Consider the following 544203-nt stretch of genomic DNA (forward strand, 5'->3'; position numbering starts at 1 on the left):
GGGGATTTTCATTTTGTACTAGTGACATGAGATCATTCATGTGCCATGCCGTTTTAACAATTCAGCATTGTAAAATCAGAAATCTTTCCTCAAATCCACTGTAGAATGTAAAGTGTTCATTTTCTTCCTATTACATGAAGTGAAGGAAACAGTCGTTCTGAAATGCAGGCAGTATCAAGGTAAATGTGGTGGCCATTTGCTCAGTGAAAAATACATGGATTCTTTTTTTCTTCCAGAAGAGAGACAATATTTGATTTTAATTACTGGTACAGCGTTGGAGATGTTGGTTCCAGGTCAAGGAAGCCAAGTAGCTAAAATGAAATATGCTGAAGCGTCACAGGTCAAAGAGAAGTAAACACACATAAAAATGGGAATGGAAATACAATAAATGACCACACATAACCTATCCTACTCACTCATTGCAGAACTGACGTTGCTTCTCTCATAAACCTCAAAGCCTGCTTTCAGGTTTCATCAAATATCTAGGGCTCCAATATCCCAGGAATGGTTTCCTCAGGCAGGCCATAGATTGCAAACCATCCCAGCCTCAAGGGGAGAAACGAGAAGGGCGTGGCTGCTAGCCAAAAGGAAGCCCCGGACCACTGTGTGCCGTTATCTTTCATGGTCCTTGGGTTTAAGTTTGCACCTGGCTGCCCAGGACCTGCTGAGAGATGAATGGGTAAGCTCACATTTGGAAATCACAGGGGAAGATGTCACGAGTCTCTCTAAAGGGAGGCTACAGAATGTTAATAGGTGGGAGAGGCCCCTTAAAAGAGCTTTTACAGCATCCCTGAGACTTGCTGCCCTTGTAGAGTAACACCCTGGCATCTGCTTAACGTACACTTAAGTCTTTACAAGCTCAGGCTCCTAATCACAATTAACAGCATCCTTCCACTTCTCCTAAAAGCCTGACATTTGGTACCTCAGTCCTCCTTCCTTCTCATTGTCCTCCCCTGTGGCTTCCTTCCTCATGGGTCCCCTGATGCTAGTATCCCCACAGCCTGACTCACCTCACTCCCATGCCCTCTCAGAAGCCAGCTCGCCCATTGACGGGGCAGCAGCTGGATCTGCCATGGCCACTAGGAACTCAGAGACCCAAGGGGAGTGAACTCCACTTTATAAACCTATAACCTCGGCCCAGAAATATTTCCAAGCCCCAAAGGGCTAATTTGCCCCACTTCCCACCTCCACAATCAGTAGACTTTCAGCTCTTTTTAGTATTAGGAAAAGAACCAAAATAGTCTCCAAAAGCTGACACCTCCCGGTGGAAGCCTTGGCACAGATGCTCACAAAACAACTCGTAGCCTCACCAAGAGCTCTGTGCCTTGGTGCCTGCCACGCACCAAGCTCTGTGGTGAGCTTTTAATACATATTGACTGATATAAACCTCACAGCAACATTATGGGTCAAATGAACTGTTCTAATGCATGCCCATTTTAAAGATGAGGAAATAGAGGATGAGAGAGGTTGAGAACTTGCACAAACAGCACGGCCAGAAAGTGGCAGAGCTTGGATTCCAAGCAGGATGGTCGGTCTCTGGAACCTGGCTGCCAAAGCCAAGACAGGGTCAAAGGATGGTGAGATAAGAGAACAAAGCCTTCAGATTTCTGGTTTATATTCAGTCATTATTTCTTTTTAAGAAAAGCTCCAATTCCTATTTTAATCATTTATTTAAATGACTAAGCATGTATTAAGCACTTAGGGTTTGGGACTTAAAGGCTTCACAAAACTAATCAAACATTTATAAGTAAGTATGCTGTATTCAGCCAGGCGCAGTGGCTCACGCCTGTAATCCCAGCACTTTGGGAGGCCGAGGCGGGCGGATCACGAGGTCAGGAGATCGAGACCATCCTGGCTAACACGGTGAAACCCCATCTCTACTAAAAATACAAAAAAAAATTAGCCGGGCGTGGTGGTGGGCGCCTGTAGTCCCAGCTACTTGGGAGGCTGAGGCAGGAGAATGGCGTGAACCCGGGAGGCAGAGCTTGCAGTGAGCTGAGATCGTGCCACTGCCCTCCAGCCTGGGTGACAGAGCAAGGCTCTGTCTCAAAATAAATAAATAAATAAATAAATAAAGTAAATATACTATATTCTAGGACCATAAATGAGACGTTGGATTCAGAAAGGTGCTATCTGTGAACCTGTGGAAACTTCCCACTTCTTAAGAACAGACAATTACTAATTGCACCACAAGGATCCCTGCCACCATCCCTCACTCTTGAGTGTGTAATACACTTGCTTGTTGAGGTGACCACCAGGGCCTAATCACCATTCTTAAAGCAATGTAATTAGTCATGAGTAATGAGGGTCTAAGTTGGAGTGTTGCCTAGTTAGAAAGAATGTTTTTGAAAAAAATTACAAAAGAACAGATTGCATAACTGGATATTAGGGATAAAGGAGACAATCCAATTTCAAGTCCACAAATATTGGCTGGGTGCAGGGGCTCACGCCTGCAATCCCAACACTTTGGGAAGCCAAGATGTGGGATTGCTTGAGCCCAGGACTTAGAGACCAGCCTGGGCAACATATGAGACCCCATCTCTACAGAAAGTTTGGAAAAAAAAAAATTAGCCGAGTGTGGTGGGTTTGTTCTGTAGTCCCAGGCGCTCAGGAAGCTGAGGTGGTAAGATCTCTTGAGCCCAGAAGTTCGAGGCTGCAGTGAGCCATGATTGTGCCACTGCACTCTGGCCTTGGCAACAGAGTGAGACCTTGTCTCAAAAAACAAGACAAAACAAACAAACAAACAAAAAACACAAATATTTATTGAGCATTTTCTTCATGTAATGACTTGTACAAAGATCATCTAGAGATGTCCCTGACCTCAAGGTACTTACATAACATAAGAATGTAGAGAGCAGGGAGATAAGACAAGCAAACAAATAATACTGCAAATTAGATTAATCATGTTGTGACAGTTGCACAGGGGAACACTAGGAGGGAGGGTCTCATACAGTTTGGGGCTAACGAATGATATTTTAGGAACCTTTATGGGCATGGAAGGGATGATGGGTATGCGAACCTCTCACTGCCCTCCCCTTGGCCTAGACTGAAGTTGGAAGTTCAAGTCCACACCCACCATCGCTGGAGGCTGGTGGAACGATGCTGGTGGGTCACCCCTCGGCCGGAGTTCTCTGCTGTTCCTGGCTCCATCCAACCACTTCTATCTGGGAGCTCTGGAGTCACAAGCAAAGGGCACGGATTGCTACTGGAGGTGTTCAGGTCCTTACAGAAACCCAGGGAAACTCAGCCTCTTGTTAGAGAAGCCAGCATCCCCAGGAATGTGAGATGAAGAGGGGTGCTGTGCATGACATCCATGGGAATGAAACAGAACACTAATCTAGAAGCAAGAGCAAGTAGGAGTTAGAAAACATCAGTTCCTAAATGACTAACCCACTTCCTACGCAGATTGCATAGTGAAAAGACTGCTGCGTTAGTAGGAGGTTTAAGAGATTAGGCATACCCAGCCAGGCGGGGTGGCTCACACCTGTAATCCCAGTACTTTGGGAGGCCGAGGTGGGCAGATCACAAGGTCAGGAGTTCGAGACCAGCCTGGCCAACATGGTGAAACCCTGTCTCTACTGAAAATACAAAAATTAGCCAGGCATGGTGGTGGACACCTGTAATCCTAGCTACTTGAGAGGCTGAGGCAGGAGAATTGCTTGAACCTGGGAGACGGAGGTTGCAGTGAGCTGAGATCGCGCCATTGCACTCCAGCCTGGGCAACAAGAGCAAAACTACATCTCAAAAAAAAAAGAGAGAGAGAGACAGAGATTAGGCATACCCATTGTGTTTCTGGCTGATGCTCTCATACGAGTTCTGTTCTAACACATTCACTGAAGTTTCCATGTTGCATTCAGACAGATGACATTCATCTCCTGCAACAGTCAAGAGAATGTCCAAATTCTTCATTTTATTTGATTATGATTTTTTTAAAGAGACCATTGCCAGGGGCTTTGGAATCTTCTTAATGTACAAAGGTAACAGCAAATACAGGAATTGATGGTCTCTATGTCTCACCATTCATTTATAATTTTCTTCCTGGAAAAAAAAAAAGCTTCCAGGAATTAGTGTCTAGTGTATGATAATTATGTGCCTGTTTTGTATAAGGTGGAATCTGCAGGTAACATCTTTTCTGTTATGATGAATACCACTTAAATGGCTTGAGGTGGTCAATTAATGAACAATGCAATTTTTGTGTATCAATTTTCCAAATTATGATACGTTATAATATCATCAACTTGGAATTCTCATGTAAGAGTCAGTAATATATGTTTGGGTCCACAGTTCCTCAGAGTGCACATGAAAATATTATTAAACCTGAGTTATTGAGCTTACGGGCTACATTTTCATCTAAATTAATACAATTCAGCCCGAAGGCAAAAGAATGTATTAAACCAGAGCTCCTAGGAGAAATGGCTAATTCCAGGACTGGAGCAAGAAACTACAGCATGAGCCTGCAACAACCTGTTTTGCCAAAAAGTAAGGAAAGTAAGGATATGATCAAAAGGACATACGATCCTGTATAAAGGGGCTCCTACCTGGCCAAATCGGGGACACTTTGAGCATCAAAATATAACAAAAATAATGCATCCTGGCCAGGCGTGGTGGCTGATGCCTGTAATCCCAGCACTTTGGGAGGCCGAGGCGGGTGGATCACCTGAGGTCAGGAGTTTGAGACCAATCTGGCCAACATGGCGAAACCCCATCTCTACTAAAAATACAAAAATTAGCTGGGCGTGGTGACGAGTGCCTGTAGTCCCAGCTACTCGGGAGGCTGAGGCAGGAAAATCGCTGGAACCTGCGGGGCAGAGGCTGCAGTCAGCAGAGATTGTGCCACTGCACTCCAGCCTGGGCGACGGCAAGACTCCATCTTAAAAAAAAAAAAAAAAATGCATCCTATCCTGGCATCCATTGAATCAAATAAGAATGGGAAAGTCCATACTGATTTAAAAATAAATGGGAGAAAAAAAAGAACATGCTTTCTCATAGTAAAATGCAAACTAATAAATGTAGAAAAAACAGAAGTAGAAAATCACTCTTTTATAACCATCCTGGTAATAATTGATTCAAGTAGGAATTATCAATGGCTGTGAAAAGTAGAGTAAGTGTGTGACAAACAATAGGATATTTCTATATTCTCAAAGTATTTCCCGACAGATTGCTTATAAATTACAAAGGAGAAAATAATGATTTCTAGGGAAGAAACCTGACAAGATGTCACCCTAATCAACAGATCAAAGTTGACAGGACAGACTGACATGACTACCGTGCCTTCAGATGTGATATGATGGGAAGAGCACAATGTCACTCATACAGTGTTTTGTCCAAAATGCATAACCTGAATGAGATCATGAGGAAACATCAGAAAAAAACAAACTGAGGCCTTAGCAACCCCTCCAGTCATGTTGTTCTATGGGTCTACAATATTTCTTTTGACGATGGTAACAGCACCACCTCAGGATTTCCTACTGGTATGACCGTGCTGTAATCCCAGCACTTTGGGAGGCTGAGGTGGGTGGATTACCTGAGGTCAGGAGTTCAAGACCAGCCTGGCCAACATGGTGAAACCCCGTCTCTACTAAAAATACAAAAATTAGCCAGGCATGGTGGTACACACCTGTAATCCCAGCTACTTGGGAGGCTGAGGCAGGAGAATCGCTTGAACCTGGGAGGCGGAGATTGCAGTGAGCTGAGATCATGCCACTGCCCTCCAGCCTGGGCAACAGAGTGAGATTCCGTCTCAAAAAAACAAAACAAAACAAACAAACAAACAAAAAAAACTGACGGACAGTGAAGGGCAGCTAGCAAATAACTGGCCTACAATTTTTTTAAAGTGATAACATGAAGAATAAAAAAGCTGACAAACTGTTCCAGATTAAAGGTAAGTAAAAAATCATTATCACTAAAGGCAATTTGAGCTTTCGATTTGGCTCAGGATTGTGGGGAAAGGAGGTGGGGTGGGGAAAAGAGGTGGAGGACATGAGTTGCCACAAAATTATTGAAACAATTGGTGAGATCTAAACACAGACTCCAGTAGATAATTACATTGTATGAATGTTAAATTTCCTGGATCCCATATTTGTACTGTGGCTATATAACAGACCCTCCTTGTTCTTAGGAGTATACTCTGGAGCATTTATAAAGGGACATGATATCTGCAACTATCTCTCAAATGGTTCAGAAAAAGCGAATGTGGCAAAATGTTAACAATTGGTCAATCTGGGCAAAATGCATACTAATGTTCTTTGTACTATTTTGGCAATTCTTCCAAACATTTGAAATTATTAAATGATCCCTTAGCACCCCCTCCAGTCATGTTGTTCTATGCGTCTACAATATTTCTTTTGATGATGGTAACAGCACCACCTCAGGATTTCTTACTGGTATGACCACTGCCTTACAGATTTTACACTACAATATCTCATGGCATTTTCACCACAATGCAGTGAGGCAATTACTATTGTCCCAATTGTACTGATGAGAAAAATGGAGGCTTGGAAAGGCCAAATAATAATATGTAAATTCGATGGCTGCTCAGTCAATGTTCACCCCCATCCTTAATCTCCATGAGAGAAATATACTTCCCCTATTCCATATTTGTTGGGTGAGGGCCAGGGGACTAAATGTGGGGAAGGAATGTTAGTGGACCAGGCATGAGAAGTTTGAAATGTGATTGTCTTTTTGGTTGTGCTTACCCCTTGATTCTTCTGCCATGGTTAAGAGAAAAACATGTCGTGTGGAGCAGGCCTGAACCTAGCAACAGCTTAAAGCCAGGCCAGCTGAGCCCAGCCTGGATCAACCAACACAAGCCAACCCATGAATGCATGTTATTAGCTGCTACTGAGTTTGGGGGTCATTTGTTATATAACTTTACAGTGGCAGGCCGGGCGCAGTGGCCCATGCCTGTAATCCCAGCACTTTGGGAGGCCGAGGTGGGTGGATCACCTGAGGTCAGGAGATCGATACCAGCCTGGTCAAACATGATGAAACCCCGTCTCTACTAAAAAGGCAAAAAATTAGCTGGGCGTGGTGGCAGGTGCCTGTAATCACAGCTACTTGGGAGGCTGAGGCAGGAGAATCGCTTGAACCCAGGAGGTGGAGGTTACAGTGAGCCAAGATTGCACCATTGCACTCCAGCCTAGGCAATAAGAGCAAAACTCCATCTCAAACAAAAAAACAAAACAAAACAAAACAAAAACTTTACAGTGGCAATAGACAACTGATACAACTAACATGTTTGAAATCACAAAGATAGCAAGAATTGGAGCCAGTCAGAAGCAGTGGCTCACACCTGTAATCACAGCACTTTGGGAAGCCAAGGCAGGAGCATCACTTGCACCCAGGAGTTCAAGACCAGCCTGGGCAACATAGCAAGACCCCATCTCTACAAATAAAAAATAAAAAATTAGCCAGGTGTGATGGCACACACTTGTAATACCAGCTACTCAGGAGGTTTAGGTGGGAGGAGCACTTGAACTCAGAAGGTCGAGGCTGCAGGGAGCTGTGATCACGCCACTGCACTCCAGCCTGGGCGACAGAGCAAGACCTTGTCTCAAAAAAAAAAAAAAAATTGGAGCCAGGAAGCCATGTTGTCGTGGTGCCTTATGCCACTCCTCTATTAAAGAGCACTTCCAAATATGTATAGCCTTCTTATTCACAATGATGACTGGTGACCCTGTAAACGCCTAACATACCTCCTGAATCATAGAATAAAAGCAATTATAGCATCAAATACAAATCTGTCTTATTTTATTTTACAGTAAGTTGATAATCATGGCATATTTAATTAACTTTTCTGTTTACCATCCTGGTCATATGGTACTACTATTTTTCAACTTTAATAATTATCAAAATATTCAATATGCATGGATTTTAAGTGGCATGGAGTGGAGGTATTGCTTGAATAATAACCAGTCTCTAATGTCAGATGAAAAAATCAATTCTGTAAAAATTGGGATGAATTTCCTAGCAAGGGTTTTTACTCCTCTGTGTCCTAAGACAGAAGAGAATGAATTCTGCTGCATATTTTGAGTCTCTGGTTTTAGTCTTCCACAGAACCCAAGATGGAAAAATACACCTGTTCTCAAATCTTACATCCAAAGCAAATTTTCCAATTTAAATCTAAAGGTAAGTTTGTTTGTTCATTTTTCCAAATGACTAAAGATATTGTTATGTTTTTGCTAACATATTGAAACATTTTTTCTTATACTAACAAATGAATTATATTCAGCCAAGGAGTCTTTTTTAAAGTAACATTTAGCTGAAGAGCAAATCCCATAATAAAAATGCATCTAGGCGGCCGGGTGCGGTGGCTCACACCTATAATCCCAGCACTTTGGGAGACTGAGGCAGGTGGATCACCTGAGGTCAGGAGTTCAAGACCAGCCTGGCCAACATGATGAAACCCCATCTCGACTAAAAATACAAAAAATTAGCCGGGCGTGGTAGCGAGCACCTGTAATCCCAGCTACTTGGGAGACTGAGGCAGGAGAATCACTTGAACCCAGGAGGCAGAGGTTGCAGTGAGCCAAGATCACGCCACTGCACTCCAGCCTGGGCAACAAGAGTGAAACTCCGTCTCAAAAAAAAAAAAAAAAAAATACATCTAAGCATCTAGAATTGTAGCACAACGGTTACGACTTGGCTTGTAACTATTAATTCCATTATGCAACAGTTCCTGGATCATTAATAGGTCTACTTTGAGCAAATTTCTGGTAAAAAAAAAAATGGCCCCTGTTAATTCTTTTGTGACAGCGCCCTCAACTTTCATTCAAGTCAGATGCAGACAGCAAAAAAGAAGAAGATGTTAAAAAGTGAAATATTATAAAGTTAATGCTCAGTCAACAATATGCTGTTGCATGTATGCCTGGTGTGGGAAATTTTATACTATGAGAACTTGGTTTTTTGACTCCTTTAAAAATCTCCTATAAATACACATAAAAGTGAACTCCCTAAAACATACCCTTATTTTCTAAAGCCTGAGTTTTTCTCCCCCTCCCGTACAAGCAAGGCAGATTATTTGCAGAAACTGACATTAAAAATAGCTCTGGTGATATTGTCTACAAAGCAGAAGATTCTCTTTTTGTTTCATACTCCCATTAACGAGACAAGGCAAAAAGTGTGTGAATTGAAGAGTGAGAAAACAAACACTCTAAAAGAATAGAATGCAAAACTCCCCCACTGGCTCATGAAGATGTCAATAAAGCAGACATTTGAGCTAATTTCATAATAATGAAGCTTTGGTAACAGTGATTAAACAAATGTAATTCATTTTCAGGGGATAGATGGCATAGTCTCCTCTTACGCTCTCAAGAAGAATAGATGTTCTTCTGCCATCTTCACTGGATAAAAGGGACCCCTCAAAAGCCTGAAACAAAGCAGTGAATCAGGAGCTGGGAATTTCCAAAGAGGAAAGATGTCCCATTGCTTCTCATTCTTAATTTGTCTTTGCAGCGTATGCAAGAAGCTATTCTTAGATAAGAAAAAAAAAAAAGAATAATGGCAGCAATTTTGACTTCATGACAAGGGTCTGGTCCCTTCAAATGGCCTCCAGTTTTTTCTAGTATGACACAGGTCATTTATATTTTTATAAGAAGAGAAGTCAGCACTTGATTTTACAACTATTGAAGTGGAATAATAGTTAGCAAATGTTGAAACTTTAAATGAGACGTAAACCATATCAGAAGTGGCGAGGCAGCAAATGTGCGTCTGTGGCCTGCCTCATGAAGCAAGAAGAGGGTCTCATTAAAAATTCGGAAAACACATAAATTATCCCACAAGGGTGTAAAACGTATAAGAAAAAATTCATCAACAAACCGGGGGAACTAATGTTATGCAGATTAATTTCAAAGTCCTTCAACATCAAAGAGGTCATAAAAACGTGTTTAAGAGGTAGAATCCATTATGCCATCTGGAATTCAGATTTCCGGTTGCAAACCAATTGGTATCATGAATTAATCTTCTCGGTAGAAGTAATCTGGTATGGTCAATAAATCACAAAATATGAGACAGTCGTTACATATGTAATATAGATAACAGACCCCCATCCATAATGTTCTGTTATGGTAAACCTAAGTTATCTGAAAAGGAATATATATGAAATATAAATTTGTAGACATTTTATCACTGCAATAAACAATGCATATTGCATTTGTTAAATACTATTGATATGTGTAGGTTAAGCCTATATTCTTAACATTTTTAAGGTTCTTTCCCCTTTTTGAATTGGGATTGAAGAGTGGTGAGACACTGCACTTCACTTGTTTGAAGAGCCAAGATGGCCTTATCCACACGTCTAAGAACAGGTGTTCTTTTCTGAGCGCTTACTCTATGCCAGGCAGTAGGCTTAGATGGCAGACTCAGGATTTGAACTGAGCAGTCTTACTCCATAGCTTATTCACTTAACTAGAATGATTTGATGCTTCCCAAACACACATCTAGAAAGTGTGATTTCAGAACTTTTCTCCCCCAAACCCCCTAAAACTCATCGGCTCTAGCTGGCAGTGACTGTGAAGTCTTATCCTTATCTGTGCCCTAAGAGACCTCTAGATGCCTGGGGTAAGAAAGGAAGCACAATGTTGGAGGATGGCTGTGCTGCCCCTCCCCTCTTCCCTCCTCATGGTTCTAGGGTGGGCACTGTGTCTGGAACTCCAGAGAGCAACCATTGCCACGCTCCCAGTGAGATTCAAACCGACTTCTTCTCATCTGGGCCAACTGAAGAGGGGACCTCATCCCCTTCCACATTTCCTGGCCAGCAAGGATAGAGGCATGTATTTCCAGAAGGGGCAGGATCTTCCAGTGACCCTCGCTGGGGGGTTCATCCAGCCATAGAGAGCCGGCACAACTTGTCTTTCCTGCCCTCACTTTCCCAAAGCAGCAATCTCCTCATGACTTCACTCAAGTGGCATTATCTTCTTTCTGAAAGAAATTTGGACATAAAGAAATAAAGCACCTCTCTGAGTTATTGAAGCTGGTTTGCCAACCTTGTTTATGCCACTGGTTATTTAGTGGCCAGGTTGAATATCACCCATACTCAAAGTTCAAGAGGATGGTTTCAAAAACTAGCTGACATAAACAGATGGGAAACTGAGCGTTAGATTGAAGTGGCTACATTGCTCTACACAGTGCTAAAAGAGCTTCCATGTTACTGCTTTGCAGAAGGCATCTTCATATCAAATACCAATTTATTCTCTTTAACCAGAGTAGGTGGCAGCCTAAGTGATTATTACTAATGCCTGAAGTTCCTTAACTGGAAAATGTCTTTCATCCATCAATTAGAGAAAGGTTTGAAAGGCAATTCCCCTCAGTCAGTGCTACTACCTTGATTTAGCTCTACACTAAGAATAAATTATTAGTAACTCATCATATACTACTGAGAAAGAAGGGGAGAGGAAAGAGAAATACAGTGCCTGCAGTGGGGAAAGAGAATACTCTATAGACAACTAATTTCTTGAGTAATTTCTTAAAATTACTCTATTATTGCTTTTGGGTTTTTTTGTTTTTTTGTTGTTGTTTTTTGTTTTTGTTTTTGTTTTTTGTTTATTTGAGCAGTCTTGCTCTGTCACCCAGACTGGAGTGCACTGGCGCAATCTCGGCTCACTGCAACCTCCACCTCCTGGGTTCAAGTGATTCTCCTGCCTCAGCCTCCTGAGTAGCTGGGATTACAGGTGTGCACCACCATACCCAGCTAAGTTTTGTCTTTTTAGTGGAGACAGGGTTTTACCATGTTGGTCAGGCTGGTCTTGAACTCCTGACCTCAAGTGATCTGCCCGCCTTTGGCCTCCCAAAGTGCTGGAATTACAGGCGTGAGCCACCGCACCCAGCCAAAATTACTTTATTATTGAATATAAGCTCAATAAACATTTTCTAAGTAAATTAAAACTGAATGGAAAATTGAAGATGGGGAGAGGAGAAGGGAAAATGGAAACTAACTCTGTTTACTTCTTGATTTTACAAAAGGCAGCTAAATGGTACTTTGACAACAAACTACGAATAGAAGGAAACTTTCTCAACCTGATAAAGACTATCTGTGAAAATCCCACAGCTAGCATCACATTTAATGGAAAAAAAAACTGAAAACTTTCCCTCTAAGACTAGAAATGAGACAAAGATCTTTGCTCTCACCGTTTCTATTCAACATTGTACTGGAGGTTCTAGCCAGAGCATCTAGGCAAGAAAAAGAAACAAAAGGCATCCAGATTGGAAAGCAAGAAGTAAAATGCTCTCTATTTGCAGAGGACATGATCTTATATATAGAAAATTTTAAAAGATCCTCTACAAAACTATTAGAACTAATAAGTTTAGCAATGTCTCAGGATACAAGATCAATATACAAAAATCAATTGTATTTTTATACAATAGCAAGGAATAATCCAAAAATAAATCAAGAAGACTATGTACAACAGCATAAAAAAAAAAAATACTCAAGAAGACATTCAACAAAAGAAGTGCAAAACTTAACCATACATCTAAATAATGAAAAAATATTCTATGTTCATAGATCAAAACTTTTCAGTTAAGATGACAGTACTCCCCAAATTGATCCACAGATTCAATGCAATTCCTGTCAAAATCCCAGCTGGATCTTTTGCAGAAATTGACAAAATAACCCTAAAATTCACATGGAAATGCAAGAGACCCAGAATAGCTAAACAATGATGAAAAAGAAAAACAAAGTTGGAGGACATACACTTCCTAATTTGAAAGCTTACAACAGAGCTACAGTAATAAAGACATTGTTGTACTGGGATAAGGATAGGCATATGGATCGATAGAATAGAACTGAACCAGAAATAAATCATTACATTTATGGTCAGTTTATTTTTGACCAAGATTAGAAGAGATAATTCAATATGGAAAGAATAGTCTATCCAACAGTTGCCTCTGGGACAACTGAATACTCACATGCGAGAAAGTGAAGTTGAATCCCTGTCTCACACCACACACACTAATTAATTAAAAATAAATCAGAACTAAATGTGAAAGCTGAAGCTCTAAAACTTCCAAAGGAAGCACAGAAATACATCTTTGTGACCTTGGATTAGGCAATGACTTCTTAGATACAAACCAAAAGCTCAAGCAATAAAAGATAAAATGGATAAATTGGACTACATCAAAATTTTAAACTTTTGTGACACTATCAAGAAAGTGAAAAGACAATGGACAGAATGGGAGAAAATATTTTCAAACCATATATTTGACAAGGAATTTCTATCCAGAATATATAAATAATTCTTAGAAACTGACAATAAAAAGACAAATAAAACAATTTAAATGGGCAAAGGATTTAAACAAATATTTCTTCCCCAAAAAATATACAAATGGCCAACAAACACATGAAGGGATTCTTAAAGTCATTAGTTATAAGAGAAATGCAAATCAAAACCACAATGAGATACCACTTCACATCCTGTAAGATGACTAGTATTAAAAAGACAATAACTAGGCCAGGCACGGTGGCTCACACATGTAATCCCAGCACTTTGGGAGGCCGAGGTGGATGGATCACTTGAGGTCAGGAGTTCAAGACCAGCCTGGCCAACAGGGTGAAACCCAGTCTCTACTAAAAATACAAAAATTAGCCAGGCATGGTGGCACATGCCTGTAATCCCAGCTACTGGGGAGGCTGAGGCAAGAGAATTGCTTGAACCCAAGAGGTGGAGGTTGCAGTGAGCCAAGATCATGCCATTGCACTCCAACCTGGGTAAAGAAGTGAGACTCTGTTAAAAAAAAAAAAAAAAAAAAAAAAAAAAAAGACAATAACTAGTGTTTGTGAATATATCGAAAAATTGGAACCCTCATTATTTGCTGCTGAACATGTAAAATGGTGCAGCTGTTTTGGAAAATAGTTTGGCAATCCCTAAAATTGCTAAACACAGAGTTACCATATGACTTAGCAATTCCATTCCTAGGAATCCAAAGGAACTGAAAACACGTTCACACAAAAACTTGCACACAAATGTTAACAGCAGGATTATTCATAATAACCCCCAAAAGTGGAAAAAACCTAAATGCTTATCTGCTGATGAATAGATTAAAAATGTGAGGGTTTTTTTTATATAGAGTATTATTTGGCAATAAAAAAAGAATGAAGTAGTGATACATGCTACAATATAAGTGAACCTTGAAAAACATTTTGCTAACTGAAACAAGCCTGTTACAAATGATCACAAATTATATGATTCCATTTATGTGAATCAACACATAGACAGAAAGTAGATAAGGGCTTGCCTGGGGCTGAGGGAGGGAGGAAGGAATGAACATGGGGAATCACTGTTAATACATAGGGGGTTTCTCTTCAGAAATGTTGATGTGATGAAATGTTCTAAAATTAGGTTATAGTAATGACCACATGGCTGGGAATACGATGAAACATGATACATTATAAATGGATGGGTTTTATGGTATATAAAATATATCTCAATGGATCTTTTTTTTGAAAACATACTTTAGCATAGGCTCTATTAGGAAAAAGAAATCCACCTGTCATACAACTTGATTTTCAATTTTTTTTCTGAGATAGGATCTGGTTCTGTCACCCCTGCTGGAGTACAGTGGTGCAATCTCAGCTCACTGCAGCCTCCACCTCCTGGGCTCAGGTGATCCTCCCACCTCAGCCTCCTGAATAGCTGAGTCTACAGGTGTGCATCACCACATCCATCTAATTTTTGTATTTTTTGTAGAGATGGGGTTTCACCATGTTGCTCAGGCTGGTCTCGAACTCCTGAGCTGAAGTGATCCACCCCTCTCAGCCTTCCAAAATGCTGGAATTACAGGTGTGAGTCACTGCACCTGGCCTTGGATTTTCAAATTTTGATTAAGTTATTGTGGTAGCCAATGTGAGTTGGCTACCCAACAACCATTCTCCTCTTGTCTCTGCAAGCCAAATCCCAATTTTGTCCAGGTAAGAGGCAACAGTGTGCCTCTCCCAAGTGCTGAGTATTGATTACCTTAACTCCAAACCCATCACGATATCCTCATCTACCTTTGACAGTGATTCATTCAGGAGTGGCAGGTGTTCCAGTCCTGGCCATTGACACAAAAGAGAAGTCTTCTGCTAAAACTCTTAGCAGGATAAAAAGTCCTAGATAAAAAAGGAAGATCCCAGGCCAGATGTGGTGGTGCGTACCTGTAACCCTAGTACTTTGGGAGGCTGAGGAGGGAGGACTGCTTGAGGCTAGGAGTTTGAGGCTACAGTGAGTTCTGATCACACCAGTGCATTCCAGGCTGGATAACAGAGACAGAAGAAAGAAAGAAAAGAAAGAGAGGAAGGAAGGAAGGAAGGAAGGAAGGAGGGAAGGAAGGAAGGGAGGGAGGGAGGGAGAGAGGGAAAGAAAGAAGGAAGGAAGGAAGGAAGGAAGGAAGGAAGGAGGGAAGGAGGGAGGGAAAGAAAGAAAGAAGGAAGGAAGGAAGGAAGGCAGGCAGGCAAGCTAGCTCTCTCTATTCCCTGATTTTAGACTTCATTTTGGGGGAAGTAATGCTTGGGGGTACATGAGTCATGTGATAATCTTGAGGACAGGGAAGCTGCCTCGAGCTGCATCCCTGAAACCACCTGTTACCAAACCTCTTAGAAAACAAGATTTTTAAATAAACCTCACTGTTTAAGCCACATTCTGTCAAAGAGGCTGTTTACTGCAGCTGAAAGCCTGCTCATTAATATATTTTCTCTTAAATGGGCTTATTTGTGAATACTCACAAAATTACATGCTCAGTCCTATATCAAGATTTGTCTTTAGAAGATAAAATTGATCTAGACTTTTTCAGAAGACAGACCTAGCACTGAGTCACTTAAAGGTGCAAGAAGAAAGCACTGTGCTCAGTAGGAGAAAGAGGAGAAACAGCCTTCTATATGTAAAGTGGACCAGAGATTGATCAGCCTTTGTTAGGAAGGCTGATGGGGATCCCCTGTCTAGGAGGCAGGACAAACCTTTGACGGGGCCTGCACTACAGAGTTTGAAATCCTATGTTGTTTTTCTTTTCTTTTTCTTTTTTTTTTTTTTTTTGAAACAGAGTCTCCCTCTGTCACCCAGGCAGGAGTGCAGTGGCATGATCTTGGCTCATGACAACCTCTGCCTCCCAAGTTCAAGTGATTCTCCTGCCTCAGTTTCCCAGGTAGCTGGGCCTACAAGCGTGCACCACCACACCCGGCTAATTTTTAATTTTTAATGGAGACAGGGTTTCACCATGTCGGTCAGGCTGGTCTCGAACTCCTGACCTCAAGTGATCTGCCCATCTCGGCCTCCCAAAGTGCTAGGATTACAGGTGTGAGTCACCACGACCGGCCTTGTCTAATTCTTCACGAACAATATCCTGGCATCCACCGTTTAAGAGAATTTGGTACGTTATTTGCAAAGTGAATAAGAAAGAAATCATACTAGAAAAGCAAACATAGTAATTCTGAAAGAAAACTACCATTTTACTTCTTTAAATTGTTTATCTTAATAGTTCAAGAAATGTGTGAAAATACCTACAATTGTTAATGCTATAATGAAACTTCTTTATAAACCTGTAGGTGTCAGATTTACACTTGTCTCGTAATTGTTATGTAATTCTTTACAAATATAATTGTTTTAAGTGCCAAGATTTGACCTAAATAAATGCAAAATTTTGATATGGAATAATAAGGCAACTTCAACTTGTTTTTAGTGATAGAATTAATGCCACAGAGGAAGGTTTAACTGTTGCTGTTGTTGTTATTTTATGTTCAAATTTTATAAAGACAGTCGGGCAGTCCACTTCCAGAATAACAATGTGAACATCATGAATGCACTCACCAGTGCAACCATCAAAATGCATGAAAATTATTTTTTATAAAACAGGCTAGAACAGTCGCGGTGGCTCACGCCTATAATCCCAGCACTTTGGGAGGCCGAGGCGGGTGGATCACGAGGTCAGGAGATCGAGACCATGCTGGCTAACAGGGTGAAACCCTGTCTCTACCTAAAATACAAAAATTAGCTGGGTGTGGTTGTGCACGCCTGTGGTCCCAGCTACTCGGGAGGCTGAGGCAGGAGAATCACTTGAACCCAGGAGGCGGAGGTTGCAGATCGTACCACTGCACTCTAGCCTGGCAACAAAGCGAGACTCCGTCTCAAAAAAAATTAATAATAATAAAACAGGCTGGGCATGGTGGCTCATGTCTGTAATACCAGCACTCTGGGAGGCCAAGCCAGGAGTATCACTTGGGGTCAGGAGTTTGTGACCAGCCTGGGCAACATAACAAGAACCCAACTCTACAAAAAAACAAAAACAAAAAGGCAGGTGCGGTGGCATATGTCTGTAGTCCCAGCTGAAGTGGGAGGATCACTTGAGCCCAGGAGTTTGAGGCTGAGCTGCCATGAGCCATGATTATGCCACTGCACTCCAGCCTGGGCAATAGAGTGAGACTCTATTTCTTTCTTTCTTTTTTTTTTTTTTTTTGAGACAGAGTCTCGCTTTGTTGCCCAGGCTGGAGTGCAGTGGTGCGATCTCAGCTCACTACAACCTCGGCCTCCTGGGTTCAAGCAATTCTCCTGCCTCAGCCTCCTGAGTATCTGGGATTATAGGTGTGCACCACCACACCCAGCTAATTTTTGTATTTTTAGTAGAGACAGGGTTTCGCCATGTTGGCCAGGTTGGTCTTGAACTCCTGACCTCAGGTGATCCTCCTGCCTCGGCCTCCCGAAGTGCGGGGATTACAGGCCTGAGCCACCACGCCTGGCCTGCCAGACCCTATTTCTAAAGAAATTTGTCTTATATAAAACAAAACTAAAACCCAGTCATTTAAAGTCTTAGGAAATTGTCCAAAGGAAATGAAGAACCAAGTATTCAATGTCCTAAATCTGGGTAAGAACAGCAAGAATCAGTGGCACTGAAGTCACTCTCCACTCCCTCTGTCCTGCTCAGCATGATGGAAGCTGTATTCCAGGTGGGTGTGGCCAAGAAGATGGGGCTCACTCCCAGCTCTCAATCAGTTGCTACAACGTCTCGCTGGGAGGCTTAAGCCAACAGCATTTCTCATTCTGCCTCCAGGTCTTGTTACAGAGCCTGAATTCCAAGCATGGCTGAGAGTTCCTGAGCTCCTTTTCTCCACCAGGCCACACTTCATAGGCAGGGCAGAGGCTCTACCTTAATTGCAGCAGGCTGAGAACATAAGAGTCCCACTCTCCTTCACCCCAATTTGCTCATGGGTCAGAGGTCCACACCAAAAAGGCAAACTAAGAAGACCAGAGGCTCACACCCCCAACCAGGCCCAGCAGCCCATCCCTAAAGCAGAGGGTCACTCAGAAGCACACCATTGCCCCTGCCGTCAGCTCTGGAGTCATTGTTCAGAGATTTTGCCAAAGAGGAGAGACAGGCTATAAAACAGAGCTCTGAAGCTTTCCCCAAATAGACTGACTTTTTAAAAACTAGCCGGTGGGGAAGTTGAAGCCTAAGGATACTCTCAAAAACAACGGAGGTCTTGGTGGTAAGCAATTAAGAGGAGGCTGGTAGCTTCATGAGAAAGAAAAGCTACACCAGAACCAGCTAGTTTCCCAGAGAAAATCTGGAAAAGAGACAGTTAATAACAGCACTCCTGGGGGAAGAACAAACTCCAAAGACTGGCCTCAAAAACCATCCCTGAAAAGAGATCCACATTTAATTGGATCCAACTGTGGAGCAATTTATGCCCCAAAGCATTGTGAAAACAGAGAGCAATCAGCCAGCTATTAGTGGAATCTAACAAATGGATGTGATACCAACAGAGAAGACAACTGAGAAATCGGGAGAAATAACAGTCAAAGAGATCCCTGATAAAACTACTGTCCAGCCCAGGATGACTACATATATGACCAAGGCTCTGCTCTCTGCCATCAAAAACTTCTCACTGCAGAGAAAGTAGACTTTACTAAAAAAGGTTCAGCCAAGACATTAAACAAATAAACAAGCAAACAGCAACTATAAGCCTTGAAGTTGGAAGAAGTCAATATCCAGAATTGCTACAAGACATTGTAAGATACAATGAATTTCTCTGAGTTTCTCTTCAAAAATTTAGCTTGCTAACTTTCTTGTCTTTTGTTCTCAAACTCAACTTTCCTGTTCCTCCTTGCCCCTAGTTACTGTAAACAGCCTACCCACTGCCCATCAGCTCTAATCAATAACTCACACCCGTTTCCTTCGTTACCTGTACCCCTTATTCCCCCAAAACTGCACATCTCACACACTCCACCTCTGTACCTCACATCCCCCTCCCATTCTATAATTAGAAAAATATGTACCAGTAGCCAATCGGGTCAGTTCAGATTGTGTGGTCCGACCCCAGCCCATGGGGGAGGGACACAGAAGTAGGGATTGCGTTAAGGATATAAAAACCCCCCAGTCTCCTTTGCTCCCTGTGCTCTTATGATCTTGAGTGACACAAGTGGCACCCTTCTGCAGAAGCATATTGCCTTGCTGAGAGAATTAAACTTTTGCCTGAGTATCGGTTTTACTTCACAGCACCAAGCATTTATTCCTGCAGCATTTTATATCCAACATTAACTAAAAATTTCTAGTTTTCCAAAAGAAATTATGCTATATGTGAAGAAACAGGAAAGTGGGACCCATACACAGGTGGAAAGGGCAGGCAACAGAAACTGCCTATCAAAAGATTAGATGTCACACATAACAGACAAAGACCTCAAAACTGTCATTACAAATATGCTCAAAGAGCAAAAGGAAGGCCAGGCACGGTGGCTCACACCTGTAATCCCAGCACTTTGGGAGGCCAAGGTGGGTGGGTCCTGAGGTCAGGAGATGGAGATCATCCTGGCTAACATGGTGAAACCCCGTCTCTACTAAAAACACGGAAAATTAGCTGGGCGTGGTGGCAGACACCTGTAGTCCCAGCTACTCGGGAGGCTGAGGCAGGAGAATGGCATGAATCTGGGAGGCGGAGCTTGCAGTGAGCCAAGATCACGCCACTGCACTCCAGCCTGGGCGACAGAGCGAGACTCCATCTCAAAACAAACAAACAAACAAATTATATCTACAGTTATATATATAATTGTATTGTTGGGCCTATAACATATAGAAATATAATATATTTAACAATAACAACACAAAGGATGTAGGTGGAAGTAAAGATAGATTGGTGTAAAGAAATGACAGTATCTTGAACCCACAGAAACAAATGAAAAGAACCAGAACTGGTAAATAAGAAGGTAAATATAACAAACTTTATAAATATATGCTTGTTCTTTCTTCTCTCAGTTTCTTTGAAAGACTAATAATTATATAAAGTAACAATTGTAGCACTGTATTGTTGGGTTTTTATATCGAGTTGTTGGATATTGTTATATATAACAATAATGACCCCAAAACAAGGAAGAGGTAATAGAGCTATATAAGCTCTATAGGAGTATCATTTTTTTTTTTGAGATGGAATCTGGCTCTATTGCCCAGGCTGGAGAGAAGTGGCATGATCCCGGCTTGCTGCGAACTTCACCTCCCAGGTTCAAGCAATTCTCCTGCCTCAGCCTCCCAAGTAACTGGGATTACAGTGCACACCACTGCGCCCAGCTAATTTTTGTATTTTTTGTAGAGATAGGGTTTCACCAAGTTGGCCAGGTTGGTCTCAAACATCTGACCTCAGGTGATCCGCCCACCTTGGCCTCCCTAAGTGCTGAGATTACAGGCGTGATTCACAGCGCTTGGCTAGGAGTAATATTTTTATATGTAACTGGAATTAAGTTAGCATAAATCTGAAGTTGAGTCTGATAAGATATATATGGTAATGTCTAAAGAAACCAATTTAAAAACTCAAAAAATAGTGAAAAAGTTATTAAAGGAATTAAAATATACACTTAATGCAAAAAGAAAAAAAAAGACACTTGTCCACCTTCGCTAATACCAGTAGACACTGGACAACCCAGACACTAAAAAATTGAATAGGAATTAATGAGAAGATGCTTCTGCAAATTTTGGTCCAAGATCTCAATAAACTCAAGGGTATTTTTTACATTACTAAGGAAAGTACACTTTTTTAAGGGTTTACCCTTAGGAAGAGAACCTACTGCTTATGCACTTCTTTCTTATCCCCAAGCAGATAATATAATTATGTAAATTTCTTACAATGACACCATTGACTGATGAGCAATGGAAGGAGAATTCTTGAATAAAAGTAAATAAAAATTTGAGATGGTATGGAGTCTATGGGAGCTCATTCACACAGGATTCAGAACTTCTCCCTCTTGGTTCACGTTGCATGTCTGGAAACAAGCTGCCCTTTTCAGGGAAGAGAAATTAACTCCATACACTTTTGATCAGTTCAAAGGCAGATTGGGCCGGGCGCAGTGGCTCACGCCTGTAATCCCAACACTTTGGGAGGCTGAGGTGGGTGGAACACCTGAGGTCGGGAGTTCAAGACCAGCCTGATCAACATGGAGAAACCCTGTCTCTACTAAAAATACAAAATTAGCTGGGTGTGGTGGTGCTTGCCTGTAGTCCCAGCTACTTGGGAGGCTGAGGCAGGAGAATCACTTGAACCCAGGAGGCTGAGGTTGCAGTGAGCCAAGACTGTGCCTAGCCGAGATTGCACCATTGCACTCAGGCCTAGGCAACAAGAGCGAAACACCATCTCAAAAAAAAAAAAAAAAAAAGAAAAAAAAAGGCAGATTGTGCCCTGAAACTCTTATTGTTTTAGAGAAAAGGAGGCAAGAGATTCCCTTTTAGAATGTTGAATGGCCTTGATGGGCACCCTAACCTCAGCAGAGCTTTGACAGTTGGATGGAAATTACCACATTTCTTCCAGATTAGACACAACCAAAATCCCTTCTCAGAGTCATTGGTAAGGAATTTGCTTAATAACTGAACCTGTGGTCTCTGGGCTGCCTGCCAACGGCAGGACAAAATAAAGACAAGGATGCAGACACAGGCAGGCATAAGAGAAGATACTGTGTCCCTGACTTTATTGTTCTGCCTTTTTTTTCTTCATCTCTTCCTATTCTCCTTTCTTGTCTATTTATAGCAAACAAAATTATCCCTTAAATCTGAGTGCAACACACATGAATGCATGGCTTAAGCAGATATTATGCAAATGATTATAGAATAATAAAATCAGATGTCCAAAGCAAAGTATTTCCATTACCATCAACCCATGGCAAGGTTCCCTATTCTATTCTTAAGCAGCTTCAAATCTACTTGTGATCTTTTATCACAATTTCATTTTCATAACAACTTTCCTAGTTTATAGAATGTTTACCATCTATATGTTTCCTATACAGAAGAAAACAAAGTCTCCCACTGTATCTATTTCTATAGCAAGATTTTGTAGGAAATGTTGCCTATCAAGGAATATCCTTTCAATTTTCACCCACATGGAAAATCAAACTGCTCTTCAGACCTACTAAAACTCGCTTTACAATTTCCAGTCTATTTCAAGCTTCATTTGAAAAAGTGACTTTTTTTAGAGACCAGAAAAAACCTAATTCTGCTTTTCTTTTTCTTCTTTTTTTTGGGGGGAGGGTACAGAGTCTCACTCTGTTGCCCCAGCTGGAGTGCAATGGCCCAATCTAAGCTCACTGCAGCCTCTGCCTCCCAGGTTCAAGAGATTCTCCTGCCTCAACCACCCAAATAGCTGGGACTACAGGGACGCACCGCCATGCCTGGCTAATTTTTGTATTTTTAGTAGAGACGGGGTTTCACCATGTGGGTCAGGCTGGTCTTGAGCTCCTGACCTCAGGTGATCCACCTGCCTCAGTCTCTTAAAGTGCTGGGATTACAGGTGTGAGCCTCTGCACCCAGCCAAAACCAAAGAAAACCTGACTCTGATTTTCTAATAAAAGTACCATGAATAATAAAATCTGGGCATATTCAGGAAGCATTTGAAAGTTTTGACTGGAGAAACTATTGATCAATCTTCACATATCTTCACATTACCACTCAATTGTCTCTAGTTCTCTAGTTTCATCAGTTTTTTTTATTTCCACTGAAATTCCCACTGTTTCTTATTTTTCTGTGGAAGATTAAATCTACAAATGGAGATAAACATTGTTATTTATCTAGTTGGTGCTTATTGTACTTTCTGTATCTGGGGAACCATGTATCTCACCAATTCTAGTAAATTCTCCAATTGTCATTTATTTCTTTATATGTTTCATATATTTCCTTCTCTCCATTCACTCCTTCAGGAAATATGTGAAACCGACTCAGTTTATCCACCATATCTCTTTTTGTTTTGCTGTGCATAAAAACACAATTCTTTATTTGAGTGAGTATATTTACTAAACTATTTTAACATAGTTCATGAATTAACATAGTTTAGAAATGATCGATTGCAAATTAAGGACCTTGCTGACCATACTTACTTCTTATGCTTTATCATTTCCTAATTTTTAAGTAAACTTTACTGTGCTACAATGTACACAACAAAATTCACAAATTTTAAGAGGAAGTGGATAAATTCCGTCAAATATCCATGTAACCAATGCCCCATTTAAAACATAGAATATCTCCTTAGATAGTTTCCTGTGCACATTTTCAGTCAATCAACACCCCACCACCACACCCTAGTCAACCCCGATCTGATTTCTAAGAACTTCATCCTATAAACAGAAACATACAGGCTTTCCTCTTTCGCCTCCAGTTTCTCTTACTCACGATAACGTGGGGGAACATTCATCCACGTTGTTGCACGAGTCAGTAGTTTGTTCCTTTTTATGGCCATAAATTGGTATTCCATTGTATGAATACACCACAATTTGTTTATCCACATGCATTCTACGTATTATTCCATACATATAAGCAATCTAAATTGTTACATTATAAAATTGCATATGTTCAATATAAGATGATATACAAAAAACCTTGGTAGCTTCTAAGTGGCTTCTCTTGCTCAAGTCTTCAATACATCCTTACTGCCAAGATCAACCTTCCCTTCACCTGAAAATCTTCTATTACGTTTTGCTCTCATCCCCTGCAGGAAGCAATCCCTCTTGCTTCCCAGTTTTTACTTCACACGATACACCACTTTCTATTTTGTGTTATGGTTACTTATATACATATCTAATATCAACTGCTAGACGCTAAGCTGCTTGAAGTCAGGATCCAAGTGAATTTTAGCTTTGCTGATCCACAGCACTTAGCAAACGGCTGGCTTGTGGGAAGGGCTCAATGCACGGCAGCTGAGTACGTAAAAAACAGGTGAATTCCCGTATTCCAAAGTAGCTTCAGTGGCTCCCTGCTTTGTAGTTTGTCATGCAAACTCTTCCACGAGGAGCTCCAACCTAGTTTTCCAACTGCAGTCTCGTGATTTTTCCTACGTAACACTTCTCCTTCAGTTAAATTCTTCTTTGCTAACTTCCATCCTTTTATCTGTTATATTATTCCAGTCTGGTAGAAAACACACACGCACACGCGCACACACCCCTATCTTTATTTTCCCCAACTCCTGAACGAGAGTTACAGTTTCAAGATTTCTTTTACCAGGGCTCCCCACCGCCGCCCCCACCACCATCCGCCACCTTGGTCAGCAGGGACCATAAAATAAGCAGTTGCAGATCGTGCCCAGTAGGGGGAGGAGTGCCCATAAGTCTTCCACTAAATCCGAGGCCTTTCTGAAGCCCAGGAGATTTTAAAGAAGCCACGTGTTTACGAAAACGTCTTCTAGGTTAAAGAAATAAACAAGAGTTCAGCTAACTCCTTCCTCTGATTACAAACTGAGTAATCTCTGCTCACCAAAGCACGGTAATTTAAGCCCAAATAACAAAGACAAAACCATATGACCATTTTTAATCTCTAAGGACCTCACTCTATTTGCATCCTCATTTTTTTTTAATCCATAAAAATCTATTCACAGATTGAATGTTAAATCTGTGTTGTTGAATCAGGAACTAGTAATGGAAAGCTGGACGTCTTGCCCTCCAGATGCAGAGATTAGTTCAAAAGAAAAACATCTGTACTGCCTACTTCTCTTCCATCTCCACCCACTTCTCAGCACCATTTAGGTTTTAAAAATGTTTTGTAATGGTCTACCAAATGGCAATCATTTTTTATGTACTAAGTTTAAGATACCATGGGATTTGATTTGACTCAATGTTAATCATTGAGTCATGCTGATCACAAACCAAAAGTGAACAGTCATCATGAAACAAACTGTGTCACACCACAGGGAACAAAATGGTAGCCCCGCCCGTTCTCACACAGGGGCAGATAGATTTCACAGAGAATTAGTAAAGCTCAGGGCTTCGTAAGCTTAAAAATTAATGACGCTGGAAGAGATCATTCAATTTCATAAATGAGAAAACTAAAATCTTGAGAGATCAAAGTGGCTTTCTCAAGAGACCACAGCCAGTTAGTGATGAAGCAGAGACTAGAGTCCAGTGTTTGGATCTGTTACGTCTTGGATGATCTTCATCTACAAACACTATTCATTGCACTTCCTTGGCAGTGTCAGCAAGAGATGATATCTTAAAAGGATCGTTTTTGTGCCCAGTTCCTTTAGAGATGTACTAAGAAGGCAATGCAAACACCAGGTCAACTTGAAGAAAGCCTCTCTAAGCAGCCATCCAGACTTGAAGCTTCGTACAGCCGCCACATTGACACCTTTTAAACAAGTCCTTGTAAGAAGAATCTTCAAGGAAGAAAGCAAAATCCATCCACGGTGAATATTGCATGTGTTAGCACACATCCTATACATCTCTCCCGCAATTATTTATTGGGTGGAGTATGCAACAAGAGTGTGTTATTATATTAGTCAGTTACTTGTCCCTTGAATCTAAAGATAACACCTACAGCTCCCATTGCATTAGAGATAGGACGGAAATGCTAAAAGCCGTGTTAGAATGACAGTGCTTAATAACAATGACACTTGAGGTTTGTAACGCTTTTCATGGTAGATCTCAAAGCACTTGGCAAGTGGTCATGACATTTCGACACAGTATTATTCTGAAGAAGCATCACTGTGATTTCCTTTTGATAAGTCAGAGAAAGAAAGATAATTCCCTGTTAAAATCTATCTAGCGACTGGGATTTTTAGCCCTAACATTTTTATTTTTAATTATGCTTAATTTTGTACATTAGCTAAAAACTTGTTGGGAATACATTTAATTCTAATTAAATAAATAAAGTGATCCGACTTAGGATCTAAACTCAAAAGTCCTGTGCTCATTCCGAGGCAGCAGTAACTTTTCTGGCTTCCTGACATAAAATTCATACAAACAACCCTCGTAGAACATCATCTGATATTCCAGGAGTGGAATGTGTGAGGCAACCTAACAGGGAATAGAGCAACTTCAAAAGAAAAAATACAGAAGCTAAGATTCTCTTCCCGGAACTATCACTATTAAAAATTAATCCAGGAATTCAGGTTTGGGATGAGGTAGGAGGATGGGTGGGAGGGAATTAGAGAGGAAGGAGAAGCAGACAAAGACTCTTTAAATATTTATGATTCTTATTTGAAATCAGAGAAAGATTCCCTACTTGCAAGACTTGAAGTGTCATTATAATTAAGTACTTCAGATATTTTATATTATATTTGATGGGTTTTGACTTCAAAGGAACTTAGGGGCAAAGTCTCAGCCAACACAGAGCATTCACTGCAGCACCCCCGAAGCAGTCAAAGTCATCACAGAGGCTTCAGCCTAGCCTGTCTCAAAAAAGCACGATATCCTAGGAATGCAACAATTTCTCAACTCCAAAGTGGTCAATGAGATGTAAGTGGAACTTGTTGGATAGGGCCTCTGGAAAAGTTCCTAAAAGAGGGCTGACTCAGCTATGAGGTGAGCTCTTTTATGGTTCCACCCACGTCTTCTTCTTCCTGCCTGAAATGTGGACATGATGGCTGGCGTTCCAGCAGCCATTTTGTATCTTGAGATAGACCTTGAGAAAAAAAGCCACACTCTGAGGGGGGTAGAAGAAAGACAAAAAGAACCTACACACCTGATGACCAAGTTGATGTCATGCCCACCCAGAATTGCCTAATTTGGGATTTCTTTTACCTAATAGGAGGTCTCTTACTTGAGTTTTTCATTATTTATTCACTGATACAGCCAACTCAATAGGTTTTAGGACTCTACTTTCTCTAAAACTGTCTTTGATTCTTGAGCAAGCATAGTCAGTACTGTTTTCCTTGACTTTCTAAGACAGGTTCACCAAGTCCTGCACGTTATGTAACTCTGGAAGACCCTTCTTATATCGTGGGCCATGAGACACTCTCACTTAGAAGACAGTGTGAATAGGGTCCTCCGGATCCTCTGGTCCCAGCTCACCCACTTTCACAGAATTTCTGCTTACCTTCAACCTTCTTGGAGTTACATCCTCAGGGATACAAGTAAAAATGTTATTTTAGATTCAAATATTGGTTAAACAATCTTTAATACAATCTATGGTATTACAATTTTATTAAGGGCTAATTTAAACTAGATTTCTCAAACTTCCAACCCATGGATCACTTTGGCAGATAAATGAATGTCATGAACCATCTGTAATGCTTCTTTCCACAGCACAAAAAAAAAGAAGGGAAGAAAGAAAGAAGCTATAAAGAAAAGAAGGGAAAAGTTACCACAAAAGAATAGAATAGAATAGAATATGTGCTATTGATCATAAAACAAGAATTAATATAGGAAAATTATTTCTCATTGAAATAAAAGAATAACATTGGTAATAATGATAAACAACATTTTTAACATTGGTAATGATACATAACATTTGTTGTGACACAGATTTCTCTAGGCGGTCATTGTTCCAAGTCCTTTTTTCAAGTCCTCTACATGTAGTAACTCAGTAGTGGTCTGTGGCCTGTTACGAACCAGGCTGCACAGCAGGAGGTGAGCAGTGGTGAGTGAGCATTACTGCCTGAGCTCTGCCTCCTGTCAGATCAGCGGTGGCATTAGATTCTCATAGGAGCATGAACCCTATTGTGAACTGTGCAAGTAAGGAAGCTAGGTTGTGTGCTCCTTATGAGAATCTAATGCCTGACGATCTAAGGTGAAACAGTTTCATCCCAAAAACCATCTCCCCCACCCCACCTGGCACCTCGGAAAAATTATCTTCCACGAAACTGGTCCCTGGTGCCCAAAAGGTTGGGGACCACTGTATTAACTCATTCAATCCTCATAACAAGCCTCTGAAGTAGGTTGTTGTTATTATTATTATGCTTATTGGACAGATGAAGAAACAGAGGTACAGAAAGCTTAAGTGACTTGCCAAAGTCTCACGTTGGTTAGCAGTGGAATCAGGATGTAAATTCAGGTCTATCTGACCCCCTCCTCACCCCCAAACATATACCATTAACTACCACACCATACTGCCCCAATAGTTCATAACAAGCAGCATCATACTATAAACACTATGATTAGAAGATCTAGACTACAGACTCCAGAAGGGAAGGACGATTTGTATTTTGTTCACTGCTCTACGCTGAGTGCCTAAAACACTATTTGGCATGTAATAGGCACTCAAGTAATTATTCAATGAATGAAGAAACGAATGAGTGAATGGATATAGAAAACTTTACGGTACTCCCAGGCACAAGGGATCTATGTTGTAAGAATTGTTTTTGGGGTTGCAATGAGCAGCAGACCATCCAAGGAGAAATACATTCATAATAAAGCTTTGTAGGATGTGCGATCTTCAGATACTAACATCATTAACATTCAACCATCTGCCAGAAATCATTATGATACCTTCCAACAAAGGCTTATAAAGTGTTTTCATTCGCACTATCTCATTTAATCCTCATAACCACCCTATGAGGATTTATTTTCACTTTGCTATTGAGAAAACAGTCTTTAGCGACTGCCAGAATCCAGGCTTACATCCTCTCACCCACTCCCGCACTGTGGGTGTTCACACTAGAGTGTCTTGCCAGTCATGGGGTTAGATGCCCCTGACCACTCACACTTCACTGCCCCATCCCCTTCATGGCCGTGGGCCTGCATTCACAGCTATCCCTGGCCTACAACCCAACTTCTGATCTTGGTATTCCAGGTATCTACTGTGGAGTGCAAACTTAACAGCTTAAACAACAACTTGTTGTTATTATCTCCCATGGTTCTGGAGGTTGGCTGGGCTCAGCTAAGTGGTTCTTGCACAAAGCCTCCCATGTGGTTGCAGCCTGATATCAGGTCAGCTAAGACTGAAGTCATCTGAAGGCTCAACTGAGCTGGATGTCCTATAAGGCCCATTCACATGGCCTGCAGGCTCATGAAGGGCTGTTAACCTACGTGAGCCTCTCCCTGTGGCTTAAGCTTCTCACACAGGGTGGTTCACTCCAGTGGAACATCCCAGGAGCGGATGTTTCAAAGTTCAGGAAGCAGAAGCTGCCAGGCCAGTGAAGGCGTGGCTCAGAACTGTTACAATGATATTTCCACTGCATCCTATTTATCAAAGCAACCATTGGCCCACCCAGATTCCAGGGTGTGGAGAAATAAATTCCCCCTCCTGATGGGTGAGTGGGAAGGTCATCTTCCTGAAAAGGATGTGGGATGGGAGATGTTGTTGCAGCCATCTTTGGAAAATATGACCTGCCACACTCAGCTTCGTAATTAAACTGCAACTTATAAGCTACCCGGTTGCGGATAAATTTCCATTTCCACACTGTTATTCTGTGTTTAATTGGGCACAGAACAATGTTCAGTTTATGTTTTTAACTGTTGGCATGGTTACATTTGGGGCCCGAACTGTTATTAACTCATATCCTTTAATACCTTCCAAGGCTATTCTAATTCAAACAGGTATTTTAGCTCATTGATAAGAGAGTTCATGGGGTCCAGGGCATGGGTGAAGCTGCCACTGTTTTATTTACATTCGCGACAGTTACTTGTACTTCCAGCCAGTTCCAGCCTCTCAAAGAGGACCAGGCAAAAATATAAAAACAGATCAGTTCAAATTCATCACGATAATGAAAACATTTTTTTAAGTCCACAGCTACCTCTCTTTAGCACTCACGTGCCAATCATGTTAGACTTCTCACCCTAGCCTTATTCTCTTTTCTGTTTTTGTTTTGTTTTGTTTTGTTTTGTTTTGTTTTGTTTTGTTTTGTTTGAGACAGAGTCTCGCTCTGTCACCAGGCTGGAGTGCAATGGTGTGAGCTCGGCTCACTGCAATCTCTGCCTCCAGCGTTCAAGCAATTCTCCCGCCTCAGGCTCCCGAGTAGCTGGGGCTACAGGCATGCGCCACCATGCCCAGCTAATTTTTGTATTTTTAGTAGAGACAGGGTTTCACGTTGGCCAGGATGGTCTCAATCTCTTGACCTTGTGATCTGCCCACTTCAGTCTCCCAAAGTGCTGGGATTACAGGCGTGAGCCACCACACCAACCTATTCAGTTTTCTTGATGTCCACATCCTCCCATCCTAACTGGATTTCACTCCCACATCCTCTTCCATTGAAATATTACTTATTTCATGGCAAACTCAAATTCCTCTGGATCGCCTTTCCTAATGAATGTCCCTGCTAAATGAGTGTGACTTCACTCTTCTTTGAGCCCCTGTAACTCTTGCCTGCCGCCTGTCCCAAATTTCACCTTTTCTACTTGGAGTCACAGTCCTATTTGGGCTTATCTCTCTTACTTCCCTCCCTGTGCCTTCGCATCCACTGCCTGCATAACTCAGCCCAACACCTCCACACAACGAGTGTTCCATGAATACGCATGAAAGTGGATTGAACCTCCAGGAATACCATTCTCATCCTACTGTCATTTCCTCTGATAGCCTGGGCTGATAAAGATCTCACTCACCCTCAGGGAACTGTCTTCATTCACATTCATCCACTCCTTAACTCAACCAAAATGTACTGGATAAAGTCTGAGTGTTAAGCCAAAAGAATGTTTGAACATAACTCAATTCAAGTTAAATGATCTCACTTCTACCAGCAAAATAATCTTATCAAAGGAAATAGGCATCACATGTCACATGTTTCCTCCAATTCTGGCTCCTTAAAGACCAAAAGAGATGTTCCCTGGAGGTGGGCCCATGGCTGTCCACAAAGACCAGAATGTAGCTTCTGCAGGAGGAGCCAGGCTTTCCCATCTTCTCCCCAGCATGTTTTCAGCAGCCAGACCTTGGGCTCTCTTTTAAATGCTGCTTCTTTTGCTCCCATTCACAAATGTGGGGACTTTTCTTGCTGACCCTTCCTGATTCTGCTTTTGTAACTGTAATAGGTTCATTGCCTGATGTGCAGGGTAAATCAATACGCCGAGACACTGGGCTACAGCAGAGAAAGAGGTTTAATCGTAGGGCTGCCAAAGGAGGAGATGGGAAGAGACCTCAAATCTGTCTCCCCCAAGCAGTTTGGGGCTAGGATTTCTAAGGGTTTTGGAGTGGGCTGAAGTGTGAGGATCATTAATTGGTTCAAGAGTTGCGGGGGTGAAGTCATGGGACCGAGAGTGGAGAAACTATTCTCATGCTGATTCCATTCCTTTGTGGGGGTCCTCAAACTGGGTGATGTAAGTTGTTTTTGCCAGAATTCAGGATATGGAAAACATCTTAGGCAATTCTTAAACAAACGCCTTATGAGTCTAACATCAGAAATCCTATCTAGAAGAACAGCAGGGATGCAGGTGATCAGTATCTAGCGCTACATGGCTCAGTGACAAGGAAGTGGGCCACAGTGCGGCCTGACTAATGCTTAATTACAACCCTATTTCTGTCCAGAATTCTTGCTAAGCCTATGAGGACAGTTTCGATTTTGCTCTGTCCACACTAGGCTGGGCAACTCCCCCATGCTCCTCATGGGGCTCCTAACCCATTCCACCCTCTGGGTTGGTCTTTTCCACCAGTAGAAAGGACCCCAAGAGGAGTTCCAGTCCCTTCATGGACTTGTCAGTGAGGGTTCTCCAGAAAAACAGAACCAATAGGACAAGAATAGACAAATAAGAGGGGATTGACTGCGGGAATTGGCTCGCATAATTATGGAGGTCTAGAAGTCCCACAGCCTGCCATCCTCAAGCTGGAGAACCAGGAGAGCCAGGGGTGGGATTCAGGGTGAGTCTGAAGGCCTGAAAACCAGGAATCCAAAGTCTGAAAACCAGAGAAGATGGAGGTGCCAGCTCCAGAAGGACAGAAAATACAAAAAAGTAGATTAATTATCCTGTCTGTGACATTTTGTTCCTTCAGGGCCCTCAGCAGATTGAATAATGCCATCTGCATTGGTGAGGATGATCTGCCTTACTCTGTTGACTGATTCGAATGCTGATCTCTTCCAGAAACACCTCAGGGACACACCCATATTCTTTTTTTTTTTTTTTTTTTTTTTTGAGATGGAGTCTTGCTCTGTCCCTTAGGCTGGAGTGCAGTGGCGCCATCTCGGCTCACTACAAGCTCTGCCTCCCAGGTTCATGCCATTCTCCTGCCTCAGCCTCCCAAGTAGCTGGGACTACAGGCGCCCAACACCATGCCCGGCTAATTTTTTGTATCTTTAGTAGAGACGGGGTTTCACCATGTTAGCCAGGATGGTCTCGATCTCCTGACCTCATGATCCGCCCGCCTCGGCCTCCCAAAGTGCTGGGATTACAGGTGTGAGCCACCGCGCCAGGCTGACACACCCATATTCTATCAGTTTTGTGGGTATCCCTTTACCTGGCCAAGCTGACACATAAAATTTTCCATCACAATGGAAGATGAGCAGAAATGTCCCATGCAAGGTGGGACTAGTATTTAAATGTATAAAGCCCAGTTATTTAGAAGCTTTGTGCCTCCATTTCCTCAAGTGCAAATGGGGATAATAATGGCCCCTCTTCCATGGGTCCTTGAGAGCACCCCCCGAAATAATTCACTAACGCATCACAACTGTGCCTGATGCACAGAACACAGACCATAAATGCTATGCCTTCCTGTTGCTAAAAGTATTATTGTCGGCTGGGCATGGTGGCTCACGCCTGTAATCCCAACACTTTGGGAAGCCAAGGTGGGTGGATCACTTGAGGTCAGGAGTTTGAGACCAGCCTGGCCAACATGGGGAAACCCCGTCTCTACTAAAAATACAGAAATTAACCAGGCATGGAGGCGGGCACCTATAATTCCAGCTACTCGGGAGGCTGAGGCAAAAGAATCACTTGAACCTGGGAGGCGGAGGTTGCAGTGAGCCGAGATCATGCCATTGCACTCCAGCCTGGGCGACAAGAGTGAAACTCCATCACAAAAATAAATAAATAAATAAATAATAACAGTATTGTTGTCTTGGGTCATGTTTCTCAAAGGCAGACTCTGAGACAAGGAAAGGTGTGATTTTAGGCAAAGTCCCAGGAGGGGCAGCTTCACCCTAATCCCACAGGGTATCTCAGGAGTGTGGGGCTACCTGGAGGAAAGAATCCCTTAGTACTCCCTGCTCTTCATTGACAGACAAATAAGTTCCCAGAGTCCAAGGGCAGTCCTCCACGAAGAGTGGCAGGTGTTGGGGGGGAACCTGGGAGGATCTGGGGAGCCCTGTGGTGTGCATCACAGTTGTTACCTGCTAAACCTGTCTGAGGATTTCATTCTCTGACTGGCATTTTCACTCTATGGTCTCCATTCTCTGTTCTGCATCCTAGCCCCTTATACCATCTACAGCCTGTTCATCCACTCAGCAATTATTTATTGAGTCCAACTATATGTCCAGCACCATGCTAGGACCTGGGAATATATCCCTGAACAAAAGGCAAAAATGCATATGCCCTCATGGAAATATTCAGTGGTGGCAAATTTCACCAGTTTCTAAAGGAGATCTGGCTTTTAGAAATAGCCAAAAGTCAGAGAAGATGCAATTAATTCCATAATAGCAATTTTCACCCAAAGTAAGTTGCAATTATGAATTGATAAGACTGATTTTCTCCTAGACCTATTAAAGGAGAAAATTATTGCCTATTTTTCCCAGGCAATAATTTTCAGAAGACTTCTTAAAAATTACACATTTTTTCATTACATGGGTAAATAATCACACTACCAAAACCTGCAAAATGGAAGAAAGTAAATTAATTACCTATAATTCTACTGGCTTTCCAAAGCTACTGTTAGCCTTTGGGGGTATCTTCGTCCCGTCTAATCTTTGTGTCTACTTTATATTTTTTTCTAAATTAGAAAGCATTTATGTATACTCATGTATTTCTTTCCAACTTCATGTTTTATCTTAGTCCCACAGTTTTTGCAAAGAATATTCTAATGACCATAGAATATGACATTCTTTACTCATTCTCTATTATTAGCCCTTTGGTTTGTTGGCAACCTTTTCACTATTAATTGTTGAATTGACTAATTCAGAAAACAATTCCAAAAGGGGAGTTTCAATTATGTATGAGGCAGTGAAACCATAATTGGAATGAGTACACTGACTCCCAGGAACCCTTTTGAAGGATGACTCTGATCTGGATATAGCAGGTTTTATCAGATTGATTCCAAAACACCAATAGTCTGCAGTTTCGTGTTTTCCATGTTTGAGGAGTTCTTTCTAAGCTTACCAGGCGGGCTCTAAAAGAAGGATTCCTGGAATTTGATTTTTATCTCCACCCGAGAGCATCATCGAAGCAATCTCCTAAATCTCCCCTAGAGCATTCCACAGCAACCCTTGGAGGCAAAGGACATAAGGGAGGTGGGAGAGGCGAGTGGTGTCTTGTGATTTGCCAATGTCATTCCTGCCATGGCTTCAGCTGACCCCTGAAGGGCCCTTGAGGCACTTTTCCCGGAAGGCCCCCCAGGTCTAGTTGTCACTGGTTTTTTGGAAGGCTCTCCAAGGCCTCCGACATCTGTTAGACATGACCCAAGACAAAGACAGCTGGGAAAACCCACAAGGAAGGAAATCCCACTGTGAAAGGAGCTGCCTCCGAGTTCCTTTGAAAGCCATAGTTAACTATTGTTCCATCACAAAAACTCAAGTTGAAAGCTGCTGCTGATTCCGGGGTCGGTCGCTTAGCCCGTGGCAGAGTTAGCAGGAGGGAAGGGACACAGAAGTGCCTGTGTCCCCAGAATGGCTGCCAGTGGCTGACGGAGCAGCTGAGGCGCTGCTGCCAAGAGCCAGGGCTCCCTCCAGAGAGGGCCTGGTCCTAGGAGACCACGCGACAGGCACAGACAATGGGCCATTAGCTGTCTGTGGCTTCTCTCTGCCTGGTGTTGGCATTTACTGCACGTCCCACACTCATGGGTCTGAAACTCCCTGGAAACTGTAGTAAATTGTAGTGAAAACTTTCCAACAGCCACCTGCACACACTCCCAGACTGGATGAATAAGCAGAGAGTCTGACTTCTTTATCTTCCCTCTTGTAAGGCCTAGAAAAAGAGGAACACATTTTAAAAGTCTGTGAACTGTTCAAAATTGAGCACACGCTTTCTAGCTGGACACCTTATCATTTTCTTTGTCAGATATTTGACATCAACATGCAGAGCAGTTTGGATGAAGAGAGCAAGCATTTGGTGGAGAGAAATGGGTATCACAGGTATGTTAGAAGAGAAAAAGAATCTCCAAGCTGCCGTCTACAGCTTTCCCTGAGCAGTTTCTGCAACACATCAAAAACCTTCACATGACAAGAGGAATGGTCCCTGGAGTGGGCCGCCAGGACAGAGGGTCACGCCTGCATGTTGGCATCAAGGATGGTCCAGTTAGCACTCGCAGGATTAAAACTGGGAATGACCTCTCGCTTGGTGGCTTCAGCCTAATGTTTTGTGTTTTCACTCTGGGTTGACGGAGAGGGTGATTCCTTAAAAAGCACCCCCTAAAAAGAGACAAGGGAAATAATGTTAAAACAAACACTAACACACAAAGCTTTTCTATACCACCATGGGTAGAATTCTGAGACTAACATATCTTAACACCTCCTTTAAGGAAATTGGCTAAAGAAACCCTCAAAGGACCTTGTGATAAGAGAGTCTAATCTGTAAGCTGAAGACCACCCTATGGGGAAGGAGGCACACTAAAGCTGGCTTCCTTGTGGCCACAGCAATGGGCTGGTGTGTGCTGTGAAGGGTTTGGGTCAGAGCTGGGCATTCAGAATATAGCAAACTGCAAAACCACAATGACATTTAGCATGGAAGAGTCTCAGAAGGTGCCTTGACATGCAGCTGATATCTAGAAATCACGGTCTGGTGAAATCACAGCAAATGGCTCCTGCTCCAGAGCCTCCTAAGTGCTCTTCTTTCCTCCCACCACAACCCTCCCAGCACTCGAAGCCAAGATGGGCAGCTTCAGGGGCCAACCTGGCACCAGCCCGCCTGTGGGAGCACCAGACAGTTCACAGAGACTGCCACACCTGAGCCCTGTCCCTGTGCATATCCCCATCCAGGGAGGGCCCAGACAACAGTGGAGGTTGGGACGTGCCCAGTGCCTGTGGTTGCCAGGGCAGTGTTCTGCCAAGGCATCCTCAAGAGGTCACTTGTGGGAAATGCAGCCCCAACAGTTTACCATGCGGCCATTATTATATATCAAGATGGAGCCAAGACCCCAAGGTCCTTCAAATCCATTAAGAATCCTGGGTGCAGTGGCTCACACCTGTAATCCTAACACTTTGGGAGCTCAATGTGGGTGGATCACTTGAGGCCAGGAGTTCAAGACCAGACTGGCCAACGTGGCAAAACCCTGTCTCTACTAAAAATACAAAAAAACCTAGCTGGACGTGGTGGTGCGCAGCTGTAGTCCCAGCTCCTTGGGAGGCTGAGGCAGGGGGATTGCTTGAACCCGGAAGTGGAGGTTGCAATGAGCTAAGATTGCACCACTAAACTCTAGCCTGGACAAAAGAGTGAGACTCCTTCTCAAAAAAAAAAAAAAAAATCCATCGAGAACTGGATCTTCCAATGAGGGGCTTGTTGGAAAATTTCCCCTCCTGTATTAGGCTGTTTTCAACAGGCATTAAGTCTCAACCGTGTTGGTGTTCTTTGACCAAAGAAGGTATGGAAGAAATAATGCTCATACAGAAGTGCCAAGCTCAGTGTTACATGTTTTATGCTCTATCTTGGAAGTGAAAATTTTTCCCATGTCTGCAACAAGATTACCAAGTGACAGTGACCAGTAACAGCTAAATAGGCCTCTATCACAATTTGTTAATTGTAGTTTTTTTTTCCTGAAAGTTCTGCATTTCTACCATATTTCTTCTTTTGACAATAATCAGACATATTGTCATATTGCCACCAAAAGTATTTACTTCAGATAGGAAATACTCAGACTATATCTTCAATGAGAGAACTGTGAAGAAGGTGAAACCATGCCCCGGTACACTGAGACACGAAGCTTCCTCTCTGTCCTGAGAAACATTACCTATATGCTTTTTTATTTTTATTTTTTAGAGATGTGGTCTTGCTCTGTTGCCTAGGCCAGAGTGTGCAGTGGTGTGATGACCATAGCTCATGTAACCTACAACTCCTGACCTTAAGGGGCTTCCCAAGTAGCTAGGACTACAGGCATGCACCACCACACCCAGTTATTATTATTATTATTATTATTATTAAAGAGATGGGTTCTCATTATGTTGCCTAGGCTTGTCTTGAACTCCTGACCTCGTCATCCCATCTCAGCCTCCCAAAGCACTGGGATTGCAGGTGTGAGCCACCATGCACATCCTTTATTACTTTTGACAAAGACCTGAATTCAAATCAGATTATTACTCTTTAATATGCCAACATCTGTTATATCATTAAATTATAGTGTTCTGGGTATAATCATTACCTACAGATCTCTGGGGGGAAAAAGGCTGTCAGTTCACCAAAGTCCATTAGAGTCTCTAAATGAAATAGATGTAAGCTGGCCCTAGACCAGTCACAGACACAAGGCAAAACAACACTGAGCAGAAACTCTTTCCTTGCTCTGAAACTAGCATGCTGTGAAATAGAACAGGTTTCTATTATCTCACAAGGGTATAGCTTAGTGCAGGTTCAATTTACCTAATTTAAGTGTCCCATTATGATTGTTGCAATACAACTAGTTTCTTCATTTCTATCTTCATGTATTACGATTCCAGAGAGAGTGACCTTTAACATAGGAGTGAATGGCCCCGTCCATCTGTTCATCTTTTAGTAACATGAAAGATCTTAAGATATTTGTCAGCTCCAAGGCAGACTTGGAATTGCCTATCAGAATCATCCTGAGTTTGGCTGAGATGGCCAGGCCTTTATACTCTCAAATCAATCTGTATATGGGTACCCCAGGAGTGGGCATGACCTTGGGCAGAATGAGGTCATTCCTGAGGAGGGTGACAGCTGAAGGTTATAGTGCTCCTGGCAGCTGCAGCAACAAATCTTTCATGAAGGGAGGCTTGGGGATGGTGCAACACAGAGTCCACCACAAATATACAGTCCTGTGAAGAGATAAGCACAAGTGCAGACGACGTTATAATACATTGTGATGGGAGCAGGGTAGAGTTAAATACAGGACTCTATCCGCACATCTACGAAACTTATTGTACACAATTTAAGGGATGAGGGGAGCTTCAGGAGAAAGTCTCCTGTAACTCGGTTGTGAAGGGCATGGGGGCTACAGAGGAAAACACATGCATAAAGGGCCAGAGTGTAAATAGTTTGGTGTGATGGAAAGCGTTGGGGGCCGGGCCCAGTGGCTCATGCCTGTAATCCCAGCACTTTGGGAGGCCAAGGCAAGCGGATCACCTGATGTCAGCAGTTCGAGCCCAGCCTGGCCAACCTGGTGAAACCCCATGTCCACTAAAAAATACAAAAATTGGCTGAGCACGGTGGCTCACACCTGTAATCCCAGCACTTTGGGAGGCCGAGGTGGGTGATCACCTGAGGTCAGGAGTTCAAGACCAGTCTGGCCAACATAGTGAAATCCTGTCTCTGCTAAAAATAAAAAAATTAGCCAGGTGTTGTGGCAGGCGTCTGTATTCCCAGCTACTCAGGAGGCTGAGGCAGGAGAATCGCTTGAACTCGGGAGGGAGAGGTTGCAGTGAGCCAAGACTGCACCATTGCACTGCAGCCTGGGCGACAAGAGCAAGACTCCATCTCAAAAAAAAAAAAAATTAACTGGGCTTGGTGGCATGCTCCTGTAATCCCAGCTACTTGGGAGACTGAGGCAGGAGAATCACTCGAACCCAGGAGGTGGAGGTTTCAGTGAGCTGAGATTGCACCACTGCACTCCAGCCTGGGTGATGGAGTGAGATTCCATTTCCAAAAAAAAGGAAAATGTGGACCTGATGTTGTCGGCTACATTGAAGATCAAGACTATCAGTAAGGAGTTACTGAGGGACTCTAATCGGGATAAAAAAAAAAGCACCTAGGAAAGATCACAATCATAGGAGCATGGTGAAGAAATTGGAGGGCTAACTCGAAGGGAAGAGTAACACTTTTGAGTGTTGTAGTAACTCAGGTGAAAGTGACGGTAATATGTGGGGATGGAAAGATTTAAACAGATCAAATAAATATATTCAAGTGGTAAAATCAAGAGAATTACATGATGGACTGGATGTAGGAGGTATAGCTGAGGGAGGGGGTGGGATGGTGGCCAGAAGTCTGGGTGGATGACCATGGCATTCATTGAAATGGAGGTTTTGGGGGGAAAGGAGTGGGGAAGGATGACAAAAAAAAATTCAGTTTTGGATACATTGATTCGAGTTTTGTTTCAGTTGTCCACTAAGCAGCTACCATGTGTGTCTGAAGGTCAGGAGTGATTCCTGCCTTAAAGATGCAGGCCGAGGGTCACTAGCATCTATATGGAAAAAGAAATCCTAGGCATGGATGGAATCTCCTACAAATTTCTTTTAACAGTGAGAAGAGATGGTGTCTAGAATTACTAGAACTACAAGAAGCACTGCGATGTAAGGAATGGTTGTAGGGAGAGGAGACAAACATCTCTGAAGACTAGGGAATGTTAGGAAGAAAACCAAGGTTTAGCGTCACAAGCCAAGAGAAAGGAGGTTGGTAAACCATACTGAAGTTTGTGGGGGCTCCACAAATCTTTCCGGTTTCCCTAATTGCACTCTGATCTGATTATGAGATAAATACAGGAGTAGGCCATTGGAGAACTGGCCACCCCTTCATTACTGATGAAATTGATCACGAAGACTATGGTGGAGGTATGCGGCAGTAACGAACTCTCCAGTTGTGAAACCTGGACTCCTTCCTTGCTGAGGCACAGGTAGTGCTGGAACCCTGCAAGGCCTCCTCACTGGGGGGCCTGGAGGAAGAGAAGGGCAGAATGCCAGCTCCCCACAGCAGCTGCTCCCAAGAGGAAAAGAGGGAGAGGCAAGACTGTACCTGCCCAGTTCCTCCTCCCAAAGCCACCAATCGGGTAATTCAACCCACATGGAAGAAGAGACACTGGGATTAGAGAACAAGCGTCTCTCTCACCTCTCCCATCCACACAAGAAAATCAAGGACTGGAGAGTGTCTGTTAGTTGATGCTGCTGGTAGTAAACTCCCTGGAGTGGTAGTGGGAGAAGCCAGACTGCAGCAGGCTAGAGAGAGAATGGGAGGCGAGGCATAGAGACAACCAGGCCATAGAGCGCTCACAAGAAATGCTGTTATGACAACTACTCCAAGGGGTTAGAGCTACCGTCTGCAAAGTTTAATTTCATTTCATTAGCATATGTTAGGGTAATCCAGGCTTGAGGAGCTGAAATAAGGTACTGATTAACTTCCTAGGGAAAGACACATGAAATAAAGCCATGAAAATGTGTTTTGTGGGACCTGGGGCCAGTAGACTAACAAGGAAACGACCCGGGGTCAGTTCACAGAATGTTGGAGGAGAGTTGAGAGACAGCAGTGGGGCCTAAGCATGTGAGTTTCTACTCAAGATGATTCATTGCATCACACTCAAAAAAAATGGAGAAGGAGGCCGGGCATGGTGGCTCACTCCTATAATTCCGGCACTTTAGGAGGCCGAAGTGGGTGGATCACCTGAGATTGGGAGTTCGAGACCAGCCTGACTAACATGGAGAATCCCCATCTCTCCTGAAAATACAAAATTAGCTGGGCATGGTGGTGCATGCCTGTAATCCCAGCTACTCGGGAGGCTGAGGCAGGAGAATCGCTTGAACCCGGGAGGCAGAGGTTGTGGTGAGCCGAGATCGTGCCATTGCACTCCAGCCTGGGCAACAGAGTGAAACTCCATCTCAAAAAAAAAAAAGAGACAAGGAGGACACTGAGCCTTTAGAAAGAATTTAAACCAAACAAACAAACAAGCAAACCAAACCCCCCACTAAATTAAAGAAAGACCATGTGCTAATCAAAACACTGTGCTGACAAACAGACCCCCAAATTTCAGTGGCTTAACAAAAGTAAAAGTCTATTTTACTCATGTCATGTCTATTGCAGGATGGGTAGCTGTGTTCCATCTTGCAGCTCCAAGCTAGTTCATCTGGGCTTCAAGGCTGATGTGGATGGGGAAGGAGAATAGAGGCTCACACATGGGTGTACATATCACAAGGAACAGAATATAGTCACATGGCCCCACCTGACTGCAAGGAAATATGGGAATTGTAGTCTGTGGGCCTTTGAAGAGGAGAAAAATGGGCACTGGTGAGCACCAGCAGAACCCATCACTGTAGGCATTAAAGAGGTTTAGAGCCATGGGAACCACACGATGTGGCTGTGCATCCCTGCAAGCCACATTCCTTGAAACCATGTAAATCACTAGGTAAGTAAATCACCTTACTGACATAGAAGCTGCATTTCATGTAAGTAAGGCGATTCCTCACTGACCTTGAAGAAGTTTTTTTCTTTTTATTTTTTCTTTTTTTTTTTTAATTTTTTTATTTTTTTTTTGAGACGGAGTCTCACTCTTGTCGCCCAGGCTGGAGCGCAGTGGTGCTATCTCAGCTCACGGCAAACTCTGCCTCCCAGGTTCAAGCAATTCTCCTGCCTCATCCTCCCAATTAGCTGGGATTTCAGGTGCCCGCTACCATGCCTGGCTAATTTTTGTATTTTTAGTAGAGACAGGGTTTCACCATGTTGGCCAGGCTGGCCTCAAACTCCTGACCTCAGGTGATCCGCCCGCCTCGACCTCCCAAAGTGCTGGGATTACAGGTGTGAGCCACTGCGCCCGACAAAGAAGTTTTTTACGATAGGCACAAATGTTTAAAGAGATAAATACTACTGAAATGGGGATTACGATCCACTGCAGAAAATCATTAACATAGTCCCTAGCACATAGGGCTCAATGAGTATCTGTTGATCAATTGAGCTGATGCCTGATAAATCTTGACCTTTCACAGACAGACAGAAAACAACAGATGCAACTACAGCAGAAGGCTTTTTCCCTCCAAAGGCTGTAATGCTCCGGTTTTGCTCTCTGGGTCAGGTTTTCCCCCATCCTATATTTTTGGCTGCTGGTTCGGAGGCAATCACCAGAGACAAAGAAAAGAGATGCTTAGACAAGCGGACTGGTTCAGCTGGATGAAGCGCAACCGCTACAAAGTCTTGGTTTGGTAGATTTGACTTTGCTCTTTCCTTTCTCTTCGGAGGGGAACGTTAGGAAAGGCCTGTGGCTTGCAGAGATGCACTCCCCACTGGTGTGGTTCCCATGGCTCTAAACTCCTGTGCCTGCTCATGTGGGAAACCTATTTAAGACATTCTGTTGCATAATTGGAGGAAAATAATTGGAGGAAAAGTGTAAGCCATCTTGAGGGAAGCAATCACTCGACTAACATTCCTACTTAAAAATAAATGAGAAAAACCAGATTTTGCAATTTCAACAGACTTTTATTGAACATTTACTAACTCTGCAAAGTATTATGCCAGATACAGTAAAGGGCATAAAAAATAAATGGGCTAGACCCAGTTCTCAAATAGCTAGTGGGAAAGTCGGTCACTTAAAAATCTGATTAGATTATAACGGAAAGTGATTCTGAATAGAGTAATGAGAAAACTTGCATGGAGTTGGGGAGGGAGGGGTGCTCATCTCAGACCATCAAGAACAAAGGCCCCATGGTGGGCACAGCATTGGTGGAAGACTGTGGGACTGGGGTGCTCCTTGGCTGTCCCCACAGGCCCTATATATGTAAGTGGATGAGGTCCCCACCTGCCTGGGTCAGGGCATTCAAGGGATGTTTCTGCCCAGATCCTACACCAGGTGTGACTCAAATCCTTACAACTGTAGGGTCCCTGGGGACAACCTCAGCCATTCTGCTTGAAGCAGGCTTCAAATAAAGGTCCTCAAGAGATTCTGAGGTACAGGGCATTAGCCAGGAGGATCTTTCATGCCCACACTGAGGAGTATGAAGATCATTTTATTTTATTTTATTTTATTTTATTTTATTTATTTTTTGAGATGGAGTGTTGCTCTGTTGCCCAGGTTGGGCATGATCTTGGCTCACTGCAACCTCCGCCTCCTGGGTTCAAGTGATTCTCCTGCTTCAGCCTCCCAAGTAGCTGGGATTACAGGCACCTGCCACCATGCCCGGCTAATTTTTGTATTCTTAGTAGAGATGGGTTTCACCATGTTTGTCAGGCTGGTTTTGAACTCCTGACCTCAAGTGATCCTCCCATCTCAGCCTCCCAAAGTGCTGGGATTACAGGCGTGAGCCATCACGCCTAGCCATGATCATTTTAAAGGGCAAGAAATGAATCAAAGGTTTTTGAGAAGAGTGGCACAATCCAACCTGTCCTTTGGGAAGTTCCTTGGGCTTGAGGTCAAAGGAGGGATGGTTAGGGTGCACCTGCAGCATGGGGAAGGCCCAGAGGAACAGCCCTTCCCTGAGAGACAGATACCCTCTATCCCACCTCCATGAGAGATTCTCCCCAGATTTCCCTAGTCTCAGGCACCTGTGGAGACAAATGACGTCACATGGTCATGAATATCACCTTTCACTGGCCGGTTAACTCACTGCAACCATGCAGCATTCCAAATTCTTTTAAACCGGTGCTCTGCCCAAAATACTATTTGCACATGTTGTCTAATTGAAATCTCAGAATAACTGTATGAGGTAGGAAATGCTGTTATCCTCATTTCTCAGATGAGGAAGCTGAGGGGAAAGTTCTTGTATTTACACAGATACAGTAGCTAAGTTGGAATTTGAATCTGATTGAGATTCCAGAGCCATACTCTTAGTTACTATGCTGCACAGCCTGTAAAGATTTTGATAAACATGGAAAGCCCTGGATGCTTGAAAGACAAGGTAAGCCCATGGCATAAAGAAAGATCAGGATAGGAACTGTGCTGCAATCTGTCTTTCCCTTCACAATTTAGTCCACTTGGTGTGTCTGTCTATCCATCTGTCTGTATATCATCTAACCACCAACCCATACATCCACCCATCCATCCATCCCTCCATCCAAACATCCATCCATCCATCCATCCATCCATCCATCCATCCATCTCAACCTTCAGAAAAGAACTCAAGGCAAAAAGATAAACAGAGAAGTAAAAGCCTTAAAAATAGTGATAAAAGAATAAAAGGCACATAACAAAGGGAAATAGATTATTGTAAAACTGATGCAAAAAAGCACATACTTAATTCTGAGCACCTTGACTTCCAAGGTATAAAAAGAAATATGGTGAATTACATAGTTTGCATTCGCTCATAAAAGCATGGCCATCTGTCAGGAGAGACAAACTTTTCTACTACCAAAGCTTAAAACAGCTAACACATGGGTCTTTATTTAATAAAGGAAAATTAAATAACATGAGGCCAGCATCCTCAAATGCAGATGAGTCCCAATAAAGGCAGAGCACCTAACGTTAAATCTTCATTATTTCTGTAGGACTGAAGAGTAGTATAATCTGGACATGCTCTGTCTAGGGGAGTTTCTAGAGTCCCAGATTGAGGAGGCCCAGCAATGTGTGACTTTTGCTTCCCTGTGGTTCAATAGTCTCACCTTCACCTTACCATTGACTTCTCCTTCATTCTGCCTATCTCAGGAAAGAGAACCATCAGGGGGTGCCAATTAGATTATGTCAGAGACAGTAGAAGAGACAGAAATGCAAGACAACCAGGGGCCCAAGAAGATATTACCAACGTGGGGACTGGAATGGAGGGAAGTGAATGAGTGAAAGAACATGGCTTTAGAATGGTATCAAATGCCAGTCCTACCACCAGGGAAAAATCACGACATATTTCAAGCAATAGACACTAGTTCCTTGCCTTGATTCTCCAAGGTTGTGAAGAACTAGGAAGAGCTGAGCAGAGAAGAGTCATGCTAAAGGACACAGCTGGAGCTTCCCTCTGCAGGTGGGAGGTAGTTTCCTGAGTTTCTTCTCAGAAAAGAGTCTTTGTACTTAAGAGCAGGATGGAAGAGAGATGGAGTAATATCTCCCACACAGAAAGATGCAACTGCTGGCTATTGTGTGAAGGATATTGTAACATGAGAGAGGTCACGTGTTCACAGCCAAAGAGAAGTGTTATCCAGATGCATTTCACCTGCCAACAGTGAGCAGATGTTAGAGTCTTTTCCTGAACCCTGAAAGTTGACTTGATCCCCTCTTTTTGGGGACTCCTTTTTGTGAGAAGTTGCAGGTTTCCAGCTATCATCCCTGTTTTACCTCTTCTTATTCCTGGGTTTGAGAACTGGTATTCCAGCCATTGGATGACAATGTGGATGCCTGTTTTCTCCTTCTGTGGGGAGAGTCAATTGCTGGCATTCACTTCTTATGGCATCTCCACCAGTCATTCTTTCTTTGCATTGCTACCATCATTGGCCTACACAGGCCTTTACAACTAGACTAGTGCTCCACAGCCTTGCTCATGTCATGGCACACAAAGGAAATGACATGATTTATTCAGCCCACTGGGCTTATCCAGGCTGGAGGCAAATGGCTGTGGCCACTCCATACCTCCCGACCCCTGCCCCAGGCTGCACTGGTAGGTACAAGGATCCAATTAAGTTGACCTGCTTGCAGTCCAACTAGGCACACCAGTTGGAAGCTCTGATCTGGAACACAGAAATAGCTGCTTCATTTTTTTCCCCGTCATCGGTCTCTTGCTTCAATCCACATTGCGCACATTGGCCAGGCTAGTTTTCCCCAATTCAGCATTTTCATTATGTTGTTTTACTGCTCACCTCACAAGCAGTGGCTCCCCACCACCTATTGGAGTTTTAAAGTTACTGACCTGGCAGTCAAGACCTCCCCCAGTGTTGCCCCTATTTGTCTTTCCCAGGATTGTCAGGTTCAGACCTGAACTCGCTGCCTTCTCCACATGTGCGCTTCTGCATTTAGCATGGTGCTCTACTGTCAGGCCTATTCTCCATTCTTGCCTACAATACTTCCAGATTGAGATCATTCCATGTCTCCTCTTTGATGCTGTCCAATAACTCAGCTTCTAAGGGTTTTTGTTTTAACCTCTTTTCCAACCTTGTAGGCCACTATTCTCCAAGTCCCTTCCAGTCTCTCAACATTCAGTGAAAAGCCAGGCTTAAATAGTCCAATAAATTCAGGAAATGCTGCAGCATATATTCCCTTCTTGAGGATGCAAAACGCATATCTGCTTAAAAGGAATTTATTTCATTCATTTTAGCCCTGAGTTGTTCAAACTTATTTCAGCACAGAACTTTAGAACAATAACAGTTATTAACTTCCCGTGGAATTGGTCCTATAAAGCAGACTTTGGAAACACACAGTTGGAACCTTGCAGGTGATATCCAGATAGGCTCTAGTCTCAAATTTAGTTAGCTCTTTCAAATCTCCAGGTAGTAAAAGCTAATTAAATCCGATCATGGAACTAGACAATCCGACCTTCCTATAAATAGTCTCTTTTCCCGCCACATTCAGTACTGAAAGAGAAAAGGGACAATGGTGGTACCCCTCACCCTGCATGACCTTACTGTCAACTCTGTGTTTGGAACCCTGGCAGAAGTTTGCTGGGATGAATTTGAGTAGCCAATTCAAGTAATAATAATAGCAAGATAATATTCATCAATATCATGCACTAGAAAGTGCAGCACGTTGTAAATCCTTAGTTTACATGAGTTTTTTCAGTCCCCACAACAGCACTGTCAGGTAACCACTATTTTTTATCTCCATGTTACAGATAAGGAAACTGAGGCACAGAGGGATGAAGTAACTTTCCCAAGGATGCATATCTAGAGAGTAGCAGAGCCAGCATTCAGACACTCAATCACCAGAGTCTTGCTCAGAACCACAATGTTATGTTACCTCTTCAAGAAAACCAAAGTCCTTTGCCATAGGTTGTTTGTTTGTCTGTTTTTGAGACAGAGTCTCACTCTGTCACCCAGGCTGGAGTACAGTGGCATGATCTTGGCTCATTCCAGCCTCAACCTCCCAGGCTCATGAAATCCACCCACCTCAACCTCCTGAGTTGCTAGGACTATAGAAGCACACCACTACACCTGGCTAATTCTTTTTGGTTTTGTAGAGATGGGATCTTGCTGTGTTGCCCAGGCTGGTCTCAAACTCCTGGGCTCAATGGATGCTCTGACTTTGGCCTCCCAAAGTGCTGGGATTGCAGGCATGAGCCACCATACCTGGCCCAAAGGCATATATTTGAAGGGTGTGTAAGGTAAAATGACACAGCGATAGATTGATCTAATGCATTTTTTTTTTCTAATTTTGAGACAGCATCTCGCTCTGTTGTCCAGGCTGGAATGGAGTGGCATGATCTTGGCTCACTGCAACCTCCACCCCCGGGTTCAAGTGATTCTCCTGCCTCAGCCTTCCAGGACTACAGGCGTGCGTCACGATGCCCGGCTAATTTTTGTATTTTCAGTAGAGACGAGGTTTCACCATGTTGTCCAGGCTGGTCTTGAACTCCTGACCTCAGGTAATCTGCCCACCTCGGTTTCCCAAAGTGCTGGGATTATAGGCATGAGCCACCGCGTCCAGCCTAATGTATTCTTTATGAAACTCTGCCTAAATGTTTACTGATATCTATGCTCAGAAGTCCACGTTCTCTATTCCACACAGATAGCTTATCTCCAAGTTTATTTAAAAGATCACATTGTACTTATTCTTTGTACTGTGAGTCTTGGTCTTTGGCCAAAAGCAATACAATTCTGACCTAGGAGTTCTTCATTCATCACCCCAGTGCAAGAAGGGTTTCCCCCTCTCTGAGTTTTTTTGACATTTATTGTGTCTTCTACTCATTTGAATGTATATTCTGTTTTGTAATCATAATTGTCTCGCCAAGTGACTGGGTCTTATCTTTCCAACTATGTCTTGTCACTTATAGCTCCGTGCACAGTGTCATGCTCAGAGAGGTGTTGAGTGTCTGTTGACTGATTTATTACCCCCAAATGCTGGAGCCATTTCATGATTGCACTGGGTGTCCTCCTTTAACCCACTGTATCTGCTCTCTGCCTTCCTCCACCTCGCTGTGTCCTCAGGAGGATGACCGCTGTGGACCCATTCACAGGCTCCCTTCCTCTCTGACTCCCGGTGGTGCCACTAGTGGGAGACGCCAGCAGAAGAAGTGACAGTGGGAGGAGAGAGAGGTCAGTATTCATTCCCCTGGTTTCCTCTCTTGCAAGCTCTGTGTTGTCAGGACAAAACCACTGCATCAAGAGACATCCCTAGCTGCTTATTAGCCTCACAGTCCACAATCTCCAGGAACGCCCATGCTTCCTCAGGTTTTGTTACAATCCTCTCCTGCCATTCTGCAACTTCTTCGGCACCGGGCTGAAGAGTGAATGTTAACTGCCAGCTGCACAGCCTGCATAAGACTGCAGAGCTCAGTGGATACAACTGGCACATATCTCTCCTTTAGGAAAGCACGTAAAAGATCCTTTCACCCTTTCTGGCTGTTGGAAGGATAGCACCCTACATTGCAGCTGAACAAGGACAGCATCTACCAAGGGAGATTTTTCAGCTGACCCCGTGAGGCCTGGCAGTTGAGGATGGAGAGGCTTATGGTTGTTTGGCTGTTGGTGTATTATTTTGGCTACTGGGAGGAATCCCGTGTGAGAGCCTGTACTACTGTGGCAGTCTGTTTCTGGCCAGTTTGACCTTTTTATCATGTATTTTTGGGCCTGAGAATGTTCTGAGATTCCCTGACATTCTACTGCTTTATTTTCAATTAGCCAGAGCTGTAATCTATCAATCTGGACCTTTATAGATATACGTTTATACAGTTTTTGTGAAATATAATTTATATGCCGTATAATTCACTCATTTAAAGTGTACAGTTCACATTTTGGAATATTCACAGGGTTGTGCAGCTGTCACCACAATCTATTCCTTTTTTGAGATAGAGTCTTGTTCTGCTGCCCAGGCTGGAATGCAGTGGCATGATCTCGGCTCACTGCAAACTCTGCCTCCCAGGTTCAAGCGATTCTCCTGCCTCAGCCTCCCAAGTAGCTGGAATTACAGGTGCCCGCCACCATGCCTGGCTAATTTTTGTATTTTTAGTAGAGACGGAGTTTCACCATGTTGGCCAGGCTGGTTTCAAACTCCTGACCTCAAGTGATCCACCTTCCTTGGCCTCCCAAAGTGCTGGGATTACAGGCGTGAGCCACCACAATCTAATCTTACAACGTTTTTATTTCCCATAAAAGAAGCTCTGATTTAGTGTCACTCTCCTTTCCTCCCTTTGCCAGCTTCTGGCAACCACCAATCTACTTTCTACCTCTATGGATTTCCTTATTTTAGATACTTCATATAAACAAAATCATACATGATGTGACCTTTTGTATCTGGCTTCTTTCACTTAGCACAATGTCTTCATGGTTCATTCATGTTGTAGATGTATCAATTCTTTATCCTTTTTATGATTGAATAACATTCCATTATATGAATATACAAAATTTTCTTTATACAATCATCAGCAGAATGACATTTGAGTTATTTCCATTTTTTTGGCTATTATGAATAATGCTACCAAGAACATTTGTGGCTGGACACAGTGGCTCACACCTATAATCCCAGCACTTTGGGGGCTCGAGGTGGGCGGATTTCTTTGAACCCAGCAGTTTGAGACCAGCCTACGTAACGTAGTGAAACTCCATCTCCACAAAAAAAAAAAAAAGTATACAAAAAATTAGCTGTGTGTGGTGGTGCGTGCCTGTAGTCCCAACTACTCAGGAGAGGTGGGAGGAGAAATTGAGCCCAGGAGTTCAAGGCTGCCGTGAGCCATGATTGTGCCACTTCACTCCAGCCTGGGTGACAGAGTGAGATCCCACCTCAAAAAAACAAAAACAAAAAAAAAACAAAGAACATTTGTGTACAAAGGTTTTTGTATGGACATATGTATGTTTTCATTTCTCTTGAATAAATACCTATGAGTGGATAAGCTAGGTCATATGCTAACTCTATGTTTAACTTTTGGAGAACTTCCAAACTGTTTTCTAAAGTGGCTGTACTGTTTTACATTCCTGCCAGTAATGAATGAGGGTTTCAGGCTCTCTACAGCCTTGTCACTTGCTGTTGGTTGTCTTTATTTTAGCCATTCCAGTGGGGGTGAAGTGGTATCTCATGCTGGCTTGGTTTGCATTGCCCAGGTGGCTAGTAATGCCGAGTATCCTTTCATGTACTTATTGGCCATTTATACACAAGCTTTATGTCTACATTTCCCTATTCAAGACTTTAGGAGCCTGACGGATTTCAGAATTCTGACCCTTTCGGAAGTTCATAGACACTCTTCAATATATCTGCTGCAAAAATACTATGATTCAACCTAAATGGGATAAAGTGTATATGACCTCAGGTGATACTGTCAGTTTTTGACACCGAAAGTGTTACAAAAAAATGTTGGTTTTGAGAACTTTTGGATTTTAGGAATATAAGGAAGGGACTGAGCACCTGTACATGCTCCTGGGTTCCAGTTAAGACTGTGCTATGGGCAGCCATCCAGATGTGCCACTGCTGCCCCTCCACGAGCCCCATAAGCATGGCTTTCTCTAGCGTGACCCCTCAGGGACCCTCCCCAGGGTCCAGCAGGGAGCAGAGTACAAGGACAGGGGCCTAGGCACCTTTCTTCCCTGATCTGACTTTGCATGGTGCCTCACTCAAGACCTGAGTGGCATTCTTAGCTTAGCCCCACAGTTGCCTCAGGCTAGCTGAGGTCACCTTGCTTGTCCAGAGATAGAAGTGCAGCTAGTGGTGTTTTTGGGAGAGGGAGAGAGTGGGGGTGCAGGGAGGGTTGTGATGCATAGAGTGGGGGCAGGTATTAATCCCTGCAATTACTCCTAGATATGCCCATTGCACTTTAAAGAATCTTTAATTGTATTTATAGAAACACAGAAAAGTGAAGAATTCAAGTGATGCTGAAATTTGGCAAATCAACAGTGTGCAAGGCAATCAGGGCTAGGAGCAGGGCTATTCAAACGGTTGGTCATGGTCACACTCATTGCCCCTTTTAAGTTGCTCTTGATCCATGACTCCCCCTTCCCGGCTTGCCCTCAGCTGGCCCATGGGCTATCCTTGAGAAGCAAAGGTAATGGCTCACTAGCTGTCTCCACCCTGCCAACTGTGAGCTACATGAACTCTGTCCCAGGATGTGAGGAGGAGTTCTCTGCCCTCTCCCCAACTCTGCTCTGAAGCCACAGCCATTTGTTCAGTAAGAGTCTGTGGCCTGGAACCATTCCCCGGAACTGATCTCCTTTCCAGTGAGGTGCTTATAGCTATAGAACCCCCAGATGATCTCAGAAAAAAGGAGGTGATTAGAAGGAGGTAAGCAAAGGGGATGGGTACTGATATAGTTTGGCTGTGTCCCCACCCAGATCTCATCTTGAATTGCAGTTCCCATAATTCCTACCTCTGATGGGAGGAAACTAGTGGGAGGTAATTGAATCAAGGGGGTGGTTTCCCCCATGCTATTCTCTTGATAGTAAGTTCTCATGAGATCTGATGATTTTATAAGGTGCTTCCCCCTTCTCTTGGCTCTCATTCTTCTCTCTCCTACTGCCTTGTGAAGAAGGACATGTTTGCTTCCCCTTCTGCCATGATTGTAAGTTTCCTGAGGCCTCCCCAGCCCTGTGGAACTTTGAGTCAATTAAACCTCTTTCCTTTATAAATTACCCAGTCTAAGATATTTCTTCATAGCAGTGTGAGACTGGACTAATACCCAGGTTAGAACAAGGGCAGTGCCCTGTCTCCCTGCTCCCCATGCCCATTCCCGCCAACCCCACACTTCCCCTGCTGCCCAGTTGCTCCACTCCTTTCAGTGTTGAGTTCAGTCTTGAGGTGCTTTCTTACCTGTTGATGAAGGGAGGCAGGGATGGAGGAGGAGGCAGATGAGAGTTATGTGATATAACTAATGACTGCAAGTGTGATTTTCTTTGGGGACTTGGCTTTCCTGAAGGTAGGGGCCAGACAGGCAAGATTCACTTCTCTAGTTCCAGTTCACTTGCCCAGGATCACATAGCTAGTTGGTGTCAGAGCTGGGACTGAAAACCGCTTCTTCTTGGGGCTTCTTTTCCCTCCATGACAATATCTACCCTTGTGTCTCTAGAAGAAGGCATTTAACTGCACTGGTTTTGAAAACAAATCCAATCCACTCACTGGGTTTCTTTGTTGCTTTTTGCAGCCATGATTTTGCCCTGAGGCCAGAGTATAAATAAACAGAAAGCAAAAATAGGCTGGAGAGGAGGTGCTTTCTAGGAAGTGATTTTTGAGCTGTGCCTGCATTCTCTTCTCTTGGTCCCTGAGACCTGGCAGGGTGGTGGCAGGAGGAGGGAGGTCCGTGGACAGGTCCCCTCAGCTTGTGAGGGAAGAAGTCCTCTGGGGTGTGGTTGCAGACCCAGTTGGGTTGGCTGCGGGGTGATCAGCAATGATGGGGCCAATTCCCACTGCCTTGGTGTTACCTCCGCAGGGGGTATCCCTGCTCTCCCAGCCCTGGGCAGGGGTCCCATCACTTGGTGTGGTGGTTCTTGAGCATCTTACCGAGACTTCTCCCCTGGGAGATGACAGTAGCTGGTTTCTAGAGAAGGCCCCATCGCCATCTTTTACAAAACTTTTTACAAACTTCTGCTTTATCCCCAAACATTCTAATGAGTCCACATAATCTACTTTGAACCTAAAATCACTTAGAATCTTTCCATACAACAACGTACATCTGCAACCACATTCTTTTGAAAAGGCAGAGTCCTTACAGAGCACTTGCTGAGATTCCTGTACCTCACCAACCAGATCCACTGTTCATCCCCCACACCCAAACTCCCCAAGCTACAGTGGCATCCCCTATATTCTCCAAATAGCAGCAACACACGCTCCTGCTCAGGGCCTTTGCATTTGCTGTTTCACCTCCCTTAAGTCCTCTTCCCCTAGATGTACACTTTTTTTTTTTTTTGAGACAGAGTCTTGCTCTGTTGCCCAGGCTGGACTACAGTGGCATGATCTCGGCCCACTGCAACCTCCACTTCCCAGGTTTAAGCAATTCTCCTGCCTCAGCCTCCCAAGTAGCTGGGATTACAAACACGTCCCACCGCACCCGGCTAATTTTTGTATTTTTAGTAGAGATGGAGTTTCACCATGTTAGCCAGGCTGGTCTCGGACTCCTGACCTCTGGTGATCCACCTGCCTCGGCCTCCCAAAGTGCTGGGATTACAGGCATGAGCCACCATGCTTGGCACAGATGTACACCCTCATTGTCTTATCTCTTTCCGATCTTTGCTCAAATGTTGCATCAAATGTTGCACTGCTTCGTCGCTCAGACTTCACCCCTTTTCCTGTCTTATTCTTCTCCATTGCACTGTCATTTGGCCACGATGCATTTTACTTATTTGCTTATTGTCTGTCATACCCATCCCACCCTATGACAAAGTAAGTTCTACGAGGGCAAGAATGTTGGCTGGTTTTGTTCACTAGTGCTTAAAAGAGCATCTTCCATATAGTAGGGACTCAGAACATGTTTACAGCATGAATAAATCAAGGCTTCTAGAACAGTCTAAAACTGGACATAGAGTCTTTAGATGGTTTCCTGTATGCAATGGGAGCCCTTCAGTAAGTAATCAGTGAACCTCAAATATAAAAACCCTCATTACTGTTGCAAATGCACTAGGGAAGACCTTGCTCAGGTTCTACACTAGACAGAAGCAGTAAGACCAGCTCTAGGCACAAGCAAAGTCAGTGCTTTTTTTTTTTTTGAGATGGGGTCTCACTCTGTCACCCTAGCTGAAGTGCAATGGTTCAATCAGAGCTCACTGCAGCCTTGAACTCCTGGCCTCAAGCTATCCTCTTGCCCTCTCAAAGTGTTGAGATTATAGGCATGAGCCACTGTGCCCCACCAGTACTTTTTTTATCGGTGCCTTCCATCACTCTTTTCTTTCTTTTATCCCTCATTACTTTGGACCAATTCTCGGCTAATCTACTAATCTTCTCTATGAGGTATTAAGTGATAAAGGCTTAAGGTGTTAGCATTCCCAGGAGTATTTATCCTTTAAAGAGAAATCTGGAAGACCAAAAGTTGGCCAGGATCAGAATGAATGAATCTCACCAGGTAGAATTTCAGATTCTGCAGATTTCAGGCTAGAGGCTCAATTTGGAATTCTTTGAATTACTGGCCAAGAACAGCAAGTCAGCTGTTTTTAAGCAACATGCCTGGAAAATGGGTCAATTGGAAGCCAAGGCAGTAAATACAGATATTGTCACTTCTCCTATACATCTCTCATTTATATACTAGTAATAATAAAACCTTCCTCGCAACTTCCAAATTTCAGCTCACTTCAAAGCCAAATCTACCTTTATCTTTTTTTCCCCTGAATTGCTGGGTTTTCCTGCTACCAGATCAAGATCTTCATCAATTCCAACCCAACATCTTCGGAAGCAAAAGCATGTGTACACACACACACACGCACATACACGTGTGCACACACACACACCTCAAATGCTCCCAAATTCCATCCCCTGGTTCTTTCCTAGGCACATTCCTCCTAATTCCCTCTTCTACCTCTCACCCTGTCCTCTGCTTGATTTGTATATTCAGAGCTATTCCAATGAGTGGAAAAACCACTGGTGGGAAGAGCCCAAAAGACTCTTTACCAATCCACCCTGATGACCAGCTGACAATTCTCGAGGCCCCATGCCTGTGAATAGGGCTTCAGAGGTTCACCAGAGGCGATGAAATTTGAGCTGAATTTTGAAGGTTGTGCAGGATCAACAGCAGCTGTCACGAAACCCTGTTTAGATCCCCCCTCCACATGCTCAGATAGCAGAAGGGAAAAACCTGTATGCAGCCTCTTTCTCTTACTGCAATCTGCGTGAGCCTGCAAGCAAGTCCCACACTCAGACACAAATCTTCTATATGGTGTTCTTGGAACTGACTCTCCCAGAGACAGAATTGGTCAGTATCTGAGTCCCAACCCTAGAGAGCTCATTTTGCCCAAATCCACACCATTCCCCAGACATGGCGATTCCCAACACCCTTAGCCATCATTACCACTCAGCCACATTCCCTTTCAGGCCAACTCCCATCCCCAGAACTTGCCTCCACCCAAGAATTCTCCAACACGAGTCAGGCTTTTCCAGTTGTCACTTCCCAGGCACCACCACTAAGGTATTGCCAATCTTTCTGTGGCTGCATTTCATCCAGTCTGTCCCTCTCTCCTAAGCAGTTTTGACTTTTTCAAATTCTCGACCTTTCTCCACCATTTTGGCAGCAGAGAGGAGCTCTGTATTCACTATCCACACGGTAGGGTTATAATGGGATGGATGCAAAGAGAAAAAAATAAGTTGGCACTTGGTTTCTGAATTTTAAGAGACACTTTGGAATCCATGGTAGAAGGAATAATTGGGGGGAAAACATTGTTGAATATTAGGAGCTGAGTTTCCACTGGAACACAAACTTTATGTCAAAAAAACCAACAGATTTGGAAGAAAGCATGACAAAACTGGAGTGAGATTTTCTTTCTGGAGATGACATAAATATTCTTCAATATGGGGGAAAGGAGATGGATAGTGTCAAACCCTGATGAGCCTCTGAGAAAAGAGCTTGTACCCAGATAGGCTTGTGGGATTGGAGAGCAGAGATCTTAGTCTAGTTTTCTTTCTTTCTTTTTTTCCTTTTTGAGACGGAGTCTCGCTCTGTTGCCCAGGCTGGAGAGCAGTGGCGAGATCTTGGCTCACTGCAAGCTCCGCCTCCCAGGTTCATGCCATTCTCCTGCCTCAGCCTCCCGAGCAGCTGGGACTACCGACGCCCACCACCAGGCCCGGCTAATTTTTTGTATTTTTTAGTAGAGACGAGGTTTCACCGTGTTAGCCAGGAAGGTCTCAATCTCCTGACCTCGTGATCCGCCCGCCTCCGCCTTCCAAAGTGCTGGGACTGCAGGCGTCCGCCACCACGCCCGCCCAATTTTTTTTTTTTTTTTTTTTGAGACGGAGTCTTGCTCTGTCTCCAGGCTGGAGTGCAGTGGTGCGATCTAGGCTCACTGCAACCTCCGCCTCCCGAGTTCAAGCGATTCTCCTGCCTCAGCCTCCCAAGTAGCTGGGATTACAGGCACGTGCCACTACACCCAGCTAATTTTTGTATTTTTAGTAGAGACACCATGTTGGCCGGGAGGTCTCCATCTCCTGACCTCGTGATCTGCCCGCCTTGGCCTCCCAAAGTGCTGGGATTACAGGCGTGAGCCACCACGCCCGGCCCTAGTCTTGTTTTCTGAGACTGGCTGGGAAGGGAACCTTGCTGGTGGTTGTGGGGAGGTCTGAGCACTCCAGTGAGCAGCTGATTATTTCCCTGGGTGGCTGGGAATAGCTCAGGAGTGGCACTGACTGCCAGCTGACCTCTGGAGTTGCCATGGTTGGGAGAGAAGTAACAGCAGAAGGCAAGGCCTGAGCAATTCCTGCAATCCAGGCAGGATGCCAGGGTGGAGGGACACAGCTATACACCCATGCCAGCATAAATCCATGACGATCAAGGACCAGGTACCTCTCTGTTGCCACCTGGAGCAAAAGCCTTGAGAGCTTGGCTACAATCTTGGGGAGAAGATAGGGGGAGGGAAGAACATCTAATTGACAAAGAAAACCCCAAGAGATTGAGTTTTCCCTAAACTAAAACTAAGCTTTCTGCCATAGGGCCAGTGGGAGCTGGAGACTCAAATTAACTGAGGGGAAAAAATCAAAGGAATGTTGTCAGCACATGTGAGCTGATGGCCTGTGAATTTTGGACCTACTGCATTATTTTTTGGGATACACTGCCCATGCAATTCTTCAGTAACTTTTAAAATAAACTTTTATTTTAGGATAGATTGACATTTACAGAAAATTTGTGAAGACAGTACAGAGTTCTCATATACCCCACACCAAGTTTCTTTTATTATTAGCATCTTTTACTCATATGGTACATTTCTCATAATTAAAGAAGCAATGTTGGTTTATCACTATTGATTAAAGTCCATATGTTTTTCAGATTTTCTTAGTTTTTACCTAATGTTCTTTTGTGGTTCCAGGATCCCATCAAGAACACTATATTCCATTTAGTCATCCTGTCTCCTCAGGCTCCTCTTGGCTGTGACAATTATACAGACTTTCCTTCTTTTGGATGACCTGGGCAGTTTGGGGGAGTACTGGCCTGGTTTGTTTCTAGAATGTCCCTCAGCTGGGATTCATCTACTGTTGTTCACATGATTGGATCGGAGTTATGGGTTTTCGAGAGGAAGACCACAAAGGTAAAATGCTGGTCTCATCACATCATATCAAGGGTACATAGTATCAACACACCTTCTTGCTTCTGCTGTTCACCTTGATCACCTGGCTGAGGTAGTATTTGTCACATTTCTCCACTGTAAACTTACTCTTTTGCCCCTCCTTTCCATTTTGTATTCTTTGGAAGGAAGTTACTATGTGCAGGCCACGGTTTAGGAGAGGGCTCCTCCATTTCATGGAGGGCACAGTATCCACATAAATTATTTAGAATTGTTCCCAATGTATTTACTTAATCCCATTGATTTACTTAATTTTAAAAATACTATATTATATATTACTTAATCCCACTTATTTGCTTAATCATTTATTTTCATCACTATGGACTCATGGATAATTTATTTTATACTTTTGGTTATAATCACATTCTGCTTTATTTTCTTGCTCAAATCGTTTCAGCTTTGGCCACTGGGAGCGCTTTCAATTAGCTCCTGTGTCCCTTTGAGGTACCCCCACCATTGCTGATGTCAATTAAAAAAATTTTTTTTTCATGGGGGGAGCAAATTACCTACCTTTTGGCACAAGGTGCTCCAGGCACACCTTGAATATTTCCCGTCCCAGTCCTAGAATCAGTCATTTCCTCAAGGAGCTCTGGCTCCTTTTATTGGAGAATGGTACTAGAAGCAAGATCAGAGCGCTAGGTGTATTCGTTGCTACAGAGTGTTGTGTCTAGGCCCACTCAGCTGACAAAGCAAAGAGATACAAGTATGTGTACGACCCTTTATCTACAAATCTCTGTACAGACCCATTATATACATTATGAATATATAATATAGATGTAGACCCCAAACATGAGTCCATAACGATGTCTCCAACTCTAACCCTGTACCACAAGGATCACTCTAGCCTCTTCCTGGCTGTAACCTCCACTCCAGCAGTGAAGATTTGATGGCCACCATCCACCATTTACATTTGTCTATTTCCAGTATACTCGTGTGGTGGTTTCATCACCCAGTTGTTTTTCATCTCTCTTGCTTCTGCCTGTTTCCCCCGGCACTGGATCCTTTCACTCTCCTCGTAGCCGGGGCATAGGCGTTTTGAACTAGAATATTCGTCCAGCGCTGGTTTGACACGGATCTTCCGCAAAGGAACATTTCTTTTGGCCTCCCCAGACCCCGTCATCTTCCCCATTCATTCTGGCGGAGTAAGGACTGAGAAACCGTGAACCCGAGGTTCAGCAGCCGAAAGTCCCCTGGGAGATGGGGATACACCGAGAGGAATCCCATTTTACAGGAGAGCTTTGTACCCTTAGGAGTACCGTGGCCTCCGGGACTGGAGCAGATAACCTGTTTTCGGGCCCTCTATGTTCACTCAACAACTATTAAGAAGCCCCCTCCCCGAGCCAGGGCCAGCGCTGAGCCCACTAGGGAGGCACCCGCCCCGGCCCGCGTCACCCCGCCTTGCGGGCTAGACGACGAAACGCCTCGGCGCTCAGGGGACCGCGCACCGGTGCAGGAGCCAGCGCCCCGGTTGGGGGCGCAATGCCGGGCCTGGGAAGGTCCGCCCCGGCTGGTCAGAGCTTTCCTGCGCCTTCCAAGGCTTGGAGCTGCCCCGGGGAAGCAGACCGAACCAAACCGAACGTTCCTGCAGCCTCCCCGCCAGCCCTGCGGGAGCCCATCCGCCCAACGCGGCCCCGCCCCTCCCCCAGGCTCCGCCCACCGCCGAGCCCAGGCTCGGCCCTTGACGAAGTTCGCCGGAAATTACCGAAGCCCCTCTTTTTTTTCCTTCCTCTCCGTTCCCTGTTCTCCCTTTTCCTTTCACCCGGGTTCCCTCGGCCGTGATTTCCCCCTCCCCCCTCCTTCCTTCCCCATTGAAATCAAGATGGAGGCTCGCGGCAGCCGCCGGCGCCCGTGATCCCGGAGGTCTCGCCGGCCACGGGCCCCCGCCCTCGCGACTGCGCGTCCGGGAGGCGCGTGCTGCTGCCCGCGCTCCGGCCGGCGCCCGGGAGGCCGTGGCTCCGCGCCTCCGCCCCTCGGCCAGCTCGCGGCTACCGGGCGGAGTCCTCGTCTATGTGGGCGCGCTCCTTGGGCCGAGCCGCCGCCGCCGCCCCCCGCCGCCCCGGGGCTCTGCGTCCGCGCGCCGGGCGCGGGCAGCTGGGTGCTCGGCGCCGCCAGGCCCGGCGCGGAGCGGGCGGCACGCGGCGCTAGGGGCGCGGGGCCCGAGGCGGGCGCGGCCGCGGGCGCCGCCGCAGCCATGAGCGGCAGCAGCGGCGGAGCCGCCGCCCCCGCCGCGTCCTCCGGCCCCGCCGCGGCGGCCAGCGCGGCTGGCTCGGGCTGCGGGGGCGGTGCCGGCGAGGGGGCAGAGGAGGCGGCCAAGGACCTGGCCGACATCGCGGCCTTCTTCCGATCCGGTGAGTGCAACTGCGGCCGGCCCGCCCAGCGGCGCTGCCCCAAGCGCTCGGCCGACCCGCCGCGGAGCTGCCGAGCTCCGGCCACCGCGCGCTGGTGCCCGCCCGTCCGTCCGTCGGGGCCCGCAGGCTCTCGCCTGGGACCACTGCTTCCATGCGCCGGGGCTGCCCGCCCCACATCCGCGTGTCCCGCTGCCCGCGCAGCCGGGCGCGCGGCAGCTTGGCCCGAATGCCACCACCTCGCCCTCCCTGCGCCCGCCCCTCGTTTTAGGGCAGAATCCCCCGGTCTGCCGCTCCCGGCAGCCGCGGCTTCGCGGGTTGGGGCGCCGGCTCTTTGTCTCTTTCGCTGGAGGACCGAGGAGGCGGCGGCGGAGATGGCGTGGGCGGAGGCTCTTACCCCGGAGGCCGAGCGGACTGAGCCGGGGCCGGTCCGGGACGGGAAATTGGTCTTTGATCTGTGCCTGTCTCTGGCTGATTTGTACCTGGACCCTCCTCGACCCCATTAGCAGCCGGGTTTCTTTGCTTGGCCCTCTAGCCTGTCATCTCCCCGGCCTTGGTCTACACTTCTGTGAAACGGGGCAGTCACGGCACTCACTGCCCAGGGAGTGGGGACGGTGGCCGAGCTGAAGCTCGGAGGACCGGGAGGCGCGGTGAGCCATTGTCTCCGGGGACGACCCGGGAGGGTCAGCTGGGAACGTGGCCCCGGGGGGGCGGCGCGGGGCTGGGGCTCGCGGGGCACTGTGTGGGTGGCGTGGAGGTGGAGGCGGTGCCAGGTGGCCCCGAGTCCACCCCGGCGCAGAGGGGGTGGCCGCGGGAGAGGCGCGGGTGGCGACCGGTCCGCGGGAGGGGCACCGGGTTTGCTGCGCAGGGGGCGTGACAGGGCGTCCCCGGTACCCCAGCGGCGGCGCCTCCTCCCGCTCCGGCCCAGATCCCGCGCGAGCCGGGCCCGCGTCCCCGCGTCCCGCGTCCCCGCGCCCAGTCCGGTCTGCTCGCGCGTCGGCTGAGCAGCAGCAGGAGGAGGAGGAGGCGGCGGCGGCGGCGGCGGCCTCGGGGCCGGCACCCAGAGCGCAGTCCTTAGCGGGCCGGGCACGGGGCAGGGAGGATGCAGACTCCGGGTTGGAGAGCGGAGGAGGGCGGGCCAGGTCCGGGCCTGGAGAGGCGGGCGGGGGTGCTGGTGGCGGCCTCGGGGAGGACGGCCGGGCTGGGGACACCGACAGGCCGGGGGAGCGGCCCTGCGCTGGGGGACGCGCGGGAGGTCGGCGGTTCACGCTTTTCCGTGGCCTCTTTGAAAATCACCTCCCCAGATTCGGTGAGATCAGTTCCCCAATCCGGGTCACGAGGAGCAATTGCAGCGGGAGGGCGATGGTGAGAGGCAGAAGTTAGCAGTGCTGGTAGATACCTGGTTTAGTACTGTCTTCTCTTGGTTGTCTTGATCTTTGCTAGGCGGGGTTATTTTTGATTCATTTTAGCAGATTGGTTGTGGCTGGGAGTGACACAGCCGACTGTCCAGTGTTAGCTTGGGGTTAATCTACTCCCCAGTGCTCACTCTCCTTGAGAAGTGCCTGCAGAAAGCAAAGGTTTAGGAAAACATGAGCTCCTTCTAAAGAAAGCTACCCCCCCCCACCTTTTTTTTTTTGGTGCGACTGGCCAGATAGAGCAGCCCCGTCTTACCTCTTAATAGCAGAACTGGGACGTATTCCCTTCATGCCCTGAAGCTAAGTCTAGCTTTCTCTCTACCTACCTGTCACAGAATAATAGATTCTGTGCAGAATTCAGCTCCTCTCTGTTAGAAAGGCTCTTCTGCGTTGGAGATGGATTTTTTGGTGTTTGTGAGACCAGGCTTTTTTACATCTCTATTATGCATAGTACAAAAATCACTTCTGCTGCTGCTAAGAGCCCTCCCTAAAAGACACCGAAGATTTGCTGCCTGTTGGCGTGGCTCTCTCCAGGAGTTGTCGTCTGCTCTTGGCTTTGCTTAGGCCTGTGCTGCCCCCGCCGCCAGGGCTCCTGTTCATGTTCCGTTTGGGTCAGAACCAGGTAATGTCTCACTGGCTTGTTCCTTTCTTCTGCCCTCCAAAATGACAAACTTAACTTTTTAGTTGTTTCACTTAGAATCAGGAGCCAGGGCAGAACTTAAGTAGGTATCAGATGCAGCATCCCATTCCAGCGATAGCCTGGAACGTCTTTTTAAAAGTGAAATCTCCTTTGGGCAGCTCTGAGTCCCTGACCTAGATCTTGGCTCTAGCATCTAGGCCAACGATGTCTAGCAGGGGGCAGAGAGGGGTCATTCTGTTGGATGGGTGGGTGTGGGGGTGGGGTTTGAACAGTCAGGGCTGACCGGGCAAGGAAGCTGAGGAGAATGGAGCAGTCAAATCCATCAGAAATCTGGCTTTCTTTTCTAAGACTCAGAAACATGGGAAAATAGGTTCTCATTGACTGGGGAGGACAGATCATGGTGTGTTTTTGAGCCTGGTACTAAAAGTGCCAACCTGACTTAGACAAAGGCTTTCCATTGCTTGCCTTTCCTTTCTCAGCCCTGAAACTCTGTTTGCATGGCTGCCTGATTTTCTTTCTTTTTTTTAAATTCGTTCTTGTTGCCCGCATTCGGCTTTGTCTTTGTAGCCACAGATTGAAAACTAATACCAGTGGTTGGATGAAAGAAAGAGAAGACTTTAATAGAACTTTTAAACAATTAAGGGAAGTTCAGAAATAGAGTGAACAGTCCTGTGATTTCTCCATTACTGGAAGTGCTCACATAAAGGTGCTGTCACCTGGCAGGGTTTGGAGTTGGGCTCAGGGGACAGGACTGCTGCCCTGGAGAGGGGTCCGGGAGATGACCTTGGGGCTGTTCCCCTTTCCCTGTGGACTCTGGCTTTCTCTGAGTCCTCAGTGCCTAATCATTGTTCTCCGCTTTTCTTTGGGTAGTTCAGGGCTCCAGAGCCCTGGTGCCCTTCTCCTCTGCTGAGCGTCCACCCAGGGTTCACCTCACCCAAGGTCTCATTTCCTTTGCTGTCATTCCGTTCTCTGCTCAGGACCTTGGCACTCCCTGTTCATTTTGATGATCATTTTGATCACCTATTTATAGACCTGGCATGAAGCAGGCAGGCCAATTAGTGTTCAAGTGGATTGAGTTGTAATAATGTGAGTCAAGTCCTGGTGCTTGTGTGTTAAAGAGCAGTAAGAGATTTTCTGCAGGTGTTAGTGAATTTCAAACTTCACTTTTCTCCTTTGCACAGAGCTCAGCACAGTAAAACCAATTTCAATGCAAGAGCAAAAAGAAAAAAAAAGACACCACAAAAATGAGCTAGCCTTGTTTTAATTTTATTTTACAGATGAGGAATCAGCCTTAGGGAGGTTTCATGACTTGCCCCCCAGAGTGGAACTTGGGTAGAGTTAGAGTCAGGGCCCTGGTCCCTGGTGCTCTTTCCTGGTCGCTTCTCATAGCCAGGACGTTGCTTACATTAGTTCTCAACCCCACTGGGACCAATCATTTTTATTGCCAATCTATTTTGGGGCTCTGTTCTCGTGGCAATAAATCATTCTTTCAGAGCTCCCTATTTAACCTTGTGAGAGCGTGTGTGTGTGGTGGAGGTGCTTACATAAATGCAGTATTTTTAACCTGCCTGGCACGCTTTAGGTTGGCGTTAAATGAATATCTGGAGAATAAAGGTTTGTAGTTATTCTGAAGCATCACGTCCTGTCGTGCTTGGTTTCTTTCATTATTAAATCTTACTCGACTCCTCCTGCAGCCCCTGTCTTTCCAGGGAACAGGTGAAGAAAATCAAGTCTATTAGGGAGAAGCACACATACTTTTATATATTTTGATATGACGGTTTCCTTGTGGAGTATTGAGAGAAGCTTTTCTTCATATTTATACCTTGAATGCCACTTAGGTAGTTGGCCTGGGGCGGGCTGTGCTACTTCTGTTGGTATTGAGAAGCCTGGCAGCTTTGGTCCTTGTGAGCACCAATAATGATTGTATTACAAAGTGGGTCCTTGTTACCCTCAATATTTCAAAAATAGAAACTGAAGGAAATGTAATTTGATAGTGAATGTTGGTTTCTCCTTTTTAGGTGGCACAGTCAGTTTTAGAGGAAAGCAAGGAGATTTCTAAAATTCCTGTAAGTGACTTTCGAGGAATCAAAGAAGTGCAGTAAAGTCATCACTGAAAGAAGCTTTTCATTGAGACCTTGTAAACCGACATATTGATGTGGGATATTGTATTTTTTCCCTTTGCAATTTAACTATTTAAGATTCAAATGAAAATTTAAAGAAGCCATTTCCACCATTTAAATGATTAACCAGATTTAAATGAAGCCGGTGGTGGTGTTCAAAATGAAGCATGTGGTTTACATATGTTTCCTAAATGTACCCTAAAAATATGTAATTTCAGTGGCCTTTTTTGACCTTTTAAATGTTACGATAAAGTTGAGATTTGTTCTGAACTGCAGGTGAAAGATGTGTTTGAAGCTGTCATAATCTAAGTCAGCTGTATTCAATATTTACTTTGTTTATTTACTTGACTATCGAGAAAATAAAATTTTATCTCATAACCTTGGCAGAATTCCAGAGAAAAGTCTAATTCTTAATCAATAGCCACACTTTACTGCCTAGTAAACTCACTGATATTGATAGGGATGAGCTGTGTTTTACTACAAAAAGCAGTGATAACACCCTGCCCCCATTCCTCCTCAATTCTATAATGAATTGGCTTTTATTTCCTTAAGTGCATTGTCTTGACAAAATTTTAACAGCGCCACTGGCAGGAAATAGTAGCGACTCCCTGGACAGTGAAGACTTGGATTTGCGGGAGAATCCCAGTGTATTCTGGTGGAAAGTGCGTGCTCTGACCTCATCCTCCCATTTCTTCCAAGTACTCAGCTGCGTAGACTTGGCCAAACTGACAAGGGTGATGGTGTGGTTGGCCTGGTGGATGGAGATGCTGTCTTTTGAATCTTCTCAGCCTCATTTTAATTAATGGGCTGCAGGGACCAGGCTGGGTCCCCAGCTGGAGCAAGGGGTAAGCGGGTTCGATGTGCATCCACAGGGTTCTCTTCGTCCTATTCCAGTTCTGCTGACGCGCTGTTCAGTGGGCCACTGGGAGAGGGAATGAACAGGGAGACTTCCCAGTGACCCTTGCACTTGGGAATTCTGGCTGCTGTTACTCAGCGGGAGCTGTTCTGGGAATTCCTATTGCTGTGCCTCTGAACTGAGGGGAAGGGAGCATAGAGGAGTGGTCAGAGGCTTGCGGGGCCCTGCATGTGCTGCTGGCTTCCTGCTGGACCCCTGGTCTCCTCCCCCTGTGCCCGCAGAACAGGACTTCGCTCTCACTGCCAAGGTGCCCAGCTCCCTGCTAGTTCGTAAATCTCAAAGAGAGATACCTGGCTAGATTGTCCAGTGAGGACTCCCAGCTTTTTGATGTTACTGAGCCTTCTGTGCAGACAGTCTTGCTTTTGGGGAATCTTGCTCTCATGTTTAATGGTTAACAAGTGCATAAACACTCATTTTCGCTTCTCATTCACTCATGGAAACACTTAATTTGCTTACTGAATAGTTGTGTTGTTACCTTAATTTCCTCTTTTCTGTCCCCTCTCCACATAAGGAAGCCCCTTGAAACCCAAATTACTAATCACCTGCCCCCCGGGAAAGGTTGTATGTGGGGAAAGAGAGAGCAAACCAGAGTGAGGCTACGAGCGGGGGGCAGAGGGCATTGACCTCTGAGATTTCTCCCTGTGCCATTTGATGGCAGAGGGGCTGTGGAAATGTAAAACCTCGTTTTGGTGATGAACATACTTGAGTTTTAGATTACTGGCTCTTTTCATTAGCCACATGTCTACTCTTGTCTGATGGGGGAGGATTGTAGAGTAGTCTAGAGCTGGTGTTTTGGAGGCATCTTCCTATTTGGGCTTTGTCATCAATGAGTGCATTTTAGCAGTTACACTGACAGAGAAAGCTTTCATGAAAACTTACTCAACACAAAGACTGGATTCTAGGTCTAGGGTACTTTGACTTTGTGGTGTCCACGTGAGTTGATCAGGCTTGTTTTCTCACAGTCTGTAGCCCTGCTATGGACAGGGATGAATTGCAGGAGGTTTTTCTTGGGGAGGGATTTCAGTGAGTGGCAGCAGATTTGTCCTGGCCGCTCTGTGGACCCCTTTCCTGAAAGGAGGGGGAGCTGGTGCTGCTCCATTACTGGCTTACTGCAGGGAAGGCCAAGGGGCCCCTTGCTGTCTGTCTGTTGTTGTTAGCATTGAAACTGTGTAGGTGTGAATAGATCACAAACTATAGTACAGCCATTCCATTAATGTTGAGTGAGAGAAGACAGTCTCAAAATGCTGCATGCTGTATGAGTTCCTTTATATGACACTGGCAAAAAGACAGAACCGTAGTGACAGAAAACAGATGGGCATTGATTGCCAGGAGTTAGGGGGTGGGGGAGTATGGCTACAAGGGGGCAGGAGGCAGGTGAAGGATGGGGAACTGATTTGTATTCTGGTTGTGGCAGTTACATGTGTTAAAATTCACAGACCTTTACACACATGCACACAACACACACACACCGTTTAACTGTATATGTTATTTTAAAATGTGACATTAAAAAAAGGCCAATAATAAACTGGGAGAAAAACTATTACAAATCAAAGGATTATATATATGTAATTAGTAAAGGGCTCCCTCAAATCAATTAAGACAAGACATATCTAGAAAGAAAATAGGCAAACAATTAAAAGAAGTATGAATGGCCAAAAAATACATATTCAGCCTCACTCATAATCGAGGAAATGCAGATAGAACCAATGATACCAACAAAAGCCAAAGCTCATATAAGTAATTATTCTCTAAGTAAACTTGAACAAAATTGAGTTAATTTGGAAAGATTTTATATCGATTTGAAAGATAGTAATACTTGTGTTCATACTTTGCTATGTAGGACCTAGCTTCTTATAATTGCCCGGGGGTGATCTAGGGTAATGGTAAAGATAGATAGGGGGAAATAAAGATTCTTTCCTGGGATTCTGTAATACGTGTTAATTTGGAAATCCATCTGGTGTATAAGTCAAATCTGACTTACAATAATCTTTAGCTATAGACAGTTACCATTTTTGCTGCTTCAAAATTTCCCACTCCCATGATTTGTGCTGCTGTCCAGATCGAAGATGACAAGTGGCCCATGCAGGATGATCTTCAGCGCCTCACAGTTCCTGGTGCGAAAGAAGAAGTTTAGTTTCATCTGGAGGGCTTCGTTCCTACATGAGTAACTATAGGAGGTCATTTGCCCTCTGTTCTTAGGCATTCTTGTATATAATTGACAGCTACCTATTTCACGGTATTGACAATTAATAAATGGATTTATGAAGTGTTAGCCCCACCTACTTTTAAGACTCATAACCATAAAACTATGCATGAACTTGAGAAAAACACAGTTCAAATTTACACGTATAATCCTAAAATATTTTTAAATGGGGTTTGTTGGTGCCTGTTTTTTCATTGTGTGTGTGTGTGTGTTTGTGTGTGTGTGTGTGTGTGTGTATGTATGTATGTAGGTATATCTCTTGGAAAGTCATAAAATACCCCTCTTTGGATTTCTGTGGAATAGGTGGTTTCAGTGCAAGAATGAATGAATATATCGGAGACTAATACTTGAAATCTATTTTCAAAGAACTCGTGTTTCCTAGTATATATGAAGTGACATGTATAAATGACATGAATGCTTTCAGGCAAAATGTTTAGATTGTGATTTGAAAATGATGTGCATATGAGAAGTCGTTAAGATGTTGGCCAAAACAGTGTGTGTATAAATTGATCTCCATTGTTTATTCATTTTGCTTTGCTTCCTCTTGCATTGACCCATCCACTTTTTCAAGTTCACAATGATTCTTTTTTGCTGCTGCCATTGAAGGATGCCACTGATACCTGTGAGAGGGCACTCTTTGGCATTTGCATTCTGAAAGTTTTGCATTTTCTTATTTGTGTTTACTTTTTAAGTTCATCCTTGTTCTGCATGACAGATATGCCAGGGCCTGCAGGAATAGCATTAAAATTCTGTTGTTTTTTAGATAACTTTATTAGTTTAAGTTTTAAATGATAAGGACCGAGAGCTACAATTCCTCTGTTTTTTATTCTGAAGCTGAACCACACAAATATTGAAAAACAATGCTTTGACTGGAGTGTTATATATATTTCCACCTAACTAGCTTCACACAATAAAATCTCTAAAGTTTAAATTGCCCAATATTTTGACATCTAAATAACTGGAATAAATCCCTCATTAGTCTAATAGTAAACAAATAGATTTCTCATTTGTAGGTGGCTTTTTAAAAAATTTAAGTTCATGATTATGAGAAATTCTTCCCAGCGTTCACTGCCCTTTTCAGTACCAGAGTGATGAAAGCTGGCATGCAAGGGAACATTACTAGCTCGAAAAGCAAAACAAAACAAAACAAACCCAGATCGCATGGGGGCAGGATGTATTTCAGTTTTTTTGTTTGTTTGTTTGTTTGTTTGTTTTGAGATGGAGTCTCGCTCTGTCACCCAGGCTGGAGTGCAATGGCGCAATCTTGGCTCACTGCAACCTCTGCCTCCCGGGTTCAAGCAGTTCTCTGCCTTAGCCTCCCAAGTAGCTGGGATTACAGGCGCCCGCCACCATGCCCAGCTAATTTTTTTGTATTTCTAGTAGAGACGGGGTTTCACCATCTTGGCCAGGCTGGTCTTGAACTCCTGACCTCGTGATCCACCCATCTTGGGCTCCCAAAGTGCTGGGATTACAGGCGTGAGCCACTGCGTCCGTATTTCACGCTTTTTAAGAGTCACTTCACCTCCATCTAAATTTTGTTGCACTTACCCTAATATGTCTTGGGTCCAGGAGCCTGGAGAACGGGTGCTAATTTGATGGTTTCAGGCTGTACCTTTTACTCACGTGCCAATTCAGATCAGTGCATCCTGATGGGTTGCCCATAGGAGAGCAGCTCTTCATGGCAGGGGCTTCACTGTAGAGTCATTTAGTGCCAGAATGTTGTTAGTAGGTAAATTTTGTTAGTTGGTTGGTATACATATTACTTTTCCAATATTTAATTGCAGAATTTGCAGGATTCATTGTTAGGCCTTTCTCTCATACCTCATGGGTATTGTTTATTAGGGCCAGCCTCAACTCTGCTGGAGTCTGAATTCTCATAAGGTTCAGCCTGTTTGTAAGACGGAAGCTGTCCACTGAACCAAAGAGCTGGAAGCCTTCGAAAGGCATGCAAGATTGAGGTGGAATCACACAGATTTTCGGTGATAACCTGCAGAGTGGACGATGGAGGCTTTGGAAAGTAGGATGGCAGCCTTGCAACAGCCTGCCCCTGGCCATGCTTGCCACACCCTTGCTATCCTCTAAATCTTTAACAGCAGCTGCCAGGGAGCAGCAAGAGAGGCCAGGACCCCTGTCACGTGGGATGAGATAGCACCTTTGGAATTGTGCTCCATAGGAAAGTAGAATAAGCACATCTGCAAAGTAGTAACCTGCTTGCAATGTCATAGGATGAGATTTAAGATACTGTGTTTATTTCTTTTTCTCCCAAAGCTGTAAGTCCCATCCTGTTCTCTAAGAAAACCTGGTAAAATCTTCCTCTTCACTGTTATCTCTGTATTGCCACCACTGGTTTTACCATCCAAGGGCCTGTACTTTGCCAGGCACTGTGCAGAGTGTTTTATATACTTTTCCTTGGATAGAAGCAGCTCCCCCTCCTTCAGCAGGTGGATGCCATTCCTGGGTTGTGGATGAGGATGTCTGCTTCTGGTAGGGCAAGCGACCTGCTTGCCCCATTTGACTCTGTTTGTGAGGGCCTGAATTGGAATTTAAGCCCAGGGCTGGCAGATTACAAAGCCCCCTCCATGCCCCTTCCCTCTCATGGAAGGAGAGAGTAGGCATGACCCCTCCTCTATACAGCATCCCACAGCCTCCTGGATTTTCATTTTAAAATCCTGAGAATTGAATTTGTGTATACTCGTGTGTTAAGGATCAAAGCTATAATTTACAAGTCTCACACCAAATAAAACTTGAGTGAAAGATTCCAGGCTATAGCAAGTATTTTTCTCATGTTGGTTTGGGCCCTGTAATTTAGTTTCTGTGCCTTTCCTCTTCTCACCTAATTAATACTGATGTTACCTTTTACGTAAATAACCCTAGCAGTCCCAGCTTTCCGGTGGAGGCATGTTGGCTCTGTTGAGTTTTACAGGCTCCCCCGGCTCACAGTCTGGGGAGAAATCCTGATTGAAATCTTGGCCCTCTGTTTTCTTGGCTGTCTGGACTTGGACTCAAGTGTTGGATAGGAAATCTCTGGCTGTTAATGTGGGGGTTGGGAGTACGGGAAGGGCGGGGAGAGGCTGGCCAGGGAGGGAGGTTTCCCAGCCCTTGCTGTGTGTGACACATTAGAACACTACCAGGGCTTCCTTTCTAACTTAGGAAAGGAACGGGGCCGGGGAGTGAGAGGGGCAGGAGGGCACCACGGAGCTGCCTTTTTGGGGTTGGTTTTATAAAATGGTTGTGGTCACTCCTGGTTTTGCTATATATAGCTGTTTCGTTGTAGCCACTCATTTTTTTGCTGTTTTTCATCAAAATGTGCACGTAGATGATATTTAGTTGGGGGAAGCAGGGTCATTTCCTTCCCACTGTCTCAGGCACGTGTCCTAGGCTGTTCTGTGTGTGGGTTGCGTTCTCATCAGCCATACCTCATGTGGTCCCCTCACAGTCAATGGCATGATTTTATGGGATGCTTGCTCAGGTTTATGCCCACATAAAACTTCTGAGCTGTTGTTTTCGAGCATCATTTCCACACTGGGAATATGCTCTGTTTTTCTGTGTGACTCCACGTTTACTTTGGAGTTTTAATATTTCAGTCAGGATGATTGAAATGCTGGTCTCTTGAAGGCAGACACTGTATAATCAGAAGGTAGATTGTGCTCTAAACATTTACCAGTCACTTCCTCCTAGTTTGCCCTAGGAGTTTCTAAAACTTTCAAGCTTTTACATTTTTATGTAATTCTTTCCGTTTGAAGATTTCTAGGATTAAAAGGATTGGCCTTTAAGACCCTGGGTTGCTTTTGACCTGCTATTGTAGTATATCTTTTATTTTAAACTAATAAAGGTGATACAAAGCTCAGGTCCGAATTAACTTAGTTGAATTGTGATTTTGCTGTGTAGTTTTTGGTCATTTAGTTGGTCCATGTATTAATTGTGGATTACATCTAAAGTTATTTCGGGGTGGGGGTAAACTTACTTTGAGAAGGCAGAACTCATCATGCTCAAAGAAGCAAGAACAGCTTCAGATCCCCAGTTGTAAGTATTTCACCACTTCTGCTTTGTCTTCCTCTGCTTCTCTTTCTGGATATAGCTAATTTACATGTTATCTTGTTTCTGAACCATTTGAGAGTAGGTTACAAATATGATGATGTCCCTTACCTCTAAATGGTTCAGTGCATATTTTCTAAGAGTGAGGACATGCTCTTACATAGTGATCATAATCAGGAAATTAGTTTTGATATGATATCATGATCTAAATCACTAACTTTAACACCTTTTTACCAATTGTCTCAGGATTGTCCTTTTTGGCAGTTAAAAAAATTATGGTCCAGGATCTCACTCAGGACCATGTTACATTTAGTTTGTCGTATCTCTTCAGTTTCCTTGAATTTGGAACATCTCCTCAGCCTGTCTCCCTTGTTACCCTGATAGTTTTGACGATTACATGGTGGTTATTTTAAAGACTACCTCCCAGTTTGGGTTGCCTGATTCTCATGACTAAATTCAGGCTGTGCATTTTTGGCAGAAGGGCTGCATCCTTTTTGGAGCATCGTGTCTGGGAACATGTGATATCCACTGTCCCACTGTGGTGATGAGCACTTTGATCACTTGGTTCAGGTGATGACTTGCAGGTCTCTCCACCCTATTTGTCCCTTTGTCATTAGTTAGCATTTTGTGGGGAGATAATTTGAGGCTGTTCCTCTCCCTTCTTTCATTTGCTAGTTGTAGCATCCATTGATGATCTTCACCTGAATCAGTTATTAATATGATGGTTGCGAAATGTTGATTTTTTTTCTAACTTTGTAATTCCTTTTGTATTTAGTTGACTTTGTACTATAAGGAAGAGCTTTCCTTATCTTCCACTTATTTATTTATATAAGTATGGCCTCAGAAATTCCTGTTTTATGCAATGAGCTATGATCTTTTGCTGTCACTTAGTTTGATGCTGTAATTATCTAAGATTTGGCTAGTGGGAGCCCCTTCATCCTGGCTCTTTTATCTTTTGTGACCTGTCTCCATCATTTTTTTGGAGCACTTTCTTACTTTCTGGCACAATAAACTGTTCCAGGTGCACCTTGTGCTTTCCTTGCCCCAGGGCTGGGATCAGCCATTTCTCCAAGGAGCCCTTGGAGAAATGGTTCATTTTAGTAGTGAATGGTATTTAGAAACACGATCTAGGCACTAAGCGTGCTCATTGCTACAGAGTTGTCCTTGCTTTTAGGGCCTCTCAGTAGACAGAGCTAAGAAGTGTATGCGTGTATGTGTGTGTATGTATGCATACACATAGACATTAATTACACATATGCAAACGTGATTGAGATCTCTTTCTGCACCTCTTGGTGATAAAAACCATATGTTTAGACTCAGTGTGTCCAATTCCAATACAGTACCACAGGGTGCATTTTAGTCTTTCCTCTTCCGTATTTGTAATTCCCTTCTCTGACAGTGAAAAACCTGGCTCCTTTTATCCTCCGTATCTTTACTTATTCACTCAATCCTAGAATATGCAGAAAGTAATTTGAGAATGCTAACCCACACCACGGTGATAAATGAACCTCCACCCCCAAGTTTAAACTGTTCAAATCAGCAGTTAGTGGTCAGCTTCTGTTCAGCTCAGTGCCTTGTCAGTTAGTCATCCAAACAAAACAGATGAAGTAATGCTCTGCAGTTCCCCAGGGGCATGTTTAAGAAAAGAGCTGCCAGACTCCATCAACAGCTTACTTTCTGGTGATGTCGGAGCACAAAATTGAAAAATCAGGAGTCGCCAGAGAAGAAAGGGAGATTAATTTCATACAGTTTATAAAAAGGACACCTGTTGTGGGAAAAACAGTTTGTCATCTTCATCTCAATGTACAAATTGCCAAAGAGAAGAAATAAAAAGGAAAGTGTTGAGCCAGTGAGAATGGGTGTGTAGAGGAGGATGGGTCGAGCGGACCTTTCTCAGGGATCCAGTACATTCTACAAGGAGGAGAAGAAGCTGAGTTCATGTGTTGGAGTAAGCTGTGAGTCATGACTTGAAAGACTGTTGCTTACTGCCCTTCATTGACTAAATATTTCTTCCCAGAAACCACCTGCAGTAAATTCAAAGCAGCTATGTTTCTGCCTCAGTGCGGGATTTCTGGGAACTGAGTTTATGTGCAGTCAGTCCCAGAAATCATGGAACGGTGGGTGAGATCTTAGGATTTCATTTGCTGTTCTGTATTTTTCTTTTCTCTCTCTCTTTCTCTCTCTCTCCCCCTCCCCGCCTCCCTCCCTGTGTCTCCCTCTCTCTCCCTGTCTCCCTCTCTCTCCCTGTCTCCCTCTCTCTCCCTGTCTCCCTCTCTCTCCCTGTCTCCCTCTCTCTCCCTGTCTCCCTCTCTCTCCCTGTCTCCCTCTCTCTCCCTGTCTCTCTCTCTCTCCCTGTCTCTCTCTCTCTCTCCCTGTCTCTCTCTTTCTCTCTTTCTTTCGAGACAGGGTCTTGTTCTTGCCCAGGCTGGAGTGCAGTAGTATGATCTCGGCTCACTGCAGCCTCCATCTTCTGGGCTCAAGTGATCCTGCCTCAGTCTCCTAAGTAGCTGAGACTTTGAGCATGTGCCACGACACCCAGCTAATTTTTGTATCTTTTTTTGTAGAGATGGGGTTTCGCCATGTTGCCCAGGCTGGTCTTGAACTCCTGGGCTCAAGCGATCCACCTGCCTCAGTCTCCCAAAGGCTTGAGATTATACACAGGAGCCACTGCACCCAGCCTGTTCTGTGTTTTTCTACATTAAATGATGACACGGATATTACGTCGCTGACTTGGGGAGACAGTCTCAGTTTCATATATTATGTTCTGTACTGCCCATAAACATCCTCATGCTTGTTAGATTGTGTTCTGGAAAATTTGGCCTCTGTATTTCTAGCAACCCTTTCTATGATGACACATTTTAGCAAGAAAAAAAATCATAATTTGCTTATTAATATTTTAATGGAGAAGGGCTTTTGATATTAGAAAACTGGGAATAGGCCGGGCGCTGTGGCTCACACCTGTAATCCCAGCACTTTAGGAGCCCGAAGCATGCGGATCACGAGGTCAAGAGATCGAGACCATCCTGGCCAACGTGGTGAAACCCTGTCTCTACTAAAAATATGAAAATTAGCTGAGCGTGGTGGTGCACGCCTGTAGTCCCAGCTACTGGAGAGGCTGAGGCAGAAGAAGCGCTTGAACCCGGGAGGCAGAGGGTGCAGTGAACTGAGATCACGCCACTGCACTACAGCCTGGCGGCAGAGTGAGACTCCGCCTCAAAAAAAAAAAAAATCTGGGAGTAAAAAGTCATGACTAGGGGTAGTGAGAATGACTGCTAATAGGTCAAACATTCTGAGGAAAGTTTTTGAGCTAATGGAGATGTTTTGGAATTAGATAGTGATGAGGCTGGAAACGGTGATTTCTGCCTGTAATCCCAGCATTTTGGGAGGCCAAGGTGGGAGAATCTCTTGAGCCCAGCAGTTTGAGACCAGCCTGGGCAACATAGTGAGATTCAGTATCTACCAAAAATTTAAAATTCGCTGGGCTTGGTGGCGTGCACCTGTAGTCCCAGCTGTTCAAGAGGCTGAGGTGGGAGGATTGCTTGAGCCTAGGAGTTTGAGGCTGTAGTGAGCCATGATTGTGCTACTGCACTCTAGCCTGGGCAACAGAGCGATGACACGCTGTCTCTTAAATAAATAAATAAAAATAAAGAACAAAAAGTCATGGCTAAATGTGTGATACATTTCAGATTTTGAAATAGCTTCAGTTATTGAGTGTTTACTATGTATAAGCCACTTAATTTTCCTACCCCTTACAAAGTAGGCAGTGATAACATTATACCTGAGGAAATGGAACTCAGAGAGGTTTTTTAACTTGCCCCAGCTCAGGTGGCTATAGGGACAAGGTTACCACGCGCACAGTGGGTTCTGCCGGGGGTGGAATCCGCCTGTGCTGGTGTCTCCTACTCTGACGTGCGTCTCTTATGGAGGAATTTGACTCAGTTTTTTCTACTCCCACTCCCCCTCTCCCTTTTTTTGGTGTTAGAAAAAGTGAAATCACCTCTATTTGAAGGAGGGGATTGTGGATAAGATTTGACCAGGTTTCAGTTGTGATTTGATGGCATATTTGGAAATTTTGTGGAAAAACCTGGGTTAACTTTTCAGGAAATCGCAGTCAAAAAAAAAAAAAAAGAGAGAGAGACTTTGCTTCCCTGTAGATTGTTTCAGTCCTGGTGGTGTCTTTTGAGATAGTGAAGAGCATAGCTGAAAAAGTGGAAACTGATGATGCTTTAGCTTTTATTGTTTTTTAAACATTCTGGGAAAGTTGAAGGGAGAGGCAACTTTCTGCTATGCTTCTCCTGAAAGTGATATTAACATTAAAAATCGGTGTCATTGTTTTTCTGCTAGTGTGAGCTTTATATTTTTTTTCTTTTTTTTTTTTTGAGATGGAGTCTTGCTCTGTTGCCAGGCTGGAGTGCAGTGGCACGACCTCGGCTCACTGCAACCTCCATCTCCTGAGCGATACTCCTGCCTCAGCCTCCCGAATAGCTGGGATTACAGGCATGCGCCACCACACCCAGCTCATTTATTTTTGCATTTTTAGTAGAGACAGGGTTTTACCATGTTTGCCAGGATGGTCTCCATCTCTTGACTTCCTGATCTGCCCGCCTCGGCCTCCCAAAGTGCTGGGATTACAGGCGTGAGCCACCGCGTCCGGCCGAGCTTTATATTCTTGAATATTGGAGTCACCTCTGCTCACCAGCATATAGACCGAGACATAGAGTATGTTGTTAGACTCTAAAACAGAAACGGCATTAATTTGCATAAAATCGCATATGCTCTGTTGCAATAATTTTCATTGTGCCTGTTTTAGAATTGAGTTGACACTTCATACAGAGTATTCCAACTCAATTAAAAAAGAGACATCGCAGAAGAATTTGTGTGGCTTTGAAATTTATTTTGGGCACAGTCCCTGAAAGAAATGAGCCTCTAAGGACTTTTGTTCTTTGTGGTGTTTTGAAACCTTCTCGCCAGTTATATACATTAAGAACACGTAGAGCAGGTTGGGGTTGGTCTGCTGGGTAGAATGCCTGCAAAGGGACCAGAGGTCTGTCAGAACAAGAGTCTCTTAGTGCAGTGCCTCCCGCCGGGGGGTGACCTTTTCATGATGTTTGGACTGTCATCTTTGTTTCCCAGTTTCAAATGCCTAGCTCAGAATTATTTAGTGCTTGAAGTGGTTTTCATCTTCAAAGGACGTTATGGACATTATTTAATATACATGACACTGTGTAATGAATGAGCTGTTTATCCCTTGAGTAACGTCAACATGCCAGGTGCCATACAGCTGGAGAAGACAAAAATAATACTCTGTCCAGTGGGAGCTGATAGTCTAAAGAGGCAAGATGATTAGGCAGATTCTCTCTTTTGGCCTCTTTTAAAAATGTGCTGGGGAATAATGTAGAAATTAAAATTATAAAAGATGATCAACTAGCTCAAGTCTACCTAATTGAAATTGCCCTCAAGGTGGAAATGAAATTTGAGATGCTCTTAAAAAGACATCATGTGTTAGCTCCCATTTATCACACATTTACTGGTACACGCCTATTTTACTTGTGTTACAGGTGAGGAATTTGGTGAAGACCAGTGCAGAATTATTCTCAGATCTCCTTCCCGACTCGTCCCTTTCTCCCACTGAAGCTCCTCTTTTTGTTTGCATGGTCTAGGATGGCACTTTGTAACCAAGGCCACATGTGATGCCCAAACATACATTTATTATTTTTTTTGAGATGGAGTCTTGCTCTGTCGCCCAGGCTGGAGTGCAGCGGTGTGATTTTGACTCACTCTATCTTCTGCCTCCTGGGTTCAAGCGATTCTCCTGCCTTAGTCTCCTTGTAACTGGGATTACAGGCATGCGCCACCACACCCGGCTAATTTTTGTATTTTTGTAGAGATGGGGTTTCACCATGTTGGCCAGGCTGGTCTTGAACTCCTGACCTCCAGTGATACACCTTGGCCTCCCAAAGTGCTGGGATTACAGGTGTGAGCTACCATGCCTGGCTCAAACACACATTTCTTAGTTGCAGATCAGTCTGTCCTTTGTAGCTGGGCAGACCTCCTGGGAAACTTGGACTTCTTGCCCCTGTTGGCCTGTGTGTCTTGTGCTCTTGTACCTGTACCTCTTTGTGTTTGCTGTTCCCTCTTCTTCCTGGTTTCCCTTCCTAACTCAGCTCAAACATCCTTTCCTTTGGAAAACTGCACTTGACCATCCTGTCCCAGCCTCTTGAGGCCCATTGGTGTTGGCATGACACTTTGTGAGAACTGGATTCTGGACTGGTTCCTTTGGGTTATAATTGTTCCTTCACTCGTGAGTTTGAGTTGCTGGGACCTCTGACCCCAGCGCCGGCCCAGAGCAGTCCCCAGGTAGAAGTGCAGTAGATGGTTGTTGTGATTTATGCCTGTGGTTCCTTAACTCAGATTTTAGCATAATTACCTGGAAAGTTTTCTTTAAAAATACAGAATCCCTAGAGATTCTGATTTAGTGGTTCTAGATTAGGCCCCTAGAAATGTATTTTGAAAAAACTCTACTTGTAGTTTGTTTTGAGACAGCGTCTCACCCTGTCACCCAGGCTAGAGTTCAGTGGTGTGATTATGGCTTACTGCAGCCTTCACCTTGTGGGCTCAGGCGATCCACCCACCTTAGCCTCCTGAGTAGCTGGGATTGCAGGTGCATACCACTATGCCTGGCTAGTTTTTTGTAGAAATGGGGTCTTGCCATGGAGGCCAGGCAGGTCTCAACCTCCTGGACTCCAGCCATCTGCCTGTCTTGGCCTCCTGAAGTGCTGGGATTCCAGGTGTGAACCGCCATGCCTGGTCTCTACTGGGAATTTAGACGCACAGCTAGGGTTAGGAACCACCGAGTTATGCCAAGGCACAGTATTAGTTGTGGGTTATGGAATCACGGCCAATTTGGAGTAAGGTGTAAGTGCAGTTTGCAGAATCATTCCATTCACATATCTGGAGAGAGTGGAGAAAATGAATGCAGTCCCTTTATGATGAGGATGTGCTCCATGAAGGAGAAGATCCTGGCTCGTGGAGGAGCTTCCTGCTCTGTGAACATACTGAAGGCACAATTGGCCCTTCAAACTCTCATTTGAAGTCACTGTGTTGCCATAGAGATATTGTGTAGTGTTGAAGGAGATTAGAGAAATCATGTCGTAAATTATCAGAACAGATGGCTTGTAATTTAACACTCTTCTAGCCCATATTCTTTGTACTGACCTTGAGAACATTGAAGGTATCAGTTTTTACTTTGTTCTTTTACCTATAAAAATGGCAGAGTTCATATTGAGTGAGATCTAAAATGGGTATTAGATATGCCACATACACAGTGTGGTATGTGAAAGCATTTTAGGAGTGGCTTCCTTAACTTTGCTTGTATATTTTCCCCTCAGTTCCCTGGATATATAGAATAATGAGCCTGTCTTCCTTATTATTTTGATAGCACTGGTCAGGGATCATTTTTATATCCTGGCTTGATGATAATCGTATTCCTTTGCAAGTGCAGTTCTGTTTGCAAGTATTATATGATCATGTAGATTCAGGCAGCATAATCACTTCCAAGGTGTTTTTATATGTCATCAACCACATAAAGGGTATTTTCTTTTTTTTTCTTCTCTTTTGAGACAGTGTCTCTCTCTCTTGCCCAGGCTGGCATGCAGTGGCACGATCTTGGCTCACTGCAGCCTCCACCTCCCAGGTTCAAGTGATTCTCCTGCCTCAGCCTCCTGAGTAGCTGGGAGTACAGGTGTGTACCACCATGCCTGGCTAATTTTTATTTTTTGTTTGTTTGTTTTTTTGTTTTTTAAATTTTACTTTAAGTTCTGGGATACATGTGCAGAACGTGCAGGTTTGTTACATAGGTATACACATGCCGTGGTGGTTTGTTACACCTATCAACTCATCGTCTAGGTTTTAAGCCCTGCATGCATTAGGTATTAGTCCTTATGCCCTCCCTCCCTTTGCCCCCCATCCCTGGACAGGCCCTGGTCCGGTGTGTGATGTTCCCCTCCCTGTGCCCATATCTTCTCATTGTTCAACTCTTACTTATAAGTGAGAACATGTGGTGTTTGGTTTTCTGTTCCTGTGTTAGTTTGCCAAGAATGATGGCTTCCCACTTCATCCATGTCCCTGAAAAGGAAATGAACTCATTCTTTTTTATGGCTGCATAGTATTCTATGGTGTAAATTTTGTATTTTTAGTAGAGACGGGGTTTCACCATGTTGGCCAGGCTGGTCTCGAACCACCTGCCTCAGCTTCTTAAAGTGCTGGGATTATAGGTGTGAGCCACCAGGCCTGGCCAACTAAAGGGTATTTTCTAAAAGGAGACTTCTTTGAAATTTTTTCTGTCTCTCTATTCTAGCCTGGGTCTGATGTGTAAGTCTTAAAAGATTGTATCCTTCATTAAGGACAACTATTGCCTCTTGCAGGGAGCTGCATCCTGATTGGGATTCTGGCACATTCACACATGCACATTGTTGTAGATGACCAGAGTAGATATGTACCTAAAACATTTCAAATTAACAAAATCATAATCCTGTGAGTGTAATTTAAAAATCTAATAAAGCTTACCTTATTTTTAAAGTACTTGTAGTTAGACATATATTAACACAACTATTTCATATGGTTTTATTCTCACATGCTTGAAGTATTCAGGAATCTTAAATAGGCTCTTCATACATTTTCATGAGCCTCATTTCTTATGTGTCATACAGTAGGAAATTAAGTAAGTTTTCCGATCTCCAGATAATTCCTGAGTTGCTCTTGTGTGAATGTGTGTTTTAACTGAATCCAGACATTCATAGTAGTGAGCACTTTCTTTGACTCCTTTTTTACTAGCCTACACTGCTTATACTAATGGGGGTTTCTGATGCCACTCAGCAGTGGGACAGAGAGGTCAGTTGTGAGCCTGACCCTGTTGGATATAGCAATTTTTACCTCAGGATGACACATTCACGTGACTTAAATTCTTTGACACTTCTGTGTCAATGCTAGAAAATTTTTTATAAAAGTGCTAGGTAATTATATCAGAAAGCATCTGAAAAACAGTCTTATCAGAAGGGCTTAGAGCCATTACAGGAGTGAGGGAAATAGTGTGGAAATAAGCTATAATTTCCTTGATGAGCATGTCATACTACAAGACAAGGTTGGCTCAACCTCCTGGTAACTGTCCTGCCCCAGAATGGGCTAGCTCCAGCTTAAATAAATTGGAATCAGATTACCTGGGTATTGAATTGCATGGCTTCAGGAGAGGGTGTTTGGTTCTGTAAAGCCACATGTCATGGTAGTGAGGTGAGACTGATGGTAGTATTTGTTCAAGAATCCGATTTTCATTGAGGGCACAAAGGCTCTGTTGTGCCACGCTCAGGATCTTGTTTTCCTGAGATTGCTTCAGGCAGATTTAAACAATGGCCTCTCAACGTACTGGATTTAAAGAGTAAGTAGTTCTCCATGATCTTATTTCTCATTAGTAGGGAAATGTAAACTTTTACCTTTGGTCAAAATTTTGCTCCTGTCACCTGACCCCCTGATGTCATTATGATTGTCTTTTCCTTGCAGTATTGCCTTGTCAGTTACTCTTGCCAGAGGGATTTCATCATTGGAGTATCTGCATGTCTAAGTCCAATTCAGCTCTTTACATATAGGCCCCATGCCCTAAGTGTTGCTGTCATTTTGCCTGTTTAGTTACTTTACAAACACTAATGGCACGTAAGGCTCCTGGGAACCCTGGGTCTGGAACAGGCACAGGCCACAGAACAGATGGCCCTTGCCAGGTGGTCCTTGGGTGCACAGTGGCTGTGGAGCTGCTGTCTCTCAACAAAGGAAGGAAGGGCACTCTCAGGGAAATCAAATGGATCAAAGCCGTCCCCTTACCCGTGTTGCCCCTTTAAGCCTTCCCAGTAGCTCTACTTTTATTTTTATTTTATTTCAACTTTTATTTTAGATACAGGGGATATACGAGCAGATTTGTTATGTGAGAATATTGCTTGATGCTAAGGTTTGGAATATGGATCCCGTCACCCAGGTAGTGAGCATAGTACCTGATGCGTAGTTTTTAAACCGACACCCTCACCCTCTGGTAGTCCACAGTGTCTAGTGTTCCTGTATTTACGTCCATGCATCCTTAATGTTAGCTCCCACTTATAAGCGAGAACATGCAGTATTTGGTTTTCTGTTCCTGTGTTAATTAAGATTATGGCCTCCAGTTCCATCCGTGTTCCTGCAAAAGACATGATTTCATTCTTTTTTAATCAATGCGTAGTATTCCATGGTGTATATGTACCACCTTTTCTTTATCCAGTCTACCATTGGCGGGCACGTGGGTTGACTTCATGTCTTTGCTGTTGTGAATAGTGCAGCTGTATTTTTATTTTATTCTTCCTGTTGACCCTCTGTCTGTCTTTCTGAGGCTCTGTGTCTCTGTGGACCCTTCAAAGGGACTTTCCTTTGTTTAGGAGAGTGACTCATCCTGAGGTCATTCTCAACCTTTCCTTGGGAAGGGATGTAGCCCTTCGCAGACAGAGCTGCATTTGCCCAGAAGTAAGCATTTTCACAAAGGCCCCTGGATCCCAGGTGCCCTCCTGCACAGTGAACTCTACCGGTGGTGTCATTCTTAGCCTTGTGGGTCTGGGTTTCCCAGCCTCCAGAGGTAGGAACGCCAACCATCCTGGGATGGTAGGTGGCCGCTAGGCCCAGATGGACTGCATCCAGACCTGCTGAGTGAATGAATGCCTTTCTTCTGTAAATGGACTCCTTATCATTCTGTTTTAGCTCCTCTTTTTCTCATTTCTTCCTTTCTCCTGCATTTCTCTTGTTTCTCATTCTTCTTTGACCACTTAAGAGTGACGGTGTCACTCATGGCCATTGCCCATTGCTAAACTGTGCTGGAGGCAGTTAGAGATGAGTCTGATTTGTGGGGCAGGAATTTAGGGGGATGCTCCCGGTGGAGAGTCTGTTGGATTCTGCATTAGCACCTCACTACAGACTTCACCTGGGGGTAAGCCGTGCCTGGGGGGCACCCCCTTCTTTTCTGCCCCAAGGCCCTGGGTCTGAGCCTGTCTTCTTCTGCATGTCCCCTTCCTGTCTCTCAGTCGTCCCGTCACTTAGTGGGGTCTCTTGACACTTAATTCTCTTACTGCTTGATCCCAATCCCCTTTAAGCACAGTTTTGTCTGATTTAAAATTTGCATTTTATGGTGATCTTAATAGATTTGGCTTAGCAAATAAGTGTGATGCTTCTTAATTTCGGGGTAATTTAATCCCTTTTTCTAAATTGTGGTATATTATTCCTTAAAAATTGTTTTGGCTCAGTTGCCCTGGTGTCATGTGATTTCTTCTTGACGTTTTCTTTTCCGAGCTGCAGTTCATGTTGAGGTTAACTCCTACTCATCCCTCTGCCCCGAGTGCTCAGCACATAGTCAGTGCTTAGTAAGTGTTCACCAAAAGCAAGAACAAGCGCTTGCTGCATCCCCAAGTCCAGTGGCCAGTTTCCCTGTCTCAGGAGGCTGGTGGGACGTGGTAACTATTGAGCCAGCAAAACTGGGCCAGAGGCTGGGCCATTTTATGGTGTAATGTCCTCTCCAGTAGAAATTCATGAGAGGGGAAAAAGGAGAAAGGGAGACGGTAGATTCTTACGGATGAGGTGTGCGTGTCTGTGGAATATGGGCATAGGCAGCAGTGGAGAAGGGAGGTCTCAGCAAAAGCAGCTACCCCTGTTTGTTGGGCTGTGTTCACTTGGCAAGTTGCTGTGGATCTAACTGCTGTTCACTGTTAATAATTAGTCCTCAAGCGCCCATTCTTGGGCTTATGTCTTCTGCACAATTCCTCAGTCTCTAGATTGACCAGGCTCCCCGTGGACCCTAATTAATATTTTCTGACCGATCACTGGGTTTGATCAGTCAATGGAGGGTGAAGAAGCATCCATTATCAGGTTTCCTTTGAGATTTAAGATCTAGTTGCCTCTGGTGTTTCTATTATGTGTTAATGAGTTGATTTCTGTTTCCTAATGATTAGGCTGTGGAACAGTAACTCTGGGGGGAAGATGGCATTGGTAAGATTTGCTAAGTTCTTGGGTATATTTTTACAGGAGTATGTTCCATGAGCCCGTTAAGAATGTTCCAGGTCTTGCCCTGTCTCCCCATTTCCATACTTCACTTCCATTTTTAGGACTTCTCCCCAGCGTCAAAACTTTATTTACACGAACCTGAAAGCAGGCTGCAGGGCTGTTTGAAATCACACACGTCAATATGAGGCCAACCCAGTTTTTCATAAATAGGTCAGATTGTTTCTATAAAGCAGGATTCCAAAAACAGTCTTGTTAAAGAAAAAGTATTTTAAGAAAAGATACCCATTGTTTAAATCTTAACCCTATTGCCTAGGGCTTGGGATAATACTAGTACTAGAAAATGCTGATTTCTGGGGCCTGCCTTGGAAGAACTGAGACTTGCCCCAGACATCATGAAGAGAAAGCTTGCAGGCCACATGTACTAAGATCCGGGGATAGGTGTGAGTCAGAGGCTGGGCAAGGGCCTCTAAGGAGCTCTTGGTGCCCTTGAAGAGGAGCATGGTTCTGGGTGGATGCACCATGAAGGGCTGTTACTGGCAGCATTCACTAGTCCCCCTGACCCACCACCAGTGGAACAAGTACCCTTGCTTTACCTAAATACTGAACATTCATTTCTTACTTAGTAGAGATTGACTTAAATCTCTTTTTTTTAAATTGTGCTTTTTAATCTATATATCAGAATCATCTGATAATTGTGTGATACTGAGGAGGTATTTAAGCCATAGCAAATCAGGAAGGGAAGAAGCTAAGATGGGGTTTACAAGATAGTTCTTCACATGTGTCTGAAATTAGTACTCTTAAGAATGTTACTAATTTCTGGCAGGATCCCTGGAAAAGTTTCTAGAACAATTGGAAGAGAAGCCAGAATAGCTGTGAAAAATGGCGGTGTTCACAGGTGTAAATACTCACAGCCTCACACTCAAGTGTGTCATCCTGAAATCAGTGAAATGCTCTCACTGATTTCATGGACCTTATCATCCGTGAGAACTGGATATGCCACGTGTTTAATTCATGACTGAGTTTTATGTGCTGTTCACACAGCCTAATGCAAGACATTCACTTGAAGAAGTTTACCCTGAAATCCCCCAAATAGGGAGGTCCCACGTAGGTGAACTAAATAGGCTCTCTACAAGTACATTACTCATATTTTTAAAATAGGAGATTCCCAAGTGGATCTGGCTATTGGCCAACAGAATGAGACTTACACAGCCTGATATAAATCGGTTCATTTCTCCTTGTACTGTAGTTGATTTTCAGGAGGATTGATGTGCAATTTATTGTTTGTCTGCAGCAGAATGACTTGTATGGCTCTGGGTGCTGTTTTCTAGTGCTGTGTTTGTGGTGCATGTCTTCTTCCTGTTTCTTCTGATTCTGAGTTCCGCCCTTTTTAGCTAGCATTCAGTTGGTCTGGCTTTATTTGACTTCTTTGACTTGGTGAGTGCCATGGTTTGTGAGTTATACTATCATTTGTGGTTTAAACATTTCAGTTTTTGTTACTATATGTCCATCTATGTGGCCATCTTCTCATTTTAATTACCAATACATGTTTCAGCTTGCTTTTTGGAAAAAGTGTTGAGATGCAAATGTGTCTTTGGAAGTGTCACTGAGAAACCCAAGGTCTATCTGGCATTCCGCTCCTGGCGGCAGACCGTAGTCTTTGTCCACGGGTTGGGAAGAGAGCTGTGAAACAGGGAGGCCTTGCCGACTGTCCTACCTGCAATCTGGACTTTGCACATGGAGCCTCTACTTAGGGGATTAGTTTTTTGACTACTGCTGTTTGATTTTTGCTTTTTAATTGGGTTATTTGAGGTGAATGCATGGTTTAGGTTTCTCGTTCTTTGTGTTGGACAGAATTAAAGGGAAATTTGAGACATCCTGGTCTACTTATGTTCAACTCCGTTATATTCTTTTTTAATGGGCAATAAAACTGCCTTTTTTTTTTTTTTTTACTTTTCTCTTTTTTAGATGGAAGGTTCCCCATTTTTATTTTTACATCACGTTCTTCCTCATACAGTTTTCTTCAACAGTACCAAGAGTCGTATTTTTAAGAAAGTGTCTCTAAATTTTCTTTGCTTTTGTAGGACTATGTCATTTCTGATGATCATTAATTGGTATGCCTAACTCTCCCCTTTGACCCAGGTATTACTAATATTGACTGAAAGATGGAAAATTTCAAAGATGGAAAATTTGGATTACTGCTGTGTCTTTACCATTGAGTCCCAGGAAATAACTTGCCCAGTTTCATAAATTCTTAGACGTTGGTTTCTCTTGTGATTGTCAAGTCTTTGGTGTTCTTTACTTTATTCACCTGGACCACTTGAGTTGTTATTCATCGAACACACACGTGTGTGTGACATGAAGTATAACTTGTTCACCCTTACTTTGTGCAGTGGTGGTAATAAAATTGTTTTAAACCTCTTAATTATGGTTTTTCATGTTGGATTCACTGTGAGTTCTTAAAAAAAAGGATCACCCACTGATGGATTCAAATCTACCTTTGGAAAATTAAAGTGATAAGCACTTAATGGCATTTTGGGATTAGCTTGAGAATATCTGTAAGTTGATTGTACTTGAAACATGCAGTTGTGTTGTGACCATCTGTAGAGTGATGTGGTAATTAGGCAAAGCATTTTAGAAAGGCTTTATTACTAAAAACAAGTGGTAGCTAGTTTTCATAGGCAAAGGAGACAGTCTTTTAGAAAAGTGGTGTTCCAGGTGATTTAATGGAAAGCCAATGAAATTGGGGAGAGGGAGAGGGAGAGGGAAAAGGTGAAAGAAGTTCTGAAGTCAGGCTGCTTGGCAGGCACCGAGGGAATTGACTGATGGAGCTCATCTGTAATCCTGGGATGCGTTTTCTGTGTTTTATCCAAACCAGCGATTTTTGTTATAACATGTTTGGAAAGCCTTTTTTTCTTTTTTGGTAAGTTTCCTACTAGACATATAAAAAAGACTTATAAAGTTCTTTGTGAGAGCTTTATAATATAGATAATATCTAGCTTTTTTCTTTCGTAATTAAAAAATTCAATGGAGAGATTATAGTAGTTTGTATATACTGTAGTTAGAAAGGTTTGGTTTTGTTTAAAATTGTTGTACATTTGCTTTTGGTAATCTTTAGTTGCTTGAACCCTCCACCCTTCAGTTTAACTTTTATTTAAAACAATCTTTGATTCTTATTCATGCATTGAACATTGGCTGAGAACCTGCTATGTGCTAAACAGTCACTAAAAGTGAAGCTTCTCTCTCTTTTTTTTTTTTTTTTTTGGAGAAGTCTTGCTTTGTCGCCTAGCCTGGAGTGCAGTGGTGCAATCTTGGCTCACTGCAACGTCCACCTCCTGGGTTCAGGTGATTCTCCTGCCTCAGCCTCCCGAGTAGCTGGGATTACAGGCGTGCTCCACCATGCCTGGCTAATTTTTGTACTTTAGTCGAGACGGGGTTTCACCATGTTGGCCAGCGTGGTCTGGAACTCCTGACTTCAGTGATCCTCTCGCCTTCGCTTCCCAAAGTGCTGGGATTACAGGAGTGAACCTCTGTGCCTGGCTCGAGATGTAATATATTCTCTTGAAAGATAATATTACATCTAGGGAACTATCTTTATCACTTTATTTAACTATTTACATTGAAAATACTAGAATAAAATATAAGTACATATTTGTTTTTAACTTAATATACAATTTCAGTGTTAGATGAAATGAAGATGGAATATTAACAATGTATAAGTAATGAAAAATTACTGAAACTTGACTCTGTTTTAGCATTCCAAATCTTAAATTATATTCCTTGCCCTAAAATAAAATATCATGAAGATATTTTGGGTGAACAGTTGGAAATTGTTACAATTCTAGAGTATTAAAGATACCAAGAACATTCAGAGGATCCAGCCGAACCTGACTTGCCCAAGAAAATAAGTAAATCATTTAGTTTGTCACTTCAGTTTGCATGACCACAAAGAACTGTACACGCAATGAGTTATTACATTGTTATAGAAGAAACAAAATATTTTATAATAGTTTGCCAAAAATATCATGCCATTATGAGAAAAACCTGTTGACTAAGTCGGCCTTTGGTCACAGTAAATAATCACTGCTTTTGACCAAAACTGCAGGAATGTAAATCTACGTTTTTCAGTGTTTGAAAGACTTTAAAATTGCACCATATAAGGTAATGCTGGCTAACTAAACTTTATAACATTTGAATGTAGACCATAAGCTGATGAGCCGGAGGTCAAAATTAGATAGCTGTAAATTATTTGGGCTAATGAAGGATAAAGGTAGAGTTTAGCCAAACACTGTTCTTATGTAGTCTTATCACCGGTGGAGGTACAGATGGATATCACCCACAGAGGTGTGGGTAGGTTGCTTCAGAATTAATTTTTTAAGAAACTGTTAAGTAATAGAGTATCTGAAACTGGACTGTGTTTAAGGACTACTTAGTTGCTGTTGCTGGGTATTATTCAGTCTTAAGCTTCTTCCTGGTTATAAAATTAAAAAGCAAGAAAGAGACGGCAGGAAGGAGCGGGGTGGGGGGATGGTCGGTGGTTAGTAGATATGTGGACCTAGAGTAGCCTTTTCAGCCAGTTTGGGTTGTGAAATACTGCTGAGTGCTTATGTGGCCAAGTTCTGTAGTTATAGAAGATTATGTATACACACTCTTTTCCATTTTGCAAAAGTGAGCAAAGATATCCTTGTATGCAAGGTGTCATAATCCCATTCCTCTTATGTTTTGAAAAGAATTACATACACCTGCAGATAAGTTGAGTAGTGCATTGAGCATCTGAATACCCTTCCCTTCAATTCACTGTTAACTTTTTGCCAATCTGTTCTCTCTCTTTCTATCTTTTATATTCATTAGGACACTAATAAGCACTGCAGCATTACTAAGCTGTGAGTTACTTTTGCTTGAAGTCAGTGTCAGTTAGGTTTTAGAAAGATTGTGCATATTTTTGTTTTAATTTGTCTTGAGGGCAGATTTTGGGCTTAAAAATACCTCTGTAACTGAATAGCCAAGCAGTACTTGCCCCTGAGAAGCAGGAAGTGCAGCAGATTTAGTAGAAATGCTTGAACAAATCTAGCGTCTTGGTTGAAATTGACTAAAGTTCCAAAATAACTAAACAGTGTCACAGAGAGTAGTGACAGGCAGACTCATCTCAGAAGCAGTGGCTCCTGTCTTCTGAGTGACAGTCACTTTCAAGTGGCAGTCAGAGTGTTGACCAGGCACACAGAATAAAGCCCCTTCTGTTGAAGAACTGGCTTAATGGAGTGGGACAGGTTAACAACAGTTGATTAAACCAAAACACAACTCTAACCAGGCAGAAACACATTTGGTCACAATAACAGGGGGGATGATATCAAACCGGAGTGTTGTGGCTATGCAGTGAAGTGCGGAATTAGAGGTGGAGCCTTCGTGGCATCACTGAGGTGGAAGGCTTTTTCAAGACCATTGGATTCAGTTAAACAAATGAGTTGTAGAATGGGGATAAGCTGAGGGATAAGTAATCCCATCCTTTACGGAACATATTTTTTGGAGGTGGAACTGGATACAGCAAATTACAGCATACAGAATAACATAGGTGCTATCTTGAGGCAGGTGTCATATCCTTGAGCCTGCTGAGGGATCAGAGTGGACTCTGGAAGAGCTGGCCTTTGAGTGGGGCTGTGAAAGATCAGCGGTGGAGCGAATAGTCACTCAAGCCTGCAACTTAGGGTATAGGGAGGAATGGGGTGGCCCACCCACCAGCCCCTCTGATGGCTTCTAAACATTTGCAAGCAGCAAAATCTTTTCCAAAAATGCTTGTTTCAGGGGAAGTTGATCACTAGGCATGGGTAATATGAGAAATGTGACGGTTGGGGTGGTCAGACCTCTTCCTCTAGGAGGTCCAGGAGTATAAGTTACTGAACAGCCATCTCAGATGCTCACATTGTATGTTCCTTTTTTTTTTTTTTTTTTTTTTTTTGGCGGGAGGGAGGATTTATTTTTTTGAGACAGAAACACAGGCTGGAGTGCAGTGGCGAGATCTAGGCTAATTACAACCTTCACCTCCCAGGTTCAAGCAATTCTCCTGCCTCAGCCTCCCGAGTAGCTGGGACTGCAGGCATGCACCACCATGTCCGGCTAAGTTTTTCTATTTTCAGTAGAGACGGGCTTTCACCATGTTGGTCAGGCTCGTCTCCAACTCCTGACCTCAGGTGATCCGCCCGCCTCAGCTTCCCAAAGTGCTGGGATTACAGGTGTGAGTCACCGCGCCTGGCCTGGTAATGTTCTTAAGTGTTCTGTGAGCCGCTAATAAAAATCACCTTGTCTTCATTTACAGAAGCAATAAGCCCACTGTTTTTTGTTTTGTTTTTTGTTTTTCCTAGGAGGCTACAGGCAATCAGGAATAATTAGATAAGGATTGGGGGCACCGTTCATTTCAGTAAGAGCAGAATCGAAGAGCTCTACGCTTAGGACAGATTAAGAGACTGACTTCACCCACTTAGGCTGATAATGTAATTTTGGTTTTCTATGTTTGCTTATTGCTAATTAAAAGCAGTAACAGTGATAGAAGAGCACAGAGGTTTGCTTTGTTTTCCACATGTAAATTAGAAGCGTCTGTCTCTGTGACTGTTACTCTCCTGTAGTAGTTTGTATAAATGTAGAGCCACATGCTGTCTGTATGTCTTGGCTGTTCTCTTGAAATACCCAGTAGTGCTGCCCAAATGGCCAGCAGTGAGCACCAGCGGCTGCAAGTCCATTTATGCAAGGCTGTTGTAGGAAAGTAAGACAGAGAAATATGTCTGCTGACATGTGAGGTCACTAAAGTATAGATTCTTTGTGTACTGTTTAGAGAGATCCACTTGATAGAGCTGCTGATTTATGGAGAAATGAGCGCTAGTTGCCTTCCACCCGTGTGGCTGTAACCTTCTGTTGCTGTGGTTGTTAACAGTCCCCATGTTGAGCAGGAGCATGCAGAGTTTGCCCTACGCTTTCAGAGCCTCACTTAGTTAAGGCACTTTTGGTTGCTGGAGCAAAAAAGGAAATTTATTTTCAGAATAAAGAATCCTCTGAGCTAACCCGAGGGAAGGTGGTATAACCCCACCTCACCCCAAGAGGAACTGCTGCGAGTGGGAACAGGCAAGCCCCAGCAAAGCTGCTCCAAGTTTGTTTCTGTTTCCTGTTTCTCCCTAGGGGTCGGCTTTATGCCCGCCTGCCTCTCTATCTACCCAGTCAACTTCCTCTCACCTTCCTAGTTCAAGACAGGATTGATGAGCAACCCTGAAAAGTTTCACATTTCTGATGGTCACGTGATGGGTCAGGCCATCTGGTCAGCAGTCGTCAGGGTCGTATACAACACACACAAGGCTGCGGGCCTGAACCCTTGCCCCAAGAAGATTCTGCCACAGAGTTTATGGCCCCAGTTAAGAAGATGTTCTTTGATCACTTTTTGTGACATTCCCTCCATAGGTAGAGGTCAGATCGCCAAATAAATAATAGTATCTAGAGTCAGGGATTTTAGTCTACAGTCGAGACCTATGAATTTTGGTAGGAAATAAATGAATTATATCTTTATTTTCGTGGATCTCAATAAAATTCAGTATTTCTTTCAATTGTGAATGTAGTTCTAGCAGTATCTGTGACTTTTCACCTGTGGATACTGCAGATATTTTTAATCGACATTAATTATTACAGATCTCTCAAAATGTTGTTCATGCTCATCACTTCAAAACTGTAGAAGTTACTAGAATGACTGCTATTTTCATTTAATGTGTGGTAAAGATGCACATATTACTTTAAAATCTTTTGATGATCATTACTATTTTTTTTAGATATAATTGGTTTTCTGGTTAAGTTTCTCTATGCACTTAAAAACAGTGTTCTGAGAAGAGCTTCATAAGTTTCACCAGATTGCCACTAGTTAGAAATATACTACTCCCCCAAAATTGCTGGTTGGAATTGAGATTACAGTTTTCTCTTTATGGCTGTCAGGATTTAAATTTTTCTTTTTTTCTTAAAGTTTTGGGATACATGTGCAGAATGTGCAGGTTTGTTACATAGCACATATACATGTGCAGGATTCAAATGCTTTCTAAAAGGCGTTTTCTAATTCCTTTCCAGTTTTTTCCACTCCTTACTTAGAACTTCTTTGTCCCTTTCAACAATTCCTACTTCCTTTAATGTTTTAATATCTAGTAATAGATTCCATTTTTTGTTTGCTTTTTGCTGCGTAAATTATACATTCTTTGGAGCTAAAGATTCTAGATTATTATAGTATTGAAAGTTAGAGATATGTCTAGATACAAAACTAGATCTGGGAACATAACCCCAGATGGGGAAGCACCATATATTTTGCAAGCTTGTGTTTCTCAATGTTAGAAATGATGAGACTCAGAATAAAGCTTACTTATATCTACCTGGGCATTTTAAATAAAACTAGTTTTATTTAAAACTAGTCACATTGAAAATTACACAAATATTTGGGAAACTCCCCTGTACAATAATGTAGCCTATTTCTAACATAGAATACTATACATGCATTTAGTGAGAGCTCCGCAAAATCTGTGCGAGTCATGAAAATAGACGGGATACCTAGACTGCTAATGTCCTGGGTTGGGGAGATACACCTTATGAAAGAAAAGTTCACAAAGTGTCATGTTACAGTAAAAGTATTTCCTTTGCATCAATACTGATTTGTGAAGAATATCTGAAGGTTAATGCATTTGAGAATACCAAATATCAACCATAATTCTTATTTAAAAATACATTGTATGCTAATTCCTTAGAAAAGCCAGGCAGGGTGGCATATGTCTGTAATTCCAGCACTTTGGGAAGCTGAGGTGGGACGATCACTTGAGTCGAGGAGGAGTTCAAGGCCAGCCTGGGCAACAAAGTGAGACCCACCCTGTCTCTGTTAAAAACAAATTCAGTTCATTCTTTCTTTAAAGACAGAGTCAGGCTGGGCTTGGTGGCTCACACCTGTAATCCCAGCACTTTGGGAAGCTGAGGCGGGCGGATCACGAGGTCAGGAGATCGAGATCATCCTGGCTAACACGGTGAAACCCCGTCTCTACTAAAAATAAAAAAATTAGCCGGACATGGTGGCGGGCGCCTGTAGTCCCAGCTACTCAGGAGGCCGAGGCAGGAGAATGGCGTGAACCCGGGAGGCGGAGCTTACAGTGAGCCGAGATCGCGCCACCGCACCCCAGCCTGGGTGACACAGCGAGACTCTGTCTCAAAAAAAAAACAACAGAGTCTTGCTCTGTTGCCTAGGCTGGAGGCACAGTCACTGCTCACTGCAGCCTCGATTTTCTGGGCTCAGGCAGTCCTCCTACCTCAGCCTCCCGAGTACCTGGGATTGCAGCCGTGTGCCACCACACCTGACTAATTTTTGTATTTTTTTGTAGCGGTGGAGTTTCACCAACCAAGTTGCCTTGGCCGGTCTTGAACTCCTACCCACTTGGCCTCCCAAAGTGCTGGGATTAGAGGCGGGAGCCACCATGCCCAGCCTCAGTTCATTCTTTTAAAGATGATTTTAAAATTTAGAAACATGAACTTTTCAAAAGTAACATTTTTTGCTTACTGTTAAGTAAATGGAAAGAGCCAAAACATTTAATTTTTCTTAAGTCACAGGCACTTGAAAATCTGGTTTTAACTTTTCTTTATGGCCATTAAATATTTTATGCACATATTACAGGGTTGATAATATTATAATAGATTCATTTTAGAAATGAAACACTTGACCATTACATTTAGTTTTTATAAGAATATTCTTAGGTAAGCACAAACAACCTGTTTTCAAACACTGTGTGTCCAGCTTTACATACTGTAATTGGGTTCCATGGACTCTGCCCTGAGGTTTGAGCGCCCAGGGCACTCATGGGTTGACAGTGGTGAGCATACAGTTATGCCCCAGGAGGGCAGGTGATTTATTCTGGAATTCACTTGAGTGTTGAAAACAGATTATTATTTATGTTATATACGTGAGAAAACTCTTACAAGCCACCACTTTTAAGTTTTGCTTTTAGTGGCTTATATTTCACAAGTTTAAAGGGCACTTTTAAATTTTTTTTGGTAATCACCGGGATATGAGCAGATGTTATGAAAATCTTCTTATGGGGATTTTCAAACATAGAGGTCTTTTTAGTGACATGCACTTCTGGCACTTGTGTGAATTTCATGATAATTCTTGGTATCTGACTGCTCTGAAACGCACCATCCTAGGTTTGTACCATCCTTGCTGGAGCTCCTGTTCTGGAACCTGGGTGTCTTCAAGGATAGCCCAGGATTCTTGTACTTTTAAGCCTGCTACCTGTGGTTTATGATCAGATAGGAAATTTAAGAACAACAACAACAAAAAAAGCTAACAGGGTAGAGAGAGAATATTGCCGGGCTGACTGGCTTCCATCCCTCGCTGGGTCCCAGAGCCCAGGACCCCTTGGAGAGGAAGAACCACTCCTCCTGTCTCCTGCCCAGAGGTCTCCCACTTCTCATCAGTCCCTGGGCTTGGGTGCCTAGGAGTTTCCCTTCTGCCTGTCTTGAGGGCTGAGTATATGGACTGCAGGAAGGAGGGGCTGCTTTGCATCTTCATGCTAATGCAAGACTTTCTCTGGAATTTTCACAGGCCCATTATTAAACAGAAAAGCAAAATCGGTCCTCACCATACCGTGGCTTGGCTCTGTTTCTAATGCACTGCAAGTATTTTATCAACATTGTCTACTTTTTTGTTTTACTTGATTATTTTATATTTATTCACCATTTAATTTAATATTACAGATACTGTTTGTCATGTGTTTGGCTTTTGTGTTTGCTTTTAACAAATACTCTTGTATTCATGGTTTTCCTTGTTTGTGGAGTAATTCATTTTGCCACTTCTTTTAACCATTCTTCCCTAAAAATAGTCTGCTAGGGCAGAGATTCCATTCGGCCTTTATTACTTTGGATTTGCCAAACAAGCAGCAGAAACAGAGTTGTACGTGTGGTCCTACACCACAAGGATTTTTAAGAGAGGTCATTTGTAGGTGATGGTTGTTGACACAGGAATGCTGTCAATTAAAAAAGGGGAGAAAATGAATAATATTCAAATTTACTGGCATAGAGATGTTTGCACAGATTCCATGTGAGAGACGTAGGCTGTTAATCTTGTGTTCTGGCCGCATGTTAGGAACCCTCTTATGGTGTGGATAAAAAGCCTTGTGCCTGCCTGGTATTAGAAAGGTGACAGGTGTTGCTGTCAAATATTGATGCTTTGATATCTTCACATTTCTTGATAAGCTGACCGCGTAATTGTCTAAACAGAGATGGTGTTGAGAGTGAAAGAGGGTGTTACCAATAATTATTCTAGAACAGTAGGGGTAAACTGAGACTGTGTCTGTCAAGCTAGGATGTGTGATGACTCGACCTACTGACTGACCATAGTTTCATAATTCAGTATGTAGAGGGTGAGAGTCATGTGAAGATATTTATGACTCCCACTGGTCATTTTTTGTGGCTCACCCCTAACTTGGATAAAATGATGTTTGACTCAGTCCAGGATACATAAAGGCATGGACAGTTGGCCAAGGAGAGTGGTCACAGGGGTGCTGCTGAGTCAGCACCTCCTGTCAGTGGTGGTCTGTTTGAAAACAGACCTACAGCACATTTGAAGAAGCCTCCTCCCCATAGCCTGGAGTGGCTGAATCGCTCATTTTGTGTGTGAGCTAAGTGTGACTTGAGCCATGAATCAGGATTTGTCAGCCCCCAGGACCTGGCTTGCGTCCTACCCTTCTTTACCAAGAGCTCAGAAGGGGGTCTTTGTACTCCCCCCACCCCCGCAGAAGCCGGGACTGGAGGGTGGTGAGAAAGCCTTTGTCACCGCCTTCCCATTTGGAGTGAGGGAAGAGTTTTGGTCATAGTCCCCTGCTGCTCCCGGCCAGCACGTCGGTGTCCCGTCCTGCCACCCACCCCGCTTTGGCCCCACCCCCCACCTTTGTGGGTCTGGTGTCTCAGAATGGAGAGAGAAATCCTGTTTAGCAGTTAGGTACCCTGTGACTTCTTTACCATGTGCTAGACTCAAACATACGGTGAAGTTAGAGGAATTGTTTTGTATTTGTTCTTAATTACTCTGTAATACTACATTACAATTTTAAAACCATTTTAAAATAAAAATGTATTCTTTTCACTTGTTCTGCCCTCAGAATTCTTCAGTAATATAAATATTTAAATAAATCAACAAAGCTTTTTTTTTTTTTTCTTAAAATCTGGATTTTTTTTAGGGTCTCACTCTGTTGCCCAATTTGGAGCAGTGGCACAATCACGGCTCACTGCAGCCTTGAGCTCCGCTGAAGTGATCCTCCTGCCTCAGCCAGGCATGCATCACGAAGCCCAGCTCAGTTTTTGATTTTTTTTTTTTCTTTTGGTAGCAGTGCAGTTTCACTGTTTTGCCCAGGCTGATCTCGAACTCCTGGGCTCAAGCCATCCTCCCAGCGTGCTGGAATTATAGGCATGAGCCACCACACCCAGCCTCAATCTGGAATTTTACACATATTTTAAGTTCATTTGATTTTTGAACATGTATTGGCTAAATTAATGATTAACTGTCTGGGCATGGTGGCTCAGGTGTGTAATCCCGGCACTCTGGGAGGCTGAGGTGGGTGGATCACCTGAGGTTGGGAGTTTGAGACCAGCCTGGCCAACATGACCAGTAGAAACCTCGTCTCTACTAAAAAAATACAAAATCATTAGCTGGGCGTGGTGGCACGCGCCTATAATCCCAGCCACTCGGGAGGCTGAGGCTGGAGAATCGCTTGAACCCAGGAGGCGGAGGTTGCAGTGAGCTGAGATCGCACCACTGCACTCCAGCTTGGGTGACAGAGCAGGACTCCTGCTCAAAAAAAAAAAAAAAAAAAAAAAAAAAAGATTAACTGTAATATAGATGTGGTAAAGCCTATGCGTTATATTCCCTAGTTTTCTGGCACAACCTCTTAAAGTTACCTGGATCAAAAGCTGGTTACATGCTGATATTTTCAGTCTGTGGCCTGAATTTCCAAACCGATCATTAGATGTTGCCTGGAGCTTCCTATTCTCATTGGATTAAAAAAGATTATTTTGAAGGTAATGGGACAAAAGAAGATAACTGACTTTACAACTTTTTATAAAACTATGCTGAGACTTAGTATTGTTTGAAATGAAAGCTGTTAGTATTCTTAAATAAATAAGGATTGTTTGCCTTCTAAAGAATATAACCTAAATTGTTCCTTTGTAAGAATCACATTTTTAACTTAAATAAAAAAGGCAGACCATGTTGTTAGAAGTGTCTGATCTTTGCATATGAAAATATAGGCCAGACACAATGGCTCATGCCTGTCATCCCAGCAAGTTGAGAGGCCGAGGTGGGAAGATCGCTTGAGGCCAGGAATTTGAGACTAGTCTGGGCAACATAGCAAGATCCTATCTCTACAAAAAAATAAAAAGCTGGGTGTGGTGGCACGCAGTTGCAGTCCTAGCTACTCAGGAGGCTGAGGCAGGAGGATCTCTTGAGCCCAGGAGTTTGAAGCTGCAATGAGCTCTGATTTCATCACTGTACTTCAGCCTGGGTGACAGAGTGAGTGGTCCCATGTCCCCCCAGTGCCCCCACAAAAAAAAAAAAGAAATATAGGTAGGTAGGCAGTTTTAATTTTCTTTTGAAATTTATGATTTGAGTTGGCTTATTTTCTGTATATACTAAAATATTTAATTTTGTCTAGGGAAATCCTTCAGAAAAAAGTTAAGGTATAAAGAACATGCAAGAAAATTGTGTTCATAAACATTCACATTTAGAATTTTCCTTGTTTCCATTATATGGATTATAAAAAAATAACAATGGAATACTACAATGTATTTTTTTTTGTTTCATTCTTCTATTAGCTGTATTTCTTAGGCTCTTACCTTTTTGTAGGACATACAGCTAACACTGCAGACTTAAAAAAAAAAGACATCTTATTTAAGGGATATAGAATTTCTACAAATACCGTATTATTCTTGGATGCCTTAAAGTGTATTAGAGAACCATGAAAAGGAAATGTCCTTTCAGATACTGGCCTGCTTGAAATTTTGTTAGTACTTCTCTGAAGTTTTTGGTGTTTGTTGAAACTAAAATTGTTGTGGGCTGCTTCACCCGAGCCCAGACAAATCTGTAGAACTAGTTATCTGTCACCGTCATCTGTTGTTTCCTGCCTGGGGGGTCCCTGGCACTGTCTGTTAGAACTTCACAGCCATTCTGTGGCCTGCCCAATCTCAGAATCTGTGATGGCCTTTGTGCCAGATTGCAGATGGTCGTGGGCAGGCCTGTGAGTGGATGTGGAGCGTTTCTGGGGGGCGTAGTCTGTGAGATGGCACGTGGGACCACTCACACAGGACCTGTGTCTACGGTTGCCCCCAGGCAGCTGCACTGCAGAAATCCTTTGAGGGCCATTTCAGTGTCCTGAAAACGCTGGCTGCCCCCTGCTTGACTTAGAGACCAATGTCAGGGGTCTGTAAAGGTGGATTAGAGGATTGAGGCCAAGTTCAGAGTCTTGAATGGATGGCAGGAGAAAGAAGAGAAAGTCTGAAGACCACATGGTGGCCACGCCCCTCCCGGCCTGGGCTCTTTTGCATCCCCACTTGCCCTCACTATTCCTTTTCTGGTAGTTTCTACACTCCGGGCTGATGTGGGTCTGAAATTCTAGGTCTGACCTCATAGAACTCTCCAGAATATTCAGTCCTCTGTTTTTAATCTCCTTCTCCCCATCCCCATCCTCCCTGACTTGTATTTAAGAAATTAATATTTTGAATATGAACACCACTTCCCACATATCATTGAATTTCATGTTATTACTTTTGGTTCTTCCTGTTCAAATCTTTGAAGGGCATTTTTTTTTTTTCTTTTCATCCAACACAGTAATGACGTCTCTGAGCTGTGTGGCCTGAAGATTTGATAAACGAGACTTCTCTGTGTTATTCCTCAGGAGCAGGCTCCTCTGGGAAGTGGGAAGGACCCCGGCTCTGCTGTGAGGCTCAGGGAGAGAGAGTGCACGTCCTCCTATTTGGTAGAACCGCCTATTACTCCTTGTTGGTTCCCTCTTAGCTGAGAAAGCATCTTGGTTCCCTGGATCTTAATGTTAGTCTTTGGCTCACTCTTTAGAGATGCTTCTACCTTGGGACAAATTTATATCTGATAGAAATTGTTGTCAGAGTGTAGGTGGAATAGCAAAGTTTTAGAAATGATTGCCTTATCAAATACAATGCAAGTTTCTTCTTGTCCATAGACATAGCTAAAAATCTTGTGGTAATACATACATGATTCAATGACAGTATCAATTCTATGCCTTAATTTTGTTGATAATTAAAGTGTTAAAAATTAGTGAGAAATTTACATGTAGGAGCTTGGTCTGTAAGAAAATGCCATTAATTATTACACTTGCTGTACTTTTTCTCTGATTAAATCTCATGATTTGCTTTTCTTTCTAAGACATTATCTGTTGGAACATTCACTAGCCTTTAAGAATTCCCTTAATTTCTCCTGACAGGTGAAGTGCTCCCTAGGTATGAATTTGGAGTTCTGATGATTTTTAAAAATCCTTCCCTGATTTTCCAGAGATTTCCTAAGGAAAATTGGACCAAATACAGTGGAGACCCCCCCCCCTCCACTTTGCCGTGCACTTTGTTCTAGAGCAAGGGTGGCAGCTACAGGCATTTGCGTGCCCCTGCCTGCAGGCCTGGCTGTAGCGCATCATCCTTTGTGCTCCCTTTCCTCTGAGCTGGGCCAGGGCCCCATCCTTTTCCGCAGGCCTCTGGGCAGCACCAGGTAGACAACAGTGCATCTCTAGGATGGGGCCAGCTGCTCCATGAGCTGGGGAGGTGGGGTCTTCGTTAGGGTTCAGAAGGATGCCTGTTCCTTCTGGCCTCCTGGGGCTAACTCCTTATCACAGCTAGGTTTGTTCCCGGTGGCCTGGACTTTTACAGAAGCTACAACCTTAGTGAGGCTTTCCCTTGCTCCCCTCCGTTGAAAGTCTCTGAACTGCAGTTCTGTGGGACGTATGTTGTGCCCTTGGGAGTCATTTTTTTGTGACTTCTCTCCATCAGCAAGATTGTGATGTAAGCAGGGGCTTTTCTCTCCCCTTCCTTTAATAGTAAGTATGCAGTAAACATATGTATGTTTACATAATGAAAAAATATGTCCTTGGAGACTTGTTGCTTTAAAAGATGCTTAAAAGGGATCAGTTTGTTAAAGTACTCTTTCAGAATAATTATTGCATCCCCTAAAAATGTAAACAAATAAAGTATTACTTTCTTTGACTAAAATTGAAAACAATAAACTCCTCCCTTCCCCCCCAAGAAAAGCCCTAAAGAAACTCTGAGTAATTAAAAAGAGAAAAAAACAGAAAAGAATTTAACATTGCTATTTAACCATCAGAGTCTCATTTTTTTCCCCCTCCATAATGGGTTTGGTTTCAGACTTGGATCAAAAACTGGAACAAAACTTTCTGTGCTGTTTCTGCCCCTCCCGTTTGCTGAGGAGGGAAGGCATGCGGCCGCAGTTACAGCATGCTGGCTGCTCCTCACTGCCCATTTGGGATATCTAGAGGTTGTTTGTTGGTGTTCTGGGATCCTGAGGGACACTGCCAACTGTTAACCTTTGGCAGATAGTGACTGTTTTACTTCGATTTTATTTTCGTGGTAACCGTTTTTTAAAAAAGATTAATAAATTACCCAAGAGGACATGGCAGAAGGTAAGGATGTGTCCCAGACTTTAAAAAATACAGTTCTTATTTTGGCTCTCTGATGTGTGGCTCGAGGGTTTCTCTAGGAGGACTGTTGATGGACCTTGACCTCAGAGCTCCTAGGCCAGATGAGCAGCCATGACAGAGAATGTTGTGTGTTTGGATGGTTGGGTGCCATGTCTGTTAAAAATCCAACCGGCTAGTAACGAAACGCCTTGCAGAAATCATCCTGTGGGGATTTAGAAATGTTTTTTTAAAAGAGATTTGCTCCTCAGCTTAGCAACAGCAGTTCTGTTTTGAGAGCCGAAGGGAGCACTGTGCGCTGTTTGTGTATCCGCTCAGCAAAATCACAGTGGGAAGCTGCTGCAGTGATGTGTCCCAAGGCTGCAAGGCCACCTTGTCCCATGGCCTCTGTACAGCCATGGGATCACAGCTTCCCTTCTGCAACGTGCCCTGCACTCTACTAAAGGCACTTGGCAATGTTATTGAGACTTTGAACATATGTTTTTAGAAAATAATACTGAGCAAACTATAAAGCTTCAGTGGACTGGAAAAGTGTTTGCATTTTCTTTATATTAGCCTCTAGTGTAATTCAGGACTTCATTGCTATGGACGAGTCTAATTTCCCTTGCTAATTGTTTATGTTTTCATATGAACACCACATATTCTTAGAGGAAAGAGCGCATCTCAGCATCTTTTAAATGCTCCTGATACAAAGTCTTAATGTAAAACACTTGTTCTAGTATGTTTCTTTCCAGTACATAGCCTATGTAGTTAGTTCTTGGTGTTTCAGAAAAAAAATGAAGTTAGGTTAGTGGGTGTGAGCGTGGACGCCTCTTGGGTCCAGTGCGGTTGCGGGGTTGGTGCCCTACAGCCACTGCTGTGCTTCCCTCCTGGCGTCTGTACTCTAATCTAATGCACGAGGGCAGTCCTACTGCTCATTAATCACGTTTAGTGTTCTCACTCCTAACCCAAAATCGGGCTCCTCCTTGGAGCAGCATACTTGGTGCCAGGCTTGGGTGGACGTCACCAATACCTCCTTATTCGGGTCCATCTCAGTCGTCCATGACTCATGGACAGTTTTAGGATTTCCCTAAAACTTATGTGGACTGCCACATCTCAAAGGCATTTTAGTTATTTTCAGTGATTTTCAATCCTGAACATCTGGGCCTTTCCACTTCCCCCATAAAATTCGCCCCCCTTCCCCGCCCCCCACCACCATTCTCTCTCTCCTTTCCTTCTTGTTTCTTCTAAAGGCTAATAGTGGGTGTTCTCACCCTTGAAACCAGAACAGTGAAAGTTCTGGAGGATTACAGAAGCACTTGGTCCTATTTTCTTTCACCCAAATTGAATCCTGAAAACTCCTGATGCAGACTGAATGGTGAATACTTAAAAACATGAATAGCACAGTTCTTCCTGGGCCTAACTGGGGTGGGCACCCTTTGCATAGCTGTGATGAAAAACGTGCCCAGCATAGTTGTTAAACATGGCAGCCACAGCACGTCTGCTGGCTCTGAGCAGGCTCCCAGGCCCAGACTGGCCACACACGCACTGGAGCTGGCTGGATCCCTTGCCACCTGCCCCTGCCTGCACTTAGGCAGAGATGGCTCCTGGCTGAAGAGCAGGGAGAAACTGGGGCAGCTCTTCTCAGGCCAAATGCCTAGGAAAGGGTGGGGAGGGGCTGAAGGATGAGTGAAAATGATTGGGAGAAGACAGAGGGAAAAAAGGCTAAGTTGCTAGGAACGTGGTGGGTGAGTGACATTCAGACTTGGCTTGCCCCTCTTACAGACGGGTTGATTTCTCTCATTTGTAAAGTGAAATGGACAAATGTGAGTCCTTGGTGACTCACTGGAGCTTCTCAGATCTTACCCAGGGATAGTCTAGTTATGGGTGGTGGACATGGGGTGGGGTGAGGAGTGTGGAGTTTTTCATCTTCCAATTGGAGAAGACTGTTTTGCAATTTTGAGTACCTCCGCCAGTGAAGAACTGTGCAAAAGGCCGATTCCTAGTTGTGCCCTAGTAAATGTTTTCAGAATATTTTCCTAGGCAGCTGGGGACCAGAGTGTTTTGAATAGCTTGTTAAACAGACTTTTAAGAGGTACACCCAATTAGCACTACTGAGTAGTATTTAGATGTTGACTAGATTCATGGGACTATGCTGGAAAATAAATTGTAAACTCAAGTGTGACATTTTAAACCAGCTTTTGGTCCTTAAAACCACTTTGCCTGAGCTGGAGACAGCCAGTTTCTCCCTTGTTTTTCTAGCCTGATCACCAGGCTTTTGAGCTCTAGGCTGGCCTTCCCAACTCTCAAACATATTCCTTTTATAGAAATAAAAGTACCTGGCCTCTATGATGCATAACTGTGAGTCATCCAGTGGATATTAAAGAACTCCAAAAACATGCTTCAAGATAGTTTTTCCACTTTGTTCCAGAGCACGGTCTAAATTTGGACTCATTGGAAATGGAAGTGAAAGGCCCCGATGGAACCTTTCTGGTTGCTGCCTTCTTTGAGTTGCTGTGGTGGGTGGGCAGGGACAGACAGCCTTACCTGCACAGAGGCATGGGGTTTCTTGCATTCATTTCTGAATGAGTCGGCCTGTCGTTTGCACATTAGTGACCAATTTCCTTCTTTCTTTTTTTTTTGAGGTGTAGTCTCACTGTGTTGCCCAGGCTGGAGTGCAGTGGTGCAGTCTTGGCTCACTGCAGCCTCTGCCCCCCTGGTTCAAGCGATTCTCTTGCCTCAGCCTCCTAAGTAGTTGGGATTATAGGTGCATGCCACCACACCTGGCTGATTTTTGTATTTTTAGTAGAGATGAGGTTTCACCATGTTGGCCAGGCTGGTCTCGTACTCCTGACTTAAGGTGATCCACCTGTCTCGGCCTCCCAAAATGCTGGGATAAAAGGCATGAGCCACCACGCCTGGCTAGTGATCAATTTCTAATGATTGAGACTCTTGGGCACAATGCCACATGATTTTGTCATGCTAGTGTGAACCAATATCCTGTTCCCATGGTGGATAACGTTATATTAATGTTTAGTAATATTTGTGCAAATTAGATAGGGCGTGAGGGCTTGGTAATACCAAGATATGTAAATGTGGAGAAGTCGTGTGATGAAGAAGTTACTTGTCCAAGGCAGCCTAAAGCGATGAACCAGAACCTGATGCTAGTATTTTAGGGAATGTCGGTTCTGGTCTCTCTTACGTGTCTAATTATAGTGTCAACTGCAAAAAGTTGATAAGTACTAAAATGTATTATACTTTTTCCCCACTCCACTGTTTCAAAATGTAGTATATAGCATTAACAAGGACTACAGATCTAATGCCCAGCCAACAGTTAATGGGAGATAAGGATTTTTACGGAAAAGCAGAAGTTGCTAGATGGTTTTTGTTGTTTTGTTTTGTGTTTTTGATGGCTGGGACTCTTAAGGTACAGAGAGAATTGCCAGTCTTTCTGTATTACCGAGAAATTGTAAACATCTGTGTTGTGGGCTTTATTTTTATTCCCTGCAGTCCTTAACATGACATCTCCCCCATAATTGACTCTCAGTCAGTACCTTTGACTCTGTTTTTGAAAACCATTGTACCGAGGAGTGGGTCTAACAGCCACAGGCCATCCTATTTAATCTAAGTAAGTTCTATTTCTTCTGTTTGTAGATTTTTGAACTCAAGAGCAAAAGCGAATATTTCTAACAAGATTTGACATGTGCATTTTTAAGTAGATGCCACATAAAAGTCCAATTAAGTAAAAGGTGATATGAATGTTTATTTTATGTGAAGTACTTTTAAGTGATTATTGTTATTTAGGTGTTGCGTTCTGTGGAGTTTCCTCATTATTAAAGTAATGTATTTGTTTACAAAACAATGACAAAATGAGACTTATGGGAGGGGAGGAAGGAATTATTAACATAATAGGAGAAAGGGCTTTCTTATGGGGATAAATGTGTTTTGTCACTGAAGTTTTTATTTGTTCTGTCACCGAGCCAATCTTTATTGCGTGAGAAGCAGACCCTGCTGTATTAAATGTGCTGATGGGAAACCCGGATGTCTTTGCTTTTCTCCTTGCCAGCCGAGGAGTTAGACTAGAACACCTTCAAGATGAGCTGTAACTTTTGAATAGTGAACACAGATTTTATAATATCTGCTGGTGTTTTATTTGTCACATCTGCCAGTTTACCTAAAATTAAAATTTTGAAAACCATTTTTTGTGGAAAGGACAAATCATGTACTTGTTGGAGTTCTGGGCTGAATATTTTGTGATGTGGTTTTCAAGTGATCTTAGAATAATTATGATGCCAGCTAACTGTCCTTGAGTGCCAATGCTGCCATGTATTGTTCTCATTGCCTGTATTATTTAATAAGTGTAATATTTTCTCCATTTTACAGATGAGGAAACTGAGGTACAGAGAGATTGGTTAAGTAGCCCAAAGTACAGAGTTAGTTAAGGGATGGGGTGGTTTGAACCTAGTTCTTGGCCCATTCTCTTAACCACTTCGCTATAACTGTTGTTAACTAAATCATATAGTAGACATGAGTATAATTTAACACAATTTGTCTTTTATATGACTGATGAAATTAGCCCCGTGGGTTTATTTTCAATGCCTTATACATACTAAAGTTATGCAAAGTGTTTCTATTTTTGAATGATTTTTCTTTCCTTATTTTCATTGTTTTCCCCTGCACTGTTGCTGATAACCTTACAAATAAAGATTGTAAAAGACCAGGAGAAAGATAAGCATGCCAATCATAAGTTTTGGTTCTGTACAGTTTTCCTCTTTGACCCATTGATGCTTTTCAGCTTTCCCACTATAATTCTTCATTAATTTCCAGGTTTGTCCCGCGCATTGAATTCCATGGTTTTTAGTGTAGTTTCTTGCCTTTTAGCCTGGGAACTTTTGGGTGGGGAGAATATGGTGATGTAGTTCAAGTCGAAATACTAGCATATGAATACTTTCAGAAGCCCATACACTTGTGTGCACATTAACTATGTTTTTAGCAGTTGAGCTTTGGTTCATTGTAGTGAAAATGTTTTTCCATGAGTAATTCTTAAATGTTGGTCTTGAGTTTTTACCACAGATGTTACAGGTTTGGCCATGGCTCTCTCTTGAAAAACTCATACAAATTGCCAGTTTGGTATAAGCGTTAAGGAATCACATTGCTTTTTAATTGTATTTATTTCTATTTTTAATATTTGAGCTTTAAAATATTGTAGTAGTATTGTAAAAATGTATCTATATGTTATCCTACACTAAGCCTAAGCTTTAATGAGGATATTGGTACCTGACTGTCCTGTACTTGGAGCATCTGTCCACTTTTGAATACATGTAACACTTTGATGCTCCTGTCCCCATGGTTTGATGAAGTACTTAATACCTTGAATGCTATATTTATTATCAAATTTTGAATGAAATCACTAGCCTAAATACAAGTGAGATGTTTTTGAAATTTTCATCACCTTTGAAACACCTAGTATTTCTGTAGAATTGGATTGAGGAGGGCGGAAAGAAGGGTTAATCCCCCCAAATACAAATAACAGCAGTTCCTTTTTATCATAAAGTAAATGTGTGGCCTGGGAGAATGTGTTGGATAATTCTCATCTTAGGTTGTACATATATGACCAAGGCACTGGATAAATTCACACGTGAGTGTCGTTTATTTTCATGCACTTAGAAACGTATTTAGTACTGTTTCTGCCAGTCTAAGCCTTAAAAAGGTCTGTAGCTCATTTGGGATTGCTGAGAGCTGAGGAGCTGCTGTTCTGAATGTCTTCGTTTTAACTTTTTTTTTTTTTTCAAGATGGGGTGAGGTCTTGCTGTGTTGCCCAGGCTGGAGTGCAGTGGCCTGATCGTAACTTACTGCAGCCTTTGCATCCTGGGCTCAACCTGTCTCAGCCTCCCCAGGAGCTGGAACTATAGGCGCATCCCACCATGCCCAGCTAATTTTTTATTTTTTGTAGAGATGGGGTCTTGCTGTGTTGTCCAGGCAGGTCTCAAACTCCTGGGCTCAAGCACTCCTCCCACCTGGCCTTCCCAAAGTGCTGGGATTACAGGTGTGAGCTACCATGCCCGGCATATCTTCAGATCATTCATATCTGGCACAGACAGTTGACCTTTTTTTAGTCAACAGAGCTGGTTTGCACAGGAGATTGTAAGTGGGTCTATAGAGATGGAAAGTTACAGGTTCCATCTAGTAGAGGCTACTAGTTTTTGAATAGAGGGAGAGAAATCTATTCCAAAGGAATTGCTTCCTCAATCCCCACTGGCCACTGCTTGTGCGGTGCCAGGCAAGAGGGTGGACTACAGGGGCAGGCAGTCCAGCTAGCGGCACAGCCATTCAGTGAGTCAGGAGTCTTTGTGCAAGGAAGGCTGAGGTGATGACAGAGCTAACAGCAAACTCAGACAATCTGAAAAAGAAAAGAAAAAATCCAGAAAAATCAACCACATATGCAGATACTGAAAACTATTTTTGGTGAACCCCTTTGTGCATAAGAGATCATTTACAAAATATGTGTGTGCGAGATAAGTCTATTCCTGTAAAGAAATCTGAGTCAGTCTGAGGAGAGTGCAGAAATCTGAGTCAGTCTGAGGAGAGTGCATTTGGTGCCGTGGAAGCGTCATGCTTGTGGCCGTTCCTGCCCTGTTTAAATGATTCAGGCTCATGAAATGTCTGTATAAAGAATGCTTTAAGTTGTCTTCTCCGACTGCCCCTTATTCACTTAAAGACAGACTCATATGACTGGGGCAGTGACTTGTAGAGCTTCTGGTCCTTTGCAAATACCATGCTGTCCTGTCTTAAAAGAGCTGACTAAATTAAAAAAAAATCCACCTCAAAAAGAAGTGAATGGCTGTTATGATCACCTCAGAAGTATCTCAGGACAAATATACACACACACCCCTTCATCTGACACCTGTGGCTTTTAAAAAGAAAGCCAGATAACGGATAGCCATTTAATCAGTTTGTATCCACACAAGCACTTCTCCGATTTCCCTCATGCATTAGGTAATGACACTCTCCCCTGAGATTGATATGTATATTATAATTAATAACTAGCGCAGCGTGTTCTCCAAAGGGGCAGCTGCAGGAGGAATACCACAGCCTCTGCTGTGACCCGCAGACCTCAGTGGGAGGGACATGGGACATGGTGGCTCGCACTGTGTTGACCAGCAGCCCCTGTTCATTGCATGGCTGGGTCTGGTTCCTACCTAGTGGGTCAAGGCTGATATATTAAAGTTCTGATGTTTTGTCTCAAAAAGACCAATATGACCTAGTTGGAGTACGTATATATAAATGTGTATGTGTATGTAGCATTCTATATTCACAAGCCTTTAAGTGATTTTTCTAGGAATTAATAAGAAGTAAAGGCCAGGCACAGTGGCTGCACTTGTAATCCTAGTGCTTTGGGAGGCTGAGGCAGGAGGATTGCTTGGGGTCAGGAGTTTAAGACCAGCCTGGGTAGCATAGCTAGACTCTATCGCTACAAAAAAATGAAAATATTTAGCTGGCCGTGGTGGCACATGCCTTTAGTCCCAGTTACGTCACTCCATACACTCCAGCCTGGGTGACAGAGTAAGACCCTGTTTCTTTAAAAAAAAAAAAAAAAAAAAGTGGTAGTAGTAGTACATCTTCTATTCCTGTTTTTAGAATGGGCACAGCAAACTGTCCACTTATTTTCATCATTAACATATGGAATGTAATTTATGATATTTTCTTAGAGAAGATTAAAATCATAGGTAAAGTGAATAGGGAAGTTAATTCTGATACTGAAGTTGACAGTAATCAGAACTTAGAGAAGTAAGCCACAGCCAGTCAGGAAAATCGCAGACTGGAAAAGATAATTATTAGTAAAGACTTCTTGTGGTTCTTAATAAATTGTCTTCCTGAACCTAGTGGCTCTGCTCCTTCACCATAAAACTCTGATTTTGTTGATTAACCTTTTTGTATTCAATAACAACTCTAAATGGCTCATTTATTGTTTAATGTTTTCTATTTTTCTTTTTTATACCAGACAAATTAGGAGATGTTGGCATATCAAAGATGTGAAGAAAAATAAAAGGAATTCAGAAAGAATCATGTATCTAATATCCAGGAGATAATGTAGTTGCATTGATTGTGTTGTAAAGAAGAATATATCTAGCATTAGTAATGGCAATGGCAATAATGATGACAATAATACAGATTGCATTGAGCCATATATACATTATCTCATTCCAGTATAAAAGAAGTGCCCCCAGCAACTTCTTGGACGCCAAGGAGGTTTCCAAATTATTTATTTTACAAACTCTTACTTTATTCCCTTTTTTTTCCTTCTTCTTTTTTTTTTTCCCCCAAGAACAGAGTCTTGCTCTGTCGCCCAGGGTGGGATGCAGAGGTGTAATCTTGGCCCACTGCAACTTCTACCTCCTGGGCTTAAGTGATCCTCCCACCTCAGCCTCCTGAGTAGCTGGGACTACAGGTGTATGTCCACCTGTAGTGGATGCACGCCCAGGTAATTCTTTAAATTTTTTGTAGAGACAAGGTCTCACTATATTGCCCAGGTTGGTCTCGAGTCCCTGGGCTCAAGTGATCCTCCCGCTTCGGCCTCTCACCATATTTTTAAGAATGAGAGGGAATGCTATTAATAATATCAGTATTCTGGGATAACAGGTGCCTATAAGGCAGTTGATAAAAAGAATATAATGGGACCCTACTTACTCCCTAAACAAATGTCTTTGAACATTTACAGGTCAAGAATACAAGAGAGGAAGGTCTGCTTAATAAGTGGAGTACATTAACTCACTGACTTACTCTGGGTTGCTATTGTATTAAAATTCTGTATAGACATTACGTAGCCTCAGAGTTGAATTTGGACTGCCCTTAAAATAAAAAATTCTTAAATCTTTAGTGTGGTGTCTGTTAATTTTTATGATGATTTACAAGTTGGAAATGATTACTTTGCAAGTCATAGTTTACTTTGAAGTTAATAAGAGTGATTACAGTAAAGGAAAAATGCCATATATGGCATTGTTCTTAACAGCTTATGAAATTTGGAAAACGATATTTTAGAAAGCTTTCTCTTGTTGGCTGGAATGAAGTGGAGACCCTGCTGGGAAGAAACTCAGATATGTTGATAATTACTGTAATTATGAGAGTTCAGATTTGGAAGATTGTCTGAAAATCTGTGTTGCCATGCAGTTTCTGGTAGTAACAGTTTTGAATTAATATTTATTGTGTGATGCAGTTATTAAAATATGTGTAGTAGAGTAATACTGAAGCAATATATCGTGACACAAAAGGATATTCACTATAAATAAGTAAATCAGGCAATTAAAAAGCAGTATTATTATTTGTATTCATTTTTTGTTTTAGGAAAAACGTACCTGTGGGCACACATATACAGATAAAATACTGCAAGGATATTTTACTAAATTTAAATGCTTATTTGAGGATTAGTGGAATTTAATTTTATCTCCTTGTAACTAATAAATTGACCATATTTTCTGTTTAGTTTTACTTTAAAAATATGAAAACATAAACATTAACCTGTTTCCTTTTATTGAAGTGCTGGTGTGTATTCTAAAGCTGGCTAGTTTTTTATGTTCAAAATAGTGTTTTCAAGTAATGGAATCATTCCGTCATCTCATTCTTAGGGTCAAAAACAAGGGGTAAGTCACTATATATCCTCTAGAAAATGTTTTGTAACCAGTTAGGCAGCCATGTGGTTGGCAAATGTTCAAACAGTTCATGTCCATTTTTGTTTTTTAGGTCTCTGCAAAGTCAGCTGTCAGAGAGTATCTCATTGAACACTTCCTTTGATTATTTCCAGATACATTTATGTGACTAATTTACGCGAAACTGGAGAATAAGACCTCACATACATTCTTATAGCCTCCAAAAATATTACACATGATGGCAATGATGATGAGGATGCTGACCTTACTGTAGATAACAGTGACCGTTTACTGTGTGTTCGTGTGCCTGGTACAGACTCTGCCCTGAAGTCCTTACCTGCTCCTTTCACTAGACTCAGTAGTCTGTCTTATCTTCCCGGTAGTTTTTCAGTATTCTCAGCAAGGAAGCTCATCCCATCAGCAGTTGTCGTGGCCTGTCCAAACCCTCCATGCAGTGAGTCTTCTTCAGGTTCGGGGACATAGACATAGCTTCTGTCCACTCAAATGTTGAATATCCCTGCATTGTCAAATTGTACCCATTACTCGGTACCTGTCTACCTATAGAAGTTCCTTTAAAAAAAGAGCTGTCTTTTTACTACTTCCTGGCATGTAGTTTTATACATTGATCGGATTCATATTATTTTGTCTTACAACTTGATGTCTAAATATGTAAGCAGGTGGGAGTAGATTGTTTTCTTTTGTATTTCTGCTCTCTTTTTCTCTGTAAAGTTTTTAAATGGAAATAAAGTACATAAGGCTCGTATTATGTGATCTCTTGTTGGCAGTATAAAAGGTTTTATAATAATTGTTTTCTTTCTTTATTGTTATACAGGTGCTCCATTAGGTGAAGAGGTGGAGAAGGGTGAAGGATTTGAGGACTTGATTTGTTTTTAAGTTAAATGTTAGGTTGCTGGATATCTCTAGATATCTAGCTAGTAACTTAGCTTTTGAAATTCAGTGAAATCCATGTTTCAAGGGTGGGATGTTATTCCAGGAATTCTGCTGAAATAAACAGTATACAGAGGCATATCTCTGAATATTTAGTCATTGCCAGTGGCAAAGTTGGTAATGCTGCTTTGTGGTATGTTTAATAGAGGAATAGTGTATAGCCTTTGTAGATAATGATTTAAGTCTGTATTTATTTTTACAGAAAGGTAACCACATACACACATATATGCATACGTCTTTTAATTTTGAAACAATTTCAGACTTAAAAATGGTTACAAAAATTACACAAAGATTTCTATATACCTTTTACCCAGATATCTTACATGTTAATATTTTGCCGTTTGTTATACCACTTATACCCTTCTTTCTGTATTTGCACATGTATCACCTAGATAAACTTTTTTTTTCTGAAACATTTATAATTAAGGCAGACATAATACTTCTTTTACCTTTAAATATTTCAGTGTATTTTTTTTTTTAAACCAAGGACATTCTCTTCTGGAAGTAAAATGATGAAAATTGGGAATACCACATTCATTCAATGCTGTTATCTAATTTACAGACTTTATTCAGATCTTGCCAGGTGCCCATTAATGTTCTCTATTTCGTGCAGTATCCATTCCAGGAGCACACGTTGCATTTAATTGCAGCCCTCTTTAGTCTTTTTTAGTCTGGAAGAGCTATTCAGTCTGTCAATCAGGACCTTCACAGTTTTGAAGAATACAATCTAGTTAATTCTAGCAAGTTTGCTGAACGACCCTTGATTTGGATTTGTGTGGTATTTCCTTGTGATGTGGGTGGGAATACTACTGAAGGGTGGTATTGTGCTCTCTGTGCATTTTGTCAGGCAAGGTGTTGATATGCCTGTCCTATGGGTGATGACATAAACTTTGGTCACATAGTTAAGATGGTGTCCGCCAACTCCATTGTCAAATTGATAACTTTTTTCTTTGTAATGAAGTGTCTTGAGATTCTCTGTGAAAGTATGTAAATATCTTATTCCTCATCACACTTTTACCCATTAATTTTGTACTCATTCATGATTTTTGCCTGAACCAGTTGCTAGTGTGGTGTTCGTCAAATGGTAATTTTTAAATTCTTCCGCTTATTCCACTTTTGTAGTTTAAGTCCTACTGTAAGGAAGAGCTTTCCCTTCTCATTGACTTAATTGTTCAGAACAGGCTCATGGGTCCTTATTTGATTCTGCTGATTGTGATCTGTTATTATCATGATTGACTGGATTGCTCCGATTGTTCCAGGCTGGCCAGCGGGGACAGTTCAGGCTGTGCCTGGTCCTGTCTTTTTCCAAGCCCTTGCTTATTTTTTTTGTCTGTTCTCTTTCAGTGTGGGGGTGGGGAGAGGCGCAGTTGTGGATTGTTTTACTAGATTTTATCCAGCTTTTTCTCCATATCTGTATTTGTATAAATTTTAAAAACTGAGCATTATTTAAATGTTTATGATGGTTGCCTTTGGGTTGTGGGATTACTGGTTATTCTAATTTGTTTTTCTGGAAAAAAATCAGCCATCTAGCACATGTATTATTTATATCAAGGAAGAAAGGCTTTTTAAAAACATTGCAAAGATTTGTTGTGAGGCTAGGCATGGTGGCTCATGTCTGTAATTCCAGAACTTTGGGAGGCTGAGACGGGGTGGATCACCTGAGATCAGGAGTGTGAGACCGGCCTGGCCAACATGGTGAAAACCCCCTCTCTACTAAAAATACAAAAATTAGCTGGGCGTGGTGGCGTGCTCCTGTAATCCCAGCTACTCGGGAGGCTGAGGCAGGAGAATCGCTTGAATCCAGGAGGTGGAGATTGCAGTGAGCTGAGATCACACCACTGCACTCCAGCCTGGGCAACAGAGCCAGACTCCGTCTCAAAAAAAAAAAAAAAAAAAGGATTTGCTGTGAGTGGTGGAAATCACGTACCTCTAAGACTGACTGAGACTATCTTGTGTTTTGCACCTGTCATTTGAGAGCATTCATGTTTTCCAGCACACATCATATGTGAAATGGAGCACTGTCACTAAATACTGATCCCATGACTTGAAATCATTATTCTACCTTCAGAAGCTGGGAAGTCATTACATTATAACCTGTGCTCTCCCCGTTTCTTAAGACAGATGAGGCACCTGGTGCCTGCGAAGTTAGGTTACTTGCCCAAAGTCACAGAGTTAATTGAGCAGATAGATGTTCTGGCTCTGAGTCCAGTGTTCTTAGAAAATTCTTAATAATGTTTTGTTTGTTAACTGCCTTCTAATGACCAGATACTGAATGAAGTTTTAAAGATCCTTTAGCTTAAATTTGCATATGCCATTCGATGAGTCATGTTCCAAAATTTTATATCCGAAAATTATCAAAGGCCATTTGGCCATGCTGGATGATTAACAACTTCAGGTGAGTCTAAATTGATTTCTTGGTAGACCATAGCTGTGGAGTGCTGTGATTACTGCCTGGTGTTCAATGCGTAATTACACTGTTATTCTATACTTGTAAAAAACATCGTTGGATTGGAAGAATGGAGGCCTGATAAATTTGTGCTGTTTAAACTTGTGAACTTTCTCTGGAATCAAGACATGCCTGCCAGAAGAAAAAAATCTACTTGGGCACGACTAAGTGCTATCTGTAGATTGCCAAGGAAGCTTTCCCCGCCCCTGTGACTTGCTGTGAGTCCCCTGGGCTGTCCTCCCCTCTGAGCACCAGATACTGATTTGTTGTGCCTGCTGTGGTGGTAATTACATAAAGTGTGTATCGAGGTGCTTCCTGTCTGTCTTATCCCCAGCTCCGTCCTCAGCCCCAGTCGCAGAGCCTTTCTCACAGCAGGAGTGCAGGAAAAATGAGAATGCTCTTTACCCTGTCCAGGCTATCTTGTGGAGATGGGTCTTCTCTTGATCTGTATCCCTCTCTTTTCTTGTCTTCTTCTTATTTTTAAATACTCTGATTTTTAAAGCAGTCATATCATTAGTCAGGGCTTTTGGTTGCAAGCAGTCAGAACTGTCTCTAGCCAATTATAAGCATCTCATATGGCAACAGTAGTAGTTATTTGCCAAGAACTATGAAGGGTCTGAGCTTCTTTACTCTATTTGCAAGCTAGGTTAACCTGCCTTAGTTTGCTAGCAAAAGACATGAGACTCCTGGGTCAGACAGAGGACTTTATTATTCACAGTGGTAACAGTAGTCATGATATCAGCATTTGTTTTTTGCACCAGTTCTTCAAGCCCTGATTCTCACAGAGCGACTTGCAGAAGGCCAGTTGTGCACACACAGTGGGTTGCATTGCAGGAAAGGAACCCTGAATATAAGGTACCCGAATCTCTTATACTGGACTGCAAGCATGCCTGCTTTTTGTTCTTAAGGGAGATGCTGTCTCTGTCTTCCAAGTCTGTAAGCATACCTGCCCTTTGCTCTGGAGGAAGACACTATTCTCTAAGTCTATTCACTATAAAAATATCCTTGTAATGATAGTCCAGAACAAAGATAGTCATTGCCTCTGCTTAAATCATGTACAGAATTGCAAGAGACCCACGGAGAATTATCTACCAACAATATGCATCATAGAAATTTAGAAAACAGAAGAAAAGTCACTACAGTCCTACCACTCTTACTGTTAAGGTTTTTGAAATATATAGAGTTTTAGCCATAAATATAAATGATTTCATATAGCATGTATTTTATAAAAATTGGTTTATACTGTACATTCTATCTTGTGATGTGATGTTTTTCACCTGCCACTGTATCATGCCCATTTCCCTCTCTCTGCTGTCTGTATTCTTCTTGATGTGGTGAAGCATCTTTGCCCAATCTTCTGTTCCCTTGTGCCCTGCTCTCTGCCTAACATTTAATTGTACTAAGTATACAATCAGAGTTTTAGAGGTTGAAGAGCAGAGATTTCAGATCATCTGGTCCAACCTTTTCATTTAACATGTGTGTTAACTTTCTCATTTAACATAATTACATTTCACTGAGACCTTCTGGAACCAACAAGAAAACCTTAATATGGAACTGCAATGATGGGAATTTGGGGCATTGAAAGAAGTTGGGTTGGCAACATTGCTTGGGTGATTTCCTTGCTAACATTGTACTGTAAGGTGTGAGGGCCTTTGCATTAGACTCTGACTGGGCTCTGTAAACCTGAGCCTCATTCTTAGAACCTCTTGAGCCCCTTGATGTTGCCCAGTCAAGTCCATAGTGACTGTAGGGGCTGAACTTCAAGGGCCACTTTTGCTTATAGCCATCACCTGAGAGCACCTCCAGAATCAAAATGGCCTTGGGAAGTACTTGCCCCAGAGAGAGTTTTAAAAATTATTCTGTCAATCTGACTCAATTCCTTGTAGATAGTTCATTTCCAGGCATGTATTTTCTTGGAGTTTGTTAAAAACAATGGAAAAATCTTATCTTAAAAGTACCTCTTGGGCCGGGTGCGGTGGCTCACGTCTATAATCCCAGCACTTTGGAAGGCTGAGGTGGGCAAATCACCTGAGGTCAGGAGTGTAAGACCAGTCTGACCAACGTGGTGAAACCCTGTCTCTACAAAAATACAAAAATTAACCAGGCATGATGGCAGGTGCCTGTAATCCCAGCTACTTGGGAGGCTGAGATGGGAGAATTGTTTGAACCTGCTGCATTCCAGCCTGGGCAACAGAGTGGGACTCAAAAAAAAAAAAAAAAAAAAAAAACCTCCCTAAAAATGCAACTCAAAGTGTTAAGTATTCATATTTCTAGATTCCATTAAAGGCAGTTGTGAGGTATTTATATTAATGGAATTTGCCTTGCTTAAAAAAATTCAGGACCATGAGGTTTTGGATTATTAATGCAGAACTGCTAAATAATTTTTTGAATGGTAGCTTTCTTTCAAAAGCCACAAAGCTGTGTTATCTTGCTTTCAAGAAAATATTCTTTGTTGAATGACTTAAGCTTATTAGTTCTTGGAAAATTTTAAGGATGTGCTGCCTTCAAACAGTAAAACAAGTTCCAGCTTTTTGTACTAAGAAGAAACTGTTGTCACTAAGGATCAGCTCTGCTCCTGGTATCAGTGGGCTTATGGAGAGGATGGCAGAGAAGCTTCTTGGGCCTGTGGCATTCTGCATCCTAATGACCATCTCCTTTTTCTGTTCCCTGCCCCTCTCCTCTTTCTTTCCCCCTCCCCTTTTATCCTAAAGTAGGGGATTTATAGGATGATGGCATTTACTACCAAAGCTTTGCTGGCCTTGAAGCAAGCCTAATTTCCAGGTGGCATCTTGAGATTTGTCTTGTCCTGGGTCTGACCATTGCCAGACCATGGTTTCTTCAGTTGGAAGTAAGGCTGTACCTATTCCAAGACAGGGAGTTGGGGAGGAGAGGTCAGGGCCAGGTCTGTTAGAATGAGCCGAGACAGACTTAAAAGAGAGAACATAGACAGCATTCTCTATGTGGAGTGTTCAAGGCCAACGGTTATGATTAGGAGGCCTGGCTGAAGTAGCGTCAGCTGGTTTTCTAGTGACTATACTAGGGTTGTGAGATCTTAGTGTCCTGGCAACTAGACAGTGGTTCATACTTGGGCTTCTGCCCTGCAAGAGAGTGAGAGAACCAGCCAGGACAGCAGTGTCCTCTGGGTGCCAGGCATTATGTACTAGGGGCTTGGCTTACTGTGCCATTCAGCCAGGTGGCCGTGCCCTGCCCCTCCCCTCCCTGCCATCCATTATATGCCTCCATCCTTCTCAGGGCCCTTCCCTTCCCCGTGAATCCCCAGCCTGAGGTCGTGCTTAAGTGCCACCTGCTCAAGAGAGAAGGCTTCCTGCCCGCGCCCATGATGTAAGTCCCCCCAGATGCTTTCCACCATCCTGTCCTTTGTCTGTAATTGCGCTTGTCGCTTGAACAGAATCCTAATTGTGCTGATTACATGTTTAATTTTGGTCTCCCCTGTAAGACAGGCATGCTTTTTGGAGGCAGGGACTGAATGTCATTCACATCTGTGCTCCTAGGGTCTAATACATGATGGTGCATTGTAAGTATTCAGTATATAACTTGTTGAATAAATGGATCGGGTTTAGCATTTTCCCCCATTGGACCTGGATTGACCTGGAAATTGGTGGACTGAACCTGCAAGTAGAGATTAAAGGACCTAACAACTGTAGAGTGGCTGGTGAAGGTAGATATAAGTGCAGTAAGGGAGGGAGTCATTGATGTTGTTTTGGTTCGTAGTGCAGAATAAAGCTACTTATGGAAATATACGACTCCTACTCTTAGTTTCTGCTTTGATGTGGTTACTGCTGTTGTTTAGCGTAAGCATATAAACAAATCACTGGCTTAGTGGGTTAATTTTTCTTCTCTTTTGTTAAACAGCTGAGTTTTTGCTGTTTTCAAAGTTAGCCAAAAATTCCATTTTCATGTTTAAATGATTTAGAAAAATCATTTTTCTTTAAAAAATAACAGTACATAAAAAGAAAACATTCTCGGCTGGGCGCGGTGGCTCACGCCTGTAACCCAGCACTTTGGGAGGCTGAGACAGGCAGTTCACCTGAGGTCAGGAGTTTGAGACCAGCCTGACCAACATGGAGAAACTCCGTCTCTACTAAAAACACAAAAATTTTAGCCGGGCGTTGTGCCACGTTCCTGTAATCCCAGCTACTCGGGAGGCTGAGGCAGGAGAATCGCTTGAACCCGGGAGGCAGAGGTTGCAGTGAGCCGAGATCGTGTCATTGCACTCCAGCCTGGGCAACAAGAGCGAAACTCCATCTCAAAAAATAAAAAATAAATAAAAAATAAAACGTTCTCATCTATTTTTTAGAGTAATTTAAGAAGATTCTGCTTCTTGTTTTACCTTATATATAAAGTACGACATGAGTTAAAATCACACCTTGGTTATAGCAGCTTTTTAAAAAAAATTAAAACACACTTTTAAGTAGGAATTCCAACACTAGTTAATTACAGATAAATACATAGCATTTTTAGTGAAATGCTTTGCTAAGGTCATATCCTGTGGTTTTAAGAGCATTTGGCAGCATCGATTGTTAACTTTGAGGATTACGTGTAGTTATTCTGATAACAGAAACTTTCCTGGTGGGTAGGAGGCAAGCTGTGTTCTAAGATGATCCTGTATCTGGATCAAAGGAGAGATTGTAAAAATTACTTCACTTAGTCAGATTTACTTGGAAATATTAATGAATTTGTTCTGCTCATTTGTTAACTCTGAATAAATTGTTCATCTTTTTAAAACTAAGTTGTCTGTGAGTCACAGGCCTACATTTATATAAAAGCAAAAATACAGAAATGATTAAAAATCTGGGCCCCAAGAAATAGGTGGACCTGAATGGCAGTCATGTTTACTTGGCTTTGACAGTTTCAAGAAAAAAGTTGAAAATTGCGTGTTCTCACTCATAGGTGGGAATTGAACAATGAGAACACATGGACACAGAAAGGGGAACATCACACACCGGGGCCTGTTGTGGGGTGGGGGGAGGGGGGAGGGATAGCATTAGGAGATATACCTAATGTAAATGACGAATTAATGGGCGCAGCACACCAACATGGCACATGTATACATATGTAACAAACCTGCACGTTGTGCACATGTACCCTAAAACTTAAGGTATAATTTAAAAAAAAAAAAGAAAAAAGGTGAAAAGTTCTGTTATGAACTTGTGAAAACAGCATATAGCATATAGATAACCCAGCATTGCTAGGCAGTTCTAAGGACCCGTACCAGGCTTGTCCAACCCATGGACCAACACAAATTCATAAACTTTCTTAAAACATTTTGAATATTTTTGTGATTTTTTTTTTTTTTTTTTTTTTTTTTTTTTTTTTTTGCTCATCAGCTATCGTTAGTATTGGTGTATTTTATGTGTGGCCCAAGACAATTCCTCTTCTTCCAGTGTGGCCCCAGGGAAGCCAAAAGATTGGACACTCCTGACCTACTATGAGCAAGTTGAAGTGATTTTGAATACTGTAGCTCATGTTGTGATTACCAGTATCTCCATTTGATATGCTTTGACTGTGTCCAAACCCAAATCTCATCTTTAATTGTAGCTCTCATAATTCCCACATGTTGTGAGAGGGACTTGGTGGAAGATAATTGAATCTTCAGGGTGGTTTACCCCATACTGTTCTCGTGGTTGTGAATAAGTGTCATGAGATCTGATGATTTTATAAGGAGTTTCCCCTTTTGCTTGGCTCTCATTATCTCGTCTGCCGCCAAGACGTCTGTGACTGACCCTTTCCTGTACTCTGTACAATGGGGCCTCACTCTTCCGGCAGTGAGACATGCCTTTCACCTTCTGCCATAACTGTGAGGCCTCTCCAGCTACGTGGAGCTGTGAGTCCATTAAACCTCTTTTTCTTTATAAATTACCCAGTCTCGTGTATGTCTTTATCAGCCATGTGAAAAGGCCTAATACACCATTCTGGTCATTTATAATTTTTATTTATGCTTTTATTTATAATTTTTAAGATCCACTCAGTCAACCTACAGTCATGAGAAATGATAAGCTATTATCGTTTGAGCCATGATAAGTTTTGTGGTGGTTCGTTTTGTAGTAATTAGATACCTGATACCTCAGGTTATAGTCGTAACTTTTTAAAAAATGGAGTAAACAAGTTTGATTATTCTGTTTGTGTATATTGGGCACTGAATAGTTATTTCCCAAACTGTAATCTGTTCTTAAAAAATAATGGCTTACTGCATTAAGGATTTTTCCAAAGAATGTCCTATAATAGGCAATTTGAAGAGAGAGATTCCAGAAGGCGTTGAGTCCTGGCAGTGTTCCTGTGGAATAAGTCTGCAGCATCCCAAGGTGATTGCTTTTTGGTATCTTAAAAGTAAAACAGCTTCATTCCTTGTGTCCAGAAACATTTCCCCGCAAGGACTACAAAAGCCTTACAAAACATCATCATCATTCTCACAGTATTTTTAGAATCAAGTAGGAAGGTAATTTTCTTTTTTTACAGACCATGTTTCCTGGTCAGATATTTCTGGTTTTGTACTTAATAATGAAATAAGCATATTAAGACAGAGATCTTATGTTCACCTGTGAGTTTTATGGAAATGACCTTTTTATATTGTTAGAATAAAAAGTAACAAATTCTAAGAAACAGTCTTTTAAAAAATGTATGTAGTAATTGTCCGGTGTGGCGTTCAGTGCCCTCAAGCATGGGAATGGAGCCCTTGACGGGCATCTGTGACTGACCCTTTCCTGTACTCTGTACAAGGGGGCCTCGCTCCCCTGGCAGTCACCTGCCCCTTGCTAGGTGCTGAAGCTGTACAAAGCCTAGTCCTTTTCTCAGCAGACCAGGGAAAGGGGTGGGGGTGGGCTGATGGCTTATTAGAGAAACACAGCAGGAATAGCGTGTAAAATTGAAGAAGGAAAGTGAGCCCTTGTTAATTGTGCACTCAAACCTGGTAGCTTTTTCCTTTTTTTCTCTTATCGTTACGTTGCACCTCAGAAGATGCCTGGTACTTTTAAGTAAAGCAACAAATGTAGGAAGAATTGAACTGCTCTTTTCAGGATCCTGATGGATGTCTCAAATGTTTCTAGACCTTGATAAAAGTACTTGAGCCTGTCAATAGCCTAGACGTTTTAAAAGCTGCTTATGCTTTTTATTTCTTGGGAAATGCTTGTTTTGAGTTGTGTGTCTTGTTTTAAGCCAAACAAGTGTCATCTGTGGTTGTGCTGCTAGTACATTTCTGCTTGACCTCACAATAAAATACTGATTTTGAAAGCACCAGCCTGTCTTTTTACCGCAGAGGTAATTTGAGAGAGGAGTGGAGGGTGCCCGGGGAAGGAGTTCTGCACTGCCAGCCTCATGGATGCCAGAGAGAAAGGGGAGTTCTTTTCCTTGGTCGATGGTCACAGAGGAGGAAGAGTGTGAACTTACTCCTTTTTTGTTCTGCAGGTTGTCTTGGTCTGTCTTTATGATCGTGGGCAGCTTAGGGACAAGCAAGGTCCTGGCACCCATGGTTGAGTGAGTGGACCACATACTAACATTGTATGGTCAGTGTTGGTCTCTAGGTCTTACGGGAATGTGTACTTAAGTATGGTGGAACAATAGCTAATTAAGTAGAGATTTCAAGAAACAAAGGATTTGAGGAAGATATTGCCCAAAATAAGACTATTGTATATTATCCTATGAAGTCCTGAACCCTGTCTCTCATTAAAATGCTATTCAGATTTTGGGGAACAGACATGAAGTAAAAGATACAGTGTAACATGGAGAGTTAACCTAAGGATATAGGAGCTTAGAGCAGTGACCCTGACCTGGGCAAGTGCCTTCCCCTCTTTGACTCTGTTTCCTCACTGTAAAATGCAGATAACAGTAGTACTCATTCACTGGGCTGTTCGGATGATTCAGTGATTTAATATTTGTAAAGAGCCTAGAACAGGGCCTGCCACCATGTATACACTTTAGTAATAATATTAGTCAGGGGTGTTTCTAGCCGTGTAGAAGTCTGGGATGCGTGGTGTCACCCCTTCTTCAGGGTTCCTCTTCCAAGCTCTTTTTCCTGCTCTCTGTTTCCACCGTGGCTGCAGTAGAGACAGAGGCCAACATTTGTGGTGCAAAGGGAAGTGCCCACGGATTCAGGAGGGCACAGGATTTTATTGTCTTAAATCATTAACTATTGCCCGAAAAATCCACAGAACATCGTTGTGTAACTGCAGCTGCAGGAAGTGTCTGCTTTCTGGCCTCAGCGCCAGGGAGGTGGAGTTACTTAGCACATCCACCGCATGCTTCCTGGGCTGTTTCTTTTGTGGATTGCAAATTCTTTGGAAAATAGAACATGTGATCTAGAGAAAAGAAGAAAATAAGAACAAAGGATAAAATAATTGTCCCCGTAATGTAGCAGCTAACAGTTTCATTCAGAAGTACCTGAAACAGTGAACAGTAGTTCCTCAGCATTTGAAGTAATGTTACAAGTCAATACACTGTTCATTACGTTAGATTCAAAATGAAGGTCTATCTTGTATCTGAAGTTCCTTGGCCAGGGAGAGGATAAAAACCCCTGGAAAAAATAGGAATTATGCAGCTGTAGTTACAATTAAATTTAATTCATGAAAACTACATATCATACTTCATAATAACATTAATTTTTATTATCTGGCTACTGTGTTATTAACACAAAATATAAGAATTATTAGTGTTTCAGAAGATGCCAGTTGGTTTCTTACTAATGAAAACATTATACGCATACAAATACTTTTATACAAATGTTTTTCAATTTATTTATTTATTTAGAGACAGAGTCTCATGCTGTCACCCGGGCTGGAGTGCAGTGGCACGCTCTCTGCTCACTACAACTTCTGCCTCCTATGTTTAAGCGATTCTCGTGCCTCAGCCTCCCGAATAGCTGGAATTACAGGCCCGTGCCACCACACCCGGCTAATTTTTGTATTTTAGTAGAGAAGGGGTTTCACCATGTTGGCCAGGCTGGTCTCAAACTTCTGACCTCTCAGGTGATCTGCCTGCCTCAGTCTCCTAAAGCGTTGGGATTACAGGTATGAGCCACTGTGCCCGGCCAAATATTTTTCATTTTAAAATGTACTTTTTATTTATTTTTATTTTTGAGATGGTTTCTCACTCTGTCACCCAGACTGGAGTGCAGTGGCGCAATCTCAGCTCACTGCAACCTCTTCCTCCCGGCACAAGTGATCCTTCCACCTCAGCCTCCTGTGTATCTGGGACCATGGCATCGCACCACCATACATGGCTAATTTTTTGTATTTGTGGTAGAGATGGGTCTCACTGTGTTGCCCTGGCTGGTCTTGAACTACTGGTCTCAAGCAGTCCACTTGCCTAGGCCTCCCAAAATGTTGGGATTATAGGCATGAGCCACTGCACCTGGTCTAAAATGTACTTTTTTAGAAAAAGAAACGTCTTTTTAAAAAACTAAGCATACTGCTTAATTCCTCTAGATTCTTGCTCTTGTCTTGAGGACTTTGCATCCTCTGAACTCAACTTGTGGTCAGATTCTCCGGATGTTTCTTATCCTCGAAAGTTTAACTCAACCTCTTTCTCCCAGTAAGCCTCTGAGGTCCCAGCAGCCTCTTTCTCAGGTCCCGCTGCCCTTCTGTTCTGGCATGTGCCTAACCTGACAGTTGCTGCCTTGCTCCTGAAATTTGTCATTCCATTTCGATGGTGCCTGTGTGTTACCTGTGTATGACTGAAGTACATATTCGTTATCTGCGTGAGACAGTACAGATTGGTGTATAGTATTTTACAGCCACTTCATTATATGCTATTTCCGTGTACTGGCAAAAAAGAGAATAAAACTTCCTAGGATATAAGTACCTACTGCTGTTTTGGTGCATGTCCAGTTAGGCTTTTCTCTTTTTATTTGTTTGTGTACCTGTAACTCCATATAAGCATATATAATCATGTTACATATGTTTAAAAGGCGTCATTTTGCAATGCAGTTTTATCACTAGTTTTTTCTCTGTCAAGGGATGTATAAAAATGGATCACAAATCTAAATTTAAAACTATAAAACTTAGGAGAGAATCTTTGTGATCTTGGATTAAACAAAGATTTGTTAGATAAGATACAGAAAGTATGAACAACATAAGAAAAAAGTCTATAGTTTAAACTTTTTTATATTCAGTTTTGCTTTTCAAAATATACCTTTAAGGAAATGGTCTGGGTAAGGTGGCTCACACCTGTAATCCCAGCACTTTGAGAGGCTGAGGTGGGAGGTTGGCTTGAGGCTAGGAGTTCAGGACCAGCCTGGGCAACATAGCAAGATGGTCTCTACACACACACACACACACACACACACACAGCCAGGTAGCATAGCAAGACTGTCTCTCACACACACACACACACACACACACACACACACACACACACACAGAGCCAGGTAGCATAGCAAGACTGTCTACACACACACACACACACACACACACACACACACACACACACGCAGCCAGGTAGCATAGCAAGACTGTCTCTCTACACACACACACACACACACACACACACACAGCCAGGTAGCATAGCAAGACTGTCTCTCTACACACACACACACACACACACACACACACACACGGAGCCAGGTGTGGTGGCATGCACCTGTAGTCCTAGCTGCTTGGTAGGCTCAAGTGGGAGGATTGCTTCAGCCCAGCAGTTCAAGGTTACAGTGAGCTGTGATCGTGCCACTGTACTCAACTCCACCCTGGGCAATAGAGCAAGACCTTGTCTCAGAGAGAGAGAGAGAGAGAGTGAAAATACAAGCCACAGACCAAGACAAAATATTTGTAAATCATATATCCAATAAAGGATTTTTAATCCAGAATATATGCAGAACTTTTATAACACAATAAAAAGAACAAAACCAAATTAAAAATTGAGCACAAGATTTAAATAGACACTCAACAAAGAAGGGCAAATAAACACATCAGAAGATGTTCAATATCATTAGTCACTAGGAAAATACAAATTTAAATCACAATGAAATACCACTACTCACTTAGAACAGCTATAATAAAAAAGATTGACATTGCCAAGTGTTGATGAGGGTGTGGAGAAACCAAAACCCTCATAAATTGGGAATATAAGGTTGTACAGTCAGTTTGGAAAACAGTTTGCAGTTTCTTAAAAGTTTAAACATAGGCTTATCATTTGAACCAGCAGTTTCACTCCTGTGTATCTCCTTCTAAATAAATGAAAACATGTCTGCACAAAGACTTTTCTACGAATGTACAGCCGTATTACTCATAATAGCCAAAAATGAAATGATCTAAATGTCCACCAACTGGAATGGATAAACAGGATGTGGTATATCATCATCATATCCAGACGGTTAAATACTCCTCAGCAATAAGGAACAAATTTCTGACACATGCCACAACCTGAGTGAACCTCACTGACTGCATGCTAAGTGAAAGAAGCCAGACACAAAATACGACATATTGCATGATGCCATTTCTATGAAATTTCCAGAAAAAGCCAAATTAGGCAAAAAAGCATTTCAGTGGTTGCCTTGGGGTATGGGCCGGTGAGAGGATTGACTGCAAAGAGTCACAAGGAAACATTTCAGAGCGAAGAAAGTGTTAAACCAAACTAAAGCCTGAAGATGTCTCTGTGCTTTGAGTCCTTATGTAAGCAACTGTAATCTAACTTAGTATGTAAACTAACAGAAAGTCTAACTGAAGAGTATACTTTTGTAACAAATAGCTGACTCTCAGCCAATCACAGCAGCTGGGCTTCAGTTAGTCACAAGTGGACAGTTCATCAGACCTTGTTCAAATAAGGCAAAGGCTGAGCTTTAACCAGTTGAGCTGTTTCTGTACCTCACTTCTATTTTCTGTTCATAAGTGTTACCTACCTGAAGTGGAACTCTGAACCCTCTGCTGGTTCTAAGGGTTGCCTCATTTTCGAATCATCCTATTCTCAGTTAAACTCTGTTATAAAGTTTGTTTGTAAAACTGGATTGTGATGTTGTAAAACTGGATTGTGATGCTGGTTGTGCAATTATAAATTTATTACAGTCCGTGTAAAATGGGTGAATATTTTTAAAATAGTGCACCAGAATTTATTCGACAGGTCGCAGTTTGCCATTTTCTGTTTCATCTAGTCCTAAGAGGTAGATTACATTCCTGTTTTCCAGAAGAGGAAACTGAGGGCTAGTGCCGATAACTTACAGGTCTCAGAGCCAGTAGGTCCCATTCTCATGTTATGACCATAGAGCCCTATCTGCTAAAATGAGTAAATTTTATGGTATGTAAATTATACCTTAAAATACCTCATGACGTTGTAAAGACCATATTGTGAACATCCTTTATGTCAGGAACTATATTTGCCATCATTTCTTAAAATTCATATTGGAACGTTTTAGACATACATAGAAGTAGAAAGAATGGGTGATGCCACCCGTGAGCTCTTCGGAAGTCACCATCTGTGGCCTGTCACGTGTCATGTCTCTACTCCCTCAATTACTTTGAGGCAAGTCCCAGTTACTAATATATTCTTTCTCCTGTAAATAGTTTAGTGTAATGTCATTATTTTTAAAATGATTGCTTACTCTTCCATGCTTGTATCGTACTGGGTTAAACCAGTGGTTGATAGTGGGTCACTTGAGTTGACTCTTCTGTATGGCCTTGGGGGTGCTGCCACAGACACCCTGTTAGCTGGATCTCTCGAGCAGCGGTTGTTAGTTGAGCTCCGTGGTCTAGAGGAACTCTGTGTTGTTTGAGGTTGTGCAGCACACTTTTTTTCTTTCATTAAATGCTTTAAAATGTACTCTAAGAAAGAAAAAACATTCAACAAAATTGACAGTATTGGCCCTCAAGGCAGTATTTTTAAATTGTCAGGAGATTTTTTATCAGACTCAGATCTTCTGGTGAGAGGAATTTAGGAGGGCTTCTGCACAGAGGGACAGAGGCAGTGGCAGAGCATTGCAGCCCCCCAGAATGGGGTCCCCAGGGTGTTGGCTGCTCCCCCTCTCCCTGTGTGCTGAGCTCCCTGTGTGCGGGCCTAGCATCCAGCTTGCAGCGTGGACCAAGTGGGGTCCTGGTGCCGTGGGAGCCCTGATTGCTGGAGGAGCCCAGCTGGGGCCACAACTAGGGCAGCGAGTGCAGGGTATGGCGCCCCAGGTGGGGTCAGGGGGAGTCAGATGGAGGAGCGGTCGGCCCCTTTGGTTGAGTTTTGAAGGAATACAAGTAGATGGTAGATGAACGGGGAAGTTCTGTGTAGAAGGTTGGAAGTGTGAAATGGCATGAAATTAAACCACTGGTTACTTTTGAGGACAGCTTCCTTGTTGACAGATGTAGAAACAGAGTCTAGGGAAGCTTTGGCTTGTCTGAGGCCACCAAGGTAATTGTCCAGCGACCCCAGCCAAGAGTAGGGGTGTCCAGCTTTCCCCAGGCTCCGCACCCTCTGCTGTGATCCCCATGGGGACCTATTTGCAGCCAGCCATTTTGTGGCCTGCGTTTAGCTTCTTGCTGTCCAGGTGCCCTTTAACTTATGGGAGCATCTGTCAGAGCCCATTTAGAGGTCTCTCTTTTCCAGATCTGTGGAGCAGTTGAGAGGAGGTTATTTTGCAGCATTTGTTTCTTCTAAATCTCCTTTCAAACCACTTTTGAAAGTGTTTTTTTGTTGTTGTTGTTGTTGTCGTGGTTTTATGATTGTTTTGGGGAAAAACCATGAAAGAAAAAGGAAATAAATTTTTATTTCAACATGAATCATAGATATCACCCTTATTTTTCCATCAGTTATTGTAGCGGTATGTTTTTAAAGTGCAGCTTACTCTATTCAGCCTTATTGTCCAGTAGTTCTACGTACAGTTAAAATTAAAATTTGAATTCAGCAGAAATGAAGTGGATGTCAGAGGATGACACATATTCAAAAAGTCCATCCGTCCTTATCTTGTCCTACCCTCCACTCCCTTCCTCCTTTCACCCTTCTCCTCTCTGTCCTCTTTCTCCCTTCCCTTCTTTCCATCTTCCCCACTCCTGCCCTTGTAAGTTTGCCATGAGCCCCTAGATAACTTAGGTCTATTTCCTTGACATTTTTGGAAATTGCTGAGGTTTACTGGAGACCACTTGAAGCCGTGCCAACTGCAAATAATAATCATAATAAAAGTCACATTATTTTTAGACCTTTTGACTTTACCTTCTTCTGACTTTCCAATTAGAACAGTAAGTTATAGTTAGATCAACGATTCATATATTTAACAACTGCCAAAATCATTTCCTCAAAAAGAGGAGAATCAGAGAGTTGGGTTTCTAGTATCTCAGAAAGAATCATCATCTCAAAGATTTGATGTAAAAAGCTTAGCTGTTAACATATAATAATTTGGGCTGGCAAAATGCCTAATATGAATGAGTAATTTAGACCTGTTTATAAGCAAACCTGGCATAAAGCTCATATTTTTAAATGGCTTGCTAACTTTAAATGGACTGACATAAGCAGTCATTACTATAAATTTGCCCCTGCTGTGAATTAACCTATAATAAAACATACAATAATTTAAAATATGAAACAATAAAATATTTTGCCATGTGTGCTTGAAGGTATATATTAAAACAAGAATCTACCAGTTGAAGTGTATATATAGAGCTTTCCTGAGCACACTCAGTTGTTTTTTTTTTTTTTTTTTGTAAATTTAAGATCTGTTCTTTAGAAATTAATAAGAACAGTCTTTTTGTCACATATGTTTTCTCTTGGCTAGATCTGCATACAGAGAGCAACAGTTTGTTCTTAAGAAACAGAATGTGGCAATCTTTTTAGTATTCTGATCAAATAGTACTATGAAGAGAAAATTATCAATGAAATAAAAAGTATAAAGAGAAATATAGTAGATTAAAGTAAATTAGTGGGGACAGATGCCATGGCTCACATCTGTAATCCCATCAACTTTGAGAGGCCAAAGTAGAAGGATCACTTGAGCCCTGGAGTTCAAGACCAGCCTAGGCAACACAGTGGTGAGACCCCATCTCTCCAAAAAAAAAAACCAAAAAAACAAAAACAAACAAACAAAAAAACCAGGCATGGTGGCATGCACCTGTGGTCCCAGCTACTTGGGAGGCTGAGGTTGGAGGATCACTTGAGCTTGGGAGTTTGAGGCTACAGTTAACTATGATCCTGTCACTGCACTGCAGCCTGGGCGACAGAGTGAGACATTGTCTTAAAAAGAAAAAAAAAGGCAAATTAATGGTTTAATGGTTAAAATGTGTTATTTATAGTTTGTAGAGTACTCAGGAAGGATAGAATTATAAACAGGTGGCATGGACAGCTTCCATCCCTATAAGGACCAACAGGCGGGTTTCTGAGGACCAGAAAAATTTCCAGCTCGCCCAAGTATGTTGATTTGGTGCCTGGGCTGGTGGCTCCCTCTGATGTCACACCCCAGTGCAGCTCCCCAGGGCTCCTCTGGAACCTTCGGGGAACTCCAGCCAACTTCTGTGAACCTTGTTTCCACCCCAACTCTCCCTCCAGACTCACATACCTGCTCAAACGTGCAGATGCTGCTTTCATTGAACCTCAGATGTCTCAGGCATGTAGGGTGTTTTAAATTTCAGACACCTAAAATAAAGTGTCTGAAGTTTAAATGTTAACCTGTGCCAGTAAAAATAGCAGAAGTGCCTGAGGAAGGCCTGTGGTGGGTGGGTAAGAATTGTTGGCATTATTGAAGAAAAAGGAAAGAGCTATGTCCCCCCAATCCCCAAAATGGAGAACAAAGCAAATTACCCTATCCTGACCAGTGTACATCAGGTCTACTGATTGATTATAGCCAGGAAGTTAGGGTTTGGCACTTTATTGCTTAATTTTTTAATTTACACATTGAATTTGCTTTGCATCAACTTTTGAGAAAGTGGTTCTCATGACTTATATTTGTATAGTACTCATACTTGTTCATTTATTTTCTAGCAATCAGGAGACCAAATAGGGTAGCCTGTACTTTCTTCATGTTTGCCTGATGAAAACACTGTACGGTTAGTTAAGACTCATGGCCGGATCTGATTTGTAATTTCTTGTTTCTGACCAAGAAGAGTTCAGTTGCTGTTGAACAACACGGACAAAGTACACTAGGGGAATTCAGAGCAGGTGTGAGGTTCTTCCTGCTCCTAGAGGTTTGTGTGCTCTTTACAAACAACCTTGCAAACACTGAGGTTGGGAGGGAAACAAGTCTGCTTTGCACTTAGAGCGCAGAAGGATTTCTTTGGTTGGAATGAAGGAGAAGGAAAGTACAATTTTTTTCCTGCTTCTCCTCCCTCCTCTTTTCTTTTCACTCTTCTTCCCCTCTTCTCTCTCAAAAGTTATTTCTAAATTATCAGGTTAATATATGTAAACTAATATTGGTATATATAAATGACACTATACTATATTAATACATAAATATATAAAATTATTTATAATATATGCACTATATATATATATTAACTTGATAATTAACTCTAGCTGCTAGCAGAGGCGAGCAGGCTACTTTCACATGCCTGACTCACCAGTTAGATACTAAGCTGATGCACAAGTTAGCTGTGCTTGTTTCTAACCCATTTATGCCAAGGACACCTTTACTATCAACATGTAATTTAATTAAATATTTTCTGAGTATTTTCAGATATGAGTGGGAAAAGTATTTCTATAAAGGCTAAATTGATTTGGGATGACTTGTTAAAGATGGTATGTTTAAAATAAGCTGTCACATTAAGCACAGGAGAGAACTGTAAAGTCAGGGAAAATTTTGTAAACATCTATGAGCATTCTGACCTTAGTTTCTTTCAGAGTGTGTCTGTATTCTAACTCCAGTTTAATAAGGATGAATGCCAGAATTGGAGTATTAGGGTTTATTCAAGTAAGACAATGAAGAGCTTCTGTCCAGGGATTCATCCTTCATTCACAAAAAGACCATGGTACTGGCCCAGGGCAGGAGACTGACAGTGAGGGACGGGGCTGTTCAAGTGGCACTCAGCAATGTGCCTGTATTGAGCGGGAGGATGAAAGAAAACCATATTTAATGTGTGCTTTCTAATGACTCTCTGCTTTAACTGACTTAGTTAAAAATTATCTTACCTGACTACAAGTGATCCCCTTGAGAAAGAGAGCTTCATGCAGTCAGGCAAGCCGCAGTCAGGGCTGTCACTGCTTGAGTTTACTGTCATGTGCTCCTGCTGGAAATCAATCAGATTCCTTATTCTTTAAATTACACACAGGTGGAAACCTAGAGAAGGGCTGGGTTGACTGGCCATCTTGAAGGCTGAAATTGGTGGCATCAGTTGCTCTCTGCTACCCTGACAGATCCATAAGCCGTGGTGTTCATGGTTAGAGACAGAGCCCTTCAGGCCCCAAGGAAGGGTATGCCATGGGTCACCTAGGGAGGGCTGCTGGAGAATTCCTCTCTTCACAGGCAGAGAACCGAGGCTGTTTGTCCAAGACTCACAGATGTTTGACCACACACTGAAAAACTCAGACTCCAGTATTGAGAACTCAGTAGGTGTTTCCTTACCACCTGTTTTCTGAAAGGATGCAGGGTCATCTCAGTTTGGAAATACAGGTTAGTCTGACAAACACACAGTTTTTTGCAAAGGTTAGGGGAAAAAAATCTGTTATTTAAAATCTACCGGATGTTATTAGCATCTACCGTAGCTCACCACAAAGTTTGAAAGAACATAGCAGAATGGGTGCAGACCTATTATGATACAAATCAGAAATCAATTTCATTGTTACTTCAGTTTACCTAATTATTTTTTAATGGATGAATGAAACCGAGTGTTATATTTCACTTTGATGATACAGGACCTCATTGATTTGTCTGTGACATCAGTCAGTGTACGTGTGTAGACAAGTGTGTGTTCTATTTATTTCTGACAAAGGTGAAATAAACACCTTAGGTAATGAAACATCCTACCTTAAGTCATTTGAACTCATTGATTTCAAATCAGTAGTTATGATGTTATTTTTTCCTTTTACAGTTTAAAAAAATTGTGTTGAATGAAGTGCCTTTAAAAACTTGACTTGGAGGAAGAAAGTAAAATGATGAGAAATTTATTTTGTATGAAAAGTAAATCTTTTCTGTATTTGGTGTTTACCATGTGTAATTTAAAAAGGAGGCTAGACTGTCTAGTTCAATAATAAGAATGGAGAAATGAATTTAGACCAAAAAAAGCAGCCTAGATTTCCTCTACTTCTGTACTGATAAAGATGATTTGGAGCTTATCTTCTTCACAACTGTTTTAGGTGAAAGAAAAAGAAAACCATAACAAACCTAACTAAAAGCATGCATCGTTTTTTATATGATGCTAATTAAGAGATGGTTGAATTGTGGCAGTTGCTTCTACTACATTTCTTTCACAAACGTTCTTTTGTAGTGACTTTGTTATTCGTGTCTGCCAATGCACACTGTTAGTGTTTATTGGTGTATAATGACAAACCTTGATTGTGATCTGGAAACCTATCACAGTTTTATTATGATTTTACATCTTATTAGTGAATATGCTAGTGATAAAAACTTGATTTTTTTCCTTCAGCTTTCTTTATTCAGACCAACCTTCTTTTATATATGGCCTTGAGAACTTCTGCAAACTTTGGTTTTTCATCCATAAAATGGCTTTAGACTAAATGATTCCTTAAGTTTCTTTAGTTCCAAGATTTGATGATTCCACAAAGTTTGAGATCTTTTAGCGCCAAGATCTAATGATTCCACGAAATGTGAGATCTTTTAGCTCCAAGATCCAGTGATTCCATGAAGTGTGAGATCTTGCTTGTATGTACAAATCTATTTGCAATTTCTCCAATGGCGTGGGTTAAGTTCTACTACTCCAAAGTGCCTAAAAATCGAGAAACCATAAAACTAGTTTTTGTTCTTCTAAATAGACAACTGAATTTTGACAATAGAAGCTAGTTTTGAGAGTCGGTGACTTATTTATGTTGATTTGGTTATTTTAAAAATTTTCTTTAGCGATTAAGAACTCGTGTTCTGGAATCAAATTTGAATTCCATCCCCTCCACTTAATCAAGCCGTTTGATCTTAGCCATGCTGCTTGCCTTCTCTGTGCGTTAGTTTCCTTGTCTGTAAATTAGAGGTAATCATGGTATCTACTTCTTAGCGTTCTTGTGAGGATTCAGTGAGATAATCCATGCAAAGCTTGGCTCACAGCAAGAGCTTAACAAGGGTTGACTCCTCAGATTGTGATGGGGACTCATCCTTTTCATGATAGTAGCAAGCCTGCACAGACGTCTTTCCTTCCATAAGTTCAAGAGTTCTTTGAGTCTGCCCATAGCACTAGCTTTTTGATCTGGAAATGCTGCAGATTCTGTTTTCTCTTAGGTAGTTTATGAATGGGTTTGGCTGTATTAGAGTTGAATTTGTCTCAGAGCCAGCCATAGAATTCACACTTGTCCAACAATTGTTGTTAGTTTTGCCTGCCCATTTATGTATACACCTATTTGAAAAAAGATGTGGTGTTTCAAACAACAAGGTGGTTTTTCTCTTCTTGTTTGTATTTGCTTCACCTTCTTGGATTGTTGGAGTTGGTGTTGCATGTCCAATCATTCCAAAAGAGCTGAATGGTCATTGAGTTGATTGTGTCTTAGAAATAACTTGTGGTCTGTTCTCATAATACTGACATCAAGGTGTCGTATTTCAGTGCATACCATAAACATCTGTACAGTGGATTGGAGTCCTACCTCTTGGTTTTTAAAGACTCTGTGTATCGTATTATTGCCAATGTCATTCCATTTGGCATGTGCCAGGATGGTAGCAGTATTATAAAAGCATGTTTATAGTTTAACATGATTCAGTGATTCCAGGGAAACTGCCTCCAAGGGTCCTGAACCTGGTCAGTACAGTTGTTTTTACTGTTTTCCATGACTGGCCTATTTGCCTTGGTGCATCAAATCCTTGTAATAGCTTCATATGGTAGATAGCCAGACCAAGGTCTCATCGTTAGGAAGGGGAGCTGACATTGGAATCTAGCAGCCTGGCCAGAGCCAGGCTCTTAACTGCTATGCCACCTCTTAGAAATCTCCTACAGGGCAAGGAGGCGTGCTGGGAACAGCCCAGCTTAAGACGGCAGGGCCAAGTGGTCTGGTATGTGAGCAGAGGCCCAGATCATGCATTCCTCCTCCAGCACGATGCCCCATGCGTCACCGAGTTCTCTGATCACCGGTCTTTTACATACTTCATTCCTCCCATTGTTTACTAAAGGATGTTTGTTACTAAGCATACCTGGAGCCAGGAATGAACAAAACAACAGAACCTACAGTGTCCTGAGAGCCACTGTACAGAATGTGGTCATTATACGCAGGCCATTCAGGTTGACTCTCTGAGGTGTCCTAACTCTGTCCTGTTAAACCATTACCAGGAGAGTTCACAGAAAGGAAATGCTATCCCTACACCTGCAGCTTCTTTCTGGGCCCCTTTCTTGCCCTCAGTCCTGGCACTAGTCCCCAGGAGAGTGAGAGTTGTTGCATTGAAATGACCATAAAGCTTTTCTTCTCCCTCGTGCTGTCCCCCACGAACCCAGGTATGAAGTATACAGAAGGTGGGGAATTAGGATTCTGGGGCTTTCCCATGCCAGCCACGACAGCTGCAGCCTGCTCAGTCACAGGCACACTCAGTTATTAAAATTAGATTTCTGATTTATAGGAAGATTGTCTTGATCAATGATGACAAGGGCATACCTGACTAAATTAATGAGAAAATGGCTAGGGTAAGTCCTGGGCAGCTATGTGAATGTGAGTATCATTCTAGAAGTGTGTGTGGCACTTGCTGCAGCCCTGTGTGGCTGTCCTGGCACTTTGTTCCCGGTGTCAGGGCCTCTGGTGTGTGATTGTCGCAGCACGTGTGGGGCAGTGTGTGTGGGCATTCCCAGCCTGACACATGGCTTGCATAAAGATTGCATAAGGTTATAGGAAAGTGTCTCTGTCTTTTACACCGTATTGCCAGTACTAATCAGTCCAAAGTTTGAGAAAATAGTAAAAGAATAACATACATGGTTGAAATCAAGCATTTAAAAACATTCAGTAACTTTTTGAAAGAAGACTCTGCTTTTCTGATTAAATAAATAAAAGTCTTATTAATGATTTTTAGTATAACTATAGTTCATGTGTGTGTTGGGGGGAGAGTCTCGTTTACCTTCCCAAAACAGGTTGGATTTTAAAATGCAACTTTTGCAAAGTAAGTAAGTTTCAGCACAAGGGCATGTTTTCATCTCTGCACTTTGTCATCTGTGTCAGTAAGCAGTTAAGTGGCACAGACCTGCCTGGACCCCCTTTGGCAGGTTGTTAGGATGAATTAGTGAAGTCGTCGGTTTAAAGAGCTTAGGGTGGTGCCTGGACAGAGTGAGTGTCTAATGATTGCTAAAGTAATTTTCTTAGTTTTACTATGGAATCATAATAACCCACATAGAAGACTGATATTAAGAGCACAGAAGAAATAGTCCCAATGTTTATGTCATTTAATTTGAAAAATTTCTTAACTTTTCCAACAATTAGCATCTAAGGACCTGAGCTGAGTCTCTAAGAGTCAACTCTGCTGTGAAATTGATGTTGAAATACAAACAAAACAAAAAAACCTCAAAACCCAACAACATAATAAGAGTAGTTTGTAACTGAAAAGAAAGTCTCAGGCAAGTCTTAAGGAGCAGGTGGGCCCTGGGCGAGGCTGCGCAGTGGGGCTGGAGCAGGGGCCCCTCCCCACAGAGCTGTGGCTTCTGTGGTTCCTGTGCACCTCACAAGAAGCCCAGTGGGGCAGGTGAGGGTCGCACAGCCTGTGCAGCCAGGGCTATACCCGGCTGCTGTGGGGGTTCCGCGGCCACTGCCCTCCTGCATTAGATGGGGCACCAATTCCTGGTTGAAACATGGCAGATGACAATTTCCAAAGGCTGTGAACTTTCCAATAGCAGTAAACTCCTCTGAAGAGGACTGGGATGTGGAAGTGGGATCCCTGTGCCGCTGGCAGTGCCGGCAGCAACCCTTCTCCGGCTCTTACTGAGCTAGGGAAGCTGTTGCTCTGCGCCTTCTTGTTTAGTTTACAAGATTTAGGACAAGTGCCTCGGTTTCTGATGCTGTCAGAGACTTGGTCAAGGTGAAATCTGGTAGCTCAGTTTATAGAACTATGACAAGGCTAGTGTGGTGGTGTGACATTGGTGAATGTTTGTGAGATGGAAAAGTACTACTAGACTTTAGCAGAGCCAGTGGCATAAGAAACTTAAGTTTAAGGCCAAGTGCTTTGTGTGTGTATGTGAAGTGGAGAGGGAGGAGGATGATTTGCTTTCTTTTTCTATAATTTTTTTTTTTTGTTTACTCTGCAAAAGCCTGACCAGATCATTGTTTTCCTTACCCCCCGCCCACAGTGGAGTAGGAGAACTCCATTTAGATCCTTGCCCTGTACTTCTGCCTCTGCAAACCTTGCTTTCCTTGTTGAAAATACTCAGAGAGTCTTTGTGTCCTATTTCAGTGCTGAAAAAAGATCTGCTGCTTTCTAAAGTGTGCCTGTCTTACCAACCCGTGTGGGAATGCTGCCCGCGTGTTTGGATGGCTCTATCAAAGCCTTAGGCTGTTTCTGGCCGGAGTCATAGGGGACCCTTCAGGTTTGTGGATTCCCAGTTTTAGTACAGTGTCTTTACCACCAATCCCGTATTAATAGGACAGTACTGCGGGTGGCAACCTGGGCCGGGTCTTCTGCTGTGATGAGGAATCACCTGCATTAGTGTCACCTGGAATACCTGTGAAAACGCAGAATCCTCAGCACCAGCTGAGGCATCAGAATCTTTGGGATAGGGTTCAGGGTTCACTTTTACTCCAGGATCTTTACCTGAGGACTAACATTAAAGAACCATTTCTGGAGGAGGTAAAATAGATCAGTATTTTTCAAGCAGCATGTGGCGTCCAGCAGTTTTTTTTTTTTAAACTAAAAGATGCCCTAAAATAGTACAGAAATATCAGAGTTCATTGCACATATCAAGAGTGATTTTGTGAGTCTCTAAAGTCAGTATATATAACACAAGTGTTCATGTACAGGCATTTTTTTTTTTTTTTGCACTTTGTTCTATTGTACAGATACTGCGGGGTTTTTTTTTCTTCTTCCTCTTCTTCTTCTTTTTTTTTTTTTTTAAAAACAAATTGAAGGTTTCTGGCAACCCTGTGTTGAGTAAGTGTATCCATGACATTTTTCCAACAGCATGTCCTTGCTTTGTATCTCTGTATCAAATTTTGGTAATTCTCACAGTATTTCAAACATTTTCATTGTTACATGTTATGGTGATCTCTGGTCAGTGATCTTTGATGTTTTTAGCGTAATTGTTTTGCAGCAGTATGGACCACACCTGTATATGGTGGCAAACTTAATCAGTAAGTGTGTGTGTTCTGACTGCTCCATTGACCAGCTGTTACCCCGCCTCTCTCCCTCTCCTCAGGCCTCCTATTTTTGAGACACAACGATATTGAAATTAGGCCAGTTAATAAATCCAACTATGGCCTCTAAGTGTTCAAGTGAAAGTAACGTTTGCACATCTCTCATGTTAAATCAAAAGCTAGAAATGATTAAACCTAGTGAAGAAGGCATGTTGAAAGCTGAGACAGGCCAAAAGCTAGGCCTCTTGTGCCAAACAGCCAAGTTGTGAATGTGAAGGAAATTAAAAGTGCTACTCCAGTGAACACACAAATGATAAGAAATCAAAACAGCCTATTGCTGACATGCAGAAAGTTTTAGTGGTCTGGATAGAAGATCTAGCCAGCCACAGCATTCCCTTTAGACAAAGCCTAATCCAGAACAAGGCCTCAGCAAATTCTGATAGAGGTGAGGAAGCTGCAGAAGAAAAGTTGGAAGCTAGCAGAGGTTAAATCCTGAGATTGAAGGAAGGAAGCCATCTCCATAACAAAAGTGCAGGATGAAGCAGCAACTGCTGATGTGGAAGCTGCAGCAAGTTCTCCAGAAGACCTTCCTAAGATCAGATTTTCAGTGTAGGCAAAACAGCCTTCTATTGGAAGAAGATGCCATCTAGGACTTTCACAGCTAGAGAGGAGAAATCAACATCTGGTTTTAAAACTTCAGAGGACAGGCGACTTTCTTGTTGGGGGCTAATGCAGCTGGGGACTTTGTTGAAGCCAATGCTCATTGACCATTCTGAAATTGCTAGATACCTTAAGAATTATGCTGAATCTACTCTGCCTATGTTCTGTACATGGAACAACAAAGCCTGGATGATAGCCCATCTGTTGACAGCATGGTTTACTGTTTTAAGCCCTCTCTTGAGACCTATTGCTCAGGAAAAAAGATTTTTTTTTCCCAAAATACTGATGCTCATTGACAATACACCTAGTCACCCAAGAGCTCTTGTGTAGATGTATAAGAAGATTAATGTTGGTTTCATGCCGGCTAACACAACATCCGTACTGCAGCCCATGGATCAAAAACTAATTTTGACTTCCAAGTCTTATCATTTACAAAATACATTTTGTAAGGCTGTAGCTGCCATAGATAGTGATTCCTCTGGTAGATCTGGACACAGTACACTGGAAACCTTCTGGAAAGGTCACCATTCTAGATGTCATGAGGAACATTTGTGATTCATGGGAGGAGGTCAAAATAGCATAAACAGGAGTTCTGAAGAAGGTGATTCCAGTCTCGTGGATGACTTCGAAGGGTTCAGCACTTCAGTGGAAGAAGTAACTACAAATATGGTGGAAACGGCAAGAGAACTAGAGCTACAAGTGGAGCCTGAAGATGGGACTGAATTACTGCAGTCTCGTGATTAAACTCCTCAGGGATGAAGCGTTGCTTCTCATGAATGAGCAAAGAAAGTGGTTTTTTGAGATGGAATCTACACTTGGTGAAGATGCTGTGAACTTGGTTGAAGTGACAACAAAGGATTTCCAATGTGCCACAAACTTAGTTGATAAAGCAGCAGCAGGGGTTGAGAAGCTTGACTCTAATTTCGAAAGAAGTTCTGCTGTGGATAAAATGCTGTCAAACAGCATCACATGCTACAGAGAAGTTTTTCATCACAGGAAGAGTCGATAGATGCAGCTGCATCACTGTCTTATTTTAAGAAATTGCCGCAGCCACCCCAGCCTTCAAGCAGCCACCACCCTGAGCAGTCAGCAGCCATCCACATCGCGGCAAGACCCTCCACCAGCAAAAAGATTACGACTCTCTGAAGGCTCAGATGATGTTAGCACTTTTTCTTTTCTTTTTTTTTTTTTTAGCAATAAAGTATTTTTAAATTAAGGTGTGTTCATTTTTAAAGACAAATACTACCACACATTTAATAAACTACAGTATAGGATAAATGTACCATGTAACGTATAGTGTAAACATAATTTTTATATGCACTAGGAAACCAAGAAAGTTGTGTGACTCGCTTTATTGCAGTTGTCTGGAACCAAACCCACAAGCATATTGAGTTGTATTGTAAAAGGTATTTCTTAATGTGGGTTAAGGTCACAAAAGTTTGAAACCCAGTAGGTTAGATGATGTCTTAGTTCCCTTTCATCGCAACCTCATTTTGTATTGTTTTGAATCCTTAGCTCAGACCCCCAGCCAGTAAATCATCTGCTCTGAGACAAACACTAAGAATAAAAGAAGCTGGGAAGCTTTTAACCTGACCTAAGCATTGTCTTGGAAACAGTAAAATGCAGCCCCTTCCAGACCTCTTTTCTCAGTATCTTTGGGGCGGGGCTTTGGAACCTGCATTTTGAGTAACTGTTCCACAGGATTCTGATGCAGGTGTTTATGGGACCACCTTTTAAGAAATACATGTGAAGTTTTAAACCTTGTAACAATTCTCTGAGGGGCACCTCCTCTCCCTCCCACTTTTCCCTGTTTCCAGGTAAGAATCCTGAAGCCCCAGTTGATCAGACTTGGTGACTTCTAACATCGCAGAGATGTTAAGGCGCGGGCTTGGTAGGGCAGCACGAGGCTGCCGTTCCTCTTGCCCTTCCTACTTGGAGAGAATCAGATGGCGTGCAGTGTGGACATGTAAGTTCCTGATTGAGGGCGTCTCCCGGATCAAAAATAAATAGGATTGTTGAAAATGATAGTGTTGGAATCCTGGGCATGAAGCCTTTTGTCTCTGGGATAGCCTTTGAGACCTCCTCCTTCCATGAGTGCAGCTGACACAGAGGCAGGTAAGAGGACAGGTAGCCGTGTCTGCTGCTTATGAGTTGTCCCAGCTCTGCCCCAGCTTTGGAATCTTGGGCAGTGGCAGAGAGTTATGTGACAGCGTCTATCCCTGAGAGTTCTTCCAGATTTTAAATTCTATGATTCTATCTTTTGGAAAAATAGTATTTCCTGTTTCTTACCTTGACAGAGATACTGAATGGGTCGACAAAAATGTATGCACGTCTTTTGAGTTCCCCCAGAAAAACGATGTAAACAGAATCATTCGTTGGCACCCTGCAGTTCAGTTCAGATTTTGTGTGGGACACAGCAGATCTCAGCGTGCACTTTGAGAGCTCCTCCAGGAGCAGGCTCTCCTTCCCCATAGGAGGCTGGTGTAAGTTGCATCACAGCCATGTCCTCTGTGTCCTATTCACCAAGGCAAGCATTGGGAACAGGGCGGTGGAGCAACTAGCCTAGGTGACCCTGCTTGGCTTCAAGTTAATCTTATTACGTAAAGAAACAGAGAAGGATTTACTTTCAAAACCCCTTCTGATGGTGTGTAGGTGGGAAGCCACATCCAGTGAGATTTGCGAGAACAAGAGGAAATGGCCAAGTTTCCGGGAAGCAGGGCTGCGGTGTGCAGCTGTGCATTCTGTGGCCCTAAACAGGCACTTTGTTTTTCATTTGAAGGTCATCATCTCCCTTTGGCACATGTGCTTCCTCTCTTTGTAAATGTGTAATATTTTAGGCTCAAATTCCTATCGAATTTTAGTCTTAATCTAAGTCGGATTATAGAGGTACATATTGTCTTACTGTTACATTTTACTGATATTCAGTGTTTGATATCCCCAAAGTCTTGACTTGGATTCACAAGTGATTACATTTGTTATGCTTGTCTTGATATCCAGGAAGTACATAGTTAGAGACAGAACCCACATTTGGCCTGAAAATAGTATTAATAAAAGTAAATGTTTTTCAAGCAGAGATTGCAGCCATAGTTTTTGATATATGCTACCAAATCATGTTTTATTTTGAGAATTTTATGTTTAATTTTATTTAATGTTACAGTGTTTATCCATTTTTCATTTCTTGATTCTTTTAATGGAAGAACACATTATTATTATATTATTATTATTTTGTTTGTTTTCAGAAAGTATGTGAAGCGAGGACCCTACCTCATCTGCAGGTTAATCTTATACATACTGTTTAAGTAGAAATTCCTGCATTTGTCTTTTAAAAATAATTTTTAATAATTTTAATTAAATTCTAAAATAGTTTACAATATAAGTTATAAGCTGTTTTCAAATTTAGGTTACTCTTGGAGTAAGGAAGAACTCTTAGCTGAGAAGATGTAGTTAAGTCTGAGGTTCTCGGTGAGCACAGAATTAAGTGAAGAAAGAATATACTAAAAGATTCACTGAAGGTGACATAGTCTGTAATATTAGCACCATCTTAGACACTTACTTTGTATATATTTTAAAGCATGGAGACTAGCTTGGGAAGGCTGGATGGTTGTTTGCTTTCATGAATGAGTTACGAGGGATAGTCCTAAGTTGCTTGCAGGCATCCAAAACAAATGTTAGTAAATAAAGCTTTACAGAAGAGGCAAAGTGGAAGGACTCAGTGGCTAAAATATAGTTCAGTTGCCAGAAATGATTGTCGTTAGTTGTTTTTGGAGGACTTAACCCTAATGGATCTAGGCATGGAAGTTGAATTATAGACATGAGAGAATAACGAAGAACTGAGAAACAGGACATACCACCAATTTTTAAATGAAAGGGCAAAAAGTAGGATACCAGAATGCATAGGTTAAGATATGTGACATTATGTTAAATACGCAATAGGTGTTTTTAGTATCACATGTAAAAATTAAAGGCTGTTTGGTCTTTGAATACTTCACCTCCCTGAGCCTTCGTTCCTTGTTCCTGAGAATGAAAGGGGTCGCACTACCTCATGTCTGATGTAGAACTCCTGAGCAGTTTCTGTTATTTTGGGAAGCCTGATGGAGATGGTGTGCTCCTTGTGACAGGACCCTACAGCCCTAGAGCATAGCCTTCCCTCAAGTTTATCTGAATCGTAGAGAATCAGTGTAGAGTTATTGGCTGTAACACGCTGATCAGAAACATTAATTGTCTGTTTTATGGATTGGGGTGAGGTGAGAGGTGCAGACAGGAGGGAGGAGATTTGGTATACTTCTGAGAAAAAAAGTAAAAAGCAGGTGGAGTTAAATCTGTGGAACCCGAAAATAATCTAGGTGCTTATGTTATTTTTGCCTAACAAATTACCACAAACATAGCAGCTTGAAACACTCATTTCTTACTCCACCGTTTCTGTAGGTCAGGTGTCTGGGTAGTTGGATTCTCTGTTCAGGGTCTCACAAGGCCATTGGGACTGCATTTCCATCTGAAGCTTGGGGTCCTGTTCAGGTCCATTCAGGGTGTTGGCAGAATCCACTTCACTGTGGTTGTAGGACTGAGGTCCCAGGGTTCTTGCTGGCTGTTGGCAGGGGTCACTCTTTCCTGGAGGCCACTCTCAGGTCCTTGCCACACGGCCTGCTGCACCCTATGGCAGTTTGCTCTTCTGAGGCCAGAAGGTCATCTCTCTGACACTGCACCTGCTTTTAAAGGCTTCCCTTGATGAGTCAGGCCCACCAGGGAAGTCTCCCTTTTGATGAACACAGAGTCAGCTCATTAGTAACCTAATCACAGGCATGCTATCCCATCATATTCACTGCTCCCACCCCCCCCCCCACCTCCAAGCCCAAAAGGATGATACAAGGGGCATAACAACGGGGGTGGGCAGATGTCCTAGGGCTATCTAAGAATTCTGCCTGCCACTGTGTTAGATACTTGCAGGTTGAACTAATGAATGAAAGCAAGGGAGGAAGGAAAGAAAGGGAAATAAATTAAAAGTCAGCTTTGAGTTCCGCCGTGGCAGGGCTGATGCTTCCTGCTCCTTTCCTTCCTGCTTCCTGTGCATTTGACTGAGTGAGGGTGGGAGGTTGGAGGGACCATAAGTGACTTCAGGGAGGCACCTGGTTAATGCCGGAGCTCACACAGGAGAGGCAAGGAGGTGGGCTGAGCATACACAGTGCAGATGAGATGGGCTCCTCCTGATGGGTGGGTCTTCATGGGACCAGCATGGAAGATTCCAGTCCTCCCACTTAGGTTATTTGATGATGATGATGATGTTGATGTTCCCAACTGCCTGTCTGATTGGTGTCACCAGGTTAGAAGGAGGGAACTTCAAGTCCTTTTTTCTGTAGAACCCCACAGCCTTGCAAGCCCTGCTAGCGCAGCTGTGTTTTTAGAAGACCTTGTGGAGGTTGAAAACCAGGGTGTTGCCAGTTTCATGCAGCTTTCTGGTTGTGAACAAGACTTACCCTGAGAGTGGAGTGGAGCGTGGACGACAAACAGAATAATTTTACTTACGGAGCCTCAAGTTTTAGTAAACCAGGAATCTGAACATTCTTTTTGAAACTAAGGGTAGCTAGATAGAAGGGTTTTTATAAAAGTAGTTTTCTTTTGCACAATATTGTTTTATTCCAAATTATGCATTTATAAGAGGCTGTAAGACATGGAATTTCTAATAATCACAACGTTATAGTTTAACATTGTCCCTGAAGCTTGGTGAAGCATTACGTCTTCACTTATGTGACTAACCTGTTTAGTCAATTGCCTTGCTAACCCAGCACCCTGAAAGGCTCCACCCTGAAGTGGAGGTGCTGGGTAGAGTGTTTCCATATCTTCCCAGGGTTCGGAGACGTGGAGGGCACAAGTGGCCGATGGCCGGGAAGTCAGAAGAAGGGGAGGAAAGTGGTTTCTGCAGCTCTCCTCCTCCCTGGTTTCTGCAGCTCTCCTCCCTGGCTTTTGCATTGCCCTGTGCTTAAAGTAGGAGTCCAGGAGGGAGGAACACAATCTGAAGACAAGCGTCCTCCAAACAGGGAAAAACATCATAGGAAAGCTTTTCATAAACTCACAACTGCTGGGACATGGAGAGTTGAGGCACATGAGACAGCTTTGGGGAAAACATGCGGAAATAGGAAACGCTGTGTTATCTTAACAACTCAGTTTGTCAGCCAGGTTTGTCTTGTTCCGCACCCGCAGTCCTTGAGGTATTTCAAGCATTTGGTCATTCTACCCTTGATGGCCTTCAGGAAGTGCACAGATGCCAGCCGTTGTATCACAAATGCTAAGGGACCTCACTCCAAGGCCACCACTTGGAAGGTTAAAATGAGGATATTTTCTATCAGTCATAGCAGGAAGAGAAAGTGGAAAAACTCGACGTTTGTGATAAAGGACAGGGACCTCCTTTTGTGCGTGGGAAATTGAATCCTTGGGTAGCTTGTTGGTTACAGTGTAACTCTAGACTTCTGATGGACCACCTCATTTGTGGTTGTCATACTGACGATCAGTTTTACTAAGTGGCATACTCCAGTTTTTTATTTAATGCAGTCTGCTGGGGAGTACTTTCTTAGTTATCTATTGTGTTCTCAGAACTTTGTTCCTCTAAGATTTGTAGGACATGGCAAATAAAAGATACCACCCTTTGAGGAATTTGGTTAGGAAGGAAGACGTGAGTTTAGGAGACACATGTAGAGCCCCAGAGTGTTTTTCACTAAGTACAAGTAGGCAGATTATGTTGTATTAGATATGATGCAATTGCATCGGGAGGGTTTAAGTAATCTGATACGGACTCTTAACTCTTAGGTTGTTTACTAATTTAGATATAAAATTTAGGGAAACAACTTTAGCATTGTTCTTTAGTCTCAATGGAAAGGTTATGGTATAAGAATGTTAGCTTTTCAGTGTAATGAAAAAGTCTCTTATGAGTAAAATTAGAATCTAGTTTTGCTAATATCATACTTGTTGTATATTTGATATTCACAGTGAGGACAGCTCATCATTAATGCTTAGCCAAGTATTCCATTAATAGATGCCTATGAGCATTTGTATCTGAGCTTTTGGGGGGATTCAGAGGGAGGGTGTGGGGGCCTGTGTGGAGAGGAGGCCAGGGAGCTGGGCCTGTTCAGGGTTTCTCATGTCCGATTTCCTAGTAGAGGAAACTGTACCTCCATCTCCAATAAAGGAAAAAAGAAAAACAGGTTTGTTTTTATTACTGCCTGGTTAGGCTTGGGGGAAATGATATTTGTGTATTTTAATGCAGTGTTCCACACCTGGAGCTCCAATTCTGATGTGTTTTATGGGGCACAGAATGGACAGAAATCAATTCCTGGTACCTGTGACAAAGAAAAAACCATCCAGAATTGGAGACTGTTCCCTGCCGGGGGAACAGCCGCAAACATGTGAGCCTGTGGTTGACAAAAGTACGTCATGCATTTCAGAGTGCGTATTAGGAATCAGAGGACAAATGGCTTGAGAATGTCACACAGAAAGTGCATAGCATAACTGCAGCAGCACATGACTGAATTTCCTGGGCGCAAAAGCTGTTGAGGACTGAAAGTCACTCAGTAGCCCATCTCGTGTTTTGGATGCAATTCTTTGAACTTTTAGAGTAGCAGATTCCATCAGGGAGGCCACATGTGGATTTAAGCAGATAATTTGTATAGGCACAAATCATATCATTTTGACTAAGTTTTTTGGAATGAAATTGATATCTGCTTTATCACCACTTGTACTTATTGGACTATTTTGGCTTTTTAGAACCTTACTTGTTAGAAAAAAAGGCTTTCTGTTATTAAGGTTGTTTGAATAGGCTGAAGCAGGAGAATCGCTTGAACCCGAGAGGCGGAGGTTGCAGTGAGCCGAGATCATGCCACTGCACTCCAGCCTGGGTGACAGAGTGAGACTCCATCTCAAAAAAAAAGAAAAGAAAAAAGAATATACCAAATTATAATTCATAGAGTCAAGCCATCCTGATCTCAGGCTGTGATAAACAAAATTAGGCAGAGAATTTTAGGTATGTGTTCATAAAATGAAAGAGACTAAAATTTAGGAGTATTTATTGAAGCTCAGACTATCCTGCTTATCTCAAACATCCCTCATAGTATTTACATTTGTAATATTGATTATGATATATATAGATTTATTTAAAATTAAAAATAGGTTTAAGATACAACTAAAACACACCAGGGTATGTCTGATCTAGAACAGGAGTTGTCTGTTCATACCCTGATCTAGAACAGGGTATGTCTGATCTAGAACAGGCTATTAACTTTCTGTAAATAGCCGGATAAATACTTTAGTCTCTATCTCAGCTACTGAGCTCTGCAGTTGTAGTGGGATGGTGGCCACCTAGTAGCATGGACACAGTACACATAAGATGGCATGGCTGCCTTCCAGTGAAACTTCATTTACAAATGCTGACAGAGGAGAGTTGGCCTGCAGGCCCTCCTTTGCCACCTGCAGTACTGTTGTAAGGCCTGGAGGAGAGGGGATCTTTTTTCTGTACTACTAGTCAGTGAAACTGTTAAACATGAGCAGTCTCTAGAATCTGTCCTAGGAGTTTAATTTAGAGTTGGTGTTATGTAATTTGACCATTTGGAATAGCCCAGGTAATAATGCCTTTTTTGATAGGTTTCCCTGTACCATTAGGAAGACAACGTTCAAGGCTGGGTCCAGGTGGTTCTTCTCTTTGGTGATAGCAGTGTTGACTCTGTTGGACCAAGCTCCCCTATTTATGATACATTGTGTAACGCTCATTGTAGTGTCCTGAAGTGTGATTAACACATGCTGAAAACACGAAAATAGCGCTTTAACTCACAAAGAAGAAATGAAAGGAAATATCATTTATAAATACTTATTTAAATGTAGGAATGCTTAGGTATGACTGCTAAAACAGTGGTACCGAAATGCAGGTCTGCTATGAGAATGTCATCTCTAAACCACTCAACAGCTGCCTTCTTTGAGTCAGTCTTGCTGTGAAAAAAGAAAGAGGTGCAAACTCCTTCTCTAAGCACCAGGAGATCCTAATGAAGGACTTGTGACCAGTCTGCAGATCACACTTTGAACTCCAGAAGTTGTAACGTTTGCCAGCGCTTGCACGTAGAATCCCCCTGCACGGGAGGTCCTTAGAGGGGTCCTATTGGCAACTCATATATTATGAGCCACTTTGCCACTGGTGACATGATTTTCTGAAGAGGTGGACAGTTTTTGGTACACTTCCAAACTGAAGTAGAGATTTCCTCCACTTATGTGATAGTTCCTCTCCTGAAAAATATTGTGTATAAAACCTGTGCCCAAAAATGGGTGAAATGGAGTTGGGTCTATGCTCAGGATTTTTACTTACTGGAGAATGTCTGGAAATTGGAAAGTCAGGCAAGATGTTTGTGTGTGTGTGTGTGTGTGTGTGTGTGTGTGTGTTGGGTGATGAGGGGAGGCTGTCACACACAATGTCTGTCCCCCATCATTGTGACAACTGCAGATACCCCCACAGATTTCCAAATATAAAATGAAACAAAGGAGCATGCAGGTGAGGATCTGGGGAGAGTGGTTACATGTGGGGATCATACTTTCCTGTGCTCTCATAGTGCAGAGGAACCGCAGAGGGATGATAAAAGCAGCTGAACTCTCTCCTGTGCTTCCTCAGAATTTCTGACTTGTTTTCCATGAATGTCTTCTCATATACATATATATTCATTTCTTCCTTTTTGCCCCCCTCCCCTAATACGGCCCCATTTTATTTGGTCATTTCTCCTTTGTATCATTCTCTAGGGTAAATTTTCTCATCTTGCTGTTTCAAGATATTGGTGAGTCTTAATCGTTTTGTAAGGTGTGTTGAAAATAATTTATACCAATTGTAATTAAAGCACTGGAAATGTGTAGTGTACTGTTTCTAATATCACTTACTTGCTTATTGATTGTTTTTTGAGCTGGAAAGTGATGGAGTTATGGCCCCTGCACATCTTACTTCTGCGAATGGGGCTACTGTTAGTACCTTTCACATAGGGGTGTTGGAGGATTAAATTTGCAAGTTAGTGCCTGCTGATTACTTGCCAATGCCTAGTTCTTGTGTTTAGTTCTTTAAATGGTAGACATTACAAAGACAGGAAAAAGAATTCTTGTCTTTGTTTGCTCTTTTAACAATCCAAAGGTTTAGGAATTTACTTTGCTCTAACAACCCTCTCGATCCTCTTGTGACCCCGTTATACTCAGTGTTGCTGAAAAAGTCCATTTTAAAATAATGGCACCTACCACATCCATTTTTCCGTCTTTAGGCCAGACCCTCTGATGGTTGGTGGATTTTAGTATTAAAGCTTGTGTTGAAAGTGGAGGGGGTGTTACTACTGTTGTGTCTGAAACAAGAGTTAAGGTTATATTTTATGAAGCAGTTTTGGCTTTTTCAACAGATGTTGGCCACTCACTTTTATGGATTTCACATTGAGTAGTAATGAGTCATAATCACTACTTAATTTTCCCAAACCAGAGGGAATATACATTTTATTATTGGACCCTCCAGGCTGTCAATGAAGAGAGAAAACCTTTCTTTGGAATCAAGTTGAAAACCTGTTGTTAACACCTCTCTCTGGGCCTTCTTTGCTCTCCTTAGCACGTTCATTGCTAGGGGCTGCCACTTCCATCTTCTCTGCCTTGGAAGCATAGAGTCGTTTCTCAGCCTCATTCTCACCTTTATGAGTTCATTTAATAATGTGATTAGAACATATAAAGTATGCAAGAATAAAATGTGTCATGATGACCTTAAAACTTTTATTATTCAAAGTTATAGAAAGTTACGTATTTTATTGTAGACTCATAATAGGTGAACCTTTCTGATCTTGGGGATTTCTTGTATTTCCTTGGAGAGTCTTACATAGGCATAAGCCAGTGACTGATTTTTTTTTTTTTTTTGATTGTTTTCTCATACTATCATAGGCCATTTGAGGGGAATAAAACAAATACTCGTTGGGAATCTATATGTAGAAGATCATTCAGGCAAAGATTCTGGTCTTAAAGGTGTTAAAGTCTACTGGAGAACATAAGGACTTAATTATAACAGCAGCCACAGCCTCCACCAGCCCCTGTGATAAAAGCATACTATGTTATCTCACTTAATCTTTATGACAGCCCATGGAGGGTAGGTCTCATTATCTTCATTTTTAATGCTGGAGACTGAAGATGAGAGACCTGTGGTTGCCTAAGGTCATATAGCTGGTAGGGGCAGAGTTTGTGTTTTTGCCACTGTTCTTGATAGCATATTTCTGCCATATGGGGGCTTCTCCCGGTTCCGTGAGTGAGGCATGCCCTCCTGCCATAGCCTCCGTTCCTTCTGCCTTCAATGAATACACCTTCCATACCACTCCCCCCAACCCCTCCCATTAAATTCTAATCATCATTTAAGTTTCATCTTTGGTGGTCTTAGGTGTCACTGTTGCAGACAGGCATTTTTCTGGCCCCTGCACCAGCTTACAGCACCCCCACTCCTTGACCTCTATAACGCTCAGCTTTATACTTGGTTACGTTTATGGTGTTTGTTGCTCTGTTTGTCTGGTGTCCTGGACTCTAAGCTCCGCAAGGGCAGGAATTGTCTGGCATCATTGCTGCACATGACACCTGGTGGATGTACATATTTATTAAATGAATAAATGAATGGATGTTCATACTTTTGTCCACCATGTTTTATGCTAAATACACACAGAGTAGATAATGAGAGAGGCTCTAATAGCGAGGTGTGTATCCTTTGAGCTATGGATGACAAACTTAAAAAATTGCCCATTAAGTTAGAAAAGAATTGAGTATATCTTTTTAATATATGTGTTTACTTAATGTACACGCATATTGTAAAAATACATGATATTGGCATTTTAAAAAGGATGAAAATATTTAAAACAAGGAGTTTCTAATATGTTTTTCTGTATGTTAGAGGACCAGCTGGTATCCAGGACCCACTAAACTTGGAGCTGGGGGTGCCAGGGCAGGCCCTGTGGGAATACATGTAACTAAACAAGCTCCATGGCCACAGTGGAACCAGACTGCAGTTGATCAAAGCATGGTTGAGGGTGGGAAGTGCTGGGCTCATGCGAGGGTGTGTGAGTGATTGTGCATCAACATGAAGGATCACTGGGGGAGTGGTGGGGTGTAAGGTTCATTGGAAGTCTGGGACTCAGCTATGATTGAGGTCAGATACCTAGTTCAGGGGATAAGACCATATCATCTTGAAATGATGGGCTGCTGAAGGGTCTTAAAGAATCATGGGTACAGTGGCTCACGGTTTTAATCCCAGCACTTCGGGAAGCCAAGGCAAGTGGATCACTTGAGCCCAGGAGTTCGAGACCAGCCTAGGCAACATGGCGAGACCTCGTCTCTTAAAAAAAAAAAAAAAAAAAAAAAATTAGCCCGGTGTGGTGGTGTGTGTCTGTAGTCCCAGCTACTTGGGAGGCTGAAGTGGGAGGACTGCTTGAGCCTGGGAGGCAGAGGTTGCAGTGAGCTAATATGGCACCACTGCATTCCAGCCTGGGTGACAGAATGAGACTCTCTGTCAAAAGAAAAAAAAAGGAATCATGTAACTGTCCTCCCTTCTCCTTTAGTAAATATTTTTCCTTCCTTTCTTCCTTCTCTTATTATTATCTTATTAATACATACCAAAACATGTATCTCTTATTATTTCACAGTGGCACACTGAATCTAAAGTGATCCTCCTGCCTCAGCCTCCTACAGGCATGGGATTCCGGGCATGCACCACCACGCCTGGCTAATTAAAAATATTTTTTTGTAGATATGAGATCTCCCTATGTTGCCCAGGCTATTTTTTGTTTTGTTTTGGTTTTGTGTTTTTTGTTTGTGTGTTTTGTTTTTTGTTTGTTTTGAGTCTCACTTTGTCACCCAGATTAGAGTGGAGTAGCACAATTAGAGCTCACTGCAGACTTGAAATCCTGGGTTCAAGTGATTCTTTCACCTCAGCCTCCTGAGTAGCTGGGATTGCAGGTGCATACCACCACAACCAGCTAATTAAAATTTTTGTATGTGTGTGTGGAGACAGGGTGTCACTGTTTCCCAGGCTAGTCTCAAACTCCTGGCCTCAAGTGATCCTCTCACTCAGGCCTCCCAAGGTGCTGAGATAGGCATGAGCCACCATGTCTGGCCTTGGTTAAGCTTTTTTATCCTATACCAGAGACGTCTAAAATATTTACTTCTTGTCATTATTATTGCCAATGAGGTTCCTGTACAAAGACGATGTTGACTACTTTAGGCCCATAGGGAGATAGTGGTAGTTTCAGAGGTAGAATGAATGGCAGAGGATAAAAAAGTACAGTTCAGTGGTGATAGTTGGACAAGCTGGGCAGTGGATAGGGGTGCCGGGCAGTAGAGACCTTAGAAGCTTGTGGCAAGACCAGTGAGTTGAGGAAATGCTCCTGCTTTTGCTAATCTGTGGGTGGGGTGGTAGCTGCCCTGGCATTTTTAACATTCCCTGTTGTTGAGAGATGGGCTAATAATGCTAGTCAGAAGTCTGATGTTTGCCGGAGGTAGCCCCGTGAGCAGGTTTTGCAATCTCAGTAGATACCTGTGTGAGGGAAGGTTTACACCACAATTGAGTTGGGGGAAATGTTCTGTGATCTGTACTTACAGAAGCAATATTAAAAAATTCATATTTGGTGTAGTAAAGGAATAAAATAGTGAAAATTGTTTCTGTTCCTACATATACAAGTAAAGGGAAGCCTTGTAATGCTTTAATGATTGCGGATTGTGATGCAAAATGTATTAGCCTATTTCACAGAAGCAAATATGTCAATTAATTAAGAGAAATGCCTAAATTGCCACGTCAGATCATTTCACAGAGGTGTGGAACATTTAAAAAGTACTTTATTTGCAAAAAGTTCTGAAATGACTTATTTTAAAATTTTCATCTAATCTACAAAACTAGATTATTTTCAAGGAATGTCTTTAGTCCGGAATGTTAAGAAAAAATTGTTTTAAGTTAAAATGTATTATTTTTTCTTTTAAAATGTTATTTTATTTAAAAAGTATATAACAGGTGTTCTACTTTGCCCTAAATTATAGTCCAGTAATTTGGAAATTTTGATCTAAATATTAACAGAAGCTTTAAGAACATTTGTTCTCTTTGAGGAAACCCTGACTTAGGGAATTAAGAGAAAAAATGCCATCTGTAGAAAACAAACCAAAGTAAAAACTTGTTACCCTACCCATCCTGGCATAACTTACTCAAAATATAAGGGAAACCTAGGAAGTGTATTTTGCTATTTATGAAATATTTCTTTTCAGATTTTTTTAATACTTCAGAAGTATATTCTAAGCATTATAATAGTCAACTTCATTAATACAAACTAATGTAAATTCCAGAAATAAAGTTAATGAGATCCAAACAAAAATTTAGGCTCTGGGTTGAGTACAGTAAATAGCATGAAGTCAGAAGACCTGGGTTTGATGATTGCTTCCTGGCTGTATTTTCTCTAGTAAGTCTTCTAGTTTCATGTTTGACACTGGAGTCTCTGGTTTCTAAAGTGTAGACAATAAATATGTCTGTCATACAGGATGGGTTTAGGCATGAAGTGAGTTAATAAGGCTTGGGAAAATAGTTTGAAAACTGCAAAGGTCTATATAAAATGTTTGTTGTTACAGTTACAACTACTAGCTTTTAATGGTAGAATTTTGGTTGTTCTGCTAGGTCTGCGGTGGTTGAATTGGACACAGAATGGAACTACGCTAGACAGATGAGATCTAGGGTGCCCTTACACCCATTCGAATCCACAAGCATGCATTTGGGAAACAGTTCATGGGAAAGTTGTCACAAGTTTATGGATAGGGGATATAGGCTTTTTGTGGTTTCACTGATAAAACTGTACATTTTAATTTTTAATTAAAAAAAATTTTTTTTATTAGAGTTGGGGTCTCACTGTGTTGACCAGGCTGGTCTCGAACTCCTGGCCTCAAGCAATCTCCTTCCATTTTGGCCTCCCAAAGTGCCTGGATTACAGGTGTGAGCCACCATGCCCCAGCCCTATAAAACTGTACATTTTCGATGATACATAAAACTTATAATTGTAGATTCAAGCAACTCACATAGTTGGTTAAATAGATCACCTACTTAACAAATAATTTGTGGTAGAAACCAAGCTTGTGTTACTGCACTGTTGATTTCTCAGAGTGAAAGTCCAAACGACCTGGAATTGTGGTTTGGCCTGTGAGGATGCAGTAAAATAAAGCCTCCCCACCCCACCCCCAGAACATCAGAGGTCCCCAGAAAGGAAAAATATGATTAACGGTATTTTCTTCAAATGTGTTAAAAATTTTAGTGTTTTCATTTTTTCTATACAGTGATAAAAACATTTTATGAAAAAATTGTCCTGATTATTAAATCTTAAATGTTCCTTTTTCAGGGCTTAGTCTTACAGTAAACTACTTGCCATACTGAAGGTAATGAATACTTAAATAACTATCTTTCTTCTCAGTACACCAAACGTAACTCTTGGGTTCAGAAATGATTTACTTAGGATATATGCACTTATTTTTCTAGAGGAGTACTTCACCAAGGTATTAAACATTGTTACCATTTTAGTTACTATTGTATATACCAAAACTTTGTGTGGTTTTAGGAGAGAAGAAGTAATCATACCTTATCTACCCAAAATGGTTTCTCCCTCATTCAATATATATGTTTTAAATAACCAATTACTCTTTTGTGTGGAATGTCTTAGTATAATAACATTTCCAAATAACCTGTTTTGTGTAGCAGCTTTATTGAAGTATAATTCATATAGCATACAATTTCCCCATTTAAGATATACAGTTCTGTGGCTTTTAGTATATTCACCTACAGAGTTGTGCAGCCATCATCGCCAGAAAGAAACCCCACAGCCCTTACCCTTCACCCCTCCAGCCTCCCCATTCCTTCCAGTCCCAAGCAACTACCAGGTGACTTTCTGTCTCAGTGGCTTTGCCTATGAAACAACCTGTTTTTATAACCTGAGAGAGGTATCCACAGGGAAGCTTCTCAGCCTCTCCTGTTACACTCTGTGATAACCTGGTGCACCTTTGTAAGCCGCTGAGAGAGGAATGGGACCTGCCTGCTTGTCAGCATTAGAGAGTTATTCTCCCCTTTAAAGGAAGCAGGAGTTATTTTGCTTTGGTAGTACAGGTTGAGTATCACTTATCCAAAATGCTTGGGACCAGAGGGGTTGTGAATTTCCGGTTTTTCTTTTAGATTTTCTTTCAGATTTTGAAATATGTGCAAATACTCCCTGTTGAGTATCCCAGATCTGAACATCAGAAATCTGAAATGCTTCAGTGAATATTTTCTCTTAAGTGTCCTGTCGGCACTCAAAATATTTCAGACTTTGGAGCATTTTAGATTTTGGACTTTTGGATTTGGGACATTCAACATGTAACTTGGTGTTAATGCGATTGTCAGTACAGTGATGAAGAAATACAGGGGACAGTGATATTGTGGGGCTGTTGTGAGTGTCGTGTGATGGGGCCCGTAAGAAATGGCTTGCATGTTGCCTTGAACACCAGAGAATCCGGATTCGTGAAGGCAGGATGACTTGGCATGTGTGTCTGCTTGCTTTGGTGGCACGCTGGAGATGTTTGGGCACATGTGTCGTGCGCACACCTGCTGCGGACAGCAGTTGTTGGGTGGAAATCAACAGTTGTAGCCTTGACACAGATGGAAGTGAATGTGAATACAATTGAATATGAGGCATAAAACCCTCTACATTGATCAGCATGGTGTTTAAAATGCCTTAACGCCCAGGCTCAGCCACTTTCTCTACCTCTAAGTAGATCTTTTGATTGATAGATTCTTAGTTCGCCAATAATATTGATCAGGCTTTGATAGCTAGGTTTTGAAAAGAGAAACGGTTACCAGCTGAGCCCAAAACTGCTTGCTTGGTTTTAATTTGGAGGTTGCTACTATTTGAGGTAGAATTCATGACTCATCAAATTTTCTTCTTTCCTCTAACATTTAGCATTATTACTCTTTGTTGGACAAATTTACCTTAAGAATGTTATTCTGAGCAGCTTGTAGTCACTGCCCATATCCTGCCTGTTATCCACCAGAACATGTAGGAATTTTCCTTTTTACTTTTTGTGAATTTAAGTGATTATAATATTTAGATGAAGTTAGAGATAGTGAACTTTATACATGAGAAAGTAAAGTTTATGTCAGTTCTCTCGAAACAGTGTACGTGTAGTTGATTTTAGTAGGAATAAAAGTTAGAAAAATGCACAGAGATTTTGTTCTTGGAGGGATAGGGTCCTGGAGGTGAACTGACTACTGCATGCTGGGAGGGACTTCCTGCAGCTAAGTGAAGAGAAGCATTCCATTGTTTTCTTTGATGCTGATTTGAATGTGGTCATTAATTTGCTCATTATTTTAAAACATTTATACTGTCAGTGCTAGGGTTTTTTCCCTCCTGCATGGTATGGTGTTAAGTAAACTCGAAGCCAAGTATCTGCTGTCCCATCTTTGTGCCAGAGCATTCGCAGCCTCCAGGGCTCCACCAGCCCATGTGGGCCCTCCTGGGTCCCTGTGGGCCCCGTGCACCACCTGTCATGGATTCCTGCCGCTGGTGCATGGGACACCCGAGGAGATAAGGGGTATGAATCTTTCTTCTTTATGTTCCATGCACATTTAATAGCAGACGATATTAAAGAGAATTCAGTGTTAATGTAACTTTTCATATTTCATCTTTTTTTCTTTAAATAATTCATAAAGTGCTACTTTAAGTTAAAATCTTACAATGTAGGATCCTATTGGATGGTTCTTTTTAAAGAGAAAAGTTTGGAAAGGCCCTGGTGGGGGGTGCAACTAAAATGTTTTCCACTTGGTCTTAAAGAGTGTTGTGCAGAGCTAAGATGAACCTGATTTACATCCCACATCTTTGCCACCTGGCTGGCTGCCTTGTTAACTGTGCAGGTTAATTAATCCTTGCAAATCTCCATTTTCTCATGGAAAATAAGTATAAAAACAGGTACTTCGTAGGATTAAGGGAGATGCCAGCTTGTATCACTGCAGTGAATGGTGACGCCGATGAGGCTTGTGCTGTTGGACTTATTTTTCCATACACGATGGTAAGAGGTGACGTATAACCTAAGATTGTTGGCTCTAGGCTTGAGATGTGCCCAGGGTGTTTTTTATATGTAGTCAACAGAGTTCAGAATATTGAAAAATTCAAATATTAAAATACCAGGAATAATTTCAGAATATATAAGTGGTATTCTGACCTGTTATGCTAAAATACTTCTTTTTGATAGGAAGTCTAAAAATTATTTCTATCCTAGTTAGCAGTAAGGACTCAACCTCCCCTCCCCCCCATTCTTAGTTCTTATGTAAGCGTTCTTGAAAATGTAGTTATTCTTCCTTCTATACTTAGTTGAAATGTATAGAATAAGAATTAAATGCAGTGAATCAAATCTGCAGTGCCAGCTTTCTTGTTTCCTTGGTGTCTCTACTAACAGAAATACGCAAGCACAGCAACATGGGAGAAATAGCGTTCATCTCCCCACCCTCACAAACCCCTAGAGGTGTCGTGCACGTAATGACTTGTATTCACTGGGCACTCCACTGGGTACTGATTCCCTGTTTGATCCTCGCTGACCTCATCAGATGCTGCTGCCCCACTTTACAGGTAGGGATTCTGAGGCATGGAGTGTTAACAGCCTGCCCAAGGTCACCTAGTTGCAGAACTGAATTCTGATCAGCTTGAGCCAACTCTAAAAACCCACATTCTTTCCACTATTGTCTGCGTTCTCGTTGCATGGAGGGATAATATAGGAACATGAATGACTATGAGATTTAGAACAGAGGCGCAAAATTCACTTCAGCAATGAAGAATGGGTAGGGAACTGTGTAGGATCTGAAAGGAGAACATTTGTTTTTGATCACTAGGAAAGGCTTCATGAAGTTTGAGATGCCTTTAACGAAGGATGCTTTTCACGGGAGGGAACTGCCATGGGAGGAGGAGGAGTATTTTCTTGATTTAAAAGTATTCGTATATAATTTAGAAGTTGTTTCAGGGTACCCTGGTTTTCTCATGTAGATCATCCCCCAGGTTTCCCTGTCTCTTCAGCGGTTCTTTCCTAAATTAGCTTTTGCCTGACTTTCCTTCCTTTGCAACCTCAGTTTCTGATTTTATGTCTAGTCTGTGACTAATAAGTTTTCAAATAGTAATAAAAAGAGTTAAAGGGACTCATACAGGTTTGTGGAATGAGGCTTGAGAAACTAAGTGAAGCCTGAAGTTTATTTCCTTTTATGAACACAGTGTGCTTACATTGGTTTATTTTAACATAAACTATTTCTAAAAATGGAGTCAGTTATTATCTACTAAATGCAATTTGGTAGGGAGATTTCTTTCAAATCATGAGCTTCTCAGTGGGGATAAAGGAAGAAAAGGGGGTTCTCAGTGGTGAAAAGATTGGGAAGGACCAATATTCTTATGTCTGTGAAAATCACTGTAAAATTTGAGCTAAGCTGTTACCCTGAAGCTGTTTTCCCGTTCTTTTACATCACAGCAGATTTTCATTCTTCTCCTCTTTCCCTTGTGGTGAACAGTTGCATTTAAGCATTATCAGCATTAAAAACATATTTGGGATGAAATCTAAGCCAAGCATCTGTTAACCAGTCAGCCACTTTCCAAAACCCTTTCAGCTGCAGGGAGTGGGTATGATTCCATGGGGTGTGAGTCTGACATCAGAAGACTTGCTGCCTTCTCCAGAGAGATGGCATCCTTTTGTAGATTTTCAGACAAGACGGACTACTTACATTTCACTGAAGGTGAAAAGTTCTAAACAAGACCTCAATTGTCAATATTACATTTTGCAAATCTACTAATTGGTTTATATTTGAAAGGATATGAAATTTGGGTGTTCCCCCCCACCCCTTTTTTAACTATTGAGATGGTATTCATTAAAACTGTTGGCAAAACCTGTTTTGGAATTAATATGGTAAAAGATTGAAGTTTTACATTATTTTCTTTTGAATCGTGAAATAAGTTTTTAAGAGAAGTTCTTGGGTCCCTAGAATGAGTCATTAAAATACTGGTGAGGTTTTTTAGGGAAATAGCATTGTATGTCAATACGTTGAAAGAAACAAAAATGCTACTTTGATTCTCTTTTTTATTTATCAGTGTTAGAATTAAGGCTTTTAAAATCCTACTGACTTTGTTTTTGGTGAAGACTTGCTAAAACAATTTGAGTTTTCTTCAAAGAAGGATGTTTTCCAAATACCTTTTTTCCCATATGAACTACAAGTATAGACATTTTGGGGGGCCTTCCTCATATATATTCAAATTTATAGTTATTGTGTTCTATGAGTATCATGAATCTGCCTGATGATTTCATAATAGGAAATTGAATGACACTGATTTGGGGAAATGAGGTAGAAATTATGGGTTAGGCAGAAGCTTCTGTAATCTGTTAGTAATTGTTTGGTAAGATCATACAATTTGTACATAGTAAAGCAAGCTAGTGAATTAAGCTTTTCGTTATCAGATGCTATGGGAGTGGTCTGAGAAGGGAGTAATAGAGTAAGCTGTTGGTTTCTGCTTAAGACTAAAACATGTGCTTTAAAAATGTTCTTAAAACCCTTTATTTAATTGAAACTTGATTCCTACTATAGGCTAAATTTTATATTGTTGTGGATATAGAGGCATTGTCAGCTCTAAAACTCTGATTTTAGGATGCTTCATATTTTATATTATTTAAAATAGCACAATTTTCAAGAAGGCAAAACAGTAGCAATTCAAACATGGATTTGTTCACTTTGGGTTCTTGTTTCTTCTGTCTTCCCCCAGACACTCTATAATTGGATTTGCTTCTAGGTTTACATGTTAGGATATACCAGTTAGATTAGCAGTACAGCCTGTCGGTGCCAAAGATGTGGGACAAATTATATTCCATTGCAAGCTTAGAACATTTTTTTTTGTAGCAGTTCAATACACTTGAGTGCTATGATTTTTGAAGTTAAAAGTAAATTGTATTATTCCAACGACACTGTAAATATTAATTACACTGATCATAGTCACTAATGGTGTTTGCCATGTGCCGGGCACTGGTCAAAACTCTTGCCTGTATCAACTCTCATCCTTACTACAGTGCTAGTAGATGTGCATATTATTTTACAGATGTGGAGACAGAGATATGGAAAAGTTAAATAACTTATCCAAGGCCACATACCTGCCAAGTGGCAGAGACAGGCCTGGAATCCAAGCAGGGAGGCCTTGCTTCTGTGCTCTTAGCCTCTGGACTACTGCAGTCTACTTCATGTTTTCCGTTGACTAACAGAAAGCTCTTTTCTCCATTTCTTTACTGTGGCCTCAGATATGAATGTATGTATTATATGTATATAATAAAGACATGCTAAATCATCTTAACCTACAAATCTGAGTGCAGAATAAAGATCATTTCTGTGAAACACAAAAGATACCAATCTTATACAAATCAGGGCTCTTGTCAATTCTTATGATTAAAATATTATTAAAATTGATAGACTTTTTTCTTTGGGGATCCTCACAAGAAGAAAATAGTGTTGCCTACCAGGCATAAAGGAGTTCTGGTTTTGTATCCATACTGGTTCACAAATGACTATCAGGAGGAAAAGATGGTAACATGCTCCCCACTGCCCCCTTTTGAGACAAGGTCTCACTGTGTCACCCAGGCTGGAGTACGGTGGCAGGATCATGGGTCATCGTAGCCTCCGCCTGCTGTGCTCAAGCAGTCCTCCCACCTCAGCCTCCCGAGTAGCTGGGACTGCAGGCGTGCCACCATGCCTGCCTAATCTTTTAAAACATTTTTTTTACAGAGATGAGGTCTCACTGTGTTGTTCAGGCTATTCGGGCTTTTTGATCTATTATTTGATTGCTCCAAGTCAGCCAGCCCTTATATTCCCACTCTACTCTGCATTGTTGGAGGATAAACCAGAAATGGGAAACACAGGCCCTGCCTTCTCTAAATCCCTCTCTACTCCGGAAGGTAAATTGCAGGTGAGCTTTGGGATACCTTGCTCGGGCAGAGGGAACAGACACATGCAGTGGTTGGCGGCCCAGCCAGGGGGTCTCTTCTCTCACAGCCACATCTGCAAAGACAGCAGGGCTTGGTTGGAGACTTTATCAGGCCCCTCAGTGTGAAGAGCTCAGGAGGAGCTCAGTCTTGTGTTGAAGCCAGTGAAGAATTCCGGGCACTCCCATTACTGCTATGGCTCTTTCCTGCTGCTTCTGTGTCCCCTCTCCGGCTCCTGGGATTTTGGGTGTGTCCATGTCCTGGTCCCTGCCTCTGCTGTTACTCCCCCCTCCCTCTCCATTCGTGTGTACCCTGCCTTTTCTCTCAATGTTTTGCTCGCAACTTAGACATGAAATGTTTTTTTTTTTTAAGTTAGATTTAAATTTGATTAAAGATTATATTCCTTAATGCAAGTAAAATTCCACCCCTCCTCCCAATTCAGTTGTTTCTAGCTTAGAGTCCTTGGCTGATCTTTATGTCTATGGTACTTAAATTAAGTTTCCATGTATCTGTTATAATGGTAACTTTTATTATGAGAGTCTCTTCAAATAATTAGAAAATGATTTTTGGAAAGGTGTATGTCAAATAGAGGTCATAATGACAAAACATAATATCTTATAATGAATGTAATATTCTGGACTAAAAAAAAATTATTCCATAGGAGGGTATAAGCCAAACTAGTTTTTCCCCAGCATTTGTTTTCCTCATACATTTATAAGGAAAACATATGGGATAGAAATAATTAGGTGCATTAAAAGACCATATTGACTTTCTGTGTTAGCATTTTTTCTTTAATTGTGTACATTTTTCATGAGTTTTTGTCTAGTATGATCCATTTTTGGTATAGGCATGCCAATAGCCTAGAGCTTTTAATTCATCAAAGAGAGGGTATTTCTAGAAAAATAGCAAAGGCCTCATAGGAGCCTACCACTTGCTGTTCAGCAAACTAGCTAGTACAATAACAGCGCCATATGCAGGGCCATGCCTGGCAGAAGGGCTCCTCTTAGGGAGGAGTGACTCAGGTCCTGCAGCCAGGACCTGCTTGGCTGTGCAGCTCAGCCGCTGCTGACCAAGGGGAGGCAATTTAGCATTTTACACTTCGGGTGCGTTGCTTAAAATAAGGAAAGTAAAACATCATGGAACGTTTTGAGGTCTTTGGGTAGCACACTTTAACATAGGGATTGATCTTTTAGGTTCATGAAGGTAGATCTTAATAACTTAAAATTATAATCTGTTTTTCACAAAGATATTTACAATGTTGTATTATATTTTGCATTTGAAGTTGCCAGTTTCGGGAATGCACTTTGAAGTTGTAATTTCCTGTTTAATTTATGATATTTAATATAGAAATGCATAGGATTTCTGAATGATGGTTTGGCATTGTCTGCTGTAAATGGGGCAAATATCATGGAAGAGGCTATCTTTGAAGCTATAGAGAATGTAGAAATCAGATGCTTTCTTTTGAGACTATTAAAGATACTGGGTTTTCATAGTAGTATGTAGAATACTTAAAAGCACCTTATGGCCAGTTTTTCCAAATTGGTTATTTACATTCTAGAATATGATTTTTCTGTAGAATTGTTATCTGTATGGCTGGGCTCTCAGGCCAGCCCTAGAAATTGTCTTGTCCTATAATGTTGCTGAACTGCAGTACTAAGAATGTCAGAGAAAATAAGCATTAATCATTAAAATAAATTTGAAATTCTGCTGAGCTTATGGGACCATGTTTGACTCCTCACCGTAGCCCACAGCGGCAAGAAGCAGCACCTGGGAACTCCACGTTCCACTCCTTGCCGTCAGCCTGGATTGCAGCGGGTCCTTGGTGTATTCAGGTGGCATCTGTGAGGATTGGGTCAGGCTCATACAGGGAGGCTGCAGTTGCTGGAGCAGGGAGCACAGGGTAAATGAGGTTTGGGGTCTGTGAGAGGCATAGGCAGAGGGGGTGGGCTGCAAGGGCAGCTAGGGGAGGTATAGCCCCAGGAAAAGAGAGTCTGAGACAGGCCCAGGGGGATGCAGCTCCGAGTTAAGTACTTGAACATCGGGAGCTATGCATCCCACAGTTCTCTACAGCAAACAGTAAAATATTACTGACAGACTTGGGAAAAGCCAGCGAGTCTTTTGAGTCAATGAAAAGATAGCATTTGCTGTGATCAGCTTCTCTAATATTGTTCCTCTGTAAGGGTTTCACTGTTCTCAACTTTGAACATCCACTCGCCGTTCTGTGGTATATCCATTTGTCCCTAGTATTTAAATTAGGTTATTGTAAAAGCTCCTTTGCACCTGTTGAAAATGCTGGCACAGTTTCTCCATTAGTAAACCCTAGAAATCTGAGCTCTCTTTCACTGAAGTTTCTTATTTCAACTGGAACATTCTTCTTGAATGTGTGTGATAGGATCAGTGTACGGTTTTCAAATGGTTCAGTCTTTCTGCAACCACAAAGTTTCTTATTCAGGGGAGTGCTTGCAGTTCTCTTCATTCCCCTCCTCCACTTGTAGATGAAGAAAAGAAAGGCTTATATTATTTTTGAGGCAGCTGCTAACAAAAAACTTGGTTTCTTGAGAGCTGTGCTTGTCATTGCTTAAAGATAGTGTATGTCAGACCAAGCTGGTGACAGTTCTGCGCTACTGAATTGGAGATGCCTCGGCGTGGAGAGTCTTGTCTGCAGATCAGTGGCCTTTGCAATAGACACACTCTTCTTGACCGTTTTTGCACCGAGTGGACTGATTGTAAGGCTGTCTCCACCTGTGCACACAGAGGTCCCTGAGAAGAACACGGGGCAAATGAAGGGCAGGCGTAGATATTCTGGCCCGTGCCACAGATCCAGAATAGCTGGTGACCCTGGTGTGCTGCCACCATTTCCGGCCAGGAATTTGGCCTTCCTAAAGCACAGTTTGCCAGGTGATGTCCGTTCCAGGTAAATGACACAGGCAATGGAATTAGAAGCCTATTAGGGTGTTGAATATTTTTGATGTCTATTCCATTTAGGACAAGATTGAAGCCTCCTAGGTTAGAGTGTACATTCAACATTGCTTATTATTCTGGGAGTAACTCCCGGTTAACGATATAAGGGGAAAAACACTCATTATCCATTCCCTTGATTTACTTAAATCCCTGATAAATTTTACTTCCCCTCTCACCTTAAACCATTTCTTCTATCTGATAAACAGCTACAGTTTCGTTGTATCCTTTGAAACAATTTAAATCAGAAGGTGAAAGTTCAAAATAATGCCTTTTAAAGATAGAAAATAAAACATAATTATAAGATCAACAGTATTAAATTTCTGCTACTTCATTTTTCTTAAATTTAAAACTTGATTTACTAGCTGTTAAACTAGGGGGAACTCTGGGGTTTAACATCATTGAGGGCTGGGAGGTACATGTGTTTGTGGAACTTCGTTAATATTTTAAAATACCAAGTCCATGAATAAAGTCACATAACCTCTTTACTGGAACTTGGAAAGCGCAGCCAGGAATAGGCTTCACTTTCCCTGTCTGTCTCTGCTCTTGGTCGCTTCTCAGGCAGACCCTGTGGCTGTCACTTCTCTTTTGGATATTGGAACAGTCAGTGCTGTAGGCATTAAGAGCCCAAGCCAGTCTCAACCGGAATGTCACTCTTTCACCCACTGGAAGCCCTCTTCTTCCCAGCTGAGGCCTGCCCCCTTTCTGTGGGCCAGCCTCAGGGAAGGGGCTGTATTTCTTCTGTTTCCCTCTCCAGTCACCCCTCGCCTCCTGTTCCCTGTGGCTTCTCCATCTGGGGGCTAGGGACAAGGAAGAAGGAAAAGGGTAACACTCTTTTGACTCAGCCATTCCCTGCCATTCTGTTGTGCTCTGCTTCTGTCTCTGCACCTGTCTCTCGGATTCTTCGGAGACACCCCCCACACCACCTCCTGGAATGTTCCTTGGCATGGTGGTGCCCACTCCTGGCCACCTTCACAACTCCCCTTCAGAGTGCACCCTGGAGGTGCTCCCCTCTCCACCCTGCTCACTGAGTCCCTTTGCCTTGCAGGCAGTCCTCCTGGCCTCGCTCCTTGGTGTTTCTCTGTCCACACCAGCAATGTGTGTCCTCCCAAACTACAGGTAGCAGGCCACCGCTGTCTGTCCACCCCCCACCTCCCCCTTCCCCACAGCTCAGCCCGCTGAGCAAGGGCTGGCACCTGCATTGTGCAGGCCTGGTGGCCCCTCAGTGAGCCTCGTGTGCTTTCTTCACGTTGGTGTTAGCCTGTGTGGTCCCTTCCCTCTGCTGCCCTCGGCTGGAGCCTGGGCCAAGTCAAGACATGGAAATGTCCTGTCACTGTCACAACTGGGTATTGGATGCTGTAATCCATTGTTGTGATGTGTGGATGTAAACTTCAGAATTAGGGGAAGATTAGCCTGAACTATGAAACATGTTAATATGCATTTCAGTTATTTCCAAATGTAGAAATATACTTTTAAATGAGGGTTTCAGCTTTAAATGAAGTCTTACTAATTCGTATATCCTATTATGGTAAGATATAAAAGTCTTTTAAGGAATATGTTCTTTTAGATTAACTCAAGACTTGAAGTGATGTTGAAGAAACTCTTGATCATTTGAACCCTGTTTGGGAAACTTTACTGAATTTTATGGTAGATTCCTTGTAGGACACATACATATTTGATTGGTATATGTCATATAAGATTTTGCATTATATTGCACTTAAAATAGGTGTTAATTTTGTTTTAGGATGTTATAGTCTGTGCTAAGAAGAGCATGCTATTTTGACAATAAAGTTGATAAGTTGGAATACATGGGCTTAGATATATAAATTAAATATAGAGAGGGAAGCAGAAGAAATATAGACCACTAGGCAGGGCACGGTGGCTCACAGCTGTAATCCCAGCACTTTGAGAGGCCGAGACAGGCAGATCACGAGGTCAGGAGTTCAAGACCAGCCTGGCCAATATGGTGAAACCCCATCTCTACTAAACATACAAAAATTAGCTGGGCACAGTGGCTTGTGCCTGTAGTCCCAGCTACTTGGGAGGCTGAGGCAGAAGAATGGCTTGAACCTGGGAGGTGGAGGTTGCAGTGAGCCGAGATTGCGCCACTGCACTCCACCCTGGGCAACAGAGCGAGACTCCGTCTCAAAAAAAAAAAAAAAAGAAAATATAGACCACTGCCCCTTCTTTGCAGCTGGGGTTATTAGCTTATGACTGTGGGATGTTTCAATGGGTCTTGTACCTCATGGTATATTAGGAAATCATAGAGTTAGAACTTGGTAATGCACCAAGTTAAAATAATCAAAATTAGATTTTGAAGGAATCATTCTTTAATGTTATTACCTTCCCACTTAAAAAATTACAAATGGAATGTCAAACCTTAGGCATTAGGTAACTGAAATCTTATAGCATACCCTTCTGTTCAGACACTTGCTCTTGCGAAGTGTGTTGAATGCATTTTAGTAACATCCACTGCCAATTTAAAGTGACATTGAGTAGATTAGGAAAGTAAAATAAAGTGATTTGATCCATTCGTTACTTGAATGGTTAATTTTATGTTGACTGTGTGGATTAAATACACCCGGGGCCCCAGGCAGTGTCCCTGCACCTGCTGCCGTAGGTGAGGGGGACAAGGCCTGCCTGGAACAGAAGGCAGCTCAGGGCCTGGGAGTCAGTTTCCTGAGGGGAGCCCCTTGCAAGCGCCGTCCACACAGGGCCCCCAAGTGCTGCCCACCTATCTTGTTCATCCTCCCTCGCTGTCAGGAACTGCTACCCTGGGCTGTGCTTTGGAACAGGTCATCAGAGCTGACATTGGTGGACACTGTTGGTGTGTGCTACAGTGGTGCTCAGTGCTTTACAGACTTCTCCTGTAATCCTCAGAGCAAGCCCACCAATAAGAAATTCTGATCCCCATATTATGGGCAATGGCTCCAAAGCTCTAAGGAGTGTATTAACTTGGACGTGGTACTTCTGGGGTTTGATTCCAAGCCTGGCTGACTTCCTGACGGTGGTGATCTCTCTCACCAGACTGAGAGCCCTCAAAAAAGATTTGCTGAGCTTCTGTCCAGGTGAGGTGCTATGCTCAACACAGGGGTCCAGGTGAGCTAGATGTACATAGTTCCTGCCTGAGGTGCCCATAGGCTGAGAATAGACGGGCAGTCTTGGCAGTGCTAACCTTGGCTGGAGGCAGACTGACTTGTCGGTTTTTCAGAGGTAGATGCATGGCTTCTCCTATGAAGGAAAACAGTGGAAATGTACAAGAGAAATAGAAATGGAGTCTTGTTGGTAAAACAGATTTGGAAAGGTTGAAAATGATTTCTGATTTAGTTGATTTCTGAGTTCCAGAGCCATCCTGAAATTCTGTGGTGCGGGAGATTGTTGGTAGGAAGCTGATGAGAGCCCGCCCATGGTTAGGCTTGCCCATTTGTTACTACCCATCACTCCAGGCAAATGCCAGTTTACAGAGTGAGTGGAGTGGGGGAGGGAGGGAGGCACCATCATTACTTCAGCTTGAAAGATAGCTGAACTTTCTGGACTTTCGAGGGGGGAATTGCCAATGGAGAATGGGTTCATGTGGTTCAGGCTTCATTTGTTCCTTTATGTGAGTTTAATTTGCATGTGTTGAGGTTAAGCAGCTGGTCCGACCCCTTGGCATAAACACCTTGTTGGATGGTGAGATGGAGAGCAGCTATAAAGGGCAGGCATGTTTACTTGCAGGACACATTTTGTGAGCAGGTTTCTTGGTGATAACGTCATTCTGAGCTGATGCCTGCCTTGCTGGTTTAATAGAATTATGTAAAAATGAGCAGAACAGCATTCTGGACCCAGTGACAGCCCTGCATGAGGATTGGTTTAAAAACCTGCATCCTCAAGCTGCCTGACACCCAGAGCAGCTTCATTTGATGGTGGGAGAGAACATGGAGACAAAGTATAAATCACCCACCCTCAGAATGGAAAGCTGTGATCTGGAATGAGAATGCATGTTCTGCTGATTTTCATACCAAGTTCATAAAAAGACCAATTTTCCCCCTTTCCACTTTAGCAATTATCCTGTTAAACAGTGTGCTCGAAAAGGCACAGGGAAATGACAAATAAGAATTTGTTAGAGAAGTCCAGGCTGCTTGATTGTCTCATCTTTTGGAGCATGTTTTATTTTTGACACAAAGGAGAAATAAGGGCAATTTACACCGACAGAAACTGCAGCCCTCTGTAGCGCAGCCCTGTGAGGTGCTTTAGCCAGTGAGCAGTTGCTCCTCCCACAGTTCATCTTTGCACAAAGGAGATGATGTAATCCCTTTAGCTGCCGGCCACGTGGCCAGCATGCCGTCACTGTCTTGACGATACCTCTGAGCCACCTCTGCGCTGCCAGCAGTTTATCGGCTCAGAGCGACTGTGCGTTTGTAATTAAATTGCGTTTTCCTTGCATGCCTGCTCCCCCTGGCCAGGGCTGTCCCTCACCTGGGTAGGCCTGTTAATGAGGGTAGTGTGTGGCTGGCTTTACAGCTGAACTGCAGTGGGAGCTTTTATGCAGAAAAATGACCAGAGTAGCCTCTTGTACAGCGCTATGGAGCCTCTCCGTATGCCCACAAATTAGCACTAGGGGAGGAGATGCTCTGTTGCCATTAGTAACCGCTTGCCTATTTATTAGGGGAGTAAAAAGCTCAAAGCTTGGGCTTTTCCCTCCCTTGCCCTGCTTTCCCATGAGTTCTGAGAGCACCCGAGCCTGTACACTCGAGAGGGATGGAGAGGCTGTACTGTGTTCAGCTGTGTGTACATAGAAGCACATCCTTTTCAAGGAAAACTGAATCCTCCTATGGTGCTGTTTTTTGGTTGTGCCTTTCTCCGTGGTCACCATTGCATCCTGTTTGATTGAGGGCAGTTTGATTTAATAGCTGCCATGAATTGTGCCCAGATTTGCTCAGGTGAATTAAACACTTTACACGCATTTTCTCACTGAATTCTCCAGCAGCCTTTTGAAATACATGGCTTAACAGAGGAGGAAGCTGCGGCCAGGAGAGGTGAAATGATTTGCTCAGGCCCTTCCATGTCAGAAAAGGGAACACACAGAAGACAGAGGAGGGGGCGAGGGGAACCCTTTGAATTTGATCCCCATTATTTTTTTCTTTAAAGAAAACATGAGATTTGGGGTAGGGGGTGTGAGCCCTCAGCCACTGAGGCTTGATGAGGCCAGGACAGCTTTCTGCTCTTGGTCCTGGCTTTCTTGGGGTTGGTATTATGGTGATCAGGTGCTACTACATGTCAGATACAAGAAGTTACAAGGTTTCCTTGATTTCATAGTTGATGATTTTAAAAGTGAAACTGTCTTGATTGTATTAGTAGAACCTCTTAGGAACACAATGGAATGGCCCAGGCTTCTGGCCCTATGCCTCTAGGGACTCTCAGTTAAACTGTGTCCCTACTGATTTTGATCAGCACTCACGGGCAGCACGTAACCTGACAGAGCCTAACTCCTGTATAATTAAAAATCATGGCACCCAAATCCGAGATTCTTAAACTACCATGGTCTTTGGAGAATTTGGAGATGGAGTGAACTGGAGATGGCAAGGAACACTTGTTGGTGCTGCCGTCTTGGCGCTGGGCCTGTGCATCTGTTCCTCCCTCTCCACAGCCACCTGCAGCCTTGGGGCACCAGAGGCTGGGCAGCCTCTTTGAAAAGGCCCCTCTTTCTCCCTCTGGACAGCATAGGCTCCTCACTGACTGGGTGCAGGGGGAGAAGAGGTGGGGCGTCTTTTCGTTTATTGAGCCTTCACCCTTGCTCACCTCGAAGCTACCCTGGGAGGTGGGAACAATTGGGGCCTTGAATTCACCTGCAGAGGGAAGGTGTGAGGATGGGGGTGGCCTAAGTAACAGATGAAGCAGGTGTCAACAGAAGCCATGGGATCAGGAACAGATTATTTGAGAAAGACTGCATCTGTTTTCTCTCTACAACCTGAGAGGAGGCTGAGGTAGAGGTGACTGGATGTGACTACATTTGACCAACTTTTGAAATGACAGCAGAGCCTTACCAGATGGTTTTGAAAGAGGCAACTTAAAAAAAAAAAAAAAAGCCCTTCCCAAGCTGTGGTACCTCCTTAACCAGATGCTGTAAAATATGACATTGAAACAATCAGTTTGGCTTTGTTTATACTTGTTTACAGAAGGAAAAGGTTACTTTCTTACTGTAAACTCACTCCTGGCAATTTTGTGCCTTGTTCAAGATTTTGTCTCATTAAAAATTAAGCATCTTTTATGTAAGACTCTTTGCAGAGACTTCAGTATGTCAAGGCCTTTGCTTTACGTGCCATGTCTGTTGATAGATCCAGTTGCTTTTCCTTCCTGATAATTCTACATCGATTCCTTGCTCACTCTCTATCCAGCTGTGGCCTCACCGAGCACCTGGCCACCATACTAGACTTCCTGCCTGCAGGCTTGCCACCTTCTTGGTGATTTTCAGGGTAGCTGCTCAACCACGTTTACTGTTAGGTGCCCACTGAGAGGCAGCCCTTGTAACTGGCCTGCCACAGGATGTCAGAGTGGCAGGAATGCCCCAGCAGGTTGAACTCACATTCTACAACAGGTCTTACCTGGATCCCCGAGGGACTTCATCTGTGTCCTTTTTAAATGGTACCTGTGCTTTCTGTTGCTGCTTCTCATAAAAAGAACAAAAGATTGCAGGAGAGCCCAGGAAACAATTAAAACCATCCCTGAGACATCTCCTTTCAAACTGACCTTTCTAGATCCGAATTACTCCCTTTAAATGGGGTTACTTGTATATAAACCAGGAATACAGATTTTTATTTTTAAACCAGAGGGCATCATCCCTCTGAGGCAGCCTGGCCCCGAGCCTTCTGCAGCTCACTCCAGGAGAGAGGGACGAGGTTGTGCAGCCTTCCTGCCTCCCTAGGTGCCATTCATTGAGGGAGAGGTTGAGGGGAGTGGAAGCAGGCAAACCATGGGGGAGCTGACCCCAGGGCACACCCAGCAAGACTGGCTTGTATACTTGGGGCTCCTGGACTGCAGTACCGCCATGCACACTGCTATCATTTCGCCTCACTGGGGCAGCCTGGCCCCAAAATTACAATTAGCCATTCATTTAACCAGGGAAATACCTTCTGTGTCAGCACAGTTTTTAGCCACTGATGCAAGTGACTCTGATCATATCACTGTTACTCCAGCAGTAGTCAAGACAAACTCTGCTCAAGAAAAGGAAATGCTGATTTCAAAGAGGACAGGAGTGCTGCACTTGCCACATGCACCACGGTCTTCTGGGTATGGGAAGAAAATAGAAAAATCTTTTAAGAAATACTTATTTATGGCTTATTTTTAAATGCCTATTTAGGGGTATGTGTCACTGCATACATACTTTACTAGTACAGAATAGTACGTGTGTAATTTAGGATTGAAGGTATGTAGTGAAATTCTTTAGTGATAGGATTTTATTTATGTATTTATTTTTGAGACATCTCTCGCCCTGTCACCCAGGTTGGAGTGCAGTGGCATGATCTTGGTGCGCTGCACCCTCTGCCTCCTGGGCTCAAGTGATCCTCCTGCCTCAGCCTGAGTAGCTGGGACCACAGGTCCCGGCTGATTTCTTTTTTTTTGTGGAGACAGGGTTTCGCCATGCTGCCCAGGCTGGTCTTGAACTCCTGAGCTCAGGTGATCTGCCCGCCTTGGCCTCTCAGAGTGCTGGGATTGATTACGGGCATGAACTCCCGCACCTGGCCAGTGCTGGGATTCTTGATCAAAAGTGTTTGAAGACTATGCCCTTAAAGCGGCAATTCTCAAAGTGTGGTCCCAGGGACCCCTTGGGTTCCCTAAGACCTTTGTAGGGAATCTCTGAGTTAAAACTATTTTCACAACAGGGAAATAAAGTCTTAGCTATTTCTCACTCTCATTCTCTCCAAAGTGTATGCTGAAGTCTTCCAGAGGCTACCTGACATGTGACATCACAACAGATTAAAGACAGAAACATAAGTGAGAGTTAAGATGAGTTCTCTTAAACCACACATTAAAGGAAGTCTCAAAAGTGTGAAACAGCGCTGGCCTTCTTTCTGATTTTTTTTTTTGGAAAAAGTATTTTATGTTAATATGTAATGAATTTATTATTTTGAAGATATTATTTCAAAAATTCTCTCAGATTTAATTTCTAATATGGTAAATACCCATATATCTGAGATATCTAGATATTAGGTGGACAGAATAGTAAAGTAAGTAATAAATAGAACCCACGTAATGCAGAAGCTCCTTGGAGTCCTCAATAGTTCTCCCCCCCTCCCCCCGCCTGAGACGGAGTCTTGCTTTGTCACCCAGGCTGGAGTGCGATGGCATGATATCGGCTCACTGCAGCCTCCGCCTCCCAGGTTCAAGCAATTCCCCTGCCTCAACCTCCCAAGTAGCTGGGATTACAGGCGCCCGGCTAATTTTTGTATTTTTAGTAGAGACGGGGTTTCACCATGTTGGCCAGGTTGGTCTCAAACTCCAGGATCCTCAGTAGTTTTTAAGAGGTATAAAGGAGTCTTGGGCTTCAAACCCTCAGAAACTGCTTGCTGCATGGAGGACCATGATCGCCTTGTCTGGTTAGTGCATTCCAGCAATGTGCCATGTGAGGCGCCTGGAAAGGAAGGATACAGGAAGTGGGGAGCCCTGTGGATGGCCAGGCCATCTTTCTACCGTTGGTCTTGGCTCTGTTCTCCCGCGAGAAAGGCAGGAAGGTTTTTGGTCTCCACCCTCCTCCTCCTGTTTCTTCTCCAACCACACCAGTAGCATAAGTGGGTTATTGTATATGAAATAGGCTTTGGTGGGCTCCTCTCGGACCCTCATAGCAACCTGTAGCATTATTTCTACGGGAAAATATATTTTTTAAATTGAGAAACAGCAGTCTTCTTAACAAAGTTTTGGAACCCAGACCACTTGGAGGTTGGAGACTGAGTTTATGGGCAGGTCTCCCCAGCAGTTCCTTTTTGGCACTTACTTGTAGGGAATCTTAAATGGGAGGAACTATTAGAGGAATTCAGTTGAGACATAAATAGAAAGGGAAACAATGGGGTATCCTGTTCTTTTAGTCTCACACTTTTAAAGCAAAATATGAAAATCTAGTTTATTGTTTTATTGGTTCAGAGAGTTTAGAATCCAAAATTGATTTCAGATTAATCTCTTGTCCACTAATATGCCTGTTTCTGTATTCTTCAACTCATTTGGTAAAAGGTAGCAGCAAATGGTTGCATCCTTAAATACATAGACTGGTCTGACGGACAATACAAGCTTTAAAGAGGATGTGGAATACAACCCTTTGGGAAAACAGTTTGATATTAATTCATAAACTTGGGAAAGTGCGTAAACGGTAAGCCAGCCATTTAACCCTGACATATCTCTAGGCGTAGAGATCCACTGGCCTTGGGTTCTCGGGTAGTGGATGGGGCTGTTCATGGCAGCATTATTTGTAATAGCAAAAATGAGAGACAAAACAAATGTTCACTTACAAGATTGCCAAAATAAGTTCAAGTTGTAGTCATCAAATGGAACACTATGCAACAGTGAAATTGTATTAAATAAAACTCAGCACGCACATCAATGTAGATGAGTCATGCAAACTGGAGGCAAGTCACGGGAGAACGCAAGTACAGTTCCAGCGTCCCTCCTCTGAAATGCTGGGCACCAGAAGTGTTTTGGATTTCAGATATTTTTGGATTTTGGAATATTTGCATATACAAAATGAGACATCTCGAGGATGAGACTCAAGACCAAACACAGAATTCATTTGTGTTTTGTATATACCTTATACACATAACCTGAAGGTAATTTTATACAATATTTTAAATAATTTTGTACATAAAGTTTTGATGTGCTTTGATTGAGACCTGTCACATTAGGTCAGGTGTGGAATTTTCCACTTGTGGTAGAGTCATGTTGGTGTTCAAAGACTTTAGGAATTTGGAGCATTTCTGATTTTCTGATTAGAGGTGTTCAGCCTGTAGCATGATTGCATTTATATAAAGCTCAAAAATAAGCAACACAGCAATATATTGTATACTAATAGGTTAGGTTTGTAAATGGCAAAACTGTAAAGAAAAATAAGGACTGAATGACATACTAGTCTGTTCTTTTGTTGCTATAAAGAAATATTGGAGACTGTGTAATTTATAAGGAAAAGAGGTTTATTTTGGCTCATTGTTCTGCAGGCTGTGTAGGAAGCACTGTGCCAGGATCTGCTTTTGGTGAGGGCCTCAGGAAGCTTCCACTTGTGGCTGAAGGTGAAGGGGGAACTAGTGTCTCACATGGTGAAAGAGAAGAGAGAGAAGTGGGAGGTGCTACTCTCTTTGAAACAACCAGGTTTCACATGAACCAAGTGAGAACTCACAAAGACAGCACCAAGACATTCATGAGGGATCCACCCCCATGACTCAAACACCTCCCACCACGCCCCACCTCCAGCATGGGAGGTCACATTTCAACACGAGATTTGGAGGGAACAAAACATCCAAACTATATCAAATGGTTATGCAGAAAGTCCGCATAGTGGTTACGTCTAGAGCCAGGGAGGTGTGTGCAATCAGGGAGGGGCATGGGGAAGGCTTCTAGGGGAGTGTCAGTGTTCTGGTTCTTAAACCGGATAGTGGTTTCAAACATATGTAATAAATATACACACCTTCTTACAGGTCACATCAATTCTCTTCCAAGTCTGGGGACTATTTTGCTGAGACTTTCATTTTAGTAGCTGAAAGAATTAGAAGGATTGATTAAAAAGCCTTTTTGTTTTACCATAAAGTGAGTAATTGAATATTTAAAACCACCAGGCCCCTTAGAAGTTATTTACTATAATGGCAACTGCCCGTCCTCCTCCTGTTTGGAGGTTTTGAAGGTGTTACAGTGTTTTGGTCGCAGAGTTGACTGATGATATCGTACTGTGAGCTTTCACAAAACCATCTGGCCTGGCTTTTGCAAGAATAAAGAAGGAAAACTTAGTGTGGCTTTTCATTACTTTAAACAAATGAGTTCAGCCTTTAGCATAGTGGGCCAAGGGTGTGGCACCAAGGGCAGTGTGTGTACAAAGGCTGGCATCTTTGTCTGTGTGTCCAGTCACTGTTCCCTGTGGTGTTTGCCTCTGTGCCAAAGTAGAGTGGGAAGATCCTGTTTATTTTTGATTATCTGTTAAAATGAGAGATGTTTGCCTATTGAAAAGGGAGCCCAAAGGTGGAAGCCGAAGATGGGAGGAGAATGAGGTCTGTCTGTGCCTCTGGCGACCTCCTGCTGTCCAGTCGCGGCTTTCCGCCCTCTTGCCCTCTGGACACCAGACAGGCTCCTGCAGGCACCTCCACCAGATCCAGGGGCCACTAGCAAGGGTGAGGCCGCAGCTGCAAAGCGTTGTGATAGCATTCACTCTCACCTGTCCCACCTCCATCCTTTAAGGGAGACACGGAATTCTTAGCACAAGTAACAAGATGCAGAAAGATAGACAGGTTAATCGAAGCTTTTGTTGTCACCATTTGGGAGAGAGGTAGTTAGTAGTCTCTTCCAGGAAAAAAAAAAAATTTTGCTCACGTGGTTTTTTTGGCTCATGTGTTTCCATTTCTGGTTGTATTCTGGCTGGCCCTTTTCACAGCCAGGAGCAAGGCTGAGCAGGACCCTGAGAGTGCTCAGGTGCTTGTGGGGTGGGGAAGGGGGACAGACGGGGCGTGGGAAAGATCTTCCCGAGTGGCTTGACTTTCCCATTGCCTTATAGTTCCTTAAATTATTTATAGTCCACCTGGGAGAAGTTATGGAGAAATTATTTATAGTCAGGTTAATTTACTATGATTGTGTGGATTTTTAAAAATATGTCTATTTGTTAGTGGCTTTTTAACAATAATTACATGTCTCAGTCTGTTCTTTTAGTTTTAAGTAAAGATGTCTGTCTTAACAGAATACAATAATTTTAGGTAAATGGGCAAAAATTCCCAAAATTCAGTTATTTAAAGCACTTACCAAACTTGTACAGCTAAGTTTCAGATATTAATACTTTAATACTGTTACAACTGCTACTGTTAGCATTTGTTAGTGAGTTCTGTGAGCTGTGATTCTCAGGCTGTCCATTTCACAGACGAGGAAGCGAAGCTTTGGAGAGACTAGGTAACTGCCCACAGTCACCCCCCCTGGGAGGTGGCAAGCCCAGGCTCCTAACTAGACACCTAAGTAACTGTTGACACAAAATTTCGTTTTGAGTTGTGGCACCATTGTGGTTTGCAGCCGATGTACTTAACACTTGTAATGCTAGTGAAGTGCAGCTTTGCCTGTCCCCACAGCGAGCGTGCTCCTGAATCCTCTCCACACCTCATCCCCATGTGTGTAGCTCCCTTTTAAGGTGGCTGCTTGTAACCCTGTGTCATTTCCTCTGCTGGATCCCAGCTCCTGGGGCAGCAGGCACCCTGAGGTCTCCCTGCAGGGTACTGGAATGATGCTGTAGGTGCAGAGAGTTGGCCGGTGAGGGAGTGCCACACACCTTATTTAAATGTCCTTACTGCACTGCCGTTTTTATTACTATACTAAGTTTAATTTGGAAAACGATGTTCCCTGTGCTTTTTAGTAGATAAGATACTGAGATGTCCTGTCAGGAGTGTAGCAATTAGGAGACTGGAAAAAGGAAAACAGATTCCCCAGCCTACAAGACGTTCAGCTTTGCAGAGTCTTTTAGGATCTTACCCCACTCAGATTGGGCACTGCAGGGCAGGTGTCTAAAGATATGAAACTGCGGAAGAGCTTCGTCTGCCTCTCACCTTCTACCTCCCCAGTATTTATTGAGGGCCGCCCAGTAGCAAGCAGGAGGAGGCCCTGTGGCCCCAGTACCAGCCCAGTTGCCTCTAGCCATCCCAGCCTCCTGCTCCACAGCAGTGGCCCAGGGGGATAATGAGTGAGATGGTCACACAGTTGGAGCTGCTTCTGTGGGAACTTTTTGTGATCACTGGATTAGCTGTGCCGTGTCATTTCAAGACAGTGGAAGCAGATGAGGGCTGCAGTCCTGCTGGGTGGTGGGCTGCAGGGCACTGATGCGCAGTCCTCTGAGCCTGTGCTGCCTTCGAGTTCCTAAGTACCAACCTCCCCTGAGGTAATCCAAGGGAGGAGACGCCACCAGGCCACAAGTGAGCTGGTCGTTTCCTCAAGCTCACTTGCGTCTCCAAGCAGTGATTTCCTTCTGAGGCTTCCCTCTGCCGGGTCCTGGAGGGTCCTCACGCCTCCAGCGGTCACTTTCGGTTTTAGTGTGTGTGTTTGCATCGTTCTGTTGATCAGTGAATGTGTTTGAATATGTATACAGATGCCAAGAGAGAGGTGAGTCCATCACAGCAAATCTGTTTCTGTGTCAAAATTTGTTTTCCCATCAGTATATTTAAATTATTTGGCTTAATAAACACATTTTTAACCAGAATGAAAAAAAACCAAAAACCCACCACTCACCTTTTGTCTGTATGCAGAAGGTAATTTGAGGGGAAAGGGGTAGGAGGAGAAGAATTGAAATGAATTTCTCTTTTCTCTTTGTTTTCTGCGTTAGCAGATGCATTACTTTTCTCAACCCTCTTTGTAATTTCTTAAATTTCTCATTAGCAATTCAGTAGGAGGGTAAATAATAGGGGCCTATCTACCAGAATTCTTTTTCTGCTTGAGAAAAGAGGGTGTAGGGCAGGACAGCAGCACCTGAGTCAATATGAGCAAAAGCCAGTGGTTGCCAGCATCAGTATAATCCTGAGACAGTTGGACAGGTATGGCCTCTGGGTTAACATACTTGTTGAGCAGTCAAATCTTTTTACAACAAATAGAAGGATCTGGAAGAAAACTTCCAAATTAACTGTAGATTGCATGCTGAATTCAGCCTAAAAACAAGTTACAAAGTGCCAGGTTTTTTGTTTTTTTTTTGAGTTGTCATAATAGTAACAGGATTGCTCTTACGGGGGTTCTTAGACTGCTACAAGGCTGTCTGGCCTCTGCAGGTCAATAAACATCTAAAGAGCAGGACTTGGCTGGCCTCTGATCGGATGAATCCTCAGAGCATCAGATGTATTGCAAATTACATTCAGAGAAGAAGGAACAAAGCTGTCAAAGCAAAGTAGATTAACTGAAGTAACTTAGGCAAGGCAGTTTATATGTGAGCTATAATATGGGTTTCTAATATTAGAACATCACAGTATTAATCTTTGAACATGTTACTTACGTTATTATTCACTAATGGGCTTTGTGTTTCTAATCTCCACAGCAAGCGTTTCCAACCCTTTCAGAATGGTCTGGAACACCTTTTTTATGTTAAGGACTTATTTTTAGTGTCAGCGATAGATACAGCATTTCAATGAAAAGTAACACTTTTAAATGGATTTGTCTAATTAATAATAACAGTATCTATATCTCTTTACACATAACAGTGTGTTTTGGAAGACATATTTGTCAGCTCTTACTGTTTACACAGTTAAGGCTACGGTTAGTGTAATGTGTGTTTTATTTTGTTTTAGAGTATAAGCTTCTTAAAATCAGGAACATGCCATTTAGGGGAAAAATCTCTGGGGTTTAAGAGAGTACCATGCATAAATATGTATTTTATGAATGCCAAGCGATTAAACACAATTCTAAGCTTTATCAAGGGACTGACTGGCAGAAAGTTTTGCCAAATTCTTTGATGTTATTAAAGATTTATTTTTGTACTGAGTTTCATGTTAGAATCAAATCCATGCTTACTGAAGTGGAAATAACTTTTCAAACCTTCAGTTAAAAATTCTGATGTTTGTTTGTGGCATTTACTTTATATTCTATATTAATAGGAGTAAATGAATTAATGGGATTTTTGCAGTGGGCATGGACCTAAAGTATCTTAACGTTGTGGAGTACATTAGGGAAACTTTGGTATTTTAAATGTGTAATTTAGTAACTCTGAATACTGTATTTTAAATTCAACATAATTACAGGTCACTCAGATTAATTGATAGCTTGTTCAGACACTCAGCTTTGGTGTATGTTTTCCCCAGGGCTGGAAAATGAATCAACACAGAATACTGGAGTAGAGGGGATTGGTAGGCATTTGTTGGTGAGCAAGGCCCCTGGATGAGGATTGCGGCTTCAGTGACTAGTACCTGCACCTACCCCCTCCTTAAACCCTTTTTTGTTTATCTGTGGAGGAAACATTCATTCAGAATCAGAACCTTTGAGTTTTAGGGCCGGCAGGAGGTAAGGCTGGGGTAGAGGCTACTCATGTGGAGATAAGCTAGAATAAGCCAAATTTTAAACCCAAATCGTGGTTCAGTGCTGGGAATTCAGTTCCTTTTTCTTCTGGAAATGTATAGACTGTCTGGAACGCTTTGGCTTGGCCTACCTGTTGTATAGTGTTTGTTGTGTACCCTTCGTACTCACAGTGAGTCCCAGGCAGGATTTCGTGGGTAAAGTAGTACAGATGTTCTGAGGAGTTACAGTTTGTGCTGGGAGGCCTCACAGAGGCTTAACTTGTGTTCAGTTAATGTGGCAGCAAATGGAGTCACGTGAGCCCTCAGTAGGCTGCCTCCAGCCAGCCTTATGAGGCTGAGGGACCTGAGACAGCAGTGTGGGCTAACATTCAGAAGAACAAAGGCGGATGCTCAGCTTTGAGGTGTGTAGAGTTGACTTGGCTTGCTGCTTCCATCATGCTTGGTCTGTTTACAAAATCTCATAATGAAAACATTTCAGTGTCACGTTAAATTCTTGGGGGAAAAGCCCACTGACTGCAGAGAAGCAGAGCTGTGAGGCTCTGTGTTTCCTGCTTAGACACCACTTCCCTGAAGGCTTGCGTTTCCTTTGGTTGTGGAGGTGCTGGAACGACAAGCCTCCCAGTTCACTTCTTCCAAAGCAGAGTCTCCTCTTTCCATCAGAGAAGATTGGTTTGTTTCTTTGGTTTGGGCAGATAACTTCTAAATTACGTTGTAAAAACTTAAGGTAAAAACCCTTTTCTCCTTTAAAATATAGATTGATTATATGTAAATGTGATTTTATGTACTAATCAGTCACCAAATATACTAGACAGAGAATGAATGGAGTCACTTTAGCTTTTCAAAGGAGTTTTTATAGCCAGTTGCATGCGTTGGAGCTGTCGCTATTGCTCTGTGCCTAGATGGATACTCTGCCCAGAACTGCGAATTGTAGAGTACCACGTGTTTGCTATCTTGAGGTTTAACTAGCTGGGTGTTAAGTTCATGCTCTGCGCCATGGCAGTCTGCTCAGTGAGACTGCCATGCAGTGGGACTCAGCATAGCCCCTTTCCTTTAGGAGCCCAGCTGCTAATAGGAACACCGAGAAGTCTTTTGATATTTCCCCTGCAGTGCGATAAGGATTTGGGGTGTTGTGGGAGTGCATCTTGGCGGTGTCTAGTTGAGCAGTGGGGACTCCAGACTGGGGGCAGGTGAAGAAGAGGTGTGTGTTGGGGGCGGGGAGGGGAAGGCATGTGTATGGAGGTACAGTGGTGAGGGGGAGGTGTGGCTTCCCTGCAGGTAATTGCAGTTCCTGGAGTGAGCCTGGGGAGATGGTAATGATGAACCAATGAGGTTGTGGAGGCAGCATACATCAGATCATGAGGGACTGTAGTTGCGGGCACCAAGAAACCATTGAAGAATTTTAGGGGAGTAAAATGATGAGATATTTGTTTGAGAAACATGCTAGGGAGAGTGGCAGAATGCATTCGAGGGAATTAAGAACATCTATTAGGAGATCGCTGGAATAGCACATGAGGGCAATGCTGGCAGAGACAGGGGTGCTTCATGGGACTGTGGAGTCCCTACAACTCCTTGTTTCATGGAGGTAGGGGATGGGAGAGAGGATGGAGGGCAGGGAGAAGCCTGGTTCCTGGTTTGGCCACGAGGTCGATGGTTTATGAGGCAGGTACTGTTCTGGGACCTACACTGTGGGGAGCAGGTTTGTGGGCATGAGCATGAGGCAGGGTTGGATGTTCAGGGGGGCATGGCTATCCTATAGGCATGTGGGTGCCTCTTCTTCATGGCACTTCTTTGTTCCAGTGATGGACAGTTTCCTACCTATCAGTCAAAACCCACTATAATAGCCCACCCCACCCCTGCTTTCTTCTCTTCCATGAATGTTTTGTGTTTTTGTTTGTCTACATCTATTGATGCTGCTTGCTCTGGCTGGAGTGCTCTCTGTTTTCCAGTGTGCCCGGTTTTGGACTACTTCTTCCACACTTCGCACAGATCTTTTATTTGATAGGACATCTTCTCCTATTCTCATCGCTCTGGCCCTGATTTTTCCATACCAAATATCTGTACCACAGAACTGACAACTCATATGTGTTGCTTTCTTTCCCAAACAGGCTAAGGTCAACAAAGGCTCTAGATTACACTTTGTATATGAGCACCCCCAACTCCATGCAGAGCTAGTCCATGTGCACTGAGAGAGGTTTTCAGATAATTAGTTTATATCACTTCTCTGTGGTTGAGAGCCCCTCTGGCCCCAGTTCCTTATGTAGTAATCAAAAAGACAATAGAGGAAAAGGAGTAGAATTATAGCTTTATTTTCTGAAGCCTTTTACAGAATATGATTTTCTTTTGCATTAAAACACATGGGATAATTGAGTTTTTTCTTTTTCTTTGTCTGAAGAAGAGTAAGAGTGTTAAAATTCGTGAGCAGATTGATACAATGATTGAATAGGGTTTCTTTTAGCACTCAACCTTCTTGATCTGATGTGTATCAAACCACTTGATATGATGATCAAATTGTAGTAGTTTTGTCCCTCTGGTTCATTTGATACACACTAAATTTCTAAATGACTTTCCTGAGACACTCCGGTAAAGCAAGTCTTTGGGGCAGGACAGCATCACAGAACCCTATATGTGCATGTATGTGTGTGTGTATGGGTAAGGGGATGTATATATGTAGATAAGGGTGGGGTAACTCCAGTTCCAGAATACAGCCTCAGAGGCATCCCTGACAGGCTTTACAGGGACATGCACAGACAGGTAGACGAATGTGTTCTTTATTCTGGCATTAGGCAAACAGGATCAGTTTTCTCTGTGCATAGCTCTGTGCTTGTCCCTGGGGATCCAAACATGAACGGCACACCTGGGCACATGGTTTCTTTTTTGACTTATGAGACTGTAAGAAATAGAGTCCCTTTATAATACTACTACTTCTTGACTATCAAAATATTCCCTTCCATTGGTCTGTGATGCTTTTAAATTAACTTCCATTGCACAATTAATACATAATTAAAACATCAAACCTTAAGAGTTCTACAGATTGCTTCATTTACATTAAAAATATATATATTTGTTTAAACTTTTTTTTGTTGTGGTCTTTTTGATTATTTTGGTTTTCTTTTGTATTTTATATTAAAAAATAGAACTATTTTAAGTTGAAATTTCTTTAACTCCCTTGAATTAATAAAAAATAAACTACTTTCTTTCTTTGAGGTATGCTGTTATAGGCTGTTGCTTCTAAAATTATGTGAAGGGGTAAATTAGCCAGTCCAACAGTTATAACCATAAAGGTTATAGGTAAAAATTGTAATGCTGTATTATGAAACCCGTCCATATTCTTGTGTGGTCTTGTCTGTGAACATGTCCATAAGTCTTAATTCATTTTATATGCATTTTATAAGTGTGGATTTTGATATATTTATGTTAAAAAAATAATATAAGCATTGTATTATGTTTTGATTTTTTTTTTTTACATATTAGAAAAAGTGAGGGTTATAACCTTGTGTCTTCCCCCCACCCTTTAACATGTTCATTAGGGGATCTAGGCTTGTTAAAATGCCTCCTTCCTATGCATCACTTCTAGATGCGTGCACAGCTAAAACCCTTGATAGCACAAACATCGGGCAGCCACGTGCGGCCGCTCCCTGTGCTGAGAGTATAATCCTGCGGGCTCCGCAGAGAAGTGGCCGGCCCGGAGAGGGTGACGTCACCTCCCTCTGCGCGTGCGCTTGCGGAGCGAGGGCGGTGCCTGCCAAACTGATGCAGATTTATCACTCTTCTCTTTGTGTGCAGGCGTGCGCGCGCGAAGTTTCCCCCAAAGTAACTAATGAGTAAAATTCGGTAATTACCACTAAGACCCAGTACTTATAGGAAGCTCCAGTTTACTATTTAACCTTCTTTTTCTGGTTGTTTAAAAATACTGGCTGATTTATTAACATTTTTGTTACTGCTGCAACCTGTGTTTTGTTAAGTATGTAGGATTCTTTTTTTTTTTTTTTTCCCAATCTCTTCCCGCAGATTATTTTCCCATTTAGTAAACACTAACTCGGAATAGCTGACAGGCAAATGAAACCCCTGAGAATGGGTGAGGAGCACAGCTTGTCTTGTGGGCTTGGCTGCTTTTAAAGGAGGAGACGCAGCCAGTTTAGAATCGCATCAGTTCATTTTGTTCAACAGCTCAAATGGTCAAGGAATAACTGTGTTTCTTCTAACAGTTTTTACTGGAAAACTCATTTGACTAGTTTAATTTGAAGATTAGGTAAAATTTCAGATTACTAGTATCTGCCAGTGTCCTGGGAGAAATACAGGATTAAAAAAATAATAAAACCTATGTTTTACTTAAAAAATTTTAAAATTTGATTCATTTGATTCATCTTTCTGCCAGTTATGTAAAAATACCATTTTTAACATAATATGCTATATAAAAGCTTTTGCTCATTGTGAAAATATTTCTAGGGTGCTTTTTATTATAAATAAATCGGAGAGGGGCTTGTTGTTCCTGGACTATTTGTTATTGTTGTCTTAAATTTAATGCCACAGAAGTGACCAAGTGAGCGAGCATTCTGGTCATCAGTGACTAGCTTAGAAAGGTATTTGTCTCAGTGCAGCATCTCTTTGCAGGGTTTCAGGATGACAGATGAGTAATTGATTTGGTCAGTGGGGTATTAGATAGTTGAAGTTCCAGACTGTTGATTCAGTGGAAAGATATTTCACTGTTGAATGATAACTTGCAGAATATTCCTTGTTAGGGCAGAGAGATTAATTTTCCATCTTATGAATATAAATCATACTATGATTGAAGGCTAAACTACCTAACATTTCACAAAACAAAAATAGAAAGTACTAAGGAATTTTGGGGTTCTTGGGTAGGGGTTCAGGGTCAAGATGCTGTGGAAATATATTTATTTGTTGGTTGAGTTCATTGATTGATTGATTCATTCATTCATCCATCCATCTTTCTTTTCCTTTTCTTTTTTTTTGGAGACAGAGTCTCGCTCTGCCGTCCAGGTAAGCAGTGGCATGATCTCGGCTCACTGCACCCTTCGCCTCCTGGGTCCAAGTGATTCTTCTTTCTCAGCCTCCCGAGTAGCTGGGACTACAGGTGTGCACCACTGCTCCTGGCTAATATTTTTTCGTATTTTAGTAGAGATGGGGTTTCACCATTCTGCCCAGGCTGGCCTCAAACTCCTGAGTTCAGGCAATCTGCCTGCCTCGGCCTCCCCCTTCATCCATCTTTCTACCCAGCCAACCCACATCTGATGAATGCCCTTTGCCTGGCCCTATCTTAGGTATCTAGGATACAGCAGGGAGCAAAACAGACATGTCCTCTGGCAAATTGGCTGATCTAGAGAAAAAGAGGCAACTATTCATTTGATGAACAGTATAATGTTTATTATTAAGGAATAGAAGTGATTTGGGGGTGCAGATTTAACATTTATGCTCACACTGACATGCTGTCGAACCAAACAGTAATTTAAAAGGTGGTAACAGAATTAATTTTGGCAAGTAGTATGCTGAAACTTGTAGTTATTTTAAAATGAGTATGTTAAAATCTCTAAACATTCCAATTTGTTTTAGGGAAAGGCAGTTTTTTGTGTGTTGGCTTGAAACCAGAAAGAAAATCATCAAGCACCACCTATATATATTTATATTTAGTTAACAACTATAAAATCTGATTTTTTAACCTAAGCCTGTTTTCCTCAGTAGCATTCAACAAATATTAGTGTAAACATTCTGAACATAGTCATTGTAGACTTGGTTCAGAAGCATATTTGTTGCCTGCCTTTAAGGACTCCCCTGGGAAACATCTTCTGCACCTAGAGATAAGCCTCGACTGACTCCATTCTTGCTGTTTCACTGTTTCCTGAAGCTAGCTTTTCATTAGAGTCCATAATGGTTGCTGTATTTCAGATAGTAGCAAAATATGCCTCAAACTGTGACGGAATCCAGTCTGTCTTTTCTGCGCAGTTAATATGGGCTCTATATAACTTAAAAATTATATAATTCAAAAAGTGGGTACAACTAAATGTCCCCCAATTTGGGCCATTTACCCTCTGGTTATCTCCTCTCAAGTTGCTCTTCTTTGTCTAGGCTTTCTGTTAATCCTAATTTTACCAAATTTCTCTTTGTGGCACCCCCTTCCACCTATTTAAGTAGCATTGACAAACCCCCCTGGTGGCACTGAGAAGTAGAAATGTTGCTGACGCCTGGTCTTTGGTACAAAGATAAGGTCTGGGATCCTATCAGGGCCTCTGTGCGGTGGTATTTGCTGTTCCTGAACCTCTCTGTGATGGTGAGAAGTATGTGCTTCCAGGGGGCGGCCACCGAGGGCAGCCTGTATTTGCTGCTGTTCAGTAAGTTTGAGAACCACAGTTAGATCCTTTAATGCATGAATGAAGAAAGTATTAGGAGTTGAGTCTTATCTGCTGTGTAATCTAGAATCTGTGGAATAGCAGAGAAGCCACTTATTTTTAATTTTTTAGAACGTTTTTATAGTTCCACACTGTTTTCCTAAATAGCTCTTCAGGGCATGGAACACAGCCTGCCTTTTTGATCTGAGGAACTTTCATGGTTGGGTTCTTCCTGCTTTTTATTGAAAGTTACATATGATATATTTAATCTGGTTTTAGTATTTATACATGCTTCCTGAGTTCTTTGCTTATTGGTTTTTTTTTTAAATGGAAATGAGATCTAAAATAATACCTAAGTGACCAGTCACCACAATAATGACAAACTCAAGTTTCTTTGTGTGGTTAGTTTTATATTTTTGCCCTTTTTATATTTTCTGTTTTTGAAGTATTAATTGATGGTTTAAATAAAAGTAACTCTTTTTCAGTGACAATCTACAAAAATATAGTTAAACTGGTTAGAATTTATATTCTGGTCTATGCGTGGGCATGTACCTACATCGCAATAAAAGTGAAGCACCTTTTCACATAAGTTTCTCATTAATTCATGTACTTTTCTTCCTCTAGAAAGACTGAGTCTTCCTTAATTTGGGGGGAAACTGAGGGACCAATAGGTTAACATAACTACAGCTCTGAGAAATGAAAGGTCACATGAGAGGGAGTCCATGACTCATAGTGGGACATAGGAAATTGAGACATTTATTGAGTTCTGTTTTCTGCACCCTACTTTCAAATCAATATGCTATTCCTCCTGTGAGATGGCCTGGAATATGACAGCCCTCACTTCCATCTTCCACTCCATTGTGGGTATCAGTAAATAGGTGTGATTCAGAAAGTTAGCAGTAATTGTCAAAAATGCTTTGGAATGATGACTCAGGTCACACAGCTCTCTATTGGGATATCAGCATTGGGATCAGGACATTCTTCTTGGTGATGGCTGTGTGACTCACAAGTGGGGCTCTGTCTCTCTAGTGTCGGAGCCAGGGCTGCAGTTGGTGGTGACATTTCTCTGTCTGAGGGCTTTGCTGTGTCCTGGCCATGACGTGTGGGTGTGGACGTGGGAATGGTAGGAAGCATGCGTTTTCTCATCTGAGCAACAGAAGGGGGAATCCTCCCTTCAAACAGATAGGGATCTACAGCTGTCGCTTACTCCTTCCTAGTATTTGTCTATCATGTGATCTGTCCCCTCCTCATTTGCCTGGGTCCCATAGCACTTCGTGCTGCCTATGAACATTTCATAATCTGCCTTGTTTTATAGGTGTTTGTCAGCTTGTCTCTTTGAGGGTCGCTGGGGAGCCTTAGTCCTCTTTGCCTTGCAGTTGCCCCAGTGCCATCTGTGTCCACGGCAGCCACGGCAGATGAAGTCAGTCTTTGTAGACACATTCAGTGAGTTACGGTGACTGGCAGTGAATTGCTGACTAGATTGCATCCATTCAAGAGTTTTGAAGGAACCTGAGGATGAAATTGCAGAACTCTTGGCTCAGATGTTTTGCCTTTTATAAATAGCCACTGTTTTCAAAGCTTGGTGGGTTGCCAGCACAAAGCATGGTGCATTGGAAAGGAAAATGGCCTGGTGCTGTGGAGGCCCCAGCTCGGTCAAATCTACCCATAACTGGCTGAATAGTTCCACGCAGCCTTCCTAGGACCTCATGGTCCTCAGCCGGATGTGTTTGCTGTGAAGTCTGTGGTAATTGTCAGTGTCATAGTTAAATCTCATTAAACTGGGTTCATTATACACGTGGACGTATTCTATGGACAGGAGCGATTTACATTAAGAAATCAGATCACACCGCTGATTTATTCATTCTTTGTTTCTATGAATGATAATGTTGTAGAGACTGAATTCTGCTATATTCCTCCCGAAGATGTTGATTTTGTTGCTGCTTGTTTGCCTGCTTTAGCAGGCATGTAATTTGGCCTGACCCACACTACACATTCTCTGTGTTTGCAGTGGGCAGCAACTCAAATTTTGATGTAGATCTTTAATCCTTAGCAGGGCTGCTTGGAATTCACCTGGTTTTTGTTTTGAAAGCTCCACATTGCTTAGATGGGGCCCTGCCCTCAGGCTAACAGCCCTAATGATGGGTTGTGTACCCAGGGTCATTTCCTTTTCCAGGTGTCTCTCCCAGCTTTTGTCATTCTCTAGTGCCTGGAGAGAGTCGTTTTTTATAAATGTTCCCTGTAGCAGGGCTTGCCCGGGAGTTGCTGCTCAGGACACCAAAAGTGAAATGTTCACTCCTTGACTTCAGTACTTTCCTTGCCTTCTAATTCCAAGTCTACATCTTGCTGTGGTTGTATTACCATGCTAGCATTTGCGATGCTTTTCTTGTACTATTTTGGCAAAAACAAACACAAATGGGGGTGGGGAAGTGGTGTTTTGTTTTTTCCTAGAGATTGTTCTGCTAACAGTGTTAGTTACTAGTTTTGGTAGGCATCCCTGAACCTAGATGACCTCTGTTAGAGATCGCCGAGAGAAATATCCAGTTATTATGATGAGTATGGACATTTTGGACCCCAAATTCCCACGTAGGCATTCACCCTGGTGAGCTGGGCTAGATATTTTTGGGCTGCAAGAATTCCTTTTGCTTAGATGGATTTTGGCCTAAATTGCCTATTGCATGCTCCTTTTCTACAATATTCCCACTGGGCCTTCTAAGATATTGGGAGCAGGGGCAGAGTTGGTTTTTAGTGAGAAGAGGGACCTTGGCCACCTCTGAAGCTGGAGTGGCACTGGGCCGTATGACCACATTAGCCATTGACATTCCTCCAGGGGGCATGACCCAGAAAGCCTGGAAGGAGAAAGCCAGGCCCCAGCTATTTATAATCCCCTCTCTCCGCCTTGCCACTGTGTATTTTTAACCAGACCCTGAAGTCTGATGGAATGAGGCATTGAGCTCCCCCTAGAGGTTTTAGGATGTCACAAGCAGCAATTTTTATAAAGCAGTGTTGCTGTTTTCTTTGTACCAGCAAAGATTTATGTACATTAATCTACATAAAAATTAAGATTTGGTAAATAATCTGGACTGATTTCATATCCTGTCTCCTTTTGGGACCAAGTTGTTATTGCTAGAAATGACTCAGAGCGAGCCTTTTGGGGACATGAGCCTCTGGGTCTGTGTGCAAATCATTAAACATTAAAATAGAAGACAGTTTTGTGATCACAGACATGGAATTTAAATGTTGTGCTATGATCATGTTTCTTAAGTTGATTTAATGGATGTGGATAAAGCTGCTGTGTTGGCATTGGATAGAATGGTTAAGGAATTAACTGTCACTCTGGCAACCCAGTAATTTTATTTTCTCCTTCTGTATTTCAGGGTTTCGAAAAAACGATGAAATGAAAGCTATGGATGTTTTACCAATTTTGAAGGAAAAAGTTGCATACCTTTCAGGTAAAGTTTAACTTTCAACTCTGCTCTATCCAACTGCTCTGACACAATTTCAGAGTCTGACGTAATAAATGAACTCACCTGCCACAACATATAAAAACATTGGCATTTCTATGAATTTTGAATGGCTTTATTCTTGTAGCACTGTTTCTGAGAAATTAGTGCCCAAAGCATTTTCTTCCAGTTAGGAGGCACATGATAAGTTAGTTAGTGTTGGTGATGAAAATACATTTGTTTCTGCCATTCAACAAAAATTCAGCTGTTCTGCCCCAATCAGTTAAGTAAAAAAACTGATTTTAAAAATCCGATCATTTCAACAAAGATGGTGGGAATGTGATGGTATGTAGATGGGTCCTGAATTTCTCACTTTTGTTTCTCGTACTCTGTACCTGCCTCTGTTGCCTTGTCTTTTGGGAGGCAAGGATGCCTGCTTCTCCTTGAGATCTGCTCCTTTGTGGCTCTCTGGTCATGGAGTAACTAGGACCCATGTCATGGACGATGAAGCCCTGGTGATTTTACCAGCTGAGTCTGTTTCCCTGTAGACCCAGTCTTTGAGGCCCTGGCCCGCCCGCAGACAGACTCTGGGCCAGTCCCTTGGGCTTGGGGGCACCTAACTGCCCTCTCTTCTGCACATAGTCAGCGTTAGGCCGTTTTGGACTGTCTTCTTGGGGCCTCCCTCCCACATAAACAGAACAGCCCTTGGGTATTATACCTTTTGGACCCCAGTTCACTTGTTACCAAACAAAGATTTGCAAGATTTTTCTGCTCTATCAGGAAGTACATCTGTAGATTGTCGTCACATGCTTTTAGATGAATTTCCCTTGAGAATTTTTATCTTTCTTAAATAGGCATTCTGTGCTGATCTGTGTATCCTCTTGAACACATATCATTTTTAATATATAACACTGCTAGCTGCTTTTATAAGTTTTTCTGTCCTTTGGACATGTGATACTGCTATATATTTAAGATGCAGCTTCCTATGGTGTTTTTGCTAATCTTGTTTTGCTTCATGTTCAGTAATATTTCTTGGCCCCTGTTAATATGGTTTGATTTTGTGGGAGTAAATCTAATTCATTATGTATTTGGAAGGTTCACAGAAGAGTGTAAGGAGTTCATGAAAAGAAGGTGCTTTAAATTGTTGGAAATACATGGTGAAAAACAAATACTGGCTTACAATACACTGAGTTTTAAAAGTAGCATTTATTTGCTCTTCTCTAATCATTTACTGACAAACTGCATTGTAAGGACTCATGCCAGCTTTGCGAACCCCTGATTTTGTAGTTTACAAACAGAGTAATTGAAAGACTCTACTTATAAAAATTAGAGGTATCTGTAAGGAAGGCTTAAAGCTGAGTTCATGTGTTTATCAGTTTTTTATTTTTAAAGTCTGGGTCTGTGATAACAGCACCTGCTCCCCCAACCCCTCTTGTGTTTCTGAACGTTTTGTTCCATTTTCTTCTTTCATTAGTACGTGGAGATGGACATGTGAAGAAAGGTGGAAGGTTAAGATTGGTGGGTTTTATTTGTATTCATGCTTTTATTAGGCAGTTAATACAGAATATATTATCGGCTGACATTTTTATATAGTTTACAGTCAACACTAAAACTGTTTACCTTTTAATCAAAGAAACAAAATCGGCAGTCTTTCAGAGTTTGTCTTAAATGTTTAATAAATACTTAAATTCTGCAGGGTTACATAAAGTTGGATATCTTTGGTGGGGTGGGAAGTTTTGCTTTACCACAGATTAGTAGGAACTGTTTAAGATATTAGCGATGGTAGAGCTTCCAGCAGTCTTAGCAAAATGACGTTAGTAGGTGTCACCTCACTTTTACAGTATTCCTAATTTATGACCAGAACTGGCAAAGCTGATTAGCATGAGCTCATTGCTCTTTGTTTTAGGCTTATCGTTATCTCCTTTAGGAGGGAAAAAAACCATAAAATTAAGTAGAAATTGACTACTTGTGTTGTATTACATTTTTTGAAAATTACAAAGAATGAGTAAACTTTACAAAATAAAATTTATCTCTAACTCATTTTTTTGTTTCTTTTTTATTGAAATCTAATTCACATACTCTAAAATCCACCTTTTTAAAACGTGTGATTCAGTGGATTTTAGTGTATCACCAGGTTGTGCAACTGTTACCACTAATTCCAGAACCTTTTCATCACCTCCCAGGAACCCCATATCCACCCCCAAGCCCCCAGCACTGGCAATCACTAATTTACTTTCTGCTCTGACCCCATTTTAAAAAATATTAGGGAATATTATGATACCTTTGTAAAAGCTGTCCATGTGAATGGCTTTTAATAGTTAAATCTAAATAAAATGGCAGGAGCTTTGTAAAAGTAGGCCAAAAGATGAGTGATTTTAAAAGATACTTATTAGGTCAAGATCTCTAAAAACCCAGTGATAAACCCCGTGATAATTTCTTGAACTTGAATATTTCCGATCCTTAGCGCCTAGGTCTTCTAAAAAGTAATGCTGATTGCACTTAAGTAAGATAGAATGTACTACTTCCTTCATTTAGGATGAACTCAGTGAGGTTAAATGTCTTACTGACTTTGTGTTTGAAGTCAGAGGACGGTGCTGTGGTTTGATGGATCACCTCCAAAATTCAGATGTTGCCAGTGTGATGCTATTAAGAGGTGGGACCTTTAAGAGGCAATTAGGCCATGAGGGCTCCTCCCTTGTGTGGGATTAAGGCCCTTATAAAGAGGCTTTACCCTTGCCCTTCAGCCATATGAGGACGCAGCATTCCTCTTCTGCCCATGGAGGATGCAGCCCTCACAAGACTACCAAACCTCGTAAAAATGCCCTGTAGTTTATATTTAATGGAGTTTGCGCCTAATGGCATCTTACATATAATGTCAACTATTAGTGTGGTTCCTATGCCACTAGGGTTTGAGCCTTAGAAAATCTCACACGACAACCACCAGAATTAAGAACGCATTCTTTTTTAACTGTTTATTATGGAACATTTTAACATCAAAAGGAAAGAAAATAGTATAGTGAATTTGTACGAATTCGTTGCCCACTTCAGCAACTTGTTTCATCTATATTTCCACTTAGTCTTCCGTTCACTCTGGATAATTTTGAAGTAAATTCCAGATATTATTTTATTTATAAATATTTAGTATTTATCTCTTAAATGTAAATGTTATAAAAAACCGCTGCAATACCAATGACAGACCTAAAAATTGAAGGTAATTATTTCATATCCCCCCAAAAAACCCGATAGGTATTCAAATTTTTATGCTTGTCTCATATGCATTGCTGCTGGTTGAGATGTCTGGTAAGGCTCTTTTAACCTGTAGGTTGTGTGTTACCTCCTGATGTTTTAGGAAGCGAGGAATCCAGGTGTCTTCCTGTGGATTTTCCTATAGTGTAGATTTTGCTGGTTGTATCACTGGGTGGTTTAACATGTTTCACTTCCCCCATATTTCTTGCAGACTAGGAGTTAGGTCTTGAGGCTTGATTAGACCAAGCTTTGATCTGGCAGGGAAGGTGGCAAAAATACTTAATGGGTGTGATTGTTTAGTTTCATAGGGAGTTTTATTAGGAGAGTCTTGTCTTATTTTTATGGTGTTCATTGATGATTATTGCTTAGATCTAGTATTTAAGAGTTGCAAGATGGTGATATTCTACTTATGTCCTTTCTTTTTCATTTATTAACTTGGATATCCCGTAAAGAGAGATGTCCCATCACCACTTACTTGATTGTCCTGAGAAAGAGTTCATACAGGAGAAGTAGGATAAGTGATTGGTTCCTGTCCGTAACCAGTTTTCAGGCTATTGAAAAAGGACCATTGTTTGTTTGTTTGTTTTTTCCCCCAATAAAGACTTATTTCAAATGCATGATTTTAAATATATATGATGTTTTGATTCATTACACATTTTCTCTCTTATGAAGTTAAAATTGTCCCATCTTTGGCCAATGGGAGCCTCTTCAAATTGGCTCCTAAGTTTTGTTTGCTGATGTGACAAGATGTTTCAGGACCATCTTGTATAATTCCTGCCTCAGGTCTGGAATCAGCCATTTCTCTAAAGAGCCCTGGTTCCTTTTAGTAGGAAACAATACAGGTTGCTAGGCATATCCACCGGGTGGGTTGTCGTTTTTGTGTCTCTTTAGTGGACAAATCTGGGGGAAAACACACACACGCATTTTAATGAGAAATGATATCGTGACTTTATATTAAAATTCATAGTTCAAATTTAGGATTATAGATATTTCATTTTACTTTTTCAATTATATATTTGTGGATATCTGTTTCATGAATCTAAAAATGTTAGTTCTTATGTGGACATAATTACTTACTTTGTAATGCTAATGGTATTAGCACAGTATATGACTACCAAATGTAATTTAGTATTTTTCTTCTTGTCTTGGTCCTGAGGATGTATGCTATTAGAAATCTACAGACCTACTACTGTATTTTAAAGTCACATGAAACAGTTCCTCTCCATGTGGATATGCTATCAGCTTGAAACCTGGAATCATTTGTTTCATTTTGCTTTACATTTGTAAGACTTAAAAACCCCAACTTGCTTCAATTTTAAGTAAAACTTAGCATAATTCCACAGTAATAACTAAAAAATAGTTAAAAGTTAAGGTATGGTTAAAAAAAATCTAGTTTTTGTGTTTGCTTTCTCCACCCTGTGCCTCCCCTATAGGAAAACTTTTTTTTTTAAGTTTTTGGTTTAATCCTTCTGCTTTTAAAATATGAGCAATTCTATTGATTTTCCCTTCTGTTTTCATCTTCTTCTCCCCGAGATAAACAAAAATGTAATAGGCCTCATTTTCTATCTTTGCTTGTTTTATTTCAAAGAATATTCTGGAGATCAGTATATAGCAGCACATAATAGAGTTCTCATTGCTTTTTACAGTTGTGTATTACTCTGTTTTGTGTAACAGAGTAATACACAAATATATATATACCAGAGTAAAACACAACTCTGTCTCTATGTGTGTATATATATATATATATGTTTATATATATGTGTTTATATATATGTCTATATGTATGTTTATATATATGTGTGTCTATATATATACATATATATACATATATATACATACATATATATATATACACACACACATATGTGTATATATATAGTTAATTCAGTCAGATGCCCATTGATGGACATTTGTTTTTTTTTTTTCTTTTAGAATAGCTTTTTGGGGTGCAGTGAACATTCACTCTTATCAAGTTGGGGATATTGACAGGAATGTGGGATTTGATGCCTTAAGGTTTGCTGGTACCTTAGTTCTTCATGGTCTAGTTTTGCAGAGTACTGCATTTCCCCGGAAGAGAAGGGGAACCTTCCATTCATCTTGAATATTCTTGTTAGCATCCTAGCATAGTGGGAGCTGGCAGGGACTGACTGAGAGTGCGGGAACTGGCGGGACTTTTCATGCAGGCTGCCGAGTCTTCTCAGCCTTCAGTAGAAATACTCCATGAGCCAATTCCTGGTTCTCAGGACCAGGCAGCAAGAGGTGAGCCTAGAAGGTGCAGGGCTGGCGAGGTGCTCGCCTTGGCTGCTGTTAGAGCAGGAGCCCCGTGGGCGTCCTTTTAACAGAGTTGTATTATTTTATGGCACACTTAATAGACGTTAGCCATCATTTCTCTTTTTCACAAACTGTGTCTTTCAGAGATTTCCTTGGCAAAGGCTGCTTTTTATTGTCAGTGTGAGTTAGACTGTTCCTTGGGAGTTGGGAGTGGGAGGTTGGACAGCGGCTGAAGAATCATTTCAATTGAAACAAGCGCTATGGAGAGAAAGATACAGTTGGTTCGTTGAAATTTACATTTTACTCCTCAAAGCAAGCGTGGCTTTCTTGCAAGTTCTTTCTAAATAAGTGAAAGGTGAGCTTCTAATTCATTTAAAGAGAAAGAGGTGATTGTGAATCTAGCTGTTTCTGTGGTCATCCTGGGCCACATTGCTCAAGAGACCAAGTCTCCTGGAGTTTTAAGAAGAGGGAAATGAGGTCTCAGGGTTTAAGGAAATAAGTGTCACACAGACATGTATAGCTATAGTGTAGGACCCTTTCAGCCTTCTTTCTATTATTAAAATAAACCTCAGTTCCCTTAGCATCCACAGGATATCCATCAGGCATTGCTGCTAACTGATACCTGATAGGAGGTATTTTTAGTTAATGTTGTGTGGAATATGGAAAAATAATCCATTCAGCAAATGCCAGTCTCACTGGGCATGGAGAGCATTGTGTATTCTTAAATCAGCGAATGAAACAAAGATGTTTGCCCTCATGGAGCTTATGTTCTAGTGGAGGAGACAGATAGACAAAAAGAATATGTAAATTGTACCATTTCCTAGAAGGTAAGAAGTGCCTTAGAGAAATAAGATTGGTTATAGGAGAGGATGCAGGTTTATGTGAACTGAAAGTAAAACACCATCATTATAAACAAAAACTGGTTTGTTTTTGTTTTTGTTTTTTGCTTTTTGACTAAGGCAGCATTTGGATAAGCAGATAATCAATGAGCTGTTGTTTGGTTACAGACATGAAAAGCTTCCATACATAGACATCCTGTGATGCTGGCAGCATTTCCTGTCTTTTTCATTTCATTGTAGAAACTAAGGCATTGATTTCCTATCTATAAAATGAGGCTGACATCTGTCCCGCCTGCCTCACCATGTGGCTTACGGTTGATAACACACACACATGAGTGTATCTAATAGGTGAAGTTTTTATGAACTGCAGTGCTGTTATTTTTACTAGTTTCGGAACAGGAACAGAACTTTGCATTTGTGACTTTTCTGCGTTATACTCAGATGCTATTTTCATTTGGGTACTTCCTGTGATGTTGGAAACCAACCTAAATCTTGGGGAATAGAATTAAACAGACACCTGTGTAGTTGATTTTAAGCTCCTTGAGGTTTAGCGACCATGTTCCTCTGAACTATACTTCATCCTTTCTAAGATTTTTTCTTCATACCTCCCTGAGGAGGAGTCAGCAGAAAGTGATCATTAACTGCGTTATGCCATCTATTGGAAGGTGCACCCTTAGCAGGGAGATTAGCATGTGAAAAGATTCTTACTTCACAAATGATTTTTGATAAAATTGTAAAAATATCCCAGTGAATTTTCTGAAGTTCTTTTCTAGGAAAAGGAAAAGTGAAAATTTTTCCTCTATCTTAAAATTCAGATTCAGGTGTCTATAAGCTTTTCTTAGGACATGACTCAGCGCCTAAGCAGATGAACTTGGTAGCAAGTCTTAGGATACTGCTCACTAGTGCTACCAGCCTGGGAGAAATCTTTGTAGTTGAAAGTTGGAAAAGTGTAGTAGGGGCTGTCAAAACTTCTGCACAGAGCTGCCTTTGGTTCTCAGGTCTGGGGTGATCAGAATGGCCGTGCGCATTGTGCAAACTACTGACTTCCATGCAACTTTCTTAGATTGGCAGATTTTGGATTCTGCTTCTCACACCCGTGGTGGAGCATGCCTTGCTTGACTTGTGAGCTACGGTGACCCAGGAGGGAGGAGAGTGTCATGTGGGTCCCTATGGAATCAAACATCATGCTGCATTTCAAACACATTTTAAAAATTCAGAACTGTGGTCGAGAAAAAATGTTAGATGCTGGCTTTCTCTTTACCCAAAGTGAGGGGAATGTTTTAATTTAAATAATAGGTACTGTATTTTTAATAATTCAAGTTTCTGTAATATGTGTTGATCTATGATAATTTCAGTCAAGGAGATTGACTCTTTTGAAAAGCATGAAAGCTATTGGGAAACGAAAAATATTGAAATTGTTAATCTGTCTTATCTTGGGGATGAGAGGTATTCCAAAAAATTAGAGCCATTGATGTTACCCTAAAAATCATATCAGATGTTTCAGAAGATCAGTTGATAATGAGCAGTACTGCTTCTCATGTTTAATAGTACTTTTCATTCATAAATGTTAGCCCCCTCTAAGGACCAGGAACCCGTTATTTAGTTATCTCTGTGACATTTTTACTACTAAAAAAGAAGTAAAGCCAGTAGTTCGAAAGATCATGCAATTTTCTTTTGTCTGGGCGAAGACCTAGCGATGACAGTGTTGCATAGTTCCTTCATCTTTATTTAAGCTTTTGGAGCCTCAGTATCTTTATAAGACTGGAATGATAAAACCTCTCAACAGAGTCATTGTAAAATCACATCAGAAAGTGTATGTAGAGCACGTGATACCCTACCTGGATCTGTTGTTACCTATGATTGTTGCTCCCATATAATACCTAAATTATTGGATTTAGAAATAATTTAAGGCTTTTCTAGATTACATGACTGAACAGTACATGTGGATTGCTTTAAGTATTCCCAATCAAAATGAAGTTTCATTATTATTTAGAATGAGTACATAATTCCTATGAAGTTATGAAAACCATATTGGTAAAATATGTTTTTAAAATACCATCATCTTCTGCTGTATGCTTTTTGGCTGTTCTAAAAGGAAAGAATCTTCTGGGTTTTTTTTTATTTGTTTGCTTTCTTTCTAATTTTAGATGATGATTTTTGGTGCACAGAAAATAATGAAGAGTTTTGTATTGTGACTTGAATTTTGAGGTCTCCCGAAGAGAGATCATTAGAGTTCTAAAACTAAATGAAGGATCCACTTGAGAAGGCTAAATTTTCTTCCTCTATTTTCCTGACAACCCCGATGGAAGTAATAAAATAAATGTGACAATTTTACCATAAGCGTTTAGTGATACCAAGCTGACTTCATTAGGATTGTATATGTTAACAAGAAATCGTTCTGCCTGCCTGTCTGTCAAAGTCACATACTCTGAGATTTGTACTCTTAGTGTGTGATAGAAATTTTCTAAAATCCTTAAGCTAATTAGCTTTAAAATTCTCATGTGGTTCTCTCACATGCATGTGTGTGGTTCTGTGTGAGAGACTGGCAAAGCTGGACCAGTGAGGGTCAGGTGCCATCCGTCGCAGATTATAAAGTCATCAGCATAGCTTGGAGAATGTTCCTTTTGCTTTCCTTTCAAGACTTAGACCCATCTTGTTGATAGGAAAGAAAGAACTTTGAATGCAGGGCAATGGGGAAAAATGTGGGGGAGACTGGCCTAGAGAGCAGCTGTGAGGGAGGTGGTTGTCTGAGGTGAGTGAAACACATGGACGTGACAACTTTTTTTTCTGTCCAAAACATAAAAACTGAAGAAAGGAGTTTTTCCCAAAACATTGGAAGAAAAAGACAAGGCCATATGTAGTACCTTCCATGTGGCCTGCAGAGCTCAGAGATTTTCTCCCAGATCCCCTGAAGGGATGACATGTCCTCACTGTGCCTCAGCTGAAACAAGGACTTCTGCCCTGTGCAAATTTGTGTAGTTGCTTTAGGAATAATTTTGACAGAGTGAATGGATGATAACATAGGATTTCTGTCTTATCTTGTGTCTAAGTGTATTCCTAATGTTTGTTTTTTAGGTGGGAGAGATAAACGTGGAGGTCCCATTTTAACGTTTCCGGCCCGCAGCAATCATGACAGAATACGACAGGAGGATCTCAGGAGACTCATTTCCTATCTAGCCTGTATTCCCAGGTAAGTTCTGTGTGGCTTGTGCTTGTCACTGATGTCACATTTACAAGAGATGTGGCGCTATACTCGTTAGAAATCAGCTAAATTGTAGCCTGCATTCCAGGCAAAGTAGTATAAAATGAAAGTCATTATCTTTCACCTTATTACCATTTTGTGACCATTATTGTCTAGTGTAAAGCCCTTTGGGGAGCAGGGACATGAAGGTAGGTAAGAGCTTTGTGTGTTGACAGTGGATCTGGGATACTCAGCTGGGATTTCAGGATGTGGCGCCTGAGTTAGAAAGCCATTGTTGATGATTCTAATACCGTGACACAGAGGCCTGGGTGATCAGAATTGGGTGCTGCTTTTGACAATGCATTTCTGCCTACTTGGCAAACGTTAGTTCTTTAAAAATAGTCTGTTGATATGTAGCACGAAGTTTGTGGGGCATTAAAAATCCTTATTAGCTATATATTGGGCGTAGATTTGGGAATCTCTATCAAAATTGAGACTCCATTGGTAATGGGAATTTTTAGCATAGATGCCAAAGAACACCAAGAGCAAGCAATGTTGTGTTTTCTGGAGAGTCCGCAAGTGGGGAGTCATGAGTTACTAGGAGCTGGCCTGTGTGTATACTTGAGGAATTTAGAATCTGTTTCTGCTCTGGAAATGTATTACTCGAGTTTAATTTGTAGATCTAGCTGACAACTGGTGGAGGAAATTTCCTCCCTATATTAATGTATTAGTTCTTTCTCACACTTCTATTAAGAAACGTTTGGGACTGGGTAATTTATAAAGAAAAGAGGTTTAATTGATTTAATGGCTAGGGAGCCCTCAGGAAACTTATGATCATGGCAGAAGGCAAGGGGGAAGCAGGCACATCCTCACATGGTTGGAGCAGGAGGAAGAGGGTGGAGGTAGGGGGTCAGGTGCCACACACTTTTAAACAACCAGATCTCATGAGAACTCCATCAGGGGACAGCACTAGGGAGATGGTGCTAAGCCGTTAGAACCCCCCCCCCCCGCCCCGTGATCCAATTACCACCCACCAGGCCTACCTCCAACATTGGGGGTTACAGTTCAACATGAGATTTGGGTGGGGACACAGAGCCAGATCACACCAATTAATATCTCCATTTAATTGTTGCAGTTATATTCTGGAAAACATAATACCATGCTGATATAATCTAAGGATACAGTCATGCCTGGAATAGGAGATTTGGTGTGTGTTGCAGGTTGGAGGGGTGCCTATCTATGAGGAAAGGGTGAGTCCTCAGGTGTCTCTTTTATTCCAGAAAGGCACATACTGAAGGGCATCAGTGGCAGCCATGGTAGAGTGAGAGGAGGTGTTTCCTAAGAGACTAAATGAGGATGTGTGAGAGAAAACTCGGCCATAATATGGGCTGGCTAGATAGTAACCTTAAGGAACATGTTACAAGAGAATGATGTAAGATGGTAACAGCATAATGGGTTTCAGGGGTTGTGGTAAAGGTAATAGATCTACCACAGCACGTGGTTCACAGCACTCAACCTGTGTAGGTTGACACAAGCGGGACAAGGCAGCCATGCCCCTCCCTAACAGGGCTGGCTGTGGCTGATGGCAATCAGCTTTTGGTCTTGATAGTTTGACTTGCTGGGGAGGTTCTTGGGTTTTCTGTCAGAGTATCCTTTATGAGAAAACTATCACTGTGTGGCATCAGTGACTAAGTGAGCCCTACTTATCTGGAGTAAGTTTTCCCTTTCTTCTTCTGGTATTTCTTAGGCAGCTGACCTGTTGAAATCTTAGAGTTGGAAAGTAGTTTAGAAGTTATTTATACTCACTATCATTTATAAATAAAAATAGAGTGTAAACTACTACTTACTAAGCTTTGACTATGTGCCAAGTCTGTGATAATGATGGAAAAAGAAATACAAAGGGCAGGGTTAAAAAAAAAATAACTGCCAATCAAAATGATACTTGTCATATAGTTTAATAAGAACTAAAGTTGAATTTGATATTCACTCTTGTGAATTTGAATACTATATAGTGGTAACTTTGACAACTTGCTTTTTGGTCTTGAAACCTATGTTAATAGTAAATATTAAAAATTATTCATTTAATTGATATAGAAATTGGTTCAAGCACATTTTGGATAATCTGGATGACCCACTTTAAAAAAAAAACCTTTTTTTTGTGGGAAATTGTGAGAATACACAAAAGTGGAGAGAATAATATCATGAACACACATATACCCTTCACCCAGCTTCAGCGTTTATCAGATTTTGCCAATCTTGTTTTTCTCTAATTATTCACCTGGTGTATTTTATAACAAATCCCAAAGATCACATCATGTCATTCAAAAATACTTGAGTGTGTAGGATGACCCTCCGGCCACTGAACAGTCTCTTCATGTCAGTACCTAGGTTTGCGTTTGCATTAACTGCAGTCCCAAGTGACAAGAAATGCCATTTTGCTTGTCCTCGATTAATGAGCAAATAAGAGAGGTGGATTAACATGTAAATGACGCATTTGCCGAGTGATAATGGAGAAAGATTTCAGAGTAGTCCAAATTGAAAGAAGTGGCCACAAAGTGAGTCCTCTCTGGGCCCTCTCCCCCAGGGTCCTGCAGGTGCTACCCCTAGTGAGTGTATAGCAGCAGGAGCGCTGTTTGGTTTTAACCAAACAAATTATGTGATACAGATTTCACCAATCTGTAAAAATCATCAGCAAATTACTGGTGTGTGAATTTCTTTGGACTTGTGATTTTGCTTATGTGTAGTTTGTAAGTCTGATGGTTTGTTGTAGTAGAGTGGTATGAACACAAGGCGTTTCTACCCAGCTGTACATTTGTGTGTATGTCTTGGGGCCTGTGAGACCTTTTGCTGTGTCCAGTGCTTCCTCGTGCTTCCCAGATTTGAAGGCAGCCCTTCGGCCATTCCTCAGTTAGACAGTCACAGGGCTGGTGTCATATGTGAAGGGAGAACATGGGCCTCAGAATCAGACTGACTGTGACCTGGGACACATGACTTCACTTTCATTGCTTTCCTGATCTGAAAATGTGATAATGACCTGTACATTTTGGGATCATTGTGAGTATCGAGTAAGATTATTCCTGTAATCTTGCATGGTGCTTGACATGCAGTAGCTTGCTGAGATATAGTGCAATAATTTTCTGATTTCATATTCACCCTTCTATTTTCCTTCAATTACTTTCCTTTTGACATGATTTCTAGAGGCAGATCACATTGTTTTCTTCTGCATGCTTTCTAGATTGTCTGGGTCCGGCACAGTTCAACAGGAACGTGACCTGAGCAGCTGTGAGTGATTTGAGTATTATTGCTGGGGTCGCCCCTCCCTGCCCTTTTTTTTTTAAACAAACAAACAAACAAACAATTGTAGTAACAAGGTGAGTTCATAAGATTCATTTGCAATGAAACTTTCCACTAAACGTGTGTAGGAGAAATAAGAAGCAGCAGCAGTTCTTGCTGCTGTCATTGCAAGTCCTGCACAGTGACATTAATCTTAGAATGTCTCTCGGTGGCTGTTGCTTTTATTACTTGAACTGTATTTAATACTAATTATGTTCTAGAACATTCTGCCTTCTTTAGAATGATTTTTGGTTGCTAAATATTAACAGATAAACCACTCTTACTCCTTGTTGTCCACTAATGAAATGATACGAAGATTTTTAATTGATTCATTCATAAATACTCACATAAGAAGATACTTTCTTCCTCTAGGAACGAAACAAGTAGAGTTTCTCTTTTTTAGGGACCTGTGTTGAAAGGGGACCTTATTTTTATGTGAACTTTCTTTATCTCACAGATAAACATGAGGCTCTTTGGTAAAAATGCTAAAATAACTGGTTAATAAGTCACATTTCCCAAAGAACAGTGTCTCTTAGGTGGTGGAAGGGCTTGGGGGCCCTTCTCCAGTAGGCAGCTGTTTATTAGGTGCTCATAAATAGGACCCAGGTTTGGGGATGTTTACAAGTCACTGCTGTCTTAATGATGACTGGCTTTTAACTTGATAAAAATAGATGGATTGAAATGCTGTGCACTCCCAGCCCAGTCCATTTGCCATTTTCATTACTTAGGAAGCCGCTGGGTGGGAGCAGTTTGATCACAGAGGAAGGCGAATAGTTAATCCTTCTGTAAACTGTGCAAGCTCAGCGTAGCTTTTGGTTTTGTTGTTCTCCCGCTTATTCCTGTTGTTAAGCCTGGAGTCATTCAGGATTCCTTTTAAGCTTCTTTCAAGTAGAGGGGCTTTGTAGTTCGTGTGCATACTGTGTAAGGCCATGTTAGGAGAAAGACAGGCTTCAAGGGAATTTATCTTGATATGGTGAAGACTGATGGTTACAGTGCGGTCTACCAAACAGCAACTAGTAAAACAAATAAAACATATTGCCACCGTTTTACAATCTCCTGTCTTTGGTGTACGGCAGCAGAATATGTGAATCTGGAGTAGAATGCCTTACTGGGCAGCAGGCTTCCTTTGCAGAGCTCTTGGCCTCCGGGCACCTGCCTCTTCCTGCTTAGGCTGCCCTCACCCCAGTGCCTCCAGGGCCCTGGAGTTTCTGTGGAATGGAATCTCGAGGGATTGCAAACCCCATTAGAGCCCAAGGAAGTCTAGAATGCTTAATTTCCATGACAGGAGACTTTAGGAGATGTTTCTGGGAGTCCCATTTGCCTCTAGGTTTCATGAAGGAGGTCAGAAAACAGGTGATGTTTCTGCCCGTGATGTTACCCGGATTGTAACCCACGACCTAATTGGGATGTGGAGGAGAAGTGATGGCATGAGGAGTATTTGAAATCATTTCAATTTACATCCCTATGAGATAGTTATTAGAAGTTCATCACATCGTTCCTAATCAGTTTTCAGCATTTGGGTGATAAACTAAGCTGCTGGATCTGTTTTCTCCTCCTGGCTTTAGACACTGTGCTCCTCTGACTGTGAGCCGCCTTCTGATTGGGTCCTACTGCTGGGCTCTAACCATACAGGCATTTTTTTGGGGTGTTGATGTGATACACCCTCTTACTGATGTAGATGTCATATGTACTTTGCATTTGTAAAACGTGGGAAGCTAGTTAGTCTGATAGTCTGAATCAAGATATAGAAGGGAATGGGGTGTGTGAGTGTGAGTTAGTTGGGAGGGGGAAGGAGGGCAGGGTTAGGGGAGTGAGCCTATGTAAGAGCATGAAATTGGTTTTAATTTTGAATTAATTTTATTTGCATTACTTAATGATAGCAATTGGTTTTCCAGGTTTTTAATTTAGACTAGTTTTTTGGGGGGATAATTATCCAAAGCAGAAAAATGTCAAATGTCTTTTCTACCCTAAGGTACATTTATGTTTGGGGAAAACCACATATGCGTATTGAGTACCATAAGGTCCTAGGTATATTTCCAAAAAAGACCTTGTAGGCAGTCGTTACCTGGTTACTGTCTGGTGCAGGCATCAGCAGCCTGCACAGACTGTCAGAGACCCCTGTGTAACAGTGAGGGTTGCAGTTGTTCCTTACTGTAGGGCCATTCGGAAGCTTCTATCACTGAAGTTGTAACCAAGTGCGACTAAGTATTTTTTTAACCTGTGTTTAAGGACACCTTAACTCTTGTTGCTCATTCTTTATTGCAGATTTGCATTGTATGTGTTTCCCATGTAGTCAGTGGTTGAGATTTAATACAATTAGAAGCTGGCACTTTTTTTTTTTAAGTGCAATAATGTGGAGAGGAAGAACATAGTGACTCCCAGCACTGCCTTGACGTGTGTCAGAGGCCAGCAGTGTTAAGCCAGCGTTGCTACCACATAAAGGCTTAGTACAGTTGTGGAACTAGATTAAAACCACAGAGCCTGCCAGAAGGGTGCCAAGAACTCCCAGGGACGGGTGGATGGTATGGAAAACCACTGAGATAGCTTCAGGGCCAGGGATAGGGTAAAGGGAATAAAATGGAACATAAGAAAGTTCTCATCATTGCCAGCCATGCTAGTGGGGGGTCATTTTCAGCACCTGGGGTGCTGGGAGTCCTGGGGTAACTGCCGTCCACAGGTCTCAGACTGTCCCCAGTCTGGGTTTTGTTGCAGGCTGTCAGGGTTTTGTACTCACCCGATGCTCCCTGGAGACCTTTGCTCGCAGGAGTGACTGGAGGAGTTCATGTAATCAATTAATGCACCAAAGTCAGGAGAAATGGGCATGGTGACCGTTGTTTTCCTGAAAAGAAGACGGGATGCAAAACCATTAATACAAAATTGAAATCTTAACAGGTTTTGCAGGTTGAACATGAAGCGTGTATAGCCTGGGTCTCTTCCTTTATGGTACAAGGGAGGGACGAGAAGGAGCTGAGCACAGTGTGCTCCTTCCCCTGCCTCCGCACGTGTCCAGCAGGGGAGGGAAGCTGGGTCTGTGGCACCCAGTGGGACTCTGACCAGGCAGAGTGGCAAGAGATGTAACCCGTCTTCAGCCATGTTTTCTTTCTCTGCAGCGAGGAGGTCTGCAAGCGTGGCTTCACGGTGATCGTGGACATGCGTGGGTCCAAGTGGGACTCCATCAAGCCCCTTCTGAAGATCCTGCAGGAGTCCTTCCCCTGCTGCATCCATGTGGCCCTGATCATCAAGCCAGACAACTTCTGGCAGAAACAGAGGACTAATTTTGGCAGTTCTAAATTTGAATTTGAGGTAACTTCCCCCGTGTGGCTAGACCCACTAAACAAGTTGGTGTGGTTTACTAAAAGCTATTGAGGCTAATGAGAGATTTTTTTTTTAAACCACATATTAAACAGGAGCTGCATATCTTACGAACATGTGATACGTAAAATTAGTTACTGCATGAAATAACAGAGCTGCGTTCATCATCCGAGTGGATTGTTTTACCCACATGGGCTTAGGTTTCAGTTCCCTTGGGTTGGGTGATGGGCTGTTGAGTTGTGAGGCCTTGGCAGAGAAGCTTGCTGGCTGCCTTATATTTCACTTGACAAACAGCTTTACCAGGCAGCACTGTGGCTTTGCACAGTTACAGATTCATTCTCCTTGCCTCAGCCCTGGAGATGAGGGAATGTTAGGGAGAAATGCCCAACTTCAGAGTCCCTAAGTTTCATCCTGTCATGGATAATGGAAAGAATGCATGTATTAGGCCTCTGATTTCTGAAAATGGAGATAGTGTGTTAAAAACTGTGCAGAGTCCTGAATTCAGTTAGGCATGGAAGATTGCCGTCTTTCAGTGGTAAAAACAAGACAAAACCCTCAGCCCACTAATTATTTTGCTTCCCACTGTAACCTCCTCTCCTTAAGCTACCAAGGTTCTGACAAGGCCTTCGGTGCAGTTAGTTTAATGAGATGATTATGGGAGGAAAGTCTTCCTGCCAGCATGAAACTTGATTCTTGCTCCATTTGGAATAAGATTTTAATATTTTCTAATAAGAAATACTTTTTGGTTGAATAGATTGCTTCCTCTGGCAAATCTGCTCAAACGTTAGGTTTCAGTGGATGTATTCATGTATTTTAAGGTAAACAGCAATAATATTAAACATCAGACAGTGTTAATCCTTAATCTTCAGGTTATAATGCTATACTTTTCAAAGTGTTTGCACAGGTGTATTACTTGGATTTTTAAATTCTTTCCATAGTACTCATTTTTCTATCCAAAATATGAACTTAGTTTTAAATTTGAAACTACTCAGGTTTACTACACTCCATCAGAAAGATGAACCCAGTAAGCCTTTATCTTCATAGAGAATAGGAAGTAATTTTGGAGGACAGTTTATTGGGTGTTAATTATTTTCTTGATGCAGAATTGAAAGTGCATTGTATTTAATTATAAGTGTTTTAAGTAAAAATAATGGTCTGGCAATACAATTCATACAGGTTTTTCCAGTCCAGTTTTGATCTCTCCCTCAGGGCTCTTAAAGGCACCAGTTTTTCTATGGAACTTGTTACATTGTTACCAGCCTCTCTCTCCCCACCCAGTGATTGCCTCTGTGGAGATTATTAAAAGTCCAGCAGGACCGGGTGTGGTGGCTCACGCCTGTAATCCTAGCACTTTGGGAGGCCGAGGCGGGCGGACCACGAGGTCAGGAGATTGAGACCATCCTGGCTAACACGGTGAAACCCCATCTCTACTAAAATACAAAAAATTAGCCGGGCGTGGTGGCAGGCACCTGTAGTCCCAGCTACTTGGGAGGCTGAGGCAGGAGAATGGCGTGAACCTGGGAGGCAGAGCTTGCAGTGAGCCGAGATTGTGCCGCTGCACTCCAGCCTGGGCAACAGAGCGAGATTCCGCCTCAAAAAAAAAAAAAGTCCAGCAAACGAGAGAGGAATGGGCCTATGGTAGGATTGTAGGCATAAGTGCTGGATCAGGAGTCATCCCTCTTCTACCTCTGCTGCCTTCTGATGTTTCTTTTGCCAACCAGCACGCCGGACCAGCCCTTCTTGTTTTCTCTTTTGGTTCTAGGTCACAACTCTTTCTCCTTCACCTTTGTCTTTGCATTTAATCTTCCCCCTCCATGTTTTCCTTGAGGCATATTAATATTAATCTGCTTCACATCATGATAAGGTGAGGTTAAGATTTCTTGCCGAGGCCAGGCACAGTGGCTCATGCCTGTAATCCCAGCACTTTGAGATTCTAAGGGAGGAGGACTGCTTGAGGCTGGGAGTTCGAGCCCAGCCTGAGAAACTTAGCAAGAGCCTGTCTCTATATTTTGTTTTAAAAATTAGCCAGGTGTGGCCGGGCGCGGTGGCTCATGCCTGTAATCCCAGCACTTTGGAAGGCCGAGGCGGGCGGATCACAAGGTCAGGAGTTCGAGACAACCTGGCCAACATGGTGAAACTCCATCTCTACTAAAAATACAAAAATTAGCTGAGCGTGGTGTAAGTCACCTGTAATCCCAGCTACTCGGGAGGCTGAGGCAGGAGAATCACTTGAAATCGGAAGGTGTAGGTTGCAGTGAGCTGAGGTTGCACCACTGCACTGCAGCATGGGCAACAAGAGCAAAACCCTGTCTCAAAAAACAAACAAACAAAAATCACCAGGTGTGGTGGCACACGTGTAATTCCAGCTACTCAAGAGGCTTAAGATGGGAGGATGGCTTGAGCCCAGGAATTTAAGCTTACAGCATGTAATCATCGCCACACTCCAGTCTGGAAGACAGAGCATGACCCTTTTTTTCCTTTTTTAAAAAAAAAGGTCGTGTGCGATGTCTCATGCCTGTAATCCCAGCACTTTGGGAGGCTGAAGTGGGTGGATCATTTGAGATCAGGAATTTGAAACCAGCGTGACCAACATGGTGAAACCCCGTCTCTACTAAAAATACAAAAGAATTAGCCTGGTGTGGTGGTGGGCACCTGTAGTCCCAGCTACTCGGGAGGCTGAGGCAGGAGATCACTTGAACCTGGGAGGCAGAGGTTGCAGTAAGCTGAGACTGCGCCACTGCACTCCAGCCTGGGTGACAGAGCAAGACTCCATCTCAAAAAAAAATAATAATAATAAATATAAAGATTTCTTGCTTAGACTGTAATTGACTAAAACTTTGTCACTGTTAAATTGCAATGTAGTACAGATTATATACAACTCTAGGACTGTTCAGAATCACAGCAGATTATTGCAATGAATAAAACATTGCCTCTATCCTTAGCTCTGTCAAATGAGCCTCTGCCAGCTTTCTTGCCAACTCTTGAATATTTTCTAAATTTTTATAAATTCATTCATATCCCATCATCTGTTATTTGATGGGCAGTGGGGTTAGGCTTAGGCAAGATGAATGATAGGGTGGTCTGGTTGGAGCAGCATTCATCGTTTAATAGGCAGCCCACACGTAATTGAATTTAGAGTGATGTTACACTTAAAAGGGTTTTGATGCCCTTGAGCAAGACGTTTGTGTAATAGCAAGTAGTAGAAAACCTCCACAGAGTTTCTGGCATGGATGAAAAAGAATGGGGAGAAGAATGCATTGATGTAAGTGAAATTTCTGAATTGTTTGCTCTGAACTTGCAATTTAACCTGTTTCCTAGTTTAATGTGTCTGTTATAGTGGGTTAATCTCCATCTTCTTGGAAAGAAATCTCATTTCTTTAGCTCTCATGAAATACACGATTCTACAGTTTTGGGTATTCCAGCTGACATATATGTGTTGCTATAATGGATTTGTCTTTCATTGTACTGATAATGCTTCTTTCATCTACATTTATTTTTATGGGGCCAGAACCAGGTATGTTATGTTTTCTATAAATAGATTACTTTAACTTTGAAAACCTGTGACTGAGCATTGCAAATTGCATTATGTTAAAACTATATAAAATTGGTTCATCTTCTCATACGTGATTTTTTTTCCCTTAAGACAAATATGGTCTCTTTAGAAGGCCTTACCAAAGTAGTTGATCCTTCTCAGCTAACTCCTGAGTTTGATGGCTGCCTGGAATACAACCACGAAGAATGGATTGAAATCAGAGTTGCTTTTGAAGACTACATTAGCAATGCCACCCACATGCTGTCTCGGCTGGAGGAACTTCAGGACATCCTAGCTAAGAAGGAGCTGCCTCAGGATTTAGAGGGGGCTCGGAATATGATCGAGGAACATTCTCAGCTGAAGAAGAAGGTGATTAAGGCCCCCATCGAGGACCTGGATTTGGAGGGACAGAAGCTGCTTCAGAGGATACAGAGCAGTGAAAGCTTTCCCAAAAAGAACTCAGGCTCAGGCAATGCGGACCTGCAGAACCTCTTGCCCAAGGTGTCCACCATGCTGGACCGGCTGCACTCGACACGGCAGCATCTGCACCAGATGTGGCATGTGAGGAAGCTGAAGCTGGACCAGTGCTTCCAGCTGAGGCTGTTTGAACAGGATGCTGAGAAGGTAAAGACGGGGGAGGCTAATGCCTCAGTGGACATGGGGGAAGCCAGCGCTGGTGGGTTCGGGTGGAAGGAAAGAGAAAAGGTGGAGAATGGTAAGGCTATACTCACCGTGTGTGCTCTAAACCAGCGAGAGTCATTTCAGAAATGGCACTGAAATCTGTTTTCCGGTTTTACTCGTTGTGCAATACAGTGCTGTTTTAGAAATTTTGAGTTCAAATTACTTATTCTTTGGTCTAGGATGCCTGTAAGATAGGAATGATATTTTCACTTAAAAGAGTGAACATTTCGGCCGTGCTCACGCCTGTAATCCCAGCCCTTTGGGAGGCCGAGGTGGGCTGATCACCTGAGGTCAGGAGATTGAGACCAGTCTGGCCAACATAGTGAAACCCCGTCTCTACTAAAAATACGAAAATTAGCCGGGTGTGGTGGCACGCGCCTGTAATCCCAGCTACTCAGGAGGCTGAGGCAGGAGAATCGCTTGAACCCATGAGGCAGAGGTTGCAGTGAGCCAAGATCGTGCCATTGCATTTCGGCCTGGGCGACAGAGTGAGACTCCGTCTTAAAAAAAAAAAAAAAAAAAAAAAAAAAAGTGAAAATTTCACAGGGTTATGTTATTGACAAAACACCATTCCAATCTATTGAGTATGTTTTTTAAAATCAAGATGAGTAATGTGTTAAAAGTAACAGTTTCTGGGTAATATAGTTGGTAATCACCTCTAGTCTCATGTTTTATTCTTATGCACCAGGCAGACCAACTGGTCAAAGTGAATCCTTATCAATTACTGGCTAATTGAATCTTAGCAATGTGGAAACTGGGCACTTACCCATAGGTATGTGTTGCAAGCCATGAACATGGGTGAATTAATCATTGAGTTTTATTGGAGCTCATTGAATTTTATATTACATGGACAGGAGAATATTTTGTAAAGTAAAAAACCACATTAGAATTCTTGGATGTAAAAGGACTTTTCAAAAGGTGATAATCCAGTGTTTTTATTACTAAAGCTTTTAATGTATCTGTCAGTGTTCTTTTGTTTTAAGTAGCACCTTGTCTAAGAGACTGGAATACCTTCTTTTCAATTACTGGAAGACCAGGTTACTGTCACTGGGATTCTGGTTCAAGTCATGGTAGCAATGCTAATTGATGATAGTCATCTATATTTTCTTAAATGTTTTCATTGCAAATGTCTTAATTGACATCCTTGTCCAAGTAACATCTATATTGAACCTTAAGGGAGATGTCATAGTTAGTTTTTCCCACCTTTTTTATAGTAAATTTTATGTTTTTGCAATCTGCACAGGTGTCTGTGTACTTCTTGATCAAACAGTGGAATCTTTTAGTCATTGATATTTCTGTCAGTAACCTGTGGGCACAGCAGAACCCATCCAGAGACCCATAAGTTCCTAATTTCACCCTAACGGGTCTTTAATTGAACCTCACTGTGGCAAATTAAGTAGTTCAGCGTGGCAGGGAGACTGGGCTGAGAGTCAGAGGATCAGAGTTTTTAATCAGCCTGGGGGATTAGAGTAACTCTCTTTACTTATCTGCTTCTTAATTCCTTCTCTGTAAGAGGAACACATCAGATAAGATTTTCTGGTAGGTCCTGCAAGTTCAGAACTGCTGACTTGTTCTTCGAAGTAAAGACTCTTCTGAGAGAATCAGACAGCGCTTGAAGTTGTCCAGGGAAGGAAGTTGCCCTTTCTTGGTACTGCCCCATCTGTGGGCTTGTGTCAGTAATTTCTCTTTCTGGAGTGATTGCGGGTTGTCTTTTTCCTTCCGGTAGATGTTTGACTGGATCACACACAACAAAGGCCTGTTTCTAAACAGCTACACAGAGATTGGGACCAGCCACCCTCATGCCATGGAGCTTCAGACGCAGCACAATCACTTTGCCATGAACTGTATGGTAAGACACTCGGAACAGCTGGACCCTGGCATGTGACAGTGTTTTAGCAAATGGGAGGCATTTGGCAAATTGTATGCTAGGGCTTTCAAGGGGCCTTCGGAGTGGCTGTTGATTGTAGCAGCTGACCTTCACATGGAGGGTGTTCCCTAGGGTTCCATTGTCTCACTATCCCACATTTTAAGTTTTAAACAAAAATGAAAACAAGCAAACAGACGAACCAGTGAAACTTGAACCAATGACTTGGCTAGTTCAGCACAGACACTTGGGATGCTGGCTCCTGTGCTGCACTTCATAGGAGCCCACGGGGGCCCCAGCAAAGCTGCTGGGAGGCACAGTGAGTCCCCCAGACGGAGCGCTGTCAGTTTGCTGGCTGCTGTTCATGACAGCGAAAGGAGCAAGCCTGCTGCTGACCTCAGGGCACTAGCTAGTTCTCCTGAGGCATGAGATTTCCTTCCAAGCTGAGCTGGAGGACTGGGATCTGGCCCTCAGCCTTGCCTGGGATCCCCTGGCCCTCTTTAAGGTTGTTGCATCTGCTACCCTTGGCTGTCGTGACTGTCAGGATCTTAGAGGCCAGATAGGGGGTGACTGTAGGACTACATCACAGAAACCAAAACCAAACCAAAACACTGAATTTTGAGTAGCACTTCTGTTACAGTTTTATAGTTAATGTTACTAAAACTGTATGTTCTATAGGACATTTGCTTGCCTCTGTAGTCTGTGAAGCTTCTAGAAATTTCCTCTTCAGGGACAAGGAGTTTTGGTTTGGACTTTAAGCCAGCCTTGTGAGGATTGTCCACTCTTAAACCTTGTAACGTTTGTTGTAGAGCATTAAAGCAATATGAACCGGCCTGGGCAACACAGCAAGACCCCATCTCTAAAAAAAAAAAATAATAATTAAAAAATTAGCCAAGTGTGGTGGTGCACACCTGTAGTCCCAGCTATTTGGGAGGCTGAGGCTGGAGGATTGCTTGAGCCCAGGAGTTGCAGGCAACAGTGAGTTATGATCACGCCACTGCATTCCAGCTTGGGTGACAGAGCAAGACCTTGTCTCAAAAACAAAAATACAAATAAAGCAATATGAAGACAGGGTTTTTGTTTAAGTTAATTCAGAAAGATGCCATTTAATTAAAATACAGTCAACTAGGTGCTACAATTTAGGTAGTTTCAAAGATAAGATTTTGCAATATAATTTTTAGTAATAAATGCCATCAAAGTTTTACGTCTGTTCTAGAATTTAAAGTAAGAGAATTTCTGGTTCGAATCGTCAAACCTGGGCATAGATAAAAATTTGTTTGTAAAAAATTACTGTCAGTTTTTTTAGAATTTTCTGAAACTTTTGGCAAGAGACCATTCAGTCTGCTATGCCACATACTTTAAAAACTAGAAATACTAAAATATGTGCTAGAAATGAACAGAAAAATATATTCTCTCTTCCCCCTTTCTTCAGCATTATTAGTGGCAGATTTAGGACTCAAGGGAATAGGAACCATAGTGTAGAAGACAGGAAAATGGGTTGTGGACGTAGAGGCTTTTAATTCTGACTTTCTTATTTGCCATGTGACCTTGGGAAGGCTGTTTAACCTCTTCGAGCCTCAGTTTCCTAATCTGTAAACTGGGGGTAATACCTGCCTTCCATGGTATTACATGTATATGTAAAATGCAAAACATACTGCTTGACATATAGTAAGTACTGTATAAATGTTAATTCTTACCAGTGATGTTATCAATATAATTAAAGATGCAGTTAAAGCAGGTAAGAAACTTAAAAGTATGAGTTACAGCTATTTTTTTTGGGAGGGGGGTCGAATATATTTTCTAATTTTCTACAATATACTTCTGTTACTTTTCTAAGTTAAACTTGTAATACAATGCATGCGGGTAGCTCGGTGCCATGAAGGTGATGCCTGCTGGGGAGCTTTCTGGACCAGGCCTGCTCCTTGTGTTGAATACCTCCACGAATCCCTTGTATCTGTGGCATTTAATAATGCAGGGCAAGGGTATTTAACCTTCAGCCCCTTCTGCTCGCTATAGTGTTTTGAACAATTTCTGACAAAATAAGGATACTAAATACCAATATGCCAAGTTAACAGCTTTTAAAGAAAGCATATTAAGGGATACCAACAATTATGCATGTTCTACTCTAACAGATATTTATAAAAACTATGATGATAAGCCTGTAGGTGTAGGTACTTTTAATTTAGGGAATTGCACATTACCATATTGATGTCCAGGCTGTAGATTTAGGCTGTATGCCACCATACTCGTTTATGTGTGCTAGAAGTGATGGAGAGATGGAAAAAGCATCATACATAGACTAGTAAAGTCTGTTTTTATATAAAAGTGACACAGGAAGCTGTTACAATCTAGGAATGGGCAGGTATGGTCAGTGGTTGTCACAATAGAGCCACCCAAGGAGACATCTCTTCTCCAGATCCTAACAGAGTGCATCTTGTGCTTTTCCTAACAGACCTGTCGGACTGGCTTTTTCTCTTTTAAGGATATAGAGAAAGCAAAATTAGCAAATCTAGTTTCTTGTCACTTTACTAGGAGGGAGGAAAAGAGAGAAAGAATGCACTTGGGAATGGGAGGCCTTGCTTTTAATTTACCAGATGCCAGTTAGAGCGTTAATGCCACACGAGCCAGAGAGGTCACCTTGCTGAGCATGGCTTGACTGTTGCAGCCTCTTTCTGCGACTCCAGACATGCGATGTCTGTTAGCTGATTCTAGCCTTCAGATGCAGCCCGGAGATGTAACCCTGAGGCTGGAGTCCTGTGGCTCTAATCCCAGACAGAGGCAACTCCACCAAGTTCTGGTTTGGGTCAGAAATAGAGGGAAAGGATGAATGAAAGAAGATACAAAGAAATAATGAACAAGTGAGTTCTTTCAGCTGCTTACTTGGGTGGTCTGCAGGCAGCAAGAGACAGGAAGGAGGCTGTTGTGGGGTCCTTGTTCGAGGCAGTGGGAGATTTGCTCAGAGGGGTTGTGTGGGAAGTGAGAGAAGGGGGAAAAACGTAGGGAAGTTTGGACAGATCAGGAAATCAGATTGGGGCAACGTTGAGAGGAGCCAAAGAGGTATCTACGATTTTGGGGGACCCATGGGAAGGAGTGATGTGGTAACAGTGAAAAAAATAAAAAATACATGAACAACAGCAACTTCGGATTTGCTGAAGGTCTGAATCCCGCACCACACCACACCCTGCGATACTGAGCCTTAAAGAACTTTGGAGGTGGAAAGGGAAACTCCATATGAGAGCTTGTTCTGCAAAAAGGGTGGGTTTTTAAAATCCCTATTTTTGCAATAAACTGATAGACTTGAAGATAGGAATTTTGACAGAGTAGAAAAGCTTTATTTAAAATTTGAGCATAGCGTTGTTGTGTTTTTACTGCAATTCATATTCCTGGGAGAAGGTGGATCTATTTACAGAATATTTTCTGTTGGCACCCAAAAATGACTTGGGCATATGTAGAAAGGAGAGCTTGCTTTCACACAAATAGCCTTTGGTTGCTAGGTACGTGTTTTTGGGTTTCTGGGTTCTGGTTAAAAACCAGAGCGCTGGGTCCCTCAGTTCTCTGTGACTGCCTGGCAGCAGGCTTGCCATCTGGACCCTGTTCAGTATTTGAAGCCAAGAAGTGAGTAATAGTATATTTGTGTGCACCCACTTGTGTATTTGATTGCTTTGTGCTGAACAATTATGCCTTTCAGCTAGTTGATTTGTAATTTTACAGTTTTAAAAATAGAAATGGAAACCAATACTTCAAGTTTATGGAAATCTAGAGAGCAAATATGTATAATATTATATATATCAGGTGATGCTCCTGGGAGAGATGTGATCACTGTTAGAAGCCTGTGTTTCAGCAGGTGGCATCTGGGCTTCTTAGAAGGGAGCCTCCTATTTGCTCTCCCCTAAGGAGCCCTCTTTTCCTGCCCACTTTCCAGAACGTGTATGTAAATATAAACCGCATCATGTCGGTGGCCAATCGTCTGGTGGAGTCTGGCCACTATGCCTCGCAGCAGATCAGGCAGATCGCGAGTCAGCTGGAGCAGGAGTGGAAGGCGTTTGCGGCAGCCCTGGATGAGCGGAGCACCTTGCTGGACATGTCCTCCATTTTCCACCAGAAGGCCGAAAAGGTCAGTGCCTTGAACCCCCAGCCCACGAGGTGGTAACCAGAATAGTTCTTCCTCCATGAATATTGGTGTGTGTGCAAACACTCTTGTGTAGCACATACTGTGAGCTCCGCATGTGAGCTCTGAAGTCACTTGGCCCTGAGTTTAAATTCCAGCTCTTTTAGTCCTTGCTGCGTAACCTTAGGCAAGTGACTTAGCCTCTCTGTTTTGTTTTTTCATTTGTAAAGTAGAAATAAAAGTACCTGTTTGAGTGGACTGTTGATGTAAATGTGATGCTAGGTGCCCTACACAGTGCCCGGCACAGTAAGCACTAAGAAGTGGCAGCTGCTCTTCTCTTCCCCTCCTCTCCTGGCTCCTTCTTTGCTCTTATTCCTTGTTGATAGTGCTTTATTACTCCAATTGGGATGGTTTGGTAGCAAGGAACGGAACGCCCATCCGTGGTGCAGATGTCAAGGGTTTAGTTTTCTCACAAACTGCGAAGTTCTAAGGCGAAGGCACCTCTAGCTGCACGGCTATGGAGGGGTGGTGTCTGCTGCCCTCAGGCTTGCTGGGCCTCCCCTCACAGTCAGGGCAGCACACCTCAGCTCCACGCACCAGCTCCTCCTCAGCCACAGTGCTCACCCTCCGCAGGGATGGCTGTAGCTGTCTTTGCCTGCCACTTTATAAGGGAAACATTATTTCCAGAGGCCCCGCCCCCAGCACATTTCCCCTCGGCTAGTCTTGGGGTGCACATCCATGCCTTGCTGCAAGGGGTGGGGGAAAGGGTGGATCTGGTGTTTAGCCTCCTTAGGGAGGTGCTGCCCGCAAGGGTGAGGGAGGAAAATGGCTTTTTTGGGTACACAGTTGACAGTGTCTTTCATAATTATAAACTTAGCTACATGGCATCTGACTTTGGCTTCATTTGTTGACAGATGTGTTGTGTCAAAATTTCTAGTTTAAGAAGTAATGGGTAATATATGCCCCCAACACTCCCCATACCTCCATTTAAGCAAACTTGCTTAAACAAACGCTCTGAAAGTAGCAAAATGAAAGGGATTTGCTCATGACTCAGAGTTTATTATCGGAAGGTGAGCAGCACAGTGAGTACCTTTTCAGGATGTGGAGAAAGGGCATAGGAACTTTTAACCACCAGGAAGACACATATATGGGGTAGAGGAAAATGGTTGCTTAATTTAAAAAGGAAAAATATCAGTATATCTTCCTCAGGGTTAATTTTTGGGGGAAAGACTGGATTCAGGCATTTGCACGGATGCTTCTTAAAAAGGAAATAGTATCTCTTTCATCTAGAAACAGTCTCTGTTGAAGAGTGAAGAAGTCAGTAAAGGAAGATAGAGGCCCCAACTTGCCTAGGATTTTGGCAGGGCAGTCAGAATGTTGCACAAGACACTAATTAGCAGTGATCTCAACTCTAGAGACCTTTAAAGTATAAAGCAAGAGAGGAAGCTGAGTGATTTATAAAGAGAAACAAACCTTCATAGCACCATGTAAAAGCTGAGAGTTTCAATGGTAAGGATTTTTCTACTTTCTAACTTTTTGCATTTGACTAATTTTGTGATAAAAGATAGACAAAAGCCCACACACAAAAACAACTTTTTAAAGTAACAGGAACTGCTTCAGCGTAAATAAAACCATCTTCATGACCCTGTAGCCATCTCCGATCCTTATCGTTGTACAAAGTAGCAATACCCTCGATCATTTGGCAGTAAGGTGATATGAATGAATTTGAAGCAGGATAAACTGCGTGGGTGAATGTCAGGCTGAAGCATAACACACAGAGAACATCTTTCATAAACATGATGAGATTCAGAATTGTAAATAAACCCAGAGATTAATTACCACTGTGACCTGCCTGAAAATAATCTAGAAACATGGGTGTCATGGGGCATTTTCCTTCCAGTGTTTTATTATAAAAAATTTTAAACATACAGCAAAATTGAAAGAGCCTGGGGTATTCTCATCTGGATAAAATGAATGAGTGTAATTTATGGATTTGAAGGAAATGAAACTAGGTGAACACATTATTGAACAGAATTTCATGGGACCCTGCATGAACTGTAAGGGCGCCTGAAGTCTCAGTGCATGTACGGTGGCCAGAGAAGAAGCCAAATAGGAGTGAAGGGACAGTAGCCTAATGAAGAAGGAGCCCAGCGTGTATTCCAGACCTTAACGAAGCAACAAGGCCTGCACGTAGACAACTGAAATGCACAGATGGGAGATTAGGACGTCTTCAGAAAGACAGTCCTTACTTGCAAGTAAAAATGTGTTGTGTCTCGTCCCCCTCACTGAAGAAAAGTAAGATCCTTGAAATTCTGATGCTCCTCACTAAAGTAGTTTTCTTTTCCCAAGAGAGCAATCCCAAGACTAGGTCAACGTTGTTCCCTCATTTTAAATGATTTGCCTTCTAGTTATGCTCAACCTGTTTTCATAAACTCAGTCTGGAAAGGACCAGAAGCTTGGACATCCTAAGTTAAGTTTCCATCATAGTCACCTCTTTGAATCACATCCAGAGTGTTCATGTGGAATTTAAATCTGATTAGGGGGACATAAGGCTCAAATATGTGACTCCATGGTTAATGAGCTTACTAACGGCAGCCGCCTTCTCTGTAAGGATTACAGCTCTTAGCTGCACCGTCCGGCCCTGCCCTCTCTCTCCATGGGTGGTGGTGTGCTAGCATTTGCTGTGGCTTTATAAACATAACTCTGAAGTTAAAGCTAGATGAGAATGATGTTTCATAGATGCTATAACTTCCATAGATGTGTCAGCCAGTCTGTTTTGTGTCATCTCCAGTGAAGGTTGTGGGATCACAGTATCCGTTTGCAAATATGTGGACACACAACCACAGTGTTAATGTTGTTACTGGTAGATGTTGCTTAGGGGCTCCAGCCTTCGCTTGTCTTGGTCATGTGGTATATCCACAGGACAGACCCTTTATATTAAGACGCTTTCACAGCAGATACCATTAGAATTAACATTTTTATAAAACAAAGTGACTTGATTTTGCTACAGCTTAAAATATCTTTTTACTGTGACCTCAAGCTGCACTGCCCATTGTGATGGCCTGTCACCATGTGTGGCTATTGAAGCTACTCAGAGTTAAATAGCAAGATGATAAAATCATTTTAAAAAATAGAATTAAATTAAAATGTAGTTGCTTATTCACTGTATCGGGAGCAACATGTGGCCAATGGCTGCTGTAATTGACAGCACAGATACACATTTCTATCCACTCGGGTAGTGCTTGCAGAGGCTTACCTGCAGAGTGAACCACACATCCGATCACCTTAATTTATCTATGACTTTAGGCCTTCTGTACTTTGATAATAACCAAAAATAAAGTAACAGTGTTTGTATAGTTCTTTAATATTTAGAGAACCCTTTAACATGAAATCTCATTTCATCCTTAAATCAGCCTGGTGGAGCAGATGGGACTGTAGTATTATTGTCCTGATAATCTGTATGGGGAGGGATTTGGCCATGTTTCCCAAGCTAGAACTTTCGCTGAGGTCTATGGCTAGGTCTTTCAGTTCCTGACATAATAACAAACTGTTTCACACTTGCATTAATATTCTTATAAAAGTTCACTTCCCATAAATATTTTTAGAATTAACATTTATTATAAACATGACATAGATGCAAGTTCTAAATCTAGGAAATTTCCGTCCCTTTGTCTCCTAAGTCCAGCTTAGTGCCTGTGCTCAGCTGAGGCTCCGTCAAGAGGTGGCGGGGGTGAGAGATGGATGGGAGTGCAGTTCACTAGCTTCAAGGATCCCAGCTCTGGTTGGTGGGACCCAGAATAGGCAGAAGAAATGAGTGGCTCCCAGATTGGAGGCCCCCTCTCAGCAGACAGGGAGTAGTAGAGTAAATGCTTAGGAAAAGCAATCTGTTAATTATTTATCCAAGTTCTCCTCTTAAAAGCTATGTATATGAATCACTGTTCCCCTCCTCTGCTTGCCTCTGTTTTGCAAACTGGGTGATCCAGGCTTCCTTCATCATTTATTCAGCAACACTTTCTTAATACGACCATTCTGCTCAGCTTCAGGATCCCCAGATCTGAAGCAGGCTCCTGATCTGAACTGACAGAGCAACATTTCATTCTTTCGCACTCTCCTGCCTTTATCCCCAGTCCCCCAGATGCTTTGTGTTCACGTATTTTGATCTAGGGAGCACTTAAAGCATCAGATACTAAGACAGCTGCTCTGATCTCATTAGACTGCAGTAGCCACCTTCTGTCCTCATCTCCTAAGTGTCAGGCTCTGTGCTAGACATGTTCCCCCAGCATTGCAGTCCCAACCTGGGTTACTCAGGATGGTAACACATATGTGTGTGTATGTGTATCAGAGTGAGGGAAGTACCAGTCCCCCCTCGTATGATATCATTGTCATATTAGAAGCTTTTCTAAGAGGTTCTGTTATGAAGGTACCTGTTGAATTTCAACACCAAACTTGACCTCAGGATGCTTTTTCTTTGTGGAGTATCTGTTGACACCCTGTTCCCTGTTCCATGCATCTCGGAACGGGGATTGCTGTGCTGGTGCTGTTGGTTTCACACCCTCTGGGCGTTCAGCCTTTTGGAAAACAATCAGGCCTAGAGCTTGGTCTGTGGAGTCTAGGGTTGTGTCTTAGAAATAAAGAACAGAAAAATGATGCTGTGCAAAACCCTCTGTAAAACCATGGCTAGGATTATTTCTATCATGGGCTGTTATTAACCCAGAAAAAGGGCAGAATCCTTTGTCCACAAGGTTTTCATGTAGCACACCATCCTTCCCTGGCTATATGTTTTCAGAGAAGTATAATCAGTGCCCTCTCAGGATACTTTAAGAAATTATAAGTTAGTTCTAATTACAGGAATATGTAAAACTTCTTGAATGTTTTTTCTTTATTGGTTGTTGCTTCAAAAATTGGAGTCCAATATACTTTAATGATTTTGATATAGTGATATGTTAATCTGATGCTTCTGTTCATTACATTATGAAGTATTATATAACTGAAATGTGTTTCCACCATGTTCTGTCAGAAGCGTTTTGATCTTAAGAATACGTTGCAACTCCTCTTGGTTTTGGGTGTTCTGCAGTGGCCATTGTCCAGGAGCGCTTAATTGCTGACTTAGACCTGATGATTTATTAATGATGATGGTTAACCTCAATCAATTTGTGTTTGAAAAACAATAATTTAATAATTGGTATTAAATGCAATACAGGAAGATGATAGAGTGAAACAGAGCTCAAAAATACTGACAATCATCTGACCTGACCAAATTGACATTTATAGAACATGACACCCAAGAAATACTCAGTTGACACTTAATGCCGTATGAACTGGCTTCAAGCCGTAAGGTCTGCATAGATATTTTTCTGCACTCAACAATAAAAGGATTTCCATAAACAGTTATTATTTGGGTGACTTGTCTATTTTAATGTCCTAAAAATAAACTGGGAGTTTGTTCTTACTATATTTTAAGGGAATTATAGCACATTTCTTTCTGGTCAGTTGAGTATTGCATTTCAAATAGTCATCCTCTGCATTCCCTGCTAAGTTAAAAGATGTGTGAGGAACAGGAGTAAAGAGGTTAAAACCGAGGGAAATGTGTTGATGTCTGTTTGGCTTAATTGAATTAGCTTTTTTAATTGGGCCTTCCGCACTTGCCTTTCACTCTTAACTGTGATGGATTTCGATAGGATCTCCCTAGGAAATTTGGCAGTGATTTCTCAGCTGTTGATGATCCTGGAGATGGAGGGTGTCAGTGGAGGAGATTGAGCCAGGGTTGGGATGGCTGCCGCAGGACCGTTGATGATCCTGGAGATGGGGGGTGTCAGTGGAGGAGATTGAGCCGGGATTGGGATGGCTGCCGCAGGACCGTTGATGATCCTGGAGATGGGGGGTGTCAGTGGAGGAGATTGAGCCAGGGTTGGGATGGCTGCCGCAGGACTGTTGATGATCCTGGAGATGGGGGGTGTCAGTGGAGGAGATTGAGCCGGGATTGGGATGGCTGCCGCAGGACCGTTGATGATCCTGGAGATGGAGGGTGGCAGTGGAGGAGATTGAGCCGGGATTGGGATGGCTGCCACAGGAATTGATGATCCTGGAGATGGAGGGTGTCAGTGGAGGAGATTGAGCCGGGATTGGGATGGCTGCCGCAGGAATTGATGATCCTGGAGATGGAGGGTGTCAGTGGAGGAGATTGAGCCAGGATTGGGATGGCTGCCGCAGGACTGTTGATGATCCTGGAGATGGAGGGTGGCAGTGGAGGAGATTGAGCCAGGATTGGGATGGCTGCCACAGGACTGTTGATGATCCTGGAGATGGAGGGGGCAGTGGAGGAGATTGAACCAGGATTGGGATGGCAGCTGCAGGAATTGATGATCCTGGAGATGGAGGGTGGCAGTGGAGGAGATTGAGCCAGGATTGGGATGGCTGCTGCAGAACTGTTGATGATCCTGGAGATGGAGGGTGGCAGTGGAGGAGATTGAGCCAGGGTTGGGATGGCAGCCTCAGGGCTGTTCGCATGGCTCAGGCTTTTCTCATTTGCCTGCAAATTGGGAAGGATGGGAATGATGCCCCTGCCTCCTTAAGCCTTTCCTAAGATTCACAGAGAAGTTCAGGCCCCTTTTTCTTGGTCTCCTTTTAATTCTGGTGTCAATTTCCTTTGAAACAGTAGCGGAATGGACTGGCTGCTCTTCCTTATTTCACATAAATGATTTTTAGATACCTGGAACTTTTTCATTACATCTCAATGAAAAAGGAAAGGAGTAAGGCTGACGTGTAGCTGCAAGGAGAAGGAGCATCCTGCTATTGAGCCCTAGTTAAGGGGCACGTGGAGGAGTCATCTTTCTGTCCTCCCTTGCTAGGAGTGCAGGGCAGTTAGAAACGTGGATTCAAAGGTGGACTGGGAGAATTTACTAGAATGCCCAAAACAGGGCTGCATTGCTCTAGGGGCACACCCAGACCTGGGCAGCAGTCAGTTGAGGCATTCATCTGAAATGTGGATTCCTCGGACTCACCCCAGTCCTGCTGGAACTCACTCTGGGATTGGAGTCCAGGAGTCTCATGTGAGTTGAGGATGCCATTTGAGATGGAGAGTCAACCATGTTAAATTCTTAGGATCTCCCTCAAGTCCCCTAATTTTCAAAACCATGTTAAAAAATGTCCACTTCTCAATATAAATTGTCATTGATAGAAATAATCTTTTTTTAACCTTCCAAGTATATGAGCAACGTGGATTCATGGTGTAAAGCTTGCGGTGAGGTAGACCTTCCCTCAGAGCTGCAGGACCTAGAAGATGCCATTCATCACCACCAGGGAATATATGAACATATCACTCTTGCTTATTCTGAGGTAAGTGGCCAGTTTTACTTACATTGCAAAGCAGCATCATTTTTGCATCATAGTACACCGGAAGCTAGAAAAAAAAAAGTTTTGGGTAGCCCAGAAAAAGTTTATAGATTTCGAGTTAGACTGCAGTTTAATTGTTTAGCATTTGAACCCCTGTGTGTGTGGGGAGTGGGGTGGGGCAGTAGGGGAAGCAGAATGGTGTGCAGGCAGTAGCCTTTCCGATAGAGCGCTTATATGCTCAGCTGCTACAGTCAAGGAAAACCTAGTCTTTTTTTCTACATGTATTTAAGAAATGTGTATTTTGTGTGCTCTTCAGTCTAGTCAAACTCAATTTAATCTTCCCAAATGAAACCTTTTAGAGAAGATGGGCTAGATTGCAAGGCACACATGTGTCTATTTTAGAAATCTAAGTGTAACATTTTCTTTATTACTTTAGGGTGTATTACATTATTTACTTAGTGAATCCCTGTTTTATTTTCTGCCACCTTCTATGCCAGACTGTATTGTAAGGACTTTATGTAATGACTGACTTAATGCTCACGTACTGTATCTGTTCCTGCTGTTCCTGCTGAAGAAAATGAGTCACAGAGATAAATGACTGCGCCAGGTCAGCAGCTAGTGGAGCAGGGTTAGCCCAGGCAGGCAGGCTGCATGTTCTCAGTCACCACCCTCTGCGGCCTCTGTGCCATACCACGTGGTAGCTGCTTGATGATGCAACTTTAGATGGGTTGACGAGTACCACCCTTGCCCATGCCTTGTTCCTCTGGCCCTTGAGACCAGCCTACCTTTGTGATAATAGTTACGTTCCTGGAGGTGAAGGCGAGGGGTGTAGAGAGGAATTCTGTGTCCTTACTTTTCTGCAAGGTTTTCTCCCTGAGTAAGAAGCATCTATATCTACAGTGTTCTATGTTAATATGAAAGATTATCGCAAGGCTTCTGTAAGAGTTTCACAGCACCTGGAAGAGTGCTGGACAGTGTAGATGTTTAATAAATGCTTTCTGTGTTTAAATCTAAATCTTGATCCAAACACATCCAAACTTGTCAAAGTTGTTGGGAAGAAAGTGGCCATTTGCATTTCATTCTGATATTTCCTGTTGTGCTTCACTGCCCAGCTGTCACTCTCATATCCTTGGGCCTGCCTGTCTTGACATCCTAGTGTCCCTGAGCGAATTAAATGGACATGTGATTTGCTGCTACAGTTTTGTGTCTCATAAAGATGTTTTGGTCAGTGATGGACTGCAAATAAGACAGTGGTCCTATAAGATTATAATATTGTATTTTACTGTACTTTTTCTATGTTTAGATACACAAATACTTAGCATTGTGGTACAGTTGCCTACAGTATTCAGTATAGTAACATGCTGTACAGGTTTGTAGCCTGGAGCAGTGGGCTGCTCCCTATAGCCTAGGTGTGCAGTAGGCTGCATCGTCTAGCTTTGTGAAAGTCTACATTGTGATGTTCACACAAGGACGAAATTGCCTAATGATTCATTTCTCAAAATGTGTCCCTGATACCACGTGATGTCTAACTGTATATTTGCTTCAGAATGTGGGCAGTCCTTCTCTTTCCCGTGGCAGTTGGTATTTGTTTGTTTCTTTAGCCACCTTTGCCTAATAAGATACAGTTTTTTCAAGTAACATTTCGTGTTGGCTATGGAATTAAGAAAGTCAACTCTGTATTGTTTCTTAATTTTGCACCAATGTTTCTTAACTAATTTGGTTGTCTAGTCTGTTAGAAACTATTTAAATAAGTGATAGCCTTTTCTATAGTAAAACTGAAAATTGAACACATTTATAATTTTTTTAATCACATTGGCTCATGAGGATTATGTCACTTCTAAAAACCATCAAGTTCTTTCCCGTGATGTGCCATCTCTATGCATTGTCTAATTTTGACCTATAACACAGAAAGCAAATGACCCTGTTACTCACACATGTAATGAGGCCTCCACTCATCTGCTTATATGAATCTCTTGCTTTGGAGCTGTTCTTTGAATGCAGTGGTGGGCTTGCAGCCAGCTGTCTGCATGCCCTTGCCCTTGCCAAACCAAGATGGGCTTGAATAGCCTTCATTTACAAGGTGATTGGCAGACCCTGGGAATACAGTCTTTGTGCATAACTTAAATCAGAATCACCTTGACCCAGCCAGTGTCATCCTCCAGCCAAGCTGGCTCTTTCAGTCTGCTTGTTGCTCTCGGCAGTTTTCATTAAATACAGAATCTCCTAATTGTTACCAGTGCATTCTATAAAAATGGGGCATCTTGACACAGGAACTTATGTTTACCTGTGGTATAGTTTTATTTGATTTACATTGGTACCAGTATCTCAAAATAATTTGATAGGAAGTTAAACAGCCTCTCAAACTGAGGTCTTAGATGGAATTTTAGCCTAAGAACATGTTTGCAACTGAGCTGTAAACTCAAGGAGACAGTAATTTGAACTGGATGAACTGAAAGGATTTTCAGTAGAACAGAATGAATTATTTTGCCTCTTAAATTATTTACATTTTGAAATAGTTTCAGGGCTACAGGAAAGTGGTAGAATAGCACAGAGAACTCCCACATTGCCTCGACCCAGATTTTCCAAGTTGTAGAATTTCACTACGTTGCTCCACCCTCTCTCCCCACTGCCTCTCTCTCCAGTCAGCAAAGCACCATTGATACAACATGACCATCATCTCCACAGCCACTGATCCTATTTCCCCAAGTGTTCCAATGATGCCCCTTTCTCTTCTGGTCTGGGGCACTGTCCAGCAATGTGCGCTACATTTAATTGCCATGTCTTACCAATCAGTCTCCTTTAAAATGGAACGTTCTTTAGTCTTTCTCTGCCTTTATGTCTTTGACATACTTAAAGAGTACAGGCCTTTCTTTCTTTAGATGGCCCTCTACTTCTGGTTGCCCCCAGTTCTCGTGGGCTGACTCAGGCTGTGCCTTTTTGGCAGTGCATGTCCTTCTCTGGGTGTCATCACAGTGGACAGAGGATACTGACCTCTCCGGCTATGAGTAGTGTTCATCTTGGCCACTTGGTCAGATTGGTGTCTGCAGGGTTTCTCCAATGCACAGGCACCATTTAAAAAATTAGTCTTTGCTGCACATTTTGTGGGCAGCTACTCTAATAGAATACCAGTCTCTGTTTCTCATCAGACTTCTCACAGCCATAGTTTCCACTGAGGATTTCTGCCCATAGCAGCCACCACTGTGATGATGATCACCTATTTCCATTATTCCTTCTGTATTTATTAGGTGGCTTTCTACCATAAGAATGAGCTGTATTTCCTTTCTCTTTTGTTTGTTTATATCAGTATGAAAGTATGAGATCTTACTATATCAGTCGGTTATAATTTGATACTCTTTTGATTCCTAAATTGTTCAGACTTGGCCAGCAGGAGCTTTTTTCTGTGTCTTTTTGATATGTCCTTATTGTCCTTTGAGCACTTGTTCCCAGCTCATTTTGTACTTTCCCTGCCTACCCTGGGATCACTCGTCTCACTAAGTGGGATGGTTCCTTACAGTATTGTATGGTGTTTAGAATTTTAAAGACCTGGGTTCTCAGAGTTTTGTTTGTTTGTGAGGTGTCACTGCTTCTAGACCCTCTTAGCAGACAGACTTATGAAACATATGAATGCCATCCATTCACCCATCCATCCGTCTATCTCTGCATCCATCTGTCCACCTAACCACCCGTTGTTCATCCACCCGACCACCCATCCATCTACCCAATCACCCAACCACCCATCCATCCATCCACCCACCCACCCACGCACCCAACCACCCATTCATCTGTCCATCCATCCATCCATTCAGTCACCCATCCATCCATCCATCCTTCCATCCAACCATCCATCCCTCTATTTATCCAATCCCCATCCATTATTCCATCCAACCAATTACCCAGCCACCCATCCGTCCATCCATCCACCCTCCCAACCTCCATCCATTTATCCATCCATCCACCTAATCACCCAACCACCCATTCATCTGTCCATTTATCCAATCATTCATTCATTGATGCGTTCATTCATCCATTCATCCAACCAGTCACCCAACCACCCATTCATCATCCATCCATCCATCCATCCATCCATCCATCCATTCATTCTCCTAATCACCCAACCACCCATTCATTTGTCCATCCATCCATCCATCCATCCATCCATCCATCCATCCAATTACCCATCCATTCATCTATCCAACCAACCACCCATCCTACAGCCATCCACCTACATTTATCAATCTACCCATCTACCCATATCCATCCATCTGCCGTATCACTAAATTGCCCATCCATTGACTCAGTCACCCAACCACCCATCCACATTTGTCTAGTCCATCTGTCCATCCACCCAGTCACCCAACCACCTATCCATACACCCAGTCACCCAACTGTCCATCGCCACCTCATCACCCAACCATCCATCCACCCACGCAGTCACCCAGCCACTCAGCCACTCATTCATTTATCTATCTACCCACCACTTACCCACCCACCCACCCATCCACACATTATCTACACATGCACATACACATCCATATAAAATTACTGCTGTATCTATCTGTGTCTATCTGTATTAAAAATACATGTGTTTGTGCATTTCGAATCCAATACCTCAGGGTTCTTTCCATCCTTTCCCTTTCTAAGTTTGTTAATCTATTCTCAGGCAGCAAGAAACCTGGCTTCTATTTTCCTTAATGTATTAACTTACTTGTTCACTTGGTGTATTTGCTCCATTTCCCAACCATTCTGTCTGGGTTCTCCACCTCCAACTCCTACCACCCACTCCCTTAACCTGGCACAGGGACACCTCTTTTGGCACCTCCACCCCTCACTTCCTCATTTTCTTCATGCCAAGAGGGAAGGTGTCAGGAAGATGGGAAGGGAAGGACTGCTTTTGTTTTGTAAGTGATTTTTATTTTATATTCCTAAATCAGTGGTTTGCAGACTTGAGTGTCTTGGCTTAAAATGCAGCAGTACTCTACCCCAGAGATAGTGAATCTCCATTTTCAGAGGCCTTCCCTAGTTCTGCAGTGACTGATGCCAATGGTACACAGATCACATGCTGAGCAGCACTCCTGAGCTTGCTCTGAAGAGCTGGGGGTCTGCTGAGGAGGTGTCCATCTCACAGATACGGAGCCCCTGCTAAGTGCTAGACATTGAACTGGATGCCGGGTCATGTGGGGTTAGGAGTACTTATAAGCAGGGCTTGCTTTGCTTTTTTTTATTTCCTTTTCCTTGCCTCTCTCTTCCTGTCCTTCCTTATTCCCTTTCTTCTCTCCTCCTCTCTTCATTTTCTCTACAATTTTTTTTCTTTGAACAGGGTTTATAGTTTCTAGTCTCTGATCATATAAATTTGCTTTGGGAAACTTTCCCAGCATTTTTCTTCCAAGACGCAAGCACCTGCTCTGCTGTGCTTTAATTAGACCTGCCCGTGTCACTCCTGTTTGTGCTTTAGCAACAGGAACGCACCTGGGCCTCCTGAACACTCACTTGCTTCAGCTTGCCAGCTCTGAGCTTATCTTGTTGGCTACAGTTGATCACAAGAGAGTGAAGCAGTGTAAACGTCGGAGATAAGTTGTAGTCATTTTTAACATTTTAAGTAAGCCAACTCAGCTACCAGTTTTTCAACAAACTGAATTTATAAAAATGATTTTCATCTCAGTGTGCCTGTGTTGCCTCACAAGCCTCAATGCCAGGTGTTTGGATTGCAAGGTGAGACTGCATAGTAAGCAGCCACACATCCACCAAAGGGCCACTGCTGCAGCCACGGAGCACAAGCAAGGCGAAGTGCCATGGGGCGTTGGCCTGCTGGATCTCATGTGACTTCAGGGCTTAGATTCTGCATCCATTTCTCAGTTTAACAAATGTGCCAACTTAGTGTGTGCCTCAACAGGGCCTCATGGGAATGACTGATTTGCTGCCTGCAAAGCTGGTTGAGCTCCTGTTTAAAGGCACTGTATCAGTGGGTGATGGCAGGGTCAGTGCTATTAGCCTAAGATGAAAACACACAGCAAAATGAGTCACCTGGATAGGAAACTTCTTAAAACCAAAAAACCACCTCTCCGTGATGTGTGTGGAAGCTCAGTTCCCTTGCGGTAGAGTCACTTCTTTTTTGGCAGAGTGGAGTCTTCTTCTGTTGCCCAGGCTGGAATGCAGTGGTGCGATTTAGGCTCACTGCAACCTCTGCCTCCTGGGTTCAAGCGATTCTTGTGTCTTAGCCTCCTGAGCAGCTGGGATTACAGGTGTATGCCACCAGGCCCGGCTAATTTTTATATTTTTAGTAGAGACAGGGTTTTGCCATGTTGGCCAGGCTGGTCTTGAACTCCTGACTTCAAGTGATCCGCCCACCTCGGCCTCCCAAAGTGCTGAGATTACAGGCGTGAGCCACCACGCCCAGCTGTCACTTCCATCACAGTTGTATAAAGCCTCATTAAAGATCGCAGTGTTGCTGTAGCGACATGCAGTGCTGTAGTCAGCATCTGCCATAGTATCAGAGCCAACAGCCCATATGACAGCTGTCTTCTTCTCACCCCAAACTCAGCTTGAGGCCTTGCAAGCACTTGAAATATAAGAGCAGCAAAAGTAGAGCCCAGGTGCAGCCTATGGAACACACATGTCAGGCATATGGAACTGACTCACGCCAACTGGGCTGCTCCAGACGTTTCCTGTTTTGGTCTTATTTTGGTTTTTCCTTTCTGATAATCCCAGGTTTACAGGTGTCAGAGAGTCAAACCAAGGTAAACTGATCTGGTTTTGAATAAGAAACTGAATAGCTGAAAGAAATAGAAATCATCATTTGGAGGTCCATCCAATAAGAACTTTGCCTGGAGAAGGAACCAGCTTTCTCTGTGTTCTCCCTGAAGCATGGGAAAGTATCTGTCGTTGGGAACACACATGACCTTTCAGGAGGTAATTGACCTGCACTGTTGGTAGGAGCATCTTATGTAGCCATCTGAAGACAGATTGGAACCTCCTTACTCAGAAGGGTTCGATTGTTTGGCCAAGGAATGTCAACTGTTGCTGCAGAATAAGCTGGGTGGTTACCTGCTGACCCCTTTTCATTCTTTTCTGCTTTATTAGAACCTTGATATGAGAATAAGTTCAGCAAGAGTTGGAGAGGAGAGTGAAATCATTCCCAGGCTTCGTGTGGAGGTCTGTGCTTTGCAGGCCATGGCGAGCTAAGCCTGAAAAAGAATTAAGACGGTGTTGGCTTTGAGTCGGCAGAAATAGTGCAATTCATTTCATAAAAGTTTTGAAGGAACACTTTTTCTTTATTACAGGCTAAATGTCTTGGTGTATTTTGCCTGTTTTTGTTGTATCTTGGGAATGCCATTTTCTAGCACTTTTTAGATCTAAAACACTGCGTTTGGACCTAATTGATATGCTGTCACTCATCTTTATTTGGTCTTTGGGCAGTTGTTGCTTTTGCAGTGGTAAGCAAGAATGTCTAGATGCTATTGTCTTTCCTTAGGTCAGAGCCACGTTCATCCCTTGTGCAGGTGAAGAATATTCCTGCTGGAAACGCTCAGCCCTCATCTGATTTTACAGGAAACGTAGAGATCCCAGTACCAGAAACAAGAATAGGCAAATCTCTGAAGTTTTATGGCTCTTTTTAAGGGTGACATGCAGAAATCCAAGTTACAAGTCTATGTGCAGTTCTGATGAACAGTAAATATTCAAGAAGCAGCCCATTGTTCTACATTTTAAATAGTTATACTACCTTTTAAATATTAGGAACAAACATATCTTTGATATGGTAAAATTTTAAACTTACCTTTAATTACTTTTTCTGCTTTAGTTAGTACTTGCATTTTTCTGAACTCATTTGGATATCAGAGCATTTTAGTTTCTCTTTATAAAATGTTAATCTTTGTAATATGTAACTTTGATTGCCCTTCAAGTTCCCCAGCTGTGTATTCCAAGAAAAACAAAGAGCAGACTGAAAAATGAGCTGATCTGATCGGTTCAAAAATTATTATAGGAAAGTCCTGCTATTTAATAAGGTTGATTTTCTTTTTGCAGCTGTTGTCTCTTTGTGGCTCAGAGTTTCAGTGCCTGGAAGCTGAAAACAGAGTTTTAAACAAAATGTATAACTGAAGTAAATTCACTCACCTGGTTCAGTAGTTAAGAAACTGTGGAACTACACTACATGCCATAAACTTACATTACTTGTTTTAGCACTTACATTTTATATGAATTTTTTTGTCTGCTCTATATAGTCTCTTCTTTCATTAATTTTCTCCTGGTTATTCTGTACCATTTAAAAATTATTATCTCTATACAACAGAACAGCAGTCCTCATAAAATTGTAGCATGTTGTTTCCACATAATATTACTGTAATTACAAAGACTAAGACATTTTGCCAAAAGTGAAAACTATATATGCCATCCTTTATGTGCTTAAATCATACTTTTTAATTGCCAAATCTACAAAACTTGTACTGAAATAATATAGAATCATATTTGGAAAGGTTTATTGGCGAAATGCTGTTTTTGAACATGGATTTGGAGTTCCATGCTGTCTGGTTTTAAAGTGGGTCCAAGAGGTGTTATCTCGCCCAGGGTCTTTACTGCCGCTGTCACTATCAGTAAATGACAGTACCAGTGGTGGGACCAACAGACACATTAATCCCTGCTTATGAATTCTCAGAAGGTGGAGCTTTCCTTAATGAGTTGTTTTATGTTAAGGTATTTGTGTATTGACTTTCTCAGCAGACATTTCCCACTACCCCTCCACCGCCATGAGCAAGTGTGTCCTTCGAAATCCAGTCATGATCTCTGGCATGGAGATCTGTTAAACAGTTGCAGAGACACTCAAGGAAAGAAATATTGCATGGAATGTTGTTGCTTAGAGTACTCCATTCTCAGTAGAAGAATATTAATGGTGTCACAGGGATGAGTTTTGGAAACTTGCTGAGGGCTGGGAACTCATCTTGTCCTTTTGCATTTGGTGGTTTAAGTTGCAAAACAATGGCTTAAGATGGAAATTGGCTTTCTCCCTGTGTAAAAGAAATCCAAAGGCTGTCATTCCAGGGCTAGTGTGGTAGCTCTATTAGTAAGAGGATCTGTGGATCCTTCTGTCTTTCTGTGTTGCCTTTTTTAGCAGGTAGGCTGCTGTTCTTAAGATTGCCTCAGAGTCATCAATAACTGCTAAAGCTCCAGCTATCTCATTCAAGTTCTTGGCGGCAAGGAGGAGGAAGGGACAAGGGGATGAGCATACCTGCCAGCTTAGCCCCTAAACAGCTTTCCTGGAATTCCCATTCAACATTTTTTACTTTTGTATATTGGCCACTCATATATGTAAGCAAGGCTGGGAAATGTGGCATTACAGCTGGAGTGTTGCTGTTTCTGACTGTAGGGGTTTGGCTATCAAGGAGGGCAAGTGGACTTTGGGGAAGCAGCTGTCAGTTTCTGGCACATGTTCACCAAATCATAGGCTCTGATGTACATTTTCCAACAGTAATGCAAGGAGTAAAATGTAGAGGAAATATTTGTAAGGAATTCTTTTTAGGGTTAACACCATGTGAAATGTATGACTTGGAGCAGTAGCTCTCAGTTCTAAGAGATGCAGCACTCCAATGATATAACACAAATTTTATGACACCTGCTTTATGATCCTGAACTAAAATGCATACGTAGTTTAATCTACCTTTGCATATAATTTATATGTGTACATAAAAATTATATGCTACATTGTAAGTTGGAGACAAAGGTGATTTATGATAAAATGTTTTTCAGTCTATAAATGCCTAAATACATCTATTGTAGGTGAAAAAATTAGATATTCAGATGCTGGTCATATATATAAAACTATTGTGAATATAGCAACTACAACTGTAGCCTGGTCATGTGGCATCTTGGTGATGCGAGTATTGAGAATGGTTTTATTGTGGTCATGTGATATTTTGAAAGGGAAAACAGCTCTTGTAAAGTTCCAAAGAAAACCAAACACTGTCTTTGATTAACATGGTTGTTGGATTTGTGGGAAGATCAGTATGTTAAAACTGGGCAAAAGAGAAAAACCGTGTATTTATGTGTTAAAAACAGCCTTGCCTAGATGATCACGAAAAGCAGGACATTTCTTCACCATGTGCTAATATCCTGCTCATTTCAGAGTACCCTGCTTCTCTGAATCCACCACCCAAATCAATCATGGTGCCTCCTCTCTTCAAAATCTTTGCATCAGCAATGTCCACACCAATTTCAGTGACTTCTGGGCACAAATGAGAAGCCTGCTTGAGAAGACTGTTTAAATTTTCCATTTTTGTTTTAACTGACACTAATTCAGCAGTTAACTTGGTTGGTTTTTCCTTTATTATCTTTGGTTATGTCAGCTGAGCTGATTTCCTCCCAAGTTTTGCTGTTAGGCTGTATTAAGTGAATTTTAAACCCTGAAGCCTTCGTAAGGAATAATCAGCATTTCCAACGTCTCAAATTCAGGTATTGAAAAGTAAACGTGTTACAATCTGGCACAACTGCAGTTAGAAGAGGATTAAAGGAAGCGATTAGGAAATTCTGCAGGGTCACTTGCCACCAGGTTTTGGTTTAAAGGCTCTCAGTGTTAGCTTTTCCCATTTACCTATTCCCTGTGTGCTCTTTTTTATTCTAAGGGTTTCTTCTAAACTGGGCTTGTGTCTGTTAAAAGTGCCCCTGAACTTGCTCCTCTTTTTTTTTTTTTTTTTGAGATGGAGTCTCACTCTGTCGCCCAGGCTGGAGTGCAGTGGCACACGATCTCGGCTCACTGCAACTTTCATCTCCTGGGGTCAAGCCATTCTCCTGCCTCAGCCTCCCGAGTAGCTGGGACTACAGGTGCCCGCCACCACGCCCAGCTAATTTTTGTATTTTTAGTAGAGACGGGGTTTCACCATGTTGGCCAGGATGGTCTCGATCTCTTGACCTTGTGATCCGCCTGCCTCGGCCTCCCAAAGTGCTGGGATTACAGGCGAGAGACACCACACCCGGCCTGCTTACTAGAAACTCAAAGAGGTTTTTAGATTTGGAAGTATCTAAGCTGAAGGATCATGTGAAGAGGCCCTACCTACTTAAGACACCTGCATCCCACACCTGGTTACCTTATGCATCTCACACACACTTTGTGTTGTCTGATTGTCACTTTTTTTCCCCCCAATAACATCTGGCGTAATTAATTACTCATAAGTCTTATGAATCACTTTTAAGTAGGAAAAATACATAATGTTTTTCTTTCTAAATTGCACCCTCACCTTTTCTTATTTCTTTGATTAACCCGAATACTTTCATTTAATTGTAGTTTGAGAATAAATTGCCATAATATAGCACTTGATGGCATTTTAATTAAAACTACCTTTTAAAGTTAATGAACCAAATAGAATGGCATTTTAAATTTTCTTTTGTGAAGTTAAATTGCTCTCCAGCTATGTCAGAAAGTTTAAGTACATATTCTATGCCTAGTGCTAGATTGATTTTTTTGTTTTAACTGAGGCTTTAAGGAACAATTTTGTTCCATTGTGATGATCTGCTGTATTCTCTTTAACATGTCTCGAGATAAAATTATTACTTTTAAATTTTAATTTGCAGATATCCCAGGAATGCAGTTTCTGTTAGTTGATTTATGGCATTTAAGGCAAATAGTATGCCTATTCATTGAGTGGTATCTACTACAGTGTTTTGTAGTAATTAATGTTCTTTTATTTTCACCTAGTGTTTTGCATCATTTGGCTTTGTGATGTCATTGGATAGCTGATGGATTGTTTTAAATTTTATCCTATATAAAACTGCCTCTGAGTAAAACTGTGGTGTGTGAATGAATGTCTGGGCATGTGTGTAATGTGTGTACATGTACGTGTGTGCCTGTATGTGCACACACATGTATCCAAGGACAGCATCTGTGGCACAGCCTAGGCCAAACCTCAGATCGTGAAGAATCACTCATTTCTTTTGTGGGCAGGTCAGCCAAGATGGGAAGTCGCTCCTTGACAAGCTCCAGCGGCCCTTGACTCCCGGCAGCTCCGATTCCCTGACAGCCTCTGCCAACTACTCCAAGGCCGTGCACCATGTCCTGGATGTCATCCACGAGGTGCTGCACCACCAGCGGCAGCTGGAGAACATCTGGCAACACCGCAAGGTCCGGCTGCATCAGAGGCTGCAGCTGTGTGTTTTCCAGCAGGACGTTCAGCAGGTCAGTTTCGCCTCATGCCCTTCTGCATGGGAAATGGCTTGTGTTGAGTAGAGTTTAAATACATCATCATATTGGGAAGATCTGTGCTTAAGGAGTGATGACTAGAAGATAAGGAGAGGAGCTTTTTTGTTGAATGTAAGTGAAAACTGGGCTTAGGAACGCGTGTTCAGGCTGCTGTCAGCCAGTAGCTCCTGTGCACAGAACCCAGGAGAGGATGTGGGGCCTACACTGGGAAGTTTTCTTCTAGAATCGGATCATTCTCATTTATATTTATTTGTGACAATAATGCTGGTGTGCTCACACCAGTGTATTGTTATAATTTAGTTAACACTTGTCTGCTTTTCCAACTATGTAAACAGTGAGGTGGTCATGCTTCACTTCCCACGTGGTAGGTAGTGCAGTCCATGGTGCACAGTAGGTGCATTATAATTAGTTGTCTTGTTGATGAAAAGTACACTTTTATGACTATTCATTTCTAAGCAGTTGCCATCTCTTTTGTTTTAAAGAAACAAAAATAAGAGTAAGTCCAGTTCCCCATTGTTTTGCTTCCTTATTATAGAATAAGAGTTTTAAGGATTAAAGCTATGGGAGTAAAATATGACATAGCTTTAGGGATAAATAAGATGATAGCCATGTCCTTGCCCCCAAATAGAGGGAAAGACAAGGGAATGAATGAGGTGTCACCTCTGGGGAGGAGGAATCCTGGAGTATGCAGGGTAGCCCATGGCCTCAGGAAGTTGGCTGGGAACCGCCGTGATAAGCCTGCAGTAGAGCCACTCTCAGGATCTCAGGTTTCCATCTCCCTGAGTGTCATGTGAAGGTGAGTGAGTTTTCTGCTGAATGGGCTGGGAATTTGGAGAGTCGCCCTGTGTTCTGATGAGACTGAGATTCTCTGTATGTCATTCACCATCATTCTCATCATTCTTCACTTCATGTGAATCTGGTAAATTCAAAAGACGTTGAATGGGCCAGGTGCGGTGGCTCACGCCTGTAATCCCAGCACTTTGGGAGGCTGAGATGGCAGATCGCTTGACGCCAGGAGTTTGAGACCAGCCTGGCCAACATGGTGAAACCGTGTCTCTATTAAAAATACAAAAATCAGGCCAGGCGAGGTAGCTCACGCCTGTAATCCCAGCACTTTAGGAGGCCAAGGGGGGTGGATCACCTGAGGTCAGGAATTCGAGACGAGCCTGCCCAACATGGTGAAACCGTGTCTCTACTCAGAATACAAAAATTAGCCAGGTGTGGTGGCGCATGCCTGTAATCCCAGCTATTTGGAAGGCTGAGGCAGGAGAATTGCTTGAACCCAGGAGGCGGAGGTTGCAGTGGGCCGATTATTGCACCATTGCACTCCAGCCTGGGTGACAGAGCAAGACTCCATCTCAAAGAAAAAAAAAAAAATTAGCCTGGCATGCTGGCACATGCTTGTAATCCCAGCTACTCAGGAGGCTGAGGCAAGAGAATCACTTGAACCCAGGAGGCGGAGGTTGCAGTGGGCCGATATCGCACCATTGCACTCCAGCAAGACTCTATCTCAAAAAAAAAAAAAAAAAAAAAAAAAATTAGCCTGGCGTGCTGGCACATGCTTGTAATCCCAGTTACTCAGGAGGCTGAGGCAGGAGAATCACTTGAACTGGGGAGGCGGAGGTTGCAGTGAACCAAGATCACACAACTCCACTTCATCCTGGGTGACAGAGCAAGACTCCATCTCAAAAAAAAAAAAAAAAAGACTGAATGGCCCTGTAATTTTTAATTTTCATATACCGTGCTTTGATTCTAATTTTATTTTTTGAGTTCTCTGAAGGTTACATATACAGAGTGCTTCAGGAATGATCATTTTGTTATTATTCATGCTTCTTAACAATGTTGTTTTAGTCCAAGAAGATAATTGCCAGAGAAAGAATACAGTGCAGGAAAGAAGAGGCTGGAGCCAGTGGTGAAGAGGGATTGAGAGGACAGACATTGTGGGAATGAAATCATGAATAATCGTGTTTTTGAATTGTCCAAAAACTTCTACAAACCATGAAATGTTGGAGTTTAAATCTAATTGTTGAAAAATTCCCCACATTCCTTGTATCCCTTAGGTTGAGCATAATTCCACATCCGTGGACTGATGCACTTCCCAAGAGGGGGCCTCATTAACTCTTCCGAGGCAGCAGCAGCAAGGGCACCCCCTCCTTTCCCCCCACACCCCATTTCTCATGGCTCTTCTTTCTCTCATCTCATGCTTAGGTTAGAAAAGGGCACAAGGTAAGGAAGCCCTTGGGAATAGGCTGAATCTGGCTATCTAATTTGGTGCCAAATACTTAATGTGCTTGAATTTAAAAACAGCAAACATGTAGAAAGGTAATTATAATTATGAGGCCAGTTCTTTAAGCTAGCTTTTTTTCCCCTCTCAAACAGCATATTGGCTTGGATGTCAGCAGGAGAAAGTGTTTTTTGCAATACACATAATGCATATATGGTCCTGTTAGCAATCTATAGAAAATAGATATTGCTCATTAAGGTAAATATTTTTGTTGATGAATGATCTGGAATGGTCTGGACTTGTTGTGTGAACAGGAAATTGCTCTGTAGGCTTTGACTTGTGAGGTAAAGAGTGAGGCTGGTAAGATTAATTAAAGTAAATACTGTGACAATAGGATGTCAAAACCAAAAACGTGTTTCTGAAACTCAAGGAATTAATGACACATAGGGAAGTTTTTGCCATATTAAGCATAGAGTAGGAGAGGCAAGTCAAGAATAAATGAAAGAAAAATAGTAGTACTTTAGAAGGACGTTACCAGCAGAAGATAAATTTGTAAAGACAGTAGTAACCGAAATCCATAAAAACATAGTAAGCCGGTTAGAGACACGACAGTGGTTTTCATTTGATTGTTTTGAGTGATGCAAAAGCACCTGTAAGTACATTGAGAAAAAGGAAGAGCAAGTTACTGAACAATAGGCGAGGCATGGAATGATTACAGTTTTATGAAAGTAACCCCAGAGGAGTAAATGCTTGTCTGTTGAAAAATATTTGAAGGAGCAAATATGTCTATTAGTGGGCCCTGAGGAACTGAATGGGGAAGGATGACAGAGGGAGTTTGGTTTGTAAAACATGGTTAATTTTGGTTTCGAGGTTAATTTTTTCCCCTCTTAATAAGCGGGGGCCAATTCATAACTTCTGTGTAGAAGGCATTTTGGATGGTAGTCAGGCGTGGCGGGAAAGGTGGTTGAAGCTGCTGTGTGTAGCACACTTACCGTGCTTCCAATTTAGAGCTGGGCGGGGAATTGGGAAGACCTGCTGAGGACTTTCCCAGATGCACATGCTGGCTGCCTTTGCCATTGTTCACTTAAAAAGAAAATGGAAATTTTTTATCACATTTCCTAATGATCAGATATATACATCTCTCCATTGCCTTATGTTTATTATCAGAGTAACTCTCAGCGAAGGTTTGGTTGAATGAATGAATAAATGAATAGCTGTGTTACTGCTACACACTGTTTTCTAGTTTAGAGTATGCTTTAGTTTTCTCTAGGAAGGTAACTCATTTTTGCTTTACCTGTTCAGATGGGTAGTAGTAGTCCAAAGAGGATGCCATCAGACTTGTTTTTCTGCCTCAACTGTTCGGCTGGCGTGGCTCTTCTTGGATTGTTGAGATTCAGTTACTCTAGCATGTCAGGAGCAGTGAGTGGCCCCATGTGTTTGCTTTCCTGAAGCCTACTGAGTCCCCTAGAGGAAGCCCCTCAGCAGGGATGCCTTCTGCAAAGCCCCCGTTTCCCCCACAGCCCTTCATGTGTGAGCGCCACCCCCTTGCAAGTGTCTCTTGGCAGGACCCTCCAGGGCCATGTTGGACCATTTTTTAATTAATATTCTTTAAAAAATGATCAGGCAAACCTAGTCCACTCTAAATTCTTCTTGTCCAGTCTTTATTCTTTTTTTCTCTTTCCAAAATACCTTAATTGAATGTGCGATGCTCTGAAAGTTTCAGGGATAAATATGTTGACAGGGTCCAAGTTCCTTTTCTCAAGGAATTTATAATCTGATAAGAGCAGATTATTTTTAGCAGATAGTTTTGTAGTCTACTAAATTTGACTGTGCCAGGCTCATCTGCAACACTCATGTCTTTGGTTATTGTGGAGTATAATTTGCTAAGGCATAAATTTGAATCCTCCTTGTCAAGGTGCTATCAGGAGTGAGGGGTGGATGAAACTTGCGACCTCTTCTGTGGTGTCTGATTGCCTTGCAGCATACACATTTTGATGGGGCATATCTACACTTCAGTGATTTGTGCAAATTTGAGTGTTCCTGAGAGCTTTTTCTGAATTCTTCTCAAACGTCAAGGGTCTAATGCACAAGGAAAAATGAAAGGTCCTATAGTAGAGGGGCAAGTAGCAGCTATCATATTGAGGGCTACTAGGAATATCTTCGTGGAAGAGGTAGAGTTTGAGCAGCTGTTTGAAGGATGAGGAGAAGGTCAGTAGATTGAGGAGTGGGCAATGGGAATTCCAGCAAGAGTAGGACAGAAGAGGCAGGACCCATCCAAGGAGCGGCAAGTGCCTAGTGTGGATGGAGAGGTATGAGGTGGGGCTGGTGCCAGCAAGGTAACATGGGGTCAGGCACAGAAAACGTGGCCCCCACGATGAGGGTTTTGGGCCCCTGTTGAAGGAGCTCATGCTTACCTGCGCCGAATGCCAGTGCATGGTGCAAGGGCTGTGTGTGACTTCTGAACAGCATCAAGCTCATCTTGGTGCTTTGTGGGTGCTCACTGCCATGTATGTGTCTTTCCTCTCTGCATGCTCACAGCTGGCCCATTGAACTTTACCCATTTCACCTCATAGAGTTCAAAGCCCGAAGGATCTCCTATTCTGTGCCTTTTAACTTGATGCTGTAGGCAGTGGAGGGTGGATAGCAGGAGTGAACCTAAAGGCCAGGAACCTGGTTAGGTTCCCTTGTGGACGCCTGATATGGTTTGGCTGTGACCCCACCCAAATCTCATCTTGAATTGTAGTTCCCATAATTCCCACTTGTCATGGGAGGGACCCAGTGAGAGGTAATTGAATCGTGGGGGTGGGTCTTCCCTGTACTGTTCTCGTGATAGTGAATAAGTCTTGTGAAATCTGATGGTTTTATAAATGGGAGTTCCCCTACACAAGCTCTCTTGCCTGCTGCCATGTAAGACATGCCTTTGCTTCTCCTTTGCCTTCCACCATGATTGTTAGGCCTCCCTAGCCATGCTGATCTGTGACTCCATTAAATGTTTTTCCTTTGTAAATTACCTAGTCTTGGATACGTCTTTATTAGCAGCATGAGAACAGACTAATACAACGCCCCTGCAAGTCATGGGTGAGTAAGTCTTGGAGAGTAAGAACGTGAGGACCACAGAGACAGCCATCAGTGTTTCATTCACTGGTGTTTCCCAAGTGTCTGGAAGAGCAGATGTCAGTATTTGTTGAATGACTGAATGAGTAGTTGAAGGAATTTAAGGAATTCCCCAATTTTGCTAATTAAAGATTCTTTGGGGTTAAAAGTTGCTTCATTTCTTTTAAAATGGGGGAGGGTTGGTCTTATATCTGGGAGATCTGCCTGAAGGAATGGAATCTTTGATTGATGTTGGGGAACTAGGGGTGTCCAAGGAAGGAAGTGATAATTTCAGTGCATGGGAATTTTGGAAGTGTGAGATCTCTCATGAGGATTTTGGTCATTTGAATGCAAAATGAGGGTCTTTTATGCTGAATTCCATCTGGAGGAGGGAAGTTGGCATATGCCTAAGAGGCAAAGCAACACATCCCAGGTCTATAGAGAAGTAATTTCACAGATTTGCCTCAGGCCCCAGCCTATTTCTTCGGCCTGCAAAAGCCAGCTCTGCAGGAAGCCTGACTCAGGAGCTCTAGGTTTAGCATCACCTACACTAGACCTAGCTTTTAAGTGAAGTTTGAGTTCCTGAACTCCCTTGTCATCTGTTCATTGAGTCAGGAGGGAGTTTTCTGATTCCAGTCATCAGAATCATATAGCCCTAGCTGTTTAACACTTGCTTCTGTTTACACTCCAGCACTCGCAGTTTTGATTGTGTCTCTTAATTAGAATGGCTACAGGATTGCCATCTTCTCTGAGTTCTCTATTAGAATTAGGGAGTGCTGAGTGGAGGCACAGGCTTGGTTTTGGATTGGGAACTACTGGGCGCAGGTAGAGGCCACCTGCTGATCTTCCTGGTGGGTCTAGAGCCAGCTCCTAATTAACCTTCTGCAGTAGTGAGCACAGAGGAGGTGGGACTGGAATCCAGCCATCATAGGAACCACAGCCAGGATGGAGCTGCAGATTTAACAGTGAGAGGACAAAGGCTGGGGAAAGGGCTGGCTCCCTCCCACACACCCCTCATCTAAAACATCTTCAATGTCAGTCCGTGGTGAATGCTAGACCTCAAAAGTTCCCATTCTTCCCCTGGTCCCCAAAGCCCACAAATGTGTGTTGAATTCTGTGTCTGTTTTATTTCACTTTTAAAAGTAGTCTCACACACAATAGAATTTGAAGCTGGAGCCCCCTCATTTTCCAGGTAATAAAAGCAAGCCTTGGAAAAGTCGAATGGCTTGGCAGAAGCACCGAGAACCTCTTGGTGTTTTTTCTGTGTCACCGCTCTGGGTCTGAGGAGGATGCCTACCTTCTAAGCTAAGCAAAGAGTAAAATCAACGTGATACTGAAGAAAGAATCTTTGAGTGGTGCTTTTAGTCACAGGGAACAGGCTTTCCTAGAAGCTGCAATTGCCCGTGACCATGAAGGAAAACAGCCACTTAAGAACAGAGAGAGAGAGGAGTTTAGTCCTTTAGGAGGGAATCAATGGAAAGGGAAAAGGAGCTCCCATGACCACTCTCCAGCCCCACTCAGCTATCTCAGGCCTCCCTTGCTTCGCCGCATGGCGATTAGACAGCTGGGGGTGAATAATGCGGTCTGGGGTCTCCCTGAGCTTGGCCTCCGTGGGAGAGGGAAAAATAAGACCAGTGATTTCATGAGTAAAGTACGCCAGAGCACTAGGAAAGAAAGTGTGAGCTAGACTAACACAGGATGAGTATATGAATTCCAGTAAACTCAGAAGGATTCCTTCATTTGTGATTTTTACTTTGTAGGTAAATTTCATTAGTAGCATAATATTGACTATCCTTACAGCACTGCCAAACACCAGCCTTTAATAAAAATTAACATTATCTACGTGAAAGTCTTCCTTTATGGCCACCTACTTTGGTTTAACCGATCTGAAATGATGTTGCTTAGTCAATGAGTCATCTTTTGTTGTATATCCCTAAAATACCATTGATTTGATAGTCCAGAAAGCTCAGAATGTAATATGTTCATTTCTCTATCAGTTTCCCCAGCGATTTAAATAAAAGACAGTGACTGAGTAACTAAAATAAATGGAACCAGGTTGTTAATTTTGGTTTTATAGAGAATGTGGGCTGGCAGGGAGGAAATCTTTATTTTGCAACTGGAAAAAAAATCTGACTTTGTATAAAAAAGAACAAATTCAGAGTATTTTAGATTTACCTTTGCTTTTCATTTGTTTCATGTATTCTTTAAATGGATTATAGAATCAGAGGAGCTTATTTTCATTTTTGTGTGCGTAAGATGTGACTTAGAAGGGGTTCTCATTGTTTTGACTTAAAACACACTAATTCATTATGTATTGTATCTTGAGAACAGTGGCTACAGTTGACAGATGATTATCTATTTTCTCTGTGTGCTCTTTGGATGCAGAATTACCTGTAAAAACAAACTAGCTTAGTATGTTCTTGGTTGCTTTATGTCAGATGTATTATGTAGTTTTTCAAGTAGCAATTCTAGAGATGAAACTCTAGTTTTAGAAATATTTTAAAGACAGTATTTACAAACTGAAGTGGAATGTAGTGAGCTTGGAGTTGAGAAGACCTCCATTTGAATCTCTTTTCTTGGGCAGGTTACTTATCCGAGCCTCAATTTCTTGCTTAATAGAAATAATGATTAAAGTCTGCTCTCTTTTTATTTGTAGCTTTTATTTGTGATTCAGAATTCAGAATTTCTCAAAGATTAGAAAAGTAACACAGTGTACAATACTAACACTTCTAGTGGCATCTGGACAGCCCCCCCATAATCAAATGCATGGCTATTTCTATAGCTGAATGTTCAAGGACTTGCACTTATTAAGTACTCAGTAAAGACTATGTAAGTACCCTCAGGTTAGGTTTTATTGACGGATGAATTTTTAGAACCAAGTTTTGAAAAATATTTGGAATTTCAGAGCTTTCTGTGGTTGAGATCATGGAACTGTATTGCCCTCCCAAGCAGAGCATAGAACAGTCATTCAATAAATAGAGCTGATGGCAATGATGCGATGCATGACCATGATAGAAAACCATTCTAGGAAGTATTTGCAATCAACACCTCTGCATTTCAAAGGGAAAATATCATTTACATTGGTTTTCACATCGTATGTTGTTGTGAGGTAGGCTTTGAAATACTCTCCTGTTTGATGAGGGTTTAGTATGTGTTTCTTAGTCTGTGTTGCTATAAAGGAATACCTGAGTCTGGGTAATTTCTAAAGAAAACAGGTTTATTTGGCTCACGGTTCTGCAGGCTGTACAAGAAGCATGGCACCAGCATGTGCTTCTGGGGAGGCCTCAGGCTGCTTCCACTCAGCATGGAAGGCAAAGGGGAGCCGGAGCTGCGTGTACAGAACACACGGCGAGAGAGAAGCAAGAGAAAAAGGAGGGAGGTGCTGGGCTCTTTTCAACAATGAGCTCTTGCAGGAGCTAAGAGTTAGACTCACTCCCTCCCTTGAGGTGGTATCAGGCCATTGATGAGGGATCTGCCCCCATGACTGGAACACCTCCCGGTAGGCCCCACTTCTGACACTGGATATCATATTGCAGTGTGGGACTTGGCGGGGCCAAACAAACCACAGCAGAGAGAGAAAGAGAGAGAGAGAAATTTTTAAACAAATTTTTAAATAGTAATTACTGAGAAAGAGGAATCCGTAAATACTCTACAAGACCACAAATACTGAGTATTAGGTAGTAGGGACCTACTACAGAAAATAATTTTACAAATAGCTTATACAGGATGCCAGAACTCTGCAGCGGGACTGAGGAAGCATTACCTGTGGCCAGTTCCTGTTGCATCTAATCAAGGGTTGGTAACTATTCGCAGATTTACCCTAACTCAGTTTTGCTGAGCGTTGTGACAGCGTCATTTCCTAAGAGGTTACTTACCCAACAGCCTGAACCATTCTGAAACAAAAGCAGAGGTCTTTCCTTTTTCATCTCACCTGTATGTCAGGGCAGAAGCAGTGTAGACGGGAGGATGAGCCCTGAGGCAGGCATCCTGGCTTCTAGTGCACACTCAGGCTTTCCCATAAAGTCACAGAGGGCCCTGCCTGTGTCTTCATCTGTAAGAGGATAGGGATCGCCCTACCCCTGGCTCACTGTGAGGATGGATGGCTCACTGCACACACAGCCTTAGGTCAGGGGCTGCTTCCACAGCAGGTGCTCAGATGGCGAGATGATTGCTGGTCAAATGACCGTAATCATGCCACCATCACGTTCAGTCTTGCAATTAGGACCTTGGTTTCCTTTTCATTACAAACAGGGAGTTAAGCTAAACATTCTGAACAGCTTTCTGCCTTCTGACATTTGACTTAGGTGCTGAGCGATGGTAGCTGTTTCAAGTGTGCACGGTCCACTTTGGAACAACCGTGACCTTGGGACTGTTGTTTTGTCCATTAGAGGGCACTGGTGTACTGAGGAATGAGCCCACACCACACCCTCTGAACAGAGAGGAAGGTGGTGGTGGTCTCCAGCTTTACTCTTCTGCCTCTGTGCAGAGTAGCCGTGGGAAGGGATCAGCTTTTGTGTTTTTCATCTGGAAGGGAAGCAGCAAGCCCCAGGCCAGCCTTATTGTCTGTGGAGTTGAGGACACAGAGCAAATAGATAACAGGACTGTCTGGGAAGGGGGCGGAGGTGCAGCTGGCTGGACTGGATAGATAAAGGCCTGTAATTTGCTTATCTTAGTATGTTTTAAATGGGAAGATTTCACAAGCATGTCTTTAAAATGTTACTTAGACCAGGTATATTGACTCAGGATCACTGGGTAATCTGAGTAATCTACCCATACTTAGAATCAACAGCCTCATGGGGAGTTTGGTTTTGAATATTAGCTGGATTTCATAGCTGTCTGCAATTATTTATTATTATTTTAAAAGTGGAAATTATCATTGGAATTTGTACATATTCCTTTGAATTATTTTCATGTTTATTGGAAATACGATTTCACCTGGTATTTACATTTCTGTCTGAAGGAATCACTGTTAAAAGAAAAATGCCCATTATAATCCTGAGTGGTTGGTTTATAGCAGCTTTTATTTCCAACTTAAAACTTCCTAAAATACTTGGAAACAAATTTCTTTTTTATTTTTATTTTGTTGTTGTTGTTGTTGAGATGGAGTTTTGCTGTTGTAGCCCAGGCTGGAGTGCAATGGCATGATCTCAGCTCACTGCAATCTCTGCCTCCCAGGTTCAAGCGATTCTCCTGCCTCAGCCTCCCAAGTAGCTGGGATTACAGGTGTACACCACCACGCCCGGCTAATTTTGTATTTTTAGTAGAGACAGGGTTTCACCATGTTGACCAGGCGGGTCTCAAACTCCTGACCTCAGGTGATCTGCCCACCTTGGCCTCCCAAAGTGCTGGGATTATAGGTGTGAGCCACCGCGCCTGGCCAGAAACAAATTTTTATTAATTTAAAAATGTTGTATTTTGCTTCCTCTGGCCCTTTCTACCAAATAATGTTTATCTTTTATTTTTTGAAATTGTGCCCTTATTTCAAGTCTCTATGGACTTTCCAGTAATCATCAGGTTTGCTGCTTACTGGTGACTTAATTTTTCTCTTTACGTAAGTTAAGTAATATACCGAATATATTATATAATTTAAAAAAAAGTCTCCTTAGCCCTCCTGTAGATCTTACAGGCAGGTGAACTGTAGCAGAGGTGTTACTTATGTACCTCTAAATTCTTTTCAAGCTAGAAATATTTGATACTTCTCTTTTGCATGGTTTGGCCTCATGCCCAGGAGCACATTCCATTAAATGTATCCATTCTCAAGGCCGAGAGGTCCAGAAGTTGTCCTTGAGACATTTCTTTAGCCGTGGAATGGACCTGTGTTTTATAATATAAAAGACTGTGGGACAAACAACTCAGCAACGCTTTGTCTGCCTCGAAATCAGGTGGTGAATGTAGCAATACCTTATAGGACTCTCTTTTTAATCCCAAGAAAGAAAAATAATGTACTAAATACATGAGTTAAAATAATATACTCAATGCATGAGTTAAAATAATGTGCTCAATACACTAATGTGCTCAATACACTAGTTAAAACAATGCGCTCAATCCACCAGTTAAAGTGCACGCCCAATACGCTAGTTAAAACAAAGCACTCAATACACCAGTTAAAACAACGCGCTCAATACATGAGTTAAAGTAATGTGCACTCAATACGTTAAAACAATGTGCAAGTTAAAACAATGCACTACTTAAAACAATGAGCTCAATACGCTAGTTAAAACAATGTGCTCAATACACTAGTTAAAACAATGCACTGAATACGCTTGTTAAAACAATGCACTCGTTAAAGTAATGTGCACTCAATGCACTAGTTAAAACAATGCGCCCAATATGCTATTTAAAACAATGTGCTCAATACACTAGTTAGTGTGCTCAATACGTGAGTTAAAACAATGCGCTCAATACACGAGTTAAAATAATGCGCTCAATACGCCAGTTAAAACAATGGACTCAATACTCTAGTTAAAATAATGTACCGAATACATTAGTTAAAATGGAATATGTACAGCCTGTGCCGTCAGGAGCTTGAAATGAGATGGAAGCTTGCCATGAGTTCTGGTTATAGGCGGGGATGCCATTTGCCACACTGACATTAAGATGCTTGACATAGAGGTCATCGAATGCTGACAACTACCTGTGACTGTCACCACTGGGCAGGTAAGGAACCTGAAGCTGAGAAGGAATAAGGAACTTGCCCAAGAGCACACAGCTAAATTCTATGTCTCTGTATAGGGGGGCTGGAAATGGAGGGGTGGAAATGAGACCAGGCTCGGCCTCCACCCCCACCCCACACCTCCCACACGTCTGATTTCAGTGCCTGCCAGTTCTAGAAGGGTCTGTACAGAGGACCACAAGAGGTTTGTTAAGGTCTGCAATTTACCTGTAATACTAACTTTGCTAGACCTTGACCAGAAAGGACCCTCTGCCAGGCCCTCAGATGTGAAGGTCAGTGGTTTGGAGCAATGAGGAACATGTCAGGCTCTGATACTCACCAGCTGCTGCTTTTTTCCCCCTATATCTATGAACATGGCTGATCTCTCTACAGTACAGTTGATCAAGGGCAAGGAACCACAAGCTAAGCCCCTTTTATTTTGCCATTAGCAGAGCCATGGCTGGTTGGCTTCCCAGATTGCCCCCTAGACCACTGTCTTTGCTGTGTGTGCCCATTTGTTCTTTAGTCCAAGGTGATTTTGATCTGCATCGTCTGAATGTTTGTGTCCCCCCAAATTCATGTTGAAATATACTCCAGAAGAGGTGGGGCTTCCAGGAGGGAATTAGGCCATGAGGGCTTCACCCTTGTGAATAGCATTAGTGCCCTTATAAAAGAGGCCTGAGAGAGCTTGTTTGCCCCTTCCTCCATGTGAGGACACATAGAAGGCACCTTCAACGAGGAACAAGCCTTCACCAGTCACTGAGTCTCCTGGCTCCTTGATCTGGGACTTCATAGTGTCCAGACTATGAAGCCCTACATTTCTGTTGTTTATAAATTACTCAGTCTAAGGTGTTTTGTTAGAGCAGGCTGAATGGACAAAGAGAGCACCAGAGTTACAACATGCAAAGTATGAGTGAACCTTCAATACTATAGCTGTGCATTAACAAATATGTTTAAATATTTAAAATCTTTTAAAGTTTTTAGTTTTTAGCTAAAGACATCACTGACTTAGTTTTTTGCTGGTTATCTCCTATCCATCAAAGAGGACAAAGTGGGCATTTGATGTAGTGTAAATGCAGTTGTCCCTCAGTGTCTGCATGATCGCCCACATATACCAAAACCTATGGGTGCCTAAGTCCTGCATTTGGTCCTCTGTATATGTGGGCTTCACGTTCTGCAAATACTGTAGTTTCAGTCCACATTTGGTTGTGGATGCGGAACCCTTCTGTACGGAGAGCCGACTGTACTTATTTTTTAAAACCACATAAAAGTGGACCTGTGTATTTCAAACCCATATTGTTCGCAGGTCAACTCTAGTTTGTTAGATATTGTCAGCGTTTTGTGATTTAAGTATGAGACCCAATGAACTACTCAGTTCCAACTACGAAGTTTAAAACATAAGATTATACTGCTTTGTTTTTACTTTTTCTTTAGTGTGGTGGATTTCACCTAGCAAGAACTTTTAAGTAATTAAATTCATGAAATGCTTAGCTTTTGCAGCATCTTAGTTTAAAGAATAAATTATCCAAGCTCAAGACTGAGGCATGTAAGTGTTAGGTTTTACTTCATGTGTTTGAGTCTTCTAAAGAAGAGATGGAAAAAAAATGACTCTGTAGTTAAACTTGAATTGCCTTAGTAGTGTAGCTTTAAGCCTTATAAAATTGCTAAGTTAAATTGGCCCTGTGTGACTTCCTAATCACTGTCTTATACAATACCCAGTCAGTTTGGTGGCCCAGTGGTGCATAGATAAGTTGAGATTTAATTTAATCATTATTGCATGCAATGTTTATACATAGAAAGGTTTCCACTTTTAATGTAAGAGATGATTAAAGTCCTGCTGGGAAAGCTGATGTAATTATCAGCTTGTAATTATCGAGTGTGTTAAATTAGTATCCAATTACTTCTTCCCATTTTTTTTTCTCGTTTGCTTCTTGTTTCTTACAGAGTTTTAACAACAGAAGGGGTCTTCATTGGATAACCTTAAACATTGAACATGGCAGGACATTGTTTTTATGGCATATGTACCTGTATTTCATTGTAGGTGCTAGACTGGATCGAGAACCACGGAGAAGCATTTCTGAGCAAACATACAGGTGTGGGGAAATCTCTTCATCGGGCCAGAGCATTGCAGAAACGTCATGAAGATTTTGAAGAAGTGGCACAGGTAAAACAATGGCTTCTATTATTTTATCCCATAAATACCCGTGTGGTTGATTTTGGATTACAGTTTTAACCACATTTGAGATAAGTTAGCATTAGCTCGATGTGTTTGACACCTCAGATGAGGTAAAGGCTCCGATTTCAGAGTGAAGTTGTCATTGCCTAGGCAGAAACATGATTTGGTAAGTTGACGCTTTCTAAAATACGATGTTCTTGGAACAGAAATGTGACTTGGGTGTTTTTGTCTTGTTTATTATACCAGTGCCTTTTGACTACTTTGTGAAATTCCAGTTTATAATCAGGAAATAACAGTTCCTTCTGCGTTTCTATAGTAGTAGGCTAAGCCTTACTTGTTCTGTTTGCATTTCTTTAAATGTGTGGGCTTAGGAAACAGGAGCCGGGAGTCCAGTGTGTTCCGAATGTGGGATTTGTGGGGTTTGAGCACTGGCCGCCTGACTTTGGACAAGTCGCTTAACCTTTCTAAGGTTAACTTTCTGATCTGAAAAATAAGCCCAGTAATTTATTTAATAAGATTTTTCTTATAGTCAACTTCTTTAAACTAGTGAGTTGTGGCTTGATGAAGTAACACAGCAGAGATTCAGAAAGGAAGTGGTGAAATGTTATGGTTGAATTCATTTAAAAATGTACTAAATATAGATTTATTATATAGAACAGTTCTGGTGTTCTGAGAAGGAGGAACCCAAAATTCGAACCTCATGTTTAGGTGGTGGAAGCGAGTCATACAGTGTAACTTCTGCAGACACAAGACCTAGCTGCAGGGGCCCTGGGTTTCAGAATTTGTTTTAGACACGGCTGCAGTCACCTCAGGAAGCACTTGGATCCATTTTGCATGCAGTTTTGCAGAGTCAAGAACTTCCTCGTAACTAATTTGAAGGTCCTTTCCTTAATTTTGTACAGTGATTGTGAGTAGCTCTATCCTGTTGAATGAATCCATGCTAATTGATGTGTATGTGTGGTGTGAATAGCCATCGTGCATTTTCATGGGCTAGTGTAAAAAAAGAAATAAAAAATACTTTTCATGCGAAGCTTTTTGCAAATAACTGTCAGGAAGATACTCTTTCATGTTAATGTTCCTGTTTTAGATTTTAAAAGTTATGATTAAAACAGCCAGTAAAGCCCAGAAAACTCAGGTTCAAGGAAGAATCTGGTTTTGAGAGCACAGAAGGTATCTTTACTATCATTAGTAAATCTTTGGCATAGCATCCTTCCTAAGTACCTGCTCTGTGAATTCTTAAACCACCCTCGCTCTTTTCTGCCTATCCCCCTGGATTCAAATTATCTTTCAGAGATGTAACCTGTCACAAAGTTATTATCCAGGAAGCCATTTCTGTCAACAGCTTTTCGTATGTGCCACGTAATTATCTTGTCTTCCTGGATAAAAGAGTTTGTCATTTAGGAAAGCAGGAGACCTTGAATTCATTCTTGATTTTTAAAAGAAAAGCAGACCAGTGACTCCCTGGTCATGACTTAACTCATTCATCTTTTGCAAGGAGGATAACTGCCTCCATAACACGTGGACATACAGAATGTCCCCACGTGTAGCATGCTCTAAATTCTGATTTGTGACAGCCGTTAGAGCATGCATATGTACAAAATAGGCTGTTGCTTTGCAGTAAGTTTGGTTCCTAATATAAGATGTATTGTTTTTAATCTTTTAAAATAAATTACTAGTGGAAAATTCAGGTCAAATTATTTGCTATCAAGCATTTTCTTTAGACTGGCACGTATTTACAGGGTACCAAATCTTCTCATCTGCTAATTTTTCCTTATTAAAAATACTTCCAAAATTTACCAATATGACTCCACTGCTTTCTGATTGCAAGACAGTGGAAAACTTCATCTCTCGGAGCCTCGGTTTTCCTTGCTGTAAAATGATACCTAACACCTACCTTCACCGAGTCGCTGTGATGAGAATACATGTAGAAATGCCTGACACCCAGCAGGCGCTTGTGGTGCTGTCTTTGCCTAGAACAGTACGATCATTCAGATTATTCAGATCTTTTGGTGAATACTAGCCTTGTGTTTACGTTTTGGGACAAGAGCCACTAGAAGCCAAATGCGCCTGCGACTTTGCCCTTCCTGCAGTCTTCAGCTGCAGGACCAGTTTTTACTAAAGACGGCCAGAGGCTGTATTTGGAATCCAGTGGAAAATAATGAGACTTGGCTCTTCCTGCAGTCCTCAGCAGCACTGGAAAGCAGCACCAGAGGATGTTGGAGTTGTATCACCCGCGGGCCACTTCACCTCGCTAAAACCCTCCCACTCCCACACTACACAACAGTGTGTGTCCGGTCAAATGGTGAGAGACATAGATAGTTGTCTGTGTTTTGCTGTGTCCAGAGAAATCCACAGCACTTCTTGGGTCCACTGTTAGTTAGCGTTTGTGGTGCTGCTTACTCTATCCTGTGGACACATGTTGCAGGGGCGGTGAGCTTGTCTCTTGGGATGCCGTGTTTTCCCTTCACGGATGAAAAGACGATCCCTGGGAATTTGTGTGCCTTTTAGGTGATAATTTAAGTTACCTGGGGCTTTTAATTTGCACTGTAGATGTCCTGGCCCATCATTCTTCTGATTACATTTCTGTATTAATAAAATACCTTGGAGGTTTTCAATATGCAGACTTTGTTGTCTTTTAAACCAAGCAAATATAATGAAAGTATTTAGGCCTCAAATGCTCATTTTCCTTCTTTTTCCTATCTGTTCTAAGTTCCCAAAATCCCTTATTTTCCATTGAATTCTAAGTACAGCCCCTGGTCATCTTTAGTGAGAAACAGCCCTGCAGCCAAGGATTGCAGGAAGAGCAAAGTCTCATGCACCTTTGCCTTCTAGTGGCTCTTTTTGTCTGCTTGAGTCCTACCAAGTTCTCAAGAAAAAGAGGACACCAGTTAGGCCCCCACCCTGGCCTGGCCTTACCTTATTCCTTTTAATCCCCATGGCAGGGATGACCCACACACCACAGATCAGAAAACGGCTCTAGCATGAGATGCCTCGGGAACAGGATAGTAGGAGTTGGACAGGAGAAGCCCAGTCTCTCAGACTCTCAAATGCTCCCTGACTCTGATATCCTCCCCACTTTAGTCCAGTGTCTCAGTTTCCCCTCGTGTGAGGAACTGTGGCTTAGGTACTGGTTGTTTTAACAATCCCAGCTCTGCTGACTGACTTGGTGGACAAGTTACTGCACCCCTCTGTGCCTCGATTTCCTCGCCTGTGAAATGGGAAATCAGGTAGTATCCATGTCCTGCCGCTTTTGTGAGGCACAGTGTTAAGTGCCAAAAAGGTAGCATTTCTGATGAGTATGGTTGATACTAGCACAAAGAAATCTCTGTTCTCCAGTTGCAGAAGGACCCAGGGAAGGTCTCGTTCCCGGGAAAACCTGGCCAGGGGTTTCAGAGGCACGAGTGCTGACACAGGCCCCACCAGCCCTGGCACCTTTTGTGCTGTCTCATGTTCTTCAAGCACAAGATTAAAAGGGAAATAAATGATGGCTGTTTCACGTCTCAGATCATTCAGAAATGCACTTGTTTCTTTGGGACATTTTAAAAAATATCTTTACTTGTTGGAATAGACGTGGGAAGGCTTTCAGAAACGTAATACTTGGCTGTTGGGAGGCTCTGTCATCTTTAGATCCACTTACCAAATATGAGAAGTCCACAATTCCAAAACTGTAGTGGTGATCATAGGAAAACAGGATTCAGCTCTTTAGAAATGTGCGTCTGTGGCACTCTGGGTTCTCTGTACAGCTTGCTACACCGTTAGCTTCATTCAGCATGGAGGCCCCGTTGTGCCCATGATAGAGATGCAGACACAGGAGTTCCGAGGTGACGCTCAGCTGGGGGTAAGCAGGGACTTCCAAGCCTTCTTCCCTGGAAGGAAGCCACCTGCAGGTGCGGCCTCTGATGGCTAGAGAACCTTTGTAGGCAAGAGTGCAGGCAGACCCTCCACAGCAGAGCCGTTGGTGCTCATGGCTGACCATGGTCACAGGAGTGCCCACTCTTGTGCCCAGAGGCACAGGTGGCAGCCATAGGAGGGGAGGGCCTGGATGAGAGAAGCCCTGGAAAGCAGTCAGGAATTGTTCCATAGGTGAAAGCTGCTTTTTAGATCTGTCTCGTGTGTGTGTGTGTGTGTGTACACATGCGCATTCACATCTGTCTGTTAAAAACCATGTATGTATTCATGCGAATAGCTCCAATTCCAGCCCAATGCCAAGAGTTCACTCAAGTTTTCTCCTTCGCTATATTTATAACTCCCTTTTCTCAAATAGAGAAACCTGGCTCCCATTATCCCTCAGGTATTGGCTTACTTGTGTAATTCCATTCTACTAATGTAACCAGTCTCCCAACTTGGAGGCCACCCCTCCCCACATGACGCCCTCACATCCTGCTCAGACCCTCACCGATGAGACGCCTTCCCTGCTCATCTTACATCTCTGAGAAGGATAAGGATTCACCTTGTTTCTCAAGGGAAACCCAAAGCTGACTTCCTGGGCCTTCTTAGAAGGCCTGAGCTCCGTTCCTTTCCTGTCCTGGCATCCCCCAGCGTCTCCCGGGGCTCCCCTCCCACCTGTGGACCCCTCCGCAGCAGCTTCCTGTAACAGCATCAGGGCTCTCGCATGCCTTCCTGTTGGAGGAACCCACTTACAGCCTCAGATTATTAGGAATTAAGGTGATTTTTAGAGTATTTTAGACACGTGTTTACACTTTGAGCTCTTTAAAACTCTGGCTACTTTAGAGCCATTATAGTTATTATTTCCTTTTTCTCAAAAAATGTGGCCAGGCAAAGTGGTTCATGCCTGTAATCCTGGTACTTTGGGAGGCCAAGACGAGAGGATTATCTGAGCCCAGGAGTTCGAGACCAGCCTGGGCAACATTGCAAACCCCCATCTCTCCTAAAAATACAACATTTAGCTGGGCATGGTAGCGCATGTCTGTGGTTCCAGCTACTTGGAAGGCTAAGGTGGGAGGATTGCTTGAGCCCAGGAGTTCAAGGCTGCAGTGAGCTGTGATCACACCACTGCACTCCAGCCTGGGCCACAGAGTGAGACTGTCATGCAAGCTGGAAAACAAAACAGAAAAATAAAAAATATATAGCCTTAAGTAGAAAGAAGATGAGCACAGAATTACCAACAAGTAGAAATGTGTGAAAAGGGATAGCAACTTATGTTTGTTTGGAATTTAACCTTTAACTTGTACTTCGAGAATTATCGTAAAGCATTGTATCATACGGAAAGACATAGACTGGAACTCTCTGCTTGGTGATAAAACTGGAAGAAAAAGTGAAGCAGGCATTTGTTGCTGGGGGCCGTCTCCTGACTCCACCTTGGCAAAAATCTGAAAGCTCTGAGTCACAAGACAGCCAGCAATTGCCTGCAGATAGTCCATCACTACCTTCAATACAAGGGTTTTGATATGGGGTTCAAAGTTTAACAATCTAAAACAACAGCGGGAAAGGAATTCTGCATAGAATTCCCAAAATCATCTCTCCCCATCATATTTTTCTGTTTGATTCATGTAAGTGATCAAAAATATCACAAATTGACTGTGTTGCTATATATTATGGCGCCCAGCCTGGCTGGTCTGCTTTTCACTTACCTTCTGTTTCTCTGGGATGTTCTCTTGTGCAGAACACATACACCAATGCGGATAAATTACTGGAAGCAGCAGAACAGCTGGCTCAGACTGGGGAATGTGACCCCGAAGAGATTTATCAGGCTGCCCATCAGCTGGAAGACCGGATTCAAGATTTCGTTCGGCGTGTTGAGCAGCGAAAGATCCTACTGGACATGTCAGTGTCCTTTCACACCCATGTGAAAGAGGTAAGGTGCCAGGAGACCAAAATATGATCTGTGCTTGAAAGGGTCTTTGAACTCTTTTGGAGGAACCTAAATTTAGTCATAATGTGAGAAAGTGGACAAAGGTGGCAAGTTGTAAGATGTAGCCCATTAGTGCTGAGTGTGTCTGCGTGGACAGGGAAAAGCCGGGCTTGTGCTGGCTTTCCTTGTTTTGTGAGCGCATGGCTGCCTTTGCTGGGGCTTTCCATAAAGAGAGGACCCATGAGGGTTGGGAGAGACAGAGAACGTCCATTTCTATAAGTAGGGGACCTGCGCGTTGTTGGTCAGAGCTGTTGGGTCTCCTTCCTGGCTGTGAACCTGTCACATGGCTGCCAACATGATTGCCTCTGGATTTTACGAGACTTCTCTCAGATGCTAGTAAACGTGAGTGTTACCTAATATTGAGTTTAAATGTGCCAGAGCCAACCTGGTACGAATAATATTAAAGCTAATGTCATAGGCATGCACCTGTTAATCAGCTCATCTCATGACAAGAAATAATGTTATTTGGTGTGTGAAAAATAGGTAGGTACTAATTATACCTTGCATATATGTTATTCTTGGTAGAAATCATATAAAGTTACATGAAAGAAACTACTATGTAGCTTCTGAGGAAAAAATAATTTAAAATAAAAGTTCATATTCAGGGTGACTACAAATTGAGTAGGGATGTCAACTTACCACACCTTACTTCTGTGTAAAAAAGAAAATTCCCTGCGTCACTGAGGACCTTCACAGAGGATCGTAACTTATTCAGATGCAGCTCTTGATGAACTGGAAATGAGGGGCCCTTCTGGGTAACTGGGGACTATGCACATGGAAGCTTGTGGTCATAGGATGGGAAAAAGGATCTGGAAGAGTAGGACTACTGGGGAAAGAGGGGAGGGCGAGGCCTGACTTGCCTCATTTCAAGGCATCAGTGCTCGGAGACCCACCAATTCCTTTAAAGGAAAAGAACGGCACTACCAGCTCTGAGATCTTGGACAGTTAGTCCTCAGTCGGGTCATTTGTTGCTGGAATGTTTGGACTGCAGGCTTCCCTCTGAAACCCTGTGAGGCTGTGAAGGAGTGGAGGAGAGTACACAGCAAACCACTGGGACCCCTGGGGTTTGCACTCAGTCCTGCCCCGGGCTGGCAGCTGGCTCTCTCGATCCTTTCTGCCAAGGGGCTGGTGCTTCTTGGTCCCGAGATGGTCATCAGGATAGAAACTGGCACAGCTAACTTCTTTTCCTGCTCCTCAGAATGCCATCACTGAAATTGCTCTTGAAAATTCTTAACAAAAGAGGCTATTTTTTTGAGGAGACACATTAAATGGACATTGTTCTGTGGCAGTTCCTAGTCATTGCTGCACGTGCCTCTAGACTAAGTTTCCCACTCATTGTGAACCGAGCTTGTCTCTTGCTGCCCTCCAGCCTCTGCTAGCTCTTTGTCCCAGCCTCCCTGTGGCACCGCTACCAGAGTAATTTTTCTGAAATAGAAATTTGACTAGGCCGTACCCCTGCTTTTAAACTACCAGTGGTTCTTCTTGTATGTGGGGAGCAGCCTGATACCTCCACATCCTCACAACATAGACCACGTTTTTCCTTGCAGCCTGTCTTGTGCTGTGTCCTCCTCTTCCAGGACCCCTCCCGCTCAACACAGTATCCCCTGATCCAGAACTTTCTGGCACCTTTGAGACAAGGATGGGCGTGGTTAGCCGCTCTCCCTTGCACCTTCTAGAGCTCCCTCTACATGCACCTGTTAACGGCAGTTGTCATGCGTGTGATTGTGTGTTACTTTACATGTTTTTACACCGTAGCTGAGAGAGAAGGAGAGGGTTAAGGTGATCTGTGTATGAAAACAGATTGTGGCATAGTTCACTAAGCTGTGACATTGACAGAACATGGGCCAGGAGCACAGCAGCCTGGACCCTTCTGAGGGCAGGGACCTGGGCAGGGATGTCCAGTCTGCAGGTTCCTCATTCGGGGCCCAGTGACCACAGTTGCCCTGGATGCTGTAGATGCCATAAGGGAGAGGCAGGAAGAGTGTCAGGCAGCTGGGAGTGGCTGAGAGGCCAAATCGAGAGGAAGGGGCAGAGGGAAGAGGGCCTTGCATCTGTGGCATGTTCCAGAGCCAGGTGGTTGGAGCTGGTGTTTGTGTGGCATGCCTGGCCATATTCTATAGCAGCTTAGCAGTCTGAGGTAAGGGTCTAGCTTCCTTATAGGACAGAAGACTCTTCCCACCAAGCAGTATTTGTGATTTAAGTCACCTTTTCAACTCGGCAGTGGTTTTCAGAAACCAGACACTAAAGGATAACTGGAAGGAAAGTGCTTTTTCAAAAGCTGTTACCTACAAATAATTAAAAAAAAAATTAGCCGGGTGTGGTGGCACCTGTAGTCCCATCTACTTGGGAGGCTGAGGCAGGAGGGTCACTTGAGCTCAGAAGGTGAAAGTTGCAGTGAGCCGAGATCACACCATTGCACTCCAGCCTGGGCAACAGAGCAAGACCCTGTCTCAAACACAGAAACAAAGCTCTTGTCCAGAGGCTTCGTTTGGGCTCATTGGCTTTTGTAACAGCAGTGTTTTTAAGGAACAATCTTCTAATAAGAGCATCCACTTATAAGACCATGGAGTCTGTATTGTCACTAGGTTTGGAAATTATTTAAAAGTAAAAATACATTTTGTTTTCATTGACTTACACAATAGGAATTTCTAGTATGTATGAGTTTGTAGACTAAGGAGACCTTAAATCAGTTTTAAGGACTAAGTGGTTCACTTTTATGACTGCAGGATTTTTAGTGCAGTCTATGAAAGGCCATCTTAGTAGCAGAGAAACTGGCATGTTTTCCTCGACCTGCACCATCTTACTTGTGTGCACGTCACGTAACCTGGGACCAAGGAGGGATCGGGGCCCAGTTAGGGAGGGCATAGCAGGACACACGTGTGCCCGTGTGATTGGCATTCAAGGACGCTGCCCGCAGGCTGGAATGCTGCCCGTTTCTTCAGTAGATTTGTCTTTCCCTGACCAGCCTGAGAATTTCCCTCAGTTCTTTTTCTGTGCTGTACAAAAGCCCTGAAACTCCCAGGAATCCTTGGTAGGTTCCATGCGGGAAAGAATGGTTTCTTCAGTCATCGTATTTTGAAGCTGGTTATTGAATGAAAACTAAGATAAGCTTAGAACAAGTTTAATTAGTTTAAAATGAAAAGCTAGATGGGCCTAGAAGAGGAAATCATGCTAATTTGCTAGGTGTTTGCATAAAGTCACTAAATGTATTTGCATATCAGATGAACGAAAAATTGCTAAAAGATACACATTGTCTGAGTCTGTTCTTCTTAAGCAGATCATACAATTAAAAATTACATAGAAGAAGATAGAAAAAGTAGCTTGTCTTGGCTGGGCGTGGTGATTCACGCCTGTAATCCCAGCACTTTGGGAGGCTGAGGCAGTTGGATCACGAGGTCAGGAGATCGAGACCATCCTGGCTAACACACGGTGAAACCCCGTCTCTACTAAAAATACAAAAAAATTAGCCAGGCGTGGTGGCGGGCGCCTGTAGTCCCAGCTACTTGGGAGGCTGAGGCAGGAGAATGGCATGAACCTGGGAGGCAGAGCTTGCAGTGAGCCGAGATTGTGCCACTGCACTCCAGCCTGGGCAACAGAGCAAGACTCCGTCTGGAAAAAAAAAAAAAAAAAGAAAAAGTAGCTTGTCTTTTTCATTTAGGCAAATTCATGAAGCTTTTTTAGAAGTTGCTAAAGGCTCTCGTGACAGAAGTTAGTCTTCCTTGCTGCCAGGTGTTCCACAGTGGCTCTCGTCCTCACTTTATCTGGAGTATAGTTGTCACTGTCTCTTTTTGCAATAAATTCCTGGCCCTCTGATGAACAAGTAATACAAACATGAGGTCATAACAACTCACTTTAAAAAGGTGCAAAGTCAAGGTGATGTTTACTGAGCATTAGCTCAGGAATCTCTTTAAGAAACCCCTGGAAGAAGGTGGCTGCCGGAAGTCTTGTTGAAGACCAGGCTCTTAGACTCCAAAAACTGAGACCTCTGTACTCTGGTTCTTTTACCCCAGAGGACAGAATAGACACTTGTTCCTGAGAAGAGAGAAAAGGGGATGCATTTTACCTAGGGGACAAATATTTTCTACCTCGAGGTAGAATGCAGCAGGTGGTTGATAGAAATTTCAGCCCATTTGCCCCTCAAGCCCAGATTTGGAAGTATTCCAAGATGCTGTTTTCTCTAAAAAGAATCCTGAGGTTCGTAGCCTCCTTTCAGAATGCCTGCAGCCTGGTGCTTTGTTCTGTTTTTGTTTTGTTTTTTAAGTATTTGGAAGGAATGTTGATTGGCCTGACATAAGTTTGGGTTTGATTTGGGAGGATCTTTCTCCTCCTACACGTTGTCATCCACTCTTAGTCCCCCTGCAGTATGCATTCCCCTTCAGTCCTGTGTATGGCATTTATTCACATCAGTTCTGTTGATAATGCTCCTGCTATTTGTCCTTTTTTGTTTGTCCTCCTTTCCTTTTGAATGCATTTTTCACTGTTTATTTGTTCATTCACTCTTTTCACTCATTCATTCCAAAGGGTCTCTCAAGGCAATGGTAATGTGCAAGGAGGTGATACCTAAATGAATGACCAAAAGAACATGCTTCTGCTTTTGTGTGTCTCCTACATTTTAGACATTTGTTTGTTTCTCTTGGTAGCCTTTAAATTCCTTGAAGCCCAGGACCATGTCTCACTTACCTTTGTGTTTCCACTAACTAGTCTACCTCCTGGAATTGGCAGATACTCAGTGAAAGCCTGTGAAATAAGTGATGTCTATTTCTAGCATATTATTCTGAGATTTAATGATAGATTTAGTGATTGAATGAGATTTCCATTTTCAAATACAGCAAAAGCATAACTATTTTCATTCATTCATATTCATTCAACTTCATTCTCAAAATTAGGTCCTGAGTTAACTAATAATTACCTTTGAAATGTGTGGGTTATTTGAGGCAATCAGGTGGTGACATTGAGCTCTCAGCCAGAGTTTGTTTCTGGAATTGATTCAGTTCCATTGCATTGATTTTTGTTCTCAGAAGCCAAGGTTTCCCAGGAAAAATCATTCCCACTTGAATTGGGCTGTGATTCTTGCTGCGTTTAAGTAAAGGAAGCCTCTTGGTTCTAGTTCTGCAAACTTACACACTGAACTGGGACAAGTTTTTGTTTAGAGTAATGGCTGGGAAAAGAGGAACCTTTCATTTTATTCAGAAGTCAAAAACAAAGGCCTCCCAGCCACCTGGAGATGTTTTGTTGCAGACACCAGCCTGGCTCTGTCTTTATGCCTAACAATTGAGCATCCAGTCTTCTTTGTGCTGGGACCATTGCTCAGCTCTGCAAGGGGAAAAGAGGGAGAAAGCCAGAGCTGCCAGGCTTCTTGCACTGGGGCCGGGGGAGGGTTCCTGGGAAGCAGGTGCTCTCTGGCTTCTTGGTACGTGAGGCTCTCGGAGCTGCCTCTCCTCTGACCCTCAGGTCCTCACCGAGTTTGCTCCAGGAGTATATTGAAAACATACCCAGTGCTCTCTCAAGCACCCACTGCTTAGAGGGCCCAGATTTCTTTTCCTTCTTTCCCTTGCAGAGCTGGAGACTGCATCGGGCATCTGGTGTTTAAACTAAACAGGAAAACTGACTAAAGGTCCACAGTGCTCATTGTGTAGACTAGCTGCCCTCCGATGGGTGCTCTGATTATCAGTGGTTCCAGTGCAGGGCCTGTCACTAAACAGGCCTCACTTCCTCCTTGGGGGCTTTCCCATGGGAGGTGTGGCTTTTTACTCTACATGGAAATGACTCTCTGCAGCCACAGAACACAGTCATTTTCTGAATTATCCCAGTCTCTCATGCGCCCTGGATTCCTCCAGATGCCTTATATCTCTTGTGCAAAGTTGTCTAAAATTTGGTTCCCAGCTTCCAAGCCTTGCCTTTTGGCCTTCCTGGAAGTATTTTTGTTGATGAGTCGTCTGTCATTATTCTCTAAAATGATTTGCTTTTTGTTTCTTTCATTCCTATTTCCACCCCACATATACACACATGCTTCTTAACTTAGGGGATTACATGCCAATAAATCTATTGTTGAAAATGCACTAATACTATCGCAAAGATGAAAATTCACAGGCTGAACCGTTGTAAGTCCATATGCTCCTCAACTTACATGTGTGATGGAGTTATGCCCAAATAAGTCCATCGTCAAGTTGAAAAATCAAAATCAAGCCATCTTAGGTTGAGGACCATTTGTTTGTACCTCCAAAGATGTCATATCTTTAAACATACTCCCTAGCTTTTCTTTTTACTTTTTATTTTGAAGTAATTATAGAATCACAGAAAGTTGCAAAAAAAAAAAAAAAAAGAGAGAGAAATGGACAAGGAGGTCCCATGCATCTTCACCAAGCCTCCCACAGCGGTAGCATCTTGCATAACCTCAGCACACAATCAAACCAGGACACTGACTTTGCTGCAGCCCTCAAGGCTTATTCACTTTCCGCGAGGTTTAGATGTGTATGTGTGCCCATGTGTATGTGTGTGTTTAGTCCTGTGCAATTGTATCATGTATAGATTTGTGTAACCACCATCACTTTCAAGATACAGAACCATACAGAATTTTCCCATCATCAAAGGGTTCCCTGCACTGGCTTCCTTCAGTGATATCTAACCCCTGCTCCATCTCTAACCCCTGGCAACCACTTATCTGTTCTTCTCTGCTTCTATTATTTTGTTATTTCTAAAATGTTACATAAATGGAGTCATGCAGCATGTAACTTTTTGAGATGGCTTTTTTTTAACTCAGCACAATTCCTTTGACACACCCACTTTGTCGCATGTGTCTGTAGTAGTTCCTTCCTCTTTATTGCTGAGTGGTATTTCATGGTCTGGATATATCACAGTTTATTTAACTATTTGTCCACTGGGGACATTCGAGTTATTTTCCGTTTTTGGCTATTACAGGGAAATACACAGAAATTATGAACAATCCTGTCTAGGTTTTTGCGTGAACATGGTTTTCATTTCTTTGGAACAAATGCCCAGGAGTGCGTTTGCTGGGTCCTTTGGTAAGCACACGTTTAGTTTTTAAAAGACACTGCCAAACTGTTTTCCAGAATGAGCGTACCATGGTACATTACCACCAGAAATGTATGTGAGTGATCTTCAGCTCTTCAGCATCTTACAAGTCCAGGATTGCTTTAAGCTTGTCAGTGAGAATGGTTAAAATCCAGTATGTAATATTTTAGAGTAGAAAGTTCAGTGTATATGATCGAGCCTCAGTAATTTTTGTTTAATATGAATTATTTAGCTGCGCTCTTTAGTGCATTAAATTCTCTCTATATGCTTTTACACATTTGATTTCTTTATTTTTCTGACATGGGTACAAATGAGTAATTAAATATGTCCACCAGCTGGTGAAAGCAAGAGGAAACTAACAGCCTAGAACTGTCGACTGCATCATCAGCCCCTGTGTGACTGAGCATTAGATTTGACCTTGGCATCACTTGGCACCTGCTGGCGTAGCATTATGTCTTTACATAGACTGCGGTATCTAGCGTGGCATACTGATTTTAAAAAACAGGTGGTCTTCCCATTGGTGGGAATATCCAAAAAAAATACATCTAGTCAATTATGTCTTTCTATAAAAATATAATCTTTATTGAAATAATTGAGAAAATATAGTATAACAAACACACCCCCTAAATTTGCTGAGTGATCTGGGATAAGTTACTGTGTAGTACCTCAACTTCCTTAGCTACAATATAGGATAATACAATCTCTAAGGAAAGTGAGACAAATTAAATTACACGTGGAAAGCACCTCAGAATGCTTTTCTTAGGGTAGCTGCTGGCCAGTGTTCTTTTTTCCTGTCCTGACCCCGATTGTAACATCGATATAGATAAAATAATACAGACTTTAAAGTAAGGGGCAAAGATACAAATATCTAGGTATAATGTTGTCTCTACCTCATTAATCTTTGAACAACAGTAACTGCTTAATCTTCCTGTCCTCCTCCGAGTAATAACCTCACTCTGATCCTATTCTTAACATCAAAACCAAAAGCCTTTCGTGGGATATACACAACTCTGTCCATCTCCAGCTGCTGGCCCTCAGAGCAGAGTAGACTGCTGGGAAGAACCCTTACCCATAGTTCCCTTCATATTGGCAAAAATCATTTTGTACACATCACTAAGTACAAAGTATTTAGATCTTAGATCCCAGCTAAAGTTTCAACAGAAATAAGTGATTTTTTTTTCCTCCAAATAAACATGTATAAAGCATTTGTACTGGCCAGTGGGAAGAGAGTGATATTATAATATTATCTGAAAGGAAAGTCCTTTTATCAGAATAACTTAAAACGCTACATTTTTTTTCTGTAAGATGATGTAAAATTGTGGTTTAAATTTATACAATTTTTATTTGTTAACATCGGATCACTATTTTCAAGTAGAGAAAAGTTTTATGCCAACAGAGAGCTTAGAAGTTATTGTGGAAGATCATGCAGTGCTGATATACCTGACACATCATAGTCACCGAGTAGATGATTATCGGATGAAGGAATTAACAATATATTATCTTCATTTGTAACGCAGTTTTTCAGTAGGGATTGATTGAAAATATAAGACTGTCCACTGACTTCAGATTTTATAGTTTCTTGCTGAGGGTCATTTGTAAATGGAGGGTTGTAAATGTCTGCTTTAATTAGCTGTTTGTCAGTAGGACTTGATTAATGTAATGTAAAAGGTGAGGCACTTCAACACAAGGTCAAGAGATGAAGTGTTAAGGCCTTAAAATGCCCAATTGGAAATAGGCGTACATGAATAGCCCTGTTTTTTTTGAGACATAGTCTCACTCTGTCACCCAGGCTGGAGTGCAGTGGTGTGATCTTGGCTCACTGCAACCTCTGTCTCTCAGGTTCAAGCAGTTCTCCTGCCTCAGCCTCCCAAGTAGCTGGGATTACAGGCGTGTGCCACCATTTTAGTAGAGACAGGTTTCACCACGTTGGCCAGGCTGGCCTCAGACTCCTGACCTCAAGTGATCCACCCACCTCAGCTTCCCAAAGTGCTGGGATTATAGACATGAGCCACTGTGCCCAGCCCTGTTTACTTGTTAAATTTCTGTTTTAAAGGGCATTTTATGATTCTCTATTTCTTATTTTGTTACTCAGCTTCATAAACTAAATATTTTATTATCAAAGAACCACAAGTCTTTGGTGAGGAAAGAGGTAAACTTACCTGTATGTATTTTCGTATGTATTTCTGACACATTTGTACTGATCTTCGTTGTTCTTATTGAATAGGTAGAGAGATTGGCCAACAATGTATTAGCTAGAGTTTTGCCAGGACAGCTTAAAAGCTCCAGATAAGCCAGGCTTGGAGAGACTGGTAAGGCTTTTTGGGTTTTGTTATCATTTGTTTGTTTTCCCTTCCATTTGTTGAGGTACAAAAATCAGAACCAGAAGATCAAGGAAGGGTTGAGCTTTCTGCTTGAGAGCTGTGATGTTGATGAACGACAAGCAGAAAGTGGACCCCATCATCTCTCACTTTGGTTCTTGGTCTCCTCGAGGGGAGCACTCTCCAGACATAGGCCAGAAGAAGCAAAAGCCCCAAATGGTGAAGGCTTTGTAAGGAAAGACTTATTTAATCTAAGCACGTTCAAGCCTCTGTTCTAGGACAAATTAGATCCCTGGGTACCAAAAGAACTTGATAATTATATCACCATATTGAGCATATCAGTCCAAGCAACTGTGGGAAAGTGGGCTGATGCCAGAAGCTGAAAACGCACTTGTGCTTTTTAAAGAAGGTGGATTTCACGCATTACTCAGAGTGAGGTTAATCCTAGGCAGAGTTCTAGAGACAATTTTTAAACCGCTGGTCAGGAAAAGTGAATGAACAAGTTATAATGTGTTAACTTTATTTTGTTCTCTACTAGGTTTCTGGCTTGAGGAAGGACATGTGGTGGAATTAGTGGGCAGGCATTTGACCAGGCCTTTCAACATTTAATTTGTAGACAAGAAAGGAAAGTATGGGCTATCTCTTAGTTACTAGAATTAGACTGTTGAATGGCTATAATAAAAGAATCAACCAAGGGTGCTAGCACGAGACCAAAACTCTCCTCATCCTCCCACACTGATCTCCAGGTAGAAGATGTCAGGAGGCAAGCTTCTGATAGTAAGACAGTCCTCATACCCCACAGGTCAGTAAGGAAGTCACGTCCAGTCTGGAGCCACAGTTAGATCAGACGTGCTGACTGACAAAGGTAGTGGTGGATGATGCTGGACCAGTCATCTCAGGTGGACCTGAGGTCCTGCAGAACAGAGATGATGCTGGACCAGTCATCTCAGGCGGACCTGAGGTCCTGCAGAACAGAGATGATGCTGGACCAGTCATCTCAGGCGGACCTGAGGTCCTGCAGAACAGAGATGATGCTGGACCAGTCATCTCAGGCGGACCTGAGGTCCTGCAGAACAGAGATGATGCTGGACCAGTCATCTCAGGCGGACCTGAGGTCCTGCAGAACAGAGATGATGCTGGACCAGTCATCTCAGGCGGACCTGAGGTCCTGCAGAACAGAGATGATGCTGGACCAGTCATCTCAGGTGGACCTGAGGTCCTGCAGAACAGAGATGATGCTGGACCAGTCATCTCAGGTGGACCTGAGGTCCTGCAGAACAGACTAGTTTAATCCCTGGTGTCACCGCCTGTAGGGGAGAAGAGTGCAGTCTTGCCTTTTAACTGACTCCACGTAACCTATTCAGGACTTTTATGTCTGTATGTGACATCTGGAGAGACTGCTCATCCCAATTCAGGCATCCGGAAAACTACTTTGCTGTGTTAAGCGCTATTTTTCTTAAAAATGGGCAAATTTCCAGCGTATAGCAAGGACAGGCTTAGTGCCACAGCCGAAATAATTGTTGCTGCATTAAAAGCTTTGCAAGTGAGACTGTCAGTGCAGAGGTTGGTGAGTGGATGACGTCAGCAGTGCTGGAGGGAGTTTCTAGCGTCATGTTGCAGGTGTCTGTTCTCATGCAGAAAGCCTGTGAGTGGTTGAATTGGTTTGGAAGGTGTGTGTATCAAATCTAGACAAGGGCCTGTCAGATACGTCAGGTGCTAGAATTCAGATCCCAACAGATCTCAGCACCAAATCAACCACAGAAAGTTTCATTAATCAGTTTTAATATATGAGTGTTTTGAATCAGTACAGAGTAAGAATCACATAGGTGGCAACAGCATGTGTTTAATGAAGAAATGAGCTTACATGTGTTATTTGGTTGAGTCCACAATGCTGTCATGCCCCCAAATAACTCCTTCCACTGTGGTGACCAAGGGAGGCCGTCGTCTTGCTTTCTGGCTGCTGTTTGGATCACGTGGGTATTGTGTACAGTTGTCCAGTCCCTATGTCGTTTTGTTTTGCTTAATGAATATCACATCAATTTAATGTGTCCACACTGGGCAAAACTGACTTGAGGAGTGTGAGAGTAATAAAAACAGGATATATTCCAGAATGATCATCTGGTAAGAACATGCCCTGGAAGCTATAGTTATAATATCCTCGAACAGATTACACTGGTTATTTATACACTCTTTAGACTTCTTAGTGCTCAACAATTGATGAAATACCATTTCTGGGGAGTCATGCTTATGTTTAATTTTCAGTAAGGACTGGCCACAGTTCTATTTATTTCTACTAAAAACATCTCCTTGGCAAGGAAAATGCCCTTTCCATTTTCCTGCTTGTGTGTGCGTGTGTCTGTATGTACGTGCACATGCACGTGAGGATGTGTTTTTCCTGCTTGTATATGTGTGTGCACACACATCAGCATGTTTTTCCTGCGTGTATATGCATGTGCATGCACATCAGCATGTGTGCTTTTCCTGCATGTGTGTACACAAACATGCATGTGAACCTGTTTTTCCTGTGTGTATATGTGTGTGTACGCACATGAGCATGTTTTTCCTGCATGTTTATGTGTGTGTACGCACATGAGCATGTGTTTTTCCTCTGTGTGTGTACGCACATGAGCATGTGTGTTTTTCCTGCATGTTTGTGTGTGTACGCACGTGAGCATGTGTTTTTCCTGCGTGTTTATGTGTGTGTACGCACGTGAGCATGTTTTTCCTGTATATGTGTATGCACATGAGCATGTGTTTTTCCTGCATGTTTGTGTGTGTACGCACGTGAGCATGTGTTTTTCCTGTATGTGTGTACACACGTGAGCATGTGTGTTTTTCCTGTGTGTATATGTGTGCGCACGCACATGAGCATGTTTTTCTTGTGTGTTTATTTATGTGTACGCACGTGAGCATGTGTTTTTCCTGCATGTTTGTGTGTATGCACATGAGCATGTGTGTTTTTCCTGTGTGTATATGTGTGTGCATGCACATGAGCATGTTTTTCCTGCGTGTTTGTGGGTGTGTATGCACGTGAGCATGTGTGTTTTTCCTGTGTGTATATGTGTGCACACACATGATCATGTGTGTTTTTCCTGTGTGTTTGTGTGTGCACACACGTGAGCATGTGTTTTTCCTGTGTGTATGTGTGTACGCACGTGAGCATGTGTTTTTCCTGTGTGTATATGTGTGTGCACGCACATGAGCATGTGTTTTTCCTGCATATGTGTGCACACATGTGAGCATGTGTGTGTTTTACCCTATTATTCCATATCTCTTTCCTTGCTCTTTTTTTTAAGTGTTAAAGACTTTTACTTTCAGACTATTTTAGAGGAGTCATTTCATTAAACCTTTTGGAATCCCACTGAAGCCGCAGGGCCCAAGGTTAAGCTGTGCTCTTCCCTTAGGAATTGACAGTCGTGGCGACTGCTGTCTTTAGTACATTACCAGGAAGTTTCCAAGTGGCAGTTCTACAAGATGAGCCCTTGAAGAAGCCAATCCTGTTTTCTATCTTTTGCTTTCAACATACGAGGTGAACTTTTACCTTTCTCCATTTAATATAAACCAAAATCCGTCTTTTAAAAAAATGTTTATTTTTAACTTTTATTTTAGATTCAGGGGTACATGTGCAGGCTTGTTATATAGATAAACTCATGTCACAGGGGGTTGGTGTACAGATTATTTCTTCACCAAGGTACTAAGCATAGTACCCAATAGGTATTTTTTCTGATCCTTTTCCTCCTCCCAGCCTCCACCTTCAAGTAGGTCCTAGTGTCTGTTGTTCCTCTCTTTGTGTCCATGTATTCTTACTGTTTAGCTCCCACTTGTAAGTGAGAACATGGGTAGTTGGTTTTCTGTTCATGCATTAGTTTGCTAAGGATAACGGCCTCCAGCTCTGTCTATGTTGTTGCAAAGGACACGATCTTTCTTTTTTATGACTGCATAGTATACTCTGAAAGGGGAGAGTGTTGGGAGGAGAGTGAGCTTGTGTCAAAGGAGCTCCAGGTCATGCTCTGCCCGCAGAGTTCAAGAAATAAAATGTCACCCTAAGGAAAGGCAGGCAGGCTGTGAGAACATGGGCACGATCTGCAGGTATTTGAAGACTTGCCACGGCAAAGAGGAATTACACTTTGGCCAACCGCAGTGAGAGACTGTGGCTGCTCTCCAAATGACCTGAGGGTGGGGGAGCAGCATTTCCCAAACTTGACACCCCTGGGTAACAACTTTTGTTGAAGAGAGTGTCTTACCTTGCGGGGATGTTGGGCAATGGAAAGAAAATAAAAAAAACCCCAAAGTCAAATTCTTCTTTTAGACTTGATACTGTTTGGTTAGTTTAAGTCCATGGTGTTCCGTCTGTGAGCTTTGGCCCCAGGTTAGTCACGTCCATCTTCTGTCCTACTTGGGTGTCATCGCCACATCCCCTGTGCCTTATCTGTACTCAGTCTCGCACCTCTGCAGGGCATCTACCCTCTGGTGCTGGAGTGTCCACGCACTGTCCCATCTTAACGTGCATAGCTGCCCTGAATATGCCCCTGTGTTTCTTCTGCTTTTTCCTCCTTTCTTACATGTAATACATTTGCATGGATAATTACTTCATGATGCTAACTTTGGTTTGCCCTCTGTTCCTCCCCACCTCCACCCCATACATCCTTCATAAATTTTCTTTGATCATATTAAGGCGGCGGTCCCCAGGGACCGGTTTTGTGGAAGACGATTTTTCCACAGACCAGCGGTGTTGGTGGGGGCAGGGATGGTTTTAGGGTGAAACTGATCTGCCTCAGATTATCAGGCGTTAGTTAGATTCTCATCCCGTAAGGAGTGCACAACCTGGATTCCTCGCATGCACAATTCACAGTAGGGTTCACAGTCCTGTGAGAATCTAATGCCGCTGCTGATCTGACAGGAGGCTGAACTCAGGTGTTAATGACCACTTGCCTGCTGCTCACCTCCCACTGTGCAGCCCAGCTCCTAACAAGCCACAGATCAGTACTGGTCCGCAGCCCACACATTGGTGACCCCTGTATTAAGGGATCTTTTACTCCACCTACCCAAGAATGAAAAGGTGCTTCCCGGACTCTACTCTTTCTTATCAGGGCAGCAGGCATGTGGACCCACAGTACAGTTCGTCATTTCAGACAGAGGAACATGCTGCACGTGGATGAGGCAGTTCTGTTTTTATCCCTGGTTTTTATACCTGAAACTGTGTCACATTTTATGTGCATAGTGGTTGTCCTCTGAGATTCCACCTGCAAGTTGCCATTGAAACTCCTACTTCTGCTTCTGACTTGCAGCAGCTCTGGGAAGCTGTGGCTTTCATACTTCCCCTGCTGGCCCTATGGCTCGCCCATTCCCACAAGTACCCAGATGATTGTCTTTGTCAAAAACAAGAGTAGGGAAACAGATACCAATGGCAACAGCTTCTGTTCACCAAGTGCTTATAGAAGTTGAATACTTCACACGTGGATTCTCACTCCGGCTTCCCAGTTAGAGAAGATGCATGTAGTAAAATGCTTTCATTACATACAGGAGAAAACTGAAGATAGAGTGCTCCAAGAATTTCCCAAGGCCACACATAGGATAAGGACCCCAGGAGATGTGTTGGGCCCCTCCTTCCATACCCCACCTCCAGACGGACACCGATTTTAGCCTGGGTTCAAACTGCATCAGCTTGTACCCCACTGGGGAGCACAGAGAGGTTGCAGCTGGAACAATTCCCAGCTTAGGGCCCTGATCCTACTTTCGACTTAACTGGAGGCTTGGTCCTTTCCGAGGGTCCACCACCCCAGCCAGGTCCTCTAGGCATCCTCTGTGGCGGGGTCTCCCTTTCCAGGTAGTGAGGAGGGGCCTTTTCATCTCAAAAGCTAGCTTTTCAAGGGGATTTCTTCCAGCAGAGCTGTGGGGCCCATAGAGGCTTGTGGGAGGCTTCCCACATCTTAATCACTCGGGTTTTCACCACAGAACTCCATGTCCCTTCCTAGTCATCCTTCTGTGTGGATCCTGGTCCATGAGCCGGGCCCTGTACACACCTGCAGCCCACTTGTGGGCTGAGTTCAGGTCCTCTTCCACCCAGCCCTCTGGCCTGCAGATCCCCTGGGCACCTCTCAGCACTAGAGATGGCCAGCAATAGCTCTGATGGCCTCCAGGGGGCAGCCTTGCCTAACCCTGTGGCTGCCAGACCTGCTTCTGTTTCTCAGTAGAATCCAGACTGCTGTGAACTTCCATAGGACACAACTCTCTTGCTGCTGGGCAAAGATTTATCTTTTTATTATAAATTTGCAGCATGCCCAGAAGTACAATTTTTCCTCTTAGGAGTTTATGGTAAGAATTTTATAGGCATCCTAGAGGTTTTTTCTCGTTGCTTTATTCAGGGATATTTTAGGCATCATGTACACCATTTTAAAAACTTAAAAACAGACTTTCCTTGAGTGATGTTTCATTATGATGTGTGCCCATTCATCCCCAGTTGATATTAGAAGTGACCTTTATCTAAGACTTTTTTCTCCAAATTGAATGAGAATATTTCCTGTAGGACCAGACAGAAAAATTCCGAAGGGGCAAATATTTTAAATGGTTAAAATGTAGCCTTGCTCCTTCTGCCTCATTTAGTTTGGTCCTTTTTTAATGTCATGATCCCAGGATCAGTTCCTTCACGGTCTCCTCAGTACCCGCGCTGGTTTCACCAGCCAGCGGGAGGATGAGCACATCCAGTGTGCGGTAAAATATCCAGGATGTTGCGGGGAATACGCTAGTTTTTGGGTTTTTTTTTTTTTAACTACCAGGTGGAAGGGAAAACGTTTGACCCCTAAAGATTCATGGCGCTTCCCCTAGAATTGAGAGGAAGTGATTTCTATAGACTCTAACAGACTAATTCTAGCACGTTTTCCTCATACTGTACTATTTTTAGGAGTAAAAAGATTTAAATGTGGGATGATGTTAAGTTTACTAGACCAAGTGACATATTTTGAACAATTGGTAGGAACCCGAATGTGTTTTGAAAAATATCTAGAGAAGGAAGATTTTAAAACTGTGATCTTTCTTATTATTAGAAGAGTTTTTCTTAGAACAAAAACAGTAACAGTGGCTAGCATTTACTTATTTCTTCACTCTGCATTGTCTTCTCATTGAAACTTCTAAGCAACTTTTTTTTTTTTTTTTTTTTTGAGACTGAGTCGCCCAGGCTGGAGTGCAGTGGCATGATCTCAGTTCACTGCACCCTCTGCCTCCCAATTCAAGCGATTCTCCTGCCTCAGCCTCCCAAGTAGCTGGGACTACATGTGTGTGCCACCACGCCCAGCTATTTTTTTGTATTTTTAGTAGAGACAGGGTTTCACTATATTGGCCAGGCTGGTCTCAAACTCCTGACCTCAGGTGATCTGCCCGCCTCGACCTCTGAGTGCTGGGAAATACAGGCGTGAACCACCACACCCAGCCCCAAGCAACTTTTTGAGGCAGGCATTATTACCATGCCCATTTTATAGATGAGAAAACAGAGCTGGATCCAGGTAACTTGTCAAAGTTACACCCTAGGAAGTGTTAAGTCAGTGCTTGAACGCAAGCAGTCTGGCTTTGCAACCTACACTCTTAGTCATTATTGTCTATTACCTCCTATGAGAAGTGTTTGATTTGAATGATCGTTTATGGAAGAAGCACTAATAGTAACTCTTAGGCTGTTGCAGTGGAGTTGCATAGAAGCACAGCTATGTATCGTGCATCCGGCCAGTTCTGAGTCATTTTTCATCTTCTCTTCACCGGAGTGTAAAAATGAGACTTGGTAAAATCGTTTTGTATCTTAAGTGTTATTTTTGGTAGTATTTGCTGGAGAAGAGGAATTTTGCAGAGGTCCCCACCCAAATGGCCAGCCTGCCCCCCTTCCTGTACCACGAGTTGGGTCCTTGAGTGAGGCCTCACAGTGAGTCAGGGGACAGGCTGCTGATCTCCCAGTTCAGGGCCCAGACATCCCCGAGCTTCGGCTGGCAGGGCTTCAGGGAGAGGGCCCAGCGGTGCTGGGGGCCTGACCCCTACTGTCTGAGCAGGGCTGGGAGGGTGGTTGGGACACCTGTATTTCAGGGCCCTGTTACGAGGTGTGTCCTGTCCAGGGTATGTGGATTCTCTTCTGCTGTCTTGATTAATTTTGTTCTGTTTTGCTGATTTTGCTGTTTTTCTAGTAGGCTTTTTTTAAAAAAGCGTTTTTGTTTTCTCAACAGATTTAAAAGAAGAGATATTAATTTCTATTAGTGGCATAAGAACCTAGCTAAAGGGGAGTGCAGCTACAGCCAGAGGCCTCCATTGGCTCCTGCCAGCAGGGGACCTGGTTTCTCAGTGCCCAGAAGGGCAGCTTGTCACTGAGTGACCCGGACGCCCTCCTGCTGCGCTGCAGGTTCAATATTTGGGTCAGAGTTGGCTCCTTTACCTTTATTTTCAGCTACATTTCTTCCAATTTGATTGGAGTGAGAGAAGAGCAATGGGCTGCAGGATTGTAGAGTGTCAGCTGTTTTCTGAGGACCTTTTTCAGATGTACATTTGCTTAAATCATTCACTTCTGCTCCAAGTTTGAACATAAAGTGCAGAGGCAGCACCGTTGGTAGCGTCTTGGCAGTGGGACAGAGTAATAAGCTAACTATGCAGAGTCCCCTGTTGATTCCTTAAGTGTTCTCCATTTTTTGTCCATTGATTAGTACTATAGTTATCACAGGCAGGGGACCCGGGAATACTCCATTTCCTAGGTCCCATTGGACAGTGACAAGGGTGAGGGCAGCTTCAGTGAAGCAAATGTATTCAGGCAGAAGATACAGTTGAGATTTTTGAGAGAAAGGAGTGAAATAAATGGTTTATTTTCTTTGTGAGCAGAATCAGTGCAGTTGCACAGCACCGCTTTTTCATCAGCGTCCAACTGAGGAGAGGAAGTTGGAAGGTGGGAGGCTGCAGTGGCTCCGTGCGACTCAAAGGGTTTGCTTTGGGAGTGAGTGGGCACCCTCTGTGTGTGGCCAGTTGCTCACCCCACCCCACCACCTGCATGTGGAAGGCAGGTTACCATCTTAAGTAGAAATGTCCATGGATTGGATAATGTCATGGATGTTTTTGATTAAATATTTTGACTCTTTCATGAAACATTACAGCCTTGTTCTGGTAAATGGTTAGTTATAGCTCAGCGCAGCCAAGTTGGCACATACTTGGTTTGTTAGAGCAAATCTTGCCTGTTCAGTTAATTTAAGTCCATCCTTATAACCAGGGTAATAATTTTGTCCAGAGCGTTGCTGTTGACGTGAAGCCCTCTGCTGTGTCCTCTTTCATCTGCTCCTCGTAGTGACGCCTTTAGGTGGCATTGATATTCCTAGGATCCCTGTTTTAGCAAACTGAGTCTCTGAGAAATTTAAGTGATCTTTTAGGTCACACAGCTAATGCTTTGTAAAGCATTTCCTAAATCCAGATCGCCTTACTCTAAATCTTATAATACTGTTACTACTATGCCATGTGACTTGGCAACTTGGAATGTTTTTCATGGGAAATGTTAGTGCAAATTGGAAGAGTCCTTCATGCTATGATCTTTCCTATTTATAAATGCAACTGCCATGTTCATGAGAATTTAGAGGAAAACAAAAGAACAAGAAAGCATCTTATTGATGATAAAGCCTTTATAGATGGTGCAGAGCATCAGTTCAGATTTGATGAATTGGTGCGTGGCATTTTCATGTGGAATTAAATACTGATGCCAACTGTGGCTCAGTATTCTTTCTGATACCAGCTTTTGGGCATAGTACTTCATCACCTGGGGCTTCTCTTCCTTAATGTATAAAATGAAAATTTTGAACTAGCTTATCTCTAAAACTCCATTGATTAAAATTCTTGAACTGTATGAAATTTGATAACTTAGACACAAAAAATAGGTAGATAATATGAGAAAAGTTAACAAATGTTTTATTTACTTTAATATTTTCAGTAAAATTAATTCTTAGGACCCTGGGTAACAGGATTGAAAAATAACTTCTTTGCCAGCACTTTTCTTATTTTAAAATTGGCCTGCTATATTTTAAATGTGTACTGACCTGCAAATAACAATAAAAGTATATTTTATGTATGTAAATATTGCTCAGTGAACAAATTGTAGTATGGAATTGATACTAAGATTTTCTGTGTTAAAAATGGAAGTCAGTTTCCCTATGCATATTTCAGAGAAACAAAGTCATCTGGTAATAGTGTGTTTTTGAAGATATGTTTGACAGCAAAAGAACACTTAAAAGCTTAGCTTGGATTTGCCATCATTAGTAATTAGGGAATTGGAAATTGAAACCATAGTGAGATATACCACTCATTTAGAATGGCTTAAGTTAAAAAGACTGACCACATCAGTTATTGGTGAGGAAGTGGAGGAATTGAAACTCTCATACGCTGCTGGTGGGAAGGTAAAAATGATACACCACTTTGGAAAAGCTTGGCAGTTTCTTAAGTTAAGCATACACCTGCCATATGATCCAGCCATTCTACACCTAGGTATTTATCTAAAAGGAAGGAAATCATAAGTTCATACAGAGGTTGTGCCCAAATGTTTACAGCAGCTTTATTTGTAGTGGCTCCAAACTGGAAATAACCGAGATGCCCACCAGCAGATGAAGGGATCAATTGTGGTTTCACACATGCAGGGACTGCTATTCGACAGTGGAAAGGAACGAACCCTTGATACACACAGTAGTATGGATAAATCTCAGGGTAATTATGCTGAATGAAAGAAGCTGGACAGAAAAAAAAAGAGTACATACTGTCCCATTCCAGTTCTAGAAATTATTTTAGAAAATGCAAGGTAATCTCCAGTGGCTGAGAGCAGGTGAGTGCCAGGGAGGGAGCATGACAGAGGGCATCAGCCAGCTTTGAGGTGAGGGAGAGGCTCACGGTGAAGTGGGTATAGACAAATGTCAGAACTCACATTGGACACTTTACATTTGTGCAGCTTATAGTATGTCAGTTAGTCCTCAGTAAAGCCGTTTTGTAAAAAGCTTGGCTTGGAAACAGAAGACCACATGCACACACAGTTTCTTTCTGCAAGTGCAGTTTTGACTTATGAGTCTTGAGGCAGCAGGCGTTGCACAGGGTATCAAGCGGGAGGTCCCGACTTGCCCCATCTCACCAGCTGAGCCGGCTGTCCCCACTAGACATACAGAAGATGCGTGAGCTGACTCTTAGTCCCTGAGGAGGCTGAAAGCATTTTCTCTACATACAAGCCACCAGGGCCCATTTAATGTAATTAATTGTCTTTTTCAGTTCCGTGAATAGTACCCCAGAGATCTGCAGGAGTTAATGGACTTTCAGGAAGTAGGCTCTGCTCCCTGGCTCCCACCTGGCCCAAAGTCATTCTTGCCACTCTCATTCCAGGGTGTCTTTACTCATCTAGGTCTCCAGCAGCCTGTTTTATGGTGGTGGCAGTGGAGGTGTCTGCATCTTTTCAGCATGCACACTCTTTCCGTTGAAGGCCCGAACTGTTGGCAGCCTGATTGTGGGGCCTGGGCTCGTGCCGTCACCTCCCTAGCTCCACACCCTGGTCCCTGGCCAGGCTCGGTGGTGAATTCCTCTCATCACATTGTGCACTTCCTTCTGTGTGCTTCCGGGGGAAATCGGTGGTTTAATAATGAAAAATTGAAATACAAGTGTCCACCTGCTAAGTAAGAGCCCGAGACATATCAGCAGATGTTTCTGCGAACTGAGGGTCTTTTCTTATTTCCACTGCAGTCTGGATTGAGCCTCGGGAGAATGGGAAAGAGCAGCTTCCCTTCCCTTTCCTTTTTCTCTTTTGTGACAGTGCTGCCCGCCGTTCGCCTGTTTATTTTCCTCCCTGCGGCGGTGGCATGCTGCTTTTGTTGTGCATGTGTTCCGCTGGCAGTGGGACTGGATGCCCCTCCCTCCCGTCCTTCCTTCCTTCCCTCCGGGAGTGGTCTGTCACCAGTCCCCTCCCAGGGCAAGTCACACACCGTCTCCACTGGGGCCCCTTGGACACCGGGCGGCCCACCTGGTGGTGCAGCCAGGCCGGCCGGCCTCACCCCCCTCTCCCCTTCCCCAGCTGTGGACGTGGCTGGAGGAGCTGCAGAAGGAGCTGCTGGACGACGTGTATGCCGAGTCGGTGGAGGCCGTGCAGGACCTCATCAAGCGCTTTGGCCAGCAGCAGCAGACCACCCTGCAGGTGACTGTCAACGTGATCAAGGAAGGGGAGGACCTCATCCAGCAGCTCAGGTGGGCCTCACCCCTCTCCTGGTCCGAACAGATTCTGAAACCCTGCCTGTGACTCCCCTTCCCCTTTTACTCTTGTGAGTGGTCAGCTCTGCTTCTCTGTCCAGCTGAGTGCAGAGCTAGTAGTGTCTGTGAAGGCAAAGGAGAGAGAAACGGCTCTCTTCTCTCTTTTCCTTTCCCCTCCCTTCTCTCCCTCCTTACAGTTTTAACTTCATAATAGTTTTCATTATAACATCGACTAATAAACCACATAATTTAATTTTAATATTTTCTCTTAACATCCAACTAGTAATTATTGACACTTCTTTATAAACCAGATTAATGTGAGCTTCCAAGGATTGCGCCCTCAGGCTGATCTAGAGCACAGCAGTATTCACCTCCCAACGTCCAGATTCAGTCAGGCCTGCATGGGGCGGACACCCACCCCCAAGTGCTCTTCAAAGCAGGATATGGAGGCAGAGCCAGGATTGGTTTTGTTTCCTCTGGAAGCAAATTTTTTTTATTGGGTCAGGGGGACCATTTAACCCCCTACTGTATCACTCAGGAAAATTTATCAAATCGTTGACTGATAACTTTACGTGACGTTCACTTTGCTGAGAGAGGCAGGCAGCAGTTACTTAATAAAGGCTTAATTGATTGCATTAAAGGTTAACCTCTCGTGTCCAATATGACTCTGTCATTTATACTAACCAGGTATCATCCATTTTTTACTTAAGAAGAAAAGTGGCTAAAAATACAACTCTAAAGTAATTTTCTATAATTATTAGCCTTCTTACCAAGTGATTTCAGAAAATGCCAGAGAAATTCTTCAATGTATCCTCAGATTCAGCAGGATTGCCCCGAGGAGGAAGCCTAATATTGTTTTGCAGGAGAGCAGCCCGTTCCATTTTCTGAGACAAGCAGTGCAGCTTCCTGCCAGCTTTCTTCCCCTGAAGATTTGCGTGGCCGGATCTGGTATCTAACAATGTGTGACTTTCTCATCCAATTCCTGTTCCTCTGTGTGCTCTCGCAGGGACTCTGCCATCTCCAGTAACAAGACCCCCCACAACAGCTCCATCAACCACATTGAGACGGTGCTGCAGCAGCTGGACGAGGCGCAGTCGCAGATGGAGGAGCTCTTCCAGGAGCGCAAGATCAAGCTGGAGCTCTTCCTGCAGCTGCGCATCTTCGAGAGGGACGCCATCGACGTGAGTGTCCCGCGGCTGGCGCCTGCCTGCCTGTGGGAGCCCTTGGCTTCCTCCACAGCACCGGCGCCCTCTTGTCTCTGCCCTGCTGAGGTCCTGTGTCCTCACCCACACCCCAACCCTCTGCACCAGGAGGGGGTGTGGGAGGGAGAGAGGGTCCCTGGAGGCTGGAATTGGATCATCCCTGGGAGGCTGGGGTATGCTCAGCCCTGGACCCTAATGTTGGAAACTATAGAGCAGGCAGCTCGCGTGGCAGGAGCAGAGCACAGCAAGCGCTGAGCGGAACAGAAGGAAGCCAGCACAGCTTTCTCTCGGCCTTGGGGTGTTAAAACCTCGATTGGGTTGCACACAGCACTCCCTTGTCCTCAGCTTAGGCACAGGCATCAGCTTCAGGCAGCAAGTCTTCCTCTCTTCCTCCCTGTCGTCTTCTCATCCTTCCCACTCTCCTCCTGTCCTCACCCTCCCCTTTTCTCTCTCTCTCCACCTTCTCTCTCTCCTACCTTTTCTCTTCCTTGCTTCCTCCCTTTCTCTTTCCATCTTTCTCTCTCTTGCCCTTCTCTCTTCTAGAGTGGGAATAATCCTGACTTGTGGTCGTAGCATTTTAGGTAACAAAAAACACAATTTCCCCCCACAAAGAGGTGTTCTTAGATTATCCATGATTCTTACCTAAACGTGGACTTTTGCATCTTATATGTGAACAGGAGAAAGAATTTACAGGTGTCTTTTATCTTTCTTCAACAAAAAGAGAGTGGTTCTGGGTTCTGTGCTTAGGAGGAGCTCTCTTTTTTGATACCATGCGAGCAGAAGTCAGTCCAATCACATGAGCACGAATTTACCTGGGAACGTGACGTAAGGAGCCTAAGCTCCCCTCAGTGGTGAGCCTGCTCTCCTGGAGTCTAGCCGCTTCTTACAGCTGGTGGCTGTGACAGCCCGAAGGCCTCCTCCACATACCTCTGGGCTGCCCTGTGGGTCCTCTGTGATGGACACCTGTAGAGCACACCCTCTCAATATTTATTTCTTGTCTCTGGTTTAGAATTCATCAGCAGTCCTTGGCACTCAGGCTGGGGATGGCAGGGCTGTGCGTAGCCTGCCCTCAGTCACCTCGGTACAGGAGGGACCTTCTGCCCATAGTGGGCCGTGTGGCTTCCCCTGGGCCTGTCTATAGGCCTGCCCTGGGGAGTGGTTTTGGTTTGTGGTGCAAGGGCCAGACCAGCCCTGCGCAGGACTCTCCTGGATGCCTTTGCTTGGCCACTTGTCTAAGTCTCCGGCACTGTTTTCGTTAACAACAGACCTTCTTGGCTCTGCTCATTCTCATCATTAGTGAATAACAAGAAAGGAGTCAAACCCTAAACATGTGGCATGGTGAAACCTGTTCAGATGCTCTCAAAGTCTTGACATTTAGATCCACATGGAGCCATGTGGAGAAGAGGCACCTGCACGCCGACCTCTGCCCCGTGAGGGCCTGCCATGTCCTCCCCAAGGTAGCAGCACAGAATAAACGGGAGGCCAGCCACGCCTACTTTCCTCTCTGACTTCAAAGGACTCGCTTTTGTAAAACTTAGCTGCATATTGAATATTTTCAACTAGAAAACACAAACCAACCAGAAGCATTAGTTGCAGTTTTTCTTCCAGGACATTTTGATACTTGAAAAAAAAAATCGATTCGTTTATCTTAATACTATAAAGAGAAAAAAATTTTTAATATTTAAAAAATTGTATTTATCGTAAGTATATGAAAGTACTTCCGCTTTCATTGAACCAGATTAGGAAACAAAAACATACATTTTTCCCCCAACAAAGCCACGAAATTACAAGTGCCCTAGTTAGAGCCAGTGTGCCACAGCCTGGGGGAGCTCATCCTGAGCAGAGGAAGCTGTACCTGCAGCCCAGTCTCAGGCCAGCTTCAGATATGGTTCAGAAGCTGTTAGAAGATCACAGCCTGAGAACCTCTGTTCTCTTTAATCCTGAAAAATGAAAATCTGAGCAGTTCAGGCTTTGGCCAGGTTTCCTCTGTTATCCAGGAAGATGCCACATCTGACGGCCCATAGGAGTATGGAGTTATGTCGATGGTAGAATTGATCTGTTACCCGGTTAATTTATTTTAAGTCCCTCATATCTCTTGTGTTTCAATTGGAGTAGCGTCTCCATCTCAGATGTGGATGGAGGTCCAGTGTGGACAGTCCTCCTGTGGAGAAGGTGCATAGGATCCACGGAAAATGTCACTCCACTGAAGTGGGTGGTGTCGTCATCTCTCGCAAGAAGCTTTTCCTGCTTTTTAGATTTTATAATCTTTTTAAAGTTTATTATGGCCAGACGTGGTGGCTCACGCCTATAATCCTAGCACTTTGGGAGGCCAAGGTGGGCAGATCACCTGAGGTCAGGAGTTCGAGACCAGCCTGGTCAACATGGTGAAACCCCATCTCTACTAAAAATACAAAAATTAGGCGTGGTGGCGTGCACCTGTACTCCCAGCTACTTGGGAGACTGAGACAGGAGAATTGCTTGAACCCCAGAGGCAGAGGTTGCCATGAGGGGAGATTGCACCATTGCACTCCAGCCTGGGTGACAAGAGTGGAACTCCATCTCTGAATGAATGAATGTCTTCAAAGCTATACCGAAGCACAGAGGACAGTACAGTGGAACTACCGTGTGCCTGTCCCACAGATTCAGCATGATTTTGCCAGACTGGTTAAGCTTCTTTGGTTATGGCTGTGCTATAGTATTTTAGAGAAAATCATTGCCAGTTTATTCTTTCACTCCTAATGGTTTTTCTAAAAGATGAGGCCATTTTCTTACATCCCCTCAATCAACTAAACATCTCCCCAATTTGACAGTCATTTCTTATTGTCATCGACTCCCAGCGTGTTCGGATTGATGTGGGTGCCTCAATTAGGAGGCATGTGAGGTTGGCTCTTGTGTTTAATGGTCAGTTTCTTAATCTAGAATTGTCTCTCCTTTGTCCTCCTCCTCTTCTTTTCATGCCATCATTTGCTGAAATAACTAGATTGGTTGTCAAAGGAACCAGATCCCACATTCAGTGTTTGTTCACTTGTATTATTTTAGATTGTGTAACTTTTAGTTTCCCTGGCGTTTCCTCTAAACTTAGAAGTTAGATGCAAAGACCTGATTCTGGTTCTGTTTTTGTGCACGAGTCTTTGCGAGGTGGTGCATCGTAGTTCCCCATGCGAAGGCTGGGCCTGTCTAATCCCACTTCCCTCGGGACCCTGAGGCCGGTTCAGGCACCATTATGCTGAGCCTTCTGTGGTTAAGTCCCCTCAGCCTTTTTCTCACGACAGTTTACTATGCGCTGATGATCATTGCTTATGAGAATGTGAAAACAATTTTCAATTTTATTATTCTTTCTGCATTTAATAGCTAGATTCATCTATAAAGAGGAATTCTTCATTATGAAATGTTCTTTTATCTTTTAATTAAGCACCAATATTTAGGATAATGATTGGTTTTCTATCTACTTTTTTTTTTTTTTTTTGAGACAGGGTCTCACTCTTGCCCATGCTGGAGTGTAATGGTGCCATCTCAGCTTACTGCAACCTCTGCCTCCCAGGTTCAAGCGATCCTCCTACCTCAGCCTCCCAAGTAGCTGGGACTACAGGCACATGCCACCACGCCCAGCTAATTTTTGTATTTTTTGGTAGAGATGGGGTTTTGCCATGTTGACCAAGCTGTTCTTGAACTCCTGACCTCAAGTGATCCGCCCACCTTGGCCTCCCAAAGTGCTGGGATTATAGGCGTGAGCCACCACCCCCAGCCGATTTACTGTCTACTTCTAGTGGAGACCAAATACTTTTTCTTTTCTTTCTTTTTGACTTTTAGCTTCTCTTACTATTTTTGAACACCATTAGGAATATTACTGGATTTTTGTATATACGGTATATTTTACACAGTTTTGGTAATTTTTCTCTTTGGATACACAAAGAGAAAAATTATTTATCTTCTCTTTCGGTATCTGTGGCCATTGGGAACCCCTTCATCTGGCTTCTGTGTCCATTTATTTATTTATGTTTAATTTGTTTAAACAGCTTTATTGAGGTGTGATTTGTATACCACCAAACTCATGCATCTTAAGTGTTTGACGTCTCTGTCCTTTGGCAGAGAGACATCTCTTCCTTCCTTACTTGGTACAGAGTGAGAGGTGGCTGCATGTATATTTTTTTTGTCTTGATCTTAAATACCTTCTTTCAGATTATCTCAGACCTCGAGTCTTGGAATGATGAGCTTTCTCAGCAAATGAATGACTTCGACACAGAAGATCTCACGATTGCAGAGCAGCGCCTCCAGCACCATGCAGACAAAGCCTTGACCATGAACAACTTGACTTTTGACGTCATCCACCAAGGGCAAGATCTTCTGCAGTATGTCAATGAGGTCCAGGCCTCTGGTAAGAGGGCTCACTCCATCTGTGTCCGTTGTGATTTCTTCATGTCGTCATGGCAATTCGGCTTATTTCAGTGGGATGACTGCAAATTTTGTTAGTTCCTATGATAAAGGTATTATAGATACCTGTTCTTTAAAAGAACGTTTGCATTTTTATGTAATACAGTCACATTTAACATGGTTAGAGTACTCACCCATGATATTCTCACATACTATTTTAAGTATCATGAACTTTAATTCTACACAATGATATGTTGTATCTCTGTAAATGAACTATAAATCCCAGGAAAACATTTTCACATTCTTTATTTTTTTAGTTTATGTTTTACCAGCAGATGTCACTATAGGTTCAGAAATGTATTAGAAACTTAGCAACAACCTGCATACTGCATTATTCATTTTACACAAATTAAATGCTTACCAAAGAGGAAACTGCAAGTAATGAGGATAACAACAAAAAAAACCCTGAAATTCGCTCATTTGTAAAGAATGCCACACTTTCCTAGTTATCAGTGTGGGAGTAGAAATGGATGGGATGTGGATGTGGATTGATTGCCTATACATCCTTTGACACACTTTGCCCTCCTTGAACTTGCCCTTCAGCATAATGGCTTGGCCCCCAGCTGGGCAGATCATTCACAAAAGCAGATTTTGTGCCATCCACCCTTTGAGAACAGAAGGTTGAAGTGCTAGCTGAATTCTAGGGTCTCCCTTTAATGTCCACAGGTGTGGAGCTGCTGTGTGATAGAGATGTAGACATGGCAACTCGGGTCCAGGACCTGCTGGAGTTTCTTCATGAAAAACAGCAGGAATTGGATTTAGCCGCAGAGCAGCATCGGAAACACCTGGAGCAGTGCGTGCAGCTGCGCCACCTGCAGGCAGAAGTGAAACAGGTGAGCAAACGACTGGATGCTTGGGGAGGCTGCGCTACAGATGCTTGATACCTCATCGACTTCCCGGAAATTCTGACCTGTAGCATTGGGAAGGATTGTGCCTGCTCAGAACACAGCTTTCCTGATATGTAAGATAATGCGCACATACACACACCCCCGCCCCCCGATTACAGCCATCCCTAATGTGTGAAAAGGGAGCCAGTGGCCAGGACAGCTGGCTGGCTGTTCACCCAGCACAGGCAGCACTTGAAGGTAACAGCCCTTGGCTTCTTTCAGTATTGATAGTCTGTCTCTTGCTTGAAACCCTGAGCATATTGCTTCTTATATGACTTTTTCTGCCCAGTACTGTTAGGATCTGGATTGTTTCTCAGACTCCAGATGCCTGGGGCATTTCTTTTGTTATCAGGATACTGTAATACCACATCCTGATGGCATGACAAAGTGAAAATGGGACATGGGGAAGGGATTGCTTTTGGCTCAGTGCCAGTGGGATTCTGTGCATGGATATGACATTTTATTAACTGGCTTGATGGAGGGAGAGAAAAGCTTATGGTGCCCTGAAAGATGCAGAGAAAGCAAACAGAAAGTAAGTTTGGTTGGAGGGGACTTAAGATGCCTCTGGACCATGAGCAGGAGGTGGTGCAGAAGTAGGTGGCACTCACATCAGAACAGGTAGACTCTTCAGTCAGAACTGTTGAAAAGAGCACCTTTCAGTCTCCCACATGCCATCTGCAGTGTGGGTATTTTTACATATAAATAAGTGTTGTGACCTGCTAACAAAGCCCTCCTTCTTGCCAAAACACAAAACAGTTTATTTAAGAAATAACGGAATAAATAAATGTATCCCTTAGGATTCACCTTTGCCTAAAACAGAGACTAAAAAATAGTGGCTTTGAAAAGGTGTTTTCCGCATGTGACAAGTCAGAATGTAGAAGAAGATTGCTGGTCTGCATTTAGTGGTCCCATGATACATTAGGCTGAGATCTTGGTGATGGCTGGCCTTTCCCTTCTGGTTGCCAAGTGGCTGTTGTAGCTCCAGCCATCACCTCCATATCCCAAATTATCAGGAAGGGGAACGCATAATGAGAAAGAGGCAGCCCCTCTATCAGAAAAGAAATATTTTCACAAACTTCCCCAGAGACTCCTGCTTTGCTTTCATTGGCTAGACTTGTACATTACTGTAGCCAAGCTGTAATAGGAGCTGAGAAGTGGTTTTATTGTTTAAGCCCTCTTCCAAAGTTGGGGTTTTACTTAGAAAACCCCAGACACAGAGTGGTTTTATTGTTTAAGCCCTCTCTCAAAGTTGGGGTTTTACTTAGTTGGAGTTTTTCTAAGTAAAGCCCCAACTTTGGGAGAGGGCTTAGACAATAAAAGTACTTCTGTGCTAAGTAAACGAGAGGGCAATAGGTATTATATAGGTTACTTGAGGTCACTGCCACACCTTACTATCCAGAAGACCTCCCACAATCTGTGGTTTCCACTGTTAGAATTTACTTCCTCTGAGTGTGTGTGCAGTTGAGAAGCTCATGGTTTGAACCTGATCATTGTAGCACAATGTTATTCATACCTTGGTTATTATGCCATTCAACACTGCAGTTAAGTTGGAAAAAGAGTTCGTGAAATAAATTAGTTCCCCCTTTTCAAGCATTTGCCAATTTTTCAGTCCTAAAAATGCTGGAAAGGAATGAAAAATATTTTTCTTGATTATCAGGGAATTCCTGGTGTCAGTAGGTTTTCTAAAATATGGCCCATAATCTGTTTTGACTTGTGGACTAATTATCAACAATCCACTGGACCCTCCACCTTTTCATTTCCCATTTGCTACTAAAAATAACAGAACTAATTAAAAAGATGCAGCACTTGCAGTCAGGTACCATGGAAGAACATCAGGCTGTTGCCTGGATTTTAGGATGATGAAGGCATCAGTGCCTCGTACCTGCCAGGAGCAACTGGACTATCTTGCACGCTTGTATCTCACCCCTGGTGGTCCACAGGATTCTCTGGGAAGTCCACTGCTTGGAGTTATCCTGTGTAATGTTTCAGGTGCTGGGTTGGATCCGCAACGGAGAGTCCATGTTAAATGCCGGACTTATCACAGCCAGCTCGTTACAAGAGGCAGAGCAGCTCCAGCGAGAGCACGAGCAGTTCCAGCATGCCATTGAGGTAAGGGCGCTGGGCCTGCCTGTGTGTTGGCTCTTTCATTCCTCAGGACAAACATCCTGAATCCCCCAACATGGCACTGACCATGGGAACCACATGGGGCTGGCTTGGTAAAGACGACTCAGAGGACCCAAATTGGCAACGCTTCTAAGTCTGCAGCTGATTACAGGAAAGGGAAACAGTGTGGTGCCACGGTGAGGTGAGGATCTGCATCCCAGCCAGGCAGCCTCACTGCAAGGATCCCAAAGGTCTCGGAGGCCAGGGGGTTCCTGTTGTTCTCCTGTTGTAGGAGCCCTGGCAAGATGCACTTTCTCTCATCTGGAATGGCTCAGAACCGAGGAGCCCACGTTGCAGTCTCAGCTGAGGTTTTCTAATCTTGCTGGTCTCTTAAGCACATTTCTGCTATGTTACCAACCTCAACCAAGCAGAGAGCTCAGCAAGACCAGGTGTATATCATGAATTCACTATCAGTCAGTAAACGATGCCGACAGCAAAACTCCTCAGATTCCTGCTTAAAAGCAGCCTTGTTCACCTTGACAAGGGTCACTGCCATGCCAGAACTGTCGCAAAATGACTCAGGCCAATTCCAGGCCTGATCCAATTAACTGTCAGCATGTGGACTAATTATTTTTATTTTTTGGTATGGGTAGGGCACATGGGTCATGGTTCTGATTGGTAGTGGTGAGGTAATGTCAAAGGAAAAAGAACATTTGATTACAGAAATGTTATCTCCTGCTCTGCTCACATACATGTTGTCAGCTAGAGAAGAAAGCTACAGAAGTTGCCACTAATTTATTCCCTGGATTAATTTATTGTCAACTGTTTGGTGCCATTGGACATGCATTAACACCTCTTCCTGAGGTGCAAACTCTGGGCATCTGTATACTGTGCCAAGGGATTTCTAGTAATTAAATTGCAGGTAATAAATCACTGTGTCTGGGTAAAGGATTAGAATATATTGTATATAGTGTTTTATGGGATCATTTGTACTTCTTCAGGCGAAATGAGAGGTTTTGCTATTGTTTAAAAAAAATCTGTCCTTAGAGACCTGTGCTCTCCCTGACCACACCCTCCCTTGGCTCTACGGCCTCACTGGAGAGAAGCTTACCTCTCAGCCCATCCTGGCTCTTCTAGTGAAGACAGCTGAGCAAAATCCTACTGCATTTGCCATGCCATTTGCATAGATTTATCAGATGGCATGGACCTCCAGAGAACACAGTTGTTTCATTCTTAGCTTTTTGATTTTTCTTTCCTTTTTAAAATCAATAGTTCTTGAAAACTTTTCACTGGAGTCCAGAGTTTAAGTTGCAAGTGAAAATAAAAAGCATTCACTCTGGCCACCTTTTCTCTGCTTGTTCATTTGCTTCCAGCAGCTATTATGAGAAGGATCAACAGGAATAATAAACTTGGAACATTTCAACCACTTCTTTGGCTGTTAAGGGTCTTTCCTGCTATTTCTCAGACTAAGAACCCTACAACCGAGACCCATTCTGGGAGGTCCTGATCAATTTCATCCTTCATTAGCTAATTTAAACATAGATCTAGTTGTTTCTCGGCATAAAACCTTTTTTGCTAAACTGTCTGCTGTGCTTTTAGAAGCATCCTAGTGAGTATTAACTGAAGGTATTTCCACAAAATCATGAAGAACAGAGTAACTGTAGCCATCCTGGTTCCTTTCTAGTCAGTGGGGACACTGACAAATAAGCCTTCCCTTTTGTTCTCTGTCTCTAGAAAACACATCAGAGCGCGCTGCAGGTGCAGCAGAAGGCAGAAGCCATGCTACAGGCCAACCACTACGACATGGACATGATCCGGGACTGCGCCGAGAAGGTGGCGTCTCACTGGCAACAGCTCATGCTCAAGATGGAAGATCGCCTCAAGCTCGTCAACGCCTCTGTCGCTTTCTACAAAACCTCAGAGCAGGTCAGGGGAGAGGTTCCCTTCCTTGAACTCCACTGATACTTTATTTTGAGCTTAATTTATTGGACAGCTCAATCATTGTTAACATGTTCATCGTTATTGAAACAATCAGTTGCCAGTCAAGCAGGGAAAAGGCATTCTGGAGTTAAAATTATTCCTGTGTACCTTAGATGTCAAAGGTAATAAGCTAGAAAGTAGCTGAGAAGACACCTCTCTTCTTGTCATTTAAACATAGGACCTGAAGCACATTAGAGAGAGACAGGATATTTGCTTTGGTTTTGTTCTCGCTCTGAAAAGTCTGCCTGCTTTTGACCCTGTAGTTGTTCTCCAGCCAGGTGGAGCCCATGGCTCCTTCTTATGGTCTTGATCCTCCTGACAGCATCTTCATCCCCAGAGCCCGACTGAAAGGGCTTTCCAGGGATACCAGTCGGCAGTGGCAGATGCCAAGTCTGAGCCTCAAACTTTTCCTGCTCACAGGTCTGCAGCGTCCTCGAGAGCCTGGAACAGGAGTACAAGAGAGAAGAAGACTGGTGTGGCGGGGCGGATAAGCTGGGCCCAAACTCTGAGACGGACCACGTGACGCCCATGATCAGCAAGCACCTGGAGCAGAAGGAGGCATTCCTGAAGGTAGGGGCAGCGCTGCGGGACAGTGCACCCATCAGAGGCTTCCTGCCTGCCAGGTGCGCGTGGCACAGTCATCGCTTCCCAAGGGAGCCTGCCCCACACCTCTTGCCTGCTGTGGAATGTAACGGGGCAGTGTCGCATCAGTGAGAAGTCAGCTGAAGAAAGAAAACCTTAAAATCCTTTTCATGTGCGATTGCCTTGTCTTTCTAGTTTTCACAGGGAAATAGCTAAAAATCTGTATGAGTAAGGATTGGTTGGAAGTCACAATACCAGGTGATGCTGGAGACAGAGTGATTGAGTGATTGATTAATTTGGTGAAAAACAATACCTATAGCTTAAAATAATCTTCCTTTGGAGACTCAGCCTCCTCATTCCCTTCATAGGGAATGAAGATTGCATCTCAGAAGAGGTGTAAGCACGGCATGGAGTAGACACAGTGCGAGCGCCACACGGCTTGTGGTGGCAGTTGCTGATACCTACTCAGGAAATGCTTCCGACAAGAGAAATGTGTCACATGCAGACCAGGCTGGGAGTTTTCTCTCTGAGAAGCTTTAATGAGGAATTTTTCAAGACTGCTTTTTCTTTTCTTTCTTTCTTTCTTTCTTTTTTTTTTTTTAATTCAGCGAAGGGGTCTCACTCTGTCACCCAGGCTGGAGTGCAGTAGTGCAGTCACAACTCTCTGAAGACTTGAACTTCCTGGGCTTAAGCGGTCCTCCCGCTTCAGCCTCTCTAGTAGCTGGGACTACAGTGCTCTGTCATATTTTTATAAATGTCACATTTAGTCATACATAGTCACAGACGTGCTTTGGAACAGTTAAATTTTTCAAAGTAGTTGAAACATTTAGCAACATTTGGTGCTGAATGTTCTGTGTTGCATTCTTGGGCCCTTACAGAATTTCTGAGGCTCTGCTTGTTATCACCACCCAGACCCATTAAAAGTAGGGGTGGTGGTCACTTTTCCTCCTTACCTTCTCATTGCTTCAGCGTTCTCACCTCTCTGACCACTTTCCTGTTACACTTAACACTTTCTGTGTTTTTTTCTGAAGTCCGTCATCTGACAGAGTTATTGTTTAGTCTGGGAGGATAAATTGTAACTCTTTGGAAATTATATCTGGTAACTTACTTTGTGCTCCCACCACAGTGATTTTCTTTTTAAGCAAGCTCCCGGGGTGAAAAAACCATCACAGTTTCCACGGTCATTAGTTATAACTACGTCAACAGCTTTTTAAAGCCCCTGCCCCCAACATGTCCCTACTGCTTAAGTTTACCAAATGCTGACCGCTGTTAGGATTTCGAGGTGGAATCATTAGAATTTTCCCCTTTGTCCAGGATCTGTTTAGTATGAAAGAAAAATGAATGCCACTTAGTTCATATAATTAAGATAGCTATTTAGGTAAAATTACAAAACAAAAATACAGGCGGTCCTCAAGTTACGATGGTTTGACTTGTGATTTTTGGACTTGTTGGTGTCAGTGCGCTGTGCATTGAGTAGAACCTGTACATCAAATGCTATACAACCATTGATTTTCACTTTCAGTGCAGCATTCAATGAATTACATGGGATTATAAAATAGGTTTTGTTTTAGATGATTTTGCCCAACTGCAGGCCAGGGTAACTGTAGGCTTAAATTGAGCACTTTTAAGGTAACTAGGCTAAGTTAAACTGTGATGTTGAGTAGATTAGGTGCAATAAACTCATTTTTGACTTACGATTTTTTTGACTTACAATGGGTTTATCAGGATAAGTCAAGGAGCATCTGTAATCACAAGCCTTTTTGGATCCCTTTGTTCAACTAGAATTTTGTGGTGTTTGTGTATAGGATATTTAAGTACCTTTTTATTATGGGAATTTGAAGATATGTACAAAAGGAGAGAGAATGGATTCTCCTCCTATTTTACTCCTTACCCAACTTTTCTGATTATCAATGTATGGGCATATATCTACCTTCAGTGGATTATTTAAAATTCTAGATATATCATTTTATTTGTGAATTTAAACATTAAATTCTCCCTTTCAGAAATACAAATAAAATACCATTATCATATCTTTAAAATTATAGTAATTCTTTAATATTATCTGAAATCCAGCATTGTTAAAATTTTTTTGATTGTTCTGTAAATGTTTTTTTTTTTTTTTTGAGACAGGGTCTTGCCTTGTCAACCAAGCTGGAGTGCACTGGTGTGATCATAGTTCACTGCAGCTTTAGACTCCTGGGCTTAAGTGATCATCCCACCTCCGCCCCCCTAGGAGCTAGGACTACAGGCACTTGCCACCACACCTGGCTAATTTTTGTATTTTTTTGTAGTAATGGAGTCTCCTTATGTTGCCCAGCCTGGTCTCAAACTCCTGGGCTCAAGTGATCCTCCCACCTTGGCCTCCCAAAATATTGGGATTACAGGTGTGAGCCTCCACACCTGGCCTATAAATGTCTTTTTATACATGGTTTTAATTAAAATTCAAACAGGGTCCACATATTGATTTGGTTGGGTATGTCTTTTGAATCACTTTTAATCTAAACAATACTCCCTCCTTTCATTACTATTTATTAATTGAAGAAATACGTTCCTCGGATTGAGGCATTTCCCCCATTCCAGATTGGTAATTACATCCTGTGGGGTCATTTAGCACCATCCACAATTTGTAGATTTTTGTTAGGTTGTGAGCCTTGATCAGAGCTGGTTTGAAAGGCGGAGGGGGGGCGATGGTGGGGGAAGAAAGAGAGGCGGGGGTGTGAGAGAGAGAGAGAGAGAGAGAGTGCAGGCGAGCTTGGAAAACCTTGCCAGTGGTGCTTGTACTTCCTATGGGATTACTCAGGAGACACATAATGTCTAGTTCTCTCTTTTGTCTCTGTGATTGGTAAGAAGATTGATCAGTGGTTCAAGTACGGTCAGTGCAGTTCATCCCTCTGTACTTCCCATCAGCCTTTCAGCTAATGGTGTTAGTACCCAGTGGTAATAACTGTTTTTTAGGAATTGCAAAATGGTAATACTCTAATTCTATCATTTCCTTTGGCCTCGATTAGCTAGAATTATTCCCTCTCAGCTATTTGGTTATTCTAAAGTAGAGTTTGTCCAGAAAAGGCAGAGTAAATGCTTGCTTGATCCTTTTTATTTGCCATTTTCAGGATAATGAATTGTTGCTATAGCAACTTCTACATATGACTTTTTTTTAGTATCATCATGGATTTAAATATATTTGGTGTGTTTCAAAGCAGTCACTGTCATTTATCTTTTAACACGCAGCTCATCCTATCCATAGGAGCCCTTTCAAGGCAGGTTGCTTAGCTGTCCTTAGCCATCACCCTCGTAGTCTTCAGCGTCTTCCTTGTTGTTTGGTTTGACAGCGTATTAGTCCATTCTCATGCGCTGTGAAGAAATACCTGAGAATGGGTAATTTATAAAAGAAAGAGGTTTAGTTGACTCACAGTTCCATAGGACAGGGGAGGCCTCAGAAAACTTACAGTCACTGCAGAAGGGGAAGCAAACACGTCCTTCTTCACATGGCGCGGGAAGTAGAAGAATGAGAGAAGTACAGGGTGAGGCAGGGAAAAGCCCCTCACAAAACCATCACATCTTGTGAGAGCTCAGTTGCTGCACGAGAACAGCATGGGGGACCACCCCCATGATTCAGTCACCTCCCACGAGGTTTCTACCGCTGACATGTGGAGATTACAATTCGGATTACAATTCAAGATGACATTTGGGTGGGAACACAGAGCCAGGCCATATCAGACAACTCGAAATTTCACACGAATCAGTAGAGACTCATGATGTGTTTTTCTCTTAATTGAAAAAAAGGTAGCCTCGCTCCATCTACTGAAAAAGTCTGGAAACAGTGACCAACCCCAAAGCCCTGACCATCCCGAATGACTAGACTGTGGGCTCTAAATACCATTTAACACTAGAAGGAGATAGAGCTCCTTGAAGAAAAGATTAATTCCAGACCCAAGACAGGAAATGCACAAGATGTTTCCAATTCACATATAATTAAAGGGTTTTTTCCTTACCTTCTTTGATTTTATATTTGTATTCTTTTATCTAAAACCCTTATTTTAAAATATGTGAATGAAACTGGTTTGGTTTATCCTGCTGCATAAACATAAACACATATTGTCAGTTACCATAATAACATCACATAACAAAGTTTCAACCAGGGTTGGCAAGTTCTGAACTGAGGGCTAAGTTGGGCCACATTGATACAGTTTACCTGTCACCTGTGGCTGCTTTCATCTGTTGTTTGTTTGAGTAGTTGTGACGGAGAAACAGACTGTATGACCCCCCAAAACTGAAAGTGTTTACTGTCTACCCTACGTAGAAATCCAGGCACAGCCCAGCTGAGTTCTGCAGCTCAAGGTCACTCCTTAGGCTGTGATCCAGGGTCAGGCCAGGTGTGCAAACCTCTCTAGACTGGACGGAGACAGGGCTTCCCTTCCTCCGTGACCGTAAGCCAGGGGCTGCCCTCTGTTTCCTGCCCCATGGGCCTCTCTATAGGGCAGAATGTAGCAGCAGGTGTCATCAGAGCGAGGGCTTCAGGAGAGAGAGATTTTTTTTTAATTGAATTAGATTTTATCCTATGCATTTTCTAAACCAGCAGGTGGCCAGATAAATATTTTAGGTAAAGACATACGTTAGAGTGCAGTGATGTGTACTCCAAATACACGTTTGTAGAAGTCAAATTAGCAACACATTGCTCTCCATTGTTTTTTAGGCTTGCACCCTTGCTCGGAGGAATGCAGACGTCTTCCTGAAATACCTGCACAGGAACAGCGTGAACATGCCAGGAATGGTGACGCACATCAAAGCTCCTGAACAGCAAGTGAAAAGTGAGTAGAGCTGGGAGTCTCCAGGGGTGGCCCAGTGCATGCCTGGCAAGAGACAAAAGGAGCCTGCACGTTGTGTTCTGAACTCTCAACTTCAGTTTCATTTTAAATGTCCGTTTCATGTTAATGAAGTCCTTACTAATGATCTTAGTTTAATAATAAAAAGATTAAACAAATTTATAGGTTGATATTATATTGAATAGGTTGATAATTTATTGAATAAGTTGAAGAATATAAACAGGGAGAAAATGCAAATTCAGGATGATATTTACTGACATTGGCTATTTTGTTAAAGTAAGTAAAAAATAAATAGGGGGAAAGGGAAAACCAGAGTTATCTATAGGCAAAGGATTTTTAAAAGCTCAAATAGAGAAAATACATCCCAATTTTATCACTATAAAGTATTATTAATTTTGTATACCTAAGGCATAGTTAATAAAAACAAATTGAAAAATAATAATATATAGGTTATATCATTTGAGTGTAAAAACCTGTAAAACCGTGTTTGTGTGTGTGTGTGTAAGTGTTTAGAAAAAGGTCTGGGAAAACGTATACTAAATTGTAATAGGATTGATGTGGAAGGAAAATGGATAAAGAAACTAAGGCACAAAGCAAGTAACTTTGACCAGGGATACACAGCCTAAGTTTAGTTTTATAGGAAAAAAAATTGTGATAATCAGTTAGCAAATGATTCATCTCACACTTTTCAAAACAATATGATTGGCAAAAACTTTGTACATTACATTCTACTGTCTGCTCATCTGATTCATCTGTTAGTTGTCACAAAATAATTTTGTTACACCACTATAATTCTCTAAGTTCTTTCAGTAAAACATATTTATTGATGGGCTTTTTCTTCTGGAAAAATGTGCAACTCACAAAAGCAACCGTTTTTCTGCATGAATAAGTCTTCTGGGCCAGCAAGTTATTTGCATTGATAATTGGTTTATTTGGCTCATTTCCTGTAGAAATAAGTTCACCCATCTCTCAATATTGCTTTCATTTGTTGGTTGTGTCCTGTCTTTTCTGATTGAAGATATTGTGGTCCTTTTTAGGTTGCGCTAGTTTGACACACGTTTTTGTGTGAGAGGGAGACTGTGTTTCGTTTATTCCCTCGTTAGATCTTCATTATGCCTTTGCTGTTGTATATCCTAATGTTGGATGCTGTGAAGAATTAAAATAGAAGTGTTCTGTTTCCCTCAGAGCCTACTTGGGGGTGAAAGGTTTATTTATGCTCGAGTCAGTGCACTAAGTTCCTGTAAGAGTAATGGTGGCAGAAAAGACAGTCTAACCCCAAGGCACAGGCAAGGAGGAGTCTCAGACCACGTGGTCAGAGGACCCCCAGGAGCTTGAGGAAGCCCCGTATCCAAGAGGGCGCTTAGCACTGTTTGCTGCTCACTTGCCCGAAATTAGTACTGGCTCAGGCAGAGACTGTGGAAATAGGAGACTAGAAAAAATGCGTTATCTCATATTCATTTTCATGTGCAATATTTTCATGTAAGTGATAGCTTAATTTTTTAGCAGACTTCAGATTTCAAAGTTTTAATTTATCTCACTGTGCTAGTTTACCTCTTCAGTGGAGTAAAAATAACAGCATGACCACTGGTCCCTGGGGGATAGTTGGCAGTGTCTAAAGGCATTTTTTATTGTCATCAAAAATGATGACACCATATTGTCACCATAAGAATATGGTGGTATTTAGGGTGATAATGGTAGAGATGGAGAAAAGTCAATAAATTTGGGGTTCATTTTGGAGGTAGTATTGAGAGAGTCTGTTGTTAGGCTGGATGTAAATGCTGCTCTTCTGTTCTTACTTATCACAAAGTACAGACTGCTAGGAACTCAGTAAGTATTTGTGGAAAACTTCCTATATTAATGGTTTTCCAGTGTAATAAAGTTACCGGGAACCCTTTATTTGATTTGCAGTTTCAGTCTTGGGAATTTTTTTCTTAAGTTTTTTGTTTGTTTCATAAACTTCTAGAGCAAAACAGACTTAGTGTCAAAAACTCAAAAAGTGTACAAATACATATGTTAGCTAATTCCTTAGCTACTGGTAACCACTGTCAAGGCTTTTGTGCAACCTGTCTGTGCATGTAAATGTAAATATGTAGAGAAATACAAACATATATTTCACTCACCCATCCCACTTTTTAATTTGTTACAAAAATGGGACTATATTACCTTGCAACTTGCATCTTTCACTTAATAATATATCTTAGTCATCTTTCTGTGTCAGAATTTAAAGATCTGCTGTTCTTTTTAATACCCAGTATAGCATTTTTGAAGTTAATTTGACCTGTCTCTCAATTGATGGGTCATACATTGCTGCCTATTTTCCACTGTTCTAACCAGCGCTTCAGTGTTCCAACATCTTTGTACAAACAGTTTTGAATAGTTGTGTAAGCACTGTTCATCTGAAAGTTAAATTCCCAGTTCAAAGGAATGCATGCACCTTTTCAGTGTCATTCCCTGGGGTCATCATACTCAGTTTTTCTCCCTCCATAATAGAGGATCATGATTACCTGTTCCCTTACTCTTTCCAACACTGGATCTTACCCGTCTAGCAGGAAAGCAGTGAAAGATGGTCTCATTGTTTGAGGTTAAATGTGTTCCTGTATATTTAGTGACTGTATTTTTTAAATTGTGAACTTCGTATTTATAGGCTTTACTCATTCTTCTAAAGAATTGTTCATCGTTTTTCTGTTGACTATTCTATGTCATATGTTCCCAATGCTTAAAAATTTTTTGTCTGTGCACCAGTTTTTGGTGGTTCTTGTTTGGTTATGACATTTTAAATGTTTGTGTCATGAGGTTTGTTTTTTTTTTTCTTGCCTTTATAGCTTCATGCTTCTCTGCTTCCCCACTTCATGTCCTTTCCTCTCCTAAGGGGTTATGGTTTTGTATTTTTTTTTGTTTTTTTTTTTAGACGGAGTCTTGCCCTGTCGCCTAGGCTGGAGTGCAATGACATGATCTTGGCTCACTGCAGCCTCTGCCTCCCAGGTTCAAGGAAGTCTCCTGCCTCAGCCTCCCAAGTAGCTGGGACTACAGGCACCTGCCACCATGCCCTGCTAATTTTTGTATTTTTAGTAGAGACAGAGTTTCGCTATGTTGGCCAGGCTGGTCTCAGACTCCTGACCTCAGGTGATCCACCCATCCGCCTCAGCCTCCCAAAGTACTGGGATTACAGGCGTGAGCCACCGCGCCCAGCTTGGTTTTTCTTTTTTTTTAATCCACCCTTGTTGATTATTACTCCACTATTTTGACACAACCTTTAATCTGTATAAAAGTCCATCTACACAAGGTTTTAATAGTCTTGAAAAAAATGCTGATTTTTTTTCAGCCATTGTCGAATTGCATATTATAAAATTGTGCATTATGTCGAATTCATATTACAAAATACACATATCCCACGAATCCATCCAGCCGGAGGTATTACAGACTGACGTTAAATTTCCAGTGGTGTCTTTATCGTAAGATGGTCAAATGGAGGTGAGAGTGAGAAGAGGTCTGGTAGACATGCTCACTGAGACAGGAAAGCAGTGTGATTCTTTATTTATCGTGCTGTCTTGCAATGGCATTTGCATAAAAGTCTAAATAAAAATGAATGGAATTTCGCGGTTGTTTTAATTGATTGCAAGCACCAACATACATCATTTTCTTTTTTCTCTCAGATATCTTGAATGAACTCTTCCAACGGGAGAACAGGGTATTGCATTACTGGACCATGAGGAAGAGACGGCTGGACCAGTGTCAGCAGTACGTGGTCTTTGAGAGGAGTGCCAAGCAGGTCAGTGCACACCTGGTGCCCAGCCTCCCCCTAAACTCCCGTGCTCACACCTGTCTCCACAGAGAGGCTGAGCTTGACATTTCCGCCATCTTGAAAACCACTTTCTAATGACAAACAGTATAGCCTTCTAGTTAAGTTTGTTATAAAAAGAAAACCCCACAGCCTGGTAAAAGCATGTCACTCAGTGATTTTGACCCTCAGCAAGTGTGCCTTCCCCTACTGTCTTTACCTCATCTCTAAGACAGCAAAGTACAAGTAATAATGACAAGGATTATTTAAAAATTATTGGGGAATCTTGGTTCTGTACTTAGGTAAATATGATGGATTTTTTTTTATATTGATGTATTTATATTTTCAAGACAAAGTTTTTATTTTTCCGATTAATCAAGTTAAAATTAAGTAGGAAATGTGACAGAATATCTTTCTTTTTCTGTTTCTTTTTTTTTTTTGAGACAGAGTTTTGCTCTTGTTGTCCAGGCTGGAGTGCAATGGCACGGTCTCAGCTTACTGCAACCTCTGTCTCCCAGGTTCAAGTGATTCTCCTGCCTCAGCCTCCCAAGTAGCTGTGATTACAGGCGTCCACCACCACGCCTGGGTAATTTTTATATTTTCAGTGGAGATGAGGTTTCACCATGTTGGCCAGCCTGGTCTCGAACTCCTGACCTCAGGTGATCTGCCTACCTTGACCTCCCAAAGTGCTGGGATTACAGGCATGAGCCACCGCACCTGGCCCAGAATTTCTAATAATTTAGTATAGTCAAAAAGTGTTGATGTATCAAGGGGGTACATTTGGAGTATCCCCTTCTTAAGTCATTTTGGGATGAAGTGCTTCTGCCTGTATCATCAGTCATGGACGAAGATCATTTTATTGTAAAAATCTGACCCCGTCTTAAATATTAAGATTCCTGTCACTTCTGTTTTGCCTTAATGGTTGCTTAAGAATCCGTAAACTTTCATCCAGAATTTGGGGGGTCTGGAGGGAAGCACAGGGGAGAAGGTGATTCCCCCAGCGTCTGTGTGTGGCCCAGCCCTGGTCTGGGTGCCTTAAAGTCCCCCAGGGCAATTCTGTGATGACAGTTGGTGTTGACCCACATTCTGACCACGACACGGACCCATTTTCTGAATCCAGCTTGCAACCTCATATGCAGCTGATCCAGAGCAGGCATTGGATACATGCTTTTTAGCTGAAGAAAAATTAACTTTCTTAGCAGAGGTTTCCCACTTAAGGAACAGCTCTTGTTCCAATCTGAAAAATGTAAGTCTAGAAGGACGCAGCCCATGCTCAGAACTGCTCAGTTCCCAGAGTTAGATGAACTGGGTTCCTAGGCCAGGGATCTGGCGCCCCACCTTGGTCCTTCTCTCCTCCTGGTGACGTTCCAGGTGTAGCCAGCATGTTCCCAACAGCCAGGTGGCATGCAGTCACGTTTAGTAAATTATACTCTCTTAACATTTATTAGACAGTTTAACCATATTCAAGATCATCGGAGGCCTGGTTAGATTTCTAATTAGAGATGGTTTCAGGTTCTTTTCTCACATAACTTTATTATCTCTCTTGAAAGACAATCCCTCAGCTATAGAAAAGCAAAATTGTACATAATTTTGTTGGCAGAGAAAGATAATGGAATGTATTGTTGCATTTTCCTAAAGTCCGCTTATTCACCGAAAATAAAATCCTGAAGTGCGTGCTGTTGCAGGTGGTGCCCCATCTGCCTTCCAGCCGTTCTGCTTCTGTTCACTGTCACAATATGCAGCACATACCCAGTGCTTTCGCAGACCGGCCTCCAGGGCTCTTGCTGATCTTGCCTTGGCGCAGGCCCCTCCCGCCTGCTGGCCACCCACCCCAGGCCTCACTGCTCTCCTTCCTATCTCCCACTCTAGTCATTGCCTTTCTTGGCGCTCATTTTTGGCTTGTTCTTATCTCTCTTTCCTCTTCTGTCTTTTCTGTGCGCTGTCTCCCAGCCCAGGCCTCCATTTCTGGTCTCCGGATTCACAAATCCCAGTTACATCCTTGACATCACTCCACAGTGACTTTATGAGAAGCAGAACTGCACTCTCGGTTCCCTGTCTCCGTGTCCCTCTTGTCTTACGTGTTGTTAGAAACAACTAGGTGTGGTGTTCTCAGTTCCCTCTTCCCGGCGCCCCGCCTCCTCCTTCGCGCCCCGCCTCCTCCTTCGCGCCCCGCCTCCTCCTTCGCGCCCCGCCTCCTCCTTCGCTCCTCGCTCCTCGCTCCTCCCTCGCTCCTGCACCAGGTCCAGGAGGCGCAGACCTCTGGGTTTCTCAGCCCCATCCTGTCGTATCCCATCCCGCTTCCCACTGCTGCCCTGGCCATGTCCCCTTGCCCCTCTGCTCCAGGGCGCTCCCCAGGGCGGCTGACTCCCCTCTCTCTGCACTCTAGTCCCTTCCTGAAAAGGCTCATAGTAGTGGTTTCTTTCATTGTACTTTTATTATGCCTTTAGGTTCATGGTTACAAGAAACTCAAACTATTTTTTGTTTTTTTTGTGGGAGTGTAAATTAGTTCATTACGACAGTATGGCAGTTCCTCAAAGATCTAGAACCAGAAATACCATTTGACCTAGCAATCCCATTATTGGGTATATACCCAAAGAATTATAAATCATTCTACTATAAACTCATGCACACGTATGTTTATTGAAACACTATTCACAATAGCAAAGACTTGGAACCAACCCAAATGCCCATCAGCAATAGACTGGATAAAGAAAATGTGGCACATATACACCATGGAATACTAAGAAACTCAAACTTTTTATTGTTGCGACATAAGTGATACTGTTATAACCATCTAGAATATCCTTTTTAAAAATTTTGTAATTGTGGTCACACTTCAGTTTTATTTAAGAAACTTGCCTCTCTGGGAGGGAATGCTTCTCGATGCTGCCAGCCTTGGTTTGTGATTTGACCTTTAAATGAGGTGCTCGGGGCTTTGGGCTCCTCTCAGGAATGTGTAGCCCTCTGACTCCATTCATTCCTTCCCCTTCCAGGCTTTGGAATGGATCCATGACAATGGCGAGTTCTACCTTTCCACACACACCTCCACGGGCTCCAGTATACAGCACACCCAGGAGCTCCTGAAAGAGCACGAGGAGTTCCAGATAACTGCAAAGGTGGGTTCAGAGTGTACTTTGTATAGTGGCCTCTAAGTCGAAAGCGAGTCTTCAAAAATATCATAAAGAAATACCTCATGAGATTGGAGAAAAGGATGACCCAGTGGGCTGTTCCACATTAACTGGAGGATGCTTCCTCCTTCCGTTCACGTGTGTCCCTCCGTGTCCTCCACCTCCTCCCTTCATCTGTGTCCTTTGTCCCTCTGATGTCTGTGAATACGGCCATCTCTCTCCTTTTCTTCCTTGTCCTTCCCATTATTCCCTTCTACACTTTCCCCTTCCTGTTTACTTCTCTAAGATGTTTTCTGAGGACTTGCTATTTTTATGAAACACTATTTGGTGTCCCCAAGTTGACCTTTATGTATTCTTGGGGTGTTTTCTTTCCTACACCTGGGGGTGTTTCACCGTCTTTAGATGGTGAAAACTGTTACAGTCGTGTTGCTCACGCTCAGTTTAGTCTGCAGTTGTCTGTGTTTTATGGTTGGCAGAGTCTGTGTCATCGCCTCTGTTAGTGCTTGTTCAGAGGTGTCTAAAACTTGAGGCATTTTCATTTTTCTCCTGAAAATAAAAATAAAATTATGAAATCGAATTATCTTTATGGCATATGCCATATGTGTGAGTAAATATGGCTTTTTGAGGAAAAATATAAGAATCTGCATATTGACCTGAATGTTGTCCCAATTAAGGCTTATACCTGCAGAGGCTGAGTCCTTCCAAGAACTCACAACAGTTTTGAGGCTCTTTTCAAGTCACCATTACAACCTGTGGGGTTGTTGTTTTTCAGAGTCTGAGTATACGTCCTTTGTAGTATTTTCTGAAGTGCCTCTATTGTTGATGACAGATTTCGAGTTTTTGGAAAAATCTGACAATTATTTCAAATGTATAAGAGTGGGAAATAAATGATAAGTGGGATAATATTTTTGGTTAAAAAGAAGTGTTTCTATAAAGTAGCAAGATTGGTTATCTCCTGTGGCCCCTACCCTGGCTTTGAAAACATAACAGGAATTTTTCAATCATGTAGAGAGAGGACAGCTACTTTGTATTATATTTATTTGTCCATGTTTATGTTTTCTGTTACTGTTACTGACTCCTCCTGCTCTTCTTTGCCACTCTCTGCTCCTGGTCCCCAAAGCTCTCCTTTCCCTCGGCCCTGAGGTGCTGGGCTCTCTCCTTTTCCACGGCTCCTATCCTGGAGGCTCACACAGGCAAGCAGGGCTGCAGAGAGACCAGGCATGGGGGGCGCAGCAAGAAGACCCGGCCCAGGGTGGGGGTGTGGTGAGCACTGGGGGAGGGCAGGGCGCAGGACCAGGGGACAGTAGCTGCCCCCAGAGGCACAATGAGCTCTAAGGAGGGCCGCCCCACCCTCCCCTGCAGGGAGGGATCATGGCTTTTCCTCCTCCACATACACACCTGGCTGGACAGTTTTCACTTTTTGTTAATATTTAGATATTACATAATAGTTATGCACATTATATGATCCGTATTTAGGGGCGTGTGTGTGTCTGTGTGTGTGTTAGACATGGGATCTTGCTCTGTTACCCAGGCTGGAATACATAATAGTTATGCACATTATATGATCTGTATTTAGGGGCGTGTGTGTGTCTGTGTGTGTGTGAGACATGGGATCTTGCTCTGTTACCCAGGCTGGAATACATAATAGTTATGCACATTATATGATCCGTATTTAGGGGTGTGTGTGTGTCTGTGTGTGTGTTAGACATGGGAACTTGCTCTGTTACCCAGGCTGGAATGCAGTGGCACCATAATGGCTCAGTGCATCCTCAAACTTCTGAGCTCAAGGGATCGTCTTCAAACTCCTGAGCTCAAGGGAGGCTGAGGTGGGAGGATCGCTTGAGGCCAGGAGTTTGAGACCAGCTTGGGCAAGATGACAAGATCCTGTCTCTACAAAAAGAATTTTTTTTAATTAGTTGGGCATGGTGGTGTGTGCGCCTAAAGTCCCAAGCTATGTCTGCTTATTTGAATATTGTTTGATTATAAAGGTATTAAGAAAATGCCTAACATCACATACCACACTCAAAGCTAGATTTAAGATTTGCCATCTTTCACCTCTGCTCCACTCTGCAGGCCATTGTGTATGGCCAGACAGCCTGCTCACTGCCCAGCTCCAGGGGCCATGCATGGGGGATGTGATGTACACATGACTATTTGGAATTGAGTAACATGGTGGCCTGCTCCACTAATAAAGTGTATATGAAAGAATTTTTCCATTCCTGAATACTCCTTTTCCTCAAGTTTGATGTGTGGTTATTGAAAGATTGGGCAATGACAGGCTTATTTTTATTCTTGTATTTTATAAGAAATGTCTAAAATTGTGAGTGATATATGACCTTTCTGATCCTCAGATATGTAGAACTGTTTCTTTTGTTGGGTTTATTGAATTGGTTATACCAGGAGGAACTGGTAGATTTTGAAAAGAACACCCCTCACCTTTCCTTTTCTTAGCAATCTTTTTCTTTGGTTTCTGACTGCCTTTCCCTTAATCAGAAAACACCTGCTTTGGTGTTTGGAGATGTCCTTTGATTTTTCATCATGAGCTGAGGCTCCCTCACTTGCCTTCTGTCACCCGATCTTAGAATCTTCTAAGAAACCATTTTGCTTTTACTGTATAGAGAATTCTTAGCTCTGAAAGGAAAGTCTTTCAGTGCACTTGTTACAATGTTATAACATTTTTAGTGTTGATGGAAATGAAGCTGGAAGGCTAAACAAGAGTCTCCCATCCCCGGCTCGCTGAGACTCGGCTCGGTCCCTTTGCAGCTCTCAGTGCAGTCATTTCTCCACGGGTCTTGCAGGCACCACCTGCATCCAGGTTGTGGGTGTTTATTTAAGAGAGATTTCTGTCCTCACTCCAAACCTAGTGACGTAGGCTCTCTTGGAGTGAGGCCTGCGGATGAGCATTTGAACAGCTCACCACTTGATTTTTGCACACACTGAGGTCCGGAAGCCATTGCCTTACTGACGCCACAGCCTTCTTCCCATAGGGCTTCCTGTGGTCCTGATCACCAGCGTCCGCAATGCCAAATGCCTTACTTTGTTAGAAAGTGTCTAACACCATTGAATTTCTGTCTAAGAAAATGATGAGCAAAGCTCTCTTGAGCTTGTGGACTTAAGACTTCAATTTGCTTTTATTTTTCTCCAGTTCCTCGATTATGCCTACAGATGAAGTTGTTCAGTTAAAATGTTTATGTGCTTTTTAAGCACTGTAACGATCTCTAGAGATAACAAATAGAATAAGAATGAAAATCCTTATAATATCTCACTTTAAAAGATGTAAGAATTTTTTTTAATGATGTTTTCCAAGGTAAATGGCTTTGGAAAAAAAATTAAGTTGGATTTATATCTCACCTTGATACCGAGATAAATACCAGAAGAAGATTTAAATATCAGCAGTGGTACCTAATAGTACCAGAAGAAATAACAGGATATTTTTTATATCCTCGTATGGAGAAATTTGTCTAAATGACACAAAATCCAAACCATGAAAGAAAAGGTTAATAAATTCACCTACACAAAAAAATGTAAAACTTTACACAAGACAGTCCACCATAAGGAACATCTAAAGTTAAAAATGAAATAGAGAAGATATATAGGCAGCTCATATCACAAAGGACTGATTTGCCAGTAAGAAAGAACTTTTACAAATCAATAAGGAAAAAAAAGACCAAGAAAATGGACAAAAGATATTAAACATGTGTCATAGCAAGGGAATAAATGGCCTTCACCATGAGATCATCAACTTTACTTAATATAAGAAAAGCGTACATCAAAACCACACTGAGTTCATTTCACCCAGTGGATTAGCCGAGATCAAAAAGGTGGACCCCATGCTGCGTGGACGAGGCTCCGTTGCTGGGGGAGTGGAGCAGGGCAGCCCCTCAGAGGCCTCCGGTGGCATCTTCCTGCCCCCTCGCACTCCTGCCTGCTCACACTGCACTTCCTGTCTGCCCCAGCAGTTCCAGGTCTCACAATGTGTGTTACGGCAGCAGCACTCAGGCACGTGTCTAACCACCGTTCATGCAACTGATGGATTTCTTGCATTGTTGCCGTGGTAGACGGAATTTGGAAACAACACGGAGACCTATTGGTGGAGAGACGTTAACTTACGTGCATCCACACAGTTCACATCCATATAGTGAAATATTACCCAGCTCTACCTAAACACAGGCGAGGACTTTAGTTCTGATCAGGAAGGACAACTAGGATGTGTTCAGTAGAAAATGCTAATACAGAGCAGTGTGTGTTGTATGCAAGTACACGTGTAAGAAATATGAGAGAGAAAAATACTTATATACATTTGCGCACTTGCTTGTACATGCACATAAAATGTCTCTGAAGTGATAGCAAGAAGCTGGTGATTGGAACTGGTGACAGTGGAAGGTGGGGTGAGAAGAGTTTTTACTTTGTATCTTTTTTATCTTTGGAATTTTGAATCCTGTAAATGTATTTTAAAAATACCAATGCAAGTAAAAATATACTGAGATATTTTTAAAGTTCATAGGTTAGCAGATTTATGGTACTTAGTTTTTATCACACCATTCAGTTGCTCAATAATTCTTGTTTAATTTTGGCAAGCTGCATTATCTTTTTATCTTCACTTCTGTGTCCCCATCACTTAAAACACTCAATAGCTTTCTTAACCCCTTAAAGATAGACATACAGGTAGTTTACAGTGCCCTCCACAGATGGCCCTTGTGGCAATGTAAGAGATGTTAGTGAAACAAGCAAAGATTTCTGGGCTGTGAAGGTGACGTTCTCACAGGAGAAGGACAGACGACGATTGTAAAAAATCACTTGCACCCTCTGTCAGAAGGCCATACATGCTATGGGAAGCAGCAGAGCAGAAGAATAGGCAGGGAGGCAAGCTGCAGTTTAAGGGGGTCCAGGGAGGGCCCGCTAAGAGAGTGGCGTTTATTTGAGTAGAGACATGAAGGAGCCATAGGGATATCTGGGGGAGTGGCTTTCCAGGCAGGAGCACCAGTGCAGAGGCCCCAAGGAGGGTGCTGGCCTGGAGGGGTGAGTTGGTGAGCCACAGCTGGGGGACGGGGGTGCTGTTGGGTGGCTAGGGGCTGGCTGGAGTGTTGGGGTTATTTGTGTAGAGTCTGGAGGATCTTGACAGCTGACTTCACAGGTTACCCAGTGAATTATGGCTTAGAACTTTGATTTTACAAGCTAAGATCATTTATCTGGGTTTTGAACTCCGACCTTCTTTCTTTTGGGGATTTTTAAAGTCAGTTTCCTGAATATGTGTTAAAAAGATTTTCTAGTTAAAGCTTAATGGAGAATAGCAGGTTCCATAGAAGAGGAGTAACTCACTTATTTGAAAACACTATAACAAAGGAAGCCTAATAGTAATAACCATCGAAATGGATGTGAAGAGAGAGAGCTGTTGAGAAGTCAGAGTTGAGTGAGGTTGCCAAATGGTATATATAACTTGTTGTATGGTTGTCTGTGTATCTCTGTGAAAAATAATAAACTATGCTTAACTTAATGAAAGATCTTTTCTGTGTACATACAAAATAGAATAATTTTAGAGAGAGCTCTCAAACAGGGAAACAAAATTTACAGTACCTCTATATAGATGATTTCCTGACTAGTGAATTTTCCTTCACATTTTCTGAGAGTTAAAGCAATCAACACGACACAGAGGAGCTTCATGAGGAATTTTGTTGAGTGCCTGCTGTGGGGACAGCCGTGGCCACACATGCTTCAGGAAAACCAAAAAGTCAGATGACTGCTTGCCCCGAAAGAGCTGTGGGTCCAGTTGGGCACAAAGAGTAAACATGCATAGAGCGAGGAGCTGTCTTTGCTCAGCGGCTTTGAGGAGAGTAGCAGCATTGTGAAGACCGCGTTCTTCGCATACATTCCTCCATGCATCCATTCTACACATTTTTACTAAGCACCTCCTAGATGAAGACGTTGCTGAAAAATAGTCTAAGTTTATTCTTTGAGGTCATAAAAATGCCATTCGTTGTAGCAGAGCTGAGGAGAGATAGCTGGTCAGGAATCCGGGAGATGGAGTGGGTGGACCTGGGGCTTTGGTCTCAGTTTCTACCATCAGCCGGTTTTCCTGTTCAGAGCTCAGAGTTGGAGTCAAGTCGCCACTGTGTTTGAGGTTTCTGGCAGTCGGATTCATTTGCCTCACAATACTTTCCTGTTGTTTTTTGCAGCAAACCAAAGAGAGAGTGAAGCTATTGATACAGCTGGCTGATGGCTTTTGTGAAAAAGGGCATGCCCATGCGGCAGAGATAAAAAAATGTGTTACTGCTGTGGATAAGAGGTACAGAGATTTCTCTCTGCGGATGGAGAAGTACAGGACCTCTTTGGAAAAAGCCCTGGGGATTTCTTCAGATTCCAACAAATCGGTAAATGGCCTTGTGCAAACTGAATAAATTATGGTCTTCTTCCTAACGCCCTCTCTGCTGATTTAATTAACTGAGTTCATTGGCTCTGTTATTCCACAGAGTAAAAGTCTCCAGCTAGATATCATTCCAGCCAGTATCCCTGGCTCAGAGGTGAAACTTCGAGATGCTGCTCATGAACTTAATGAAGAGAAGCGGAAATCTGCCCGCAGGAAAGAGTAAGCCAGTCTTTCAGAATCTACCAGGATTCACTGGAAAAGTGAAGAGAATGTCATTTGGACAGACATGCTTCTGTGTGTGCTTTGAAGTCACATGGCACCCAGGCTTTTTGTTGCTCTGGGTGGACTTAGTTGTGTCAGCACAGACTTCGCTGCGTTCACTGTCCTCTTATCACCTGGTTCAGAAACAGCATCTAGTTTTTATCCCTGTGCCTGTGTTTCATTTGGAGTTGATGAATTGTCATTAATAGATAGTGACACTAAGGAGAGGAAATTAATAGTTTTTATCACGCCTAAAACAAATTTAGTTGTGTAAAAGTTGCCAGTTAGTAAACTCTATATAAATAAAAAAGAGTGCTCTAATCCAGTGGTTCTTAATTGGCAGTTTTGCCCCCAATGTGAGGGGACACTTTGGTTGTCACAGTGGGGAGGGGGAGGGAGTGCTGTTGGCCTCTAGTGGGAAGCTGCTGAGCACTCTCCAGTGCAGAGGGCAGCCCCACAGCAGAGTTACCTGGCCCCAGATGTCCACAGTGCCAGGTTGAGAAACCCTGATCTGTCGGTACCTCAGTAAAGTGTGTGCAGAAATCTTTTTTTCCCCTTTGAATTAGCGGGTGGATACTGTTCTATTTGTGATTCACCTCTCCAAAATGATCAATCTAAGACTAATACTTTTAGACCCACTCTGTTATTTCATAAATCCATAAAAGTAGATAGTGAAGTAAGCTGCACCCTGACTGTACTCCTCACTGTCTTCCTCTCTTTAAGGTTCATAATGGCTGAGCTCATTCAAACTGAAAAGGCTTATGTAAGAGACCTCCGGGAATGTATGGATGTAAGTAAGTTTTTTTTTTTTTTTTTTGCTTGTTTATTTAGATTGAGCATAAGCTTGCTATTTTATTCTTACCTGTTGGTAGTCCTTAGAATAATCACAATTTTTTTCTGTCATTTTTTTAAATGTAAAGTATGCTTCAGCAGCCGGTTTCATGTTTCTGCACTTCTGTAGAGTTCTAGGTTTGTTTTTCACTCATTACAGAGATGATACAGCATTAATCCTCTCATTCTGTTTATCACATGATGGCCTGGCTAACACTCTCTTTGTATAGAATTGTACAGCAGCTTCAGAGAAATGTGCCTACTAATTATGACTGGCAACTAATACTCAGTGGTATCAGGAATATTGGTTATACTTGTGGAGTAGGTTAATTCCAAAATTTGAAGCTGGGAATAATTTTAGAGTTGAAAAGTATAGGAACTCCTCTCAAGTATTAACAGCAACTGAGGGCCTTTTTTAGAAGGGTTTTTTATGTTTTGTAAAAGGGTCCAGTCCTTAGTTATACTTTCACTTATACATTAACTCTGTGTGTTTACAGATGTCAGAAACAGCTGTTTCTTGAAAATATGGTGATTATTTTTGTCTAATCCCTGTTTCCCTCTCGGCTAGACGTACCTGTGGGAAATGACCAGTGGCGTGGAAGAGATTCCACCTGGCATTGTAAACAAAGAACTCATCATCTTCGGAAACATGCAAGAAATCTACGAATTTCATAATAAGTGAGTGGCTTTTTCTTTGGGAGCAGTTACGCTTGAAATCCATGTGCTGAAGTTTCATCACAAGAAATGAACCATTCCCATTGAATTAAGCAGATTTCAGTGATTTTGTTTCCATTTGAATGAAGCCTATCAGTCTTTCTCCAAAAAGACTGACATTCTAGAAATTCTTTTAATACAGACTCAACTTTATGTTTGTACTTATCTTCTACAGAAATAAGATCAGGAAAACTATGAAAATATTTTTATAGGAAGCTTAATTTCTCTGAAGCCGAGCCGTCAGGTGCCCTGTGACTTACTTCTGAGGGTTGAGAGACAGTGGAGCCCCCTTGGGACTGCAGGCCTATGCTGTTTGCTCTCTTATAGTAAGAGAAAGGAACTGAAGAAGCAACAGAAGTGTATTCTGACCAAAATAAAATGCATTTTCCTTTGGCCACAGGAGGTACATGATTCTCTTTTAATATTGTTAAAGCAGCGGCAGCAGAAGCTCCTTTAGGTGGCCTGTGATGAGATGATGCTGGGGTCAGCAAGAGCGCAGTCCCCTCACCCCTCAGCAGAAGGCAGAAAAGACCAAATGGGTCTTCAGCCAAATATTTACGTCTCCGAAGTATATGCTCAGTGAACACACTAGCACTTGCCCAGAAATAAATTTGTTAGAAAGCATTTGAAGGCGAAACTGGCTAGCTGTTTGAAAGTCACAATAACTTACCCTAGTTAAGAGCTACATGTTTTGTTCATTCTTTAGGGGGCACAGATTTCTCAGTTTCTGGCATATCTCACTAGTAAAATGTTTTAAAACACCTTTGTAATATGATACCATTTTTATTCTTTGCAGCATATTCCTAAAGGAGCTGGAAAAATATGAACAGTTGCCAGAGGATGTTGGACATTGTTTTGTTACTTGGGTAATGAAACCTCAACCATTTGTTCTCTCCCAGCTATTAGGTGACGTTGAAGGAAGTTAGGAGGGATGGTCTTCATTTCCTTTAAGTCACCATCTTCTGCTCATATCCATGCTTGCGGAGAAATAGACTTTACCTCAAAGAATTGCATACTTCAACTAATTGTTTTTGTGGAGTGAGTTTTTTTATTGGCCCTGGTGATGGTTTGAAATAGAATATTTAGTGTGCCAGGTCTCCGCTTGACCCTGGGGATTTGCTGATAGGTGAGTTCCCAGTCCTTCTGGGGGATCGTCTAGTCTAGAGGGGAGGCAGACAGGTGAACGTGCGGTCATGCTGTCCAAAGCCCACAGCCAGCTCTGCACGCGTGACTGTGGAAAGAGAGGACTGGTGCTCAGCCCGACGTGTCGGGGTCGGGGAGGCTGCTGCAGCTGCATGCTGTCAGAACGATGTGTTTCTTATTTCAGTAGCTTTCTTTTTAAAATAGAGTCTCTTCAACTCGAGGCTTAAATTTCCGTTATCCATACTGCTTCTTTTCTATATGAAAGTTTATCATGCGTTGACTTGTTATGATTTAAATGAGATCTTTTTTTTTTTGGCTTACAGGCAGACAAGTTTCAGATGTATGTCACATATTGCAAAAATAAGCCTGATTCTACTCAGCTGATATTGGAACATGCAGGGTCCTATTTTGACGTAAGTAATAGATTCCTAAAGAGACCATAATTTTCCAAGTTGTGTACATAAAATGCGGCATTACTCATAACTTTCACCTAATTGATAGTACAATGTTTTCATTTTTGTCTATCATTTTTGTCTATCATTTTGTCTATCATGTCTATTGGGCTATTCTTCTATTGTCTTCTGTTTTTAAAAGATCCTACACAAATACTGGAAGCCTTATATCTGTAAGGAACTCAGATTGTAATATATAGATGTATGTTTGTGTGTGTGTATATGTTATTATTTATATTCAGTCATTTATAATATCATTACTATTTATATTCAATACATTTTTTCACCTGTAATACTGTATACAGAAGGCATAAACTATTAAGCTTCTTTTCCCCCTCAGTAAAACAAAAATAAATGTGAATCTTTTTATTTTTCCTATTTTAATTTCATGATGTTACGAATTTTCAAAAACAACCTACCAGTAAAGTTTTACAAATAGTGCCATAACAACTAGGATAATTAGAAGGTTAACTAATTGTGTTCTCATTGGAGTAAACGTAGATACAGGTCATCTGTGTTTTGAAAGCTGTTGCAGCGGCTTATTCAGCACAAAAGAGATGGAGCTTTAGAACGTGATACACAGAGTGCTTTCTGGGTTTCCAGAACTTGGTCAAATATGTGCCAATACATTTTGATTGAAGGATAAGGTGCTATTGAATAGTGTGCATAGTTTGGTGCATAAGGTTGTGAGGATGTTGGACTTGTTTTCTGTCTTTACACTTGTGCATGGACTGGTGGGATCATCAGCTCTTATGTGAAAGTCTGGGGAAGTAGAATAAACTTTTCAGTTTCTATCTTTGAGATGAAGCCCTACCTGTAGATGACCCTGTTTTAATTGTCATTCTCCTGACCATTACATTACACATTACACATCACTGCCTTTGTTAATAGGAAGCCTTCTCCCAGGCCAAAGTGGCCTTTTCTTGTTAATATTTCACATGATTCTAGGTCTTTGCCATCAGACAAAATTCAGCACCTGTATATGGAGTTAGAAATATTTTAGTATTAAGTATTTCACTTAAACAGTGAGGGCACATAGCACATTTAATGTTTGGAATCAAAGCCATTTTAGAAACCCTTATGCCCCAGCAAAATAAACTATCATCAGAGTGAACAGGCAACCAACAGAATGGGAGGAAATTTTTGCAGTCTAGCCATCTGACAAAGGGCTAACATCCAGAATCTACAATGAACTTAAACAAATTTACAAGAAAAAAAAAAAACCTATCAAAAAGTGGGCGAAGGATATGAACAGACACTTTTCAAAAGAAGACATTTATGCAGCCAACAAACATATGAAAAACTCATCATCACTGGTCATTAGAGAATGCAGATCAACCACAATGAGATACTATCTCACACCAGTTAGAATGGCGATCATTAAAAAGTCAGGAAACAACAGATGGTGGTGAGGCTGTGGAGAAATAGGAATGCTTTTACACTGTTGGTGGGAGTGTAAATTAGTTCAACCATTGTGGAAGACAGTGTGGCGATTCCTCAAGGATCTAGAACCAGAAATGCCATTTAACCCAGCAGTCCCATTACTGGGTATACACCCAAAGGATTATAAATCATTCTACTATAAAGACACATGCACACACGTTTATTGCGGCACTGTTCACAATAGCAAAGAGTTGGAACCAACCCAAATGCCCATCAATGATAGACTGGATAAAGAAAATGTGGCACATATACACCATGGAATACTATGCAATCATAAAAAAGGATGAGTTTGGGCCGGGCACAGCGGCTCACGCCTGTAATCCCAGCACTTTGGGAGGCCAAGGCAGGTGGATCATGAGGTCAGGAGATCGACACCATCCTGGCTAACATGGTGAAACCCCGTCACTACTAAAAATACAAAAAAAATTAGCCGAGCGTGGTGGCGGGCACCTGTATCCCAGCTACTTGGGAGGCTGAGGCAGGAGAATGGCATAAACCTGGGAGGCGGAGCTTGCAGTGAACTGAGATCACGCCACTGCATTCCAGTCTGGGCGACAGAGCGAGACTCCATCTCAAAAAGAAAGAAAAAAAAAAAAAAAGGATGGGTTCATGTTCTTTGCAGGGACATAGATGAAGCTGGAAACCATCATTCTCAGCAAACTAACTCAAGAACAGAAAACCAAACACCACATGTTCTTACTCATAAGTGGGAGTTGAATAATGAGAACACATTACACAGGGAGGGGAACATCACACACTGGGGCCTGTCGGGGGGTGGGGGTCTAGGAGAGGGATAGCATTAGAAGAAATACCTAATGTACACAACGGGTTGATGGGTGCAGCAAACCACCATGGCACATGTACACCTGTGTAAGAAACCTGCACATTCTGCACATGTATCCCAGAACTTAAAAAGAAACCCTTATGCCCTAAAACATGTCTTCAAGAATAAGAGAAATCATGCCTGAGAGATTTCACAATTTATATGCTTTCAGTATTCCTTGTACAGTTGGTTTATTTTTTTAGAGGCTTTCTTCTACAGCTTCCTCTCTTCTCCAGGCTATCTGATAACCTTTGATTATGCTTCTTACCAGTAACAAGCATTATTGAACATCTGTATGGTGCTCATTTAACTCTAAGCTCTGTCTTAGGTGCTAGTGTAAAGTGGTGAGTAGCACAGACAGGGCCTGTCTTCACAGCAAGGAATACAGCAAGGAATACAACCAGTTGTAAAGGAATACAACCTTTACATGCAATACAGATCATTGCATGTAAAGGACATAATTACAAAATGCAAAGTGCAAATCATGGCATTAAAAGTGCAATTGAACAGTAAGGTAGATCCTCCTGCTCCAAAGTACCCCTTCCTCTCCAGAAGTAACATTTTAGAAGCAAAGAAGTTTGTGTTAATAATTTAAAAGCCTCTTAGGAAAAGGAAACTTTATTATTTCAGCATGATTAAACAGTTGTCAGGTACAGTATTTGGAAAAGTAATGTGTTTTATGGCCATGATTTAATAGTGTAGCCCTATGATAACTCTTGTTTCTTGTTTGGTTTTAATACAGGAGATACAGCAGCGACATGGATTAGCCAATTCCATTTCTTCCTACCTTATTAAACCAGTTCAGCGAATAACGAAGTATCAGCTCCTTTTAAAAGTATGTATAATGCGTCTTCAGCCTGTGAAATTTTATGAATTATGTATTATTTTGACATTTACTATATATTTATATAATTACCCTGAATTTTTTGAAACACCTAGTCAATTAATTTTACTTTTTAATTCATTAGTATTTATTGACCTGCCTAATTTCTCATTGCAGGAGTTAAATGAGAGTGTGTGTCATGATTATGCGTCTGAACTGCACTGACTGACCCTAAACATAAAATGAGAAATCATCAGTTCTTGATATTTTAGTACCCTTAGTTCCCAGCTGTGGCTTGCTGACTGCGGGCCAGGCATGGTGCACTTTGGTACGCTCTGCATATGTTAACCTCCCAACAATGCTAGTCTGCAGGCATGGAAACTAGCCTCAGACTGTAAGGAGTGTGCCCAGAATCACCACTCAAACACGTTAACAGGCTCAGCTCAGAACACAGATCTGGCTGATGCCCAGGGCTTCCACTGAAGCCACGGAGAACCCATGCCCAGGAGGCTTCCTCTGTCTTGTTGCTTGTCCCTGATGTCACACCCCTCGCGGCACACCTTGTCCATACAGACCGCAAGTATTGGAGTCAGGCTGACCTCTGCTTTTTATTAGTTGTGAGTGACTATAGTTAAAATCACATTTAAGAAAACAATAGTGATTAGTCTTGACAATAGAAAGGTAAACAAAACTTAGAATTTGTGCTAAGAGTTGTCACAAAATGTATTTTATTTTTATATTATATATCATCAATACACATTTTCTTGACTACCTAAAAATTGACAGATTTTGTCTGGTAATGTTCAGCATACCATTTTCTCAGCTGGTGAATGTTATTAAGCATTAAAATGTAGAAACATGCATTCATCCCAGTGATGGTATTCTATGAATCCTGCCATGTTCCAGGGACTGCCCTAGGCTCGACAACGGGAAGTTATTATGTAATTTGTCTAGATATAAAAGAAATTTAGAAGATGGAGTTACAAATGCTGGAACTCTTCTTTACCCTTTTTGTTAGCAAGAAAAATCTACAGACAGTAATAAGTAGCTACATCGTTTTGTGAAAGTGATACTATTATGGGATTTTTCAATTGGAAAAGCTCTCCTGTACTTTTATATCAAAATGCCGTTAAGTGATTATGTGACCATTCCCGCAGAAATATATAGTTACTATGAATGCAAAATAAGTCAGGAGGCTAATTTGTTCATATTCAAATTTGTCCTTTGCTTTCTAATTCTACAAAGGCAGTTTACCTTTCAGTGTCCTCAAGATGTAAGGATTTTGTTTTCAGCATGTAGTTCTGCTAAACTGGTGCTTAAATTTGTAAACCTCGCCTTACTCTGCCAGAGGTTCTTCAGGAGAACAGTGATAAGCTCTCTTGAGCTCCCCAACAAGGAAGGTTTTCTGCCAGTTGTCAGTTAGTAGGCTCAGTACACTGCATTTGTGAGCAGTGTTTGCCATGCTGCTTAGAATCACAGGTAAACACCATCTGGTGATGAGGGAAGGTGCCCATCAGGCAGCTGAGTTCCTCTCAAGTAACCACTGGGAGACCAGTGCTGGCTGCAGTGTCATACCTCTCTTTTGTTGACTACCAAGACACAAAACACTGCTATTGCTATTACTGACTGGTAGTAATTATTAATACACCAATAAGAAAGTATCTTGGCTGTAATCCCAGCACTTTGGGAGGCCGAGGCAGGCGGATCACGACATCAGGAGATGGAGACCATCCTGGCTAACACGGTGAAACCCCGTCTCTACTAAAAATTCAAAAATACTAGCCGGGCATGGTGGCGGGCGCCTGTAGTCCCAGCTGCTCCGGAGGCTGAGGCAGGAGAATGGCATGAACCTGGGAGGCAGAGCTTGCAGTGAGCCGAGATCACGCCATTGCACTCCAGCCTGGGCGACAGAGCAAGACTCCGCCTAAAAAAAAAAAAAAAAAAAAAAAGGATCTTGGAGCCCACCAGAAGGTGAACTTACTGTTCCTGTTATCATTCATTTAATAACGGATGTTTCTCTAAATGGCTTTGCAATGTAATCACACACATAGGGCTCCCCAGAGAGATGTAATTCAACCATTAGAGCTTTTCTAAACATCCTACGCAAAAAGGAAATGCATTTGACTGTAAGTAACTCATGCGGTGTTACTGTTTCTGCTGCGTGGATTGGCTGGTCCGGTTTAGATGGGACATTGCATTCATAGCTCCAAGGTGCAGAGTCACGCTGGGATTGTGTGGTAAACGCACAGTTGGACCTGACATGGCAGTCAGCTGTAACCAGTAGCTGATGGTGTGTTACATAATAATTAAATATTTCTATTTATCTTTTTTTTTTTTTTTTTTTTTTTTTTTTTTTTTTTTTTTTTTTTGAGACAGGGTCTTGCTCTGTCCCCCAGGCTGGAGTGCAGTGGCACAATCTTGGCTCACTGCAGCCTCCACCTCCCAGGTTCATGTGATTCTCCTCCCTCAGTCTCCCAAGTAGCTGGGATTACAGGTGCATGCCACCATGCCCAGCTAATTTTTTTTTTTTAAGTAGAGATGGAGTTTTACCATGTTGGCCAGGCTGGTCTCGAACTCCTGACCTCAAGTGATTCACCCACCTCAGCCTCCCGAAGTGCTGGGATTACAGGCATGAGCCACCACACCCGGCCTCTGTTTATCATTTTTGAGGCTTGATTGTTAACAGGTATACTAATTTCATCTTAAACTGTGAATACATCTGGCTTACTCTGATTAGAACAGGACAAACCCTGCCATCCATTGAATAAAGAGGTAGTAGTTTATTTCTATGAGAACATATGCCCAGTTGACCACATTCTGTTTTTATCTTGAAAGCCATGGGCTTTCATAAACTGTTTCTGCCAAGGTCTTATTGGCAGAGCATTCTGCAGTCTTTACCTAGTTTCTGTTGTTTATCTTTGCAGGAGCTGCTGACGTGCTGTGAGGAAGGAAAGGGAGAGATTAAAGATGGCCTGGAGGTGATGCTCAGCGTGCCGAAGCGAGCCAATGATGCCATGCACCTCAGCATGCTGGAAGGTAAAGGACCCTCCATACCCCAGTGTGCATCTATGCAGTTTCTAATGACACTGTTTGTAAATGGATTTCCTGAACCCTAAAAATCCCCGCTTTATGTCTCTATGTTAGTGGTTAAGAACATTTCTTAAAGAATCAGTGTCATTGCTTTTCTTGAGGACCACATAAAATGTTTCTATACTCATTGAAAGCCTTTTCTGGTCCCTTCACTGGAAAACAGCCTCTCCACACTCTGGACTCCAATAGCACTTTGTGTCGCTTGCTGCAGGCCACCTGTTCTCCCTGTTAGATGGATGGGTAGGTGGGTGTATGGGTGGATCAAACCCCAGGACTGTAAAATCCTTAAAAGAATGTGTTGCTTCCCCACCTCTGTATCCATTGCATCACTTGCTAGAGCCTGGAACATAGTAGGCACCAGATATTTCCTTGTGTAACATGGTAAAGAGAAAATTAGATAAATATGTTTCAAAATTAGAGCAATTATAATTTCCATAAATGCCTCTGTTTAAGAAAGCTCTTCCTGTTGTGCAAAGCTTGGTTCTTGCCAGGCTACACAGAATAAGTTTTAATCCTGCCCCAAATGCTTTTGCTAGCCTGTGTCTTTATGGGTAACACTGAACATAGGTGCCACTGTGGGTAATAAGACCCAAAACTCAGAGGCCAAGCAAAACAGATTTTTCTTTCTCTGATATAAAATGCTGATCTGGTATGGCCGCCCTTCATGATGTCATCCAGGACCCAGGCTGTGTTCCAGCTAGTTTCTCTCCATTCTAGTTGTTTTTCTGGCTGGCTAGGTCCAGGGTGTTTCAAGACCATGCCAACATTCCATTTAGCAGGAAGTGGGGAAGAAAGTCAGGGAGGAAACTCCAGATGGGCAGACACTAGCAGTAGTACCCGCTACTTTGCTCACTTGCCCAGAGCGTAGGTACCTGAGCTGCTTTTAACTGTTCCTGGGGCTGGGGGATGGAGTGCTTATTTTGAGCAGCCCTAGTGGGAGCTTCTACTATGAGAGTAAAAAGAGAGTGGAAGTCAGGAGGTAATGGGCAGCCTCTGCCCTAGGGCTGGCTTTACTAAGCCCTGGTGGCTTCATAACCAGGTGATAAAGCAGGCCACTTCCATGAAGAGAGGAGCAGTAGTGAAGTCCAGAGCACGAATGATTCACATGCAGACTGTCACATTCAGAGGAGGGAGGGTGCACCAAGCATGGGCAGCCAGGGACTTCTCCAAGAAGCAAGACCAGGACAGGTCCTTGAAGAAAGCCTGGACCTGAGCAGAGTGTCTGGGAAGGATGCTCTGGGCTGAGGAAGCAGAGAGAATCAAGACGGAGGCTGGGAAGTAGGTGGGGGCTTAGAGGAGAGTCGGAACTGTTTCAGAGGAGGAGCTTTCGGTGGTGGGATGCTGCAGGAGAGGGCTGAAGAGAAGTAGAGGGTGGAACCAGATCTCAACTGTTGCAGAGGCCCACCAGAGGGATAGAACTCAAAGAATAAAGCCATGAGGAATCGCAAAATGTTTTTGAACAAAGGAAAATATATGTAAAGTGGTGTGTTAGGAAGAATTATCCTCTGTAGGATGGGTCAGTGGCGTCGAGTCAGGATCAGATGGGAAACTCTTATCTAGGGTTGGCCGATGGGCATTTTTAAAATTGTTGAAAATACTAATAATGCTTTCTTGTGCATCAGTTTTTATTTTTCTTTTAAATTGATTTGCCTCCCTTTTTTCATGTTGTAGGGTTTGATGAAAACATTGAGTCTCAGGGAGAACTCATCCTACAGGAATCCTTCCAAGTGTGGGACCCAAAAACCTTAATTCGAAAGGGTCGAGAACGGCATCTCTTCCTTTTTGAAATGTCCTTAGTATTTAGTAAAGAAGTGAAAGATTCCAGTGGGAGAAGCAAGTACCTTTATAAAAGCAAATTGTTTGTAAGTATAGGCGTTCAGAATTGTAAGTCTAAAGGTAACACAATTGCAGTCTTTTTGTAGGTAGAGAAGAATTGTTCATTGTCTTCAGTTTAACCTCCCAATCTGTCCTGAAATGTTCAAGTCTGAATTGTGGTAGGGTTTTCATCTTCAGTGAAATTATTTCCCACCCTCAAGTCCACTAGAGGGTGCTCTGGAGTTTATAGACTTAGGAAACTTGCTCTTCTTAAATCCTGTATCATATAACTGCAGGATAAGAAAACATTTCATAAGTGAAATCATTTATCTCCGGTGTGCTTAACTAGCTTTATAAATAAAATAATCATATCTATGACTAAGTTCTTATTATAATTAATTTTTCAACCATAAACATTGGAGTATATGGAAACAGCCTTACTGGGTGGCTCACATTTAAAAATAAATGTATGAAATATAAGTGCATGAGTAAATTTATGGTTGTTTATAACAGTGAAATGTCATTATTAGAGAAAATATACTTAAGCCAAAGTACAGTCTGAAAGATCCACAGCCCCAGCTATGTGGAGACAGCTGCCCCTGAGTGCTTGGCAGATCCGGTGATGCATTTTAATTCGTAACCTGTCATTGTACTTCTTGGCAAGAGCAACATACCTGCTGCCATTTTGTGACCACTGGCTAGCCTTACCAGCCTCCCCAAGGGCAGCATCGTCTCTGGATCCAGTGTACTTCCATCTAACTTAGTGGGCCGTTTCTCAGAGGCTTATTCATGCAGGGTCGCTGGGCAGGGCCAGGCAGAAGGGACGATTGGGTTGCACTAAGGAGGAATCATCATCAAGAAAAGAATAGAAAATGCCAAGAAGGTGGGTTTCTTTACAGCAGATCTCTTATAAATACTGGTAGATGTTTGCAATTTGGACAACTTACACATCATACTTTTTGTGATGTCCATATATAATGAAATTCTTCAGGTAATAAAATGTCCCCGAGTATGGAAATCATCTGAGTAATAATCTGGAATTCACAGGTTCCAAATGATGGTTTTCATACCATTTTGTTTGGCTTGTGTTCTGTTTGAGATCGTCTTTTGGATCACAGCTTGCCTGACATCATTTTAGGTCACATTCTGACTGGAAAGAAAAAAATGCAACATTGCTGGCTAGTAATTTCATTAGCTGGCTTTAATCTCTCTTTAGAGACCAAGCTCATCTGTTTTAGCAGCCAATACATCTTCACTTAATTTATCTTTTAGAAGTTAAGATTCCCTCAGAGGCTACCTCTGGAGCTCTGGATGATGAATCACTTCCTTTGCTGGGGTGGAGAATGCATCAGGGGGACCTTGACTGTGGGGGAGGGGCTGAAGCTATTGACCTTTCTCTGCATGCTTCCATGTTCTGCATATATTACAGAGGGATTTTGCCTCTTAGCCGTTAAAATTATTGATGAAATACTAAAAGCTAATGCTATTGATAAAGAAATTGGAGAATAAGCTGTTAAAACATCATTTGCCCTCTGGGAAGCTGTGTCATTAATACTGAAGAGAACATGGTGGCAGCCCTTTTGCAACCAGGAAAGACTCATTTTGCAGTTTGTTGCTTGTAAGATTGCAAATAGTCGAATCTTGATTGTCAGATAGTAGGATTTTCACATGTTGGTTTCCTTCCCCTGAATTTTTTGCTCGTTGACCTGCACTGGGGTCTCCAGTAAGAGACGCTCACAGGAAGCGAAGGATGAAACCAGTCACCTGTAGCCTAAGAACACAATGTCCTCATTATAACTCACATGACAGCTGAGATCACTAGTGACGTTCTTATAACCTAACATGGCCACAAGTAACCAAAACCTGTTTCCTTGGTCTCTGTTCTGCATCCTTCTAGAATTTTACTGTCACCTAATTATATAATTGTCTTTTTATCCAGACCTCAGAGTTGGGTGTCACAGAACATGTTGAAGGAGACCCTTGCAAATTTGCACTGTGGGTGGGGAGAACACCAACTTCAGATAATAAAATTGTCCTTAAGGTACGTTCATTTGAAGCTGGGAATGTGCTGTTTGAAACATTTACTGTGGCCATCCATGCTTGCTTTTCCGTTGTTTTCATATTATTATTATTTGTTGTTGTTGTTTGTGTGTGTGTGTTCTATTCAGATTGGTGACTACCACAAAAAGAATAGTGGAATAAATTCAGTTTGGTGTTCTGGTGATGAAACAATTTGAGTTAAACTTTCACTTGACTCCTGAAAGGGCAAATGAAGCAAGGTCTTTTTATATTTTTCCCATTCTTCCAGTCTTTGAATTCATTGACTCTATAAGAGATGCAGGAAGTCAGGGTACAGGAGGAATGAGATACTGACCAAAAACTCTGATTGCGCACTTGACCTGTTTCGAAAGGAAAAAGTCACCTGGTGCGTGTTTGAGGACCTGCGACAGGAAGTCGAGGCCAACCGTACCCACAGTCCTTACAGAGTCCTCAGCTCTGTGGCTTAATAGTTTGGAGACGGAGGGAAAGAGGAATGATTATTAGTGACAGGGTTTGATACTGTTATGATTTAAAATTCAAAACCACTAGGGATGCTTTAGGGTATATAGTCTTTGGGGGAGGAAAATATCTTGGAATATTTGATTTGAACTCTGTTTTGATTATACTAACCTCTCCTGGGAATGGTCAAGAGCTCTAAGGTTGTCTTATGTATTTTCCTCCTCTGTGTTTGAGAAAATACAGATGGAACTTTTGGAGCCATCTGGAAATGCCATCAGCGGCTTTGGGATGTTTGGGGGACGGTGGAGCTAAGGCTTATCGAATATTGGGAGATGAGCCAGAGTGTAATGGGACTCTGGTGTATGAACCTGCATGTCACCCCTTGTGTCTCTTGCATGCTTTTTCATCTCTTTGGTATTTTCAGTGACTGTGAGTTACTCCCCTGTATGTCAGCCTTCTAGAGCCTGTTCTTCAGTGGAAGCCATTGTGTTCATAAGATTTTTGTTCATATGTGATAGTGGGTTGTTTTGCAGTGAATATGTGATTATCAGCCCAATGTGCTCTGGCTAGTACTGGCATAAAGCCCTATATGATATCAGTTGCACCGATAGCTAAATTTAAATAACTGTATTTTCTTCCTAAGGTCTAACATTTTAAGGTATACTCAAAACCTGGAAACTTGCAACTTATATAAACCGCTTATCCAGACTAGCTACAGTAGTAGATGCCAAAAGGTGCTTCCAAAAAATAGTGACAGATACTTTAGCCAGATCTGGACTTTCATTTAGGATGTCGTAAATGCTCATGGTACAGTTGACAAATAAGACTCTTCTTATTTGTCAGGCTTCGCCAGGTACAAGTTTTCTAGGGAATTTTGGGTAATACCTTTCTGACTTCCAAGGAGAAAGTAAAGGAAACGATGTTCTCATTAATTTCAGGGATTGCTGCATGGTGTTGGTGTAGAGAGGCAGGCGATGGTGATGGTGGGAATGGTAGTGTAATGATGATGTAGGTGGAGGTGGTGGAGACGCTGTGGTGGTGGTGATGGCGGTGAAAGTTTAGATGGCAGTGAGGGTGGAGATGGTGGTGGTATGGATTTTGGTGGTCACGGTGGTATAGATGGTGGTGAGAGGGTAAGGGTGTAGAGGAAGGTAGTGGTATAGATTTGGTGATGGGGGTATGGGTACAGATGGTGGCAGTGGTGTAGATGGTGGTGATGAGGGTATAGATGGTGGTGGCATAGACTTTGGTGGTGATGGTGGTGAGGTTGTAGATGGAGGTCATCGTGTAGAATTTGGTGGCAGTGGTAGTACAGGCGGTGGTAGTGCTAGTGCAGGCAGTGGTAGTGTAGATGGTGGTGAGGGTTTAGGTGTTGATGGTGAGGGTACAGATTTTGTTGGTCTAGATGGTGTGGTGAGAGCGTAGATGGAGATACTTTAGATTTTAATGGTAGTAAGGTTGGAGATGGTGGTGAGGGTGCAGGTTGTGGTGAGGGTACAGGTTGTGGTGGTGAAGGTGCAGGTTGTGGTGGGTTGTGAGGGTGCAGGTTGTGGTGAGGGTACAGGTTGTGGTGGTGAGGGCATAGGTTGTGAGGGTGCAGGTTGTGGTGAGGGTGCAGGTTGTGGTGGTGAGGGTTGTAGGTTGTGGTGAGGGTGCAGGTTGTGGTGAGGGTGCAGGTTGTGGTGAGGGTGCAGGTTGTGGTGAGGGTGTAGGTTGTGGTGAGGGTACAGGTGGTGGTGAGGGTGCAGGTTGTGGTGAGGGTGTAGGTTGTGGTGGTGAGGGTGTAGGTTGTGGTGGTGAGGGTGTAGGTTGTGGTGAGGGTGCAGCTTGTGAGGGTGCAGGTTGTGGTGAGGGTGTAGGTTGTGAGGGTGTAGGTTGTGATGAGGGTGTAGGTTGTGGTGAGGGTGTAGGTTGTGGTGAGGGTGTAGGTTGTGGTGAGGGTGCAGGTTGTGGTGAGGGTGCAGGTGGTGGTGGTGAGGGTGTAGGTGGTGGTGGTGAGGGTGCAGGTTGTGGTGAGGGTGCAGGTTGTGAGGGTGCAGGTTGTGGTGGTGAGGGTGTAGGTTGTGGTGGTGAGGGTGCAGGTTGTGAGGGTGAGGGTGTAGGTTGTGGTGGTGAGGGTGCAGGTGGTGGTGAGGGTGCAGGTGGTGGTGAGGGTGCAGGTGGTGGTGAGGGTGTAGGTTGTGGTGAGGGTGTAGGTTGTGGTGAGGGTGCAGGTGGTGGTGAGGGTGCAGGTGGTGGTGGTGAGGGTGTAGGTTGTGGTGAGGGTGTAGGTTGTGGTGGTGAGGGTGCAGGTTGTGAGGGTGCAGGTGGTGGTGAGGGTGCAGGTGGTGGTGAGGGTGCAGGTGGTGGTGAGGGTGCAGGTGGTGGTGAGGGTGCAGGTGGTGGTGGTGAGGGTGTAGGTGGTGGTGGTGAGGGTGCAGGTTGTGAGGGTGTAGGTTGTGGTGAGGGTACAGGTGGTGAGGGTGCAGGTTGTGGTGAGGGTGTAGGTTGTGGTGAGGGTGTAGGTTGTGGTGGTGAGGGTGTAGGTTGTGGTGAGGGTGCAGCTTGTGAGGGTGCAGGTTGTGGTGGTGAGGGTGTAGGCAGTGGTAGAAGTAGAGGTATCGTGCTGCTGGTGTGTGTGCTTATGGTGGTAGAGAACGTGATGGGAATGGTGGTAGTGGCGATGATGATGTCCTCATAGTTGTAAAACAAAATTTTGGTTATTTTCACTTCTCTAGTCTGGAAAAGAGAATTTTATTTTTAAGTCTTAAGCAGATTGCGACTACCCAGATTATGAAATGAACTATCCCCTCTCTTAGCCAGGTAGGACCTTGGTATTTAGTACTTTACCTCAGTTACCTTTCTCTTACTATTTCTGAAAAACTGACATCTTTTTTCCTCGTTTAATTTCTTTAAGGTTAGGAGAATTACTCTCTAAGTGTAACGATCAATTCATATGAGAATTTTCTTTATTTCTGAACCATATTAACAGTTTTCCTCAGTTGTTTCCAAACTCTGCCAGTTGTTCTTTTGCAGGTACTTCTCTTTAGTTGACCTTCCAAATACTTTTATCAGGCATTTAAATTCCAACCAATTTGTAGTTTTTAGAAAAGTTTCTTCTCCCGAGTCCCTTACTTTCCCCCCGCTTTCCCCGGTCACCCTGCCTCCTTCCTGCCCCCTCGCCAGAAGACATTGGTTTTCCTGCTGTCCTATGTCACTCCGGAGAAGAGGGAGCAAGAGGCTGCCTTTACCCATCATTTCTTTTCCCTGTCACTACCTGTTAGTAATGTTAAAGACAGGTCCTCTGGTTAAAACGGTTTCTGTAGAAAGAGGATGATCAATTTTAATTTCCTTTCCCAACATGGGCTTTGATTTTCTGTTTTCAAAAACAGGATACACAGTGAGAAATGCTGGGCGCTCCCCACTTTGTGACCTCATCTACGATGAGTTATGACGGGTTAATTATAACTGCAGGGAATTATGCTTATATCATAGGAGATTGATATTTTCTGTGAGGAAATTAGAAAGCTGTTAGGAAGGCCCAGAACATGCAGAAAGAAAAAAAAAACCTCCTTTGAGGCAGAGTTAAAAAAAAAAAAAAAGTCTGGATCAAGTGATGTCGTGCGTGCTCAGTCTGCAGGTGCTTGCTGACAATCTAGTCTGTGTGGTTCTCAGAGGACATTTCTTGAGAGTTGTAATGGAGTCAAGGTGAATCTGCCATCGGGGATTGGCAGTTGGTGAGCTTGGAACATTGGGCACATTTCTTCTGTCCACACCTCAGTTGCTCATTTATAAGACGGGGCTGCAGGAGTCTCCCACCCGCAGAGTCCTTATGGGAGTGGATGACAGCATGCGAGAAGCCCTCGGCTAGGCACAGGGGGCTGGAGGTGGTGGCAGCTGCGCCGCTGTTCCCTGAGTCCAGCAAAGGAGGCCGCAAGGCTGTGGGGATTTGTTCAGTTTCCTGCTGGCAGTATGCCCCCTACTGACCAGTGCGCAGTGTTTGCCTCAATAGCCTCAGAGGCGTTTTGGTGGCAGTGAGGGTGGCTGTGTTGGTTTATTTGCCCAGGGCTGCTTAAAAGGTCTTGGGGCTGGAGAATGATGGATTATTGCAATAGTCAGAGATCTGGAGTAATATACGTGCTATAAAACAAAAAAGGTTTTGATGAAAACGTATTTTTAAATAGTCATTTATTTGGTAGCATATTAAACGTCGGATGTGGTTGCTTTTCTGCTAAAAAGTCATTTTGAAAATAGAAACTCAAGGAATGCAGGAAACCTGGGTGTGGTTAGGGCAAGGTCTGGAAAGGGCCGTTCCGTATCCTAAGCAACGCTAACACCTTGTTAAGGCTTCCAGCATAGAGAACAAGCAGGACTGGATAAAGCATATCCGCGAAGTCATCCAGGAGCGGACGATCCACCTGAAGGGAGCCCTGAAGGAGCCCATTCACATCCCTAAGACCGCTCCCGCCACAAGACAGAAGGGAAGGAGGTGCGTGTCTGGGCGCCACTGGAGGTTTGTGGATGTGGGAGGGAGGGGCGAGGCGGTGTTAGCTCACCCTGCTTCAAAAATCCTTTCTCTCAAACATTTTGAGGAATACATTTTTTAAACTGCCATTTGTGGATAACATCATTCTTAGTAATGAAACTGCTTTGTCAGAGATAAGAGCCTCTATTGGCTTAGAGTAAACGAAGGGCTGTGTGCAAACCTCTCATTGTTTTGCCTTTCTCACCCCGAGCACCATACAGGGCACATGTCTAACTCATGCACATGACCTTGGATAAGTTATAAAGCATCGAGATGTTGCTGTTTTCTCATTTTTAAAATGGCAACGATCATATCAACTATATTTTATGGTGATGGGAATCCAACAGGATGATATGTTTTAAACACTCAGCACAGTGCCTAGCAGAAAGCCTGTGCTCGGTGAAGGGTGCCTTAACCATTGTCCGCATCCTGGCAGCAGCAGGCACTCACGAAGGCTGATATGCACCTCATTAAACAAATCAGTTGCTTCTCCAGTGACTGCCAGCTCAGCAGCATCAGGAACTAAAAGTTTCTTTGCACCGCCAGGGATGGAGAGGATCTGGACAGCCAAGGAGACGGCAGCAGCCAGCCTGATACGATTTCCATCGCCTCACGGACGTCTCAGAACACGCTGGACAGCGATAAGGTGAGTCACTGCCGGCACTTTGTGTGCGGAGGGGAATGTGGCCAGTCTCTGGTCAAAGCAGCCCCCTCCTTTCTGTTACTCACAGTTTGTCATCAACATTTTCAAGCAGTTGATACGTGCCAGGAGTGGTGCCAGGATCCCGTGGTGGGGCAGAGACTTGGGGGATTGGGGTGAGAAGACCTGAACCCTGAGGATTCAGGAGAAATCATTCAACTCTTTCCATCCTGCCCTTTGCCAGTGCCAAGGGTGTTACTGGACATTCGAGGGCAGCATACTTAGACTTTTTAATCTTATTCCTAAGCAGAAGAACCTATCATTTAAAATAAAATCCTACACAGAACACCAGCGTATGTTTTAATTTAGGATCTTTAAGATGGACAGCACCCTTCCAGCGACTAGGAGGGACACAAGATGGAAATAAAGAGTGTTGCTTACAGGTTCTGGGGATCACACGGCATCCCTGGAGGACAGGGAGCATGTGGGGAGAGAGGAGTCCTTGGGCCAGGCCCTTTATTGTGTCCAGGACATTATCCAAACAGGTTTGGCACAGGGCGTCTCAATGAGTGGGCTTAGAGCAAGCAGACACGAGTTTCAGAAGGTCATGCTGTGACTAGGAAGTTGTCACTCTGGCATATCTGCACAGTCCACATGAGGTGCGAGTGTCAGCAGGGCCAGTTAAGCAGGTCTTATATGGCTATCCCTTAGAGAAATGGTCACCAGAAGGAAGTTCTGTGAAGCAGAGATCAGGACCTACCACACTGAAGGCCTGGGAGAAGATGCTCCTGTTATGAGAAAGTCCAGCTTCTCTGGGTTCATAGTGATGCCAAGGCAATGTAAAATAGTAAGAACTCATGGCAGTGTAGAAGCGGAGCTGCTCTGATGGAAATGGGGGCTGTGGCCCTGAGATGCCCTCTCATAACCATAGTGTGCAGCAGAACATAGAAAACCTGCCCTGGAATTGGCAACAGTGATGACCACTGTGAGCTAGATCTGATTTTTATCAAAAAAGTTTGTATAGGTGTATCTTCTTCAGAAGCAGCCTAGAGTATCTCATGATTTTGTCTGATACAATCCAAAAATCCCACAAAGTAAATTGCTAGTAGAATTTGGAATCCTGGGTTTACGTGATGGACAAAAGACAAAATGTTCTCTGTCAGCCAGTGGGGAACATTGATCTTAATGAAGTCTTCTGTTCCTGCCAAGACTAGTGTGTTCTGTTACATTACTAGAATGCTAGACTGAATTCTTTTTAAAAAAATTGACAGTAAATAGGGGGTTTATTTATGAGCCCAGAATTGCTGAGCTTCTCATTCTCCAATGCAAGTCAGACCTCATTTCATGAGACCTTTGTCCCCATCATGAGACCCGGGAGTCTGTTCTCTGCACATCATTTCCGCAGCCCACTCATTGGTAGGAAGGAACAATGCCCTGACCTCACCGTCCTTGGGAATTGATTCAGACAGATGACAGAGTCCAGTATTTGGAAGGTTATTTCCGTGGCACATCTTTTAGTCCCAGACTGGCCTTTTCTCACTTGGTTTTGTAGGAGGATTCATGATACTTAATGTTCTAGTTTCAAGGACGGGAGTCAGTAGATTTAAAATACTGCTCTGCTGCAGTGATTCCATTTTCAATATCCTAGTTTAAGTGATTAGATTTTTTTTCTCATTATACTTTTTGGGTTCACTAAATAATAGATCCTAGGACTTGGAGTGGTTAGAATGACAAGACCAGAGAATAAAAAGAATTTCTCATTTTATTTTGTTCAAGGCCCTATGTATTGGCATTCAGCAAATATTTCTTGGCATGTAGTAAAAAGAAATAAGATAAATGACATGTTCAGGCATCTGATGCCTGATAGCATTTCTCTCCGAGACCCCACCTATGGCCATTGAGGTTAAAGAAATAAAGTTTGAGCTTGGAAACACTTTGTTAGAGTAATATTGATAAATTTTTTATTTTATTTTACTTTTTAATAAAGTAATCAAGGGGATTATCTGGTGAATTTCCATGAGGCTGCCACCTGAAAGGAAAGTTGAATCATGGGTGCTCAAGTGTGTGGGAAAGTGGCCCGCATTCAGGGCATTTCCAGACCATTTGAGATCACCGTCAAGCCCCAAATTCCCATTCTTAAGATAAACTCCTAGGGGTCTGCTCTGGATTTCCCCTAGACATGAGTTCAAAAGTTTATTCTTTTTTTAAAAAAAAAAAAGTAAATTTTTTGAATGAAATTGCTAAAGAGCTAAGTGGAAAAGTTAGCTTTGGAGGGTTCCTTTTTTGGAAGTTGGTCTAAGAGGCAAGGATAACTTGTTTCCTCGGGTAGTTTATGGATAAATGGGTGCCTGGGAGTCTGGAAATGACCCCTCTATCCAGGAAGGGGCTCTGGAGTCTCCAGTTCATTATTCCGGACAGAGTTGCTGGTGCCACGACTTATCTCCTGCGTGTGGAGAATTCCTTGGCTGGTACCCACCTCCTCTCAGCCCCAGCACAGCCCTGGCCCCTAAGGCGCGTGGCTGATTGGGATTCCCCAGCGGCTTGAACAGAAATAAGTCTCTATCCTGGAGTTAGGAGTAGTGAAATTAGCACGACTTCACATCTGTTATAGCATATTAGGGAGGGCTTACGTGAACTGGGAATACAGCAAATTATATTTGTATCCAACGAAAGAGGAAGAATAAATCACTACCAGAACAGTATAGGTTTGCCAAAAAAAAAAAAAAAGCAAATTTTACCCTAGCAGTCCACTAGGGTATGAAAATGTTAAGAAAACTCCCTATGAGATACTCTATCTGTGAAGATGATTCACCAGTTTCTCTTGACCTCATCTGATGTGTTGTCCCTAAACTTCACTCCTGAGCTCAGAAATCCCTGAAGGGTCGGCTGAGCACGCGGTGGCTCACGCCTGTAATCCCAGCACTTAGGGAGGCCAAGGCGGGCAGATCACGAGGTCAGGAGATCGAGACCATCCTGGCTAACATGGTGAAACCCCGTCTCTACTAAAAATGTAAAAAATTAGTCGAGCGTGGTGGTGGGTGCCTGTAAGTCCCAGCTACTCGGGAGGCTGAGGCAGGAGAATGGCATGAACCCGGGAGGCAGAGCTTGCAGTGAGCCAAGATCAGGCCACTGCACTCCCACCTGGGCGACAGAGCGAGACTCCATCTCAAAAAAAAAAAAAAAAAAAGAAATCCCTGAAGGGTCTCTCCTGCCAGTTCCACCATTGCCTCTCCAGCCCCGCTCCTGGGAGGCTCTTTCTTACTGAGGACCGCAGCCTGCCACGCAGCAACACTCACCCTGGTATTCTCATGGTTAACCATCTTGAAGGAATGACACTCCAGACTCAGTTTCTTAAACAGACCTGGCGAATTTTCTTAATGCCACTTGCTGAGAGCATCGGTCCTTAGTAGGCTCTAAAGCACAGAAAGGATGAAATGTCGTGTCGTGAGAACAGAACCACAGCGGGTGTCTTACTCCGTTCTGGAGACCTGCATTTGGGATTAAACGGCGTATGAGACTTGCCAATAAGTCAGAATTTGGAATTTGGAGAGGACGTACCCATGCGGCCTTACAAACAAGAAGGTGCACGTTTGCTGCCCACGTGTGCCTGCGTTTGTGTGTGCTCTGCTTATGTGACGTTTTCTCTTAGCCATCTCCCTCCTTATGCCTCTCCAGTAGAACAGTTGAGGGTCATTAGATGACTCAAGAACACATTTTGAAAATCAAGGACTCCATCCTTTCCCTAGTCAGTCTGCAAAATGCACTGTCCCTCTGAACTAGGCTTAACCAGCAACCCCATCTCCGGTGACGGTAATTTTCCTGAGTCTCGAAGTTCTTTCTGCCCTACGTAGTTTAAGTTTAAGCAGCCTCTGATAACGCAGGCAGATGGATCTGGCAAGGGAAATCACTTAACGACATTCTGCCTGTTCGACTTAATTTATGATGTCTGTTATTAGTTAGTTGTTATCATGGAATTTGGTTTCATTTCAGAAACTGGGTCGGGGGATGTTTTTGACTCGGCCTCTTGGAGAATTCTGAAGGCAAAAGTTATCTGCTAGGGCTGTTAGTAATTCTCAGATGAGGCACACAAGGTTTAGGGAGAGTCTGAAGGAGGGACCCTGGAGACGCCCTCTTTCCAGGGAGCACTGTCAGCAGAGCGGGGTTAGCCAGGCCACGGCCATGAGCCACAGGCCCCAGCAGCACGTTTCCTACTTTGAAAACATCAGTTTTAAAATATGCCTTCTTTTTGTTCCAGAAGTGAATTTAGTACTGATCCTTGCTGATCTCCATGGTACTTAACCTGACACAATGATCTTATGAAAATATAATTTGGATTCCAAAGAAATCAAGCGCTTTCCAGATTCTTATCTCATCTGTCCTGAGTGCATCTCCCTGCGGTAGGGAGGAGAGCGCTGAGCCGGGCCTGGGGCACTGCAGGAGATCCAGGCCCTCTGCAAGGCCTCCCAGCAGCAGAGGGCCACAGCCAGACACGGAACATGCATTTAATCATCTGTCATTTTCCAGGCCTTATTATTTCATGCAAGAGCTGAATTTGGAGCTCAGTATTTTTACTAAAGACACATCTTTAAAAATTTTTTCCCTGTCTCTTCCTTATTAGTCTGTGATTTATAATCATTAAACTAAAATCCATATTACAAAGAAAATAGAAAACATGGAACTCAAACTGTATTGTAGAACAAAGCATCTTGAGGCCAACATGGAAAAATGGCCGAGGCGAGATGAGGTATCCTGTGGAAAAGCCGGCCCGAGCCAGCAGGGCCCAGGTGTGAGCTGTCTTTCGAATCTTAAGCCGTATGTTTCTTATTTCTAATGAGTGAGAAATTCAGTTGAGACTGATAACTTCATGTGGAACCCCCTTCCCAAGCTTATAACATGAATATATGGATTCACATATTTAAAAACATAACTGGTTTCAGTCACTCTTTTTTTAAAATTCCTGAGGCAGGATCTCACTTTGTCGCCCAGGCTGGAGTGCAGTGGTGTGATCAGAGCTCACTGTAGTCTTGAACTCCTAGGCTCAAGTGATCCTTGCCTGGCCCCCCAGGTAGCTAGGACCATAAGTGTACACTACTATGCCTGGCTAGTTTTTTTTTTATTTTTGTAGAGACAGTATCGAACTGTGTTTCCCAGGCTGGCCTCAAACTCCTGACCTCAAGCAATCCTCCCACCTCAGCCTCTCAAAACGCTGGGATTATTGTCCTGAGCCCCACTGCATCCAGCCAGTTTCAGTTATTCTTAATGAAGCCTTAGCACCGTGTTGGAGACATGAGGTTCTATGTGTTGTTTTTTTTCTTTCTTTCTTTCTTTTTTTTTTTTTTGAGATGGAGTCTTGCTCTGTCTCCCAGGCTGGAGTACAGTGGCATGACCTTTGCTCACTGCAACCTCCGCCTCCCAGGTTCAAGTGATTCTCCTGCCTCAGCCCCTCTTGTAGCTGAGATTATAGGCAAGTACCACCACACCCAGCTAATTTCTGTATTTTTAGTAGAGATGGGGTTTTGCCATGTTGGCCAGGCTGGTCTCGAACTCCTGACCCCAGGTGATCCACCTGCCTCGGCCTCCCAAAGTGCTAGGATTACAGGCGTGAGCCACCATGCCCGGCCACGGTTCCGTGTATTTTAAAATTTAGAAAAGCAATCAGCTCTTTCTGTCAAGTGACGTTCTACACTCCAGGAACTTGGTTTGACTTACATAAATTGCAGCGTCGAGGTAGTATGTAAAGTAGTTAATGCCAATACATTTTGAAATATGGCCTAATTCACCATCTTGGGTAAGGGTGTATATCTATCTAATGATGCTTGCATTCAGCCTCCCGAGGTTGTCCTGCAGTCCTGCGTTCTGCCTCTATTCACCACATGGAAGGCGTAGGGCTGCTCGGCCAGGCACAGAGGTGTCCTACACCCTTCCCTCTGGCTGGAGCTGCTCAGAGAGGATGCTCTCTGCCTCCTGGCCAGCTCAGGGCTCTGAGTTTCCCAGGACCTCAGATAAGTTTGCCCCATGTAAGCATGAAATTGAGTCATTTAATTCAGAAGCCTTTTCCACAGGATGGTGCTTATTTTAACGTCCTTTATAAAGAGCACTCCCAACCGCAGTTGACCTTCCTCTGCTCAGAGTGTACCTGGCAGTGGCATAGCATATACAACACACCTAAGAGCAGGCAATCAAAAGCGAGGATGTACCCACCAGCAAACCTCTGGCCTCTGCCTCAGCAGCTGGTGGTCTTGGGCAAGTCACCTCACCTCTCTGAACCTCAGTTTCCTCATCTGTAAATGGGAATGATAGTACTGCTCACATATATTTAGATCAGTGACTAGCATGTTCTAAGCACTGAATAAATATTCAGTTTCTGTGTCTCCGTTATACAGATGGCTTCCTCCTGCCTCACTCGGGCTATTGGCCGGCATTGCTGCTGTTGCAGGTTACTGTCAATTTCAGCCTCCCCTTCCTTCATCTGCACACTCTTGGGGCTACAGTGGATTTAGCTGTTGATTGTATTGTACTTGTTAGGATCTGGAAGCTGTCCTAAGAATGAAATGTTTTACTTCAGTGCCTGGCCTGATGAATTGTGGTGGCTCAACTGCAAAATTCTGTGTGTGGAATGGGCACAATTACTGCAGAAGGGGGAGAGTCTTGCGTAAAGCACCTTTCCAGCTGTTCCGTCTTTCATCCTAGCTGCATGCGTATCCAGTGACCTAATATTCAAAGGGTGGGTTCATTTATTCTCAGATATGTATTGGCCACCCACTGTGTGCCATCCCTATGATAGGCATTCAGCGCACAAGAATGAATGAAGGAGACAGAGCCCCGCTCCCCTGGCGAGCTCTGAGTGATGGGTTCCGTGTGACGTCTGCTTCCTTCTTTTACTCATCTTTGTTTTCTGTTTTTCTAAGTGATGTGGCTTTTTGTATATTTTTTTAGATGAGTTTTTTAAGTTCTCTCATAAAACCACAAACTGAATGTCATCTTTGATCATTTCAGTTACCAAATCAGAAAAACAAAATCCCCCAGGCAGAAGTAGAAAGCCTCAGTTCTAAGAAAAGACAGATTTTTTTTAAGTTTGGTTAGAAATGTTACAAATTAAGTGTTTGTAAAATAGTAGAGCACTGAAAAGTGCTATTTAGTGTAAATTTTACACAACATGATCGAAGTTACAGTTGGAGATGGTGATAAAGTTATGTTTCAGACTCGAAGCAGGTATTTATTCTGATTGCTCTTCCTGGTGAGGGCCCAGTCAGCTAGTTAACATAAGCTGGTTGAGGTCAGCTAGTTAACGTTAGATCTCAGATCATTGTCCCTCCATGAAAGACAAAAAGAGGTATTTCAAATTAAGCTTCCTCAATAAAAGATTGCTTTGGTCACTCAGGAAATACAGCCAACAGGTTTCTTTGGGTTAAATGGTCCTAAGAAGTTTCTTGCTTTCCAGAGCCTAGGGGAGTGCACTACGTGAGGCAGGTGTTTTTCAACTGTTTGCCTCTTCCCCGCCCTCGTTCCCTTTTCCACTTCATAGCCAGAAAGCGTTTACCTGCCACGCCACAGGGCCGCCTGTGGGGCCTGCACGGCACCTCCGGCATTTCTCACTGGGATATGCTAAAAGCAAGAGTACAATGTTGGTCCAGGTGAGCCTCTGTGAACCCTTGAAGCCTAATGCGAGGGAGCTGCCACGTCTCTGGTTTGCCTACCCTTTTTAGTTGTATCTTTTAAATGCAGCCGTTTTTCATCCAGTATTTCATTCCAATTCATGTGTATGACAACACACTCAAGTCTTCCGAGATCAATCTTCACATCAGAAAAGCAGTGTGTGAGCATGTGAGTAGACAGTAGAGGGACTGGCATCCTCAAACACTGTCCTCACTCCTTCTTTTCCAGATACAGTGTTGAGTATGGTAAGCTGCTGGTTTTGAAAACGTTTTTTCTCACCGATTTTTTTTTCTTTAATTGTGGTTAAAAAAAAAATGTAACGTAAAGTTTACCGTCTTCACCATTTTTATGTCCTCACAGGTTTCTTTCTGTACCCCTAGTGTATCGGAGCCTATCACAATAGTCCTCCTCTTTTAAACTCTAAGTGGCAGATTTTAGTGAACGCTTCTTCTTGGAATTTGACCTTATGTAAAGCAGCTTGGGTGTTGGCGTGAGCACGGAGGGCCTGTTGTTCACGTTAGAACAGCTGCTGATCAGCCCGAGTCTCCGTGAAGTTGCCCTGTGGAGAAGCTTGGGTGGGTGAGAGCCTGGGGCATAATAGCATTGATTAGGGAAATTGTTCTGGCTGCCTATAGTTACCCTTTTTTGTAACCATTGCTAGCAATAGCACTGTACTCTCTAATTCCCTTTAACCAAGTAATCATTTTTTGGCCTACTCTGTGTGAAACCTTCACGGAACCGCAAGACCCTTTTGTGAGGTTTCTGAATGACTGAACTGTAGTGGGCTGTAGGCTGTGACGGTTCACGGGAGTTAATACACTTTGTTCTTTAGGGGAAAATGGCTTTTATTAGGCCACATTCTCCTTTTGCTTTTGAATTGCTCTCAGAAAATTGGTCAGAACCCACCTGCAATTGATCTTTACCACATTAGACTCTTGTTCTTGAAGTAGAATTGTTTGCAGCGAAGACTGACTGCATCACCCACCACACCAGTCCGAGAGAGCCCCCTCTTCCTCAGGCAGAGCTTGCCCCAGAACTCATCGCAGAGCTTGGTAATTCAAACCAGGTATTGCCGCCGTCTATCGAGAGCCATATGTTCTTGAGCCATACATGCCTCATTGTTGTGTCCAGGGCGGGGGTGTTCTGAGGAACAAAGGAAGACGTGACAACTCGCAGTGTGAGAAGTCCCCAGCCACAGCTCTTGTTAGTTACAGCCATTAACTGCGTTCGTGCAAGACAGTGATATGACATGGTTTCTTTGGAGAACATGAAAAGTAGAATTCTGTTCTATGTGGTAATTGTTGAAGGTTCACATGCTTGCAACCAGAGATGAGTATTTCATTCTCTCGGGTGAAACACAGTAAGTTGTTTATTTTCAGTCATTTTGGAAAGAATTCAGGAAAGGAACCGATTTGATTTTGCCAATTGTCCATATGTCTGGGCCTAAAGAGGGACTTGGGTGTAGTCTTTGGAGGAGGCACATTGGTGGTGGGTCCCTGGCCCCTGGTCCAATTAAGGCTGTTTTGTTGTCTTGCTTGTTAGTCACCACATTCATTTTTTTAATAGTGAAAAGTTGAAAGGTTTAAAAAAATCTGTCTTCTGATATGAATCTCGCAAGTGTTAATGTGAGTCATGGAAAGTGAGATTTTCACAAATTGCAATCCTAAATTCAATGCATGAGGTGGGAGCCCATGATAGAAACCCATTAAATATATAGAAGCAACGAAGATACTGTGAGAACTTGCACAAAATATGGTTAGAAAGAAAAGGGAATTTTTAAACTAGATAAATAAAATGGTAACTCTTTCAACTGAGGGTAGAAATTCTCTGAAAGCCAAGACCTCCGTCAGACGTAACATACGAGATAGTGGCTGAATGTTTTCTAGTTCGGAATTTAATTTTTCTTAAAAAGCAGTAACGATTTGCACTGCTTCCTCAAAATAGTTATCACAAGTCTTTTGTACACAGAAAAGTTTTTTTTTTTTAATTAGCAAACCTGGTTTCAAAGATGTTTTGCAGCAAGAAGTTAAAAATATTCAAATGTGAGCATTGAGGTGCATCCCCAGGACAGCTCTTCTCTGGGCTAGAAAACACCCATTTAATCCTCCCCTATGGGGCCTCTCTTTTTGGGTAAAGCCAGTTGATTTGCTGGGAGATGGGAAGATTTTTAAAATAATTGTAGTGCCCTTTGAAATATTCTGTTGTTGGATTTTCTTAACAAGTTCTTAAAAGCCTTTAAAAAGGAATTTTAACTTTGTATATGATTCTTTGGCAGAACATCCTTGATTTTTATTTCTTATGTGCTGTCAAGTACACAGATGTTTCCAATAGTTTTTGATTACTCTTTAAGGGCCTAAAAAATCAGTGCCAGAAATAAAGTCTAGCTTAATCCTCCTTCTTCGGCAGCCCCTCTCTCCCCTTCCCACCCTTCCCCCACCCGCAGCCCATGGCTTTGAGCCGTCTGGAAAATTAATAAGACTCTGGAGAATGAGGCAGCCAGAGGGCAGGTGATGAGACAGTGCACTTCCCAGCGTCTGGGAGTGGGGGCTGCTAGAAGAATGTCAGGGAAGCCCAGTGGGTTTCTGCTGGGAGCTTCTCACGTGCGCTCAGTGAAGCAGCGGGTGGCATCACTGGGGAGCTCTAGCCAGACCCAGAGGCCTGGGAAGGGCAGGTCCAAGGGGCCATGGCAATCTGTACCCTCCTTCGGGGCCTGCAGACCGGTCCTGTGTTCCCGGAACAGGAAGCACCCCAGCTCTAAGTCACGGGACTAACCACTCCATGAGTGTGGTTCTACAAGGAGAGTTCTTTTCCAGGCTGGGCCTCTGCCTTTGAGCTTTTAACATTAGCATCTTTGACTGTTCAGAGACCTGAAAAATTTAACATGGGTTTTCCACGGAGAAGTTTGTAAGATTGAGAAGGGGATTTATGAAAATTTTCCTTGTGGCCTAGCAAAGCTGATTCACTTTGTTGATACTGTGCTTCATGGTAGAAGAGTTTGGTTTTGTTTTGGTCTTTGTGGTTGTCTAGTGGACATGTGTTTCTTATTCTGAATATCTGAACTTTCTCTTAAAAGATAGGCTCCTACAACAGGAGGATAATCAACAGCACACAGCATGGCAGAGGCTCCCAGAGGTCCTCAGCACAAGGGGGCAGCCCCAGAACACAGCGGGAGTGTGAGCCATCGGAGGATGTGCGGGCTCCTGGGTCTCTGGGTGTGGGCTTGTGCTCAGTGGACTCCCAACAGGAATGTTTCCCAGCAGGAGGCTGGGCCATTTCCTCCTCCCTTCTCTCACTCCCACAGCCAGCCCCATAGCCCGCAGCACACTCTTGTGTCCCTGTAGTTTGTCTGGGCTACTGCCCTTTAGCAAGAGGTGACAGGGGAGAGCTGAGCGTCTGCAGGCTAAGCACAGGCAGAGTGAGCTCCTGAAGCCAGTGAGGAAAATCCAGGCTTCGTTTTGGGTTTTCAAATGCATTGCCTTCATTTTTAGAGCATATGTATCTTTTCTTTTTCATTTCACAAATATTTGAATGCTAGCTGGATGCGGAGCACAGTGCGAGGCAGGCTGAGGAGGAGACCCACTCCTAACAGCTTCTGTAAGTCACATGCCTACCACCACTGGCACTGGGGGACTCAGGGTGACTGTGCCCAGCCCCATCTCCGCCCTCCCAGTCCAGGGATGGAAAGTTCACAGAAGAGTAGGGTGAGCCTGCTTCTGGTGATGAAGGCAGACACACACACGTGTAACTCCAGCTGTGGCTCACTTCAGAATTGAAGTGCCATGGAGGACAGGCACGAGAGGGACTTCTCGGAGCCAGTGGGGAGCTTAGAATAGAGGGGACGTGGGGGCTTTCAGCAAGAGGGATGGTATGGGCTACTTACAGGCAGGACCCCTCAGGAGGAGGAGGGAGGTGCTTCTGGCCACTGGGGGGGACCTTTGCCTCCTATGCTAAGGCCTTTGTGTGTGAGGGTTTTGCATAAGAGGATGACGTGTTTTTAGAAGGTCTCCTGCCAGCAGTGTTTAGATGGCTTGGAAGGAGAACCTGGAGTCTGTGAGGGAGGAAGCTCAGGAGCCCCTGCGGGACCCAGTGAAGTGATTGGTATGGGAGTGCAGAGAAAGGAAGTGATCGGAGAGCCGCGCAACATCTGCTCGACAGCATTTGGAGGGAAAAGAGTGGGGTTTTTTAGCTTGAGTGACTTGATGGTGATACTGTTACCCAAAAGACAACACCGGAAGAAAAAGAGATTTAGGGGGTGGGAGGGCATGATGAGTCATGTCCCAGACTCTGCATTGCGGGGACAGGGAAGCATCCAGTTGCCCAGCAGGGATCGAAAGTAGTCTGCAGTTGGGATGCTTGCTTTGCTCGGGAGGAGTCAGCTTGAGGGTGTGGTTGAAGAGTCCCTGCAGGGGGACAGTGGAGAAGCAGCAGAGACAGAACCTGGGACAGTCCAGAGACCAGGAGCTGCTCTCGGGATTCTTATGTAGAAAAAACAATGAAAAGATTCTTAGGTAGGAGGGATGTTAATGAGCGCATGAGCCCTGTCCCCACGGAGTTTACTGTCTAAGGGAACACACACCAGGGCTCAGGCCATCTGAAGCAGACAGTCATGAGAAGACCATGCACTTGTTTTACCGGCAGAGGCCATGGGGTGTGTGTTGTTAGAGAGTTTATGGATGAGCTTTGAAGGACCGGAAGAGTTTCAGTAGGCCTAGGTGAGAGTGAGCATGGTAAAAGGAGAGAAGGAGGGAAAGGAACGTCAGGCTGGAGGAACAGAAGGCCAGAAAATCCAGGACCTCTGGGAAACGAGCCGATGTCTGCAGAGCCTGTGGTGCCTGCTGCGTGTTGAGGCCTGAAGTGGGGGAGCCTAGAAGGAATCTGAGGGCAGAGGGCAGAGGGCCTCAGGAGCCACACCAAGGGGAGCCCTGGACAAGCAGGAGGAGGCGCTTGAAGGATTCTGAAGAGAGGCAGGTGTGCTTTGCTTCGGTTTCAGGGTCATAGCCCATTGCCTGTTCAGTCCCGTTCTTGTGGCTGCCTCTTTCCTGACCCAAGGGATGCTTAAAGAGCCCACATATTCCAAAGCATGGAACGCCCAACACTGGGTCAGAACAGAAATTTGGAACAGAACTTTATCTCATTTTATCACCATATTTCATGATAATCCCCCAGATAGCCTTCAAGCAGAGTTTTTTTTAGTCTGCTGTAAGTTAAAAAATGAGTGTATATATAATACCACTTTGTGAGGAAGGAAATAGAATGTCTCAGGTTCAAGAAATTTGGAAGCTCTTATGAAAAATCATATTTTCATACGGAGAGTGCAGTGATCACACAACCTCGGAGCACTCAGCTCACTCCGGGGCAGGGTGGCAGGAACCCACCTGGAGGACTTCCCAGCTGTACCTGAAGGCACCATGGCTCACACTGGCTGACCTGTCCTCTCTTCCTCTGTTCCCCCCAGCTCTCTGGTGGCTGTGAGCTGACAGTGGTGATCCATGACTTCACCGCTTGCAACAGCAACGAGCTGACCATCCGACGGGGCCAGACCGTGGAAGTTCTGGAGCGGCCGCATGACAAGCCTGACTGGTGTCTGGTGCGGACAACTGACCGCTCCCCAGCGGCAGAAGGCCTGGTCCCCTGTGGTTCACTGTGCATCGCCCACTCCAGAAGTAGCATGGAAATGGAGGGCATCTTCAACCACAAAGGTAGGAATCAGTGGGGCATGGGTGGCAGACCCCTACTGGAAGTGGCCCTGGAGCGCTCTGTCTCCGCGCCTCTCCTGCCTGTTAATGTGCATGAGCTTCCTTGTCAGCTGTGCCTTCAGCACATGGTCACTGACTGTCCGGGCATTTCCAGTCCATCAGCACCTGAAGAGGAAATGAGGATTTCACCCACGACTCAGAAATAATGAGTGATCTCCTCACTTCCAGGGCGGTGTAGTGAGATATGACATCAGTTTAGAGAAGAACACTGATTTTGGAACATTCCAGTTGCTTCCTTCCTTTATCATCTGTGCCTTCTTCTGTGTGTCATGATACCTCCTGGAGGCCATCCCCTGGCTCCAGAGGGTTAGTCATTCCAGGGAGCTAATGAAGCTGCAAGAGAAAACAGCTACTGAGTAGTTCTCCTGATTAATTATAGGCCAAGCCATGTTCCGGATTTCTCAGGACCTAAATGTGAGTTTACTGTCACTTCGGTAAGAAACAGGAAGAATTAGGCTGTTGTTTCTCCAGAAATCTGAAGAGAAAGGCAGAGGATTTTCAGACTTTGGCCAAAAGCCAAAGGTGTCCACTTCCATTTCTGGTGAAGCTGCCCATGCATTTGGAACAGCGGTGGGCTTCCCCTCGTGGTGTCTTTGCATTTAGAGATCTGAGCCATGCTGGCTTTTAGCCTGTTGCCAGAATGCTTTGCATTCAGTATATTCAGTTGCATCAATATAAGTCCTTGAATTTGAGTTGAAAATAAAGTACAACTTTTCCTGAAATTAGTCTGTTCTGCAGAGGGGCCCTGGTGAACTTAAGCATGCCTCAAATAACACTTGTTCTGAAGGATTTCTTCCGCATGTGCCTTTCCTGTGGTGTGTTCTTACTTCCTGGTGTTTGCAATTGCAGGCTAGCCAAGGCGAAAGAACTAGGCATTCATCACACTTGGCTTCGTCCGGAAAACTTCTGGTGGAGGTTGGGTTTTTGAATGTTGCTACGTTGTACCATTTTGTTTTTCCCTATGATACTCTCCGATATTCTTGTACCTGGAAAGTCACTCTGCCCCTCACAAACCCTCTAATGCCCTATTTTTACCAAGAAGGTGTTTCTTAATGAGCAAGACCTGCTGTGAACTTATGCCAGCCAGTGGTTAGGGGCTCAGAACTGTATCCATTTTTTTCTTTTTTCCCTTATTTAATTATTTATTTATTTATTTTATTTTATTTTATTTTATTTTATTTTATTTTATTTTATTTTATTTTATTTTTTCCTGTAATGCAAGGAAACTCATAAGATTGTTCCTGGCCAGGCACGGTGACTCACGCCTCTAATCCCAGCACTTTGGGAAGCTGAGGTGGGTGGCTTACCTGAGGTCAAAAGTTCGGACCAGCCTGACCAACATGGTGAAACCCCGTCTCTACTAAAAATAGGAAAAATTAGCTGGGTGTGGCGGCAGACGCCTGTAATCCCAGCTACTCGAGAGGCTGAGGCAGGAAAATCGCTTGGACCCAGGAGGCAGAGGTTGTAGGGAGCAGAGATCGCACCATTGCACTCCAGCCTGGGCAACAGAGCAAGACTCCATCTGAAAAAAAAAAAAAAAAAGATTGTTTGTTCCCTTGCAGTGTTAGGAGCTGCGCAGCAACAGACAGCAGGTGTGGGTCAGAAGTAACATGGAAACGGAGGGCGTCTTCAACCACAAGGATAGGAAGCGGTAGGGCGTGGGTGAGGTCCTGACCATGTCCACGTCCAGGAAACCAGGCAGCTTGACCAGAATCTCTGTCTAGGAGACAGAGGCCATCATCAAAAAGTCGGGCAACAAGGGATGAGGATTTAGACGTGGAGTCCAACAAAAGACATAGGAACTGCAGGAGCAGGAGGCCTCTGTCCCCTGGGAAGCAGAGACCCAGGCTTGCCTCTGCTCAGCCCCACAGTCCTCCCCCTTCTCCTGCCCTGTGTGTGAAGAGGGGTGCTGCCCCCACGACTGGAAAGACATTGGCATGTGCCGGCCTGCCCATGCCAGCCATCCACATGCCTCTGCCCGTCCACTCTCTCCTTTTGAGCCTCTTTTCAGTATAAGAGCTGTTCAGGCTTGAAGGATATGCAGCGAGCGAGTTAAACATGGCCCCTCTTTGCACACCATGGCATGCATCATTCTGGCAGCTGGGTAAGACCCCCTCCAGTATCAGATGTTCAGGCTGCCTTGCCTCACCCTCGCTTCAGAACTCAGGGACGGTATGGAACTGGCTTTACAGATTTGCCTCTTGTTGCTTGCTATTAAAGTTAGTTTCTTATATGTCTCTGACTCTTACTGCTCTGACCTTCTAGGCAGGAGGAAGGAGCACCTTCATTCAGTTCTAGTGTCTCTACATTTTCACAACCTCAGTGCCTCAGTAATTTTTTCATAACACCCTGATCCAACTTTCACATTTTTATGTCAAATGTAAAAAACATGCCTATTAAGGTCAAATGACTATTTATTTGCTTGCGAATAATAAGCTGTTTTAAGGATTGCAATGAGTCTAATTACTCAGATCAGCCAAGAAGGGTCCAGGATCATGATGAGCCGTGCTCAGGTTCACGTGGTGGTTTTGAAGCTGGGCTAGACTTGGAAGTCTGTCGGACACTGAGAATCCATGGAATTTATGAAGACCAGATTTCTTTTATCGGCTATATATCCTTAAAATGATTTGGGAGAGGATAAAAATACAGCTTATTTTAAATGAACAAGAAATTCAATTACACAATTTGTTTTTCAAGGAGATAATTTTGTGTCTGAAACAAGACTCTGCTGTGAACATCATTCCATTGAGAAATGCTATCTTGTGGCCAGGTGCGGTGGCACACACCTGTCATCACAGCTGCTCAAGAGGCTGAGGTGGGAGGATCGCTTGAGGCCAGCATTTTAAAACCAGCCTGGGTATCATAGCAAGACCCAGTCTCTTTAAAAAATGCCATCTGTTTTGTGGACGAAGTTTGCTTTGGAAGCTTGCATGTCCCGGTGTCCTTTGGGCCGGCCAGCCTTCGTGTCTGATGGCGCCTTCTGCTCTTGCTCTGGCTGTCCTTCCTCCGTCTCAGCATCTTGGTCATGAATTAAACAGACGCCGGGCATAGCAGGATTGAATAAGGGTTCAGCAAACCCTTGTGCTCCAGCAGTCTTATTTGTGTTTGTCGTTTATGCTGTCTGCCGTTACCTCAGAGGCTCTGGGGCTGGGGCCTAGGCCTGGAGGCTGTGTCTGTGCCCCCAGCGAGTCTCTTCTGCATTCTGGGCTGAGGCCCACTCACCTCCCTTCACTCTCTTCCACTCGAGTGTGTAGTACGTGGGCTCACTGTTGAAATCGGTGTCACGTCACCATTGTTGATGGCTCAGTAAATCCAAGTTCTCTTTCCTTCCCATTGTCTCAACTTGTAAAACTTGTCACTTTTATGTATTTATTGACAGTCTTGGTCACAGGAAGTAAACAGAAATGTCAAGAATGTGTATATTTCCAGTGAGGCCAGTTCAAAACATCCTCTTTGCCCTACGCTGCCCTGCTTTTTTCACCTTTTCCCTTTCTTCCCAACCAAGAGTCGCCCTACACAATGGTCCCTGGGGATTTAGCTCCAGTGTGATCGGAAGGAAAAGTAGCCAGGAAAAAGCAAAATAGTGTTGTCACAAACCTGGGCAAATGAGCGTCTCTCACTCTCTGCCGGATGCATTTCTGGAGTGCCTGGCATGAATCTTTTTGACTGATAGTGTTTTGAGGGTGGGACAGGAGTTCATACCCTGTCCTGGGGAGGGCCTTCCGTCACCCTCCCCACTCAGGACATCTGGAAAACCACCCCAGGGCCTGTGTCCCGCACTACTGCTGCCCAGAGCCTTTGCCATTCGAAGTTGAATCTGGAAGGCCCCTCTCAGACCCCATGGAATTTTTTTTTTTTTTTTTTTTTTTGCTGAAATAAGGCTTTAACCAGGAGTTTGAGACTACAGTGAGCTATGATCAAACCACTGCACTCCAGCCTGGACAACAGAGTGAGACCTCATCTCTAAAAAATAAATAAATAAATAAAATGAAATGGGCTTTAAGAAGAGACCTTTTGGTGGCAAGGGAGGAGTGAGTGGTGAGCTTGGAGGATGCGTTCTTCCTGTCAGGAGGCCTGAGATGGGGCGGGCGCAGGAGGCCTCCCAGGGTCTTGCCAGCTCTGACATTCTGAGTTCAGAGTTCTTAGAAGGCTTTATGAGCAAAGGCCGATTCAAAACTGCCGTTTCCTTACACCAACCCATCATGTGATGACAGGTGGCCTTTTTGCTTGTGCTTTCAAATATGTCTAGAAGAAAACACCCACTTATAAAAATTAACCTTTACCACTCTAAAAGGCATTCACAATTTTAAAGTTTTTTCTCCTTTGGATAGAGAAAAAGTATGGTTCAGTACCTGCATTTTATTTCGAAGAAGTTCAGAGTATGAGTCATCTGCAGTGAATGAGAAAATTAAAGGGAAAAAAAACATGAGAAATAAAACCTTTTGCTTGTGGGTGACTTGAGCCTCTAAACCCAGGGGCTTTAACTCAGGATGCTACGTTTTACTATGGTAAAATCTGTGCCAAAAACAGTCCCCCATAGTTTACCACAACTCCAGTGGGCACTACCAAGATCAGCTCTCAGGCTTGACCAGACTGGCTGCAGTAGTTAAGAGAAGACGCAGGGACTGTCTTTCGTAAGTGTAGTGATACATGATTGCTATTAATCAAATGGGGCATTTTTTTCTAACTCAAGTTAAAAATGAGAAAGAGACATATTTTCATTCGGAACTGTCCGAAATGTTGACTTTTCTGTGGGTCCACCCTGCTTTTCTCCAAGCTCTCCTTGCTTCTCTCCAAGCTCTCTCCCAAGGGTTTTCTTGTCCACCCGAATAGTTTACTTTTCCACTTGACTGTCTTAGCAACTTTTTCAAATCTGAAGTATTCAGATTCCCTCTCCCACCATCTCCCCACTTGTTCACCCAAGAACATGGCTAACGCACGTGAGGGTCTCTCCACTGCCCACCACAGTTTTTAAAAACTGGTAAACTCCACATAACAAAATGTATCATCTTAACCATTCTTAAGTCTACAGATCAGTGGCATTAAGTACCTTCACATTGTTATGCAGCCGTCATTACCATTCACATCTAGAATTCTTTTTTCCGTCTTACAGAACTGAACCTCTGTGCCCATGGAACAAAACCCTCCGCTCTCTCCTCCCAGCCCCTGGCACTGCCCCTTTCCTTTCTGTCTCCATGAGTTTGACTGTTGTAGGTGCCTCATGTGAGTAGAAAGTCATGTAGTCTTGTCCTTTTGGGACTGTTTATTTCTTGTAGAAGATTCCGTGTTCTGACTTTTGTCAGAATTTCCTTTCTTTTTAAGGCTGAATAGCATCCCCTTGTATGCAGATGCCACATTGAGTTCAACATTCATCTGCTGATGGGCACTTGGGTTGCTTCTGCCTTTTGACTCTTGTGAATAATGCTGCTATGAACATGGATGTACAAGTAATCTCTTCAAGTCCCTCCTTTCAGTCCTTCTGGGTGTATACCCAGAAATGCAATTGATGGATCATATGGTACTGTTGTCTGAATGTTTGCGTCCTTCCAAAATCCGTATGTTGAAATCTAACCGCCAATGTGATGGTATTAAGAGGTGGACTGTTGGGTGGTAATTAGATCATGAGGGCAGAGCCCTTGAGAATGGGATTACTACCCTTACAAAAGAGGCCCAGGGAGCCCTTTTGTCCTTCCGCCATGTGAGGGCACAGAAGGCACCGTCTTTGAGGAGCAGGCCCTCTTTAAATACTAACTCTGCCAGCGCCTGGATCTCAGACTTCCCAGCCTCGAAAACTGTCAGCAATAAATTTCTGTGCTTTATAAGTTATCCAGTTTAAGGTATTTTATTATAGCAGCAGGAATGGACTAAGACATATGGTAGTTCTACTTTTAATTTTTTGAGGCTGCCCACTCAGTTTTGTTAACTTTATCTCAATAATATATTTCAAGTATGTTCTCTTTTCATTTCTACCGTTACTCTTATCACCTGATCACCTGACCTCACTTCTTGCCCTTTTTCGTTTCACCTAAAACATAAATGTTACCATACTCTCTTGCTTAAATTTCTTTGGCGACTTTCTCTTGGTCAGAGAATAAAATTCAGCTTCCTCACATGTCCAACAAGACCTTTCGTCTCATAGACGCACATGTACACACACATGTGCACACACACGCACACCTATACACCTTCTCTTGGAGCTGTACATCAGGTAACATAGGGGCTTTTTTCCCTCTCACTCACCCCTACCTAATAGTCCCCGTCTCATTTCATCAAATACAAATACAAATCCTCATGGGAAAAATAAATGTATTCAGTGAGCTCATGGAAGGGAGGAGAGAGCAGAATAAATCTTGGTCTAGTTAGCAAGTATTTCCACACAGAGGCTCCCATCAGGTCAGCTGAAAAGTCCAGTTAGATGAACTCCAAGGAACGCTGAAGACCCACAAGGAACTGTCCAGGAACTCACTGAAAGCACCTTAAACAGATTGTAACAGGAATGATGATTGCAGATACACTGTTGAACTTAAAAATGGGATAGAGGAACTGCAGACAACACAGGTGTTTTAAACCGTAGGCTCGGTAGAGAAAGCAGCGAGTCTCCGCAGATGGCCGGCACTGAGAGCCAGCAAGAAGCGGAGGAGATGGGCCTTCAGCAGGGGGTTGCGGGGGGAGCTTTAAACTGAGCCCTGTAAACATGGCAGAACTGCTCAGTGGGAGACTCTCAGCACAGACGGTCATGGGGAAGTGAGTGCAGTTCATTTGTAATCTTGTTGTCGAGTTCTGGGTTTTTTTTGTTTGTTTCGTAACTTTAAAGGTATGCACTTTATATAGATTTATTTATTTGCTGGGACCGTTACTCAGAGTTCCTAGAAATGTACACAGCTTTTTTACCAGGGTTACTCCTCAGAATCACTTGTCACTTCTTTAAATGAATGAATGAATGTGCCAGGCCCTATGCCTGGAGGTTGGGAGCTTCATCTACATCACATTCTAACAGGTGACCACTGGGGTAAGCACTGTGTGACTGCAAAGCCAGGGTGTGTTTCCATCAACACCCAGATGACCGTGCCTATGTGCCCCTGTTGTCCTCCCTCCAGGACTGCCTCCTCACCCCACCCCTTTCTGCAGCTCCTCATCTAAACATCTCGCCTGGTGAGGTCACGGCTTAGCCTGTTGGCCAGTGGCCCCACCACCATCCTTCCCCCTGTGCAGATTGGAGGAGGCCAGGTCTCTCCCCTTAGCTCCTATGTCCCCTTCACCCCCCATGGCACAGATGAGACATTCACAGAGTTTGCAGATGATGGAAGAGAAGACTCCAGGTTGCCAGGTGTGTCCACTCTCAGGAACCCCCAGCCCAAGCCTCACTGCTCGTGTTCCCAGCCAACCCCAGCACGGGGGATACGCCGGTGCTGTTTCCCTGCTCAGAATACAACCAGTTACCAGAAACGACCTCACCCCTCCAACCACTTTCCAAGGTGCCAGGACAGAGAAGCCCTTCACTGGCCCACCCAGGGCAGTTGACAGAGGGATGCCCTCCTTGGAGGGGAGCCTCACCTCTACCCACAGGGCCGCGGCCTTGTCCTGGATTCTCACCGGGGCAGTCACGTCAGGATGGAGAGGTCCCATGTCAGCCAGTTCTTTGGTGGGGGTCATGTAGTCTGAAATGACCTGCCGATGGTCCAGGCTGAGCCAGGGAAGCCGAGCCTGGGTGCCTTTTTGGTGCCTACTCTGACTTGAGTTGGATTCATGCCACAGACCCACCTTCTTGAGCAACAACACATATAGCCACCAACACAAGAGCCAGCCACACACTGAGCAGAGAAAGTCCCTGTCGCCTCACCACCCAAAAACTCCAGCTTTGCAGAGACCAAGGTTCTTCTCTACCTTTGCAGAAGCCTCTGTGACCAAACCCGGAGCTTGCCCTTCTGAGGCCTCTAGCATTTCTCCAGGTGTTTTTCAGAGGACTTGGTTTAAATTTGTTCACCCCAAATGTGGTCTTTCCCGGATCATGAAAGGATCTGCCGCAAAGGTGAATCTGAGTCTCCTCAGAGTCATATGAGACTGAAACTGCTTATAACATTTCCGTGACCTAATAAGTCTTCCAAAAATGTAGGGTATTAAGAGTTTAGTGACATTAAAAAGTTTAGTCGAAAATATCGTGATTCAGGTATATTTAGACATTTGATTCATGCCAAATTGCCACTGTTATCAGAAAACACACCCCAAGCACATTAATGCCTAGATATTTCAAACCCTTTTCTGCCCACACATTCTTAAAAATAATATACTGAGAAATCTATATACAGGTTTTTTTTTAATTAGCTTGGAAAAGAGCAGTTGTATTCTGTTTGAACAGCTGCTAATGTCAATTCCTGTGGGAAGAAAGACCAAAGAACATGGAGTTACACCAAGAATTTTAAAACAAAGACGCTGTCCCTTTCCTGAGCACCGTGCAGCCAAGACTGAGAGATCAGTCTGAGACCTGTGATTAAGGAGTGTTTTCTACATAGCGTATAATTATGGAGCCACACAAGTGGGCCATTACTCTGTTGAGTGCTTCATGTTTGAGGTATTTTCGTGTTCCAACTTTACATTAAAGTGTTTATTAAAACAGGAAAAATCCACGAGCAGGTATTGACACTATCCATATTAGATCATCACAAAATTATATATATAGCAGAGTCATAAACAATGAGAAACGGTCTTCCCACACTTGCTTTAAATGGCCATGACCTAGTGTTTAGGGAAAGCAGTAAAATCAGCGAGGAGCTCGTGGGAAAAATGAGACGGGCCCTGAGGGGGTGACTCATGGGCCAAGCAGGGCCACACAGGTACCAGGCCGCCACGTCCTCTCCTGCCTCTCACTCTCTGGAGACTGGACTTCCTTTACTGCCTCCTTTCTGACATTTCCTAGACATCAGACTTTGCTACTTAGTACACAAACGGGGTTCCCTTTTAAATTTGTTCACTCTAGTTAGCATTTGCAGAAGCTGTGAAAAATTACAGAGAGATGATGTGTTGGGTAAGAGATGGTTTAAAAGTCCAGCTTGCTGTTTTTCATTAAGTGTCTTGAAAATGAGTAAGTGGCGTTCCTGGAGGGGAACAATCATATAATTCCGCAGGGTGGGTCTAAACTTGTTTTCTGATAGTGTTTAGCAGCTCATGGCTCTGAGGGCACCTGATAACACAGCAGCCAGGCGCTGATGAGAAGTGTGTGCCAGACAGACCCGAGTGTGGCTTGGCTCTTGCCTTATGTTCCTTTCTCTGTTCAGAGAAGCGTGAGATGAGATTTTGTGATTATATTGTACTCCTTGGGCTGACTTTCCCATGCACAGAATGTTTTACACATCCTGATAGCTGAGCTGAAAATGCAAAGAGAAGGGAAAATGCCTTAAATTGTTCTGGCTAATTTAGAAGCAGCAGGCCTTGGAAGTCTTTGTCCTGTGTCCCTGAACAAATCTTATGGGAGCTCTGGTACCTATGCCAGAAAATGCACATAGGCACAACACTTTTACATACACGTTCACACACCCCACCCATATGGAGAACTTTTTTCTAAATAAGAGAAAGAAAAATTTTAAGACTTACAAGTTATGTTTAGGTATTTTACATGGTTCAGAAAACAAGACATGAAGCGGTATAAACTGAGAAGTCTTGTTCCCACAACCCCACGTGCCAGGTACACATAACCATTTTTATTCACCTCTAGCTTGTGCTTCCAATGTTTGTTAGGCATATGTAAATAAGTGAATAGATAAGCATTTCTCCCTCCTTTTGCTGACATGAGTGGTGGCATGTTTTGCTCCTGGCTTTTATCCCTTGACCCCATTCCAGTACCTAGAGACCTGCTTCATTTTTTTAGATGTGTAATACTTCATGTGTGCGTGTGCCTTAGTGATTAACTCGTGCACTGTGCAGGGACATCGGGCTGGGATCAGTTTGTTCACTGATATATACAGCGCTGCGGGAGATACCCTCACATGTGTATCATTTGGTCCATGTGCAGGTGTGTCTGGAAGATAGAATTCTAGGCGTAGAATTGATAGGTTAAATGTATTTATAGGGAAAAAATCAATATAAAACTTTGCGTGTAATGATATTTGCGTGCTTTTTTTTTTAATTTTTTTACCCAAATAGCAAAAAAAAAAAAAAAAAAATTGTCCTTTTTGAATGGGCCTCTTTAAATCCATTCATATAAATTATATCTTGAGTCTCTGTGTGACCTGTCTGGGAGGTGAGGTTTGGATGGATGTTTTCCCACAGAATTACAAGAGCATGCAATGAAATATTTATGTAAATCATCTTTCATCAACATTTTTGCGCTTTTATTTTAGGGATTCTCCACATAACAAATAAATGGCAGTGATTTCCAAAGAGCAAGTAACTTCCCTTCCCTCAGTATGTATATAAAATAGCTTTCATGGTGCCCCATACGCCTTCCATCCTTGCAAAGTTCTTCGTGAATCCAAGCTATGCAGTTGCAAGAGATACATTCACAAGGCTGGGCTGTTGATGGCTCTCCTAGTGGGCCTTGGAGTCTCTGTATAATCTCCGCTCTTTCTGAAGGATTCAGTTTCTTACCACAAACATTTCACAGTGAATTTCGTTTTATTTTATTTTATTTTATTTTATTTTATTTTATTTATTTATTTACTGAGACAGAGTCTTGCTCTGTCACCCAGGCTGGAGTGCAGTGGCATGATCCCGGCTCACCGCAATCTCCGCCTCCCGAGTTCAAGGGATTCTCCTGCCTCAGCCTCCCGAGTAGCTGGGACCTCAGGCACCCGCCACCCTGACTAATTTTTATATTTTAAATGGAGGCGGAGTTTCACTATGTTGGCCAGGCGGGTCTTGAACTCCTGACCTCAGGTGATCCGCCTTCCTCGACTTCCCAAAGTGCTGGGATTACAGGCATGAGCCACTGCGCCTGGCCTGAATTTTGAATAAGACAGTTTTTAAAGCTCTCCCAAATCTAACTTCCTTCCTTCCTGACACTGTGGAAGAGTTTTGAAGGGGACAGAAAAAGGCATGGGGGTAGGAGGCTACCCTTTGAGCTCTTGCCCCTGTGGCCACCTCTCCCAGGAGAACATCCTCACGCCCCTTTCTGGGGTTCTGTGTGGCTCATGCTGGGCTGGCTGCCTGGGGCTTCTGAGACGTGTTCAGGGTCTGCCCTGCTTCATCGTGGTCTGACCAGCAGTGGCTGGAACACCTCAGACTTCAGGCAATTGGTCATTCCACATCACAGACTATTCAGGGGGCATCATCTTCCCGAAACCTTTCTAGCCAAACGTAGGACAGGGCCCCCAAAGTGTTTATTATTTGAAGGTCCTTTCAAACATTCGAGAGGACAGTAAACAGGCTCGTTTGCCTTGGCTGCATTGCACGGCGGCTCTGGAATTCTTTATTATTTTTGTCAAGAAATGAAGCCCTGTGTGTTCAATCTCATCTATTCTCTCCCCAACCCCTTTTCAGGAGTCTGTAGAATTTGAATGCTAGAGGGGAAGAATATTAAAGTTCTGTTCTTAGATATAGATGTGTTTCCTACTGTCTCAAAAACATTTAGATCATTTCAGTCCTGTATCATGGAGAAGATTATTAACAGAAGGGGGAGAAGGGTGTATTCATCTGCTGGCTGCCATAGCAAAATCCCAGAGCCTGGGGGATTAAACAACAGACATTTATTCTCTCACAGTTCTGCAAGCCAGAAGAAGTCTAGAAGGAGTCAGCAGGGTCGGCTTCCTCTGGGGCCTCTGTCCTTGGCTTGCAGATGGCCACCCTCTTGCTGATTCTCCATATAGCTGTCTATCTCCCTATTTCCTTTTCTGTAAGAACACCAGTCAGGTTGGATCAGCACCCACCCTAAGAGCCTCATTTTAATTTAATCACCTCCTTAAAAGACCTTGTTTCCAAATACAGTCACATTCTGAGATACTGGGGATTTGAACTTCAACATGGATTTTAGGGGGACACACTTCAGCCCATAGCAAGGGGGCCATTGGAGCCTTAAGAAATTAACAGTAGTAACAGAGAGCATGGGGTGCGGACTTGCCATTGCCAGCCACAGTGCTGTTCTCTATGTTCCACCCTCAAGATACCCTCATGACAACGTAGACATACACCATTATCATCCCCATTTTAGGGTAGGAAAAGGGAAGCACAGAAAAATCACGTAACCAAACATAGCAGGGGACGTAAAGTGAGATTTTCAAAGCAGCAGTCAGACTTAAGATAGCCACTGTACATACTGCTGTCTGTGCACGTTGGAAGAAACCTTTGGTGCAGGGAGGAAGCTGAAGCCCGTAGAGACAAACTCAGTTGCCCAAGGCCAGACATCGTTTATGGAAGAGCTAATTCTAGAACCTGGTGTCCTAAGTTCGCTGCACTCTGGCTTTGCCCATTCTTGAGAGGCCATGGGCCCTCCAACATTTCGTCTCTATGAAAAAGATCAAGTTTCAGATTTCCAGTTTGAATTGTGATCTAATAATTCCAAATGCATTCCACTGCCCAGAGAAGTCATCTTAATGGAAATCTTTTTTTCATCTTTGGGGGCCAGATTTCTCCTCTTCCTACTCCCCTAGTTGATTACAGAACTTTACTCACAATGAGCATGTTATGTATGAGTGAATAAATGGAAAAAGCAATCACAAAGGAAAAGCCATTTTTTCTTTATCAGTTTGCATCCAGGAGTAAAAGATTTTTGCCCCAAAACTATTATTCTGCCCCCTTTCCTAAATCAAAATCAGCTGCTTGTTCTCCTTTGCTCTTCCTTAAAGGAGCTGAAGAATTCAACTTCCTGTCAGCTCCCCGCCACCATCAACCCTGTGAATTTTAGCCCTATATCTCTCATTCTCTGAAGTTTAAGAGAAATGGGACATCAAAAGCACATGTTGGCAGTCAAGAGTTAGCTACATGGCTCTTAATTTTTTGAGCACTGTTGTTTTTGTTACTTTTTTGAGAAACACGATTTGTGAGGTTACCATATCACGTTGCAGTTCTGTAAATAATCCACAATGCTGGTGCAAACAGAGAATGTCACATAGTTAAAGTGAAATGTAAAAAAGGAGTATTTGAATGTTTGGTTTGTTAAAGAAAGAGAAAAACTCACATAGTTTGTGAAAAGATAGTAAATAAAGCAATGAAAAGGAGCCTATCGAATTCTTGGCACCCACATGAAGAGTTTGAATGCCTCCATAAAGGTGCTTTTGTGGATTGGCAACTGTGCTAGAAAGCAGCAGGAACTCCTGTGCTGAATGGAGCCCTAAGAAGCAGGGGTTTCGTCATCCCTTTCCCTCCAGAGCAGGAGGTATTATCTATGGGGTAAAGAAACCGGAGAAAACTTCCTCTGAACAGGAGTATCTTTGTGCATGGAACCTGAGAGACTCAATCCTGGTGGTGCAGCTGTGCTTGAAGCCAGCACTGTGGACATATTGTGCAGAGCGGAAACGCATGGGGAAGAAAACAAGGGCCAGGGAGGTGGCGAAAGGAAAACAGTCCAGAATTACTACTTTAAAAAAATGGTATGACATTTCAGGGGCCCAGCATCCTCAGCTGCAGAGCTGTGTGCTCCTTTTAATAATTGGGGTTTGAGGACTGACTTCAAGGTAGAATACTGAAATTTTATCAGTATTAATCAAGTCTCAGAAAACACTCCTGATTTTTAGAGGAAATTATAATATTCCTAATCATTATATCATTCAAGATCTAATCTCAGAATTCAGCTAATGTTGTTTTATATATCCAGTATTTTGATTTTGATTTTAAGGATCTTTTCATTCTATATTAATTGCTTAATTATAAATATATGTTTACTCAAAAAGCATCATAATTTCAATAGAAAGACTTCAGGTCCTTTGGCTCATCTTAATTTTAGCCTTAAGTATATTTCTAGTCTTCATTTTTAAAGCACCATTTGTATATTGATCCTTTTTACTGCTTTTGTTTTAGACTCCTTTTGGCAGAAATTACTTGTCTCATTTTTTATGGGCAGATTAATAACAGACACTTGAAATTGAAGTCCAAATTTTAAATATTTGAGAAATAATTGTTACAAGAGAAGGCTACATAAAAAGTAAATTTCGTGGGCATTAACTTTGACCATGACCATATGAGCTGCTTTTCAACTAATCTAAATAAAAATACTTTAATTTTCACGAAAATAAGATTGACTATTGTAATTTTGTTCATTCTTTTGTCCCACAAAAGTATGTGGAAAAATACATTTTGTATTGTGTTCCTTCAGTACATTTTTTTCGATAATCATAAACCCCTTTATTTACAGATCTTTAATTTGTCTGATACGTTTCTTTTTCTACAAAGATCTTCTCTGACTTTACCTACTTTTTTCTGGTAACTTTTTCATACTCTCAGTTTCTTTAGCTATTTGCATTTAAATAACACAACACTCAGTTTTTTTTTTATTTTTAAAAACAATTATGAAATAATTTTGGACCTACAGAAAAGTGACAAAAATAGTTCAGAGAATTTCTGTACACCCTGTACCCAGCTCCCCCAATAGTAACATCTCACATACGGTGATGAAAATCGGGCATGAACCCGAATGCAGTGCTCTTAACTAAGCCCTGGGCCTTATCCTGGATTTTGCTTTCATGTCCTCTCTCTGGCTTAATAGTCAATTAAGAATCCACATTGTATTTATTTAGGTTGATGCAAAAGTAATTGCAGTTTTTGCCATTTCAGTGGCAAAAGGCACAATTACTTTTGCACCGACTTAATAATTTCCCCCAATCTGTAGCAGCTCTTCAGTCTTTTTTCTTCTTCATGACCTTGACAATTTTAAGGCATACTGGTCCTTTCTGTCATAAGATGCCTCCCAATTTGAGTTTATCTAATAGTAAATAAAGCAGTGTTTTCTCTTAAATTTAGCTCATGCATGTTGGGCAAGAACAGCACTGATGCTATTGTGCCCTTCTCCGTGCATCACGTCAGGGGTACAGGGTATCCTGAGACGTCTCCCTGTCGGTGTGTGGACCTTGGTCACCTGGCTAAAGTAGTGTCGCAGGACTTTTCCTTAGTTCAGCTAAAGACAGGGTCCTCATCCATCCCATGGCCACGAAAATTTAGGCTTGCAGATGGTTTGAAGGCTGAGTACAGCAGGGTTTTATTGGGTGAAAAGGGAAAAAAAGGGGGAAAGAAGGATCCTCCACGAGGCCGGACTCCCTGCTAGAGCACCCGCAGTTTGAATCCCAGGTTCCACACAGGAAGAGGAGAAGCTGAGCTCCTCCCCGCTGCAAAGGGTGCAGACTTCCCGAGGCTCCACCACAATGTGCAGGCTGGTTGGAGTGTTTCCAGGGACCCCCTTTCACCTCACTGTCTCAGTAGCATCTGCAGCATTTCCCCCACTGTAAAGTTACTGTTTTTCTCTTTGTAATTAATAAATACCTTGTGGGGAAATATTTTTGAACTGTGCAATACTCTGTTTCTCATCCTACCTTTACCCTCTAATTTTGGCATCCCTCAGTAGTTCTTGCCTACAACACTATAGTGCTTACCTAATGGTATTTCATAGTTTCCTCATTCCTTCTGAATTTATCAGTTGGAATTCTTCTATAAGAGCTGTCCCTCTGCCATTCTTTACTTATATCAGTTGGAGTCGTGGATACTTATTGTGTGGATCATAACCCAGTGCTGTCATTGTTTTCTTCTTAGATTGTTCCAGCTGTGGCTATCAGGAGCCCTGTCTGTGAACTTCTGACGTGCTCCCAACTTGTTTTAGAGCACTCCTTTACTTTCTGGCACTATAGGATGTACCAGGCTCATATTGTATTTTGCCTGCCACAGTCCTGGAGTCAGCCATTTCTCCAAGAAGCCCTCCTGGTCCGTTTTGTTGGAGAATGGTCTTAGAAACTAAGGTTTGGGTGCTAGGTATGCTCATTGCTGTGTGTTGCCATGGCTTCAGGCCCTCTTAGCAGATGTGTGTGTACCAACCCATGCATACATAAACATCTGTATTTTCTGTTTCCCCTCCTCCATCCTCCCCTGCCCCCATCTCCGTCTCTTCTTGTATTCATCTGTTTTCACACTGCTGAGACTAGGCAATTTACAAAAGAAAGAGGTTTATTGGACTTACAGTTCCATGTGACTGGGGAGGCGTCACAATCTTGATGGAAGGCAAGGAGGAACAAGTCACATCTTACATGGATGGCAGCAGGCAAAGCAAGAGAGAGCTTGTGTAGGGGAACTCCTCTTTGTAAAACCGTCAGGTCTTATGAGACTTATTCACTGTCACAAGTACAGCACGGGAAAAACTTGCCCCCATGATTCAATTACTTCCCACCAGGTCCCTCCCACAACACGTGGGAATTCAAGATGAGATTTGGGTGGGGACACAGCCAAACCGTATCATTCCACCCCTGGTCCCTCCCAAATCTCATGTCATCACCTTTCAAAAGCAATCATACTTTCCAAACAGTCCCCCAAAGTCTTATTTCAGCAATAACTCAAAAGTCCACAGTCAAAAGTCTCATCCAAAACAAGGCAAGTCCCTTCCACCTATGAGCCTGTAAAATCAAAAGCAGGTTAGTTACTTCCTAGATACGATGGGGGTATAGATATTGGGTAAATACAGCCATTCCAAATGGAAGAAATTGGCCAAAACAAAGGGGCTACAGACCCCATGCAAGTCTGAAATCCAGCAGAGCAGTCAAATCTTAAAACTCAGAAATGATCTCCTTTGACTCCATGTCTCACATCCAGGTCACGCTGATAGGTGGGTTCCCATGGTCTTGGACAGCTCTGCCTCTGTGGCTTGGCAGGGCAAAGCCTCCCTCCTGGTTGCTTTCACGGACTGGCATTGTTTGCAGCTTTTCCAGGCTCACGGTGCAAGCTGTGTCAGTGGGTCTGCCATTCTGCGGGTCTGGAGGGTGGTGGCCCTCTTCTCACAGCTCCACTAGGCTCCTGTATGTGTGTGTATGACTTTACATCATACTGAAGTGTCTGCAATCTATCAACAAAGGCTTTATTCTAACCTTCTTCCTTTCCTCATTTGTAACCTCTTTCTTTGATAGTAAGACACTTGGATTTCATTCTCTGGAATGTGATTATTTGTTCCATCCTATTCTAAAAGTTCTTTTTTTCCCTCTCCTGTTTGGATATTGAATTTTTTACTAATTATGACTGTGAGACTCAGCTCCACCCATTCTCACTATAGTAGTTTCAGAATTGCTAACCCATACTCATGGAAGAAACTTACAGATTTTTTTTCCTTTGGTTTTACAGTATACAATCAAAAAGCTGTTTTTCAAAGTTAGGTTAGTTGTTTTCTTCCCCACCCACCTCGGGGTGATGTTGTTCAGCTGGGTTCATTGGTTTCTGCGTATTTATATTCCATTTGGAGTATAGTACCCCTCACACACTCATGCCCTGATGAGCTGTGCCTGGGGCAGCTGTAACAAAGTACCACACACTGCCTGGTTCAAACAACAGAAATTTATTTTCTGGAGACTGAGAGTTAGAGATCAGGGTGTCAGCAGAGTAGGTTTCTCCTGAGGCCTCTCTTCTTGGCTTGCAGAGGCAAGAACTTTCTTCTGTGCATGTCTGTGCCCTCATCTCCTCTTCCCGTGAGGACACCAGGCATATTGGATGAGGACCACCCCCCCCGCCCCAAGGACCTCATTTTAACTCTTTCACCTCTTTAAATTTCCGCCTCAAAGCACAGTCGCATTCCAAGGTCCAGGGCTTGGGACATCAGCATAGGAATTGGGGAATACACAGTTCAGCCCGTAATCCCACCATCCTGGTAGATTGTAATGATTTGGTTTGGGGCGATGTGAAATATGGCCATGATGTTAAGAGTCAGTGCCCAATTTGCTTGACATAGATATCACCCTTTTGTTCCTTCCCAGCATCTCTAGCTTTGGTCCTCAGAGACAAACGTTATGTCCTTAAAGCAGCACTATCTTGATGGATCTTCTGTTCTCTCTGTGACATTTTAAATTGTGTGTCCAGCCATCAAAGTAAAATGTCAAAAATTATCAAAAATACCAAAAAACAGAAGTTCTTGTTTTCCTTCACAAACTCCGTTAAATTTCTACATTACACGTGTTCTCTTCCGCCAAGTGCCTGTGACGTTTGTCTCTGACCCACCCCATTCGCTCCATTTTCACATCTCTCTCCTTTCTTTGCAAAATTCAACTCCATCTGCACTAAACCTGTCTCACTGTTTCATTCCTTTTCGAGGTCCTGTTCATTGACAATTCAGGCTTCTGACATCATTTCCTGACCCCCTTTACTTACTTGCTAATGTTCTCACACGGCAGATAGACTCATTCAGCAGATCAAATGAGGTTTAAGACTCAAAGCTTTAACCTCATTGTCCCCTTTCTCAAGCCTTTCAGTAGCTTCCAGTTTCCTTTCTGGTTACATCACATTGTCGCTTCTGTAATTTGTTCCCAGTTAACCAAGTCACCCACCTGTTTTCACCTCCTTCTCCTTCCCACCCTCACGGCCATGGTTTTGAACCAGGGTTTCTTCCCACGGTCTGTTGAGGTCACTAACCCCTGTGTCGTCTTCTCCTGAACCGAGTCTGTTCAGATTCTCAGACCAGATCCCTGGCCATGCCACCATGGTAGAAATAGGCCTTGGCGTCAAAACTTATTTCCAGGGAAATTTTGCCAGTGATTTGGACTTCCTTCCTTTCCTTTTGCCTCGCCTCCTCTCCCATCGGTCATTTACTCACCTCCGCATTTCCGCTGGTTCCGCGTTTCTGTCTAGTGGCTCAGGTTGTCGCCCTTCAGGGCATGCCTTTAATTGAGATAATTTCTCTTTACTTACTGTATAAAATGCCCTGTCCCATCTGACACGCTCTGCAGTCTCTCACCTACATGACTGGAAGGAGGGAGGGGACCCAGAAGGCGTCTTCCTTCCTCACTCCCTCATCTGTGCGATGCTACACCTCTGACAGATGTGAACTTGAGGGTTTTTTTTTGTTTTTGTTTGTTTGTTTGAGATGGAGTCTGTCACCTAGGCTAGAGTGCAATGGCACAATCTCAGCTCACTGCATCCTCCACCTCCTGGGTTCAAGCGATTCTCCTGCCTCAGCCTCCTGAGTAGCTGGGATTATAAGCATGTGCCGTCATGCCTAGCTAATTTTTGTATTTTTAATAGAGATGGGGTTTCACCATGTTGGCCAGGCTAGTCTCGAACTCCTGACCTCATGATCCACCTGCCTCAGCCTCCCAAAGTGTTGGGATTACAGGCATGAGCCACCGCGCCTGGCCCAAACTTGAGATTTGAAGTGATCAGTCCCTAGGGAAATTTCCCATACATCTTTAGCCAAAATTATTGTACTCATTTTTAAGCTTAATCCTCTTTTCTTTCATAGAGAACTTATATTACACATAAAGTAATTAAATTCCCTGACAGCTCTTTTTTAGTTTTTAAATTAATGGCCCATGTTGGCAGTCCGTATTTTGGAAAGGGACAAAGTCAACTTTTTAATAACGGTTGTAGTAACTGAAACCTTAGAATGTCAATTAACTTGATTTCCTTTAGGTCATAATTTTTAGTGCTTTTTGCTAACAAAAGAGGAGGTTATTTATTTGGCAATAAAGTTGTCTTCTCTTACATAAAATGTGCTCTGTGCAGAACTCTGCCTCTCGCTGGGTCCTGGCATAAGTACACCATCTGGATCTATCACGGGACCGTTTAAAGGGAAAAACAACCTTACGCTTTGCTTTTGGTGTTTTAAGAAGAATATGAAGCCTAACGTGGGCCCATAAATGCCAGACTCCCCTCTGCAGCAGTTGGTGAGAGAGCCGTTGGAGCGCCTGAGACAGTTTTCTCTGGGTGCCCTGGATATAGCATCTTGATTTTTATAGTAGTTAATTGTCTTAAACTCAGAAAGAAACTAGAAGTCTGTGCTGTTTTCACGTTCTTTTTCCTTTGAGGATTTTAAAATTTTATTATGCAACAAATGTGGAGGTGGGGACAAAACCAAAATTTTAACTTTTTTTTAACTGAGGAAGTAAAAAAAGGCAACATTCTTCTTAGCAAAGCCATAAAAAACAGCACAAATAAAATTGTTTATACTGTCAAGTTAGATAAAGCAGACATGAGAAAAATTATTAATATAAAGAATTCAAGATAGTACATGTTTTCTTAAGGTTCAACAAAGAACACTTCCTCAAAGAAATTGTAAGCAGCTCAGAGCCACACTACAGGTTGAGATATGTGGCGAATATTCCAGGTGACTTTTCGTCAGACCAAGGCAAGGGCATCCAGGTCTAGTGTGGAGGGCACCGAGGAACAGGGGAGCGCACACACACCACAGAAGCTGGAAGTCAGACCCGACAGTTCCCACGCAGTGGACATTCTCCTCTGAAGCCATTGTGTGGTGTGGGACAAGGGAGCGAACATATGGAAACTTTCAAAGAGAGAGTAAGAATGTTTCTCCGCTAAGGAAAAGATCCAATTTCCAAGGAAGACAAGAAAGAACTTCTAAGATACGCTTTCCTAAAAACTCCTTATAGTTCGCATGCAAGAATTTACATTTTCAGTTCTCTGGCTGCTTCCTGTGAGGAAGAATGAAGATATGTTTTTAATAAGTGAGGAGCGGCATTACAGCACAGTGATGTAACCAGTTGGCTATTAGGCCGCATTACATTTCTTTTTTTTTATCAAGTCACATCAGGAGGTGCTGTTTGGTGTGTGAGTCTCAGGGCGGACCTCCCTCCAGATGTACACAAAGCCCAAGTCAGGGAAGCCATTCAGAACGGCCTGCGTGGGGAGGGCAACTGTCACTTCACATTTCACTGAGTAAGGAAATTGCAGCTCTGGCTAGTGCAGGCGGGGAGAGACATCTGGTTTCCAGGGTGCCTGAAGAATTTCCTTGAGCTCCAATTAGAGTCAGTGTGGTAGAATGAAATCCACCGCGTCTGGGTATTCCCACTTGTGAAACCCAACTGCAGCGCGCGCGCGCGCGCTCAGACGCCAGCGAGGGAGAGGCGCGCGCTGGGCCGGGCCGTGGGCTGGCGCCGGCCGCTGAGCAACACGCTGCCAGTCTGTGTGCCTGTCCCTGTCGCGTCCCAGTCTGTGTCTGAGTGTCTGTTTAGCTGGTCGCTGCTTTTGCTGCCAAGCGGGTGGCTCTAGCTGCTGTGGAGGGAGAGGTAGGATAGGGGTTCTGCACCTTTAGCCTCCAGTCGGCTCCAGTCACCATGCCCAACGGATTGAAGCCAGTGGACACGCTGGACTCGCTGTCCTCTGTCAGTTCAGCCTACTGCAGCGGCGGGCAGCCGGGCACCTGCAAGTACTGGATCCTCGACCTAGGTACACAAGCTCTCTGCAGATGCTCGGGCTGGCGCTGCTTTCTCTCTGCCTGCTTTCTTTCCAGTGGCTGCGCAGTGATTGACATGTGCTTTAAAACAGAAATGTTTTGTGCTTGGAACCTGAAACGTGTTCCGTGGTGACCACCTTGGGAGGGGGCTGTGTCTGGGAGATGGTTTATGGGGGGGCCACTGGGAATGTGAGGAGCAACTGGGAACAGAGCACTGCACATCCATTGTGTGTTGTAAGACCTTTTTAATATCTGGGGACTGCTTTTTATTATCCCTTTTTCTTATAAATGGCATGTAAAGAGTGTAAAGTAATCTGTGCTACAAATTGCCTTATGATTTTAGTTGGCTTTATGTCTGTTTCAGGTTTAATTTTGTTTGGAGGTTTTCAGACTAGAGAAAACAACATGTCCTAACATATTTAGACTCTGGCTCTCCATGAGAACTACAGCCATATGATAAGATAATACAAAGTTAGCTGGGGAGAGGGATGCTTCCAACGTTGCCATTGTATTCAAGGGAGTGTCTGTGCCAGATTCTGGCTTTATCTGCGGAACTAGGGAAAAGACGTGAAGATGTGATTCCTGCAAAGGTTATTTGAGAGGTCGGTAAGCTTCACTTTGAGGAAAAGGCAACAGGATACAAAAGAGACAAGGTGAGGGGAGTTGGGTCTGCAGATGCCCATGGAATGCTGCCCTGTTCCAGAGGCCAGCTTTGTTTCAGTAACCTTTGACAGCTCTCTGTCCAGACCATACAGCCGAAAAAAGGAGTCTCTCACAGGGTGCCACCTGCATGCCAGCAGGAATGCTCTCTACCAGAATTTGGGTCTTGGCCTGGGTCACTTTCAGTGTTTGCCTTCACTTTCTTGTCAGCCGTTATCCGCGTATATGCTTCGGAAGTGGGCGGCAAGACGCAGAGAGCCAAGGGGATTTGCTGAGACTTAACGGGGCACTTCCAGTTCATTAAGAGCTCTATGGAGAAGGGTCTTTCGGGGTGCAGGGATCCCCCAAAGAAAGGGGGTAGGGTGTCGGATCAAAAGGGGGGCACAGAAAATATGTATTGGGCATCTGAAGGGGAAGTGGCGCTGCTTAACTCTACCCATTTGTTCATGGAATACTAGGAGGTAAGAGTTGGCTGCGTGAATGTTGCATGTGTGGTTCTCAACATCATTTTCAATAATACTCCTTGTATTTTTGTTCACAAAACCTTTAAAAAGTCTTTGACCCTGGGCTCTTTTTGTCATATTTATGCTAATTGTTTTACCACTCGAAGATGGTGACCTCCCTGTCTGCAGGTGTGCAAGCTGGGTAGGTCCCTCGGGGACCCTGTGCGCTAGGAATTCCTGCACTGGGTGGGTTAAAGTAGATGATGCATCTGCTCTCCTAATTTAATGTAGTAATTTCTGTGCAGTGCAAAGAACAACTGGTCACATGAAAAGTCTGATTTGATGCCTCAGCCGCTAGCTAGCTCTGAATCTTGAGTAAATTACCTTCTCTCTCTGAACTTCTCTTTCTTTGTCTGCAAAGTGGGAGTAACAATAGAGCACGCCCCTCAGGATATCATAAACATCCCCAAAGTTTAGAACAAAATATTTTAATGAACAATTTTTCTAAAGAGTAATGGATCTTAAGACATAGCATTCTTTCTGTAGAGGGAATTTTTGAATCTTAGTGGTATCTTAATTCCTTCAGAATTCTTCTCAAGGGACATTATTAAATTCGCTTTTTAAAGTACTAGAGGATAATTGTGCTGTTACATTTTTTGTTTCTCTCTATATATTTTTGTTGGTAATTCTTAAACTATTAAGAAGCTCTAGGTGGTGTTCTTCAAGCTGTCACCTCAGAATTTTTAAGCTAGGAAAAATTCGTAAGAAAAATTGATGACCCGTGTGGAATTTCCTGAACAAAAAATGATCACTTCACCATAAAGGATAGATAAGAAAAAGCGAAATTCGTGCATATGCGTGTGTGTGTAGAAAGTGCCTGCCCATCCTTTTCTAACGCTTATAGTAATTTCAAGACAATTTCCTGAATGCTGTTATATCAGAGTGATGTTTTAATATTCTGATTTTACCTATTAAATTGATTATGGGGAAATACATATGCATCACATTTTAAAAGGAAGAATGATTCTGGGTAATATCCAAGAAATAAATCCCAAAGTAACTTTACAGTGCCCATGAAATCACTGAGTGTGATTGCAAAGCCCGTCTTACACCTGCAAGCAGTCTGGGGCTTCATGTGTTAGAGTACTTTGGGAAAAGGCAGTTTTCCTGCTTCCTGAAGTTCATTGGGGCATCCCCCTGTCCAAATGTGAACCAGTCTTGCTTGGAGTAATCTGCACAGAAGCCTGTTTTATGTGCTGACATTGCCATTGTCAATAACTTACACAGACATGAGCCAGGAGAGTTTTACTGCTAAGCGATTGTTAAGAAAATAAGAGAAGGTAAGGTCAAGAAGAACTGTAAATCTTCTTTTATGACGTTTCCAATGGGAGAGCCTAGTTCTACGGATAAGAGAGTGGAACTATTGGGTTGGTTATCATTCTGAAATCAGTATTCCCTTTTATAGGACAGATGGAATCTATTCCAGTGCTATACGTATTCCCCTGACTCAAGCTCAGGAAAAACATAATCTGGTGACTCTCCTTAACACTGAACAGACTCTTACACAAAGTGAACTGTGTGCTTTATAATTCTTGAATTCTCTTGAAGTCTTTTTTTTTTTTTTCTTTCTGTTTGGGTTAGGAATATGGATTCTCACCACTGCAATTTTTGTTTTTATAAATTAAAGGGAAACATTCCAAAGACTAAATATAGGATAAAGAAATTTCTTTGCTGAAGAAATACATAATATGAACCTATTCTGAAAGTATCCAAGTGGATGAACAGTACTGCCTCAAATTAAAGCTGTCAGTACATGGAATATTCAGTTTCACATGAATAAACAAAAACCACAGAAGTACTTGTCACAATGTTGGATTGTTTCGACTGTGAAGACTGATTGTGTCACACAAGTTGCTGTGCAAACTAAATTCTATCTCAAATCGTTTTTTGCCCTTTAAGTATCTTTAAGTGAATGGTTTAAGACAGGATGTGCAGTATAGGATAGTGGGAATGGTGTGTTGCTGTAGAAGCCAGTTTGTCCCTGCTCACCCCTACCTGTGTGATCTTATAAGTTCTTGATAATCTCGCTGAGCTGCAGTTTCCTCATGTGTTTAAAACAAACAAACAAAAGAAGATAGAGAATGCTCGCTATTATGGTTATTATGCTCTCCAAAATCTACATTGAAGGTTCTATTTCATTTTAAGCAAACTGCATTTTAAAAATAATTTTGTTCCCTTGCTTCCATGTTAAACACGAAAAAAGAGTGTTACACATTGAATTTGTATATATTTTTAGCCAAGAAGCAAAGAAACTTGAAGTTATTTGGTATTATAGCCTTTTTTAGAGTGAATATAAAATCTTGAAATATTAGAATGTTTTTGAAGTTAATATTAAAATTAGACTGAAACCTCCCCCAAAAAGTGCCCAAGAAACCCACAGGTCCCAGGTTAGGAGCCTTCAGGCAAAGTGGCTTTTCCTAGTTTTGGAATTCTTTTCTTATTTCTAGACAAGGAGCAGGCACCCTCCTCGTTTAACTGTAATCTGTCTTTGGTATGTGCTCTTTCTAAGTATATCTCTTCACTAGATTTTGGGGGAACACAAATTTATAGTTTTTCATTCTGAAAAATTTCCTCCAGGTGCTCAAAGTTGGCCTCAGGGACACGTGAGCAAGTCCATAAACAGAGTGAGTCGGCCTGGGAGCTGGGTAACAAGCCATGGAATTCATCCATGGAGTCTTCCTCATTTCCTCTTCCTGTCTCCAAGGAGTGGCAGTGGGGGCTGGGCAGCCATAAAGATGCTCCTATTAATTTTTTGCAATTCTCATATAAAACCATACAAATATGAGCAAACCACATACCCCCCGCCAAATATCTAGTTTCTCTGAAACTATATGTGCTAAGTGGAAAACTCCCAGACAGAGCGAGCAGCAGAAGGGAACATAGCACCCTTAGGCAGCCACTAATCACGTTGGACACATCTTCTAGTCTGTTTATATGTAAAATGATGCTTCTTTTGTTGATACTTTTAATATTTGACTATAAGAAACCATCTCAATCATATCCATTGTCCAGTTTCTCAGATGCGCAGTTGAGAAACCTTGCTATTGCTACTTCTTGTTAAAATCAACAATTCCTTCTGTAGTGAAATGGACCTGTACCTATCAGCATGAGAAGACTAGAATTATTCTTCTGTCTAAGGATACAGCCTTTGAAAAACTTCTGAGACAAAATATATTAGCCCTAAGGCAACTTCCCCTTCCTCTTTTATCCTTGAAAGCTGATGGATTATGGTAAGAAGTGGCCCAAGGGCACAGAAGCAGGCGTGCAGTTGAGTAAGGAACTCTTCCATAATAAAAAGGGGATGTGCTTATTATGACATAGGAACTGAACATGGAATGTTTTTCCCTTTGTCTCTCTCCAGTTAAAAAGAAAGACAGCACAGTGCCCACCACAGGCACTCTGAGCCCCAGCCCCACGCAGGGGCGGTCTGCTTATTTCCCACTGTCGCCTCCGGTCTGTGGCCGTGCCTTTCATCACACCACGGGCACTGATTCAGCCAAGGACAAGATCCGTGCTGTTAATTGGTGTTCTTAGCAGAGGCGTTCCTTTCATTCCCTTTGTCTCCATCTCCGCGCTTGCTTTGTTCCTGCCTGGAATAACTCCAGCCCTCCCTCCCTCCCTCGCTCCCTTCCTCTATCCTCACTGTGATCACTCCGAGGCTTGACAGGCAGGGAAGAGTTCCTCACAGGAAGACTTAACAACAGGAAGGTGCGGGACATTCTTAGAAAGCCGCCTTCTCCCCAGGCACTGGCAGCACTGGAGAGACAGCGTTTGAACCCCATGTGGGATACATGGAGAACTCCAAAAGCAGTTGCTCCAGCCCTCTTTTCTTTTTGTCTTTGGCCTTTATTGTTGTGGTGGTTTTAGTATGTGATAACCCAAAAAAGTGGGAGACAGCTCTCAATAAATGACAAAATGGTGATTTGAAAAATAAAATGCAGTGCCATTCAGTGCATGTGGGTGGGCAGGGGGAAGAGAGGGGGACAAGATGTCATAAAATCAAATTAGTTCAGGTCTTGGTGTTGCATCCCGTAATGCTTTGTGTGCTTGGGAGTAGATGGTACCTGTGGGGTGCATGCACCTGGGGGCGCTTTACCTCCTCCAGTCTGTGCGACATGTCTTCATCCTGTTTCCAAGTGCTTATTAGCTTTAGTTGAGCAGCATTTTCCTTTTGATGGGGGAGTTACTCAAATATAATTGTAAAAGGAATTCCTAATTGGTTACAGCTTTTGTTTCTTTGTTTTTGAATTAACCAGGGACTGTATAATATAATGTACTAGATATTTGCTTTGTGGTTTATTGGGGGGAAATAATCTTCTGGTTCCTCATTCTACATAGCTGTAGCTCTTTCTAAGCTAATATTCCATCCCTTGAAACTCTGAAACTTTAGCTAACCTTTGCTGTAGACAGTGTAAAGTGGCTGGGCGTGGTGGCTCACACCTGTAATCCCAATACTTTGGGAGGCCGAGGTGGGCAGATCACTTGAGGCCAGGAGTTCAAGACCAGGCTGGCCAACATGGTGAAAACCTGTCTCTACTAAAATACAAAAATATTAGTCGGGTGTGGTGGCGGGCACCTATAATTCCAGCTGCTCGGGAGGCTAAGGCAGGAGAATCACTTGAACCCAGGAGGCGGAGGTCACAGTGAGCCAAGATCAAGCCACTGCACTCCAGCCTGGGTGACACAGCGAGACTGTCCCATAAATAAATAAATAAAGAGAAATAGTAGTTGGCAGGCTGATTGCAGAATACTCCAAAGCCACGTTTTTTCCCCTTAATGCTGTTATTAAAATTAGTATGTTGTCATGTGGCTCTGTGAAAACATGTATAAGTTAGCATGGTTTATAGTAAATTTTCTTGAATGTAGGTAAAAGATGTTTCCATGCTAGCATTCTGAATCTGGTATAAATTTTTTAAAATAATAATAAATGTATACATGAATGAAGAGAAATCATTCACCTCCTGAAATAAATCAGTCATATAGTTTAAACCACTAATTGCACAATTTTTAAAACCGTTTTGCCTGGGAGAGTCTTTTTGTGCCACCTGCTTCATTTAAAGACATGTTTCAACTTTTTAAAAAATCTGCGTATAGCCCCCTGCCCCCAACGTCTTTGGTATCCTCTTTAACAAAGCAGCCAAAGTGATTTCATTTTTTTTCAACAAATCATAGGAAGACATTAGCCAAAAATAAATATTCATTATGAAGAATACACTTCCATATGCCTTCTTCATGTAAGATTAGATCTTTCATTTCTAACACTCTGTGTTTAATGTCAAGAACTATTATGCCCATGGGTTCAACATTCATGTTTCTTAACTGGGTGAGCACCTCTGGAAGGCAGACTCAGATGGACAGAAGGGTGTGTGAGCACCGTGGGACTGCTTATTTCCCCCAGAATTAACTTTCTGTTTCCTTACATGATGGTTGTCTATTCAGGACAATAATAAGTACTTTATTGCCTTGGGAATAACTTCCCATATAGAGAAATTAAGAATCAAGAACCCATTATTTTATAACAGGGAGAACTTCGGTATCCCTCAGTCAGCAGTACACAAAATAATAGTCTCATACGCATGCTGAATTTGTTTTGTTTTGTTTTGTTTTTAATAATCTTTCTTTGTATGAGTAATACGAATCTTGGGTAATTTTGTGAAAAGAACAGCCATTTGACTTTTTGGGAACACAGAGGATCAGAAACATCTGAAAAAGCCACACAACTAGAGGAGCATTCAGAAGTTCTTGCTTTCTGAGCATTTAAACAGACCAGAGCCCAGAGTGCCGCAGCAGGCTGTCGCTCCTTGCCTGCCTGGGGCGGGGGCTGGGGGAATATGGGGTCACATGCTGCATCCTCGCCCTCAGCCTCCATCAGAGCGTGGGTTGTCTCACAGCAGGCCTAGACGTGGCCTTATGCCTGTTGTTCTGTCATGCAGGAGAGGTGCAGGGAACCGGATCTCCCCTGACCTCTGCTGTCAGACTGAAAAGAGGACCCTGGAACAGTGCCACATTGGGGCTCGATGCGGGCAGTGGGGCCACTCCCTGGCTGGAGAACTTTCCCCACGAGGGCTGATGCGACATCACCTTTCCAAGGTCCACTACCCCCAGCCAGTACTAAAGAGCCATGTGGACTGCGCGTTAGGAGCGGGGCAGAAAGCTGCTGGGCATGGATGTCTTCAGCTGGCAGGATGTGTGTGTGTCTTTCTGGTTTCATTTATATGGAATTTTTTTTTTTTAAGTGTCTCTCTTTCACCCAGCAAGGCTATCTGCTTTTGTTCTTGTGTAAAAGTCAGGAATGAGTCCAAGTCCCCTCCCAGTAATCACTGGTAAGATAGTTCCTTGGGGATTTTTTCCTTTTGTTATAGCTTAGACTTTTGGTTACAGAAAAAGCATACTGTTCATCTTCCCAAAAAATATATTTTAGGGGCTGGCTTACTTAAAAAGCAGTGAAAATGGCCCTATCATTTCAAGACAGCAATATGGCCTAGACATTCTCCTCTAGTCAAGTCAGTATTTGTCCAGAGTAGAGAAAGATCACATTAAAAAGTAAGCCTCGGCCTACAGAGTTGGGTTAAAAAAGACTTTTTTACAACCTAGTGATTTTTTATGACATCGTGGTTTTTAACAATGTGTGGCCATCTGCCAGGCGAGCCATCAATCTGAGTCTGCCTGGTTCACCCCATCTCACCTCTGGAAGGAAATGGGAGATGAGGCAGGCAGAACAGACTGCTTCCACGGCCGGTGGGATGAAAGACGCCCTCTCGGCCCCATCTCTGCTGGGAGGCAGTGTAGTGGGAAGCAGAGAAAGTCCCATGGAGGCGGCTTCCGTTAGCACTGGCATGTTCTGTTTGGTGACATCGACGCGGCCAGCCTCCTATCTCTAGGGCTTCTCACTCTGGGTGGTGATGAGGCCATTTTCTTTCAAGACGTGACTCACTAAGACTAGCCCAACAACCACCACTTGATTCCTATGTTGGCCTCTTGTTGCTCGGCTGCTGGTCACAAGGCAGAACAGCTATAGGCTCATCTTTTCCTGGAAGCCAACAGCCTAGTGATCAACTGTCCACCAGCTGCAGACCACGTGTTTCTAAAGCATTCCTGAGCCTCAGGCCAGCCAGGTCCTGTTCCGTTCAGGACATGTATAACTCCAGTCTCTAGCCTTGTTTTAATTCCTTACGTTGATCCACACTAGCCCATTTTTACTGTTATCCACGATCAGTAATTGGACTCTTTCTTCATTTATTTTATTTCTGAGGTGTTTTACACTTTCACTTTGGCAATATGTGAGATCCTGTGCATCTGATTAACCAAGCAAAGGATCTTACCATCTGTTTTCATTTACATTTAATTTCTTCACGTTTCTTTATTGGAAATTTCAGTGGTGAAAATAAAAAGAAAGACCTTTAAAATGAAATGGTTTCCTGACCAGAAATGCTGATAGATTAGCATTCCCCTTCCAAGAATCAGCTTGAGAGGAAAAATGATGCTCAAAGTCTTGCATTTGTCTACATAGCTACATTTTCCAATGCTTATGTAATGTTTTCAGTGTTTTCAGAAACGACGCTGAGAATAAGAGTGTAAGAGCCAGTGTGTACATGTGACTTCCGTTGGCTTGTTCTGTTTGGTGAGATCGACGCGGCCGGCCTCATATCTCTAGGACTCCTCACTCTTGAGTGGTGATGAGGCCATTCTCTTTTCATGACATGACTCATGAAGACTAGCCCAAAATGGGGAGACTGCAGTGTGTTCTCATTTTCATAATTCACAAAGAAGAGCAGTTGTTTTTCACTGGGTTGGTTTTAATTGATGCCAGTGATTACATTGTGTTCTGGCATTCAGGGTCACCTGGAGGTGTCTGCTGGTGAAAGCTCCCCACTGAATTTGTGGGAGGGGCTGCGCAGGGAACGGTGGAAGTGTTGGCCCTTCTCAGGCGGCAAAGACCATGTGTTCTTCATTACAGCATGAGCCGTGGCAGTGCTGTGTTGGGCCTCTGGTTGAATCTTGGGATTATTTAAGAAAAAAAAAACCTGGGGAATTTAACTTTCTCCTTCATGTTTTCTGTGTTCAATTCATATTTGAAAGCAAAGACAGAGTTCATATTTTTGCATTTAGGACCCACTGTGCAATATGTAAAATTTGCTTTTAATAGTCTTTTGCCACATTTTCAGTCATTACCATTCTCCAGACTCACGCTCAGTGCTTCTCTGGCTGTTGTAAAGATTTCCCATGCTGACATGACAGCATAACAAACAGTTGCAGCCCAGAATAAAGCCCTGGAACCCAGGTATGTGCAGAGAAGGAGAGAACCCCTGGGGACGCAGTGTCCATTCTAAATCTGGTGTTTCAACCCCTGATGAATCTTTCTTTTCCAGAGGAACAAATTAAGACTCACTAGTACTCACAGACAGATGATACACCAAACATATGTAAGAGCAAGGTAACTGGAATGAACACATAGAAGTCAGCCAAGAAACCTCTCCAGATACTTGCTCACAAATAGAATATAGATTTAAGTTTGGAGAAATGTTTTAAAAATACTTGTATATTCCGAACCACCAAAAGGGTAACTGTATTACTGGGCAAGTCAGTTGCTTAAGATTTCCCAAGTAATACCCCAGCTTTGTCTCATCATCATCATTTTAATTCAATATGCATTGCCCAGGGGATGATTATAATCACTGTGTAAGATGCAGAGAAGATGCAGTCCCTGGAAGTTGCATCCAGAGGATTAACTTACAGATTAACTCAGTTTTTATGTGATCTGTAAGAGAATTTCTAGTGCACTGTGGTCTTTTCTTTATTCAAAAAAAAAAAGGCCACCTTGATTCCAAAAGCATGGAATTCAAATCCAGTTTGAAAGTGTAGAGATGACAATCATTTACTCAGAAATTTTGCTCTAGAACATTTGAACCAACACCGTCAACAGTCATAAGCTAAGAATTTGATTATTCTTTTTAAGTAATTTATAGATCTGATTTTCACATTTGCCTTACAGCCTCCCTTGTATGGTGGAAGAACTTCCTGAATAAAAATGTGATTTATTGCATCAAATTCTTGACAAGACAGAAGTTTGAGAAATTGCTATAGGCCAGTTATACCTGATTACACCGGGACTGCCCTCTTTTCAAATAGTCTGATGGAGTTATTTTCAGACATTAGAAGCAGTTGCTGCAAAGTGCCTTTGAATTAGCTTTCATCAGCACATAGCAATAACTGCTAAGTGAACATTTCTTTAAATCCTTACAACTAGAATTTTAAACTAGCCCTTTGCTTCAAGAACTTGCCTCTGAGTTGTGCTGTATCCTGGTTAGAGTTTTTATCAAGACATCATTTCATTGTTCATTTGACAGATATTTTTGAACACCTACAATGGACAGTAAGATGGGAATATCTGTCTTTAACATAAGCTAGCTAAAATCCTTTGGGGGAGACAGCGTGGAGAATTTGCAATGCAAGACAGATGTTCACCGGAACTCTCCTGCTGTTGAGCAGGGCATCCGTGGGTGGCCCTGTCTCATCGGAAACGCCCTGGCTGTCAATCGGCAGCAGACCCACATGTGTGCATGTTTGGCTGACGTTATGTGGCATGAGGGCTGCCAGTCACAGCAGAGGCTTGGTGACCTTGTGGGGTTTGTGACCCTGGCTGTCCAAGGAGGCCCGGCCTTCACAGCCCCAGCTCTTCTTCCCACTCTGGGCCTGGGGCGCTTGTCCTTAGATTCGTCGTCTCGCCGCTCTGCTTCATCCTGCTTTCTTCCTCAGCCTTCTGCAGCTTTTTCCTACACATCAGTGTGAGTATTCCCTCATACTGTGTTAGGCTATAAGTTTCCAAAGACTTTTTTCATACCTTTTCCCCCCAGCAGCCTGGTAAAGGCTAGAGGAATCACTGTCATTTTACACATCAAGAAACTGAAGCAAAAAGGGGGTCATTGACTCATAAGAACCCACACCCAGCAGGTGGCAGGGGTGTTAGTGGAACCCCGGCCCGGTGGCCTTGAGTGTCCACTCATCTGTAAAGACCACACCAGGCAAATACCTATTGAACACATGCATGTGCCAGGCAGACTTTAAACTCCAGATATACAGCACACACAAGGCAGCAAAAGCCACTTCTCCTGGTGCTTCCATGCTGGTGAGACTGAGAAATGGAAGACATGCAGAGATTTGGGTGAAACCTTTTCAAATTCAGAGGCTGAAGTTTTTAGTTTGGCTTACTACTCTGCTCAGCAATGCAGTTGTTACTCTAGAACACTCAGAAGTCTTTAAGACTTTTTTACCATTGTGAAAATAAAGAGAGGGTTAAAGTGAAACATGATCCTCCTTGGTCTGCGACCAGCAGGATATGGTCCTTTCCCTCCTTTTTTTAAAAAAAACTTTTTTTTTAAGGTTTTTATTAATCACAGATGTCCCAAATTTACAGACTGGGCCTAGAAAACAGCCTCTCTTGTCCTGGCAGTCCCCGTGTTTTGTGTGTTCACATGGTGAAACTCTCTCCTGCGTGGGGCTGAATGTCAGCACTTCTGCTTTCTCTTCTTTCTTTACCTTTTTTTTCTTTTTTTATTTAAAAAGAAATCTAGCATGGACTTTTTTTGAACTCTTATTTCAGCAAGGAAGCCATCTATGTAAGGATTTTTCCCTCCTCAAAATAAGAAGGAATGAATTTGAATTGACTTTCTCTTGGTGCTTCAAGCAGATCACAGATGGCTTTCTCATGCGCACAGCTGAACATCTTTTTAAGTGACTGCGATGTGCTGATAGTATCTTGTGCTCAAGTTTACTTTGTTCTATTTTAAAAATAGAAATAGAATTGAAGTAATTCATCTAGATTGCTTCATTCATCCTTCATATTAAAAGTGATTTTTAGTACATCCTAGACGCCATGTTAGGCCTGCAGTTACAAATCTAATTGTGATGAAACCTAATTCTCATTTTCTGGGTACTCACAGTTGATGTAAATACAATGTAGTGAGTTCTGTGCTATCATGGAGTCCTTTATGCCTCAGCCATCCTACATTTATAAACACTTAACAGTTTATGAAGTTTGTTTGTTCCCATTATTTCATTTAATCCTATTACAACCCTGTGAGATGTGGAAACTCACATGCCAGAATGTTTGCTGTGTAGTGGGAGTGCCAGGTTCACTCAGGCCCTTTGACAAGTCCAGCATTCTTTCTGACATCCCTTATGGATCATCCATCTGGGCCTTGGATCAGCGGGTTTCCCCAGGCTGGAAAGGGGGAAGCACATTCCCAAACCAGGCTTAGTGGGAACTGAAGGCATTCTTGCTGATGAGAAAGTTAGCGATGGGGTGAAAAAGCAGGACTGAGAGTTAGTTGACTTTTTTTTCTTCCAAGGTGATAGGAGTTGAGGGAAAGGCAAGAGATGAGTAACTATTTCTTTGCATAATAGATGCATCTTTTTTTTTTTGAGACAGGGTCTCACTCACCCAGACTGGAGTGCGGTGGCACAATTCTGGCTCACTGCAACCTCTGCCTCCTGGGTTCAAGCGACTCTCCTGCCTCAGCTTCCCGAGTAGCTGGGACTACAGGCATGCGACACGATGCCAACTAATTTTTGTAATTTTAGTAGAAACAGGGTTTCATCATGTTGGCCAGGCTGGTCTCGAACTCCTGACCTCAAGTGATCCACCTGCATCAGCCTCCCAAAGTGCTGGGATTACAGGCGTGAGCCACCGTGCCCTGCCCAGATTGATCTTTCATGGTATTTCTCAGGTCAGTTCTGTCCTGAGCCCCCACCCCGACACTGCTTTACATGACAGGCAGTGTTCACGTACACTTAGTCTGGACTCTGCCTTCTGAGACAGCAAAGCAGTAACACAAGTGAGAGATGAGTCGCTAGAAGGGTTGCCTTATTTGCTTTGAATTATCATCTTTGAATAAATAATTCACAAACTCATGAACTTGACTAAAATTAGATGTTACTTGTGTTCACTTCAAAACTGATCAGGATATACCAGTAACTCAGGACATCACCATTCATAGTGGTTGACTTATCAGTCAGTATGCATAGGCTGAGAAATAATAGCTTGCAGCTGGTTTGTTGGCTCACCTGTTTGTCATTTATTCAGTGTATACTCATTAAGCTCCAGGTGTATGCCACGCTGCCTGCTGGCAGCTGGGTATGTAGTTAGAAACAACCAGACATGGTGCCCTGGAGTCTAAGGTCATGGTTGGCTTCCTGCCTTCACAGTTGCCCAGCTAGGAAAATGTTGTGTCCGAAATTGTTGGGTTCTTGGTCTCACTGACTTCAAGAATGAAGCCGTGGATCTTCGTGGTGTTACAGTTTTTAAAGATGGTGTGTCCGGAGGTTGTTCCTTCTGATGTTCAGACGTGTTTGGAGTTTCTTCCTTTTGGTGGGTTCGTGGGCTCACTGGCTTCAGGAGTGAAGCTGCAGACCTTCGCGGTGAGTGTTACAGCGCTTAAGGTGGCACGTCTGGAGTTGTTTGTATCTCTTGTCCAGAGTTGTTCATTCGTCCCGGTGGGTTCGTGGTCTCGCTGGCCTCAGGAGTGAAGCTGCAGACCTTCGCGGTGAGTGTTATAGCTCATAAAGGCAGTGCGGACCCAAAGAGTGAGTAGCAGCAAGATTTATTGCAAAGATAAAGCTTCCACAGTGTGGAAGGGGACCCAAATGGGTTGCCGCTGCTGGCTTGGGCAGCCTGCTTTTATTCCCTTATCTGACCCCACCCACATCCTGCTGATTGGTCCATTTTGCAGAGAGCCGATTCGCCGATTTTACAGAGAGCTGATTGGTCCATTTTGACAGGGTGCTGATTGGTGCGTTTACAATCCCTGAGCTAGACACAGAGTGCTGATTGGTGTATTTACAATCCTCTAGCTAGACGTAAAAGTTCTCCAAGTCCCCACTAGATTAACTAGACACAGAGCAGCGATTGGTGCATTTACAAACCTTAAGCTAGACACAGGGTGCTGATTGGTGCATTTACAAACCTTGAGCTAGACACAGAGTGGATTGGTGTATTTACAATCCTTTAGCTAGACATAAAAGTTCTCCAAGGCCCCACTAGATTAGCTAGACACAGAGTGCTGATTGGTGCATTTACAAACCTTGAGCTAGACACAGAGTGCTGATTGGTGTATTTACAATCCTTTAACTAAACATAAATGTTCTCCAACTCCCCACCAGATTAGCTAGATACAGAGTGCTGATTGGTGCATCCATGAACCCTGAGCTAGACACAGAGTGCTGATTGGTACATTTACAATCCTCCAGCTAGACATAAAAGTTCTCCAAGTCCCCACCCGACTCAGGAGCCCAGCTGGCTTTGCCTAGTGGATCCTGCACCAGGGCCACAGGCGGAGCTGCCCGCCAGTCCCGCACTGCACACCTGCACTCCTCAGCCCTTGGGCAGTCGATGGGACCGGGCGCTGCGGAGGCTCAGGCTGCGTGGGAGCCCACCGCAGTGGGGCTTGGGCATGGTGGGCTGCAGGTCCCAAGCCCTGCCCCGCGGGGAGGTGGCTGAGGCCTGGCGAGAATTCAAGCGCGGTGCGGGCGGGCTGGCTGGCAGTGCTGGGGGACCCGGCACACCCTCTGCAGCTGCTGGCCCAGGTGCTAAGCCCCTCGCTGCCTGGGGCCAGTGGCGCTGGCTGGCCACTCGGAGTGCAGGGCCCGCTGAGCACACGCCCACCTGGAACTCTTGCAGGCGCTAGCCTGCGAGCACCGCACACAGCCCCAGTTCCCGCCTGCACCTCTCCCACCACACCTCTGTGCAAGCAGAGGGAGCCCTCCAGCCTCAGCCAGCTCAGAGAGGGGCTCCCACAGTGCAGCGGTGGGCTGAAGGGCTCCTCAAGCGTGGCCAGAGCAGAAGTGGAGGTGGTGCTGAGAACGAGTGAGGGCCGCCAGCATGTTGTCACCTCTCAATGTGATCATGAGCCGATTACACAGGGCTCTGACCACAGGGCTCGCCTTCAGAGGGCTGCTCTTGTTATGGGTTTGAGCCATCCACAATCAAATCCTGAGCAAAAAAGTAAGGACACAGTGCCAAAAGGACAGGAGCATGCCTGCACAGTGTGGGTGTCTGGGCAGGGGGTCTCATGCTCCTGTGTTCACAGCCATCAGGACCTCTTCTGGGGAAAGGCAACTGTGTGCACAAAAGTAATTTAAGATCTTCCCATGGAGACTTCAGAATTCTAGAGCTCTGTGTTTATGGTGTGATATATCCTTATCCTGTGCCCAGTAACTCTGGAGACCTTAATTCTACTCAAGATACCATTAGGACATGGGATTTAATTTAAAATTCGCATCAAAGTAGCTGATTTAGTGGGCAAAGTCTATATTTTTCAGATAGCTAAAAATAATAGATATGTTATTTCATTCTGTTAATGATGGTATTAAGTTTAAAGACTTTTAAAGCTTTTTAAACTCCTAATGTGTACATTGTATCACAACCCAGCAAAGAGCATAGACATGGGCTGTTACATTCCATTGATTTAGGCCAAAGGAATTTCTACTGTGAAAAGAAAAAAAGTTTTTTCCCCACCAGAGAGAGTCAAATAGCATGAAGAATTGAGCATTCTTGTTAAAGAGAAGGGGTCATTATTGTCCCTCTACATTTGCAGACTTCTGAAACAAAATTTTTCTCAAGGTAAAATTTTTTAAATTCCACAAAATTTTTCTTATAGTTTATGACCACTGCTAACATTTTTCTAAGTCATAAATATTCCGGCAAAATGAAAGAATGTCACTTCCGTCATTCAATAAGTAGGAACTCAGGGCAAGAACTGCTGCTTCTCATCAATGGCAGTTGTCACCCAGTCCTTTGCATTTAATCTGTGGCACCGATGAGCTCCCACCTTGGGCAGCCCTGACCTCCCCCCCCCCCCCCGCCCCGCCCCCCGGTACTAGGAGTGACCATTTAGGCCATAGCCACATTTTTAATGCTTAACCTGCCAGGTAAGCAGGAAATCTCTTTCGAACCAGCTTCCCAAAGTGCAAAGAACCAAATCCCTTGCAGCTGAGCCCACAGAGAGAAGCTGGGGAATGACGTATTTAATTTCCTTTTCTTCTTGAACCATTTTTACAACAACTAGCTCCTTTCCCAGGCAAGGCTAAGTGTCCTGGGAATCATCCTTGTAACGCCAGCTGGGTGCCACAAAGCATTATTAATTGACTGTGGTTCCTTCTCTCATGCGTGCAGAGGCCGCTGGATCTGCTGAACAGTAGGGAGGTCTGTGTGCTTCAGGGCTGCCCTGCGTCCCTGCCTGCCCTGCATGCCCTTTTCCGAGAGCACGCCTGCTTCTCTGTAGCCCTGCAAGTCTGGGTGGACAGAGGGACCAGGTCAGAATACTTGGTAGGTGTCACTTAGGCTTCATACCACTCCTATGCCAACTCCCCCCAAGTTCTAACTTACAGGCCCAAAAATGTCTGTGAGGTTGATTTATTGGCTGAGGTCCTACTAGTTGTGATGTGTAAGTGTTCTGCTTATGAATGTTAAGACCTGTACTTGATTTCATTTTACTAAAATAAGTGGGCCTGGGTCTTTTTTTTTTTTTTTTCCTCCATCAGTTTATCCAAGGCACAGCAGAGCTCCGTGGTGACACCTCACCACATCTCAGGCATCCGGGCTGTCTCCCGACCTCCCCACGGGCCACACTCATAGTTCCTTGTCTTGTGCAGTTGTGAATCTATGTCAAACAAAAGACTGTCCTTAAAATATGAGCTGTGGGTCAGCTTGCTGTTTCTTTAGACTGTTGATTTCTGATGTTTCCATGTAATACTTGTGTGCCTACTGTATGCCAGGCACTGTGCAGAGCCCTGGAAGTACCTCAGGTCCCAGACAGATGAGGCCCCTGCCTTCCTGGAGCTTTTATCCATTCTCCTGACCCAGTGCCTAGGTTACCTGTGCCCACCTCCCTCAAAGGCCAGCTTCAGTGCCATCTCCTTCAGGGACCCTTCCATGGTTCCTCCTCCTGTTGCCCCTTCTCAACCCTAACAGGGTTTGTACCTCGCCTATAGTACAGGATAATTTTGTGATCCAAATACCACTGTGTGCTGAGTCACATGGATGAAGAAACTAGGTGTTCATTATCTCTGTCCAGTGGGAAATCGGGGGCTTGGCTCCAAGTCACAGCACAGTAAGTGACTCTGAAATCTGCCACCTGCTCCACCTGCTGTGAGCAGTGCAGGGTTCTGCTAGCAGTTGGTACTTTAAAAAATATTCGTTGAATAAATTGTCATCTGACATATAGATTATCCAAACCTGCCCCTTCTCTTTGTCCTTCCTGAGGCTAGGAACTGTGTCTACCTCATTTGCATTTTATCTTAAATCAGCACCTGAGAAAGTCCCTGGGAATGGATTTCATTCTTTTCCTACCTCCTTCCAGACCACACCGAAGGAAAGTGAGACTGATAGGGAAATGTTTTAGTAACTCTTGTTTAAAAATAGAGTAAATATATGAGAAAATATATATACATATAAGTACACAAACATAATATAGACACACATACAGAGGGGAAAGGGTTATCATTCTTTAACAGATATCAATGGGTTCTGAACCAGAGTTTGCCTCTGAGAAAAATCTGGATTTTGAAGAATGAATGATCCTGCCTAAAACGCATCATCTGTTTCTGGAATCTTCACTAATCTGTGTCTTGGGCGAAGGAAGGAACGGGACAGCAGTGAGACGGGCGTGTGCTGTCTAGTCCCAGCGTCGGAAGCACTTGGTGGGAAACCGCTGCCAACTCTGCTCCTGTAATCACAGGGTTCACCTGCAGCAGGGAATGGCGTCCAGAGCCAGAGAGGCAGTGCAGCCCCTACAGGTATCTGTGCAAAGGAGTAGCTCACAAGATTACTTGACTTGAGAAGATAGCAAGCACAGTGAATGATCACCATTGTCACCGTTCTGCTTTCTAAAGTTGGTCACTTCATTCCATGCCACCGTGGTGGAGCCCCTGAGCCAAGAGCTCAGGAAGGGGCCCAGCAGCTTTCACGCTCACTGGTGTGCGAGTTGTACAGTAGACGTCACACAAGTCCATGGATTGGCTGAGTGTCTGCTGTCACCCAAATTTCAGATTTTTGAATACAAAAATTAGCTGGGTATGGTGGCAGTCGTCTGTAGTTCCAGCTACTTGGGAGGCTGAGACGGGAGACTCTTGAACCCGGGAGGCAGAGATTGCAGTGAGCTGAGATTGTGCCACAGCACTCCAGCCTGGGTGACAGAGCAAGACTCCATCTGAAAAACAAAACAAAGAAAAATTGGATTTTTTTTCTTTTTTCTCTTGAAATGTCATCCACTCCAGATTGACTATATTTAATTTTTGAGATCCAATGAGAAGCTGGTTTGGATATATTTTCTGTAGAGCATTTTGGTTATTTGAGGAAGGCTTCCCCTCCTCACATTTCTTTTCTTTTTTTTCTTTTTTCTTTTTTTGGGGATGCAGTTTCGCTCTGTCGTTCCGGCTGGAGTGCGATGGCGTGATCTTGGCCCACCGCAAGCTCCGCCTCCTGGGTTCACACCATTCTCCTGCCTCAGCCTCCTGAGTAGCTGGGACTACAGGCGCCCACCACCACACCCGGCTAATTTTTTTGTATTTTTAGTAGAGATGGGGTTTCACCATGTTAGCCAGGATAGTCTCGATCTCCTGACCTCGTGATCCACCTGCCTCGGCCTCCCAAAGTGCTGGGATTACAGGCGTGAGCCACCGCGCCCGGCCCCTCACATTTCTTTTTAAAATGTGGTGGCGTTTTTGTTCATTGTTGCTGATATTTACTTCAGCACATGTGGTAAGTTTCTCAAGACTGTGAGCAAAGTCCCGGTGTGCCGCCGTGGCCTGGCCGTGAACAGGAAAGAGGCTGAGGGCCGCTCCTCCGAGAGCCCCACCAGCTCTGCCACTTTCCAGTCGCCGGCTTTGTCCTGGATGCTGGTCTCCCAGAGGCTGCTGCTGGTCAGAGTCTCACCAGGACAAATCACTGTCATTTTATCCGTAATAATTACACAATTCTGCTTTTGTTCACTGGTAGAGAATCAAACTAATGCACTTCTGCGACAGGATTAGCTTACAGTAAGCATGTCAGTTGGCATAGCTAAAACTTCTCAAAATTTCCTTTAAATTCATTCTTCTTTCTTGGTTTTTGTCAAGAAAATGGGTGAAAATGATTTTAAAATTCTGTCCTCCAATGTCCGCAGTACCAATGTCCACAGTATTTTATGTGATGAATGACATCTTAAATCTGGCTGATAACGATGCTGGTCTTCAGGATTGGTGACATGGGTGATTTTGGAGAGGACAGTGCATCTTGAGAATGATCATCTCTAGCAGAACTCAGGTTTGCTACACATTTGAGAAGAGAGTGCGTGTAAAGCATCAGCCCCTGTCATCTCACACCCCGTAGGCAAAGCCCGCTGACGAGGCATCCAGGCCCACTGGCTTCCCTGCAGCCTGCGGGATAATGGCATGGTCTTCACACCGGAGGGTCTGTGCGAGTCAGTGATACTCCCTCTCTTTCTCCCTGGCAGACTCGCTCTCCGTCTCCAGCAATGACGCCAGTCCACCCGCATCCGTGGCTTCCCTCCAGCCCCACATGATCGGGGCCCAGAGCTCGCCGGGCCCCAAGCGGCCGGGCAACACCCTGCGCAAGTGGCTCACCAGCCCCGTGCGGCGGCTCAGCAGCGGCAAGGCCGACGGGCACGTGAAGAAGCTGGCGCACAAGCACAAGAAGAGCCGCGAGGTCCGCAAGAGCGCCGACGCCGGCTCGCAGAAGGACTCCGACGACAGTGCGGCCACCCCGCAGGACGAGACGGTCGAGGAGGTGAGGCTCTGCCCGCTGGTTGGGGCCGGCGTGGCGGGGCCCGCTGGGCTTTTGCTGCAAGAATAGTTGCTGATCTTATGAGTAAACTGGTTTGGTTCTGTTTTCCGCACTTACTCAGAAATTACCATTCAAGTCTCTGCTTAGCAGACTGAGATTTAGTGGGGACACTTGAAAGAAAATTGAACCCAGTAAGCACATTCAGGACCACGTGTGGCTTCTGATTAAAAACAAACAAACAAACAAAACAGATCACCATGCGCCCCAGGCCCAGTCAGCCCCCAGGCCTGGGCCAGGAGGGAGACCAGACTTGGCTTCTGGACCCTCTCCTCCCCACTCCACCATGAAGCAAAGCCAGAGGCTCTGTGTAGTCTGCAGAAGATTTGGGCAGTCTCTGAGCTGATCATTGTGGCAGCATTTTGCAGAGAAAGCTCAAATTGGAAATTTGGAAGGACTTGTGGAGTGTTTGCACTTTCCAATTGTTTTTCCCCAATATTTATTATACTTACAGCTTGTCTTGAGTAGAAAATAACCAGTTAATTTACTTTGTTGACCCAGTAGTAAACATTGGGTTATTCCCATGTCACCAAAGGTAAGTGCATGTAGGTCAGCCAGAGATTTTTTATGTCCTATTGACAAGGGAGGCTTTAAATTACATTGCAAGAAACAGAATTCCTTCAGGATGCTGGAGATGGCCTTCAGCACTGGTGGTGTCAATGAGGGGTCCTCAGAGTTTTTAATTAACTTGGATCGACCCCCGACTCAAGTCTCACACAGGTTCGAAAAAGAAAAGGCAGAGAGTGGGGATGAGATTTGTGTTATTTGATTTATTTGGCAGATAGCTGTTTTCTGCTGTTTTTTTCCTGGGCATATTTTTGCCATGAGATTTTGTTGCAGTGTGGGGGTTGGGATGTATTATGTACATTCTTGATAAACCTCTGTCCTCTTAGGAAAACTAAAACTGAAATTTGTTTCTAAAAGTGAGAATAGAGGAAAAGAATACTCAAATCCAGTGCTTAAAATGCATCTTGGATTATATTTTTTATGCCCTTATTATTTCAGTGAACTTTTCTATAGCAAGATACCCAAAGTGAAATCAGCTGGACCAAAGGAACTAAATCAACATGAGGGTTGTAGCTCAAATTTTTGAGCCTTTTTAAAAATTGGCTTCTCAAAGATGAGCTGTGTTCAGAGCCTAACAGATCACATTGGCAGTCCCTTTATATGACACATGACACATTCAGTGGCCATTCTGTCATCCAAGTTGACAAGCAAAGCTATTGGGTAGCAGGAAGAGAGGAAAAGTTACCATCGAGGTCGAGAATAGCTTTGTTCCTGATTTCTGCCATCCCAGTCTCTGTCCCCACCTTGCTTCTCCAAGTAACCCTTGGTCCACGTCTGTGAACTGGCCTGGAATATAATGAGCAAATCTTGACTGGATTTCAGAGAGGCCGGAACGAGGGCCTGAGCAGCGGTACTCTCTCCAAATCCTCCTCCTCGGGGATGCAGAGCTGTGGAGAAGAGGAAGGCGAGGAGGGGGCCGACGCCGTGCCCCTGCCGCCACCCATGGCCATCCAGCAGCACAGCCTCCTCCAGCCAGACTCACAGGATGACAAGGTAAAGGGGGATGAGGGCTGGGGAATCCATGCCTGCCGTGCAGGGGCAGGGCACGCTCGGTAGCTGCTTCACACCAGCCTCATTTCAGGAGACAGGAGGCCCCAAGATGTGGAAAAGGGCAATGCAGTGCTCTTTCAGGCAGCGTCAGCCTGGTTGTACCCCAAAAGTATGAGTAACAAAGCCATTTAGAATAGCAGTAGGCCAGCGGGTGCAGTTTTTCTTACACATGTGGCTCAATGCATTTTTAATGATGCTTCAGTAATTGCCACTTCTAAAGTAATTTTAAAGTTTCCTAATGTATTGACTAGAATCCCTGAGAGAACAATCAGAGATATCCCATGCAGGTCTGTCTGAAGGCATCACTAAATGAAGAGTTGGCCATCTCCCCTCTGTGAGGTTTTTGCATGCAGGTTTCTGGTTTGAGATGAGGTTACATCACTGTCCAGTTACTTTTTCCAACATGCCAGACATTAGTTTGTAGGATCCCTACGCTAGAGTGCAGGCATAGTTGTCAAAGTGTAGGAATCAGTTGAAAGCTCTTTGGGTCTACGCAGGAGCTTCAAGCCATGAAAGTCATTTGTTTTCTTGAGTTCTTACGTAGTCTAAAATTATTTTGTCAGCCCAATTGTAGAGCCCTAAAAAATAAAATAGCAGAAAGGAAACCTGCTCAGTGTGGCTTGCACATCCTCTAGCATTCTGGCCCTATTGTGCCCCTCAAAATCATGCTATGAAGTCATTACTGGTGATGCTTTTTTTTTTTTTTTGGCAGTAACTAAATTTTCTGAGTAAAACAGATAACTTTATCAACATCTTCCCCCATGCTTCCCTTTTTCCTTCCCTGACTTCCTTGTCAGTACTTGCACAGTCACTTGCCAGATTAATCACCCTCTATTTTACGACATGGGATTGGCCTCAGCCGGTGCTTAGCAGCTGTGAGGCCAAGTCAAATCATGCACTCCTCTTAACCCAAGGCAGACCTGTCCACCACCCCTTGTTGGTGGAAAGCTACTCCCTCCTCCCTTTTTAACACGAGACCAGCACACTGTAAGGGTGCTGTGGGGCCTGCAATGATGGCTGTGAGCTGCAGGACTGAGCACAGGTTGGAGTCCTGGAGTTTTGTGTGCATCTGAGGTTCAGGCTCCCCACCATGTGTAGGGGAGAAGGAACAGGGAGCCTGAGGTGAGAGGACCACAGCCCCCTACCCCACCCAGTACACAGGCTACCTGGCTAGGACATGGGGCTGTGTGATTTCTGTGATATTTCCTAAGCTATTTTGTAATACGCTAAGCCATGCCTTTTTGAAAAGCAGAAAACTGGCATTTCTTAAATCTGGGTGGTTGTCCAAACATTGAGGGGCTGGGCCTTGTTGACTTACTCACCCATAAGGGAGGATTTTTCTCCATTTAAAGAGTGACCTGCACTGTATCCTTCTGTTTGCTAGTTACTATGTTACCTCGTTGAGTATTATCAGTAGCAGTTCTTCATTTACAAAAATCTGTAGTGATTTTCCCACACAGTATATAATCTCGTGACTAATTTTTTGTTTTGTTCTGTTTTCTCTTTTTGTAAACTTTCACTGCAGCATTATGTTGATTTGTGTTCTGTGTCTGTTTTGGCTCAATTTCCTTACCTTTCCGTTTGAATTTTTTTCTTTGTTTTCTTCACCCCATATTCCAAATGTCATTAGACCAAACCAACATTTGTTTTGCAAAGTGCATATTTTGACCCACACGTGTAAAAGCCTTGTTGTGAGTGTATGAGCCTGTATCTGTCTGCTGTGAGACACGCATGGCCAGGACAGCCCGCTGTGGGTCGCATGCCTCGCCGCTGTCCTTAATATGAAGCAAGGTTCATATTACGCCCCTTCTAGTTCCCAGTTAATTAACGGCTCAAGTAATCTGCAAACACGTCGTGTTTGCTAATTACTGAAACTCGAACTTAGTAGCCCCTCCCCCAGATTTCCTGTCAACCCCTTTACGCCCTCGATTCTAGCCATAAGTGGCATCTGATAGCTTGTGAGGCCTCAGCTCTTCTGTACTCTGCACTAATCATGGGGAAATGGATGGCACAGAAAATGGTGAGCTTGTCCCCCTCCTTCCCTGTCTGGTCACCGCACCCCGTTCCTTTCCTCTTCCTCGTTTCTTTTTTTTCTTAATCCCATAAACACAGTAAAGCCATTTCTTAGTACCTGTTTTGTTTCCTGATTATTCCAGGATTCTCTCACTAGACCCTAAGCCTCTCATTCTGCTGTAGGTCAGATTCTCTATTCCTTCTCCCTAGCCCAGAGCCTTGCCAGCACTTGCGAAAGTTACGGTTAGAACGTTCCCTTGCCTAGTCACCTCTTTGAAAAAAACACTGTGATGTTACATGACTGCGATTCAAATCAGACACTGTCTGCTTCCCACATGTATCTCAGACAGGTTTTATTTAATGTTTCTTGTCAGAATATTGTAAATTCAAAAGGATGACTTTAAATAAATGTAAACAAAGACAAACTTGTGGTCTTTTTGTCTGGAATTACTTTCACAAGAGATGGAGCTTGCAGGGGAATTTACTGTCTGACCAGTTACTAATGTGAGCCCTTGCCCCACCCCCTCCTTTTCTTAATTTCTTCTGTAGGCCTCTTCTCGGTTATTAGTCCGCCCCACCAGCTCCGAAACACCGAGTGCAGCCGAGCTCGTCAGTGCAATTGAGGAACTCGTGAAAAGCAAGATGGTGAGGCCTCCCAGAGAAAGTCTGACTTTTGGAAGCTGCTCTGTGTTGCTACTTGCAGATGGATTTGCCCTTGTCTTTGTATTGCTCTGGGCTGCAGAATGTGGCTGTGGCTTATGGCACATCTCAGGAGTCCCCATGACCACCCTCGGGTTCACTGATTTGAAGGACTCAGAGAACTCAGGAAAGCCATTATTCCCACATTTGCAGTGTATTCCCATGAAAGGACACAGATCAAAATAGGCAAGGGAAGAACTGCATAGGGCAGGTCTCAGGGAGTGCCTGGTTCAAGCTGCCAGCCATGCTCTCCCAGTGGAGTCAGGCAGACAGAGGATTGCCAACCACAGCAGCTCACCCGAGCCTTGGTGTTGAGTGTCTGTTTGGGCTCAGACGCATATGGCTGACTGCTCTGTGTGGCTGACCTTAGGTAGTCTCCTGCCCCTCCAGAGATCAAGACACTGTCACATTGCTAGCATAGACTATTTGCCTTGGTCCCAGGCCCCCAGGTAAACAGACATTCTCATCAAGCAGAACATTCCAAGGACTTACAAGTTCCCTCCTAGAAGCTGGGGGCAAACCTCACTGCACATACCCTGCCTGCAGTCACTGCAAATGTGGTCAGCTCCAGTCTGTCTGAAGATGTGCCAGGGTCAGTGGTACCCACAGTTAGACTCTCCGTTTTGTTTTGCAACCCCTGAGATCTTTCATTTGGGTTCACAATGTGTGAGAGAGAAGGGTTTACATTATTATATAAGGGCTTCATTTTCTTAGTGATCTCTTTGTTGCCAGTTGGCCAACGTGGGTTCATTTGATAAAAGCCCCAAATTAAATGTTGGTTCTTTGAAGTTAAGACAGGCATGTGTTGCTTCTAACTGATTCAAATCAATTAATTTCTGTTTTTGTAGTTTTCCTAACTGGGAAGTGGAAAAACCACCAATGGTAACAACTTTTTAGACTGGTATATCCTACTATCCCTATAAAGACAACGTCTTTTAAAAGCAGCTCCTCCCAAAGTAAAAGCCCTCAGTCTGTCTCAGCAATCCATTCTCCAGAGGTAACCACTGCGAATAGTTCTGATACGTTTCCCTCCAGACGTTTTCCTTGCTGGTGCAAACATATATATGTGTGTGCGTTTTCTTTCCAAATGGATTCATTCAATTTTTAAGACTCTAATAATTAACACATCTTAAGGATCTTCTCACGTCAGTACATACAGATTACCTCTTTCCTTTATTTAATAACTGTATAGTATTCCTCTACATGGATTCTGTGATAATAATACCACTGAGCACTTATTCTAAGCCAGGCGCTGTTCTAAGTGCTGAGCATGTATTAATTTATATACTTCCCACAACAACCCTATGAGGTTGTTATGCACTATTGTTATCCCATTTTACAGATAAGGAAATTGAGGCACACAGAACATTTAAAAACTTGACTAGCCACTAAGGGTCAGAGACAAGATTATGCTATAATTTATTTAAATATATTCCTAATACATACTTGTTTCCCATATTTCTCTGAACATCCATTACATGTTTGTGATTATATTTGTCAGGTGAATTTTCAACACTGGAATTGCTAAATCAGAGTATACTTCTTTAAAGTTAGAAGTTTCTCTTCCTGCATTTGGGCATTAACTAGGTACCAGATATATCATTCCCATTTCTTCCTTCATCCACAGACAACCTCTAATGAAACTGGTTGACTGAGTCAAATGGGAATTATATAAAGAAAAATTTGGACTGACGTGTCACCCTGCCATAGCTAGAAATTTCTCCCCAGGTAATCGTGTGGTGTTCCGGAGAAGACCCAGTGAACTTTGAACAGGAAGCTTGCTAGGGTGTGGTAGATAACTCACGAATTCGGACTCCACTGGTTAAGATTTTGGAATCAGGCCTGGTGTGGTGGTTCATGCCTGTAATCCTAGCACTTTAGGAGGCCAAGGCAGGCATATTGCTTGAGCCCAGGAGTTCGAGACCAGCCTGGGAAACACGAGACCGCATCTCTACAAAAAAATACAAAAATCAGCTGGGTGTGGTAGCATGCACCGGTAGTCCCAGCTATCGGGAGGCTGAGGTGGGAGGATCACCTGAGCCCAGGAGGTTGAGGCTGCAGTGAGCTGAGATTGTACCACTGCACTCAGCCTGAGTGACAGAGTGAGACCCTATATCAAAAAAATAAAAAAAGGAGCTTGGAACCATGCCAGTATGTACTGAGTTCAGCTACATCCTTGGTATCTCTTTAAAAGACAAGTTGATAAAACTGTCTAAATGAAGGGTGCTTAAATTGTATCCAGTGAGTTTTTAAGCATCCTTAAACTTTTTTTTAAAAGCCATTTATACACGTCAGTTAAATGACCATTAAAATCATTCTTACCAAATAGCCGAAATGGTTTCCCAGGGAACGCTGTGAGGCAGATCTGGCCACTATTCTGCAGCTGTTTAAATTGTATTGCATTTTATGTGGTCTGTGATTCATTTGTAATTAATTCACGTGGACTTCCAAATGGAGAGGTGGTCTGTGGCATGGTCAGTTTTGACTCTTACTGTGTTAATCTCCTTTTTCAATTCTGAAGAATTAAACTTTCTCGGTTTACTCAGTGAAACTGAGTTGTTTCTGCTCACTTCAGTGGGCATAAAGCTGTTGGCATAGGAAAGGCATAGGTTTTGGAGTCAGATAGACTTGGGTTCACAGTCTCATTACGGTGAGTTCCACCAGGCAAGTCCTTCAGCCTCGGAGACTGTCTTTCAGCTACACATGGGAGCTCTCAACCAGGTTTCATCCACATGGGTGTTCACTGGTGCCTTCCCCTCCCTTGGGAGAACCATGTTTGTACTTTATGTGATAGGTTCATCCCTTCTTCATTCTGCCAGGGAATGCGATCTAAATTCTCCCCTCTTTTTCTGGTTCAAGAGAAGCATCACCCTGTGTTGGTTTCCTGTCACTAATGCTCTAACGTCACATGGGAACTAGTTTTTGTCAGAAAACACTAATGCATCATTGTAATATCCTAAACTTATACTGACTCTGCAGTAGATCCTTAAGCATCCACATGTGTTTTCTTGTGGGTGATTTCTGAGGCTGTCGCACACTCATAATTGGATTTGAACACTGCATTGTTTATTCTTCAGAAACTCTGTATGTGTTTATTGGGTTAGGGAGGAGAGGAGAGAAGATGTTCAGCAGTTACACAGTATGATGTTTAAGGAACTGAACCTACCTAAACCTAAAACCTGAGGATTTGACTCGAAAAATGAAAGCCCCCCTGAAAACTGTTCCCTGGATTCATTCGTCTGGCTTACCTCCACGTTCTTGATGCAGCTGGTTATTTTAAAGGCTGTGCATTTTTCCTGCATGTCGGCAATAGAGTAATAGTTCCCTGCCGCCACAGTGATTGTGTGAACTTGACTTTGGGGTTTTCTTCTCTTCACTAATCAAAATATAAAGGGAGAAACAAGAAAGAATGAAAATAAATGAAATCACATCTAACTCAAGATGTTAGAAAAACAACAAAATAAACCAAAGAAAAGCAGAAGGAATGAATTTATACAGATAAAAGCAGAAATTAATGAGCTGGAAAACGGTAGCATAATAAAACCAAAAATTTATTCTTTAAATATAGGCATTAGGTAACCATGTCAAGAAAACAGAAAACACAAATTCCCAAAATTAAGAAATTATAAGAGAGGAAAAAACTGAGGAAATTCAAGCAATCATAAGACATTATTTTGTTCATCTCTTTGATAGTAAATTTAAAATGAAACCTGAATGAAATGGGCAGTTTTCTAAGAAAATGTAATTTATCAAAATTAATCTCATAAGAGGTAGAATATTTCTGTAGACCTATCTTCATGTAAGAAAGAGAGGAGAAGGACACAAAAAACAACCAAACCCAGAGAGTTTCACAAATAATTCATCCAAAATCTGTGAAGTCCCAGTGGCTGCAGTTTTGAGACAGCCTTAGGCTGGTGACAGCCTTCTCACACACATTTGTGGAAGAGGCAAATGGGCCACATGAAGGCGATAAGGACGTCTAGCCACAACTGCACCGCTTCAGGGTGTGTGCACCCTCTCGGCAGCCCATCTTGTCAGGAAAGATCAGATCTAGGACAGGCAGCCGAGGGGCCTGGGGACTCCATTGTTGCAGGTCGAGAAAGCTGGAAGACAGGTCCCCATGGACACTGATGAAGTCCGTGACTTTACCTCCCTGCCGTCTGCAGCATCAGGGGCATCTGGAGCCTTTCTCTTTCTTTTCTTTGTTTTTTCTCACTGTTCAAATGAACAGAATTCAATCTAACAGGCTTCAGCTGTCCAGGTGGGGGATGGGGGGTACAGAACATCCTCCCTTCGCTCTCAAAAACAGATGTGATCTGATGAGCGTGAAACAAGCTCTGCTACTCACAGCAAAATGTTTGCTTCCAGTAAAGCTCAATGGCTATTTATTTAAAAGAGTGCATTTATTTTTCAGATCAAACTCTGTTCCTTAACTAACTTAATGTCCTGTTTTTCAAAAATAAGATCAGCAGTTGGTGTGTTTTTTATAGCTCCATGGGTTTTAACAAGATTGCTTGTACAGTACATGCTTTGTGTCCTCAAAGCTCTGCTTAACAATGAAATCAGATTCAGTCTGTTACTGTTAAGAGGAGAAAATAGAACAAGTGTTAGAGATTTTAGTTTATTAATACCAAATGTTTTAAGTGAGGTATTGTTTTTGCATTTTGTATTGTGCTGTTCAAACCTAGAATAAATTCATCACATTTTTTTCCAGTTCAATCATATCTATATATCCAGTTTGTTGCTTTGGGAATGTTAAAAGAACTATAAATCTTATGTGTTCTGTGAATCCAGGTAAAACAACGAGATTAATATTTACCAAATTGAAAGCAATCAGTCACCAGTCATTGTCACATTAATCCAAGGAGAGAAGTCACCAATATTCAACTTACAGATTTGCTGAACACTTGCAAAGATTTGCATGAGGTTCTACTGGGGATACAGCAATGAAAACAATCACCTATAGAAACCAAAAGCCAGTGGGGGAAAGAATGTATTGCAGAAGTAATTAAGACAAGCACGATTACTATTTTGTATAGAGGGATAGAATGGAAGTTGCTAGATGGAGATTAATTTTACCAGAGTGATTTGTATGCATTGAAGTATGAGTCAAAGCTCTAGTAGGATAATCAGGAAACAAACCAAGTTTGTTGGATTGCTGATGTTGCTACATAGTCCACCAACAGGGAATGCAGGTACCATGTCCAGGTGCCACACTGGCCTGACCCACGCACATCCCAGCAGCTCATTTGGCAGGAATATAACCAGTAAGAAAATTGCTAGATATTAAATATGTGTGATATGTCCAAAAATGGGTGCAGTACTCTGACATAAGCAAGTATAACATTTCTACTTGTTTGATAACAAGAAATAGAATATATTAATGTATGTAAATTCACTATCCTTTTCATTCCAACTTTTTTCTCCACCTCCTTTGACTCTATTTTTTTATTAATAGTTGGGTTTTTTGTGTTATTAAATGCTATAATTTCACAAACAAAGATTTTATAATTTCACAAATACATTTTCTGTATTTTCTGACTTTGGGTATTTTCTTGTCTTAGTTTTAGCCAATCATGGGCTGTGGGCAGTAAGTGTTGTTGATTATGTCAATTTCTTCCAGGCACTGGAGGATCGCCCCAGCTCACTCCTTGTTGACCAGGGAGATAGTAGCAGCCCTTCCTTCAACCCTTCGGATAATTCCCTTCTCTCTTCCTCCTCGCCCATTGATGAGATGGAAGAAAGGAAATCCAGCTCTTTAAAGAGAAGACAGTAAGACAGAAATGTTTTCATTCTTATTGTTCTCTGGGTTCCGTCCTGTCTTTGTTGCCTTCAAAAATGTGACTGAGATTCAGCTCTGAATTACCGAGATGAGAAGCTCCAGGGCCTCTCATTAAGTAACTGCACGTATGTAAAAGACTCAGGACCTAATAAGGGCACAGTATTCCATAGCTGCAGTTTCTTGTTTTATTTGTATATGATACTTCATAAGTAAGAATGATGCAAGACAAAAATGTCTTCTGCCACATGTGGTGAGAAACTCCTAGACTTTTTATTGTACATGTGATTGTGAAAGAAAAAGTAATATAAAATTAGAACCAGTCCCCAAAACTTGAATATTCTTTGAACATACTTTACTGGTTTCTCAATGCCAGTAAAGCAGCATATGGTGAAAAGAGTCCTGAAAAATGTTACAAAAGGTTTAAACTTGCCTTTGGAGAAGGAAAAAAAAAAAACGTAAGCTACGAAACGGCAGAGACTGGGTGTTTTATTCAGCACTGTATCCCAGCACCTCCGATGGTGTTGGGCACATGAGAGGTGCCAGGTTGATGTTGGTTGAATGAATGACTGAACAACACATGGATGAACCTTTTCAGGCCAATTGAGGTTGTTTGCTATACTGATCAAATGGTTGTCTTCTGTTATCTGAGTGGCCTTAAACGGTTACTGAATGTAACAAACAGAAATACTTGTGAGTGATGTGATTAGACACAAGGTTTAAACATCTGATTTAAAAGTTTTTCTTGTATAGCCAGTGAAGGTTAAAATGACTTAATCATTTTTTAAAAGCCACTTCCTTTACTATCATGGCTTTGTCAGAAAGTTATGTCTAAGCTTCATTGTTGTCCCTGTATGTGATCAGAATCCAGAAGGGTGAATTCACCCTGATTGCCCTCATGCACTGTGCCTAGGTGTCTTTTGACCTCCAGAGCTCTCGTGGGTCACCCACTTGAACCTGTAAGTGATTTGGGACTCTCCAGAATTTAACACCTAAATGTACAAATTTGATACATTACTATTCAGTCCTGGAAGGAGTCCATCTTGACCAGGAGCAAAGGTACAAAAAAATTCATTTAGAAAACAGTTTGCATGATAAACAATATTTTTTCTCTCCAGCTACGTTTTGCAAGAACTAGTGGAGACAGAGCGTGACTATGTGCGGGACCTTGGCTATGTGGTTGAGGTGTGTATTGCCAGAAATTTAGTATCTTCGTATCAGTTCCAAGAGTTGTCAAAAGTAGTATCGTTTTAGACAGTTGAACACCTCTCAAAAGCTTTAAAAACATTTTTGACCCAAAATAAAAAGTGACCAACGATGTATTTCCGAAAAATTAAGTTTAGCCAATTGTCTTTACCATCTGTATTCAGTTGTAAATGCTTCTTTTTCGCATAGTGTATCTTGACATAATCTTTTTTAACAGTTGAAATTTACAATTATTATAAATAATTTGATATTATTATTAAATGATACTAAGTAAGTATACTGTAGTTAGTAGACAGGAATCTTGCCTTAATTGTATCACTACAGAAATGAAGACCTTACTGGTTGAAAAAGTCAGTGTGGCCCAGCTGTGGGTTCGGTTCCATCCTGAATCCACCCAGGTTCAGAGCCTGTACTGTGGCTGCACCAGGTCATTTACTTGATAGTTTTGTACAGAACACATTGCCATTTCCATTGACCAGAAGTTGCCAAGCACTGTAGCCATAGCAAACCACTGCCTTTTGTACTGGATCGAGAGCCATCTCTAGGCTAATCCCTGCCAGTCAATTCGGGGATTAGTGAGATTAAGAAACTCAACTCATCAAAAAGCTATTTTTGTGGTATAAAATTTTATGTGTATTCTTTCATCTTTGCAGATTTGTACAGGACAATACTTTTTGGTTACACATCCCATTAAAAGTACCAGCTATTAAAGTCAATTGCATAACACAAAAGATTTAACATGCTTGATTTATCTGCAGTCATTGTTCACAATGAGATAAGCAACCTGAGTACTTAAGAGGTTCTTGTACAGACTTAAATAGAAATTTTAAGCCACATTTTAGCAGCATATTCAATCAACTGTTGTTTAAAAATCAGTTTATAAAAAGAATATTGTTAAACCCTTATTTAACCGATTACACAAATAATCCAAAAAGAAAAGAAAATCTTTCTGTTTCTAAGAGATAAATGCTGAAAACAGGAGATATGATTCTGACCAAATATTTAATATTTACAAACTGTTTAATGAAACCATTTACATTTATTTAAACTTCTTTAATTCCTTAGAAGATTTTTGATCTGTGAATGCTGAACAGTCCAGGGAAATAAAATTACAGCAATGAATGTAATAGGTATATTCCAAGTATCAGTTAAGGATACTTTTCATATCGGTTTTTTTTGTTTGTTTTTAGACAAAGAACTGGTTACAAGACAGTGCATGTGTCCATTTTGCCCTCTGTGACTATTAATCAATAAGCCACTAGTTGATTCAGACATATTCCATGAAATACACTTATCATAACTGTTTAATTGTAGGGCTACATGGCACTTATGAAAGAAGATGGTGTTCCTGATGACATGAAAGGAAAAGACAAAATTGTGTTCGGCAACATCCATCAGATTTACGACTGGCACAGAGAGTACGTAAACATGCATTGTGCCCGATGGTGTGCAAAGCAGCCACACTTGCTAAACCAAGGCAGGCCAGGCCAAAGGGAATTTATTCTGTTCATCGTATTACCTGTGTAGCCTCCTGGAGGGAGCTGGTGCAAAGGAGATATTGATGTACCCAGGAGTTCTGCAGTAGCATTTGGTGGCACGGAGAGAGTCTTGTCTCTTCTTCGTGCTGGTCCATGTCGAGAGTCTGTGGAAGGGAGTAGCTGGAAGCACCAGCGTGGAGCCAGCTGCCGGAGCTGCTGGCCTGGTCCTGACCCCGAGCCCTCGGCCTCCCTGCTGTACACTTCCATTCTTCATCTGCACACCCACATTATAATGTGGGTTTTTTGTGAAGAGTGACTGAGTTAATACTTTTACCTCGTGGGTTTTTTGTGAAGAGTGACTGAGTTAATACTTTTACAGAGTACTTAGAACAACATCTGCATAGAATAAGCTTCAAGTATTTCTAACTAGAATTGCAGCCATCTTTAGAATAAATACAAGTTATCATTAGAGGACCTTGAAGACACTCATTTGTCCAATTATTTTATGTTATTTTTATTTTTTAGAGACAGGGTCTTGCTCTGTCACCAAACTGGAGTGTAATAGTGCGATCATAGCTCACTGCAGCCTTGAACTCCTGGGTTCAAGTAATCCTCCCGCCTCAGCATCTCTCAGCATCTCTAGTAGCTGGGCCTACAGGCACGCAGCACCATGTGCAGCTAACTTTTTTGGTTTTCGTAGACAAACACGGGCTTGCTGTGTTGCCTAAGCTGGTCTTGAACTCCTGGGCTCAAGCAGTCTTCCCACCTCAGCCTCCCAAAGTGCTGGGATTACAGGCATGAGCCACCACGCCTGGCCCAATTCAATTTTAATGGAAAAAGTAGACACGATTGCCCATGAAATTCAACTCTGATCCCACTACATTCCCCACACCTATCCTAATCAGGAGGCAATCCATCTGGGGGCTGGTGCTACGTAGCTCACCTTGGCTACCAGAGCTTGTCAACATACCTGTCCCTTTAGATCACTTTGCTTAAACTTTAAAAATCCTTAATCATCTGAGGATTGCTTAATGCTGGCCACTGGTCTTCCAGTGGAATGTTCCAGATGCACTGTCTGCTCCGGTTACCTGGCCGGGCCTTCTGCTCTCCTGTCTTGATGCAACTGCTCCTCCCTCTGCTCAGGGTGGAGCACGATGTCATCACCTCCAAAGCTCTGGCCTCTCTCTGAAGCTGAGCTCCATACTTGCTTCTCCATTAGGCCTGGGTGTTCCCCATCAGACTCCTTCTCTTCTGCAGAAGCAGATGGGAATATGCTCTTTTAAACTATGAGATACTGGACAGACATGAGGAGGAACTACCGTGTCACGTATCAAGTAGTGTTGTTATTTCTGTGCTTCTCCCTCCTAACAGAATGTAAAACCTTTGAACCCAGGTCAGAGAGGTCTTTATTTTCATATCCCCTGTGATGTCTAATTTATTTGGATTTACAGATAAATGATCGGTAAACTTTAGAAACAGCACTCCAGTTTATAGCTCTGTGCTGTAGACTTACTGAACAACTACAGTGAAACCAATTCAAAAAGGGATATTTTGTATTATGATTTAGTCTCCTACTTCCAAGGCTAGTTTTTAAGGCTGTGAAGGGAAGCTGAAAATGACACAGTGTTTCTGGGATGACCAGACAGACACTGTATCCAGAGATGCTGTCTGCGCAGCGGGGATAGTAAACCCCTTAGTACAACATTAATTGGCATGGTGGTTTATGAGTTAATGTAATACCAAATATTAACATAAATAAAAATATATTTAAGTGATAACTAAGCTGGACATATATCTTAAAAGACAACTACAGCCCAGAAAACAATGAACATTGTTGTCCTACAGCTATTTTGTCACTGTGATGATACCTAATTTTAATCTTAAAGGGAGCTGATGTTTATAACCTAGAAGTTGATTTTGATAACATTTGAGAAAACTTCATAAAGCTGGCACAGGTAACATATTTAGTTTTGTATATCTGCTGTCCAATTTGAGTCTCTAAAAATTATCTTAGAATGAATATGAAATTCGCAGGTATAAAGACCAAGTTTTCAGAAATAAAAAATGTCCAAGTACTTTGAAACATCTATTTTTCACTCATTATTCAGCCTAGGATATTAGCACTTGTGTCCTTGAACAGAGATGAGAATGTTTGTTATCCAAAGACCAGGAAGGTCACCAGCCAAGGGATATACAGTCGTGCCTCATCTTCTGTGCCTTTGTATTCCTTTATGCTTTGTAGCTTAACAAAAGGTTTTCCTTGTACTTGTTAAGTTTCCATATATTTGTTAAATATATACTTCACACTTCACAGTTGCTCATGTCAGAACAGACTATTGAAAATGTAAACCTGGCCAGGCACGGTGGCTCACGCCTGTAATCCCAGCACATTGGGAGGCTGAGGCAGGCGGATCACTTGAGGTCAGGAGTTTGAGACCAGCCTGGCCAACATGGTGAAACCTTGTATCTGCTAAAAATGCCAAAAAATTAGCTAGGCATAGTGGTGCACGCCTATAACCCCAGCTACTTGGGAGGCTGAGGCAGGAGAATTGCTTGAACCCAGGAGGCGGAGGTTGCAGTGAACCAAGATCACACCACTGCACTCCAGCCTAGGTGATAGAGTGACACTCTCTCAAAAAAAAAAAAGAAAAAAAGAAAAAGAAAAAATGTAAACCTAAATCTAAAATTAGAAGGCCACACTGGAAATAGTTCTAATATTTTCTCCTTTCTTTCCAGCTTTTTTTTAGGAGAGTTAGAGAAGTGCCTTGAAGATCCAGAAAAACTAGGATCCCTTTTTGTTAAACACGTAAGCACAATAGCATTGCTTATATCCTGTTCTGATGGTGTCATCCTTAGTCACTGGTTTGTCAGATTAAAGGAGAACTCACTTATACTTTATGTAAGTGCGTATGTTTAAGATAAAATCAAACTGCATGGTGTTAATGAGTTGGAATTAAAATCCCTTCTTCAACATGAGTTACCTGCTTTCCCAGTCACCTGGCTGAAGCTGGCTATTTGGCTAGCAACAGTACAGGTTGGTGAGAGAAGACCAGAGCCAGGCCTGAACAGTATCTGGGGTGTCTGTGAACAGGCAGGTATTGTTGAGTGGAGATGTAACTGTACCTGCAGTGGGTTTAACATAACAGCCAAATAGTGTGGATATCGAAAATAAGCGTATTAACATTAAAGTTTTTTGTTTTTTGGGAAAAATCATGATATATTTTTAGAAGTTAGTGACAGGAGTTTTTGCATTTTTGCCAGTCTCTTTAATGTCTTGCTAAGTAAAAGACAGCTGGATTTTTATATCTGCTTCTGCATCCAACTCATTGCTGTGTTTTTTGGTTCAAGTATCCAAACAAATCCATCTTCACACACATATAGTTAGAAAAGGATGAGTATTTTAATAGCCTTTTCAGATAATTACATAGTTTTCTTAGACACTATACCAAAAACTTGACAGCTGATCATTTCTTAAAGGTTAGTTGCAATACGGAATCTGAAAACCTACCCATGAACTTCTCCCTTGCTGTGACATTAAATACATTGAACTATTGGGCTTCGAGGCTCCTGCAGCCATGCGCGGTCCTGTGACATCAGGCATCAGTCCACTGGAAGATACCAGGTCACAGACTTAGGCAGATCTTCCAGAGGTTGACACGTTTCATTACACAGTATCCAAAAATCCAGTTTTTGAACTTGACCACCCATCTCTTTGAAGTCTTTAAGTGTTGTGAAGTTCAGAGTGGCAGATACATATTTCCAAAATTTTAATTTTTTGCTTGAAAGCTGTAATTTTCACTAACAAACACTGCCAGTTGTTTGCCTTGAAATGACAGGCTTATTTTGTTCATGTTCAAGAAAATGTCTAGCAGATACCCAAGAGTAAATAATTATAGTTTGTGTCAATCATTCTTCCAAGTAAAAATGGTGGTCCATAAAAAAAAGTGGTTAGTTCCACTCACAACTCGGTTACATAAGTGCTTTTTCTTGAGACATTTATCAAGTGCAATTAAAGTGTTATGTGGACATCATCTTGTCACAAGAATGTTAAAAACGTGTATACTCCCTGGTTGAGTTTTAATAAAAAGAATAATGTTTACTCATCCAGGACATTCTTAAGTGAAACCAGTTTTGTTTTGTTTTTTACTATAAATTTGTGGCAGTGAAGAGTTTTTGCCAAGGTGCCAGCAATTTCACCCACCATTGGTTTTGCACATCAGCACAGATGTCAGCACAACAAAAAGGACAACTGACATCTTAGTGGTATTTAGAAAATAGTTGTGACCAAATGGAGCCACTGAAAGGACTCAGGGGGCCCTGGGGGTCTGCACACTGTACTTTGAGGATCACTGATTTATGGAAAGGCTCATTGTCTACATTTTTTTTCTTCTGCCTTTAGGATTTGAGATTAAAGAGCTTCTTCTCTACTAAAACCAACCAGGCTTACTAGGACTGTTGGCAGGGTTTGGAGTGATGGCAGTAATTCTTTGTTTAATATTAAGAAGGGTGTTGCGGCCAGGTGTGGTGGCTCATGCCTGTAATCCCAACACTTTGGGCAGCCAAGGCAGGAGGGTTGCTGAGGCTAGTTTTGAGACCAGGCTGGGTGAAAAAGCAGGACTCCATCCCTACAAAAAAAAAAAAAAAAAAATTAAAAATTAGCCGGGCATGGTGATGCACATCTGTAATCCTAGCTACTCAGAGGCTGAGGTAGGAGGATCGCTTGAGCCCGGAAGTTTAAGGCTTCCGTGAGCCATGATCACACCACTGCCCTCCTGCCTGGGCAACAGAGTGAGACCTTATCTCTTTAAAAAACAACAACAAAAAAATGTTCTTTTGCTACCTATGGTGTTTGTTGGTATTTGGTACTGTAAAGTGAAGGGTTTGGTGTGTATGGAGAGTGATGGGGGAAGGACTGGTTTTGGAGCCACACCGTAGAATGCTGATCTACATCCTGAATCTGGAATTTACTCCCGAGAGCCTTAGCTGTGCAGCTTGGTTTTAAGATGAGTGCCTTTATGAATGTGCTGAAATGTGCGGGTACTCGTGTATTCTAATCGAATTTCCCATTGTTATAACCCAACTGTTTGCCTTTTTTATTCCTAGGAGAGAAGGTTGCACATGTACATAGCTTATTGTCAAAATAAACCAAAGTCTGAGCACATTGTCTCAGAATACATTGATACCTTTTTTGAGGTAAGACCTAAGATACAAACAGAAAGTATTTCTGAATCTTTTGTTCCAACTTATTTCTAAAAATGAAAGTATCATTGGTTTCCCAGGAGACTAATTTCCAAAGAAAATTAGCCTGAGTGATAAGACTTCTGAACCTTTCTTTCTTTCCTGTAAATCAGAGAAATGAGTATGAATTTAGTCTGTGGTCATACCCCTGGCATTCAGAAGACTGCAGTCATTGTTAAAAATAAGAGTTTTTAATAAGTGTTACACTTAAGTCTCATTACAAAGTCAGAATAATTATTATCTAAACTTATAGCCTAAAAATAATATATATATTTATATGAATAAAATAATGCAATTGAAAAAATGCCTTTAAACAAGCATAAAAGACTGCTTTGAAAAACAACTCAGGTGAAAGTGTAAAACTTGGAAATTCTGTGAACTAGCAAAGCTCTAGTTAGTCTAGTGCTTTTTTTCCTCGTTACTTTTACTGCCAGTGTTGTAGTCTTTCTGACAATTACAAAGACTAAAAAATTGCCCTTTAATGAACAGCCCATACGATCTTTTCTCTCTCTTAAAACTGTAGGACTTAAAGCAGCGTCTTGGCCACAGGTTACAGCTCACAGATCTGTTGATCAAACCAGTGCAGAGAATCATGAAGTATCAGCTGTTACTGAAGGTGAGGAGGTGGCGGGACAAACTCTGGTGTCAGGAGTGAGTTTGCTGAGAAAATAAGACTCAGTTGGGGAAAGAAGGATTTGGTAGGACAGGGGAATCATCTGTGTAACAGGTATATTATTTCTGATAAGTTAAACCTTAAAAATTTAAATCAGCTGTTAACTGAAGGTGAGGTGGCGGGACAGACTCTGGTGTCAGGAGTGAGTTTGCTGAAAAAATAAGACTCAGTGGGGGAAAGAAGGATTTGGTAGGACGGGAATCATCTGTGTAACAAGTATATTATTTCTGATAAGTTAATCCTTAAAAATTTAAGAAAACACTTCAAACAATTTTCTCAATTTTTTATTTACATCGAGTTCAGAATGAAAATATCAGTAAAAGTGAATTTTTTTTCCCCCACCACAGACCTTGGAATGCTAATGATTTTTCTTCTGCTCTATCAACTTTAATTATTTTCTAATCTTCTTGGAACCTTGGATAAAAGTAAATTTGGAATCCTTTTGTATTCCTCTCTGTTGGCTTAACACTAGCCCTTGATTGAGTTAAATTCTTAAGCATAACCGAAGGCAGAGTCACGTGTTTTTCTGTGATAAAAGAGACTTCAAGTGTATTGATATTCCTTCGTGTACAACGCCTAGGACCTGGATCTAGAGAGGGACAAAGAGCTTGTCTTGGATTAAACAGGAACAATTGGATAGATCTGGTCTGACTCTGTGTACTGCAGCTTGAAATCTACGTAGGAATGCCTTTTTGTTGTGTTACTGAGAGAATAATATGATAAAGTAGAACTAAGGCACCAGACAGGTGTGGTGGTACACACCTGTAGACCCGGCTACTTGGGAGGCTGAGGCAGGAGGATAGCTTGAGGCCAGGAGTTGGAGGCTGCAGTGAGCTTATGATTGCTCCTTTGAATAGCCACTACACTCCAGCCTGGACAACATAGTGAGAGCTTGTCTATTTAAAAAAAAAAATTCTTTCAGAACTAAAGTGCTGAACCCCAATGTCTGGCCAGTGTGAGTGGCCAAAAAGGTTAGCTTGTGTGCATTGTCTCATTCCTGTAGTCCCAGCTACTCAGGAGGCCAAAGCAAGAGGATCACTTGAGGCCAGGAGTTCAAGACCAGCTTGAGTAACATAGTGAGACCCTGTCTCTTAAAAAAAAAAATAAAAGGTCAGCTGCTGTTGTCTTTGTCACCATTATCATGTCCTCTCCATTTCCCTTGCAGGACTTCCTCAAGTATTCCAAAAAGGCCAGCCTGGATACATCAGAATTAGAGGTACATGCATCAGCGGCTGTGGGCACCCAAATCCCCACCAGCCTCTTTTCCTAATCCCCAAGTGTCTCCTAACAGTGGTCTGGCCCTGGGAGGGGGTCAAAGCAGTGGATGACAGAGTCTCTCCAGTGCATCTCCATAAGCCCTGCACACTAGAGGGTGGGGAGGAAGAACAGAACTTCATCAGGTCAGAGGGTGAGCACGTCAGATTTTCCCTAGAGGAACTTGAGCTTTCACTCTTCTCTCTCCCCTCCCACAGAGAGCTGTGGAAGTCATGTGCATAGTACCCAGGCGGTGCAACGACATGATGAACGTGGGGCGGCTGCAAGGATTCGACGTAATGCGGCTCTTGTTTTTTAAGAGAGCTCCTCTGCCTTCATCTCTTTCTTTTGTCTTGGATTATTTCTCTCCACATAGAGAAAGCTGATCCTTTTCACTTGGTTTTCTGGCTTCTCTCACTTTACCTCAATCTGATTGATATTTTATTTCCTTTTTTTTTTTTTTTTTTTTTTTGGTGCGTTTGGTTTGCTTTTTTGGGACTTGCCTGTGCTCAAAGCCCAGTGTCTCATGGCAGAAACAAGCAGGACCGGGCTTTGTCTCTTGGGCCCAGTACTGTAAGAGCTGAGTTTCCTTTCCTCAGCACTTAAGACCATGGTTAGCTATGGATGTAGTAGGACCTCGGAGGTCCCCACTCTCTCATCTCTGGGACTTGATACTTCCTCATTAGTTTAAGATATGTTTGCATGAGTTGCTAGACTATTCATATTACATATTAGCTATTACATATCCTCAAGATGAATTCAGAACCAGAATCTTCTTTTAAAAATTTGACTACGGAGTTAAGGAGGCAGGAGAAGTTTTTATTTTCTTGCCTACTGTTTTGCTAGAGAATTAGCATTGAAAGTTCTGGTGCTATGGTTCTCTCTGACGCACACACAGAGGCCGTTGGAGGGCTTCTGAAAACTCCTGTGCATGCCTGATGAGTTCCTGCTGGCGACCCAGGGACCACACTTTGAGAACCACTGTTCTAGTATAAACCAGACATTTAAAACTCCACTTTTAATCTGTGACTGTAATTGAGGCGCCAGAGGTCTATACAAATGTTGGCAAGAATTTTATTTAGATAATTATTCTGTTTAGAGCCAAGAACAGTAAAAGAAAAAAAAAATTAAACTCCATAAATTAATAAAAGAAAAATACATTATTCCATAGGAGGAAATCTAAAGAAAACAGCTTCAGATAACTTAGAAGGCAATGTTTTCTTCTCCCCTTCCTTTTCCCCCTTTATTTCTTGTTTTAGGGGAAAATCGTTGCCCAGGGTAAACTGCTCTTGCAGGACACATTCTTGGTCACAGACCAAGATGCAGGACTTCTGCCTCGCTGCAGAGAGAGGCGCATCTTCCTCTTTGAGCAGATCGTCATATTCAGCGAACCACTTGATAAAAAGAAGGGCTTCTCCATGCCGGGATTCCTGTTTAAGAACAGTATCAAGGTAACGTGTGTCTCTGTGTGATTTCTCTGTGCCAGCGCATGTACCCGTCACACCGATACACTGTTTCCTTTTAATGATGACATACCCTGATGCTTCGTTTAAGTATTTGAGAATTTTCTAGTATATTTCAGAGCCTTGAATTCACCCCATTTCTCTTTTTACTGTCTGTGTTCTTGAGTGGCTGATGTCTTGTACACACCTCTGTGTAACCACAGCCATTCATTCTTACCATGATGAGAACTGGTCATGGGTAGTGTTTATGCACCCCCTTCTCTAGGACCGAGGAAAACTGGTTTAAATTTGATAGCACGGATTTGGGGGATTGCTCTATGATCAGAGAAAAAGTTCACTCGGTGTCTTCTTCTCTTCCTCCACTCACCAAGGAGGTACTGAGCACTCAGCAACAGGCGTGAGGGCTCCAGGAATGGCCCAGCTGGATGCCCTCCCTGCCCTGATGTAGCTTATCCTCTAATAGGAAAGGAAGACAGAGGGACAAAGAAAATAATTGCCAATGGCCCTCAAGTCTGTAAAAGGGACAAACCAAGGGTGAGGTAGAGAAGAGCAGAGGGCAGGCCTGAGGTCCCAGCAGATGACTCCTGGGAGATACATGCCCCCGCCAGGGTCCTCCTGGCTCTGCAGCTGTGCAGACCCTGAGGTCAGAAGGGAGATGTACTTCCCTTTGGTAGGGCCTCCTGCCCTACGCCATCAGGGACAGGGAACTCTCAGACCGTGCACACCTGCGGGCCTCACAGCACACAGGCAGAACATTGCGTCCTCCCCCATCCGACTCTCCGTTCAGGCTTTTGTTGGCTGTCCCCAGCAGCCTCCATTTGCCTAAACCTGGGGTGGGTCTGTCCGTGGGCACAGGTGCCAGGCTGGGGGCCTCTGCCCACCAGCACCTAGGAGGGCTCTGGAGCCAAACAGCTGGAGAAGGAGGCCGCCTCTGCATGAGGCTGGGCTGCGGGCCCTCGCACCTCCCACCACCCGCCTGCCCCTCCAGACTCCGCCTTTTGAGGCCCCTCACCCTGAGGCCATGTCAGGCACAGACCCTCTGGGCTCACCACTACACTTGAGCCTCCCATCCCCTGAACTGTGCGCCCATCCCCTGGACGGCAGCCATCATCTGAACTGTGCACCCATGCCCTGAACTGTGCACCCATACGCTGAACTGCACCCATACGCTGAGCCGCACCCATCCCTTGGACTGCAGCCATCATCTGAACTACACCCATCCCCTGCACTGCACCCATCCCCTGAGAACCACCCATCCCCTGCACTGCACCTATCCCCTGAGAACTGCACTCATCCATCCCGGGCACTGCACTCATCCATCCCCTGCACTGCACCCATCCCCTGAGAACTGCCTACCCATTCTTCTCACAAGTCTTTTGGCAGAAAATCACTCCAGCACTGTAGGAATTTCGTATATATTTTTTACATATTTTTATAAAATTATTTGACATATTTTAATCATGATATCACATACAATTTTATAACATAGGTTTTAGTGATATTTGAGATTTGTTTAATGGTGTCATTTACTCCCTGGGAAGTAAGTAAGGATAAATACTGAGGCATCATAGAGGGGTTTGGGAAACAGGTAATCCCAGACGCATATTTCTAGTTAATTGTTCAGGCTGTTAGTTCAAACTATTAGTTTAACAGCCTTGTATTCCCCATGTACCTGAGTTAAGAGGCATTAAAAAGCTTCAGATGTTTTCTGAGGCAGTAAAAATGGCAGTTCAACTGAAAAGTGCTTGTTTCAGGATTGAGTTAGGATGAACTTCACTTTGCACTTGGCCAGTGGGGATCAATGTGCTTTAATTTTTTGTTGTGGTAAAATACACATAACATAAATGTTCCATCTTTAATTACCTAGCTCCATGGGATTAAGAACATTCATGTTTTGCAGCCATCACCATCATCTGTCTTCACAACTCTTCATCTTGCAGAGCTAAAGCCCTGTACCCATTAAACAGTAACTCCCCACTTCCCCACCCCCAAGCCCCTGGCAACCTCCACTCTACTTCCTATCCCCACATTTGACTACTCTAAGGACTTCCTGTAAGTGGAATCATAACAATAGTTGTATTTTGAGACTGGCATATTTCACTTAACATAACGTCTTCAAGGTTCATCCATGTCGTATTGTGTGTCGGAATTTCTTTCCTCATTAAGGCTGAAAAACTGTCCACATAGCCCACATTTTCTTTGTCCATTCATCGGTCAGTGGACACATGGTTTGCTTCCTTTCCACCTGTTAGCTATTATGAATAATGTTTTTTTTTTTTTAAGGTGAGTTGCCTTTGCCTGGAGGAAAATGTGGAAAATGATCCCTGTAAATTTGCTCTGACATCGAGGACGGGTGACGTGGTAGAGACCTTCATTTTGCATTCATCTAGTCCAAGTGTCCGGCAAACTTGGATCCATGAAATCAACCAAATTTTAGAAAACCAGCGCAATTTTTTAAATGGTAATGTGTGTTCTGTTACTAGATGTGTGCTTTCTTTCCTCGTGTACTCACTTGTATTTATCTTCCCTCTCCCATTCATATCCATAGTAATGACAGAACTTAGCACTCACCACTCTTCAGGCACTGCCTAGATATTGCTTTATTTCATCTTCACAACCACCCTGTGTGGCCAGTACTATTATTATTCCTGCTTTACAGATGAGAAAGCTGGGGCACTGAGCGGCTGAGTAATTTGCTTCGAGTCCCACAAGTTGTTGAGGGCAGAGTCAGGACACAGAGTGGCCATCTGGCTCTTGGTCTGTGCCCCTCGCAGCTACACTGTCCCACACATAACATGTACGAGGGCCCAGTCCTAGGAAGAGGAGTTTGCGAGAACACGAGATGGCATTGGCCAGAGACATTCACGAGGGCCTTGCACACCCACACCTCCTTTCCCCATTAAAAAAATAAGAGATGGGGCCAAGCATGGTGGCTCAAGCCTATAATCCCAGCACTTTGGGAGGCCAAGTTGGGCAGATCACCTGAGGTCAGGAGTTTGAGACCAGCCTGACCAACATGGAGAAACCCTGTCTCTACTAAAAATACAAAAAAATTAGCCGGGCGTGGTGGCGCATGCCTGTAATCCCAGCTACTCAGGAGGCTGAGGCAGGAGAATCACTTGAACCCAGGAGGCGGAGATCGTGGTGAGCTGAGATCGCACCATTGCACTACAGCCTGGGCAACAAGAGTGAAACTCTGTCTCAAAAAAAAAAAAAGAGACGGTTCAGTACTTCCCTGCTTCCGTGACTTGAGGGATTGCAGAGATGCTGCAGAACACAGCGGGCGTGGCCACACTACCCTTCCATTGCCTCTTAATGTATTTGATCTCTTTGCAAATGTTGGCTTCAACACTGGCTTTTAATTTGGTGATCAGCAAAGAACTTTGAGAATTCAGTCCGAAGCTATGTGCCCATGTCATCTGTGTCTTCTGGGTTCTTTGCTTCATGTTCGTATTCACGGTCTGCATCTATGCCTGCTCAAGCTCAATAGGATGTTGTAATGTTCTCTGTCACAAGAAAGCCACCTCTACACCTTGCGTGATGTTCAAGAGCCAGGAACATAGGCACTCAGTGAAAAATCTCAAGCCTCATGGCATTTTTAGCCAAGTGTTATGTGCTGCCTGGGTGTTAACTCCAAGTTTCCATCCTGCTTGCAAGCTGATAATCATTTACATCTGCAGCTAGGGGTGGGCGCTTGAGGATAGGGAGGCACAGTTCCTCAGGTGCGAAGAGGTTCAATGTGGTGTTCTTATGTGGTGCATTGAGTTCCAATCCATAGCTTGGAATTGAGAATGCTCTAAATTTTCATCATTGTCTTTAAAATAGAATGAACTGCCCCCAGATTGCACGCATGGTCTGTGATGTCAGAGTTTACTTGACACCCACTCAGTTGAGTAACTAGTAATACCTATCCCAGAGGATTAAAGGAGATCGCTCATGGGCTGGGAGCTTGGGACCCTTTCACCTGCTTCTTGCACACCCCTTAGTCCTGGAAGAGGCTGTGGCCAGCACAGAGTTTGTAGACTGCCTCTGGCTCCTCAACGCTTGCTCACACATGCCTGGGGCTGGGGCTGGGGGGCTGCATCTGCTTGTCGTATTTTTCAAAGGCTTTAACACTTCAAGAGTTTGTGCATGTTTCCATACATGTTATTTTGGCCTGATTTCTGTGTTTTTCTACAATGAAGATGTAAGAAAACTCAGGCACCCAAGTCAAGAGATGGGACAGCCTCCCGCTCCAGGGGCCTCTAGTAGCTCCTTAGCTTCCCTCAGGGCTGTGTTCAGCCTGCAGAGCAGAGGTGGTCTATGAAACCGCCTCCACGGCAGCCCCAGGGTTTCTTTTTCACCCCAGGACTCTGGTTTAGGAAAGACCTTTGCGGAAGCCAGTTGGTAGCTGGAGGAGTTCTAGTCAAATCTGTTGCCTTGGTCTTCCTGTGGACACTGGCCCTTAGTCCGGGATGTGCTGAGGAATGCGGCCCCTTCCACCCGCTGCACTCAGCCGGCATCCCAATACCTTGGCAAGCAGGGGCCTCTTCTAGCTCTCCTGATGGGTGGGGTTGCTCTGCGCCCCTGCACGGGGTCTGCCCCATGACCCATCCCAGGGTGGGCCCTGTTCCTCCCTCACCCCGCGGCGTGCTCCTTGGCGCCCTGACCCAGTCTCTCCCGCTGTCTTGTCTTACAGCCTTGACATCGCCAATCGAGTACCAGAGGAACCACAGCGGGGGCGGCGGCGGCGGCGGCAGCGGGGGCAGCGGCGGGGGTGGGGGCAGCGGCGGCGGCGGGGCCCCCAGTGGCGGCAGCGGCCACAGTGGCGGCCCCAGCAGCTGCGGCGGCGCCCCCAGCACGAGCAGGAGCCGGCCCTCCCGGATCCCCCAGCCTGTCCGACACCACCCCCCCGTGCTGGTCTCCTCTGCAGCCTCGAGCCAGGCAGAGGCAGACAAGATGTCAGGTACGTCCACCCCCGGGCCCTCCCTGCCTCCCCCTGGCGCGGCCCCCGAGGCCGGCCCCAGCGCGCCCAGCAGGCGGCCCCCCGGCGCGGACGCCGAGGGGTCCGAGCGAGAAGCGGAGCCGATCCCCAAGATGAAGGTGCTGGAGAGCCCCAGGAAAGGCGCCGCGAACGCCTCGGGGTCGAGCCCAGACGCCCCCGCCAAGGACGCGCGCGCTAGCCTGGGCACCCTGCCGCTTGGGAAGCCCCGGGCCGGGGCCGCTTCGCCGCTGAACTCGCCGCTCTCCAGCGCGGTCCCTTCTCTCGGCAAGGAGCCCTTCCCCCCCAGCAGCCCCCTGCAGAAGGGGGGCTCCTTCTGGAGCTCCATCCCCGCCTCCCCCGCCAGCCGACCCGGCTCCTTCACCTTCCCGGGGGACAGCGACTCCCTCCAGCGGCAGACACCCCGCCACGCGGCCCCTGGCAAGGATACTGACCGCATGAGCACGTGCTCCTCGGCCAGCGAGCAGTCCGTGCAGTCCACCCAGAGCAACGGGGTAAGCGCGTCGGGGGGCCCGCGCCCTCCCGCCCCCCTGCCTCTGTCCCGCCAGCTCTAAACGCCACCGCGGCTGTTCTCACTAACTCGGCTGCCCAGCGCTCTCCGCCGCCCGTTGCGGCCTCTACCTGGGACCAGGCTAACCCTCCTGCGGGCCGGCCCACGGCGCTACTAACTACTCCTTGCTTTGTTCGTGTCTTCTAATAAGAGCAAGCCGATCATTAACCTTCTCAACGCAGCGTCTTTTGGTTTCTTCCATTTCCAACCAGCAGAATATCTTCTTGGAACTTTCTTTTTTAACCTCTGCCTTCCTCACGCACCTATTTTTTGGAGGGTTCCTTTTCCCTGCTCTCTACCTCCTGTTTAAATTGAAACCTGTACACTTTAAGCTTTTTGCTCATCGCTTGGTTTTGCTCTTTTATGCCTTAAATTATCTTTGCGGCATTTTTGACTCATCTGCTGGGGAAGACCATTCCCTCAAGAAAACTTCCAACAGCAACTCAAAGCAAACTAAGATGAAAAAATGGGGGGAAAGAATCTGTCCACTGGGAACGCTTTACGTCACCGTGTTGCTCTGGAAGACAGAGACTGCTCTGGGCACCTGGCGAGGCGGCTCTGCAGTGCAGGCTGGGGCCGGTCCCTGCGGCCTGCTGGGCTCTGGCCTCGTTTGGCCCATCACTCATGCTGCCGTCTCAAGCACAAGGGTTGCTGTGGTGGGTTTTCCCTCTGTTTCCTGCTTCCTCACTGTCCTACCCACCTGTTTCCTACAGGGCAGATGGCCTGGCCCGTAACACTTTCCTGAAGGCATGCGTGAGTGAATAGAACTGTTCTAATGAGTGTATGTTTGAACGCTTTATAAATTTTTAAATACATTTCTCTAAAAGGGTCTGTGTCTCTCTTTATATTAAAAAAAAAATCTAGCTTTTGCATGTCTTTCTCTTTCCTCTGGACTTATTAATGCCTTAATTGGTTTGACTTGGTCTTATCCTTTCCTACTATTTTTTGTTATGTATTTTGTTAAACTTTAATTGGGGAAGAAATTAACAAATGGGTCTTGATACATTTATTTACAGTTGAAGTGGCCGGGTAGGCATCCGCTGTCATGGCCACCGTACTGTGTCCTCCAGAGCAAGGTGGCCTTTCAGTTAGGTTGGACGTGCTAGGTAGGCAGGTATGCTAGGCGGGTGAGCATAGATTTGAGTCCAGTGTGGGGTGGTGGGGAGATGCAGTCAACCCAGTGACGGGCTATACCCGTCAGCACTTAGTTGGATACTCAGTATCCAGGTGTGGCCTTATAGCTGTGACCCTCGCTGAATCTGCCAGTTAGCATCTAGAGCTCATCATAGCCTGGACACATTCCCATTCAGTACGAGAGGAGATTTCAGAGTCTGTGTTTCAAAATTAACACTTCAACTGCTCCAAGACAGGAGCCAATGCCAGTCTTCTCTGGACATTCATGAGAAGACATGAAAAATGGCCACACCCTGGCTCCATCCTGAATGCTGTCTCTGAGGCCAAGGCGCAATCTGCAAGTGGCACGTGTTCCCGCGAGCTTTAGGTTGGGAAAGTTGCTTTTGCTTTCTCTCTTTCTCTTCCTACTTGTTCTCATGTGGCAGGGAACCTGGAAAGGGAACTTGCTGAACAGGATTTCAGACAAGTCAAGATGCCTTACAGAAATGCCCTAAAGGCCTAGGAAGACTCCAGAGCTCCAAAATGGGGCTTTAAAAATGCCCTCTAGGCTGGGCATGATGTCTCACACCTGTAATCCCAGCGCTTTGGGAGGCCGAGACGGGCAGATCACAAGGTCAGGAGTTCGAGGCCAGCATGGTGAAACCCCATCTCTACTAAAAATAAAATTAGCTGAGCATTTAAAATTAGGTGAGCTGGCACGCACCTATAGTCCCAGCTACTTGGGAGGCTGAGGCAGGAGAATCGCTTGAACCCAGGAGGCAGTGGTTGCAGTGAGCCGAGATCGTGCCATTGCACTCCAGCCTGGATGACAGAGGGAGACTCCGTCTCAAAAAGCCCCCACGTATTTGCACTTCTGTCCCCCTGGAGATCTGCAAAGGCCTCCTTCCTCCTTGATCACTTCTGTCAAGCTGTCTGTGGTCACAGTCAAGCAGCTGTGCCCAGCCCACAGCCCGGCTCCCTCTTCCCCCTTTAGATGAGCAGCTTCTGCAAAGCTCTGCTGACAGCAGGAGTGACATGGATGTGGATCAACCCAAACCATGGCTGCACCAGTCCTTCCTGCAGCTCAGTGGTCTGGCCTTTTGGCCTGCTTTATTGAGCAGCAATAAAAGTGCATGCACACTGGAGTCACTCCAGCCCTGCCTTTCTTGCACAGGCCAGGTGGCCAGTGCCAGCTCACTGACCTTCCACTCTGAGAGACTGATAACCACGCCCACTGGTGGGTTGGTGGTGAGAATTAAGCAGGATAGACTTGAAATGCCTAGTACATAGGAGATGCCCAGAAAATACTAATAGTTAGGATTGTAGTAGCAAAATACTCTAATTATGAGATTGTAGCCTGGTATATTACCAAAAGCAGCTGTGCTGCAGAAGTTGTTTTTTGTTTACATATTCTTGGAAATTTAGCTTTGTAATCTCAGTACTCTTGGGCATTGCCATATAAGTCAGAATACTAAAGTCCATGCTAAAAGTATAATGCATAAATGAGTATGCACAAGCCAAAGCCTTCCCTGTACAGCACGCTTTTTTGCTGAAGAGCCACAGGCAAACAGTGGGCACCCACAGGGACAAGAACAGGAAGCAGACTCCTCCACGGCAGAGACAAAGAACAGGAGCTGGGCAGCACCGCCATGTTTTTAAGTATGCACCACAGGTCTAGATTCATAGCCCTGGCACCTGGAATTCCCAGTGGCTGGCTTGTTGGCTTTCTCAGGCTTGACCTCATGGAGGAGGGCCAGAGGTCTCTTCCCTCTGGTCCTTTTGGCCAGCTACAGCAGTCCGCCACCTGCTCCAGCGTGTACTGATACTGGCTCAGTAGACCAGGGCTGAGAGGCGGTAGAGCAGGGTTATCTGACAAATTGCATCTGCACTGACCCAGGATCTGCCCAGGGCGTCGGAGAGCCCAGCAGAAGCTAGCACCTTTGGAGCCTTGGGAACCCATGAACATCCCGACAGTACCCTCAGTGGAAGCCTTTGAGCACAAGTTCACGGGAACGAGGCACCAGATGCCGTTTCTCACATCCTAACTTGATAGAGGGGACTTGGGCAAGATGCAGCTTCAGGCGTTGGCAGGGGATCTGCATTTCTTCTCCACCCAGAACCATAGGCCACGCGCTAGATGAGAGTGGGACAAACACTGCCGTTTGTGTTTCTTCTCAGGAGCTAACACCACTCTGTGTGTGGCCTGGGTAGGGCCTTAAGAAATCTCTGTCTTGCTGTTGCAATCCTGCCTCACTGACCGAGTCACTCACCATATGTTGAGTTCCTGCTGCATGTCAGCCCTGTGACTGAAGAGATCGGGTCCCACAGGGGCAGCGGTATAAGGGTGGGGGTACGCATCCCACACCAGAATCCGTTCCCAAAGCTTGAGTCACAGCACCTGGGGCGAGTGGCACTGGGATGCTTTGTGATATGTTCCCATGGCAGCAGAGCCTTGGGGACACTTGAGTCATGCAAGTTCATAAGAGGGACACCTAGCAAGTTCGTATTGCTGGAGACAGAGTCGCTCTCCGTATGAGCAGAATAGTGATCGATTTACGTTCAGGGGTTCCATGTTCTTCTTTTTGAAGAGACGAAGTAGAAATGATTAGGCATGTCAGCAACTTAGCATGATTCTAGAGTATGCATTCCCAATGAACATTCTATCTGGAAGATTTAGGGACTTCTCTGTTATCTAATCTGTCAGTGAAATGAAGATTAATTTTGCATCAATTAATTCTAATACCTTTTTTTAACTGATAATGAGATTCACAGTGATGTGGCTATGTTTGCTTAGGAGTAACCTAACGTGGCGTCAGCAGGAGGACTAAGATGTTCCCGTGAGGGTGCAAGGAAGACCACAGTGGAACGAGCTTCCAAAACCAAAGAGTCATTATTGCAGTGAATTTTTTAAGAGCGTCCCTAAATTGCTTTCTAGAGAAATTACATTTTCAGTTATTGAAATAGATGCACACAGTTAGCCAGAGGGTAAAGGAAATGTTGAAAATTTCTCGGTGCTTGCCTGGTGAGCCCTGCACGGGGTCATGGTGCCATGGGGCACACTGACAAGGGATTTCATGTGATCAGGTCTCGTTTCAGTTCCTCCCTGCCTTTCTCTGTCTTCATCTGTCCCTCTGCAGAGTGAAAGCAGCAGCAGTAGCAACATCTCCACCATGTTGGTGACACACGATTACACGGCAGTGAAGGAGGATGAGATCAACGTCTACCAAGGAGAGGTCGTTCAAATTCTGGCCAGCAACCAGCAGAACATGTTTCTGGTGTTCCGAGCCGCCACTGACCAGTGCCCCGCAGCTGAGGGCTGGATTCCAGGCTTTGTCCTGGGCCACACCAGTGCAGTCATCGTGGAGAACCCGGACGGGACTCTCAAGTGAGTGCTTGACAGTAACGGCGTCCTGGCAGGCAGCAGAGGGAGGGGGCACAGCACCCGTGAGGCACACGACCTCAGACGGGGTAAGCATGTGGAAGGGAGATCTGCGCTGGTATGTTAGAACAGGCTCAGCTCTGAGCACGTGGGAAGATGGGTGGCCTTCCATCTCACACACTCAGACTCACAGGGTCTTTGAATAATCTGCATTTAGAAATAGTCTGTTCTAGCACATTGTTGAGGAATCCCATTTGACATTTTTGTGTTAGTCATAACTCAAGAAAGTGTTGTTTGTTTGTTTGTTTGTTTGTTTAAGAAACCTAAGGGGAAAATATCCCCTATCTTTGTTTCTTTGACATACATTCTTAGGCCGCATATTAGTCAGGGTCCTTCAGAGGAGCAGGACCAGTAGGGAGCGTGCGGAGATGTTGGCATAGACACAGGCACACCTCAGGTTGTTTTGTGCTTTGCTTTAATGTGCTTTGAAGACATTGCCTTTTTTACACGAGTTTTGTGGCAACCCTATGTCAAGCAAGTCTCTCGGTGCCATTTGTCCAACAACGTATGCTCACACTCTGTATTTGTGTCACATTTTGGTGATTCTCAAATATTTCATGCATTTTGTTATTGTATTTGTTACGGTGATATGTAGTTAGTGATGTCTGATGTTACCATTATAATTGTTTTGAGGAACAATGAACTGCACACATACAAGATGCCAAACATAATAAACGTGTGTTCTAACTGCTCCACCAACTGTCCATTCCCCCATGTGTCTCCCTCTCCTCAGGCCTGCCTGAGACACAACAATATCGAAATTAGACCAGTTAATAACTCTACAGTGGCCCCTAAATGTTCAAGTGGAAGAGTCACATGTCTCTCACTTTAAATCAAAAGCCAGAAGCTTAGTGAGGAAGGCATGCCAAAAGTGGATATAGGCCGAAAGCTAAGCGCCTCTCGCACCGAACAGTTAGCTAAATTGTAAATGCAAAGGAAATAAAAGTGCTACCCCACTAAACACACAAATAGTAAGAAGGCAAAACAGCCTTTGCTGAGACAGAGAAAGTTTGAGTGGTCTGGATAGAAGATCAAACCAGCCACAACCTTGCCTTAAGCCAAAGCCCAACCCAGAACAAGGCTCCATCTCTCTCCAGTTCTATAAAGGCTGAGAGAGATGAGGAAGCTGCAGAAGAAAAGTTGCAAACTAGCAAACTAGTTGATTCATGAAGTTTAAGGAAAGCTAATCCTGTAAAATAAAAGGGTTAGGGGCTAATGCAGCTGGTGGCTTTAAGTTGAACCCAGTCGCATTTATTTACCCTTCTGAAAATCCTGGGGTCCTTAAGAACCATGCTAATTATCATCACACCTTATATACCAAAAGGTTAATTCAGTTAAGAAACATGAAGCCGGTTTTGCTGCACTGAGTATTATTTTACTGAATTTGATGGCAGTTTTTACAACTCTTCATCCCCCTGGAATGCCTGCTGTGGTAGAGGCATCTACTCTGCCTGTGCTCTAGAAATGGAACAACAAAGCCTGGCTGACAGCACATCTGTACACCATGTATTTACAACACGGTTTACTGAGTATTTTAAGGCCAGTGTCAACACGTACTGCTCAGAAAACAAAAATTCTTTCAAAATATTACTGTTCTTTGAAAATGCACCTGGTCACCCAAGAGCTCCGATGGAGATGTGCAAGGAGATTCGTGTTGTTTTCTTGCCTGCTAAGACAATATCCATGCTACAGCCCACGGATCAAGGAGTAATTTGGACTTTCAAGTCTTATTTAAGAAATACATTTTGGGCTGGGCATGGTGGCTGACACCCATCATCCCAGCACTTTGGGAAGCCAAGGCGGGTGGATCACCTGAGGTCAGGAGTTCGAGACCAGCCTGACAAGTATGGTGAAACCCAGGCTCTATTAAAAATACAAAAATTCGCTGGGCATGGTGGCATGTGTCTGTGGTCCCAGCTACTTGGGAGGCTGAGACAGGAGAATTGCTTGAACCCTGGAGGCGGAGGTTGCATAGAGCCTAGATCATGCCACTGCACTCCAGCCTGGGCAGCAGAGTGAGACTCTGTCTCAAAAAAAGGAAAAGAAATACATAAATACATTTTGTAATGCCATAGCTACCATAGGCAGTGATGCCTCCAGTGGATCTGGGCAAAGTAAATTGAAAACCTTGTGGAGAGGATTCACCATTCCAGATGTCATGAAGAACACTCATGAATCATGGGAGAAGGTCAGAATGTTAACATTAATTAACAGTGGTTTGGAAGAAGTTGATTTCAACCCTCATGGATGACTTTGAAGGTTTTAAGACTTCAGTGAAGGAAATAACTCAGATGTGGCAGAAACAGCAAGAAAAATAGGATCAGAAATGGAGCCTGAAAATGTGGCTGAAGAGCTGCAATCTCCTCATCAAACTTGAACAGATGTGGAGCTGCTTCTTAGGGGTGCGCAGAGAAAGTGGTCTCTTGAGATGGAATCTACTCCTGGTGAAAAGGCTATGAACACTGTTGAAATATTGGCAAAGAATTTAGAATATTACATAAACTTAGTTGACAGTGCAACAGCAGGGTTTGAAAGGATTGATTCCAATTTCCAAAGAAGTTCTACTCTGGGTATAATGCTATCAGTGTCACATGCTGCAGGGAAGTCTTTTGTAACAAGGGGAGTGGTGGCAAATTTCTTGTTGTCTTACTTTAAGAAATTGCCCCAGCCAGGCCAGGCGTAGTGGCTCATGCCTGTAATCCCAGAACGTTTGGAGGCTGAGGCGGGTGGATCATAAGGTCAGAGTTCACAACCAGCCTGGCCAACATAGTGAAACCCCGTCTCTACTAGAAAAAAAAAAAAAAAAAAAAAAAAAAAAGGCCAGGCGTGGTGGCTCACGCCTGTAATCCCAGCAGTTTGGGAGGCCAAGACGGGTGGATCACGAGGTCAAGAGATCGAGACCATCCTGGCTAACAGTGAAACCCCATCTCTACTAAAAATACAAAAAAAAATAGCTGAGCGTAGTGGCAGGCGCCTGTAGTCCCAGTTACTTGGGAGGCTGAGGCAGGAGAATAGCTTGAACCCACAAGGTGGAGCTTGCAGTGAGCCGAGTTCGCGCCACTGCACTCCAGCCTGGGTGACTGAGCAAGACTCCGTCTCAGAGAAAGAAATTGCCACACCCACTCCAGCCTTCAGCAACTACCACCTTGATCAGTCAGCAGCCATCAGCATCAAGACAAGACCCTCCACTAGCAAAAACAGTACAATTCACTGATGGTGCGGATGATAGCATTTTTTTTAGCAAATAAACTGTTTTTAATTAAGGTATGTACATTTTTTAGACATAATACTATTGCACACATAATAGACTCTAGTATAGTATAAACTTAACTTTTATATGCACTAAGAAACCAAAACTTGATGTGGCTCACTTTGTTGTGGTAGTCTGGAACCAAGTCCCCAGGACCTCTAAAAGGTATGCCTGTCTAGAAGTGGATTTATGATGAGAAATTGCCTCACATAGTTAGGGAGACTGGCAAGTCCAAATCTGCATGTGGACCAGCAGGCTTCAGACCCCGGAGAGCACGTGGTGCAGGCTGAGCCTGAAGACAGTCTGCTAGAGAACGCCCTCTTGCTTGGGAGACCAGACTTTTTGTGTTCCCTTAAGGCCTTCGGCTCATTGGATGAGGGCCATTCACCTTAGAAAGGGCACATGCCTTTACTGGACCCATCAAAATGTTCATCTTATTCAGAAACACCCTCACAGGAATACCCAGAATAATGTTTGAACAAATATCTAGGCGTCCTGTGACCCAGTCAAGTTACACATAAAATCAGTTATCACAGGCACCTTTATATTTTCATCCTCAAACTTTAAGAGATTGTTGGTTTTATCTCCTGGTTCTTAAAAAAAAGGAACATTTTCTCTAACAGAGGTCACAGTTCGTAGAGGATTTCCCATCCCCCTGCACACACATACGTTGAATATTCAGCTTTTCTTTAACGCTTCCAGGCAGCACTTGGTGAATGTTGGAAAGGCATAATACCCACAGTGTGTTCATTTCCCCTAGGAAGTCAACATCTTGGCACACAGCACTCCGTTTAAGGAAAAAATCTGAGAAAAAAGATAAAGACGGCAAAAGGGAAGGCAAGTTAGAGAACGGTTATCGGAAGTCACGGGAAGGACTCAGCAACAAGGTATCTGTGAAGGTGTGTTCGGGGGTCTTCAGGAGTCCGTGTCATCCCAGCATGAGAGAAAGGATCAGGGAGGGCAGAGACTCTGCAGACCTGAAGCTGGGCTTGCTTATGACCTCCCTCCCACCCACCAGCCCCGTGCCCTGCGTGTCCTGTAGGGTCTTGTTAGGGGCACTATGCTGGCCAGCACAGGGATGGGTGCGTCCTACAAGGAACCAGGTAGACCCCTGCACACTTCCGCAGGTGCACATGTGGCTTCTAAAGAATATGGTTAGGTTTGCAAATGAAGCACAGAGACTAGGTTCTCAGAAGCAGCGAAGGTGCAGAGAAGCTATGGCTCAGGCTTCCTTCAGTGTTCCTGCCTTAAAGCCAAGGGGAAGTGGCTAGATGTGGGGGTGCATATGGGCTCTCTGGCTGTGACAGATCCCCTTGGGGACAACTTCAGTCAGCTTTAGTCCTATAATCGGATTGCCTGACACCTGCGGTGGGGGTTGCCTGGAGAAAAAGAAGGTATCTCCTGAAAGGGACTCTGAGCGCCAGGGGCCAGGGCGTTGGCGGCTCTGCATTAGGAACGCATCTGAGGACCAGCTGGACTCAGCCTGTAGCATGAGAAAAACACACATCTAAGCAGTGTTTTTGTGTTTGTGGGTAGGAAGAAAAAGACCCACCCAAATTAGTGTGACATGAAACTTTTGAGTGCAGTGAAAATGTGGTCTGTTTTGATTGATGCCCAGGCAAGTCAGTTTCTGCAAATCTTTCAACAATAATTGTAGCCCTGGAATGAAAGGAATACACCTTAAAGTAGCTCATTTCAGTTAATGCTTGTTTGCTGTTTCCATTTCAGCTTCTCAATCCCAACTACATTTATGACGGTGAGTTCTGTTCTTTTTCTTCTAGTCCTAGAGATGATTCTAGACCTGTGGGGCATGTTTCAGAGCACTTGAGTGTGGCCTCTGGAAATGAGTTTTCCGTGGCGCTCTAGGCGTGCATAGCAGGTTAGGTCCTATCAATCTGTCGGGGACATGTGGGTGGGTGTGGAGGAGGAGCCAGGGCTGATGGGCCTTTACCGACTCCTTTCCCATGCAGTTCCCCCAGAATTCGTCATTCCATTGAGTGAGGTCACGTGTGAGACAGGGGAGACCGTTGTTCTTAGATGTCGAGTCTGTGGCCGCCCCAAAGCCTCAATTACCTGGAAGGGCCCTGAACACAACACCTTGAACAACGATGGTCACTACAGCATCTCCTACAGGTGAGGGAGGCCCACTCCTGGTGGGTTTCGCTGGCTGGGAGCACCATCTTGTCACTTGGCAACTGGAAATTCCTCCTTCACGGATGGATTTCTTTGGCTGCCTTCGGCACTCCACTTCTTCCGTGAGAGCCCATTTCACGCCTGGGTGTACAGCTCCTCATCAGCACTTGAGCTCCTGCCTTCCCTTGATCCTGAAGGAGGAGGCCAGCGCTGATGGCCACGTGCTCAGCTTTTCTGATGCGCAGTGTGTTCCCATCTGTGCCGCAGTGACCTGGGAGAGGCCACGCTGAAGATTGTGGGCGTGACCACGGAAGATGACGGCATCTACACGTGCATCGCTGTCAATGACATGGGTTCAGCCTCATCGTCGGCCAGCCTGAGGGTCCTAGGTAAGCACCGTGCAACGAGGATTCTACGTGACCCAGTGGGGCACGTCTTTCAGGAGTCTCCTTAAGTCCTGAGTCTGCCCTTACACTCCAAGTGGCCTGAAAGATAGAACAATAAGTCATTTGTGGGGCTTCAAAAGACAGTTGTAAGTAGCAGACCAGAGTGTCTGGGATGTCACAGGAGAGTGACCTCTCGGCACCTTATGTAAAGTCGGGGGAGACACCGGAGCTCCTGTTGCTGGGAGGAGGATGGGGGCCTGCCTGGTGAAGGCCTCTGGCTGCCCACCATGGGGCACCAGGGCCCCCCACGACCAGCTTCTGAGTTGGAGCAGGGTGCTTTCCGTGCTCCTAGTACTCAAAACACTCATATCCAGCTACCCAGCTGAATCTGGATCTGGTCTAGGTTGGTCTCATGTAGAATGTGCATGGGAAAAGCAGGAAAGGAGATGTGGGTGAGTCCCGGGCCTGCGCAGGCCCTGTGCCTGTCTGAGACCCTAACAGCAACCCTTCTGGGTGAATGCACGCCCTCCTCACCCCATCCAGGAGGAGCCAGGCCCAGGGCGGCTCAGTAGCTTGTCCAGAGCATCTGGCTAGGAGGCATCTGCCATGGGGCCTGCTTGCTCCAGTGTGAAGAGCTTGTTCTTTCTCCTCAGCTAAACCACAAGCTCCCTGGGGCAGAACCAATATCTTAGGCTCTTTCAAAACGTCCTGTAGTTGCCTGATGTAGATAGCTGCTGAGAAAGGTGTGGACTGTTCTCTGCTGCCATCTTGCAGAAGGCCGGCCATGCAGTACTGGGCTGCACCACAAATGGAGGTGCCTCCAGAGGACAAATAAAACTCCAAATGAAAGATAAATTGAGTCCTGGAGCACCCCGTCTGTAGACAATAAGCAGAATTTGTCTTAGAACTTTTGTCCCAGATATCTTAATTTCCTGTTTTTAACAACATTAAATCAGAAGACATGTTCTGATTTTTTGGATCATGGAACAAGAAATCTAAAACTCTAGAATTTGGCAGTAAACAATAAAAGGTAAAGATTTTCTAATTTGTAAATAACACAGAAATTACACAGGTGATTTTTTTTTTTTAATCACTGGCAAAAGCTAAAGGACTTTAGAAAGGTATACTATTCAGCTGGGCGTAGTGGCTCACACCTGTAATCCCAGCGCTTTGGGAGGCCGAGGTGGGTGGATCACCAGGTCAGGAGATCGAGACCATCGTGGCTAACACAGTGAAACCCTGTCTCTGCTAAAAATAACAAAAAATTAGCCGGCGTGGTGGCAAGCGCCTGTAGTCCCAGCTACTCTTGAGGCTGAGGCAGGAGAATCACTTGAACCCAGGAGGCAGAGGTTGCAGTGAGCCGAGATCATGCCACTGCACTCCAGCCTGGGTGACAGAGCGAGACTCTGTCTCAAAAAAAAAAAAAAAAAAAGACTATTCATACCCTGGAAATGCAAATGGGAAAATAATCCAAGTGTGTAGTTACTTCTATCACACAAATTCAGCTGCACCCCTAAAGGTCTTCAGAAGAATTATCTTATGTGGACTATTCCAAGATGATCTTAACCATTTCCAAATTGTTCTCTGAGAGAAGCCACTTTGTTTGCAGGCATCAGTAATTTTGTGTTTTGTTTTAAATCTACCCTTGGCTCCACTCCTGTCTGCCTGAGGCTATTCCTGCACCCACAAGCTGTCTGGGGTGTGCGCCCTCATTCTCTCCAGCCCTGGCTGCCTTGCAGAGCCCCAGTTCTCAGATGCTCAGGAAACAAAGCCTTATTCTCAGTCCAGCTCTGGCTCAAGGCAGGTAGCTGGTCAGAGTCTGGGCTATGAGAGGGGAGTCCTGAGGCTGGAGGCATTGGCCCTGCACCCTGAGGACAGGTGCAGGCCCCCAAACTGTGTCCGAGAGAATCATCCAAAGAGAGCCCTGTCATCCCACCAGCCAGGGCCGAGGCTTCTGTTGATGAGAAAAGGGGGCCAGGTGCAGTGGCTCATGCCTGTAATCCCAGCACTTTGGGAGGCCGAGGCAGGTAGCCATGGCTTGAGCCCAGGAGTTAGAGACCAGCAACATGGCAAAACACCATCTCTACAAAAATACAAAAAATTAGCTGGGTGTGGTGGTGTGCGCGTGTGGTCCCAACTACTCTGGAGGCTGAGGTGGGGGGATCACTTGCCACCTGGGATGTTGAAATTGCAGTGAGTCGAGATTGCACCACTGCGCTCCATCCTGGGTGACAGAGCAAGACTCTGCCTCAAAAAAAAAAAAAAAAAAAAAAAAACACACAGGGAAAAAGAAAGGTGTGTTTTAGAGGAGCCAGGGAGCACCTGCCCACTATGATGCTCTGTCTCTGGGTCTGGTTGGTGGTCACAGAGTCGCCATTTATGTTTGGTCCACTTTTCTGTATATATGTAATGCTCGAATAAAAATGTTTATTTAAAAAAAAGAAAAAAAAAACACCAAGCCCTTTCAGTTAAAAAAAGAAGAAAAAATATTTTTATGTAAATAATAGTCCAATATTTCTTAATGTGAGTTGGTAGATGCTTCAAATCTGCCTAGTGAAATAATTTTATTTTTATTAATGCTTCTCTCTCAGTACTCCTTCACCTGCAAGGTCAGAATTAACCTTACCATTTATAAAGCACTTTAAAGGGGTGCAAATGTGCCAGCATTAACAAAAAAAGACTGCAGAACAAAACGTAGCCTTTGGTTTAAGTGATTGACGTGAAATTATTGCTTCTCGTGTGTCCTTCAGTGAAGATTTGAGGCTTTGTGTGTGCCAGGCATTCTTCTGGTTTCTGGGAGGCTGCAGAGGTGGATCAGACACGGGTTCACTTGTAGTCATGTAGCGGTCAGCAGTACTCCTGTGACAACAGTGCTAGCTGGCAGCACATGGCATCCACCAGGACTGCCCACTGCTATGTGAGGAGATGATTTCCAGCCATGAGTGAGTCAGGGAAGGCACATGGAGGAGGTGGCCACCACCCCAGGGAGCCCAATTAGACAAGTCAGCTTGGATTGGACATGGTTTAAGGAAACGCATTCCCAGTGACAACCTGGGGAGAGGTGAGGAAGCCCACGTGAAGATAGGGATGGGCAGATGCTCGGCCTGGGCTGGACTGCAGGTCAGGTGAGCGGGCCGAAAGAGGGGAGAGGAAACTAAGTGGGGAGAGGAGGCTGGATGAGTGGGGTCGGGAGGGCCAGGCTCCCGTGGAGGCCTAGAATCACAGTGGCAGCTGTGCTTCCCAGGGGCTGCCTGGCAGCAGGACCACGTGGGGCTCCCCCACTTAGTGCTTCTTTTCACAGGAAGACTCTTGAAAGGATGCTTTCTGTTCCTGTGGACATGTACACAGGGTTCATTACTCACAGGTGATTTACAGTTGGCACTTTTATAATAAAATCCTCTTTGTAGTGTATTTATGATTCATTAACCATGTAAAACCCTGTGGACGTTAAGTAAATACTGTGGACTCTTGATCTCTCACGGCTGTGAAAGGAGGCGTGGGGAGGAGAGAGCAACTTAGCCTCGAGGTGGTGCGGCCAGGTGAACGGGGAGGACCATCTGTAGCAGTGCTGTCCAATAGAAGCAAAAAGAGGCCACATATGCAAGTTTAGATTTTTCTAGTAAACACATTTTAAAAATAAAAGTAAAAGCAGTTTTTACTAACATGTATTTAATTTAATGAAATACATCCAAAGTATTAGATTTCAACATGAAATCAATATTTGAAAAATCATTAGTGAACTATTTTGCATTCTTCCTTCACACTAAGCCCCAGTGTCTGTGTGTCCTTTATGCAGCCACCACATCTCCACTCGCATGAGCCGTGTGGCAGGTGCCCGGTGGCCACGCGCAGCTGCTGTGAGGGACAGTGCGTGGCGATAGCCTTCTTACCCAAGAAGCTCCACGGGAAACAAGCTCAGGCAGGTGCTGTTCTTCTTGCAGGTCCAGGGATGGATGGGATCATGGTGACCTGGAAAGACAACTTTGACTCCTTCTACAGTGAAGTGGCTGAGCTTGGCAGGTATGATGCACAACCCAGAACGCCTTCCGAAAGAGCAGAGCGTGGGGAAGACATACCAGAGAGTGCAGGGATAAAGCTAAGCAGTGTTATCTTGCCAGCAATTGGAAGCTGTGTGTCTTGCATTTGAATCGTAACTCTCATTGCCTTTAGACGCTAAACACTGGGGAAGTAAGGAAGCCATTTTCCACTCGGGTTCCAGCAGAGAGGGCCGAATGCCACCAGTCACCCCTCAATGGGGAGAAATTGCTTCCCTCTGTGAATGTGGAATAGTGGTAGCTCTGTGCCGTCCTTGGGAGAGTTCAGGAGTCTTTCAAACGCTTCTTGTAGTTCTTAATCCTCTTGTGCCCTTCACGTTTCATTTGTGCATGGAGACTTCAAGGAGTGACAGTAAAATTAGATGCACAAACTAAGAGAGAGGTTTCCCCATCAAAGGGGTTCTTTCTCTTCATGAGGGGCAGCCGAGTCAGGGGTGGCCCAGCAGTGCCATCAGACAGCCCGGCTTCTCTTGGCTCTGCCTCCAGGGCCACACAGCACACACATTCAGGTGTTGTGTCCCATGTGGCAGGAAGAGCAAGGTCAGAGGAGCATGACAGCTGTCCTTTGTCCCTTGGTAAGAACTCCCCCAGAAACTCCAGCCAGCAGCACCCTCTGGCATTCATTCCTGAGGTCATAACTAGTCACATGGCTCCTGTTGCTGTCTCTGTCAGCTGTCTGTGGCTGCATAAAAAGTCACACCAGCACATGCTGTCTTAGGACAGTGGTGACATGTGCCTTCTTCCAGTGCAGTGGGCAGATGGGACCATTATTCTGTTGGCCTCTCCTGGCCTGGTCAGCTGGTGCACCATGCCCCATGCGTGTCAGAGGCGTTGTCTGGGACACTGGCCTCTTTCCACATCGACTTTCACCCTGGGCTCCCCCACGTGAGGGCAGTGGCATCCCAGAACAGCAGGAGCAGGAGCGTCAAGGCCTCTGAAGGCCCAGCCTCAGAACGACCAACGTCCTCCACATCCTGTGGGCCAGAGCCAGCCCCAGGCAGCCCTGATTCAAGGGGACGAATAGCCCCCGCCTCCGAGTGACAGAAGTAGCAAAACCGTGGCCTTTAACCACACAGTCTGCCCGCCACAGGCGCATCTCTGGTCCTCACATGTGCAGAATGCACTCACCCACCTCAGGCCCCCAGCCCAGGCCCCCACCTGAGGTCCAAGGCCTCGTCCAGATCGCGTTGAGTTGTGGCCAGTCCCCAGGAGTGGGTCATCAGGGGCAGCTCCAGGGTCCTCGTGCCTGCCCCACACACCCCCACAGGGGCGAGGCTGAGGCAGTGACCACAGCAGACGCACCTTTCAAACGTGCAGGGAAAGGTGGCTGACGGGAGGCGTGAGCAGCCATCCCAGCTTCTGCTCGTCGTGGGAAGCAGAAGGGAGTCGCCCGGCAAGGCCAAGGCTCAGAGGTCTTCCTCTGTCACTTCCACCACACGCAGTGCTGGGAAAGCAGCCACCGACGTGAGGAGACCAAGGCTGCCTGGGAGGAAGGACCAGCAGAACCGCGTGGCTGCGGGGACAAGGGCAGATTTGGGGGACAGCCATGGCACCACAGCCCCTCCGTGGAGTGGCCGGGAGAGCAGGGCCTCTGGACAGGGCTGGGCCACCACACAGCCAGTCCATTTAGGATAACAGAGTCTTTCTCGGTGCCAGACCTCAGCAGCCTCTGCAAATGGTCCCCCTGACATATTTTACAGGGGCAGATTCTCTGTCGTTAAGAAATGTGATCAGAAAGGAACCAAGCGAGCAGTGGCCACTAAGTTTGTGAACAAGAAGTTGATGAAGCGCGACCAGGTCACCCATGAGCTTGGCATCCTGCAGAGCCTCCAGCACCCCCTGCTTGTCGGCCTCCTCGACACCTTTGAGACCCCCACCAGCTACATCCTGGTCTTAGAAATGTGCGTACACACCTGGCCTTCCCTCTGCCCAGCCCTCTGCCTCCACCTCAGGGGGTTTTGTTGTTCCTGTTTGTTCTCTAAGAAGGATAGAAATTGGGTTTGTAGAATTTACAGAACTAAAAAACATCTTCACTGTCAGAGCCCGCAGTTTTCAAGCCTTCCAGTAATGGCAGAAAGCAGTGTGGTCTTCCACAGGGCGGTTGCCTGATGAAGGGCAGTCACTGCTGGGATGGAACACCTGATATGCTCAGCCAACCCGGAGATGCACCCCCCCCACCCCTTTTCTGAAGGTCCCATGAGGCCAGGCTGTCTCTGGTGCTGAACCCAAGCCCCCATTAGTGGTTGGAGGCTGACCTGATACCCCAAGCCTGTGCAGGGCCAGCTCACCCCGGATCAGCGGGGTGCCCCTCAGGCCTCCTGCCAAGTGAAGGCCAGTTGGATGGGAGGGTAAGACGCACCTCCCCGCAGAATGTCCTCCGAAGAGGGGGCGCGGGCACACCAACCAGAGCTGCCCCTCTGGTCCCCGTTGTACTTACTGGGCTCCTGTGTAAGATCAGAAAATAATTTAGTCACGTCAAGAAAAGAGTTTGAAACCTGTGTCCCACAGGAGCGGTTCTCATCTAGGGGTGGGTTCTCGTGGAAATGTCAGGAGAGCTCAGGCTGGGGGTGAGTCCGGCAGGGAGCGGCCGGAGGCCAGGGATGCCACCCAACCTCCTGCAAGGCAGGGACAACCCCCATGGATTCATCCACCCCAAACATCTGTGCATTTAGCTTTGAAAAATGTCGATTCCTCCTTTTTAGGGGGAGTCATTTTATACATTTACTTGCATTTACAGCTGCTTTTCCATGGGGAAGGGTAAAACCTTTTGTCACCATTTGGGAAGTTTGCATAGCTTCTTCAGTGGGAAGGATAGGATTAGCAGGGCGCCCCCATGGGGTCATGTAGGGGCAGACTCAAGCTCGGGGCCCCTCGCCGGCAGGAACTCCCTCCAGGCCCTGTACCTGATGTTGTAGTTATTGTCATTTTTTTCTTAAAGAAACTATAAATGCCTCCCCATACCCTTCCTAGGGCAAGGCTGCCACAGCGTCCCACATGGCCCCACATGCAGCCTTACCAGCTTCCTCGGGCCGCCCATGTGCCATGGGTGACAGTGGGTGTCTCAGGAAGGCCTCCCACCCATGGCTGCACAGCTAGAACCTCCCCCAGCACATGGGGACGTGCTTCCAGCCCGTCTTTCAAGAATAGAAAACACATCTCATGGCAGAAGGGCAGACGGTGGGGCGCAGTGAGGCTGAGCAGTGTGTATGGAGAGGAGGTCCACTGGCCTCGCCTGGCCTCAGTCCCCGCCCTCCCTCTCATCGGCTCATTTCTCACCCTGGTGTCCTTAAAAGTCACACTGGCTTTGGAGGGTTGTCGTGGGGCCGAGATGGGGCGATGTGTGTGGAAGAGCCGAGCCGACATCCAAGCCGAGGCCTGGCCTGGGAGCCTCAGGACCCGGGAGGTCTCCTTTCTGGCTCCAGACGCTGGTGACCAATGGCCACTGCTCACCTTCCCTGGGGAGTTTTAACAAAACTGTGGCTTGAGTGCTTGTCACAAATCTCCTAAAGGCCTTCGTTTCTGGACTGACATTTCAGTGCTTTCAGCTGTCATTTCTGGGAAACAAAATGGTTTGGCCTCACCATCCTGTTAATAGGATCCGTTTTCATGACAGATTACTCCTGTTCTCACCGGCGACTCCCCATTGCTAGACAGGCAGCTGATCTTCCTACAGATTTCTGTTTTGCAAAGAGAGCAGCATAGGCCGGTGTTGAGAGAGGTGGGGGCCAGACCACCTCAGTCCAATCCTGGCTTCTCCACTCTGGAGCTGTGGGACCTTGGGAACGTTTCATGCTTTCTCTGTCCTGAGTTTCCTCGTGTATCAAATGGGTACACTAAGGCCCACTTCACAGAGAGTCATAAGGATTAAATGAGTTGTTAGAAGGCATTGAGCCCCTGGCACTTGGCAGTGCTGGGTAAGTGTTTTTTTAGTATGAACAGTAGTTTCAGAGGAGGAAGTCTTCTGAGTCCAACACTGAGCACTCAGTGTGTCACCTCCTGCCCAGCCTGTGGTTACATGATCTCGGTGAGTCTTCCCGTGGCCCATTCTACAGGTGAGGAAACTACAGCTCCGAGAAGCATGAGCTACTTGCCTTCCTTCAGCAGATACCGCAGGATGCCTGCTGCACCTGGCACTGCCGGCAGCCGGGCCACGCCATCCCCCGCAACAGGCGGGTTTGGACCCTTGACTGTGCCGCTCTACCACCGGCTTCCCTCTTAAGATGGAGACACCCTGTACCCCACTCGCATCTTCCCAACAGAGCTTTACAAAATCCCCCTCCTTGTCTAGTCACGCCTTAGAGGCACGGCCCTGAGATCCCGATGACACATTCATAACAGGTGACAGGTCCGACATGTTTACTTCTTACTAGCCCAAAGAGGTCTTCAAAGCAAATCGCATCATAACAGTCACCCGCTCCTGCCTCTTTAGGGCTGACCAGGGTCGCCTCCTGGACTGCGTGGTGCGATGGGGAAGCCTCACTGAAGGGAAGATCAGGGCGCACCTGGGGGAGGTTCTGGAAGCTGTCCGGTACCTGCACAACTGCAGGATAGCACACCTGGACCTAAAGGTTGGTGAGGCCCCGGGCAGGTGAAGGGGGGTCTGAGCACACCGGCTTGGCCATGCGGGACACAGAGCCCCCTCTGAAGCCAGGCCAGGAGCCCCCAAGTGACTAGGGACAAAAAGGGTGGGTGGGGCAGCGCAGACACTGATTGCTAATCTCTCTCTCTAAGCGTTTGCGTTCAGTGATGCACACGGTCAGGAGCACACTGGGTAAAACGCCGGAGCCCTCCCAGCCTTCCACGACTTTCAGAAAGTCCCCATGAGTTTTGCCCGGTGGGTGTGGCGGGTGCAGTGGTAGCTTAGGCGGGAAAGAGAGCATTCCCCTTGGTGCTGGGAGGGAAAATGAACACCCAGCTTCATAAAGCAGCCTGGTTTCATTAGGCTACTTGGCACTTAGATCTCCAAAGAGAGCTGCCCTGTGTGGATCTGGGTCCCAGCTCCGCTGTGTCATCTCTTCCTCCTCACCCTCGGCTGCCAGCTGAGTGGTCCGGCCTGCTTTGCACATGCATGGCTTGTCCTAGTTGACATCCTAGATTCCTTCCACCTCACCATAGAGTCCCGCCCATCATCACGAGTAAGCTTAAGATTGGATGGTCTGAAAATGACAGTTGTATTCTGATTTCCAGCCTGAGAATATCCTGGTGGATGAGAGTTTAGCCAAGCCAACCATCAAACTGGCTGACTTTGGAGATGCTGTTCAGCTCAACACGACCTACTACATCCACCAGTTACTGGGGAACCCTGAATTCGCAGCCCCTGAAATCATCCTCGGGAACCCTGTCTCCCTGACCTCGGATACGTGGAGTGTTGGAGTGCTCACATACGTACTTCTTAGTGGCGTGTCCCCCTTCCTGGATGACAGTGTGGAAGAGACCTGCCTGAACATTTGCCGCTTAGACTTTAGCTTCCCAGATGACTACTTTAAAGGAGTGAGCCAGAAGGCCAAGGAGTTCGTGTGCTTCCTCCTGCAGGAGGACCCCGCCAAGCGTCCCTCGGCTGCGCTGGCCCTCCAGGAGCAGTGGCTGCAGGCCGGCAACGGCAGAAGCACGGGCGTCCTCGACACGTCCAGACTGACTTCCTTCATTGAGCGGCGCAAACACCAGAATGATGTTCGACCTATCCGTAGCATTAAAAACTTTCTGCAGAGCAGGCTTCTGCCTAGAGTTTGACCTATCCAGAAGTTCTTTCTCATTCTCTTTCACCTGCCAATCAGCTGTTAATCTGAATTTTCAAGAGAAAACAAGCAAACATAACTGATCAGCTGCCGGTATGTTCATCGTGTGAAATTGCATTCCAAGTGAGCTGTGCTCAGCAGTGCTTGGACACAGAGCTGCAAGCTGCGCTGGGGTGGAGGACCGTCACTTACACTCTGCCCAAGGCAGAGGTCGCATTGCTGTATCACAGTATTTTATTCAGGTTTCTGCAAAAAAATAAAAAGATAACTTTTTTAAACAAACATGAATAGAATTTTGCAAATTTAACGTTTTCAAGATTTATTCAAGGAAACAAAATGCCTATGTTCAACCACTGGTGTTAATGAACAAAGATACTGTGCGTCTCTGGGGAAGACGCACCTAGGTGGCGGCCACTCCCATGGCCTTGTCTAGGACTCAGAGACCACTCGGCTCTGAGCTTCCAGGCGCCTCGTCTGTGTGCATCTCACGCCCGACGTGGCTTCTGAAACGTGCATTCAACCTCAAACTTTTGCATAAAATAGAATGAATCGTTTTGCTCTGATGAAATGTAGGCCTTACTTGTATATAAGACTGTTCCTGCCTTCGGTCTGTCATTTTCCCACCTGCCTCCCCTACCCACCCCCCACCCACCACCTGGGGCTTCCTCTGGGGGTCCGAGGGTCTTCCCATCACATGAAGACATCAGGTTGGGTCCTGCCCCACTGCCCCTCCCCCTGTTCCTGCCCCAAGCCGTCAATCAGATTGTGGAGCAGTACACAGTCAGATGAAAATACTGTAAATGCACTCATTGGGGGTTTTTTGGTTTTACTTCATATCATGTGCAATGTTGTGGCTTTAACATTTTATGCAACTATTTATGAAGACCTCTGTTGTACCTGTAATAAATATATAGAAAAAGCACATACTTCGTATGGTGAGCTTTATGGTTTTGTGTGTGTGTTGGGGTTGGCGGGTGGGTGGGTAGGGTCGTAGCCCTGTGCCATCGGTTCAAAGAGACTTTTCGTGAAATTTGTTGGTTTTGAGGACTGTAAAAGTGATTTCATACTCTGAATATAAAACTGGATAATAGGGTAATGTTTTAAAATTTATTATGCTATTATTCAGAATGCCAAAGTATTATTTTTTTTCCCAAAATCAGTCTGGACATTTACTACTTTTTAGACTTTTTGACGTTGAACTTTCTGTATAAAAATTGGCTGGGTTTTGAGCTTTTGGTAAGAAATAAAAGCCGATTAAGCACTGGCCGCCCCGCGGCTGGTACCCAATGCCCGAGTCACTGTGGCAGCATTCGCACTGGTGTGGGGAGTCCTTTCAACTCAAGGAGGCTGGGTTTCTGGGCACCCTCGAAGTTTTCTGGATGTCTTTTTATCTTTCTCGTGTGAACTGCACTACAAAAGAGACCAGCCCGCTTCCCAAGCCAGCCAGACACCTGGGTCTTGAGCCATAAACTGGCGTAGTTAAGCTTTGCAGCTTCCAGTGTATTTTATTTATTCTTTTGTTGGGTTTTTGTTTGTTTCTTCTTGTAAAATTGTACAGAAACTTTTTAAAAGAAATTGGATTCGAAACTGGATGTGTATTCGTAACCTCATAATTTTTATTTGTGTATTGTTTCTTTTATTATTTCAGTTAAATTTTTACATTATTTTGCATGTATATTTCTTTGTACAGAGACCTTACATGTTTACACAGTATGATGTGATGTAAATATTTTATTTTGCCATCAGTTATTTTAAAAAATTAAACATATTTGCCTGATTTTTGTGTTAGGCTTTTTATTTAAATTGGTCACTGTTGAATCAGAAAGACAGATGGCTGAGGGAGAGACTGATGCAGAGACTTCTCGTGGGCGGGAGGTGGCAGAATGTACTGGATTGAGAACCCTCTGTACACACTCAGAAATGGGAGTTGCTCAGCCTCCTGCAGACTGGTTCACAGACACCACACTCGAGACCCTGGTATGTGCCAGAATGTCGACTGACCGTGCACAGCGAGGCTGTAGCTTGTCCTGGTTAGAATAGCTAAGGCACCCTGTTGCCTGATGAACACAGAATTAAGCGAGGGAAGAGCTCGTTCATGCTGGCCTCAGAAAAGCAAAGGTAATGTCCAGATAGATTCAAGAAAATGAAACAGTTTCATTTGGTTGAGAATAAACCAAAGATCCTGCACCTGGGAGAAGACTCGCCAGTGGTGGCCCTGCCTCGGCCTCGGCCCTGGGCCCACCCAGTCCAAGGGGACTTGCAGCCAAGTGGCTTCCACAGCTCTGCCACCCTGCTGACAGTAGCTTATTTTTTCCAATGACCGTATCTTCTCTCTTGATTCTTTCTGGCTTTCCTTCTGGGCTGATGACTTTCATTGTTCAGCACACCATCAGTAACAGGTATTCTTTCTCATCTGTTTGCTGAAGTCCTGAATAGAAGGCTGACGTGAAAGGACACTTGTGCAGTCTCTAAGTCAGGACATGGGAAGCTAACTCCCTGAGGTGTGTGCCCGCCCAAGTCCCAGCGGTACCTATGGCTCGGTGGGCTCTGGAGGGGGCGGAAATTCAAGGTTGGTTCTAATCTACCTGCCCAGCACAGCATCCTGCCCCAGGGGAGTTGCCTGGCCCACCACAGTGCCACACCTGAGCAACACGAAGGAGGCGAGGGGTGTGTGGTGGTGTCCTTTAAATGGGACACTTGCTGAATGACCCAATGGAGTGGTTCTGCCTGTAAGATTAGCAGAACTCACTGTGCCCAGTGAAAGAGCCTCAGATGTTTGGTCTGTCATGATCATTAGATTTTTTTTTCTCAGATACCAAGATGTTTTACATTCTGCAAGTTATTCTAATATTTTAAATACTCGGATTTTCTTTAGCCCTAACAAGTCAGGGAAGTCAGTATTTTAGCAGAATTATGAACCTCATCTTAGAGGAAGCAATAATCTATTAGATTAGATTAGTTCTTTGATTACTGTAGCTATACAGTAAGTCTTGAAAGCAAGTAGACATCCCCCCCCACTTTATTTTTTTTCCAAATTGTTTCTGCTAATCTAGTTCCTTTGCCTTTATGAATTTTGGAATAGCCTTGTTTATAACTACAAATATTAGACCATCTTAGACCACTAGGAGGAAAGATCCTTTCTCCTGTACATTTTTGAGACAATTGTAGAGAAAGGAGTAATTCTTGGAACTAATCAATTCTCTCTCTCTCTCTCTCTCTCTCTCTCTCTCTCTCTCTCTCTCTCTCTCTCTATATATATATATATATATATATATATATATATATATATATATATATATATATTTTGAGACTGAGTCTCACTCTGTCACCCAGGCTGGAGTGCAGTGGCGTGATCTCGGCTCACTGCAAACTCCGCCTCCGGGGTTCACGCCATTCTCCTGCCTCAGCCTCCCGAGTAGCTGGGACTACGGGCATCCACCACCGCACCCAGCTAATTTTTTGTATTTTTTTTTTAGTAGAGATGGGGTTTCACAGTAGCCAGGATGGTCTTGATCTCCTGACCTCGTGATCTGCCTGCCTTGGCCTCCCAAAGTGCTGGGATTACAGGCTGTGAGCCACCGTGCCCGGCTATATTATATTTATTTATGTGAAATTTAACTTACAGAAAATACATACGTCAATAAATTTTTATACATGTATATATCTGTGATCACCACCCAAAGCAAACTATAAAACGTTTCTGTTATCCATTATCCTCCCCCCCAGGAGGGTCTGTCTCACCCCTTCCCAGTCAATCTCTCCCTCCCAAGGTAATCACTGTTCTGATTTCTATCATTCATAGATATGTTTGCCTTTTAAGTAAAACTCATATATTACATGCTTTTTTAAAGTAGGTTGTACCTTTTATTTTGAGGCCATTGTAGATTCACATCCAATTGTTATGAAATGTACCCTTAGGCTGGGTGTGGTGGCTCACGCCTGTAATCCCAGCACTTTGGGAGGCCAAGGTAGGCAGATCACCTGAGGTTAGGAGTTCAAGACCAGCCTGACCAACATGGAGAAACTCTGTCTCTACTAAAAATACAAAAAATTAGCCGGGCTTGGTAGTACATACCTGTAATTCCAGCTACTCAGGGGGCCGAGGCAGGAGAATCGCTTGAACCCAGGAGGCGGAGGTTGCGGTGAGCCAAGATCGCACCACTGCACTCCAGCCTGGGCAAGAAGAGCAAAACTCCATCTCAAAAAAAAAAAAAAAAAAAAGAAATGTACCCTTTGCCTGTGATAACATACACGATCGTACATCATCACAACCAGGATACTGACACTAACACTGTCAAGATGCAGAATATTTCCACGACTACCAGGGCCCTCCTGTTGCCCTTTTATGGCCACACTTACTTCCCTTCTGCCACCACACCCTTCTTTAACCCCTGCCAACCACTTACATGTGCTCCATTTCTATAACTTTGGCACGTTGAGAATGTTATTTAAACGAAATCACACAGTATGTAGCCTTTTGAAACAGGTGTTTTCTACGAGCATCATTATCTGGAAATTAATCCAGATTGTTGTATCAAGAGGTTTTTTTTTCTTTTTATTACTGAGTAGTAGTTCACAGTGTGGATGGGCCACAACTGAACCATTCACCCATTGAAGGACATCTGAGGTTTTTTTTAGCTTTGGGTTGTTAAGAAATAGTTTGCATGAACATTCATTGTACAGATTTTCATATGAACATAAGTTTTCATTTCTCTGGGATAAGACAATTGGAAGATCATATTGTAGTCACATATTACATGTTTTAGGGTGCTGCCAAACTGTTTCCTAGACCCGTGGTCCCCAACCTTTTTGGCGCCAGGGACCAACCAGTTTTGTGGAAGACAGTTTTTCCATGGATGGGGAAGGAGTGGGGGGATGGTTTCGGGATGAAACTGTCCCACCTCACATTATCAGGCATTAGATTCTCATGAGCGTGCAACCTGGATCCCTCGCATACACAGTTCACAGTAGGGTTTGCATTCCTATGAGATTCTAACGCCCAGGCTGATCTGACAGGAGGCGGAGCTCAGGCAGTAATACAAGCAATAGGGAGTGGCTGTAAATACAGAAGAAGCTTCACTCATCGCCTGCCGCTCCCCTCCTGCTGTGTGGCCTGGTTCCCAACAGACTGCGGACCAGTAATTTTTACGGATCAGTACTGGTCCACGGCCTGGGGTTGGGGACCCCTGTTCTAGACTGTACCATTTCACATTCCCACCAGCAACGTATGCGTAATCCAGTTTCTTTGTCTCCTTACCAGCATTTGGTGGTGTCACTTTTTTAATGTGGCCAAACTGACAAGCGTGAAGTGATATCTTATTGTGGTTTTAATTTGTATTTCCCTGTTGGCGAATGATGTTGAATCTCTTTTCATGTGCTTATATGCACATCTTTATATTCTCTTCCCTGAAATGTCTCATCACATCTTTGGCCCATTTTCTTGTTGGATTGTTTGGTTTTTACTCGTTGAGTTCTGAGTGTTTGTTACATATTCTAGATACTAGTCCTTTGTCAGAGATATGGTTTGCAGATGTTCTCTCCTACTCTGTAGTGTCTTTTCTTCATCTTAACAGGATCTTTCACAGAGAAAAATTTTGATGAAGTCCGATTTAATACTTTTGCCTTTTATGGATCAAGCTTTTGGTGTCAAGTCTAAGAACTCTACCTAGTTCTATATTAAAGATTTTTTCCCTAAGCTGCTTTTCCTAACAGTTTTTAAGTTTCACGTTTTACACTTTAGTCTATGATTCATTTTGAGCTAATTTTTATATGAAGTGTAAGGTTTAGGCTGAGGGTTTTGTTGTTTGCATATGGATGTCCAATTGTTACAGCAACATTTGTTTTAAAAAGGCTTCCTTTTGGCTGGCTGCGGTGGCTCACGCCTGTAATCCCAGCACTTTGGGAAGCCAAGGTGGGCAGATCATGAAGTCAGGAGATTGAGACCATCCTGGCTAACACGGTAAAACCCCATCTCTACTAAAAATACAAAAAATTAGCTGGCCATAGTGGTGCATGCCTGTAGTCCCAGCTACGCGGGAGGCTGAGGCAGGAGAATCGCTTGAACCGGGGAGGTGGAGGTTGCAGTGAGCCGAGAGTGCTCCACTGCACTCCAGCCTGGGTGACAGAGCAAGACTCCATCTCAAAAAAAAAAAAAAAACTTCCTTTTTATATTTTGTCAAAAATCAGCTGGGACTATTTATGTAGGCCTATTCCTGGTTTCTCTACTCTGTTCCATTGATCTATTTATCCCTCCACCAATATCACACACACAGTCTTGATTACTGTAGCTATATAGTAAGTCTTGAAAGCAAGTAGACATCCCCCCACTTTATTTTTTTTCAAAATTGTTTCTGCTAATCTAGTTCCTTTGCCTTTATAAATTTTACAATAGCCTTATTTATATCTACAAAATATCTTTCTGAGATTTTTATATGCATTGCATTAAATCTGTGTATCCATCTGGGGAGACCTGACATCTTTACTATGTTGACCCTTCCAATCCATGAATAGGGTATGTCTCCATTTATTCATATTTCCCTTGATTTCTTTCATCAGTAGTTCTACAAGTTCATATATTGTATATGTTTTATTAGAATTCTGCCTAAGTACTTCTTCTTTTAAACAATTATAAATATTTATTTTGAATTTTGGTGTGCATGCATTTATTGCTACTATATAGAAATACAGAATACAGTTGATTTTTGAATGCTCATCTCTTATCCCACATATTTGCTGAACTGAATTACTAGTTCTGAGTATTTTTTGTAGATTCTTTTTGGATTTTCCTTTTTCTTTTTTTTTTTTTTTTTTTTTTTTTTTTTTTTTTTTTTAGAGATAGAGTCTTGCTCTTGTCACCCAGGCTGGAGCGCAGTGGCATGATCTAAGCTCACTCAGCCTCTGCCTCCCGGGTTCAAGTGATTCTCATGCCTTAGCCTCCCCAGTAGCTGGGATTAAAGGTGTGCACCACCACGCCCAGCTAATTTTTTTATATTTTTAGTGAAACAGGGTTTCACCATTTTAGCCAGGCTGGTCTCAAACTCCTGACCTCAGGTGATCCTCCCACCTTGGCCTCCCAAAGTGCTGGGATTACAGGCATGAGCCACCGCACCCAGCCAACTTAGTATTTTTTGACTTTGCAAAGGGTTTATTGGAGCATTAAATGCATTTTCAACTTATAATGTTTTTGACGTACTGTGTTTACCGGGATGTAACCGCATCATAAGTTGAGGAGCATTTGTATTTTCTCCGCATACATTTAGAAACACATCACACAATGTTGTATGTTTTCACCTCAACCATCAAACTTAATTTAGAAAACTAAAGAGGAAAAAGAAAATGTATTTACCCATACATTTCCTCTTTCCATTGTTCTCTCGTCCTGATTTTCTGAGATTGATTCCTTTATCCTTTCCTTTCTACTTAGAGAACTTACTCTAGTCATTCTTTTAAGGCAGTCCTCCTAGCAACAAATTCTCTTAGTGTTCCTTCCTCTGAGAGCATCTTGACTCCCCCTTCATTTTTGAAGGATATATTTTGCTGGGTATAAAATTCTGACAGTTGTAGGGGAGGCAGAGATTACCTCCAATCCTCCCTCTCCTTTTAGCTGTTAGTGAACTCTTCAGCTGGCTCTAGAAACCACATTGACACCAGGAAGATTAACAAGACAAAAGTATACAAATTTTATTAGTTTTACATATATGTGAGGACTTTTGCAAGAGAGTTAAGTCCAAAGATATGGCCAAAGCAAGATGCTTTTATACTTTTTAGACAAAGAATGATAAATTTGAGAAGAAATGACAGACAGGATAAAGAAAATCTGGGCTGGGCATCGTGATTCATGCCTGTAAGTCCAGCACTTTGGGAGGTTGAGGCAAGAGGATGACTTGAGGCCAAGAGTCCGAGACCAGCCTGAGCAACATAGCAAGACCCCATCTCTAAATATATATATATATATAAGCTGTGTGTTGGCACATGTCTTGTTCCTAGCTTCTTGGGAGGCTGTGGTGGGAGGATCACTTGAGCCCAGGTGCTCAAGGCTATAGTAAGGTATCTTAACCTCCTGACCTCAGGTGATCCACCCACCTTGGCATACCAAAGTGCTGGGATTTCAGGCATGGCCACCATGCCCAGGCTTTTTTTTTTTTTTTTTTTTCCTGAGATGGAGTCTTGCTCTGTCGCCTGAGCTGGAGTGCAGTGGCAGATCTTGAAGGCTGTGGTGAACTAGGATTGCACCACTGTGCTCCAGCCTGGGTGACAGAGCAAGACCCTGTCTCAAAAAGAAAATCTGGTAGAGGCAGTAAATTTTCTAGGGGAGTCGCTAGGAGATATATGTGGAGGGGTATGGGTATAAGACAGGTGGAAGGTGACGGTTACTTCATTAAGTATGTTTATTCAGGTTCCTTGCAGCCTCCAATTCCAAGCCTCTATTGATAAGGGCTATTTTCTTGCTCTGGCATGGTGACTGTACCCCTCCCAGAGGAATCTTTATGGCTTACTACATGCAGAAAGAGAAAGATCAGCTCGTCCTTTCTGAAACTACGATCCCTCCAATAACAAAGAGGATGGAGAGTCTTGTTACTGTTCAGCAGAGGTGAAAGTTCTGCTTCCCCCATTTGGGCTTCTCTAACACCACGTTGGCAGAGGTGCCCCATTACAGCTGGGTGGGGGTGGAAGTCTGGGCTCTGCACTAGTCTTTGCTGGTGGGGTGAAGGTGGGAGCCACTGTTTTTTCTGTGATGAGTGGCTGGAGAAGAGCAGTTAATGTCTAAAGGTTTTCTGTCCTGCAGGCTGCCCCTTTCCTGTGCTCTTGTCTGAAGAGAGTAAGGTTTTGTTGGGACCTTTTCTGTCTGCAGCTATGGCATTTCCACATTGCTGGCTTCTTTAGCTCCATGTCTGGGATACATGAGGCAAAAAGAAATCCCAGGGAACCCACCATCCTTAGGATTCCTCATTCCTGAAGCCCCACACGAGTCTGCTGTCTTCACCTTGCAGAGTCTTCTTATGTTTGTTTCATAGGTAACATCGAGCTGTTTCCTGTAGGTAGTGGGAAGAATAGGAGAGAATATGTCTGCTCCATTTCCCAGAAGCAGAAATCCAGTATCAGTGCTTCTTTTTCTATTTGCTAGTTTTAGGATTATGTGACGTTGGTTTCCTGAGATAGGTATAAAACAACTGCTTGATCTTATTTTCAAAAGGGATCAATTGTATCAGTTATAGAAAGGGGAACCTACACAACCAATAACTGTCAGAATGTAAGCTCTTTGCACATTTCACTGTCTTGTACATTTTCTGCAGATTCATTTCTTGCCGACGTCTTACTTAACTACCAGTAGTAATATTCTTCTACTATTCCACAGTAACCGAACCAGAATATCCAGAAAAAGGTAACTGATGACAGATGGTAAGTAAGAGACTGGCCAGGCTACAAGAGCCATTGGCCTGGGCAGGCTCTAACCACTCATTGCAGAGCGGTTCATGAGGCAGGATCAGAGGGGATGCAAAGGCCAGAGGGGAAAAGAATGGACCCAAATAACTTCTGAAAGATGGGATTCAATGAATTGTCTAACAGAAGTTCTGAAAGAACCAAAGAAAGCAAAGAGAGAGCAGGCTTTCCAGGCAGTGAGCGCAGGTTAGGTCCAGGTGTCAATTGCTCTGGCAACGGCAAATGGTGGCGGAGGACAGCATAATTCTCATGTAATTTGAAGCAACAGAACATTTGCTTCCACGAATATCTTTCTCCATTGGCCATTTCTTATTTACAATTCAAAAATTGTACCAGGGTTTCTCTTTCAGGATGTGTCCGCCATCCTATTGAAGTTCAGGGGCTTGCATTCGGGACTGCTGAGATTCCCAGAGCATTTTCCTGCTCTAGGAAAGTTAGACGGTTTGCAAGGCAAAGTCTCTTGTGAAAGTCCAAGAAGAGTAGAGGCTTTAAAACTAGTTGCCTCGTTTATAATTACTGCATATTTAATAGAAAACATATGCCTGTCTGCTCCATTTTTGAAGGTTAGAAACCTCTTTTACTCAGCTTTATCCAATCCATCCATTTCTTTATGATTACATTTTTAAACTTTTATTTTAGGTTCAGGGATTCATGTGCAGGTTTGTTAATACAGGCAAACTCGTGTCAGGTGGGGTTTGTTGTACAGACCATTTCGCCTCCCAGGTACTAAGCATAGTACCCAATAGTTATTTTTCCTGATCCTCTCCCTCCTCCCACCCTTCTCCCTCAAGTAGGCGCCAGTGTTTGTTCAAATTCCCTCTTTGTGCCCATTGGCTCTCATTATTTTGCTCCCACTTATAAGTGAGAACATGCGGTATTTGGTTTTCTGTTCCTGGGTTAGTTTGCAAAGAATATGGCCTCCAGCTCCACCCATGTTCCTGCAAAAGACACGATCTTATTCTTTTTTACGGCTGCATAGTATTCCATGGTATATATGTACCATATTATCTTTATCCAATCTGTCATTGGTGGGCATTTAGCTTGAGTCCATGTCTTTGCTATTGTGAATAGTGCTGGAGTGAACATTCACGTGCATGTGTCTTTATGGTAGAACAATTTATATTCCTCTGGGTAAACACCCAGTAAATGGGGTTGCTGCGTCGAGTGGTAGTTCTGTTTTTTAGTTATTTGAGGAATCGCCAAACTGCTTTCCACAGTGTTTGAACTAATTTAGACTAATTTACACTCCCACCAACAGTGTATAAATGTTCCCTTGTCTCCACAGCCTCACCAGCACCTGTTATTTATTGATTTTTTATTTTTTTTTTTTGAGACACAGTCTCGCTCTGTCGCCCAGGCTGGAATGCAGTGGTGCGATCTCGGCTCCCTGCAACCTCCACTTCCTGGGTTGAAGCGATTCTCCTGCCTCAGCCTCCTGAGTAGCTGGGACTACAGGCGTGTGCCACCACACCCGGCTAATTTTTGTATTTTTAGTAGAGATGGGGTTTCACCATGTTGGCCAGGCTGGTCTCGAACTCCTGACCTCAGGCAATCTGCCCATCTCGGCCTCCCAAAGTGCTGGGATTACAAGCATGAGCCACCATGCCCAGACTATTTATTGACTTTTTAATAATGGCTATTCTGACTGGTGTGAGATAGGATCTCATTGTGGTTTTAATTTGCATTTCTCTAATGATTAGTGATATTGAGCATTTTTTCATATGCTTGTTGGCCGCATATATGCCTTCTTTTGAAAAGTATTCTGTCTTTTGCCCACTTTTTAATGACGTCGTTTGGTTTTGGTTTGTACATTTGTTTAATTTCCTTATAGATTCTGGATGTTTATTAGACCTTTGCCAGGTCTGCTATATATTAGCACAGTTTGCAAATATTTGTATAGTTTGCAAATATTTTCTTCCATTGTGTAGGTTGTCTGTTTACTCTGCTGATAGTTTCTTTTGCTGTGCAGAAACTCTTTAGTTTAATTAAATCCCATTTGTCAGTTTTTGCTTTTGTTGCCATTGCTTTTGGCATCTTTGTCATGAAATCTTTGCCAGTTCCTGTGATCAGAATGGCATTTTCTAGGTTGTCTCCCAGAGTTTTTATAGTTTTAGGTTTTACATTTGGGTCTTAAATCCATCTTGAGTTAATTTTTCTATATGCTATAAGGAAGGGGTCCAGTTTCAATCTTCTGCATATGGCGAGCCCATTATCCCAGCACCATTTATTGAATAGGGAGTCCTTCCCCATTGCTTGTTTTTGTCAGTTTTGTCAAAGATCAGATGGTTGTAGGTGTGTGGCTTTATTTCTGGGCTCTCTATTCTGTTCCACTGGCCTTTATGACTACATTTATCTTCTATTCATGTGCATCTACAGGAAAGTGTATGTCAGAACAAGTGGCATTAAAACAGGCTTCCGAGACACGCCCTGTTGATAATTTGAGAATTGCCTACACTGCTGGATTGTTAAGATATGCTAATGACCTGGTTTCCATATTTATTTATAAATGTTTACACCAAAAGAGAAAAGATGCAAAGTATCACTTTTTTTTTGCAAACATGAAAATTATCTCCAGCACTAAGCTCTCCCAAGCAGTTATCACAGGGGGTAATCCAAAGGCATGAGAATGTCAGTGTTCCTTGATTTCCTTTCTCAATTTTATGGCCGAATGCACAAAATAGGAAACAGACATGAGAGGAGGCCTTAGAACGGTGCAGGTGTGACTGGGCATGGTGGCTCATGCCTGTACTCCCAGCACTTGGGAGACTGAGGCGGGCGGACCACCTGAGGTCAGGAGTTTGAGACCAGCCTGGCCAACATGGTGAAACCCCGTCTCTACTAAAAATATAAAAATTAGCTGGGCATGGTGGCGGGCGCCTGTAATCCCAGCTACTTGGAGGCTGAGGCACGAGAATCACTTGAACCTAGGAGGCAGAGGTTGCCGTGAGCCAAGATTGCACCACTGCACTCCAGCCTAGGCAATAGAGTGAGACTCTGTCTCAAAAAAAAAAAAAAAAAAAAAAAAGAACTGCAACGGCACAGGTGTTGATTCACTTTCCGGTACTCTCTGGAGCACTCTATATTTCTTTGAGACCTCTTCTCCCCTGGGACTTCCTTAGGCAGAAACCCTTGGTCGCCTTCTCTAACAACATGAGCTCCTTCCCTAGGTGACCTCAGCTGGTCTGGTGCCTTTGTATTTGCATTAGTTGCCTGTGGAACTGTTACAAATCACCACAAATGTGGTGGCTTAAAACAAAAGAAACTCCCTAACAGATGTGGAGGCCAGTACCCAAAATCAGTATCAGGAGGCAGAAAGCAAGGTGTCTGCACAGCCATGGCCCCCAACTCCCTTCCTCTTTCAGTGCCCGGTAGCTGCTGTGGCTCCTTGCCATGTGGCCACATCAGGTCAGTCTTCAAGGCCAGCATCTTCAGTCTCCCTCTGTTCCTCTTCACATTGTCTTCTGTGTTAAATTCCCCTCTGACTCCCTCCTCTAAGGACACTTGTGATGACATTTAGGGCCTAGCCGGATAGTCCAGTGTCATCTCCCTGTCTCGAGATCCTTACACACATCCACAGACTCTTTCTTGCCACAGAAGGTAAGTAACCTTCACGGGTTCCAGGGACTCGGCTGTGGATATCTTCTGGGGCCTCCCAAGCCATCTCTGTGCCAACAATTCCTAACTCGATGGCTCTAGCACACGCTCCTGTGCTCCAGGTCACTACCTGCTCTACATGGACGTCCCAAATGCTACTCTCCTGATTCCCAGAGGGCAGCCATTTACCCAGATGCTGGGCCAGAAATTTAGTAGCCATCGTCTTGCCTCTCCCCTACCTTCTGCCTTTCATCCAGCTCTAGGTCCACCTTCAAAACGACCCCTTCCCCACACCTCCACACTCCAGGGCCCCATGTGTCTGCAGAAGCGTCTGACTGGGCTCCCTTCTCCCACTTCTGCACATTTTCACTCCGTTACCCACTCAGCAGCAGGGTCAGCATGAGAAAGGGGAAACTAGATCACGTCCCTTTCTGCCTAAACCTCATGGGGCCCAGCGTGGCTGCGAGGACCCCAGCGGGGCCCTGAGGATGTGGCTGTGCTGTGCCTGCCCCGCCCCATGTGTTCTCTCCTCAGTCATCCACTTTACACTGCTGTCTCCTCTCCACGTGATCCCCTGTCTACCCAGACACCCTGCACCCCCAGTCTTGACCCAACCGCCTCCTTATCCTTCGATGTTCCTTATCCTCAAATGTCCTTGAAACAAAGGCCCCCCTGACTCCTCACCCCCAAGGAGCGCCCCTTTAGTCTCTCTGACAATCCCCCTCTTTACCTGAGTTGCATTCCCTACTTTCAGTGATGCGTTTGTGGCTTGCTAGTTTCCTGTCTGTGTCCCTCCTAGACTATAAGCTCCATGAGGGAAGGAATCTTGCTTGTCATACTTATCACTCTTCCCAGCACCTCTTGCCCAATAGATGATGACTCCCTCACAGCTTCAAGAAGCCCACAGTATGAAAGGAGAACTTTTTTGTTTGGTTGGTTTTTTTTTTTTTGAGAGGGAGTCTTGCTCTGTCACCCAGGCTGGAGTGCAGTGGCACAATCTTGGCTCACTGCAACCTCTGCCTCCTGGGTTCAAGCAATTCTCCTGCCTCACCCTCCCAAGTAGCTGGAATTACAAGCGCCTGCCACCACAGCCAGCTAATTTTTGTATTTTTAGTAGAGATGGGGTTTCAACATGTTGGCCAGGCTGGTCTCGAAGTCCTGACCTCAAGTGATCCACCTGCCTCAGCCTCCCAAAGTGCTGGGATTACAGATGTGAGCCACCAAGCTGGCTGAAAGGAGGTTTTAAAGGAGCCTACAGAGGAATGTACCAATGGCCAAGCAGCAAATGTTAGTGCATAATCAATAAGGTCTCTTCTTGTGGGTTCCTCTGCCCTTCTTGAGACCCCATGACATCCTTCCTGGGCACTCAGCCTGAGCTCCACGATTTCCCAGAAACTCCTTTTGTCCACCTGGACTCCTTCAGTCCTGTCCTTTCATCCACCTGGGGCAGAGCTCTTCATCTGTTGTCTGCCCCGGACTCTTTCAGGTGGTCAGGGGCCATGGGGGACCCAGCAGAGACAGGGCAGGCTGACCCCATCAGGGATAGAAGACAATAATTCCTGCTCTGCCTCTGTGCTCAGTTCCCAACACACAGATACATACATCTGAATACCCACTGCTGCCAAAGGGAAATGCATTTCATTCCATATTTTTAAAGTGAATGAATGAATGGAGTCCACTGTTAGAAATGAAATTTTAAAATGACCATATGGAGGAATGTACCAACTGGCCAAACACCAAAAGTTAGTTATTAATATACAAAATCCTTTCTTGGATGGTGGGGGTGAGGGGTGCAGGGATTGCCACCTGTCAATCAGGGTCCTTTTGGAAACAGATGGCCCACTCACCTTGGGGAAGTTGAGAGTTTTAGAAAGGGCCATTGAAAGGTATGGACAGGGATATCAGGGTTGGCTCCTCCCATGTGCTGAGGGCAATACATTTTATAATCCTCCCTTCCTCCCTCCCTCCGTCCCTCCCTCCTTCCTCCTGCTGGTGCTCCCATTGGCCAATTCCAACCAAAAGCCAGAGGACAGGAGAGTCCCTTGATGAAGCCCTCAGATTTCAGCCTCTACGGCAGGGAGAGGTACGCAGAGTGCATCTGAGGGACACCAGGAAAACAGGAAAGAGCAGACAGATGCAAGTATGACACCTATTAGAATAACCGCATCCAGAACCCTGATACCACCAGACGCTGGTGAGAATGTGGAGCCACGGGCACTCTCACCCATTGCTGGTGGAAATGCAAAAGGGTACCGTCACTTTGGAAGACAGTTTGGCAGTTTCCTACCAAACTAAACATACTCTTACCGTACAATCCAGCAATCACCCTCCTTAGTATTTACCCAAAGGAGCTGAAAGCTTATGTCCACACAACCTGCACATGAATGTTTATAGACTTTATTCTAGTTGCCAAAACTTAGAAGCAACCAAGATGTCCTTCAGTGAGTAAATGAATAAATCAACTGTAGTACATCCAGACTCCAGACAATGAAATATTATTTGGCACTAAAAAGAAATCAGCGTCAAGTCCAGGCGCAGTGGCACACGCCTATAATCCCGACACTTTGGGAGGCCAAGACGGGTGGATCACCTCAGGTTAGGAGTTTGAGACGAGCCTGGCCAAAATGGTGAAACCCCGTCTCTACTAAAAATACAAAGATTAACTGGGTGTGGTTGCACGCGCCTGTCGTCCCAACTACTCAGGAGGCTGAGGCAGGAGAATCACTTGAACCCAGGAGGTGGAGGCTGCAGTGAGCTAAGATCGTGCCACTGCACTCCAGCCTGGGCGACAGAGTGAGACACTGTCTTAAAAACAAACAAACAAAAGAGATGAGCTATCAAGGAAGGAAACTTACTATTACTAAGAAAAAAAAGCAATCTGATAAGCCTACATATTGTATGATTCCAACTATATGACACTCTGGGAAAAGCAACACTGTGGGGATAGTACAGGGGTCAGTGATTGCCTGGGCTGGGGGGATGGAAGGGTGAATGGACAGAGGACAGGATTTTCAGGACGGTGAAACTACTCTGTAAGATACTATAATGATGATTATGCTTAACGTTGTACATTTGTCAATTTGTCATTATACATTTGTCAAAAACCATAGAATGTACAACACCAAGAGTGAACCCTAATGTAAGCTATGAACTTTGAGTGATAACGATGTGTTAACGTAGGTTTATTGATTCTAATAAATGTGCCTCTCTGGTGTTGCATGTCGACCATGGGGGAGGCCGTGCATGTCGGGGAGAGGGCAGGGAGCATTTGGAAATTCTCTGTATATTCTGCTCAATTTTGCTGCTCTAAAAAATAGTCTTGTCCAGGCGCAGTGGCTCACACCTGTAATCTCAGCAATTTGGGAGGCTGAGGCAGGCAGATCACTTGAGGTCAGGAGTTCGAGACCAGCCTGGCCAATATGGTGAAACCTTGTCTCCACTAAAAATACAAAAATTAGCCGGGCATGGTGGCAGGCACCTGTAATCCCAGCTACTCAAGAGGCTCAGGCAGGAGAATCGCTTGATCCCGGAAGGCGGAGGCTGCAGTGAGTCAAGATGGCGCCACTGCACTCCAGCATAGGCGACAGAGCGAGACACCATCTCAAAAAAATATAAATAAATAAATAAATAAATAAATACATAAAATCTCTTTTTAGAAAAAAATAATGCAAGCATGAGCATATTGGATCCCAGAAATAGCAAGCAAAAGTAGAAACAGACGGCACTCCAAAGCTCTTCACGATGCAAAGTCAGGGAATTCTACTAAATGGAATGATCCTCTGTGCCTGTAATTCTTACCCGGATACAGTTCTAGGCCACGTTCATCTTAGTTCTGGGAGCGGCCCTCTCTCTCCAAGCTTCCTGAAACTGATGAAAACTCCACAAAGGGCTGCCAGGACTGGCACAGCAGGCATAGCCTCCCTCTCCTTCCCCCTGGGGCTCACCTTAAAGCCCACAGCACCTCCTTGTTCAATGCCAGTTCCTTCCTGCCTCATCCTTCTTCCCATGGCTAGGCCAGTATGAGTCCAGCACAGGGTGTCTGTCCCCAGGAGCTGCGGGGCCTCTGCTCTCTCTGTGCCAGCGCACACCAGCCTCTGCCCCAGGCTGCAACCCACCCCTCCGTGATCCCTTGCACTTCACACCCGGAGGCCTATTTCAGACCCAACTCCAGCAAAGCCCAGCCAAGACAAACTTTTTCAATGGAAAAAGAAGACAAACTTCAGCAGGCTGAGTTCAAACCTGTGGTTCACAAAGACTTCCACCCACCTCCCCCTAGCTGGCTAGAAAGGGCATTCCAGGTCCTTTGACTTCAGCAGATGTAGACCTCTGGGAAAATCTCCCCCATCCCTATATCATTGCTTGAACAGGACAGTTTGTTCACAGCTCCCAGTTTCCCTTGGGACCACAACCCAGCTTAGAAGTTGGGATCTGCTGTGCTCTGCTGAGGTGGAAGAATCATGGGTCTTGTACTCATCCTAACCCTGCCAGTAAACCTCCTGAAACTGCCTTCCAAGAGTCAGAGCAGCCCCAGCCATGTATCACATGTTGATCCTGCAGGCACAGTGGTTCTGTAGGTTGTTTTTAATGAGGATACCAGCTTTGAATGTTGTATTTGTGTTTGCGTTTTATTACTTTTTTTTTTTTTTTTGAGATGGAGTCTCACTCTGTCACCCAGGCTGGAGTACAATGGCAAGATCTTGGCTCACTGCAACCTCCACCACCCGGGTTCAAGAGATTCTCCTGCCTCAGCCTCCCAAGTAGCTGGGATTACAGGTGCACACCACCACACCTGGCTAATTTTTGTATTTTTAGTAAAGACGGAGTTTCACCATGTTGGCCAGGCTGGTCTCAACCTCCTGACCTCAGGTGATCCGACCGCCTCGGCCTCCCAAAGTGCTGGGATTACATCCGTGAGCCACCATACCCGGCCTGTTTGTTACTTGCTTCTATGAGTAATCTAAAATTCTTAAATGTTTGCTTTAAAAATCGCCATGTTTGAAAAAAGATTTTTTATAGAGCTAGTCATTGTTTTGCAGGTGCTGGGAAATAAGAGCATGAGTTTATTAATTTTAAAAAATTAAGATCCATAACACCAAATGGAAAAGACCATCTCCTTGCAGTGGGATCCACATGCATTTTAATACATAACACTGCCCTTCCCTTTGACATGGCATTCAGGAGAACCAATCTGTCCTAGCATCAACTTTAGTTGGCTTTTGGTCTTTTGCCAGGAAGGCTGGCAGTCATCTCTTAGTTAAATGACTGATATTATCCAGGCCATGAGTGAAGACAATGCCTGGAATATAAGCAAATTAATTCCAAGAAAAAAAAGCTTGAGCAAATAGCTTCAGTTTCTAAAACAGACCTGGAAATAAGTTTTCATCCATTAGAAGTTTCCGGCACCTACTCTTTTCTAGCCTCGTCTCACCCCAGGGGGAAATTTTTGCTCGCTCCACCCAGCAATAATCACCCAGCAATAGTCACAGTGATTGAGCTCTGCTCCATGATCGGGACAGATCCTGGGCTTGACGTTGGGGACAGTGGCATTAATGTCCTAACTCTGGGCAAGAATTTCCAACTCCCTAGCATTGATTTCCTATTTGCTCCTCACATCCCAAAGTGCTCCCAAGTTTGCTTGCCAGGCAAATCTAAAGATGTTTCTATAGAATAATTTTTTTTCTTTTTTTGAGATGGAGTCTCACTCTGTCGCCCAGGCTGGAGTGCAGTGGCATGATCTCGGCTCACTGCAACCTCCGCCTCCTGGGTTCAAGTGATTCTCCTGCCTCAGCCTCCTGAGTAACTGGTACTACAGGCTCACGCCACCACACCCAGCTAATTTTTCTATTTTAGTGGAGACGAGGTTTCACCATGTTGGCCAGGATGGTCTCGATCTCTTGACCTCGTGATCTGCGTGCCTCGGCCTCCCAAAGTGCTGGGATTATAGGCGTGAGTCACTGCGCCCGGCCTATAGAATAATTTCTAAGAAGGACTGAGACGTTGAGGCTAAGGAAATATCATGAAATATCTTCTCTGTCAGTGATTCCTGGTGTTCCAAGGCAGTCGTGTTTTAAGGAGGGTGAGTAAGCCCAAACTAAGGAATATATTGCTCATTTTAACCAAAACATGTTTTAAGTCAATAGAAATGATAATCGTGAAGGCAACGCTTTTGGGAGTAGTAGCTAGGGTACTTCATAAAAGAAAACTGGCTCAATTCTAATAATGTTTTTAAGAAATAAAATACCTAGGAAAATATAACAAAAACATAAAGTGTAATCTAACAAAAGTGTAAGAGCTCTTCACTAAAAACTACAACATGTTGTTGAAAACAAAAATTGTTTTTTTTTTTTTGAGATAGAATCTCACACTGTTGCCCAGGCTGGAGTGCAATGGCACGATCTCCACTCACTGCAACCTCCGCCTCCCATGTTCAAGCAATTCTTCTGCCTCAGCCTCCCAAGTAGCTGGGATTACAGGTGCGTGCCACCATGCCTGGCTAATTTTTTCTATTTTTAGTAGAGACAGGGTTTCACTATGTTGGCCAGGCTGGTCTCAAACTCCTGACCTCGTGATCTGCCCGCCTCAGCCTCCCAAAGTGCTGGGATTACAGACGTGAGCCACTACGCCCAGCTGAGAAATTTTTAAAGTATTAAATAAATGGAGGGAAATACTGTGTTCATAGATTGAATGGCTCGATGTTATAAAGATGTCAAATCTCCTTAAATTCACCTACAGACTCAACACAATTGCAATCAAAACCCTCACAGGATTTCTTGTGGAAATTGGCAAGCTGATTCTAAAATTGAACGGAAATGCAAAGAGCATGAAAAGCCAAAGCAATCTTGAAGAACAATGAAGCTGGAAGCAATTATATAACCAGTTATCAAGACCTATTATAAACTTTCAGTCATCAGGACATGGCGTTGATACAAGGACAGACAACCCCATGGGACAGCATAATTTGTCTTTGTTTTTTTCCGGGTTGTATTAAAATTTATTTATTTATTTTTAGAGACGGGGTCTCTGTCGCCCAGGCTGGAGTGCAGTGGCATGATCTTGGCTCACTGCCACCTCTGCCTCCTGGGTTCAAGCCATTCTCCTGCCTCAACCTCCTGAGTAGCTGGGATTATAGGCACCCGCCGCCACGCCTGGGTAATTTTTTGTATTTTTAGTAGAGTCAGGGTTTCACCATATTGGTCAGGCTGGTCTCAAACTCTTGACCTCAAGTGATCCACCTGCCTCAGCCTCCCAAAGTGCTGGGATTACAGGCATGAGCCACTGTGCCCAGCCCAGGTTGTATTAGAATTTAAAGAAGTCATGATTGCTTGGAAGAAGATCCTAGAATTAACATCACCCTGCAAATGACTGCCACTTGGAAGAAAGGCCTGGGCTGCAGCCATAGGTCAGTGAACCATCAGGATGTTGAAGCCAGGGATGGTTAAACTTTCCTGTTAAGAAAGAAGGCAGAGAGAGTGGTAGGCAGTGGAGAGAGAGAGAGGGCTGAAGCCATAAGCTTGTTCAGAAAGTGATATCACTATTACTTTAAGAATATTTGTTCTATTTTTTTTCATTAACTTCCTCTTGGAAGATGATGTATGGTTTGTACCAGCTGACTAGATTAGCATTGATTTGTGTGATCCCAGCACTAGGCCAATACTCAAGTGTTCCTTATGCTTCCTAGATAAGAGGGCCCGATGAGCCCAGGCTGTCACTGATTGGACACTGATAATGCTAATGAAAACCTCCAAAGGTAAATCAAAAACAAACTAAAGGATCACTCAGATAGGATCAGTTAAATAAATCAAGGTACATTCACACAAGGAAATACTGTACTATTTATTTATCAAATCAGTAAAGTCATCTCTCTGCATGGATTGGAAAAATCACTAAGATAAATAAAATAATTTTTTTAAGGCAGAGCACAAGACAGTTTGTATGGAACCCTGAATGTAGGGAAGGAGTTCAAATGTTTATTTTTTATTTAACCTTCATAATGACATATAATTAATCCCGTGAATTGGTGAACAAATGGAAGCTCATGGGTTGTAGAATCTATGGCCTAAAGAGTGATTATAGGTGTTTTATTCTATTGGAGTCTTATGAAGAATTTGACTGTTAACATCATCCTGCCCCTCACCCTGCCCCCCCAATCCTAGACATCTGTCATCCTCTACTCCTTCCCCTGCCCAGAATGTGGTCCCTGGACCAGCAGCATCGGCCTCCCTGTGGAGCTTGTTAAAGATGCAGAAGATCATTTCCTACCTAGATTATTAATTCCAGCCATTGTTTTCTTCTTTCAACTGAAGTAAAGATCACTGTGCTGTCTTTTTGTTGTTGTTGTTGTTGAGATGGAGTTTCACTCTGTTGCCCAGGCTGGAGTGCAGTGGCGCGATCTCGGCTCACTGCAACCTCCACCTCCCAGGTCCAAGCGATTCTCCTGCCTCGGCCTCCTGAGTAGCTGGGATTACAGGCATGCGCCACCACACTCGGCTAATTTTGTATTTTAAGTAGAGATGGGGTTTCTCAATGTTGGTCAGGCTGGTCTCAAACTCCTGACCTCAGGTGATCCGCAGGTGTGAGCCACCGTACCCGGCCCCACTGTGCTGTCTTTAACCCATAGGATACCTGCAGAAAGCTTAGTGGTCAATGTAAAAATCAATGTGGTGAAAAAGAATTTAGGATTTCAGACTGCAGGAGACCTATCATCCATCAAACCCATGGAGATGGAAGAGAGCCACACACAAAAGGATCTATCTGCATTTGATCTTTTCATTACTTCATTCATGACCTTGTATTTCTGTCCACACATATCTACAGTAAATAAAGAAATAAAATGTATTTCAACCTGAAAAAAAAATACAGATGCCAGACTCACCCCAGACCTAGTGAATCAGAATCTGCATTTTATCAAGATCTGCAGGTGATGCGTATGCTTATTAAAGTCTCAGAAAGGCACAATGTGGGTGAAAGGCAACTCCACTGGCATTTATGTTGCTCTGTCTCACAAGACTCAGGATCAGGTCATTATCATCAAAAAGAAACACAAAGATGAAACCTTACTTTTGGCAATGCAGTTTTAAAAATGACAAAGACCGCCGGGTGCAGAAGTTCACGCCTGTAGTCCCAGCACTCTGGGAGGCCCAGGCCGATGGATCACTTGACGTCAGGAGTTCAAGACCAGCCTGACCAACATGGTGAAACCCTGTCTTTACTAAAAATACAAAATTAGCTGGGCCTGGTGGCGCATATCTGTAATCCCAGCTACTTGGTAGGCTGAGGCAGGAGAATCACTTGAATCCGGGAGGTGGAGGTTGCGGTGAGCCGAGATCATGCCATTGCTCTCCAGCCTGGGCAAAAGAGCAAAACTCTGCCAAAAAAAAAAAAAAAAAAAAAAAAAAGACAAAGCTAAGGGTGGAAAGTTAGTCAGCTGGGCATAACACAAAGCATCCCTAGTGTACACATCTGGGGATAAATCGTTGAGATTTTTTTTTAAAACAGGGGTTAGAAATAGAACAAAGTCAGAGTTTGTGGGAGCAGAGGTGAGTCAGGATGGACTTGGAGCCCCTCTCCCTTTGTCCTGTCTCTGTAAAGCCATGTTTCTTCAAGTGAGGTAAACACGCCACGCTCTGTTAGTCTTGAATGATAAACAAACCTGAAGACTTGTACATAGCACATCGAACAATGTCTTACAAGAGGAAGGAGTTTTTAATCCATAAATGACAGCAACAACTTGGGAGCAAATTGAGGTCTTTAGCCAGGGACAAGACTCTCAAGAATGATGTTACCAGAATATACAGACAGCCAGGACCTTGGAAGTTAATCATAAGATGCTGGCATTCACTCCCAAAACACAGCAAAAGGCTTCTTACCCCTTCTGTTTCTCTATCCCTTCTCTCTAGAACTGGTGATCAAGTTGCTATTAAATGTTCGAAAATGAAAGCCAAGTGCATAATCAAATTAAAACATCTAATGTTGAAATATCTCATTTATCAATTAGAATTGGAGCTTTGTGTTCTTATTTGTCAGGAAGTCCCACTAGCAGCAAGGTGTAATCTGGCAGAGGAAGTTTCTTAGAGTTAAGACAGTGAAGGAATTGAGAGACCAGGATGTCAAAAGGGGCATCAGTGTTCTTGATCAAGTCATACAGGTGGGTCGAGCGGATGGAACAGACAAGAGGAAAGGGAGAAAGTCATTCCTGTCTCCATCTCATGTTAGGGTGATCAATTCATCCTACTTTCTTTGGTACTTTGTCAGTTTTAATGCCCCAGAAACCTTTCATTTCAGGGCAAACTGGAACAACTGGTCACCCTACTAACCTGTAAACTGGGAATAACTGGCATTTGTGCAGAATGGCTCCCAGGTTCCTGATGCCCAGCGGCACTCTACAGACATTGCCAGGTCTGTCTGCAAATCCACGGTGCTTGGCCGGATGCTGTTTGAAGTGTGCACTTTAGAGAAGAAAAGGGGCGGGGTGTCATTTCCCACACACAAGCCGCTAGTCCTTATGGAAACTCTTCCAACGAAGGTGGATGGAAACTTTTCCAACGAAGGTGATGTTTTTGAAACCCAGCTTTTATTTGGACAAAGCCTTCTTGAAAAATCCTTGAAAATGCTTTCTGTTTTTAATAAAGGAGATCTCTGGAACATTTCCATGAGCTTTCATAGCACTTGTTTTAGTTGAGTTTTTTTTTTTTTTCTTTTATCCTCATACCACATTAAAAATGGAACAAAAACCAAGACATCACCCCGGCCCTGTAGGTTGTATTCTTGAGTTCAGCTTGAGACCTTTCCACTAAAGAACAGAATGAGCTCAGCCCAGCCTCAGGCTACCTGGCCTGTGGTCCCTCCCAGTCTCAACAAAGGCCACACCTGGGATTGTGTGAGCCACATGCTTTTGCATGCAGGGAAGTCAAGTCTTCCCATGCAAGGAGGGCTCCAGCATGGCGGCACTGCCTGGTAATCTATGGAGATGGGCCAGGTGGAGACTGGAATTAGAACCTGCCTGGAACCCCTGGCAGCTCTAAGACCTGAGCAGTGAGACCTTGGGACCTCCTCTCTGGGACTCTGCAGCTGATGCAATTTCCTGAGGCCCCCTATTCTGCCCGTGGGCTTTTCTTTTCCACAGGTTGGTCACCCAATCTTAGCTGCACAAATTCTATTGGCTCACTCCCAGACCTTCAAGCTTGTTGGAGAAGCTGCTGCCCCACCTCTAACTGCCTCAGTCTCCCGACATTGCCCATGTTAAAGTTTCCAAGAGCAAGAGAATGTGGTTGAAGCCTCACATCTGTTCACATCTGGCCACATCACTGGTTGCCCTTGAGTCAGGAGATTCCTGATCCAGTCAGCAGAGGACAGGGGAGGGTGGGATGAAGATCCTGGCCTAGCCAGGGGTCTCTCCATCTCCTTAGAGGTGGAGCAACTCTATCTCTAAGGTTAAGCTCCATCCTTAACCTCTTTAAAACTGTCAGGCACGTAGTGTCAGCCTGGAACCCAATGGCTGGCCTCAATGTGATTTCTCTATAAAATATGCACACCATGTTCACTATCCCACCCTGGGAAGGAACAACTGCTACTCGTATTACCTTAGGGAATGCCAGAAACTCTGCCTATAGTTCTTAGCATTAGTTCAAGGCATTTCTTTTTTTTTTTTTTTTTTTTTTGAGAGGGAGTCTTGCTCTGTCGCCCAGGCTGGAGTGTGGTAGCGCAATCTCGGCTCACTGCAAGCTCCGCCTCCCGGGTTCACGCCATTCTCCTGCCTCAGCCTCCCAAGTAGCTGGGACTACAGGCGCCTGCCACCATGCCTGGCTAATTGTTTGTATTTTTTTTTTTTTTAGTAGAGATGGGGTTTCACCGTGTTAGCCAAGATGGTCTCTATCTCCTGACCTCGTGCTCGCCCGCCTCGGCCTCCCAAAGTGCTGGGATTATAGGCGTGAGCCACCACGCCCGGCCAGTTCAAGGCAGTTCTATATAACAACCTGGGAGTGCAGGGAGACGTCTTTCCTCATGACTGAGATTTTCTTGCCATTTCTCTTATAGGGGTTGATATGGTTTGGCTGTGTCCCCACCAAAATCTCACCTTGAATTGTAATAATCCCCATGTGTCAAAGGTGGGGCCAGGTGGAGATAACTGAATCATGCGGGCGGTTTCACCCACACAGTTCTTGTAAATAAGTCTCATGAGATCTGATGGTTTGTGCAGGGTAGTTCCCCTGCACAAGCTCTCTTGCCTGCCACTATGTAAGATGTGACTGCTCCTCATTCACCTTCGGCCATGATTGTGAGGCCTCCCCAGCCATGTGGAACTATGAGTCTATTAAACCCTTTTTTTTTTTTTTTTAATATATATTACCCAGTCTCGGGTATGTCTCTTTTTTTTTTTTTTTTTTTTTTTTTTTTGAGACGGAGTCTCGCTCTGTCGCCCAGGCTGGAGTGCAGTGGTGCAATCTCAGCTCACTGCAAGCTCCGCCTCCCGGGTTCACACCATTTCCCTGCCTCAGCCTCCTGAGTAGCTGGGACTATACAGGTGCCCACCACCACTCCTGGCTAATTTTCTGTATTTTTAGTAGAGATGGGGTTTCACTGTGTTAGCCAGGATGGTCTCAATCTCCTGACCTCATGATCCACCCGCCTCGGCCTCCCAAAGTGCTGGGATTACAGGTGTGAGCCACTGCGCTCGGCCTCGGGTCTGTCTTTATTAGCAGCGTGAGAACAGACTAATACAGGGGTGGACCAAATTAGTCATATGATTTAGAAAATCAAGAGCAGCATTTATTGCAGCTGAGTGTGTGTGGGCAGCTGTATATTATCTATACAACTATATCCATATGCATACAGCACACATGCCTTCCTTCAAGTAAGAGTACACTTTGTAAAGAATAGGTGATTTGGTTACTAAAGTCCTTGCAAGGGCACACAAATTCCCTTCAGAATTGTAAAAGAAAACATGTTTTGCCGTTTACTTCTGCCATTTACTTTCTCCATTAATTCATCCCATCGTTCTTCAAACATGCGGATTTCAGAGAAAGAGACAAAGATGAGTTGTCCTGTTTTATTACTCTCCTGTTTCCTTACTGGCCTTTTCCATGGCAAGGACACCCCATGGCCTGCGTTCAGCTCCAGGTGGGGTAAGTAGACGTCTGTGGGCTCCTTGGGTCCCAGTGGCTGGCCACAACATTATTTTTCTGGTAAAATGTGCTCAGAATGTTAAATATCTAGCTCTGGGAAGGTTGTAAGTTAGAGATCTCCTTTGTCCCAGTGGATTTTTAAAATGCTTATTTGCATTTCCTGTGGTGTGCTGCTGGTTTAAAAGCCAAACTCACCAAGCATAACACGGGGGAAGCTTGGGCCAGCCAAGCCCCAAAGTTCACAGATTGGGTTATTTACAACGCGTTCCCCTTAACATACCCAGACAGGACTTGTCCTCACGTACTAATGTCAACAAGATAGCTCATGTGGCTTTCCTTTCCTGGCATTTGACATAGAAGGGAAATCTCAGGGTTATATTATCCTCTCACTGGGGAAGTTCGAAGAGAACGTTTCCTTGCTGTGCCTGGCACACCCTCTAAACACAGCTGTCTCCAGAACACGACACCATGGCTCACATTCCCCTCCCCATGCTCTGGAGTCTGGTTCAAGCACAGCTGCTTACCTGGTTCCTACCACATGCTTGTTTTCACTTCCAAAGAGTCCTGGTTCCTACCACATGCTTGTTTTCACTTCCAAAGAGTCGTCTTCTTTTTTTTTTTTTTTTTTTTTTTCTTTGAGATGATATTTTGCTCTTGTCACCCAGGCTGGAGTGCGGTGGCAGGATCTCAGCTCACTGCAACCTCCGCCTCCGAGTTCAAGTGATTCTCCTGCCTCAGCCTCCCGAGTAGCTGGGATTACAGGCGCCCACCACTATGCCCGCCTAATGTTTTTTGTATCTTTAGTAGAGATGGGATTTTGCCGTGTTGGCCAGGCTGGTCTCGAACTCCTGACCTCAGGTGATCCGCCCATCTCGGCCTCCCAAAGTGCTGGGATTACAGGTGTGAGCCACTGCACCCGGCCCAAAGATTCTTTATGATAAAAAACTACACCCTCAAAGTGGAGCAACACCCGGTGTGCTGGCATGTGCCTACAGTTTCAGCTTCCTGGGAGGCTGAGATGGGAGGATCACTTGAGCCCAGAGTTTAAGGCTAGCCTGGGCAACATAGTAAGACTCCATCTCTAAAAAATAAAAGCAATAAAGTGGAGTGGTGCCCATCTGTACAATTATAAGGATGGCAGTTTTCAGAGGTGATACTAAAGACTGTTGCGGTTCCTTGGAATGTCATATGGAGAGACGTAAATTTAGACTCTGAAGTTTGCAGTGTGAAGAAATTATAGATAAATGTGTCTTAAGCAAATCTCCAACAAGAAAATCTATAGTTTTAAAAGACATTAGAGGGTGATTATTTGCATGTTAATCTTGATAAAAACTATGCAAAAAGAATACAACATTATGGAAACCAGGAAATAATTCTGCCAGTAACATGACCACACTTGACATTTTGAATATTTATGACCATTCCCTATTAATCATATGTATATTTATATAGATAGATGTACAGTTTGGAAACCTGGTTTATTTTTTCTCACTCAATGTAAATTATTTCCACGTGTTTTAAAATGTTAATATTTATGGCCAGGAGTGGTGGTTCATACCTGTAATCCCAACACTTTGGGAGGCTAAGGAGGGAGGATCACTTGAGCCCAGGAGTTTAAGGCTGCAGTGAGCTAGGATTGTGCCCCTGCACTCCTGGACAACAGAGTGAGACACTGTCTCTACAAATAAATACATAAAATGTTGGTCAATATAATTATAGTGACTGCTTATTGTATTGCCATTGAACATACCCTAATTTGCTGCTCAGATTGTCCCAGCTTTGTTCATGCAGAGCTCTTTCTGGCTGGCTTCTGCCTCCCTTTGGCACGTGCCCATTCTTTTGTTTTTGAGCACTTCCTTGCTTCCTGGTACTACAAGATGCTCCAAAGACATATGCTCCATCATATATTTTTCCCTCCCCAGCCCTAGAATTAGCTTTTCTCCAAGGAGCCCTGATTCCTATTATTGAAGACTGGTGTTTAGAAACAAGAATCTAGGCCAGGTGTGGTGGATCAAGCCTGTAATCCCAGCTCTTTGGGAGGCCAAGGCGGGTGGATCACCTGAGGTCAGGAGTTCCAGACAAGCCTGGCTAACATAGCAAAACCTTGTCTCTACTAAAAATACAAAAATTAGCGGGGCATAGTGGTGCGCACCTGTAATCCTAGCTACTAGTGGGGGCTGAGGCAGGAGAATTTGCTTGAACCCGGAGGCGGAGGTTGCAGTGAGCCGAGATTGTGCCACTGCACTCCGTCCTGGGCAACAGAGCAAGACTCCATCTCAAAAACAACAACAACAACAACAAAACTAGTTGCTGGTTTCTTGATTTTTCTCTACATGATATTTCCTATTCTCAGCTTTATGGATTTATTCTGCTTATTATACTATATATGAAAAGTTGTCTTTTTTTTTTTTTTTTAGACGGAGTCTCACTCTGTCGCCCAGGCTGGAGTGCAGTGGCACAATCTCGGCTCACTGCAAGCTCCACCTCCTGGGTTCACGCCATTCTCCTGCCTCAGCCTCCCGAGTAACTGGGACTACAGGTGCCTGCTACCACGCCCAGCTAATTTTTTGTATTTTTTTAGTAGAGATGGGGGTTTCACCGTGTTAGCCAGGATGGTCTCGATCTCCTGACCTTGTGATCCACCCGCCTCGGCCTCCCAAAGTGCTGGGATTACAGGCGTGAGCCACCGCGTCCAGCCAGGATTGCATTCTTGATTTATTTGTCAGCTAGTTCATTATTGGCGTATAGAAACATTACTAATTTTTCTTAATGTTAGGTAATATTGATTTCATACCGTAAAAACCTAAAGGCTCCACCAAAAACACTCTCAGACTTGACAAACTTTACTGAATTTGTTAGAAGTAAGAGTTTTTTTGGTAGAGCCTTTAGGTTTCTCTGAATATAAGATTATGTCATCTGCAAAGAAGGACAATTTCCTCCTTTCCAATTCAGATGCCGTTTATTTCTTTCTCTTGTCTAATTGCTCTGTCTAGGACTTCTAGTACTATGTGGAGTAAGAGTGGTGAAAATGAGCATCCAGTTGTATTGTTCCAGTTTAGAGGAAAAGCATTCAATTTTTCCCCATTCAGTATAATGTTAGCTGTAGATTAGTCACATACGGCCCTTATTGTGTTGAGGTATGTTCTTGCTATAACTAATTTGTTGAGAGTTTTATCCTGAAGGGATGTTGAATTTTATCAAGTGATTTTTCTGTATCTGTTGAGATGGTCATATGATTTTGGTTCTTCATTCTACTGATGTGATGTGTCATGTTTATGGGTTTGTATATGTTGAACCATCCTTGCATCCCTTGGATTAATCCCACTTGATCTTGGTGTATAATGTTGTTGATGTGCTATTGGATTCAGTGTGCTGATATTTTGTTGAAGATTTTTGCACCTGTGTTCATCAGTATTATTGACCTGTAGTTTTCTTTTTTGTTATGTCTTTGTCTAGTTTTGGTACCAGGGTGATGCTGGTCTCATACAATGAGTCTGGAAGAATTCCTTCCTTCAATGTTTTTGAAAAATTTAAGAATTGGTGTTATTTTTTCTTTAAAAACTTGGTAGAATACAACATTGAAACCATCTAGTCCTGGGTTTGTCTTTTTTGGGAGACTTTTTCTTACTCGTTCAATCTTCTTACTCATTATAGACTTGTTGAGGCTTTGTCTCTTCCCAGTTGAATCTTCTTTCTTTCTTTCTCTTTCTTTCTTTTTCTCTCTTTCTTTCTCTCTCTCTCTCTTTCTCTTTCCTTCCTTCCTTCCTTCCTTCCTTTCTCTCTCTTTCTTTCTTTCTTTCTTCTTCTCTCTTTCTTCTTTTTGAGATGGAGTCTCAGTCTGTCACCCAGGCTGGAGTGCAGTGGTGCAATCTCAGCTCACTGCAACCTCTGCCTCCCAGGTTCAAGCGATTCTCATGCCTCAGCCTCCCAGGTAGCTGGGACTACAGGCGTGTGCCACCACACCTGACTAATTTTTGTTAGTAGAGACAGGGTTTCACCATGTTGGGCAGGCTGGTCTCGAACTCTGACCTCAAGTAATCCGCCCACCTTGGCCTCCTAAAGTGTTGGGATTACAGGTGTGAGCCACTGCACCCGATCCCCAGTTGAATTTTGGTAGGTTGTATGTATCCAGGAATTTACCCATTTCCTCTAGGTTTTCCAATTTGTTGGTGTATAGTTGCTCATAAAGTCTCTAATAATCCTTTGTATTCTCTGGTATCAGTTGTAATGTCTCCTTTTTATTTCCGATTTTATTTATTTGGGTCTTCTCTCTTTTTCATTTAGTTATTCTAATTAATGGTTTGTTGATTTTATCTTTTCAAAAACAAACTTTATTTCATTGATCTTTTGTACTTTTTTAGTCTTTATTTATCTCTGCTCAGATCTTTATTATTTCTTTTCTTCTACTAATTTTGGGTTCGGTTTGTTTTTTGCTTTTCTAGTTCCTTAAGGTGCATTAGTAGGTTGTTTATTTGAAATCTTTATATTTCAATGTAGACATGTATTGCTATAAACCTTCCATTAGTACTACTTTTGCTGTATTCCATAGATTTGGGTATGTTGTGTTTCTGTTTTCATTTGTCAGAAAATTTTTTTGATTTTTTTTTTTTTTTTTTTTTTTTGAGATGGGGTCTTGCTCTATCACCCAGGCTAGAGTGCAGTAGTGCCATCTCAGCTCACTGCAACCTCCAACTCCTGGGTTCAAGAGACTCTCCTGCCTCAGCCTCCTGAGTAGCTGGGATTACAGGGAAGTGCCACCATGCCCAGCTAATTTTTGTATTTCTAGTAAAGATGGGGTTTCACCATGCTGGCCAGGCTGGTCTCAAACTGCTGACCTCAGGTGATCCACCTGCCTAGGCCTCCCAAAGTGCTGGGATTATAAGTGTGAGCCACTGTGCCTGGCCTAAATTTCTGTCTTAATTTATTCGTTGAACAATTGGTTTTTCAGAAGCATGTTGTTTAAATTTCATGTATTTGTACCATTTGCAAAATTCCTCTTGTTCTTAATTTATAGTTTTATCTCACTGTGGGCAGAAAAGATACTTGATATGATTTCAATATTTTAAACTTTGTTGAGACTTGTGTTGTACTCTAACATGAAGTCTATCCTGGAGAATATTCTGTGCGCTAATGAGAAAATGTTTATTCTGCAGCTGTTGGATGAAAAGTTCTGTAAATGTCTGTTAGGGCCATTTGAGTCTATAGTGCAAATTAAATCTGATGTTTCTTTCTTCCTTTTTTTTTTGTAATGGAGTCTTGCTCTGTCACCCAGGCTGGAGTGCAGTGGCACAATCTCGGTTCACTGCAACCTCCACCTCCTGGGATGAAGCAATTCTCCTGCCTCAGCCTCCTGAGTAGCTGGGACTACAGGCACACACCACCACGCCCAGCTAATTTTTGTATTTTTAGTAGAGATGGGGTTTCACCATGTTAGCCAGGCTGGTCTTGAATAAATCTGATGTTTCTTTGTTGGTTTTCTATCTAGATGATCTGTTCAATGATGAGTGGGATGTTGAAGTCTGCAACGATTATTATATTGGAATGTATTACTCCCTTGAGGTCTAATAATATTTGGTTTATATATCTGGGTGTTCCAGTGTTGGATGCATATATATTTATAATTGTTATATCTTCTTGCTGTATTGATCTATTTTCATTATATAATGATCAGCTGTATTAGTCCATTCTCACATTGCTATAAAAAACTACCTGAGGTAATTTATAAAGAAAAGAGGTTTAATTGACTTACAGTTCTGCAGGCTAAACAGGAAGCATGGCTGGGGAGGCCTCAGGAAACCTACAATCATGGCAGAAGGCAAAGAGGAAGGATCCGCATCTTATATGGCTAGAGAAGGAGGAAAAGAGCTAAGGAGGAGGTGCTACACAGTTTTAAACAACCAGATTTCTCGAGAACTCTATCACGAAACAGCACCAGTGGGATGGTGCTAAACTATCAGAAACCACCCCCATGATCCTATTACCTCCCACCAGACGTCACCTCCAGCATTGGGAATTATAATTCAACATTCAACATGAGATTTGAGTGGGGACATGGAGCCGAACCAACACCATCTTTTTCTTTATAACAATTTTTTACTTAAAGTCCATTTTATCTCATTTTATCTCATTTTATCTGATATAAGCATAGCTAGTCCTTCTCCCTTTTTGTTTCCGTTTCTGTAGATTATCTTTTTCCATCTCTTTACTTTCAGTCTCTGTGTATCCTTATAGGTGAAGTGAGTTTCTTATAGGCAGGATATAATTGGGTCTTTTTTTTTTAATGCATTCATCCAGTCTATATCTTTTTAATTGGGGAATTTAATCCATTTACACTCAGAGTTATTACTGATAGGTGAAGATGTACTCTTTTCATTTTGTGAATTGTGTTCTGGTTGTTTTGTATCTCTGGTCTACAATGAGTTTTATAGTTTTATATTTTTGTCATGGTAGTAATTGTCCTTTCACTTCCAGATGTAGGCCTCCCTTAAAGATTTCTTATAAAGCCAATCTAGTGGTGATGAATTCCCTCAGTTTTTGCTTGTCTGTGAAAGACTTCATTTCTTCATATCTAAAGGATAGATTTGTTGGGTATAATATTCTTTCATGGCAGATTTTTTTTCTTTCAGTATTTTGAATATATCATCCTATTCTCTTCTAGCCTATAAGGTTTCTGCTGACAAATCTGTTGTTAGTCTAATAGAGAGCCCCTTACATGTGACTTAACATATTTCCTTTGCTCTTTTTAGTATTCTGTTTTGCTTTGACTTTTGGCAGTTTCACTATAATGTACCTTAGAGAGGACCTTTTTGGGTGGAATCTATTTAGAGACTGTTGAATTTTCTGGATCTGGATGTCCATATCTCTCCCACGACTTGAGAAGTTTTCAGCTATTATTTCATTAATTAGGTCTTCTATGCCTGTTTCCATCTCCTCTTCTGTAATTCCTGTACTCCAAATATTAATTTGCTTAATGGTATCCCTTAAGCCCCATAGGCTTTCTTCATTCTTTTTTATTCTTTTTTCTTTTCTTTTTCTTTCTTTCCTTTTTTCTAACTGGGTTATTTCAAAAGACTATCTTTGAGTTCTAAAACTCCTTTGCTTGATCTAGTCTGTTGAAGCTTTGGATTGTATTTTTCATTTTATCCATTGAATTCATCAGCTTCAAAATTTATGTTTGATTCTTTTTAATGGTATCTCCATCCTTGTTGAATTTCTCTTTCAGTTTAGAAATTGTTTTTCTGATTTTGTTGAATTGTTATTCTGTATTCTCTTATATCTTACTGAGTTTCCTTAAGATCATTATTTTCAAGTTCTTCTTAGTATTTCATAGATTTTCTTTTCTTTAGGGTCTGTAACAGGAGAATTATTATGTTCATTTGGAAGTGTTGTGTTTCGTTTCATTTGTTTGTGTGTTTTTTGTTTCGTTTTGTTTTTGCTTCTTTGTGTTTCTTGGGTCTTTATGTTGATATCTGTGCATCTGGTGGAACAGTCACCTCTTCTAGTTTAAGGGAGTAGCTTCCATAGGGAAAGACTTTTTCCTATAGATGTGTCCTATAGCGTTGGCTGTGAGTGAGAGAGACATAGAGACTCAGACTGGAATAAACAAAAACAAAAAGGGAATTTATCAGCTCTTGTTACTACCACGTCTGGGTTACTTCCAGCTTTCTATAGGCCTGGATCTAGTGTTTGAACTGTGTTATCACAACTCTCATCCCTCCCTTTGGCTTTTGTTCTGGTAGTGCAGTAGCATTGTCTCCATGTGATTTCCACTGCTGTAATCAATCACTGGTGTGTGGTCTCATTGGCCTAGACTGCAGATGTTTGTGGTGGCAGTAGTGTGTTTTTACTGGAGATGGGGACTGCTGGGCAAGCTAGTTCTCAGAATCTAGGGGAACATGCACCAGGTGTGGCAGCTCTGCTGGTCATGGGGGTGATGTTGCCAGCAACAGTTAGTGCTGGGTAGGGCAGTACCTGTTCCCTGGGTAGTTCTGCTCTGCCAGTCAAAGGGACAGGGTCGCTGGTTGTGGCAGGTGCCAGGTATGCTGGTCCCTGCCCTGGGAGTACATGTGGCAGCTCTGCTGGTTGAGGGTGTGGGATCACCAGGAAGCTGGTTCTCAGGCCCTGATGAGCACATATATTGGCTCCCCACACCTCAGGGGTGGCCTCCCTGCTGTGCTAGACCTCCTGTTCCTTGTGGTGTGCATGGTCTCAGGTGGCAGACATGGCTATACCACTGTGTCTAGCTGTGGTTGTAGCACCACAACACTTTGTGTGAGCATGGTGGGATAACAGTGGGACCCCAGGTATGTGGAGATACAGGGGTTATTAGGCCCCAGGACATGATGCAGTCTAGCATAGATCTGTTCTCAAAATGGCATCTTGGGTCTCAGGGAGTGGGAGGGACGTAGCATGAGTTCCTTCTTAGAGCAGTGCAGCCTCATGGACTCCAGGCAGCTCATTCTAATGGGCTCAGGGACTGTGAGGACTGTGGTGCTCTCCTGTAGCTAGTATTTTAACCATTCATGTTGGTAATGAGGACTGCTGGGTAACTCTCACTTACCTTTGTGCAATAGGGAGTCCCTCTTGACTCTGAGTCAATCCTGGCTGAGTGCTTTGCTTCCCTCTCTATGCTTCTACCATCCCAACTTTCTGTGTTTCAGACAGTTTTTATCACTTCCTTGATGAATTCCAGGATTCTCCCTTAGACACTCTACTCAAAGTGCAGTTATTTATTTGTTGTTTTGGTCTTTCTCTCTTTTTTTTTTTTTTTTTTTTGAGATGGAGTCTCTCTGTCTCCCAGGCTGCAGTGCAGTGGCACGATCTTGGTTGACTGCAACCTCTGCCTTCCAGTTGCCAGAGATTCTCCTGCCTCAGCCTCCCAAGTAGCTGGGATTACAGGTGCATACCACCACACCTGGCTAATTTGTTTTTTTCTTTCTTTGTGGAGGAGACAAGCACTGGGCACTGCTAGTCAGCCATCTTTGAGGATTTCCCTGATGCATATTTTAAAATAACAGTTTCTCAATGGAGTCTTCATAAAGCACATAAATAAATAAGAAAATAAACAAAATGGATTAGCTGAGACTATCTGTACCCAGAACCTAGAATTGTAAACAAATAATTTTATATAGACATTTGTAGTGAGTATGTTGTCCCTGTTTGCCCAGTGTGCCATCTCTACTTATTCTAGAAACAGAACCCTTCATTACTATGGGAAGCCTACTGCATGTGACTAGAGCTCCCTTCTCCACCTAGCCAATGAGGGTATTCTATCTTTGCAACCACAGGATACGTATGGAAACTGAAATAGGCCCGCCTCTTCCTGGGATTTCTGTACCAGAGCTAATAGGCACAGTTCTTTCTATGCAGTTGCTAAACCAGGGGAATTGAGTCTAGAGCAGCCATATGGAGAGTCCCCAACTATTTGAAAACTGAGGCCAAGAAGAGACATGTGAGATGTGAAGTGGAGAAAAACAGAGAGAGAGAAGGAGAGAGCTAAAGAGGGAGGGATGAGGGTGGCGATAACACAGTTCAAATTCTAGATCCACCTCTGTCTAAAGCCAGAAGTAACCCAGACGTGGTAGTAACAGGAGCTGATAAATTCCCTTTTAGTTTTAGTTTATGCCAGTCTGAGTTATGTCTCTATGTCTCTCTCACTCACAGCTGCAAGAATCCTGAGTAGTTCACACACATGCGTAAACAATAACTTGCACAAGTGATTTAGTGGGTTCTGTTAGAAATCAACCTGGAAGGCTGATGATAACCAGTGTGCCCAGAAAAAGACAGACTCTATTCTAGTCCTGTTTGTACCTTCTTCTGTGTGCCTAAGACCACACGGGTTTGCAGGACCACTTTCTCCTTAATGTTTGTGCAGAAAATGGCTCTCCCATTGGGCTATTTTGTGTCATATTCTAGGTAACACTTCTAAGCATCCTCTCAACAGCAGGGGCAAAGAAGTCAACTTTCATTGCTATATACCCAGTGTTCTGTGGGCTATAATATTATATAAAATTACAAATGCATTTTCCCATCACATACAAATTGTTAAGCTATGAATGAGCATCCCTAAAGATGCTAGGGACGCTCATTCATAGCTAGAAATTTTATTATTTTCCCCCTTTTACAGATATTTTATAGCATAATAAAATGCTATCTATAATAGCACAATAAATTGCTATCCATAGCAATGGCCGTCTAGATAAGTTAGGTAGGGACACTTGGAAAGGTACGAACAGCACCATGAGCTTCTCCTTGTACTGCTACTGCCTATCAATGGCAGCAGCCCCTCAAAGAGGACATTCAACAAAGATAACATTACATAATACTTTTCAATTTTCTTTTGGTGGGACACTTGCCAGGAGGCTGAAGGTGGAGAATACCCTAGAAAATCTGGAGAGAGATCTTGCTTTGGCCACAGGAATAAACCAGAGACATCTAATTAGAAGAAGAGTTCAGAGCAGGTTGAGGTCAGAGCAATGATGCTTTACTATTTACAGTTGTTGAAGCTTCACACAAAACTTACTTCTGATCATTAGCTGAGAAAGAAAGATCTGGATTCAGTGACTTCCCTTCTCATTTAAACACACATGGTTCATGGTGGAATTCCATGCCTTATTCTGGGTCTCGGGTGACTGAGGGCCATAGCTGGTCAGTGGCTGATGCTTCCAGGTGTTGGAAGTGGGACATTCATAATTTCCCTAATACTGGGGTGGTCAGAATGGCTGATGGTGCCTGATCTCCCTGCTTGAGCTGCCCGTGAAACCTTCCTGGGTCCACAAGAGAAAGATACAGAAGTAGCTCAGGGCTCTTGCACTTCTTCCTTACCAACTTCTCTCTCCCAATTAGGAAAGTTTCCATCATTGTGATGAAACAAGGAAGCAATTTTTGAAATGCCTACTGAAGAATTTTCCTCTTGGTGTTCCTCCCCCTCTGCCCCTCCCTCCTTCCCCTTCTTGCGCTTCCTCTTTTCCTTCTCCTTCTTCCACTCCTCTTTCTCCTCCTCCTGTTTCTCTTAATCCACATCCTCCTCCCCTTCCTCCTCCTCCTCCTTCTCTTCTGGTAGCCTCTCCTCTACCGAGAGCATGCTGTGAGGCTGAAGCAGGGAACAAGGAGGATCTGGTGTGAGGGAAGTCCCAACAGATAGAAGGGGAAGGAGAGAGACTTCATTGCTTGTTAAGGTCAAATTCCCAGGGGCATCAGGATGAACAGAAACTCCGAAGTATGCCAGAAAGGTGGGGAAGGCAATCCCTGAGCAGAAAGCTTGTTTCTGGCTTTCCAGGTTCAGCCTAGGGAGAGCAGAAGGAAGCATTCAGACAGAAAGTTCTTGGGGAGTGCACCAACCCTGAGGGACACATACATCAGCCCAGGCTCTTTTGCATGCCACCACAGGAGGACACTGAGGGCTGACAGAGTAGTGGGCCACCAGATGAGTAGGGCAGGAGGCTGCAGAATGCAGAAATGTCCAACCCAAAGCAAGAGGCAGGGACCAGAGCCATCAGCAACACATGCCAGCACCACTCCACACACATCAGGCAGATCTGGACATGAGTGGGGAAGTTCCAGTATTAAGCTAGATTAACCATTTGTAGTCAAATGAGAAGAACCTGGATCCCTTTAATTCACTGTTTAGTCCTTCAACAAATATGCATTGAGTGCCTAGTGTGTGCGTGTGTGTGTGTGTGTGTGTGTGTGTGGTGGGGGGTGGGTGTTGGACCCTATTCTAGGCACTGGAGATTCAGCAATGAGAGAGACCAAATCCCTGTCCCTGTGTGGCCCATATCCCTGCAGGGGAGATGATAATATATTTGGAAAGATGAAAGAAGAGTGTTCTGGGCTGAATTGTGTCCCCCCAAATTTATATGTTGAAGCCTTAATTCCCAGTACCTCCAATGGGACTATGTGGAGATGGGCCCTTTAAAGTGGTGATTGTGTGAAAATGAGGCTATTAAGTTGGGCCCTAATCCAATATGACTGGTGTCCTTACAAGAAGAGAAGATAAGGACATGGAGAGACACCAGGGGTATGCTCACACAGAGGAAAGGCCAGGTGAAGACACAGCCAGAAGGCTGCCACCTGCAAGCCCAGGAGAGAGGCCCCAGGAGAAACCAGCCCTGCAGATGCCTTGATCTTGGACTTCCAGCCTCCAGAACTGGAGAAAATAAGTTTACATTGTTTATGCACCCACACTGTGGTATTTTGTTATGGAAGCCCTAGCAAATGGATACAAAGAATCATTGTATTATGAGACTATGGGCAAATGAATAAGAAAATATGGTTCAGGTGATTGTAAGTAGGGTAAGGGGGTAAGAAATGGCAGTGGGGTGGGGTTATTTTAGATAGGATGATGGGGCAAGATTTCTCTGAGCGGGTGATGTCTCAGCAGATGTCTAAATATTACAACTCAGCAAGCCACAGGAGCTTTTGGAGGAGAGATCCCAGTAAACAAAGGCTTGAGGTGTTCAGGTGACAGCATTAGACTGGGGGTAATACTTCTCCCTTCTTCCTGGAGGAATGCCTATAACCCTCACCTCACCTGTGCAAACAACTGAATTCTAACTCTTTCTTCAAGGCATATCTCAAATGCTACTTACTTTATTCTAGACTGACCACTGCAGCCAAGATTAAACTCTCCAGCTTTGGAATTTCAATGACTTTTTAAAAATACAGATATATCTTGTAGATATTGCAGGTCTGGTTCCAGAACACCACAGTAAGGTGAATATCACAATACAGTGAGTCACAATTTTTTAAAATTTCCCAGTGCATATAAAAGTTATGTTTATATTATACTGCAGTCTGTTAAATGTGCAATATCATTATGTCTAAAAAGATATACATACCGGCCAGGCATGGTGGCTCACGCCTGTAATCCCAGCACTTTGGGAGGCCAAGGCAGACAGATCACGAGGTCAAGAGATCAAGACAAGCCTGGCCAACGTGGTGAAACTCCATCTCTACTAAAAATACAAAAATTAGCTGGACCTGGTGGTATGTGCCTGCAGTCCCAGCTATCTGGGAGGCTGATACAGGAGAATTGCTTAAACCCAGGAGTTGGACGTTGCAGTGAGCCGAGATCGCACCACTGTACTACAGCCTGGCGACAGAGAGACTCCATCTCAAAAAAAAAAAAAAAAAAAAGATGTACATACCTTGATTAAAAATCCTTTATTGCTAAAAAATGCTAACAATTATCTGAGCCTTCAGTGGGTCATGATCTTTTTGCTGGTGAAGGGTCTTGCCTTGATGCCAATAGCTGCTGACTCATCAGGGTGGTGGTTGCTAAAGGCTGGGGTGACTGTGGCAATTTCTTAAAATAAGACAACAGTGAAGTTTGTCACATCAATGGACTCTTCCTTTTAGGGAAGATTTCTTTGTAGTATGCAGTGCTACTAGTTTTACCCACAGTAGAACTTCTTTCAAAACTGGAGTCAATCCTCTCAAACCCTGCTGCTGCTGCTTTATCAACTAAGTCTATGTAATAATCTAACTCATTTATTGTCATTTCAATAATGTTCACAGAATCTTCATAGGGAGTAGATTCCATCTCAAAAAAGTCACTTTCTGGCCGGGCACGGTGGCTCACGCCTGTAATCTCAGCACTTTGGGAGGCCGAGGTGGGCGGATCACAAGGTCAGGAGTTCGAGACAAGCCTGGCCAATATGGTGAAACCCCGTCTCTACTAAAAATACAAAAATTAGCCAGGCGTGGTAGTGAACGCCTGTAGTCCCAGCTACTTGGGAGGCTGAGGCAGGAGAATTGACTGAACCCAGGCGGCGGATGTTGCAGTGAGCCAAGATCAGGCCACTGCACTCTAGCCTGGGAGACTGAGCGAGACTCTGTCTCAAAAAAAAAAAAAAAAAGAAAAAGAAAAAGAAAAAGAAAAAAAAGTCACTTTCTTTGTTAGTCCATAACCCTCATCCTTCAAATTTTATGAGATTGCAGCAGTTTTGCCCCATCTTCAAGCTCTGTTTCTAATTCTAGTGCTCTTGCTGTTCCCACCATATCTGCAGTTCTTTCCTTCAGTGGAGTCTTGAAACCCTCAAAATCATCCCTGAGGGTTGAAATCAATTTCCTCCAAACTCTTGTTAATATTTATATTTTGACTTCTTCCCATGAATCAGGGATGTTCTTAATGACATCTAAAGTAATGAATGCTTTCAGAGATTTTCAATTTACTTTGCTGAAAACCATTAGAGGAATCACTATCTGTGGCAGCTATAGTGTTACAAAATGTATTTCTTATATAATAAGACTTCAAAGTTGAAATTACTCCTCGATCTATGGTCTGCAGAATGGATGCAACCCTCACCTCCCTGTGCATCTCCATCAGAATTCTTGGGTGACCAGGTGCCTTGTCAATGAGCAGTAATATTTTGAAAGAGAATTTTTTTTTCTGAGCAGGTCTAAACAGTTGGCTTAAAATATTCATGCTGTAAGCCGATATGCTGTCAGCTAGGCTTTGTTGTTCCATTTCTAGAGCATAGCAGAGTTAATTTAGTATAATTCTTAAGGACTCCAGGATTTTCAGAATGGTAAATGAGCATTGATTTTAACTTCAAGTCACCAGCTGCATTAGTCCCTAAGAAAAAATCAGCCTGCCCTTTGAAGCTTTGAAGCCAGGCACTGACTTCTGTCTAGCTATGAAAGTCCTAGATGGCATCTTCTTCCAATAGAAGGCTGTTTCATCTGTATTGAAAATCTGCTGCTTAGTGTAGCCACATCCACCAGTGATCTTAGCTTGGTCTTCTGAATAACTTGCTGCAGCTTCGACATCAGCACTTGCTGTGTCTCCTTGCACTTTTATGTTATGGAGACAGATTGTTTTCCTTAAACCTCATGAATCAACCTCTGCTAGCTTCCAACTTTCCTTCTGCTGCTTCCTTGCCTCTCTCAGCCTTCATAGAAGGCTTTGCTCTTCATTTAGGGCTTTGCTCTGGACTAGGCTTTGTCTCAAGGGAATGTTGTGGCTAGTTTGATCTTCTATCCAGACCACTCAAACTTCCTCCACATCAGCAATAAGGCTCTTTCACTTTCTCATCATTTGTGTGTTCACTGCAGTCGCACTTTTAATTTCCTTCAAGAATTTTTCCTTTGCATTCACAACTTGGCTATTTGGCGCAAGAGATCTAGCTTTTGGTTTAACTCAGCTTTTGACTGACCTTGGCTCTCGCCATGCCTTTTTCACTAAGCTCAATCATCTCTAGCTTTTGATTTAAAGTGAGAGACGTGTGACTCTTCCTTTTTCTTGAACAGTTAGAGGCCATTGCGGGGTTACTAATTGGTCTAATTTCAACATTGTCATGTCTTAGGGAATAAGGAGGCCCAAGGAGAGGGAGGGAGACAGGGAAATGGCTGGTCAGTGGAGCAGTTAAACACATACAACATTTATTAGGTTTGCCATCCTATATAAGTATGGTTCATGGTGTCCCCAAAATAATCACAATAGTAAGTAATATCAAAGATCACTGATCACAGATGACCATAACATGACCATAAAATAAGAACATGGCAGTCTTATTTTAACATATAAAGTAAGAATGGGATAATTAAAAATACTGCAAGTATTACTAAAATGTGACACAGAGAAGACATGAAGAGAGCAAACGCTATTGGAAAAATGTGTGCCAAGAGACTTGATGCAGGGTTTCCACAAACCTTCAATTTGTTAAAAAAAAAAAAAAAAAGAACTAGCTGAGAAGTGTAACAAAGCAAAGCATAATAAAATAAGGTATCCTTGTATCTCTTCTTATGCTCTTTTTGTTTGCAAGTAAATGCAGTATAGTAATTGTATTGTTGGCCACCTATAGTACCAGGTATTTTGCTAAATATTTCTGGGTTCAAAGAAAATTAAAATGGTTCTGTGGTAAATAGTTTCTAAAAATCTTCAACAGCAGGTGAGAGAGGACACTGGAGGCAAACTCACTGTTTTGAGTTTTGGGGAGAGAGTCTCTATCATAAGGAAATATTATGAGCAGAACAATTTTTAACTCTACATAATCTTTCTTGCCTGAGGTCTCTTAGGGGAGGACTTGATACCTAATGCTCTGTAAGCCATTGTGCAGCTAAGGAGGAGAACCCAAAAGAATGACAGATGCCATCACAAAACCTTGGTATTACAGACCCCCTGAACAAAACTTGGACCCCAAGCATCTACATGTTGCTATCCTTAAAGGAATGTATAAACTCTTGAAGAAAGGGCATAAGGTACAGATAATCAACCACAATGAATGCAAAGTAAGGGTCTTAAGAGAGATACAAAGTGATTTGGAGGTGCAGTGATGGAAAAGAATATCTGGTTGCAGTGGGGCTATCAGAGAGGTCTTCATGAAGGAGGTAGCATATAAGTGAGTTTGAAGGGCTGCATAAGGTTTCATCAAGCTGAAATGGGGTGTGGACATAAAAGAATTGGAAACACTGAGAATGCATTTCAGGTGGGTAGGGCTGGAGAGACAGGTGAAAGGCATGTTGTGGAAAGCATTGCATGTGTGATAAGGAGATCACATTCCAGTTATTTGCCTACATACTTCACTACACAACATGCCACAGTTACCACAAGGCTTAGGACAATGTCTTTGAGACCAAGATGACAAACACAGCCTGTACATTGTTGGGTGGCTGCATCCTATGGTGTTTCTACATGTTTCATGATAGCTTTTATCTTGAATAATCTTTTCCGGCATGTTGGTATAGTGAACAGCCTTGGAAAATAAAGATAGTGTTTCCTATTGTGTCAGAAGGCAAATTTTTTCCTGACCAGGCTTATAAAGATAACATCTTCCGCTGGAGCAAAGGTTGGGCAGATTTGTTAGCAGTCCCCTCATAAAAATCAAGGTTTTTCAAGCTCAAAGTCCTTCAGCTATGACATAGATCTACTGTGTATATGACATCCACCTGGCCCTGCCATCATCATCCCCATGAGACTAGGAGGGACAAGAACCAGCGTGAACATAAAGCTCATAGTTCCTGCAGTGCTGTGAATAATAAAGTCCTTTGTCTCTGACCCAGGAGCATTGTGTCTTCTGCCAGCATCTATGAAACTATGGCAGACTAATTTGTTAGCTTGCAAGTAGCATAAAATCTCAGACCCTTCTTAGTTCCTGACATGCACATTTGGTTATATGTATAATAATATTAATAAACAATAATCAATAATTATTGGGATTATTGATAATAATACTTTATAATAGGTCATTGGATTATTAATAATTAAAGATCTTTTTTTTTGAGATGGAGTCTCACTCTATTGCCAGGCTGGAGTGCAGTGGCGCGATCTCGGCTCACTGCAACCTCCGCCTCCCAGGTTCAAGCAATTCTCCTGCCTCAGCCTCCCAAGTAGCTGGGACTACAGGTGTGCACCACCATGCCCAGCTAATTTTTGTATTTTTAGTAGATACAGGGTTTCACCATATTGACTAGTATGGTCTCAATCTCTTGACCTCATGAAGATAATATTTTTAATATGAATTAGTAGTTCATTATTTTTATAACTGACATATATTAGGCACTTACAGGGTGCTGGGCACTTCTGAACACTACCCACACCATTTCATTTAGTTTTCACAAGAATACAATGAAGTAGGAACCGTTATTACTCTCACTGTCCTGATGAAGAAGTTGAGATTTAGAGAAGTGAGTAAATGGCCCACAGCCATGCAACTGGGAATGATGAAACCTGGATAGAAGCCATGTCTGTCTGATTGTAAAAGGGCAACTATTAATACTATCTGCCTCCCATTCAAACCCATAGTGAGTTAGCTTTGAGGTGGTCTTAGTGGTGTTGGAAATACCAAACAGGAGATCAGGTGAGAACAGAGCTAGAGAAGAGTCTTGGAACCTGCTCTTCAATGAATGTTTGGGTCCCCAAAAAATCTGTATGTTGAAACCCAATTCCCATTTGATGCTATTAGGAGATTGGGATTTGGGGAGGTAATTAGGTCATGAGGATGGAGCCCTTGTGAATGGGATTAGTGCCTTTATAAAAGAAGCCCCAGAGAGCTCCCTCACCCCTTCTGCCACGTGAGGACACAGGGAAGATGGCTGTCTATGAACCATGAAGTGGGCCCTCAACAGGCACCAAACGTGCTGATGCTTTGATCTTGGACTTTCAAGCTTCCAGAACTTGGCAAATAAATGTTTGTTCATGAGCCACCCAGTCTGGGTATTCTATTATAGGGGCCTAAATGGACTAAGACAGAATTACAAGAGTAGCCATTTCCTATTGTAAAAGCTAGTTAAAGCACGGAATTGAAACAAAGAAAGATGTATCCGTGGCTTATACATTTTACATTAACTAATGTAAATATCTATTTATTCTCCCATTTTGTGACGTGAGACCAAAGGCCTTTCTTTGCACCTGGGTCTGCTAATTGGACTTCTAAATCACTGTTCCCAAATAGCCACACCTGAAATGCACTGTCTTCCATTTTCAGACTTTCAGCAGAATCTGAATTTATCAAGCAGTCTAAGTATAGCATCATTATAGATTTGTTGGACTCTCCCCTCCAACCCTTCATCCCATTGCCTTTACCATCCCAAATTAATAGCCCTGTTAATTGACTCATTCATTTGTAGCAACAGCATCCAACTTAATTGCCATAGAAGCAACTCTTTTTTTGTAATCACCTTTCAGTGGCTCTGTAATATTGAATTATAGGCTGGGCACAGTAGTTCATGCCTGTAATCTCAACACTTTGGGAGGCTGAGGTGGGCGGATCACTTGAGATCAGGAGTTCGAGACGAGCATGGTGAAACTCCATCTCTACCAAAAATACAAAAATTAGCCAGGCATGGTGGCGGGTGCCTGTAGTCCCAGCTACTCATGAGGCTGAGACAGGAGAATTGCTTGAACCCAGGAGGTGGAGGCTGCAGTGAGCCAAGATGGCGCCACTGCACCGCAGCCTGGGCAACAGTTCAAGAAGACTCCATCAAAAAAAATTAATTATAAAATTACGATAATCAGAACTGATGCTGACCGTTGGGAAGTGTGTGACTCAACTCCTTTGGTAGGGACAGAAGTGCCTGGTGTTCTGGAGGGTGGCAAGCCAGTGCGAGTGTGTGGCACACTGTGAGCAGCATCTGTGTGTCTTAAAAGGAATGAGAGTACTGGCTATTCCAGTAAGTCACTCACGAGAGGGCTTGTACTGTACTGGGCTGGAGATGGTGACCAAGTTCACAAAGAAACTGGAAAGAAGAGGTGAATTACCCAAACTTGGTCTTAAAATTCTGCCCTCACATGATGCTGCTCCTGCAGCGTAGCCAATACAAAGTCTAAAAGATGCATTCTGTTAGAAGCGGGTTCAAGATGGGCAGTGCCTGCCTGCTTTTTTTTTTCCGATATATTTGCCTAGAATATTTACACTCACATATCTGTATTTGAAAATTCATTTAGCCAATGTGAAAATTAAGGAGGATATTACTGAAAAAAACCAAGAACAAACAGCAAGTTCAGTTAAAAAAATTCCTTTGTCCTAATTCAGTGTGATCTTAAATTTGGGCAGTGCAGCTATCCATACTCTCTTGTCTGTTAAGGGGGAAGGGAACGGGGTCTCTTTAGCCCCCATAATCAAAATTAATCAAAATTAAATTGATTTTTATGAACTCTCACTTTTTGAAAAGTAACATCCAGCACAATGTTGGATACATGATTTTGTTCTTTATTGTGAGGATTTTGCTTTTCAAAAACAGTTGTGTTCTCATCATCTTGACTGGTGATATGGTTTGGCTGTGTTCCACCCAAATCTCATCTTGAATTGTAGCTGTCATAATTCCCACATGTTTCGGGAGGGACCCTGTGGGAGATAATTGAATCATGGGGACGGTTTCCCCCATACTATTCTTGTGGTGGAGAATAAGTCTCATGAGATCTGATGGTTTTATAAGGGGAAACCCCTTTCACCTGGTTCTCATTCTCTCTTTGACAGCTGCCATATAAAATGTGCCTTTCGCCTTCTGCCATGATTGTGAGGCATCCCCAGCCACATGGAACTGTGAGTCCATCAAATCTCTTTTCCTTTATAAATTACCTAGTCTTGGGTACATCTTTATCAGCAGTGTGAAAACAGACTAATACAGCTGGTATGACAAACTCCACAAGCATCTGTGTAAACAATCTTACCTTTTTAAGAGGAATATCAGCCCCTAAAAAATTGATTTTAAATCTCCTGAACATAAATACTCTTATTTATGAGAATGAAATTATACCCAAATGCCATATCCCAACTTAATAAAATCTCCTTTTTGAGGATACTGTACTGTCTTATTTGTTGCATGTTATGTCTGTAACTTCTGGTCAATGAAAAAGAATGTACATTTATGAAGGTTTTTCATTGAATTTCATTGTTGTGTTGATGAGTAAATTATAATCCTCAGGGGGATGGCAGATCTATAGTAGTTGTGAGGGAAATAGCCTGTGTGATGTGGTAAATTTGAGTTTTCTGGTTTGTTCATCCTCCTTACACAGGCCAGCTTGTGTGTACATCTTTATTAATATTGATATGATCCTCTCAGAAGTGTTGGCCGTCTCAAAAGGATTAGTCACCTGATTGACATTTACCCCACCCCACCCTAGCCATTAATCTGAAGCTGCCTGAAAAATAAGCCTAAAGAATATGAATTACAACTAACCTTTGGTTCACACTTTCTTTCTTTTTTTTTTTTTTTTTGAGACGGAGTCTCGCTCTGTTGCCCAGGCTGGAGGGCAGTGGCGCGATCTCGGCTCACTGCAAGCTCCGGCTCCCGGGTTCATGTCATTCTCCTGCCTCAGCCTCCTGAGCAGCTGGGACTATAGGTGCCCGCCACCACGCCTGGCTAATTTTTTGTATTTTTAGTAGAGATGGGGTTTCACTGTGTTAGCCAGGGTGATCTCGATCTCCTGACCACGTGATCCACCCACCTTGGCCTCCCAAAGTGTTGGGATTACAGGTGTGAGCCACCGTGCCCGGTCTGGTTCACACTTTCTAAACAGAGAATCTGCCTATCACAATAACCTAGAAACTTAAAACCACAGAAACCCTGGTACCACTCCAATCTCTACCTTAGAATCTCTGGGGCTGGAATCTGGTTTTGGTTTTCCAAAGCTTGCCCAACCTCCAAATGATTCCAGTTTGGGAAGCACTTAGACTGGAAGACTTTGTAAAACAGAGGCCAGTCCTTGTGGGGTGCCTTCAAAGTCTGCAGCATTAAAGCTGCTTTAAGGCTATCCAGCTGGGGTTTCCTTGACACTGAAAGGCGGTGCTGAGGATGTACCCAGACACCCGAAGGGCACAGGAACGGATCCATCATGGGTGTCGTAAACCAAGAAGTATCCCAGACAGGTCTCAATCAATGTGGAAGTTTATTTTGCCAAGGTTAAGGACATGTCAATGACACAGTCTCAGGAGGTCCTGAGAAAGTGTGCCCAAGGTAGTTGGGCTACAACTTGGTTTATACATTTTAGGGAGACATAAGACATCAATCAATACACATAAGATGAAGACTGGCTCGGTCCAGGAAGGTGGGATAACTCAAAGTGGGGGAAGCGGGGGGGTGGGGAGAGGGTGGGGGAGGAGCTTCCATGTCATAGGTGGATTATAAGATTTCCTGACTGGCAATTGGTTCAAAGATTTTATCTAAAGACCTGGAGTCAATAAAAGGGAGTGTCTGGGTTAAGATAAAAAGATGTAGACACCAAGGTTTTATTATGCACATGAAGGTAGCAGGCTTCCAAGAGAATAGATTGTAAAATGTTTCTTATCAGACTTAAAAAGGTGCCACACTCTTAGTTAATTCTCTCCTGGATCAGAAAAAGGACCTGGAAAGGGAAGGGGATCCTCTACAGAATGTAGATTTTTCCCCACAAGAGAAAGCTTTGCAGAGCCATTTCAAAGTATGTCAAAGAAATATATTTTGGGGGCTGGGTGTGGTGGCTTACACCTGTAATCCCAGCACTTTGGCAGGCCGAGGCAGGTGGATCACTTAAGGTCAAGAGTTCAAGACCAGCCTGGCCAACATGGTGAAACCCCATCTCTACTAAAAATACAAAAATTAGCTGGGTGTGGTGGCGGGCACTTGTAATCCCAGCTACTTGGGAGGCTGAGGCAGGAGAATCACTTGACCCTGGGAGGCGGAGGCTGCAGTGAGCCAAGATTGCACCATTGCACTCCAGCCTGGGCGATGGAGTGAGACTCTGTCTCAAGAATAAATAAATAAATAATCATAATGTTACAGTAGGTAGTCAGTCAGACATAAGCAAGGCAGAAGGGGCCCCTGCTCCCACCAGGAATGTCAGGCAACCATCAGGTGATGGTAAGGTAGTTGTTAAACTATCTCTCTAAAATAATATTTGGTCACAGCCAGTGCCAGAGAAAGGCAGTATCCCAATAAATGGAAAACATCTGAAGCTGGTAATCAGCAGCTTTCAGATAAGATCGCAGGAGTTGGGCAAGTGGGCTCAAGTATATGCAGTAAAGGCACAATGGCGGAGTTTAACTGGTATACGACTTTCTTTTTTTTTTCTTTTTTTTTTTTTTTGAGACGGAGTCTCCCTCTGTCGCCGGGCTGGGGTGCAGTGGCGTGATCTCGGCTCACTGGAACCTCCGCCTCCCTGGTTCAAGTGTTTCTGCTGCCTCAGCCTCCTGAGTAGCTGGGACAACAGGCACACACGATGCATGTCCAGCTAATTTTTGTATTTTTTAGTGGAGAAGGGGTTTCACCATGTTGGCCAGGCTGGTGTCGATCTCTTGACCTGGTGATCTGCCCACCTTGGCCTCCCAAAATGCCCGGCTGGTATATGATTTTCTAGGGACATTTGGCTGGTAAGGGAAGAACGCCTCAAGGGAGCCTGTGTACTACACACAGCACATGCGGCCCCTCCCAAGTGCTAGCAGGTCACTGTGCATGCAGACAGCCCACCCCAAGGGAAGAATCAGAGGAGAAGGGACTCAAGACCCTGGAAGCATGCCAACATAAAAAACCCCAAGTCAAAGTCGCATTTGAATCTCTCAAGTTGCCTGCTTGGCCCTCCTCCAAGTGTACTTTACTTCCTTTTGTTACTGTTCTAAAACATTTTAATAAACATTCACTCCTGCTCTAAAACTTGCCTCTGTCTCTCACTCTGCCTTATGCTCCTCGGTGGAATTCCTTCTTCTGAGGAAGCAAGAATTAAGGTGGCCATATGGATTTGCCACTGCTAACAATAAGGACGACTGAACAGACTCTTTGTAAGAATAAGATTCCAAATTATAAACAGGACCTAAGGCCATGCCAGGCAAGGGTTAAGTCACGCACCCCTACACTTAAACAGTCAACTATGTTCTAACTGCTCCAAGGTTTTTCTTTTTTTCTAGCAGCTAAACAAGCACCAGCCTCGAGATAAGCAACATTAGAATAATCACAGCTCCTCAGTTCAGAGACGCTGACTGACCGACTCCTGTTCCACCAGCCAGAACTCCAGTTTTGATTGAGCAAGAGACTGATTTCAGAAACTTTCATCTGATAAGAGACCACCGACATGACTGGTCCTAGCTGGGTTACAGATATGGTGTTCTTGCACATCTTCATGTCCTGAAAAGACCTTTTGACGTACACAGCCTAATTGTAATACATTTAAATGTTAAGTCTCCACCACCAAGTGAACATGGGCCATCTGTTACATGCATGTTTGTTCAATACACATATGCCAGGACCACCGTCATGAATATTCATAGCTCCCATTGAATATGTATGGTTAGCCAACTTGTTCAGCATAAAGCTCCTACCCCAACCCCTCCTCCTTGAAAGTACCTGTCTCTGGTCTTGGCCCAACGCTGTGCTTCCTAGCCTGTGGGATGGCCACCTTGCAGGCTGTAACCCCTTATAAGAAATACAGAAACACAGTCTCTGGCCAGGCGTGGTGGCTCATGTCTGTAATCCCAGCACTTTGGGAGGCCAACGCAGGTGAATCACTTGAGGTCAGGAGTTCGAGACCAGCTTGGCCAACATGGTGAAACCCTGTCTGTACCAAAAAAACCCCACAAAAATTAGCCAGGTGTGGTGGTGCACACCTGTAGTCCCAGCTTCTTGGGAGGTGAAGGCATGAGAATTGCTTGAACCAAGGAGGTGGAGGTTGCAGTGAGCCGAGATTGCACCACTGCCAGACTCCAGCCTGGGCAACAGAATGAGATTCTGTCTCAAGATAAAAAAAAAAAAAGAGAGAGAGAGAGAGAGAGAGAAAGATAAATATAGTCTCCTCTTCTTTCTAAATTTATAGATGTCGTTTTTTAAGTTAACATGGCAGACTCCTTTTAGGACCCTCCTTCCCTCACATCTGTTCCTTTCCACCTTGGATATTTAAGGGAGCAGCTGGAGCAGCAGAAGGCCAGGCAGCTATCACAAATGCCATCACTGGTTATGGACACAGTGGGCTCACAAAACCCTCATCGTTTCCAAGATGGGGCTGGTCTCCTCACTCCTTTTCCCGTATACCAGCCTCAGTTTACACTTAAAGATCCCCTTTCCCCTTCAACTGCTGAATATATTCTGACCAACTGCAGTTGTGTAACACTGGCTTGGGGGAAGGAGAGGGGGCACTCACGTGTCGGGACCCCGCCCCTCTCCTTGCCTGGGATTGAAGACCTGGAGCCTCTCCTCTTTCTTTCTCTTCCCCAGCAGAGATCAAAGATGGCAGCCCTAGATGCTGGGCACAGTGGCTTATGTCTGTAATCTCAGCACTTTGGGAGGCCGAGGTGGGCGAATCACTTGAGGTCAGGAGTTCGAGACCAGCCTAGCCAACATGGCGGAAACCCCATCTCTACTAAAAATACAAAAAATTAGCCAGTTGTGGTGGCATGTGCCTGTAATCCCAGCTACTCAGGAGGCTGAGGCAGGAGAATTGCTTGAGTCTGGGAGATGGAGGTTGCAGTGAGCCGAGATCACGTCACTGCGCTCCAGCCTGGGTGACAGAGCGAGACTCCGTCTCAAAAAAAAAAAAAAAAAAAGATGGCAGCCCTAGCTGAAGTGGAAGGTCTGTGCATTTCTCTGAGGAAATTCTAACCACATGAGGCATTACGTGGTACCCGGACTCTCCCTGTTACATTGAAAGTCTGTAAGTTACAGAAGTTGCCCATTTACCTCTGACCTTTCAAGTTGCATGAGTGGATTTCCACCAAAAAAAAAAAAAATCCTCAGATTGTAGTTTTCAAACTTAGTACAATCACGGTGGTTCTCATTCTTTTCACCTGTTGAGGTTTGGAGGAAGATCTTCAAAAAGAAAAGAGGCCTTTAGAATACATTTCCTCCTGTGCAAGTGGATGCTGTGAGTTTTGTCTTTGTACATAGAGGGCTCCAACTGACTGGAGGAGGCAGCCATAGGAGGGACTTCTGGGATTGTGCCCAGTTTGCCAAAACAAGCCCGAAATCCACCCCCAAAACAAAGTTGAATTTCTATGGTCACTGACAGTTAGTTGTCTTTTTTTGTTTTTTTTGGAAGCAAAGAAAGAAAAAAAAAAAAAAACCTTTGTGCATAACTAGGATATTCGGCAACAGGACATAGTAATACTCCAAAACTTACACTGTTTTTCTTCTCTTTTTGTCATTGCTGCAATGTTTTATAAGACTTTGCTTCAGAGCAAACCAGTTAGAGCCAACCGTGCCCAGTGTGGTAAATTCAGTTCCTCTCTGGTTTCCTGTCGGCCCTACAGGGAGAGACCCCTGTCGCCCCTGCTCCCTCCCATCAGCAACGCTCTTATCCTATTATAAACCCAGCCTGAAGTCCTTCATCTTTGCCCTGTGTTTTCTATTAGGGGGGTAATTAGGTCTCTTTTCCTGCCCCACCTGCTATCTCTTTTGTTTGCCCAAGCTGTTCCCTTGGAAAACAGCAGATGGTCGGGGCCAGAACAATAGCTTCGTGCTGCAAAGGTGGCAATGAGGAGAGGAACGAACTGTAAAGTATAATCCGGAATGGGCGTGGACAGACTTACTTACCAGAAGATAGAAGTTCACGCTGCCACCTTAGAGTAGAAACCACATGAAGCCTAGATTCTACACCCTCCTCATTCACAATCTGCTCAGGAGTGCCCGTGTCGGGGGTGAGGTTGCTGTCACCCACTCTCAGTCTCCCCAGTAGCTGAGACTGATGTCTCTTGCATCCTAAAACTTCTGTGAAATGTGAGCTGGTGAGAAACACATGGGATAAGGAAGCAATGATCTAATTTAAACGTAGGAAGGTTGAAAAGAAGCAGGGCAGCCCGGCTTGGTGGTTCACACCTGTCATCCCGGCACTTTGGGAGGCCAAGGTGGGCGGCTCACCTGAGGTCGGGAGTTCGAGACCAGCCTGACCAACATGGAGAAACCCCATCTCTACTAAAAATACAAAATTAGCTGGGCATGGTGGCGCATGCCTATAATCCCAGCTACTCAGGAGCCTGAGGCAGGAGAATTTCTTGAACCCAGGCACTGGAGGTTGCAGTGAGCCGAGAACACGCCATTGCACTCCAGCCTGGGCAACAAGAGCGAAACTCCATCTCAAAAAAGAAAAGAAGCAGGGCCAGGGTATTGATTTTGTGAGCTAAGAGGGGAGATGGGCACAGGAGTGTGGCATGGGGAATGGGAGGATGTCAATTGGGCAACCTCACCTCCCTCAAGGGTCAAGAGTCTGGACTTCTTTGAGCCTTGCTTTATGGTATGTGGCACCAGTTTAAATATTGAGATTGTGTGTAACTGTTTTTTGAGATTATTGAATGGAAACGTGCGTGATTTGAGTCCATTCCAATGCTCTAAAAGGATCCAAGCATTGACACTACAGACTGCAGACTTCAGTGGCAGCATCTGGGAGGGCATAAAGTGTCCCTGAAGCCTCATGACCTCACACCTATAGGATGGAAACCAGGGCCACACCCTCACTACTCTAACATTTAGCCTTAAATTTAAACCAATTCCTTTAGATTTAGCAGCAATATCTGAGTTATCAAGAGCCAGGAAAGGCTTCAACATGTAAAACATAGGACTTGTTTATAGTAAAAACAGCTAACAATTACACAGTTGAATGATGATCATGTGCCAGTCATAAGTTTACGTAAGTTAACTCCCAACTATCCTATAAGTAGGTATTGCTATTATCCCCATTTTGTGGAGTTAGAAACTGAGGCAATAAGAAGGTAGAAGGGGCAAAGAAGCTCCCTCTGGCTTCCTTTATAGGAGCACAGTCCCATTCATGAGGGCTCCCCACTCCATGACCTAGTCACCTCCCAAAGGGCCAGCCCCTTAATACCATCGCTTTGAGGGTTAGGTTTCAACATGGATTGGGGACAGACACAAATATTCAGACTATAGGAAGGTGTCTGGCACATGGCATGGTCGGGGTGGCAGGGGTAGTTTCCAAAGACTAAGGCCTACTAACTGGAGTGCTTACATGAGCCTCTCCAAGTAACCCAGCCTACTCCCAGCATGCTAGCTGCAGGTTGGTCAGACTTCTTACAATATGGCTCAGCAACCCAAGTGCCAGTATTCCAGAAAACAAGGTGAAACCGTATCACCTTTTATGACAGCCTCAGAAGTCACATGGCATCACTTCCTCAATACTGTGTGTATTGTCAACATAGTCACCAGCCCACCCAGATGAAAGAAGTGGGATTAGACTACACTTCTTGCTGGGGGGATGGAGGGGAGATGGCAAGGTGGCATCATAGAATGGCATTGGGATGGGAGATAATGTTGCACCATTGGAAATGTGCCATGGGTCCAAGAAAATAAGTGAGAAATCACAGGATCTACTTGCCTGCTAAGAAAACCAATGGCCTCATTACCAAAAACAAACAAAATCATTCATTAAAATATTTGGGAAAAAGCCAGCTTTCCTATATTCTGATCTCTGTAAGGTTTTTTGTGAAAGCTCATAGAATAGGTAGAACAAGAGTTACAGAAATACAGCAAATGAGGCCCTAAAATATGTACTTCAAGCAATTGCAGACAGAGAAACTGAGAAATCTCAGGCCACAGTATTGGTAGGAGAGAGCTCTGTAGATGGCCTGGAACATGGTTGTGTGAGAATGACTAGGAAATCAGAAAACGCCACCAGGTCAGAATGACAAAAGATGACAATCTGAACAGACCCAGGATAGAGGTGTGTTCCTGGCCATGGATTTCACTGATTGTCTAGTAAGGAGTAATTATTACTTAATACAAGAATAACACTCTATTAAACATGTAATTATGCTGACTTCATAAGTATGCTTAAGTTATATTTTTTAGGACTACATGGATTTCTGTAGTTTCTGCCTGCCTGTGATACCTCCCTCTTTCTTCTGGTAACAAACTGGGCTGTCCACTTGGGAATTGTTGATTGGTGAGTTGTCAAATGCAGGGCCCACCACTCTCCTCCTCTGGGTTCACGATCCAGGCTAGCTTCATACAATGGTATATGCAATGATTAGTTCAGAATTTTGTGTGTGTGTGTGAGTGTGTGTGTGTGTGTGTGTGTGTGTGTGCGTGTGTATGTGATGTTTAATGGGGGACCAGAATCCTTTCTTGGAGATTACCATGGTTGCTTGGAGAGAGAATCTTCTTTTTTTGAGAGTGTGTGTGCTAAGGATCACAGGAACCTGGATGTGTTGAGAGACAGAGACTGCAAGAGTAATGACATGACATTGTCTGAACTTTGGGAAACAATTATGTTTGGAGCCAGAGCTACCCCTTGGACTTTCCAGTTAATCGAATCAATCCATTGTCTTTTTAACCTAGACTAGTTCCAACTGGGATTCTGTCACTAGTATCTGCATGGTCCTAATTTCCACATTACTATATAAGCAACACTCCACAGTGTGGATTCTGTAATTCTCATTCAAATCATTTGCCCTCATTGGATTCTCCTCCTGGTGTAGTGAGACACGGTGCCCTAGACCAGTGAGTTCCCATGTCCTAATGCCCGCATGATTCTGGAGTTCAGCCTCAGTAGAAAGGCAAGTGGCGGTCCTCTCTGAGGGTTCAAGCAACTCGAGAATATGCTCTTGGCCTTCAGGGCTGAGCTGATAGCATTACAAATGTCCCTTGCATTACTAGCAGGACTCTAGAGGGCTGGGATGATAAAGGGTTATGGGAAATGGTGGCAAGGAAAAAAGACTTGAGAATATCAAGTTCCTTCAAAATGGAAACTGTTTTCCCTGGTGTAGATTTATGCACTCACATTCATAGTCATTATTTTAAAGATGTTTAAATTTTTATGTAATGAGGTCTCAGCCCTGGTCTGAACATGATGTATAGGGTATGAGGCTGACACCTGCCTCGGCCACCTCCCAGGCTGCCTCCCCATCAGTTGGAAGTTCCAGGGCCACCCTCGCCATAAAGACCTCTCCTTGCATTTCTATGAAGCTGCAAATAAGTGGCTTTTAATAAAAGCGCTTTATTTCTTGCCTTTTCTTTCCTCCGTATCATTAAGTTTCACTGTATTTGCAGAGCCTGGTGCTCGAGGGAGGCATATTTTGGTTCTTATGCTTATCTGCTGACTTATTTTAATGGAGGAATAAAATAATTGATTTATTCTTAAGGTCATGGAGGCCACTCCTAATTATCTGTTATGTTTTTTCAAAATACATACTTTTTGAAATTTTTATATATGCCATATATTTATATATACATAATTTTATACATGTAAAATAATAGTTCATATGATTTTTAAAACCACAGCATTTTTAAAAAGCTTATAACAAGAAAACCCCTGAGCTTCTTGCTCTAAAATTTCACCTGTTTTACCTAGTTCTTATGGTATTTCTTTTCGTATTTCTACATAATATACCCAATTTCTTATCATTTAAAAATAATTATTTTATTTATTTAATTATTTATTTTGTTTTGAGACGGTGTCTCGGTGTGTCACCCAGGCTGGAGTGCAATGGCGTGATCTAAGTTCACTGCAACCTCTGCCTTCCAGATTCAAGCGATTCTCCTGCTTCAGGCTCCCGAGTAGCTGGGATTACAGGCGTGCACCACCACACCGGCTATTTTTTGTATTTTTAGTAGAGACGGGGTTTCACCATGTCAGTCAGGCTGGTCTTGAATTCCTGACCTCAGTGATCGTCTGTCTTTGCCTCTCAAAGTGCTGGGATTACAGGCATGAGGCACCGCACCCAGCCCTATTCCGTATCATTTTAAACAGTATCTTTTGACTTCCTATTACAATAGATGAAAATTTGTCTCTGTTACTCTTCCCTTCCCACATTTGTCTCCTTTCATCTGACCAACGTAGTATGTCACAAGTTTTTTAACCTTATTATGACTATGTCAATATTGTCCATTGGTGAGCCAAGAAGCATAATGTAATGTTTCCCTTTTTGTACAACGGTTTGTTCTTCCTGGAGTTCATTGTCTCATTTTGTTCCCATGTTGGGTTTTCTATGTACCCATATTTAATTTTTTTCCCAGGTGTGTCATCAGCTCTACCAGATACCCAGGATATTATTTTCCAAATGTTCAAATGTATTAATAAATAATCAACTTTATTTTTCTCCCTGAAGCCCTCCCTTCCAGACTCTTCTGGTTTCCTGTACCAATTGCACCACTGTCATCTGTGGACTCCCTTTGTCCATCCTCTGTGCATTATCAAGGTTCTCTGTCTCTCTCTCTTCATTACCTGGGTCTGCCTGGTGTCACACTAAACACAATAGGATGGCTGTGGCCATTTTGGCCAAACATTCTCCGTAACTAGCAACCCCAGTGAAAAGTGACTTCTCACTTCTTTTTTTTTTTTTTTTAAGACTGAGTCTTGCTCTGTCACCAAGACTAGAGTGCAGTGGCGTGATCTTGGCTCACTGCAACCTCTGCCTCCTGGATTCAACCATGTCCCACTATGTATTACTCTGTTTTCACCCTGTGGACAAAGACATACCTGAGACTGGGAAGAAAAAAAGGTTTAATTGAACTTACAGTTCCACATGGCTGGGGAGGCCTCAGAATCATGGAGGGAGGTGAAAGTCACTTCTTACATGGTGGTGGCATGAGGAAAATGAGGAAGACGCAAAAGCGGAAACCCTGATAAAACCATCAGATATCATGAGACTTATTCATTACCATGAGAACAGTAAGGGGGAAACTGCCCCCATGATTCAATTACCTCCCACTGGGTCCCTCCCACAACACAAAGGAATTATGGGAGTACAATTCAAGATGAGATTTGGGTGGGGACACAGAGCCAAACCATATCATTTCAACCTTGGACCCTTCAAATCTCATGTCCTCACATTTCAAAACTAATCATTCCTTCCCAGCAGTCCCCCAAAGTCTTATTTCAGCATTAACCCAAAAGTCTACAGTCCAAAGTCTTATCTGAGACAAGTCCAGTCCCTTTCATCTATGAGCCTGTAAAATCAAAGACAAGTTAGTTACTTCCTAGATACAATGGGGGGTACAGGTATTGGGTAAATACAGCCATTCCAAATGGGAGAAATTGACCAAAACAAAGGGGTTACAGGGCCTATGAAAGTCCGAAATCCAGCAGGGCTGTCAATTTTAAAGCTCCAATATGATCTCCTTTGACTCCATGTCTCACATCCAGGTCATGCTGATGCAAAAGATTGGTTCCCATAGTCTTGGGCAGCTCTGCTCCTGTGGCTTCACAGGGTATAGCCCCCCTCCTGGCTGCTTTCATGGGCTGGTGTTGAATGTCTGTTGCATTTCCAGGTTCACTGTGCAAGCTGTTGGTGGATCTACCATTCTGGAGTCTGGAGGATGGTGGCCCTCTTCTCACATCTCCATTAGGTGGTGCCCCAGTAGGGACTCTGTGTGGGGGCTCTGACCCCACATTTCCCTTCTGCACTGCCCTAGCTGAGGTTCTCCATGAAGGCCCTGCCCCTGCAGCAAACTTTTGCCTGGGCATCCAGGCATTTGCATACATCTTCTGAAATCTAGGTGGAGCTTTCCAAACTTCAATGTTTGACTTCTGTGCACCTGCAGGCTCAACACCACATGGAGGCTGTCAAGGTTGGGGGCCTGCACCCTCTGGAATCATGGGCCGAGCTGTACCTTGGCCCCTTTTAACAATGGCTGGAGTGGCTGGGACACAGGGCACCAAGTCTCTAGGCTGCACACAGCATGGGGACCCTGGGCCCAGCCCACAAAACCATTTTTTCCTCCTGGGCTTCTGGGTCTGTGATGGGAGGGGCTGACATGAAGACCTATGAAATGCCCTGGAGACATTTTCCCCAGTGCTTTAGGGATTGACCTTCTGCTCCTTGTTACTTATGAAAATTCTGCAGCCAGCTTGAATTTCTCCTCAAAAAATGAGTTTTTCTTTTCTACTGCATCACCAGGCTGCACATTTTCTGAACTTTTATGGTCTGTTTCCCTTTTAAAATGGAATGCTTTTAACAGCACCCAAGTTGCCTCCTGAATGCTTTTCTGCTTAGAAACTTCTTCTTCCAGATACCCTAAATCATCTCTCTCTAGTTGAAAGTTCCACAGATCTCTAGGGCAGGGGCAAAATGCCGCCCGTCTCTTTGCTAAAACATAAGAAGAGTCACCTTTGCTCCAGTTCCCAACAAGTTCCTCATCTCCATCTGAAATCACCTCAGCCTGGACCTTATTGTTCATATCACTGTCAGCATTTTTGTCAAAGCCATTCAACAAGTCTCTAGGAGGTTCCAAACTTTCGCACCTCTTCCTGTCTTCTTCTGAGGCCTCCAAGCTGTTTCAACTTCTGTCTGTTACCCAGTTCCGAAGTCGATTCCACATTTTCGGATATCTTTTTGGCAATGCCCCACTCTACTGGTACCGATTTACTGTATTAGTCCATTTTCATGCTGCTGATAAAGACTTACCTGAGACTGGGAAGAAAAAGAGGCTTAATTGGACTTACAGTTCCACATGGCTGGGGAGGCCTCAGAATCATGGTGGGAGCTGAAAGGCACTTCTTACATGGTGGTGGCAAGAGAAAAATGAGGAAGATGCAAAAGTGAAAACCCTCAATAAAACCATCAGATCTTGTGAGACTTATTCACTACCACAAGAACAATATGAGGGAAACTGCCCCCATGATTCAAATTATATCCCACTGGTCCCTCCCACAATATGTGGGAATTATGGGAGTACAATTCAAGATGAGATTTGGGTGGGGACACAGAGCCAAACTATATCACGCTAATTTTTGTATTTTTAGAAGAGACGAGGTTTCACCATGTAGGCCAGGCTGGTCTCAAACTCCTGACCCCAAGAGATCCACCCACCTTGGGCTCCCAAAGTGCTGGGATTACAAGCATGAGCCACCATGCCCGGCCATAACTTCTGTCTTCTAACATCCATATTCCAACCCCAGGGAAGGATCCAATTGGCCCTGTGTGGGTCAGTGACCCCTTCTTGACCAGAAGAAATAGGGGTGCTCTGGTGAACCCATGACTGGCATCACCTGTAAGAAGACATGGAACTAGGGAGAGATGGGCATTCCCTGAAAGAAAGAGGCTGAACAGACTCCCCCTGCATGGCCACTTCAGGGCTGGACGAAGAAAAGACAGATAGAGGGCCATTCTCTTGGGAACCAGACAGCCAGTGTTCTACTCTTGGTTGCACCTACTGAGTTGTTGCATGACCTTAGGAAAATTAATTGGCCTCATTGCCTCAGTGTTAATTCCTTTCAAAGGAAGGATCTAGATTCAAGTTTGTAATAGAATTGAAGATTCTCAGGTCCTACACTCTGTCCAATAAGAGACTGTAATATGAGGGCTGCTCTGATTTAGACGTAGGCATAGGTCACAAAAAAATGATGGAAGTTGTTTTGTTGGAAGCTTGTCCAACTCACAGTAGGCATAGGTCACAAAACAATGATGGAAAATAAAAGTGGAACCAGAAAGTAAATGGTCCAATACAATAGTTAATATTGATTAAATTTTTACTGTGGATGGGCCAGGCATTGTTAAAGGCTTCAGTTGAATTAACACATTTTTAATTTTTAAGAACTCATTCTTGTTTTTTTCTTTTCTCCTTTCCTTTCCTTTCCCTTTCTTTCTTTCTTTCTTTTTTTCTTTCTTTTTCTTTCTTTCTTTCCTTTCTTTCTCTTTCTTTCTCTCTGTCTCTCTCTCTCTTTCTCTCTCTCTCTCTTTTTCTTTTTTCTTTTTTTTGACAGAATCTGGCTCTGTTGCCCAGGCTGGAATGCAGTGGTGACATCTTGGCTCACTGCAACCCCCACCTCCCAAGTTCAAGCGATCCTCCAATCTCAGCCTTCCGAGTAGCTGGGACTATAGGCGCATGCCACCATGCCCTGGTAATTTTTGTATTTTTAGTAGAGACAGGGTTTCACCATGTTGGTCAGGCTGGTCTCAAACTCCTAACCTCAGTAATCTGCCTGTCTTGGCCTCCCAAAGTGCTGGAATTACAGGCATGAGCCTCCATGCCTGGCCTCTTTCTTGTTTTCTAATGGGTCCATTTCAAAGCATTCTATTACAACTCTGTACCTTGGTTTCCTCATCTATAAAATGGAGACAATAAACTTATCTATATCTCACAGATTAAATGAGATGATGCATATTAAGCATTGAGAAGTGCCAGGAATATAATAACCATCCAATAAATATTATCATGATTATTATTAGCTATTCTTCTTGTTGGTTTTCTCTATAGTGGCCACTTCAGTGAGGAAGCTTTCTCTCTCTGCTCAGTTACTCTTTCTCTATCTTCTCTCATCCAAAAATGTGTTGCAATTTTTTTTTCCTACTGATGTTTCTTCTTTGACTTTCCATGTCCTTCTTTTTTAATTGCTTTGGTTGTTTGGGGTAGAAAAGGTAATTAATGCACTCTTAATGCACTGTTAAGCATTTTCTACCAGTTTTTAGTATTTGGTAATTAAACATTTTCCTAATCTTGTTTTATTTAACTTATGACATTTCTAAAAGACTCACAGTTCATTGTGTGAGCTTTTTCTTCCTCTTCAGTAATTTTGAATAATCACATATAATCTCCAGCATGGTGTCTGGAACATAGGAAAGGCTAAATGAATATTTGTTCTGCACCTCCCTACCTTTATCTTTATCTTCTTAATACATCTTATGATTTTAGTGCATCTTATGATCATCTTATGATCTTAATACATCTCATGATTTCTGGCTCTAGGTAGCCACTAAATAAGCTTCATTCTGAACTGGGCAACGTGATGGAAGCAGTGCATCTCCTCTTAGCCCCCCAGAAAGGCACTAGGGAACAGGTGGCATTTCACAAGGGTTTAAACTAAGTTTGTCCAACTCATGGCCCATGGGCCACAATGGCTTGGAATGCGGCCTAACACAAATTCATAAACTTTCTTAAACATTATGAGATTTTTTTTTTTTTGCAATTTTGTTTTTAGCTCATGAGCTATCGTTAGTGTTAGTATATTTTATGTGTGGCCCAAGACAATTCTTCTTCTCCCAATGTGGCCCAGGGAAGCCAAAAGTTTGGACACCCCTGGTTTAAGCCATGGGGCAGAGACCACTGGTGGGGCTGTGTGTAAGGGCATTCTGTCATATGGTGCAGCATTAAACCATAGGTGAAAGCAGGAGGGAGCTGAGTGAACCAAAGGACTCTTTGTTAGTGCATTGTCCTAGAAAGGGTAGGTCACATCATGACCTGATAATGTCAACAATGAGTTTCCCAGGGATCTTGTCATTGACTCACTCATTCATTCAATCAGCAAATATTTATTGAGTGACTGCAACGTGCCAGGAGCTGGACAGTCAGCAAGACAGATGAAGTCTGTGCATTCCATGGTATAGGGTAAAAAAGCTTTGCGTGACATGGGGAATTTTATTCAGTATCATATAAATGTTATATCAACCCAACAACTCTTCCTAACTCCCTTCTCTATTGCCAGCTTCCGCCCCCACCTACCACCATGGAGCCTGAAAAAGCTAAATGCTGCTTTTTCATCTTCCCTTGCAGCCCGAATAGTCACATGATACCATTCTGTGTAATGTTACTTAATCAGTTGTCTGCTGAGGGCTTTTGGGAAGGAATTTGCTCTATCTGATGGAAGGATGCATGTAGCCAATGCTGACTCTTCCCCTTCTTCCTTCCCTGGCTTCAACAGCCATCATGTTGGAAGGACCAAGAGTCACAGGGTTGAAAAGCAGGAGCAACACCAGAATGCCTGCCTCTTGACTTTCTGTGACCTGAAACCCATATTTGTTTATCCACCTTAATTTAAGTTTGTTGTTAGTCATAGCTGAAAATGGGCTGGGTGTGGTGGCTCACACCTGTAATTCCGGCATTTTGGGAGGCCCAGGCAAGTGGATCACTTGAGCTCAGGAGTCTGAAACCAGCCTAGGCAACATAGTGGGACTCCCATCTCTACAAAAAATACAAAAATTAGATGGGTATGGTGGTGCACACCTGTAGTCTCTGCTACTTGGAAGGCTGAGGCAGGAGGATTGCTTGAGCCTAAGAGGTTGAGGTTGCAGTGAGCGGAGATCGCACCATTGCACTCCAGCCTGGGCAACAGGGCCAGACCCTGTCTCGAAAAATAAAAGTAAAAAGTCAGAGCTGAAAACATTATTAACTGACACAAGATAGCAACCAAAATAAACTCTTTCACTCTTCTTTTCCTTCTTAAAATGAAACTTCAAAAGTATTCTGAAATTGAATATTTTCTAAAAATGTAAATTGTCATTGACTTGTCATTTACTTAATATTTTTGGCAGAGCAATAAACTTCTCTCACCTAGGGGTCATTATAGAGAAGAAAGCCAGTCTGGCAGCAATTAACAAAACATCCTTTAAAGTTCTTCAAAATAGGAATATTCAACCTTAGATGCCAAAATAGGGCTTTGACAACTTTGAGAATTGACTATGGCTGCTGTCTTGAGCAAAGGTATAGGGATGCTAACTCTAACATAAAGGTTGAAAAAGAGGAAGATCCTATAAGCATCTCAGTAAAAGGAAGCACAAATCCAGAGGAGACACAGACATCATAAACAACCCCCAAGTCCATGAGGCTTGCTGAAAAACCATGCCAGATTTCCTGTTGGAGACTCAACCCAGAAGGTCATGGAAATTTGAAATGCAGTGATGGCTGATACAATGAGACATCCTTGTAGTATAGAATAGGCCTTAGCAAACTATGGCTAGAGGACAAAATGTGGCCTGGCATCTGCCCTTGTATGGCTCATGAGCTAAGAATTGTTTTTACTTTTATAAATGGTTGAAAAGTAATCACAAGAAGAAGAATATCTGATGACATGTGAACATTATATAAAATTAGAATTAAGCTGGGCACAGTGACTTATGCCTATAATCCCAGCTACTACAGAGGCTGAGGCATGAAGACTGCTTGAGCCCAGGAGTTTGAGGGTGCAGTGAGCTATGATCACACCACTGCACTCCAGCCTAGGCAACAAAGCAAGACCGTGTCTCAAAAAAAAATTAATTTCAGTATTCCTAAGTAAAGTTAGGAATAAACTTTCCTTAGTTATGTTCATTCATTTACAAACTTTACTTAGCCATGTTCATTCATTTACAAATTATCTACAACTACTTTTGTGCCACAACAACAGCAAAGTTGACTGCTTGTCACAGACAGTATATGGCCTGCAAAGCCTCAAATATTTACAACCTGGCCCTTTACAGAAAGTTTGCCAACACCATTATAGCATTTAGGGGCTGAACAAAGACCCACTTCACAAGATACAATAGTGTATCAAATCTTAACTGTTACTCAGTGAAAAGGGTCAAACCAGAGGAGGCAGGATTCTCTACAACACAGCAAAGTTCCCACAGTTTCTTAGGGGACAGCGCATTAAAATAACATTTAAAAATTAGGCCAGTAGTAAATAATTTGGGAAAGTTTGGAAAATGCTGAAAAGTACGCAGAAGAAAGCAAAAGTAGCCTTTTACCCCATTACCCATAGATAATAATTAATATTTAGGGGCTTATTCTTCCAAGTTTTTTTGTACAGAAATATTTTTGTATGAAATTTGTCTGCTCACACTATATTAGTATTATGTCAGTTGCAACTGAAAGAGTAATACTGCTTCAGGTATGGCTAAATCCAGGAGCTCAAACAATGTACCAAGGCCATTTCCCCATCTCTTGTTTCTACTTCCTCCATGCACATTTCCTCATTAGGCAGACTCTTTTCCTCATAATGACCAAAGGCTGCAGAAGTCCCTGTTGTTTACACAGCAGCAATACTAATGGAAGAAAATAGCATTTCTTCTTAAAAGGAAACAAACAAAATGTCTTTCCAATGTGTCTCAGTCTGTTCAGGCTGCTATAACAAAATACCTCAGATGGGGCAATTTATAAATAATAGGAAAATATCTCTCACAGTTCTGGAGGCTGGGAAGTCCAAGATCAAGGTGTTAGTAGATTTGGTGTCCAGTGAAGGCCCACTCTCTGCTTCATAGATAGAGCCTTGTTGCTGTGTCCTCACATGGCAAAAAGGGCTGAAGGGACTAGGCCACTCTCTTCAACCTCTTAAAGACTGAGTCCCACTCATGAGGGCAGAGCGCTTATGACCTAATCATTTCCCAAATACCCCACCCCTTAACACTATTGCATTGGAGATGAAGTTTCAACATATGAATTACGGGAGCGAGGACACCAATGTTCAGACCATAGCACAGTGTTACTCAATATTTTTGAGACTATGAGTTTTCATTGTTGCTTGGTACTTATTCATTTAAATGCACCACAAGTTTTTAAAGCAACCTGTTTGAGAAAATGTTCATCTCAGAATCGTAATTGTTGGATTAGACGGAGTCTGAGAAATCATCCAGGACATTCTATTCTTTTTACAGATAAAGAAATGGAGGCCCCCATAGGATAAGTGATTTTCCACTGTCCTTCAAGTAGTTGATGGTGGAGGGCCAGAACTAATCGTTTCCAAGATTTACTCTCCTCAGCCAGCTGTCTTTCACAGATCAAACCTGAAGCAAAATTTTAGACTAGAAAAGCAGTCAACTAATGAAGAGTGCCAGCCCCTGGGATCCTCAAAAATAAATGAGTTTAACTGGGTGCAGAGGGTCACGTCTCTAATCTCAGTGATTCTGGAGGCTGAGGCAGGAGGATCTCTTGAGGCTAGAAGTTCAAGACCAGTCTGGGTAACATAGTGAGACTCAGTCACTACAAAAAATAAACAAACAGGCCAGGCACAGTGGCTCATGCCTGTAATCCCAGAACTTTGGGAGGCCGAGGCGGGCAGATTATGAGGTCAAGAGATCGAGACCATCCTGGCTAACACAGTGAAACCCTGTCTCTACTAAAAATAGAAAAATTAGCCAGGCGTGGTGGTGGGCACCTGTAGTCCCAGTTACTTGGGAGGCTGAGGCAGGAGAATGGCGTGAACCCAGGAGGCGGAGCTTGCAGTGAGCTGAGATCACACCACTGTACTCCAGCCTGGGGGACAGAGTGAGACTCCATCTCAAAAAAAAAATAAAAATAAAAATAAAAAATAAACAAACAAATGGACAACTCAGAGAAAAAAGAGCAATCTGGTTTTCTTTCCCACTCTTGGCTTTATTTTTAAAAATGGGTGGGGTGGGGGTGGCAAAGCCAGAAAGACTGCTGCTTGTTCTGCTTTGACAAAAACATAAGAAATTTGTTTTGTTGGTTAACTGGAGCTGCAAGCCCAGTAAAGTAACCAAAAGATTTTAGAGATTGTATCTCTCCATGTATTTTTACTTAGTTGTCAGATTATTTGGCAAAATTGTCTTTTCATTTGTACATTTCATTTGGCAAGGGTCCTGCTGTCCCTGAAATCTTAACAAGCTTACCAAGCATGAAAGAGGAAGTGTCATCCTTCAGAAGGCGAATTTGTTGACAAGGATGTCTGTATACCGAGTCCACTTGTAAAGGAAGCCAAGGAATGTATTTGCAGACTCAAGAGCACGGTGAGGAGGAGGAAAGTGGGCAGTGGGACCTTGAAGAGACCTCATTCCTGGTTCAGCAAGCACTCATTAAATGGCTACCAAGCATTGTGCAGAACACCCAGGGAGGCTGAGATCTTTGTCCTTGCCCTCTAGGAGCTCACAGTCAAGCATGGAGTATTTTTGTTTTTAATTTTAATTTTTTTTGAGACAGAGTCTCAGCCTGTCACCCAGGCTGGAGTGCAGTGGTACAATCTCGGCTCACTGCAACATCCGCCTCCCAGGTTAAAGCAATTCTCCCACCTCAGCCTCCCAAGTAGCTGGGATTACAGGCACCCGCCACCAATCCCAGCTAATTTTTGTATTTTTAGTAGAGATGGGGTTTCACTATGTTGGCCAGGCTGGTCTCAAACTCCTGATCTCAAGTGATCAGCCTGCCTTGGCCTCACCAAGTGCTGGGATTACAGGCATAAGCCACCAAGCTCGGCCAAGAATTTGAACAAGTTATGTCTCAGAGTACTAGGTGCAGGGCACTAGGTGCAGTGAGAATAGTGGGCAGAGCTGGGAGGGCAGAGAAGCCAGCTTGTGAACTCCAGCTTGTCTTGGGTGGTCCAGAATTGCCTCCCCAAGGAGAGCAGGTTGAGGAAGGACCAATGGGAGCCAGCCAGGTAAGCGGAGAGAAAAGCACAGCCCAGGCAGTGCAAACACAAGGTCAAAAGTCAGAGGTGGTGAGTGAGCACAGCTCTATGCAAACTGCAGGTGGTATAGGTGTCAAGAATGTGAGAAGGAGCGAAGCCATCTAATTTGCTAAAATTATTTTTGAAAAATTAAGGAAATGCTAAGTTCTGGTCTGGACCTACTCAAAATCATGAAGTTCTTTTCCACACACACCACCCCCACATCTTTCAGTTCCCTTTATGGCTCTAAGCTGACCTCCTCAATCCCTCTGGCAGCTCCTAAGCCCTCTTGGCACTCCTCCAGTCAACATCTGCTCTTAGAAAGTGCCAAGGTTGGGTGGCACTGAGGTGTGAATGACTAAGAGGACAGTGTTGTAATTTAGTTGACTAAGATTATGGTACACATTCAAAACACATTTTACAGTTATTTTATTATAATAAAATTCAAAGCATATTTATTTATTTGTTTGTTTGTTTGAGACAGAGTCTCCCTCTGTCGCCCAGGCTGGAGTACCAGATCATATGGTTATTCTACATTTAACTTTTTGAGGAGCCACTATACTGTTTTTCACAGTGGAAAACATTCTCAATCTATGAGTGAGGGTTCCAATTTGTCCACATCCTCTCTAACACTTGCCATTTTCTTTATTGTTGTTGTTTTTTGTTTTTATAGTAGCCATTCTAATGGGTGTGAAGTGGTATCTCATTGTGGTTTTAACTTGCATTTCTTTAATGATTAGAGGTGTTGAACATCTTTTTATGTGCTCCTTATCAATTTACATAATTTCTTTAGAAAAATGTCTTAATTTTTTATTATTATTTTTACTTTTAGAGACAAGGTCTTAGTCTATTGCCCAGACCAGAGTGCAGTGGCATGATCATAGCTCACTGCAGCCTCAAACTCCTGGGCTCAAGTAATCCTTCTGCCTCAGCCTTCTGAGTAGCTGGTACTACAGGTCCCTGCTACCATGCCTATTTAAGGTTTTTTAGTTTCCATAGAGACAGGGTCTTGCTATGTTGACCAGGCTGCTGGCTAGTTTTTAAATTCTTGTTTAGGGATAGGACCTGGCTGTATTGCACAAGCTGGTCTCAAACTCTTGGCTTCAAGTGATCCTCCTATCTGAGCTTTCCAAGTACCTAGGACTACAGATGCATGCCACCATGCCTGGATAATTTTAATTTTTTTTTTTGGAGATAGGGTCTGACTGTACCACCCAAGGTGACCTCGAACTCCTGGACTCAAGTGATCCTCCTGTGGCAGACTTCTGAGTAGCTGGGATTACAGGTTTGAGCCACCTTGCCCAGCTATGCAGGGTATTTGACCATCCATTGTCTTTAAAACATTACGCCATCATTGTCGATATCCATAAAAGTTAGAATTTGAGAAATCCTTATCTTTCCACTTCCTTCTTGCATTGTATCTAAGCATACACTGCTGCTTATTCACACGAAGCCCCTGAATAACTACAAAAACGTTAATACCAAAATCAGTCAGCGTCAACTTTTCTAATAGAGGACAGTATATAGACGTCAATAGGTGCCAATGACAGCACTTAACTGAGCACTTAAAAAGGGCCAGCCTCTACATGTTGTCATTGAATCAACTCTACAAGCCCCATTTTAGGTAAGTACTATTATTATTCCTAATATATAAGTAAGGACATGGAAGCAAAAAGGGTTTAAAGTATCTTGCTCCAGGTCATCCAGCTAATAAATGACATTCTACGATTTGAACCCAGCTTCCAGGGCCACTTGGAAACCAACCCCTAAAAAAAATCACCGCCCAGGAACTCTGATTTTTTGTTTTTCTTTTTCTGAGACAGGGTCTCACTGTGTCGCCCAGGCTGGAGTGCAGTGGCACAGCTTGGCTCACTGCAACCTCTGCCTCCCAGGTTCAAGCAATTCTTGTGCTTCTGCCTCCAGAATAGCTGGGATTCACCATGCTGGCCAGGCTGGTCTTAAACTCCTGACTTCAGGTGATCCGCACACCTTGGCCTCCCAAAGTGCTGGGATTATAGGCGTGAACCACTGTGCCCAGCTAGAACCCAGCGATTTTTGAAAGGCCACGTATTGAGAGGTGACAGCGTGCCAGCAGCCTTCCCTCGCTCTCGGCGCCTCCTCAGCCTTGGTGCCCACTCTGGCCGCGCTTGAGGAGGCCTTCAGCCTGCCGCTGCACTGTGGGAGTCCCTCTCTGGGCTGGCAGAGGCCGGAGCTGACTCCTTCTGCTTGCCGGAGGTGTGGAGGGAGAGGCACCAGCGGGAACTGGGGCTGCACGCTAGTTCCGGGTGGATGCGGGCTCAGCGGCCCCACACTCGGAGCGGCCGGCCAGCGCCACCAGCCCCGCCAGCCCTGGCAGTGAGGGGCTTAGCACCAGCAGCTGCGGAGGGTGCACGGGGTCCCCCAGCACTGCGGGCCGCCCACGCTGCGCTTGAATTCCCGGGGGGACCTCAGCCGCCTACCCACGGGGGCAGGGCTTGGGACCTGCAGCCCACCATGCCCCAACCCTGCCCCACACATGGGCTCCCCAGCGGCTGGAGCCTCCCACAAGGGGCGCCGTCCCCTGTCCGTGGCGCCGGGTCCCATCGACTGCTCAAGAGCTGAGGACTGCCGGCTCGCTACTTGGGACTGGCAGGCAGCTCCGCCCACGGCCAGAGCTCAGGATTCACTCACTAGGGAAGCCAACTAGGCTCCTCAGTCTGCTGGAGACTTGGAGAACTTTTATATCTGGAGGATTGTCTATGCACCAATCAGCACTCTGTGTCTAGCTCAGGGGTTGTAAATGCCCTAATCAGCACTCTGTGTCCAGCTCAAGGTTGGTAAACGCACCAATCAGTGTTCTCTGTCTAGCTAACCTAGTGGGGACTTGGAGAGCTTTTGCGTCTAGCTAAAGGATTGTAAACACACCAATCAGCACCCTGTGTGTAGCTCAAGGTTTCTAAACACACCAATCAGTGCTCTGTGTCTAGTTAATATAGTGGGGACTTGGCGAACTTTTAGGTCTAGCTAGAGAATTGTAAATACACCAATCAGCATTCTGTGTCTAGCTCAGGGGTTGTAAATGCACCAATTAGCACCCTGTCAAAACAGACCAATCAGCTCTCTGTAAAACGGACCAATCAGTGCTCTATAAAATGGACCAATCAGCTCTCTGTAAAATGGGCCAATCAGCAGGATGTGGGTGGAGTCCGATAAGGGAATAAAAGCAGGCTGCCCAAGCTGTAGTGGTAAGCTGCTTGGGTCGTGTTCAGCAGTGTGGAAGTGTTGTTCTTTTGCTTTTTGCAGTAAATCTTGTTGTTCACTCTTTAGGTCCACACTGCTTTTATGAGTTGTAACAGTTACTGGGAAGGTCTGTAGCCTCACTCCTGAGGCCAGTGAAATCAAGAACCCCCCAGAAGAAATGGATAACTCTGGACGCAGTGCCTTAAGAGCTGCAACAATCGCTACAAAGATCTGCAGCTTGACTCCTGAAACCAGGGGGACCACGAACCCACCAGAAGAAAGAAACTCTGAATGCTTCAAACATCAGAAGGAACAAATTCCAGACACACCATCTTTAAAAACTGTAACAGTCACTGCGAAGGTCCGTGGCTTCATTCTTGAAGTCAGTGAAACCAAGAACCCGCCAATTCTGGACACAGTATGATCTTTTTCTTGGATGAGCAGAGTCTGTAGAAGTGTGGACCACCCTGCTACATGCCAGTCCAGGGCATGGGTGAGATGCCACACTTACAGCATCCCATTGTGAAGGTGAACAAATGCTGCAAGTGGCGTGAGGCTAAGATAAGTTGACATTTCACAGGCAATGCTAAGAAATTAAGTGGGACAAGGCTGGAATGGTTAGGGGCAAGGTGTGAAGCCTCAACAGGGAGAAACAGGAGAACCCTGAAGAAGGGGGCTGGCACAGCAGGCACAGAAGTAGCGCAAAGAGCCCTGAAGCTTCCAGCGGGCACTGGCAGGGGCTTCTGTCTATCCCCACACTGGGACCTTCAGGCTGCCACTAAACTGTACTTTAAAAAATGGTTAAAATGGGCTGGGCATGGTGGCTTACACCTGTAACCCTAGCACTTTGGGAGGCCGAGGTGGGCAGATCACCTGAGTTCAGGAGTTCGAGACCAGCCTGGCCAACATGGTGAAACCCTGCCTCTACTAAAAATACAAAAATTAGCTGGGCATGGTGGTAGAAACCTGTAATTCCGGCTGCTCTGGAGGCTGAGACAGGAGAACCGCTTGAACCTGGGGCGGAGGTTGCAGTGAGCTGAGATAGTGCTACTGTACTCCAGCCTGGGCGACAGAGCAAGACTCTGTACCCCTCCAAAAAAAATGCATTTTGCAATGTGAACCTTAAAAGGCTCTGAATGTTCACGTTCCATTTTCAGAGTTCAAATGGTCAAGAAAACCTCATAAAAACAAAAACTCCAATTAAATACTTGCTGGGAACTACTGGCCAGTTTTTCTTCTGATTTGGGTCATACCACAACCCTCATGCAACTAGCTGGAGTAACCCTTGTCCGTAGTTTAAATCACTCTGAGCTTTCCAGAGTCGCAATCAGGTGGCTTTTGGGCACAACGCTAGGCACTGCCTGTTTCTGGTAGTTCTAAGGTGGATGTTTTGGCAAGTGTGATGATTTGCGTCCACATTTCAGCTGAGACTGTTGCTGCAGGGGTCTTTGTTCAGCATGACTTTCAGCTGGCATCACACCACACTCTCAAGTTACCCATTCATACATATTTAAGCTCTGAGCTAGGTTCTAGGGATTCTAGGTCAGAGTTCCTGCCCTCAAAGAGCTCATGAACTAGGTATTTTTAAAAAATAACTTCGTAATTGTGCAGACATGTAATCACTCATGTAATCACCAGAAAGCCAATTAGAAATCTCCATGTATATACGTCTTTATATGATGCTTATGTGCCAAGTATTGTAAGAGTTTTGCACATATTTAGTAATTTAACCCCCATAAAAATCCCATGGGGTAGATACTCTTAGGCGCTCCATTTTACAGATAAGGAAACAGGAACAAAAAGGTTAACTAACTTATGTAAGACCATGTGGCTTGTATGAAGGCACACTAGGCAGTCTGGCTCCAAGGTTTGGTCACTAAGTACCACACTAAGAGGCCTCTCATTCAGCTTTTGGAGTAACAATGAACATTACAGGCAACCAAAATCCTAAATGTGAATTAATTGACAGGATTTTAGGCCAAGAACAAACAGCTGTATTCATAAATATTGTCTTGTGGGAGGAGGGAAGGGGAACTGGCTAATTTGTTTTGTGGTTAAAGGACTAAGTAAATTTTGTTTTATTATACCGCAAGAAATTAGTCCTGGTATTTCTAGTTTGTAGAATAGACAATTTGTACTTGTCACTGCTCATACCCTTGTTTAGGTTAATTAGGCGCAACAATTTTAAGTCATTTATTTTGTATGAGTAACGTGGCTCTATACACGCAAGCGATGGTTTATGGTTGTAGAAAACTACCCATCAATGTCAAAGATCTGATTTAGATAAAAGGGATTATTTTCTAAACATGCAGTAGAGTTTGGGAACATTTTTATTATCTTCTGTGAATCATGCATTGAAGAATGGTTGGGTGGTTGAGGGTTCAGACTTAGGTTCAAACTATGCACTAGCACTTCCTGAACCTCAGTCTCCTGGTCTGTAAATTGGAGATAATAACAGTGCCTACCTCATGGGCAAGTGAGGATTAAATGAAGCAATGCATGTAAAAGACATATATCAAAGCATGTGGCTGGATGCCAGCTGTCAGTAAATGCTTGGCATTAAGTTAACTGTTGTTGCTGGGATAAAGAATCTCACTGGAGTGGCCAAAGACCTGTGTTCTGAGACTAGGCGAAGGGAGGAAAGCGATCCAATTACTTGTGGACATTGCCCTCAGGCTACTGAAGCCACACAAGATTCCAGGCTGTTTCTCACATCTTTTTTTAGTTATGGAACTTCTCTTTCAAAAGATGCCAAAACATTTCCCATGCAGTCAGTTTGTCTCTGGAACTGTGTATATTGGAGAAAAAGGAAGTGTTCAACAGGATTTTCATTTTCTTCATTTTTCTTCTGGAAAAGGCCCATCTGACCGGCAGAGTGCGGGGGAGAACAACAAGGTGAGCGCCTTTTCATTTTTGGGCTGTTTATTCTACTGTAAACTACTCCCCATATTTTTTCCTTTGGATAAATCATTCTATAAGAGGACAGTTTTGTCAATAATGCACATATTTGCGCTCCCAAAGTAAACTGTGAGTTCTCAGTAAGTGTAACCCCGTTCTGCTGACCCAGCGGGGGAAGAAAAATTAGAAAATCTCCCCAGTCAAGTGAACAGGTCCTGGGCCGACAGCTGCATCTGGACTCCAGGCTCGCCCACCCCGGCAGTAACAGAGCAGCATCGCGCAGCAACCTGCCCGCGGGGGGAAACAGCACTGGTTCCTCGCCCTCATCAGCCGGCCCTCCGCGATTGTGCTTCCCAATCAACGGGCCTTCGATGAAAAGTGCCAAGGAGGTCGCCGGATCCGCCCAAGTGGAATTCCCAAGATGTTTCCCGGGGAGCAGCCTCAGGAACGCGCCTGGACCCCAGGAGTAGCTTCCCGCCCCGCTGCCGAGCCTCGGAGGTCTCCGCAGTTCTGGGGCCCGCGACCCCGACAGCGCGCGGAGGCCCCGCCCCTCTAGGGCCCGCTCCTCCCCTGCCCGGCCTCTGATTGGCTGCCCGGCGCGTCAGTCGGTACCCATCCCCGCCCTACGCCTCCCCCGCCCTCCCCAGCCCGCCTCAGGGAAGCGAGCCCGGGCGCCGGCGGGCGGCCGTCGCGTCTGACAGACCACTGCAGACCACGGGCCGAGGCCCAGCGCCCGTCCGCAGCGCGGCCGGCATGGCGGCGACAAGGAGCCCCACGCGGGCAAGGGAGCGGGAGCGGTCTGGCGCTCCCGCCGCAGGTGAGCCTGGGGCCGGGCGGGGCGGGGCGGGGGGCGCGAGCAGGGACCGTCAAGGCGGGCGGGGTCGCAGGCAGCCAGGGACGCGCCCTCCTCGGCGGCCACCTTCGCTGCCTGTTGGGGGCTGGGAATCCTGGAGCCCGGGAGCTGGAGCGCGCCCCTGAGCCGGGCGGGAGTGGGGCGGGGCTGCACCCCCACTCGGGGTCGAGCCGCTGTCGGGGACGGGGTAGCACTTGAATAAGGGAGGCCAAGCTGCTTAGGTCGCCTGCCCGGGCAGGAAACGCAGGTTCCTGGAAGAAAGCCGGTCTTTGGGGTCGGGGTCCCCTCAGAGCCGCGCGGGGAGCCCAGGCAGCGGCGGAGGTCGCGCCCTGCGCCTGGGAGCGAGCCCGGGGCGCGTGGACCCGCGGGGCCCCGTGTCCTCTCGGGGAGCTCGACTCGCTGACGGAGGGAGTTGCGTTTCGCGCCCTGCTGGCAGAGGATGTGGCGCACACCTTCGCGGCAGTCGAGACTTGCTAACAACACAGAATACTCTGGCTGAAAAAAAATTCACCCAGACGGGGCCGGGCGCGGTGGTTCACGCCTGTAATCCCAACACTTTGGGAGGCCGAGGCTGGCGGATCACGCGGTCAGGAGTTCGAGACCAGCCTAGCCAGCATAGCGAAACCCTGGCCAGCATAGTGAAACCTTGTCTCTACTAAAAATACAAAAAATTATCCGGGCATAGTGGCGAGTAGCTGTAGTCCCAGCTACTCGGAAGGCTGAGGCCGGAGAATTGCTTGAACCCGGCGGGCGGAGGTTGCAGTGAGCCGAGATTGCACCACTGCACTCTCAGCCAGGGAGACAGAGCCTTGCTCTGTCCAAAAAAAAAAAAAAAAAAAAAAAAATCACCCGACAAGGGCAGCAGCACAGCCTGGGAGTTCAGTCAGGTGCTGGGTCTCGACGTCTCCACCCGCTGGCTCGGTAGCGGGGTCCTCTCCTAACCAGCCCCGAGAAAGATGAGCATAGCTGCTGCTTGGTTTTGAAGGAACACATTCCTGTGTCTATATTTGTCTGGAGCCCACTAGTGGATTTTGGGAGGATTCCGTTTCCCAAACACACAGTTTGGGCTGCAGGAACTGCAGTGATTATGGCAAATTGGCAGGTGCGGGGATTGTTTATGAATTGCTGTTTTTGGTCCCAGCTTGAGCTTTTAATTCACAGAGCAAACTGTTGGGTGCAGTGGAAACAGCACCTTTCTGGGAGTCAGAGGACATCATTCTGATGTGTCCTCATCCATAAAATGAGAGCCTCCAGTTAGCTGATCCAGGCAGCCCCTCCCAGTGGAGAAGAACTCTGTCCTACCTCCCACTCTCAAAAGTTTGGAGAATGAACTCATTTTTTTCAACCTTTCTGCACCTTGGGTTATTATAAAATTAGCCACATATTTCCTATGGGTGTATTCATTTGAACTTTTTATTATGTTATTTTCTTTTCTCCTCCCTGCCTTAGTTTGGCAGAGAAACAAAAATTGGAAATAGAGGCAGGAGCACAGCTGGAAAGGCTGGTTTAGGAGGCAGAAAGGTGCCTTCTCCAGGCTTAACATCATCACCCGGAATTTTTCCTTTCTTTGCACCAAATTCAATGCATGCCAGCGCTGCGAGCCCAGGGAGAGATTCTTTCCTCTGCTCCAATTGTGGGATCTGCAGTTGGTGTGCAGCAGAGGAAGAATGTGATTCAAGGATCAGATTATGGAAAACTTTTTTCTCCAAAACATAACTTCTGATGACTTACAAGCATAGTTTCCCTTCTTTGCCAGTGGTGTTTGGCAAAACAAAAATAAAACCAGTTTTAAAATCAGTTGTCAAAGCTAGTATAGGGACAACTTTTTTAGCATTCGAAATAACAGCAAGTAACACTTGACAGTAAAACCAGACAACAGAAGAAAACCCACAGAAGAGGTTTTTTTTTGTTTGATTTTTACTATTTCTTCTTTAAAGTGTTAGGGTATGTTAGGATATTGAAAATCATGGACTAAGCATCTCTGCATAATATTATCGGAAAGACTGTCTGAATCAGAATGTTAGATGCATCGAAGAAACATTGGAAGATCACTTAGTGGAGTGCCCAGAGAAGATGCTGTCATCTATTAGGAAGGCAGGGAGAAGTGGTCATAGAGTGGAATAAGCTCACAGTCGCCAGCACACCTTAGGCAAACCACTGTGTTTGCAGGGAGAATGTGTGCACCCCACACTCTTCCTTGCTCTTCCCACATCTGGCCAGACTCGGGCCATTAACTGTCTTTATTGGCTCAGCTCTGCTGTGGTTCTCTCCACCACTGTCCATCTGTTCAGTGGTAACATTCACATTTCAGCCATGATTTCAGGAACCACAGGACTCATTGGAGGTTCTTAGGGGCCGGTGTTGGGGGAATAGGAATGCCCAGTGTGGAACGGCGCACCCACTCCAGCTATACTTGGAGTTGCTCTGCTTTTTTTGTTTCTGTATACTTTTATGTTTGTTTTGTTGTTTTTTGCTGTTCTAGGTGAGGTTTTGTTTGGAGGAAAGAGTTTAATGCTAAATCAGAAATGTAAAAATAATGGTAATGGCTAATGTTTTTTGGTGCTTCTTGTGTCTTCGTTCATTTATTACACGGAAAATGCTTAGAACTGGTTGGTTGTGGTTCTGAGTAAGCACTCAAATGTTAGCTGCCACTACTATTATTAATATTACCTTCTACTATGAAGTAGCTGTTATTTTTTAACCTTATTTGAAGAAACCAAGTCACACACAAACTTGTACAAGGTTACCCACCTCCTATGTAGATGTGTCTGCTAAATGAAAGATATATTCCTCGATATCCTGGATTTTGTTAATCCAAAGCCATTCAAGTAGGCACAACTGTATGTATGAAGCAGATGTTTCTGAGCCACCATAAGCAGGCTTTGTTGTGTTCCCATGGGCAGTGGCAGGTAATCACTAGGCAGGCAGGTGAATTTACCTGGTGGAACTTCTGTGATCAAAAGGTGAGTAGGCAGATGGAACTGTTAATAACCCAGTGATTGGTCGGGTGGCAAAAGGAGCGATGAGAAGTGTGGGCGCAAACATTCCCTCCGCATGCACTGCCAAAAGTGTGCTGAGAATCGTGACCTTATTCTAGAACAAGTGCCTTCAAGGTCTTTACTCTCTAGGAGGAGAAGGAGGAGTAGAGGGGGCGCTGGTGGTAGAAAGTGTGTGCCAAGGAAAAGAGGCCTGAGAGCTGCTAGTTACAACTAGCAGCTGCTAGTTGTAACTGTCGAGAGAAATATTTCCCTTCTTTAAAAAATAGTTTGAGGGCTGTGGGGGAAAAAAAGCATTGCAGTTAAAGGCACCCACAATAGAATGCTTAAAACCAAATGGTCCATAGTTGATTTTGTTGTTGTTGTTTTGCCACCCATTTGTCCTATTGTACTTCTACTCTTACATTTCTATGAGATGAATAAATATCAAATAGAATGTAACTTTTTTGGTACCAAGTATTTTATCTCAGTAGAAAGTCTTGACTGGGTATAATTATTAACTTGAAAATGACCTTTTCTCTGGCTCGGGTCTCAAGGTAGACTTAGCTTCATCTGGGAGGCCTTGGCTGGCTCCCTGGCCTGGAGTGGTGTGCTCTCCTGTGTGCCTGTAGCACCCAGTGCTTGTCCCTGTCACAAAAACAGTTGGCATTTGGATTTTCTTTAGGGTGCTAGATGCGGAGACACTGACCATAGATAATGTTATATAATCTTTACAATCACCACTCTGTGACGCTCACAACGGCTGCAGAATTTGCTCAAGGCTTCCGCTAGTAAGTGGTGGCCAGGGTAAGCCCTGGCATGGGACTCCACTCATAACAGATTCTTAACAATCTGTCTGCTTCTGTCACGTGAAACAGAGTTCTAGCTTCTACCTGAGAGCTCGCCATAGTTTCCAAGGTTACCTTATTACATTTAAGCTGTTCTGAATTAAGATTGGGTTAACATTTGTATACTGTTGTTATTGTTTGAGACAACTCTTGCAGGTCTGGGTACAGGAGGAGAGAGATTATGAAAAAGTTTTTATTACTGGGCTAAAACCTCCTAGCTTAGTGGTTCCCCATACATGGCTATTAAAGTCTCTACTTAATTTTTAGAGGAATTATTGGATTAATATGTTTGGTTAGTAAATCCTTCCATTCTCTTCTGTCCATGTGTGTCCTCTGGTACATGTTCAGCTACTTGGTAAGACAATCTGTTTTCAAAATGAGGTTGCATACACATTTATCTGATTTGTAATTAATTTAATGGAAGAACATTTAAATGGTGCTTCTAAATAAATCAACAGAAAGTTTTTGTATATGTTCTCATTTTTCTAGTAACTTTTTATGCTAGTAATAGTCCATTTTTCTACTTTCCCATTTAGTTGGAGCCAGAATAGACAGGTGGCCTCATGTTTAAATTAAGAGGATGATAAAATGCTTATGTTCATTTCTAGGAGACAAAAGCCTGTTGCCTGTTAGTACTGTTGCTGGGATTCCTAGGTAATAAACAAAAATCCCAGAAACTGTAGCACATAAAATGCTATGCTTGATGAATCTCTAAATTAAGAATTTAATAGTAAATCTTTTGTTGTTGATTTAACCATGTTACTATGACATCAAGTCTGTAGAATTATTGGATAGACACAAAGTTACCTAAAATACCTCAGCTCTTTCTCCTCTTGCCATATTATTGGTTATTAATGAATATTAGGGTGAGTCTTCTAACAGTGGGAGTGATAAATACCTCAGCTCTTTCTCCTCTTGCCATATTATTGGTTGTTAATGAATATTAGGGTTAGTCTTCTAGGAGAGGGAGTGATAATGTAGTTGGAAGTCATTCTCAAGAGAGTCTTCCCTCAAATCGGAAGTGAAAATCTCATTAAACATCAAGCGTTCACTGTTTCAAAAAAAAAAAAAGAAGCATACCTCCCTGTCCTGTACCCACGACAGTGGAGATGAGCTCTCATCTCTTTCTAGGCTTGGGACAGCCTCGGTGGGTACAAACCAGTTCCAAATGGCTCAGGAATGGAGGTGGGCAGTGGAGCTGATGATGGTGGAAGCTCATCGGAGCGTGTACTTTGAACAGTCTGTGTCTGTCCTCTAAGCCAGGGCATAGACTGTTCTCTGTAGCATTTAGTCTCCAAGTTTAAGAGAAGTGAACTAAATTCCTTCTTGCCTGGTAATGAGAGAATCGGTCCCTAGGTCTTAGAATAACACCTGATACTTTGGGGTTGTATTTTTTGACCTGTGACGAGAAGGCCTCAACTTGCTTGTGAACTCTCTAGAGTTAAGAAAGACTGGGTGCTGTGTGTCTTCCGAATGCACCACGTGGACAGGTCGAAATGCTGCGGAGCAAGCAGAATGGCTGATAGGAAGGGGAAGTGGAAGAGATGGCAAGCCAGTGCCAGCATGGGCTGAATGTAACCAGTCACTGTCTAGATAGGAAGGGCTGGTGGCACTCATGTCAGTGGATGAGATCAGCAATTTGTCATTTTACTTGGCATTTACAAAATGAACTTGGAGTTTGGTTTGTAGCTAAAGTTAGGTTGGCTGCTCAGCTTGAAATGGAAACATAGCCAATGAAATGATTAATATACATGTTGGGTCCCACAGTTTTGTACCTGAAGCAGTGCAAGGCTTGGGCATATTGATTCCTTCCTAGGAGATCTAAAGAAAAATCCCTTGAATCAAGAGAGAGCTTATTAGATCAGTTTTATCCATGGTATATCCCTCTATTTTTGTTTTTTAAGTATTAAATATTTGTTAGACTCAATTTTGGTTTGTTGACTGTCATGATAGAGGACTTGCAGAGTCTGTGCTTGGTGACCTACCTTGTACTGTCTTGTTCTTCACACTTTGCTGCATCTTCTCCCATATGTAATTGATTCATTTGTTTGAATTTTGAATTTTGGAGCCTATTACATCTCCCTTTCCCTCCCAGTCTCCTTGATATTCCCTTTTCCTCCCCATTTAGCAGCCTTTTTGAAGCTGATTACCACCATGGAGGCCCTTGTGGAAAAGGCTCTTTATTAGAACTAGCCTTTGGGTCGACAGGTTTAATAGATCTGTAGGACCCAGCATGAACTTCCAAGGGTCGGGGTATTTGCTGGCATTTGTCAAGATCTTATGTATCTTCCATACACACTTAGGGCATCTTTTCTGTGGTGCAAGCTTTGAGTAATGTTTTGAGTTTAGTTGAATGTCAGTTATTTCACAACTATTTCCAATCCTGGCCCCAACGTGACTATTCCTCCAACATAACTCTGAAACATATTAAAATAAGGAGGCCTTTGGAGAATGAAGGGAAATGGCAGTTAATGGCCTGGCTTCCTTATGTTTGCTCACAGGGGAGGAAGCTGAGGTCCAGATGGCTCAGCTGTCTAGGACCGGACCCTGAGTTCCTGACTCCCTCAGTTCCCTCCTCATTTCACTACCTTGAAACCATCCTACTAGATGACCACTTCACATTCTCACTTCCTGCTTTATATTTACATGGTGTAATTAAGGGAAGAGAAAACACACTGGTGGTTCATTATTTCTGACATACATATTAAAAGTCAGAAGGGACCACCAGGATAGAGGCTCTTAGTTAGCATAAGTGTGGTGGAGTAACAGAACAGCCCCAAATAGGTGAATACATTTATTTCTCTCACATCAAAGAGAGGTAGCTCCCCAGGGCTGGGATGATCTCCATGGTGTCAGGGCCCCAGGCTCCTTCCACTTTGTTTCTCCACTATGCCTGGCTTCAATGCTCACTGTCTCTTTTGGGTACAAGATGGCTGCTGGAGCATCAGCCATCACATTTACATTCCAGCTAATAGGGAGGAAAAAGGGCAAGGAACACACCCCTCTTAACAAGCCCTTCTGAAAGTTGCACATTCAACAACTTCTTGGCCAGAATTCACTCACACAGCAGTACCCAGCACCCAGGGACGATGGAATGAGCCTTTATCTGAGTAGCCATGTGCCCAGCCCAAAGTCAGGGCTTAATCTCGATGGGAGGAGAGAACGGACCCTGGGGGAAGCTGGCAGTCTCTCTCATGGAGACACATGGACGGGATCCTGATTACATGATACATTTCGTTCATTCAAGAAATATGTATTAACTGTCTATTGTGTACTTAGGCACTCAGAAAGCAGAGTGAAAACAGTCAGTCCCAGTCCTTAAGGCATTTACTGTCTACGCAGGGAGACAGACGCTAATCAAACACAAACACAATTGTGTAAACTGTGACAAGTGCTGTGAAAAGGACACCGTGTGCTATGAGAGAGGAAAACAGGGATTTGCTCAAGCCTGGAGGTTGGAAACAGAGAAGTGATGTTTGAGCTGAGAGCTGGAGAATGAGTGGAATGAACTAGGGCATGGTTAGAAGGAAGAATGTTTCAGACAGAGGGAAGAGTACAGGCAAAGCAAGGTAGGGAGGCAGGCGTGAGCTCTAGGAGGAAGTGAAGGCACTCCTCCTATTGGAGCAAGGGGAGGAGGTGAGAGAAGAGGGAGGGGTCAGGGTCAGACCATGAGGGGGACTGGGCGTGGGTGACCAACTGTCCCAGCTTGCCTGGACTGAGAGATGTGCCAGTATGTGGGGCTTTCAGTGCTAAAACTGGGAGAGTCCCAGGCAAACCAGGAGGAGTTGGCCACCTTCCCTGGAGGCCAGGGTAATGGTCAGGTTCCTTTCTTTATTAATTTCAGAGAAGTTGGCCAAGCACGGTGGCTCATGCCTGTCATCCCAGCACTTTGGGAGGCCGAGGTGGGTGGATCACTTGAAGTCAGGGGTTCGAGACCAGCCTGGCCAACATGGTAAAACCCCTATTTCTACTGAAAATACAAAAATTAGCCAGGTGTGGTGGCAGGTGCCTGCAATCCCAACTATTGGGGGGCTGAGGCAGGAGACTCACTTGAACTTTGGAGGCAGAGGTTGCGGATCATGCCACTGCACTCCAGCCTGGGCGACAGAGTGAGAATCAATCTGAAAAAAAAAAATTTTTTTTCAGAAAAGTTCCTTTTTAGATAGGCATAGCTTCCAGCCATAGAAAAACAACAGCTGTGACTAGTAAAAGTAACCGCTTACTTTGGCCAAAGGGAAATGGGCACAAAACAGACACACAAAACAGACACAACACTTACTTTTAGTTGGATTACTTGACCAGTAAGATTTTTCTTTATCTGGACTGATTTCTCCTAATGGTAACTTTGGAAATTGATTGGCATCTGATGATGTATTTGAGATAACAGAAGCAGCTAAGGGTAGGGGATGCTATTACTCTACAGCAGGATTTCTCAACACTGGCAATGTTGGAATTACTGGGGAGCTTAAAAAAGATACCTGGGCCCCAGCCTAATAAATCTGAAAATCCACTGGAGCCAGGGCCAGGGTCCTGGGGGTCTTGATGGAATGCAGATTATGTTTCCAAGGGGTTTGAGAATCTATAGTTCTAAGAAGTCCCAGATGGTATTGATGTTGCTGTCCTGTGGACTTTGAGTAGCAATGTTCTATAAAGTTTGATGAGGTTATTTTTGAAGCCACTGGTCTCCCTTTAGGAGAGCAGATCTATAGGCCCATGTAAAGGTATATGAGTCCATGATAGGAGACAGGGGTTAAAGACTTAGGGCGGGGAGGTGGCCAAGGAGGCTTCTGCAGTGTGGTCCCATCAGCAAGATCACACTGAACCCAGGGGGACAAATCTTGACTTCTCAGTTGGTCCCAGGGGATGGGTGAGAGGTTATGGGTTGAGTTGTGGCTTTATAAGCCACTGACTGTCACTACTATTCTTGGTTACAGAAGAACCAGCTCCTGAGGTCTCTGGCTAGGATGCTACTATAGGTAATGACCATTTTTTACCTTTCTGACAATTTGTTAGGGTCCTTTCCAGCTGACATCAGGGGCTAGCAGGATGTGGGTCTTTCCTACAAATGAGAAAAGCCATGGAAAGAGTTTTACATTGTAAAGAGTTTTGCATTGTAAAGAGTTTTGCACAGGAGATGATACATCCATCGAATGTTTAAAAAACAAACCCACACTGGCTGTGGAGTAGAAAACAGAACTGGGGAAGGGAGACCAATCAAAAGGATTAGTAACTATTAGTGATGGTGCCCAAATGATTCTGAGTAATGGAAAAGTCACCCCCAGGGCAAAAGGCCTGAGAGTTGAACCAGACCACGTGCCACCAAAGCCCTGGCAGGTCAAAGCAGTGAGCCAAATCAGTAATGAAATCTAGCAGAGATAAATGTCAGGTCCTGCCTGGGTCTAAAGATCCCAGAACTGGCCCACATGATCTGGATAATCCTTTGTTTCCCTTCCCATGTTCTGGACTGAAAGGTAGATACAGATGTCAGAGATTAAAAATATATTTTTCTAAGTCAGCTCAGTGACATAAAATCCACGTGTCTTAGTTGTGTGGCCAGTTGGGCTTGCTAGCAGTGCCCAAGCTGAACTCCATCCTAAAGTTCTAGGCCTCCCTCCCAAGGAGAGGGCAGGCCCAAGGATTCCTTCTGTGCGGGCAGGTCTGTGGGGTGAAAGGGGCTGAGCTGGGCATGCCATTTTAAAAAAATCTGCCACTCAGATCAATCTCTCACCTTCAGGAAGGAGTAAAGGCGGTAGTAGGGGAGCCAGAACCCCACCTCCAGGAAGGCCTCTCCACCGGGAAACTTGAGAGTGAGTGAAACCCCTGGCCCTCTCTTCCCTTCAGAAGATGGGGAAACACACCCCAGCACAGGTCCAAAGGGCTTTAAGCTGACAGCAGGTTGAATGTGAGTCAGTAGCTTTTGGGTTGTTTGTAGCTGTGCAGTACAATCACAGGCTGCATTGCTGTGAATGTATCATCTAAAACAGGGTCAGCAAGCCACAGCCCATGGGTCATATCTGGCCTGCTGTTTGTTTTTACATGGCCTATGACCTCAGAGTGGTTTTTCCATTTTTAAATGGTTGGGAAAAAAATAAAAAGAATACCACTTCCTGACATGTGAAAATTAGATGGAATATAAATTTCAATGTCCATACATAAAGCTTTATTGGATTGGAGCCCTGTGTGTATTGTCTGTGGCTGCTTTCCCTGTGTAAGGGCAGAGCTGAGTAGTTGAGACAGAGACCACATGGCCGATGAGACCTAAAATATGTACTCTCTGACCCTTTTCAGAAGACTTACCCCTGATGTAGAATGAAGAATGTGGTCACCTTGTTGAATTCTGTCCTGGGGATCACACCCAGGACATTGTGTTTGACCTGGGGTCTCACATTAAGTGTGGAATGAGTTTAGAGAAGACTGACCAGGACCACGAAGAGACTCCCCAAAGATATCATGTAGGGACTGGTTGAGAAAACAGGAGCTGTCTAAACTATAAGAGAGAAAGATGCAGAGTGGAAATGATGGAAATGATAGAACTTCGAAGAGAATTACTCAGGGGAAGGCAGTAATGTACAGTGGTTAGTTCAGAGGGCACAGCTCTACATCAAAACCTGGGTGTTCAAGTTCAGACTTCTACTTCTTTTCTGTGCTTCAGTTTCTTCACCTCAAAAAGTGAAGCATTCCTGTTAGAGCTCATCAGATGACCAGATCCACAGTGAATTAAGATTCAGCATTTGCCTTAGAGGTGTTAGTGGGAAACAGTCATGAATACACTGAACTAGCCTGCAGTGTGGACATATTGCTGAGGGAGCACTCTGGGAAGCCTAAAAAACAAGTAGAATTCTGCCTTTAGCCCAAAGCATTCTGCAATCCCATGAAAAATGTAAAAGGTCGTCATATGGAAGAGGAATCAGACTGGTTCTTCATAACCCCAAGCAATAGATTCCAGGGTGGTTACAGATCTGAACACCTCAATCTCTTGCTTAAAACTCTCAGAGCCTTCCCTTGCTCTTCAGTTAAACATCAGCCTCTTGAACGGGACCTTCAGGCTTCTCCAGCCTCCCCTCACTTTCCTTGCCTTGCAAGCCCCTGTCCAACCTTGGATCTCAGCTCAGTCTCATGTCCTAGGGAAGCATTCTCCAACTTCGTTTAGCTCAGATTCCCTTCTTACAGTGCTTGTGGACCTGCATTCCTTTCCTCTGGAGCGTTGCCTCAGTGGTGCTCTGTTCCCACTAGGAGTCTGTCTGTTAGTCCCTGCCAGGAGAATCCAGTCGGTTGCATTTATAATTGTAGCATCAGCTCTTGACACTGTGCCTGGCCTGCGGGAGGAGCTTAATCTATGTTCGTAGAATAATGATCAAAGTTGATCAATAAAGAGAGAAACATTCCAAAAAAGGGAAAAAGGAAATGGACTCCCACAGGATGGAGCGAGTTGCCAGCCGAGAGGTATGTAAGCAGTGGTTGGATGACAGATGGTGGGAGATGGTAGCCAAATGGTTTATATTCAGATAGTGCTTTTTTGTTTAATTTTGTTCCAACCCTGTGCTATCACCACTTTTTGGCCATTGGAGTACCTTCTTGGGGTCATCAAGGCTAAGTGATTAGTCCTCTAGCTAGAAAATGACAGAATGAAGACAAGAGTCCTTTGCTCATTTTTGTCGAATGAGTTGTCTCTCCCAGGCTGAGGAGGCCTGTGTGGTTGGATAAAGCAGTGGCAGTGCTGGAGTTCTGTGACTCCACGGGGAAGGAATTACAACTTCCTCTTTAGTAGTAGCCTATCCCATCTATAGCTTTTGTGGTTTTATAGTTGGGTGGATTTTTAAAATGCAATGATTAGAAAATGAAACTTACCTTTAAAATGATGGGTTGCATTCAACATCTCTAGAAGATGTGCCCAGTCAAGAGATGTGCCCGACTCTCAGCTGTGATGTTACTAAAGAAAACACACACACAATCCTCTCAGTGTTTGGCCAGGAGCAGCTTCCTGTCATATTTATTGATACTTTCAGTTTAGTGGGCGCCTTGGGGGCAGTGTGCCCCATCCTGGGGGGATGGTGCTGATAGCATAAGTGGGTTGCATGACAGCCTACAGTTGAATGTCTTAGTGGTCATGACTTTCAAGATAAAATCCTCCCACTTGGTGGTTCTCTTTCTCAGTGATATTGATCTTGTAGTTGTTGGTTATTGTATTCTACTAAGTGGAAGACTGTCATTTCTTATTGAGCAGAATTAATAACTGAAATACAAAAGTTCAGATGGTCCTTTGAGTTTAAGGATTTATTAAGAGGGTGTTTTTTTTCTGAATATCTCCCCCGTAACTGGTAGAAAAACAACCAACTAATCTATGATTTTGCAAGAACCAACACAATTTAAACTTACTCTTTCACACTGCTGTGCTAACTTCTAGAAATCTCTTGAATCTCCATGTGCTCCAAATTATTTAGAAAACTTGATGGCCTAACAGGATTTGTTCTGTGTGTTTTTCCTTCTGTTTGTGTAGTGCTTAATTTATTTGTTTAGACTAATGTACAATATTTTGCTTTATTCTGGAGCTGAGTTTCTCAGAATTAAACAATCAGTTCCCACACTGAAGGCTCCCAGCTTTTCCCTGCAGTCACACTGAGGCCTAAGGAGAAACTAAAAGCCTATGAGAGAGGTGACCTACTGGGGAATGGAGGTGCTCACCCAACCAGCTGACAGGAGGACACTGTGTCCCCAGGCCAGGGGGTCCCTGTGGGCAGGGACCGTGTCTTGCACTTCACTGCCTCCCTGCCTGGCATCCAGCCCAGGGGGGAAGAAGTGTGAGGAATTGGTGAGGGGTCTGGGGAAGGGAGCGGGCAGCCCTTCCCAGCCCGTCCCTGTCTGCCTGTTCCATTGGCTTCAGTTTATTCCTCTGTACAGCACTTCCTGCCCTTGATTACAAATGACCTAAAAGCCATATTCACCTTTTCAAAGGGAGCAGGGTTCCATGGCACAGCTCAGAAAAGTGTGAAGTTTCCCCAGCACCTCAGGAGTCTCTGTGTCCTCTGCTTGCTCACCCACCCCCATCTTCCTACCTCTCTTGCCACAGAGTGTCCTTTCTCACCCCTCCCTTGAGTTCCTTCCTATTCCATCAGCCTCTCTTCACCACTCTCTCTTCCATCGTCTGCTAACTAACCATAATAGGACATTGAAGCAGATAGAAATACCTGTTGTGTTTATTAAATGTAGTACTTCTACCTTAAGTTCTTTTAGCCAGGTGATTTCACTGTATGTATATTTCTTCACTTTCTCTGCGACCTCAGACATCTAAATTAAATTGCCTTTATGTCCTCCCAGCTCAGAGTTGATGTCCCTGCTCCCTGGCCTGCTCAGTAGCCCTTGAAAGACCACCTCTGCTTCAGGAGAAAGTCAGTGGGCTAGATGCAGGTGACAGAGTCTGTGTGTAGAGAGAAAGTGTGGAGGTACTGATATTGTATATACCATGAATAAGATCAGGAGAGGAAGTAGACAAGGTTGAGGACTATGCAGCTGGCCCATGAGGAAGTAGAGATAGTACAGATTCTGGAAGTTTGAGGCAAACCAGACGCTGCTGAGTTTCCATGAGATAGAGAGACTGTGATGTCCAGGACAGTAGGAGCCTCAGGCTCCTGGGGTAGAACTGCTGTTTGCACGATCACTTGGTTTCCGGCTCTTCAGTGTCTTTTAGTTTTGTTTTCAGGGTTTTGGGGTATGTGTGTGTGTATTTGGTTTCCTGTTTTAATGTTTGAATTACTTCAGCTTTGGTATATTGTAGAGAATGGAAAAAAAAAAACACTAAGTAGAATTTTACCACCAAAAACGGTGCTTTTTTTTTTTTTTTTTTTTTTTTTTTGTGTAGTTCTGACCAACAGTCTCATCTGCCATATATCGTTTGAGTGATCACAGATCAGATTTTAGTTTCTGATATTCACTTTGTTGATTTCAGGAGGTCCTGGTATAATTCCTCTAGGACATGTTCACTGCTGAAGCATTACTTCTGCTTGTGTGGGTCGGGGTCCCAACATGCATTAATGCTGATGACTAGGGGGATGTATGAGACCTAGGTAATACACTTTGCAATATAACAGACATGCATTGTGCTGTATGTATGGTCTCATTTCAGCCACCACCCAAGTGGTTCAGCCCAAAAATATTGAAAAGAAATTTCATGTTTTTGTGTATCTTCACAGGCATTAAAGAGGATCAAATCCATAATTTCTGGCAACACTGCTCTTTTCCACTTCCCCTTGCAACTTCCTTGTGGACTTGTGAAACTTCACTGTGGACCTGAGGCTCCTACTGTCCTGGAAGTCCCCTTGTGGACTTTCTGGAGATTTTTTTTGCCAAAACTTGTCCCCTCCCAACACACTCCTTTTTGTTCTTTTTTTATGTAGAATGACTGAATTCGTGGAGGTGAAACCTTTTCTCCCTTCCTGTTTCTCTGAGTCCCAATCACCAAGCCTTCCACAGGCATCCCTCTCCAGGGATGAGGCGGGAAAGCTGGGCCAGGGACTGCAGAATTCTCCTTGGCAGGCTGGTGGAAGGGGGACCCCTATGAACCTTCTGATATCCACAATTTTATCTCAGTTGTATTTGGGGAAATGAGATTTGATGCTGGAGGTCATCAGAACTGTCATTATGACACTGTTTTGCAAGATGTCTCATTACGGTGTTTTCTTCTGTATCATTTTTTAGTTGTAATTCAGTTATTAGCCCAGGAAGGATAATTTTTTTTAAATTTTCCTTTTAAAGAGTCTTAATTTACTTGCTATAGCAATATTAATTTGAAGATTTCCTTGGTTCCCTAATTCAGAAGCAGGACAGCCAAGTGGTAAAGGAGGCAACTTCTGGCATCATGTTTTTGTTCATTTTCTGTTGTTATAACAGAATACCACAGACTGGGTGATTTATAAGGAAAACAAGTTTATTCCTGCAGTTCTGGGGACTGGGGAGTCCAAGAGCACAGCAGGCACCAGATCTGGTGAGGGCCTTCTTGCTGCATTGTAATGTGGTGGAGGGCGTCACGTGGTGAGAGGGTATTAGCATGCAGGTCAGCCACCAGTCCTGTCATGGGGGCCCCATGCTGATGGCCTTATCTAATCCTAATTATTTCCCAAAGGCCCCACCTCCAATCATCATATGAATTTTGTGATTAAGTTTCCAACACATAAAACTAACATGTAGGACACATTGGGGACACATTCATACCATAGTATATCACATTGCTCCTGTTTTTGAATTCTGGCTCTTCTACTTACTGGCCGAGTCCCATTGGGCAATTATTTAATGTTTTCCCCCTCAAAGTTTTCTCTGCAAAATAAGGGTTACTAGAGTAATAACAATAAAAACAATAATTCGTGTTTATTGGGTACTTATGGTGTGTGTCAGGTATGGTGCCAGGTGCTTTCCCAACATTTACTTTCAGTCTCACAGCAGCCCTGAGAGGTGGATCCTGCTGTGCCTCCTGTGTTGTGATGCAGTGATGATAGTAAGAGTGACCATGCACTGAGCACTCACTGTGCACCAGGCTCTACTATGTGCTGTCTTCATTCCTAGGTTCAGAAACTGAGGCTTAGGGAGGGGAAATCACTTGCCCCATATCACATGCTGCAGTATGCAGGGCCAGCATGGGGACCATGTTGTTAGACTCTAGAGACTTCTTACTGCCTGCTCCATGGCATGGTCATAGGAGTAAATGAATTAATTCCTGTAGAACACTTAACATAGGGGCTGGCACATAATAAAAGCTTAAACTGTAGCTATTGTAGCTATTGGTGAAGTCATACTCTTTCCTACTAAAACGCATTTCTCCTTTGATAGAGAAGGCTCACTCCTAATGTCATCAGTGAACAGCTCGTATAGATCCTATACATGGCTATACGGCCATGGCCTGCTTCCATGTGACTTCACAAGTCCAACAGAGTACCCTTCCATCCACCTCCAGATGGTTCTCTGGTACCCACACCAGCACCCCCATGAATAGGCTCCCTGGCCCTTCTTGGCTGCAGTTACTTGACAAAACAATGTGGACACATTGGGTAGAGGGAGACCAGGAGTACAGGCATGTGTTCTAGGTTTTTTTTTCTGACGGGTTGATCATATCACAATCTCTTGGATTGTAGGTGGGGTTGAGATTTGAGGGTAAGGGCATGTGGTAGGAAGAGTATATGTGAGTGGGGAGAGCCATGGTCTGTAGCGGGTCCCCATGGAGGCCTGGGAGCTACAAGAGAGGCCCTGTGCTCAAGAGAGATGGCCCAGCTTCAGGGTCTCACCTCAAATTCCACAGGGGCTAGTTGGTAACTGCCAACTAGTAGGTTCCTGGGTTGTAACTGCAGCAGGTTGGGTGGAGCCTGCGACAGACGAGAGCATGTGTCCGTGGAGGGGGCAGCAGCCATCCCCACTTCAGTGACTGCAAGCCCTTCACATCCACCCACAAGTGAGCACCACCCTGTGGGAAATAGGCAGATGCTTTCAAAAGGCCTTCAGAGAAGAAGAGATGTGAACAGCCAGTATGTACAGGAGAGCTTTCCTTGTAAATGGAGCCTAAAGTGAGAAATCACACCAGTACTGGGGTTTAGGGAAGTAGGTGCTCTCGTGTATGTGATGAGAGTCTGTGGTAGTGTCTGTCAAAACTGAAAATGTGCACACCCTGTGACCTAGAATTTTCTTTTCTTGAAATTATCCTATTAAAAATCTACCACAAGGACTGTTAGAAAAGCATATTTGCCACAGCATTGTTTGTAAAAGTGAGAAATGGGAAATGATCCAAGTGTTTATCAATAAGGCAGTGTTAGGCTGAGGCGGGAGGATGGCTTGAATCTAAGAGTTTGAGGTTGCAGTGAGCTGTGATCATGCCACTGTGCTCCATGCTCCAGCCTGGGCAACGGCACAAGACCCTGTCTCAAAAAAAGGCAATGCTTACATTTAGGACAGTTTATACTGAAATATTATGCATCATTAAAAAGAATAATGTAGATTTATGTGTGCTGATATGAAAAGATGTCCAACTTTTATAATGAGGAAAAAACTAAAATCATGTTATAGTCCATTTTTCTAAAAAACATTTGTACCTACAGTAAAAGAAAGTATGTATCACCTGTGTAAAATTCTAGTTCTTCCATGAATTTAAAGCTTCACTAAAAATATTTGCTTGTGTCAGAATTTTTAAAGTTGAAAAATCAAGCTAAATTAATAAAAATCTAAATTATAGATGTAAAAGGCAATATAGCATTACATTTTTAAGCTTTCATAAAAAGTTTTACTAAATGTCTAGGTAAGAATAAATATATAATGATTTGAATAGCTAATTAACTGTTCTAAACAGATAAGCACTTGTTTTTGAAAATATCCTTTTAAGTAATTGTAAATGTATCTTTAAAATTTGCTATTGTTGGCCAGGCGCCATGGCTCACGCCTGTAATCCCAGCACTTTGGGAGGCTGAGGTGGGCGGGTTGCCTGCGGTTGGGAGCTCGAGACCAGCCTGACCAGCATGGAGAAACCCCATCTCTACTAAAAGTAAAAAACTAGTCGGGCATGGTGGTGCATGCCTGTAATCCCAGCAACTGGGGAGGCTGAGACAGGAGAAGCACTTGAACCCGGGAGGCAGAGGTTATGGTGAGCCAAGATCACACCATTGCTACTCCATCCTGGGCAACAAGAACGAGATTTCATCTCAAAAAAAAAAAAAATTGCTAGTGTTTTTTTCTTTATTTGCTGGCAAATTATTTCTTTATAAGTGTAAATATCACATCAAATATCCAGATGATAAAAACTGTCAAAATTTTAGATTCTACATTGATGAGTCTTTTACTGGAGTTAATCACTGGAATTTTACTAAATTATGTACTGTGGAGGAAATTATTTTGCAATGAACCCCAGAGGTTTGGTCATTATTCAAAGTCCTCTTTCTCATTTGTACTTCAGCATTTTATGTGCTCAAACATAATAAGGAATCTACTGAACATAGCAAAATATTACAAGTGCACTGTTTGAACTCTCTAGTCCTGTTAGTTTTCTCTTTTGTCAAATCAGGAATCACAGTGTATATCATATGCAGCATCACTAAATAGATCTCATGACTCCTTTTAAGTGGTCTACTTTCTGGAAATGATATCTATGTGCCTGCTGTCTGAGTTACTTGCTCTGTGCTGCTAAAGTGATGCCATATGTTATGGCATGCAATGTTTCAAAAATATATAAATGGGCAGAAGTGGATATTGGAGACTGATATGGTTTGGCTCTGTCCCTACACAAATCTCATCTTGAATTATATAATCCCCAAGTGTCATGGGAGGGACCCAGTGGGAGGTAATTGAATCATGGGGGTGGTTACCCTCATGTTGTTCTCATGCTAGTGAGTTCTCACGAGATCTGATGGGTTTTATAAGGGGCTTTCCCCCCTTTTGCTTGACACTTCTCCTACCTGCTGCCATATGAAGAAGGATGTGTTTGCTTCCCCTTCTGCCATGATTGTAAGTTTCCTGAGACATCCTCAGCCATGCTGAACTGTGAGTCAATTAAACCTCTTTCCTTTATAAATTACCCAGTCTCGGGTATGTCTTTATTAGCAGCATGAGAATGGACGAACACAGAGGCGTCTCTGGAGGCATCGCTAGACGTCACCTGGTTTGACTGCCTGCAGTGTATTTGGGTCTGGATTGAATCCCTGTAATTGTGTATGGGATCCAATTCAGATATTCAGCAAGAACCAAGTGTGTGGCAGGCATTGTGCTAGTGCTTAAAAATTTTGTTCCACCTTTCCCTAGCCAAGTCAGTGTTTTCACACTCATTGTACAGTCAAGAAAATTCAGAAGAGGAGTTAGGTTGCCATAGTCACACATCAAATAGTAGAGGCAGGTTTTGAGTTCAAGTCTGAGAGATTCTGAAGCCCATACTCTTTATTCTTCTTAATTTTGTGGAACAAAGATGGTCTTGTATATGGTGCTGATTATGGGAGAACCATAAAGAAATTAAAAATTTCTTTAATTTTTGGATTGAATTTTTAAATACTTTAAAAATATTTATGTAAATCAGTGATAGATACTTTGCAGGTAAAATTATGCAATCTCTCTCTGCATTTTTTTTCTCTTAAAGCAAACTTGTGTAATTGTGATGTGCTTTTTTTTTTTTTTTTTTTGTAATTTTCATAGGAAGTGACCAAGTTCACTCCTGGATGCTAGCTACAAGCCAAGCCTTAGACACTGTCTGGAGAATGGCAAAAGGCTTTGTGATGTTGGCAGTTTCATTTCTGGTGGCTGCCATCTGCTACTTCCGGAGGCTACATTTATATTCAGGGCACAAGCTGAAATGGTAGGTCACTGTATCATCCTTAAATTTCAAATGTATCTTTACTATTCAAAGCAGAATTCTGATATTATTGTTCCCTTTTATCTTTCAGGTGGATTGGATATCTGCAGAGAAAATTCAAAAGTAAATATTTTCATTCATTTATTTCTTTATTTTTAAGGTGCAGAGAGGGTTCAAGAAGGGAGAAGAAAGGGAGAATTAACAGCTTTTTATTTTTTATTTGGTCCAGGGAACCTCAGTGTGGAGGCAGAGGTTGATTTACTCAGTTATTGTGCAAGAGAATGGAAAGGAGAGACACCCCGTAACAAGCTGATGAGGAAGGTGTGTCTGTTTTTAGAGGGTATGGGAGAAATAGAGTTTGTCTGTCAAAATCAGGAAACAAACATTCCCTTCTGCTTTACTAAATCCAGATATCCATCAGTACCAAAATGTGAGTCAAGTAACAACTGTGGCTCTAACTCAAAAGCCAAATGGCTGTTAGACCTTGGCTTTGGGCTTTTACCTGGAGCTCGTGCCCTCAAGGGCTCAGGTCGATGAGGTCTGTAATTCCAGGAAACTCAGGCATTGTGCCTTTTCAGCACCCTCCTGGCCAGGCCTATTAAACATCCGCATGTGCAGTGGAGACTGTCTTTGAAAAGATCAGGCACCCTGATGTAAAATATTTTGAGGATTTTTAGAATTTTTATTGGACCAATCTTGGTAAATATCCCCAGCAGTGCTGCCCAATCTTGCCACTAGCAAAAGCAAAAAAGGGTGGAGGGAGTACATATAAAGTACTTAGCATGGTCCTAAAAGTATACAGAGTTTTTCACTGTGGTTAGGTCGCATCCCTTATCTGCCCAAGGTGACCTTCCCTGGCTCTGCTTCCAGGATTTATCATCTAAAATACACTTGTACAAATGAGAGTCACTTTAAAATTACATGCGGTCATATTCGTAATTTATCATTGTTTCTGTTGTCCACTTTAGTTGGGAGGAACACCTCACTGAAAATACAGTGAATTCACTTTATTTTCTTGTCCAGTGGAATTAATAAACAACTTTCTCTTTTTATTTTATTAGGCTTATGAGGAGCTATTTTGGCGGCATCACATTAAATGTGTTCGACAAGTAAGGAGAGATAACTATGATGCTCTCAGATCAGTGTTATTTCAGATATTCAGCCAGGGCATCTCTTTTCCATCATGGATGAAAGAAAAGGACATTGTTAAGGTATGTCTTCCCCCTGGAAATGTGGGAAATGTCATGTTGACAATAACTGCAACTCAGACTCCTAGTCTTTGGGGGCTTTGTACTCAGATGACCATGAGATTGAAGAGATTTTTTTGTTTTTTTGAGACAAGATCTCACTGTCACCCAGGATTGAGTGTAGTGGGGTGATCATGGCTCAATGCAGCCTTGACCTTCTGGGCTCAAGTGATTCTCCTATCTCAGCCTCCTGAGTAGCTGGGACCACAGGTGCATGCCACCACGCCCATGTAATTTCTGTATTTTTTTGTAGAGACAGGGTTTTCCGTGTTGCCCAGGCTGGTCTTGAACTTCTGGGCTCAAGCAGTCTGTCCACTTCCTCCTCCTAGAGTGCTTGGATTATAGGTGTGAGCCATCATGTCTGGCCAGAGGAATTTTAAGAGGCCATTTAATCCAGTCCTCTGTCTCTCATGTCAGTTGCAAATAAACCATCTCAGAAGATAGTCATTATCTGTGTTTGTTTTTAATGCCACCATCTTTTCTTGAGGGGCATCTGTTCTTTTATAAGTAAGGTGATCAAGCAAAATTCACTTTTTTACTCTATAGTTAATGAGAGTTTTAATAAATGCATAGTTTGTGACCACCCCAAAGATTCTCTTGTATACTTTGGTAGTCCATCCTCCTCCTACCCCAGCCCCTGAAAACCACTGATCTATTTTCTGTCCCTATAGTTTTGCTTTTTCCAGAATGTCATATAAATGGAATCATTCAGTATGTAGCTTTTTGAATCTGGTTTCTTTCACTTAGCACAATGCATGTTCAATTGAATGTGTCTGTGAATTTGTATTTCATCCTTTTTTATTGTTGAGTGGTATTCCTTTACATGAATGTACTACAGTTTGTTTATCCATTCACCAGTTGAAGGACATCTGGATTGTTTTTAGTTTGGGGCAACTATAAATAAAGTGGTTATAAATAGTCTCATACAGGATGTTGTATGAACAATAGGTTTCATATTGAGGGGATAAGTAGCTAGGAGTGAGACTGCCTGCTTGTATGCTAGGTGCATGTTTAACTTCATAAGAAACTGCCAAGCTGCGTTCCAAAGTGGCCCAGCCATTTTGTATTCCCACCAACAATGTATAAGCAATGTTTCAGTTGTTTCACATTCTCACCAGCACTTGATATTGTCAGGTTTTTGTTTTTAGCCATTCTAATAGTTGTGAATTGGTATCATTGTGCTTTTAGTGTGCATTCCCCAATGAGTAATGATGTTGAGCATTTTTCATGTGCTTATTTGTCATCCCTGTTATCTTCTTGGAGAAATGGCTATTCAAATCTTTTGCTCATTTTTTATGTTTTTTTTTAAATTATTGAGTCTTGAGAGTTCTTTATTCTGAATACAGTGCTTTGTCAGATATATGATTTACATATATTTTCTCCAGTCTGTGGCTTCTGATTTTCTTAACAATGTAAGGCAGTGCATTCTTGATAAGTAACCTGAGTTTTTATTTTAAATGCAGTATGTCTAATATAGGAACTACATTTAAGGATAGAGGTGCAAAGAAATATAAAATATGTGTGTGTGTGCGCACGTGTGTGTGTGTTCAATTTTCTTAATATCTTTTATTTAAACTTGTTTCTATTAGTTCCATTTCATCTAGCAAATGCTTGTCAAATATATGCAATGTGCTAGCCCAGTTGCTAATTGCTGAGGACAAAGATATAAAAATACAACAGAGGCCAGGAGCCGTGGCTTATGCCTGTAATCCCAGCACTTTGGGAGGCCAAGTTGGGAGTATCTCTGGAGGCCAGTAGTTTAAGACCAACCTGGGCAACAGAGCAAGACTCCATCTTGCCAAAAAATAAAAAAATGTAGCCAGACATGGTGGTCATGCCTATGGTCATAGTTACTTTTGGGAGACTATGATGGGAGGATTGCTTGACCCTAGGAGTTTAAGGTTACACTGAGCTATGATTGCACCACTGTACTCCAGCCTGGGTGATAGAGTGTGTATTAGTCTGTTTTCATGCTGCTGATAAAGACAATCAAGATGATATTTGGGTGGGGACACGGCCAAACCATATTATTCCACCCCTGGCCCCTCCCAAATCTCACATCTTCACATTTCAAAACCAATCATGCCTTCCCAGCAGTCCCCCAAAGTCTTAAATCATTTCAGCATTAACTCAAAAGTTCACAGTACAAAGTCTCATCCAAAACAAGGCAAGTCCCTTCTTAAGGTATGTCTTCCCCCTGGAAATGTGGGAAATGTCATGTTGACAATAACTGCAACTGTAATCAAAAGCAGTTTAGTTACTACCTAGATGCAGTGGGGATACTGGGTAAATACAGCCATTCCAAATGGGAGAAATTGGCCTAAACAAAGGGACTACAGGCCATGCAAGTCCAAAATCCAGCAGGGCAGTCAAATCTTAAAGCTCCAAAATGATCTCCTTCGATTCTGTCTCATATCCAGGTCACACTGATGCAAGAGGTGGGTTCCCATGGTCTTGGGCAGCTCCGCCCCTGTGGCTTTGCAGGGTACAGCCTCCCTCCTGGCTGCTTTCACAGGCTAGTGTCAAGTGCCTGTGGCTTTCCCAGGTGCATGGTGCAAGGTGTTGGTGGTTCTACCATTCTGGGGTCTGGGGAACGGTGGCCCTCTTCTCACAGCTCCACTAGGCAGCACCCCAGTGGGGATGGGGTCTCAGTGTGGGGGCTCCCACCCCACATTTCCCTTTCACGCTGCCCTAGCAGAGGTTCTCCATGAGTGCCCTTCCCCTGCAGCAAACTTCTGCCTGGACATCAAGGCATTTCTGTATATCCTCTGAAACCTGGGTGGAGGTTCCCAACCCTCAGTTCTTGACTTCTGTGTACCCACAGGCCCAACACCACGTGGAAGCTGTTAAGGCTTGGGGCTTGCACCCTCTGAAGGCATGGCCCTAGCTATACCTTGCTTGGCCCCTTTTAGTCATGGCTGGAGTGGCCGAGATGCAGAGCACCAAGTCCCCAGACTGTACACAGCAGAGGGACCCTGGACCTGGCCCATGGAACTGCTTTTTGCTCCTAGGTGTCTGGGCCTGTAATGGGGCGGGTGGGGGGGCGTGGTGCGGGTGCTGCTGTAAAGGTTTCTGACGTGTCCTGGAGACATTTTCCTCATTGTCTTGGTGATTAACATTTGGCTTCTCATTAGTTACGCAAATATCTGCAGCCAGCTTGTATTTCTCCTCAGAAAATGAGATTTTCTTTCCTATAGCATTGTGAGGCTGCACATTTTCTGAACTTTTACGCTCTCTCTTTCAAAACTGAATGCCTTTAACAGCATCCAAGTCACTTCTGAATGCTTTGCTGCTTAGAAATTTCTTTCACCAGATACTCTAAATCATCTCTCTCAAGTTCAGAGTTCCGTAAATCTCTAGGGCAGGGGCAAAATGCCACCAGTCTCTTCGTTAAAACATAACAAGAGTCATCTTTGCTCCAGTTTCCAAGTTCCTCATCTCCACCTGAGACTACCTCAGCCTGGATTTCATTATCCATATCATTATCAGCATTTTGGTCAAAGCCATTCAACAAGTCTCTAGGGTCTTCCAAACTTTTCCACGTTTTCCTGTCCTCTTCTGAGCACTCCAAATTGTTCCAACCTCTGCTTGTTACCCAATTCCAAAGTCGCTTTCATGTTTTCGGGTATCTTTTCAGCAGCACCCCAGTCCTGGTACCAGTTTACTGTATTAGTCTGTTTTCACACTGCTGATAAAGACATAACTGAGACTGAGCAATTTACAAAAGAAAGAGGTTTAACTGGACTTAGAGACAGTTCCATGTGGCTGGGGAAGCCTCACAATCATGGCGGAAGTCAGAGGAGCAAGTCACATTTTATGTGGTTGGTGGCAGGCAAAAAGAGAGAGCCTGTGCATGGGAACGCTTCTTTTTAAAACCATCAGATCTTGTGAGACTTATTGACTATCATGAGACCAGCACAGGAAAAAGACTTGCCCCCACGATTCAGTCACCTCCCACCAGGTCCCTCCCACAACACATGGGAATTCAAGATGAGATTTGGGTGGGGACACAGTCAAACCATATTAAGTGAGACCTTGTCTTTAAAAAAGAAAACAAAACAAAACAACCACAACAGAGATTCCCAGGCTCAGCAAACTGAGTAGGATGGGAAAATGTATTGGATACCTATGATGGATTAGACTCTTACATACACCATAATCTTATTTAATCCTAACAAGAGTCCTATAAAATGCACAGTATTATTGGTATGTTACAATGGAGGATGAGGCTAAGAAGTTAAGTAATCCATGCCGGTTAAGTAATCTCTCAGCTGGTGAGTGACAGCCAGGTGTGAGCCACAGAGTGCATCATTCTAAAATCCACCTGTTCCCTGATGTAATATACTGCCCTAACATCATTTGGTTAAAAATAATTTCTAAAGGGCTACATATAGTAAGTTTGGTAACTATTTTAACAAAAAAGATTGTTTCTATGGACACAATTCTATGTTTTCATCACTTGTGAAATTGTAAGAATATGATGTAAAAATAACCTGAGGCACAAATCTAAAAGAAGGCAATATACTTAACTGTTGCTATAGTCTTTTAAAATAAAGATTGCTAAATGAGGTAAGTTTGGGCCGGGTGCTGTGGCTCACACCTGTAATTCCAGCACTTTGGGAGGCCAAGGCGGGCAGATTGCTTGAGGTCAGGAGTTCGAGACCAGCCTGACCAACATGGTGCAACCCCGTCTCTACTAAAAATACAAAAAATTAGCTGGGCGTGGTGGCTCATGCCTGTAGTCCTAGCTACTCAGGAGGCTGAGGCAGCAGAAACGCTTGGACCTGGGAGGTGGAGGTTGCAGTAAGCCGAGATCACGCCACTGCACTCCAGCCTGGGCAACAGAGTGAGATTCCATCTCGAAAAAAAAAAAGATAAGGTTGTGTGCTGTGCTATACAGCAAATTGTGTGTAATAAACGTTCATATGCTAATCATAGTTGGCATCTACTTCCTTTTCAAGCTTCCTGAAAAACTGCTGTTTTCACAAGGTTGTAATTGGATTCAGCAGTACAGTTTTGGTCCTGAGAAGTATACAGGCTCGAATGTGTTTGGAAAACTACGGAAATATGTGGAATTATTGAAAACACAGGTAAGTGTTTGCGGGGGAAATAAAAAGACTAGGAATAAAAGCACATATCCCAGATAGAGCCAGTTTTCTCTGATGTCAGGGACATTGCTTCATGTTAGGAAAGTAAGAAGTGCAAGCAGAAATGCTTCTAGTAACTGATGATTTCCCTCCTTATTCTTCCTTCTCCTTCAAGAAGTGAATGAGAGCAACATTGTTCTACACGATAATTAGGCCCTATAGGGTCGGGGGCTTCTATGGGCCGGCCTTTAAACCTTACCAATCATGTACCTTTGTTTCCCCAGAAAAATGTGGTGCAAGTCCAGGCAAGGTGCTCAGAAATGCTCTCCTGGAATGCACCCCATTCATAACTTGGTAATGGCACAGATGTAATAATTTGACTAAGACTTCTTCCTGTCTTTCAATAATGACACAGATTTTGGATGATTGAAATGAATCCTGAGCCTACCACTAGCTTGGTTACCTTGGGAAATAACCTTTCTGGTCCATAGTTTTCTTATGTATTAAAGAGAAACATCAATAGTGTATATCCTGTACCATTATTGTGAGGATTCAATGACGTAATACACAGAGAGCTTTAAACTGTGCAGAATACACAGTGAATGTTAAAGCACACTAGCACTATTCTGTGGAATATCCTTTGTGTAACCCATCCATCCTAAGCAGTTTTGGAAAACTGACTTGCTTTGTATTTAACTAGTAGGTGATACTTTTTGAAAAAAATATTTTATCTAAACTAATTTCTTATTGTAAACATTTTATGGTCAGCTTAGGCTTCTATAACAAAATACCATAAATTGGGTGGCTTAACCCATAAAGATTGATTTTTCACAGTTCTGGAGATTGGAAGTCAGAGATCAGGGTGCCAGCACAGTGGGGTTTTTGGTGAGAGCCCTCTTCCTGTTTTATAGACAGCTGTCTTCTTGGTGTGTCTTCACATAGTGGAAGGAGAACTAGCTAGCTCTTTGGCCTCTTCTTATAAGAGTAGCAGGTCCATTCATGAGGGCTCCACCGTCAGGACCTAATCACGTCCCAAAGGACACACCCTCTAATACCATCACCCTGGGATTAGGGTTTCAACATAGGAAGTTGAGGGAGACATGTTCAGTCCACTGCAGTATACTTTTATGGTTAAAAAAAATCAAACAGTGCCGAAAGATAGAAAGTGAAGAGTTAAAGTTCCACTTTTTTCTATTAATCTTTGGTTTATTTTATAAATACATTAAAAGTTATGGAATGGTATATGTCTTCACCTTTATCCTTCTGAATTTCACTTTTACATCTGTTTTTAGTGGACTGAATTTAATGGCATTAGAGATTATCACAAGAGAGGAAGTATGTGCAACACCCTTTTTTCAGATGCCATTCTGGAATATAAACTTTATGAAGCTTTAAAGTTCATCATGCTGTATCAAGTCACTGAAGTTTATGAACAAATGAAGACTAAAAAGGTCATTCCCAGTCTTTTTAGACTCCTGTTTTCCAGGGAGACATCCTCTGATCCTTTGAGCTTCATGATGAATCACCTGAATTCTGTAGGCGACACATGTGGACTAGAGCAGGTAACCGGGGAGGAAGAACTGCTTGTATTTGATTAAGGATGCTGTGGCACTATTTGAACACAGAGGTGTCTGGGGTGACTTTTCAGTGGTGACATAAGCGATTGCACAGAGGTGGTTGATTGATATTATCGCCCCTCAAATGAGGAAAAGAAGACTAATAAATGCATTATTCTGTGCTGGCTGCTTTGTGTCTCCTCAGACCTCTAGCCAGAGAGCACCAATTCTCGGGGCCTTTCTGACCTCTCACGCTGCTTCCCAGATGCCAACAGGTTCTCTCACATAGACGTTCACCAGGAAAAAGTCCAGGTGGAAAATGAGATAATTTTGGGAAAGCGTTTGGTTACCTATTGCAGATAAATAGAAATTAATTGAAACTTTCTAAAGCCAGAAAATGAAAATGCTTTTATCCCTCTAGAAAAGAGTTTCTTTTTTGTTTTGCTTTCCTAGAGGGCGAACAAAATTATCTGACATTTTTAAACAAATGGATATAAAATGATATAAAACTGATTGAATGATATAAAACTGATTGGAAAATAATGTAGTTTTTATCATGAGTGTTCTTTTATTTTTTCACTAATTTTTTTCAAGTAGCTTTTTCCTGTGATTTTTTTTTTTTTTTTTTTTTTTTTTTGAGACGGAGTCTCGTTCTGTCGCCCAGGCGGGAGTGCTGTGGCGCGATCTCCGCTCACTGCAAGCTCCGCCTTCCGGGTTCACGCCATTCTCCTGCCTCAGCCTCCCGAGTAGCTGGGACTACAGGCGCCCGCCACTGCGCCCGGCTAATTTTTTGTATTTTTAGTAGAGACGGGGTTTCACCGTGTTTTCGATCTCCTGACCTCGTGATCCGCCCGCCTCGGCCTCCCAAAGTGCTGGGATTACAGGCGTGAGCCACCGCGCCTGGCCGTGATTTTTACATGCTAGTCTACAGAGTTGTTCCTATGCTCGTCCCCTTCCTTCCACACAATGAGCATTTGTTCTGAACTCTGTGCCCACTCAGTGGTGTATGGGTGGGTCTGTCAACAAGCAGATTATTTCATAAACTGCAGAGGAACACTTCCCCCCACCGTGGCGGGAGGCAGGAATTTGCAAGTGTGTATCTGTGACCTGTCTTTCATCTCATCCACAGATTGATATGTTTATACTTGGATACTCCCTTGAAGTAAAGATAAAAGTGTTCAGACTGTTCAAGTTTAACTCCAGAGACTTTGAAGTCTGCTACCCAGAGGAGCCTCTCAGGGACTGGCCGGAGATCTCCCTGCTGACCGAGAACGACCGCCACTACCACATTCCAGTCTTTTAAGTCCGCTGGGGGCCGAACAGCAGTGCTCACCAGTGACGGTGGTCACAGTTGCAATAAAGTCTCTCTCTGAAACCAAAGCTAGCATTTCAGCATGGAAGGAATTAGGACCTTTTCTTCAGGATTACAGGTACACTGGATGCAGCCATGCATGGATGGTTTTTCTTTATTTTTCAGTGATTTCCTCTGAAGCAGCTGCACTGATACATTTGGGAGTTGGTGGCTTGACTTTGTCCATAAGGGGCGTGGCCACTTCACATGATGGCGGGCCTTTAAGAGCACAAAGAAGTTTAATATGGACAACAACAGGAAAAAGCAAGAAGAAAACAAGTAGGGAAAAACAGCTAACCTGGAGAGAAAGAATTTCTTTAACCTTTATGTTCTTCATTAAAAATCTTATCTTGGACTGATTTGAGGGATTTTTAGAAACATGGCCTTATTTTATATAAGCATTACCTTCCCAGGAATCTTTGTTGTATATTAATTTTTGATAACCATTTGATTAACTTTAAAATTAAGTATATGTGTGTATATATACATATGTATGTTTATATACACACATGTATCTGTATAGTTTTATATATACATATATACACATAGACATACAGAGAACCACTACTTTGTAATAGTGTACAGTTTGTTTTATATCTCTTTACTTTTTTTGTTACTATTTTATCTGGCCAGCTTAATAGTTTTATTTAGATTTTTTAAAATTCTGTAGATTAAAGCAAATGACAGTTATTGAACTATCACAAAACTATTAAACTGTGGTACATTTAATGTGTATTTAATGTGTGGAATCTCATTATGGTAGGCAGAATAATGCCCTATGCTCCCCAAAGATGTCTGTGTCTGAATCCTCAGAGCCGTAAAGGGCTAAATGGGTTAAATGGGAAAGGAGAATTAAGGTTGCAGGTGGAACTGAGATGCTAATCCAATGATGCTGAAATAGGGAGATTTTTCTAGATTCTCCAGGTGGACGCAGTGTAATCAGAATGGTTCTTAAAAGTGGAAGAGGGAATTGGAAGAGTGTCAGAGTCAGAGGGGAATGTGAAATATGGAAGAACGGTTAGAGAGAGATGCACCATTGCTGGCTTTGAAGATGGAGGAAGGGGCCATAAGCCAGGGAGTTGCAGGCAGCCTGTAGAATTGAGACTGGAAAGGAAACAGAAACTTCCCCATAGCCTCCAGAAGGAACGCAGCCCTGCCAACACCTTGATTTTAGCCCAGTGAAGCCTGTGTTGGACCTCTAATCTGCAGAACTGTAAGATAATAGATTTGTGTTTAAGCCACTAAGTTTGTGGTAATGTGTTGTAGCAACAGAAAACTAGTATTCTCAGGCTAGTTTTTGGTCGTCTTTATTTTGGAAATACTTTTCTAGTTTAATTTGATAGTTTTTTTTTTGGAGGTACTTTGCTAGTCTGTTTTGAGTTTCAGTACATAAGAATAATTTTTAAAATCTTGCTAATTATATATTACTTCAAAGTCACAAATCCCTTTCTAAGAATGACTTACTTCACGAGATATTTAGCACTATCATTTTCCCAGATGTTCATATTATTTCTGCAATAAATTAAAAGGGAGTGTGTCAAATGCTGTCATGTCTGAAATTAGCATTCATATTCTTTTGCAATGGGGATGATCAGTCGTGTGTACTACATGAACCATGTCTGATGGTAGCTTGTTCCCACTGTCATTTTGTTTTCTGGTTGAAGATTAATGAGCTCAGCCACAGAAACAAGAGTTCTTCATTGACCTCTACAGTCCCTGCCTGTTTGGAAACATCTATGGTTTTGTATAACCCCTGTCATTTAACTGACAGTGTTAGAAGATATCCCCCTGATGTGTTACTGTAACCAAGAAAGCATGAACGTTACCCTTTCTGGTGACAGCCTGCCATGGGCTGCTGTGGCTGATACTTATAGAATTGTTGCTCCAAAATTTTGGCTCCACTTGAGCTGTCCAGAAGTGTACCTGACATTTGTGTATTACCACTCACCTTGGATCTCCTTACTAGTGTAATTATTTCCACATCAATCCAGGACTGAAAGGAAAAATTTTTTCACCAGGATTGGCAGCCTGTAGCTCTGTGACCTCAGTCAACCCATCATGTTGTGTTGTGGGCGGGGGGCAAGAATTCTTTAGAGAACCAAGTTGCGAGAAAGATTTCAATCCAGTGAAAGTAAAAAGTAAGAAGACATTTAGATAGTTGCTATATTTTGGGAAGATGTCAAAACAGGTTTTTAGGGAGGAGGTATGAGGTGTTGTGTTGTTTTGTTTGTTTTTATTCAGTTGTATAATGAATATAACAAATTAAGTAGCCAGAAGGAGCTGCATGTAAATTAGCACCACTTTTAAATGTCAACAATAAATTTGAGGTGAGCTTCCTGGGTGATGCCAACATTTAAATGTCTTTCTAACCGTATATGTTTTAAATGGTGAGAGAACTATAGCAAAAATGGAAACATAATGCCCTCGTCGTTTTTTGATTTTAGGATAAGTTTCTCTCTCAAATTTTGGCCTTACGTGTCCATACTGAGGGGTTGTATGCATATTAGTACAAGGCTGACTTTTACTGTGGTAAAATACACATAACATATAGTTTATATTTTAACAATTTTTTTTTTTGAGACGGAGTTTCACTCTTTTTGCTCAGGCTGCAGTGCAGTGGCACAATCTCGGCTCACTGCAACCTCTACCTCCCAGGTTCAAGCGATTCTCCTGCCTCAGCCTCCCGAGTAGCCGGGATTACAGGTGCCCACCACTACGCTCGACTAATTTTTTGTGTTTTTAGTAGAAACGGGGTTTCACCATTTAGCCAGGCTGATCTGAACTCCTGACCTTGGGCGATCCGCCTACCTCGGCATCCCAAAGTGCTGGGATTACGGGTGTGAGCCACTGCGCCCGGCCCTAACAATTTTTAAGTGACAGTGACATTAAGCATATTCACATTGTTGTGCAACCCTCACCACCATCCACCCTCAGAACTTTTTAAAATCTCCAAGACTGACTTTTTTTCAAAGCAGGCAACTTTAATTCCCTACCTGGTATCTGGATTCCTTTTCCTTTTCATGCTATCTTTTCATCATACCTCTTCTAATCTGAGTATTTCCTCTGGGCTTAAAAGAGCCTCAGTGGAGAAGTACAACCTAAGAGGGAGTTAGGTACAACCTAGGAGGGAGTCAGGAGGAGAGAGTTAGGTTAGTTAGTACAACCTAAGAGGGAGTTAAATGGATCAGGAAAATCGTGTTTTATCTCCAAAGTAAAATGATAACTATGGGTGGCTTCTGGGCTCAATTTAGAATATTATCATTGAAAAGTCCCCAAGAAACTATTAATTCAGAGCCACCCTGGTGAGTTGAATTTCTTGAATGTCTTCATGGTCTTGAACCAAAGTCATTTCCACCCAAGGGAGAGTCAGGTGAAAGTCCCCAGGGCCCTCTCTAGGGGACCGGAGACCTCCAGACTAAGCTGGTGGAGGATGGGCTCAACCTCCATGAGAGAAGAGCAGCCAGGATCAGGGGGCATTAACGTTAATTTTCCCAGGACTTTTCTGCAAATGGGTATTGGATGGAAATATTTGTTCTCAGTCAGATGAGTTTCTCCTATTTTAGTGAGACCAAAGAAAGACAATTTTAATTGTGTCCAAGCTGACTTTTTTGAATGCTCTGGAAATGTTGGAATTCCACATCAAAGTACGTAACTGTTTTAAACTGATAACTAACCCAATATGTGAAAATATATGCAAGCATGAATAAAGGGTTGACTAATTCCAGAATTAGCAATAATTTTCTCTTAAATAGCAAATTTCTAAAGCTGTATGATTCTCTTTGCAAGAATGTTTTTCACACTGCTTAATAAGACCAGTTAATGTGTAAAACAGAAAAAAGTATATATATATCATATGTCTTTTCATGCATCTGAAACTTTAACTGTCTATAGGGTTGCTTGTCATAGTTGAACATTATTTAATTAACTTATTGACTATATATGGGTATACTTTTCTCTATAGCCATTCACTTTTTTAAAGTTTTAATTATTTAATTGACAAATTAGCTATTCATTTTCCTTCAAATCCTGTTTTTATCACAATGTCCATTTTACAGCTAGACACAAAATTTAGTGGGTCCAAATTGTTCAATCACTTCTATGTTATTTGTTCAGAATAGTGGATCTTTGCTTAATTCACTTCTGTTTTAATCCCATCATATTCCTTTAGGCCAAGAAAAGGAAAGCTGATTTGGATTATATTTATGCTTAATATCAACATGGTTTATAAGTGGACAGAAAAACACTCACTCACGTATTCAGCCACGTATGGTCTGGAGTGCTCTGTAGAACAGCCCGAAGTGTACACCATGTCTCTGCACTTGAAGCTCATGGAATGTGTTGGAGGAGACTCAAGCTCCATGTGGGAACAGTGTGGCCCAAGAGCCAGCATGGAGGAGGGCTGTGTGAGCAGACTGCTATAGAATGCTAAAGTTATAATCCTAGCTGGTGTCTCGTTCTGTTTAAAAAAATCAAATTTCTGTATGTAATTGACGTATTGGTCCTTATAGTCAGTACCATCAGGTCTTAGATTGTTAAGTCATTTTGCTGCCACCAGACCAGTGAGAGTCACTCACTTATTTGTAATGATTCTTGGGAAGTTTAGTCAAGAGAATATCCTTGAATAAAGAAGTACATGTTTTAAGTATTTTCATCGTAGTCTAGATGGGCTGTAAAACCCATTTCCACACGAGTATAAATTTAAAACAGAAACATCAAGGTGTCAGCAATCATGATTTTGTTTTGCTTGTTCACAAGTTTGAAAAGGTGCATGAGGCACCAATCAGTGACACTGGAATGCTTTAAGGATGGTTTGTGACTTTACCCCATTGTGCCTTATCATTTGTCAGCAAACTTACTGGGCCAAACACAAATGGCTGAGACACTCCTGGCCCATTTCTTGTCATCGCTGCCATCCCCAAAGACAGACTCTGGGAAACAACTTGGGAACTGCTTCAAGTCCATGCCAGGTCATGGCTTCGTCCGCCTCCCAGCATGTACCTGGACTTCCTTTGGGTGCCGGCTTTTCTGCTGGACTAAGATTCATGGAAAGAACCCCAGGGCAAGGTGAGGAGAAGCAGCTGGTACAGACTGATGACGAAGGAGAGGACCAGAAAAGCTGCTTGGGTGTGGTGGAAGTTTCAGTGTAATGTGATTCCTAGTAGGCACATCTGTGACTCCCTTAAATAAAAAGGGCCAGAGATGAGGGGACGCCTGGTGAAAATGGTGTTTGTTGTAACATCTTGGTATCATTGTGGGTAAGTAGAACAAATATTTACATCTGTTATGAAAAGCTACCTTTAGCCGTAGATAAACATTAAAAGGAAGACTCAGCCCCAGAGTATATTTGATCTATTGGTTAACTCATCTGTCAGCAAATGGTTAAGTAAGTAAAATTAATTTTTCCATTTGGTGTGTATTTCACAGGGTAACAATGAAGTGCTCCAATCTGCTTGTGAGACCAGTTAGATTAGTAGTTGCAGTTGAGACCATTCCTCCTGTATGTCTTTACAAGCAAATTGAAACGACATGCTCTTCTTTGTACTATACAGAAGGACACACCACAGATCCTCTTTTTAAAGCAGGTAATAAAGTAGCTTTTTCCTTTTGAAACATCATTGTAAAACAGTGCTTTTTAAACTATCCATGGTAAAGGATGAGTTTTAAAAATTCTAATCCTTTGCAGGTTGGTAGTTTTATAAATACGATAAAAATATAGCACCAAGATTAGATTGTTATAAAAGTTTCTAAACACTTTCAGTTTCTGTACTTAATCTTGCAGTGTGGTAATAAAGACTTCTACACTTTAGTAGCACTAAAATACGAGTTTCAGGCAAGATTCAACAGATTCTGTTATTTGGTGGCTGAGATTTTGCCTAGAGCAGGAGGGCAGTGATTTTGGGTTTTCGCTATTATTGTTGGAACTAGGGCCACCATATGGGCTTCTGCACACGCATCTTGCTTAGTGGTCCTCGACTGAGGAGAGGTGAATGAAGCTGAGATCTTCTCTCCAAGCCATGGAGGGCTTGAGGTATCAACTGCCCCAAGGGAAGGATTGTCTTTTTCTACCAATAAGGCTCAGCCTACTGGCCAAGCCCTGCGCCAGTGGGGATGCCTTTTCCTGATTTTCATAAAGGGCTGTATTGGCAGGAGGTCCCTGGATCAGCCAGATAGTCCCACTGCCGAGGTGCACATTGCAGGAAGAGGATACTGTTTTGAGAAGACATTCATGGATTACTCCAGTCCCTCAGAAAAAATCGGCAAGAACCTACCTGAGTTCACATTTCTTTGTGCTTCAGAAAAAGCATCACATTTTATTTCTTTACTGGATTTCAAGTTCCTTGTGGGAACGGATGTGGGTATCATATCATTATGACCAGAACATTGCTCGTATAAATGTCAGAGGAATTCCAAATTGCAAGTTGATGATGAGAGCCAAGCTCAGCTGTTATTTCTCAAAGAGGCAAAGAATCTAACTGTGATTATGTTCCCTGGAAATTTCTTTTTATTGATCCAGGAATTTTTAGATGTAGTCAGGGGACAGAAGCATATGCTGACATATTCATCAAGTCAGGGTGGCCTATAGAATGGACACGAGTCAAACCAAGTTTTGCTAACAATGTATCCCTAGTGAGGTTGAAATTAACCAGGGCCATCAAGTTCACCTAGAAACAGGTTGTTGGACTGATATGCCTGTGAAAGAATGTTATTTAGTGGGATCACAGATCCTAAGAATGGAGAACCTTGAGATGTCCTGGGGCCTGGGTGTGGTGGCTCACACTTGTAATCCCAGCACACTGGGAGGCCGAGGCGGGCAGATCACTTGAGGTGAGGTGTTTGAAACCAGCCTGGCCAACATGGTGAAACCTCATCTCTACTAAAAATACAGAAAATTAGCCGGGCATGGTGGCAGGTGCTTGTAATCACAGCTACTTGGGAGGCTGAGGCAGAAGAATTGCTTGACCCCAGAGGCGAAGGTTGCAGTGAGCTGCGATTACGCCACTGCACTCCAGCCTGCCAACAGAGTGAGACTCCGTCTCAATTGAAGAAAAAAAAAAAAAAAAAAAAAGATGTCCTGGGAATGCACACACCGTGTTCCACTGCCTGTGGAAGAGGCCTCACCCTGACCTGCCAGCTGCCCTTTCTGGGCTCAGTGGAGCCTCCATGCAGATTCCAGGTTGGAGGCGCAATGTACAGTTGAGCTGGTGTGGCAAATAGGAAGCAAGAGCAGAGACATGGGTGGCCTGGATTAGCAGAGCCATGGCAGGGACACTCAAGTCCATTCAAATAATTATCATATTGGAAACACAGGCACGCGGCCAACATGCACAACTGAAACCAGAAAAAATTGAGGGCCTAGGGGCATACCACTAACAGAGAGGAAACTTTCTTTTGATGCCAAGTGGGATTGGAGGGAGTTCTTAAACAGCAGGAGGCATTGGATGGTCTCTTCTCCACCAAACTCTGTATTAACCTGGACATATCCAGGTTGTTGGTTTCCTAACAGTTTTGACACTCTCTAAAAGACAAACAGCTTGCTTGGCATTTGCAGGCCTCAAGTATGGTGTGGCTGAAGAGGAGGCCCAGGTTAAATGTCTGCACTAAGAAGAGCTTTGAGCAAATTCATGAATTCCAATTCTGTGTGTATTTTTATTGTGAATGACAAATGTTTATGAGCTTAAGTTTGTTTTATTAATGTAATTAGTCTGGACATGGTGGCTCACGCCTGTAATCCCAACACTCTGGGAGGCCGAGGTGGCTGGATCACCTGAGGTCAGGAGATCGAGACAAGCCTGGCCAACATGGTGAAACTATGTCTCTACTAAAAATACAAAAATTAGCCAGGCGTGGTGCATGGCGAGTGCCTGTAATCCCAGCTACTTGGAAGGCTGAGGCAGGAGAATCACTTGATCCTGGGAGGCAGAGGTTGCAGTGAGCCAAGATCGCGCCACTGCACTCCAGCCTGGGTTACAAGAACAAAACTCCATCTCAAAAAAAAAAAAAAAAAAAAAAAAAAATATATATATATATATATATATATATATATATACACACACACACACACACACACACATACACATATAATTAGTAGGAAATATTGCCTAAGCCTAAGTCTATCTTGTTAGAAATGCAAGAAATTTAGCTAGTGCATTCCTGTAGTCCCAGCTACTCAGGAGGCTGAGGCAAGAGAATTGCTTGAACCCAGGAGGCAGAGGTTGCAGTGAGCTGAGATTGCACCACTGCACTCCAGCCTGGGCAACAGAGTGAGACTCCGTCTAAAAAAAAAGCAAGAAATAACTTCTAATATTCTTTGGGTTCTGTTGAAGCACTTTAGGTTGTGAGGGTAGAAAACTTCTTAAGTGAGTTGGATAGGGAGAATCCCACACACCGCCAGGGCAGGAAGTATAGCCAGTCCTCACTGGAAGTTGCCTGAAACCTGTAAAGTCAAGAGTTAAGGTTACCAGCTGCATTTCTGCTGATCCATGAGGTCTCACATCTCAAGATTGCTATGCCTTATGCTGTACATTTATCTCTTCTTCCTCCTCACTTTGTGTTTCTTTGTCTTTCTCTGTCTTTCTCTACCTCTGTCCCCACTCCTCATCCCTGGAATGTGAAGTTGCTCCTACTACTGAGCAGAACTGCACCTTAGTTCACTAGTTCAGATTCCTGAGAAGCAAAATCTGATTGGCTAAGATTCTATGGCACTATGGCCCTTGCACTACCTGCCCATCTCTAGACAATCGTCTGTAGCCACAGTGTGGGGAAAGGGAGCCCCCAGAGCAGAACCACAGTTTCTGGAAAATGCCCGAGCAGGACCACATCTGAAACCATATCTAATACATGTTAGGCTTCTCACCTTTCCCCTTTCATGATGGCAGATGAAGCCTGTTCAGATCAGTGCATAACTAAAATTGGCAGTTATCCAACTAGAATCCTCATTCATAAAAATCTTAATCAGTTCATTTGAGAGGAACAAAGACAACTGCTTGGTGACACAAATCTTAGGGTAGCAGTCATGCCAGGTTGCTCGTATGAAGTAGTAGAAGATAGAACAAAAAGTTACAGATACCCAGAATAATTCCCTTCATGGGCAGGTTTGTTGTTTTTGGTTTGTTTAAATAGCTGAAAACATACTCGTTCCTGTGCTGTTTTTAAAATTCAGAAAAAAAAGCTCTGTGAGCATTACTCCAGTATTTTGATGGAAATGGTTTACAGTTCCTTTTGTCCTCTAAACCTGAAACTAGGTACATTTTCAGCCCCACTTTTAGCGGCAGCTGGTTAGCTCTGTTTGCAAAGCATTCTGGCTCCAGTACCTGAACTTAATGGTGCAGATGCTGGATCTGTCATTGTTAGCTTCCTTTGAGTTCCATGATGACTTCCTTAATTTGTTGTTCTCTTTGTGCCATGAGTAGTAAATTCTTACCGGCAGTGAGAAATTAGCTCCTCTGCTCTTAAGCATAAGCACGAAGGTCAAATCTCATGGTCTGAAGCTACATGCACAGAATTCCCAGCAGCTCTATCACGGCTAGTTTTATGTTTACTGTAATGAAATATTTCCCCCCAATCCTATTATGACTTCTACAGGATATTATATTTGTTAAGGTACATCCTGGGGCCAGGGAACAGAACAGAGTGCCCAGACCCTTAAAAAGGTAAACCTGGTGGCTGTTCTTACTAGTCAGAGTTGCATTTGTGGCTTTCTAGACATTGAAGTAAATAAAAACAAGAAATCTTAGTAGGGCTTCATAGTGAATATCAGAAAAGGTAGTTTGGTATTATAAATGGATAATGCTACAAAATATATTTCTGGATCAATGTGTGTTGGAGACATTAAATTTATCTACATTCCAAAGGTTAACAATGGCACTAAACCAAGCCAAGGGGAGAGTTCTAGTTTTTTTGTTTTACTTTGTTTTAAAAATAAATTCAGAAAAGAGAAAATATTTCTTACAAGCTAATGATCAGCAATACCTAGTGGAACGAGTAATGTTGAACAATGCTATGGAAAGACAGTATCAAAAGCAGACGGACTTGCAGTTTCATTCTAATAACCTCAGTCTCCACATTAAATAACTGTGGGAAGGAGCAAGTACCTTATAGGACAGATACTGTTGGTGCTGTACCCATAGTTACTCTAGCTCAGGAAAAAGGAAGTAAATAAATATGGTGAAGTAATTTCAAATGGTTCCAAAGCCATTTCCTTACCTTACTCCTAAACTATCTGTAGATAATTGGACTTTCAAAGTCAGTTATTGTGTTAAACAAGGGGCAGTGATGAAAAACTGTAACCAGACATTTTCAGATGGATGAAACAAAGTAGGCATTTTCAAATATGAACTGGAAAGGGACCTCTCCACATAATGCACTTAAAGAGGTTTATAAAGTCCCAGAATGTAAGCAAAGACACATAATGATGAGGGACAACCTCTTAAAAATTCTAACAAACTGTTCATTGTTTCCCACAGTTCCTCTGTGTAGGCTGATGGTCCTACGGAGGTAAATAGTTAGATTAATCTGATCTTTGGTATCACTGTATCCCAACAGGGACCAGGAAGATCATCATCATCTATGTGGCAGACTAAAAGGCTGTTAAATATTTGTATATAGAGAGAATTAAGTATCATACTAAAATACAAACTTTGTGATTAATGAGTGACCCTCTGATAGCTACTTTACAGGAGCATCCTAAACATTTCTCAGCATTCATCTCATCACACTTTCGTTCATTCTATGTAACTGCAGCCAATCTTATATTCCACAGTCCTTTACAACAACTCTTTGTTTTGAGCTTTATTATAGTGGAGGTAGACTTTTATGAGTATTTTGTCAAGAGCGAGCCAGGGAACTTCCATATTATCCTTTCAAGAGAATTGGCTTCCAAAGTGACTTTTCAAGAGAACCAGAAGGGTCATCCCATGCCTTAGTAGTAGAGCTAAACTATCCCAGAATAGAGGCTACTTCAAACCTACCCTAAACACGTTTAAAAAGAAGCCATGAAAGGATCAAACAAATCTGATTTTCCAGTAACTTAACTGTCTTCTAACGAAGCCATTCTTTAAGGGAACATGGCAAAGTTCAGATACTTAACTCAATGTCCACCAGCCAATAAAAAATTACTAGACATGCCAAGAAGCAGGAAAATGTGACCCATAACCTAGAGTAAAAAAAAAAAACAAAAAAACCGTCAATAGGAAAAGACCCAACAATGGCAGACAATGGAATTAGTAGGCAAGGACTTTGAAATGGCTATTACATATATGCTCGATGTGTTTAAATATCGTTAAAATATAATCAGGAGAGATAGTGAAGATATTTAAAAACCAAATGGAAATTCTAGAGGTGAAAAATACAATATCTGAAATGAAAAATACATTGGATGGGATTAACTGCATCTTCTTTATGGAAAAACAAAAGATCAATGAACTTGAAGTTGTAGCAATAGAAACTATTCAAAGTGAAACAGAAAAGCAATGGAAAAAAATGGGGCCTCAGTTACTTGGGGGTAATTATTCATGTAATTGCAGTCCCAGTAAAGTGTTTGTTTGGCTGGGGGGTCGGGGGCAGGAAGGAGGCCGGGTGCCATGGCTCATGCCTGTAATCCGAACACTTTGGGAGGCTGAGGTGGCAGTATACCTTGAGCTCAGGAGTTTGAGACTAGCCTGGGTAACATACCGGGACCTCATCTCTATTGAAAAAAAAAAATAGCTGAGCATGATGGCATATGCCTGTAGTCCCAGCTACTCGGGAGGCTGAGGCAGGAGGAATACTTGAGCCCTGGAGTTTGAGGCTGCAGCGAGCTGTGATTGCATCACTGCACTCCAGCCTACATGACAGGGTGAGATCCTGTCTCAAAAACAAAAACAAAACACAAAAACATTGAAGAAATAATGGCTGAAAAAAATTCAAATTTGATAAAAACTATGATGAACACACAGATTCAAGAACTTTCATAAAACTCAAGTAGGATAAACACAAAAACATCACATTGAACCACATCATACCCAAATTGCTGAGAAACAGTGATAAATCTTAAAATCAGCCAGAGGAGAAAAAGCATATGAGATACAGAAGAACAAAGATAAGAATGAGACAGATTTCTTTTTAGAAATGATGCAAATCAGAAGATAATGGTATGACACCTTTACTGAATAAAACATTTTTTGGGGTCAATGTAGAATTCCACATCTAGCAAAACATCCTTTAAAATTTTTACCCTAGGCTGGGCATGGTGGTGGCTGAAGCAGGAGGATCACTTATGTCTAGAAGTTCAGGGTTATAGTGTGCTATGATTGTGCCTGTGAATAGCCATTGCATTTCAGCCTGGACAACATAGTGAGACCCCATCTATTAAAATAAAATTTCACCTTAAGATAAAATAAAGGCTTTTAGGCTGGGCGCGGTGGCTCATGCTTGTAATCCTAGCACTTTGGGAGTCCGAGGTGGGCAGATCACCGGAGGTCATGAGTTTGAGACCAGCGGCCAACATGACCAAACCCCATCTCTACTAAAAATACAAGAATTGGCCAGGCCTGGTGGTGCATGGCTGTACTCGCAGCTACTCAGAAGGCTGAGGCAGGAGAATCACTTGAACCCAGGAGGTGGAGGTTGCAGTAAGCCGAGATCACACCACTGCACTCCAGTTTGGGCAACAGAGTGGAACTCCGTCTCAAAATAATAATAATAAATAAATTTAAAAAAAGACTTTTAAAGACAAAAGCTGAGAGACTTTGTTACCACCAGATCTGCACTATATGTAATATTAAGGAAAGTTCTTTAGGCAGAAGAAAAATAAAACCAGATGGAAACTTAGATCTATGCAAAGGGATGGAGAGCATAAGGAATGCTAAGTATAAATGTATTTCATTCTTATTTAAAAATGTATTTTAAAAGTAATTGACTGGCTAGGTTTGGTGGCTCATGCCTGTAACCCCAGCACTTTGGGAGGCTGAGGCGGGCAGATCACCTGAGGTCAGGAGTTCAAGACCAGCCTGGCCAACATGCTGAAACCCTGTCTCTACCAAAAATACAAAAAGTAGCCGGGTGTGATGGCGCATGCCTGTAATCCCAGCTGCTCGGGAGGCTGAGGCAGGAGAATGGCTTGAACCCGGGAGGCGGAGGTTGCAGTGAGCCAAGATCATGCCATTGCACTCCAGCCTGGGTGACAGAGCAAGACTCCATCTCAAAAAATAAAAAAGTAATTGACTATATAAAGCAAAATTAACAAATGCATAATGGGGTTCATTACTTATGCTGAAATAAAGTGTGGGATAACAATAGCACAAAAGATGAGGCCAAGCGTGGTAGCTCATGCCTGTAATCCCAGCACTTTGGGAGGCTGAGGTGGGCGGATCATGAGATCAAGAGATAGAGACCATCCTGGCCAACATGGTGAAACCCTGTCTGTATTAAAAATACAAAAATTAGCTGGGCATGGTGGTACGTGCCTGTAGTCCCAGCTACTTGGGAGGCTGAAGCAGGAGAATCGGTTGAACTTGGGAGGTGGAGGTTGCAGTGAGCCGAGAGCTGAGATCGCGCCACTGCACTCCAGCCTGGCAATGGAGTGAGACTTCATCTAAAAAAAAAAAAAAAAAAAAAGATGAATAGGGAAAAATGGAAGTCTACTGTTATAAAATTATAACATTTAAATATTATTATTTAAAGTAGGCTTGGTAAGTTAGGGATATGTATTATAAACATTGGCACAACCACTGAAAACTAAAATGTAGACGTATAGCTAACGAATAGCAGGAAATAAGGGAAGAAATGAACAAAGAACAGATGAGGTGAATAGAGAACAAATAGCAAGATGGTGGATCTAATCTCAACCATATCGTTAAGTGTAAATTATATAAATCCTCAAATTAAAATGAATGAATTTGATCCAGCTGACCGGCGAGAATTTTATAATGTATTATGAAGTGAAAAAAGCAATATGCAGTTATGTATAGAGTATGATTCCATTTTGATTCAATGTTTAGAAAGCAACAACTAAAACTTAAGCATACCTATATATCTCTGTATATATGTATGTGTGTACATATATATACATATGTACATATATACATACACAATAGCTTGAGAATGGAGAAAGTGTAGAAGGAGAAACATTGGACTGCTAGCATTATCTATGGGTGGTGGGATAGGGAGGGGAAGGAAAAAATAAAGGAGACTGGCAAAATGGAAACATGCATGAGAAAATGTTACCCAAAAGTGTTAACTATAATATCTCTGTGACAATATGGCTAATACTAAAAATGAGTTCAGAACATAGACCAGGAGTAGAACTTGACATGAACATGTGAAAACATTGAATTGACTTAGGATGGGGTTGTGGCTAATTTTAGTCTTATATTCTAGAACTTCAGAATAGTTTCAATAATATTTTATTAAAATTAAAACTAAAAATATGAGGTTTGAAGATACAGAAAATTATGACCCAAATTCCTTTTATGTAGTGTTTTATAGTGTTCTTTGAATCTCTTAGTTTTCTGGAGAGAAGGCAGAGACTCTTTGTGTAATAATTCTCCTAAGAGAGTGTTTCTGGCCTGTTAAAAATGCTTTAGCATTTTAGCTGCTATTGGCACACAACACTGGCTCCTATAAGTGGTCATTAAACATGGCGAGATACTCCACTGGAAGTGAGAAATGAATTGGTCAGGGCTCTTTGGTTGTAAGCAGCAGGAACTGACTTTGACTGACTGAAAAAAAAAAAATTATTGGGAAGATGAATTCAGGCAACTCCAGCAGGGAAGCAGCAACTCCAGGAATGGCCTATTGCTGGAGAATTCTGGGCAGGTTGCTGCCACTGGCATGAATGAATTCCAGTCTTCCAAATTTACAATGGCTCAGATGTCAAAGCTCTGGAAGACGGCACTGGACTCATCACATGTTCATTCTGTAGATAGGCCAGGACCTACTGGGAGGTGCTCAGGACCCCTTAGGGTTTCAGTAGCAGGAGGGCTGCTACCTGTAAGTACAGTCCCACCAAGATTGCAGAGGGGGAAAGTTATTTCCCGAAAATAAAAATCTGAGTGTGCCCAAGATACACCTTTCTTAGTACTGCAAAGCAGAAGAGAAACCACAGAGAAAAATGTGCACAGAGCTGAGTGTCTACCTGCAGCACACGATCCAGTTGCATTCCTGAGTCTGGATCCCAAATTGAAGAAGGCATGGCTTGCAAATGCTTTCATGCTATGAATCTGTGGGAATTGAATTTATGGTCCTAAGTCCAATGTAATAGACATATTATGGTTTGTTTTTATCTTGAAGGAAGTTGATATAGTAATTTGTGTTGATGGCTTATATATAGATAGTTTTAGGTATTAGGTATTTTTTAAATAAATTCTCATTTCATTTTCCATCTCTCAAGTGTTACTATAGTATAAAATAATTGTTTTCTGATGTGGGCCTAAAACCAGAAAAAAAAATTAATACATTAGTAAAATTGGGAAATTTTACTAACATATAATAAATGTTGCTGAGTGATGTGAGATGAAATGGCATGTTTAAGCCTCAGAGGAAGATATAGCAAATGGGCAAGTTGGGGGAAGTCATTAAAGGAAAGATGTGCAGACTGCTGAGATTCTGTGCACTGCAAAAGGAGAATAGCGATCTTTCAGATAGGCTTAGAGTTTAAGAAAATAATAAATTCATCACTGAAATAAAAGGTAAGGATTAAAAAATTGGTATGGAGTGGAAATGGAAAGCCTTGCTTTTTGAAACATTTGGACTCAAGATCCATCTTCCAGCCTTCCAAAATGTTAAGGGCTCCTGTTTGCACCTTCTCAGAATGATGTGCTTGCTTTCTTCAGAAAGACAAGTGTTATTTACTACTGTTTACAGCTTTTGTGATACTGAATCCCAGGACTCCCACGGACGTGTGCTCTGACTTCTTACGCAGTGTTCTTTCTTAAGCCACAGCAAAGGAAATAATGGACATTGAGAGGTCAAGTGTGTGCCTTTCACCCTGTGCCCTTTAAATATCAATAATTATTGTTTTTCTTCTTGAAGAAGCAGCATCTGGTTGTATGGAATTTGGCAGAAGTGGGCATCCTGTGCTAGTTCTTTTGATATTTAAATATGAGCAAGATAGGTAAATGGCAACTAAATCTGAGCCATCTGAGGAGGAATGAGAGTAATAAAAACAACGAAACTGAACCACACGCATTGAGTTAGATGTTTGTAGATTGTCTTGTTGACCTGCCTACCCCAGTCACATGGAGGAGAATGTGAGGATCGAAGAGACTACATGATTTGACACAATTTCACTGTTCAAACACTTCTGGGACTTTTCTATACAATTTCTTGTTTTGAAGAAATACATAATTATTTTACAACAGTGTTATGTGGGGAATCCTCCTTACAGACAAATCCTGTTATGACAAGACTGATCATATAGAAATATATGTAGGGACATGTATCTGCAATTTTGTGTTGAACTTCAACATTGGACTGAATTTAGGAAGGTGATGGATTAGATACATAGCTTGCAATTCTTTCATCATCCTTAAAAATGGGCCCATTTCCAGGCCAGATCCACAGCTATCTCGGGAATTTGCACCCATCTGAAGCATGCTCAAGAAGGGCAGGTATACGAAAAGATGCTCAGCATCACCAATCATCAGGGAAATGCAAATCAAATCACTATGAAATATCACCTCATACTTATTAGGATGGCTGTTATCAAAAAGGCAAGAGATAAATGTTGGAGAAAATGCAGAGAGAAGGGACCCCTGGTACAATGGTGGTGGGAATATAGATTGATGAAGCCACTGTGGAAAATAGTATGGAGGTTCCTAAATTAAAAATAGAACTATCATATAACCGAACAATTCCTCTTCTGGATATATACCCAAAGGAGATGAACTCACCACCTCATAAATATATCTGCACTGTTGTGTTCATTGCAGCATTAGTTAAGTTTTCATGGTAAGAATGGCCTTCTAAAAAATAAATTTTATTGCATATATTTAAGGTGTACAACATGTTCTGAGACAAATACAGTAAAATAGTTACTACAGTCAAGCAAATTAACATATGAATCATCTCATATAGTTACCCCAACCCCATCCCCCATTTTTTCTGGCAAGAGTTCAGTTAAGTTTATATATCTGCACTGTTGTGTTCATTGCAGCATTAGTCACAATAGCCAAGATAAGGAAACAACCAAGGTGTCCATTGATAGGTGAGCAGATAAATCACACACACAGACACACACACACACACACACACACACACACAGAGATTATTCAGCCTTAAAAAAGGAAATCCTGGCATTTGCCACAACATGGATGAATCTGGAGGACATTATGCTAAGTGAAATAAGCCAGACACAGAAAAATACTGCATGATCTCATACGTGAAATCTTAAAAAACCAGTCAAATACACAGCAAATAAAATGGCAGTTATCAGGGGTGTGGTGGAGTACAAATGGGGAGATGTAGGTCACAGGCTAAAAAGTACCAGATATGTAGGATGTACAATAGGACCGTCGTTAATAATACTGTAATTAGGATTTTTGCTTAAAGTGTAGATTTCAGGAACTCTTGCCAGAAAAAATGGGGGGGTGGGGTGGCGGGTAACTATATGAGATGATTCATATGTTAATTTGTTTGACTATAGTAACTATTTTACTATATGTATCTTAGAACATGTTGTACCCCTTAAATATACGCAATAAAATTTATTTTTTAAAAGGCCATTCTTACTATGAAAACTTGAATGAATGAATCCTAAGCCTGAGTATATCCAGAACACTCATCTAGGCTTCTAATGTAACAGGATGTTCTGTGTTCCCAGAATAAAATAAATTTCGTAATAATGCAATGGGATAATGTGTTCAAATGAATACAAGCGATATGGATTATTTCACAAATACTTTCCTAGTTTATCAAACATGTATAATGATCCACAAGTTTTGGGTAAGGAAATGAAGCTAATGGGGTAAGTGACTTGTCTAAGAGTATCTGGCACATAACAATGTATTTTATTGAATGAATGGATTAATGGGGTAGTGTA

The 544203-nt window shown here is 43.3% G+C and overlaps 2 protein-coding genes, 1 long non-coding RNA gene, 1 other non-coding gene and 1 pseudogene across 18 annotated transcripts, besides 51 other annotated features; all 5 read left to right on the forward strand.

The window, feature by feature from the left end:
• Window positions 22600–22669: a silencer, noted in NCBI's record as "silent region_15933". NCBI's record gives its function as "represses an Ori minimal core promoter by ATAC-STARR-seq in GM12878 lymphoblastoid cells {active_cell/tissue: GM12878}" and the evidence as "EXISTENCE:reporter gene assay evidence [ECO:0000049][PMID:35858748]".
• Window positions 24583–25782: an enhancer, noted in NCBI's record as "CDK7 strongly-dependent group 2 enhancer chr5:14108867-14110066 (GRCh37/hg19 assembly coordinates)". NCBI's record gives its function as "activates an origin of replication core promoter dependent on BRD2, BRD4, P300/CBP, MED14 and CDK7 cofactors, with strong dependence on CDK7, by STARR-seq in HCT116 cells {active_cell/tissue: HCT116}" and the evidence as "EXISTENCE:reporter gene assay evidence [ECO:0000049][PMID:35650434]".
• Window positions 25296–25355: an enhancer, noted in NCBI's record as "active region_22386". NCBI's record gives its function as "activates an Ori minimal core promoter by ATAC-STARR-seq in GM12878 lymphoblastoid cells {active_cell/tissue: GM12878}" and the evidence as "EXISTENCE:reporter gene assay evidence [ECO:0000049][PMID:35858748]".
• Window positions 34351–34907: an enhancer, noted in NCBI's record as "H3K27ac-H3K4me1 hESC enhancer chr5:14118635-14119191 (GRCh37/hg19 assembly coordinates)". NCBI's record gives its function as "activates a minimal SCP1, AML or CMV promoter by ChIP-STARR-seq in naive H9 embryonic stem cells {active_cell/tissue: H9 hESC(naive)}" and the evidence as "EXISTENCE:reporter gene assay evidence [ECO:0000049][PMID:30033119]".
• Window positions 34908–35463: an enhancer, noted in NCBI's record as "H3K27ac-H3K4me1 hESC enhancer chr5:14119192-14119747 (GRCh37/hg19 assembly coordinates)". NCBI's record gives its function as "activates a minimal SCP1, AML or CMV promoter by ChIP-STARR-seq in naive H9 embryonic stem cells {active_cell/tissue: H9 hESC(naive)}" and the evidence as "EXISTENCE:reporter gene assay evidence [ECO:0000049][PMID:30033119]".
• Window positions 41275–41776: an enhancer, noted in NCBI's record as "H3K4me1 hESC enhancer chr5:14125559-14126060 (GRCh37/hg19 assembly coordinates)". NCBI's record gives its function as "activates a minimal SCP1, AML or CMV promoter by ChIP-STARR-seq in primed H9 embryonic stem cells {active_cell/tissue: H9 hESC(primed)}" and the evidence as "EXISTENCE:reporter gene assay evidence [ECO:0000049][PMID:30033119]".
• Window positions 58639–59078: a silencer, noted in NCBI's record as "silent region_15934". NCBI's record gives its function as "represses an Ori minimal core promoter by ATAC-STARR-seq in GM12878 lymphoblastoid cells {active_cell/tissue: GM12878}" and the evidence as "EXISTENCE:reporter gene assay evidence [ECO:0000049][PMID:35858748]".
• On the forward strand, window positions 59167–426029 carry TRIO (trio Rho guanine nucleotide exchange factor). Of its 11 annotated transcripts, XM_047417679.1 has the most exons (58): window positions 59167–59707; window positions 138607–138755; window positions 186650–186724; window positions 196147–196261; window positions 202696–202888; window positions 206541–207053; window positions 208837–208959; window positions 212897–213088; window positions 220286–220417; window positions 232338–232568; window positions 246603–246725; window positions 252361–252552; window positions 274003–274172; window positions 275182–275356; window positions 279557–279752; window positions 280475–280641; window positions 282685–282804; window positions 284533–284724; window positions 285199–285348; window positions 290054–290168; window positions 293837–293952; window positions 296955–297077; window positions 303263–303457; window positions 303557–303672; window positions 304438–304504; window positions 305114–305223; window positions 306056–306125; window positions 306726–306815; window positions 309863–309955; window positions 312868–312979; window positions 314705–314895; window positions 316788–316889; window positions 321673–321815; window positions 322398–322497; window positions 335603–335846; window positions 376844–377136; window positions 378580–378750; window positions 381370–381465; window positions 387143–387291; window positions 388417–388483; window positions 389819–389922; window positions 392719–392788; window positions 395086–395175; window positions 395744–395836; window positions 397059–397109; window positions 397366–397443; window positions 398407–398598; window positions 400894–401071; window positions 403289–404085; window positions 408392–408639; window positions 412704–412842; window positions 413672–413699; window positions 413914–414076; window positions 414344–414465; window positions 418404–418482; window positions 420218–420418; window positions 422947–423085; window positions 423705–426029. In XM_047417679.1, the coding sequence occupies exons 2-58, from the start codon at window positions 138662–138664 to the stop codon at window positions 424245–424247; spliced, it is 9231 nt and encodes a 3076-aa protein (XP_047273635.1). In that variant the 5' UTR covers window positions 59167–59707; window positions 138607–138661; the 3' UTR covers window positions 424248–426029. The 11 variants fall into 11 exon arrangements, 10 of the variants coding, with proteins under 10 accessions (XP_047273635.1, NP_009049.2, XP_016865290.1 ...); NR_134469.2 differs by lacking the exon at window positions 138607–138755 and having other exon boundaries at window positions 403289–403555; NM_007118.4 differs by lacking the exon at window positions 138607–138755.
• Window positions 59209–59408: a silencer, noted in NCBI's record as "silent region_15935". NCBI's record gives its function as "represses an Ori minimal core promoter by ATAC-STARR-seq in GM12878 lymphoblastoid cells {active_cell/tissue: GM12878}" and the evidence as "EXISTENCE:reporter gene assay evidence [ECO:0000049][PMID:35858748]".
• Window positions 59659–59998: a silencer, noted in NCBI's record as "silent region_15936". NCBI's record gives its function as "represses an Ori minimal core promoter by ATAC-STARR-seq in GM12878 lymphoblastoid cells {active_cell/tissue: GM12878}" and the evidence as "EXISTENCE:reporter gene assay evidence [ECO:0000049][PMID:35858748]".
• Window positions 60069–60188: a silencer, noted in NCBI's record as "silent region_15937". NCBI's record gives its function as "represses an Ori minimal core promoter by ATAC-STARR-seq in GM12878 lymphoblastoid cells {active_cell/tissue: GM12878}" and the evidence as "EXISTENCE:reporter gene assay evidence [ECO:0000049][PMID:35858748]".
• Window positions 60239–60318: a silencer, noted in NCBI's record as "silent region_15938". NCBI's record gives its function as "represses an Ori minimal core promoter by ATAC-STARR-seq in GM12878 lymphoblastoid cells {active_cell/tissue: GM12878}" and the evidence as "EXISTENCE:reporter gene assay evidence [ECO:0000049][PMID:35858748]".
• Window positions 60329–61028: a silencer, noted in NCBI's record as "silent region_15939". NCBI's record gives its function as "represses an Ori minimal core promoter by ATAC-STARR-seq in GM12878 lymphoblastoid cells {active_cell/tissue: GM12878}" and the evidence as "EXISTENCE:reporter gene assay evidence [ECO:0000049][PMID:35858748]".
• Window positions 83365–83464: an enhancer, noted in NCBI's record as "active region_22387". NCBI's record gives its function as "activates an Ori minimal core promoter by ATAC-STARR-seq in GM12878 lymphoblastoid cells {active_cell/tissue: GM12878}" and the evidence as "EXISTENCE:reporter gene assay evidence [ECO:0000049][PMID:35858748]".
• Window positions 84065–84114: an enhancer, noted in NCBI's record as "active region_22388". NCBI's record gives its function as "activates an Ori minimal core promoter by ATAC-STARR-seq in GM12878 lymphoblastoid cells {active_cell/tissue: GM12878}" and the evidence as "EXISTENCE:reporter gene assay evidence [ECO:0000049][PMID:35858748]".
• Window positions 89972–90497: an enhancer, noted in NCBI's record as "H3K27ac-H3K4me1 hESC enhancer chr5:14174256-14174781 (GRCh37/hg19 assembly coordinates)". NCBI's record gives its function as "activates a minimal SCP1, AML or CMV promoter by ChIP-STARR-seq in naive H9 embryonic stem cells {active_cell/tissue: H9 hESC(naive)}" and the evidence as "EXISTENCE:reporter gene assay evidence [ECO:0000049][PMID:30033119]".
• Window positions 120796–120855: an enhancer, noted in NCBI's record as "active region_22389". NCBI's record gives its function as "activates an Ori minimal core promoter by ATAC-STARR-seq in GM12878 lymphoblastoid cells {active_cell/tissue: GM12878}" and the evidence as "EXISTENCE:reporter gene assay evidence [ECO:0000049][PMID:35858748]".
• Window positions 120886–120985: an enhancer, noted in NCBI's record as "active region_22390". NCBI's record gives its function as "activates an Ori minimal core promoter by ATAC-STARR-seq in GM12878 lymphoblastoid cells {active_cell/tissue: GM12878}" and the evidence as "EXISTENCE:reporter gene assay evidence [ECO:0000049][PMID:35858748]".
• Window positions 124149–124298: an enhancer, noted in NCBI's record as "active region_22391". NCBI's record gives its function as "activates an Ori minimal core promoter by ATAC-STARR-seq in GM12878 lymphoblastoid cells {active_cell/tissue: GM12878}" and the evidence as "EXISTENCE:reporter gene assay evidence [ECO:0000049][PMID:35858748]".
• Window positions 125849–125928: an enhancer, noted in NCBI's record as "active region_22392". NCBI's record gives its function as "activates an Ori minimal core promoter by ATAC-STARR-seq in GM12878 lymphoblastoid cells {active_cell/tissue: GM12878}" and the evidence as "EXISTENCE:reporter gene assay evidence [ECO:0000049][PMID:35858748]".
• Window positions 128006–128055: an enhancer, noted in NCBI's record as "active region_22393". NCBI's record gives its function as "activates an Ori minimal core promoter by ATAC-STARR-seq in GM12878 lymphoblastoid cells {active_cell/tissue: GM12878}" and the evidence as "EXISTENCE:reporter gene assay evidence [ECO:0000049][PMID:35858748]".
• Window positions 128136–128195: an enhancer, noted in NCBI's record as "active region_22394". NCBI's record gives its function as "activates an Ori minimal core promoter by ATAC-STARR-seq in GM12878 lymphoblastoid cells {active_cell/tissue: GM12878}" and the evidence as "EXISTENCE:reporter gene assay evidence [ECO:0000049][PMID:35858748]".
• Window positions 136339–136398: an enhancer, noted in NCBI's record as "active region_22395". NCBI's record gives its function as "activates an Ori minimal core promoter by ATAC-STARR-seq in GM12878 lymphoblastoid cells {active_cell/tissue: GM12878}" and the evidence as "EXISTENCE:reporter gene assay evidence [ECO:0000049][PMID:35858748]".
• Window positions 166687–166776: an enhancer, noted in NCBI's record as "active region_22396". NCBI's record gives its function as "activates an Ori minimal core promoter by ATAC-STARR-seq in GM12878 lymphoblastoid cells {active_cell/tissue: GM12878}" and the evidence as "EXISTENCE:reporter gene assay evidence [ECO:0000049][PMID:35858748]".
• Window positions 166847–166906: an enhancer, noted in NCBI's record as "active region_22397". NCBI's record gives its function as "activates an Ori minimal core promoter by ATAC-STARR-seq in GM12878 lymphoblastoid cells {active_cell/tissue: GM12878}" and the evidence as "EXISTENCE:reporter gene assay evidence [ECO:0000049][PMID:35858748]".
• Window positions 167527–167576: an enhancer, noted in NCBI's record as "active region_22398". NCBI's record gives its function as "activates an Ori minimal core promoter by ATAC-STARR-seq in GM12878 lymphoblastoid cells {active_cell/tissue: GM12878}" and the evidence as "EXISTENCE:reporter gene assay evidence [ECO:0000049][PMID:35858748]".
• Window positions 169981–170151: a silencer, noted in NCBI's record as "fragment chr5:14254265-14254435 (GRCh37/hg19 assembly coordinates)". NCBI's record gives its function as "represses an EF-1alpha promoter that drives an FKBP-Casp9 reporter gene in an ReSE screen in HepG2 liver carcinoma cells {active_cell/tissue: HepG2}" and the evidence as "EXISTENCE:reporter gene assay evidence [ECO:0000049][PMID:32094911]".
• Window positions 174871–175060: an enhancer, noted in NCBI's record as "active region_22399". NCBI's record gives its function as "activates an Ori minimal core promoter by ATAC-STARR-seq in GM12878 lymphoblastoid cells {active_cell/tissue: GM12878}" and the evidence as "EXISTENCE:reporter gene assay evidence [ECO:0000049][PMID:35858748]".
• Window positions 197745–198039: a silencer, noted in NCBI's record as "tiled region #5150; HepG2 Repressive non-DNase unmatched - State 15:Elon". NCBI's record gives its function as "represses a minimal TATA promoter and a strong SV40 promoter by Sharpr-MPRA in HepG2 cells {active_cell/tissue: HepG2}" and the evidence as "EXISTENCE:reporter gene assay evidence [ECO:0000049][PMID:27701403]".
• On the forward strand, window positions 261690–269127 carry LOC124900943 (uncharacterized). The gene is made up of 2 exons (XR_007058698.1): window positions 261690–263124; window positions 263227–269127. It is a non-coding gene; the product is annotated as an uncharacterized LOC124900943 (long non-coding RNA).
• Window positions 262690–263191: an enhancer, noted in NCBI's record as "OCT4 hESC enhancer chr5:14346974-14347475 (GRCh37/hg19 assembly coordinates)". NCBI's record gives its function as "activates a minimal SCP1, AML or CMV promoter by ChIP-STARR-seq in naive H9 embryonic stem cells {active_cell/tissue: H9 hESC(naive)}" and the evidence as "EXISTENCE:reporter gene assay evidence [ECO:0000049][PMID:30033119]".
• Window positions 273825–274514: an enhancer, noted in NCBI's record as "H3K27ac-H3K4me1 hESC enhancer chr5:14358109-14358798 (GRCh37/hg19 assembly coordinates)". NCBI's record gives its function as "activates a minimal SCP1, AML or CMV promoter by ChIP-STARR-seq in naive H9 embryonic stem cells {active_cell/tissue: H9 hESC(naive)}" and the evidence as "EXISTENCE:reporter gene assay evidence [ECO:0000049][PMID:30033119]".
• Window positions 315628–316827: an enhancer, noted in NCBI's record as "BRD4-independent group 4 enhancer chr5:14399912-14401111 (GRCh37/hg19 assembly coordinates)". NCBI's record gives its function as "activates an origin of replication core promoter dependent on BRD2, P300/CBP, MED14 and CDK7 cofactors, and independent of BRD4, by STARR-seq in HCT116 cells {active_cell/tissue: HCT116}" and the evidence as "EXISTENCE:reporter gene assay evidence [ECO:0000049][PMID:35650434]".
• Window positions 321979–323178: an enhancer, noted in NCBI's record as "P300/CBP strongly-dependent group 1 enhancer chr5:14406263-14407462 (GRCh37/hg19 assembly coordinates)". NCBI's record gives its function as "activates an origin of replication core promoter dependent on BRD2, BRD4, P300/CBP, MED14 and CDK7 cofactors, with strong dependence on P300/CBP, by STARR-seq in HCT116 cells {active_cell/tissue: HCT116}" and the evidence as "EXISTENCE:reporter gene assay evidence [ECO:0000049][PMID:35650434]".
• Window positions 330535–330604: a silencer, noted in NCBI's record as "silent region_15940". NCBI's record gives its function as "represses an Ori minimal core promoter by ATAC-STARR-seq in GM12878 lymphoblastoid cells {active_cell/tissue: GM12878}" and the evidence as "EXISTENCE:reporter gene assay evidence [ECO:0000049][PMID:35858748]".
• Window positions 333263–333809: an enhancer, noted in NCBI's record as "H3K27ac-H3K4me1 hESC enhancer chr5:14417547-14418093 (GRCh37/hg19 assembly coordinates)". NCBI's record gives its function as "activates a minimal SCP1, AML or CMV promoter by ChIP-STARR-seq in naive and primed H9 embryonic stem cells {active_cell/tissue: H9 hESC(naive and primed)}" and the evidence as "EXISTENCE:reporter gene assay evidence [ECO:0000049][PMID:30033119]".
• Window positions 333366–333505: an enhancer, noted in NCBI's record as "active region_22400". NCBI's record gives its function as "activates an Ori minimal core promoter by ATAC-STARR-seq in GM12878 lymphoblastoid cells {active_cell/tissue: GM12878}" and the evidence as "EXISTENCE:reporter gene assay evidence [ECO:0000049][PMID:35858748]".
• Window positions 361201–361728: an enhancer, noted in NCBI's record as "H3K27ac-H3K4me1 hESC enhancer chr5:14445485-14446012 (GRCh37/hg19 assembly coordinates)". NCBI's record gives its function as "activates a minimal SCP1, AML or CMV promoter by ChIP-STARR-seq in naive H9 embryonic stem cells {active_cell/tissue: H9 hESC(naive)}" and the evidence as "EXISTENCE:reporter gene assay evidence [ECO:0000049][PMID:30033119]".
• Window positions 361729–362255: an enhancer, noted in NCBI's record as "H3K27ac-H3K4me1 hESC enhancer chr5:14446013-14446539 (GRCh37/hg19 assembly coordinates)". NCBI's record gives its function as "activates a minimal SCP1, AML or CMV promoter by ChIP-STARR-seq in naive H9 embryonic stem cells {active_cell/tissue: H9 hESC(naive)}" and the evidence as "EXISTENCE:reporter gene assay evidence [ECO:0000049][PMID:30033119]".
• Window positions 364008–364117: an enhancer, noted in NCBI's record as "active region_22401". NCBI's record gives its function as "activates an Ori minimal core promoter by ATAC-STARR-seq in GM12878 lymphoblastoid cells {active_cell/tissue: GM12878}" and the evidence as "EXISTENCE:reporter gene assay evidence [ECO:0000049][PMID:35858748]".
• Window positions 364268–364317: an enhancer, noted in NCBI's record as "active region_22402". NCBI's record gives its function as "activates an Ori minimal core promoter by ATAC-STARR-seq in GM12878 lymphoblastoid cells {active_cell/tissue: GM12878}" and the evidence as "EXISTENCE:reporter gene assay evidence [ECO:0000049][PMID:35858748]".
• Window positions 366075–366124: an enhancer, noted in NCBI's record as "active region_22403". NCBI's record gives its function as "activates an Ori minimal core promoter by ATAC-STARR-seq in GM12878 lymphoblastoid cells {active_cell/tissue: GM12878}" and the evidence as "EXISTENCE:reporter gene assay evidence [ECO:0000049][PMID:35858748]".
• Window positions 379485–379779: a silencer, noted in NCBI's record as "tiled region #14564; HepG2 Repressive non-DNase unmatched - State 15:Elon". NCBI's record gives its function as "represses a minimal TATA promoter and a strong SV40 promoter by Sharpr-MPRA in HepG2 cells {active_cell/tissue: HepG2}" and the evidence as "EXISTENCE:reporter gene assay evidence [ECO:0000049][PMID:27701403]".
• Window positions 379808–379892, forward strand: SNORD170 (small nucleolar RNA, C/D box 170). The gene has a single exon (NR_145815.1). It is a non-coding gene; the product is annotated as a small nucleolar RNA, C/D box 170 (small nucleolar RNA).
• Window positions 381402–381573: a silencer, noted in NCBI's record as "fragment chr5:14465686-14465857 (GRCh37/hg19 assembly coordinates)". NCBI's record gives its function as "represses an EF-1alpha promoter that drives an FKBP-Casp9 reporter gene in an ReSE screen in K562 erythroleukemia cells {active_cell/tissue: K562}" and the evidence as "EXISTENCE:reporter gene assay evidence [ECO:0000049][PMID:32094911]".
• Window positions 413432–414631: an enhancer, noted in NCBI's record as "CDK7 strongly-dependent group 2 enhancer chr5:14497716-14498915 (GRCh37/hg19 assembly coordinates)". NCBI's record gives its function as "activates an origin of replication core promoter dependent on BRD2, BRD4, P300/CBP, MED14 and CDK7 cofactors, with strong dependence on CDK7, by STARR-seq in HCT116 cells {active_cell/tissue: HCT116}" and the evidence as "EXISTENCE:reporter gene assay evidence [ECO:0000049][PMID:35650434]".
• Window positions 437222–437722: an enhancer, noted in NCBI's record as "H3K27ac hESC enhancer chr5:14521506-14522006 (GRCh37/hg19 assembly coordinates)". NCBI's record gives its function as "activates a minimal SCP1, AML or CMV promoter by ChIP-STARR-seq in primed H9 embryonic stem cells {active_cell/tissue: H9 hESC(primed)}" and the evidence as "EXISTENCE:reporter gene assay evidence [ECO:0000049][PMID:30033119]".
• Window positions 437723–438223: an enhancer, noted in NCBI's record as "H3K27ac hESC enhancer chr5:14522007-14522507 (GRCh37/hg19 assembly coordinates)". NCBI's record gives its function as "activates a minimal SCP1, AML or CMV promoter by ChIP-STARR-seq in primed H9 embryonic stem cells {active_cell/tissue: H9 hESC(primed)}" and the evidence as "EXISTENCE:reporter gene assay evidence [ECO:0000049][PMID:30033119]".
• Window positions 493349–493849: an enhancer, noted in NCBI's record as "H3K4me1 hESC enhancer chr5:14577633-14578133 (GRCh37/hg19 assembly coordinates)". NCBI's record gives its function as "activates a minimal SCP1, AML or CMV promoter by ChIP-STARR-seq in primed H9 embryonic stem cells {active_cell/tissue: H9 hESC(primed)}" and the evidence as "EXISTENCE:reporter gene assay evidence [ECO:0000049][PMID:30033119]".
• Window positions 497480–497839: a silencer, noted in NCBI's record as "silent region_15941". NCBI's record gives its function as "represses an Ori minimal core promoter by ATAC-STARR-seq in GM12878 lymphoblastoid cells {active_cell/tissue: GM12878}" and the evidence as "EXISTENCE:reporter gene assay evidence [ECO:0000049][PMID:35858748]".
• OTULINL (OTU deubiquitinase with linear linkage specificity like) lies at window positions 497617–532005 on the forward strand. Of its 5 annotated transcripts, XM_047417322.1 has the most exons (10): window positions 497617–497783; window positions 506577–506618; window positions 507377–507449; window positions 516790–516949; window positions 517038–517069; window positions 517176–517267; window positions 518008–518157; window positions 523155–523283; window positions 524573–524842; window positions 525966–532005. In XM_047417322.1, exons 4-10 carry the CDS (start codon window positions 516813–516815, stop codon window positions 526137–526139), a joined length of 984 nt encoding a protein of 327 aa, XP_047273278.1. In that variant the 5' UTR covers window positions 497617–497783; window positions 506577–506618; window positions 507377–507449; window positions 516790–516812; the 3' UTR covers window positions 526140–532005. The 5 variants fall into 5 exon arrangements, 4 of the variants coding, with proteins under 4 accessions (XP_047273278.1, XP_047273279.1, NP_061891.1 ...); XR_925623.3 differs by lacking the exons at window positions 506577–506618; window positions 507377–507449 and having other exon boundaries at window positions 525966–526266; window positions 530356–531395; XM_047417323.1 differs by lacking the exon at window positions 507377–507449.
• Window positions 497920–498249: a silencer, noted in NCBI's record as "silent region_15942". NCBI's record gives its function as "represses an Ori minimal core promoter by ATAC-STARR-seq in GM12878 lymphoblastoid cells {active_cell/tissue: GM12878}" and the evidence as "EXISTENCE:reporter gene assay evidence [ECO:0000049][PMID:35858748]".
• Window positions 509468–509837: an enhancer, noted in NCBI's record as "active region_22404". NCBI's record gives its function as "activates an Ori minimal core promoter by ATAC-STARR-seq in GM12878 lymphoblastoid cells {active_cell/tissue: GM12878}" and the evidence as "EXISTENCE:reporter gene assay evidence [ECO:0000049][PMID:35858748]".
• Window positions 511014–511103: an enhancer, noted in NCBI's record as "active region_22405". NCBI's record gives its function as "activates an Ori minimal core promoter by ATAC-STARR-seq in GM12878 lymphoblastoid cells {active_cell/tissue: GM12878}" and the evidence as "EXISTENCE:reporter gene assay evidence [ECO:0000049][PMID:35858748]".
• Window positions 513952–514191: an enhancer, noted in NCBI's record as "active region_22406". NCBI's record gives its function as "activates an Ori minimal core promoter by ATAC-STARR-seq in GM12878 lymphoblastoid cells {active_cell/tissue: GM12878}" and the evidence as "EXISTENCE:reporter gene assay evidence [ECO:0000049][PMID:35858748]".
• On the forward strand, window positions 535865–537068 carry LOC100422687 (pleckstrin homology domain containing A1 pseudogene; annotated as a pseudogene).

This window comes from Homo sapiens, chromosome 5, assembly GCF_000001405.40.
Source record: "Homo sapiens chromosome 5, GRCh38.p14 Primary Assembly".
NCBI lineage: Eukaryota > Metazoa > Chordata > Mammalia > Primates > Hominidae > Homo > Homo sapiens.

What these genes read in the sequence shown, in the direction of transcription:
- OTULINL (NM_019018.3), top strand. Translation starts at nt 497,720, where the DNA reads ATGGCGGCGACAAGGAGCCCCACGCGGGCAAGGGAGCGGGAGCGGTCT. An exon ending in TCAGGGCACAAGCTGAAATG is followed by an intron (nt 516,950 to 517,037) that starts GTAGGTCACTGT and finishes TTTATCTTTCAG; the next exon opens with GTGGATTGGATATCTGCAGA. An exon ending in TCTGCAGAGAAAATTCAAAA is followed by an intron (nt 517,070 to 517,175) that starts GTAAATATTTTC and finishes TATTTGGTCCAG; the next exon opens with GGAACCTCAGTGTGGAGGCA.
- TRIO (NM_007118.4), top strand. Translation starts at nt 59,551, where the DNA reads ATGAGCGGCAGCAGCGGCGGAGCCGCCGCCCCCGCCGCGTCCTCCGGC. An exon ending in AAAAGTTGCATACCTTTCAG is followed by an intron (nt 186,725 to 196,146) that starts GTAAAGTTTAAC and finishes TTTGTTTTTTAG; the next exon opens with GTGGGAGAGATAAACGTGGA. An exon ending in ACAAGACAGAAGGGAAGGAG is followed by an intron (nt 321,816 to 322,397) that starts GTGCGTGTCTGG and finishes TTGCACCGCCAG; the next exon opens with GGATGGAGAGGATCTGGACA.